This window comes from Furipterus horrens, unplaced genomic scaffold, assembly GCF_987537825.1.
Source record: "Furipterus horrens unplaced genomic scaffold, mFurHor1.1.pri manual_scaffold_6, whole genome shotgun sequence".
In the NCBI taxonomy this organism is placed as follows: domain Eukaryota; kingdom Metazoa; phylum Chordata; class Mammalia; order Chiroptera; family Furipteridae; genus Furipterus; species Furipterus horrens.
The window spans coordinates 150,619,466-151,119,091 of NW_028327176.1; the positions used below are offsets into that span (position 1 = coordinate 150,619,466).

The window sequence follows — 499,626 nt, forward strand, 5'->3', positions numbered from 1 at the left end:
AATCATATTATTGAGTGTTGCTGCCCTAAAGGCATTAGCTCTGAGTCCTGTGCTGTCAATAGCGGTCCATGCTTCTTGTCCTTAAGAACATCCATTTTAAAAAATTAAAATTAAAAGCCTGGTATAGATAGATGATCGGGTGCTATAGCTACACATAAATTTTAAAGACGAAAATAGACAAACATAATAAAAGTGGTAGAGCTGTATTTTTGGACACAGAAGCACTGAAAGAAATAAGAAAACACTGCCTAGCAACTGCCCTTTCTGTGTCTGTTAGGAAGGGTGGTTGCCGTTTCCTGAAGAGGAAAGAATTCAGACAAGACCTTTTCTTTAGTCCCCACCACTGGGTTTCACAAATGTGAATTAATCACATTTGGTTAATAATAAAGGATTTTATATTTAAACTATCTTGTTCACCACCAGTGTTGTGTATGTTACAAATCATAATTTCTAAATCTGGGTTTATTTTATTGTGTTTTTGACTGTTTCTAAACTAAGCAACTGTATAGAAAAGTTATCTCTTTTTTTAAAAAAGCCATATTTTTAAATAAAGCATTTTTTGTAAAGTATCATCAAAATTTTTATTCTTGGTCTCATTGTAAGTCTTAACTGTTGACACACGTGGGTCATTTAGATTTCATGGAGAAAAATTATGCTCGAGAGGTAGGTATGGTATATTAATGGGTTCATTTTGATTAAATAATAAACATACAGATTAAGTTTAACACATTCCACATTTATTCACTTAGTGGTGACACTGAGTCTCGATTGCATTCAGTTTAGAGGACACAAATGAGGGGTTCTTTTTCTCAAGATCTTGTTGTTACTGGAATTAGGCGGTTACCATCTGACTCCTTTTCCTGGCTGTATCCTTTACGTCGCACCCAGAATAGATTTCCTTCTTACAAGTTAGAATAAAAGCAGTGATTTAGTGAAAGGTTTAATAGGATGAATGTTTAAATATTGAAGCACAAGATGGGAATATTTTGTCTGAAATGAGACGGTTTTAAGATAAAGATCAAATAGGCACTTCTCTAAGTAAAAAAGTATAGCGAGATTCTTAAAGATGCATCATGAGACTGGTTGATGTCCCTGGAATGTTTGTAAATTACCTGAAAGAAAACATTGGAAGAGCAAACACTTGGATGGCAGCCCTAAGGATTGCAACACTAGCAATACTTACAGAGGCTCTCCTTGAAGAAAAGTATTTCTCGGAGTGTGGCCTGAGGACCATCCGCATCAGAATCACCTGGAGATGGAGTCTCCCACTGAGAGAATTCAGAAGAAGATAAAGGCTAGTTGGGGGAGCCATAATGAATTCAAGTAGGGAAGGGAAATGTGGCGGGCCATCGTGTCCAGATATCCAACTGTAGTACAAAATCTGGGTCTCAGAAGTGAGATCTGTGGAACACTGATGCTATATTCCATCGAGGATGCACATTTTTGACATCTCTGAAACAGAGCTGCATCTTAAAATCAATGCTGTGTCAGTTTAATTACAGCATTCTTTCTTAGTAGATCATGAAATAATTGATTAAATACAGTATAAATAAGACAAGTGCTACCAGACCTGAGAAGAAAAGATCCTATCAATGGAAAGAATGTTCTATCACGGCACTTGGCTCAAATTTCACATTACCAATTTTTATTTAATAGGTAAATAAAACAAATGAACTAACAAAAGATTGCAATTTGAAAAATATATATTCGTTCATTGAGGCAAAGTTGGCAGTTCTAGCAAGGTGTCCGGATGATGTAATGCACACTGATGATGAGAATCAATGAAGTAGTCTGATTTTTATCGAGTAGTTCAGAAACTGCACTGTTTAGTACTTGTAAACCCAGAGGAATGTTAACTGACCAAAAATATATATTCATGTGCATTATATATATATGTATGTGTATGCATGTATATGTGTGAATGTATGTATATACACTTTAGATATATGTGCACCTTCAATATTCATAGTCACTTTAATAATTGTAGAAATAACTCATCCTAAACACTGCAACATGATCTGGAACTTAATGGAAAAGAAGTCACAACTTGCTGTCCTTATAGTGGCTTTATTTTTAGTGACAGAACTCCTTATATGTTCAGCTTCCTTCAAATGAATTATTTAGCTCCCACTCCCAACCTTCAGCACTTGAGATCTGAAGAACTAACTCAAATGGCAAACATTTTATTTAAGTGTATGTTCTAGAATAGTGCTAATAGAAGTGTGTGAGCCATATAATTTTTAATTTTCTAATGGCCATATTTTGAAGAAACCAGGGGATAGTAATTTTAATTATATATTTTATATATAACAACATTCAAAATATTTCAACATTCAATTTTTTTAAATATTTTACTTTTCTCATACTAAGTGTTGGAAATCTGATGTGTACTTCACATTTAACAATTCAGACACTTTCATATAAAGTATGTATGTCCAAGTTGTTCAAACATACCTAAGAGTTTTCTGATAATTAAATCAAAGGTAAGTTTTTGAATGAAAATAAGTAAAAGTACATATAAGTTAAAATTCAGTTTCCCGGTCACACTGGCCGCAATCTCGGGAGCCATGTGTGGCTAATGGCCGTCATATCGCACGTACAGTTCAGCACAACTACCCACACTGGCTCAGAGAGTCAGCTTCGCTGCTTCATTTTTTGAAAGGCATTCTAAGAGTCAAACAGTTGATAAGCAATGTATCACACCAACCTGACAGTTTAAAAATGTCAGTAGTATATCTTATAAATAATATATTCATATTTCTATGCTACGTTTTGGGTAGTTTCCTCGGGTTTGGCTTCCAGTTCACTCAATAATCTCTTCAGCTATGTCTGTTCTGTTTAACCCATTAAACGTCTCATTCCAATGACATTTCCCTTTATGGAAGGTTTGTTTGTATTTTTAATATCTACCTGTTCTTCAAGTGTCTTATTTTCTTAGTTTCAATGTAGTCTTTTATGCCTTTAATCATTTTAAACAATTTATATTGCACTTTTTTTTATGGTGGTTCTATCACACTCCTGGGCTGAAAATACCAATGTTTACTGTGCCTGCTAACTACCTCATTGCAGACTATTTACTTAGTTGTAATTTTTTTATTAGGAGTTGATCTTAAATGGGTTTTTGTTTTATGTTTCTTTTTTTTTTTTTCTCTCCCCCACCCCTTTTTTATTCCAATCCTTTGTAGCCTGAGTTGAAGAGTCTCTTCAGAGCACGTCTACATTTTCTTCTGCCATGTGCCCCTGAGGTATCACCTCCCTGGCCCTGCAAAGAACATAACAGTTTTTCTCACCACATGATTAGTATAAATTCACATCCTTAAAGAGGCCAGAGTTTTCACATTCTCATGAGAAACATGTTTTCTCCCAGAGCTACATCAAGAGTAGGCTTCCTTGTACAGGGACAGTACACTGAGGGACCATCTTCCCGGAGGTTGTAGCCCTCCAAGGGCCTCACTGGTCCAGGTGTCTCAGTGTCTTGGTCCCAGTCCTTTCCCCCAATACGGGCCTTACCTCGCGGGCTCCAGGCCCCTGGCCATCACTGGTATGCTGAGCTCCTGGGACGACTGCATGGGACTTCCTGTCTACCTTCCTGACTCTAGGCTCCCTCTGAGCTCTTTATGTCTGAAGATTTTTTTTTCAACATTCAGCCATATGTGTGTGATTTATATATATATATATATATATATATATATATATATATATATATATGTATATATGAGCCTTCTATATGTATTGTGTATGTGTATATGTTTCATTATATTTAAATATACATAAATATACACACACGTACATTTAGAAGGATCACCATAAGTATATATACTTGACCTAGTATCTTCAGATATTACCACTTTGTAAGGACAGTCTAAAAACAGACATAGAAACCAATGCCGTCTGGAACATTCTGTTCTTTAGAACCATGAGGGTTTAAGTGCGTTATCCAAAAAGGTACTTTTCTGAGGGCATTTCACTTGATGATTGGAGAGCCATCCTATTGCATTCATCTTTTATCTGAGCTTCTGAATAAGCACATCATTTGGATTCTTATGAATTTATCCTAAGACTTCCCTTCATAGTACACAAGTCAGGAAATTATCCTACCACTGCCAAAGCCTTCTCTAATCATGAAAATCTTAGAATAATGGTAGTTTTCAAGCTAGAAGAAACCTTAGAAATTAAATATTTCATGCAGCTAGTTAACAGCGTTATCAAAACCTTTCTTTTTTCATCCCATTATCCAGCCTCCTACAAAATGCTACTTAACTGTATTTTTTTTAAACTGTCAAGTTGGTGTCATAATCTTTGTGGCTTCCAGCTGGCTCTCTCTTGAGTTAAGTGGTTTAAAAGAAATAGCTATTTAGATCATATTTATTTCATCTTCTGGTAAGACAACCTGTAGTTAAGGGCATTCTCATGACCTCTTCCATTCAAATCCGGCCCCCCTCACTTCATAACTGCTTACAAGGATGTTCCTTAGTCATACTTCAGATAGTTTTGAGAATGCAATACCTTTTCTCATCTTGTTTTTCCTATTTGAACATCTGTTTTAACCATTTATGTAGAAATCCCAGTCACTATCCTTGGCATAAGGAACCTCACATCATCATACCTTCCTTCTCTCATAAACTGAAAAACATTTTCCAGGATCCTTGGAATTGTGGTTTTATACAATGACTCTAAAAAGTTTGTTTTCTGGGAATTAGTACAAAGAAAGGACAATGAGGAAGGTGAAGCAAAGATTCAGGTTTAATATCCTAGGATATCTTCTAGTAATAATTGAGCCTTCAATTATTACTGTATTTATTCTATTCAATTCATTGATTATACGGCTCTAGAGTCCCCAAGAAAGCTCTCCAGGTTAGCAGCCTTTACTTGGGAAAATGAGGACTATCAGAAGCAGCACAATAAAGAACCATGCCAAGGAAAGGATTAATTGTGTCTAAATTTAAATGAACCAAAATGAAAGAGAGAGGTACATCTAAATTGCAAAGGTATTTTTAATGCCAGAAAAAAAAAATCAACAAGTGCTGATGAAATAAATTCATTGAAAAATTCTATGTGAAATAGCTTTCTTTATTCATATTCAACCAACATTTATTGAGTACCTTTTACCTAGCGGGCACTGTGGCTACAGACTTGGCCCTTACCCTCAGGGAGCTTACAATCTGCTGGGAAAGACAACCATTGTATAAGCAGATACATTAAAGTCCAAGGCTTGTGAAGATAGGGAGACTAGAGGGCATTATAGGGACACATAGCTGGGGGCCTTAAATGGAGGGGGGATCCCTGAGGAAACCATGTTTGATCTGACACCAATCCTTGAGAAATAATACTATCGGTACAGATAATTGCTTATTTTTGTCATAATTATGATTTCATTAATGTTATAGAACCCACGTGGACCTCTGCTCATTATATATACTCACCCAGAGTGGATATCAAAATCTCCAACAACCAGTAACATAGGATGTAGAGCAGTTGGAATAGAAGCTAACCGTTGTGCTAGGGCAGGGTCCTGGAAGCTGCCTGGTGGGCTGTGCCTTAACTGCTCAACTGTGGAGAGGTCTGGGGGTCCTGTGGGAGGGACTACAGTGGAGGAGAATGACTCAGGGCCACAGCCATTTACCAACTACTGTGGCTCCCTAGTACATATTGATTGCATATCTGTCCTGTGTCTGCTGGGCTCCTCTATTGAAATAGTCTAGATTAGAATTCAAACTTGACAGGAAAGAAATCCCTCATTGTTTCAGATAATCTTATTGCATGAAACAAATCACTAAGAAAAAACTTAAAATATTTTATGCAATAAAATGAAGTTGCTAGTTTTAAAAAGCATTAGTTTTAAGGTATTGAGAACTAGCATTTTTCCATATAGTGCTAAACATAAAATGTGACATTAAACTTGCCTGATTTATTTTTTTGTAAGGATAGAAATACAATAACATTATTTCAAGAATTTCTGAATTTAGGCAATTTAAGAAAATACTGAATTTTGGGGGTATGATTTCATGTGATTAAGTTCAGATACATCTCTCAATGTAAGAAAAAGGAAGATATTTTAGCAGGAGGTTAAATGCATTATTGAATTCACAAAAAGCCAGCAATGGTCTAATACAAAAAAAAAAAAAAAAAAAAGTTATTGCTTAGAAGGCAAACATAAATTTACCAGAAGAAGAGAACAATTATATTAATTGAGCTTGTATTATTGTATCGTCAAGTATAATAATCTATTTAAATGAGGCTTTCATTTTTAATCTGGCAAAATGTGATGAGGCTAGTTTTCTGGTATACATAAACCTAAGCTTTGCAAAATCCAAACACGTGATATCATACTTAGGAAATGCATATCTTGTACTGTATTTACTATATACTAAACTTTTACAGCCAAGGCAGAAATGCTTACATGAACAGCCAATTTGAACTAAACACTATAAATTCATAAATTTACTTTTGTTTTACCCTGATGCAAATATTAATGGACCATCAATCAATTCTAATGGAAGTTTATTTACTTCTCCCTGCCTCTCTTCATTTGAACATGTCAAATACCTACAAATATTTATACGATAACCTATTATAACTTCATCAAATAATCACTCTAAGAAAAAGGGAAAGGGAAAATTGTTTTTCTTGGACTTTAATTTCAAATTGTAACAGAGTTTGTGCTAAAAGGTGACCTCTAAATCTCTTACATCCTCAACAAAAGCCTCTCTTACATCCTGAAAAAAGAAGTATTTTTTTTTAATCATTGGATAGGAGCATTATTATTTAATTTGTACTTTCAGACTCATTTATGAGCATTGCTCTGGTAAGAGTTAATTATGTCACAGATATTCCCATCTGAGCTCATTTTTCTAGGATCAAAAACTGGTTTGAAACCAGAAGTGCCCAGTATTAGAACAAGCGAGGGCCAAGAGTCCCTTCCAAGGCCTTGCAAGAGCTTTTCTGGCAATCTGAATATATTGGCAGAGAATGTGTTGGGTCCCCATATTTTTTCAGTAAGCCTCCATTTGGCAGGAATATTTTTATTAAGTAGATTGTTTAAGTAAACTGCATGCCACAAAAATAACCCCAACTCCAAGAAGTTCGCAGGTCTGGTCTTAGTATATTTGTAGTTTTTTCCCCTCCATTTACTAAAAGGAAGGCAAAAATATGTTCTTTGAAAATAGCATCTTATATTTGTTAGGAGCTATTGAGGCAGCATTGTACAGGGACCAGAATGGGCTTTGGGATCTGACAGACCAAGACATTGGTTCCTATTTAACCTCTCAATTTTCTTACCTGCATATGTCATTGGGGAAATTACACTACTTTGTAGTTTGTTGAGAGGATTAGGAATAATCTATGACAGTGCTGGGCACATAGTAAGTGCTCAATAAACAGTAGCTCTTGATTTTGTTTGTGTTCTCTTGTGGTGGTTTTGCCTGCTCTTCACCAGCAGGATCTCCCCCAAACACCAGTGCCTACACCAGTTCTCCACTGGAAAGGGCTCTGTCCTCTAGGGGACATTTGGCATCATCTGGAGGCATATCTGGTTGTCACACTGAAAAGGGAGGGGCAAAGGTGCTCCTGGCATCTAGAGGGGAGGATCAATGAGGCCGCTAAACATCCTACAGTGCACAGAAAAGCCCTATCTCCCCCAATAAATAATTATCCAGCCCGTAATGGCAGCAGTGCTGGGTTTAATAAACCCTGGCCAACACAATAATCATAATAAATTCTAGAGGCAGGGAAACCATAGCAAAAGTCAGAAAGTTCACCATAAATTTCAAACTCCATAAAGGGAGTGAAGGACAGTCTTAGAAATAAGCATAAAATAAGTACAAATAACTATTGAACAGGCTGCCTAGTAGGTGGGTGTGGGTGGGTGTGTTGGTGATTTATTTTGAGTTTATGTTTTTTTTTTTTTTTGACAGCACACTCATTCTTGCTATATATATATAGCTTTCAGTAATGCCATGAATCTTCATTCCCATGAATTAAAAATCTTGATATTGGGTGTGTATATATCTGGACCATTAAAATCAGTATACCTCATACTTTAGTGTATAAGAAGGTTTAAAATGTTTCATGTATAAAAAGCTTTATTGTATATGCTTCAAAAAAGAAAAGAAAAGAGAAGGAGTCTGTGATATAATTCAAACAGAAACTGTATGAAAGTGAACTTTGTTTTCGAGGCTATGCCATGCAAACCAACAGTATAACTTTAGAGTTTTTATGGATCTTTTCTACTTTTGAAATTCCTGTGGATGATAAAAGCAACTAAACTGCTATTACAAACCACACTTATTCAAGCTGGTCCTCCCATCTCGATAACTTTTATTGGTGTACTATGGATTTTAAAGTAAAAACCTCATTTATATTTTTAAAAATCATCACTAATTGAGAAAGTCATCTTTCTTTTGAACCCAAGTTAGTGAGATCATCCGACTCTAATATATTTTGGTTTCTCACTTGACAAATGGTATTTTCAAACCGTTGCAAGAAACAAAAAGTCAACCTGAGAATGTCTGGGGTAGAATTAGATAAAAAACCAAGAAAAGGAATAAATTTTAGTAGTAAACTCCCCAAATTTCTTGAACAAACATGTATAGTCTTCTTGTTCTATCAGGTTATAAAAACTGTTAGAAAATATACTTAACTTATAAGAAGGTAATAATATGCTTCATTTTATACTATTTAATTAATTTACTTGAAATAAATATTTGAAAATTATTCATAGGGTTACGTGTCTAATCCTGCAAATAGAAATAAAAAAGATAATTTGAACTGTTGCGAAACTGAATTTTCTGCTTAATATATATATTTTTTTAAGTAAAAAGGATTGGCACTACTGAAACACTGTGTAATCACCCAGGCAAGAGACACTGGCCCTCAGACCCCCAAAGACCAACTGGCAGGAAAGAAAAACTCACTTAATTTTTGAGATAATACTTTTTTAAAAAAAGAATTGATAGCATAGGCAAGTCTGTGGTTAAGAAATCAGGTTGGAAGTCAGAAGAGGCAGCAGTAAGGATTCAACTTCTACTTTGTGCTTAGTTCATAGGAACACAAGGGCTTTAGGGCTGCAATGGAAAGCATGTTGAGTTATAGCTCTTCACAGCCTAGCCCTAAACTCAGAGAATTTGGTGTGTCTCAGTTCTCAGATACTAGAATCAGTGGTTTTTATAAAACCATGGTATGGCCTCAGCAAAGGCTGAGAAGGTACGATTGAAATCTACACAACCTAAAGAATGTTTTTGGACTTCTGGCCAAGATGGAGGCCTAGACAGACATGTTGTGTCTCCCTCCACAACTAAGAAGGAACACAACCACCTCAAAACTAGAGATAACCAGAAGTTCCAGAAAATCGAGCTGCATAGAAGTCCAATAAACAAAGATATAAAGAAGAAATACTCATCCAGACAGGTAGGAGGGGCAGAGCCAGGGTGGAGAGGATGCGGTGTGGTGGTGGCAGCGGTGGCAGTGGCAGCAGCAGCAGGCCAGCGGAAAGCTCAGTCACATGTTTTAAAAAGTGGGGAGTGACACCTGGGAAACAATCCCAGCACAGACCACACCTCGAAACTCACAGTCCCAGCGCTGGGGGGAAATCAAGCCTCATTGCTTCTGACTGTGCAAACCAGCAGGGGTTGGGGTGGAGGAAGAAACTGCTGGTCTCTCAGCAAAGTCCATTCTTTAAAGGGCCCCAACAGTCCTAGAACATCTGCAGACCCACCCACTCTGGGAACAATGGCCAGGGAAACAGCTAGGGAGGCGCCAGTCCCATATGAAAGTGGAAGAAGCGTCTGGAAAAGGGGCAAGTGCTGAGCAAGTGGCATTGTTCCCTCTCTGACCCCTCCCCCACATACAGCATCACAACATGATGAAACGGTCGCCCTATACTGACAAATACATAAGGCTCCACCCCTTACAATGTAACAGGAGCGACAGCTCTAACTAAGACACAGAGGCAAACAAACACAGGAGCCTGTCAAGATGAGGAGACAGAGAAGTATGGCCCAAAAGGGGGAACAGATCAAGGTTCCAGAGGGAGAACAAAGTGATCAGGAGATAGCCAACCTAACAGACTCAGAATTCAAAACACTGGTGATAAAGATGCTCACAGACTTGACAGATATGCTCGAGTACAGCAAACACATAAGGGAAAAAGTAAAGGCTATGCTAAGTGAAATGAAGGAAAATCCACACAAAACCAGTGGTGAAGAGAAGGAAACTGGAGTTCAAATAAATGATTTGGAATATAAGGAAGAAAAAACAGTCAACCAGTACAGAATAAGGAAACAAGAATTGAAAAAATTGAGGATAGCTTAGGAACCTCTAGGACAACTTTAAACGTATCAACATCCAAATCATAGGGGTACCAGAGGAGAAAAGGAAGAGCAAGAGGGGTACCAGAGGAGAAAAGGAAGAGCAAGAAATTGAAAGCTTATGTGAAAAAATAATGAATAAAAACTCCCCAAATTTGGTGAAGGAAATAGACATACAAGTCCAGGAAACACAGAGAGTCCCAAACAAGCTAGACCCAAAGAGGACCACACCAAGACACATCATCATTAAAATGCCAAAGGTTCAAGATAAAGAGAGAATCTTAAAAGCAGCAAGAGAAAAGCAGAGAGTTACCTACAAAGGGGTGCTTATAAGACTATCAGCTGATTTCTCAAAAGAAACTTTGCAGGCAAGAAGGGACTGGCAAGAAGTATTCATGTGATGAAAAGCGAGGACTTACAACCAAGATTGCTTTATCCAGCAAAGCTATCATTTATAATGGAAGGGCAGATGAAGTGCTTTCCAGACAAGGTAAAGCTAAAATAGTTCATTAGCACCAAACCATTACTGTATGAAATGTTAAAGGGAATTATTTAAGAAAAAGAAGATCAAAACTATGAACACTAAAATGACAACAAACTCACAACTATCAACAACTGAATCTAAAAAATAAAAAAATAAAAAAAAATCCAACTAAGCAAACCTGAATAGGAACAGAATCATAGGTATGGAGATCATTTGGAGGGTTATCAGCTGGGAAGGAGAAGGGGGAGAAATGGGGAAATGGTGCAGGGATTAAGAAGCATCATTGGTTGGTACAAAATAGACAGGGGGACGTTAAGAATAATATAGGAAAGGGTGAAGCCAAAGAACTTATATGCACAACCCACGAACGTGAACTAAGGGGGGTGGGATTGCTGGGGGAAGGGGAGTACTGGGCAGAGGGGAGCAAAGGTGAAAAAAATTGGGATTACTGTAACGACATAATCAATAAAATATACTTTAAAAACTATCTAAAAAAAAAGGAATGTTATTGACGAGGTGAACGTGAAAGAGGTGAGTTCAACTCAAATGAAAGATCCTACTTTAAACAGTAGACCACCAACTTAGGAATCTCATCAACCCCATAAAAACAGAAAATTTCTGTAATTTCTTTTTTATGTTGGTGAATTCATGAAGTATTGATGCATAAAGAATTTTAAAGAAAACTGAGATAAGTGAGAGATTATCTTCCAAATTAAAGAGATGGAAGACAAGAATCCCCACTCTGTCAGAGGCAAACAGGCTAAGAGCCTGTGTCTGGGCAGATGGAGCCTGACTCCTGTGTCCACCCTGGTGTGAACGCGTCCCTGCCACATGGCGGGCACCAGGCCACTTGTACCACAAAGGCAGTGACAATGCCTGCCTCAGGTAACAGGCTGGTGGGAGACTGCACAAGTAAAACAATAATTGGAATCATGGACATACTCCCTTCTGTAAATATTTCCTGGAGTTCTTGATGAGGTCCCGGAGCCTATTTCCACCTTGTATTTACCCAACTGAGAGTATAACAGCTACTTGCATTGAAAATGTCTTTCTTCAAGAATAGCTGAGGTTTAGATAAATCTTTGTAACTGTGAAAAAGCCTGAAATCCTTTAGTTCCAGTTCTTTGAGGAGGCTGTACCAGAACCGCACTACACTGCTGTCGCTGCCACTGACCTCAAACCCGGGCCAGTGGAGATGGATATCAAAGATGAGCTGTCCAATTTGATCAAGGACATCTTCCAGAATAAGATTTTCCAGAACTTTCCATTCTGCACTTTCCAGATCTGCTTTGAGAACATCAATCTGTAACAAAATGATAAAAATGAGATAAGCAGATTCAATAAACATTGTTTAAAATGTCATCTTGGTATCAGGAACATCTCTGTTTTACTACCTTCCCAGAAAGCAGAATTTTTCTTTTTCTTTCATTCCTCCCTTCTTCCTTTTTTTTTTTTTTTAGTTATTGATTTTTAAGAGAGAGAGAGAGAGAGAAACATTGATTTGTTGTTCCATTTATTTATGCATTCATTGGTTGATTTTTATATATGCCCTGACTGAGGATCAAACCCTCAACCTTGGTGCGTGGGGATGATGCTCTAGCCAACTGACCTACCCAGCCAGGGCCAGCAGAATTTTTTGAATTATAAATTTAGAGGTCTTTTTCAAATGGCCACTTATGAATTTCTAACCTCACTCCACACCAAATATTAATATACAACTAATGTAATGCCAGTCAGAAGTCATAATGGACTCTCTTTCTGTCCAATGGGAATGGATACCCAAGAAGAAGATGCTGGAGTGTGTGTATCATGAAGCTTCATGTCCACAGCCTCTCCCTAGAAACCTACATGTTACACAGGGGAATCCAAGTGTGTCCAGACAGAATGGTGGCCGGCAGGGACCACCTCACTAACCTTACCTCCTCCAACTTCACCAGGACTAAAAGTGAGGAAAAGGGTTCTCAGGTATCTGAATATTGGACTTGTAAAAAATTTATTATTCCATGATTTTTTTAAAAAGTATATACCAGTACAACATTCTTTAAAAACAAAAAGTAAAAACACCATTTTCTGTTCATTTAATAAACACGAGTTCACATTCTGGGTAAGATAGAATATTTTAAAAAGAGTACAATGGGAGAGATTTTTGCAATTAATTAAGTTATGAGGACCAACTCCTTTTTGCTGGCTTTGCACAAAATCCATTAGAATAACAGAACTCCAAATACCCTCCAAAAAGCAATGAAAGCTAATTACTCACCAAGAGCCTCTCTGTGCCTGGCACAGTGCTAAGTACTTCATCTTGCAATATCCATTTACTCCTCTCAACAGTTCTGCAGGGGTGACTCTCTTAGCAGCCCTATTCAGAGGTTAGGAAACCAGATTCACAGAGCCCCGTCCTGTCACACAGCTGGAGAGGTGGTGGCTCAGCGTGAACCGAATCTGTGTGCTGGCCCATGTTCTTAACTGTTACACCAGGTTGACTCCCCATAAACCACAAAAGGAGAAACAGTAACTCTGAGTCCCTGAAAAGCTTTTGGTTTGGAAAATAAGGTGCTATTGGAGAGAGAAGGGGGTCAGTGAGTAGAAGACTAGAGAATTATAATTTCGGCAAATCAGCCCTATCGGCAGACATGGATTTGATATAGATGACTTTCTGTTGCCAAGGAATGGAGGGGCAGTGGAAGTGGATGATTAGCCCACACTGAGGAAGGGGACAGCATGCGGATGCAAACTGGAACAATGAGGATGGACGGAATCGTGCAATAGAGCAAAGGCTGGTGGCCAAAGCAGCGATAGCACAACCCTAATCAGCTCTTCAGGAAGCTGCCGACCAAAGTTACCAATGTCCTGCCCATGAAAGTAAAATATATTTATGTAAAAGGATGGTAAGGACCAAGACCAATTCTGCCCAGCTTCTCCTTTCTCTTGGCGCATGTCTGTTTGATAAGTTGCTCAGAAACAGCTGAGTCATTAGGCCCTCAGTGCAGTGACAACATTTCTTGTGGGATTTCAGAGTTAGATAGAGAAGATGCATAGAATTTAGACATAATTGCTCCAAGAAAATGGTCTTTGCCTGGCATCCTGAGGTCCTGTGGGACATGCTTCCATTCTTTTGCCTCCTGGTCCATCAGGGAAAGAGTGATGATGGTAACAACCCCAAGATTACAAAGAGACCTTAGAAAAAGCTAGATCTCTATAAACCAGCTGACTCAACCATTCCAAAATCAAAGAGAATAACATAAAACAAACAGAAAAACAACTTTCTTTTCTGAAAGGAACAGAGCAAAGGAAGATTCCACTCGAATATACACAGAAGTAAAATAATTCTTCTCAATTGGACACAGTAGAATTAATTCACCCTTTTTTCATCTCTGCTGTCCTGACACTTGCTGGCTTTGTTTAATTTTTGAAGTCTTAAACATAATATTCCTGAGTTAGGGTAATTAAGCTGCCAAAAGAAATTACTTAATCAAAACTTCACAACATTTTTCTAATTGGTATAGAAAATACCCCAAACCCCAGATCAACATTTGTGGTGCCAAGTTCACATTGTCAGAAATTTATTAGGTTCCTTACAGATTTACTTTTTACTATTGTTTCCTGTGAGTTTGCATATGTTGAATGATCAATAAAGCATTAAAGGGACAGGGTAAAGTTAATCAGCCTAAAACTGTCCTAAAAACTATAACTATGAAGTGTAGAGGGATATAGTTTATGTATTTTTCCAAAAGCTTTCTAAATAAGCTGTTAATCAGAAGTTATGAGCAACTGGAAAACAACCAAATTATTAGGCTAACTCATAGTAAATATATGCTTCCTTTGGAAATCCAATTTTCATTTACAAGATGCTAACCCATTTTAAAGAGCATATTCAAACATGACACCATCCCCAACTCCTTTTGATTTCAGTGACTGAAAATTCTCCACTTCAATCACAATTGCACAGGCTGATCTAATGCAGGTAGCCCAGGTGTGGTGTGGCACTGAGGAGCACAGGTAGACAAAATGCTGTGACCAAAACATGGTTTTCTCTTACAGTGTGCTTTCTCTACATCTGGCATTTCAGAATGTTCTATTACCACTATTTTGCAAATATAATTTCCATTATTACTGCATAATGCACCCAATATTATTATTATAGGCACTAAACATCTCTGAATACAATATGTCAATTTTAATATTCTAATATCAGTTTTCAACCAATGGCACTGAAAAATCATGCAAATGATTATATCAGAATAATCAAGTGCCAATCTGAGTACAGTTGAGTTAAATCGAGTTTCTTGAAAAAAAGAGGACAACTAAGTGTTAACTCTCTGTAATCTCTGGAATGACTGAAAACATTCTTGGGTAGAAGGGTCTCAAAAAAGTTAAATGTAACAACTTTTTGGTATCATTTCAGAGGTATTAGAAGGGTCTCCTATCAAAAATTATCTCCTTTTCCTTATATCTGAAATATATAATAAATGACCTTTCACAGACTTTTTGAGAACACAGGAAATTTAATTTTAACTGGATTAAGTTGTGAGGCCATCTGGCAGCTTCCTCATTAGGGGCACAAGTTTATCCTTGTGTTCATCCACCTGGGAGTGGGAGATGAGAGGAAGGGGAGGGGGTGGAGAAGGGGCACCAGCACTTGTATTAGTTTGCTAGGGCTGCTGTGTAACAAGATATCACAAACTGTATGGCTTCCACAACAGAAATGTATTGCCTGGGTTCTTGGGACCGGTGGGTTCCCTTGCAAGGGGTGAGGGTGAGCCTGCTTTATGCCTCTCTCCCAGCTCCTGCTACTTTGCTGGCAAGCGTTGACATTCCCTGGCTTCTTCATGACTCTGATCTCTGTCTTCATGTGCACATTGCATTATCCCTATGTGTCCAAATTTACTCTCTTCAGAGGGATACCATTTATATTGGACTAGGGGTCCACTTTAGGATGATGTCATTTAAACCTGCAATGACCCTCCAGTGAAGGTCACACTCCACGGCACTAAGAGTTAGGACTTCAGCATATGGATTTGGGAGGGCACACAATGCAACCCACAACAGTGTCTGAGGTAGCTATCACTATAGAACTTTGGCAAGACAGTATGAGATCCGGAGCCAATTTCCCAGGCCAGTGCCTAGGGAAAGTGTCCTGGACCAATAAGCATCCGAGGCAATTATGGACAACTTCCTGCCAGTTCTTACGCCAGCCAACACTGACAGTTCCACACTTGCCAAGTGTCAAACACAGAGCAGGTCAGCAAGCCTCCAAGGCCAATAAAAGCCACTGTCATGAAACCCCTGTGCTCCATTCCCTGGTTCCTTCTAGGTCACACAACCAGGCCCAGCAGGTGGGGTTTGTCTTTGGCACCTTCCCATTCCCTAGCTGCAGCCTCTCACTCCTTTGGGAACTCCTTCAGGCACTCAACATCCTTGTGCCTACAGCCCCCACCTGAGCCTTTTCCCCTTCAAGGAGGCTCTCTTGCAGGATAGGCAGATTTTGTTACATGACAGCTGGCTCTCAAGAGGGTAAAAATGGAAGATGCAACACCTGTAAAGGCCTAGGTCTGGGACTCACCAGCATCACTTCCACTGCAATCTACTGGTCAAAGCAAATCACAAGGCAAGCCCAAATTCCAGGGGAGGTAAAATAGCCTCCAGCCCTTGAGGGAGGAATGGCATGCACAGAAAAGATGAGATGGATTTTTGTTCATAGCTATGTGTTCTGTTAACTGACCCCAGTGATTAAAAGCAATATTACTTTACATGCAAATCCATGAATGAACTAAAGTTATTACAGTAGACATGAACCTTTATTGGACATAAGCAACACTCCAAGAAAAATGAATGATAAAGCCTTTATTCATCAGAATATTATTAAAGAGGGATATTAATTAAAACATGGCATTTACTAGTAGATCTGGCTCTCCTTAAAAATTGACAGAGAACCTAGATATCCAACGGATTAAGGGTGACTAATAAAAAGAATATTGAAAAGGACAAGTAAATATGTGTGTGTCTTAGATAGTGTATTAGCCTAGTAGGGATGCTATAACAAAATGTCACAGATGGGTGGCTTATACAATGGAAGTTTAGTTTCTCACAGTTCTGGAGGTCAGAAGTCCAAGATCAAGGTGTCAGTAGGCTTGGTTTTTCCTGAGGCTTCTCTCTTTGGCTCACCAATGGCTGCTTCCTCCCTGTGTCTCCATGTGGCATTTCTCCTGTGTGTGAGCACTGTTGGTATCTCTTCTTCTTACAAGAACATCTGTCCTACTGGACTAGGTCCCACTCTTATGACTTCATAACTTTAATTACCTTTATAAAGGCCCTGTCATCAAACATAGTCACATTGGAGGGTTAGTGCTTCAACCTATGAATTTTGGAGAGGGCGCCATTCAGTTCATAAGAGATATGAGACAGGTACTCTTGCTCTCCTTGAATTAGAGATAACTAATATCTCTCCACAGAGAGTTTTAAAATACATTCCTATTACTGTTAGGGCTGCCTGGTTTCTGGAGAGCCAGCATTTCCTCCTCCTCTGTAATTAACAGCTAACTCCAGTTCTGGGTAGTAAAAATGTGAGCCACTCAATTCATTGAAGGTGAATCAGAGAGTCTGTGGCAGATCTTATTTTCCAAGAATGGTCTTACCATTAACTCCCATCTCACAATATGGCCTTGACACTCCTCCCATCAAGAGGTGGGGTTGGTGTCCCCGCCGCCAGAGATGGCTTCATAGGTTATATACTGCATTTAGACAGCAACTTGGTTTAACTCTCTGTTGTCCTTGACTTGAAATTCTTAATAAGTTTTGAACAAGGACCCTGCATTTTCATTACTCACTGGGCCCCACAAATTATTCATCCTGTCTGTGACCCTCCCCTTGAGCCTTGATGGGCTTGTGATCATTGACTAATAGAGTATGATAGAGGTGACTCTGGGTAACCCTGAGCCTGAGCCATAAAAGGTTCTGTTTTCTTCACTGGTAACACTCACTCTTGAAAACTTGAGCCACTGTGCAAGATGTCTGCCTGCCCTGAGACCACCATGCTGTGAGCAAGTCCAAACCAGCCTTTGCAGAGAGACCCCATGAAGACGCCCTGAATCAATGTGAAGTGAGAGGTGCCTGGCAGCCCAGCTGCCATTGCATCATCCGACAACAACTGCATGACAGGATCTGATCAGAACCACCCATCCAAGCCTGTCCTGAACACTGAGCCCAGAGGCTGAGAGATAACATGATCAATTGTCTTAGTTTCAAGAAACTTCAGTTTTGGGGGTGAGTCATTATGTAGCAACAGATAATTAGAACAGGCACCAAGCAGTTTATGCAAATATTCTTTTTAAAAGTTAAAAGTTACTTGTATAGTGTCACCTCCCACATATTTCAAAGCTGTGATTTCCAGAAATTAATATATACTTAACCAAAAGTATTTTCTTATTAAAAAAAAAATACATGATCATCACTTAAAAGTTAAAACTACAGATAAGCAAAAAGAAAAGAAATTTAAGTACCCAACATCTAGAATTTAAAAACAGTTAACTTCTGAACACCTGGTATATTTCTTGCTAAACATTTTTCTTTGCTATAAACAAACACACACAACACACAGATTACAGCATGCACAGGCATAATTCAAACACACATGTTGTTTATAAAATCAGAATTATACTATATTTTCAAACCTGTTTTTTAATTTTATTTTATTTTATTATTTTTATTGTTTATGCTATTACAGGTGTCCCCCTTCGCCCAAGCCTGCTTTCTAATGTAACAGACTATGAACATCTTTCTTGGCCAATAAATTTTCATCTAAAGTGTCCTCTCAAACAGTGTCCTTCTGAGCTTTCATAAGAATGTGAGGGAGGTGACTGAGGGGCCCCCCTGCAGGAGTGAGAGGTATGTGGATGAGGCCCCAGAGCTCTACCTTGATTTAACAGAACCGACTTCGCTTTTCTCTCCTTTTTATATTTGGAGTCCCTTGTAAATTTTTGGTTGAAAAAAAAAAACTTCCCTGCTTAAGAAGAAAAGTTTGAAAGCCTCCACTTATAACCTTTTTTTAAAAACAACTTTATTTATTTATTGTTTGTTTGTTTATTTATTTATTTTTAATCCTCATACAAGGATATGTTTATTGATTTTAGAGAGGAAGGGAGAGAAAGAGGAAGAAACATCAATGCGAGAGAAAAACATCAGTTGTCACCTGTTTGCACCCCAACTGAGGACGGAACCCACAACCTAGGTGTGTGCCCTGATGGGGAACCCAACCCACAGCCTTTTGGTGTATAAGACAACGCTTCAACCAACTGAACCACCCAGCCAGGGCAGCAACTTTTATATTGCTATCATTTAGTTAACCCACCCCCACTTCTGATGGACATTTAGTCTCTTCAGTTGGATGGTATTACAAGCTGATGGGATCGACAACTTATAGCTAAGAATTTAAGTGTGTTCTGTTATGTTTTTAGAGTAAGAACACCCCCAAAAGTGGAGCAGCAGGTTCAAAGGATTAACGGGGTTTACAACTCTTAATAACTTCACTGCACTGTAGCCCCTTCCTGTCCCTGCTCTTGAGAAACAGGACAAACAGGTTGTGCTAAGGCTGGGAGCCCTGAGCAGATGCACCACAAAAGGCTCCTCCTGTCATCAGTCAGTCAGCACCTGCTTGTCTCCTTCCCACCAAAGCCATGTGACACTCTGGAACTTTCCTAAACATGCCTGTGCCTGTATGTCTGAACAGTGCACTAGATGAGACAAAACCTGCATGCCACTTAAAGGAAAACAAGACAAACCAATTTTAACTAACTATATGTTAAATCATCTTTTTATAACTTTTTATTTAAAACATTTAAATAAAAATGTTTTATTTATTGCTTTATATTAAATCTATAAAAGAATATAGATTCTTGTTTCACCCAGGAAATGTGTATTAAAGCTTAAAGCTGGCTATTGTCATCTACTATAAAGCTAATTAACCATTATATTGATATAAATCCCTGGCTAAGAAGCAAAGCTACGTGAGTTACACCAATAAAACATCAGTATTAACCATCCAGCTTACCTCTCCACTGACACAGGAAGAGGGACTTCCCATTCAGGCCCTAACTGACCTGCAGACACAGCTGCTTGCCTCAGTAGCAGCCATCTGTTTTTTTGGCCAGAATCATGCACTCTAGGACAGTTACAGATACAGCTCACATTTTGTAAAAGATAGAGTCCTGAAAAGGAGTGTGGAAATTGAGTTTTGTAACTCAGCTCATATTTTGGAAATTATTATTTATTGACCACTCATCTAGTTATTTATAAATAGTTTTAAAAGTTTTATTATAATCAGTAACTCCCAAAAAATCAAGCTATATTCATTCTCCATATTCATTACAGTTTGGGTCAATATTCAGTCATAATTTTAAACTTTCTGCTTTTTGGATTAATCATAAAAAGTTGTTTTTAATGATTAAAGTCAAGTAAATCCAAGCTTTGTATGTCAAGTCTACTTAAAGCAAGATATGTATATCGGCACCTGCAAAACTAAAGCTGAACACATTAGAAAGAGGATCATGTTTTTGTAGAAAAATAGAAGAAATTAATCTACCTTAAATGTACAAGAGGATTAAAGGTCTCTTTAAGAACCTCAGACGTTAAATACATTAAATCAGGCTCAACCATCACTGTTGGCTGGCAGAAATGTAACACTACAAGATTTCTGCTACCACCAGGGAAAGGGAGATAAGACTCACCCTGCATATTATGAGGAATATTAAAGGCCACTCTAAGCTAATGTAGGACCAATTCTGAACTTGTAAAAAAAAAAGAAAGTAAGTTTTATGTAGTGATCAGCTCTCAGAAATAACCTCTGCAGGGGAACAACACTCAGAAAGTGAATTTTAAAAATAAGTAAAGAAGGAAAACCTTTACAAACAAAGACCTTTTTTTTTTTCTTTTTTTTGCCAGATCTCTAGCCTGTTCCAAAGAATCCAACCCAAAGCTGCTGAGCAAGATCTTCTGGGCAGGGTGAGGTCGGGGACAGGTAATTGGTGAGCTGGTGACAAGTCAAGAAGTCAGAAGTCAGCAAGGCTGTAGATGACATACAACAGCAAGGAGCTAAGCAGTGCAAATTCAGGCAGGATTGAGGTGGCAGCAAGGGACCTAGCCAAGGGCAGGCAGGCAGGCAGGCAGTCCAGGACCAAGGACAGCATCAGACAGCTGCTTTAGTTTATTTATTTCTACCCCCACTTCCCTGGGAAGCTGAAAACAACAAGCCTGTCTCTGTCCTTAGATCAGAATCCTGTGCCTTAAAGTTGCATTAGCTGGTTAATTTATTTTTCTGGCCTAATCATATTTATGCAAGCATTTTCAAGTATTCCCAGAAAGAGATGAGACATAAAACATAAACATCTATAAAGTATTCCTAAACAAATGGATGTGTAAATAAATAAATGACCAAGTAAACACCCAGATAAAATGTCCTTCAGACAGAAATGTTCTTGAGGTTCAATAGGAGACCTTAGAAGTGGGACCAAGTCCACCGTAGAGCACGGTGAGGCCAGGAGCGTGACTTAGACTACGTAAGACATGACCCAACTGCAAACAGCAAGCACTAATTTATGGTGAAAAAAAATTAACTCATTGGGTTATTTAGCTATTTTTCAATATACTGAAATGTGAGTTAAAAATTACTCTGTGCTGGGGTAAAAATTGTGAAAGGGTCAGCAGTGAGTAAAGTCAAGGGTTAGAAGACAGAAATGAGAGGCGATGAGGGCACAGTAAGAAGTCCCAGGCCGTATGTCAGAGTCACCTTGATGTCTCCTTTTCTGGACCCTGTACTGACTTCTAGGGAAATCCATAGCACACTTCTACTCATTTTTTGAGATGTCCGATGCCCTCCCCTTACTTGGGCTGTAAGTTCTTCCAGGACAGGACATAACTCCTCTTTAGTATCAAGTTGCTACAAGAGTTCTGGACAGGCATTCCATGTAATGTCCTATCAGAATACAGGGCCTGTCCCTTCTGCCTCTGCGACATCTTACACCTGGCCCCTCCTTTCCATGCCTCACCTCTGCCACCCACCATGATCACCTCACTTAAGACCCCACTGATTGAAAGGGAGGAGGAAGGAATCAAAGGCTGGAATTTAGGACCGAGGGCAGCTATGGGTTCCATTTTCTCACTCCGCACAAATGGTGTCAGGGTCTTGATTATCAACATTTTGTGAACCCTATGCTTTAGCCTAATGCAATTCTTTGCTAGTCCTGAAAAATGCCATGAAATGTCCAGCCCTTGATCCTTTGTTCATGCTCCTTTCTCTGTGTGGAACACCAAACAAAAGTTTCTGCCGGTCCCCACCTCTGCCCTCCACTGACACACAAAGCACCACAGATGTCCTTCAAGTACAGGCTGAATACCATGTTCTTTAAGAAACTTCAGTTGCTGGGGTTATTCAAAAGTCCTTACCCTCAGGCTCTAAAGCAGAAACAATTATCTAAGAAAGACTTATTTACCATAATTCTGAAAAGACTTGGAAATATAAACAAATTTTCTTTCTCTTCTGGGCTATTTCACTGGCATTACACTGCAAGGCTCTCATTTCAAACATTTTCTAGTTAAATAATCTCAACCCTGGAATAAGGAAATAAGTCACATCAATACATAACTCTATATGTGGCATTCTTCTTTCTTTTTTTTGCTTTGTCGTGCTGTGTATAATGCAGTGAATTGTGCAGATGTAAATGCACAGGAATGTTTAGGGATGCTATGGGGCTGAGCTGTGTTGTCCTAGCAATAGGCACTCACCATGTGTGGCCATTTAAGTTTTAAATTAATTAAAATCAAATAAAGTTAAAATGTCACTTCCTCTGCCACACTTCAAGTGCTCAGTTGTCTTCTGTGCTAGTGGCTACCACGTTGGACAGGACAGCCATAGGACATTTCCATCGTCACACAAAGTTCTGCTGGACAGTGCTGCTCAGAGTGTCACATGCATCAGAATTGCCAGGAAAGCTTGTGAATACACAACTGTAGATTCAGTAGATCTGGAATGGGACCTGAATATTTGCATTTCTACGAGAAGCATAGCTGACTGTGATGCTGCTGACCAAGGACCACACTTTGAGAACCACTGGACTTGGCTGATACACCGGGTGAACCTATCATGGTGTATGTGCAGAGGAGTCTTGGCCTCAGCACAGGCCAGGTTCTTCCCCCTGCTCACGAGCAGATGCAGAAAGAACCTACACCCTGGTAATTTGGGGGAAGGTATACGATGTTTTCCAACACCAGCTGTTTTTTTTAATGAGGAGACAGTTAGGTCAGACTTTCCTAAATAATCACCGAAGTGTCAGTGAGGCTTGTACTTCCTGGAACTGTCAGCAAAAACACATGTTTGTGCCTATGAGCACTTTTCTAAGAATATTGTGGTAACTGGGAGGTTGGCTCTGAGGCCAGTGCCTCATCACACAACCTGGGGCAGGTTGTTTAGGCTCTCAGTGACTCAGAGAAAAACAACAGGACTACTCAAGGTATCACAGGGCAACCTTGAGGTTAAAGGAGAACTGCACAGAAGGCATCATGCACAGCGCTTGAAACAGCACAGATGCCCAATCTGTGTTAGTTCTTACCTTTTTCACAAATTCCCAGTGAGGGCATAACCCCCCCTCCCAATCAAGACTGCCTTGTTTAAGCTGACATTGAAGTGTGCCTTCTTTGTACCAAAGCAGCTATGTTTTGGGAGATGATTCAGGGGAAGGATTAAAATTTGGTACAGGAAATAAATAGAGGTATTTCAAACATGATAGCTAAGAACCATCACTTTACAGCACATTGACAGCTAAAAGAGAAAACAGAATTTCCACAAGAGGCATGAGAAGTACATTCCCTGTGTACTAGACTGACTGGACTACAGCTCCGTGAAGGATAATCAGTTACTTATTTTTGAACCCTCAGCTTCTAGCACACTGCCAGGCACTACCAAAAGTAGTTGAGAGCCCTGGCTAGTGTGGCTCAGTTGGTTAGGAGTCATCCCACAAACTGAAAGGTTGACAGTTAGACTTCTAGTCAGGGCACATATCTCGGTTGTGGGTTCAGTTCCCTACTAGGGCACATACAGGAGGCAACTGATCGATGTTCCTCTTCCTCTCTTTCTTCCTCACTTCCTCTTTCTCTAAAAAAATAGTTGAGAGGTGGATGGGAGGATGGACAGAAAAGTGGGTAGATGGATGGTGAACAGATGGCTGGGTAGATAAGAAGGTGGTTAAATGGACCTCTCAGTTTCCAGGATGTGAAATATTAGAGCCAGTAGGGACTTTGTGAACATCTGGTCCAACTTCCTCATGTTATGGACAAGAAAAACCGGGGCCTAAAGAGGCTAAATAATTCTCCCAAGATCACAAGTTTATTAATTACTAGCAGATATTTTACATCTCAAACATCATTCCTCTGTTCTGAGTCTTAGATAAGACATACACACGCACACATACACATTAACATTCATCACACAAACACAGCTTTGAGGCAAGTCTACAACTCTAAGCTTCATTCTCCCTGAGATGTAAGGACTAGCAAAGTGTTCTGTTTAAGGGGTGCTACAATATTTGAGAAAGAAGCATGATCTCCTTCTCTCAATGTCTCTCTTTCCCAAGAATCAGGAGAGGTCACAAGTTTCAAGAAAAGCACAATCTGGTGTTTTGCAGATTTAGTTCTGTTTAGTACTGGTTCACCACGAAGCACATTAATACAAATTAAGATCCTATAAAGTGCTTGGTTTTTAGTAGAGAAAAATAGCAACATATACTATCGTTTAGTATAAAGGCAAATAAATGGAGCATAGCAGAGGTGTCGCTTGCCCACATATCCATTTTTCATCCTTCTCAATACTTCACAACATCCTGTTTCCAGCTAATCACAGTGCTGCTCAGATAAAAGATTACACTTCCTAGTCTCTCTTATGACTGTGTGGCCATGTGACTAAAATCTGGTATAAGTAAAAGTGTCTGTGGGATTTCCAGGAAGTTTCCTTAAAGGAAAGGGCTATACTTAGTGATTCCTCTATCCCTTGGCCTGGCGTGAGAATGTGATGGCTGGAACTGCAGCAGCAAGATTGGACCATGAGAAGAAGGATTACACCCTACTGCTGGAAGAGAGGAGAGCTAGATATAGACTAGGTCCCATGACTAGGGAGGTTGGTACTACCTACCTCTATGCTTCTCTTACGTAAAAGTTTTTGTATTGTGTAAGCCACTATAATTCTTTCCCACATGTAACTCAGCCTTATTTTAAATGCATTCAACATATTCTAGTATTCTTAGCTACTTATAAAGTGTGATGCCCCTATTGAAGACTTACTCAGAGTGGAGCCTTCTGTGAAGAAGCAGCTGTGGCAGTACAGTAGACCAGCAACCCACACCTAGTGGAAGTTAAAGTCCCCACTTACAAGTTTACTGTTCTTAGTCAGCACTCCCTGAAATGGTAAGCAACTTTCTAGTTCTGGTATCACTACCCTTCCTCTGGATTCCACACATATTTTCTTCTTGCCTCCTTCTCCTTTGTTTCAGAACCATGGCACTTCTGCCAGAATTCTCACGGCCACCACATTGCACTCTCCCTTTCTCTCTAGGCCCAGGAATGTACAATGCATTTAGAAAATGGGGCTGCCAAACCACTTAGCTCCTTTAGCCTGAAAAAGGTAGGTTCAAGGTGTCATGTTAATGAAATTGGCTCTCTTCTTTATCTACTGTATACATTTGAAATTCTAGTACCTCCTTAAGAAGCCAGATACTGACATTATTTTGACCACTCAATGAATTCTACATATCTGTATATTTTTATTGAAAACAGAGATGCTTTTTCTTGAAGAAGCATGACAAAATTCAGTCAGGCCTGAAGTGGAACAAGAAAATAAATCTACCTTTAGTCTCATAATGCTCCCATAATAACATTCACTTTAGACAATTGGAAGCTGAATGCAACAAGTTTTTCACCAGAAAAAGAAATGTACTATAATTGGGGTAGATCCTGGCTTTGTGGAGCTTGAAGTTTATTTAATTTCAGGGACCTCTTTAAGAAAAAGAATACAAAATTATAAAATACAGAATTAGGTAAAATCACTTCTGGTTATAATCAAGACATATGCACAGGTCCCAACCCAAGAGAAAAGAGGATTAAGTGAAAGCAAGCTATAAACAGATGTATGGCTAAAAGCCAGAAAATAAGGAAAAATAAACACAATGAGCTTTTAAAAAACCTACAAGAAAAAAAATACAAGCAGTACCATTTTTGAGCCTTCTGTTAAGTTTATGTAGCAATTAAAATGAGAGGAGAAAGAACCTTTATATACAAAAAGATCAGTATTGACTACCACATATAGATATCACCCATGCAATACTCAAAGGAACGTGCTAAGTATTCGATATAGGTTATATATTAAAACCTCATCTTGGAGACTATGTTAAGACAATGACTTAGAGAAATAACCATTCATTGGCTCTCACTATATATTACTTAAAAACTCCTAACATTTTCTTTAGATGGCCATCCCTCAGAATACAATGTCTATATTTTTTTTTAAAAATACTGTATCAACTGCTAATTTAAAAAAACTAATAGTCAACTTTAATTAAGCACTTGCTATGTGCCCAGTCAAGCACATTACATGTAATGCCCCAAGCAATCCCCCCCCAAACAAAGGAAATGTGTTTCATTACACTCATTTTACAGATGGAGACACTGAGGCCTAGGTAGATAACACAGCTTATGAGAGGTGAAGCCAAAACCAAATTCAAGCAGTTTTCATAGAAACCTGAGATTCAGAGAAGTTAACCAACGCAAGTCACATAGCTATTGAGTGGTATAGAATCAGGATTCTAACCAGGTCTGACTCCAAACAGAAGTTCTTAACACCATATTCTTAAACTTTCACAATATTATAGGATCCAAACACAAAATATGACATTGTCAAGGGTTTCTGGATTTGCAGTTCCTTTTGCAAAAATGGAATCATGTCTACAGCCAATACCGTATCACATATTAAATTGTCAAAAGGAAAAAAAAAATTATTTGAGACCTATCATGAAACAAACATCTGACATCCCACCGCACCCCAGGCCTCTCCATTCCCTAGAAGAGGACAACAGTTTGGGATACTGTTTGCTTGTTTCTGTTCATAAAAATAAGACATGGAACTGTTAAAAATTGGGAAAGTACAAAGAAGATATACAGAAGAAGAAAAAAAAAAGTCCAAAAGTTGAGTCCTAAGAGGAAATGACTATTAATGTTTTGGTTATATTTCTTTCAGTATTTTATTTACCTTAAAAATAATTGAGCTCAAACAGTACTGGGTAATTCTGAAACTGTTCCGAGCCGGGTTTGTTGTTATTGCTGTTTCACTTTAAAAGGCCATCTGCTCACTACGCATGTACAACTCCCTTATTTTTCAGACAAAGATAATTGCAACATCTTGACTTGAGGATTCTGCAAACAGACCCACCTTTTCTTGGGCGTAATTCAGCAGGCTGTCCTGGGACTTTTAATCCCATAGCAGTGGGGATGTGCCCACTCAATTTACCCTGCGTACAGATACATGACGAGATGAGAGTTGGCCTTCCTGAAAAATATGATCTCTCACTGTATTATAATACGAATTGTAATATTGTAATATGAAGTTAGTAAAAAGTTTGTATTTTTTTTCATGTTTCACAAGATCTACTGATTTACACCTAGCAATCTCTGAATTGCATAAGCAGGCATGATTGCAAATCAAAAAATAATAAAAGAAGAAAGAAACAAACAAAGAAATCAACACAGCACATACGGAGGAGTGCAGGAGTCATTTAAACTTTATCAAGATAAAAGTATGTAAGTGCCTCATTCATTGGAGGAGGAGGAGAAGACAAGGCTCAACCTGTCCTCCCCTGCTGTGTGCCTTGTAGAGGACTTCTGGTAGAGATGCTGCCTCTCCAACTGCCTGGACACCTCTCCTATTCCTCAGGCCCACAACAAGAGCAGTCAAATGGCTGCCCACAGTTACAGTGAAATATACCTTTACTACTTTGTTTGCTGTGAATTGACATAGGGGAGATTTGACAAGTGATTACCTTTGAAAAGCATTCAAATCTATGTACTTCTAACTGAATCAGAGAGATCAATACATATAATAGATTTTTTAAAGTCTGTGTGCTAGCCCAGAACAGAGTGGAGGTAATCATGAATATTTTATGGGTTGTAAACCAGGGACTTCATCATCTTGCTTGATTTCAGTGGGGGCTGTTTTTATAATTTTTATATTGAGATTCCCAAGACTCTCTACCTTCCTTCTTTAAAAAAATTGCTGATGCCTGGGAAGCTTCACCCATGAGGCATTTCAGTTTTACTGGAGTTGGAATAGTTGTCCAAATGGCTTTTTTTGTTTCCAGTAGTAACAAAGAGTAGAATACAGTGTCCCTAACACGCATACACCACTGATGGAGCTTGGCAGCCTGTCTGTTGTTAGCTGTCACCACGAACACTTTCCCTTAAATGGATGCTCTGTATTTCAGGGAGTAGGTGGTTTCAGAGAGACATCTCTCAGGCACCAAGGAAAGCTCTGAACCATGTCAACTAGAGTGTGCATCACTATCTCACAACCTACCTGCTTTTTCCCTGATAATGCAGTAACACTTGAACTCCCTGGAAAGCCAAACCTCTTACAAAACATCATTGAAGCAAGATTAAATTCCTACAGCTACTAATGACCCCCATATTGGTGTTTTCCATAAATGTCTAAATGGAGAAAAATGTATTCAAATCATCTCATTTCTGATAAGGGAAGGTAAATCAGAAGCATCTTGGTTCTTCTGAGGTGAGCTGCCAAATTGGGTTGAGTTCCTTAGTAACTGGAAATGTAACTAATGAATTCATGTTGAAAACAGCTCTTAATATTGTATCTTTGGTGAAGAGTATACATTTTCAATTTGTTGTTTCCACAAATCTGAATGTGGCGAACTAGATGATTTCCACTGTGAGCATCTTGATCTATGCCAGACGCACATCTGAACTTGAAGAAACAGTGTGCAGGGAGGCAGCTACAAAAGAAGAGTCCAGAGTCCATGCAAAACATTTATATAGTCTATTTTTTAAGTCAACTTGCAGTTGCCTATGGCGTAATTTCCAAACCTACATTTAAAAGCAGCTATAAGTGCACAGTTCATAGCTAAATATCAAATATTTATCTTGAGTTATCTATGATTTGGATTAACTAGATCCCTGGAGGAAAATAAAAAATTGCTGATAGTGCAAAAACAACGTTCATTGTTGGCAGAGAATGTGACATATTTCCATTTTCTTCATAGATAAAAACCCAGTTCAAATTTGTTTATAGCAAGCCCCAAAGGAACTTTAAAAGGTTTTAGTAATAAATATTTCCTTTTAAAATGAATTATTAAATAGAGCTTTAAAATGTGTTGTACTGCAGCTTTAATTTTATTGCGCTGGGATTTGACTTTTTTTCAAAAATAAATTTGTTTCATTAAAAAGTTGGTGTTAAAAAATGCAACTGAGCAAGAAATGTATAAAACAAAGTATAGAAGTCCCTTCTTTCTGCCCACATTTTACATGTTGGCAGAGCTTGAAAGATATGATAGCTCTTGCTAAAATACCAAGGCTGACTAATGTCACTTTCACCAACACCAGTTCTCATTAGCCTTGTTAACACTTGCTCACCCAATATTTCTCATGAACTATGTTTACTCTCAAGAGATCTTCACCTTGAATGGGCCACCTTCCACAATGTTTCCAGAATAATCTACCTTATTTAAAACCTAGTTTGCTAAGATCCTGGTTTCAGGGCCTCTGCAGCTGCAACTGAGAAAAGAAATCCAAAGCTCACCAGGCCCCTCACAGCCTGGGCCCAACCTCCCTTTTGTGCCAGCCAAATTTTTACCTTTTCTGGAATCAATGATGCTCTTTCTCACCTCTCTTTGTCATTGCATTTAGTATTTCTCCTCCTTTCTATCTATGTTAAACTCCCAGTCAACTTTCAAGAACCAGATGAAATACCATGTTTTCTCTGCCACCTTCCTGACCACCCAAGAAAGAAAGAGCGAATCCTCTTCTGTGTCACGTATGGTTGTACTTGGTACATTATATAATTTTTGTACAAATGTTTGTCTCCCCCTATAGATCATGATGTCTTTGAGGACAAGGGCCCACATCATTGTCTCCTTGTAATTGGTCGAGTTCTTGAGGGTTTAGAGAATACCTAAAGTATGTTCTGTAGCATCCAACAAAAGTAAACAACAAACAATAAAAAATCCCGTCCCTCTTCTTCATCAACAGCATGGAATATGAAATATTTGAGAGTAGTGTGCACATTACATGCGTTAACAACCTATGGCTGACCTGTAGAAGGAAAGTGCCCTGTGAAACTCCGTGGGTGGCCCCTCCACAGCCTCATCCCAATCACAGTAGAGGCAAACCACACCCATGTCTCTCCTTCCCACCTTCCTTCCTCTTCCTGTGACGTTGCACTAACAGCATTCACTCAGGTGCTCTCTGGCTGGCCAAAGCTCTTTATTATACACCATATACTGAGCCATACATAAAAAACTTTCTCCTTTTCCACCTCAGCCAACTTCCTTTCCTTCTGCCAAATATCATGCAGCCCCTGCTCGAGAAACAAATGATTATGTGATCTAGGTAGGTGATGCTCAGGCAAGAACAAGCTCAGTCTTCCAGAGAGAAATATCTCTTCAAAAGATTAGCTAATCAACTCAAGTGACTAACCAGCACAGTTCTTTTTCACTGGGAGGCCTTCCAGAAGTCTCGTGGACTTTCTGGGTCAGTAGAAACCACCAGCCCCAAGATGGAAGAAGTGTTGTCAGCAACCAGACCCCCATTTTCTGAAAGGTTGCAGGAATTTCCCACTGTGTCTTCCTTAGAATCAGTACTCAAAAGAGCACAATCTCTCAGGCCATATGCTTTTGGCCTAGTGGGAAAAAAACCACTTAAAAAAAAAAAACAAGTAGAATTAGGGCAAGGAAAACAAAGAGAAAATGGTTGAGAGAAAAGATGTGTCAATATTGGGGGAACTGCATAGAAGATACAGTGTCTCAATAGATGGCACTCTCACAAAAAGCCAAATGGAAGAATCAGAAATGCGCCCATCCCAGCATCTTTTCTATTTAAAATGCTTTCCTCCTGAAGAAGCTGTCCTATATTTTGTAAAAAAGAAAAAAAAATTACAGAAGATTGAGTCAGAAAACCTCAGAGCACTTCTCTTCCTGAGATTATGAAAGCCTACCGAAGGACTGAAAATGTCTCTGTTCTTCCCTCGCTTCTGGTGATATTTGTTTCTGTCCCCAATTTTATCTTATTTCCAGGCCAGCCATTTCTCCTATTGCCACACATGCTGAGATCAAAGGATGAAGAGGCTGTTACATGCGAGACTAATGTTACAGAGAGGAGAGTTGGAAAGGGCTCAAACTTCATCATATTAAAAAAAAAAAAAATTCAAGGGACAAAAACCATTTTCAGAGGAAGCCAAAACCAAAAATAGCAGCAACTTTAAACTTCACTTTAGGAGCTTGAGGGATGTTATACCCCTCCATGCGGTTGCCTAGGGAACAAGATTCATTTATCCTTTGCTATCCAATAATTTCTTGGAAATTGCAACTCTATATTATATCTGTGATTGTTAAATTCTCCAAATTGAAAAGCCCCTCCAAAATTTGCTGTAAATGAAAAAACCCCTCAAAGAATGCAGTTTAAGTTATAGTTTTGGGATCTTTGTCAAGAAAATGTTATAGAGAACTAAAGCTCCTTTGATATCTTTTGCTTTCCCATTACATTAACATCCTTCTACTTGAGCAGGAGATGTTCTCATCCACAATACTTTATTCTTCACTTTGATTACCAAATGTAGAGTCTTCTTATAAATAAGTGAATTTGTCTTGATTAAACACACTATCTTAGTATTTCAAAAAATATAAATGGGAATATTCTAGTCTGAATGAAGCCATGCAAAATTATTCTGATTTTTCCCCTAACCATGAATAAAAGAATATCCAAGATTATAATTGTGTAAGAAGCAAAAAGAATGATTCTGACCCTGGCCGGGTAGCCCAGTTAATTGGAGTATAATCCCCTACACCAAAAGGTTGTGGGTTTGATCCTCAATCAGGGCACATACCTAGCTTGTGGGTTCAATCCCCAGTCGGGGTGCTTACAGGAGGCAAATGATAGATGTTTCTCTCTCACATTGATGTTTCTCTCTCCCTTCCTCTCTAAAATCAATAAACATATCCTCGGGCAAAGATTTTTTTTTAAAAAATGATTTTTGGTTTTCTTTACATAATAAGTTTTCTTTAACTCTTGCCTATTATAGACCCAATCATGAGGATGAAAAGTTGAAGGAACTGTCATAGGGAGGCTTAGTGAAAGTGCCATCAATGATATTAGCATATGTTTGTTGTATATAAAAGCAACACTCCTGGCCAGATCCCCACCATTTTTACTTCCTGTAGTTCTATCAGAGAGAACAGCCCTGGCTGGTTTGGCTCAGTGGATTGAGCGTCGGCCTGCGAGCTAAGTGTCGCTGGTTCGATCTTCCAGTCAGGGTACATCAGAGAAGGAAAACTCTGACTCCAAAAAACCTCCGCTGCCTTGCGGCATACCTCTTCAGGGGAAAGGCTAAGGGAGTAAACCCCGACAGAAAATCCGGAGCCGGAGTCCCTAAGGCGGTTTGACGTTGTAGTCAACACCGGCAACTCCTGCGGCGCACCTGAACCCAAGCTGTATCGACTCCGTCTTTCCCTTGGACCCTTCAGCTGCGAAGAGAGGGGGGGTCTGCTGCATGGGCAACAGCAGACCCTCCATATTACCCTGCCCAGGCTCTGTAGCTTCAGCTTCACTGGAGAGGACACTCCAGCGTCATCGCAAGATGTCGATTCAACACGGGAGGAGACAGATACCATGTCACTCCCGAGTCGGACTGCACAGCCATTCTCGGCGGTGCAGATAGACTCTTAAGAAGCTACACCATCGTCTCTCGAGACGGACGGCTGCCGACGACAGTTCTATCAGGCTGAGATAATTATTTCACTAAATGTGCTGAGTCTTCCATTTCTGGTTCCCTTGTGTTGTTAAATGAATAAAGGACAATCTGATAGCTAACTCTCCAGTGGGTAGGCTATTCCTTCTATTTATGCTCCTTGCTAATGCTTTTGGCTTCCGTACACATTATCACTTTTCACAAGGAAGGCTGGCAAGGCTAAACGTTTTCTCTTCGCTTTCCTCTTTGAAACAGCTTGTGTTCAAATCTAGATCAGGGGAAGAAACTGAGACCAATGGCTACAGAGGGTGTAATAATGTGATTTGGTGAGTTCAGTTTCCCGGGAAATTTCAAGGTGCTGGATGTCCTGCGCCTGAGAGCAGAGATTTTGTAACTCAAACACATTGCCTCTAGTAACACCATCTATAAAATGATAGCTATCTGCTGAATAGCAAAATCTCAATTAACCAGAATTTAATCATAGGGGAAATATTCCAATTGTCATAAAGCCCTGTCTTGGGCACTGTGGAGCTTAAAAATATACCCCAATAATTTTTTCTGCAGATCAATTTTAAGAGAGCTGAATAATAACAGAAGAGGTTCCTATAAAAAATCTTTTTTTTTTTAATTAAAATTTCCAGGGAAGTCCTTACATAGGTCCATACTCAGTTCTATCTTCTACACCTGCACCAATAGAATTAAGTTCAGGATGCCTTTACAGGATTGTCAAATTTCTCACTGTGCTCACTGTTTATTAACGAGGGACTATTAATAACTGTTTCAGGCTCCTGTGGAACACTGGACTGAAGTATTTGAATACTGAAGTGCTGAAGTCGATTAATGGTGAAAACAAAGTTAATCAATACAATCTTATCAATTTCAGGTATTAAATTAGTAATGTGCAACTGTTGCTTCATTCGAGAATGTACAATTCTGCTACAGAAAATGAGAAATCAAATGGGATAGGTGAAACTTGTAAGATGTGATAAGTAACTTATGAGACATTCGGCATCAATAAAATAAGTAGTGTGTACATGTGCTGAACATAGAAACAGAAATTGTGACTAATCACAAAGTCGTCACTAAACATTAAGTATACGTGAAGTATAAAAGTCACTTAATATTTATGAGATCTTAAATGGGCCACCCATTGGTTACCCACATTATGGCCCCACAGGTACTCTGCCAATAGAATCCACAGCTCCTCGCAGTCTAACCGGTGAGCTTACAGCTGTGGCCAGGCAAACTTGTCCCTGTGTCTCTCCAACTGAGACTCCTCGATCCAACCCTCTACTCTGTTCCTCTTAAACACACCACAAACAGGGAAGGCTGATGAAAGAGGAGGAAGGGGAGATGAAGAAGTGGAAGGACAAAGGAGAGGGGGAGAAGTGGAGGGAGGAGCAGGAGGAGGGAGAGGGCCAGAGGGGTGGACACTGACCAGGACTTGGGCAGTGGGGTCCTCCTACCTCACTTGTACACAATCCTAAGTATATAAACCTACTCCATCTCTTTCCCCTTGTTTCTCACTGTGTTTTAAATGGATTCAATAAACTGTGTAATTCAAACATCTTAATTTGAGACTAGCGTGCTTGGTAGTATACATTTGGTGGCTACATTGCATCAAGGTAATTTCCCACATGACAAAGCTCATCAGTATTTCTTAGGCCTTCATTCTACCTGCTAACTGTCTGCCACAAAAGGCCAATAGAAGAAAAATAAATGAAAGGTGGCAACCAATTATTAATGGGGAAACCTGAAGTGGTTGATCCTGCTTAATCCTACAACTTGTTTACATCTGATCTTTGTTGTGACTTTATATTACACACATATAAGTAGCTGTGTTTTCTCCTAGTAAATTTATCCCCAAATCAAATTATTCAATTACAGATATTGGTACTCATAATGTTCCACAAAGAGTATAGTGGCCTATAAGGAGAGGTATGATCTCAAGATGCTCAGCCTGCCAAACAAGGTTCACTACTGTCATTTTAGAAAGATGCTTACCAACAGTGTGAAACTAGCTCATTTCACCGCACTTGCATTTATTTACTACACATTTCAAATGGGCCAGGCACTGGGCTGTGTGCTGAGTGGAGATAAGGTACATACATATCATAGAGTCACTATTTCAGGAATTTCAGGATGTAGCATAGAGATACGTAGTATATTAAAAAGATACACTAAGTACCCAAGTAACTGTGATACAAGGAACTAGCTGCATCCATAAAGACTTGCAGACAAACCTTTATGGAAATTCCAAAAAGTAAGCAATCACATTTAGTGGAAGAATCAGAGTAAAGTAAAATTATACACACTCTCTTGAAGGTAATTTAGCAATGAGTATGAAAAGACTTAAGATTGCCAGTTTATGGTAGTTAAAAACTGGAAATAATCTATATTTCTAACATTTTGGGAGTGGTTACATCCATTCACTAGAATATATGCAGCTCTTAAAAAGTATATTGCAGACATGTATTTCATAAGATGTTATGGGAAAAGTATAAAATACCCATGGTAAAAAAAAGTACCCAAAACCTTCAAAGGGACAACGAAGTATCTCTCTTCCACCACAGGATCCCCAGTACCTTTACCCACAGACATCACTCTTTCAAAATGCACACACATACAATTGTATGTACACCTCTTTATATTTATTCAAAGAACGGATATCATACAATATCTATCAACTGTTGGGCACTTTGTTTGGGACCCTTACCAGTTTACCTTGGCACTTTTTCCATATTAACAAAATATAGATCTATAGAATCTTCTTATACAGTAATGGAGTATGCAATTGTATGGGTTTTATTCAGTCCCCTATTAAAAAACAATTATATTGTTTACAAAATTTTGCCATTACAAACACTATTGCAATGTATCTAGATAAAATGTTATTAATAATATGTAAAAATGTTCAAGATATTTTAAATTTAACAAAAGACAGATGAACGTCTGGTCTCCAGTTCCGCACATAAGGAGCTTAGAAGTTGCTACTCCGTTCTAAAGACAAGTAAAAAATGAAACAGACTGAAAAATCAACAATTCCTCTTGGATGCGTGCAAGAGAAGAGGACAGGGCTCAAACTTCTGCCTCCATGATTAGAAAGTCAGGAAACAAAGGCACAATATGCAGAGTCTTGGCCCAAAGCAGAGACCGGGAGTGGAAACCTCACAGGAGCTGGTACTGGGGGAGGAAACCCAGAAAAGAAGTTGATAAATGGTTGGAGAAGTAATGTGGTCAAGTCTGAGAGTTAAAAACTCCAGGGGGATCCAGTAATGGGGTGTCCTCAAAATACTGTGAGATTTACCTCAAGGAATTTGGTCACATTCCCACAGTAAATATCGGAAAAATCCCTTCAGGCTTCCTGCAGGGAAAAGGGAAAGGGGACCATTTTGAAATATGCCATAGGACTCCGATTTTCCTAACAAGCCCTGTGCTCAGGAGAAACTAGTTAACTGAGCCTAGTCCGTTGGGGTATACTTAGAGGCTAACTGACCTAGGGAAAGGGAAATATCCAACTCAGGCCCACGCAAGCCATCCTGTTCCACCTAAGCGGGGAAAAAAACCTGAGAAACGTCCGTGGCGTGTCGAGAGGCGTAGGCTCACTAAGAAATGGAGTCCTAATCATCACGTTACGGGACAGGGACCAGCCGGAGCAGGTCTGCCTCAGGCCCTCCTGTAGTGTGTGGGTTCTTGACTTCGTGCAGGAAGGATTGCACAGCTCAAGTCCAGGTGACTTTGGGAGTATGTTTGTTAAGGCTGGGGACAGTGACACAAAGGAATGACCTAGGGTAGAAGAAGCAACAGGACAGAGCCTAGGCAGGGCTCTCTTTGGCTTCCCAAGGAAGTTACAGGAAAGGAGTGAGCCAAGGCGGGGCTGCTGTTGGCTCACCGGGAAGTCAGAGGAAAACGGGGGCTTGGAGACAGAATCAGGGGTAAACCTGGGACCAGCTGCCGCTGCCCATTGCTTCACCCAGTTGCAAGTCTCGTGGGGACCCTTGGAGTTTAGGAGAAAATGAAAGGTTCATGCCTGGGAGGGGGCATGGGTGTGCTTTAGAACAAGCCCTGACTGACTCTTTGTCCTGAGGGCTTTTTATCTTTTTTCTGCGGGTGAGAATCTTAGGGGAGCCTTTTAGCTGAATATTCATCAGCTTTCCAGGTGCATTTTTAATATGCTGATGCACCAAAATCAGTGTAAAGGGGAGTTCGGGGGTTTTTCTTTGGTCTGCTTTACTATTTTACTTTTATCTTGGGTCTGACTCTAATTGGGTTTTTTAAAATTTGTTCCCCTGACTTCACCTGTCCTTGGGTTTAGCTGGCACAAATGACATTCATTGGATCTCTGTTCTCTATTTCCCCTGACCAGACTGATTTCAGATATGTATTCTCTGGTTAGGAAGGAGAGGTATAAACCATTTGCTCTCAAGAGTCATTGGTTAAGGGAGATAAGGTCTTGTGATTCACTAGCTGGCTGTAAGCTGTTCAAATTCTTTAATTTTCTTGTCTCAGTTTCCCTATTCTACTTGTCCAGGACTTTTCCTAGCTTCTTACTAACCTGTCACAATAGGGTTATAGAACATTGCCCCACCTCCACCCCCACCCCTACTTTACTAAAGATCTATTTACATCCATTCCTTTTATGTGGTATATCATGTCTGACTACTGAGAAAAATCACAAGGCATATTGAAAGGCAAGAAACAATTTGAAGAGACAGAGCAAGCATCAGAATTTGACATGGCAGGGATGTTGGAATGATCAGGCTGGGAATTTTAAATAACTGTGATTAACATACAAAGGGCTCTGATGGATAAAGAAGAGATCAGGCAAGAACAGTTGGGCAATGAAAGCAGAGATGGCAATCCTAAGAAAGAACCAAAAAGAATGCTAGAGATCAAAAACACTGAAACTAAAATGAAGAATGCCTTTAATGGGCTTAGGAGACTGGGCACAGAAGAGGAAAGAATCTCTGAACTGGAGGAAATCTCAGTAGAAGCACCAAAACTGAAAAGCAAAGAAAACAAATGCTGGGGAAGAAAAACAGAATCAAATACCAAACAACCCTGGGACCACCACAAAAGGTGTAATATATTCATAATGGGAACACCAGAAGAAGAAGAGATAGAGGAACAGAAAAGATATTTGAAATAATAATAACTGAGAATTTTCCCCAAACCACAGATACAGAAGGCCCAGAGAACACCAAGCAGGATCAAAACAAAGCAAACAAAACTACATCTATGTATATCATTTTCAAACTATTAAAATTAAAGATATAGAAAAAAATCCTGAAGATGCCAGAGGACAAAAAACACCTTCACTAAAGAGGAAGAAGGATAAAAACTATATTCTGACCTCTCTGCAAACACAATGCAAGGAAAAGGGAAAGTGAGTGAAATACTTAATGTGTTGAGAGATAAAGACCACTGACCTGAATTCAGTACCCTGCAAAATTATCCTTCAAAAGTGAAGGATAGCCCTAGCTTGTGTGGCTCATTTGGTTGGAGAATTGTCCCATAAACCAAAAGGTCATGTGTTCGATTCCCAGTCAAGGCACAATACCTAGGTTGCAGGTTTGGTCATAGTCAGGGCACATGCGGGAGGCAACCAATTGATGTTTCTCTCTCACATTGAGGTTTCTCTCTCTCTCTCTCTCTCTCTCTCTCTCTTCTTCTTCTTCTTCTACTACTTCTTCCCTTCCCGTCTCTAAAATCAACAAGCATGTCCTCAGATGAGAATTTTTAAAAAGTGAAGGAGAAAGAAAACTTCTTCAGATAAAAAAATTGAGGAAATATGTTGCTAATATACCTGGCTTGAAAGAAATGTTAAAAGAAGTTCCTTAGAGAGAAGAAAAATAATATAGGTCAAGAACTTGAATAAGTAAAGAAGAGCACTGAAGAAGAAATAAATGAAAGTAAAACAAAACTTCTTTTTCTTTTTTTCTTCTCAATTGCTCTAACATAAATATTCAAGATAATATCAATGTATTTGATTACATATGTATATGCATATATTATATAGAACAAAATTAACATGGACTTTGAGCAGTTATGATGTGTCCATGCAGGTTCATCATTTGTACCCTAGTGGGGATGTCATTAGTTGGGGGGGGGGGCTATGAATGTGTGGGGGCAGAGAGTATATGGACAATCTCTGTACCTTCCTCACAAACTAGAACCTAAAAGTGCTCTAAAAAATAAAGTCAATAACAAAAGGGCAAATTATAAACTTTAATTTAGTTAAAATATATTTGCCATAGGGGCAAAAAGTGTCTCAAAGGAGAAACTATATATATTACTAATAGTTATCTTAATGGTTGAATTACAGGCAATTTTAATTTTCTTTTACGTTCTGTGTTCTCTATTATCTAAATTTTCTACAGTGAACATATATCATTTATGTAATTAAAAAGTAAACTAAATTGCTTAAGAACAGCTTTGTGGATAGTACTGCATTTGGAATAGACTTGAAAGACAGGTGATATTTTGTCTTGTTCAGATACAGAGAAAATATTAGCAATAAAAATAATTGTGACTAAAGCTACAAGGAATGAGAAAGTTTAGGCAAGTTGGAAGTAAAACTGTCTAGTTACATTAGAGCATAGAGTATCGGTAAGAAAGCAGTGGAAAAGAAAGAGATTAGAAGCCTAAATTGAGACCTTGCACCTCAGATGAGGTGTTTATACTTAATACAGCAGGCAGAACAGGAGAGGAACAAATTTAGTACTAAATTTGGTATGTCTCAAAAAAAATATATCAAAATTATCTTAGCAGGGGGTTTCAGAGAGAGAAAGCTCAACCTAGAGGAAATACAATGTCATAAGGCAAATGTAGTGAGAAGTATTAGAGAATTATTGTTATATAAAATATCTTCAAAGACATCACTACTCACCACACAAATGAGTTCACAGCAATATGCTCAGTAATCCTGTGGGATGCTAAGTAGTTATGTCCAAGAGATGGACATGGGAAAGATGACTGAATTACAAGGTTTCTACCAATTTCATGAAGCAGGCAAACTACTTGAAAAGTACATTATTATAGTCATGGTTGTCACTGAAGAAAGATTGATCCTAAGAACATTGAAGAACTGTCTGGACATCAGACTCATACTGCTACTATTCCAAACACTTCTAAAATCCAATACAGAATACTGACTCTAACATTTTCCAGAGTAAATGGTTGACCTATTGGAAATTTCCCACTATCACTAAGAAAGTAGAGAGCAATAAAATATACCAAACAGTCCCTACCATAATACTTCATTGTGAGTATTAAAATACTGACCTAAAACAATTCAAGTCAACCCAACCCAATAACTATTTAATAAACAGTTTTCATATGGGGAGCAACTTGCCAGGCACTGTGCTAGTTTCCTTACAGACCTTTCTGTCTTTAATCCCAACACCCTCGCATAAAAGGTATTATCATCCCCACATAACAGAAAAATAAAATGTAACGCTAAGGGCTCATTCACCTGTGCTATTCGCACAACTAACAGAAGATAAAGTTGATATTAAGGTCTTTTTGGCTGAGAGCCAGTGACCCTTCCACTGAGTAACACAGCCCAATTTTGCCACCTACCCCCAAACAGCATTCTGAAAATATCATCATCATTGTCTTCTGTGCCAATACCATGATCAGGGCAACTGCAGGAAACCCGCAAGACTCATTCCAGACAGATAACTGGATCTCTCCAGCTTATCAGAGTAATAATTCATGGCAAACAGTCAAACCAATACAGATTTCTAAGCAAAGAGCTGTGCAAAATAAAACACTGGACAGAGTAATAATGATGTCTTTCATTGGTTTGGGAATGAGGTAAACAGATTCCTTAAAAAAAATAAAAAAACAGAAAAAGACATTTAAGTCTCCAAATATAATGCTTATGCATTTTAAATATCTGAAATTCCCTTTTAAAATCTCAAGAATGAAATTTCAATTTAAAATATCTATAAATAGCATGGAATGGAGCAAAATGTTAGTGGTTTGAGCCAAATGAGAAAGAGGCCCTTTTGCTATCTTTATAGAATAAAATTCTTCAGGAAAAAGAGGCAGTGTTCTGAGAATAGAAAGAACATTTTCTCCCTGAATACCCACCACTCCCTAACATCACTACACTTCCATCTTACATCCACCGGTAGCTTTCTTTTTTTCTCCCCCAAAGAAAAGACAAAAACATATCTGGTGGAAATATTTCAACATCTCTGAATATTAGATGATACCCAGAATTAGGAAAAGACCATTACTGGGAAAATGTTTTCCATAATCTCACCAGGGATCAGTACAGGCAACCAAGGAAAAGCTAGTAATCTATTAACAAATACTCTCACTGTTCTGCAGGGTCATCCTTGGAGAATGAAGGGCAGCTGAATAACAGGAAGAAAACCAAGAAAGGGGTCTAATCACCAAGGGCTGCAATGGCTCACTTGCCCACCCACCAAACACTTACAGAGTCCTCCCCTATGGACTAGGTGTCAGGAATACAAAAATAATGGCACATTAGGTTGAATTTCTCTACTTAGCACTCCCATAGCACATGGTACTTCTTCTCTGGAGCACTCATTGCAAGATCACATTTCTGTCTTTTTAGCAACATGTTAAATCTTAGGAGATTTGTTCATGGGAATGTAAAATAGTGTAGCCACTATGATAAACCATATGGCAGTTTCTCAAAAAAAAAAAAAAAGAGAATTACCATAGGATTCAGCAATTTCATTTCCAAAGAACTAAAAGCAGAGTTTGGAAAGCCATTTGCACCCATTCTCCCAGCAGCATTACTCTCAATAGGCAAGAGGGGGAAGAAACCCAAATGTTCATTGACAGCTGAAAGGATAAACCAGATGAGGTCTATACATACAAGGGATTATTATTCAGCCTTAAAAAGAAAGGAAATCCACATGGTACAACATGGGTGAACTTTAAGGACCTTATGCTAAGAGAAATAAGCCTGACTTGTGTGGCTCAGTGAACAAAGTGCTGGCCAGCAATCCAAAAGACCACTGGTTCAATTCCCAGTCAGGGCACATGCCTAGGTTTCAGACTGGGTCTCCAGTTGTGGGAGTGTGAGAGGCAACCAATGATTCTCTCAAGATCGTTCTCTCCCTCTTTCTCCTCCCTTCCCCTCTCTCTAAAAATAAATAAATAAATAAAATCTTTCAAAAAGAGAGAGAGAAGAAAGAAAGAAGCCTGCTACAAAAACAGAATTCCAGCTATATGGGGTACCTACGGTAGTCAAATTCACTGAAACAGAAACTAGAATGGTGGTTGCCAAGGACTGCATATAGAGTTTCAGTTTTGCAAGAGATTAAATGAATAACAATGTGAATATACATAGCACTACTTAACTAAACACTTAAAAATGGTTAAGAAGGTAGATTTTACATTATGTGTATTTTACCATAATTAAAATTTTTTAATTAAAAAGAAACCTGTTTATCTCTATATCTTTATTATTTAAGTACAGGTCCTTATATAAAGAATATACTTAATAAATATTTATTGGATGGATGGATGGATGGACGGACCAGACGTACAGATGGGAGTGTGAAAAGAAGTGCAACATATAAACCAGTAATTACTATGCCATGTGAACATAGAGAAATGGACCCTGTAATTTGAAGAAGTGAGGAGTTTTTGTTATAGTTGATTCTAGCATACTATTTACCACATAGATTCACTTTGTTTTATCTACCAATACCACAACATTTTTAATACAAATTTAGTTCTATCTGGTTGAATAATTCTTATTTTTCTCATTTCTTTTCACTACAATATAATCTGTCTTCTGACCTAGATGACATTAACACACAGAAAATCCGGCACCTTTGCTCTTTCCAGCACCTCTTTTCATTCAAAAGGGTAAGGTGAAATAAAGCTTACACTCAACACTGCAGAAGATGAAAGCAGGTGACAAGTTGCTTGCCCATAGATTATTAATCAGTTGTCCTCTGGGCGCAGTGTTAGGAAGCTGTGTCATGTAACAACCAGCAGGCAAAAAGAATAATCTCCATTTTCTGCCTCTGAAGTGCAGGCATGTGCTATAAAACTAAATTGACATCTGTTAGCAGGCTTGTCACATGGATGGTTTTTTCTTGCAGAATCTGGAATAAATTTAATCTTAAAATAAAACTTGGAACAGAGAGGCTGCTTTACATAAGTCCTTCTAATAGTGTGCTGTGAACCCATCGCGCTGATTTCTTATAAGAAATGTTGCATTATCATTTTAATTGCAAAACTGTTGAATGCTGAGCCAGGCGAGGCAATTCGCGTTTTTTAAATGGTCCTTATATTTTTAACTGAAAAGTGGCAAATGAAACTTTCCTTTCCTGATATTTCTACTGGATGGAAAATAAGTCAGGTTTTACATCCAAACGAGTGTATGACGCCTTTCCCCAAGGCCCTGCAGCCTGTTTCCTGGTGGTTTGTGATGCGGAGGCACCGTGGGGAGCAGGCGTGGCTGAGCTCCGAGGCAGCCTGGGGGTGCTGGTGCGACCTCACAGGACTTGCTCAGGAGGACACTCCCTCAAAGGATTCGCTAATATGATAGGGAGTTCTGGGGGCTTTTCCTGTCCAAAGGCAGTAAGTATTTTTTTAACACACATGAAGGAGCTTGCTGAGCTGCGCGAGCCAGCGGATCAGAGCTGCACAGCACTGAACATTCCTCTTCCTTTAGGAAAGGCAGTCACACACAGGGAAAGCTTTATGGGCACCTGAAGCTGATAGCCCCTCTGCTCCCTCGGGATTCACTTGGCTCTTAGTCCCTAAATTTTGTCAAAATGGCAAGATTCGCAAACAAATACGCCCACCTCTGGTTCAGAGCAAAGAAGAAAAACAAATGCCTGCTCCCTGGAGGCTAATTTCCTCCATATGTGAAATCTTCCTCTTTTGGAACAACACTGGGCCAATTCGAAAATCTCAAAGAAGCGATTTTTGTCATAGTGCTTTCTTTTCTATAAAATCTCAATTCCTGTCTCACCAAAACGTCTTCATTTCTCTCACTGACATGAGTTTTATTTGCTGCACAAGTTTCTCAAATGATAGGTGTTACACATAAAATAGGGGAAGCTGAGGCAGAGAGGACGCAGCAACTTGGGAAGGAGATAGGGAGGGAGGCTGCAGAATTGAGCAGCCAGGCTCTGGACCAACTTCTTGTTTAAAGGGTTTTATGCACAGCAGGGGACGAGGGTTTGCAAATGGAAGGCTGAGCCGCTGAAGTCCTCTCTGCACACCGAGGGTCCTCAAAGGGTGATCTGCACATCACCTGGGGGCGAGTGGGGTGTGGTGGGTTAAAAATGCATGTTCCCGGGCTCTTTGCCAGATCAGCTAAATCACAATCTCTGAGGTTGGTCCCAGGTTTGACATCGAATCAAGTTCCCTAGGTGATTAGATTCTTTGCTTGTGGCCTGGTGCTGTTATTTTTGGTTTGTTTTCCAGTGTTTCAAATTCTAACAGTAAAATCCGAGACCCGCACTGTTGCACAGGTAGGAGTGGGTCTCTGAATTTCAGAGCACTGTTCACACAAAACACCAGTCATGGCTTCTGCCCAAGGAAAACCAAGGGGAGAACACATCAAAGAAAACACAAACCACCGCTAATTCCAGAGGTACCTAGTTCATTCTTCCAAAGGGCTTTATAGTTGATGGCATCTACATGCTAGTTAAATACTGAATGGCGTGAAATTCATTAGGTAAGAGCCCAGCCATCATGCTTCACAGCAAATCTCACCATTAGGTAAGAGTGAAAAGGATGAAGAGCCAAAACTCCTTCCCTAAATGTTGAGGGAGGAAGTTCTTGAGACTCACTTTCTCAAGATCCTTAGGGTCCACTGCAGATTGATGGAGACAGAAAGATGTCTCTGCATTTCAAATTGCAATTCAGGACCATAAATGACTCATTACTCCTAAATTGCCACTGGCTTATTTCACAGAAACACAGCACCATGGTGATTTAAACTCTGCAAGAGGAAGCTGCTTTCAAAAACACAGAAAAACTCCTCTCTTTGAAAAAGGAATGTAAACAAATCTAAGAAGATTGAGCTGGAGGCTAAAAGAATCACCCGGACTTCTTCATTTACCACAGCATATCCTCTTTCCATGGAGTTTTCCATGCAAAAGGGGTCTGGATGCTCAAGCTGGTGCCTATTAATTCTGAAATAGGTTGTATAACAGATAAAGTATTCAAACTTGAATACCCTGCCCATTTGATATAGGAAGGCACTGATGAGAAAGTCAGATTGGCAAGTATCACATACTTCCTGGGTCTGTCACTACCAGTTGGGATGAGATTCCATACAATAAAGGGTCTCTGGCCTTGAGCTGCACAAAGCAGAGTTAGGAACACACTTCTGAGAGCAGGGGTCCAGCTAACCCATTAATCATCTAGGACTCAGGCACGTCTGGACCTTGAGTTGGTGTGGCAGACAACCAGAGGACATTGTTTTTATGAAGAAGCCTCCTCCCTGAGAAAAAAATGGCCCCAGGAAAACAGCACATCTAGTACAAAAATCTGGTGCAATAGGCTGGAGCAGAAATGGACATAGGGACCGGTCTGGAGCACAATACAGTGTCTGTGCCTCACACCACACCCCATGCCTGGCAGGGACTCAGGCTGAGCCAGGAGGACATCAAGAGAGCACACAGTGGCCCGTGCTGGGCCTCTGGGGAACACCACCCATCTTCAGGCCCCAAAACTGCCAGTTACTATCTTGCTACTCAATGTATGATCCCCCAAAGAGCAGCAGCAGCACCCTCCAGGAGCTTACTAGAAATGCAGAATTTGGGCCCCACCCCAGGCTCTCCAGAAGGTGCACATACATATTCAATGTGAGCAATCTTGGTATAGAATACGATTTGGGGCAATATAAATATGCATTTCAAAATCTTTCATTTGATAGGTATTTTTAATATTTATTAGAAAACGTAACTAGAACAGTTGACTCAAGTCCATGCATATTATTTCTCCAGATAATTCTAAGTAAAAAAGATGAAGCAAGTTGACTTAAAAGTAGGAAGGCAAGATGCACGCCCCCCATGCCAGCACAAAGCAAAAAGGGAGAATTATAAGAGAGAGGGAGAAAACAAAAAGGGCAAAGCAGGGCTCCCACACAAGATGAACAACTCTGTGAACCAGTACCCAGAGCAGTAAGCAGGACTGGAGCCAAGATGTGCTGGGCTCCTGCCCGAAAGCAGGTGGCAGAGGCCCTAGGGGTGCATGACCTACAGGGAACAGGAACTACAAGTGCTTCCATAGGAGAGCAGCTGAGCCATATTCATGCATTAAAATCAAGGGCTGGTGGAGTTTTCTGGGTCAGAGAGGGGCCTGAAATAAACTGCCGACAACCACTGACTGGGGCTGGGGATGGGGCTTAAAACCAGCCACTGGCCTAGGGAGATGGGAGGACAGAGACATCCTAGCAAACGGCAAATGATACAGACCCTGGGTGGTTCGGTGACTGAATATTCCCAGTCGCACAGGGAGGAGTAGGGGCCCCAAATACTTATGTAAGACCAGGCCCTGAAGGCTACTGTAAAATCACTAGGCAGAGAAGTTTGAACGAAAAAGAAAAAAAAAAGCAAAACCAAACCAAAAGCCTCTCACTGAAAATGAGCCAGCAAATGAAAATTCCAAAGTACACACAGAAATCAGCTGAGCAGAAACAACCAACCAAAGCAATAATTGGAACATTATTTCAGTCTAAGATTAAATTAATTTTGTTGAACAGTCTAACAAGAGTTTAAAATAAGTATGTTTAGAATGCTCAGAGAAATCAATAAGAACAATACCTACTTTCAAAAACATGCAAGCAGTGGTAATACATTTTGAAATAAAAATATGTCAAACTGAAAAAGAACAGATGGACAGGAAAATTACCAATTCAAAATCTTGGAAGTAAAAAATATAGTTATTGCAATTTTTAAAAATATCAATAAATGGTATAAACTCTAGCCTGGACATAGTTTAAAAAAATTAAAGATTTGGAAGTAGTACTGAGGAATTCACCCAAAAGTAGGATGGGAATCGACATTTTAAAATATGAAAAAGCAAGTAGAGATGAGGAGGATAAACTGAGCGGTTCCAAAATACATCTAAAAGGAACTTCAGGAGTAGAGAATAAACAAAATGGAAGAGAAGCTACTGAAAATATTTTAATTTTAAAAATAGTCGCAAAGTACAAAATTCAAAAGATACAGAAAAGTAGAGTCCCTTACTCAGCCAATGAATTCTTCTCCCTGAAGTCAACTGGTATCACAATTTTCTTATGTATATTTTCAGAAAGAGTCTATACATATAAAAATAATTATGTGAAATGGTAGAATGGTTGGAATATATACACAAAATCTGCAATTTGCTTTTATGAGGTACAATTTATATACAGTAAAATTCATATAGTTTAAGTAGACCTGTAGGTCAATGACTTTTGACATATGTATACACCCACGTAATCACCAACACCCCAAAATGTTTCCTTGTGACCATTTCAATAACTTTCCTAATCTGTAACCCTATCACATATTTCAGGCAACCACTGATCAGATTTCTAACACTATAGAATAGTTTTGCCTCTTCACATAGGTAGAGAATCATACAATATGTAATTTTTTGCATCTGAATTCCTTCATTCAACAGAAAGTCTGTGAGATTTGAGATTTGTTCATGTTATATGTATCACTAAGCTTGTTTCTTTTTATTACTGTGTGGTATTCTATCATATATATGGATAGAATGGTATATGGTACAGTGTATATGGTATATTCATACCATAACTTCTTTACCCATTAACCTGTTGATGGACATTGCAGTTATTTCCAGTTGGGGCTATTATGAATAAAGCTCTTATAAACATTCAACTACAAGTCTGTGTAGACATATGTTTTCACTTTCTTGGGTAAGTACCTAGGAGTGGTTTGCTGGGCCAATCTTTAGAAAATCTATGTTTAACTTAATAAGAACTTGCCAAACTCTCTTCTTAAAAGGTTGCCTTCCCACCAGAAATGTTTGAGAGTTCCAGTTTCTCCACATCATCACTATCGCTTAGTATAATAAATCTTTAGACAATTTCAGTCATTTTGGCATTTGGGAAGTACTGTTCCATTCTGGCTTTAATTTTCATTTCCATAATGATTAAGGATACTGAGTGTCTTTTCATGTATGCTTTGCCATCTGTATATCTTCTTTGGTGAAGTGTTTCTTCAAATCTTTTGCCCAATTTTTTTCTTTTTAAAAAATGTTATCTATTTATTTTTAGAGAGAGGGGAAGGGAGGAAGAAAGAGAGGGGGAGATAAACATCGATGTGCAAGAGGAACATTGATCAGTTGCCCGTTGCATGCCCCCCAACTTGGGACATAGCCTGCAACCCAGGTATGTGCCCTGACTGGGAATCGAACTGGCAACCCTTTGGTTCACAGGCTGGCGCTCGTTCCACTGAGCCACACCAGCCAGGGCACTTTTGCCCATTTTTCAATTGAACTGTTTGTCTTATTTTGGTTGTAAGAGTTCTTTACATACTCTGAATACAAGTCCTTTGTCTGATATGATTGCAGTAAATATTTTCTCCCAGTTTTTTTTTTTTTTACTTTTTTATTAAGTTTATTGGGGCGACATTGGCTAATAAAATTATATAGGTTTCAGGTGTACAATTCTATAATACATCAACTGTATAGTGTATTGTGTGTTCACCACCCCAAATGAAGTCTCCTTCCATCACCATTTATCTCCCATATATCCTCTTCTATGTCCCCCCAAGCCCCTTTCCTTCTGGTAATCACCATACTGTTATCGGTGTCTATGAGGTTCTTTTTTTTGCTTAATGCCATCACCTTTTTCACCCAGACCACAATGCCCCTCTCCTCTGACAACTGTCAGTCTGTTCTCTGTATCTATATCTCTGTTTCTATTTTGTTTGGCAATCATTTTGTTCATTACATTCCACATATGAGTGAAATCATATGGTACTTGTCTTTCTCTGACTGTCTTATTTCACTTAGCATAATGCTCTCCAGGTCCATCCATGCTGTCACAAACAGTAAGATTTCCTTCTTTTTCACAGCCAAGTAATATTCAATTATGTAAATGTACCACAGCTTTTTTATCCACTCATCCACTGATGGACACTTGGGTTGCTTCTGTAGCTCGGTGATTATAAATAGCACTTCAATGAACATAGGAGTCCATATAGTCTTTTAAATCAGTGTTTCTGGTTTCTTCAGATAAATTTCCAGAAGTGGAATCACTGGGTTATAATGCAGTTCCATTTTTAATTTTTTGAGGTATCTCCATACTGCTTTCCACAGTGTCTGTACTAATCTGTATTTCCTCCCACCAACAGTGCACTTTTCTCCACATCCTGGCCAACACTTGCTGTTTGTTGATTTATTGATGATAGCCATTCTGGCAGGTGTGAGGTGATATCTCATTGCGGTTTTAATTTTCATTTCTCTGATGATTAGTGATATTGAGGATATTTTCATATGTCTCTTGGCCCCTTGTATGTCCTCTTTGGATTTCCCCCAGTTTTCTATGTTCTTAACAATTTTAAAGAGCTGCAAGTCTTAATTTTGATGAAGTCCTATTTATTTTTCTTTTTTATTTTATGGTTTATGATATTTGCATCTAAGAACTCTGCCTAACTAAAGTTCTTGAAGGTTTTCTCCTATATTCTCTTCTATAAGTTTTATAATTTTAGATTTAATGTTTAAGTCTAAGTTTCATTTTAAGTTAATTTTTGTGATGATGTAAGATAGACATCAAGATTCATTTTTTCCCCAAACATATATCCAGTTGTCCAGCACCATTTGTTGAAAACACTATTATTTCTCCTTTGGAATTATGTTGGCACCTTTGTAAAATATTTATTGATTATATATGTATTATTTCAAAATTCTCTTGGTGGTCCACTGAGCATAGGTCTATAGGTCAATACAACACTCTCTTGATGGTTATCACTTATATTAAGTCTTCAAGTCAAGTAGTGTAAGTTCTCTAACTTTGTTCTTTTTGAAAATCGTTTAGCAATTGTTTTGCATTGTAAGTTCCTTTTCTTAAAAATACATCTCAGAAATTGTTTCATGTCAGTATATAAAGATTTGCTTTTTCCTTTTTCATGGGGCATTGTAAATAATCCATGAAAAGATGTACAATCATTTATTTAAGCACCTCCACAATGGAGGACAAAACCTACATTACTTTTTATCCTTTGCTATTACAATGAAGCAAACAATAACCTTGTCCATATATCAGTTCACATGACCATATGGCAGATTCATAGAAGTAGAAGTGACTGATCAAAGGGTATTTGCATTTGCAATGTAATAGATATTGCCAAACTGCCTTACATAAAGATCGTACCAATTGATGATCACGCCACTTTCTATCTTCGATAATCTGATAAATGAAAACATTGTGTCTAGGTGTAGTCTTGTTTGCATTTTTCTTAATATGAGCAAGTTAGAACACTTTCGTTTTCTGTGAACTGTTTATGCCATTTCTATCCAATTTTGTATTAAGTTGCTAATCTTTTCCTTATTGATTTGTTGAAGCTCTTTATATAGCAGTGAAATGCTCTCAGCTTATGAAATGAGTTGTAAATATTTTCCCAGTTTGTTATTTGTCTTTTAATTTTGCTTTTGGTATTTTTACTATGCAGAAATTTTATATTTAAATATAATCAAATTAATCATACCTTTTCTTATGACTTCCTTACTCCAGGATTATTTTTTAATTCCCCATAGTTTTCTCTGGTAGTTTTATAGCATCAGTTTTTTAAAATATTTATTATTTGATTTTAATTTTTTTGATAGAAGATGTCATACAAAATTCAAAATTAAATTTTTAACAAAGGCCTGCCTAGTTGTCCACATAACTTGCACTGAACTACCCATCTTCTCCCACTGATTTGAGATAACACACTTATCATATAGCAAATCTGCATGTATTTGGATCTACAATACTTCTGAATTTTTATTCTTTCCATTAACCTATATACCTATTAATGTAAATGTACCATTTTTCTTTAATTACCATAGATTTACAAGAAATTTTAATATCTCATAGGTCTAGAGCCTCCTTAATTACTCTTCTTTGCTAGAATTTGATTGTCTATTTTTACTTGCTAATTCAGTGTGGACTCTAGAATCAGCTTACCTAGTTCTACAAAAAAAAAGAGTCCTACTGACCACTTTATTGGAATTATGTTAAATGAATATAGTAACATAAGAAAGAGTAAATCATTATGATGCTCATTCCATCTATCCAAAACATGTCATATTTTTTAATTTGTTCATGTCTTCTTTTAAATTCTTGAATAGTTAATATTTTCTTATTGTAGATTTTGCACATCTTAAGTTTATTTTTATCTTTTTGTTCCTTTTGTAAATAATGTCTTCTTTTCCTTTACATATTCTAACTAGCTACTCACAAAAGTATAGGTTTTAAATTTTTGCATTTTATATTGTTTGATATTTTTTACTAGGTTCTCTTGAGTTTTCCAGTATGCAGTCATATTATCTGCCAATGAGTACTTACATAATAAAAATAATACATACACAGATAATAATAAAAATTTTATCTCCTTCTTCTTAAATTTTACACCTAAAATTTCTCTCTCTTTTCTAATTTTGTTAGCTGTTATCTTAAGAACTGTGTTAAATAACAATGGTGATTACATGCTCTATGGTTCCTTTTATATAATATTCTTGAAATGACAAAATTATAGAAATGGAAATGAGATTAGTAACTACCAGGGGCTGGGAAAAGAGCTGGGGAGAGGAAATTCGGCATGGCTATGAAAGGACAACATGATCCTTATGGTGATAGAAATGTTCTCTATCTGAGCTGTATCATTGTCAATATCCTAGTTCTGATATCATACGATATCCTGGTTTGCTCTTGCAGGAAGCCGGGTAAAGGTACATGGAATTTCTGTATTACTTTGTACAACTCATGTGAATCTGTATTGCAAAATAAATATATTTAGAAAAGAACTCTAATCCAGTTTTTAAAAATAATCATGACAAACATCCTTATTTTCCCCTGACTTTAGTAAAGATATTTCAATTGTTCTTACATTGATCATGATTCCAGCTCTTGGGTTGAGATATATCAAAGTAAAAATCAATTAATCCAAATATATCAACAATGATGATAAGAACAAATGGATTAAACTCACATATATAACTTGATTTATTGTGGAAATACCCATTCATTCCTTTCCATTGAGTTTTGTTTTTCTTTTTAATTTTCAGAGACAACACAGATAGTATATATCAGAGAGAGGACAAAGGGAGTAAATACTAACAATTGATGAATCTCAGTAAGGAATATACGGGAGTCCATTGTATTATTCTTATTCTTGCAACTTGCAAATTCTGTGTTCAAAATTTTTCCCAAAAAACGTGAAAAAATAAGGTGAAACTAAAACTCCAGAAAATAACCACATGAGAGTTCATGTTCAATGGGCAATTAAGTTGCTATAATCCTTGCTGTATTTAGGAAGAATATAAAAATACTGATAATTTTGCATGTTGTTTTAAAATTTTATAATTATGTACATTTAAATTCTAAGGGTAACCATGAAGAATTAAAAAGAAAAAAACAAGCTTCAGCAAGAAGAGAAACAAAAGTACACAGAAAACAAAAAAAACCCGATTTAAAAGAGTGAAATATGTCAAAAGAGTCCAACTATGCCAGTAATTACGAAAACTATGAACACACCTATTTAAAGACAAAGATTATCAGATTAGATTTAAAAACACAATCTAGGCATATACTAAATGTCACTCTTACATGCTACCTAAACTAGAACTGTATAAAAAAATATTAAAATAAAGGAATCTAGAATGGCATTTCGTAAAAATACTTATTCAAAAAGAAAAGAAAAAAACCGGAATGGCAGAACTAATAGCAAACAAAATAGAATTTAAAGCAAAGAAGATTTCTAAGAATTAAAAAGTGACATCATATATACACAGTTGAAATTTCTTCCTGAAAGGGTCTATCATTTTCCACTTTCGGAAGCAAAGCATGAGTATTATTCTCAACAAGTAGGCCAATGTAGGGCAGTATCAATATTTTGTTTATATTTGCTGATTTGATAAGCAAAAAGAAAAAAGGATCTTTCTGTAGTTTAATTTCAAAGCCCATATTGTCCCTAATACAGCAGCGACCACACAACAGGGCTGATGTTCTGTGATCAATGAGGAGCCCTCAGCCCAGAGAAGCAGGAACTCCCTCTTCTATAAGGGTCCCTGGCAGCACTCGGCCACTGGGGCAGCGTCCGGAGAGGAGAAGCATCCCCCTCCTTCCTCAGCACTGAGATGGCAGGAAGTCCAGCTCTACCCAGGATGTCCTCCTTGGTCTACATCTGCTCTCTATTAATTCTCAGCAACTTATTTCATTTCTATACAGCACAGTATTTGCTTTCTATATAATCGCAGCAAACCTGTTCACTACCCCGAGGCAGCAAACAATAATAGTTCCCAACAAGCACGTCTGAAGGACCAGTTGCCCTTCAGTTTCACACAAAGCTTTCATTAAAAACTCTTGACTGAAGTTAGGAGCAGTTAACAATTTCCAGAAAAATCTCCAATGTATGTTCCCTGAAAACAGAGCAAGAAAATGTTTTCTATGAAATTTAGTAAAAATTTCCTGAAATTGTTAATAAAATTCTTAAAATTTATGAACAAATGACTCATCCATGCCAGGCACCCTGCTGGAGCCTTTCACAGTGTGTTTTCTGATCTAATTCTCAAAAACAATCCATTTAAATAGTATCATTGACCCAATTTTACTGACAATCAAACTAAGCACCAGAGAGTCATTTAAGACTTGCCCAATGCCAAAAACCAAAAAGAGGACCATGACTCAAAACTAGATTAATGAATTTTCAGGCAAGCTCTAATGCATCCCTGTTCTTCATATCATCAGCATGGTTGAGACTGAAAAACATAATTTATCATCATCCTGCCAGGATCATTTAGCATACTCTGTGTAATAAAGACCTTAGGAAAAAAGCATACATTATGATTAATATGTGCAGAAATTTCAGATTCAATATTTCTAGTCATATTCTGGAAAAATTCTAATGTGTAGTAGTTATAGCAACACGTAATTCGGTAAAGACCGTTAATCATTTCAAATGATTCTGGGTTCAGGTGATATTATTCCCTGACAGACTGGGCTTCTGGTTCCCGAGCTTTTGCTGAGGCAGCTGCTCTCACTTGATGCTTTAGAAAGGTCTTTTTGATTTATAGTTTGAAGTTAAAATTACCAGAGTTTTAAAAGCAGTAAGAAAGCCATATGCATCTTTCTGTCATCATCTCAAAACACTTCCTTTCATTTTGCCTACATTTTTGCCTGAGTGGCTGGAATCACAAGGCTTGATAAAAAGAACAATAACAGCTTAACATGGAATATATCACCAAACTATATGAGATGCTTTAAAATTATGAAGTGAAAACAACAGAACCAAAACCCCTTTGGTTTCTATAGTCACTTCCAGAAAAATGAGTCAAGGAGGCAAGGCAAAGATCACAGCTGTGTGTGTGTGTGTGTTTTCTATTTGCTTTCCCCGCCAGAGCTCTGTCCTATTTACTGATGTCTGTGCACATGTAGAAAAATGAAAACAGACCTTGCTTGCTACAGGCCAGAAACAAGGTTTCCTTTTATCTGCCATCACATAACTCCTAGAAACATGCTTCTAAAGGAAGTCATCACTCACACCAATGGGTTTAGTGTTGTTTTTGTTTTAAAGCATTTCCCCAAAAATAATCTCTAAAAAGGAATATCAGTCACTTTTAAATTCTTCAACAAGGATTTTCTAAAGCAGTTAAACCATGCTTAGCAATTCTGAGCCAGCTTGCTTTCATTATTAGTGGGGTTTTTTCTTTTTCTTTCTTTTTCTTTTTTTTTTTTTTTTTGTGGTAAAATACACATGAAAGTTACCACCTTAACTATTTTTTAGTGACATTATTCATGTTTTTAATAAAAATAAGTAGCTTTACGAATACAAGAAATTTTCCACAACATTTCTCTTTTCTAGGTATGTAAATGTTTCTGCTGTTTCAGGAGCAATATTGTAAACACTTCATGCTTCATCCTCAGCATAAAGGTTTGCCTACGTCGGCTCCCATGGCATTAAACAAGCACAAATCAGGTGGGAACTTGGTTGTCTGAAAGCATATTTTCCACAGACCATAGGACTTAGATAAATTACTCCCACAATATTATTTTATCCTCACAGTTACCAAATTTTTTGCTAAAATATTATAAAAAAAAAAAAAAAAAGTTGCTTTGAGTTTCATGTCTTTTCTCTACTCAGTCTTTTCTTTAAAGAGTGGGGGGTGGGTAGATAGGGCCAGGATGTAAAAATCACTAAGGAGGAGCAGGAAAATGCCTAAATGAATACAAAGAATGGGTAGTTATCTCTTTGAATAATCCAGAGATGACATATGAGAGAATCAAGCCTGTAATTTTCAGCTGTAAAAAACAGGTCTATGAAGATAACATGCAGAAATCCTCTGGGTTCTGTTCACAGATTTTACCCTCCAAACCTATATATTTTTCATTAAGGCTCCTAACTATTAAATGCTCGTTACATTCAGTGGCAAAGCAAAATAGAAATCAATAGTTAATCACATGTTAAAAGAACAGCAAATTCTTTGAAGAATTCTAAAGAAGCCCCAGCTATTGAATTAAAGGCAGTCTTTTTTGAAGAAGCGGGGGGGGGGGGGGGGACAATGTGGAGGAAAAGCCCTTTGATTAAAGATCAAGCAGTAAACTGAAGTTTAAAATTGAGCTCCATGTACACTGTTTCTCAGACATACCCATTCGGGCATGTTCTAAATTACAGGGCATCTCTGGCTAGGAATAATAGGCCAAGATAGGCCAAGCCCAAGAATGGTTAGTCATCAAACATAAACTGACTACACTCAGGAGAATTTCTCTAGTATCTGCCTACAAAATGCAAATAGCTCAGCTCTACACTAAAATTTGCTTTTAAGAACACAGTTCAAAGTTTGAGTCTCTTCTTTTGCTATCCAGTTACAATAAAATATTTGTAGAGATTTGACATCCATTGAACATGAGCATCTCAGTTGCAACACACATAATGTCCATTCAATTTTACAAAATACATTTTAATCAAAGCTACATGTATTTTCTGAGTTTTAAGAGCCTGGAGACTCAAAATAGTTGTTACAACACTGAGAGACATGGCACACAAACAATCTGTTATCAACTGTAAACCTGAGTCTGATTACTTTTTATATTTGAGGCTGACAAATAGTTTCCTCTGTCTAGAAATTTTAAATCAACTGCCAATCAGAAATGGTGCTCTGGAGCCTGTGCCAGAAGTAGGTTTCTTAGTCTTCCTGTCCAGTCTTAGCCAAAATCTTACTTAGCACTACTCAGCTGCAATTAAAATTTTCAAATTAATTTAAATAGCTCTATACTGGTCAAAACCTTATGTCTACAGAGCTGATGCTATAAATAATGATGGTTGATGGGTAAGGTTAAAACTGGACCATCTAGTTACAAAACAGTCATGCAGATGTAAAGTACAGCAGAGGAAATAGAGTCAATAATATTGTTATAACTGTATATGGTGCCAAGTGGGCACTGGAAATATTGGGGGGATCACTTTGTGAAATATATGATTGTCTAGCCATTATACTGTACACCTGAAACTGAAACTAATACAAACTAATATTGAATATAAACTAACTAAAAAATAAAATTAAAAAATACTGAACCTTCAGCCTTGGCTGGTGTGGCTCAGTGGATTGAGCACTGGCCTGCAAACCAAAGGGTCATTGGTTTGATTCTCAGGACACATGCCTGGGTTGTGGGCCAGGCCCCCAGTTGGGGGCACTCGAGAGGCAATCACACATTGATGTTTCCCTCTCTTTTTCTCTCCCTTCCCCTTTCTCTAAAATAGATATAATGTTTATAAATAATCCTGAACCTTCAGCTATCCAATTCTTGGTTTGCATTAAAGAAACAGTTTATGAGTTTGTTCACTTTATTAAATTATGAAATCAAATGAAAAAAATCTCACCTTGTAATGCCCAAATTCATTCAAAATGGTTCCCAATTTTCTGGTGTTGCTGTGTAGTTTTTGGGCAGCAACAACTGGATGGGGGTCCCGCCAGTTGATGGACAAACGGTGATACCAAAGGCGCTGATGCTCCAGTATGTGAGCTGACTTAACACTGGGGTCAAAACGATGCACTTCACATCCATTGTTGGCCATGCTGGCTTCAAAGTGGGTATCATCACTTCCAAGCCTGTAGAAAAACAGGAGGATGGAAATCAACACACACACACACACACACACACACACACACACACACACACACACACCACGTAATAAAGCAAAAATTGTTGGATTAACAAAAACGACAATTTCAAGGCCAATTTTCTTAGTGACAGAAAGCCTTCTCCTATTTTACCACGTGGCTAACTGTGCTTAGTCAATAATCCTTCTTTCACAAAAAGCATTATAGTTAAAAGTTGCTGGATAAAAGAAGGTAGGGAAATTATCTAATAAACAAACACAGACCAGAGAATCACATATTCAAACATGTAGAAGAATATCAGTCTTTAAAAAAAAGAAAAGAAGATGTAAACCATAGTAGCAGTGAAACAAAGAAGACTATCCAGCTGTCTTCAGAGATTTTCTCATATATGCCAAAAATGTAAGGCCTAGGATCAGTTCCCTTAGGGGGAGGTACATTCTGCTAATGAGGTCATTTATCTACATTCTAATGGCCACAGTGCTGTGCATCCAGTTTGACTTAAAGACAGCAGCTGTTTTCTTAGAAATAGAGTGTATTTTAAAATAGCATTGTAAAACAAAAAAAAAGACAAATGTTCATGGTCCTACTGAGTCTAGTACTCAAGAAGCAGAAGAGGTACCTCACCTAAAATTCACATCAACCAGGGAAAGAAATTATATTTAAGTACCCAACAGGTGACACATTGTGAAAAATTCATATACTTACAAATTTATGTTTTACTCAAAAATATTCCTTATTTAGTGATACATATAAAGTTTATCACTTGGATTAAAGCAGCAGTTTGAATGAAAAACATGAAATTAACTGAGAGAAGATTATTTTTTTAAATGGTGATTATGGATTCCCTACCCAAATGCTATAATTAGATGTGATTTAAGATACCAAACTCCCACAGAGTATCTATGATACATTGACTAAACCGGGACCCCGTGCAGAAATACTTCATTCTCTTAGACTACCATTTCAGATTATTTCATAGTTTGGAAATATATTCGCTCACTGGATAACAATCATTTGCTTGGGTCTAGTTAACTATAAGTTTTCAGTACAGAGATCCTCCACTTAGACATTCTTAATACTCTTACTTGCCTTGTCTTGTCCCTTCAATCCCACTGGGCTACTCTTTTCTTCACTGGATCCATGGCATGTCAACCCTCTAAAGTCCCTCAGTTATAAGTCTCTCCATCCTTTTGGCCTAGAAAAAGATTCAGCACTCCTGTTACAAAACCTCCCATCCCTTTTACTCAAGAGATCCTGTTTCCTATTTTCAGTCTCCTATTGAACCCACACAGTTCACAGCATTGTCGTCTCCACTAAGTTCTCCACTACCTAATCTGGGGCAACAGAATGACTCCCTGAGGGGAGAAGGGATGGATGGGGCACTGTTTTAAGTCTCTGCTTATTCCTTTAAAATTATTCCTGAGACTACTAAGGTGAGTGTCCTTTAGGTTCCCTGGGAATCAAAAACTCAGAGCATAAATACATAAAAAGATGCTCAAGCTCATTAGCCAATAGAGAGAAACAAATCAAAGCCTCAGTGAGACAGCACTTCTTAGCCACTAGTGGCTATAAGGTGGCTATCTTTCCAAAGGCTAGAATCAAAAAAGACAAATAATATTAAGTGTTGACAATGATGTGGAGAAATGGCACCCCTCATGCATTGCGTGTAGGAATTTAAAATTGTATACATCCGAGAGAAATGTAGACAAATGTCCACACAAAAACTTACACATGAAGTTTCATAGCAACATATTCACAATAGCCAAAAAATAGAAACCCAAATGTCCATCAACTGATGAGTGAATAAATAAAATGCAGTATATCCATACAGCGGAATATCATTTGGCAACTGAAAGGAATGAAATACTGATACGTGGTACAACACAGATGAACCTTACAAACATGTGAAATGAAAAAGTCAGTCATAAAAGGCCATGTGTTCTATGCTTCCATTTAAATGAAATGTCCAGAATGGGGCATCTACAGAGACAGAGTGTTGATTACTGGTTGCCTAGGACTATGAGGTGAAAATGGGGTGGGGTGGGGGGATCAGGGAGAGAAGATGATTGGAAAGAAATTGGGAGTGATTGCCATTGGGTATAAGGCTTCTCTTGGGGAGGGGTAATAAAAATGTAAAAATTACTATCATGACCAAAAACATTGAATTGCACACTTTAAATGAATGAATTGAGAGGTATGTGGATTATATCTCAACAGAAGCTCTAGGGAAAGTTTTTAACCCACACCATTGAGGGCAGAAGAGTTGAAAGAAGTGTGAGAGTTGGCACTTTTCCCCAGGAGTTTCATTCCATTCTTCATCCCAGCAGGGACCACAGAATCTAGCAAATGTTTATCTATTTTGATATAGATAATTAGATTATTAATTATTAAAATGATTAAAATTAGATCTATAAACTGCCAACTAGTAGAGGGAGAGAAATAGGTTTTCTGAAGCATAAATGACATTGAATAGTGGATAAAAATATTTTATAATTATTAATTTTTATTAAATAACATTGCATGAAATGCTGAGATTTATTTCTCAACAAGAATAATCTCACCCCTAAGGGGGCAAAAAGTCTTCCTCTTTTTATATATAAAGCACAGATACATATATTATATAAATAATAGTGTATCTATGGTGTTAATATTTCATGGGGGTGATTAGGAAAAAAATTATCTAAAAATGTCCTTAGGTCCATGATTTTCTGATTCCTCATTCATGTGTACTACGAACTCCCATGTTAATTAAACTATTATAAGATGGCAATTTTTGGCTTTGGAGTTCACTCATTCATTGCTCTTGATGGCAAGTTCAGTCATTGGACTTCATGGCAACCGGAAGTCCCAGATTTTCTGTATAAAATATTGGCTTTTGTTGCCTAACCGTGTATCATTATCAAATCTTCTTCTGTCTTATGCTGAGAATTAGTATCTTGAAACCAAATGATGCAGCCCTCCAGAGACTAAAGAAGAGATGAGAAACATTTGCCTGTTATTTCCCCATCTCCAGTTTTCCCTTCCACTCTCACACCTACCCCTGAAACACAGTCTCCCACACGAAAGATGAAATAGGTGATTTTCCCACTTCACCCCTCAGCCTCCCCGCCCGCTCCCACCATCACCCCTCCACTGTACACATGAGAAGGCTCGCAGGGCAGACCTGTCTGAAGCTCTGCGGCAGGTGACATTGTCATCGGAACCCATGGCCTCTCATTTCTCGTCTTCCCCCTTCTCCATAACATAACATTCCCATTCAGTGCCTTTCCTATCTTAGTCTATGTAGCTGAAATAATCTGATTTTAATTTTCAACTGAACTCCACACACAGTTCACTTTCCCAGGGGGGAAAAATGTCTTTTACATTAACTGTAAAATAAAAAGCTTTGGCTCCTAGTAAAGACATTTCAAACACCAGAGAAAAGGTGGAGGTGATACCTGCTCCAGTTGCTGGGGGCGGAGGGAGGACAGGAAACAGATCAGAGGGCAGGGAGCTTACTCTCATGCAGCTGCTCCCATCGTCCTTGATTAGGGTGGAAATGACCAGGCACAGCCGAGATAAGGGGCTACTGCTGCCACAGCCCTGGGGCTCAGAGCACAAGCTGCCTGGATGTGGGGGCCATATGCCCACCTGCCACCTGCCCTCGCACCTACCTCACGACTATCCCAACACTCCCAATGCTGGGAACCCATGCACTTCAGTTCAGGAGCACCACTTCCGCCCTGGGTTTCTTTCTTCCTTCAGCACCAATTGAGATGCTGTCAGCCTGCTATATACCTGCCCCTCAAGCAAGCAATTCTCCTGAGAAAGGGGGGATGCTTGTCTGGACCCTAAGTCCTGCACAACAGTGTGATCAGCATGTACATGCACAAACCCCAGCACCTTTTTTTAGGGCATAAGAAATATTTAGTTCCCAGTTTTCAATTAATCATGTTCAGGTTTTGAATCAAACGTGGCCCTCATAATCCATGCATGTCTATTCCCAGTAGAATTCAACTGTTCTCATCTGCTCTTTACAAAGTTGATTTTGAATAGTGAACATTTAAATGAAAATTAAAAACTACCTTTTTCCATGGAATAATCTGAAATCTTACAGTAGCAGTGCTACTAGCCAAGAGCTCAGGAGTATAAGGAAAGCAGAAAGGAATTTTAAAAATTTCTACAAAACCATCTCTCAGTGATATGCTTTAAATGAAATTATTCCAGAATTGTTAAATATGAAGCAAAATACAAAGGCACTTTGGAGCAAGAAAGTAAGACCAAGTTGAGATCTCCCATTTGCATGTGGTACTATGCAATTATTTTTATGACCTACTTTCATACATTTTTCAGTATGATATAAAATAAACCCTACGGTCACAACTTCCCATTCACCCTGCAATTTTGAAGCATAGCTGGTGGGCTCCCAGAAAAAGAGCTCTGTTCTAATCAATGGCTGAGCAATTTATTTCCTAATCCTCAAGCCTCCGAGTTTAAATAACAGCATAACCAGCTCTCCTCCTTAGTGTCCCTACCTCAAGTAATCATTTATGCAGCAAATATCTATTGAGTGCTTACTGCTTTCCAAGCTCCACTGATATATATCATTAGTCTTCATTTCACCCGTAGAAGAATGTTTCTATTATGCTGAAACTCTTATTTGAAACACTTGGAGTTTTTTTAATCCACAATGACTATAACTAAGAATTCTTGTTTGGTCAAGTTTGACAAGCAATGGTTATTCTCTAGGTATCAGCATGGTTGGCTAGGCCTCCACATCACCGAAACGTCTGCCCCTGGCACTTACCACCTAGGATGCTGGTGGGCAGCTGTCACTCATGGGCCTGAATGTAAATTGTAGGGGTGATGAAACCTATTGGTGAGGAAGAAGCATAGGACACTTGTGGCCCAGTACTTTTGTAAGGGACCTCAGGGATCTTGTTTGAGAATGTAACTACGTGGCTTCTACAAAAAGCCTATGGAACGGGGTGTTCCAAACAAAAATAACTCTCTCCAGCTCTGGACCAATGGCTCGGTTGTTTTGAACATTGTCCTGTACACCAAATGGCCATGGGTTTGATTCCCAGTCAGGGCTCATAAGCTAGGTTGCGGGGTCAATCCCCAGTCAGGGCATGCCTGGGTGTATGGGGGGCAACTGATTGATGTTTCTCTCTCACATCTCCCCCTCTCTCTCTTCCTCTCTTTCTAAAATCAACATACATAACCTTGGGTGAGGATTAAAAAAACCTTTCTCCTGTCTTTTTTGAGACATATATCATTTGTTAGTTCAGAACTGTTTAATGAGTAGTGATATATTTGGTGAAAGAGTTTCATTACTTTATATTCACCATTTTACAAAAAGCTCACTAAATCATTTGTACATTGAGGGCATTCAGCCTGAATAACTGAATATCAATATTTCCCACAGTTCTGACAAAATATCCTGATTTCAAAAAAGGTTCCTTCTCTTTCATTCTTTTTTTTTAATGTAAAAGTGTACACAGCTTTACCATTGTCCCAAAACATAAAAATCCAATAGCAGCCATTTTCCTTGGGTCACTCAACATAGCTGCATATAAAATTTCTAATATCCTCACTCCTCTTTTCTAAGTGCATTCTTAATATTTTTCCCTCTCTTTAAAATAAGGATGCTCTAATTCTAGCTGGAAATCATTGACTTCACCAAAAGTATCATCCCTGTACTGAAAATTGAAGTTGCCATCTACCCGCAGGATGAGAGAGAAAGTGGCCCTGGCTACCCTGGGTGACCAGCAAATACCCACAGTTACATCACAGACAGATGCATCTGGATGGTGGCAGGAGGCAAAGCACAGCACCCGCCAGGCACTGCATCCATTCATAACTGCGTTGCTGAAAAGACCTAGGCCACCTGCAGAAGTGCTTTTGTTTTCTTATGCTGTCAGCTGTACTCACCCTAAAGAGTAGAGACGGCACTGCTTGTTGCGGATTTGATGAGCTAAGCCAAACCTGTCATCAAGACAAACTGACCAGGGCTTCTCTGCGGGGCTGGAGTCGGTAGCTAGGCTGTCGTCTGTACTCATGTGATCACATGCAATCTGTAGGGATTGGAAATCAATGTGAATAATTTAAGGCTTTGGATGATAAATGGCAGGTAGGGACTTACTGCTTTCCTGGTCCCTGAAAACCATAACAGGAGAGTTGTCCTCCACTGCTAACTACAGCCTTCCCCAGGGAACAGACTGCTGTAAAATGTTCAGAGGAATTCCAAGCACCAGATTATAACTAACCTCGTGGAGATTATGGGCAGGTTTGAAGGAACATTAAGAGCTGCTATAGCCCAATACACAGAGCACACACAGAGAGAGCAAATCTGGAACACAGAAGGCAGGGAAGAGGGGTCAGGAATGGCTTTGCAGAGGTGTTTTTTTCTTGGTGGATGAACAAAAGCTGAGACCATGAAGGACAGTCCAGACATGAAGAACAGTGCTCCAGAAACACAGATCTGTTACCCACAGTGTTCCTGCTAGAAGTTGTGAGATAGGACCACGGGCATGGGTCTCAGAAGGATACAAGATTATAGATTTCTCATCTCAGGCAGATAAGGTGGAGCCACCACAGTCCAGATAGGTAGCATGTGTTATCCAAGGTTCACAGTTGATAAGGGGTCATGTGAAATTAATCCATAGCCCCTGCTAAGAGGACAGTATACTTTGTGATATACTGTTCTAATGAGTGTCTTCTTGGGGGAGAAGACTAACTCTGCCAGCCTGAGAAGGCTGTCCCTGAGCTAATCAAAGCATTTCTCTTAACTCATACATCAGTACTAGATAAGAAAATCAAAAGGAACAAGTATCTAAGTCAAGTGGAAGCAAGTCTCTAATTTCAAATGCACATGCCTTTGAGAGGAATTTCTGACTTGTGTTTGAGGCTGACGCAGTGTGTATGGCTGAGGCTGCTGGAACCGAAGAAAACCAGTCTGTGGCCAAGGTGTTTACCTTACTGAGCAAGAGTATTCCCCCAACCCCTCAAAACTCTCACCATTGTCACAAACCACGCAGCGGCTCTCACTGCCATGTCACAGACAACACACCAGACCACTCCAGGTGGAAAAGGTAATTTTGAGGTTTGCTGCTTTAATTCATTGGAAAACATAACAGCAAACAATTTTCTTCTTAAGAAGATAGTCTAGGCTTGCCAGTCCTTCCATTTAACTGATTTTCCAAAATTTTAATCTGAAAAGAGTTTATGTGGCACCTATTCAGCTAATACATCATCACGCTTACTCTTGTAATCTAGGGCTGGCCTAGTAAAATGACCCTAGCACTATTTATCAGTGACTATGACAGAATCTTCTAGGATTTGGACATTTTAAAGGGAAGTTTAAAAAAGGGAAACCCTATAGCCCTGGCTGGGTGGCTTAGTTGGTTGGCACATCGTTCAGTACACCAACGGCTACAGGTTCAATCCTTGGTTAGGGAACATACCTAGGTTGCAGGTTTGATCCCCTGGTGGGGAGCACATGGGAGGCAACTGATCGATGTCTTTCTCTCCAGCCCCCTCATCTTTCCTCTCTCTCTAAAAGCAATAAAAACATACCTTCGGATAAGGATTTTAAAAAATGAAATCCTATACATTTATATTCTTTTACCTCAACACAGTATATCTGTCTACAACCATTGATTAAAGGGAAAAAAATAAATAAATGGAATTGAATCTTCTCCCAAGCAACCAGTACAGAATACATTTATTAACTGGGTGTATCAACATAGTAATTTGTATAATTCATTGCTATTATTCTCCCACAGATAAATGGAAATTATCCTTCTGGCTGCCCACTTCCTAGTCTCCACCCACCCAATAGAGAAGTATTCATTGAGCCTGTTTTTTTTACTAGTGGGCAAGTTAATGTGCCTTACCAATCAGCCCCTCCATTGGCACTCTGTTCATTCCCTGCCTCCCACAGCAGTTCTGTGAGCCCCCAGAGCACGCCTGACCTCAAAGCTGAACCATTTGCTCTGGGGCAGCTTCCTGGGATACTTTCATTAAAATGGCATGATGAGGCCCACCTGCTATTGTTCTTCATGTATACCTCTCCTTATGAACTACCATAGTGACAGATCAGGATAGGGATGTTCATAGATTCTGATTCATAATTCCCTCCTAACACCATTAAAGCCTAACTCTGGCCTCTCCCATGGTGTTTCTCAAGATGTGGTCCACCTTCTTTCGGGTGAACCTGGGAGATAATTAAGAATGCAGATTCCTGGGTGCCACTCAAGATCTGTAAAATCAGAATCTTTGAGGATGACACATGTATCTGAAAAAGCTCCCCACAGTGATTCTTATGACAGGAAGCCCTTTGTAAAGAAAGCCTTACTGAAATGTTCAGACTGGCCTCCTCTGTGCTTTAGCAAATGAAGGGAAGAGGCCAGAGATTTGAACTAAAAACAGCAGCCCCTCCAACCCCACTCCTAATAAAGCCATGGAGGCAGTATCGATGATTAGCAAGAGGCCTCAAAGAGTCAGGTAAGTATTAAGGGTCAAGATTCAGGACTTTGGGGTTCAGCTGCTCCTCCTTTGCCAATGATGGGAGTAGAGGTTTATACTATTAGAAAAAACACTTTAAGTATTTCTTCTTCCAGACTTCATCTTGCACAGATATATCTCTTTTGGATAGGCATACTTTTCTATTCAGTCTCTCTGCTAATGTTCCCTTTCCCTCTCCCAGTTCAAAATAAAACAGTTTTTCCATTTTAACCATTACAAACTGTCTCATTGATAGACATTAGTCTCTGAAAATAACTAAGAGAACTCAGTAAAATTCAGCTCCTAAAAATTAATTAAATATTGACTCTTCAAACTTCCTTGTTAAGATTTATGGCCAGAGCTTCCATAAGCCCTACTGCAAGCAAAACAAGTAAGGGCAGTAACTCCAGCCTAAACTTCAACTCCAGTAATTACAGCCTCAACCTCTCTCTCTCTCTCTCTCTCTCTCTCTCTCTCTCTCTCTCTCTCTCTCTCTCTCTCTCTCTCTCTCATATTCTCTCTCCTAATTCCCCTTGTAATTTTGGCCATATAAAATCAAATTAGGCCTACACAAAGAAAAATAGACACCAGGGGGAAAAATGTTTTCTAAATTGCTTTTTAGTTATTTAACGTAAAGGAATCTAATTTATATTTATTTTATGCTGTATTGCAAAAGCTTGAATGGCCTTTCTGCCAAACCATAAGCAGAACCTAGCAAAGGAAGCCCTTCAAATTTGGGCACTTCTGGTAAGAATCATTTCATTGACCAATTGTATGTTTATGTAATACCATTATATTGAAAGGTAAAATCTCAAGAGTTGTGCTTTTGTTGTTTTTATCCCAATTTGTATGTGTATGTACATGTGTGTGATAGTAAATATAATAAATACTATTGTTATGAAGTTTTAAAGTCTGCCTCTCCAGAACTTAGGTTTTTATGTTATTCTGAAAAAAATTGGTAAGTATATGGATAGATGATTAGATAGATGGATAGATATAGTTAAATAGAGTTTAAAACATCTTTTATTTTTTTTTAAACAGCAACTGTTGCTTAGATTAATTTTGTACTGCAAGGCATGCTTGCTGGAGGCATATGGTTTGGGGGTTGCCATAAAAAACTAGATCTGGAGCCTTCCCTTAGCACAGAGCACTGTGTTTATGATTTAACCATTAGTTAGCAGCAGCATATCAGCAACTTCAAAACTCAGAGACGTAACCACGGTCTTTCACATTAAAAAACAATACCTAATTAAATGAGCTTGGTATTCTGTACACTCCACCCAAACACCATATCCTCTGATGTTTCATTAAGAAAATGCAGGGTCCCCAGAACTGACCAGTGTGGCTCAATGGCTTGGGTGTCATTCTGCAAAGCCAAGGGTCACTGGTTTGATTCCTGGTCAGGACACATGCCTGGGATGCAGGTTTGGTCCCTGGTCAGGGCACATGCAAGAGGCAACCAATCGATGTTTCTCTCCCTCTCTCTCTCTCTCTCTCTCCTTCCTTCCCCTTCTCTCTAAAAACAAGTAAATAAAATCTTAAAAAAAAAACAAAAAACAGGGCATCAATCCTGCTGTCCACATCACCACACTGCACAAGTTGGGAGCGCCATCTCCACTGCAGTCTGATGCCTCACTGCCCGACGCTCTGTGCTCTTGCTCCTGAGCTCCCCGCTCTGCTAGAGAGCCCACAGCTTTCTTGCACCCTAGCTATTTACCAGTGTGAGGGGGAGTTTAATTCAGCTTTGGTATCCCAGCCAGTGTCCAGCCCGGTGCCACCCACAAAGCAGGAGTTCAACAAATGTCTACTGACTGTGGAAAGAATAAATCAACAATGACCATATCACCCTGGGCCTTGCCATACAAGTTTGAACACAGATTTTAGGAAAATAATTTATTTTAAAATGCAGCAGAAGAGGATGGGGGTGGAATTTGCTTTAGTAGCTTCAGGGGTTTAATTTATTTTCCTTGCCCATTATGACTCACTTCCGCTAACTGAAAATTTTAGGTAATAGAGACTCTAATATTCTGCCAGTTTTACAAATTTTCATTTTCAAAATGAGTTCTAAATGAAGCATAAACACCAAAAGCTGTTCAAAAGCTCTGTAGTACATGGGGCGAGGGGGAGCACTGGGTAGTAAAAGATTCTGTTTAATAACAAGTGAGTGTCATCTCTGATGAGCTCCCACCTGCTGGTCTCTGAGTGACCCAGAAGTACATGAAAGCATAGCACTTAACTGGGTCAAATGGCCCCTGATTACAAAGCCATCATGAGGTCTGGAACTTCATCGTGTTCCTTCTGGAGGACAATCTGCACAACCAGCTTCATCAACCAAGTATCTATTATTGTCCTCATCAAGCTGAATAATCATTGTATGCCCATTTCTCTGCCCTTCCAACTTGCCAGCCTCTTGAGGTTAACATTGTATCCCCAGGGCTTAGCACAGTTCCTGGCACATAACAGGTGCTCAAAAATTAACAGTCCTACACCACTCTCAGCACAATACCAGGTCACAGAACTGAGAAGGACCTTAGAAATAATTTAGTACTCTTCCTTTTCAAGATCAGAACAGTGAGAGACAGAGAAGCAAAATAAATTGTCCAGGTCACAACAGCAGAGCACATGGTAGAATGCTTTTTTTTTATTAAGAATTTTTCTTTTAGTCCATAAGTCATAGGAAAGATCTAAGAGGGGCTTGAAATGACCCTTTCATGCCTGTAGAGCTTCTTCTAAGTAAATACGCCTTTTAGAAGTTACAGAACATTAACCTGCAATACATATAAAATGGAAAGTAGAGGCTTTCACTTGGTAAATTTATTTTGAGGGGTGAAGCCTATTGTTCTCACATTCAACTCATAAATTTAGCATCTCTCATTTTTCCACAGGGGCCCTTACAGGCTTCTTAAAGCCACAGCTATGAGGTCCAGCTTCCTATCCTTCACATAAAACCAAACAGTAAATCACAATTTCAGTATTTTAATTAAGTCTGTGTGAGTCCACCAAATTAATCTGTAGCAGCAAAATAAGATAAAAATTATGTAAAGCAGAGGGACCAATTTATCATCCCATTACTCATAATTAATTCAACAAGCTTTTACTTCCATGTCTAGGTGACAGATATTAAAATCCCTGATTGACTGCATCATATGAGAAATGGAACCTTCTTCTATCCCTAAATTAGCCTTGTAAAGATCTAGAAATATATTCTCTCCTATGTGTGAAAAATGAGCTTTGCTGCCAAGTATGATTTGGGAAGAAGGATGGGCTGCCAAGAGCCAGGAGGCTGAAGGGACATCAGAAGAACTGGGGTCTCCAGTGCCCCACCAGCTCTGCAGTGACGTTTCCTGAGTCAGCCGGAGGCCTCACAGGCAGTCTGAGTTGCTAATTTACTCGCACCTCTCAGCTCAGGGCGAAGTTTCCCTCTGGCCTTCATTTCCTCTTCTGTCTCTCTCCCCAGAACCTGGCTAGTTAAGAATGGAACCTCCTGATTAACGTGTCAAGAGTCATAGACTTTCCTTAATGGACACGAGTGCTCTGCCTGCTCCGGGCCGCGGAGCTGGGCTGGAGCCGCCACAACGTGTTAAGTCACTAACACAGGCCAGTGCTCAGTAATGATTTAAAGCGCCCTAACGGATAGATAGCCTCTGGATACATACACTTCTCTTTGGACTGCCTGCAAAGTCTCTGATGCTCTCTGGACTGGCACGTCCCTGTCTGCCAAGCCTCTGTGGCAGAAAAGCAAAAATGCAGATTCCTTCAGATACAAATCAAAGCCTGAACTGCCAGATGAGGGTTTTTACACACGTGACTGCCTATTCATGGGTACGAATCTGTCTTTTCAGAGGATTTTCCAAAGGAATTTTAGAAAGTGGATCCTTAATACACATCGGGAAGAATGATGAAGACATTTCAGGATGGAAGGGAGAGGAGGCTGAAGCAAGTGCGGGAGCAAACGGGAGGCATGCTTATCTGCTTCTAAGTGAGCCGGTAAATTTAAGCAGCAATGCCTCAGAATCCACGTCCCTCTCAAGTCCCCATCAAGTCCCTATCATGAGTCGCTGAATGCCTCCCGACCCCCTCACTGACAAATCCTTCTTTAAAGGGGGCAATCAGTATCTTCTGCATCATCTCCAGACCCCTTTGTGCATGAAACACAACCTGGGTGGTGCTGATGTATCTCAGGAACCTCAAGGCTTCTTCATCCAGGGACTGAGCGGGGCCTGCCCAAGGCTGGAGGTCTATGTGCCACCGGGGACCCTGTGAGAGAGAAAGCACAGGTAGATGTGTAAGGGGTGAGGGGTTGGAGGGTGGGGTTGGAAAGAGCTAGTGTATGAGACAGGCAACAAGGCTGCAAAACAGCCTGCAGAACCAACTCTGCACACAACAGGGCGAGGGTGGGGGCAGGGAGCTGGTTCAGAGCTGCCACATCAGTCACAGGGAGACCAATGAGTCCTGAGACAGTCCGGCTAGTGAGCTCAGCAGGAGATTGCAAAGACATCCCCCGGGGACCTCTGACTCTTCTGATCAAGGGCAAACTCCCCTCCACCCCATTAGCTCTCTCTGCTGCAGCTTTGTGTATTACCAGGTGCTGCTCCGAATTCAGGAGAAGCACTCCCCATCGCTAGGTTTGCAAAGCTCTTCGCTTCCTTGATATGCGCCTCCTTAAGGAGGCACCGCGATGCCTGCAATCTTGGGACACTTGGGCACCTTCGCCAGCACAGGGAGGCAGCACCCGCCTTTCAGCAGAGGATGTGCGAAGCTCTGATGAACAGGGTGGCTGGAAATATGCCCTAGGACCCCCTTTGTAGAGACAGTGGTGTGGTGGATGAAGGGTGAGGGAAGGCAATGGTCTAGAAGAAATGAAAACGAGGATCCCTCCAGTCAAAAGGAAGCAAAGTGATGGAGTCCTTGCTAGAGCTGAAAGTTCCCCACCTATGGTTTTTTCCACTTGGAAACTCCCTGGAGGCTCCCTGTAATTCCAAGGGGTGAGTGAGGCTCACAGTGAAGGGTCAGAAGGGGCTGGATGCTCAGAGAAGCTCAGTTGTTGGCAGGGTGAATGTCTAGAGTCAGGAAGACTTTCAGTGCCTTGGCACAGGGGTTCCTGAAAAGTGCTTGGGATGGTCCCCTAAATTCCCTTTTATGTTGAGGAAGGGAGCAGGGGAGGGTTTGGAGACAAGATAAAAGGACCATTCATGTGTATACATTGTTCTCCAGTTAGGTATGTTATGGTCTGAATGTTTGTGTCCCCTCTCCAAATTCATATGTTGAAATCCTAATGCCCAATGTGATAATATTAGGATGTGGGGCCTGTAAGGTGTGACTAGGTCATGAGGCAGAGTTCCCATGAATGGGATTAGTGGTCTTATAAAAGAGACCCTACAAAGCTCCCTAGCACCTTCCATCTTGTGAGGACACAGAGGGAAGTAGGCAGTCTACAACCCTGAACCAAACCATTTTGATGTCCTGATCTTGGACTTGCAGCCTCCAGAACCATGAGCGACAGATTTTGATTGTATATAAAAACCACCCAGACTGTGGTGTTTTGTTATGGGGGGCCTAGACAGACCAAAACAAGTATTATGGCAGGAACTGTCCCCACATTTTCATTTTGCACTGGGCCCCACTAATTATGTCTGCCCTGAGGGGGACTTTTTCTGTAAAAACAGCCTTTTCTTACAGCTATCCTTGTCCTGCGAAGGTCGAACAACCAGAGATTTTATTCAGAGAGAGCCTGAGAACATCTTCCCAGTTAATATCTTCTACCTCTCCCTGTTTCTTTCTTTTTTTTTTTTCCTTGCAAATTTATTTTTATTAGGATATAAGGGATGGGTCAGGAAATTCCACTGCCCCACATTTCTTTTTCCCTTCTCTGAATTAGGTGTTGATTATCATTTCATCAAACAATATTTACAGAGTGTCAGCCACTGTGTGCCAGGACTGGCCAACACAGATATGAATACAACCTGGAGTCCCCTAGGAGGTGCCCACAGTCTGGTGGGAGAGAGGATTGTACAAAATAAATTTGATAGGGAAATGCTGAAACACTAGGAAAAGCTATTCTTTTCAGGAAACTATTTAATTATGAAATCATGAAGTATAAGCACATTTAGATACAAACACCTCCTAGTTTTGCATGGCCACATTCTTTTTATATCTGATGACAAAGAGTGACTTGCCAGTCAAGATTGCTCTACCCAGCAAAACTATCATTTAAAGTCAAAGGGCAGATAAAGAGCTTCTCAAACAAGAAAAAACTGAAGGACTTCATCATCACCAAACCATTATTATATGAAATGTTAAAGGGACTTGTTTAAGAAAAAGAAGATCAAAACTATAAACAACAAATGGGCAAAAAATACATATCTATCAGCAATCAAATCTAAAAAACAAACTAAGCAAACAAGAAGAACAGAGACAGAATCATGGATACAGAGAGCATTTTGGTGGTTACCAGATGGTAGGGGTGTGGGGGGGGGGATGAGTGAAGAGGTGAGGGGATTAAGAAGTACGAACAGGTTGTTACAGAATAGCCGTGGGGATGTAAAGTACAGTAGAGGAAATGGAGAAGCCAAAGAACTCATACACATGACCCATGGACATGAACAGTGGGGGCGGGGACTGCCTGAGGGAGTGGGGGGTGTTGAGTAGAGGGGATAAAGGGGGAAAAATCAGGTCAACTCTAACAGCATAATCAATAAAATATAACTTTAAAAAGAAGAAGTGCTCTGGCTTAGTGCTTTGGTTGAATTGTTTAAAAAACATTTCACAAAAAATAATGTTCTTATTGGAATCAGTCTGATAGTAGTTTGTGATTATTTCCCCAAGGAAATCACTAGCTTTTATCATCTCTTTCAATTATCATTTATCTTAATTCTGTAGCACACACATCAGTATTTGTCCCTCAAAAAATTCCACAAAGAGAATTCTCTGAGCACCTTATAACTCCAATGGCCAGTGTTTAATAGAACAAGGAAAGATATATTTTTCTTAAAAAAATTCATTATTATGATTTTGATAGAGTAGGCAGTTAAACAGGCATGAGCAGGGCAGGAATGAATGGCCAGGTCCAGAATGTCACCAGGGCAAAAAGTCCCAGGTGCCTAGCAACTGGGAAAACAAGTATTATAGGCTAAGACCTTATCCCCAGGGTGACCTTTCCTCCCCTAGCATGTTGCTAGTCATGCAGTTTAGACCCCCTGACCTTTCATATCGGTAGTCATCTAGTTTACACCCCCTTAGAGCAGGAACAAGGGGGCCAGAGAATAGCCTCCAAGACTCCCATACAAGCTCTTGCATGACCACTTCCATAAGAATTAAGCTCTCAGGACAGTGAGGTTCTGACAGGCATCAAATAATCTTAGGAACAAACCCTCAGGTCTGTTGACCACAGAGACAGAGTTTTGGTCAAACTAGGGATAACATCTAGGCCTCAGCCCTGTTTTAACTCCAGGCCCAGAAAAGCAGCAAAACCAGACACAGCAATGACAGCTGACACCAAGACCAGATATAATGACTAATGACCCCTCCTCTAGTGCTGACCAGTCAGTAGAGACCATAAACCTGGAAAGACACACCTGGAAAGCTGATGAATATTCTATTGAGATCCTCCCCTAAAATCCCTGCCTTTAGAAACAACATAAAAACCCTTAAGACAAAAGACCCAGTGCACTCACACATGCATGCATGCTTTCTCTCTCTCTCTCTCTCTCTCTCTCTCTCTCTCTCTCTCTCTCTCAAGCATGCCAACACCTTCCCCCATCCACTTCTTTCCTCAAGGTGCACTCGCTGGAACCCACCCCTACCTTCCTCCCTCTTCTTCCCTCAGGCATGTTATCTTTGCTTTCTCTCTCCAAAGCTCCAAGGGCCCTTCTTTTGCCTCTTTAACTTATTTCCTAGGTCCACGCAGCCCAAATGGCTCAGTTCTTCTACCTCTGTGACTCCATAAATTAATTTCTTGGCTCTGAATTCTTTTCTAGCCAAACTCAAGGACTGAGGTCTAACACTCTAACTCTGTGGTTAACAATTTTACCCCAAACAATTTTCTAAACTCCAGGGTACACTATTATTCATCTGTTTCAAATATCAAGTGGCCAGGACAATGCTACCCCCATCACTTGTGGGAGGTAGGAACATGGATTCACAGTCCTGTCTGGGCCCCCACTTCCTCTTCAGATGGTAAAGGAGCAGCTTAAGCAAAAGGAGGTTAAAAGTACTGTCATTTGGGGCTGGTCTGTCTGTCCACAGGAGATCTGAGCTCAATTGTCAAAGGTAGCATACACAATGAGTCACCACAGAGAAGTGGCCATGCCCCTCAGCTCCTGCAGGGATGGGGGTGGGGGCACTCAACTTGTTTGCACCCCATGGTCCTGCTCCCTAAACCACTCATACAAAGGAGTCCCTCCCCCAGCACAAACCAGCATCTCCAGAAGGTTGGGTCCCAGACTTTTAAGGAAAAGAAGCAGCCCACCTTTTGTCTGTGAAGGCTTTATCTGGAACTTTCTCCAGGAAATGTGCATTGAAAAGTGAGTTGGTTTCTTCTAATGAGGGACAAGTGTTTTGAGTACATAGAAAAATTTTTCATAAATTAAGGAAGACAAAAGACTCTATACACAAGTAACTTGTGTTATTTGGGGGCTCTTTTGCAGACATCTGAGATTCTGCTTCCCAAAGGGTAAGTAATGATCACTGAGTCAGTCCAAACTGGTGCACGGAGATAATGGACTTGTCTCAAAAAAAAAGCAAAAAGCATCACCATGAAGCTTTTGGGTATTTTTATAATTTACTGTATGATTTCATCATTAAATGTGTTTCTTGAAAAAAGAAAATGACTCTTTCAAATCAAAGAAACTTAATTCTAAGATTTTACTATTAAAAAATGATACAAAAAATATAGCAATCTTTAAAAATGCTCTTTTTCCTGCCAGCCTACATTTATGCAACATAATAGAAATATATTAATTTAAGACCATAAACCCCAAACAAAACTGGTTGCATTAAAAAAAATTATAAAAAAGAGCAGACCCACCCATGACCTAGAAAAGAGAGCCATCGATACTGCCTTCTGCAAAAGCTTGCTTCATCTTGAAATTTGGAATAACAGATTCCTTCTTCACAGGCAATGCTCCCACACCCTTGAATGGCCTCACATAGGCTACACAGAAACTGTCAAACTAAGAACAGTACCATCATCAGTTATACAAGCAAATTTTGTACAAGCACTTTTTCTTTTTCTTTCTTTTGTTCTTTCTGCTTTTCTTTCTTTTTTGTATGAAAAACAAATATAAAATAAGCCACAAGAAGGCTTCCAATGGTCCATTCCTCTCTGTTTTCAGTGCTACGGTTCTTCAGGGGTGAAACTGTCTGATGAGTGATTTAAATGAACAGTTTCTTTGTTGTAACAGATAATTACTAGAGTGCTTGGGATATTTTTGTAAATTTCTCCCAAATGCACATTCCCACAACTAACAAGCTCCTGAGAAGTTGGAGAAACAGCCATTTCTGTTGGGAGAGATGGCTAACATCAGATCCCCTGCATTATGGTTGCACCCATGGAAAAGAACAAGGCTGTAAGTTCTTGACTCAAACTAAACAATATGCTGAGCATGTGCTGATGTGCTGATGGTGGGGGGAGCCTAAGCTTCTGGGAGAAACAAATTCGAAACAAGTCAGATATATTTATTTTCCAATTTTGTTGCAATTTTGTGCTGATTAAGAGCATCTGTGAGTGGGTAGGAAACAAAGATTGGAGACAATTGTTTATTCCTTTTTAGAAAAAGAAGGGGATTTGTGCCAGTTATTAGGGGAGAAGGAAGCACAAAATGCTGCCTGGACAGAACATGAATCTGGCCACAGCCAAGAGTTTGTGAGCATCAGGCCTTAGGTCATCATGGTTTTCAGGCCTCTGTTGGAATGTGAGCAGGGGCTCTGAATCTCTTGGGTGGCAGCTCACATGCCTTCCCCTAAATATTCTCAGGCAATGAGCCTTTTCCTCAGAGGCAGCCTGCTCCAAAATAAGCAAGGGTCACTTACACATTTTATGGTGATGCTTAAAATTCATGTATCTCATGAACAAAATTTATTTAATAAAAAAAATCTTAGTTTCAATTCTGGGTATGATGGGTAAGCACTCCCCGACTCTATGTCTCCCACTGAATGCAGCAATAAAACCTGGAGTAATGCACAGAGCAATTATTTGAGGGATCTGAAAAGTAAGTACTAACAGACAGATCTGGGGAAGAGACTACAATTCAAACAACCACTGAATGGGCAGTGAGGTCACCACTGTGCTTCTCTTCTGGTCCTGCTTCCTGCCTCCACACAAGGTGGGCTCACACTGGACATGGGCATTGGCACAGACTGAGAGCCCCAGCAGAAGCTCTCTTGTTCACACTCAAGGAGGGCAGGGGTCTCTTAAGGCAAGAGAGTGGGGTAAATCCTCCTCATTTCCCCCACTCCTTTCTTTTTCTTCATTCTTTCATCCCAACTCCCAGGCAATCCCACTGTGGTCATGGACGTCACAGCAGCAGACACAGGCACCTAGAACTATGAGGACAAGGAAGCTTCCTCCCCAATCAGAAGCCCAAAGGGGGAGCGTGCAGCCCCATGACTTCACCCTGGACTTGGGCACTGTAATGGGAAGTGTGTGGCAAAGCACAGGGAAACTGAAGCCCAACCTTCCTGGCCAAAGGTTCAGAAAATGCAGGAAACTGGCCAATACAGGGGAAGTTGCAAAGAAGGAAAGCAACCACACAAAGTGGTTTATAAATCCTGGGCTCATTAATATGATCCTCGTTAGTATTTCAAAGACTTTGAGAACCAAGCTAACAGATCTCCACCTGGGTGCCAGAATGTGGGATGGACCTGTAAAATGCTGCCAAGTCTTTGAAAATAGAAATGACACTGACATCACAATCCACAGAGGCTGGCTGCCTGAACCCAACCAGGTCAATTGCCTGTGAAAACACATACATCAACTTTATCTATAGTATTTAAACACAACTCTGAGTCTCATAATATAATATTCAAAATGTCCAGGCTATAACTCAAAACTACTCAGCATGAAACCCAAGATGAAGACTCAGGGAAATTTCAGTCAGTGTGGGGAAAAGACAATCAACAGATACCAGTACAGGCATGACACAGATGTTGGAATTATTTGAAAAAACTTAAAAGCAAAACATTCAAAAAACACTCCAAGAAGGACGGGCATTCACTCTTGAAACCAGTAGAAAGATATGAAATCTCAGCAAAGAAATAGGAGGTATGAAAAGCCAAATGAAAATTTTAGAACTGAAAATTACAATAACCTAAATAAAAATCTCAGTGGGTGGACTCAATATCAGAATAGCTATGACACAAGGAAGAGTCAGTGAACTTGAAGACAGATCAATAGACAGTATCCAATCTGAACAACAGAGACAAAAAATGATCTTGTGGAACATCGTGAAGTCTAGCACGTCATCATTGGAATTCCAGAGGAGGAAGAGAAAGAATACAGTGTATAAAAATATTTAAACATATAATGGCTGAAAGATTCCCAAATTTGACAATAAACATAAACTTCAAGATCTAAGGATCTCAGCCAACCCCAAACAGAAAAATTCAAAGAAAATACATGCCCATAAATGTCATAATAATACTGCTGAAAACTAAAGACAATACCAAAAAGAGGTGAGTCTCTATTGCTCTTTTGACAGAGCTGCTAGGGGACCAGGGTCAAAATGGCTGGGTAGGAAAGGGCAGAGCCAGCCCATTCCATAGGGAGCCTTTTACCCAAAGGTCCCCTCCCTGTAAAGGCTGGGTCCCGCCTGCTCAAGTCCATCTGCAAAATGTCTCTGGCAGCAGACAGAGCTCATGCTGAAACACAAATCTGGAGCAGCCTGCTGAATCCTTTCCCCATCAATCTGCTGTCTCTTTATCATTACAGAGTGTAGGCTGGTAGGCAAGGGACCAGAAACCAAATCAACTCTAACAAGAAAAAATGCACTATCATTCAAGCAGGCCCTGATAACTTTTAGGAAGGAATAAAAAAGGAGAGAAAAACAAATGACAGGGAGGACGGAAAAATGCTCAGCTCTAGATTTGTTCTCCAAATCATCCCAGTGGGTTGGAAAGAAATGCCCAATGAATTTGAGTTGGGTTTTGTTCTTAAACTGACATCTTTAAGTTCACTGTGTTTTCTGTGTGTGTGTAAAAACAGTCTAAGAAAATAAAATATAATGCATTTTAGGTTTTATCATAGACTGTAGAAAGGGAAGCCAGATTTTTAGAGCAGATCCCTTGAAATGCAGAGGTTTGTACCTGTTTCCATGATAAGGAAAATGTACGGCATCTGAGTACATAGTAGGTGCTTACATGTCAAATCATGGATCTCACTGGGGTAATGTCACCCAGGAAAGGAGGAAGGAGTTTCATTTGTCTTCTGAAAATAAAGTTATATAAGAACGCTTCCCTAAGAAAGCTAGTAGGCATTTTAAAATGTCATTAACCACATCATGAAGTCTCTCTCTCTCTCTCTCTCTCTCTCACACACACACACACACACACACACACACACACACACACACACACACACCTCCACATCTTGCACATCCTATTCAAAATATATAAGGTACCCAGATTTTTCTGGGACTCAGAATCCTAGAAGCTTAACATCATCTGAATCAACATCAATCTGCTGAGTTCATGGACATACTGCAGTCAGAAAACTCCAGTCGGTTAACAGGCCCCCAAACATTTACCAGTTCCCAAAATATTAGCTTATAGGGATAGAAGGCTTACAGCCCCCCTATAAACCTATCTCAAGGCTCCTTTGATCCTGAAAGCTGCCAAAGCCAAAGGTGAAGTGGAATTAGCAGAGGGCAGAGAACAGAAAATCCAGTAAGGGGAAGGGAGAGGAAGGGAGAAGGGAAATGGGGAAAGGGCAGGGCATGAGAGGAAAGAGGACTTGCTCCCCAATACCTGCACAGCAATCTCCATGCTCCTCACAAGTTCATCTGGACTCAGGTTGGCCATAAGAGTACCCAGGATCTCTTTGAGGGCTCTCAGCTTACATCAGTCCCTAAACCTCATGCCAAACCATGTTCCCCAAGGGTTTCCTCACTGTGATCCTCAGGCTGTTGAAAGCTTGTCAATAGCAAAGCTCAGTGTTGCTGAGCAGTTTTATAGGGGAAATATTTCAGTTCTACAAATGGTTGCATACAATTATGTATGTATGCATGCATGCATGCATGCATGCATTTCTCAGTTTTAAGTACACATTCATTCATTATTAACAAACTTTTTTTGCCATTTTCACATCGTCCATGTTTCATACGGTCCATATTGCCACTCTCTGGCCCTTTGGATTATGATAGAGTATTTGGTAGCCTGAGTGAATCCTACTGACAGTTAGAGACTCTGGTTCTAGGACATTCCTTGCATGATTCGGTATTTATAGAACATTCTTCTATCTGAGTGCACTGTAAGTTATAGTGCCAGACAAGTGGATGCAGCCCGATAAGTGTTTCTTTTTCATTTGTGGGAAGCTGCCAGCCATATAAAACAAGGAAGAGAGAGCTAGCTCAACAACTCTGGACCAAAAAGCACTTATACCTCAAACCTAAATGGAAGGAAAGAGCTACCCTCTTTATCACTAAGTGGTCCTTTGCAGAAACGTGAAGAATTGCTGAAAGAAGCAGACCTTTCAGAGGTCAATTATTATTGGGTTTGCCATGAATCTTCAAGGTCAAAAGTGAAGCTCCCAGAGCAGCAGCCGACCTTGGTGCACCCCCTTCACCATTTTAGGTGGGAAATAACAAGAGTAAAGGGGGCAAATTATGCAAATAAATATAGCAGAGTCAAGAAGACAAAAGTTTTGACCATATTTCTTAATTGTATGAGAAAAGAGGACTGACATTGCCTGCATTAAAGAAAAACAAACTTCCTTCCTCCTACATGGAAAAACTTAAAAAGGAAACAGGTTATAGTACCCAGAAAACAAACTATTTCTAGCCTTAAATTGTACTTGTATTGTACTTGTACACAATCACTGTAGTCAAAGATAATACTTTAAGGATCATCTATACCAACTCTCATAATTGAAGAGAGTGAAGCTCAGAGAGGTGAAAAGATGTACCAAAGCCACACAGGTAGGAGGACACAGGGATGTGACTCACCCAGACCTCTAAGCTGCTAGTCCCATACTTGCTCTGCTACACCAGGATGCCTCCATCCCAGGCCTCGGAGTTTTATCTTCTCCACACCTAGTTTTCCTTTTAATATAGACATTACATGCCCAATAGCAACCTCAGAAGGGATTCCCAGGTAAAAACCACAATGGCTGTCTTGCACTGATACATACAGTCATCTGTGCAATAGGTAATGCATTTATGAAATTCTTTATATATAAGATATAGAGCACACTAAGGAGTTCAGCAGTGGTGCCCTGGCCAGGTGGCTCAGTTGGTTGTTCCAAACACCAAAAGGCTGTGGGCTCAATCCCCTGTCAGGGCACATACCTAGGTTGTGGGTCAGATTTCCAGTCAGGGAGCATATGGGAAACAGCCACTTAATGTCTCTCTCTCTCTCTCTCTCTCTCTCCCTCTCCCCCCCCACCCCAATAAACATATCCTCAGGTGAGGATTTTTTTTAAAAAAGTTCACCAGTGGCTCTGAAATGCCATAGTTGATGAAACTTCAGGGAGTTAGAAAGGAGCATTAGAATGTGTCAAGGAAGGATGCAGGCCTTTCTAATAAATGACAATGGTATATGTCAGCTGACACTGGGTCAGCCTGAGTCTCTGATTGACAGCAAGAAGCTGAGATCATCCCCGCTTCCAACCCACACTGGATGTAACAGTAGCAAGAAATAAAAGTTTATTATTTTAATCCACTGTAATTTTGAGGACGTTTGTTCTTGCAGCATAACCCAGCCTCTCCTGACTGATATGGGCACCTCAAAGGCAGTGGGTAACAGATGGTTATCGTTATTATGAACACATCCCCACACAACCTTCCCAATGCCACACCATCTGAGACTGAATGGTAGACTAGAACAGGTCTTATGGAAATTTTCTTAGGGAAAGAAAATAGTCATAAGTAAAGACAATCCACTGTCAAGATGAGACTCAGAGAAGTGAGGAAGTGCTCAGATAAAGACCATAGAACACTCTGATGACTAACAAACTCTACTCTCTGGTCTGCTTCCTAAGTGCGTCCTGCCCCTGACATACGGGGCCAGGCTTCTTTCCTCGCATCCAGAGTGCTCTCCCTTACTCACTAGGCACACTTTCTTCCGAGTGCAGCTTTAGTCCCATATACTTCCCCCAAATATCTGAATCACTCAAGCCTCTATTATGCACAAAATAAACTATGCAAAGCAGGCGCTTCACAGTTAGTGCTTGTGCTCCTCATGTTATACTTAAGCAAATGTTTGGTAAAATCTGTTTCAAGGGTGTCAATCTTGTTTCTCTGAGCAGGCTACAAGCCTCGTGAAGACACCATGTGTTTTACTTGTTTTAAAGTCCCTTGCAGAAATGACTCCAAGAGACATTTTTATATTGATTTAAATGCCAGGGAGGAAAGAACATGATATAATTCTTGGGATGGCAGACAATTTTTTTTTATTACTCTGGGAGAGAGTAGGGAAATTGACTAGCTAAGCTTTATAGTAATACTTTAATCTAGCTAAATATAAATACTCTTTAGTTAGGGGGAAATAAATTATTATAAACCCTAAATGTCTTGGATTCAGCTTTGTTCACATTAAAACAAAACCAGAGATGACAAGTAGTTTAGCAGGAGCCCTAGGAGAAACTGTAAGAAATAAACTTATGTGTAAGAAAGCATTGTTGAGAATTTCAAACATTGCATTAAAAGTTAACATTTGTATTGACAGATTAAAAAGTTAATAAATACTTACATCCTAGTTATAAAATTTAAGCAAAATCTGTACATATTCTATACCTTGAAATTGTAAAGGTAGGTTTATCCAAATCTATTTGTGAACAAGTGGACAGAGCTTTTCTGTAAAATGAAAGTTTGTTTTCATGATTCTGAAGACTGTTGGCATGTACGCTTGAAACGATAAATGTTTATTAATGTAAATTTTATTTGTTCAATGCAGGAAAACTAACTGCTCAGGTAAAAGGGAAAACGGTGTTTCTGCGGAAGGCTGGTCCCAGAAAGCCTGGCAGACAATGACCTTCTGACCAGAGCTGCTCTGATCCAGCTCATTCATTTGACCAGGGCAACGCTGGGCAGATTCCTGTAAAGGCGATTAAGTGCATTCCTCCTGTGGAGATGTCTTTTACAAATACAATTACGTAACTCCTCCATACTTTAAAACATGGTGCACACTTCTGGTTTTCTTCAATATGTGTTATAGTAGAAGCACTCTTCACCCATCTCTACAACACCAACTTGTCAGAAGAACCGACCCATCGCACTTCCGCTCCCTGAACGCGTCTCCTGCTACCAGACTAGTTGTATTTTCACCAGGAGTCATTTAGTTTGTTCCACCAGTTTATATCAGTTGTACCAATTGTTGAAATTATATCATTTAATTAAAATGTAGGTAAAGCGATGAAATCTGTGCACAGAAAGCAAACAGTTTCTCTATTCTACAAAAACGAAGTTATTAAAAGTGAGGCGCTGTTTTTGAATACTGTTGTGTTAGGTAGCCATGAAGTAAGTATAAAAGAAAAAAAAATGCTAAAATCCAGAGGTGTTCTTTACTGGGATTTCTTCACAAGTGTCAAGTTTTAGCTCCACTTTGAAGAAACTAAAACTGAAAGTGGTGGGTGATGCAATCTGTTGGGTTTTTGCAAGAAAGACCAGAACTCCAGCCAGGGGCCATACTCACAACAAAAAAGATTAGCAAACAAATGTGCACACATTTGTTCTAAGTTAAAATAGACTGTATGTATACTTTTAGTGACTCACTGCTTTAACCATCTCTACATAACTGACCAATTACTGCAAGTCAGTAACTTTGGAGAGGTTTCCACTCAGCTTGTTAATTACATGGTTGTAGAGATTCCACAACTGCATAGTTAGAGAATTATTCATCAACTTATAAGCTAGACTAATGCTGGAGCATAGCTGGAGAAATATAAACATAAAGCAGGGCTGTGGACAAGGTCGGAGACTAGAAGAGATACCCCATAACTTCCTTTATGTTTATTTTCTCAAGAAACTGTAAATTTTTCCACCTTTAAGGGTTTGTTTTTTTAGCATTCAATATCATTACAGCATGAAACAAGAAGTTATTTACAAATAACATAACATAAAAATCAATAGCAGGGAGGAACCATGGGCTACTACTCTGAAAACAAAACCCCTCTTCTTCAAGGTATAGCTTAAGGACACCAAGGGGAGTGGAAGTGGCCGTCGGTGGGATTGCTCTCCTCAGCACCACATTCCAGCATCAGGCCAGCCAGGAGTGATCCCAACTCTACAGGCTGCTGCCAGGACTCTGGGCCCCACCTCCTGCGGGCCCAGTTCAGCAACAGTGAAGTGATTCCAGGAGAGAAAGGCCATGACACTGGGCAGCTCTTAGTTAAAAGCAAACACTAGTGTTTTAAGCATCTACCCCAAGTTTAGGAACCGACCATCTCAATCACAACTGACACATAGCCTACCTGAGGGAGAGAAGGGTCTTTCACAGAAGGCCTGGGGTAGGTGAGGCTTAAGTATCTGTATTCTGAAAACTCCTATGAGTGACTCTGACCCACTCTTGGATTAAGAATTTAAGGTTGAATTTGTTGGAAACTTCCGGCCAAGATGGAGGCTTAGACTGACACGCTCTGTCTCCCTCCACAACTAAGTAGAAATACAACTACCTCAAAACCAAAGATAATCAGAAATTCCAGAAAATAAAACTACATGGAAGCTTAACTATGAAGTTATAAACCAGCGGTGCTCGTCTGGACAGGTAGGAGGGGAGAAATCAGAATCTGGACAGAAAGGTCGGGCTGTGCTGTCCGTGGTAGCAGCAGGGATAGTGGTGGGACTGCGAGAAACTCCAGGGGAGCAATCCCAGCTGCAGTCAAGACCCCACAGCTCGTGATTCCAATGCTGGGGAAGGCAGCCTCCTCGTTGCCTCAGATGGTGAGGCCCAGAGGGCGGGGGGAATGGATCCTGGTCTCTCAGCAGAGAGTAATGGCAGGAATCCATCTTGGACCCCCACCCCCACACAAAGCACCACAGAGCAGTGAAAAAGGTCGCTGGGTAGTGACAAGTGCACGGGGCACCGCCCCCTACAGCCCACCCAGGAAACAAAGGTAAACAGAAAACTGTCAGGATGAAGCAGACCATGATTGAAATCCTGGTGACGCAGCTCACTAGGCAGCAGATGAGGGACCTAACCAATGAGCAAATAGGAAATCTTTCTGAGGCTCAGTTCAGAGCTATAGTCATAAGGTGGCTTACAGAATTAACAAAAGATTTGGAACAGGACAAGAAAGGAATGAAAGCTAGTCACACTGAAACGAACAAAAACACATATGAGACAAGTGGTGAGGAAATGAAAACCAGAGATCAAATCAACAAATCAGAACACAGGGAAGGAAAAACAGTCAACCAGTGCAGAAAGAGGAAATAAAAAGGGAGGAACATGAGGAGAGGCTCAGAAACCTCTAGGACAGCTATAAGAGAACAAACATTCGGATTATAGGGTTGCCAGAGGGCAAAGAAGAAGAACTAGAAATAGAAAAATTATGTGAAAAAATAATGAAGCAGAACTTCCCAAACTTGGGGAAGGAAATAGACTTACATGTCCAGGAAGCACAGAGAGTTCCATAAAAACTGGACCCAGGGAGAACCACTCCAAGACACATTATAATCAAATTGTCAAAAATTAAAGATAAAGAGAGAATCTTAAAAGCAGCAAGAGAGAAGAAAAGAATCATGTACAAAGGGGTCCCAATTAGACTATCAGCGGATTCCTCAAAGGAGACCCTGCAGTCAAGAAGGGACTGGCAAGAAATATTTAAAGTAATGAAAAGCAAAAACCTACAGCCACAAATACTCTATCCAGCGAAACTGTCATTCAGGATAGAAGGGCAGAGAAGGTGTTTCCAGGACAAAGTAAAACAGAAAGAGTTCATTAGATCCAAACCACTCTTATATGAGATGTTAAAGGGACTGGTTTAGAAGAAGGAGGATCAAAATTATGAACATTAAAATGAAAACTGCATCACAAGAACCAACAACAAAAGCTAGGGAATCAAAACAAAGGCAAACTAAGTAGGCAATGAGAGTGAAAAAGAATATAGGCATGGGGAACATACTGGGGAGAGGTCAGCAGGGAGGGGGAAGGGGGAAAGGGAGGGAGATGGTACAGGAAATAAGAAGCATAGTAGGAGGGAGTGGAGTAGACAGGAAGAGGTTGAGAAGAACTATATGCACAACCAATGGGCATGGACTAAAAGGGGGGGGGGACAACTGGAGAGAGGGCGGTCACTGGGTGGAGGGGAGCAGAGGGAAAAGAAATTGGGACAACTGTAACAGTATAATCAATAAAACATATTTAAAAAAAAAAGAATTTAAGGTTCACGAACTTCCCGAAATCAATTGCCAGTGAATGTGTATACAAACATATACTTGATGTTTCAGAATGCTTGTCCATGGCTTCCTGCAATTTGTTTTTATCAAATTTTTATAAATCAAAAAATGCAAAGAACCACTGTTCTGAAACCAATTCAAGTTGCCACTGCCCGTGCTCTCTGCACAGGCTAAGATGGATCTGAGAAGCAGCTGAACATAAGCATTCCCTACACACAGCCTTCCAGTTGTATTTCTCGCTCTCACTCTAATTTTTCCTACTCCTCAGTTCCTATTTATCCTATTTCTTCCCTTCTGTTTTTAAATCGAAAAAGTTTGGTTTTGAAATAACTATAATCTAAGAACTCCTTGAATAAAAGACACAGAAAATTAAACTTCCAATTTCCCTTAAACCACTTCTCCCACCCCTGTACGGTTTTGTTATTTTAAAATTTGTTTAAACTTAAGAGTGCTTTTCATCTGTTTTTCCTATTAAGTTAATGACTTGACCAAACTCTGTGCCTTTATTTTAATTATCAGCATCCTGGCTTGCCTTTTAAAAAGGAGAAAAGCAAGTTATACATCAATATAGTACTCTTTTTTTTTTCTTCCTGTTTCTGTCTTAACACATCACCATCACAAGGAAGGATACAATGTTGTGTACGTTAAGTAGGTCCAATCTGTGCTGGTGGTTTGGTTTTATAAATACGAACATGCCTTGTCCAGAAGTAAGGCTCAGGCATTCAGATTTTCCAAAACAATTCTCTGTATCCAGGGTACCCAAACAAATTCAAGCACTTCAGTTTTAAAACAAAGTGGCTGTCTGCTCCTGATTGAGGTGAAATCCTCTAAGTGCACAACTAAGACCTTTTTTTTTTTTACTATTTCTGTACAAAATGAATATTCACTATTCGAAAGAACATTCCCTATCATAATTATATAATCAGCTCAAATTGGTTCTTAAGCAATGTAAGTCATGTTTGAAATCCCAACCGGACAGAAATAGCTAAAATTAAACTGTAAAATATATTAGTTGACTTGGAAAATATTTAAGATACCTTCATATCAAACCTAAAATCGAGAGTAATCAAAATATTTTTCTAAGATCCAGATTTCAGCATGGAGATAGCCAGAGTATAAAGCAGGAAAAATGCTAAATCTGACCTCAGCCGACCTGGGTTACAGTCTCTATTTACCTTGAACCAGTTACTTAACAGATCCCCTCCTGGTAGAATGGAAAAAACACCAGTCTCACTCCTATGGCTTTCATGAGAACCACTTAAGATAAAAACAGACCAAGTCTCTATAAGCTGGGGAAAGTTGTATAAAAGCAAGGTATTGATATAACAACTGTTCTCTTTAATACAATTGCCCTCCAAGATGTGCAGAATGCTCCCTGCACACATCTTTATGAATGAGGGAAGTAACAAGGGTCATGTGGGTAAGAATGACGATAAGAAAGAAGAACCAAGGTAGCTGAAGTCTAAGCAGCAGAAGAACTCACTCATATAAAAGGCACAACAGGCTGACAGGAGCATGGCCACATCTTTTGGCAAGGCCCTGGTGCTCTGTGTCAGTGCTTTGTGCAAAAACCTGACACACTAGGATGCCACCAAGTTCACAGTGATGGCAGCTTAAGGTTCTTACTTATCTGCTAAAGAGCAAGCTTCCAGGTTACTAATGCAGGGCTGCATGTTTCTGCCTCTGCAGGGTGCCTGCCAAGCCTGAGAAGCTGTAGGGAGAGAGAGCACCAGGAAGTTCACCAGGTGGACAACCTCTGAGAGGCCAAGCCAGGTGCTTCCTAGAGAAGTAAACATGTGGACTCCACATTTCTGCTGAAGGTGTTCATCGGTGAGCACCCTCAGGCTGGGGGCCCAGGGCTCCCTCATGATTAATTTATCCATATCCAAACAGAGCAAAGCATGGACTTTCACAACTGTCACTCACTCCATGGACTTCTGAGAACTGTTTAACTGAGGTATAACACTGGGGAACACAATTTTCATTGAGTTAGATGTGACACTTGTTTTTGACTAACTTTTGGCATCTGAATCCAAAAATGACCCCAGTTTTTCTCTATCACATCAACTTTTTAAGGTACAGGATACCCTCCCTTTGTCTCAAAAATCATACAAAATGTACATAAAAAGGAAAATAAAGAAAAAATTACCTGAATAGACTGTTTATTTAGAGTTATTTTATTCATATAAAGGCTATATATTGTTACTGTAAGTCAAATTGGATACAATTTTAAAGTTCTGCAACCAAACATATATATTAAGGTATTTTATCTTTTCAAATGACAGGCTAGGAAATGCCAAAATGAGATACTTGAAACAGTCTCCTTCAGTTGGCAAAGTTTTAACAAACTGCTTCATGAGACCCAGTTTTATGTGCAGAGGTGGGAATATAATGTTCTTTCTGTCAACAACTGGCTCATGTAGAGTGTCTGGATCACCAGGTTTGAGGTCAGATCTTGGAGGCCAATTCAACTTCGTCAACTTCACCAAATGCTTCTCATGAGCTCTGCTGTCCCACATACACAGAAAACAGGGATACTTGGGGTATCCGCGTTGCTGACCAAGAAGGAAGCACACCATTTTAAGATCAACACAGATGATCCAATTGTGCTTGTGATATTGCAACAGAGCAATGACTCTCTTTATGTCTTCACATTCTTCACAAAAACAAACTGAATGGCTAATTGGGACTGCACCAAATAAATTGCCATTGTAGAGGAGGATACACTTCAAGCTCCGCTTTGAGCTATCGATGAACAGTCGCCATTCAGTTGTGTTCTAGATTGGAATTCCCAATTCCTCCATTAAACCATGTATGTTATGGCAATACCCAAAGCCATTGTCACTTCAAAATTACTGCAGAAATGCACTTTCTTTTGATCAAAAGTAGGATGCCTTCGTTCCTTTTTCAAGCAACTTTTTCTCATGCAGTCTTGATACTAGGAGTTCTGAAGCCTTTTTGGATAGTCCCAAATCTCATGCCAAATCATTCAACTCAAATCCCTTACAAACTGAGTCATTTTCAATTTCAAAATCTTCATCGTTGCTGTCACCATACTCCTGTTTTTCAAAAGAGCATAGTTCAGTGAAAACTGACACTGGGATTTCAGCTGAATGAGGCACTGGGCATATAGCTGATGGTAAACTAGGATACTCTATTTTACATATGTTTTTCTTGCTATAGCCTGACGTTTTCACTATATAAAAATAACAGTCATTTGAATGATCTCTGGGCTCTCGCCAAACCAAATGGCAATTTATCACGTGTTCCCTTCATCCACATTCATAAACTCTCGACACACTGCTTGCACACCTTATGAGGGCCCCAAGACTTATCTTGATCACCAAGTTTTACTTTAAAATATGCAAAATAGGTTTGCCTGACAAATGTGCTGATGTTTGTCCCTTGATTGGGAATGGTAAAACTGCCACAGATATAACAAAATGAATCAGGGTTGTTTAGGCACTTATGATAAGAAATAGCAGGGGCAGACATGATCTGAAGGAAAGGAAATAAGTACGTATGTCAATAAAAAAATAAATTCTGCTAACTCCTTGTATACAGACAAGAACTCAGACTATGATTCACTATACAGAACAGCACACAACCTCTCATTACACTATCTCATGTGTAACTGAATAGCCTAGACAAGTATGAACCTGTCACTGGTCTCCAAGGTTGTCCCCCACCCCTTCACACTCGAGGGAGTTTTGCTCTCATCCAGTAGGAGAGCACTAGTACTTCCTTCTATTCAGGCTCAATCCAGCCTAGAGTGGTCGCATTAAGATAAACTGTACACACCCTGGCTGGTGTGGCTCAGTGGATTGAGCGTTCGCCTGCGAACCAAGTGTCGCTGGTTTGATTCCCAGTCAGGGTACATAGGTTGCATGTCAGATCCCCAGTTGGGGGTGTGAGTGAGAGGCAACCACACAGTGATGTTTCTCTCCCTCTCTTTCTCCTTTCCTCTCTATAAATAAATAAATAAATAAATAAACAAATAAATTATTTTTTTAAAAAAAGAAAATATAACATATAAAAAAGAAAAAGATAAACTGTACAGAAAAAAGTTGACGTGATAGAAGAAAACTAACTGCAATTTTGAAATCAGCATGCCTATTTAAGTCTCAAAAAGCTGAAAAATTGAACTCAACGGGAATTATGTTAAAAATTGCTCCCCTGTGTAATTCATGTAACATAAAATTTACCATTTCAAACAATTGGATTGCTTATAATATATGCACAAATTATGCAACGCTCACCACTAATTCCAGAATATTTTCATCATCTCAAAAAGAAACCTCACTCTCAATAGCAGTCACTCTCCATTACCTCTGACTGCCCCTCCCCCCTGCCCCCAGATAGTTCATTAAAATTGAGTAATGCAATATGTGGGCTTTGTGACTGTTTTCTTTCACTTGGCACAATATTTTCAAGGTTCATCCACAGCGTAGTATGCCTCAAGATTTATTCCTTTCCTTTTTATGACTGAATAATATTCCATCATATGGATATGCCACATTTGTGTATCCATTCATTAGTTGATGGATTGCTTCCAACTTCTAGTTATTATGAATAATGCTGCTATAATCATTTGTATACATGTCTATGTGAACATATGTTTTCAATTCTGTTGGTTATAAATCTAGAAGTGTTATTGCTGGCTCTTTTCCAGGAACTCTTGAACTTAATGTTCATATTGGCACACGCTGTGTGAACTCTTTTCCATGACAGATGGATATAGTTCACCAGGAACCCCTAAAAGTCAAAAGAGTAAATGAAGGCATCTGTGAAAGGAAAAGGGGTTCTGCATGAAGCAATATATTACTGCTTCCAAAATGCCACTAATAATATATTTCCCCTATGTCATAAAACTGCAGAAGCCAGAGCTAGGGGGAGGGGACACACTGGATCTAAGTTGGCACAACCCTAATGATAAGATCAACATATAATTAATGGTTTCTACATCAAGGCACTATGCTGAGCACAGTATGTGACTTGTCTGAAAGTCAAGAGGATGTGGGAAACATGATTTTTGAAAACAAACACTGAGTGCAGCCAATTTTGCCTTCCTACCAGAGTGGCATGCTCCATCTTTAGCCAGGCTGGTGGGAGAGGGAACACAGGAAGCTGGATTGCCTGAGTAAGAAAATGACACGTATTTGGAATTTGCTGAAAGCTCAAGAGAGTAGGGTAGGCAGCAGGTTGAAGGCTTAAAAATAAAAGAAAGGGATTGATGTGTAGATAAGAGAAGGCACAATCAACGGTGAAGAGTCTAAGATGAAAACACAGCCAGAAAGAAATCATCAATGGCCAAGAAACTTTCAAGTAATCAATACTCTGTTGATTTCTGTTTTGAACTGTTAACATCTTCCTCTATTACCCTGAACCCTTCAGTAAGGCCTGTGTTGGAAGTCACTCTGGGGGATAAAAACAGTGGGCAGAGTAGAGTAGAGAGGAGACATCAGGGATGAAACACTGAGCTAGGAGCAGGAATTCACAGAGAATGACCGAAAAATGTAAACCCCAGACATGCTTAGAGCATTGGAGGGGAGGAAAGGCACTGGATCTCTCACCGGACATGCTCAAGCCATTTGAATTTAGAATGTTAAGGGAAAAGGTGATTCAAGAAGCTGGAAAAGGTGGGGTCGATCTACCCAGCAGTCTTATATTTGTGTTAGAAAAGGTGGGCAACAGGCAGAAGTAAGCAGACACCAAGATTTAAACCACTTTAATGTGCCCTCCAGGGCAATGGTCTCGTGATGAAGACCTTAGGCAATGGTCTCATGACAAAGACCTTAAAGACTATGATGACATGGCCCATGAATGGCTGGAGTACAAAAGCATTTTCTCAGTGTCCCTGTTGGAAATCTAGGACCATTTGTTTCAGGCGGCAGGTGGGAAAACTCTAGCACAAGAATCTCATGGATTGGATTGGGTCCACTGCAGATCAGTGGTCACCCTCACCTGTAACAGTCACAGGTAGGTGGCCCCGAGGCCACTTCCACAGCAGGGGTTTGCAAGTATTTTTTGTAAGAGCCAGATATTAAATATGTTAGACTTTGTGAGCCAGAGGCAAGATCAACAATAATAAGTAGGCATTTAGGTAACCAGAGAGAAGACAAGTTTCCACATTTTCAATGAAATTAAAAATAACTGTGCACATTTTTTTGTGATATAGATCTACTAATGAGAAGAATGGAAAATTTTTTAGATAGTATTTTGCTTCATTGGGTTTCAAAGTGAGTATTTCCTAACATCAAATCAATTGCAAATGTTCATATATAGACTCCATTTTTAGCTCATGAGCCATACAAAAAAAGGCACAGGACAGACAGGGCTCCAAATCTCTGTGGTATAGTTACCACTGTCTGAAGCAATGCCAACGCTGGCTGCTCTGTTCCAAGAGTCTAGTGTAATAATGCCCTCATTCAGAAATTAGAGACCTAGAAGGGGCTTTGGAATAGCTCTTGAAAGATTCAGATGTTCCTCAGACACATCAGTCTAGTACCCAGTGAACGAAATAACCATTCTTTCCACCAATATTTGCTGAGCACCTATTATACGTTGCTAATATCATAGGCACTTGTGGGTACAGCAGTGAGCAGGGCAGATGAGCTCCCTACCTTCAAAGAGGGCATGACTGCAAACAAGAATTTTTTTAAAGTTTAAATGTCAGAATGGGAAAGCCATAAGAGAAGATATTAAGAGAGTAACTGGGATAAGGAGTTACTTTAAATAAAGCAATTTAGTAAGAGTTCCTTTTTCTCAACGTTCTTATCAATTCTTGTTTTAGCAGACATGTTGTATTTTTTCCAGTCTGATGGGGAAAGGTATGAAATAGAACCCCATTGTGTTCTGATCTGCTCCCCCTGCTTCTTGTTAAGATATATCATTCTAGTGTGCTCATGCCCTCGCTTTCCGTAGATACTGGTAGATAGATAGAGAGCCTTTCGAGTTTCCTCTTCCGTTAATTCCTGGTCAATTTTCTGTCTGTTTTTCTTTTCCACTCTTTTTCTTACTGTTCTTTTAAAATTTTGGATATTAATCCTTTATTGGTGATATGCACTACAAATATCTTCTCCTAGCCTATGATTTGTCTTTTAACTTTATGGTGTGTTTTGTTTACAAGAAGATTTTAGATGGTAAATATCTGGTGACTAATCTACATTATGTGAGAATTGGTTGTTAGCTGCCTGTCTTGGTGGGCAAATTGAAAAAGTCATCAATTTTGAGGTTAACCTTCATACCATCCCTTTCAAGCTGTGTCTTGCCCAAATATATTAATGTCTCAGAGCAATTCCTACCTCTCAGATTTGTTGTGAGAATTACATAAAAGAACACATAAATGACACTCCCCAAACACAGTGGCCCCTCTCACCTCACTCTTAACTTGTCCTCTTCCTGCAGGCCTTTTATTCCCCGTAGTACCATGTGCAGAGTCAGTACTTAGATTCTGTACATTATGTTAGTTAAATTAAGTTTATCTTTAAAATGCATATAAAGTACCAAGCCAAGTATAATTATATGCATTTAATTGACTAAAATGTGGAAGACAGGACCAGAAAAACAGTTTAGCATGATTACTCCACTGGCCTCCCTTGAACTAAAGAAGTAGCAGTTAGAGTAAGTGGCACAGTTAATGAGATTTGTAAACGTTCTTTTGAGTGAAAGTTATATTTTGAAAGCTCAGAAACACATTTATACAGTCAACTATGACACAGAAAAAAATTATTTAACAGCATGCTGTAAAAGATAGTTATAATTAGTTTGAGGGGGGAAAAATCACAAACCATTATGAACAGGTAAGCCTCAACCATTTTATAGTAAATGAGTTTTAGGGGGAATAATTTTACAGTAAAAACATTAACAAAACTTTACTAGTTACTGCTAACTTTTATTTAAGATTTTTTACATTTATTTTCCAGCTCTTCTGATTGCTGAGCACATTATATACATATGCATTACACTTCAAGAACAAAAAGGAAACTATTGAAAATTCCAGTGACTATTGGGCTTTGTATCCCACAGACACTCGTAACTGTATCTTTTTAATGCCCAGGGGCCTGCATCCCGGCCAGAAACACAAAGCTGAACAGAGACAATCTTCACTTACTGAACTAGCCCCACAGGCCAGTGTTTCCACCCCTACGCTCCTGTTTAACTAGTAGTAGTTAAGTACTACTATACTACTTTTTTACAGAGGAGGACACTAAAATTCAGGGTATACCGCTTGTCCACATCAAGTAACCAGGGGAGCAGAATTTTAACTTCCAGCCTCAGGTGTAAAACTATGACACCATCTTACCCCAAGTAGATAAAAAAATAAACTAAAAATACTTACTGTCATATTGTACACACCAGCAAACACTCTGCAACACCTATACTGCCTCTGATCTATGGCCAGATTCTGAAAAACATGTTTGAAAGTCTTTCGACTTGCTCCAACTAAAAATGAATAAGTGTGCCCTGCTTGGTGTGGCTCAGTGGATTGCATGCCGACCTGCGAACCTAAAGGTCACTGGTTCGATTCCCAGTCAAGGCACATGTCTGGGCTGCAGGCCAGGTTCCCAGCTGGGGGCCCACGAGAGGCAACCTACCTATGTATCTCTTGCATATCGATGTTTCTCTCCCTCTGTTTCTGCCCCTGCTTCCCCTCCCTGTAAATAAATAAATAAATAAAGTTTTTCAAAAAGTGAATAAGTGATCACCATGAAAATGGACTTAAACATGGAGTTTGATTCATCTCACCAGAGGCCTTTGGCTCATTTACATTCATGGCTTTATTTATTCAAATAATTTGTTTTTTTCTTTTCCCCCAGGGGAAAAAAAAAAAAAAAAAAAAGACCTGCAGACCATCATCCCATCACCGCTCTGTGTGAAGACTCTAACATAAATCATGTCACCAAGAACCATTGTATTTAACAAACTCCAGGACACGTCACAGTGCTGTTTATAAATTGTAAATAGAGTCTGGTTTTAGTTCACTGTTCTGCTAAATTCAGATGTCTAGTACATTTTAAATGTATGCCCCTGAAAGAGCTTCCCGTGCTTTATTTAATATTGTCAAATGTGCATATTCAGGAAGGCAGTCAAGATAGCAAACCTGAAATATGACCTAGATGGTGTCCACTAAAGTACGGAGGAATGAAGGAGACTGTGGTGGCCATAAGCACTGCTCACCAAATATTTCCAGCTCTCTGACTTCTTGTCCTCTCACACGGGGTAGGGCCCAGCAACCGGCTCTGGCCACTGGATTGTGAGCAGGAGTGCCGTGTGTGGCTTCCAGCCAGGGCATTTAATAAAACCATGCAAGACCCCCAGGTCACTCACCCCTCTGTGGCGGTCACAGGTGGTATTCCATTCGGTGGCTGTGCTGCCAGCCTGGGGTCCAGAGAGAGGACAATGACAGCACAGAGCAGCACCCCACCCCTGCCAACTGGCAGTGGATACACCGCACGAGCAAGAAATAAGTCTCTGTTAGGATGAGATTGGAGGAGATTGGAGGGTTGTTTGTGATCATAGCATAAACTATCCTCTCCTGCCCTTTACCCCAAATGGTGCCATGAGAAAGGGCTTGGTGTCTCTAGTGATAAGTTAGCAGATTTGTGTAATTTAGTATCTGATGCCAAATGTGATTATCTTGTCAGGGAAAGGTCTCTAAGTCCATCGTTCGCTTGGACCCCAATCATCATGCTCCAAAATCTGAATTAAATAGGCCAAGCAAAATTGAAGAGGGAAAGTTACAGTTGTAACCTTCCCAACTGCCAGTTCTAATTTATTGATCTGTCCAAATTCTTAGTTGTAAACAACAGAAACCACTATGGCTAGTTATGTAGAAAATAGATTGATTAAAAGTTTATTCGCTTACAAAATCCTAAGGACAGAAACACCATTCTATGTGCCAGTGCAGACTGCACTGCCCGCCACTGGGCACAGACACAAGGGCCCCTCTTGCCCCCTGGGCGCCACGTGCTTCTGCTGGAATCTCAGCTACAGTGCTACTCTGTGGTCTCTGTGCCACTTGAATTTCTAAGGCACAATCCAAGCTCTCATGTGGGTATTTCTGAATGGTGAGACCTAAAGTGCATAGGTGCAAGGAAAAGTTAAAAAAATATTTTTTGGCTTTTTCTTAGGTAGGTAGAGAATTCCTCAAACACAGGAAAGAAATGCAGAGGTGTGGTAAAAAAAAAAAAAAAAAGGATAGCCTCATCTGTGGCCATGGGTACTATGGGTAACTAAAGTATTTAGTGTCCCTGTCAGTCCATAACCAAGTGCCCAGAGCCTTCCTCATTTCTGCAGCTCTTCCTTCAGTTGTACCCCAGGAACCATCCAATGAATCCCTGTTTTTACTAGTTTCAGTTGGGTTCTGTCACTGGCAACCCAGAGAGTCCTGATACAGGAGTAACCATACCTAAAGAATTAGCCAGTTGCAAACAGGGCCATAAATATTCAGATGCTCTGAAGAATTTTTCAAGAGAGAGAGAGAGAGAGAGAGAGAGAGAGAGAGAGAGAGAGAGAGAGAGAGAGAGAGAGAAGTACCTTTCTGCATTTACAGAAAAAAAAAAAAAAACAACAACAACGACAACACAAGACCCTAACTTTGGTTTGAGAATCCTAACTGGGATCATGGGCTGGCTGCATACTGACTGTATTTACTTTCCCCAATAAAAGTCTTTACTCCCCTTCTGTAAGCAGAGGTACACCTTCTTGAAGTATTGATGGTATCAGTTATGGGAAACGCATTTTTAAAAATTGGTTCAGTAGGTAGCTTTTCCTCTGTCAACTGTTTTGAAGTAAAACCTCCTTAAGAGGTTGAAACTTAAAAAAAAAAGTCCTCACAAGTAACTTTTCCTAGACAAACAAACAAAACACTGCATCTACATTGATCTTGTGTGCATATCCCACCTGAATAACAATATCAGAAGTATATACAAGGTGCCAGCTTAGCACCAATGCTACTTGGAAATAAGAGTATCTATAAGACTACATCTAGATAGAGAAATAGTTAACCAGTAAAGAAATACACACACCCACAGAAGCATAGATGCTAGGCTTGGGTATTATTAAAAACAAAACAAGACAAAACAAAAAACTTAAACTCTATTTCTAGGTGCTTCCATCCAAGATCCTTGAACTGAACTAGTTAAAATAGTAGAATATAATATGGGAAAAACAAAAACCTATGGGCAAAACTGTGCAATAATTATGCTGAATAGTTAAGGAATGTCAAGAACTTGATTTCATGGGGTAACTTAGAGGTTTCCTCTTTTCCTAAAAATGGCTTTGAAGGCAGAAAGTGGCTCTTGAGCTGTTTGTGGCTTATGGCTTCAGCTGGCTGGGGTAGGATGAACACTAAGAGACTGAGCTGGGAGTCAAGCAAGGAAGATGAGTCTTGATATGGTAGCACTTTAGGGAGAAGGTCAAAGAAAGCTGAGATTTCCAGAACAGTCCTACTCCTTCTCTCCTTTGCATGCTGGCCATTCAATGCTTCTTCTTATTCAGTGAGAAACTCCCAAGCTTTTCCAACAAATTTCTTTAATTCTCTTTTTTGCTTAAGCTAGGTCAGAGTCCATTTTTCTTGTTTACAACCAAAAGAATATTATGTTAAGTACATATACTCCCTTACAACCTTACTTTCCTCAGTATCTAACTCCAGTCTTGGATAACTCATCTTTCTTCACTAGGAATGACTTAAAAGGACCTTCGGCTTTTGTCTATGCATGTGCCATGCTGACACTGAGTTTAGCAGCCTTAACCTCATTTGTCAATATTTAGGAAAAACATCTGGCTAATTGTTAATTTTGATACCTGGCTCAGGGGTGGCAACTTCAAATGCCTTCAGAGATCAGACAGGTAAGTGCAAATGGAGAGAGACCTGAGCTGGCCTCCAGTAGACACTATATGCCCCATCTAAAGATGTTTATGTTCAAATACTTAAAACATTGTGTGGCTCAAACAAAATTCTTCATGGCCAAATTCACCTCCTGAGCCATCAACTAATAACCCCTCTTGCTATTAGTTTAGATTACATCTGGTCCTATAAAGATCATAAAACTCTAGTTTGTTTCTATCATTTGAGCACGATAAAAATGCTTCTTAGACATCAAATGTTACCATCCTCTAATAGCAGAAAACTCCTTAGGCTGTTAATGGGACCAATGTATGATATCTAGAGAACTCAAGGGCTGTTTTTAAAAGAAGCTGAGAAAATGGATATAAATGGCTTCCCATGAAGATAGCGCTGAAAGCGAAGAAGAAAGACTCTGCTCCTCCCAAAGTCAAAGCCAAAGTCAAGGCTTCGAAGGCAAAGAAAGCAGTGTTGTAAGGTGTCCACAGTCACAAAAAAAAAAAAGATCTGTACATCACTAACCTTCTGACATCACCTCAAGACACCGCGGCTCGTAAGGCAGCGCAGCTATCCTCGGAAGAGCGCCCCCAGGAGAAACAAGCTTGACCACCATGCCATCACCAAGTTCCCCCTGACTCCGGAGTCAGCCATGAAGAAGACAGAAGACAACAGTACACTTGTGATCCTTGTGGATGTCAAGACCAACAAGCAACAGCTCAAACAGGCTGTGAAGAAGCTCTATGACATTGACGTGGCCAAGGTCAACACCCTGATCAGGCCTGAGGGAGAGAAGGCACACGTTTGGCTCCTGACTATGATGCTTGGATGTTGCCAACAAAATTGGGATCATCTAAACTGACTCCAGATGGCTAATTCTAAATATAAACATGTTTCACTGTAGAAAAGAAAATTCATATAAATAGAACCATTTTTAAATGGAGTTAAAGCCGCCATCCCCAAGGAAAGGCCTCACATGTGTTACTCCTTGAAACTTTGCAATGTTTGACTTTGGCAACAAAACCTTTGCACTGGGTCAAGCCAACATTGTTTTACAAACAACTGTTTGTAAAGCTAACAGGAAAGCAGACCTCCTCTCACAAAGACTGATGGTTATGAACATTCTTTAGAATCAGTAACCAGCCACATATAGGTAAAGAGTAACATAGCTTGTTAACACCAACAGAAATTCCTTTCTTCTATTCATGTAATTATTTCCCTTCCTTTTTTCATAAAAACTCCTTGCCTTCATCCCATAACCAGAACACTGTTTGGTTTTCTGCCTGAATCTGTGTTCCCCAAATAGCTATTCTTTGATCTCAAACACTTGTTGCCTTTCACTTTGGATTTTATTTTTAGGTTAACAAAGTTTATCAATGTTGGTAGATTCCAGCCTTAGTGTGTGTTTCGGGGTAAATGAAGCAAGCTCCTCTTGCTTTCTGTGAATCACAGAATAAAGAGCCAAACTACTTAGAAGCATAAAGACTCCAAAGGTATCACAGCACAGATGGAAAAACTCAAGTGCCTACCACCCTTGACAGTCTCCAGTTCAACTACATAGTTCTGATTCTCTTCCCAGACTAAAAAGGAAATCCAATTCAAGAAAACTGATAAGGCTTTATTTTCCTTGGGGAAAATGAACTGGACAAATTGCTCTCAAAAACCTAAAAGCTCCACCACCAATTGTTGGAAAACAATGGAGCCTCCATTTGCTGTTCTTTCTGCCCACAGAATGCTCTCAGAGGAACTGTAGGGTTGGGAAGGAGTGCAGAGGCCTATTCCCCATCTAAGGCACATCAGAGTTTTAATCAAAACCTGCCTTTCTCTCTGTGAAACTAAGCAGCTGCTATTTCACACCCACATATTGCTGGAGAGCATTCAATTACCCTCAACGACTTTGTTTAAAATGAAAAGGCTTTGCCTCCTGAGGACAGTGTGAGAGGATTGATTAATGTTGGGCGGAAGTATAAGTACACAGAAAAATCCTAAGTACTGGAAGCTACAGCTGGGCCATATTTTAACAAGCAATCCAAACCTACCTTCAAGGTTTTTTTGTAAAGAATAAGGACTTTTAAGGCAATTGGATATATCAAGGGTGATACTATGTCATTTTTTTCCTCTTCCTTTCTGATGATAAACACAGAATTAGAAAACTAAGAGGAAGATGAGAAGTGATGAAGGAAGACCAAATTTTGCCATATGGTTTTTCAGAAGAAGAGGAAACACTTTTTTTTTTCTTTCTGACACATTGTTCCCAAGGATCTGTGACTAACAAACCAAGCCAGCACATTGCTGGGTTCTGTGGCTCTGAGACTCAAAAGTCACTTTTCTATCCAATATATTAAATGTCAAGGAACACATCTCCGATAACAGAGAAGAAATTTCTTTGGGAAGCTTGGCTCCTGCATGAGTACCTCCCCTATGCAAATGAGCCACATATTTTGCTGCTGTCATTTAGGTGGGTTGCCAGCTTCTAAGGGAAATATCTACCCAGGATGACATAAAGAAGGATAAATCATGGAGAACCATATCTTAGTTCTCTATAAATACCCCCAAAGAGAACTTGACCCATATAATCATAGTAAATGTCTATTTAAGAAAAAAAATCAGAAAGACACACAGGAAAACAAAGGAAAGGTAAAGGGAAGAGAAAGAATCACAGTGATATTTTGATGCATGCATAGTATGCAGAATTAGGAGACTAAGAGCTCTGATGGAATGCTTAAAGAAAGCCTCTGTAATAATACAAAAATGTATGGGTTCCAGGATACTCCTAATCCAAAAGAGCAGTATTTCTCCATTGTGCATTATGAGCCCTCACCTCATTTCACAATGCTCTAAGATTAGAACCCCTGATGAGAAAGGGGATTTAATATTTAGAGCTAGTTCTTGCATGGCTTGGTGAAAGAAGAGGAAAAGAATTATATGAGGGCTACACTTCACTTCTCTTTTTTATAACGATTATCTTCTTTAAGAAAGCACAAGCTATGTATGATCAGTATGACAATATAATCACTGAATTTTTGTTCCTCTAGCACCTGCAAAGGAAGCACGTTGACAAGAAATAGCAAACCAATTATTTCATGTAGGTTTTCAACTACCCAGAAGGCCATCCATAAAATAGATGGAACTTTTTCTCCTTCACTAACCAATTCGGTAGGTGCCTATGGCAAGTACCCAAGAACCTAAATAACATTGTTTATCATTATTCTCAACAAACATAAGTTAAGTAAAATAAGATCCAAAGACTTCAACACATAACTTCCAAACTTTATACCAATTATTTAACAGAGCTTTTAGCTTATATTTCAGCACACCTTGATGGAAGGCTAAGAAGGAACAAGATTTGTGCCTCAGGGAGGTAAGGGATATTGAGCTCTGTTTCCAGAAGAGGGAGAACAGATCAGATAACTGGTCTTTCCAGTTTTGAGGAACATTTTAGTTCAACTAAAAAGAAAAGGGAAAATGAAACAAATTCAAGATTCCCTCTATCTAAGAATTTGGGAAAGTTAGAAAGTCTACCCTGAAAAAAGGAAATAAATAAATAAATAAATAAATAAATAAATAAATATAGCTAGGGAGAAGGAAACCCAGGGAAAACTTTTCCTAAGGAGGCTAAAAGCTTAACATTTAAAAATAGCAATAGCAATAAATACACTCACTTTTTTCTTTTTCTTTCTTTTTTTTTAAAGATTTTATTTATTTATTTTTAGAGAGAGGGAAAGGGAGGGAGAAAGAGAGGGAGAGAACATCAATGTGTGGTTGCCTCTTGAACATCCCCAACTGTGGACCTGGCCCGCAACCCAGGCATATGCCCTGACTGGGAATCGAACCTGTGACCCTTTGGTTCACAGTCAGCGCTCCATCCACTGAGCCACATCAGCCAGAACTTCACTTTTTTCTTATATTTTTTAACCAAAGACATTTAGAGTTACGGTAACAGGTAGAAATAGATTCTTCTATTTTTTAAACATTGGTGTCTCAGGAGTAAGCATTTACTAAGTGTCACTTAAGGAAGCACAATCCTTTCCGTCAAGAACAACTCTGGAGACAAAACATTCCATCTGAAATGGATTACCAGGTCACAACATGTGCAAAGCAATTCACAAATTGGGAATGCATATCTGTCATCATCTCAAATTGGGGGAAGATCAGCATGGAAGAAGGACTGATATGAGAAGGTTTCCAGGTGATATCCTTGATCTGAATGTTCAAGGATGGAAAGGAAAGAGGTTATAACAATAAATTATATTTGGTGAATGGCTGAGGCTAACGACTTGGGACAAATTAGTGAAAAGCTACCATTATTGAGTGTTTACAACATGCCAGACTATACAAATATTTCCTTTTGTTTTTTTTTATAATTTAATTTTAATAAAGCTGAGCCCCAGGGCTCAGACTCAGATCTCTCATGTTTGTTAGCAACCCTCACCACCTAGTGGATCCCTATAGTCTTGTGGTTTTAGTGACCCTATACACAGATGACACCCACATTTCTCTCTTCAGCCTAGACATTTCCTCCAACTCCAGACCTGTATGTCCAACTGCCTGTTTGGCATGTCCACCTGGATGTCTGAATATCTCAAACTCAACATGTTTAACACCAAACTCCTGATTTCTATCCATTCCCCCAAAACAAAAAACTAAACGATAACAGTAACAGAAAACTACTTCTCCCTCATCTACCTTCAGATCACATCCAGAAGCCACCACTTCTCACACCTGCAATTCTGCGACCATCTCTGAGCCACCACTGCCATCTCTAGTCTGGATCCCTGCAGCCTCCTAAAGGTGGTGCATATGAACTTCCCCTCCAGTGATCCTCTGAGTCTGTGCCTTCCAAAGTTTTTCATTTGTATGACAGGCTCCAGTTATAGACACTGTTGTCTGAAGTGGAGACTAAGAGCGATTCTTGGACAGGTGACAACAGAAACAACAGAGGCTAAGAGCAGATGTAAAAGGCAGAGTGCAGGGTGGGGATGAGGGTATCAAAGATGGGACATCTGAGAACATCCAGAGAGACAGAAGAACCTGAACCCTTAAGAAATATCAAGTCCTAGGTCAAATGTTCCCTCTCAGTTAGCCTTTCTTGACTTCCCAGGTAGAGCTTAAGACCTTAATGATAGCATTGGTTACATCACAGGAGGCCTGTGCTGAGTGCCTCCCAACTAGACTTTGAACTCATTTTGTATCCCCAGCACCCGATACAACTCTGAGGCCTGGTAAACCCTTGGCAAAGTGCACTGGATGCATAACGTGGTGTCGTGGAATGTGCACAGAGAAGGAAGTGGCTGCATTCTTCTGGAAGACCAAGTTAAGATTTTATATAGGATGTGAGGCTTTGGAGACAGAATAAAGCATTTGAGCTTACATAGGAAGTGAGGTTCTGGAGACAAAAAAAGTACTTGAGCTTATCCAGGAAAATAAGTAACACTGATGGCACCACAGTGGTGTGGAAAGACAGAGGGCAAGGCTAGAAGAGGTAGAGGAAAGAAAAGCAGGAGAAATAACGGGGGGATATTGAAAAGTAGGTTAGAACTAGGAAGCTAAAGAATGCAGCACACTCAAAGAAAGAGTTGTTCTCTCTGCCCCAGAGGAGGGGTGGTGGGGAAGGAAAAAGGCATTTTTAAAAGGAAAGGAGGAAAGCCAGGCAGCTAAGAGGTCTTGGTTGGGGTTGATGAGTATAATGACCAAGCAGGCTCACACCTGCAGTTCCTAATCCTTTCACTCCCAAGTACCAAGTAAATTACTGGGCTCCAGAAAGAAGGTGGGAGGCCAGAGGCGCAATAATCTGAGGTTAAAACTGGACTATTTAGTGAGGTGTGAGCCAGGAGGTTAATGAGGGAGGAAGAGCAAATCTGTGGAGCGGTGTAAGACAAACCCAGGTTATTACTTCAGTTCTCCAGGTTCCAATTAACTCCCCCATTAAGTGGTTAAAGCAATTCACAGTGGATACCCACCAGGCTTTGTCCGGGCCTCAAGGAGAGAACTGGGGAAAACACAGAATATAAACAAAATCACTTCCTTTCTTCCAGCGCCCGTCACCTATACTCTCCCCTCACTCAAATGTAAGTAAGCCCTATGAGAGTCGGGCTTTGTCCTTCACCGCGCCATGCCCGCATTAGCAGCGGGGGCTGGCACACAGTGAACGCTCAGCAAATAGTGGTTCAATATGGAGTGAACTCTGCTCAGTCCCACTTTGTTATACTGAAGGATGCTACCAGTGGAGCCGCGGAAGAGAGCAGGGTTAAGACTTTTTTGAAGGTCCCAGTTGGGCGGCCTGAGAAGCCAGCCCCAAGCGGAGGGCTCTGCAGGGCGGTCCAGAAGGGGATTCAGGTCTAGAGCCCAAGACTTGCACGGCTTGCAACTGACCTTCCGGCGGGAAAGCCCGCGCGGGGCGCAGCAGCCCGGCTCTGGCGTACCGCTCCCACCGACCCCCGGCGGCGCTCTGCGCCCGCTGCGCAAGTAGGTCACCTGCCTCCTGCTGGCACCGCGTGGAGAAGCGGGTGCGGACTGCAGGTGCGCCGCGGGCGGCCGAGGACCCGGATTCGCCGGGGCGCTGCGGGCTGGGGATCGGGGCCCCGCGCGCTGCAGCTCCGCGCAGAGCCGCAGGCTGACCAGCAGCGCGGCGCCCAGCAGACACCGGCTCAGTGAGCGGCAGCCCCTCATGGGCGACCTTTCCCTCGCCATGGCCTGGGCAGACCCCAGGGCTGCGTTCAGCTGCCCTCGCGCGTTGCCCGGCCGGCAGCAAGGATGTGGCTCTGCCGCCTTGAGCTGCCAATTGTGGGAACACCCGCTGGAACCAGGGCGGGAGCTCGGACCCGCCTCCCTTCCTCCTGTCCAAGGAAGCCTCGGTGTAACCTTATCCTGCCCAAGCGCTCCCGGACGCTGGAAGAGGCGAGGCGTGGAGGGCCAGGCAGGATCCCGGGACTGCAGGCGGCTCCGCTGGGCAATAACCTGAGCCCAGCCTCACCTCGGGGGTCCCTGAGGAGTCCCCCGCCACCCCGGCCTCCAGAGCCGGCAGAGTTGAAAGCTACATTGCCAGAAAAAGGCACATTCCTAACGGGAGGGATCCTGAGCCGCTACTTCATTTTCTAGTGTTAGTATTGTTGAAGAAACACGGAGGAGTACAGGTTAGCCGCCAGGTTTTGCTACAAGGAGCAAGTTCTGATTGTCAAGCAGTTTGTGCTGTTAAGCACAATATAAAAATACATCGCACTTAGACTCAGGTTTACAACTTCTCTCCCTCAAGAAAGTAGGGGGAGGAGAGAATAGGACTCGCTGAGTGCAGAATAATCAAGTTAGAGTTATTCCATTTCTAAATTCTGCCTGAAGCCAATCTGTACTTTCTCTCCGTGTTATGAAATGTGTGGGGGTGAAGGAGAAGAAAAAAAGCCTAAGATAACTGACAGCAGGGAGAGAGAACAGAAGATACTGCCCTGATGTAAATCAAATCAATTTAGCTCCACACACACACACCTCCCTGCTGTCTTGCAGAGATACAGAGGGACAAATTTATCTCTCAGCCAAATTCTCCCCAGCTGGTATTTTCATCATCACCTTGACCTTAATTAATCAGACTGAACTCTCACAGCCTGATGTCTAGTATTGACTGTTCCATTTTCAATTGTTAGTAAAATTCTTTCCCACAACCTTTTGCGGTTTGGGGTTTAGGTTTAGGTTTGGATTTGAGTTTGTTTTCTTTAGGTGTGGCCACTTTTTTTTTTTTTTCATGCTTTACGTTTGCGTCTTTCATGTTTCTATGTAGACTACCCCTGCTGACCTACCCTCTCCACTTAAAAGTCTACAGAATGAACAATGGAGATGAAATATGGAACCCCCTCTGCTACACAACATTTGATTTTCGGGAATTTCCCATAGGGAACCCTCCTTCCTAAAGTCCCCCTGGCTTAAGAAAGACCCAATTTATTCTTTGTCACGGTACAAAGCACAGGCTCTTTCTCTACATGTAACAAAACTCAACCCAATCTAGTTCATTCCCTGGGCACACCAGGTCCTCGGGCTCTTGAGTGTTCCATTATGACTGACTTGTTTTTTCCTTAGATGTAGCCCTCCAGCTACTGCAGATGGATCCAAGCAAGTGCATTTTTCCTGACCAAACTCTAAGAGAAAACTTCACAACCTGTAGCTATTTAAACAGCAATGTCAGATATGAACTGTGTGTTGAGTCAAGATTCTTCCTTTTAAAAGCTGTTAGACTTTGGACAAAGTATTTAACCTCTCAGTTTTTAAATGGATGAATAGACCTATATATCTGGAGTGATTACATAAATTGCATAAAATATTATATGTTTAGTACCCAAGTAATACCTGGTCCACAGATGATAATTAATAGCAATTATTTTTTTATTTACCATTAAAGAAAATTGTGGCTTTTATCATGAAAAACAAAATTTAAGCATTGATTCCAAGGTAGGTAGATATAACGAAGTATAAGGAGATTTGTAAATATCTTATACAATCGTCTCTGAAATTAGGAGTACCCAACAATGCAAGAAACACCGTTAAGACTCAAGATCCCACAAGTGCGCTCTATTAAGTTGTATAATTGTGTAATACTATCTGGGGCATAATTTGTATTGTGTTTGATCAACCTGGATCACCCATGTGTGATGTAGACTTTGGTAGAAGTTTTATTTTTTCATGCAGCCAACATGGTGTCACTAACTAAAGAAGTAATCATTTGAAGATTATACCCTTAACTTATGCCCTCTGCTTATTTGTTGAATTACTCTCTAGAGCGGAAAAATGAGGAGTATCTTATATTATTAAAATGGGGCATTTCAAAAGACTCTGGACTGGGGTTGGGGGTGGATGGGGAGACACAGAACAGTGGAGCTCTTGAAGTGAACGGGCAGAATGACCTCATATTTTCCCTTCTCTCATGTCTCTGGTTCTCTAATAATGTTTCCATTATGAAGGGAAAATCTAAATAAAAGTGCAATATTTAAATGCCCTTTTCCCTTATCTTTTGCAACTATCTCTATGTGTTTGTTACTAATAAAAAGGAGCCATTTACATGTATATAGCATCGTTAACTTTCTAGGAAGAAATCTCCCATTTTTAACTTCCACACAATACTTCCCTGTGTCATGGATGATAATGAATAGTGAAATGGGTCAGTTAGTAGGCTGCAGAGGCAAATCCAATCACTGTCTTAGCTGGAAAGCAATCTTTTATTCACGACTTTTGCTTTTCGCATAGAGTTGAACTTGGTCGTTTCTGGTTATGTTTCAAAAATGCAGATAATCATTAACCACTGAGTCATACATTGGTTAATTAAACTTGCAGGACAGTAAATCACAAAAGCAGCCTTCATTAGATCATAAATTAGGTACATCCTCCTTAAGGTTTCGGCCAACAAAATGAGTAAAATAGGACATTTTTACTGCTAATCTCCTAGACACCAGACATTTCAATTTGCACCACACTGTAGTGCACTGCATCTCACACTGGGTTAATTTTGCCTCTCGGGGACATTTGGCAAATTTCTGAAGAGATTTCTGGTTGTTACAGCAAGAGATGGTGGAGGGAGGATGCTGCCAGCATCTAATGGCTAGAGAGCAGTGATGCTGCAAAATATCCTCCAATGCAAAGGCTAGCTTTCCACAAAGAATTATCCAGCCTCAAATCACCAGACAGCTGGAGCTGAGAAATCCTGATGTCATATAACATAGAAAGTTATGTGGAAACTTTTTTTAAAGATTTTATTTAATTTTTTAAGAGAAGGGAAGGGAAGAAGAAAGAATGAGAGACACATCAATGTTTGATGTTCAAGAGAAGCATCTATTGGTTGCCTATCAAACGCCCCCAGCTGGGGACCTGGCCTGTGATCCAGGCATGTGCCCTGACCAGGAGTCAAACCAACAACCTTTTGGTTTGCAGGATGGCATTCAACCCACTGAGCCAACTCTTAATTACAGACTGTCCAAAGAGAAAACAGGCTGACTGTCAAGGATCCTCTCCTCCACAAAGTACTTATTTCTGTTTTGCAATGTAGAACACCCAGCCTGAATTAAAGTAATCAAATTTAGAAAGGAATAGAACTAGAATTCCTGGCATTAATATCTTCCTTCACCCCACCTAGTCCCATCATCTTTTTTTCATGTAATACATGTTCACTGTGGAAAATATACACAAGCAAAAGAAGATATCAACAGTCATTCATATAACATGATTTAGAGACAGCTACCCTCTCAGACTTTTTTCTATGCATATGTATATTTTATAAAAATGAGGTCATATCAAGTATTACGATGGCTAGAATTTGCTTTAAAAATCCACTTAGGAGGTAGGAGGTAACTTGGGGTATAAATGAGGCAAGAATGGCTGAGTTTATAATTGTTATAGCTGTGTGGTGGGTTTCACAGCTCTCTGTTGTTGTGTTTGAACTATTTCATAATAAAAATGTCATTAAACAGTAACTTATTGACCTACATTATTTTTTTATTGCATTAACATTGGCTTACAACATTATATAAGTTTCAGGTGTACAACGTTATGATTGACATCTGTATATTCTACACGATGCTCACCACCAAAAGTCTAGTTTCCATCCATTACTATGCAACTGACCCTCTTTACCCATCTTGCCCACCCTCCCCATCTGGTAACTACCAATCTGTTGTCTGCCTCTATAAGTCTGTTTTTGTTTTGATTTGTTTGTTCATTTGGGGGGTTTTCCAAATATGAGTGAAATCATAGAGTGTCTGTCTTTCTCCATCTGACTTATTTCACTTAGCATAATATACTCAACATCCACCTATATTGTCACAAATGACAAGATCTCACCTTTTTTGGCTAAGTAGTATTCCATTGTGTATATGAGTACATTCCATATCTTCTTTATCCATTCATCTGTTGATGGACACTTAGGTTGTTTCCATACCTTGGCTATTGTCAATAATGCTACAACGAACACGGGGGTGCATATATCTTTTCAAATTAGTGTTTAGATAAATACCAAGAAGTGGAATTACTGGATCGTGTATTAGTACTGTTTTTAATTTTTTGAGAAACCTCTATACTGTTTTCCACACTGGCTATACCAATTTACACTCCCACCAATAGTATATGAGGGCTTCCTTTTCTCTGCATCCTTTCAAATTCTTGTTATTTCTTTTTCTTTTTTATGACAGCCATTTTAACAGGTGTGAGGTGATATCTCATTATGGTTTGACTTGCATTTCCTTAATAATTAGTGATGTTAAACACCTTTTCATGTACTTTATATAACATTTTTAGTGGCTTCATTTACCATGATTTAACCAATCTTCCAACTGTTAAGTGGTTAGATCATTTCCAAGTTTCATTTTATGAACAATGCTGTGATGGACATCATTTTCACTAAAACTGACAGATCAGATATGGAATGTGAGAGAAAGAAAGCAGTCAAGGATGATACCAAGGTTTTTCCAGAGTATTGGAAGAATGAAGTTGCTGTTAACTGAGAAGGAAAGGATTCAAGTAAAAATGATTTGGGGTGGAAAATTAAGAGTTTGATTTTGGTGGCCATGTTAAACTTGGGAATCCATCCAAGCTTGGGAAGATATCCAAGTGGGGCTGTCAAGTAGGCAGCTGAATTGAAAAGACTGGAATTCAGGAGAGCAATGAAGGCTAGAAATACAAATTTGGATCATCAGCATATTGACATTGAGTGAAAGAGTGAAGAAATATTTGAAGACTTAGCTCTAGGTCCACCAATATAAAGTCAGGAAGCTGAGGAGGATCTAACAAAGAGTATTTAAGCAGCAAAGTAAGAGAAGGTGCTGTCCCAGAAACCAAGTGAAGAAAGTATTTCTTCAAGGGACTAAGAAGTATAAAAAATGTGGGCTGAAAACTGCTCATGAGATTTGGTAACGTGATGCCTTGTTTATTATCTTTTCCTACTAGAACATAAATTCCATGAAGTTAGGACTTAGTCTGCTTTGATTATTGCTGTAATCCCAGTTCCTAGAATAGTATTGGCATATAGTATGTACTCCATAAATAATGGTTGAATTAAAGAGTGAAAACTGAATCAAATCTGTGTGCATTCATAATTATTTCATTATGTTAAATTTTAAGAGTACAATCACTAAGTTAAAGCAAAATTGTAGGTCTTCAACTGTAAAGTGTTATTAATTTTTAATGCATCAAAAAATGCTGTATTATTTCCATTTAAAGCCCATCAAATATTTCTTTGTTATCAGTGGAAAACCTCAAAGGATAGCTTGAGCCAGCCTCTGACAGACAGATAAATGAGCAGTTTATTTTTAGTTCCCTCCTACTCCTTCTATCACTACACTTGAACTCTCCTCAAACGTTCATCCCAAACCGCATCCCAGATGGGTTTGTGTTCACTGGATTGTCAATTAGCCTCCTCCTCTGCACCCTGAGGATGTAGCTAAATATTAAGATACAACTCAACATCACTTCAGGCCCCATCGGAAGTCTCCATGTTAAAGGAAGAACTCACCAAGACGAAAGCTTTCAAGACCGAGAACGAAGTTACATTAGAATGACAGATACCGGAACCACTATTTGCGGCTGGCAGCCCTGCCTAAAATCACACCGCTGGCTAGTCCACAACCTATTAAAGCTGCCTCTGGGCTAGTCTTGTGGAAAATGTTTGGGGAATGGCTGAATGCCCTGGCCTGCTTGAGAAAGAGTGTGAGCCTTTCCTGCCACTTTTGAACCCCTAACACTGAGTTCTTTATCCAGTGACTAGCATTTGTGGACTTGCTTTATTCTTCCTTTATACAGACTGTTCCTCAAGCATAAGGGTGGGGTCTTACTCACCTCTGAACCCCCTGCAATGCCTTACGTGAATGGGCCTCTATCATGTCTCTGGAATTGTTGAGAAGCAGCAGATTCACATGCAACCCTGATGAGATCAGATGCCAGATACACATTTATTGCAGCCGATCCTGTTGCTCATCCAGCCTAACCAAAAAGGAATCGCACTCAAACCTATGATGGCTCACAACTAATATCTCCAACTGATACATTTTTTTCCCTCCAGGAACTGGTGAAGAATCAGGGACTGCTTCATACTAGCCACTGGGGAAAAGAAGTAAGGGGAAAGAGGGGGATGTTAGGGGAGCAGCTCTCGCAGCTGGTAGCTCTTAGGTAAACCCTAGGCCTGGACAGAAAGCTCATAGAAAATGCATCTCTCTCTCTCTCTCTTTCTCTCTCTCTCTCTCACACACACACACACACACGCACACTTTCCTGGATTCCGAAAGCACCTCTAAGGCACTGTTAGATAGGTTTATTCACACACATTAACTCCCACGATGAGAAATTCCTGGATTTGATTACAATAAAGCAGTTTAGGTTAAGAATGAGCAAAATGCTGCCGGTTCCACGGGACCACCTATGGAGCACTCTCCTCCTTCACCCTCCACGCATCTTATCATTATGACACATGCCAGAAATAATCTCCCAGCTACAGATCACTTTGAAGTCAAAGGCATTCCTGGTTGAAATTTTCCCAAAGTCAAGGGCTTAAAAACCCTTTTAAGGCCAGAAAAGATCACCAGGAAACTGACAGGATAAAGTGAAGCACAGCATGCCCAAAGGCAAAAATCTCAGGGCGCTGTCATTTCAGCTTAGCTTGCAAATGTATTAAAAATCCTGAGGTCAAAAGCCATTTCACTTTCTCATCACATCACCATTCTAGCCCTAGGGAAAGCATAAGAACTAGTGATTTTCAGATCATAATCAGGGGCTCTCAAACTTAAGCGTGAGAACCACCTGGGAGTTATGTAAATGTAGGTTCAGAAGCCCCACCTCCAGAGATGAAGTCAGAAGTGAGTCCCCAAGATCTTTATTTTAATAAGTTCTAACTTGTAGAAGCCTTGGCACAGAGGTGCCCTAGCCATGGCGATGATTGGGGGTTGGGGGGCAGAGATGTAGGAAGCAGTTATTACAAGCTGTTCATGTATCCATGGCTGCAAATGTTCTCTCTCAATCCTCTAAATATAGTTATTAGCAAAGTTTTAGGCATTAACAAGGGGTCCTCATATTCAAAAGTTCAAGAGCCACCTTGATATTCATTCTCTTCTCCCTCATGATTCTTGATGGAAAGACAAAGGGACTACACAGAGAAGAGACTCCTTCCTTCCTTCTTTTCTCCCTTCTTTCCTTCCCCTATTTGCTCTGGGAACTTCCCAGAGCTCTAGAATGAAATAGAAGGGAGCTGGGGTTATCCACAGGTGTAGTACAGCTAGAGCTGCTCCATGCTTACTCTGAGTAAGGCCGTAGTGATGCAGAGAGATCTAGTCAGATCACTGGGGAGGAGTAGGAAGAAGCCATAGGAGGAGGTTGCCAGTGGAAATAGTAAACAGCCTAGGACAGGATTGGCCGAGAAGCCTCCAGAACACATGGAATTATGGGCAAGAAGATTAAAAATAGAAGGAGGGCAGGGTCTGGCCCTCAGGCTCTCTTCCTCAAAGTTCCTCATGCTGCAGCTGCCTGCGGGTATTATATTGGGTGGTAGAAGGAGCTCCAGGCAGAGCCTAGGATCAGGGGGTGGCACGGTTAGTCTTTGGTCGTTCTAGAAAGAACAGGCTCTGAGGCAGACACCTGCTATTCTTCCAAAATTGTGTAGCTTCTGTATCTTATGTAGTTATAGTTTGTAAACTAACCCTATGGAAGTAAAATAATTAAAAACTAACAGGGGACTTCCAGCCAAGACAGAGGCCTAGATAGACATGCTGCATCTCCCTCCACAACTAAGAAGGAATACAACTACTTCAAAGCTAGAGACAACCAGAGGTTCCAGAAAATCGAGCCGCATGGAAGTTCAACAAAGATATAAAGAAGAAATACTCACCCAGACAGGTAAGAGGGGCGGAGCCGGGGCAGAAAGGACATGGTGTGGTGGCGGCAGCAGCAGCAGCAGCAGCAGGCTGGCAGAAAGTGTAATCAGACATTTTAAAAAGTTGAGAAGGACACCTGGGGAGCACTCCCAGAACCAGACCAGACCACACAATTCACAGTTCCAGCGCCAGGGAAAATAAAGCCTCATTGCTTCTGACTGTGAAAAACCAGTGGGGGTTTGGGCAGAGGCAGAAACTGCTGGTCTCAGCAGAGTCTGCTGGTTTGAAAGGCCCCCACGGTCCTAGAACATCTGCAGACCCACCCACTCTGGGAACAACGGCCAGGGCAAGAGCTAAAGAGGCACCGGTCCCATACAGAAGTGGGAGAAGTGCCTGGAAAAGGGGCGAGTGCTGAGCAACTGGCATTGTTCCCTCTCAGACCCCTCCCCCACATACAGCGCCACAATGTGGTGAAACAGGTCGCCCTGTACTGGTGAATACATAAGGCTCTGCCCCTTACAACATAACAGGAACAACAGCTCTACCTAAGACACAGATGCAAACAAACACAGGAGCCTGTCAAGATGAGAAGACAGAGAAATATGGCCCAAAAGAAGGAATGAATCAAGGTTCCAGTGGGAGAACTAAGTGATGATGAGATAGCCAACCTAACAAATGAGGAGATAGCCAACCTAACAGATGCACAGTTCAAAACACTGGTGATAAAGATGCTCACAGACTTGACAGATATGTTAAGCATAGCAAACACCTAAGGGAAGAAGTGAAGGCTATGCTAAATGAAATGAAGGAAAATCCACACAAAACCAATGGTGAAGAGAAGGAAACCGGAGTTTAAATCAATGATTTGGAATATAAGGAAGAAAAAAACAGTCAACCAGTGCAGAATGAGGAAACAAGAGTTTTTAAAAAATGGGGAAAGGCTTAGGAACCTCTGCAACAACTTTAAATGTGCCAACATCCAAATCATAGGGGTGCCAGAAGGAGAAGAGGAAGAGCAAGAAATCGAAACCTTATGTGAAAAAGTAATGAAGGAAAACTCCCCAAATTTGGTAAAGAAAATAGACATACAAGTCCAGGAAACACAAAGGGTCCCAAACAAGCTAGACCCAAAGAGGACCACACCAAGACACATCATCATTAAAATGCCAAAGGTTCGAGATAAAGAGAGAATCTTAAAAGCAGCAAGAGAAAAGCAGAGAGTTACCTACAAAGGGGTGCCTATAGGACTATCAGCTGATTTCTCAAAAGAAATTTTGCAGGCAAGAAGGGACTGGCAAGAAGTATTCCATGTGATGAAAAGCAAGGACCTACAACCAAGACTACTCTATCCAGCAAAGCTATCATTTAGAATGGAAGGGTAGATAAAGTGCTTTCCAGACAAGGTAAAGCTAAAAGAGTTCATCATCACCAAGCCATTATTATATGAAATTTTAAAGGGACTTATTTAAGAAAAAGAAGATCAACACTAATCATTAAAATGACAACAAACTCACAACTATCAACCACTAAATCTAAAAAATAAAAACAAAAACAAAATAAACAAACAACCAGAACAGGAACAGAATCATAGGTGTGGGGATCATTTGCAGGGTTATCTGCTGGGGGTGGGGAGGATGGGGATATGGTGCAGGGACTAAAAAACATAATTGGTAGGTACAAAATAGACAGGGGGAAGTTAAGAATAATATAGGAAAGGGTGAAACCAAAGAACTTATATGCATGACCCATAAACATGAATTAAGGGAGTGTGGGCTTGCTGAAAGGAAGCAGGGTACTGGGAAGAGGGGAGCAAAGGGAAAAGAAATTGAGACTACTGTAACAACATAATCTATAAAATATACTTTAAAAAAAAAACTAATGGGAAACTCAGGAGTTAAAGATTTTAACCTTAATTGATAGGCTTAAGTGACTAATGCATGTGGGAAGCCCTTGTTCCAAAATTGGGAAGCTTTTGAATAAAGACTCCCTTTCTTTATCACCAAACCTTTTCCTCCAGGATTTTGCCTAGAGGGTGGCGGCAGGCAGCAGACCCCAATTGATGTTCAGTAACAGCAACACCTTGAAATCTGTTAAGATCCTCTCTGAAACAGGATGCCCTTCCACTCACTATAGGACCCCTAAGAGTTAAGGAGACATGGTCTCAGGAAGGCAGATTAAAGAAACAAAGGCAAAAGGTCTGCTGAGGCAGAAGACCTGAGTCTCAGCTTGGCTTCTCTTAAACTGCTCGCTATCAGCATAGGCTTCCCTTACCTCTCTGTGCCTCAGTTTCCTCATATGTAAAACAGAGATAGTAATAACGACTTTCTCATAGGGTTTTTGTAATCATCGAAGGAGTTAATGTATTTAAAGAACATAGTGTGGTTCTTAGTGTCGTCTTCTGGCCTGTGGTAAGTGTCTTGTGTAACGTGTGATTATCGTTCACATATGAGAGGACATTTGTGTTAGTTTTGCCTTAGTTTATATTCCTCTTACCTTCAGGTTGAATTGTCTGTTTGGGGCTTGGGTTCAGTGGGTCTTCACTCAACTGATGCAAGAGGGAAAATGAAAACCAGGTCTCCAGTTTGAGGTTACCGCTGAGCCCACAGTCTTTTTCCCTCAGAATCATCACATCCCAGGGCCTATCTCACTAAGGTTTCCACCATTATTCTGGGAAAGCACACTGATCCGATTTAACTAGCAGGCCTTTCCTTCTCCCTTTGATATGCAGTATTCCAAACCACGCCCTTTCTTCCCTAGTTCTGATTTCTATGGTTTGGGTGCCATGTAGCCACACCACTTTCCTCCCTGGTACCTTTCTCATCCTGTTCGCTCTGATCACTTTCACACTTGGTCTTTAAAGCAGGCTCTTCACATTCTGATTCCTTTTAAATCACCCCTTAGAACAACAGCCACAGCCCTGATCCCTTGACTATGAATTTGCACCATCAATGTTAGACACACACCCAGCTGCAGAGCACTCATCCCCAACCCCTCCAGGAATGTGCACAGTGCAGAAGTTCCAGAGGGCAGACCCCTCCCAGAGGGCACAGAGGTCAGGAGCTCTCCCTCCTCACCCCCTTCCTTGGTGACTTAGAGAGTTGATCAGAGTGGGAAATGAAGGCTGTCTTGAAAGAATGTTGCCGTTGCTAGGAGAGAAGCAGGAGAAATAGCTCCCTGTCTCTAAGGGTGTCCAGAGGAAAAGTGGCTCTAGGACAGATGACAGAAAATGGGGACGAGTTTTGGTGTCTGACTAATATTGCGGGTGTGTACTTGCCATTAGGTGCTTCAACCGAAAAGTATGAGACCACTGGAATAGGTTTTTAATAGCTGCGGTTCTTATTTTAATGTCTTTGTGGGCTTTTAATTCAGCCTTTAATGTGGGGATATGGTATGTAAAAATCAGGAAACAAGTTCCCATTATTGACATAACTTCCACTGATCAGGGGTCACAGCACTGAACTGTCTCTGCAAGGGCTGTTTACCAGCCTAAGTCCCACAGTAGATACAGGAATGGGGACGTGGATGATGAATTATTTATTTTTGACTCCCCTGTGGTAACCAGGTTCTGGCAGGGAGGGGAGCTCGGGAAAATGTGTGCCACTGAGGATGTCAAAACCCTGTCATACTGGAAGTGGTGTATATAGATCCAACCTTCAGGCACCCTACACTCCAGCCAGCCTCTCCACCAGCTATACCCCAAACACCGCTGTACTTTCCTGCCTTTGGACCTTTGTTCCTGCCTCAAAGGAACACTATCACCCTGTCCTGCAGATGAGAAGATCCTGGGCAGGTTTGAAAAGAGCAAGCTGAACAGTTTGGATTTTATTTAATGGATAATGGGGAGTCTTGGATGGTTTTTTGAACAGAAAACACTGGTATGGATTCAAGGTTGTGCGTGATTAAGATCTTTACAGCACTGAAGAATGCGGATTATGTTACTCCCAACCCCCCTACCTTACATACTTCAAAGTAAAAACAATACCAAAGAGTAAAACACAAAACATCAGCTATACTGACACTGAAAAAAATTTGACCCTCCATTTTCGGAATGTAAATTTCTGAAGGCAAAAAAAGGATTCTTTTCCAGGCCTTTCTCTCCTTCTCAGCACTCAAGACTGACATAGATCTCTTTCTTTACGGTCAAACATTCTGCCAGAAATTGATAAAATTTTATAAGGTCCGAACACAGAACTCTAACGAAATAAAGTGGCCATTGCCCATCAATGCATTTTCTTCACTCAAAATTAGATATGGGTGTAGCATCATTGTTTTAGAATCCATCCTCTCCCTTTCGCTGCAGCCTCACGGAAGGCATTGAGAAGAGCCTCACAGGGCAGCTACCATGCATTGAAAGTGTCTTGAAACCTTTCAAAGCCCCACTAATGAAATTTTAAGGGAGTCCTCATTTTGTATAGTACATTGGATTAGAGGCCTCCTAAGTTTGGTAGGCAACAATGAAAATCATTTGCAAGGCACACCATCGTGCTCAGCATTCAATCTCAGCACGGGGGAAACTGGTGAGCATCAGGCACATCCCAAGGCCAGTCAAATTCTTCATTTTGCCTGTCAATTTCACAAAGGGTCCTTGAGCCCTAAGCTTTTTTATAAAAAACAATTAAGTTAAATAATTGTCTCATGGATAAAATTTTTTTAAAAATCCGCAATCTGTCACCATCATATCTCTTTAAAACAGAGAAGCCCTCTTTAACACAAAGGTCTTTATCTCGTTGACCACCATGCTTTAATAAAATACAACTCTTTTTATGTAGCCTGTTTCAAATTCCATGTTAAACAAAGGGGAGAAGTTCCATTATTTTTCAGGCTGTAACATCTAAAGATAAATTGACCGTTCATCTATTATTTATCTGTCATTGTTAGAAATTAAGTCTGTTACTGAAAGAGATAAAACTTAGCTGGGCAGATCAATAGAATTATTTCTCTCCTCAGACAATAGAGGGTAAGAAGATAATGATTATCAATGTCTTGGAAAAAAAAAATTCTTCTTTTCATTAGCAGTTCACGATCCAGAAAAGGCTTTTTGAGTTTCTGAACAAAAGACAGCTCCTGAAGTTCAACAGCTTTGTGTATCAAAGAAATTTTCTGCAACTCTGAAACCTAAGTACCTAACCAAAAAAAAAAAAAGAAAAAAGAAAAAAGAAGCATATTCTATGCACAATTCACTCTCAGATCCATAGGAAAGCCTTCATAATTAACACTCTTTGACTCATAGGTCAATGCTAACCCCTGCATTACTACATTGAAGGCCATCAATAGCTATAAGACCAGAAAAGAAAGAAAAAAGCTCAGATTAAAGAAATTGCTCTGTCAATAAGAATAACAACCCTGCTCTGAAAAGATAGACTGCTCTGACTGCCTTCACACTTTGGCCGCATGTGGTTGTTTTGGAAACTACTTGTCATGAAATTTTATGATCTGTAATAAAAAAAAAAAAAAAGTGTAAAAATATTCCTTCTACCTACCTTACAAGGATGTTGGAAAGACTAAAATTAGATCGTTGTGAAAAGGTTCCTAACTCTCCTGGGAAAGCCTGGAGAGATGCTTTGTGGATAAACTTGCGCGCTGGCGCTTTAGAAGGTGAGAAGGATCCCACCTCACAGCTTCCTCCCACTAAGAGCCCAGGATTCTGCTGACCCAGCATCACTGTCCTTACCTCTGAATAGCTCTTTAAAATCATTTTACTTGAAGTCTCAGAGTATTTCCTACATGAGTGACAAAAAGAAAAAAAGAACTGCGCCACCCCTCCAAACCCTTCCTGGATTAGTCAGAAGAGAACTTCCAGCAGCCTTGTTTGGGAGAGGAAATATTCCCATGACCTCCTCCCCTTCTGTCCTCAAAACACATTTTCCTTTGTCTCCTTCCAAACGTAAGAACTAGCAAATGAACTGACTACTGTTTACAATCTGTATGTATCTCCATATTCTCTTCTTTCACTTAAGCCCTAATGGGTAAGGCACAGCCCACCTTCTGCAAAATTGTATCTTAATACATCGGTGCTCTGCGCATCAAACTCTCAGCGACAAACATTTCCACCTCCAACAGAGACCCAAAAGCATGTGTGCTTCCCAAACATTTCCACCTCTTACTCCACCACCCTGCCCATCCCCAGCACTACATTATCAAAATCAACTTTCAACTAGACCTGCCACACATGAACATTAAGTTGTAAGTCACTAGTATCTGCTCAAGCAGCTACACCTTCCAAAATATTTTTAGTTGAAATGCCTCTCCTTTTTTTTTAGCCTGTTGCGCTGAAATACCTCTCCTTTTTGGACTCTGATATACCTTCTCTTCCCATCCTTCACATATATTCTCTCCCACAACCTATCCCCAGTGAGCAGAGCAGAAGGGAAATTTCATTACTGGTTTTTTTTTTTTTTTTAATCTGTATATAATAAGAGATGGCCCAGAGGTGTGATTCACATAGGAACAGTTTGGAGGAAGAAAAATAAAAGGCCTTGAATTAAAGAAATGAAATCCTAAGAGAAAAAATTCAGGTGAAATTTGCAGGCAATAAACCGGGGGAACAGAGGGCATGCCCTGAAATAATTCAACTTAGGTGCTGCCTGTTCTACCTACAGTCTAACCTAACCTAGATGACAGGGCTGCGTGGTACCAGGCACTAGGACCAGTGGTGGAGGTGATGGTGTGGACTTCTCAGACAACTGGCATGGTTGGTTACATAGCGTTCAGTTGCAGACAGCAGGTGCAACATTTAAGTTAATGTTAAGCTGAAAGGTATTTATCCCCAAGCATTATGTGGCTTCCTAAATCATGGAAAAGTAGAGGAAGAGGTGCTGGCTGAGCTAGTGTTGGGAAGGCAGCTGCCACTGCTCTCGAACAAACACAGCAGATGTGGAGCCACAGGGTGCCCGCCACCATCTACTCCAAGGGGCGTGGGTGTTTCTGGTCCTGCCTCTTTCCACACTTGACTCAGTTCCACATCCAAGCTTCATGCAAAGGCATCAGTCCAAGGGAGCCTAAACCACGTAAGGAGCCCTAGCTGTAAGAGAGTCTAGGAAACACAGCTTTTACTTTTCAATATTCTGCAGTGCATGCAGAAAGGCACATTGTAAAGAGAAGTAAGTGCTGAGTGAGTCACAGAACATACTCTTGTCCTCTTGATGAGGGAAGTTCCAGTCTTGAAGTAAAATACCTTTGTTGTAACTATTCCATAAAATATTTTTTTCATGTTTCCCACTTTTTCTAGCCTTTGTTTAAAAAAAAAAAAAAAAAGGCTAAATGTAATTTACTTTTCTTCGATGACCCAAAATTATAGCCATAAACATTAATTACTATGCAGCCACTAACAACATAAGCACAGTATACACACACACACACACACATATATATACACACACACACACACATAAAATGTATTCGTAACAAAATAAGGAGGAATACAGTGCTTATTTCTATATCTGCTCACAAGGTCAAAACTGGTATTAATAACTATCTTCTTCACACTTTCTATTCTGTGCTCCCTTTGCCTTCAGCAAGCACTGCAGCCAGTCATGGTTCTTACCTGGTGGAGTGACCCAAACATCTGTTTCTGAAGGGTCTGGGCCATTAGTAGTTTTGTAGTTTGGGTTGTTATAGTTTTCCTTTGGCCTTAATCACAAGGCCTGGTAATACCAAGAGACACCTTAAGGGATCTGTTTTCCAGACATACTCTCCCTTACCTCCATTGTGGAATAGTAGTCCAAGTTCCCCTTGGTAGTCAGGATCAATCACCCCAGCCAGCACCCTAACTCCCTTCCTTGCCTGTTGATTCAGAGGCATTAGGAGCCCAAAGTGGCTGGTGGTAGTCTTTACTTCCAGTTCAAAGGAATCGTCACACCTCCTCACAGAGGCATTCCTCCTTCTGGAACCAAGACCTCTAGGCCAGCAAAGCATACAGTTGTGGGAAAAGAATGCAAAATTTTGCTAGTAGGTCACTAGGTGCAATCGTGGGTGGTGCCTCTCCCATTTTTACCCCATGCTTCCTGGACCCATGAACTCTGACTTTCAGAGAGATAACACCATGTATTGGATACTGACTCAGAGCACAGACAGCCTTCTGGAGAACCTTGCCCCAGCTCTGCAAGGTATTGCCACCTAGCTGGCACTATAACTGAGTTTTCAAAAGGCTATTCCACCATTCCATCATACCAGCTGCTTCAGGAAGGTGAACAACATAGTAAAAAACAGTGAGTTCCATGAACATGGGCCCATTGCCATACTTCTTTTGCTGTAAAGTGAGTTCCTTGATCAGAAGCAATGCTGCATGGAATACTATGATGGTGGATAAAACATTCTGTAAGTCCACAAATGGTAGTTTTGGCAGAAGTATTGGGTGTAGGGCAGGCAAATCCATCCCCAGAATGATTGCCTATTCCAAGAAAAGCAAAAAGTGTCCCTTTCATGATAAAAGTGGTTCATTGTAATCAACCTGCCATCAGATGGCTGGCTGATGACCGCAGGCAGTGGTACCATATCAGGGACCTGATGTTGGTTTCTGCTGCTGGAAAACTGGGCTTTCAGCAGTGGCCACAGTCAGGGGAGGCCTTGATGAGTGGAAGTCCACACTGCTGAGCCCATGCACAATCTCCATCCCTGCCACCAAAGCCACTTCGTTCATGAGTTCATTGGGCAATGACAGGGGTAGCTGAGGAAAGAGACTGATTGTATCCAGAGACTGGGTCATCCTATCAACTCAATTATTAAAATCCCTCTCTGCAGAGGTCATCCTTGGGTAAGCATTCCCACAGCACACAAATATCTTCACATTCAGTGCCCATTCAGAGGGTTCTAGCCACATACCTCTTCCCCAGAGTTCTTTGTCACCAGTTTCCAATCATGTTCCTTGCAAGTCCCCTGGCCATCCAGCCAAACCATTAGCCATAGCCCATTGATTGGTATATAGATACACAAGCAAAGGGAACCACCAGGTACATTGCTTGAAGTTCTGCCCACTGGGAGTATTTCCCTTCACCACTGTCCTTCTGGTTTGTCCCAGGAAGGGACTAGAGTCCTGTACCTGCCCACTTTCAGCTGGTGCCTGCATATCATGCAGAACCATTTGTAAAGCAGGCCTGAGGCTTCTTTGCCACTAGTCATAGGGAACGCCCCATGAGGCCATAGATGCTGGCTGGGGGCAAGAAGCAGTGAGGCAGGAATGGGAATCATAGGCATTTGGGTCATTCTTCATGTAACTTACTTGTGCCTTCAGGACTTGCTTGGACCCAATCACTTATATTCCACTTCCATTTGATGATGGAATGCTGCTGTGCATGCTCAACATCATGGCTTGGAGGGGCAGATCATACCCAGTTCATGCTGAGCAGCTCAGGTCACCTGGTAACTTGGTGGCCCATGGTTAAGTCTTCAGTGTCTACTAAGGCCCAGTAGCAAATCAAGAGCTGATTTTCAAAAGGAAAGTGGTTATCTGCTGATGACAGCAGGGCTTTGCTCACAAATCCTAAGGGTCTGTGCTATGATTCACCAATGGGGGCCTGCCAAAGGTTCCAAACAGCATCCCTGTCTGTCACTGCCATTTCAAGTACCAATGGATCAGCTGAATCATACAGCCCAAGGGGCAGAGCAGCTTGCACAGCAGCCTGGACCTGTTGTAGAGCTTTCTCTTGTTCTGGGATGCCCTCAAAAATAGCAATATTGAGGTCACTCAGTAAATGGGCCAGAGTAATACATCCAAATGAAGAATTTGATGCTTCCAAAACCCAAAGAGGCCCACTAGACATTGTACCTTTTGGTTATAAGAGGGGTCAAATACAAAACATCCTTCACCTAGAAGGAATATCTTGATATGTCCCGCACTACTGGACCCTTAGAAATTTCACTAAGAAAGAAGTCCCTGAATTTTTGTCAGATTTATCCCACCCTCTGGCATGTAAATGTTCTACCAATAAATCTAGAGTAGTTGCTACTTCTTGATCACCAAGTCCAATCAGCATAGTGTCATCAGGGCAGTGGACCAGCGTGATAACTTGTGGAAGGGAAAGGTAATCAAGACTACTGCAAACTAAATGATAACACAGGGCTAGAGGCTGTATACCCCTGAGGTAGGACAATGAAAATAAGGCCAGAGGGGGAGTTTAAAGGCCTGAGAGCCAATGGTGTAGATTCCAGTGCCATGTCTCATAAGGTCTGACTAGACAGTCAATTCTGTATTCCTCAGAAACCTCATTTTTTAAAAAGCTCTTGTAAAAATTAATTATTTTTAAATTTTAATAAAAATTATTATATTAAGGAAAGAAAGGCAATGGTGTCCCTGGCCAGGTAGTTCAGTTGGTTAGAGCATAGTCCTCGTATGCCAAATTTGTGGGTTCAACCTCTGGTCAGGACACATAGAAGGAGTAACCAATAAATGCATAGATAAATGGAAAAACAAATTAATGTTTCTCTCTCTCTCCCTGTCTCTCTGCCTGTCTCCCTCCCCCCTTTTCTCTCTAAAATCAGTACATAATTTTTTAAAAGAAAGGCAATGGAAACTGGAGAGTTTGAGATCCCCTCCAAAAGTTATTCTTTCTATAGTAATTTCAATAATAAGGATACTTTTTATAGCTATAAATAAAATCTAAATACCATGGAACAAATTCAACATTTAGAGATTTTTAACTTTTACTTTAACATCTTGTCCTTTTTTTCCTATCATTATCTCCTTTATCATTACTTACCCATTGTTAGGATGAACAAAGTCAAAAACTACCCAAGCAAAGCTCTTGTGTTGCTCAGGCAACAGTTTTTTCTTAAACTGGAGCTAGCTCCTGACTATATTATTAGTTCCTGGTCAAGATCTTGTTGTAACCAATGGTGTCCTTAGTAATGCAGATTGTGTTCTTTAATTAATAGGACGGAGTTATGGCCAATTTGTATGGCAAAAACTCATGCTGTACGAGCAAAACCAGTATTTAATTTTTTGTCCCTAGATTCCATCAGGATGTATTTTATTGTGATTTTTCTTTCTTCTTGAGCACATTTAAGCAGACCTCTCCTTTCAACCAAAAACCCTTGTCTAAATTGCCTCACAAACAAGTAGATCCTGCCCTGGCCAGGTGGCTTATTTGGTTGGAACATGGTCCCGTACACCAAAAGGTTGCGGGTTCTATCCCCAGTCAGGGTACATACCTAGGTTGTGGGTTTGGTCAATCAGTCTATGTTTCTCACATCAATGTCTCTCTCTCTCTCTCTCTCTCTCTCTCTCTCTCTCTCTCTCTCTCTGTCTCCCTCTCTCTCTCTCTCTTCCATGCTCCTACCTCTCTCTCTAAAAATCAATAAACATATCCTTGGGTGAGGATTAAAAAACCAGTTGGATCCCTGTGATGGGAAAACATTTCAATTATTCACTAGACAAGGCATCTGCAAACTGCTTCTGTAAATGGCCTGATAGTACATGTTTTAGGCTTTGTGGACCACATAGTCTCTCAGCTCCTCAACTCTGCCACTGTAGACTGAGAGCAGTGAGATAACATGTAGATAAACGTTCCAATAAAACTTTATTTACAAAAAGAGTTAGAGGACCGAATTTGGTCTGAGAGCTGTAATTTGCTTTGCACTAAATTATAAGTTCCATGAGGGCAAGGATATGTCTGATTTAACACTTTATATCCAAAGACTGGTATCCAAAAAATACCAAGCCTGGTATTCAAAACAATTTTGTTGAATGGACTGGGTGAGTAAATTATCAATGTCACATCAATGAACAGATTATCCCAGTTTAAATTTGAAAAAACTAGCAAGCCTTATTCAACATGTTCTCTTTTTGGCTTGCTAATGAATTTTCCTTAAAACTGCAAAAAATCTATCTGCTGATAAAAATCTCCCAGTTTGAGTATACCAGAAGGAATCCATTCATGACCTGGATTCTGAGGCAGTTGAGTTATCTAAACAGCTTGAAGGAATAAGGCCAAAGAATTTTTTCTTAGAAGCAAAGAATATTTCCTTAGGAGCAAAGCCTGTACGTCCATAACCCCATCCAGGTCCACACAACTTACTGGCATTTCTCTGCTGGGCCCGTACAAGAGTGTAAGGCTGCCCTTTGGTAAGGGAACAGCTCAGAGCTGTGTCTCTTCCCTGCCTTTATGGTCTCTGCAGCTTCTAGGCATGTTGTGCCTGGGATTTGGCTCCTACTAGGAGAGGAACAAGATGAAAGATAAAAACATCAGACTTATGTCAGGAAACTACATTGTCCAGAAAGCCTTCTGGTGAGCTTGTCTCCCTCTGCCCTCCCCACACTGACCCCTGCACCCTGCTGTTCACCTAGTCACCCACAGCACTTTCAATATGTCTGGTCTCCCATGGCTTGCCTTACCTGGCCACCCACTCAAACGTGAGCTAACTTCCTACAGCAAAATCCTATTTGACTGTCTGGACCAGAGGTCTTCAAACCTGACTAGGCATGGGAATCACCTGGAGAGCAAAACAGCAAAACGAAACAAAAATTTGATACCTGGACCCACCCCCAGACCAATAGCATTAGAATCTCTCTGGTGGGAATAGTAGGTATCAATATTTTTACAAAGCTCCCCCCTCCCTCACCTTGGTAATTTTAATATGGATCCAGAATTGAGACACATCCTGGTTTTTTACGTCAGAATTACTTGGGGAGCTTTTTAAAAATATAGATTTTCAAACCTAATGAATCAGTCTCAGGGGATGGTTAGACTGGGATTCTCTGCTTTTCTCTGCCTCCTCTTTCTTGCCTGACTTCTTCTGCATAGACCTGAACAACCTGAACCATCAGCCCAAGTCTTCATGTCTCCAGAGCCCGCCATTGCTAGGAAATAGTATCCCTTAGTGCAAATTCTTAAGAATCTGACTGACTTAACCCAATTTATAAGGAAGTACTTTCAGGAGAGCCTGCTAAAACATTGAACTTTCCCTTGTCAATAAGCCAAAAGACTACATTGCCAGCTTCCCTTGAATCTCAGTGTAGTCCTGAGGCTAAATCCTATGCAATGAGTTATAGGCAAATGTGCTATGTAAGTCTCCTGGGAAGTTTCCTTGGTGGATGTGATGATGTGATGACTGGAGCTCCCACTGCCCTCTTGGAGCCATGAGCACAAGAACCACATCCTTAAGAGAGCAGAATGCGAGCAGGAACAGCCCAGGTCACTGATGAAGACCTGACACCAGTCCTGGACTGCCTACATCTTTTATGTGAGAGAGAAATACATGCCCATTTTTTTAAAAAAACCTCACTCAAGGATATGTTTATTGATTTGAGAGAGAAAGAAACATCAACATGAGAAACATCAGTCGGTTGCCTCCTGTATGCGTTCCAAGTAGGGATCTAACTCACAATCTAGATATATGCCCTGACTGAGAATCAAACCTGAAACTTTTTGGTGTATGGGATGATGCTCCAACCAACTGACCCATCCGGCCAGCACTATGCCCATTTCTTAAAGCAACTTTTTGGGGGTGTTTCTGTTACCTGAAACTGAACCCAAACCTAACTGATAGTTTCCTATCATCCACTAAGCAATGACCGGAGACACCAACCAGGTACTAAGTCTCCAAGTCTGAGCAAGTTTCTCAGGAAAGGGGCTTGGGCAGAGTAGATAAACCATATAGCGTATCTACTACAATTCCTGAGTTCCAGTGCTAGACAGCTTGAGTCTGCACAGAAGGGAAATACTAGAATGCATGAAAATTTTTGGCATGGGCTACTATCATAGAACATGCACCAGGGTAAAATTACAATCCAAGGGAAATAGGTTCTGGGCAGTGGAATTGTGGGTATCGTGGCTGCAGGCCAGGTCAGTGGGTGCCCTGAGCAGTTGTTCTGCTAATAATCGAAGAAAATTTGGTTACATTTTTTTCAGGGATCTGGTTAATTCATTTTCTTTGGCTGCTTAGGGCTGTGATTTATAGGCGGCAAAGCCACTTGGCGTAAGCCCCCAGGCCTCGTGGCAAACTGTGGAGGTTTTTCAAAAAGAAAGGGACCACCTAAACATCTCAATCGGCTTTTCCTGAGTGAATGATACCCAGAGAAAACAGGTCTCCAATGTGTCTCCATTATTCAAAACTCCAAGAAGAAAAATGAAAGAAATCAAGAAAAATTTCTGTGCTGTGATTAAAAAAAAAAAAAAGTGTTACATTTATTTCAAATATCTCATATGTTTTGAGAGTCCTGGAACAGGTTTCCCAGAACTGCAACTTCAGTGGACCCAGGTCTCACCATCATTTTTCCTCTTTTCTCTCAAAGCTCTTAATGGGTTAAGGAAAATTGGTTCAAATGTCAATTGATTTGAATGAATCTATTCAATAAAAGGAAACTATAATATATAATTTTTATTTTCATTATATTTTATTAATTATGCTTCTACAGTTGTCCCAATTTTTCCCTCTTTGCTCCCCTCCCTCGGACAATCCCCCCACCATTGTTCATGTCCATGGGTCATGCATATAAGTTCTTTGGCTAACTCCATTTCCTATACTGTACTTTACACCCCCATGGCTAGTCTGTAACTACCTATTTATACTCCTTAATCCCTTAATCTCTTCACCCACTCCCCTATACCCCTGTCTGATATGACAACCATCAAAATGCTCTCCATATCCATGATTCTGTCTCTTAGTTTGTTTTTTAGATTCAATTGTTGATAGAGATGTATTTATTGCCCTTTTATTGTTCATAGTTTTGATCTTCTTTCTCTTAAATAACTCCCTTTAGTATTTCATAAAATAAAGTTTGGTGACGATGAAGTCCTTTAGTTTTTTCTTGTCTGGGAAGCTCTTTATCTGCTTTTTAATTCTAAATGATGGCTTTCCTGGGTATCTGCTATCCAACCATGTCCTACTGGGCTATGGTCTTTCTGTTCAACTTCTCCTCTTCCTAAGCGAATACATCCTAAAAGTATGTACACAGCCTCTGTCTGCTGTGGCTACAACACCAGTGCCCTCGAAGCTGTCGTGACACTCTGGGTCTGAGCTCAGCCACAAATGCTAGACACTGTGCCAAACACAGGGACTTAAGAAAGAAATCATTTGTTCTCCATGTTCAGAAAAGAAAAAGTAATGATCTGTAATAGAAAATGGGAGGAAAAAACCCCGTCAAAGTAGTCCATTCTCAGGCCTTAGCACCAAAGGCCTCAACTTAGACAAAATCTTTGTGGATAAAAAAGGTTAACCAAATAAGAAAAGCAATAGCTACTTATTCCAAACTTGCTGAAGCAAAGGAGTCAGCCACCGTCACTTCACCATCACTCCAAGGAGGAGTTGGAAGCTTTATCATGAAAAAATGAGGGGACTTCAGGTGTGCCCTGAATGGAGGCTGTCATCCTGGGGGAGCTGTAGGCGGGGTAACTAAAGCAAGGCAGCCTATGTGATTGGTTAGGAAAGCATATTGAGCTTTCTCTAGTTGGTTCTACATTACAAATGAAAAAAAATACGGGACCTGTCTGCCTGTTGTTAATCAAGTTTCTCACCATTTGGGGCCAATGGTTTCAGAAATGATTGTTTAGCTTTCTGGTTGTTGCTAGAGGTAGTAGCCTGGCTTCCTGCAAATCTGACCTATAGCAGGCTGACTCCCAGGGCTGGTTATTATAAATAACAGTTTGGTTTACTGGACAGGTTGCTTGACCCAACTTGTGGGTCAGCGTTCTATTTTTACATATGATCTGGCCATTATCCATTGGTACATTGTCTCTTATCTTTCAGACAAAGACAGACAGTGGTCTACAGGCAGCTGACCTACTGCCAGCAAGGTGATTCCCAACATTTCTGGAGACCCACTTTGGGAAACAGCTAGTTCCTGTTGACCTCCTTTACCAGAAGTGTCTAAAGACATCCCTGTTTGTGTGAGCACATCCCCAAGATGACAGTGGAGCCCTGTGAGGAGACACGGAAAGTACTCAGGGATTCTCAGTCCTGGATGGTAATTAGAACCCCATGGGCAGTTTTGAACAAATACTGAAATTACGGCCCCACCCACCAGAGCAGAGCTCGGCATCGATGTTTTTTCAAAACTTACCTGGTAATTCTAATGTGCAGCCTGGCTTGGCAGCTACTGATCAAAACCTTTAACAGACATTGGGAGCAAATACTGAGCAATCAGTGAAAATGAAACAGGGCTACCGCCATGAGCACTTTCTCAAAAAGCTTCCAGTCTTTCAGTCTTGTAATGTTGGGCGTTAGGAATATGAAATGCAGAGTGAAATTAAATTCGGAGAGTAGCAAATACACAATGTCATAGAGATGAGCCTACCTACATGAGAAAAATGCAGCAGGATCGAAACGGGGGGTAAAAGCAAGAAATTCAAAACTCTTCAAACCACCACGAAAAAGATTGAAAGATTACCCATTCTGAGCAACATTCTTCATTTTTATCTTTTACCATTAAAAATGTATTTTCCTGACTTCTGACCAAGATGGAGGCATAGACAGACATGCTGTGTCTCCCTCCACAACTAAGAAGGACTACAACTACCTCAAAACTAGAAACAACCAGAAGTTCCAGAAAATCAAACTGCATGGAAGTCCAGCAAACATAGATATAAGAAGAAATACTCATCCAGACAGGTAGGAGAGGCAGAGCTGGGGGAGAGAGGATGCGGTGTTGTGGCGACAACAGCGGCAGCAATGGCAGGCCAGCAAAAAGGGCAGTCACACGTTTTAAAAAGTCAGGAGGGACACATGGGGAGCTTTCCCAGCTCCTCACTGGACTTCACAGCTCATGGTCCCAGCACCGGGGAAAATCAAGTCTCATTGCTTCTGACTGTGCAGACCAGTGGGGGTTAGGGTGGAGGCAGAAACTGCAGGTCTCTCAGAGGAGTCCACTTGTTTAAAGGGCCCCCACGGTCCTAGAACATTCGCAGACCCACCCACTCTGGGAACAACAGCCAGTGCAGCAACTAGAGTGGTGCCAGTGTGGTGCAGAAGTGGGAGAGGTGCCTGGAAAGGGGGCGAGTGCTGGGCAGGTGGCATTGTTCCCTCTCAGACCCCTCCCCCACATACAGCGCCACAACGTGGTGAAATGGGTCACCCCATACTGACAAATACCTAAGGCTCCGCCCCTTACAACATAACAGGATCGACAGCTCTACCTGGGACACAGAGGCGAACAAACACAGGAGCCTGTCAGAATGAGGAGACAGAGAAGTATGGCCCAAAAGGGGGAACGGATCAAGGTTCCAGTGGGAGAACTAAGTGACAAGAAGATAGCTAAACTAACAGATGAGGAGATAGACAACCTAACAGATGCAGAATTCAAAACACTGGTGATAAAGATGCTCATAGGCTTGACAGATATGCTTGAGTATGGCAAACACATAAGGGAAGAAGTGAAGGCTATGCTAAGTGAAACAAAGGAAAATCCACACAAAACCAATGGTGAAGGGAAGGAAACAGAGGTTCAAATCAATGATTTGGAACATAATGAAGAAAAAAACAGTCAATCAGTGCAGAATGAGGAAGCAAGAATTTAAAATGAGGAAACTTCCCAAATTTTGTGAAGAAGATGGACATACAGGTCCAGGAAGCACAGAGGGTCCCGGGCAAGTTGGACTCAGAGGGGACCACACCAGGATGCATCATGATTGCGATGTCAAAGGTGAAAGATAAAAAGAGTCCTGGGGGCAGCAAGGAAGAGGCAGAGAGTTGCCTACAGGGAGGTGCCTATAGGACTATCAGCTGATTTCTCAAAGGACACTTTGCAGGCAAGAAGGGACTGGCAAGCAGTATTCAATGTAATGAAAGGCAACCTGCAACCAGGATTACTCTATCCAGCAAAGCTATCATTTGGAATGGAAGGGCAGATGAAGTGCTTCCCAGACAAGGTGAAGCTAAAGGAGTTCATCATCACCAAGCCATTATTATAGGAAATGTCAAGGGACTTACTTAAGAAAAAGAAGGTCAAAACTATGAACACTAAAATGACAACAAACTCACAACTATCAACAGCTGAATCTAAAAAATAAAAACAAAATCCAACTAAGCAAACCAGAATAGGAACAGAATCATGGGCATGGGGATCACTTGCAGAGTTATCAGCTGGGAGTGTGAAGGGGGAGAAATGGGGATATGGTGCAGGGATTAAGAAGCATAATCGGTTGGTATGAAATAGACAGGGGTAAGTTAAGAATAATATAGGAAAGAGTGAAGCCAAAGAACTTATATGCATGACCCATGGACATGAACTAAGGGGTTGGGATTGCTGGAGGGAAGAGGGGTACTGGGCAGAGGGGAGCAAAGGGGAAAAAATTGAAACTACTGTAACAACATAATAAATAAAATATACTTTAAAAAATAAATAAAATAAAATATACTTAAAAAATTTTTTAAATGTATTTCCCTGCTTTAAAATGCCATTTTACCATAACATATTATTTCTCACAGATTGCATGTAATGGGAGTGTTAGTGTGTCTGTGTGTATTTTCAGTCTAAGTTTGTACATTTTTCAACTAATTTACCCAGAATTCAGAAAAATAAGCATTTGGGGCATATAAACTCAAAGGAATCGCAGATTCACTCAACACACCTGGTATCCAGTTTTTATTTCTAGTCATTTCTAAATTTTCAAATTTACCAGTTTATCTGAATTTGATACAATATCGCCGCCTGGTGGAAGTCTGTAGAAAAGCACCCACACTTGAATCGTTTGTTTCTCTCTAGGTCCCCATCTTTTTTTTCTCTCCCAGCAGAATTTTCTCTCCAAACAAAATCAGATGCAAAAGCTCAATGAACAAAACAGTGAAAATAAAGCTGTCCTAGGGGCTTGCTCTTTCTCACATTGTCAACCCCACATCTTCCTCAGAATATCCAAAGTAGAATTTATCTTTAAACATACGCCATCTCCTCCCAAAATTAAAAAATTAAAATTACCTCTGTTCCTTTAAAGCGTCTTTAGCTCAATGAATAGCACCTCCTTTACCATTCACTCAAGCCAAAACCCTGCTGAGGATTCACAATACACACAAACGGATAAAAGGCTCCGAGTAGGCGCAAGTCAGGAAACCGGTTAGATATATTTAATTCAGCAATTCCCAAACTCATTTTATCATGAGGCACATTCCCCTCCTCCGCAGTACTTTCAACAACTTGAGAGAACTCAGGGTGTAGTTCATTCAGAATGATTGTTCCAGCTTAATTAGCAAATTAGCTCTTTGGCTGCACAGGCTATTCGAACTTCAAAAATGCTTAGGTGCAGTCAACCATGCAACAAGCCAGCTCTCAATCACCGGTCGGTCGTAATGCAAAGTACTACCTTCAGAGAACTGGCCCCAGATAGCTATTGAGTTGAGGCCAAGTCCATAGGTAACTTCATTTGTGTCTTTTATCCGGAATTCTTCTAGCAGGAATCATGCTTTGTCTTCCATTAAATGTAATAAAGTTCTATTGAGTGATCACTGTGTCATTTTATATACAGGGATTATAATACACATTCGACTACAGCCTGTGAGCACCACGGTAGCTCCATAACTGACAGTGAGTTCAGTGATTTCCATACACTATCTCCTCCTGTGGATTTATGAGCCCAAACTGTCAAAATCACAAAAACTTCCAGCATCCATGTCAATGAGCATAGGTCCTTAGTCACCAGATCTAAAAGTAATCTTTTTTTTTAATCAAAATCTTTTTTTTAACAAAAATAGAGCTTTATGTCCCATGTGATTATACTAGATATAAATCTAGTACCAGATTAGTACTAGGTTAAATTAATACTAGTCCTAAATCTACTCATACACATTGTCTCATTTCTAATTTTGAAAAGAAATTATATTTTGTTCAGTAGACTCCTGGGCCATTTGCTGTCATTTCACATCACAGCTTTGAGTTGGGAGCGGGGGTCCTGAGGGCTTGAACACACTCACTCAGCAGCCTGGCAGCCTCCAGAGCAGTGCCCCAGTGCATAGAGAAGCCCCCACTCCCATGGCCATAGTGGTGGACCACAGGCAGCTTCCTGCCATCCCGGGCTAGGAGCTCTTTCTGCAGCCGAACGCCTGCCCTGAAAGGCCTCAAGCCCACCTTCTCCTGTATGTCCCAGGCTCCCTGGAGGGAGGGCTCCAGAACACAGCACCGGGAAAAAATATCTCTGCTAATTTCTGCATCTGGGGACAGATTCCAGTCTCCCTGTTGCCTGCTTCCACCCAGGGTTACGTTGGATGCACCAGGGTAAATATATGTCAGCCCACTCCCATCTCGGATAAAATGCTTCACCCAGGGAGCCTGAACTTTGAGGAGCTGGCCCCTCACAGGGAAAATCTTCAAGTCTCCCGCAAGCTGTCTACTTCCAAGGCCTGAACAGTTGACCACAATGTCGAAGGACGGGTGAAGCTCCCACAGGTCTTCTATTCGCCGGGTGAGTATCAGGACCCCACTTTCTTTCACCCTGGGGAGAACAAGAGACCAGGAGGTGAGCCTGAGCAGCAGCTTCCTGCTCCACCTTTTACAGGAGGTGCCCAAGGAGGCCAAATTCTAGCCATCAACAGCTTCATGTCCTTGGAAACTGGGAATTGCTAAACTTGAACCTAAATAAAAACCTATTTCAAAAATTCAAAACCAGGGAAATTATATGCAGCATGGGGCAAAAGTAGGTTTACAGTTGAGAGTACATGAAACATAGAGTTTATTCTTGTTATTATTTATTAATTATGGTATTATTTTCTATATGGACAGCTGTAAACCTACTTTTACCTCACTCTGTACTTTGTCCTTTTATGTTTAGTAGAGTTTCTATAATACCAAGTTAATCTGGTATTTTAAATACCCAAGTATTTCTTGTTTATGTCATTTATTTAGCAGCTAAATAACTGCTTTGGACTTTTTGTCTCCTGGTGTTAACTCTTATTTGTTCCTTTGTGTTAGCCTGCTCTCCCGAACTAGATGGTTGGGACAGGGGGACAGGGTGTCCCTCCCCTCATATGTGCCTCAGAAATGTTAACATGAAAGGGCTAATATTTATGCATGATCTTCTGTGCTCCTGTCATCCAAACTAGAACTCAGAATTATTCTTCTAATTTAGAGAAATAAGGGAATTTACCAGCCTTGGAATTTGAGCAAATTACTTAAACTCACTGATATTGTTTCCCCAACCCTAACCTAAAGGACAAGAGTGCTGAGCTCACAGGGTTGTCTTTTTTTTAATGACAATTATGTAAAAATTCAATAATTGTAAATGTGCTTCTTTAGCATTTTAAGGGTACCTTGCTGGTTGAGCTACTGATGCAAGTCCACCCTTTACCTGGACACTTTTTAAATTATCACAGTGGACAGATTGTTGGAAGGCCCTGTCAGGCTTGCTGTGCTGGGTCCCTCCCAGGCCTCCGACCTCAGGAGGAAACTTACTGAATGTCCCCAGGGACCAGTCACCCTGGGGCAGTTGCCATGTGACCAAGCAGTGATATTTAGTCATTATCATATGTCCCATGGCTAGTGCATTAAGATAGCACGGAAGTCTAGGAGGAAACTGTACCTGGCAGCTGGATGTTACATTAGGTAACCGGGCACCAGAAGACTGCCTTTATGACCATATGAAGTAGTTATTCTGGAGGTTTTGAGTGACATGGTTGGGGATATAAAAGCTTGCTGACTTTGTTCTTGGGGCTTCCTGCAATTAAGCAAGACCTCACCCAGGACAGGGAGAGTACAATTGCCCCAACTACCCATGAGGAAATGGGGGGTGGGAGGACTCAAGAAGCTGTACTCACCAAATAGCCCCAGCCCAGTGTCCTCTGATCATCACCCTAAAACCCGAGAGTGTCTATTTTTACCAAGCCTAAAAGCCAGCCCTCCGCAGGACCTCATCAGCCGGATCCATAAACAGGGGAATGACTGTCTTCAGGGCCCTTCCTTCCACTCCCTGTGAGTTCCACTAAGCACTTGTTCACACACACACACACACACACACACTCTGCACCTCTCACATGCAAAGAGGGGTCCCCTCTGACCCTCCCTTCTCTTGGAACCAGAGGCAATCCCTGCACCCCACCTGCCATCCCTTGCCACAGCCCAAGCTGCATGAGAGAGGAATCCTGGGCAGCACTAAAGGGGAACATGGGGGTTCTGGTGTGGGACCCGTGGGGACAGAAACGCAGGGGACAGGCAGGTCCCTGGTGAGCTCCAGTACCAAGGGATGGGGCTGCTTGACAGCAGCACTGGGCATGGGGGAGGGAGGCAGGGAGCTGCAGGAAGGAGACAGGGCCTTGGAGTGAGAGGTCAGGGCAGGAAGTGGAGGTCAGCCCAGCAGGGACAGAACCAGGGGTACAGCAGAGCCAAGATACTGCCTGGAATTCACCCACATGAATCTGGAATTCGCCACTGAAACTTAGACCCTAATCATTTTTGAAACCTATTGAGTAGAAACTGGGAAAAAGATTCCTTTTGTCATTTAAATTTTCTAAGCGCTTTCCATCTTGCCAAAGGTAGACATTTTAACACACCTTTGTTAACATTTTAACAGCTTGTATCTTTATTCTGGGGATATTACCCAAATAGGTCTCTGAGTTATGCAAATATAAAAGTAGACTCTCTTCCAAGGATCTAAGACAACTTAGTGGTGAGAAGGCACAATAGCAGCCACGTGAAGGCCAGATGCTTCTCTGCAGACCAGATTGCTTCCGGAAAATCTGTGCCTGGGCCACGGAGGGTGGAGGGAGGAAGGGATGGCACAGCGTCCCTCCCCCAGCTGCCTCCTCAGACTGCTGGGACTTTCTCCATTAGAAGGAGAGGGTCCGAGCCTGAGAAGACTGATCTAAGGGAGCTGGTGAGACTCGGGCCTGAGCAGAAATGTGCCCATGTTAATTTAATGCCCTCATTCTGGTTGCTTGACCTTGGTTATATAAGAGAATATGTTGGGTTTGACAAAAACATATTTAGTATTCTGGGTAAAAGGGTGTTACATCTGCAGCTCACTCTCAAATGGAATCAGGCTCAGACATTTCCCTTGACCTCTGCATGGAGCCCAGGACAGTGACTGCTGAGACAGATGTATAGTTTAAAGTTTGTTGGGATGAAAAAAACAGCATTGAGCTTTGAGTCATTATCTGAGGCTAACCTGAAGAAGAAAGAAACGGTGAAGAGCTAGAAAGCTGATGCTAAAGACGTGGAGAGATACAAAGACGAGGAGGGGGCAGTGGTCAAGGACCCAGAGGGGAGGGCTGGCTCTGGGAGACATTACGTATGATGTACTTATTATTAAACGTGGTCAATTAAAAACTTAATCCCTGCTTCAAGCCTGAAGCATGACACCTTAGCAGTGATCAGTCTGTCTGAAAATGAGAGGGAAAAAAAAATTAATTTAAAAATCTCAGTCAGCAAATAGTACTATGCATATTGCTTTGCAGGGAGGAAAATGCAGTTTCTTCATAGGGACACTCATGGCAGTTATACCTAAAGTAGTTCATCATAGTCAAAATTACATATATGAATATTTTGCCTGTGGAGAGATGTAAACAATTTATATTTAGAGGACCAATAGTGGTGTTTTAAAAATATATCCAAAGTTCTTTGAAACCTTACCCTTCAAGGCAGAAGCCTAATTCCCCTCCCTTTGAATGGGGGCAGAACCTAGTCACTTGCTTCTAATGAATATACATATTCATGAAAAATATTGTTATTATCATTTGTGCAACACATGATTCTAGATTTTCTTCTATAAAGCATGCTATCGGCTCAACTGAAAAATGTGAATAAGGGCTGTGGACCTCAGAAATGTGCCCATTTTAATTGAATGCCCTCATTCTGATTGCTTGACCTCGGTTATATGAGAATGTGTTGGGTTTGAGAAATACATATTCAGTATTTGGAGTAAAACAGTATTATATCTGCGGTTTACTCTCAAATGGTATAGAAAAAATGTATATTTAGAGGAAAAAGGATAAAGAGATATGGTACGTTAAGACTTGGGGAATCTAGGTGAAAGATACATGGGACTTCTTGCATCTTATAGTCTCATTTTGACCTGAAAACATTTTCTCATCTGATGACCATATTCCTCACTCATTCTCTTGCAATGCATATGCTAATAAAATTATTGCATTCTATTTCCCACTTCTTAGACTCTCCATCCCTGCCCTGGCCACTCCACAGACTCATAGAAATCACTGCAAGCACTGTTCAGGCACAGAGCTGCGTCTGGTCTCCTTGGGAAAGGGGATGTGGATGAGGCCCCCGGGATTTCTATGGGCAGGGTGGGCACAGCTGTGCACCCTTAGGGGACAAGTTCACTTCTGCTGCTGCCTTGGAGTAGCTGCAGAAGCCCCAGTGGAAACCCCAGAGCTATGGAAGCCCCCGAGGCTATCGCACAGCCTGCACAGCCTCTGGCTATTCTCTACTAAACCATGTTGCCATCATCAGAAAATCACCATCATTGTCCAGCTTCCTGGCTGGTCCCCTCGCGCTTCATCCTTGCATAGCCAGGGAGAAAGGGCGGTGCTCACATCTTTTGCCAGTTGCTCCTCTGGTTAGGGGCTGGGGGGCAGGTGCTGGGGGTGAGGGGGGTCCCTAAGGATGCTGGGAAAGGAAGGCTGTGCTCTAGCAGGGAGGGCATGTGCTGGGCGCAGAGGAGCAGAGGTCTGCTATACACACAGGGGGACCTTTGCAAGTCAGACACTTATAAAGCAGGGACAATCTGTCCCATTCCTGATGTAGATTCCCCGTATTTCAGTGCAACTGCTGAGGGAGTGACAGGAGCTTCTTCCATAGGCACTGCTGTGAGTCAGGCCAAGAGGGAGAACAGAAGACAGAGCAGGTGGGAGACAGAGGGCTCCCCCGTGGAAAGCAGCAGAGGACTTACTAGGTGAGTGGGAAGGACGGTACAGGGAGGGCAGCCCACCCAATGGGGTCAGTGCTAGGGTCAGTGCGGCCTGATCAGGGCCACAGAGTAAGGTGTGACCTCCTGAAAAGTAAGCAATGCACCTAAGTCACGGGACGCCAATATAGAAATGGGGCACCCAGCCTTCTGGATATTGTCAAAGGCAGGACCGTCCTGGTCCTGGTCCGGCTGGGATGATTTATTTAGTAGGGTGCCTGGCAGGGAGACAGGCTCAGCTCACTTGTTGCCTCTATGATTCATTTCCTAGACGGGGCAAGTAAAAAGCGGCAGAATGTGACCCCATTGGCCTTAAGACATAAAACAGGATCTGCATTGCTGGTTAAACCTCAGGGTTTTTGTTTGTTATGGATTTTATGGGAGGTATATATTTTGAGAGGGAGATGATTCCTTCTGTTGTTTGAAAAATGATAAAGATCTAGTTTGTGGTTCAAAACATTTTTTTTTTCCTGCTCTGGCTTGCTGAGCGAAATGCCTGTTTTTGAGTCTGAACACTGCGGGCTGAACGTTCACGTGGTGTAGGAGGCGCATAGGAAGCAACAAAACAGGCCTGGGGTGAGAAGAACAAGCAGGAATTGTGTGGCTTCCAGTAGGGGAGAGTGGGGGCAGCCCACAGAGGGATCCGCGGGGGTCCCATGCCCTCACCACAGGCTGCTCTGCCCCCAACCTGTCCTAAATCCTCCTTCTGAAAGGTTTGCCTCAGGATTAGAGGAGTCCCTGCCCCACGGAGCCTTCCTCAAGAGGAAAGGGAACTCCTATCTCTCTCTCTTCTTCACCCTGGCCTTCTGGCCAGATGCCAGGCCCTGAGGCAAGGAGGACAGCCATAGAGGAGGCTGGCCCCATTTCGGGCTGCGGAGGGGTGGCGGTGGGGAGCATCAAGGGTCAGGGACCCTGGGTTGCTGACAGGGCGTGGGGTGGGTTGCTAGAACCTCACGTCCCCAGCCCACCATCATGGTGGACATGTATATCAAACAAATGAACTAAAAAAGGCACCACCCCAAGGCTCTGGGGATGGGGACACCCCCTCAGGCCTCTCCTCCCTCCCTCTATCACCTAAAAACAGAGGGCAAGCAGCATGCGTGCTTCAAGGCAAGGACCCTAGCTTGCTGTCATCAGGCCTGCTGGTGTTGCAGTCAGGAGGTGGCTGCCACCGGCACAAAGTACCGTTCGCTTGGGGGTGTTTTAAGCGAAGTAAAATGCTGACAGCAGGTTTCCAACTAAGGAGAGGGTAGCAGGATTTTTCCCAAGCCTTTGTCCCAGGGAGAGATTAGGCCTGAAAATAAGGTTATTATGGAAATAAGGGGCCTGTTTTATAGGCAGTGATGCTTTAGAAGCAGGCAGAACAAATCATCCAGATAGCAATACAGTTGAGCCTTGACAAGGTGGGGGTTAGGGATACTGATGCACATATAGGCAAAAATAATTTTTGGCTCCTCAAAACTTAATTACACTCCCTCTGTATCCATGAAGAATTGGTTCCAGGACCCCCAGCAGACATCAAGATCTGTGAATGCTCTGTTCCCTTATATAAAATGGCAGAGGATATTGCATCTGCACTGCGGTTGATTAGATCCACAGATGCAAAACCTGGGGATATGGGATATGCAGAATAAAACAGCTGCATATAAATGAACCCATGCACTTCAAATCCATGTTGTTTGAAGGTCCTCTGTATTTGCTTTGTGTGAAAATGATTGCGGTTGGCTCCAGAGCCAAAACACTCATTCTCAGCAAGAATGGGAGCAGAGCTGAGACTGTGGCCATGTTGGGGGCTGGCCATCATTCAGAGTCCAGTATGGGGACACGCCCACCCACCCCCACCCAGAGAGAATCTTCTCACTGCCCAGGGCAGCCCCTAGCAAACTCCTCAGAAAAGGGGACCGGGACGCTAGGGGTCGGGCTGATGTCCCTGCCTCCACCCTCTCCCTCATGACACCCTGTCTCCCACATTTCTAGTGTCCTGGGCCTCATGCTCCCTCTCTGCCCCATCAAAACTCCCCATCTTCCGAGGATCTTATCTCCTACCTATCCCTTAAAACAAAGTGAAAGCAATGTGGCCTCTCACCCAAGGAGCCTTTCTGTTGAAGTCTTCTGTCTATATTTCAAAACCAATGCTTCAGTGAAAGATTGGGAGAAACTCTTCCCACCCTCACCCCCTGATTACTATTCCCAGGACTCAGCCCACCCTGGCTCTTCTGAGCTGCACCTTCCTTCTGCTGGGCCACCTGGAGAACCCCACGCTTGCCCTTCTCCAGCTGCGCATGAGAAATGAGTAGGTGGGCTGAACCTCTCCCTTCACTTCCAGCCAGTGAGCTGGGGATCCAGGATCCCCCATTTCCTCCTCATTTCCAGGGCCTGCATCATCTCCTCTGAGGGACAGGCAGACCGTGCCACTGTGTGCACCCCCGAGCCCACGGGGTGGCCAAGGGAGAGCTGTTTTCAGGGGGAAGTAGGCCTGGAGCTTGAGGGTACGGGCTCGGGTCCCTCCTGGCAGGCATCCCAGGCCCCTTGCTGCAGCTTTCAGGTGCGGCACTCCCAGGAATCCAAGAACTCTGAATGTAAACTTGGCCTTCAGGTGATTGTAAAGCATATTTGTTAAGGTGAAAGGATAAAGAATATCTTATTTAATGGTTTGTTAGCTTGACTGAGAACTTTTAAATATTTAGACATTCTCATGTGGGCTTCTATTTTTATTCTTGTCCCAGGATGGACAAGGTAGAGAAGGGTCTGTTTGATGTCAGGTGTGTTCTCTAGCTACACAACCAAAATTGCAACAGAGGGAAGCTTCAGGGGACAGAGGGAAAGAGAGGGAAGTGAGAAAGAGTAAAAGGACTTTATTTCTGCGCTGAATCCATCAATTTAAACTGTGACGTCACTTCAGATTTCTATTAAGGAAAAGATGGAGGGGAATAGTCATAAAAAGAAAATATTCTTCTCAAAATTAGGATGAGTGGAATCTTGTGCCCAGAAGTAAGAAAAATACTTTTAAAAAATGATGCAAACATGTCAAAAACACACAGGAGCAACTTGAAGGGGCTCTCATTGGCCAAATCTTGGACAAGTTGAACATCAAAATAAATAATGAAAGTAATAGAGTAAGTCTATTAAAATAGGAATCTATGAGTCCATACTGATATAAATAAATACTTGAATAAATATATATAAGAAAAGAAAGAGTTCTACTTTCTTATAGTAGAAAGCAAACTAAATGTGGAAGGAGTCAGGAAATTATCACTCAGCAAGCATTATAGTAATGATTCAGGCAAGAAGAATCAAAAGATGGTAAAACTAGTACGTGAAATTTAGACAAGGAACAGTATTATACTCTCAAGGTATAATCTGACAAAGCATTTAGTAATTGCAAAAGAAAGAAGCAGCAACTTCACAGTGGAGATACCCGGCAGGCCAGATGATCAAAGTTAAAGTCACCAGAAGACGACAAACTACCACCATGCATTTCCTGATATGATGCAATATGATTACCTCTCTGGTGTCCCACCAAAAATTCATAACTTCAATATAATCCTGAGGAAAAACCAGGCAAACCCAAATGAGGGACATTCTGTAAAAAAAAAAAAAACTGGTCTGTCCTATTTTATGACCTTTACAACTGTAAATAGATCACAGACTAAAGAAACATGACAACTAAATGTAATGTATGATGTGTGATTGTGGATTGGATAATGGAGCAGAAATGTGCACGTATTGCTATAAAAGCATTATTGGGGCAATTGGCAAAATATGAGTAAGGTTCATAGATTATAGAATTGTATCAATATAAATACCTGGCTTTTATCATAGCACTATATTTACATAAGACAATATCCTTGCTCTTAGAAAATGCACATGACAATCTTTAGGAATAATAGGGTGTCGTGTCTGCAACTTCTTCTTTAATGGTTCTGGAAAAAAATATGTATAAATAAGAGAGAGAGACAATAATAAAGCAGATGATAGGAATCTGGATAAAGGGTTTACAAGATTTTATTCACTTCACTTATCTCTGTGTCCTCGACCATCCTGCCCACCTGCTGGCTAGCCCCGCACAGAGAAGCCCTTGGCCAGCCCTTGACACTCTCTGTATGGGAACCAACCCTCAGTGGGGGTTTCTTTACCCACCTCTTCCCAATCTGCCAGAGACCACAGAGTTCCAGACAGGTTTTTATAAACTTTCTAGAACATGGAGACAAAAGTCCAAGATGAGAAAGCTAAACAACAGATTTGGGGGTAATAATGAAACTTCAGCCCAAGAAGGCTAAAAATGCCAAAAATTATAATAAAACTCTCTAAGGACACCTCACCTTTTATACCCAGATTTTGTACATGTTTCTCCAATTTGTTTTTTATCATAATTTTAAAATTAGGCAGCATTTGACAGTAAAGCTCTGCCACTTTTGGCATTCCCTAATGATTTCCCTATCTGAATTTAAAATAAAGCACATGATACCTCAACTTTGTATCACTAACATTAGCACTTCCAATTTTTCCCACTCATTTTTATAGCATAAGGACAAAAATGCAACACTGCACATGATCGCCACTCAGGAGAGACAGCGACGCTGCTAAAACCTGAATGTTGGCTGATGGTTCAGAAAGTTCATTTGTTAACTGATGACTCAAGTACAAACTTAACAAATACACAGTAGTTTATGGGCCAGTGAACAAAGCATAAAAGTGTGGGCTTTATGAAACTAGCACTTACTAAAGTAAAATTACCTATATAAATTACTAAGATGTAAAAGTGAGAAGAGCACTTATAAAGCTACAAAAATGTATCACGATGCTCCTGACATGTGTCCAATGGACTTAGGTTTCCTTCTCTGTGCTCCCATTCAGCTTGCATAATTCTGTACTTAACCTTCACCATATGCATTACCATAATTATTAATTAATATAAATATAAACACACATATATACATACACATCATCATCCCAATAGAGTATAAATCCCTTAAGAAAAGTGATCATATTTTATCTTTCTTTTTGGCCAGTTTCTAGCACAGTGCTAGGTATATACAGGTATGCAACAAAGAATTGTGGAATTAATGAATTATCTGAATCTGTTATTATATTTCCTATATTTAGAGCCAGATCATTGTTGCCCACTTACCTCAAGTCACTTTTCTCACATTATGCAATAATTCACAGTGTTCCTATTCATCCACCCAATATACAGATTTAGAAATTGAAAAAGGCAAGGTTTTACCACCCCCAACATGCCCGCAATTTCTTGACTTAACTATAGAGAGATTTATTTGATGTTTTTCAAATAAAGATGTGCTTGCTGTGTTTCCTAACTAACTAGAAATGGGAAATCCTGAAAACCAAGCCAAAATGCAAGTTCAGTGTATTTGGGGCTAAACTTGGTGAAGAAGCAATTATATAATTCATGTAAGCCCTTAGTTTTAAACTTCTTATTTATAACAAAAGAAAATAATGAAGCTATAAATATTTTCTCACTAATGAAAAAAATTTTCAAAACTAATTTATAATAAGCATAGGATTTGCTCATTCAAAGAACTAAAGTAAATTGTCTAATTTTATAGCTGGAAGCATATTTTCCAAACTTCTCCATTTTACAGATGAGGAAACTACGATACTATTTCAATAAGTGGGTTTTACTGGTGTGTGGTGTGGCAGGGTGGGGGCCAAACTGTGCATCCAGGTGCACACCAGAGGTAGAAGATTGACATGTCACTGCCGAAATGATGTGACTCCTCCAGTGACTCAAGCACTGTCTTTAAACTTTTGTACAACGTCCTAGCCATTAGTGAGCAGCAAGACAATGCCAAAGCTCTGAGGGACCATAGAGAATTTTCAGTATATATTTTATGAATAGCAATGAAGTTATTTATAGCTATGCCAGATGAAGGGAGCAGCAAAGAGCCATTTAAACTGACCTTTTCTCCAACCATGGGAGGTAGGCAGAACCTTCACATTTCAGGGTGGTAAAAGCCTGACCAAACACATGGTGGGGGAACTTCTTCAGCTCAGCCTCAGTCATCTTTCGAAATCCCAGAACCACGTCCGCCCAGAATGGTGCTTCTTCAGTAGGAATGTTCCGAAATATCTGCCAGCTCAAATATAGTAGGTCAATTAATTTCCTGAAATTTTGTGAATTAATGCATTTCTAGGGAACCCCATGTGACATTCTCTAAAGCACTGGAAAATCATACTTCCTATACAAATACAATGGGGGGGGGGGGTGGGAGGATTGGGACAACTATAATTGAGCACAATAAAATAAAATTTAAAATTTTTAAGAGAAAAAGATCTATTCTTCTATTCTCTTGGGTTCAGATAACTCAGTGGCTAAATTTAAAATGTTCATGATTGGGGAGAATAAACATTTAAAAAGTAGTGTCATTAAAGATTGAATTTAATTCTCTTTTTTCTAAAAAAAAATCTTGCCCAGATTTTATTTACTTACAACTATGTGTATTTGAGGCAAGGTTTTTTTTGTTTTGCATAACACATTACATAAATTATAAGCAAACTATGAAAAGTTTAAAGGTTGGCTTCAATTCTGAACAAAACAAAAATATCTTAATTGGAACAAGCAATGGTGGGGGTGCCAGAGGTCAGGGTGCAAATTGTGACTTAAGTTGTAGGTCATCCATTTAGCTCTTGAAAAGAGAGGCCAAGAGTTGTCAGGAGGAGCCCTGTTACCATTAAGCCATGGTGGGTGGATGAGGCTGTAATAGTCCTACCAATAGCCGCTAGGCATCTGTTTGAATTTATAAGTGGTGGATTGTTTTCATCAATAGGAATAAATATTATAAAGCATGACTGCTCTGAAATAGCCAGGAAAATCATCTGAGTTCTGTACATGGTTGCTGATCATGTGATATTAATGTACCAGAATTTAAGTAACGCATAACTAAGTAATTAATTCAAGGCAGTCCCCGTGGAAAGTATAAATGCTTGCTGCAGGGCTCTGCATTGGTCTTCTTGCTGTCTCACGCTGCACACTCTCCCTGGGCTAGATTGCCCTCTTCCATATCTTCACCATCATCTATCTACAGGCCAAACACTCAGAAGGCCAACTCTCCAGCCCACTTCTCTCCCCTGAGCTCCAAATCCAGATCCAGACCCATGTTGCCTACTCCCCACTGGGTGTCTACCTCCATGTCTTATACATTACCCCCACCACACACACACATACACACACACACACACACACACACACACACACACTTCCCCTACCTCTCTCCCCAGTGTTATCCAACTCAGAAAATGGGACCCCATCCACACAGGTGCTAATGCCAGAAACTTAAAAATCATCCTCGACTCTCTCTCCTCTCTCCCTCCCTGCATGCCATCAGCTATCAGGGCCCATCAAAATCTCCTCTTTAGCATTTCTCAAACTTATCTACCCCCTATCCCCACTATCAACAGCTAATCTATCCCACCATCATCTCTCTTTCCATAAATCTGTTCTCTACACTACAGACAGAATATTTTTGAAATGTAAATGTGATCAATTACTTCACTGTGTAAAATCCCTCAATGGCTTCACATTATGCTGGAATTTTTTTAATCCCTCCAACAACCACAGTCAGTCCAGACTCAGGTTTATGCATTTGCTATCCGCTCTACCCAGAATGCTGCTTCCTCTGTTCTAAACCCTGTCTCTGCCTCATTCACCTCTACACATCATCAGACTAACCTGCCCACATCTGAATGGTCTTCATTGACACATCACCTTTTTCCTAGTGACATCTCATAAAATCCCAGAGCAAATTTATTCTCCAGATAAATGCTTCCATAGCACCCTGCATTTTCCTCTTGTCTCATTTGTAACTCAGTAGATTTAGGACATTACCCACAGACCATACACTACATGAAGGCAAGACCATGTTGTTCTTTCTTAAAAATTCACTCCACACATACTTACTGAGAAACTACTATATGCCAAGCAGTAAGTACTAAACTGCTCATTTATATATCCCTAATACCTAGGACAGTACCTGATACTGATGAACACTAAAAAATTTTTTTGAAGAAATTAATAGATTTACAGGCTATATATACTTATGCCAGAGATGCAAAGCACATCATGCACTTTTCTGTGCCTGACTGATCCAAAACCATTTTGGAAGCCAGTGGAATAAAAATCATTCATGTGGGGGAAATAAATAACTCTCTTTTGGAATAGCTTAAAGTACATTCTTTTTAATTTCATTAATGGTGGCCAAGCTTTACTCTTGAAAGGATATTTGAATTTTGAACTTCGCTGTTTTTAAAAAAACTTACTTAGAGCCAAGTTTGTAAATTAGACTGAACCACATTGGTTTTGGACAAAAACAAAGTGTGACCATATATTAATGAAAACTATTTTTCTTTTTCTTTTTTTAATTTATTTTTTAAAATTGTTGTTGAAAACCATTTTGCTATGTGGCTCATCCCCTGACTTTGGAGACAGTTAGAGTATCAGTCCCTCTTTGGACAGTAGAGAAGTGAAAGTTGCTGCTTTGGACAAAGACTGTGGGAAATGAGTGATGTCAACATCATTTGGTGTTCGTGGTGGGGAGGGAGGGCAAGGAATGGAAGAGAGCGGAAGTCTGCCTGACACAGGGGTGTTCACCAGCAGAAAATGTCAGCACACAGCCTGGTCTCAAAAGAGGAGAGGACACTTTTGTTTGTTTGTTTGTTTTGTTTTTGTTTTAGAAATAGCACAAAAGTTACAGTAGACTTAAGAATTTAGCAAAAAGCAACATCCCTCTGCTCTTCTAAAGGCTGTAGGGCATGGCTGTGTTCTAACACAGGATAACCCAGACGACATATAGGTTGTGTCATAAATTATAAGTGAGAGAATCATTAGTGATCTCAATTTAAGACCATATTGAAAGATATTTTCATATATTAAGTACCAGTTTGTGTTAGAAATGTTGCATGGGATTTATTTTTAAATTCTTTGTTAATTGTGTGTCTCTCGAAATCAAACATGAAGAATTAAATGGGAGTGTGATAACCATTTCAGAAATATTTTTTCCCTGGTGACACTTCAAAAGGTAACTTTAGCAACCTACAAAAATTTACATTTTGGAACACAGCATTCTCCAGTGACACTATATATGTAAGATGTCCCTGTATTTGGGGTCTCTGCACCCACTCCAATGTCCCCCCTGCTTGTATTCCGTCAGCCACATTATCCTCACATAACACAACCTCACTGCTTACCTGACATATTTTTATAGCTATGATTGCAAATCCCTGCATAATCCCTGAGGAAACTCAAAATAGTATTGGTGATGAGAAACTGTAATGGTTGTTTATTATTAAAAAACCTAATGCTGCAATTTGTCTTTCTTGGGTTCTTTGGAATAAAGCCTAAGATGTTCTCCTAAATCCTCCCACATCTAGGTCAGCACTCTGCTCACAGCAGATTCTCAACAATAATTTATGTTGCACTCTAAAGTCTGTTCAGATCATTCTAAATTCTAAAATAACTTCAGCTTTCCTCTCTTACCCAGACACCAGATGAACACCAGCCTCTCCAGCTTCTGCAGAATTGGCGATTGCAAATAGGTGATCAAAGGTCTCTCTAAACCACTGCTTCTGCTTGTGAGTGGGTGTGTCTATAATCATGGAGAAAAGCAAAGTGGAACAGAAAGGAAAATGATGATAATGGCTATGCTTCAGATAAGCTCCTTCCTAGAAACTGGGGGTAAAAAGAAAGAGGCAAGCAGGAACATTTAGATCAAGTACCACACTGTGGAGGATATAATCGCAACCAAAGTTTTGAATATTGACATATTCAGCATCTTTTTGTATAATGATTAACCCACAGAGAAGAAACCAGCCAATCAGAGAAAAACCTGATGTGTGAGCCAGTTGGCAGGTGGACTTGGGCCCCACATATATTCCAGAGGTCCTTGAAGGGTCCATAACCAGGCTGAGCAGAAGCCAGTTCATGGCTGAGGCATTCAGCTGGCCATACAGTTAAAACAATGGGAGAAAGGACCCAGGGCCACTTTCTTGGAGACTTGAAAACATGGTAGATGACAAGAGATCGGTGGGGCCCAGGTCAACCAGGGCAGAGAATGGAATGCACATCCACCCTCCTGCTACAAGGAAACAAAACCTGTGTTACGAAGTTAGCTCCCCAGAAAGGGCTCTCCGCAACCCCAGCCAGGGCTGCCATTACCTCCAACCTCACCACTCCGTGGACTCATGGGCCAGCTTGGAGGAGCATCTCAGCTCAGCAGAGGCCTGCAGGGACCACGCCAGGCACCACCTCTCTGTCAGAGTCCTGTGGACTAGCGCTCCCTATCCCACAGCCCTCCCCACCAGAGCACTGGTGATGGGACCTAGATGCAGCTTCTGGAAGGGTGCCAGGCCTGTCAGGGAGGAAATAAGGGTCAGGACTCAAGCCCCAAAATAAGAGTGTCCAGTGCAGGTACAGAGAAATCCAACTGTGGGTAAAGTATTTGGCCCTCTGATTCCTGTGGAGAGTCCTGAGGGAAAGTCTAGGGTCAGGCCAGAGACTAGGGAACAGTAATTCTGAGGGGTTGCTATGGGGGCAGCCACAAAGGAGATGAGGGGACTGAGGCAGAGAGGATGCTGGGTCAGTCTGGTTGGAGGGCTGTCCCTGGAGTTCACAGCAGAGGTGGACAGACCCCATGGGTCATCCTGCTCCCCAGGCAAAGCCCCCCAGGTCAGTGAGGGCATTTCAATAGCAGGGTTTTAAAACTTGCTACAGAGCCTATAAACATTTCTTTAGGAGTGGATCTGTGCTATCTTTAAACAGGTGCCTGTGTGAACCAACACTACATTCCAAAATTGCAGACTGGGCCACCGGTGTAGAAATAAGGAAGAAATGAATAATAAGCTGCAAAGAAAACTAAATTAGACCTCTAAGGATTAGACCCCAACAAGCTCAGCCAGTGTATGGGGCTGCACTGAAATGCATTCCCCTCCTCCCACCCCAAACCTTGAAAACAAAATAGTGGCCGAGACCCTCATGCTGCAGAAGTTATCTGAAAAGAAAGAACAATTCCAGTTCCACAGTGGGTAGAGCAAGGCTGGTGACCTCACTCATGTGCAGGTGCTGCTAAAAGGGAACTGCAGCTGGAGTGGCGGTAATAACAATAGCAAATACAGACAAAGCACCTACTGTGTCCCAGGCATAGTAAGTCCTAAGTGCTTGACATGTATTAATGCATTTAATTCTCACACACCCTATTGTAACAGAACCCCTGGGCTGCTCCGATTGAAACAGAACCCACGGGCTGTTTAGTTAGGGGCCCGATTGCCCGCCGCCAGAATCATAACTCTGTACCAGAGTTTGGTGAAAAGGAAAAGAATTGTTTATTTACACAAAGCCCTGCCTCCCCCTCCCAGACCTGGCTAGTCTTAGGAAAGTCAGAAACACCGTTTCCCTACTTCCTAGGCACAGTTCAGCTTTACCAGTAGCTGCCAATCACTCAGTTCTGATTGGGGAGGTCCTTTCTGTGCTGTGGTGCCCTCCAGCTCTCAATGCAGGACCGCCTGGATTCTTAGCCTCCTTGCAAACTGCCTTCTTCCTGCAAACCGCATGGATCTCCTCTCCTCCAAGCAGCCTGGCAAGAGCCTCTTCTTAAAGCAGCCTGGAGACCCCTGCTCCAAGCCAGATGGAGGGAGCCCACAAGAGCCAGAGAGTGAGGGCGTGAGGGCCAGAGAGAGCCTGAGAGAGAGCCTCCTAGAGCCAGAGCCAGCCCAAAATGTCCGCAGCTCCTTCTCTCTTCCTCCCTGTGTCCTCTCTCCCCCTGCGTCCTCTCACGCAGTGGGTGTTGCACACCGTCCTGACCATTCACAGAACCCTACGTAGGCTCTGTCTGCTTCTTCCCCACCAGCCCACAGTCCAAGATCCCTCCCATCTTCCTGAGTCTTGGAAGTAAAGCGGGTCTTTCCAACAGTGTATCCAGCCACTAGCTCCAGGCATGCAGGGGCATCCTGAAAGCTGCTTCCTGCTGCCTATCTCCCAGCCAAAAACTCTGGTGTTTGTTTTTGGACTCCCCTGTTTCTGTAACACTATCAGACCGGTATGGTCCCCATATGGTAATGACACTCGTGATCACAGAGGACATTTACCCCTGGGCCTGGTCAGAAAGAAGTCCCAACCACCTGGCCAGGGTATGAGCTTGGGCCTCAGTGGCCTGGATGAACTCTCAAACAAGCCTCCTTTGAAGTTGATTCCATAACTATCAGGTTACCTTCTGGCCACTCACCTCAGCCTGGTACAAGCAGGGGGCTTCTGGAAAGAGGACACGGAACTCTGGTTACAAGAAAGACGCCCATTGTGAACTAGCATTCTGCAAACACACCGGGTGCCTGTGCTTGCTCCCTGCAGGGCAGTGCCCAGAAGTACGTCAGCATCCCAGGTGCTGAGAAAGCCAAGTTTCTGGACCTGCAACGCCAAGGCCACCACCACCCTCCCCACCCTGGCAAAATAGGAGTTTATTCTCTGTTAGGTGGAACAGGGGGTCTCTGGACTGGGAAACACCAAGCACAGGTGAAGACAGAGATAGCATACTGAAAACAGGAGGGTTAAGGAAGCACATGCAAACCAGATGCCAAGACCCCAGTCTTCTTCCCCTGTCTTCTAGCAAGCGGCCAGCCGAGGCTTTCCCTTTCCTAGCCAGGGGACTAGAAGCCTCTTCTCTTAAGAAGAAAGGCTTAAACATAATGATATCAGAGGTTCCCCAACTAAACCATCTCACTCCCGTGAGGCTCAAGGCAGCAAGCCATACACAAGCGCTCAAATGTCCCCATTGGCTATTGAGGGTCTTGCTCTCAACTGTCAGCAGCCAGGTAAAGGTGACCGCTAGCCAAGGAAAGTCTGCAGCTGGGAAAATGAGAACACCCAACAACACAACACAACTTGGGACAATAAATTTGGCAGAGAGAAGAGACTTTTTAAGCTATTATGAGTATCTTTGGAAAGATAAGAAAAGATATTACAACCACAGAACACAATAAAGATGCTATAACAAAGGAAAATTCAGAGAACAGAAAAGAGCTTTGTAAAGTTAAAAATGCTATAACTGATATTAAAAATTCATCAGCCAGGCAAAATACAAAATTGAGAAAAATTCCCAGAAAGTAAAATAAAAGAGGAAGAGATCGAAATAGGAGGGGGGATGGGAAGCTAAGAGAACTGGAGGACCATCCCGGAGACCCACACTATAGCAGCCCCAGAAAGAGAGACGCAAGGGGAGAAGGCAACACTGAGCAATTCAAAGACTGCTTCTTGAACTGAAGAACGTGAGTTTCCAGATTAAATAGGGCAACATTCATAGTACAGATTGCTCTCTTTAAAATAAACCTTATAACCACTTGGTTGTTTAAACTATGTGCATGTATAACTTTGATAAAGAAATAAAAACTAAAATTAAAGGGAAAAGGGAGAGTGGAAATGACAAGGTAGGAAGAGTGAGTATAAAACCAGCTGCAAAGTGATTTTGTTTTCTATTTAATACTATTTCTTTTCTCCCATTCCATGTGGAAGATCCTGAATGGAAAGGATACATCGACATTTTGTTTTTAATTCAATGCATCTTTAGGTCTGAACACACATTGACTGATAGTTTTTATACTGGCTTAGAAATGAGGATCTTGGTTCCATTACACACAAGTAGTTTCTGACTTGATGATTATTACTAGAATCAGGGGAAAGACTCAGCGTTACCAATTGTGGTAGTCATTAGTGCTGTTCACCAAATACTTCTAGGAGCCTTACAGAATTGCACTGCCTGGCCTCCTTCTGAGACTTGAGAGCATGTGAGTAGTGCTGGCCAATGAGCTGTCATCACAAGTGACAGAAGTCACTTCCTGGCCAGAGCATTTAATTGTGGAGGTAAGAACCCCCAGAACTCCCTCCCTCCAGGCACAGATACTGATGACATTCAAGACAGAGGCCGCTCCATGAGCTCAGGTCCCTGCTGACCTCTTGCCAATGCTCAATCAACAAACATTGTGAGCAAGAAATACGTAAACCTTTATTTCTTGAGCTGCAAAGACTTGAAGGTTGTTCTTGTCTCCCAGCGTAACTGAGCTTTTCCTAACAGATGAACCAATAAGGTGTTAAAAGTTCACATTATGCTCGCATGCACATCCAGCTGTCTTTGTCAACAATTCGGCTAACATCATTCTACCTGACGTCTGCCATGTCTGACAAAGGAGCGAAAACCCCTCTCACCTGGGTATGCATGGGGAATTAGTATTCCGGCTGCCACATCACTCGTGGTATCAGGGGAGAACTTGTCTGAAATGACGGTGATGGAGCATCGTGGGACCACTTTGGAAATGCACAGAGCAGTGGAGAGTCCCATCACACCTGCCCCCACCACGGCAATCCGGATGGTGTCCATGGGCCTGTGAGGAGGGAAGGTGGGAGCTGTAAGCCTTGTTTGAGCAATTATTCCATCCAGCACAAAGTTTGGCCCTGAGGGTTCTGTCCCGAGGTCCACAGCCTCTCAGAATAAGTCCTTTCCTGTTGGTACTTCCCATGGGTTAAGGAGAGTTCCCTGTGAGCTCGCTTTCTATTAAGTATCAGAATGAGCAATAAAGCCTCGATGGAGTTTTAGACGTAAGTGCAAAACTGGCTTTGAGCTGCCTTTAAAACACATGATAGGTAAGTAGGTTTGCATTTTGGGGAGATTTCTACTCATTCTGCCCCCTTCCCTAAACCACTTTCCCTGTGGGCAAGACCTAGGGAAGGTCAGTGAAATCAGCAAGGTAGGTACAAGCAGCAAATACAACATTTGATGGAAAGTTTGAACGACTGAACCTCAGCATCTCCTCTCCTGCTCCTCACTCTAGCTGGGGGCCAGCTCTCCCAGCCACCTTCCCTGACTCCCTCCCTGCTTTCCCACCCCCACATTCCCACCCTTACCCCAACCCTACGCCTGAAACCCCACCCTCTGAGACCAGGTTTCTATGTAAGCTGGGGAAGACCCAGGTCTCCTTGTCTGGAGTCTCTCATCTATAAACCAGACCATGTGAATTCTTCATTAGCTCCTATGGGTGGTAAGTAAGCCAGACCCACTGAGTCTGTGTCATGAAGAGGGCTCTTTCTGAGCATCTATATGGAAATGCAGGGGCCTGGGCAGCGCAGAAGCCTGAGCCCAGCACCCAGTGTGGGAAGGAGAGGGTCGAGGAGGGCTCAACCACCCAACCCACTCACCACTGAGGCCTGCCTAACCCCCAGCCTCCCTGTCCACCCAGGCTCTCCTGCTCATCTTCCCACCTCTGTTCCTGCACTCTGTCTAACTTTCTCTGTAGGTCTCAGGTTGAAACCCCAGAGAGAGAAAATGCAATCAGCGCAGCTGGTCATTGCCATCCCTGTCAGACAGGGATGGAGCACCAGGCCACCTTATTGGGCTAAACCAGCCTGCACATCACCCTTGGCACAGTTGCCCTTCTCCGTCCAATCAGCAGTAGCCAGGGTATCAGGTCACGTGATACAGATCACGGCCATAAAATTCACCTTTTCTCCAGAGGAGGTAGGGCTGTTCCCTCTGCTGTGAGCTGTCAGCAATCTCTTCTGGCTCTGAAGGTCTCTGATACTTTAAAGTCCTCCAGTGAAGTTTACTGTGTGTTATTTCTATTTCTCAGGCAGTCTGTGCATTTCCTCAGCCATTAGTGACTCTGTTCCCCAACCGGCTGGCTAACTAGGAAGAAGCAGGATTGCGGGGGCAGAGGGAGGAGAAGGCAAGGGCCAGACCAGTGGAGGGGGCAAGCTGAGGGGTGTAGCCCTGCACGTGAGCCCCAGAGGTAGAAGGCAGCTACCTAACTAACCCCTTACTGGCTTTCATCTTTCACACGGGCCTCCCTGCCCAACAACTTTCTGAAAATAGTTCTCATAAATTAAGTGGAGAAGGAAAGTGATCTGTGGCTGAGAATAACCAGCTGCCGGGGAGAAGAAATGTGAACAGCAAAGGGGGTTCAGCCTGGCCCAGCAGCCTGTGAATCACTGCCACCTGATCCCACTAAGACACCCGCCCCCCAACTCCCTGAGTAGAATGACCCCTGAGCCACAAGCAGGATTCAAGTACCTGTCTCTGAAAAAGCGGCCTGGAACTCACAGGAGGCTCTGGCACCAACACTTGTTTTCCCAGCGAGTGGCTGGCTAGTGTCCTGAGAGACAGAGCGAAAGCAAAACTGCTTCCCATTGGGGAGGTTATTAAGGCACTCCCTTCAATCTTACTCTCCATTGGTCCACAAGCTTGTGTTTCTGTCACTTATTTCCCTGGAGAAAGGAGCCACTGACCTCATCTTGTAAATTGTGAAGCTGAGGCTCTGCCAAACCCTGGAAGTGAGTCCACCCTTAGAAGCTCTTCTCTGTCTAGTTTACAAACCTTTCATCTGTCTGCCAGCCTGGGATTTCTCCAGCTGATTTGTAGGCGTGGTAAATAACATGTGAACCTGTCCAACTCCTAGCAAGTCCCAGCCAGAAGCAAACCCTGATTTCCTTGTTTGGCTGCCCAGAGTTAGCTGCTGTCTCCCATTGGTGCCTGGCTCTCCTGGGTCAGCTGCATTGTGGAAGGAGGGTGAGGGGTGTGAGGGCAGAATAATGTTGTTGATCATTTAAATGATGACCTGACTGCAGTTAGATAAATCATTTAGGAGATAATCTAGGATAAAAGCCAAATGATCCTTTAGCCCACATATTCAAATATTTGCTGAGTGGTAGCAGACACTTTACAGTCAACAAGCCTGTTTACAGGGAGACAGTTTGATGAATCAAAATAATGATAATGATATTGCCTTAATCATTTGCTAGACACATGCATGACATCATTAACACAACTACCCTATGAGGTAGGTACTATCATCGTCCCCATTCTATAGATAAGTAAACTGAGGCTCCAAGAGAATAAGGAAGGGCCCAAGGTCTTTTAAATGGCAAAGCCCATATTGGATGTCAGATTCCAAGGCTCAAGGTCTTCACCAAAGCACACACTTAGGTGCCACAGAAGATCTGTTTTTACCTCGAGCAAGTCACTTAACCTCTAAATTTCAGTTTCTCCTTTTGAAAATTGGGAATGAACTAAGATTTATCTTACAAGTTGTTGTGAACATCTGCTGAGTTGAGGTATGTAAAATCCTTCATAAGGTGGTAGATATATTTTATTGAGCTACCTACTATAAAATCAATCAACAAACATTTATGGAACAGTCACTGTGCAAGACATGTTGCAAGGACTATGAGAGATTCAAGGATTTCCAAAATGATATTTCCTTCCTCAAGAAAGAAAGCAAGGCAGAATAAAACAGTCCTTTAATAAGTAGCACTCTAACTGTAGGCACTGTGAGGACTCAGGCGAGAGGGAGCATGGTGGACCCAAGTGGCCAGCCCAGGAGGGACAAAGAAGAGGAAAGTGGGAAAGACTGGGAGGGAAGATGGTGTGAGCAAAGCCACAGAGGCAGGAAGTTCAAAGGGAGCGGAGGAGATGGTGGGTGGCTACATGGGGAGGTCTTGTGAGAGTGGAGTGTGGAAGTGCTGTCAGGCTGGCCAGGAGGGAGGACTGTATCTGAAAAGTAATGGGAACCATGGAAGATATCAGCAAGAGCTCCTTCTTCTCCCTGCCCAGGTCAGGACTCTACTTCTCTCTGAAAGGAAGACAAGAGAGAAATATCTAGAAATGAAATGGTGAAAGAAGGCTGTATGTGTATACCACTAACAGGTCTTTTATTTTCTGCTGCACAGAACTACAGCAGTGTGACTTAAATGAGGGGTCATTCAGAAAACTGACAGGAAAAAAGAGCCAGGTCATCACTGAGGGTGAGAGTTAAAAGGAGCCTCAAGGACCAGCTAGTGGGACCTTATGTTATCATTTCACAGGCGAGTGGCTGAGGTCCGAAGAGCTGAAGTGATCTCCCTGAGACTGCAGGCAGTGCAGCTTCACCCTCCTCCCCAGCAATTTTTCAGCTTTTACCTCGAGCTCTGGAGGTGCCCAGAGTCTCACCTGTGCAATGGACTGGGGCCTCCCTGTGCACCAAACCCCTCCTGCTCTGCTCCGTGTGGCTGTCAATGGCTCGGGATGTGCCAGCCTTGCTGATGAGTCAGTCTGCCAGTTAATAAAGGGCCCCAAGCCAACAGAACTTGAACTTTTCAGAAGGTGGAACTTGAACTGTTCAGAAGGCTGTTGAGGAAGCAAGGCCCGCAGGGCCAGGGATCCAGCTGTGCATGGCTCCCAGAGGGTGCAGGGAACAGGGGGAAGGCATGAGTTCAGGGCACTCAAGTCTCTGAAACGCGGTGAGCCCTGACCGAGGACACAGAGGTAGGGCAGAGTCCATAACTGAACACTCTCTTCCCTATAAAATAAAACTTACTTATTGGAACATCTATAAAAATCTCAGAAGTTTGGTCCCCAATTGGGGTAGGTGAGCCCAGGGAGAGGCAGGGAATGAATGAGGAGCATGAATTTAGTTAGAGAACTAGTAGTTGTCAGTCAGTACTGGTACCACGTGGACTCCTGAGATAAAACAAAGAGCCATCACTGACTTCTGGTGAATATGGATAAGACATGAACACCTATCACTCCCAGACCCTCTGCTGGGAGGTGTTAGCGTAGACTCTGGCTTCCACAGCCAGCTTAACAATCTTAAACGACAAAGTAGTCCTCCTTATCACCTACAAGAATTTAAGTACCCTTTCACATATGCCATTTTACGGAATGAACACTGTATTTAGTGTTTTCAGTAAATATTCTATAGGGGTGAGAGAAGGGGGACCGATAAGCCCCTCAGAGCTGAGTATTCAGTTAAATACTACATTCAAAGTACATTTTTAATATGAACTTTCCTAATGACATACCTTTTAACAGCAATTCAGGGGAGTGGGGTACAGATTCAGCTTCCACGGGGCCTGGAGTTTATTAAGTTTTAAAAGCCCTCTTGAAGAATATATATGTACAAAATTGTGAAAAACAATGTCTGTGACCCCTTGGATGTCATCTGGCAGAGGATATGTGATGGAAGGAAATGAGAGGAACAACACACAGTGGTCTTAACTGATTGCGGTGAATGTATCTTACTTTTGCAAATTTACAAAACTCCAATTATTCTGGTAATTCTTCTGTGTTTCTGACTGGACATTTACTATTACAGAAACACATACATGGGTATTATGGACTGAATGTGTGTAGGGTTCAGTGAGGTGATGGGAACCCTTGTGATGGGATTAGTGCCCTTATAAGGGACAACAGAGCACTCACTTTTCACCCTCCTGCATGAGCACAAAGAAGTCACATGAACCCACAGTGAGATGGTGGCTACCTACAAGCCAGAGACCTCAGAATGAAATCTGATCTGGATCTTGGACTTCCAGCCTCCAGAACTGTAAGAAATGAACTTCCTCTGCCTCAGCCACCCAGTCTGTAGTATTTTGTTATGGCAGCCTAGCAAACTAATACAGAACATAAAGACAGTGAAAAAAATGTATCAAATATTAGCTAAAAGGAAAAATCTAAATGACAGTAAAACAGGATGAAGATGAAAAAAATAAAAAGAGACAATATAAATGATGAGAAGAAGGATAAATGTCTTCCTCTCTTTTTATATCCTCCTGTTTGTTTTGTTTTGCTTTGTTTTACAAAGGGAGATTTTTGGTTTTATGTTTTATTTTAAAAATGGAAATACCAACTGAGCAACTATCCAGGGAACTGAATTAATATAAAAAGTCTAAATAATTCAGGTCAAATCCCTCTTTTTTTCCCCTGAACAGCAATTGTTAAACAATAGCATCTGTTATATATAATTGTCTTAGTCCTTTTACTTGTCCCTGCTGATAACACTAATACATCACTAATTCTAATATACAGGACATAAGACATATCCAACAGCTAAATTTCAAGAGCAAAGAAGAATATAATAAACTTCTGGTGAAACCATAGTAAAGAAAAATCCAAAACCTATGGGAAATTTATCTGAAATATATTCCTCTAACAAAGAGGATTATGCCATAATTTTTCAGTGGAAATTTTTAGGATATTAAACTATTTTTGCAAAATATGGTTTTAAAGAAAGTTGAGAAAACAAAATTTAGTACTTAAAAAAAAGAGTACAAAGAACCCGTATAAAAGACTCATGGACATGGACAACGGGGAGGGATATGACTGTGGGAGAGGGGGTGGGTTGGGTGGGGGAGAGAAATTAGGGGAAAAGGGGACAACTGTAATTGAAAAACCAAAATAAAAAAAATTAAAAAAAAAAGAGTAAAACTCTTCCTATAGATTTTCTTTAAAAGACAAGAATACTTAAATTTCTTTTAACATTGGCAACAGATCCTCATGATACTTAAAGTGAATTTCCAGGATGATCTGCAAACTTTAAAAGCTGGCAATGTTGTAAAGTGCCATAGCTTCTCTATCCTGTGAAGAAGACTTACAAAGAGAATTTCATAAATTTGGAAAAAGTAAAAATGTCGGACTAGAACACTCACCCCTGGCCTCTAGCAGATGTGTGTCTCTCACCTGGACCAACCACAAAAACATCTGACTACACATTCAAGCCCTCTTCAGTCAGAGTACTGGAAGCAAGGCATAGCTATAGTGTTTATAGTTAAATTATAAACATTTTTGACCGGGAATTACTAAGAAAAGAATTGAATTTAGAGCTATGGTTCTCATAAGAGGAGAAAGAATATTAGAAATAGAATCTTCAAGGGGCTTTACCAAAAGAAACATACTTTCAGATCCAGTCAAGATGGCAGAACAGGAAGATGCTGTGCTCACCTACTCCATGCACAGCAAAATTACAACTAAATTATAGAAAATCAGCTTGGAGAACTATCTGATTATAACAGAACCCCTGGGCTCTCCGATTGAAACAGAACCACAGGCTGTTTTGTTAGGGGCCCAATTGCCTGCCGCCAGAATTATAACTCTCAATAACAGAGTTTAGTGAAAAGAAAAAGAACTATTTAATAGTTATATAGATTTATATTACTTACGGATTTCTGCTGTTAAGTCTTATTTTCTTTAAAACACCCACAAACACATAATTCAGCCTCCCCTTACCAAACCAGGCTAGTTTTAGAAAAGTTAGAGATACCGTTTTCTTACTTCCTAGACACAGTTCAGCTTTACCGGTAGCTGCCAATCATTCGATTCTGACTGGGGAGGCCTTGTCTGTGTTATGGTGCCCGCCATCTTTTAATCCAGAACCTCGTGGATTCCCAGCCTTTCCTTTCCAAAACCACAAAGGTATTGCCCCTTCTCCAAGCCACAAGGTGTTCTCAAAGCTGCATGGTGTTCCTTCCTTTTCAAAGATGCATCGTGTCCCCTTCTCAAAACCGCATGGTGTCCCCTCCTTTTCCAAGCCGCATGGTGTACCCAGTTAAAAATGTCTGCCGCTTATTTTTAAATCTCTGGCTGCATCCTGTGATGCAGTGGGCATGGTACCTAGTTCTGACCATTCACAGAACCTCACACAGGCTCTGTGTGCTCTTTCCATACCATCCCATGGTCCAAGACCCCTCCCATCTCCTTGGGGCCTTGGATGCATCAAAGCCATTTGTGTAACAAAGACACAAGCCACTAGCCCCAGGCATGCAAAGGCAACTTAAAAGCTGCTTCCTTTTCCCCATCCCCAGCCTGCAGGTTCTGGGGAACCCCGGACACCCCCGTTCTGTAACATGAAGACTAGTTGAACCGAAGTCCTATAATAAGGCTATAAAGAAGCCATATTGAGACTGGAATAAGAGGCAGAGATGCAAAATGGTCTAGCCCCACACCCCCATGTGGTGGTTGAGGATCTTGAGGTGGTTGAGAATCATGCCTGTATGGTCAATTAATACATGACAAAAGAGGCAAGAAAATACAATGGGCCCTGGCTGGTGTGGCTCAGTGGATTGAGCACTGCCCTTTGAACCAAAAGGTTGCTGGTTTGGTTCCAGGTCGGGGCACATGCCTGGGTTGCAGGCTGGATTCCCAGTTGGGGGCAAACAAGAGGCAACCAATCAATGTGTTTTTCTGCCCCTCTTTCTCCCTCTCTTCCCATCTCTTTAAAAATAAATAAATAAAATCTTTAAAAATAAAAGAAAGAAAATACAATGGGGTAAAGACAGTATGTTCAATAATGGGTGTTGGGAAGATTGAACAGATACATGCTAAAAAATAAACTAGACCACCTTCTTACATCATACACAAGAATAAACTCAAACTGGATCAAAGACTTAAATGTAAGATTCAAAACCATAAAAAACCTAGAAGAAAACACAGGCATAAGTTCTCTGACGCTGTTTTTAGTAATTTTTTTTTATATATCTCCTCAGGCAAGGGAAACAAAAGAAAAAATAAACAAATGGGACTATATCAAACTAAAAAGTTTTGGCTCAGCAAAGAAAACCACCAACAAAACAAAAAGGCAACCTACTAAATGGGAGAAGATATTCTCCATGATACATCAGATAAAGAGTTAATACCCAAAATTTTTAAAGAACTCATACAACTTAACACCAAAAAAGCACACAATCCAATTACAAAATGGGGAGAGGAGCTGAATAGACACTTCTCCAAAGAGAAATACAGATGGTCAACAGACATGAAAAGATGCTCAACATCACTAATCAACAGAGAAATGCAAATTGAAACCACAATGAGATATCATCTCACACCTGTCAGAATGGCTATCAACAAACAAAAAGTGTTGGTGAGGATGTGGAGAAAAGGAAACCCTTGTGCACTGTTAGTGGGATTGCAAATTGGTGCAGCTACTGTGGAAAACAGTATGGAGATTCCTCAAAAAATTAAGAATAGAACTAATTAGCTTATGACCCAGCAATTCTACTTCTGAGTATATATCCAAAGAAATTCAAAACACCAATTTGAAAAGATATATGCATCCCTGTGTTCACTGCAGCATTATTTACAAAGCCAAGATATGGAAGCAACCAAAGTGCCCATCAATAGACACTTAGATAAGATGATATAGTGTCCATATACAATGGAATATTACACAGCCATAAAAAAGAATAAAATCTGATGATTTGCAATAACATAGATGTCGGCAGCTATCTGTCTCGAGAGACGATGGTGTAGCTTCTTAAGAGTCTATCTGCACCGCCGAGAATGGTTGTGCAGTCCGACTTGGGAGTGACACGGTATCTGTCTCCTCCCGTGTTGAATCACATCTTGCAATGACGCTGGAGTGTCCTCTCCAGTGAAGCTGAAGCTACAGAGCCTGGGCAGGGTGATATGGAGGGTCTGCTGTTGCCCATGCAGCAGACCCCCCCTCTCTTCGCAGCTGAAGGGTCCAAGGGAAAGACGGAGTCAATACAGCTTGGCTTCAGGTGCGCCGCAGGAGTTGCCGGTGTTGACTACAACGTCAAACCGCCTTAGGGACTCCGGCTCCGGATTTTCTGTCGGGGTTTACTCCCTTAGCCTTTCCCCTGAAGAGGTATGCCACAAGGCAGCGGAGGTTTTTTTTTTTGTGGAATCAAGAGTTTTCCTTCTCTGATGTGCCCTGACTGGAAGATCGAACCAGCGACACTTAGCTCGCAGGCCGATGCTCAATCCACTGAGCCAAACCAGCCAGGGTTAATAACATAGATGTACGTAGAAGGTATTATGCTAAGTGAAATAAATCAGACAAAGACACAAATTTCACTTACATGTGGAATTTAAAGAACAAAATAAAGGAACAAACAAAACAGGGACAGACTCATGGATACAGAGAACAAACTGAAGGTTACCAGATGGGAGAGAGGTTGGGGAGCTGGATGAAAAAAGGTGAAAGGAGTAAGATGTACAAATGGATAGTTATAATATAGTCACAGGGAGGTAAAGTACAGCCTAGGGAATTTAGTCAATAATATTGTAATAGCTATGTATGGTGTCAGGTAGGTATTAGAATAATCAAGGGAAATACTTTGTAAATTATACAAATGTCTAACTGCTATGCTATAACCTTAAACTAATATAGAATAATGCTAAATGTCAACTGTGATTGAAAAATAAATAAATGAATAAATATCAGTATCATGGAAAAGAAAGCAAGAAACACAACCTCACATGCACCCTCTTTCCCAGCTGACAGTCCCTGGGGAAGGAGGGGACCCCGGCACTGACTGCAGCATATGGTATTCCCTCAGGTGGTGCATGGGAAAGGCTGAGAAACAATGACATAGAAGAACAAATATGGAAAAATATTTTGTGGCGGTAAGAAAGCAGTCTGAAAAATGAGCATTCTCATCTTAGTTTTTATTTCTTTTACAAAACAATTGTTTTAAAACTTTCTTACAAAAATTTTTTAAAAGACATATAAATTATATGCAGAGTTTGAGAATAATATTTCTCTAATACAAAAGGTATTAAAGCAAACAATATTCTAGGCGCTAGAGAGGACACATAGCACTTTTATTCACTAAGACCAGAATCTCCTGAATTAATCTCTTCTCTTTTTTTCCAGCATCAGTATTATTGGTTGTGGGTAATAATTCGCCTCAACTGCTGTCCTTTTCTGCATCCAGTTTGATAGCCTCCTCCCAAGTAGTTGCCAGAGGCTTCCCGAGGGTTTCTGGAAGCTTTAGTGTTAGCATTCCACTCACAAAGGCCAAAACCCCAACAAGCAACTGGAAGGAATTTTTAAAAATAGTAAGTGACACATCAAGAAATAAAAGTACCTTTCAGAGAATGATAATTCTGAACCTTTTTTGGAAGGAAAGAGAATTGAATTTGACATACCAGTGGACATTTTATTCCATGGTTAGACCTTTGGTTACTTAGGCTGGACTAGGAGTTCTTCAACTCAGGCTCTATGCTTAATTCAATCACTCGTTCACTCATTCATCAACCACTGTGGAGGCCCTACTCAATAAATCCCAGTAACTGCCTGCATTATTACGTTTGCGGGTACTGTCCTCGGAGCTGCTACACAGAGAAAAAAGGCCCTGTCCCATTTTCCCCAGACTTCACTGCCTTGTGGAGAAATCCAGCAACTGAGCCTTGGGTGGGGACTTCATGGTCAGTGACTGTCTTAATCAACCCTGTCCCTTCCCCAATGATCAGCATGCTATCGGCCATCTATAAATGGTGGGGAATGAATGAATGCATACATTCATGCACAAATGATTGTGTCAATGAACCAAAACCTACTTAACAGGGGAAACAAATCAAGAACAATGGAAACGAACTGCTGCCTTGGAGAGGGGGGTCCATCTGATTTCCTATTTAAAAAATCAGTATCTCCTTACTTTCCAAATTTTGACACACAAAAGACAACCTTTTAGAGTAGCACCAGGTGTTTGTCTTTAAAATGCAAATCACATTAAAAATTAAAGTCTACATATCTATTCTCTACTGATCATTATGAAGATGTTGGGTGGGTTTTAGAACTAAATATATAGTCTGTAAAAATGTGTTCTGTCCTTACACAATTTGAATTCCTGTAGCAAAAAATATTGCTTGGGGAAAGCCCATAAAAATAACTTCGAGCATGGTTTTTCTGAAAAATCTGCATACTTGGAGTTTTCACAGCCTCTGAGAATGAGAAAAATGAAACGCACTGTGGAACTCCAACATGATGGAAGTATAGCAACAAGAGACGTGACCTGGGAAGTCAGCTTTTTATTTTGTTTTGCAGAATGCAGATAATCTACTTCTCAGAGATAGTGAGTAAGCCTAGAAGCAGCAGTGGAATTTAAGGTGACATTCAAAGGATGTTCAAAAGCATTTTCTTGTGCCTCAAGACCTAGCAGGTAGTCCCTGATGGATAAACCCCAGAAGAGCCCTGTGTCAGGGTCTGAAAACCCTGAATAAGTCTAAACAGGAAACAGAATCAAATGGAAAATCCAAGACAGAACTGGATTTTTTGTCTTGTTTTGTTTAGCTTGGTAGTAAGAATAATAGGCAATAAACAACTCCATAATCCTCCATTCTCCCCTCTCACTCTAAGCAGAAGACTTGGTCTCTTGCTGCCCTGCCCAGCTCCCTCCACCCCCAAGACACCCCACAGACACCCCACAACGTCCCCTCCCCTCCTCGCCCTCCCTCCCCCCGACCAGGAGGAGCCTTTCATCCTCTCCAGATACCATTGCCTCTCCCCTCCCTCCTCCCTCCCTTTCCTCTCTCCTCTTTCCCCCTCCCCCTCCCCCTCCTCAGGTTTTCCTCCATCAGCAGCCCTCCCTCACTCATACGTATTTTTGACCTTTTTCTTGACACTGGTAAAAATAAAAGCTCTCGGGCCTCTCATAATTTCCAGGCCCACTCTGCCTGGTAAGTCGCTGCCTGTGTGGCCTTGGGCAAGTTACACAACTTTTCTCCTCCTCAGTTTCCTTATCTGTAAAATGGAAATAATAATAGTGCCTATCCCAGAAGACCATTGAAAGGATTAAATATCACCTGTAAGGTACATAAAACAATGCCTGGCCCACAATAAGCAGTCAATAAATGTTATCTTTTAAAACAGACAAAAGAGGCCCTCTTCCTGGCACACCCCCTCCACAGCTGCCACCGCTTCCTTCCTGCTCTTAGCTCTCAGCCCTTCCCCGTGCTGCCCTCCGAAGCCTGGCCCACACCCACCACCTACAGACCTGCTCTACCCACGTCCCCCAGACGGTTCCTGCACTGCTCTTTCTTAGCCCCGGTCCTCTCCTGCCTTCCTCATCTCCGCTCCTCCTCTGGGATACTCACCTCCCTGGCTGCTGTGCCTCAGTCTCCGCCCTGAACTCCTTCCATCACACCTTAACCGTGCCCAGGGTCCCGCTCTTCAGTCTCCCTCACTCCTTCCTCACCTTCAAATGAGCCGACACCCAAATCTACACCTCCAGCGAGGCCTGTCCCCTGTATGATATCTGCCTCTTGGACACCTCCCTGGTGCCTGTCTTGCAGGCACCTCACATCGCATACTGTCCTTCCCCACCTCAGCCCTGTTCTTGCTCCAGGGTTCCCTCTGACCCCCAGAACCATTCTTGCATCCCTCCAGCTCCCCCCTCCACCACACCCAACAGGTCACCAGGTCCTGTGGGTATGACTTTCCCATCCTATCCTCTCAAACCCACCTTTGGTCCAAATGTGCTTCCTTTCTCACCTCCTCTGAGACCCCTGCCCATCTCTCTAGACTTACCTCCTGACTCCTACAACCCACCCTGGGCATCAGCAATAATACCTGCATCCAGATCCAAGCTGGCCAGGTTCCTTTTCCATCTAGGCCTTTGCTTTTCTGGTCCCTCTGCCTGGAATTCCCTTCTCCCCTTCTCCGCCAGGCTGACTCTTACTGGCCCCTCCAGCTACAGATTAAAGGCCACCTCCTCCAGAGAGCCTCCCCTCTGGCCCTAGCCTGGGGCCCACATTCCCCAACTCCTGCCCTCATCTCTGGGGCTTGTGACAGTTTGCTCTTCTGCCTTCCCCACTAGACTGGATGACTCTCTTCTCAGGGCAAAGGCTGTTCCTTTCATGTATGCTCCTTAGCACCTAGCAGAGAGGTTCACTCAAAATCAACACTCACTAAACTGTTGCCAAATGAGTGGATGAATTAAAAAAATGATTAATCAGGTGTCCACTTTTCTTTAGATTACTAGAAAACAATGGTTGATAACAAAAGCAACAAAACGATTCATTTCCATGTACTTCCTTTCAGAGGAGAAAATATAAACGTATCTGCTAGATTAGCATTTCCATTTCTCAAAATGAAAACGCTGGCTCCCAGGCAGTTTGACATCCATAAGTAAGTTTAATGAGAAATTGAATAATCTAATTTTTTACTCATTAAAAAGAAGCAACATCTGTTGTCTCCAAAGGAAGCACATTCACAGAATATTTCTTCAAAAATACACAAGACCCTGCTGACAGAGGCTGTCTCGGGAAAGGGTTACTGGGGTGGTCAGGGTCAGGGTCAGGGTCGGGGTGGAGGAGGAGCTTATTTCTCTGGAATCCCTTTTGTACTGTTTGTTGGTTTAACAAAATAAAAGGTCGTGGTACTTGGGTTTGAATCCAAGCACTGTCACCTTAAAGCATGTGACCTTGGGCTAATAATGACTTGCTGTACATCCGTCCCTCATCTGTAAAATGAGGATAGCAATAAGCAGTATCTGCATTCTATTAAAACTGATTTTTGTAAAGCCATTAAAAAAGAGCTTGTCACACATACCAAGCACTATTTAAGTACCTGTTACGTAAAATAAAAAAATCCTTTTTTTTAAGTATATTTTATTGATTATGCTATTACAGTTGCCCCATTTTTTCCCCCTTTGCACCCCTCCCTTCAGCAATCCCCTACTTAGTTAATGTCCATGGGTCGTGCAAATAAGGCTCCATTTTCTAACATCTGGAAAGGGTCTAGTCAAGGAACATGTATAAATAACCCATGGACGTGGACAACAGGGTGGGGATTGACTGTAGGAGTGAGGGTGGGCGGGACAAGGAGAGCAATGAGGAGAAAATTGGGAGAACTATAATAGAACAACAATAAAAAAAAATGAAGGCAACTACTCTGTACCATAAAAATAAATAAACAAATAGGACTAAAAAAATAGAAAAACATCCCCCTATTTTGTACCTACCAATTATGCTTCTTAATCCCTGTATCCTTCCCCCCATTCTCTTCCTTCCCCCTCCTGGCTGATAACCCTCCAAATGATCTCCATACCTATGATTCTGTTCTGTTATAGTTGTTTGCGTATTTTGTTGTTGATGTTTGTTTTTTTAGGTTCAGTTGTGTTTGTTGCCATTTTAATGTTCATAGTACTGTTCTTCATTTTCTTAAATAAGTCCCTTTAACATTTCACATAATAAGGGCTTGGTGATGAACTCCTTTAGTTTTACCTTGCTTGGGAAGCACTTCATCTGCCCTTCCATTCTAAATGACAGTTTTGCTGGATAGAGTCATTTTGGTTGAAGGTCCTTGCTTTTCATCACATTGAATACTTCTTGCCAGTCCCTTGCCTGCAAAGTTTCTCTTGAGAAATCAGCTGATAGTCTTATGGCAACTCCTTTGTAGATAACTCTCAGCTTTTCTCTTGTTGCTTTTAAGATTCTCTCTCTGTCTTTAACCTTTGGCATTTCAACTATGATGTGTCTTTGCGTGATCCTCTTTGGATCCAATTTGTTTGGGACTCTCTATGTTTCCTGGACCTATATATCTATTTCCTTCACCAAATTAGGGAAGTTTTCTTTTATTACTTTTGCAAATAAGTTTTCAGTTTCTTGTTCTTCTTCTTTTCCTTCTGGTATCCCTATGATTCAGATGTTGGCACTTTTGGAGATGTCCCTGAGTCTTTTTATTCTCTCCTCATTTTTTGGAATTCTTATTTCCTCATTCTGTTTTGGTTGACTGTTTATTTCTTCCTTATGTTTGAAATCATTGATTTGAACCCCAGCTTCCTTCCCTTCACTGTTAGTTCTCTGTGGGTTTTTATTTCACTTAGTGTAGTCTTCATTTCTTCCCTTATTCATGTGCCATACTCAATGAGTTCTCTGAACATCCTTATCACCAGTGTTTTGAACTCTGCATCTTATAGGTTGGCTATCTCTGTTTTTAGTTCTTTTTCTAAGGTTTTGTTCTGTTCTTTTATTTGAGCCATATCTCTCTGTCTTCTCAATTTGGTAGCCTTCTTGTGTTTGTTTCTGTGTATTAAGTGGAGCTGCTTTGACTCCCTGTCGTGGCGCACCTGTTACGTTGTATGGGGTGGAGCTTCAGGTAATCGCTAGGGGGAGGCAACCTTCTTCACCACCTGTGGCTCTGTGTGGGAAAGGGGTTGGAGAGGTAAATGCTGCTACCTGGCTGCTGGAGGCTTGTTTGGCACCCACCCCATTTCCAGTCACTTCACCTATTTCCCGTACGCAACTGGTACCCTTCTAGCTGTTGCCCTGGTGGTGGTTCCCACTGTGGGTGATTTTGTGTAAGTTCTAAGACTACGCGGGCCCTTTAAACAGATTCTCCTGAGAGACGAGCACTTTCTTTGGCCAACTTAAACTCCATTGGTTTTTACACCCATAAGTTATGAAGCTTTATCTTCCTGGCACTGGAATCCTGTGCTGCATGGTCTGCCCTGAGGCTGGGATCACTCACTCCCCAGGTATTTCTCCTGATTTTTATCTACCACATGTGAATGTGGGACCACCCATCCCACTGCCTGCTGCCACTGCCACTACCACTGAACCACGTCCTCTTCCCTCCCACCCCCTGGCTCCCTGTCTCCACCCCTCCTACCCATTGGATAAATATGGCTGCTTTAAATGTTGTTGGACTTCCATACAGTTTGATTTTCTGGCAGTTCTGGGTGTTTTTTGTTTTGAGGTTAGTTGTGACCCTTCTTATGGTTGGGCAAGGAGGTGAAGCGTGTCTACCTATGCCTCCATATTGACAAGAAGTTAAAAAATTCCCTTTTAACTGGTCCTTAATTGACCCTTATGGATGTCCTTTAAAAAAATCTTTGGCCCTGGCTGGTATGGCTCAATGGATTGAGTGCCAGCCTGTAAACCAAGAGGTCACTGGTTCAATTCCTGGTCAGGGCAGATCCCTGGGTTGTGGGCCAGGTCCCTAACTGGGGACATTCAAGAGGCAACCTATAGATGTATCTATTCCACATCGATGTTTCTCTCCCTCCCTTTTTCCCTCTCGTCTCTAAAAATAAATAAACAAAATCTTAAAAATAAATATTTCTGCCTTTAAAAAATATTTGGTTTTAGTAAATTTATAGCAGTTTGATTTGATAGATTTAGCTATCTTCTGTGTGTTTCAACTTATTGCTTTAAAAAACCTTTCCATTATTATGTTTTATTTATTTTAATAAGGAACAGCAAGTGCTAGCACAAAAGAGATGCTTCTAGAAAAGTCAATGCCCAAAAATGGGTGGTGGACTCTCCAAAACTCCTCTCTGTACAGATCAGACAGCCCATATCATTTCTCTACCTCAGAGTCAGCCCATCAAAAAGGCTGGCATTCCAACACCCAACTAAGCAAACATGACTGAGTGCCTGTTCTGGGACGTGGGAGAGGTGCCCATGCCAAGCCAGTGATTCCCAAAGAACAGATGAGTATCCACCTATGTGTACAAGGCGACTTTAGGCAGTATCAGGCACTTTGTTTTATTACTTGTAAGATTCTGTTAACGTATTTGAGGAGAACATAGAACTCATATAACACCCATAATTTCACTGTTATTATTTTTAAAAGCCAGTCTATTTGAAATAGTAAGGAAGTTAAAGCATGAGTGGCACACAAGGTGAGGAAATGCTTTGCTGGACCCAGTGGTGGGAATACAAACTGTCCTATCCTGCAAGAGTTCAACAGTTTAACTCGGGGGAACACAAAGACATACATGCAAATAATAAAGCCAGCCTGTGACTGTGGGCTGTGAAATGGACACACAGGAAGTGCTATGCAGACCCAAGAGAGGGACAGTCATGGGATCTGGATGGCCTTCTTTAAGAAGCAGGGTTCTCTCTGCATCCTAAAACACACATGGAGGCTGCCTCCTCTAAACTCCTACAATGTTGGGCTTCCTGCCAATCATTCCACAGAGGCAGTGCGGGAGGATGAACTGGGAAACAAGGGCCAGGACAGGCTCATCCCGAAGTTCCTGGTGGGGCAGCTACTCCCCACAAAGCCTGGGAAGACCCTGTGAGAGGGACTGGGCTGTGTCAATGGCCATGGCCCTCAGGGAAGCACTGAGAAGAAACCACTGCCTTAACTCATCTTATAGTTCCGGCAGCCCTTCAAGGCTCTGTCCCAGATGAAGTTCACGCTTCTGAGGTGATTGAGTCCTAATAGTTCTTAGATTTACTTCTTAAAACGAAAAAAAAAAAAAAAAAAAAACCCTGGCTGATGTGGCTCAGTGGATTGAGTGCTGGCTTATGAACTGAAAGGTCACAGTTTGAGTCCCAGTCAGGGCACATGCCTGGGTTGCAGGCCAGGCCTCCAGTTGGGGGCGCACAAGAGGCAATCAATCAATGTATCTCTCACACATCAATGTTTCTCCCCCTCTCTTTCTCCCTCCTTTCCCGTCTCTCTAAAACTAAATAAAATCTTAAAAAACAAAATAAAAAGAAATCTTTGTCTGTCTGTCTATCTATCTATCTATCTATCTATATATATATATATCATAAAATGTGATTTAAGGATTACAAGGGCATCAAACAAATGCAGTTTAAGAAATAATTATGAAGCAAGCGCATCACGCTCTTCATCACCCACACAGAACAGTGCTTGATTCCCGGAAGCCTCTGCCTCTCTCCTCCACAGTGGTCTCAGCTTAATCACTTAGCCTTACCTGTTCTCCTACTTTTAATATCACTAATATCACTTTCACAGCTACAGCATGTTCATGCAAAACTGTTCCCTTTCTCTTAAAAAAAAAAAAAGAAATATGGAAGTTTGGCAGGGGCGATGGGAGAGAAGCCCTCTCTGCAGAGGGATGGTCAGGAGGAAAATGGGAGGCAGTGAGTGTGGAGGGGAGGGGGCAGTGTGTGAGGAACCCAAACAAACCAGGTTAGATGGGCAAGGGTTTCCATCTGGAAAGGACTTGAATTGAATCAGGCAGAGTTTGGATTTTATTCTGAAATTGAGGGGCAGTTAGAGCAGAGCTGTAGTTGAGCAAACTGTTCTGGGGTTAGGGGTGGAGTGCAGGGAAGAGACTTGGAAGGTGTCAGTTGATGAGAAATTGAATCAGAAACAGCCATCTGGGGTGGTTTTGACAGAGGTGTCCTGGACTGGGAAGAGAGGGGGCAAAAAACAAAGCAAATGAAAAGCTGGTGTTAAAGTGTCTTGCTGGAGACCACTCACTCCTAATCCAAAGTGGAAGACAGAGGAGGAGGAAATTTAAGTCACCCAGCAGTTCGGTTTGGGAAGCAGTGACTTTGTTGTAAGACACTCAGGGAGAATAATCCATGAGCCTCATGGAAGCATCAGTTTGTAGCTGGCAAGAAAAGTCAGAATTCAGGAGAGGCCATCCACGCAGGGACTGGGAAAGGCTGCCAAGGTGGTTCTTATTTAAGGGGCAGTCAGCAAAGAGAAAGAGGTGTGCTGAAGGAGTCCAGGAAGGAACAGCTTAGAGAAAGCTACAGCCAAGTTCAAGTTCAAGAGGCAGATTGGAGGAGGAGGGACAGGGCCGGCAGACCTGGGCTCTCCTCTAAGTCACTGCAGCACCTTGAGCCACCCCTAATCCCACTCCCTCCCCCTCCCCAATCACTGTTCCACCCAGTCCTCCCACTCCCCCATCTTCCTCTTGACCAGGGGTCTTGCTAAACCAAGCATAACGGTGCTCCACAGCATTTCCCAGCCTCTCAGCCCCCACATGAGGAAATCTCAAACCAAACATAACGGCCTTTGAGGCAGGAGATAGCATAGGAAGAACTCCGAGACTGCGCTGCTGTTGCTGGCCAGCGTCTAGCGTCCTGGTTGCCAGGAAACACCTTTTAGCACTTAGGTAGGATGGACAGTGAACCAAGGCAGGGAGAAGGAGGGAGACATGTCTCACCCACTGACTCAGCAGTCCTGAGCCCGGTCCGATAATATCGCCAGATGTTACAACATCACAAGAAACACCGTACTGACATGGGAGGAAGGCAGTCCTTGAAATTCTATGTATCATCTCCACCGCCTGGGAACGAAAGCCTTTGAAACTGTGTTTTCATCTCAAGGCCTGGAAGGCCGGAAAGGGCCCATTGAGCCCAAAGGAAGAAGCCCATTAACACCTTCGGGTATTCATGTCCCTACCCCAAAGCTGGCACCACCTTTACCTGTCAATCAATATGTAACTTCTTCACCCCCATCCCACCAACTATATAAGTCCTCAGAATAAAGGGTTTCCTCTCTCTGGCTGCGGCCTTTGGCCTCCCTTTCGCGCCCTTGCCCTTACCCTGCTTCACCCTGAAACTATGCCTTTCATGCCCCCACCTGAGCAAGGCCTGTTCTCTTCCATGAGAACGTATGACCAATAAACCCTGCTTGCATGCTAACAGATTTGCTGATCTGTAATTCGTTATGGCATTACAGCATCTGCAAGAAGAACCTGGTTTCTTCCATTAACACTTTCACTCTTCATAACCATGTAAAAAGTTCAAGACCACAGATACCTAAACCTCTCCTTCAAGCACCACAGACTCTTTCAGGGAACAGGCAGCCTCCAGAATTCTCCTTGACCAGTGGGCACATGGTGGGAGGGCAGGGGAAAGGGGCTGGGGGCGATGGAAGCCTGGGCATCCAGGAGGAGGACCATAGGTTGGGCTGGGCAGGTGATAGAGACAGAGGCACTGAGAGAATAGAGACCTGAGCCCTCCCTGTGTGGTCCCGGCTACATGACCTGGGTGAGGAGAGGCCCTTCCACGGCAGAGAGAGTGGCCTTGTTCAGCTCACCGACGGATGAAAGCGATCGGGCCACAAGAGAACAGCAGCTACCGCCCTACTTACCGCCCAGTGAGCTGTTAATAAGGTTTCTACAAACCCCTAACATTGAATTATAAATTCACCTCCAATAAATAAAAATATAGAAGGCAATTTGCTGGTCTGCTTGTCTATCTCAGTAAAGTTCCATAAACAGATTAAACACCTGGGGCATGAAGGTCCAAATGCTGGTGAGGTGAATGGAGAGCGGGGCTATGATGCTTCCTGCCCGGGACACCATGCTGCCACTTCCCATGGCCTGCGTCCTGGAAACAAGAGGAGAGTTAAGGCAGAAGGCAGCAGGAGTGGAAGGTGAGCAGAACACAGACAGCACAGTGATTGGACAGCTCCCATCCTCCAGCAGAGGATAAATAAGAAAACGTAAGCTTGGCTGAATAGAGTTGGGAACAAATTTACCTAAGTTTTTCAAGAATCACTGGATATATACAAGTATATATAGATACTTGCAGATATTTCAAGGCAATTAAAGACATAAAAAGGTAAACCGTCCTTCATCTGGTATGCAGATGCGGCCCTCATGTATACTCATTCAGCCTATTATTGAGGATAACATCACTCTCCTAGAACAGAAATTTGTTTGGGGTAGGGAGTGGGAATTTGAGAGAACAAAAGATTTATATCTATGGAACATTTTATTTTATTCTTTTTAAATCAGGCAATATCTTAATGTGCTTTTCATTAAAAGGTATTTAAAGAAACCTTATAAAATGTCTAGCAGAAGGAAAGAATGTGCTTTTAATGTGACTAGGTACCTTTTCTTAAGCCAAGGAGAGAGACTCCAAGAGAAATCAAACCTGCCAAACACCTTAATCATGGACTGCTAGCTTCCAGAACTCTGAGGAAATAAATTTCCCTTATTTGAGCCTCCCAACTTTGGCGGTTTGTTATGGCAGCCCTAGCAAACTTATACAACATCAGGACATTGAGAGACACATCCCCCGGAAACTAGCCTGGGTCATATGGACAGTCAGTGTAAGTCAATTTTATTCAAGATTTAAAGCGGTTTTAGGATCATTAAGTGTTACTTCTACACTATCCTTGCTAATGAGGTATAGACAAAGCTTCCAATTCAGAATTAGGATCATGTAACATCCCCATACCTCAGAGCTCCAGTAATGTCTACGAAAATAAAGCATTTATACTCAAAGACCAAATATAATAAAACGATACATAGGTGAAAGATAATAGGAAAACAACAGAGAAATAAGCAACTCTTACCTTATCATGGTTGGGTACAGCTCTGCTGTGTAAAGGTAGATGAGGCCAAACGCTGACCCTATGCCAAACTTCCCAGCCATAGTGGCCACCACGCTCCAAATGTAATACTCCTGAAAGAAGCATAGTAGCAAAATAAACCATCATGAGTAATATTTTAAAGAAAAACATAAAATCTTTAAAATTATTATTAAAATTTTCTAATCCTCCAGTATTTTTCAGAACAATGAAGAGTTTTATTTTTCTGTTTGAATTTATTTTGTAAACTCCACTCATGGTTTGCAAAAGCTATCCAATTTAGAGGAACATTTTTATTATGCCTCCCTCAGCCATGGAGATTTCAAATTACCAAATAAGAAAAGAGTTTCTCTCGGGAAGACTGCTTGGGAACGAGATACATCCGAACGTGCTCACCCACTCCTGGACTCACCCACTCCTAGAACTGAGCCAGCAGAATAAATCAAAGAGCCATAAAAACAAACTGTGCCCTTTGCAGCAGTAATCCCATGGCTTATAAATTATCTCCAGAAAATAATTTGGAAGTGATAACTGAACTATTAGTATAGTCTCTCCACTCCATCCCCCCCTTCGGCTGATGCATTCCTCAACAGCAAGACCTCCCAGTGTCTCCAATGCAGCTTCTGCCCTCCCTACAGCGACGTCTCGCTTCCAACAGTGGCTCACCCAGTCCTCCCACAGTACATCTCCTCTCCCCCCTCATCTGCCAGCTGGATGTTGAGACCCAGGTGACCCTGGAGCTCGTGTGCTGAGGACAGCAACCCCTCCATCAACCTGAGTCCCTGAATGACACCGTGGGGCAAACACTGTCTCCTCACCACTCCCACTGCTCTCAACCAGGTACACGCACACCAGACTTCCTATGAACAAGACATAAACACCTATTATGTGAAGTCACTGAGATTTGGTGATGCCTCTCTTAAAGCAGCCAGTGTCACCTTACTTACTACTGTAGACAGGATTTATTGAATAAATTAACATGACTTAAAATTTTTTGCATTTTGTTAGCACTACCATTTGAGGAGAAATTTTATTAGAGGGGAGAAATCTGTGGTTAGGGGCTAGTGCTCTGTTAAATCCCCATCAGCCACCCGTGTCTTCCCCATTAATGCTGTGGCTTAACCCCAAGATCCTGAAGGTTCTGGGATTCCCCTAACTCTTCACCAGCTCAAAGGCAGCTGCCATCAACCCAACTAGCATCACTGCAAACTACTTAAAAACACAAACAAAAACAAATGAAGCGCCCTCAAATTGGTGGAGACTTCCTCATTCTAAGCAGTTTTATTGCATTCATATCAGTTGTATATCAATCACCTGGAATTTTCAGTTACATAAAACATTTGATTCACCAACCCTAATAATTAAGTGGAATATCACTCTAAAAGGAGGCCACTGGTTAGCTTAAATTTAATGTCAAACAGTATACAAAACTTAAAATACCTTGTGCTACATGTCAAGATGCAATCGCTGGAGAAAATTATATAAAGTACTTAAAAATATTATTATACTGACCATATTTCTCAAGTAGAGAATGAAAATACAGGTTCTGATAACATTTTGGGGGTAGTTGGGGAGCACATCTGGATGCCAGAGGTACTCTAGGGGATGCGGTTTGCTGAAGTAGAGGACTGTGAAAGTCTTTTCGGTGGGTTAAGGCCATGCTCCTCACCAAGAAACTGCATTTTGAAAGGCAAGTGCCTCAGGGAGCATCCTAGAGATTGGCAACTACCAATCCAGCACAATGAAAAACGAGACTACGTATTTAAATAGGAACCATACTGAATGGAGACATTATATCCTTCGGATGTCTCCATGGCTCCCTCTCTCTTTCAGGTTTCTGACCAAATGGCGCCTTCCCTGAGAGGCACACCACCCTTGATCACCCTAGGTAACATAAAACAGTATACGGGTGTGCTCCCCACCATAACCAGTCATTCTCTATTCCTCAGCCTGTTTTCTTTTTGTTGTTGTACTTAGAGACATGATTCAGTGTGTCTTCAGCACCTAGAACAGCACCTGGCACATAAATGCTAGATAGATCTTTGTTGAATGAATAAATGTTAGAGATGATAATCCCTGGGAGGTATCTTTTTTCCTCACTCAGCATTACTGTGTTTACAAAATACATCACTGGCTATCTCTGGGAAGTGGGATAATGGGCATCTGTAAAATACATTTCTTTTTTCCTTAAATTTTCAACAATGAGCATGTTCTACTTACATAACAGAGAAAGACTTTTTTTTAAAGAAAATATATTGTTAAGTATTATATATATACTCTGTCAATATATCTAAATTGATTTTCATACTAACTGCAATAAACTAAAAATTCTCCCAAAACTGTCATCATATAACTGATCATTCCCTAAATAAAATATAACTCACCTTGGGGATTACCATAATCACACCACAGAAGACTGCACCTGAGATAAGAGAGAGGGTCAGGACATTTCTTCTGCCCACACTGTCCATCCCCAGGCACACGAAAGCGTAGGCAGGGATTTCCACTGCACCTGTCATTGAGCAAAAGGGCCTTGTATGAGTCATGGTGCCCAACTGCGCAAGGGGGCCCCACCTTGTAACCCATTCCCTAAAAGGAGTGATCAGCAGTATCTCTGCTTCCGAGAGGCAACAAGCCCCACCACTTTTAAACTCCCTGGAGAATGCTTCCGGTGAAATGCACTAATGCTAACTCACTCCGCCCAGCACTATCACCCACTAAGCTGTAAGCTCCCCAGGACACAGCACGGTGACTGGAGGACAGGCTTAATGAATGAATAAATAAGTAAAATTAAAAGACAATATTTTCTAGGTGTTTTATTTTGTTTAATGGTGATGATTGCATGCATACTTTTTTTTTAATTTAAATTATGGTTTATTATTTAGGCTATTACAGTTGTCCCAATTTTTCTTCTTAGGTTTGACAGAGCTAGGGAGAAATTTTTGTATCAGCAGCTTCAAACTTAGAAACTAAAGTAGAAAATCCAGTGTCAGCTAAGTTTATAAACTAATAACTGCTTGATAGATTTTAAACCTAAGAGTTAAACATTTTTAATCTAATATGAATTTAATTTAATAATATGAGTATGAACAGCGGCTTTGTTTTGGACTTCTTTTTGACTTCCCCACAACAAAAATTAAAGAGCTGAATTCATAAATGACATAGAAGTCCTTCCCTTGAAAAATCAAAGTTTGAATCTTAGAGCCAGAACTACAAAGCTTTATTATCCATCAGCCAACACCAAACAGGGAACAACAAGGTCTCTCAGCAAAACGGAATCAACACAACAATCTCTTTTGGGGAAAGAGCCAGCCTGGATATTCCTTGTAATTCAAAGCTCTCTTCTATCCTGCCTCTGCAGCTCGTCCCCTCTCAGGACACCACCCACCGCTGCCCTCCAGGAGTGGGAGCATTTGGACATTCATCTACAGCAGCGGACCAGCACCTGGGAGGCAGGTCTGGGTCTAACCGTCTCCCACGGGTTCTGGGACACATCATAGCAGGTGGATACACATTTTCTGTGTGAACGTTCTTAGTAATACGTCTGAAATTAAATTTAGTTGAAGTTGCTCAGAAAATTTTTAAAATGGCTCAGACAAAAACAAATAATAATAATAATAATAACAACAACAACATTCTGAGCCCTGCTTGAGAGACAGTCTCTCTCATTAACAAGAAAAATACGTGCAATGCTTCCCTTTCAGGGACGCTGCTGCCAGTCTCAGGCCGGAGCAGCAGGTGCACCTATTCCTATACTCTTTTTTAAAGAGTTCATCAAGCACTTTTCAAGGTCAAATAAGACAGTGGGCTTCCAAGGAGCTTCATGGAGCCCTGGCCAGGTGGCTCAGTTGGTTGGAGCATCATCCTGTGCACTAAAAGGTTGCAGGTTTGATTCCCAGTCAGAGGCACATCATTGTGAGAAAGGAACATCGATTCATTGCCGTTTCTCTCCCTCTCTCTGCCTTCCTCTCTCTATATAAAAATCAATAAACATCCTCAGAGGAGGATTTAAAAAAAAAAAAAGAGCTCCATGGGAGTAAGCCTGGATTATTATCCCTCCTTGACAACTAAGAATAAATAATTTGAGCCAAAGGAGTACGTGACATCTCAGGGACTGGAGGTGAGGTCTTGGTGAGGCAAAGCCCATGTCCTGCAGCCTTCCTCCCCCATGGCCTCCCTCCATGTGGGACTCAGAGCTCTCCCCTGCCTAGGACTGTGTGCAATGCCACCAGACAAGGTCCCGCAGTCTAGCAAAGCCAGGCCGCAACTGTGAAACAGCTAAAGAGACAGTGAAAACGGACTACGCTGGTTTTCCCTGAGCTGTCACTTCAGGATACTGACACTACATCTGATTTTTGGCTTGACTATGTCTGGGATAGAAACGGGGCAAGCAGGGAGGTCCACCCCTTCTGGGATTACAACAGTGAGCCGTGACTCTCTTCACTTTGTAATTTATCATCTCTGTAATCACTTGGACCCCATCCGCTCCTATCTGCACATGACCCCAAAGGTTATCTATCACCTGCAGGTGGCACGAAATCAGAGTTGAAGTGCCCACCAGCCCCAAACTATCTCTGGAGATGAAAAGTTGCTCCAAAATTTCACAGCATGGAAGTAAGGACGCGTCAGCAAGAGGACTGCTGGAAAGGGTAACAACATGAAATTTGTCTTGGAAACCTTCTTACAGTTACAAAATAGCCCAATTTCTTGAGAATGTATATCTTCATCAAAATTAAGAGACCATATCATAAAGATTTCCAACTGCAGCTTCTCTAAGCTTGCCCTGGCCACACCCTGTCTTCCCTTCATCCTCCCACCATCTGCTACTCTGTTCCAGGAGTACTACTTCACTTCTCAGATCGACAGACAGAATGAGGATGAAGTCCCATGGGCTCTTCCTACAAACTTGCTGGCTTGCCCAAAAAGAGACTAAAGGTTTTTTTGTTTTGTTTTTTTTCTCAAAATGACTTCTCTCACAATTCCTAACAAAAAGAGGTGTGTCATCAGAGCACTTTATTAAACAGATGATTTCTATATATACAAATTTTAAAGCAAGATTTTCTGAGGATAATATCAAACACAGGTGGCCTACATGGAGAGGACCAGGAGTTAAGACTTAGACGAACAAATGCTGATAGATTTCTACTATTTCTCTCATGTTTGGAGTGAATTTGGTTTACCCTAGGAGTCCCACCTCAAGCTATCAGAGCTATATCCAAAGCCAATTTTAACCTGATACTAAAATACAAGAACCACAGCAACATCAATTATAGTCTCACATATTTAGGTTATTTTTACTGACTAAACTTTTTAAAGTAAGGACATTTAAAGAAAGAAAGAAACCAGAAGATCTCCAAGATATATTACATTTTAAAAGGAAAACAACGTACAAAGAGCAATATGCAGGGAATGATCTCACTTATGTTAAAATACGAAACCTTTATCTGCACAAATATATGAAAATGCATGGAGATCTGAAAGGGCACAACATCTAATGTTATAGCAGTTCCCCTTGAAGGAGCGTTCTGAGACAGGATGGGCTTAAAAGAAGGAAACAAGCAAGGAAAAGAGGCAGAAAAGAAAGGAAGGGCTAAATTCTTCTGACTTTCTGTATTTTTTTTAAAATAAGTATATACATGTGTCACGGTATAATAACACTACAAGAGGCGATAATCATGTGGTTGGCAGTATTGTTCCTGTTAGAAAACAAAAAAGCACTAAAAACACAGAAGAAATTTCATTTCATTGTTACACTTAAATAAAATGTAACTACTTACCCATGAGAAAAAGGTTTAAATATTCATTGCCTCCTAAATTAACAGAATTCAGGGAGAAGGAATAGAATCCCAAACACCCTGTGAACCAAATCAGCCAGACAATAATTGTCCTTGTTCCAATAGTCCAGTCATAAAACAGATCTGACAGGCGGTGCTCCTTAACTTGAAGAGGCTTATTACCAACAGGACTGTATACATCCGGTGATAAAAGTTCTGACAGTTTACAGGGGCTTGCCCTATTCCACTTGGCCATCTTATCTACTACTGTTTGTGCCTCTTCATATCTTCCTTCTGAAAGAAGCCAGAAAGGTGTCTCCGGGAGCATCCAACAGCACAAGAGAAAGGGGACAGTCACTGTGGAAAGGATTAGCTGATAAATCCACCAGGTCCTGACTAAGTAGCCTGTCAAAGCCACCACCATTGTTCCAATAGCAAAAAAGGAATGCACCTGCATGGATGCCCACGTCCGAGCCTTCATGCCCATAATTTCTGTCACGTAGACAAACACCACCACGAGATAGCCACTCGAAACCTGAAAAACATAAGGGGAGGGTGGTCCAGATTTAAGGTCACATTTATAATGACTGAAGGGTCTCATCTCTCTGCAAATTACACATAGGCAAGAAAGAAAATGACAAAGAATTGTTTTCTGGAACCCATATAACATTTCTAAAAGGACACTTAACCCAATTCATCCTTCATATTTAAATGGGTCCTTTCATCTTCCTCCACCTTTTCTACCCCCAACAGCAAAACTTGAGAAGTTATATATGAATAAATGTTCGACACTAACTTTTGTTTCATTTACATACTTCCTTATACTGTGAATTTATTTCTCAGTTCCTTGTAAGTGTACATATCAATTTATCTCTAGACGGGAAGTCCTTATTAAAGCCTAAATTTTAAACAGAGACAAAAAAAATTGTGGTAACTCATAGGAAGAAAAAAGATTTGACTATAACTTTACTTTGACAGGCAACAACAACAAGAACAGACACATTGGAATTCATGAAAATCTAAAACTTCTGTACATGAAAGGACATTATCACCAGAGTGAAAAGGCAACTTATGGAATGAGATCTTTGCAAACCATACATCTGATAAGAGAAAGTTATCAAGCATATATGCAGAACTTCCAAAACTCAACAAACAAACAATCCAATTCAAAAATGAGCAAGCAAAGAACTTGAATTTCTCCAAAGAAGACATACGAATGGCCAACAAGCACATGAAAAGATGCTCAACATCACTAATCATTAGGAAAATACAAATCAAAATCCCAATATGATATCACCTCATAGCCATTAAGATGGCTACATCAAAAAAAAAACAAAACAGAAAATAGTAAGTGTTGACAAGATATGGAGAAATTGGAACCCTTATGTATTGTTGGTGGGAATATAAAATGGTATGAGAATTCCTCAAAAAATTAAAAATAGAATTGTTATATGATCCAGCAATCCCTGTTTGGGTATATACTTAAAAGAATTTAAAGCAAGGTCTTAAAGAGATATCTGTACATCCATGTTCCTAACAGCCTTATTCACAGTAGCTAAAATGTGGCAATAATCTAAGCACCCACAGACAGATGAATAGCTAAGCAAAATGTGGTACATTATATACATACAATGGAACATTTTTCAGCCTTTAAAAGGAAGGAGGAAGAATATTTTGACATATGGTACAACATGAATAAACTTTGAGGACATTATGCTAAGTGAAATAAGCCAATCACAAAATGACAAATACTGTATGATTGCATTTATGAGGTACCTGGAGGAGTCATATTCAAAGAGAATGTAGACGGTGGTTGCTAGGGGTTAGGTGGGGTAAAGAGAATAGGGAGTTATTTAATGGGTACAGTTTCAGTTTTGCAAGATGAAAAATATTCTGGAGATGAAGGATGGTGATGGTTGCACAACAGTGTGAGTGTACTTAATTAACATCATTGAACCATAGACTTAAAAAGGTAAGAAGGTAAATTTTATGTCATATGTCTCTTACCACAGTTAAAAAAAAAAAATGGGGAAAAAACTTTACTTTGAAAATAGGCCTATCTTTAATAAAATGTAGAGTATAATAGCAATATGTGATCATCCTTGGAATACAAAAAGAATAAATTAAATGATGGGTTTGGGGGAGGGGGTGAAAGGATTAAAATTTTTATTGCAAAATTATTTCACATTTGACTTTTATAACACAAATCATAAAACTAATTTTTCCAAATTATTCTAGAGCACCACTGATTTCCCCAAAGGCCTCTCTTTACCCTTTAATATTTGAATTATACTCTTTTGAAACTCCATGTGGATATTAATTTCTGGACCCCTTGTATTATCCATCCTGGTGAGAGGGGATGCATGCCCTTCTCTGTGCTCAGCGAGATTACAAGCTCTTCTGCAGATAAAAAACTTGACTCCATTATCCTTGATCAGTGACCTTCAAAGAAAATCACTGCTGCTGTTGTTTTGTCACTTGGAAGCTTCCTGAAAGTCTCACCAAGTGTGGAATCGATGTCCTCACTCGCTCATCCACTTCCAATGACAGTCCCCATCATTGGGTGCTGTACCACAGATGTTTACTTTTTAATCTCACTGAATCCTGATAAGAGTCCTGTGAAGCAGGGATTATTTTCTACATCTTACAGTTTAGAAACTAAGGCTCAAAGAGGATAACATGTTTTCCCAGGGTCACACAGCTAAGAAGCCAGTATATGACAAAGCTGTATGTAAACTCTTGCCCTTTCCACTAGACTCCCCTGTTTCTCATAACATAAAGGCCAATGCCTTCCTGTTTGCATTCTTACTGCACAATACACAAATGACTTTCTTAATATTTCTTAACCGTCTGTTTGGCTCATAAAGGTAGGGCTAACTAGACCAATATAATTAATTGCTCAGAAATAAAATAATACCTCAATAATTGTGCAATGTGGATTATGTGCCAGGCACAGAGTCAAACAAAAAGTTCCTGCTTACTAAGCAACAATTTTTCATTTTAATGAGTTCCATTCTAAACAGAGTGCATTAATATTCCACAGAAAAACTTCTGCAAGGGAGAGAACAAAGGTTAATCCTTGGTCTCTCGCACTAGAGTCTACATAAGCACATCTAAGAAAGTTAAGGTGTAATCTGAAAACACCGTGGCAGAATTAAAGAGGTTAAAAAACATAACTCACAATGGCAAGAAGAAAACGTGCGAGCATGAAGCTGTAATAATCCAACGTGAACGCCGCTGCTATGCCAAACAAATACATGCCAACGCTTGTGGACCACAAGACAAGTCGTCTTCCCACCCTGAAAAAGAAGAAGCATCAGTGGAAGAAGCAAAGTATAGCTGAAACAGTTTAAACATCCACACCAATCCATGAACGATGAGTGTTACCTATATTTTTAATGCTTATGTATCTCATTGTTGTTATTCATTCATTTTGGGTGAATTAGGAGTAAACACTTGATTTCTTCAAGAGGTCAGTCTTTCACTATAGAGGCCTCTACTTAAGATGCTAATATACATATATGATCACTCTGGGTGATCCTCAGAAGACCTCTGAATAGGGGTTTCGGGGAAGAGGAGGGAGAATTTGTCCTTTCCTCCCAGGGCTTCCACTCTGATCTGTTGGATCATCTTCCCTGTAGCACTGGCTCTGCCCACCAAGGTTGCAGCAGCTCTTGCTAAGCCCTTCTAAAGACAGTGGTCTTGCTACATTCTGCTCGTAGAATAAGGTGCTTACTTGCCCTATATTTTTATAATTTGGAGGGGTAGTTCTTTGTCTAAAAAACAAATAAAAAACAAATTATATTCCTGAAAGATTTTTTAAATAGAAATATAATTCACAAACCATAAAAATCAACTTTTGAGCCCTGGCTGGTGTGGCTCAGTGGATTGAGTACTGGCCTGCAAAACAAAGGGTCGCTGGTTCGAGTCCCAGTCAGGGCACATACCTGGGTTGTGGGCCAGGTCCCCAACTGGGGGCATGTGAGAGGCAACCACACATTGATGGTTGTCTCCCTCTCTTCCTCCCTTTCCCTCTTTCTAAAAATAAATAAATAAAGTCTTTTTTAAAAATCAACTTTTGAAAGGATACAATTCAGTGGCTTTTAGTGTACTCACAGAGTTGTGCAATGCTTATCACTATCTAATTCCGCAACATTGTCATTACTCCAAAAAGGAACTGCACCCAGGAACGACCGTCATTCCTCACTCTCTGCTCCGTCCAGCTCTCAACAACCACTAATCTATTTACTTTCTGTCTCTAGAGTTGCCTATTCCAGGCATTTTCTATAAATGCAGTCATACAATATATGATCTTTTGTGCCTGGCTTCATTTACTTAGCATTATGTTTTCAAGGATGCTACATCCATGATGTAGCATGTATCGCTACTTGTCTTTTTTATAACTAATATTCCATTTATGGCTATACCACATATTTTTAATCTGTTCATCAGCTGATGGACATTTGGATTGTTTCACTTTTTGATTATTATGAATAATGCTGCCATGACCATCCTTGAACAAGATTATGTATAAACTTATGTTTTCAATCTCTTGGGTATACACCAAGGAGTGAAATTGCTGGGTCAAATGATAACTCTAAGTTTTAACTCTTTAAGGCACTGCCAAACTGTTTTCCAAAGTGGCTGCCCTATTTCAACAACCCTACCAACAATGTATGAGCGCACCAATTCCTCCATATGCTCCATAACACTGGTTGTCTGTCTTTTTGATTACTGCCATCCTAGTGAGTGTGCAGGGGTAACTCATTGTGATTTTGCTTTACATTTCCCTAATGATTAATGACGTCAAACACTCTCATGTGTGCTTATTAGAAATATATTGTATATATTCTCTAGAGAAATATCTATCCAAATCCCATGGCCATTTTTAAACTGGATTGTAAGAGTTATTTATATATTCTGGATACTAGACCCTTACTGAGATATACAACTTGCAAATATTTTCTCCCTGTGAGTTGTCTCTGACAGACAGTTTTAAAGCAAAAGAATATAGGCCTGAGATTCCAGTCAACAGGTTTGCCTTGTATAGCAGAAGACATGTAAGCAATGGGGAAGTGCCATCTTCACACCCTCAGTCTTCTCTGCTCCCACACAACACTAGTCTAGATTATCAGCCCTACACACCAATGTTCCCCAATCTCACTTGAGCCTTGAATGTCATTTTTGAAAAATTTTTATTGATTGATTTTAGAGAGAGAGGAAGGGAGAGAGAAACATCAATTTCCTGTTCCATCTACCCATGCATTCACAGGTTGACTCCTGCATGTGCTCTAGCTGGGGATCGAACACACAACCCTGGTGTATCAGGATAATGCTCTGACCAACTGAGCTATCCCGCCAGTGGTAGACCTTTCAGTAGATACTTGTTATCAGGAGGGACATTCTTCTATTTTTAGTTTTTATCATGAATGGATTTGAAATTTATTAAATGCTTTTCCTGTGTTCATTGAGTTGGTAATAAAAATTTTGTCCTCAAATATGTTAATGTGGTAACTTCCTCTGATTAGCTTCTAATATTAAATATGTTCCATACCTTATTCCTCTGCCTCCAATTATTTCAATCTCCCATATTTTCCAGCTCTCTGTCTCTCTGAGTTTTATTATTGATAATTTTTTCCTGAACTATCACCCATTTTACTAATTCTTTCTTTAGCTATGTATAATAGGTTGTTAAAAGTACTCAGGAAGTTTGCTGGTCACTTTTTAAAAACTTTCTAGATGTTCTAAGTAGTTACTCTTCAATTTTATGTCATTTTAAAATATAATCTCCAGACTTTTATCAATGTTTTAAAACTTATCTTTCATTTCTTTAAGAATAGCAAACATAGCTACTTTATTACCTATGCCTGATAATTCCAGTATTTGAAATCTTTGTGCAGAACCAAGCTACACCTCTTAAAGAGCCAGTCTATTTAATGAAAAAATAATATATCTAAGGTACCTTTTCTGTATTAATTTTACAATAACTCTTTGAGGTGGGTGCTATTATTTTCATCTCCAGCTTACAAACAAGATTCTAAACACAGGTTAGGCAATTTGCCCAGGGGTCACAGCTAACAAGTAGAACCAGGATTTGAACACAGGAAGACTGTCTTCAGAACCCATCCTCTTACTAATATGTTATTTTGTGAATGTTATTTAACAGATCAGCAAAGAGGTAGGTATTAGATAGGAAGCATGAAAATTACTAAAATTTTTAACATAATTCCCTGTCCCTTAAGAAAACCAGACAGGGAAATAAACCCTACACCAATGCAACAATGCTAAATATTTCATTTTTACCTGTCAGAAAGGTAGCCAAAAATCAGCGCTCCCAGTAGGACTCCAAACATAAATGTGGGCTGGATCAACCTGGCAAACCATTCACGGTTACAGACCAGATCCCACTGAGTCACCACGGTGCTGTCCCATTTGCTCTTGTCATAGATGTAGCCATCCAAACAAGGAAAGTCACTTTTATGGCCACTATATTCATAGTTCAAACTTGACTTGTTATCCCTCCGGAACCTGTGACACCTCTTGAGTTCCCAGATCTCACCATCCTCTAGTTGCACTACAACGTGATCTTCGTGGCCTGTGGCAAACATGTTCCAGATGTCGTCCAACCTCCAAACAGAGGTATTGTGGAAAAGAACCTGACTCACTTTGCCCGGGGGCCTACAGGCATGCTTGGGGAGCACTGTCATAAACACAGAGGCCAAGTAGTGGATACCACAAGAGATGTTCTGGAAGGCACATGTGAAATAGACAAAGATCTGGTATCTGAAAATAGAAGAAAAGCGAGTTATTATATCTGGCCTATAGACTAATAAAAGAACATAAGCAAATATGAATGGGCTCTATCATGGTTAGCTTAATATATATACAGGTGGATAAATGCAGAAATGATTATAGGTATGTCTGTATACACAGGTTAGTATATGAAGTTTGTCCAGAAGGTATCCAACCAGGTAATATGAAAAATAGAGATATTTATTGAAGAAAATACAAGATAAAAGCAGCATTATACATAGGACAATGACACCTCAGTCCCCTTCAAAGTAGGCACCTTGGGACTTCACACAGTTCTCCCAATCGCCATCTACTGCCATGTCATATTTTCCTAAATCTCATCGGTGGTCTGAAATCTCTTCCCTTTCAAAGGTGATTTTAGTTTGGGGAAAAGTCAGAAGTTGCAGGGCACCAAATCTGGGCTGTAGGGAGACAGAGTCACCTGGGTGATTTGATGTTTTTGCCAAAAAGCATGATGTATGAGTGCGTGCATTGTCATGATGAAGCTGTGAATCACCAGTTGCCCATAGCTGTGGCCTTCTGAATTATCGAAATAGTTTCCGTGGAGGAATGTTTGAGCTTAACACAAAATTTGATGCAGATTCGTTGCTCTACTCACTCATTTTGAATGTGATGGCCACACAGTACATATTATCACTCAACAGTATCTACTGTCCCCACTGACTAGTACAGTGAAATAGTCATTGTTCACACATGTGCATTCCAGTCCACTCTCCTCAGTTTACATCGATGTTGTGCAAACCATTCTTGTTATATTAACAATGGCTGGACTTTTTCTGGTCAGCCTTCATATATATATATATACACACAAAGCTCTGTTGAGAGGGCCTAGAAGCAATGACATCCCAATAGCAACAAGCACACCCAGTGCCCTGATCTTGATTTCTAAATACTATTCTCCTATAAAAGGAACCAGGAAAAATGGCTGATTCTAAGACCAGGAGAGAAAGAATACAAAATAAGTCTGGAGCACCTTGCAATATCAGAAAGTAAGGAAGTGCTCAAAATACTAAAAGATGAGGGCATGTCAAAGGGACACAGGAACCAATCTGAAAGATCTCCAGGTGGCCAAAGCTGAAACAATTTGAGCAACAAAATGAATAGCATAGTATACACCAAAGTATAAAATAAATATATGAATCCACACTGTGATTATTAATTTTGTCAGCTTGACTGAGCTAAGGGATACCCATAGAGCTGATAAAACATTTTCTGGAGAAGATGAGTATTTGAACCAATAGACTTAGTAAAGAATCTGCTGTGAGCCTGAATAGAACAAAAAGGTGGGGAAGGACAAATTCACTCTCTCTGCTGGGACTGGGACATCCATCTTCTGCTGCCCTCGGACATTGGTGTCCCTGGTTCTTGGATTTTCAGACTCAGACTGGAACTTATTCCATCAGCCCTTTGATTCTCAGGCTTTTGGACTTGGATTGAATTACACCACTGGCTTTCCTGGGTCTCCTGCGTGCAAATGGCACATTATGGAACTGCTTGCTTACACAATCACGTGAACCAATTGCTGTAATAAATCTCCTCTTACCAATAGCTGTATATGTCCTATTGCTCGTTTCTCTGGAGAATCCTGACAAATATACTGTACTGATATAAATAAATGATTGAAAAAATAAATAAAAGTGAAAGAAGAGACAAATCTTTCTTAGAATTCCAACTAGTGTCTGCAGATATTTCCCCTCTATGGAAGATGAAGCTTAATTCCCTTTCTTCACTCTTTGAAGATAGGCTACACTTAATGGCTCATTTCCCAAGAATATAGTAGGAAATAGGAAAAAAAATAGTAACTGTACAGTTGGGAAATCTGGCAAACACTATTTTAACCAAATGTTGAAGACTAACATCCCAATGATGTGCTTGGGTATTGTGTACCCCTCATACGATGTGACGAATGGACACTTTACCTCTGTGGCCTTCATTCCAAAAACCATAACCTCAGTCTAATCACAAGAAAAAAAACAAATATTCCAAAATGGGGGGACGTTGCCTGAAGACTGTCAAGGTCACTAAAAACAAGGAAAGACTGTGAAACAACCACAGACCAGAGGAGACTGGGATAACATGACAATTAAATGCAGTGCGGTGCTCTGGATTGACTGGATCCTAGAAAAGGAAGAGGGCATTTGTGGAAAAACTAGTCTAAAGTCTAGAGTTTAGTTAATAGTAATATACTAATGCCAGTTTCTTGATTTTGACAAATATGCCACAAGATGTTAACAACGAGGGGAACTGGGTGAGGGGCTTATAGGAACACCCTATCCTATCTTTGCAACTTTTCTATGAATCTAAAATTATTCAAATTTAAAAATAAATGTAGAATCTCCAAATTTACAGACTCAAACTATCAGTGACATATTTTCTGAAATAAAAATTGTCTCACAAGGAGAACTGTGCCCATAGGACAGCAAGGTAGAACATAAAAAATTTGGACTGCCCACAAATTTCAAACCCCTGGAACTAAGAGTCAGAACAATCCTTTGGGCAGGTGATTTCATTATTTAGATTTAAAACAGAATCAATTCAGACAAAGAAGAACATTACTATAAAACCATTATTAAAGAAGAAAAAAATAGGTCCTATCAGATCACATTGAGGCAAAATGACACTATTGACACATCTGGTCTTGGTTTCCCTTCTTAATTCCAGACCTGCCCACCCACCTGGCTCTGATGCTCCCTCACTGGAAGGTGTTTCTGATCATCCCTTAGCATAGTGGTTCTCAAGTTTTTGGTCTCAGGAGCCTTTACATTCTTAAAAACTTTGAGGACTCCAAAAGGCTTTTCTTTCTTTTTTTTTTTTTTTTTTTCCAAGAGGCTTTTCTTCATATGGGTTCTATCTATCAATATTTCTGGATTAGAAATAAAAATGGAGAAAATTTAAAATATTTATAAATCCACTTAAACATAACAATAACACATAGTTTTCAAAACGAAATAAAAGTTTGTGAGAAGAGCAACACAGTTTTACATTTAAAAGTTGGACTACTGGAAGACAGCTAGTTTCTCCTACGTAAAATGGGTGTTTTCACGGCACTCCAAAGGATCATCTCTGCCCACCATAAGGGGACCACACCCCACTTTGGAGACTATCATGAGGGACAAGGCCAGGCAAAGCCACAGAAGTGTTGCTGTGAAGTTATGAAGTTGGCGACCTCCCCAAGTCCTCAGGGATGACTGCCAGGCTGGTCCATGGCCACCTTTCCTCCCTTCTCACAGGGCCTCATGTAGATAAACAACAAGAGAAATAGAATTAAAGTGCTGTGGCTATCAGGACCCTACAGGCTGGTGGTGCTGGCCACAGCTTCAAAGTGAACTCAGTATCTAGCTCTGGCCCCTATATCCAGTGCAGAGAAGAAAAACACCAAGCAAAAATCAGACAGGAACCGTCTTTTTTTGTTTAGCAATGAAGGAGAGGGAGAACATACAAATTACTATTTTCATGGTCTCTTTGGAATGAGCAGCCAAAGGAAGAACATGGAGCCCAAAGCTTGAGTCCTCAGGACTAAATGGAAGCAAGCTCTATTTTTCCAGAAAGCATGCCCCTGCCTGAAGAAAACTGATCAGAAATCAGCCTCAATCTATTCCAGACAGAGGGGTTGGGCAGGAACAGCTGTCTAAGATAAGCCTGTAGCTCAAAGGTCCCAAAAAGGCTAATAACTAAGATCGTGGCTTGAAAGAGTGATGCTTGAACCCTCACCTCTGCAAGTCACAAGCCCCCCCCCCCCCCCGACTGCTGGATGTCCCCATAGAGCCTCAGGGTTGAGCTCTGCCACCTGTGAGTACCTGGCATGGATGGTCGATCACCTGCCCCAGGTAGCAGGCTCATGCATTTTCTCAGGAAGCATTTCCTAGCCTGAATATCACATTAGCTAGAAGAGCTCTGTCAGAGAATTCCATTCCTCATCAGGCAGACTTGACATGGGCCTGTTCTCATCTCAGCAGAGGTCCTCATGTCCCCACTTCTCCTGCCCAGGTGACACCTGTTGCTGAGCTGTACCTAACAGCTTATTAGGAATCATCTTGGTCACTGCGCATACCCTGCTAACACCTTATGTTAGACCATGATTTATATTTTAAGCACTTTCACATTCATTTTCTCATTTCATCATTTCAACATACTTCATAGTTTGTGGGCTAGCTGAAATGTATTAACCAAAACATCTTGGCTTAGCAAATTATTCTTGTAAGTAAAATGAAAAGCTAAACTTACTTAAGAAAACTGTATTTACTAATTCTTTTCTTTCATCAAGCACCTAGAGGATCTCTACTGTATTAGATTAATGGGTATTACCATCTGCCCTTGAATTAATACAAATTTACTTCCTTAAAAGTAACCAGTATTCAACATAAAGCTATTAACTATCCCAAAGTTAATTTATAAATTTAATTTTCAGTGCTATCTTTAACTGCAAAACATTGGAAACTTAAGTGTCCTTCTGGAAGGTACTGGTTACACAAGTTACAGTAAAAAAATATAAGTACTGCTCGGGAGATGCCAGAGGGAAAGGGCAGTGTTGCATTTTTCACTGAAGGCCAGTTCCTGGGGTCCAAGAGAGATGAGGAATCACCCTCTCCAGATCATTATAGCAGGGGGTTGTGACAGGTCACTGTCTAACTGCCCAACACTGCAGCAATAAAGACTTGGGCATCAGGTCCTCTTGATACAAAATCCTTTTGGGGGGCTAAGCAGCATCCTATAATAATACCATTCCTATATGAATATGACTAAGAATGCACCATAAATCATACATGATGCGCATATTTAGAATTGTTTGACTCTTCCCCACTCCCATAAGTTTCAACTCAGAAAACACACAGCCCCTGCAAACAGCAGACCAGTTTTATTTGTCTGAAATTAACCTGCCTGCCCCTGAAGGCATTTGTGTTTGGTACCTAAGATACCTCATCACCTGGGACTGAAAAGCTCACATTCTACTCTCCAACCATGACCTCCCTGCCCTAGTCCCTGCCCCAGACCCTCCCACTGACCCATCTCCTGCACCATCCAGGTCCAATCTTTGGATCCCACCAGCTTCTGTAGTTGATTGGCGCCCTCCTGGCCTGGGCTCCTTCCCCAGCCAGCCTGAACCCCACAGTCATCACTAGAATTGTTTTCTCATTCTCCACTCACATCCCCTTCACACACACCCTTCCCCACAGAGCAACACTCCCCACCAGGCCTCTGAGGCTAGGCTTCGTCTTCTCTGCCCCACCTCTCTTGACTGTGGTTCAGGTCTGAGGTGAAGTCCAGGACTCGGCAAGCTTAGAAAGCTTCCTAGGAGATTGTGATGGATGAGAAACTGCCCCAGGCCATTGAATTGTCTGGTTTAACTATAATAATATTAACAATTATTATGGAGCAACTGGATGTCTCACCAACAGCTTGTGAGGGTATAATTTGTTACCACTTTACAAAACTGTTTGGCAGCAGAACACATGCACTCTCAAAGACAGAGCAACTCCTCTCCTGGGTACGTACCCAACGAAATGTGTACACAGTACCCCAAAAGACACATACAAGAAAGACTACTCACAATAAGCCCAACATGCAGATGATCTAAATGTCTGTTGACAGTAAATGAATAAACTGTGGAACAGTCATGCCATGGCATACTATCTACAGCGACAAAAATCAACGGACTACTGTAATATACAATACGAGTGAATCACAGACACAATGCTGACCAAAATAAGCCAGACAGAGAGTGTATCATTTTTTACTCCATTTATATAAAGTTTAAAATCAGGCAAAACTAACCTATGGGGTTAGATGTGAGGATGGTAGTGAGTCTGGGGCAAAGGGAGGGAGAGTTCTTGGGAGGGGACATGATAACGGGTGATCTGGGTGGTGGTAACATGGGTACGCGCACTTCATGATTCATCAGGCTGTCGATTATGGTGTGCACTTTTCTGTATATATGTAACACAGCAATTTAAAAGTTTTATATCTGCACGACCCAGGGAGAGGGAAAGGTATTCTGCAATGCCCCTACTGAGGCATGATTGGAATGGTGCCAAGGCACACCCAGTCTGCCCACTTGGTGCCTACCAGCTGGATTTCAGCCCTTGATGACTACCCAATCCATGCTGACAAGAAGGTGGCTTACCTGAACATACATTATTTACCCAAATGCCTGTTGGATGTCTTAACCTGAAGCTCTCACAAGATACTCAAGTAAGAATCGCAAACTGATTTTAATATCCAGGTTCCAAGCTTGCCCCAAGCTGCAGTGTAACTGTTTCTGAGTCTATGGCACCTCTGTTGGCACAAACGAGAAAAATGGGACATGGGGAACTGAGTTGAGGAGCCCACATAGTCCTTCCCACGTCTTCATGCCATAGGGCCAGGAGGGCCTGTGCATTCCACCTGTTAAAACTGGCCCAACCTCCCTGCTCATCACCCCTGCCCTGGTCCATACCCTTTTTGCCTCCCACCTGGGCTCTTACCTGAGTCATCTCTGGTCTCCTTTCCCCAACTCCTGCCCCTCTAATGCACCTTCCATTATACAAAGTGATCATCCTAATACCCAAACTCCTTAGCATGAGATACAAAAATATTCTCAGGGATTCCAGAAATAATAAACCACTTAGAAGTCCCCAAGAGCCATGCTAGTTCACATAAATATGCTTCCTACTTTCTAGAAAGAGCCTTGGCATTCTTTCAATTTATTTATTTATTTTGTTTGTATCCTCATCTGAGGACATTTTTTTCATTGCTTTCAGAAAGAGAGGAAGGGAGAGAGAGAAACATCAATGTGAGAAGCAGTGATCAGTTGTCTTCTCACGTGTGCCCCAACCAGGGATTGCACCCGTGACCTGGGTATGTGTCCTGATGGGGAACTGAACTTGTGACCCTTTGGGCTACTGAGCCACACGGGTGAGGGCAGCATTTTCCATTTTAACTTCCCTTTCTCTTTTGCAAGGATAACTTCTTAAAAAAACACAACCCGACTCCCTTAAGTGTCTAGTATTCTAACATACCACTCTCTCCCCTGCAGAGACTGTTGTCCCTCGGGTGTCATCCCTGTGCCCAACCTAAGATCCCTCTGGGATAACAGACCTACAGACACAACACAGCATTGTGCCCACAGCTGGAAGGACACACAAATGAAATAAGAATCATACAGCAGCAATAAGCAGAAAACCCAGATGCAAGGAAAAATAAAGATGACCAGAACTCTCTGGAAATAGATCACCACCGTGCAGTCTAGGTGATGAATTAAGAAAATTACTTTCAGTCCTAGATTTATATCATTCTGTATAAAGAAGCGTAGCTGATGATACTCCACTCTGGTTAAGAGCATGGACCCCAGAGTCAAACTTCCAAGGTTTGAATCTTGACTCTGTTACCATCTGGGATATGGGGCAAGAGCCTTAACTTTGCTGTGCCTCAGTTTCTTCATCTGCCAAGTAGGTTGTTGTGGGAATGGAAAGACTTAGTACATGTAAAGCCCTATGACACAGTGTAGGTTCATAAAAGTGTTATCTATTATGATGTTCATAGAGTGAAGTCAAAAAATAAGAGCTAAAAGGGTTCCTATTTTGAAGAAAAACATAGAGGTACGTCAGCCACAGGCTCCAGAGTCCAAGTCTGACATTTTAAACTACCTCTTCCCTTACCCCAGGACAATTCAGAGACCCAGGTTCTTAGATCCTTCCAACACAGGTGCCTGAATCTCAGTTTCTTCAATTCCCTCTCACACAGGACTTAAGTCGTGAAGTTTCTGGAACATCAGTATAATTTCAGGACAAGTCCTGAAACTGCTTTCTAATTCTTCTTAAGCGTCCTGCTTTCCTCCCTTAAAGGTGATTAGGATAGTGCTTCCTCACCTTAGAAATGACTAATGAGAAATGAAAAACTGGGGATCTCTACTTAATACTTTCACTAGGTTTCCTTACAAGAAGGCTAATAAGCACAATAACCTCCTTTTCTATTTATAAACAATAAAGAACCCAATTACAGCAAATACCAGAGAAAATATGGGGTACCTTGTTACAATCACACTGCTTTCAAACCTTCTGCTCTAAGCTTTGGCATGTCACCCTTTTTCTTCCGCAAGCTGCTTTCAATACTGACCCTTCCCACCAGGCTGGAGGCTCAGGTGGCAAGGACAGCCACGATTTATTGAGAACTTACAGCATAATAAGACTTTCACACACATTATTGTGGCCAGCTAAGAACTGTCTCCCAAAATCCATTCTCCCCTTTTTCCGCCATGGTGAGCTACATTTAACCATGAGGGCAGGGACAAGGACAGCAGCAGAAAGGGAGCCCCATGATGTGGACGGCGGAGCTACCTCGCCTGCTTGCGTCCCCAGAGAACCCCATGGAACAGGACCTGCCCTGGATGGTCGGTCACTAGAGGGACAAACTTCCAGCTGAAGGATCTTTTGCTATAACATTTTAAGTCAAACACCAACTAATATATGTAATTACCTTAGTTAATTCCAAAATACACGGAGAAAGAACAGTATTAGTACTTCTTACCTCACAGGGTTACTGTGAGAATAAAATGAGGCTCTACGTGGAGTACTTACAATTAGCCTTTGTAGTTCTATTACTACCTCCATTACGCAGGTGAGGAAGAGGTAAATGCTCAGTACCATATAGTTTATACTCCGTAGAGCCAGGATTGGAATTCAAACATCCAACCCCAGAGCTGATCTTTTTCATCTTTCTGCTCCCAGAAAGATGAAGTGAGATAATACACATAAAGGGCATGGCTGAGTACCAGGGTTCGTACCTAACTGGGTTCAGGAGAGCACGAGGATTGAGCGTGGGCTGTGGAGACGAATGCACATCCAGTGCCATCCAGTTCTGCTCTGCGGTTACTAGCTCTGGGATTCAGGCACATGCCCTAGTTTTCTCACGTGTAAAATGAGAGTGACACTACCAATCTCATAGGGCTGCAGTGAACATTAAAGAAAGCAAGACGTGCTGACGGCAGAGCTAGACACAATTCAGCATTCAATAACGCTGGGATTGGGAGGAAGTGGGGGAGAACTGGGGCCTCCTGCCCCCCCACCCACCCATGCCTGCTCAGTAACTTCCTTTCTGCAGACACTGGGAATCACAACCAAATGCTGTGCAACGTTGCACCTTGAGGAGCAGCACCATTTCATTTCTTCACTACAAACCTGGGAAAGGGAGGTAAGGCAGATATTGTGATTCCCGTTTTGTGAATAGGAAACTGAGACACAACATGCCCAGCATCACGTTAGAGGAAAGTGGCAGGCCAGGATTCAGACTTAGCTCCAAAGCTCTGATCAGCATGCTGTCAGGCTCCTCACCCAGTTTCCTCTCCTTCCACACCAGAGTCAGATAGAGAAACGTTTCTCCATTAATGAATGAATGACCAAATGAATGAATGAATGAATACATTTAAAATTTTTTTTAAATTAATTTAACAAATGAAAAGAGGGTGCCAAGTGTACACAGGTTAAACCTGGGTCCCACCAGGAGGTAGCTGTGGGTCTTTGGCCCTACCAGCCTTCTTTGCAAGATCACAATGGGCATCAAATGAAGCACTGTGTGTAAGTACCTGGCACAGGGTACCTGGCATATACTAGGTTTCTATAAATGGCAACAAATTCTGACTAACGGTTGTTCCTGGGGCAATACTGCTTAGGCACTGAGAGGGGCCCAGGGCGCGATGGGGCAGTGAAGCAGCCGTCTCGGGAAGTGAGAGAGGATGCTGTTACATGGTGGATTAGAGAAACGGGCGGCCGGGACCAGGCACTCTTCTATCCCGGCCTCTCGGGCTGGGCCTCCGGACCCCCGCTTCCGCAGAGCGCGCGCACCTGGTCCCACCTGCCCTGCAGCAGGCGCGCCAAGCGAGCCCCGCAGCCTCCGTTGCCGAAGCGAACCCCCAGCGCCCTCCTCCGCGCTGTGGGGAGGTTCCACTGCCCGAGTCCGAGAGTCTCGACCGGAAGTCTGGTCGGGGGAGCCCCCAACTTCCCTGGGACACCTGGGGTGGAGGTGTTTTCACATCTCGAGCGCAGCACGAGAACCTTACCGCAACGGAAAGAAACAGACCCCACCGACGCCTCCACCCAGGTGACTGCCGCTCCCCTAGGTCGTCCTCCCTCCTCACTTCCACCCCAATTCCCTACCTGCCAAAGTGCCCCAAGCGGTCAAAAATCAGATCCAAGTTGCCGGGCTCCATGGTGCTGTGGTGCACTGCGCTTGGAAGCCAGACGCGCTGGCCCACTGCTGGGAGCTTTGGGGCACCCCACCCTGCCCAGCGCGGTGGGCTCCGCCTGCCCGGAACCGCCCGGCCCCACCCCCGCGCCAGCCGCACCCCCGAGGGACGCCCCGGCCTTCGGTGTCCCCAAGCGTCAAAACGCTTGGGACGCGCACGGGGTCAGGCTCTGCTCCTCGGTTACTCAATCCCTGTCCATCTCCACCTCTCGCTGGTCAGCCTCGGCTTCTCCGCGCCACCAAGGCTTCTTCCCCAGCGCGCTACCTTCCCAGAGCCCGCCTTCAATCCTTAGCACTCACGGTGTCCGCTGTGGTAACCCAAGGCAAGAATGCGGAGAGGCTCGGGTTCTGTCTAGGGGCCACAAGAACCTAGCATCTTCAGAATGGCACGCCTTGTAACCGTGCCTTTCAAACTTCCGTGATTTCGTCTACTACAGTACTTGGTTTTGTATGTACATTTCTGGACTCCACTCTGGATCACAAATGTTGCTTTCTCAGAGAAGTCCAACAGGTTGACCGCCAAGACAGGGGTCTACAGGACAGAGCATAAAAAATGGATTCTGATCACTCAGACAGGGCAGGATCTTGCAGGACTGCGCTTAAGATTTTAGGTTAACCAAAGGGCAAAGGGAACTCCCTTGGTGGAGACTTAAGCACAATAGTGAAAACAAATTTGCACTTGAATAGGATTTGAAAACGAGAGGAAAGCCCATCTCCCAAAGTATTTCCCTCACCTACTCCTCACAGAAACATTTTCTTTTGAAATGCAAATACTCCTGGACGGATTAAACAATAATTAGTACACAATTTGGAGTGAATTTTTTTAAGTCCATTGCTGCGAACTAGAGACTTAAGGTGGGAAATGCTGGGGAAATTCAAGTGGTAGGAAGAGAGGGGAGGAGTAGTTTTCCCAAAGGCTGACTGTAGAAGGAAGGGTGGGGACCACAGGGACTAGTCAAGACCCTATATTGCTTCAAAGCACCAAAAGGAGAGTTAACTGAAAAAGAAAGGGGGCGGGAAGACTTTCATCTGCTATTCTAGTTACAACAGATAGAAATGCCACAACAGATAAAACAGAAAAATTCCTTGAAAGACACAAACTGCAAACACCCACTAAAGAAAAATTAGATAACCAGAATAGCCCAGTATCTATTAAAGAAATTGAAAGTGTAGATGAAACCCTTCCTGTTAGAATGTACTGGGACTTGCAGGACCTGAGCCACCACCTGTGCTGAAACAAAGAGGGTCTGTGTCCCTGGCCACTCACCGATCACAAGGTTCCCTGTTATCAGAGGCAACTGAGGCACAGCCCCCAGCATCCTGCTGAGAATTAGTCACACCCCCATTGCCCCTTCCCCTCTCCCTTAATCATTTCCCAGAAACAAGGACCCTCAGTCTCCTGACAATGATCCCTAATCGGAGAACATTGTTCTTTCATAAATACCTATACCCTGGACTCTGGAGTCCACCAGCAGAGAAACCCACACCCCTGCCCCAAGTGTCTGCTCCATGCCCTTAAAAATCCCTCTATCCCTTCCCTTGGGGCTGCAGTTCCGTCGGACTCAGCCCACCTGCTTGAATATCTGATAGCTCAGTAGGTTTCTAAGAGACTAATGGTAGGTAGCTTATACAGCATGGATGCACTGGGCAAAAGGATGATTGATGGCCTCAGGAGGTGGCATAAGATTTCATCATGCTACTAAGAACTCTGGGCAACTTAAAACTTATGAGTTGTTTATTCCAAGAATTTTCCATTTAATATTTTTGAACCATGGTTGACCGCAAGTAACTGAAACCTGGAAAACAAAACTACAGGTAAGGGGAGATTACTGTACATTAATGACTTCCAAATTTATATATATGTTCAAGCCGACTTCGTCCCAGCACTCCAGATTTGTTAATACCACTACCTTCTCCATGCCCCCAACACCTGTCTAAAAGCCACCTCAGAAACATGGGCACCTTCAATCCCGCTCCTTTCAGCACTTCCTATCTCAGTACATGGCACCACTGTCACCCAGTTGTAGGCTAAACTTTTGGTGCCTTCTTCTACTCTTCTCTTGTTCTCACACTCCACATCCTTTTCCATTAGAAAATTCTGGTTGCTCTGCCTTTATAATACAGCCCGATTCTGAACACTTCTCTCCATCCCCAGAGTTAAACCATCCTCTCTTGCCTGGATTATGCAACATCCTCCTAACTGGTCTCTCTGCTTCCTTCCTTGCCCCACACAGCAGGCAAGGGCTCCTTAAAAATACAATTCAGATCAAGTCACTCCCTTGCTCAGCAGCTTCCTATCCTCTTAGAGTGAAATTCGATGTCCTTACATGGCCCTGGCTACTGCTCTGACTCATCTACCTGTTCTTCAACCACTACTCCATTCCAGCCACGCTGGCTTTCTTGCTCTTTTTTTTTTTTTTCTTTTTCAGATTTTATTTATTGATTTTTAGAGAGAGGGGAAGGGAGGGAGAAAGAGAAGGAGAGAAGCATCAATGTGAGAGAGAGGAACATCAATCAGTTGCCTCACATATGCACCCCAACTGTGACCGAACCACAACCATTTCCTTTCATAATATAACCCTGTGAATAAAAGCCACACAGGGGATGGCAACAGTCTAGTGCAAACCTGAGTGAGGCAATGACAAATAATGTTATTCAAAAGGTGTTGAAAGATCCCCCCTACCCAGAAGTTTCTGCCAATCTGCCACAAACAACCGTCATGGCACCGTACGTGGCCTGCTTTTAGGATGAAGACTTTTCTCTTGAGAGCACTGGCTTCCCTTTCATTATACCTACTCATCCTTCGTAGTTCAATCTCAATGTGACGCTTGCCCTGATCTCTTCTCCCAGCTCTCCACCTTCTTGCCTCCATCTCTCCAGCAGACTGACCACACAGCTCTCTAAGCACTTGTCTTCTCCAATGGCTACCACCCCAAGGAGGGCAGGAACCGCATATTCTCAATTTTGTATCCCAGCACCATCCCCTATAATAGGTATTCAATAGATGAAGGAATGAGCATGATATAGTAGAAAGGTCGTTGAACTTGGAGTTAAGTGATCATGCCAAACAAGCTCCTTGGCAGGTAATCTTGGGCAAAAGACTCAACTCTTCTGAGCCTCAGTTTCCTCATCTGACAAGTAAGAGAAACAAGGCCCCCTGCCTCTCCTACTCATCCCAGGTTTTCCAAATGAGCTAAAGTATTTGAAAAACCTTTTAGCCAGAGCAGACCCTGAAGGAAGGAAAACTGAGGACACACTGGTCCAGGCCACTCATTTTACAAGTGATAAAACTGAACCTCAGATATTTCTTATCAAAATTTATAGTCCCAGTCCTGTGAGAGCTTGCTCTTGAAGTGTGGCCTGACAGTAGGAATCTAATAAATTCATTTTTCAGGAGTTAATAATGGTTGTTGAGAGTATAGGAGTACCTCTCCTAGAAATATTTTCATTTCTCTTAGGAGATACACAATAATAGGATTTCTTGCAGGTATTTGAGCAGACTAATAGAGAGATATTTTGGAGGGTCAGTTTTCAAGTCTTTCCCAACTTGCATGATATAAATGGTTGTCCCTCTAGATACTGTTTCGCATTGATTAATGGAGAAAAACTATGTTAATATTGATCTCCCACAAGTGCCCCAAAGTCTAGAAGATTCAATATATCAAAACTATAATGCTCAAGCCCCCTGAAGGCACAAAAGCGGTAAACATTTCAAAGAATCTTCAAACAGAAGATTTGGGGTTGGGGAGGGGGTACACCCCAACTCCACAGCAAAAGAAGCTCCTGCACTCAGGATCCTTCTGGCCACTTCATCTGTTTATTAGCATCTTCTATGTTAACCTGGTAAATATAAGTAAAGTGTTTTCCTGAGTTCTGTGAGTCATTCTTGCAAATTACCAAACCTGAGGAGGAGGGTCACAGGAACCCTCAATTTGGTTGGCCGGAAGCTCAGGTAGCCCAGGACTTGTGACTGGCATCTGAAGTGAGGCCTGTCCTGTGGGACTGAGCCCCTTCGATGTGGGATCTGATGCTAACTCCAAGCAAATAGTGTCAGAATTGAATTGAATGTTTGGACACCCAGTTGTTGGAGAAGTGAGGAATTACAGAGGTATGAAGAGTACATAGTGAAAGATCACCTTTACGGTCCTACTGCCTGGCTCCTGTATTCCTCCCTAGTCCCAGAGGCAACTGCTATTATCAACTCCTTGGTGCTGAACTGTATCCCCACCCCAAGTTCATATGTTGAGTCCCCAATCCCCAATGTGGTAGTATTGAGAAATGGAGCTCTTGGAGGTAATTAAGTTTCGATGAGGTCATGAGAGTGAGGCCCTCATAATGGGATTAGTGCCATGATAAGCAGAGACACCAATGGGTTTGCTCTGTCTCCACCACACGAGGATGGAGTGATAAAGCAGCCATCCACAGTGGAGAAAGAGAGCTCTCACCAGAACCTGACATTATGTGCACCCTGATCCCACCAACCTTGAGAACTGTGTGGAAATAAATCTCTGTTATTGAAGCCACCCACCTGTGGTATCTTGCTAAGGCAGACTGAGCTGACTCAGATACTTAGGTATGTTTTCAGAAATATTTTATGCATAAATAAGCAAAAATAAATATATTGATATTAATTTCCTTCCTTTTTTTCACACAAATGGTTCTGCAACTTGCCATACTTTTCTTGGAGAACAGTCCAAGTCATTACATTCCTTTTTTTAATAGCTGCATGATATCTTTCCCATTGAGTGAATATACTGTAGATCATTTAACCAAATTTCTATTGTTAAATATTTAGATTACTTCCAGGACTTTTTTGTGATTACATTTAATGCTACAAAGGATAACTTTGCATATATGCCATTTGCACATGAAAACTATTTGTTGGCTAAATTCCTAGAAAAGAATGGCTAGGTGAATGTATACTCAAATCTATAATCTTGATAAATATTGCCAAATTGCCCTTTGTAGTCATTGTACCAATTTACACTCCATTCGGTAAGTGTAATAGTGTTTGTTCTTCCCTCACTTTCACCTACACAGTATGTTAGCAAACTTCTGAGATTTGCCAAATTAACATGCAAAATGTTACTTTATAGTTTTTCTTTCTTTTTAATGTATTTTCTTATTATTTGTAAGATTAAGTATTTTTCATATATTTAAGAGCCTTTTGTGTATTCCTTCTACAGTTTACCTCCTTTTTTGGTTGTTAGTATTTTTCTTATTGTTTTCTTATTGCTCTTTATTAAAACAGAAAAACAAAATCTTTCTGTGTAGTAAGGATTGCAAACTCCCCTCCCCGCAGGTTGTTGTTTGAATTTTGACTTCCTTTATGGTGATTTTTGTCATACTGAACTTTTTTATTTTTATATAGCTTAGTTTAACAAACTTATTTTATGCCTTCTGGGTTTCATACATACCTAAAAATTCTTTTCCTGCTCCAAAAAGAAAATATCTCCATTCTTTCTTATACTTCTCCTTACTTTTTTATTTAAGTCTTAGACCCATCTGATACTTATTTTGGTATAAGGTATGAAGTATGGAACGAACATAATTTATTTCCAGAGAGTCACCCAGTTTATCCAATGCCATTGACTGAATAAATCATTTTCCCCCTTTGACTTGAAATACACCTCTATCAAATGCCATACAACAGTAAATATTATATACTCTGTCATATATAAGTTTTGGGTCTTTCTCAGAATTTTATATTGTTTCACTGAGCTGCCTATTATGTGCCAACACTGCACTGTCTAAATGGTTATGACTTTAGGTTTTAACATCTGTGTCAGTTCCCACTCTTCTTTTTAATAATAGTCCTGGCTATCATGCCCGTATATTTTTCATCTTAACTTGAGAGACATCTTAATTGGTCTCAAAAAAGTTCCTTAGAGTATTTTTACTGAGGTTTCATTAAAGTAGGGGTAATTTACATGGTTATGAGGTTGAGTTTTTCTTCTCAAAAACAGAACACACCTATTTGTCCACATTCTCTCTTGTACTCCTTCATAGTTTTAAGTTCTTTTTATTTATTTATTTGAATTGAAGTATTATTGAAATGTAACATTACATTAGTTTCAGGTATAAAACATGATTTGTTATTTGTATATATTGTGAAATGATTATCACAATAAATCTAGTGAACATCTGTCACCTTAAGTAGTTACAAAATTTTTTCTTGTCATGAGAACTTTTAAAATTTACTCTTAGAAACTTTCATATATGCAATACAGTATTATTAACTATAGTCATATGCCATACATTATATCTCCATATCTATTTTATAAAAGAAAGTTTGTACCTTTTGACCTTCCTCATCCATTTCACTACCCCCCTCAACACACAATCTGTTCCCTGTACCTGTAATCTTGTTTTTTGTTTTTGTTTTTGTTTTGGTTTTTTATATATTTATTACACATATAAGTGAGATCATATGGTATTTGCCTTTCTCTTAGCAAACGCCCTCTAGGTATATCCACAATGTCACAGAAGCCAAGATTTTGTTCTTTTTATGGTTAAATTACATATACAATCACATTTTCTTTATCTATTCATCCATGATTCATTATTGGATACTTAGACTATTTCTATATCTTGGCTACTGTACATAATGCTGAGTGAGTATGAAGGTGCATATATCTTTTTGAGTTAGTGTTTTGTTTTCTTTGGATATATTGCCAGAAGTGAAATTGTTGGACCATATGGTAGTTCTGTTTTTAATTTTCTGAGGAACCTAACATTCATACTGTTTTCCACAGTGGGTGCACCACTGCATTTTCCTGCAGCAGTGCCTCAGGACTCCCTCCCCTCCACATCTTCGCCAGTAGTTGTTCCCTCTTGTCTTTTTGATGACAGGCATTCTAATAGGTATGAGGTGCTTTCTCATTGTGGTTTTGATTTTCATTTCCCTGATGATTAGTGAAGTTAACCATCTTTTCCTGTAACTATTGGCCTTAAGTTTTTTTAATTAGAACATCCATATTTTTTTAAGTTTAATTAATTTTTTCAGGTAAAATATAAATAGGGTCTTTCATTACATCTTTTAATTGATTAATGGTTTTATATTTGAAAAGTTGTTTATTTCTGTAAACTTATATTTTTTTACCAATTACTTCCCATATTATCAGATACCATTTTTCAGGTGACTCTCTTAAACTTTCTAAGTATAACATTACTTCATCCACAGATGGTGATTATGTTACCTCTTTTGTTTTTCAACATACCTCTAGTTTTTCTCTTCAATTGAATTATCTAGTACCTGCAGAATAATGTACAATAATCGTAGTGTCACTAGACATCCTGCCTTATTTCAACTTTAACAGAAACATACCTTGTTTCTCCATTAATCTCAGTGCTGGCTTTCAGACAAAGATTGATTTAGTCATGTTAGCAAAATATCTATCAATTGCCAGCTTACTGCATATTTACCAGGAATGGATATTGAATTTTATCGAACACCTTATTACTACCTATTAGAAAGGCAATAATAATCTTCTTCTATGCTGGTAATAGATTTCCCAATATTGAATAGTCACTGAATTTCTGAATTCCTAACTGTTAATGTTGTTATTCTTTTAATGTGCTAATGAAGTCTGATTGCCAAAATGTCTGTTTAATTTTTTTCCATTAAATAGAGGACTTCCAGCCAAGATGGAGGCCTAGACAGACATGCTGTCTCCCTCCACAACTAAGAAAGAATACAACTACCTCAAAACTAGAGACAACCAGAAGTTCAAGAAAATTGAGCTGTGTGGAAGTCCAACAAACAAAGATATAAAGAAGAAATACTCATCCAGACAGGTATGAAGGGCGGAGCCGGGGTGGAGAGGATGCACTGTAGTGGCAGTGGCAGCGGCGGCAGCAGCAGGCTGGCGGAGGGCACAGTCACACACTTTAAAACCTAGGGAGGGATACCTGGGGAGCGCTACCAGCACCAGACCAGACTGCACAGCTCACAGTCCAGTGCCAGGGAAAATCAAGCCTCATTGTACTGAATGTGAAAAACCTGTGGGGGTTGGAGTGGAGGAGGAGACTGTCAGTCTCTCAGCAGAGTCTGCTTGTTTAAAGGGCCCCCATGGTTCTAGAAAATCCGCAGACCCACCCACTCTGGGAACAATGGCCAGGGCAACAGCTAGAGGGGCGCCAGTTCCATACAGAAGTGGGAGAAATGCCTGGAAAAGGGGCAAGTGCTGAGCAGGTGGCATTGTTCCCTCTCAGACCCCAACACCACATACAGCGCCACAACGTGGTGAAATGGGTCACCCGTGCTGATGAATACCTAAGGCTCCGCCCCTTACAGCAAAACAGGTGCTACAACTCTACCTAAGACAAAGAGGCAAACAAACGTAGGAGCCTGTCAAGATGAAGAGACAGAGAAGTATGGCCCAAAAGAGGGAAAGGATCAAAGTTCCAGTGGGAGAACTAAGCAACGAGGAGATAGCCAACCTAACAGACACAGAGTTTAAAACACTGGTGATAAAGATGCTCACAGGCTTGACAGATGTGCTTAAGTATGGCAAATGCATAAGGGAAGAAGTGAAGGCTATGCTAAATGAAACAGGAAAATCCACACAAAACCAATGGTGAAGGGAAGGAAACCGGGGTTCAAATCAATGGTTTGGAATATAAGGAAGAAAAAATCAGTCAACCAGTACAGAACGAAGAAACAAGAATTGAAAAAAAATGAGGAGAGGCTTAGGAATCCCTGAGACAACTTTAAACATACCAACATCTGAATCATATGGGTGCCAGGAGGAGAAGAGAAAGAGCAAGAAATTGAAAGCTTAAGTGAAAAAAATAATGAAGAAAAACTTCCCAAATTTGGTGAAGAAAACAGACATACAAGACCAGGAAGCATGGAGTCTCAAACAAGCTAGACCCAAGGAGGACCACACCAAGACACATCATCATTAAAATGCCAAAGGTTCAAGATAAAAAGAGAATCTTAAAAGCAGCAAGAGAAAAGCAGAGAGTTACCTACAAAGGGGTGCCTTTAAGACTACCAGCTGATTTCTCAAAAGAAACTTTGCAGACAAGAAGGGAATGGCAAGAAGTATTTAATGTGATGAAAAGCAAGGACCCACAATTAAGATTTCTCTATCCAGCAAAGCTATCATTTAGAATGGAAGAGCAGATAAGTGCTTCCCAGACAAGGTAAAGCTAAAGGAGTTCATCATCACCAAGCCATTGTTATATGAAATGTCAAAGGGACTTACTTAAGTAAAAGATCAAAATTATGAACACTAAAATGACAACAAACTCACAACTATCAACTGAATCTAAAAAATAAAAGCAAAATCCAACTAAGGAAACCAGAATAGAAATGGAATCATAGATATGGGGATCATTTGGAGGGTTATCAGCTGGGAGGGGAAAGGGGGAGAAATGGGGAAATGGTACAGGGATTAAGAAGCATAATTGGTTAGTACAAAATAGACAGGGAGGAGTTAAGAATAACAGGAGGGGAGCAAAGGGGAGAGAATTGGAACTATTGTAATAATATATTCAATAAAATATACTTTAAAAAAAATAATATAGGAAAGGGTGAAGCCAAAGAACTTATATGCACTTCACCACATTGTGGCGCTGTATGTGGAGGAGGGGTCTGAGAGTAAACAATGCCACCAGCTCAGCACTCACCCCTTTTCCATACACTTCTCCTACTTCCCTATAGGACTGGGATGTTTCTAGCTGTTGCCCTGGCCATTGTTCCCAGAGTGGGTGGGTCTGAGGATGTTCTAGGACTGTGGGGGCCCTTTAAATAATTGGACTCTGCTGAGAGACCAGGAGTTTCTTTCTCCACCCCAACTCCCACAGGTTTTTCACAGTAGAAGCAATGAGGCTTGATTTTCCCTGGTGCTGGGACTGTGGGTTGTGCTGTCTGGTCAGTAACTGGAAACGCTCCCCAGGTGTCCGTCCTTATTCTTTAAAACGTGTGACTGCGCTTTCTGCCAGCCCGCCATTGCCGCCCCTGCCACTGATGCTTCCACCACCACACCGCATCCTCTACACCCCGGCTCTGCCCCTCCTACCTATCTGGATGAGTATTTTTTCTTTATATCTTTGTTTGTTGGACTTGCACACAGCTCAATTTTCTGGAACTTCTGGTTGTCTCTAGTTTTGAGGTAGTCATACAGTATTCTTTCTTATTTGCAGAGGGAGACACAGCATGTCTGTCTATACCTCTATCTTGGCCAGAAGTCGCAAACCACTTTTGACACATTTGCTCAGTCATGGCACCTTTCCCATACACTGCACATAACTTTTTTGTGTGTTTCAGTTGCGTTTTTTTCTTGAATTAATAAAGCATAATATGCCAGAAATGTTGCTTATTTTCTTCCATCTTGAATATTAAAATGTCTACACAAAAATTAATCAATTTTGATATGTTTTTTTAAAAATGCACACTGATATGACAGCTGTCATAAGACAGTCTAACAAAATTGTTTCAAATGAAATTTAAAGACAACTAACTGCTACTAGAGCCATTTTACGGAAAAAAAAACAAACTTTTTGGCCAACCCAATATTTATGTTGAACTGTTGGACTGATATCCTAAATTGTCATAAGTGAGATCGTGCTATGGTTTTCTTGAGCAATAATTGTGGAATATTGTTACCAATGTTGTATTGGCTTTATAGAAAATAATTTGAATGTATTATTTCTTTTTTTTTTCTCTAGAAGTTTAAATAGCATTGGAATCATCTGTGTCTTTCATAAAGTGCTTTACCAACTTTTTAATGTAACCAACCACACAGTGATGTTTCTCTCCCTATATTTCTCCCTCCCTTTTCCCCTCTCTAAAATTAAATAAAATATTATTTTACTGTACCAAGTAAATTAATAAATAAACCAAAATGTCCCTCTTAACTACCAAATGAAGAAGCTCTGGAAAAAGCAAAGACTCCATGAGAGAAAGACATGTGTCTCTCCAGACCACTGACAGCAATCTCTAGATGACCCTGACCTAGTTCATTCTCACAAGTTTTCTCACCGAGAATGTATTTCAGTTCATGACAAAACTCAAAAGGAATCTCAAACCTTTCCTGAAAATGCCAAGTCTAATTCAAATATTTTATGTCCAAGTAATTTCTCATCAGTTCTTTTCTAACATGCACTCTCTACATCAACCTTTAAAATAAACATATGCTCTTCAAGAATGCTAGAAAAACACTGTGTTACATTTATAATTCTTAAATTAATGATGATCATATATCCGGCAAGATTTCTTCAGTCAAATACCAGGAAAATAGCCAAGAGATAATTATTTGAAATAAGTGGGTCAGTAGCCAAATCTTAGGTCATTGATTTTTTTATAAACATGTTTTGCTGTTGTTGTAGTGATACTTCTATGTAGAGTCCTCTGCGTTTATGATTTAACTCTTCCTTGGAACTTGGACTCCTCTATGAAACTTTTGTGTATGGTCAAATAAAAAGAGAGTATAGTCATTTTGGAATCACAGTTCTGGAAAGAGGCATTGGAAAATCAATATGTTTTTATATACAAGTTACTTTTCTGATCAATGGGAGTACAACCAGAGACATTTAACATATAGCCCCCACCTTTAAATAGCTTCATTACCAATACAACATTTATCAGACTTGCCTAGGGAGAACTAAAAGCTAAAAAATTTTAAAACAGTATTTAATGGTCATATCTTATTTTTGTCAATAGATGTCTCTTCACCTTCATTTTTATAAAATATTTTCTTCTGGGAACAACCTTCTCATTCTGTCTTCAGCAGGAACAGATTGAGGTTTTGTGAACTTGAAGTTTATACATTTTGCAGAAACCACTTTAGTGGATAAAAATTATAAATATAAAATTATTTAGAATAAGAAAAAAATCACAATGCATTACAAATTTCAAAAAGTTGACAAATGCAAAAAACTTCACAAAATTTCAAAAAGTAACCTAATAGCTTTATTACCAAATGCTCTGACACTCTCTATAATCCTTTTCTCCTCCATGACATTATTTGCTGGATCAAACCTTACCCAAAGCCAACTATGTCTGCTCTTTTCTGTTACAAAAGCCAATATTTCTATTTATTGTTTAAGGAACTTTAAGTTATTTACAACATAGAATACTAATTCATGCAAAGATATATGGAAAACCCATAATAAGCTTTTAGAATAGATGGGCCTCAGCTCAAAGGAAAGCACTTGAGAATTTATCCTAGCTTGCAAAATATAGAATGATTCATGCAATCACACACCAATTCCCTCCAATAGCAGAAAGAACTTAAAAATCACTTAATTTTTCAAACTGTATGATAAATATAACTGAACCACACAAGGATTTGTGAGAAAATAAAAACATTTGTGAGGTCAGTACAATAAAACAAAAAGATTATTATTGCCTTTACCAAGTATTTAGCAATTAGCCCTTAATGGGAAATGGTTACATGGCTGCTTTGATGTAGTTACTTAGAATTAACCATTGCCTAATACTGCTTTGTTTCCTGTGGAATAAAGAAATAGTCAATCTGTGTAAAGATGGGGAAAAAAAGATGGGGAAAACTTAATTGACTAAAAACTGCATTTACTCAAAATCCATTAAGGAAAGGCATTTGAAAGAAGCAAACAGAAATCATAATGTGCAACAAGCATTAGGTAATGTAGCTGCGAGATATAAATGTGCCGTGGAAAAACAACCAGAAGTCTGAGAAAATCCTGTCCTTTTTGCAAGTATGGGGAAAGAAATGGTCATTTTGAAAGTGTGTGAGCTCAGTGTGGTTCTGTTTGGAATGATGGAAGAGAGGAGCCAAGACAATAATTAGAGAATAAGATCTGGAACAGAATCCTGCTGGAGTTCCTGATTCGATTACTGCCAGCTAAAGAGCAGAGAGGGCAAAGCACTGAATTGTAGCATGTCTTTTACAATTGTGGTTTATTTCATGATGGCCTTCTTGGACTTACCTAGAGCCATAAAAGATGAAAGGGGCAGGATGATTTGAAAGGCTTACAAAAACAGTTAATATTTGGGATGGATTTTCTTTTTTACAACAATTTGACAAAACAATTTCTCCAGTCACTGCACATAATGGAAAAATAGGTTCTGTGGCAGAATCATGGCACCATGTGGCAGAGCCTTGGAGAGCATGTCACCCAGGATGCAGCTACACATAAATTAAGGGATTTGTTGAAGACCACAAAGTCCTTAGCAGAGCGGGTGGTAAGTAACTCTGCATAACTTAGATAAAAAGGAGATTTAAGCTTAAGGAGGAATTATTTGTGGCTGTTCCAAGTTAGAAAATTTATACCTCCCATCCCCCTGAAATTCCTTAATCAGTTCTTGCAACTTTCTTTCCCTTCACCTCCTCTCACCAGATGCCCAACAACATCCCTCCCTCCCCAATTACTTCAATTATAAAATTGAGATTTAGTCTTACAGTTTCTATGATCCGGGATGGATTTCATCCATCATCACATCTTGACCTCCCAGCCCGGTGCCAGGCCTCAGCCAATGTTTGTTCTATAAATGCATTGCCACAAAAGGTAACTGAATTTCTTGGTAAAGCACCCCACCCCTTGTCCCTGCTTGCTCAGCTGGCCTTAAGCTTCTTTGGTTTTCTGAGACAGCTTACCAGCCCGCCTTGCCAGTAGGCACAGTGCAATGTACTTGCTAATTCACTTATCTTTTAACGCACAACTCTGACTAGCTGTCCTGCATCATAGGCACAACTTCTCACTCGCCCCTTGCAACCAACTGCCTGCAACCAACCAGCCCCTCAGTGTCAGCGGACCCTCACCTCTTGTTGCACTGAGCACACAGTAGAGAAAAATTAGCAGAGAACTTGGATGCATTCCAAGCATCCTGTCTAACCACTTTCCTGCCTTTATGTCTACGCATTCTGCTTTCCCACTGCTGTGAAGGAAAAACTCCTTGTTCTCCTAACTTGGGACAGCCCTGCAACTTGTGTGCTGGGTCCCCCTCCCCTCTGCCAACTCAAAGACATCAGTCATGCAGTTACCTCCTCTCCCCTTCCACCCCCACGTTTCTCCCTCTCCTTGGGATCTCCCATCTGAATACAACAATGTTGTGAAATCTTGATCAGAGCATCCTCACTTGATTCCACAGCCCTTCAAGTTACTGTCCCCTTTTTTCCTGATTCCTTTAAAAGCAGAATTCCTCGAAGAGTTAGGATTATGAGTCTCTAATGCATCTCCCCTTCTCTCCTGAGCCCGCTGCAGTCAGGCTTTTGCCCACATTGGGAAGCATCACATTGGCAATTTCTACAGTCAATTGTAAGTCTGCAGCACTGAACAAACTGGCCACCAGGCCTCCACACTCCCCTGGTTTCCTCCTGCCTAGATGGCTGTTCCTTTTCAGTGTCCTTTACTGGATCTTTTTCCTTTTTCCAATTTCTAAATGTTGGAATGCTCTAAGAGTCTATGGCTCTTTCTCACTCTGCACTCACTCTCTCACCGTCTGAGTTTTAAACATTGTCCTTACGAATACCATCCTTACCCCAATGACACCCAAGTTGGTATCTCCAGCCCTAAGCTTTTCCCTGAGGTTCAATTTTTTCTACTGGGGCATATGATGGTCACTTATCCTTAATATATTACTTCTTTTCTTTTAAAGATTTTATTCATTTATTTTTAGAGAGAGGGGAAGGGAGAGAAAAAGAGAAGGAGGGAATCATCAATGTGTGGTTGCCTCTACGCACCGGCAATTGGGGACCTGACCCACAACTCAGGCATGTGCCCTGACTGGGAATCGAACTGGCTCAATCCACTGAGCCACACCAGTCAGGGGAATATTTTCTTTTTTAAAAAAATAATTTTTATTTATTGACTCTTAAGAGAGTGGAGGGAGAGGGGAAGACAACAATTTGTTATTCCCCTTATTTATGCATTCATTGGTTGATTTTTTTTTTTTTTTATGTGACCAGATTGGGAATCAAACCCACAACTTTGGCAGGGCCTGTCCTTAATATTTCAAAATAGATTTTGTGATTATTGATTTTCTCCCCAAAGCCACTCACCCCTCAGTGTCCTGTATCTTAGTGAAGAGTACCTTCAATCTCTCAGTTGTTTAGTCCCCAAGCTTTGGAATCCTCTTTGACTCTTCTTTTCCTCTCACTTGCTACATCTAGGCATCAGCAAATCACATTACCTCTACCTCCAATATATACCCCATTCCAACCACTTGTCACCACCGTCCTTGCCACCACACTCTGGAGCGAGCCATTTAACCCTCCTCTGACCATTGCAGTGGCCTCCCAACCAGTCTCCCTTCTCCCTAACCCCAAGTCTATTCTCAACACGAAAGCCAGGTGATCCTTTGAACATGTGAGAACTTCCAGTACAAGAGGACATGTACTAGAAATTGTATTATTTGCAATAGAGAAAAATTAGAAACAATCTGTCAATGAAGAATAAATTGTGGCACATTGCTTCAGTGGAGTGCTATGCAATGGGGGAAATGCAGCAGATCTGTTTGGGAGGAATGGGAAGATCTTAAAAAATATTGCTATATGAAAACAGCAATTTAAGAAAGTGGTTAAATAAACTATGGTACGTCTATACAATGGTAATGAGTAGGTAAACTAGTATGTACTAAAATTATCCTTTTTGTCTAACTGAAATCTTTTAATAAAAGAAATATATATACTTTTATATATACATATATATGCTTATATATATTCACACACATGTATATGCTTTAATATATATAGAATATCTCCAGAAGGCTACACAAGAAACTTGTAAACCGCTTTCTCCTGGGGAATAGATGGGGGTTAGATGAAAAAGGGGACATTTAATTTTTATTTCACACTTTTGGGCACTGCAGATTTATATCATGAGCAGACACATACACAGAGATACACACATACAAATGTATATATGTTCTCTCCTGGCACTATAAGGTTAATTGATGGGTTTGTGTCTTTGTTTCACATATAGAACTTCTTCTGGAGTTTCTATCGGTATACAGAATAAGGGAAGAATACATTCTTCCAAACAACAGGCAGTTGTCCCACCCCATGTACTTAGTAACCCATTTTCTCCACTGATTCAAATGGCACCTTTACCACAACTACATTTCTATTGCTATTATTTTAATTGTTAACTTCATCAGTATTTCTTTTTTGATTCTGAAAATGTTTAACCAGAGGGGCCACCTGAACACCTGAAGCAGGGAAGCCCAGACTTCAGCCAGAGCAGCCAGCACAAAGCTGCTGGGAGTGTCCAGCGGAAAACAGGAGTGCGGTGAATGCCAACATCAGCCTTTCTCATTCCCGTGGTCTTTCCTATCACATGCAGAGTTTGACACAAGGATGAATGCCCTTCTCACTCCATACATAGGCTTAGATTGTGTGCCTGATGCCAGCCATGGAAAGGCCACTAATCTCTCACAAATATCCTGAGGAGGGGTGAAATCCATGGCCTTGACAGGTGACTTTCACCTAGTGCTCTGATGTGTGGTACAGTGGAAAGACAGGTTTTGGCATCTGGCTCAAACCTCACTGTGGCATTTAACCAACTGAGTGACCTTGAACAAGGTCTTGTGGTTCATAGAAGAATAGAAATTCTACTTATCAGGATTAAGGTTCAACTGGGACCATTTATATAAATTGCCCAGTACAGTGTCTTGGGCATAGTAGGTAGTCAAAATAATGTTCATCATACTTTTCATGGAGAAAGTCTAGATACTTAATTTTCGGACTCTGTGAAACTATAGCCAACATAAATTCTGTTATTTAAAGCAGGAAGATCAATGGCTGTGAGGGGTGGGGGAGAGGACCCATTGGATCCACATTATCTTCCCTACTTTTCTTTCCACCCCAGGCCATTCTTGCCAAGTTTGCCCATGATGGTTGGTCATTATTATATAATAACATATGCACATGAACAAAAGTTCACCAGGAAAGGTTATTTAATGAAATAAGTTTCCTGTGACCCCACTTATACTCCTCATAGGTGGTCAATGTTAACAGTTTCTTTCCAGAAACTTCCTGTTGTATGCATATACGTATCTTGCTCTTTACACAATGAGAGCAGCCCATCCACATTCTTCTGTATCTTGCTTTTTTAAAAACTTTACACTACATCAACACTGAGTAATACAAAGCTCAATTATTTGGAAGCTCTTAGACAAAAAATGGGAAGAAGTTGTAGCTCAAGGCCCATCAGCATGTTTTTGGAACTCAAGTGAATTTTTTTCCCTTTGGGTTCGTGCTACATGCTTAACAAGAAAATTGACAAAAACCATGGTACATAATGTATATACACTGCATCAATTATGTATTTCTTTTAATAAAAATGTGTCCCAAACTGTAAAGACATCTGAGCATAATATTGGCCTTTTTCCTTAAAAAAAAAAAAAAAAAGCACAGGGGGATCCTTCATTTCTTTTACAGCCATGTTATTAATCCTAAGAAACTGTGCCCACCGTGCTTATTGCCTGCCTTCACGTGCTCAGTCCAGCTTGTAGGTTTATAATTGTGTGTTTAACAAGTACTCACCTAGGTTTTTGTATAGTCATCTTTTAGGACGCTGCCTCAGAACCAGCATGGGGTTAGGGCTGTTCATCTCCCATGGAAGTGCTGCTGCCCACAAGAGCTGATGTCAATGTTGAAAAGACCTTGGGAAGTTTCAGGTTTTACTAGGATCTGAGCACTTCTCTTCTTCTCAACAAAGTCTTGCTCTGTATCTCCTGCCCTTCCAAATAGGGACGTTCAGTCTGTGTTCTGTGGTGCAATTGCACTGCAGAGAAACCATCTGTCCATTCCATCCAATAAACTGTAACTACGGTGGTAACCAGAAGAGAATAGCAGCTATTATAGGGTAGAAAACCATTGTAGATTTCAGTTTCTGCTAATATGATATTGTAGACTCATGCCTCTGGACAACCCTCCCCTGCAAAACAACTAAATATACTAGATGAAATTATTTAAGTGTTTTCATTTATCTAAATTTAACTATATAACAAAACATTAAATTGGAAATTTTGAATGAGATGTCAAGTTATGGTAAGTTTTATACACAAAGCAAGTCATGAGACAGACCAAGATGAAGATGTTCAATACAGGTGGCCAAGAATACAACCCACAATGAAGATACAAAACAATTCAGTGACTTTCCGCCCAGAACCACATTCGAGTGGGCTTGTGGAGGAGCTGCTGCTACACTGTGAGGAGTGGTGGCATCCACCTTCTCCCAAGTTCGGTCAAAGGAGTTTTCAGGGAACCTCTCAGAGAGCTCAATGTGCAGCCCCTAAAATTGTAAGACAAAGGGGACAAGTGTCTCAGGGCCAAGGAAACTAAAGGCAGAAAGGTTCTGGTTTTGACCTGGGGCAACAAGGCAAAAAAGGGAGGGGGATTCTCTTGCATTGTGGTGAATGTACCCTCTAAAATTTATATGGAAATGCAAAGCAACAAGAATAGCCAAAAATATTTGAAAAAAAAAAACAAAAAACCAGAGTTGGAGACTCGTTCTATCTGATTTCAAGAATTATTATAAAGCTTCAGTAATTAAGACAGTGTGCATTGGCATAAATGTAGACATATAGAGCAACTAAATAGAAAGTCCAGAAACAGATTCACATATTTTTCAAATTGTCTTTTGTCTTTTGACCAATATACTAAGGTAAGTCAATGGGCATAAGATAGTACTTTCAACAATTGATGCTGAAATAATTGGATGGTCATGGAGTACAAGGAAGGGGAGGAAAAAAGGAAGAAGGAGAGAGAGGGAGGGAGAAAGGAAGGAAGGAAGGAAGGAAGGGAGGGAGGAAGGGAGGGAGGGAGGAAGGGAGGAAGAAGGGGAGGAGGGAGGGAGGAAAGGAAGAAAGGAAGATAAGATAAAAACAGTCAACCCTTACCTCACACTATAAAAATTAACTTGAAATAGATGAAAGACAAAAACATGAGTCAAACTGATTAAACTTCTAAAAGATAACTATACTAGTTATCTACTGCTAAGGAACACTATTTCCATCGACTTAGGTGAAAATAAGACACATTTGTTATCTCACAATTTCTGTAGGACAGGAGTCCAGGCATGGGTAGCGAATCCTCTGTTTAAGGTCTCACAGTCAAGCTGTGGTCTCATTCGAAGTTCAGCTGGGGACATTTATTGGGAGAATTCAGTTCCTTGCAGTTGGAAGGTTGAGGACCTCAATATCTTGCTGGCTGTTGGCCAGAAGCTACCCTCAGCTCTTAGGCGCCTCCCATAGTTCGTTACCCAGTGAAGTTCTAACATGACCACCTGCTTTCTCAAAACCAGAAATCAAGAAACCCCCAGCAAAGTGGATGCTAAAATCTTAAGTCATATAATCATGTAATCACACATAATCACATCACACCAGTTTTGCCAAAAATGACAAAATAATTGAAGAAAATATACATCTTTTCTGTGTTGATGAGGGAAAATGTACACAACTCTACAATCCTTCATTTATCTGTTTAAAAATTGTTCTACATACCTATTCTTTGTATGCTAAATTGTATAGAGATATTTTTCCATGTATTTTTTCTTTTTTTTTTTTTTTTGATGTATACTTGACATGCAACATTATATTAGTTTCAGGTGTATAACAATGATTTAATATTTGTATACATTGCAAAATGATTACCGCAATAAGTCGAGTTAACATCTGTCATCACACATAGTTACAGATTATTTTTCTTGTCACGAAAAATTTTAAGATCTACTCTCTTAGCAATATGCAATCCAGTATTATTAATTATAGTTGCCATGATCTACATTACATCCCATGACTTATTTATTTAATAATTTGTAGTCTGTATCTTTTAACCCCTTTCATCAATTTTATTCACTCCCTATGCCCTGCTTTTGGCAACCACTAATCTGTTCTCTGTATCTATGAACTCGTTTTTTTCTTTTTTTAGATTACACGTATCAGTGAGACTACACGGTATTAGTCTTTCTCTGAGTTATTGCACTTAGCATAAAGTCCTCTAGGTCCAACCATCTTATTGCAAATGGCAAGAATGGGTTTTTATGGCTGAGTAATATTCCACTGTATATATCACATCTTTGCCATTCACTTATCCATCCGTGGACACTTAGGTTTTCATACCACAGCTATTGTAAATAATGTTGTAGTGAACATGGGGGTGCAGATATCTTTTCAAGTAAGTGTTTTTATTTTCTTCAGTAAATGCCCAGAAGTGGAATTGCTGGATTATATGGCAGTTCTATTTTTAATTTTAATTTTTTGAGGACCCTCCATGTTGTTTTCAATAGTGGCTACACCACTTCACCGTCCCACCAATAGTGCATCAGGATTCCCTTTCTCCACATCCTCTCCAGCAGTTGATGATAGCCATTCTGAGAGGTATGAGGTGATATCTCCTCATGGTTTTATTTTGCATTTCCCGGATGATTAGTGATGTTGCACCTTCTTTCATGTACCTGTTTCTTTGAAAAAATGTCTGTGCAGATCCTCTTCCCATTTTTCATTCAGATGGTTTGTTTGCTTGATATAAAGTTGTGTGAGTTCTTTATATACTTTGGATTTTAGCCACTGATTTGCAAATATTTTCTCCCATTTAGTAGGTTACCTTTTCATTTTGTTGATGACCTCCTTTGTTGTGCAGGAGCTTTTTAGTTTGATGTAGTCCCACTTGTCCATTTTTCCTCTTTTTCCCCCCTTTCATGTCAAATCCAAAAAAAAGCATCACCAAGACCAATGTCAAGGAGCTTACTGCCTATTATCTTTTAGGAGTTTTATGGTTTCAGGTCTTACATTAAAGACTTTAATCTAGTTTGAGTTACTTTCTGACTATGGTATAAGATAGTGGTCTAGTTTAATTCTTTTACATGTTGCTGTCCAGTTTTCCCAACACTCTTTACAGAGGACTGTCCTTTCTCTATTGTTATATTCTTGACTTCTTTTGCATAAATTAATTGATCATTTATGCATGGGTTTATTTCTAGCCTTTCTATTTGTTTCATTGATCTATGTGTCTGTTTTTATGCCAATACCATACTGTTTTGATTACTGTAACTTTGTAATAGTTTGAAGTCAGGGAGCATGATATCTCCAGATTTGTTCTTCTTAAGATTGCTTGGCTCTCTGGGGTCTTTTGTGGTTTCATGCAATTTTAGAATTCTTTGTTCTATTTTGTAGAAAAAATTACATTGGAGTTTTGATAGGGATTGCATTGAATCTGTAGATTGCTTTGGGTAGTATGGGCATTTTAACACTATTAATTCTTCCAAATGATGAACAGGATTATCTTTCCATTTATTTGTGTCTTTTTCAATTTCTTCCATCATTGTCTTATAGTTTTCAAAGTATAGGTCTTTCATCTCCTTGTTTAAATTTAGTCCTAGGTATTTTATTCTTTTGGGTGCAATTGTAAATGGGATTGTTTTTAAATTTCTTTTTCTAATAGTTTGTTATAAGTGTATAGAAAAGTAACAGATTTCTGTATATTGATTTTCTGTATCTGTGAACAAAAAATGGGCCATATACTAAACCTGACAAGCTGTGGGATGGGGCCATGGAAGGCAAGCCTTACAAACTCAGTGACCAAAAGTAACCACACATAAAAATTCCTAACTTGGCAGGCCATGGCGTGTAGCCATGTCCTAGGCCTATAGCTTCTTTAGCAAAGGTCAGTCTTTAACTTAAGTGAGCCTTGTCCACTGTTCTTATGCATCTAGTATAACATACCATTGCAATGTCAGAGTAATTTTCTTTTCCAGACCCTTCAAAGGCGTAACAGCAGTCACCAGAGCACAAGACTCCAGAACCCTTCATTGTTATCTTGTTCTTGTGCACACCATTTCTATGTAAATGGCAATTACTAACTATCCTGCACCCATTAATGTAAAGGGAGTATGTGTTTCCCCATTTTGCTTTACATCCAACCCCAGAGATTTCCCTGCTTTGCTTTCTCCTGCTGCCTTAATCTACCACCGGTGGATTTCATGTAACTCTCCTCACTTCTTCCCCTTTCATGCTAATGCATAAAATGAGCTGCAAAACTGCCATTCTCTGGAGCATTTTCTCAATCCATTGAGATTTTGTTTCCAGGTATATCCTCAATCTGTTTGCTGAGATAAACTCTTATAAAACTTTCCCGTATGCTGGACATTCTTTTGTCCACAATCCTGAAACTTTCGTGAACTTATTTATCAGTTCTGTACATAACATAATGTCATCTGCAAATAGTGACAGTCATACTTCTTTCTTTCCAATCCGAATGTCTTTTATTTCTTTTTCTTGCCTAATTGCCTGGCTAGGACTGCCAATCTATGTTGAATAAAAGGGGCAAGAGTGGACATCCTTGTCTTGTTCCTGCTCTTAGAGGAAAAAGAATAGCTTTCAGCATTTCATTATTGAGTTCTTCCATGTACAGGGTGTAGCAAAAGTAGGTTTACAGTTGTGAGTGTGCAAAACAGAGTTCATTCTTGTATTATTATTTATTCATCGTGTTATCTTCCACACAAACAACTGTAAGCCTACTTTTGCCCCGCCCTGTGTGTTTTATTTCTGTATTTAGGCCAAGTTCCTGAAGGATATCTTGTACTTTTTAAGTCCCAGGGCGCCCAGCAGCAGCATCTCACATGTATTACCTATTCAAGCTTGGAACAATGGAAAATGCACAGGCTTATAGACTGAGGGGAAGACTAATTCAAATCCCAGCTCTGCCATTTACTAGTTGGGTGAACTCAAACAGTTCTTAATGGCTATGAACATTGGTTTCCCTATAGTTTTGAGATAAAATGAAACAGTATGCATAAAATGGCAGATATAAGAGCAATTACTGTTATTTATAGGTGGTGATAACTATAAATTTTTTAAAATGAGTAAGTTTTAATATGCAACAGAAAATTAAAATACCAGCCTTCTGTGATGGTTATTTCTTTTCATTTGATAAAATATCAGGATTCCTTTCAACCGCTGCTACCCTCGTGGGAGGATAGAGCCCCACCCAGATGTTCATGCTCTAAGGTGCCCCGGCAACAACCCTTGTTTTCAAATATCTTCTGCAAACCATTCTGTCCCTTGAACAAACTTTCCCCAAACAAATCTGACCAATTACTGTGTAAAATACACCAGGGCGGCTTCTAAATTTTAATTGTAATATTTCTACCACAAGAGGGCACCATACGACTGTGCGTGCTGTGTAAAACCATCCACAATCCTAAAAGTTACTACTATACGACAAAACACATGGTACTCCAGTAACTGTTTTTCATTTGAATATTGTTTTTATATAGTTGAATTAATTGTATTCGTTAAAACAAGAATGAGTGAAAGCAGGAAAATTCCACCATTTCCTTCTGGAAAAATCTTCCCTCAGGCTATAACTGGTTAAGTACAAACTTAGCATCATTCTCTTCTGTTTAAAATACTGTGATTCACCTTTCTGGGAGTCATTTCCTGTAGGGCCTTAAGAGGCCTTTTTGCTCCAAATTACTGTACGTTCCTAATTCTTATTATGTTTCCTGCAGGCCATCAAGTTCATGGGTTTTATTATAGCCTTGTAAATTAGTAGAAAAAAATTACTAGCCCATAAACATTTTATCAGCCTCATCTTGCTCCTGGGGCAGATTGGTAACCAAATAGCTGAAAGCAGTTCTGCATAACTTACTCAGCTATGAAACTAATGATTGTTATGCAACCATTAGAAAAACGCTCTAGCTTTTTATTTTCTCCTTGCAAAGAGTGTGCAAGTACTGTGCCTGTGAGGACAAACATAACCAAATAACCCTGTTGCCCAATACCGCATGCAATCTATGCTTGCATGGCAAAAGTGATACATTCTCAGACAGATTTCACTGACAAATGGAAGCCACCCCCCTTTGCAAAGTCCCACTGGCCCCTGCTCAAAAGAATAATTGACCCGAAAGTGCCTGTCCCCTCCTCCTCCTCTTTGCCCTGCACCTGGACACACCCAGAAGGAGAGTGGGCAGAAATTTGGGGCGCTGTTTTACAAAAGTTTCTAATTCCTGGGCTGTGATGGATGCGTCCACACTCAGGAAGCTGGTGCTGCGTGGTGTGGCACAGTGATCCAAGTCACAGGCTACTTTTCCCCCTTCGCAAAGTCATGTGAGTTTCTTTGTGGTTGCTGCAGCCATTTCAACTTAGACTTCATGTTCCATGCTAGCCTTAACAGGGCTAAGGGTAGACACCCTTACCCCTGCATTCTGGGAATGCCTACCCTTTTCTATAAGAGGAGCTGAGGTTCTGCATGCCTTTCCTTCACACCGGTTATGGTTCTGCCCATGCACACCAGTGTGCCTCCTAGAATGGGGTGGCAGATGAACCGCAGTTATTAATCATGGAAGCAGATGGACCACACAAGAGAAGCAGCACCTTGTAGGAAAGAAGGCAGGTAAGGACAACCATGGAGAAGAGGCCAATTCTTTTTCAACCATCAGCACTTTTCCTCTCTCAGTTCAAGGCCCTGAGGAAGTCAGTGGTAGTCTGACTGGTCTCCTTACTGGGCACAGACTCCTGATTGAAGCCTGCCCCATAAGCAAAGGGAGTTGGGGAGGACAGTGGGAGCTGGTAGCAGGTTGAGGGGAGGCTGAGCCCAGGATCCCCTGCAGTTTCTGGTCCTAAGCTGCCAAGCAGAATGTGAGGATGCTGAAAACGTGGACTTCAGGACAGATTTCAGAACCAGTTTTTCCCAGCGATGTACTGAGACAGGTTAAGAGATATCCCATGGAAACAGAGTTCCACAAAGTATCTTTGCTACAGGACTTTTCAGAACCTGTGTATGCCAAAACTTGTATCTCCCAAAGGGAGATATTATTTTACCACAAAACTGTTTTTGAAATAATGTCATATAAACCTAGTCTTTTGAATTACACACTTGGGAACTGTTTTTATAATCATCTAATTAGGGCTAATTATTCTAAAGAAAAAAATTATAATGTGTTGTTCCTTTTTTTTTCCATATCTTTTCTTTATTGTTGTTCTATTACAGTTGTCCCAATTTTTCCCCCACTGCTCTCCCCTGCCTCACCCACCCCCCTCTCTCACAATCAATCCCCACCCTGTTGCCCATGCCCATGGGTCATTTATACTAGTTCCTTGACTAACCCCTTCTCCCCCTGTCTCCCTCCCCCTCCCCTCTGGTCACTGTCAGTCTGTTCCTTGTTTCCATTCCTCTGGTTCTATTTTGTTGTTCCCTATTAAATAAGAGCAAAAATTGTTCAATCATGTGTGACCAAAAAAAGTAAGATTGAAGAGTACCTCTAGGGGGTTATTAGGTGATTGGAAGTGTCATTATCACAATAGATTTGCAAATACCTAGGTTCCCAGTAAAGGGCACAAAGATTGTCTTTCATCCAGGTGCATGTTCATTTTAACAACTCTGCAGTGCTTCTCGGATGTCATCTTGTAAGAATTCCCGTGTCCTAGAAACTGACGTTAGGGTAGCCCATGGAATAATGAATGAATAAATGATGGGGCTCAATGTACATATGCAAGATTTAATGTTTGCCATCTCAAGGAGATATACTCAGCCACTGTCTATGCTTAATTAAGCAGAAGACATGCCCTTTCTAAACATCATTAGACTACACTATTTCCCCACATGTAAAGCAAAGCAAGTTGATGAACTGAAAGAAGCTAAATTGATTAAAAGGAAGCAGGTGATGGGCAAATAAAATCCCAGGAAAACCTGAAATGACATGTAACTCAGTGTGTGACCATTGTCTTATGCAGTAAGAATTGCTATGGCAATACATGAGATGAGGGTGCAAGCACATTCCACGGGGTCCTTTTGCAGGTTAAGGAGCGTTTTCACTCATCTACAAGTCTTGCGTGAGCCTTGCTGATCTTGCTGACCTGTGGTCCATGAGGGTGATGATGAAAAATTGTGTCCTTAGAACATGGCTGAGGAAGCAGGGATTGGCAAGAATTATCTTTTGAATTCCAAATAAAGGAAACCAGCCACCAATGTTCAGTGCTCAAGATAGATGACAATAGCTGAGTCCATATCTATTCTTTTCATGTAATCTATCCACAAACCTATAGACACTTTGCACCCAGAAAAACTTCCTTTAGAGTGTCTTGTGTGAGTACCTATATCAAGTTGACCCAAAACATGACCTGCGGAGTTATGACCTGGTACCAAACTCAGCCATCTATTCTGGGGAACCAAAGTCTGACTTCAAGACAAAAAAAAAAAAAAAAAAAACAGCAACAACAACAGCAACTGAAACTGAAGAAAGAAAAAAAAAAACCTGAATCTCCTCCAGAAGCCTAGGGAGAGAGAGGAGGTGCATACCAATACTTGAGGCCACACGGAGAGAGGACTTAAATGGCCCAAGAAAAAAATGTGCCATTCTAAGTGGAGAAGAAAACAGCTATTGTCTAACACTTAAGTAAAAAATACTGTATAAACAGCTAACAGCTGTTTTTCAGTCTTTGCTTTTTAGAGCAAAGCCAATAAAAGAAAAGGCATACTCTTTCAAATGTGGTTTTTGTTCAGAGCCCAGATTTTCTACAACTAATTTCCCAACCAGAAGTGGGCTCTGTTTTGGATCATTTTGTTTTGAAGACTAGAGAAATACAAAATTCAGTACAGCACCACAGATCCAGATGGAAGCTGAGCCAGAAGGACTTTGCTGTACCAAGGAGAAGGTGTATAATGTCAAGAGGGGGGGTTGGTGTTAAAAACAGAAGCCAGTGCTCTCAAAACCCTCCTCAGTAAGTGAATATTGGAAGGAAAACACATGGGCTTTGCATTTAGAAGTAAGAAACAAGGTGCACCTCTGAGATACCATTGCTTGATTTCAGCACCTGTAACTACAACATCATTAAGGAAAGTAAATGACCTGGCCATCCATTCATTGTCCACGTATAAAAGCCACCTGCTAAGACCAGGAATCTAATGAGCGCCCATCTTGTAAATAAGGAAATTATAGGGGACTTTCAAAGGCATATTCATATGAAAAATTACTAGCTAAGTCTTATAATTATGAGGCCAGAGGGATAAAATAACAGTAAGGGGAGGCCTGTTTTATAAACAGAGACTCAAAGATAAGACCTTACTTATTCCCTCTTGGTGCCTCTGTTAATGCTGTTGACTCCACCCTAAATACTAGCTTCTGTCCTTAAAGGAAATCTTATATTTACTTCAGGTATCAGCTCTTTACCCATCTGTAACTTTTTTATTATATATAAATATATATACGGGGTAATAGTATGATTTACAGAGGTCTTAAAGGTATATTCTCATGTAATCTTTTCTACTTACTGCTTATGCCTAAATAAAATTGTGAAAATAAAACACTGTATTTCATTAAGTAAATATGTGTGTGTGTATTATATATATATATACAAGGTCTGTCCAGAAAAAGTCCAGCCATTGTTAACAGAACAAGAATGGTTTGCATGGCATCAATGTAACCTGGCAGCCAAGGAGAGTGGACTGGAATGTACATGTGTGAACGATGATGACTTCAATGTACTAGTCGGTGGGGACTGTAGATGCCATTGAGTGAGTATGTGTACTGTGTGGCCATCATGTTCAAAATGACTGAGCAAGTAGAGCTATGAACTACATCAAATTTTGTGTTAAGCTTGAACATTCCTCCATGGAAGCTATTTCAATGACTCAGAAGGCTGCAGCTATGGGTAACTGGTGATTGGCAGCTTCATCACAACAATGTACCTGCTCGTGCACCATGTCTCATGCAGAGTTTTTTGGCAAAACGTCAAATCACCCAAGTTACTCAGCCCCCCTACAGCCAAGATTTGATGCCCTGAAACTTGTGGTTTTTCCCAAAACTAAAATCTCCTTTGGAAGGAAAGAGATTTCAGACCGTCAAGGAGATTCAGGAAAACCAATGGGGCAGCTGATGGTGATTGGAAGAACTATGTGAGGTCCCAAGGTGCCTACTTTGAAGGGGACTGAGGTGTCATTGTCCTATGTACAATGTTTCTTGTATCTTGTATCTTCAATAAATGTCTCTATTTTTCATATTACATGTCTGTATACCTTCTGGACAGACCTCATATGTATACATAGAGACAGAGAGCTTTGAAATTTTCTCTAATTACTTTCTATGTGTTTATTTTACCTTAAAATTTTGAAGTGCAGACTATGTCTCCTTCTGCATGTATCTATCTTGCTGCGGCTGTGTGTATGGCCCAAATTATTATAAGCATGTGACATCCACTCCTAGCACTATGGCAGAGCCGATCCCCTGAAGGCACTCCTACCACAATTCTCTTAGATCCTGAACACAAGATGGTTGTTAATGTGTGCCACTGGGCTAGCAGATAAGATAGCAAAGGAACCCTCTAGAGCCTAAAGAAGTGAGCAGTGAGTTGAAATCCAAGCAGGAGATGGTAAGCACAGGACAAAACTGAACACTAAGTTCTGGGCCCATTGCAAGGTGCAAGAGTCTCCTGCTTTAAACTCTGACTCTTGAAAGGGACTAAATCAGCCCTTTGGGTCCTGAAAGAAGCAAATGAAAACCTCTTCTTGGGTAAACAACTCCAGGTTAGGGCCTCAGAACTCTCACTCATGGAGCAAAATGAATTCAGAATCAAAGATCACCAAACAGCAACAACATAAGCCACCATTATATAGTAGAAAGCAGAAACAATAAACAATACATTTATAGTCCCAGGACTTCAGCACTGGGATTATCAAATGCAAACTTTTAAATATTGTATATAAAATGATTTTTAAATCTAAGATCGAATTACCAGTGTGTATAAGAGGCTATGAAATATTACCAGGCAGATTTGAAAAAGAGTCAAGTAAAACATTAATAAATGAAATATATAATTGTTGAAAATAAGAACTCAATGGCTGAGTTAAACAATAGATAAGACACAATTGAAAAGAGAATCAGTTAACTTGTGAGTCTGAATTGATTACCCAGAATACAGCACAGGGAGAGTCAGGAAGTTAGAAAATGAAGAAGAGGGGCTGAGTCATGGAGGACAGAATGAGAAGGTTTAATAGACTGATCATAGGAGTCCCAGAAAGACCAGCGAGAATAGGCGAGAAGGCAATATTGAGAGATAATGAATGAGGAAGTCCAGAACAGGTGAGCAAGATGAATCCACAGATATAAGCAGTATAATATATACCTTGCAGGATAAATTTTTAAAAATCTACACTTAGACACATTGTAGTAAAAGTGCAGTATGCTAAACTCAAAAAGAAGATCTGAAAGGCGAACAGCAGAAAAAAGGCAGATCACCTACAAAGAACCAAACAGGTTGTCAGTAGACACCGTTGTAGAGCAACTGGAAAACTGCAGAATAATATCTTCAAAGCGATAGGAGAAAATAACTGAGAATGGCGTGGGCAGCAAAATCCCTTTTAAGAATGAGTGAGAAATAAAGAATTTTCAGATAAATATTACATATGAACCGTATGAAGGGCGCCATGCTCAGGCTCCCTTCTGGACATCATACCAGGAACCCTCTTTTTTGTGGAAAAAAAGAGTATGAGGTTAGCATTCACTTAGTTGAGTTGACGAAGGGGGTTTTTTCAAGTTTCCGACACTCTGGGAATTCAGAAAACAATCAAGTTATTAGTGGTTTAAAATGCCAGAGAGGAGTGACCACAATGTACTTCCCACTCTCAGTTACTTCAAGCACTGCCTGGTTTTGAGGCTATTCTTGAGTACTAAAATAGCTATATAGGGTGCCGTTTCCACGTGCTCAGTGTGACTAATGCATTAGTCACAAGTTACCATAGGAGAGACTCAAGAAAAGACAGCTTGGTCTCTGGAATGACTTTCTTCCCAAGGCTTAGTTCCCCCCATTCCAACCAATCCACGCCCCTGCCACTCACACCGGTTCTGTTCCTGGCAGAAGATATCATACTTCCTGAGTGGTCCCTGCTGCTTCTTGAAGACTTTACTTCAGTAAAAATCTCCATCCTCCATCTTGGGCAGACATTCCCCTAAGTTTCTCATCCCTTTTTCTCTAATCTCTCGTTTACCGTGGGAAAATGGGTAAGCCCACTTGTTAGAGAAGTGAGAAAGGGAGAGACAGGTGAAAAATTAGGTGAGGCTGCTGCAACCTGAGCGGAGACATTTTAAGCTGTGCTTTTTGTAATATGGAGGCAAGAACCAGCCCAAGTATCCATTAATTACGAACTAGCTAAGCAAATTTTAGCATGTGAAAACATGGACTATTATATTGCCACAGATGATGATAATGAAAGATTGTGTGGACAGTGGCTACATGTGGATCATGGGACTACATTAAACTCACGTCAAACCGATAAACACAGAGCACAGCCTCAGTTATGCACAAGGGTTACAATTAAATAAGAATCACGAAGATACAGAGTTAAGAATTGAAGAGGGACAGCGTTTTCTAACTCAGTAAATTTATTAAGTATTAGTATTTATTAATAAATGTATGATGAAAGTGTTTTCATGTTTTATTTAGTAGTATGTATTAATAAATTTGTAGTGAAAGTGTTTTTATCTTGTTTTGGTTTCTCCCATGACTCTTACATGTTTTTCATGGAAAGGAGGCTACATTTTTATTTTAAATGATAGACTAAAGAAAAACATGCTGAATTTATTAGCTAGAGTTTAAACAGGAAACAAATCACACAGTAATTTCTACAAGGAAAGTTAGCTGTAGAGAATTATTAACAGGAAATTAGAGTAACAAGAGATTGGCTAGTAAGAGGTAAACAGAGCGCTAAGGAAAATAAGAATAGCAGAGAGAGAGCAGCTATCCATCCCAGCAGAGCTGCAACAAACAGGAAGAGGCTGCCTCCTCCCAGGGCTTAAGTCTAGACCTCAATACAGAGGGTATGGTCATGGCTCTCTGGAGTGTGGAAGAGTTCACAGGGGGCCACACTGGTGAGACCTTCTAGAAATCTGCTCTCTGAAGTGCTAAGGAAGCCAGCCATGGGGTGGGATACCATGCCCCAGAATTCACTGCAGACCTCCCCAATGGCATGGCAGGGAAGCCATCTTTGGGAAGGTACACGGCTTTTGGCACTCTGCTGTGAAGCTTCCTGTGGGGTCCCAGCAGAATTCATTCACAGGGAGGTCCCCAGGGAAGCTGTCCCCGGAAGGTGGCCCTGCTGCTAGCTACCAGGCACTGCAGAAACAGTTGTGCATGTTGCAAGAGACGGGCAAAGTGGGCCCACCAAGACCAGGAAGAGAAGCCCCCTCCTCTTACAGCATCCCTGGCGACCCTCTACTGACAAGGCTTAATGCCACACAAGCTGGCAAAGGAGAGCTGCTTATGGGTCCAGGTCCATTATTGCTGAGCAAGTAATGAAGGGTGAGTTTGAAGCTGAGAGGCAACAAAATAATAATTGTCACAGAGCATTAAGCTAATGTGTGGAGCCTGAGGTATCCATATGTTCATTCCAGGCTGGGGGCCCCAGATTTTCTTATCAGAGATTCAAGCTCATACAGATAGCCTGAGCTGCCAATCAGATAGCTGAGCCAGCTGGTTCTCAGCCTCCTTGGGTGCAATACCTTTTATGAAAGCCCAATGGCTTTCCACACTAATCGCTTCTTGTTTGTCCCAAGGCAGGCGGGACTGAATGGGTCTCCCCAGTCTTGTGCTTTAAAACATATACAACACAATACAAATGTCTTTCAGGCATATTAAGGAAAATAATGACTTAAGAATATTGTAAATACCTTTCATAGCTAAATAAATGCCAATCATGGTTTTAAAGTTTCTGCACCATAGTCTTTGACAATGTAATGACCAAGAGCCTGGGCTCTGAGCCACTTACTAATTGTGTAACCTTGGGCAAATGATGTCACCCCTCTGGGCCTCAATTTCCCCATCTGTAAATTAGAGATACTGATAGTACCCACTTCAGAGGATTGTTGGAAGTGTTGAGTTAACACACGTAGAATTCTTGGGACAGGATAGCACATAGCACATAATAAGTACTCTGTATGTTAGGTTTATTATTAATATTGAGATCCGTGGCACCCAAGCCCATTTATGCTAACCTCTCTCAAGATGCCTACAATCTCTCCCACGCTCCTTCCTTAGAACGTGGACCTTCCTCACAAATACTGCTCCCAAGGGGCCCCTGGGCACAGTGCAGCCACTGAATCACACTGTGTAGCCCCTCAGGTCCACCGATCACCCGGGGTACCGTCTTGCTCTTCTGTCACCGACACTGGACAAAGCCAGAACAAGTAAACTGGCCCCCGCATAACTGATCCAAACAGCCTGGGGGCTGGCAGTACCAGCGCAAGAGCCTGAAAAGAAAAACAACCAAAACAACGCACAGGCTTGTCTTTGTCATGGCTGACCCAGCTTGCAGCCAGGCACGAAAACAGAGCGGCTTTATGAGCAAATGCCTTTCTTTCCACGCAGTAATTGAATCCAGTTGTGGCTTGAGGTTGTACATTAGTGGGGTTTAAGAAAGGGTTGCCTCTTAGATACATCGACTCCTGCTGAACAACCTTTGACTTCTGTTAAATTCTCGTTAAGCAGGGTGCTGAAGCATCTGTAGACAACATAATCCTTTGGAATCTGGCTCTCACACTGACTCTACAGATACGCTGGGAATTCTTTAGGCTTTTCAAAAACTAACCCTCTTGGGTGGAGTCCAAGACAGCACCCCTGGATGCTGAATTCTGCTCTGCTGCAGACAGGGTTAGAGGCCGCAGTGGGCAGCCCAATGCTCAGGTTGACTGCAACTTCACGCCTCTTCACGCTCTCCTGGTCTGATCACCGTCTTTCTCCTAGAGAATGCCTGAAGGAGGGAGCTGGCTTGTGGCTAGGACAGGATGGTTCCAGGGTCAGATTTGTCCCATGGCTGTTGCGGCCTGCTGACAGCATGCTCCCCCCAGTTAGAGAAACGAAATAGTCCCTGTTCTAGCAACTGCCACCCACATCAAGACAGCAAGTCTTACACCACCCAGTCGGATTCCTGCCTGGGAGCCCTCAGGGGCACAAAGATCTTAGCCAGAAGCTCTTTATTAAAGCAGGCTTTAAAAAAATGTTCATTTCTTTGGTAGCTTTACAATGATGAAATGCTCCATGTGGGAGAAGAGTGGGATATGAGTTAAAAAGAGGCAAGTTTCTCTCTTAGATACAAATGCAAAAGCAGTTATTGGGTATCCACCATGTACAAAGGACTCTGGCATGCGGAAGCTAGATCTTGTGGCACAGTCTGTCCTCAGGCACTTTATGAGCTTCTGTCTATATTTCAGCTTCTCCCTGGGAAAGGCTTTTCCACCCACGTAGGTCAGCATGCTGGGCAGGGACTAAATGGCTCACTCAAACACAGGGGAGAGTTGACTAAAGGGACTGTCATCTCGCTGGTTGCTGAGCACCCACTCATAGGTGAGGCCATCTCTGTCACCAGAATTCGGAAAGATGGGGAGGGTCTAAATCAGTAACTAACACGCGCTGCAATTATGAAGAGGAGGCCCACCTCCCAACCTCCCCAGTTATCCCCCTTTGCAACCTACTGCCCAGCCCCATCACAGCCCCCTTGCCACTTGGCCTGTGTGGATGAGCATGAGGTGCCAGCTCCCAGGGACATTTCCCCCTAGAAACCCCTGGGGACCACCATGTGACTCTAGTATTGGTTTATAAGATGGAAGACGAAAGAGAAAGAACATCAGTACTAAAAACGTTGTTGGTTTTTCTGAAATGGAGTGGGAAAAAGAAAGGAAAAAAGTGAAAACAAGAGGAAATTATTCCTGTGAATGAAATCCTGTTTTGTTTATTTGATCCCTGAGTTTCTAAACTAACAATTGAGCACCCAGCTGTGCTGGACCCAGACTGGGCAGCAATTAGATGCCTGAGGCACAGCCCCTGGTCTGTTTCAGGATGCTGAATTATAGGCAAATACCCTGCCGTCCATCCCGAGACTCCGACCCCCCTGTGGCTTCCGTGGCTTCCTAGGCCGCTGTAAAAAATAAACATAAATACGGTGGCTTAAAACAATAGAAATGTGTACTCCCAGGTCTGGAGGGCAGAAGTCTGAAGCAGCGTGTGGGCAGGGCCTTGCTCCCACCTGAGGCTTTACAGGAGACTTCCTCCGGACCCCTTCTAGCTTCTGGTGACAGCCATTCCTTGACATCACTCCCATCTCTGCTTTTGTCTTCCTCACATGGCTTTCTAGTCTCTCTGTCTTCTCCTCTGTCTCTTCTAAGCATCTTTGTCTTTAGAGTCAGGGCCCACCAGGTGATCCCAATGATATCATCTCAAGATCCATTAACTACACCTGCAAAGATCCTCTTCAAATAAGGTCACAGTCACAGTTCCTGGGATTAGGACGTGGACATACGTTTCCCGGCACCGCCATTCGACCCACTCCACACCTCTCACCTTCACTCACCCCACCCCCGAATCCTTGCATTCCATCTAGAGACACATTCAAAGGGAGTCATGAAAAGGAAGAGCAATTTTAAGTACCCTGTTATCCTTTCAAGCTGTGCCATCCATCCCGCTGTTCCTTCACTCAGCTATTAAACGTCTCCGAAGAGTGATCCGTGTTGCTAATCTCCATTTCTGACTCACCGCTTAATTTTTTCTCCACTTACTTTTGAAAGCACTTTATTACATAGTTCAAGCATAGAGAAAAGTGTAGAGCAGCGATTTTCAACCTTTTCCATCTCGTGGCACACATAAGCTAATTACTAAAATTCTGCAGCACACCAAAAAATGTGATAGTTTTTTGCCGATCTGACCAAAAAATTAAGTATAAAAGAGACGTAACAACTACTGTTGTGTAGGCTGTTGTCATTTTTGTATCTGACAATTGAAGGGAAAAGAGGTAGGTGCCCCTGACTAAAGAGTCAGGTACTGCATGTTTTAAAAAGTCTTACAGCAGCTCAGTTGAAAATTGCTGGTGTAGAGCACAGTGTGACCTTCTAAATGTTTACATTTTTCCCACTTACTTTTGTGGCCCATGACATAAAGTTTGCCATTTTGATCGTTTTAAAATGAACAGTTCCATGGCATTCACTGCGCCCACTCACTTTCCAATGCACTGTAACTTGGTTTTGCCCATCCCCACTGTCCCATGACGGTTCTCTCAAAGATCACCACCAGCTTCCATCTGTCATCTTCTCAGCCCCTTTACCAAAGCGGACACTGCCAACCACCCCCTTCTTAACATGCTTCCCTCAGCTTCCCAGACCCCTGCTTATTTCCAGTTAGACTCTCTCTCTAACTCCTTCTCTCCCTGTTCCCTAAGTCAGGATCCTTCAAGGACCTTCCCAGTTCCCCTTAGTTTTGATCCCTCCCTGAGAAACAAACCTCCCCATGTTTTCATCCAATATCATGGGTTCAGCCGACTCCTCAATGCAGACGACTCATTTAAGCTGAAGCCTGGTCCAACAGCTTAGCTAACAGCATAAGCCTCTGAGTTCCAGCCACACGCTTCTGTTGTCTTCTGTTCTCCACCTGCATGCCCTTCTGACACCTCAAACTCATGTGTCTCTTCCTTCAAACTTATGCTGCCCCCATAGCTCTGCATGGCACCACCATCCTTCCGCTCACTCAGCGGGGAAATCCTGGCACCATGTTTGCCTTCCATATCCATTACGATGCTGTATCTTTTATCCACAGAGCAGCTTCACCGCCATGCCCCATCCTGTGACATCTTTTCCATTCTGACATTCCCCTACCCACTTTCTTCAGCCTGAAAAACTAGAGCGGACCTCTCTTGGGTTTCCCTGTCTCCATGAACTCTATTTTCCATTCCATTTCACATGTTGTTAATACATTATTCTCCTTAAAACGCAGTTCCAATCCACTTTATCAAAAAACCCTCCTTCTCTCCCACTACTTTCAGAATCAAGCCTAAACTCTGTCACTGCCCTCCCTGAACTGTCATTGACCCTCTCCTGACCGCCACATGCCCTTGGTTCCAGCCAAAAAGATGAACTGTCTGTCCTCTGGACACATCCCACGCTTCCTTCCTTACCTTTCCACATTAAAAATACAGGTTTCACATTCTTCTTAAAAGACCTTTTTTCTTTCTGTTAAAATATGAGTAACAAAATAAGAGATACTGATTGAAGAGAGGATTGCCAAATCCCGCAAAGTGGAATCAACCACCTCTTATTTCCTGTCCCAAACAGAAAACACGTCCCAGATTGTTCTTATCTGACAGGGTGACAAACCGAGCTTTGTTTTCTCATGGAATTCACCAGCTTGGAGTGGAACCATCATCTTTTGAGAATTCAGACGTTTTGTTGATGACTCACCTGCCTGGGAAAGCATCGACTTTCCTGCTCTGAATTTCTGTAACAGAAAAGGGACTCTGGTAGCAGATAAGATGGGAACAAAGACTATCACTTCCAACCTGAAATCTTGTGAGTGAGAGTTACAGGAAGTCAAACACTGCTAAAGACATGATGCAAAAAATTGAAACGAAACTTCAGCCTGCAGAAATCATTGGCGGCCCAGAGAGGACAGAATGTATCGTGCTCCACTGTGTGCTTACATCTTGTGTGTTTCCATTTCAAGCCCTTGACCTTACCAGGAGATGGCATCAGAATGCTTTTAAGACGCCTACACATGCTCTCACAAACCCAGCCACACCAAAAGGAAAGAGTTATTTTGTGAAGCCTAGGTGTGGCATCCTTTAACCCAGCGATTTTTAACTGGTAAGAGGCACACTAGTGTGCCGTAAGACTTTTTAAAGCATGCAATGCATGACTATTTAGTCAGAGGCACTGACCTCTTTTCCCTTAGACTGTCAAATTAAAAAATGACAACAACCTACACAACAATAGCTGTCAGGTGTGAATGAATTAAAATTATACCTTATTTTTTTTTGGTCAGATCAGAAAAAATTCTGTGTCACAGAATTTTAGAATTAGTTTATGTGTGCCATGAAACGAAAAAGATTGAAAATCACTGCTTTAATCCATTTGAAAAGAACCACATAGTATATCTTTCTGTCTATACAATATCTGAAACTGTAGAGTCTTTTTTTGGACCTATTCTCCATTTAGTGCTGTTTTCATCCCAGTGACCACTGAGATGTTCAAAAGCAGCCTGAAACTTCTGAAGGTGCAAAAGTACTTTGAGCAGTAAAATCCCTTAGAAATTCAAATGAACACAAATTTAGAGAATTTAAAGGTTTCTTAGCAGAGAAAGAGATTCTAGTATGTACAACCCAGGCTTGAGTTACTTAGTGGGAGCTACTAGCTGTGTTACTCAGGAAAAGTTATTTAAACTTCCTTAGCCTCAGTTTTCTCATCTGTAAAATGGGATTATTAAGTTACTTTGCAAAATTGTCATAAGGTTTTAAAAAATAATATGTAAAGAGCCTAGCTCAGGACCTGAAAAATTTCTCATTATTAGTGAAATCATTTTTAACACTGGAAATTTAGATGAAACAGAAGATTAGATTGTCCTTTTTTGTGTTTACAAGGCATGTGATTTTTCTTAAAAAACAAACCCTGTGATATTAGGTAAGTTAATATATGCCTTTCAAAAAAAAATATATATGCCTTTCAGATCTGTGTCCACTTAATATTTTCATTTAACATTTTTAGTCATGCCTTAGGTGTGACTCTGAGACTTATTATATTTAAAAACAAAATAATATATTTTGTCATGTTTCCCCTGTAATATAGAGGGAATATTGCACTGTTTTCCTGAGAGAGATGGTTCCAGGCTATTACTACTGTACCTAGAACAGGGCCCGATTTCCCACCTTTATTGCTGTGGGTGAGGAGACGCTTCACCTCCGACTCCAGAGCTCTGGCAACTGGCCCAGATGTGGCCAGTCAAGACATCAGGTGTTCCCTGGCCACCCTCATTGGTTCAGAAATAAGCATGTGATCTAAAGCAATCCAGTAAGTCACTAGAGAATTGTGGAAGCCACTAGGAAAGATACTCTTCCTTCCCTGTGGTAGAGGAGTCCCCGAAGATGTACCTCTGAGGCTGCCCCAGTCACGTGGTTACTGCGCCCACGTGGTTATCGGGTGGCACCTGGTCCAGAAGGCAACACAGAGGCAGGCAGGCTGAGCAGTGGAGAGAAAGGTCAAAAGACAATGGAATCTGAGCACAGGGGGTTAAAGTTCAAAGTTGAAGTGGCAGAAGGGGCAAGAGATGAAGTAATTAAAGGAGAAGTGAGGAGGCAGCGAGAAGGGGAGCCCGGACTAGGAAGGGGTGGGTGACCGGGTAACCAGGAATAGCTTTTCTAGCTTCTCTGAGGTCCAGCACCTCCTCTTCCACCACCTTCTTCCCGAGAACCATCTCCCTCACAGAAATCCAGTTGCTAGCCATTAAAAACATACAACCACCCTGGCAGAGCTTACTTTGGAAGTTTATTTGAGGAAATTATAAAGAATATACACAAAGATATATGTACAGGGGTGTTCTTTGTAACTTATTTAAGAGGACAGAAAATTATAACCAGTACAAATGCCCCATAATATCTGTGCATAATATTAACCCATTTTGTGTTTGTGTGAATATATGTGTATGTAATTTGTGTATATATATATGTTATACATATAGTATGTATTTCATACACTCTCCCAATCTGAGATGAAAAACACAAAAATGTTATTAACAGTAGCTGTTTAGTAGTGAGATCATGGGAGGTATTTATTTATCAATTTATTTATCCATTTGCTTACCTGCATGTTTCAATTTATTCTACTAAGAACATGTGTAACTTGTAGAGTAAAAAGAAAATAATCAAGTGTAAAAACTTCAACCCAGGTGAAGCTCAGCTGCAGATGACTTGTTGCCAAGGGCTTTCTTTCCTCAGGAGAGCCAGGTAGGGTGCCCACCCCCACCACCCCATCATCTGGCAGAAGCACCACCTCCTGTGGGACCGACTCGGAGAGTGGCTTCCAGGGGCTAGTGATGGCTCCAAAGCTGAGCACGGACCCAGAAACCACTCCTCTGGGAAAAGGGACACTGGACATGGAAGGCCTTTACTCAAGGCTGGACCAGTTCAGTCTCTCCTGCTTTTCTTCTAGGCAGACAGGCCACACCCTAAAGAACAGCTGCCGAAAAAAGGCACCGGCTCAAAGACCAGGTGTGCTGGGAATTCACCAGGTAGTGAAGGGAGAGTGATCTCCTGAGCCCCTCCCTGGCCTCATTAGCACCTCACTCACTGCTACAAACCTCAGCACTAAAATGAAAGCATCGTCACAAAGGTAATTGTGCGTGGGGAGAGGGGAGACAATTTTGTGTTCTTTGTTTTCAAGGCATAAAAGCTTTTTTTACTTTTCTTAAACACTCTTCCCAAATGTATTACCAAGTCTATCTTCTCCAGTGGGTAGTAGTAGATCTCTTAATGGTGTCTTAGGAAGATCCATAATTTTCCAGTTGTTTTCAGATATTAAGTCTTAGTACAATTTAAAACATCAGTTCCAAATTTGATTCTACTCTTCTTCCCTTCTCCCACCCTACACAATGTGAGCTTGGACCTGGACCCTGGCTAACTGGAGTACTATTTCCAGGAGCCCCCACCTCCATCTGCCCCCTTGCCCCTGGCCCTTTATCCCCTTCCAGGGCTGGCTTCTCCAAAGTGTTGGGGAGGAGCAAAGGGTCTTCTAAAAACAGAGCACTGCTGTAGCCTGGTGGTGGCCACTGCTTCTCTTGCTAACCTGGACTGACTGCCGATGCCTTCTAGGAGACTGGCATCCAAATGTTGGCTTTCTGTGGAGGATTCCTGTGCTATTTAGAAGGACTTGCAGGACAGGGATATGGAAAATCCAGGTTCAACCCTTCTATACCACTCAGCTCCCATGACTGGATATATACTCTACAGACTCTGAACTCAAACTCCCTGGGGAGCTGTTGTGGGGTAGGGATGGAACAAATTCAACTACTTTCTAAGTAACATGCACTTGAACCACAGCGAACTCATTCCCTGACGGTGACAAACTGGGTGCATTCAGACTGCCTCCTGTAACCCTTTTTTCTGCCTTGTTTTTTCCCTCCAAGACTCTTCTCTCTGCTCCTAATGGTGTAATGGTAAATCAGCAAATCTTTTTCATAATTAAATGTTCAACTGGAGAAATAATGTACATCCCAATCTTTATGAATTGTTTTCTTATCATCTCCTCCCTAGAGAGAAAGTGCATTTCCTATCCCTTCAGGAAGGAGAAGAATCACCTCTCCTCAGTGAGATATTTCAATGACTCCTAAATTGACTTTTCTCTTCTTCTTCCTTTTTAAAAAAAATTATTTATTTCTAGAGAGAGAGGAAGGGCGGGTGAAAGAGAGGGAGATAAATATCAATGTGTGGTTGCCTCTCATGTGCCCCCAACTGGGAACCTACCCCACAACCCAGGCAGGTACCCTGATTGGGAATCCAACCAGCGACCCTTTTGGCTCAAAAGCTGATACTCAGTCCACTGAGCCACACCAGCCAGGGCTCTCTCTCCTCTTACTCTTATTAGATAGAAGATGATGGTTGGTGGTACAGTAATCCCTCTCTATATCGCATTTTACTTATCGTGGCCTCACTGATTGCGGGATTTTTTAAAATATTATATTTAATTATTTATTGTGGATTTTTCGCTATATTGCGGGATTTTGCGGTACTGTATATGTATGTTGTTAAAGTTACGAAGGTTTAAGAGTGTAGAATAGGCTACGAGTGGAAGAGACGTCGAAAAAAAAAAAGAGTGTAGAATAAATATAAGGTTCCTACTTCACAGGGGGGGGTGGTATCTGGAACGTAATACCCTCGATAAGTGAGGGAATACTGTAATAGGGTCACCTCTGACTCATCATAGGAATTCTTGGTTCTCTGACTCTGATGGATGCTTGCTCAGGTATTAAGAACTCTGTTTTCACTCTTGGGTAATAGTAGCCAAGACCGGGGCAACTGAAATAGTCCTACTAAATATCTTGTTACATGTTTAAAGTAAATAAAGTTCCACTTCCAGAGCTTTTCATTCCTTTGTGGAAAGCCGGAATTTTTTCTCGTATCATTTTTCCCCTGCCTAAAGAACTTTCTTTAACATTTGTTATAGTACAGGTCTCTGAGGATTGATCCTTTTGGTATTTGTATGTCTTAAAAAGTCTTTTTCATCAATTTTTTGAAAGATATTTTTGCTGGGTATAGAATTTTAAGTTGACAATATTTTTCTTTCAGTACTGAAAAAATTGTTCCCTTGTCACTTGCTTTGTTTCTGACAAGAACTCTGCTGTCATACTTATCTTTGTTCCTATTTTTATAGCATAGATTTTTTTCTGTGATTACTTTTAATATTCTCTCTTTATCACTGGTTTTGAGCAATTTGATTATGATGTGCCTTGGTATAATTTTCTTCATGATTCTCTTGCTTGAATTTTACCCTGTGGAATGCTGGATATTATTTTATTTAAAAAATATTCTTACGTGTTGTTCTAGCACACAGTTAAGTTACTTGGAAATAGTTTGATCCTTTCAAGACTTGCTTTTAAACCTTTTAAGAAAGGATCAGAACGCTATTTAGTCTAAAATTAATTAGGCCCCATTACTGAGACAAAACCCTTCTGAGTACTCTACTCAATGCCCCATGAATTAATAAGGTTTCCAACTCTGACTGTTGGGAACAGGGACTATTCCCTGTCTTACATGAGATCTAAGGATTGTTTCCTCTAATTGTTCTGGGTGGTTCTTTCTGTGGCCTCATGTAGTTTCCTCACTTACATGTGCTGATCAGTACTCACCTGAAAACTCAAAGGAAGCACTCTGCAGAACTCCAGTTTTTCCTCTGTGCAGCTCTCTCCTCTCCAGGATTCTGTTCTGTGAATTCTAGCTTCATGAGTCTCCCTGGGATTCCAACTCCATCTTCTCTACTCAGGGATACTGCTGGGCTGCACTAGTATTCCTCTTCCCAGGGCTGAGGCCTAGAAATTCTCTCCAGGCAGTAAGCTGGGGACAATCATAGGATGGGCCTCATATGTTTCCACTCTCTCAGGAATCACTATCATGCACTGCCTGTGAGCCAATGTCTGAAAATTGTTGGTTCAAGTATTTGATCTGGTTTTTCACTTGATTCAGAACCCTGGATTTAATGTGTATTTTCTGTAACTCCTGGAATCGTGAATGTTAGTTCTTAGATGGGCTTTAGAAATCATGTAAGTCCATACCTCCCACTTGCCAATGAAGAAACTGAGGAGAGAAGGGACCAGGCTGAGTTAGTGGCAGACCTGAACTGGGCCAGGCCTCCTGACTTTAAATGGAAGTTGTTTTGAAAGAAGTGAGCTCCCAAGAGTAAAGAAGGAACTTGGGGGACTTCAAATCAAGACTCCTTGGTGTCAAAGAGTAAGTGGAGTCAGTTGTTCTCTGTGTCTCACTGTCATTCTCATTTTAACATTCACCGTGTTTTGTGTCTTCAGTGATGTTGACCCCTTACCTCAGTTGCTGTATGGATAATGTGGAGGTTTCCATTCCCTCCACAGGTCCTCTACCAAGTCAATCTCCTAGAATAATTGAAGGATATTATGGAATCTCAGAATCATGAAGAGGCGGATAGCAGACCTGGCATTGAGCTCATACTCCAAAGCCTGAAAATTATCTGGGCCAACATATCATTTTATAGACAAGAAAATGGGGACCAGACAGGTTCACTGGTACCCTGAGGCAAGGCTGAGATCTTGATTTTGCACTCAGATGCCCACCTGTGAAAGACAGTGTACTTAAGTGTTAACCAGTCAGCTCTTGAAATCGGGCTGTATTTTTAATACATATTCAGCTCACTACATCTTTTACCCACAAGAATGACTCCAATTACAGCTGGAATTTTGCATCAGAAACTTTTCCAAGTCTTTCTGTCCATGTTTTCAAGGCACTTATAATAGTATGTTTTGCTTATTCATCTACACAGCAGGGTGAGAATTCCCAACAGAAACTGAAGATCACTATGAGAGGAAGTTTTGGGGGAGGAGAACAAGTGTCAGAGGGAAGGTAGAGGGACAAGGAAGGAAACAATGAAAGCAATAAGCCCATTTCTCAGGTCATTTTAAAAACCTCTAATTTGGATCACTGAGCAGATAAGTATCTGTTTTACTTTGTTTTAGGTACTTGTAAAGGAACTGACCCCTCCCCATTTACTTTAACACAATACTAAGCATACACTTCTCAGCACGTAAAATCCAGGTTTTGATGCACAGGGAAACTTTGCTTTGCCTTGTTGACTAGTCATCACAATGGGTCCTTTCATTGCAGGACCACACAGTTCCGGGCAACGTGACCTAAGAGCTGGCAAAGGCTCTGGAAAGCACAAAGGAACGGAACTTGTCTTTGTGCTGCAAATGCAGTGTTAGTGTTTGGAGTTACTTGCAAGTGCTCCTCAGTTCAGAGCTTGGGTAATGGGCTGAGCCACTTAATTGCTCTGCTTTACCCCTTTCCTACACTTCTGCGGTTCATTGGTGGCCAGAGCTGAGCCAGGCTCCCAGGGCAAAGGAGGTGGCAGGGCCAGGACACAGTCTACCAGGGGAAACATTTGAAGACATTTTATGTCAGAAAAAAAGCAGTCAAAAACGCCCCTCTGTGCATACTGTGGTAATTATTTTAACTTCTTTTATGAACTTGTACATTTTCAGAGAGAGCTAAATTAAGCAGAGTCTGAAAGTGGAAAATTTTCTAATAGATAAAAGAGTGGGGAAATAAAATTGGGTCATCAGGAGGAACCTCAAAGCAAAATACACTTTGTATCTGGTTGAAGAAAAAATTATTTCAAACATACACGCCATTTTTAAAGTATTTTTAAAAAGATTTTATCTGTTTTTAGAGAGAGGAAGGAAAGGAAAAAGAGAAGGAGAGAAACATAGACCGGTTGCCTCTCACAACCGTGGACCTGGCCACAACTCAGGCATGTGCCCTGACCAGGAATCAAGCTGACAATCTTTGAGTTTGCAAGCCCGTGCTCAACACACGGAGCCACACCAGCCAGGGCTCAAACGTGTCTTCAAGGCATATTTACTGGGTGTTACTTAATACTCCTCACACTGCCCTCCACAGACTTGAATCTCAACCTACAGGAAAAGGCCTCAATTTGGGCGGATAGGAGGGAGCAGGAGACAGCTGGGCTGGAGTGGCATTCTGTTTGTGCATTGATTAGTCTTCACCTCTTCACAAGGGCAGTAAAATGTTAACCAAGGCCTACAGCAACCCCAAAGCACAGGGAGGGCCTGCCGTGCTTTCTAAAGCATCAACGATTCATTATGTTCAGACAGCTTGGGAGGCTAATTGAAAATGGTCTTCATCATATGGAGTTTATTGAACATCCATCAGTACTATGTATGCTCTGGACACACTGCTCTCTCCCCCATTACCACAGTTTCACTGAAGACCCATTGCCAAGAACATCTAGAAAGCTGTGAGAAGACTGATGACAAGATAGATGTTGTTTATCAGATGCTTATTCTGCACTAGGCTCCTCACACGCAATATCTCATTTAATACTGAAAACAATACCATGAGGAGGGGCCAACATATCCTCCACTTTACAGATGAAGAAACAGGCTTAGAGAGGTTAAGGAGATGATCCAAGTTCACACAACGAGAGCCAGAATTCGAACCCAGGCGAGGTGGACCCATAGACCATGCACTTATCCACCAGCTATTGTGGGCAGACAGGGACCAGGAGGAGGAGGCAAAAGAAAGGAGAGGCATGGGGAGCAAGGTTGTACTGAAGATGTGGCTGGGATGACATCCTCTATGAAATCTCCCAAAACCAGGGCGGAGACTTCTCGTCCACCACAACAAATTGAGAGACTATAGAGGGAAAAAAAAAAAAAGGCTCCAAATGAGAGAGTGAAGAGTGTTGATGGCAAAAATATCAATGAGACGCTGTGGTTTATGCTCTTTGTCTTTTCTCTCTGGCTCCCCTAGCAACGGTTAAATAACATCAACGTTAAACGTGCAAAAGGCGCTGACTTGACTTCCTCTGGGCAGCATCGCTGCTAAACACACAACCGAGCTGGTTTCTGCTTCGTTAAGCAAGGCAGAACATCCTCAGGGTCTGCCTGATAGGAGAGGACAAAAATCAGACAGAAAGATATTTACATTTCAAGGTTAAATGAGAAGAGAGAAGGCAAAACAGATTGTAAATGATTTTTTTGAAATAATTAGCCACTGACAAAATCCTAACACTCACCAAGACGGACAGCAGCAGAAGTAAATAAAATGCAAGGGAAAGAGATTTGAAGCTGTTCTGCCACAACATATTGCTACTGCCATATTTTGGGGTTGTTTTTTTTTTTTTGAGTGTCTGAAAATATCAGTCTTTGAAATACATATGCATTATTTTTTGAGACGTGTGTCTATAGCCTGAGGGTTGAAAAACAAACAACTCTATTGCTATGAGCTCATGCTGGAGTCTGTGTAAATTGTTTCTCTCCTTATGTATAATGTTTCTAATTAGGACTATTATGGAGGATGAGCTTGTGGGCTGGTGAATTGGCTCTTTGTGTTAATTGCAAACAGAGGGCTCTGTGCTGGCCTGTGCTGGCTGACCTGCTTCTTAGATACATGAGTAGATGGGGACTGTGCCCCCACGCCCGCTCCCTGATGTCCCGTGTCAGGGGAATCCCATGGGGGACATGCTCTCACCCTCTCACCTCACCTGTGGTTAAAAACAAGCTGTTTTTCCAAGATTTGTGAACAGAAGATGACTAGTTTCTAGTTTGCCCTTTTATTCCAATACTACCTTTAATTCACAGAAGTCCATTCTGAGGTCATTTCTCAAAGAGGGAACTATTTACAGCAAAGGAGCAGGGTAGGCAGTAAACACTAGCTCCTCCCTCTGTGTCAAGCATTTTTGGAATGTTCCCCTGGGATGCTGGAGAAGTGAAAGGGGAGTAGGACTCGACTTCCCTGAAATGCTGAGGTGTTAAGAGAGAGGAGGTAACTGAGGGTACGAGTCTCCTTGGCTTGGACTCTTTCTGCTCCCACCTCCGACATGCCTCTCTGTGTAGGTCAGAGACACTTAAGAAATCAGTCATCAACCACGTGAACAGCTGATGGTAAGCAGGTAACCCCTTGCACAGGTCAATCGCAGTCATCCTTTTAAAAACTGTCTCATTGATGCCAGTCCTTGTGCCCTTCCTGGGTCGGGCAGAGGTGAGCAAGATACGGAAACACAGCATTGGCTTGACATAGAAGCCTCTGCATCCTGGTCTCAGGACAAGGAAAGGTCCCTTATTGATCTAGCAGAACATTTCCACTGTGGGACCTGGAAGCTCCATAGTGCCTAAGAGGGGTTGGAATCTGAAGGAGGATGGGGGCTGGCTCTGAAAAGCCTCCCCTGGGGATTCTGATAAGCTCAGACAGGGTGATGACAGTGATCTGGGGCAGACGTCCCATTGCCTCAGGCCAGCTGTATCACTGCCTTGTCCGGACCTGCAGAGTCAGAATAGCCCTGCTCACAAAGCCAGAGCCACATTGGAAGAAGCCCCAGCTGGGGCCTGAGAGCTTGACCCTGCCAGAAAAAAAGTTCCATCGTGGCTAACCCGGGCAGACCCCAGGCATCATGGGGCAGATCCTTCTGTCTGTGAGGCCATTGGCAATTCTGTGGGAACAGGGACTGAGTAAGGCAGTGAGTCTCCAGAGCCAGCAGGACATAGGGTTCATGCGTAGTCTGGCTGCAAACCAGCCTGAGGGGGCGGCATGAACTGCTGCCCTGAACCACAGAAGCACTCTTGCTTTATGCCTGGTGGTTTTCCGAAGCCCTTCTAGATGACCTATCCATGACCTAGTTTTCTACCTGGGCTGAAATGAGGAAAACAAGTATAACACAGTGACTTTTTCATTAGGCTAAATGTGTTCAATTTAAAGAGCTGCCATTTGTTCTGGGACTATGTCCTTTCTACATTTTCTTTTTTTTTGTAGAAAAAATGTACTATTAAGAAACAGATTGGATAATGTAATATATAATAATATTTTGGGGGTTGCTTTTTAATATTCCTATTTATCAAAATAAAACATGGCTGGGGGGCTGAGGTGCCCCTGGTTTTCACTGAGGAATCCACTTGATCCCTGTTTGTTTGCTGGAAAGAGGAGGGGGCATCCTCTCACATTTGCTGTTTTCTCTTCTTTGTTTCATGCTTTCACTTCATCTTTTATTTTGTAGAAGGAAAGAACCATTTTATTTGTCTCTGTGAATTATCCAAATCTATATGTCTTCTTATGTACTCTAGAAAATACTGGAAGAAAATTCTTTGTATTTCTTTTAAATAATATTTAAATTCTTGTTAAAGAACTAAGTTGTGTTCATTATGGAAAATTTAGAGGAGAACAAACTGCCCATAAACCTAGAACTCGGAGACAATCGTTATCAAAATGTAGATGACCGAGGTAAACCTATCTAGGTCATGATATATATATTTTTTATTTATATTGCTGGATTTAATTTGCTAATGTTTTGTTTATGAATTTTGCATGTATATTCACGAGGAATTTGGGTTTGTAGTTTTATTTCTTGTTTTAGCTTTCTCTGGTTTTGGTCAGGGTAATGTAGCCCTAATAAATTGAGTTGGGATGTGTTTCTTCCTCTCCTGGATAATGGAAATGACTGGGTAGACTTGATATTATTTCTTCCTTACATTTTAGTAGAATTCACCAATGAAAATAGGTAATCATAGAGTTAACATTGTTGAAAGTTTTTAACTACAAATTCAACGATTTTACTTGCTATAATTTTATACAGAATTTGTTTCTTTTTGAGCCAGTTTTGGTCATTTGTGTCTTTCATGATATTCCCATATCTTTTCAATTTCTATCACATTGGTAGTAATGTCCCCTCTTTCATTGTTGATTTTGATCATTTGTATCTTCTTTCTTTCTTTTTATTATTCAGCCTAGCTAAAGGTTGATCTTTTCTTTAAATCTTTTCAAAGTACATACTTTTGTTTTAGTTGAACTGATTTCCTATACTTTATTTTATTGATTTCTATGCTGATTTTTATTATTTCCTACTTCTGTTTACTTAAGGTTTAATTTGTTCTTCTCTAATTTATTCTTTTTAATAAGGAAACTTTTTAATTGATTGATTTTAGAGAGAGAGGGGGAAGAGAGAGAGAAAGAAATATCAATTTGTTGTTCCACTTATTTGTGCATTCATTGGTTGTTTCTTGTACATGCCCTGACTGGGAATGGAACATACAACCTTGCTGTATTGGGACGATGCTCTAAACTAACTGAGCTGCTCAGCCAGGGCTCTTTTACTAGTTTCTTAAAGTGAACATTGAGGTAATTGATTTGTAATATTTCTTCTTTTGAAATATAGGTATTCAGTGTTATGCATTTCTCCCAACCACTGCTTTAGTTGCATCTCACAATTGATATATTGCATTTTGTTTACTCTAAATTCATAATATTTTTAATTTTTTAAAAATTTCTTTTGCCCATGGATTATTGAGAAGTACGTTGTTTAACTTTTAAATATTTGGAGATTTCCCAAGTTTCTTTCTGTTGATGATCTCTAGTTTAACTCTGTTGTAGTCAGAGAACATCTTTTTGTTATCAAGCAAAAGGGGGCTCTTTCACGTGGCACTTTGGTGTAAAACCCAACAATTAGTGTTGAGGAAAACAGATCTTTATTTACAATATCCCAATTTGGGTGAGGGGTAGGGGGACTGTGAGCATTCCTGCTCAGAGCCCTGTTCTCCCACGGGACCCAACACTTCCCTTGCTCCCCAAAAGGCTATCGAGCAAAAATATGCCCAGAAGTTCCCCATTTCTTATCTGCCAGGTCTCTCCTTCAGGATCTGGGGTACAATGTCATTAGCCTCCATATAATTGTCCAGGAAAACATGTGCCATGTTGCATTGGATGATGGTAAAGTCCAGAAAAGTTTAGAAAGTTCAGATCTGCAAAATGTTGTTCTTGGTGGCTTTGCAGTCAGCTAAAGTCGGCATAGTTAAAGCAGAAGCAGGCTGGCTTTCTTACTAGCCCAGGCTGCCTGGCCTCCCTTTCCTTCTTTCAGACTGCATGGCTCCACACCCTATCAAAACCACATGGTTCTCCCCACTAATGTCTGTCGCCTTCTTTTTAAATCTCTGACCATGGCCTGTGATGCAGTGGGTGTGGTAACCAGTTCTGACCATTCCCAGAATCTTGCACAGGCCTCGTAAGGTCTTGTGTCAACATTCTGTGGTCAAATCCCTTCCTATCTCCATGGCATCTTGGAAGAACCAAAGCTATTTGCATAACTAAGACACTAGCTACTAGCCATAGATACGCAAAAGCATCTTTCTAAAAATAAAATAAATAAAATCTAAGAAAAACCAAAATCAGTCAGTTTTCAAGTCTGCCTGACTTTTACTTTAGTCCATGTTCTCTTGGCTCTCCCTGTACATATACATAGATTCTTGGTTAACCAGGGACGCACAGAGGGCTTATATATTTTTTCTATGGCTCTCTCATTTCTAGGATTTCCCACTGATTTACTGGCTGGTCAGCTGCTCACTCCTACCGGGACTGCAATCTCAGGCTAGCAGAGCTGTGAGTTTTTCTTTTCAATTTCTACTGAGTTTGCTGCTCTATTACTGACAACACTGCTGGGTATGGGTTTTTACCTTCCATCCCAAATCAAATCCACACCCACTGACAGTGAGCTGCTGGTTTTCAAAGCCAGTGTTGTCCAGGTAAAATTACCAGGCTGAATGTGCTGGGGGCCACGGCAGAGGAAGCAGTTCCAGGCATGAAGGCCACAGACTCTCACCATTTTACATATAATTTTAGCAGCTTTTCATGACTAAATGCTTCTCAGTTGTTGTTTACCTTCGGTTAATTTCCAAAGCCTGAAATTGTTGTATTCTATAGTTTCCCCCAGTTTTAACATCTTATTTTTTTGGAGTGAGAATTTACCAATCACTCTATTCTGCAATAGTCAGGAGTCTCAGCCAATACATGCTTTTAAAATGCAACCACACTGTATATTCTGTTCTGGACCCTTAAAAGTATAACTATTCTAGATTTTCAGTCTAGTTTGTGCATTTGATAACTTGTCTTCCTTGGGCTGATTTTCTAAATTCCTAAAATGAACTTATGGGATCATTACCTCTTTTGACCTAGAATCCCTTTAAAAACTCAAAAAAGAGTTTTAAATAACTGTTTTATCAGGAGATTCCTTAAGCCCCAAAGGTGATAGAAAGTAGTAACAGTAACAGGGAGGTGCAATTAATACATTATTTTCAGTATTTCAAAAACACCACATGGAAATTGTACAATGACCAGAGATAAGGCTAAGCTAACCACAATGTCCCATTTCTAAGTTTTGGGCTGGGATTACTTCAACTCAAAATAAGAATTCTGGTAATCTTACGCTAATCAGAGTTTTTTGTTGGTAGTTATAAATAGCACTGGTTCTTAAAAGTTGAAGAGTAAGCCAATTATTACCTAATAAAGCAGTTTATTTTAAACATGGGTGTGGGTCCAAGGGAACAAAGTAACAATCAAAGGGACCCTTGGAGATAAAATAGATGGAAACCTCCTATGTGGACCAGACGTCCCTGGTTCAGAGGGAACCTGAAGCTAATCCAGTAGACCATGTGGCAGGTTAAAAGCAGGACCCAAATCTGTATCTATTGGCAACTCAACTTAGCCTTTAAGCCTAGAAACATTACAGCACAGAGTACACAGCCACTGTCAATCCAGTCCTATGATTTAAACAATTATAGAAAATACAGACCAGTGCTATCTAACAGAACTTTCTGCAATGATGGAAATGTTCATATCTGTACTGTCCCAAATGGTAGCCACTAGTCACATGTAGCTGTTGAGTACCTGAAACATGGCTAGTGAAACTGAGGGACTGAACTGAATTTTTACTTAACTTAATTAGAGTGGCTAATGTTTGAGGGAATGAAGAGAGAGACATTTGTACCATTCATAAAATTAAGTTTCTCCTCTAACCTATCCAAAGTAAAAGGCCGTTGTTTTCAAAATTTAAACCACAGAATCTCTTCTTTAAAAAAGAAAATATTGTTCCCAAACCAATTTAAAATGTGAACTAGCTAACATGGGGGTGGGGGGTGAAGCCCAGGTGCTCTCTACTTTCCACTCTTATTAACTCTTACCTGTCCCAACCCACCTAGGCCCTTAGGTACCTCCTCAGAACCCCTAAGATTGCATTGGGCGTGGTGTGACAATCACTGCCACCACCACCAAAAAAAATGCAGGATACTAGAGATGCAAGACCTAATTCCCTTCACAGATATTAACTGAGCAGCGACTGGAAACCAAGCACTGGTCTAGACGTTAGGGAAGCTGCACAGGAAAGATAGCTCCAGAAGAGACAGGAAGAACAGGAAACAACAACCATGTTTGTCATTAGCATCTTAACTAGATGCTGTCCATCCCTTATCTTATTATGTCATTGAATTAGCCCTATGCAGTATTAGCCTCATTTCACATTTGGTACTCTGGGCTCTGAGGGAGAAATAGCTCACCCCAAAGCACACACACGATCGGTGAGGAGGAACTGGGCCCCAGGTCTACCTTCCCCAAAGCTGTGTTGTGCTCCCCCAAGGCTCGTCATCCAGATGGGGAATTGTCATGTCTCTGGAGGCTCAAGGGAACTCCTTTGGGAACTGGAAATGTGAGAAATACTACTCTATGAGGGTTAAACTGTCAATGGATCAATGAAGAGCTATCCACAAGTAGCTCCCAGGTCCAGAAGCTTCTACAATCACCAGATGGAATATATTCAATGTCTAAATAAAGTTGTCAGATGGGGCTGGGGGTGGATCAGCCATGCAAGGACAGCAAAGGAGAGGCCAAGGCAGACACAAGCACAGTCAGGGTACTGGAACTTGGCCAAGGAGTTTAGTGTTTCTAACCCAGAGACAGGCTACCAGGGCATCTGGCTGCAAGATGAATACATCAGTATGATGTTGTGATATAATATGAAATAGCTATTTGGTCTTCATTCCCTGTTTCTGGAAAGAGCTTCTAAAACCCTTGTAATTTTCTGAGTGATAGGGGTGATAGGAGCATCTTTTGTTTTTATACTCAGTCTCAGTCCCCAGTTCCTGACACAAGAGCTTCTAAGGCCTTTGAAATCTCTGGAGTGTAAGAGGGTCTCCTAGATGGCTTCAGAATGGGGACAGTGTACCAAAAAGACCAAGGCTTGATCTCAGCCTCATTCCCCAACCTCCAGGGAATGCAGAATGGCTGGAGGTTGAGTTAATCACCAATGGCTGATGATTTAATTAATCGTGTCTACATAATGGAATCTCCATAAAACTCTGAATGACGGGGTTCAAAGAGCTTTCAAGATAGAGAACACATCAAGGTGCTGCAAGGGTGATGTGCCAAAAAAGGCATGGAAGCTCCGTGGTCTGATGCCCCATCATATCTTGCCCTAAGCATCTTTTCCATTTGGCTGTTTCTGATTTCTATCTTTCATAGTAAACGGTAATAGTGAGCAAATTGGTTTCTTAGTTCTGTGAGCTGTTCTAGAAAAACACCAAATTTGAGGAGGGGATCATTCATAAGTATGAGGCCTAGACATACGATTGGCTCAGAAGTGGGGAAGTCATGTGGGACTGAACCCTTAAACCGGGTCTAACTCCAGATAGTTTGTGTCAGAATTGAATTAAATTGTAGGACTCTCAGTGTCTGCAGAAAACTGGAGAATTGTTTGGTGTGGAAAACTCACACATTTGGTGTCAGAAGTGTTTTGAGGAGGAGTGGATCATAGTATTCAGCCTCTTGAACTTGAAGCCAGAGAATCTTCTGATCTTCCATATCCCCAGGTTCTGTGTCCAGGCTCACTGTGCCCTCTCTCATGAGTTGCCTGCAAGAGGACATGCCAGCTGCTGGGCATTTTCTCTCCTTGGTGATGCCTGTCATTGCAATTCTTCCAGAAGGCCCTGACTGCTGAGTCAGGCCACCCAGCTATGGTTCAAACTACTTTTTTATGATAGAGCTTTCTATTCTTAGCTGTTCCAACCCAAGAGAAGAATAGGAGCTAATGAGCAAGTCCACAGCCTGAGAAGTTTCCATCCTTGGACAGAGACTTCTCATGGTGAATATTAAAAGAAGATACTTATAATGACATGGTTTCCCATGAACTTAAAAAAAATTATTGATTGATTTTAGAGTGGGGGAGGGGAAGGAGCAGAGAGAGAGAAACATCAATTTGTTGTTTCAGTTATTTATACATTCATTGGTTGCTTCTTATTTGTGCCCTGACCAGGGATCACACCTGCAACCTTGGTGTATCAGGACAACACTCTAACTGACTGAGGTCTCGGCCAGGGCCTCCCATGAACTTTTGACCACAGGGAGTGAATATGCTGATTGAACATTGAGATGTGAGATTCAGGTCTGAGTGACCAGCAGAGCTCATTAACTCTGCATGGGCCCAGAAGTTGGATCTAGCAGACTTTACAGCAGATCACAGAATTGAATTACATTGTAGGACTTTCAGTGTCCGTGCTATCACAAATATGTTGAAAGAATTAATGGAAACTACGATGACAATGACTCAACAGAAAGGTAGAAACTATAAAAAAGAACCAAATAGGACATTAATTTCTGGCATGATGGAGTGAGGAAGTCAACACATCCTCTCCCAGAAATTATAAATCTGGATAAGACAGTCAAACCATATATAATGTTTACTTCTTAAAACTGAGGAACCCTACTTCCAGCCAAGATGGAGGCCTAGATTGACACACTCTGTCTCCCTCCACAACTAAGAAGGAATACAACGACCGCAAAACCAGAAATAACCAGAAGTTCCAGAAAATAAAGCTACATGTAAGTCCAACATATGAAGTTATATGGGTAGGAGGTGCGAAGCCGGGGTAGAGAGGTCAAGCTGCAGTAGCAGCGGCGACCAGCAGCGGGACTGCAGTAAGCACAGACACCCATATTTAAGGAGAGGCAAGAAACACCTGGGGAGCACCGCCGGCTGCAGACCAAACCCATCAGCTCGCAATTCCAATGCCGGGGAAGGCATACCCCCATTGCGTTGGACTGTGAGGCCCAGAGGGTGTGGGGATGGAGGTGAAGGCTCCCAGTCTCTCAGCGGAGAGAGAATGGCAGGAATCCATCTTGGACCCCCCGCCCCCACACAAAGCGCCATGTGTGGTGAGAAGGGTCGCCCAGTAGTGATGAGTGCATGGGGCTCTGCCCCCTATAGCGTAGGAAGAGTGGCAGCCCCACCCAGAAAGCAAAAAACTGCCAGGATGGCAGGGATAATGATAGAGATCCCAATCACGCAGCTGACCAGACAGCAAATACACGATTTATCAGACCAGGAGATAGATAATCTTTCTGAGGCTCAGTTCAGAGCTATAGTTACAAGACAGCTTACAGAAATAACAGTAGGACTTAATCAAGATGGGGAAAGAATGAAGACTAGTCCTGCTGAAATGAATAAAAACATATACAAAACAGGTGGTGAGGGAAGGATAACCAGGAATCAAATCAACAAATTGGAACATAGGGAAGGAACAGTCAACCAGTGCAGAAAGAGGAAACAAAAAGTGAGGAATATGAGGAGAGGCTCAGAAACCTATGGGACAGCTGTAAGCTGGCCAACATCCAAATCACAGGGTTGCCAGAAGGTGAAGAAGAACTCGAAATTGAAAAATTATGTGAAAAAATAATGAAGCAGAACTTTCCTAACTTGGGGAAGGAAATAGATTTACAGGTCCAGGAAGCACAGAGAGTTCCAAATAAACTGGACCCGGGGAGAACCACACCAAGACACATTATCATCAAAATGTCAAAAATTAAAGCTAAAGAGAGAATCTTAAAAGCAGCAAGAGAGAAGAAGAGAATTACCTACAAAGGGGTCCCAATAAGATTATCAGCTGATTTCTCAAAGGAGACTCTGCATGCAAGAAGGGATTGGCAAGAAATATTCAAAGTAATGAAAATCAAAAACCTACAACCACGATTACTCTATCCAGAGTAGCTGTCATTCAGAAGAGAAGGGCAGAGAAAGTGCTTCCAGGACAAAGCAAAACTGAAGGAGTTCATTAGACACAAACGACTGTTATATGAGATGTTAAAGAGACTTGTTTAGAAGGAGGAGGATCAAAACTATGAACATTAAAATGAAAACTATCACAACAACCAACAACAGAAGCTAGGGAATCAAAACAAAGGCAAACTAAGTAGACAACGAGAGTGGAAAAAGATTATGGGTATGGGGAACATTATGGGGGAAGGTCTGCAGGGAGGGGGAAGGGGAAAAGGAAGGGAGATGGTGCAGGAATTAAGAAGCATAGTAGGAGGGTGTGTAGTAGACAAGAAGATGTTGAGAAGAACTATATGCACAACTAATGGACATGAGCAAAGGTGGGGGGCGACTGGAGGGAGGGGGGTCACTGGGTGGAGGGGAGCAGAGGGAAAAGAAATTGGGACAACTGTAACAGCATAATCAATAAAATATATTAAAAAAAAACAAAACAACTGAGGAACCCTTTGTTCAAACAGAAGTATGGATGACTACCTAGTAAATGAAAAAAGTGGAAGCAACTGAAGATGAAGGTCACCCTCCACACCAGCTTGACTTGCTGACTCCTTTGGTCTTCAAAACCCACTTGAGAACCACAGCAGTGAGCCAATACACTGACTTTTTGGGATTTACCTTAGGTTTCAGGGCCTTTAAAGCTGAAGATCAGGTTCTAGATTATCTAGTAATAATTCCGTCCCCAGCTGACCTAGGTTTAGCTCAGTGGATCTCACTAGAACCAATAACCCCCAGAGGCATTTTTCATGGAAGTTAAAGGGCATTACAGAAACACTTCTTATAAAAAGGAAGTGTTAGATCTGACAGAGTTGATAACCCCCAACTTAGACCATATTTTTATCACTTCCATCTTGATCAAACATTAACTAATGAGAGAAAATGCGGGTAAGTACAATTAAATGCCAAAGTAATGGTTCAGGTGGGCATCTCAGAAGAATTCTTTGAAAAGGTTGCTCAGTGGAGGCTGGAATCATTAGGGAGGTTTCATGGAAAAGGGACCTTAAGCAGGACTTTTAGGGGGAGTAGGACTTGGAGGATAAGGGAGAAGAACCTCTCCCAGAGCTTTGCACATAGGGAGGACTCTATGCAGCTTTGCTGAATGCAGAGAGAGCAGTCCTTGCCCAGACACTGTGCAGCACACGCCAGGCAGCCTCTAAGGGACACAGTGCTGCTGTGCACATTTTGATTCCTAAGGGATCTCAAGGGATTGCATCAGTTAGTTATGATTTCATTGCTATAGCGCTCTGATGATTTATATTTATTATCATAGCCTGTCACTGCCGAGGAATAAATGTTTAATTTTCTAATTTAGAGACACTAAAAATGATAATATGAGAGTCATTCATTTAAACATAAAGATTGCAGATCCTGGTAATAATGGTAGGATAGACTCCATTTGTAATAAGCTACACTGCTTTTTAACAGTTAACATTTCCAAACATAATGCTTTGAATGTACTTGAGCCGATGGCATTTAAGGCTCTGACTAGTTAGACCCCCATATCTGAATGATTTCGATGGCAAATATAAAAAAAAACCAAATGAAATTGCTTTTTAAAATAAGGACATTTATGATGTCCCAGAAGAGAATTGCAGTGATAGGGCAGTTTGAAAGTTCATTAAATTGGTGATTCGATGCAGTTGTCAAGGATGTCCACTCTTTCCATCTTTCTTAGTGATCCCAGTTTCAGCATGGCCTCAGAGGTGGGCTTGCTTGTTGTGGTCCCAAGATGGCTACCACTGTAGCCAGAGACAGAAAATGCAATGTTACTGTCTTGGTTATCTTTTTAAGCTTGAGGTCAGTTCTCCCAGAATCACCCCCAGACGGTTTTTCCTCAAATTTTATTGGCCAGAATTGCATGACATGCCCATACATGAACCAATGGCTTGGCAAAGGGAATGAGACCAACGTGTTGGGTTTGGTTCAATCAATATTCATCTGAGGAGGGGCCCATCCTATGGGGTAGGAGATGGACCCTCTGCACAGGGTGAACAAATCAGGCTTCTGACAACAAAGAGGAAACGGGAAGCCTGTGGAGGAGGCAACAGCAGTGTGGGCCTCGAGCAAGGATTTGCTAATTGTCTTCTATAGAGCATTCTTCAGACATGCAAGAAGAAGCTTTTTGATCAAATAAGCTTGGAAAAAGGGGCACTAGGTCATCTTCCCGGAAATTCACAATGTCATCAGCATATTAAATGTTCTGAGAAAGCCTGTACTTTGTGTTCAACCCAGATTTTTCCAGATGGATTTCACCATTGTACACTTCTGTTTGTAAAAATCTATGAACAACGCCATAGAAGTAGTGTACCATGAAACATCTGTTTGTGAGAGACACTGGGTTGGATATTGGATATTCGTTCAGCTTCTGTAGCAGTAGTTTAAGTTGGATTTAGGTGTTAATATGTTTTATGTGCAGATGTATTTGTAAGAAGAATTTTAGACATTTTTATTTCGGCATGTTTTGCTACTTTTTAAAAAAGGGCATAAAAATGTTGCAGAATCCATTTGTTCCCTCCTCTGAATTAGAAAGTGTGTGATGGCTGTGGTGGAATAGAGGCTGGCTTGTTTGCTGAAACTAGATCTGGTGAAAAGATCTAGATTCTAGATCCATTGTTTTCATTACTAGCCTGTGGGGCAAACAAAAGTTCATTCTGTTGGCCAGGGTGAGGTCCAGATAAGATGTCCAGCCTTTCTGTTATTTTGTTTTCCCACAGAACAATGGGACAAAAACAATCCAAGTCACATGGTACTTAAACCACCCCAGGGGTATATCATAATTGTTAGGAGTGTGTAGGGGTTCAGAGCTAGTCCCCACAAGGTGTGCCCTGAGTAGTATGCAGATTGTTTTGAGCTAAAGGCAATTTTAGCTTCAGGGTCAAGAGAAACTTCCCGCCCCTCCCTTTAACTACATAGAAGAACTTGAACTAGGTGCCTTGCGCATAATAAAAGATGATTAGTGAAAACATTTTCATCTCACCTATACAGCAGGGCAAAATTGTCTTTACTAACCATCTGCTCTTTTTATCATCCAGGAATGACCCTTTGAAGCCTCCAAAGGTGTGTTACCTCATCCCTAGGTCAAAACATCTTCTGTACATCAATCCCGCTTTCTATCTCTGAGTCTTCCTGCATGTGGGGTCTTTGCGTCTCAGGAACGTGGGGTTCCCATACATATGTATGTGTTACATTTGGTTATTTTTTCTTACTAATCGGTTTCACGTCTATTTGTTTATTAGACCAGCCAGTAGAACCTTGAGGACAGAGGAACGTTTGTTCCTCCCATAGGGTATGTGGCCTCACTGAAGTCATTAACCACTTAGAAGTTTCAATTTAGGGAAGTTGTTTCATATGCCCAACCTTAATCTTCTATAGTTCACTCAGCAAATGTATTGAGCATTCATTAACATAGACAAGGCCCCTGGCCTTTCAAAGATCAACAAAACCAGAAACATGTTCCTTGCTTTTAACAAGTGCTCTGTCAAGTTGGTGTCATACAAATCTACATATTAAAATTATAATAGAACAGCTAAATGATGAAGGGCAACTTCACAAGAAAAGTCACCAGACAGTATTAAGTCTACATGAAACATACCCTGAATTTCTACTTAAAAACTTATTTTCCTTTTTCCAGTCCTCACTAGAAATAAAGAACATGTTATAAACAATCACACAAGAACTTTTCACATAACTTAATTGGCAGGAACCCCACTTAATCTATAGTTTTCTTTTGGATCATCTTCATATGAAAATTCCCATGAATTGCAAATAAGTAATTATATATGAAAACTATGTATGCACATATATTACAACCAATGCTGAACTCCTTGTTCATGCCAAAAGAGCTTTTTATATACATAGTGTGGGTGGAGAAGCAAATATAAATTTATTCCTTGTTTATATGGAAAAATGCGTGGAATTTTTTAAGCCATTGGAAAATCAAGTGGTTTTATTAAGAGAGATATTTAGGTACGTGGGTAGAATGAAAATGCTCATGATTTTAAAAACTTAATATGTTCTTATAAATACCTTTGGGTTTTGTGGACCCACCTATTCTGCTGTCTCCCCTGGTTTCACGCGGACCTTCACTTTTCTTTGGTCTCGCAGTCCATGCTTTCTTGCTCAATTTGGATGATGCTTCCAGCAGTTTCTCCCAAGTGCAGGACTTCCTGGAAGGGCACGTTGTTTTATTGGTTTGAAGGCTGAGCCCAGACTGCTCCAACTCCATCAGGCCATTCCACTGTGGCGCTCCCTAGCAGACTGGTGTCCCAGAGCTGTCGGGCTTATCCATGAAGGGCTGCTCTGCTCAGCAGGACCCCTCATGCTGCCCACTCACATAGAGAGGATTGCTTTCTCTTCCTCTCTTCCCTCATCTCCCATTAGTGGGCCAGGCTTTCCAAACCTAGCCCAGAAGAGCTAAAAGGCAAAATGCAGGAGTTATTTTTGTTCCTGGCAATCTTTCTCATATGAATGGTACAAAAGTATTGGTAGTTGAGGAGTTTTGCAGATCTCTGGACCATGACTTTATGAGATCTGAACACTCAAGAGTTGTAAGTACAGATGGTAATTTATGAGAGCCACAGTGGGGAAATGAGGGAATTATGTTCTCTTTGGATCCAAACTAGGTGGGTGGCTTCTGCTTCATATTGCAATTGCATGTCCAAAAATGATAGTTGCTCTCATTGGTATAACTACAGCTATAAATGGTATGGAAACACAATTTAATGAACTTCTTGTTGAGGAACCGGGGGGCGGAGGAGTCTAATTGATATAAATAAGAGTTAAGTTCCTATGGCATATTTCTGGTGACAAAAATATCTCCGAACTTCTAAAGACCCAAAACGTGTCTAATATTAAACACTGAAATTAATGTGAGCCTATCACGTGTCTAATATTAAACACTGAAATTAATGCGAGCCTATCCTGGCAGTTCAGGGCACAAGGTGAGACCCAGCCGTGGACAGGATGCCCTTCCATCACAGGGCACACGCTCTCTCTCTCTCTCTCTCTCACACACACACACACACACACACTCACACTCTCTTATTGGGACAACGCAGACATTCCAGTTCACCTCACATGCACATCTTTGGGATGTGGGAGGAAATGGGAGGACTCAGAGAAAACCCACGCAGACATGAGGAAAATGTGCAAACAGACAATGGCCCCAGCCAAGAATTAATTTTTTCCCCTCATCAACTTTATAACAAAATGACATTAAATGACAGCATTATTCAAGGATGTACTGTGCAAATATTTCATAAACTCAGATAACAGAGGAAGAGAGAACCCTGATACCACACCTGATAAGGACATCACAAGAAAATGATAGAACAATAAATATACTTCACGAATATAGATACAAAAATCCTTAACAGAGTATCAGCAAATTAGAAAAATGATAATACATCATGACCAAAACCCACAGTAGTTTTTCTATGGCTACTATAACAAACTACACCACGAACTTGGTGGCTTACAACAGAAATTTATTCTCTCAGTTCACGTATTACTTGCAGAATATAAAGTGGTATAACTATTAGAAAGCTCTTTGGCAATTTCTTTCAAAGACACACAGCTCTCCTATGACCTAACAATTCCACTTCTAAGTAAGCCCAAGGAAATGAAAACATAACTACAACACAACTTACACAAAAATATTTATAGTAGCTTTATTTATAATAGCCCCAGACAGGAAACCCAAATGCCCATTAACAGACAAATGACTAAACAAATTGTGTTATAATTATACAATGGTATATTATTCAGCAGTAAAAATAAACAAATTACTGGTATCCTCAACATGGATGGCTCTTTAAAATGTTATGTTGAGCTAAAGAATCCATACACAGAAGAGTACAAACTGTATGATTCCATTTCTATGAAATTTTCTAAAAAGACAAAACTAATGTATGGTGACAGAAATGAGAACAGCGGCTACCTCTGTGAATGTTGGGGTATTGACTAGAAAGGAGAATGAGGAAACTTTCTGGAATGATGGAAATGTTCTATTTCTTGATTTTGGTTTTATTTACATAGATGTATACAGTTCTCAAAACTCTTTGAACTGTACACTTAAGATCTCTGTATTTTACTGCTTATGAATTATGTCAATAAAGAACAGAGGAATTGAATCACATACAGTCAGAACTCAAACATGGCACTTGCACCTGAATTTAATCAAATATTGCATATTTTTAAAAACAATTTAAGGTCTATAGGCTTTGATTAATTTAATCTTACAACCAAAAGGGAAAGCTTGCTACATGATAGCATTTGCTTGGAGGACCCAGAGCTTTCAAAGGGGACTTCCCAGGACCAACCAATGCATGTGAGAGGAATGAATGCAGAACACAAAGCCAGAGAAAGGCAGAAGTCTGAAATCTTTAGTTGTCCTCTTAATCCCCAGCCTGCCTTCTGACACGCACTCTGCGCCATCTTCTCCACCACGAGAGACCTAGGAGCAATTTCATCACTCAAAAATCCTATCTTCCACAAAACACTAGGACGCAGTGCAGCCAAGTTTTTTGCCCCTTTGTAACAAGGATTGCCTTTTCTCCAGTTTCCAGTTTCTCGTTTCCATCTCTAATATCCATTTCTACCAAGATTCTGTTCATGATTGTGTTCTTAGAAAATGGGAGCTTTCTCTCTAGCTCTCCCTTTTTTTCTGAGCCCTCACTAAAATTGGCTTCAACATTTCGTATTTCTAGAGTGTGTATCAAAACTCTTCCAGCCTTTACCCAGTTGCAGAGCTCCTTCCACATTTTTAGGTCCTTGTTACAGCAGCACCTCACTTCTTGGTACCAAAATTTGTATTGGTCAGCATAGGTTGCTGTAACAAAATACCGCAATCTGAGTGGCATAAATAGCACATTTATTTTCTCATAGTTCTGGAGACTGGGAAGTCCAAGATCGGTCTGGCAGGGTTTCATTGCTGGTGACTTTTCCTGGCTTGCAGGTGTCTGGCCACCTTCTTGCCGTGTCCTCACGAGGCAGAGAGTGGAGGGGGGAAGGCGGAGAGTGGAGGGGGGGGAATAGAGATGCACAGGCAGAGAGATAGGAGGGAAGGGAAAGAGGAAGGGATGAAGGAGAGAAAGGGAGCTGGGAGGAGGTAGCAGGGAGAGGAGAGAGCTCTCTGCTGTCTCCTCTAACAAGGACACCAATCTTATTGGATCAAGGCCCTAGTCTTATGACTTCATTTAACTTAACTATGTCCACAATGGCCCCATGTTTAAATACAGCCACACTGGGGATAAAGGCTTCAACATGAAAATTTGCAGGGGACAACTTTGTGTAAAAAATTTCAGCGGCAATTTCTGAAAAAGTATAAAAAAGCAGAAAGGATGTGCTAAATACACTATAATGCTTTGAGTCAATATTTTCACTCCTTGTCCCTATATTATATTCTCATTTAGATCAAATGAACAAATTCTCCAATTAGGTTTGTATGTTGCTTATCCAAGCTGGCTTTCTACAGCCTGCTAGATAAAATGATGCTTTGCAAGGCTTTAAAATGCTTACCTCTAGGAAGCCAGAAGATAGTTTCTGAAGATTGGCAAGTATGGCTAACTTGGCTTAATTTATTTAAATGCAACTTAGAGTGTTCTTTTGGGTGATATTTTACTATGACTTTGCAGCCAAAAATATACGAAATGAACCTATTTTAAGAAGTGATGCCTATTTCTAGCGTTTTCATTATTCATGGAAATTATGTTTATTCATCCCTGTCCAAATACAAATAAGGCATATTAAGTGATCCAGAAATTCCATGCCAGTATACAAAAGTGAAGCTAATGACTTGCTGTATTAATTATTTGCTCCATGTCGGGTATCACTCCAGCTGCTGGCAGTGCAGGAGGAATAAATCCCAGGCGCTGGCCACAAATAACTTAGACTCAGCTAGAGCGAAAGACGCGTACTTTCAGGTTATTCTTCCTGGAGTGGTGAGGGGTTTGAGATCCTCCACTTTCTTTTACCCAGGTGGCTGGTTAGAAAGGCAGCTGTGGTCAAGAAACAGTTCTTCCAAGAGAAGCTCTCTCCTGCAGACAGCACAGTATCAAAAACACAATCTGTGCAAGCAGTGAAGCAGTTGGATGTGTGGTATCTATTTTAGACAGAAATGGAAACTTTGTGTGTGTCACTTAAACATTCTTCAACTCCCTCCAAGATGCCTCTGACCCTTGGAATAACCTTAGAAGATTCATCAAGTAAATCATAAGGGGAAGCCAGGTACAACAGAATGTTCTTATAAAAGCAGCTCCCAGTGCCACTCTACCCACAAAATGCTGCCTATTTGTTTTCTCTACAACACCATTCTAATTTTCATTTTCAAAAATAGGATGTTTCCCCTAGAGATGTTTTAAAAAACTGTAATTTTGCTTCTGAGGTATTTGCGAGCCTCGCCTCTGTGGTTTTGTGACATCATAAACATCCTGAACAAAATAACATATGGCAGCTCACAGGGAGACTATGCATCTCTGCAGGACAAGTGTAATCTGCAAAGCTTCTTGGCACACTAAAACCTGTAAAAAGAGTTTTTTATACTAAAAAAAATCCACACAGAAACAAAGTCAATTAAATTTTATTACAACCAAGAATATAAAATAAATGCAATGTAATTTATTTTAGTTTTAACAGTCATTTCAAGAAGGATGCCAGAACAACTAAAAAGCAGGAGACACTCAGCTCCCGAGCGGCCGCTTGTCCCGCACCCCACAGAGCAGGCCTTGCCGGGGCGCCCCGGCTTTGAGCGCACACCTCCAGCAGAGTGTGGGAAGCATACAGTCATCTCTATAATCATAGAAAGAGGGATGCGTGCAGGAAATGACTGAAAAAATAGACAAGGACAGGTACACTTCACAAATAGGAATTACGGGAAATACAAACTAGGCAGTTTAAGAAAGGATGTACTACGTAACATATATAAAAATTTCAGTTGTGGTTAAAAAAGGACATCTTCAGTCCAGATTTTGTGTAATACTTTTAGTGTCTACACAGACAAATCTTTAAAAAAATTAAATAGCATTAATTTACTAAATATTTAGGAGATAACAGTGCATTAGGATTTTTTTTTCATATAATACATACGTATCACTCCTTTGCAGTGATCGCATAGAAAAGTAAGTATGGCCTTAAGTACAACACATTTTTTAAAAATCCTAAAACATTGAACTTTGCTTTATGATATTTGTGACTATTCTTTAAGATTATGGGGACCTAAATTACTATGTTTAATATAAAATGTTACTTACACTTGAATTCTTTGAGCCTCCTTTACTCTTGCTGCCATTTCATTGCCTTCCTCCATTCCCTACAAAAGTATCACCACAGATAAGAGTTTGGGGTTTGCAATTTTCATAATTTCTTCCTTCATTGTACAGTTTCTGCTACATTAAGTTGCAAGTCTTCTTGTCCAACTATTTTTTCTTTCTTTAGCAGAGAAAACAGCATGATTCTAAGGGCACACAACTGACAGTTGCTTCACCAGGAATGAGGCAGTGAACACATATGTAAATGTCGTCCCTTTCCATTCTTACATGTAAATTATGTTTATAAGAGCAATAAGTAGTGCAGAAGGCCAAAATTCTAAGTACTAAAGTTTTAAAACCACACAGATATAAAAATATACATGTCCTTGATTTTTGCATGTTACTGCATGATCTGCTTCATCACAAGGATTGTTTCAGCCTCATAGTATCACCCAAGGCTCCCTTACCCTTGAGGCTCAGCTGTCCTGAAACTCCAAAATCCCTTTTTCCAAACACACACCTCACCAGAAAGCTACCTCAAAACTGATTTGTAATACAGAGGGTGGAAAACCTTCATTTCACCTCCTTCCTTCCAGGAACCTCCCCGGGTTTGGGTGTTCCCATATGCTGACAGCTGTTACCCCACTGCATTCTCAGGGAACATGACAGGAATCCATTTTCAAAAAAGGAATGTGGTCACTTGGGGACTACAAAGGTAAATTTGAACCTCAAAATGCTTCACAGTTCTTGGAGGTTCCAGTTTTAGGGCCCATAGATGTATTAAAGGCTCTATTTCCCTTTACAGGGTAATGGGCACCAGTGGGCACGCACCCCTCTGAGGCAGGAACATGGGAGGACGGGGCTGGGGCAGTGACCAGAACCCCTGCCTGTGAATTGGGGGTATCTGGCTACATTCTGAAAAACACTGTGCTGGGAATGAGTGATGAAGTCCCCTTACAGTGTCTCCATCAGTTCTGCCAGTAAAACTCACTATCCATCAGGAACGCAGAATAGTCCTGTGGTCGTATAAGCACATACCACAACTGTATATCAAAGTTGCTTATGAAGTATTAAGGGGTATGGCATTTTGGCTCACGCACATAGCTGGGCATATCTTTTATTAAATGTAATCTCCCCTTAAGGACAGGACAGAGCTTCTATTTATTCTAATGTCCTACAACTACTTAATAGAGTATGTTCTGCCTACCAAGGTCCACCCAATTGTTGAAAAGCTGCTGTGAATATTTAAAATGTACTTTAATGCCTATTATGATACTGAATTGCTGTATTTATCAAAGGTAGCTAGGCATAGAAACCTCTCTGTAGCATTGTTTATTGTAGAGCAGAATTTGGAATAGTAACCAACCAAGTGGGGCAATCACATTCAAAAATGGTTTCACTTATAAACCAATCATTCCAGGAGAGCTTCCTTTCATGGAATCGATCATAAGCTCCTTAAGTGCCAGGAAGTATGTCCCACCCTTCGTATCTTCCAACCAGCACAGCACTGGGTACCTGGTGAGGGTGCAGCGAGCCTCTGACAACCAGTAACTCTGGACAGTGAGGATTCATGGCACAGGATAGAACTTTACATGAGTAGCTACATTACGCAGAGGGCTATTTCTCTTTCATTTAGAAAATGGAAGGGTAGATTACCATGGAGCACGGTAATTCCTCCCAATGGAGCATTCTCAACTGCTTCAGTGTTGGTGTCATGAAATAGTCTTCACTATTAATAAGCATCATTATGCTGAAATTAGTAAGGTCCTTGCTGGCTACAGTATCACATCAATAGTGCAAAATGTATACTGGCTTCTGTCTAAAATCTTACTTTACTTGTGTATGGACCCAGAGTCATAACCAGGTAGATAAGTTCACGAAGAATAGTAAAAAAAAAACAAAACAAAAAACAATGCTTATAACTTGCATATACAACAATCAGCTATTTCTTCTAGCTAAGGAAACATTAAAAACAAGGCTGGTGCTCCTAGTAGCTTTCAGAAGAACACAAATGTCTTGTCCCTTACATTATAGTGGGAGCTCTAAGTCTACATTTCTTGTGACTCAGGGGAGTGAGGGGTTCTTTACACTGGCTGAGAAAGAACTCTGCCTCCAATTCATAGATCATGGAAATGCAAATATGCACTCTATCTAGTATAACTGTATATTATCTGCCCATAGTTTTTTAGGCACAATAATTAGTTTTCCCCTAGGGGCAAAAGAAAGCATTCAGTGCAATGAAAAGATTCTTGATAGAATTAAGTTTCAATAACAACAGCAAAATTATGCATATATAATACATACTTTAAACATGAATAAAACCTAAATTTTTTAACATGCTTTAAAAATAGTCACTCTGTAGCTAATGCAAATACAGAGAACACTGCTCTTTGTTCTAAAAGCAAATTAATTTGCAGGCTTCTGTTGAGTACCCTTGATTATGTAAGAAAGTTACTCAAGATGGCCCACACGTGAAGAAACCAAGAGTCCTTTAGAGAAGCCAACTTCATGTACAATACACACTAAAAGCTTTTCCTTCAAAGGGAAGTAATACATCCTTTGATCAACATTACTCCTTAAAGAAATCCTAGTGCAGTTAATATTCTCTTCGGCTTTCTGGTGTGGGTCACCAGAGGACTGTATTTCATCAAAGCTCTTAAAACCCTTTTTAACGTAGACTTAGCTACATGAAGGTTAAATTTGTAATTCTTAATTACTGACTACTATTCAGAGTAAGATGATTCTGGGAACTAAGTTCCATGCTAATGACTATATAAGAATTACCACCTACTTCAGTTCTTCATAGCATCAAGCATAGTAACTGAAAGATATAGGCTGCTTTTGGTTGTAGGTCCCCTCTGTCCCACCACTTGTCTTTTTAGTAAACCATCCCTGAAACTAGATAAGTAAAAACATAATAGTAAAGTACTTTGGGACAGTAACAATTTTTGTTTAAGACTTCCATGAGCAAAACAGTTATATTCTGTGAAAACGACGTAGTGCTTTAGAAGGTGCATTTTTACCTGTGTTGCTAGGTTAGTTTATGAAGTATAAAACTATACATGACTGGAGTCCTGATTCTAAAACATTAAAATCCTATTAAAAGAGCTTTGAAAAGATAAATCATAGTGATTGCTACAGCATGAGAAAGGTGCACCAGGAAATCCTTCAAAAAATGCTGAAGGTGACAGAAGTTAAGTGCTGGGATTAGATCAGACGCTTGATTGGAGAAGTCACAATGAACACATGCAGGAAGAGGGTGCTGGGGGAACTTCACAAAAATCTTCTTAAGTCATTAAAGAAGAGACATCAGTCAGTCCTGCAAGATGCTCAGTATATAGTTTTCCTCCTACGTGGATGGGTTTTCCACGGCATCACAGTCGTTGCATTTTTGGTTCTTTTCGGTGCAGACATCATTTGCTGGCGTCTGTGCTCTGGGTGGTGGCGGTCAGTACCGATGGGCCTGGTGAGATGGGTGGTACTGGGTGCTCGGCTGAGACGAGGAGGAGTAGCCTAGTGTGCTCTGGGACTGAGAGGATCCCTGAACACTGCTTTGGTAATTCAGGCGAGAACTGGAGTGCTAGGTGAAGGAAACAGGAGAAAGAAGTTACTGATGAAAGAAGAGACGCTCATAACAATGGGATGGAGAAGTGAGCCATTTTCATCAGCAGCTCCTGGTTCACATCCAGCTAGCTTAGTTTGCTCATCCATTTTGCTTATTTGAAAATCATAGCCTGCTGCCCCTGTAGCCACATGTTTGACTGGAATTCTTTGGCAGATATGCAGCACTGGCGCGTGCACACACGCGGCAGAGGGGAAACTTAGCTGTCCACCCTCTTTGTACTGAATGATTCTGGTTAGTCACTGTTTGCATAACAGAGATTTACAAACAAGAATAATCAATTTGGCACAATCAGTCAATGCATACAGACGTCTGCTAATTTTCTCATTATGAATAACAAGGCTGTGATTAAGAATCAATTTTAGGTAGAAGCAAGAGTGGTGGTGGCAGCAGCACCTACACGACAAAGCCAGGCCAGGCTGGGCAGGGCGTGGCAGTAGTAGGTGGGCTTTATAAACTTCAGGTGTTAACCTAGAATAAAACAATTTTCATACATGAAAATGCTCTCAAGAGGAGGCAGACACAAATGTGTTTTCAATTCAGTGTACTTCATTACTTTAAATGGAAATTCATCTGCACAGTACCTAGGGCAAATACGAAAAAATATGTGAAAAGAAAATGCATCTGTAGAATAGAAACATGGAGATGGAGCCTCATTACACATAAGCATCGCTGGAACCAGTGTCTTTGGCTGTGCTCAGAAAGAAGGCTGGCTCTTTCTGTGAGCCAAGTGGGAAAGAATATGTGTGATAAAGCTATTACTTGTAGTTAGAATGTAAATGACTTTCAGGTGGCATTGGGTTTTAAGAAAGGACAAATCAACAAGGTCCCCATCCCACGTGCAAAGGCTGCCAAACTGGACTGGCCACATCTGGTCCCAGACAGCAGGGCAATAAGATAGGCTTGATTAAAAACAACTCTGCCTGGATCCTTCCAAAGTTACGTAATTCTGACTAGTTTTGTCGGTGTAAGAAGGCTTTCAAAGTCCCACATTCTAACTACGTTTTATTTCGAAATTTATCATGAAAAATGTTCTTTCCACTGAAAAGCCCTATAATTGTTAGGCTGGCAATGAGCACTTTTACTTTAGCAGATTAGACACAGCACACTGAATTTTCCATACTAAATAAAGAGCAAATAGGTGCTAGTCTTCCAACTAAAAAGCTGATATCTACCGGTTCACAGATATCCTGCTTTATTTGCAAGTAAAGAGCACTGGATGGACAAAGGAAAGCATTTTGAAGAGCTCTTTGATTTGAAAGGAATAAAAACAGAAGTTAAGTAATCTGTCCATAATTGACTATAATCAGGTTAATATAATACAATCAGAGATACCAAGATAAACCAGTATATAGTAAAGGTTTATTGCTCATATAATAGGAATAAATCAATGTTGGGGAAAAAAATTAAATGTATAATAAAATTCAAATAGGTTCATGATTTCTGTTGTTTTTAGTAGATCAAACTGAAACCTTGCTTAGTTTAACGGGAACCAAACAGCAGTGCTATTATGTACCCCTCTGCTGGCAAGAAATCTTCTGAGAAGTTTTCAGAGAAACAGTCATGTGAAAGCACATTAGTTTGTTGGGATGTTCAAAATGTAAAGCCTGTTTAGGCAGCTATTTATTAAGACTTTCTTATAAATGTTTTTCTTGATTCCAGTTCCTTATCGGTGAGTTTATGGCTCCCTTGCCTGTGGTTCTGTTTTCTATTTTCTCTAACCTTAATTGCTCCTCCTCCACCAGTTCCTTGAGGGACCATGATTCTAAATCTTTTTTCTTGTTACCTTCCATTTAAGTTTCCTTCTCATCTTCTTAGATCTTTTCTTAGCTTATTTCTGCCTCAAAAATGTTTGAGTTTTTTTTTTGAAGATTCCCTGTGGTTTTCACAAGTATATTTCACCTCTCCAAATACCAACCCTTAGATTTTTTCTTTAATTTCTTGAATTTGCATTACAATTGTAGTTTCTTTTCATCAAAATACTTTCAACAAAAAGTATTTTCTCGTTTCAAAATTATTTCTAGTGAGATTTACTGAGCAGTCTGCATCTTAATCACTTTCTCTTCTATGTTTATGTGGCTGTTTATGGTTTCCTCCCAGTGACAGCAAATCTTTCTGGTATACAGCTATTTTGCCCAAAATAAACTACTCCTCCTCTCCCTTTTCTTTGTTCTCTTTTATTTTTTAATCCTTACCCAAGGACATATTTATTTTAGCGAGAGAGGAAGGGGGTCGTGAGTAGAGAGAGAACATCAATGTGAGGAATAAACATCAACTGGTTGCCTCCCATACATACCCGGACCAGGGATCAAACTCGCAACCTAGGTATATGCCCTGATCAGGGATCGACTGCAACTTTTTGGGGCACGGAATGATGCTTGAACCAACTGAGCCACTCAGCCAGGGCTCCTCTCCCTTTTTAATTACTTATCTAGGTATCTTTTTCTGACCGAAAGCCAATAGGCAGCTGTATGTGCAAAATGAGAAATTTTCTTTGAGGGAGGACTATTTTGACAATTATATGAAATATGACAAAAATCTTCATTTTATATAATACCCTAAAGCAGGATTCTACAGTTTGTGCAAACTTTAGAGTTAAGTACTACTTATTCTAAAAGGATCACTTTCATAAAATGCATACACATTAAAAAGTACAAAATTCAGGAGAGTACCTGATAATCTGAGGGCATGACAGGCCCGCCTGAGTTTGCGCCTGAAGGCCCTAGCCGCGGTTTCTTGTTTGGAGGCCCCTGGTTCAGGCCGGAGTCCTGACTGTGTTGCAGCCCAGTTCCAGCACCCCCAGTCCCAGCCCCGGCCCCTCCCGCAGTCCCGTTGGTCTGGGTGCTGTTCTGCTGCTGCGGGGGTGCCTGTGGAGGGGCTGCTGCCTGCTGGGGAGGGGCTGTGGGCTGCTGATGTTGGTTCTGCTGCTGCTGCTGATTCTTGGAAGGAAAAAAAGAGGCGAGCTTGGTATGGAACTAAATTAACAGGAAATTTCTTTCATTACTTGATAGGCACACGTGACTGCTGACCCAACCTGCAGGGTGACCTAAGTGGGGACACCAAAGTGACTGGAATGAGTGAAGAATGGAGCAACCAGGGAATACAGCATCCCCAAAGGTCAAAGGACTGAGCCCTGAGTAGGACTCATTCTCTGAAGTTCAGTTTGATTGAACAATAATCCTCCAAATCAGACAAAGACATCCCATGGAATACCACAAGTCACATAGGAAATAGTTCTGCACTCATTCAAACAGCTCTAATAGTCTTTCAATAGTGATTTTGGGGTACAGGGTTGTGGGGAGGGGCCTCATATCTCTAAGTAAGCTCAAAAACAGAATGATGCTTTGAAAAGCAGCTGCATAAAGTGATGGTAATAATGCTGAAAAAATGAAGAAAGCAAGAATGAAAAATTCAGGAACTAAAACAAATCAGGAAGTTCATCTCTCTGTAAGCTTATTACATTTCAAATTTCCAAGTACAGCTAATTAAATACACAATTAAATAAAAGGTGGTTAAGTATATGGGGATTATTAAATTACACGTCCCTGTGTTTTTTTGCCTCCCTTGCTCTCTGGAGGTGAGAATTACTGTGCAGGTCATACCTTATCACCCTTCTCTTCAGGCTCGTCTTCATTTAGGAATTCACGTTTGGGGTATGGAATCTGGCAGCCAGCAAACACACTAAACATCATTAAAAAGAAAGAATACATGTCATGACCTGAAATCTACACTATCACTGGACCTTATTAATTTAAAATTTGACTTTTTTTCTTAACATATTTCCTACTCTTCATCTGTGATAGGTGTTTCCTGGATGTCTCCCATCACAACTTAATTTAAGCATTCAAGAGCAATTCGTTGTCTGAGGTTTTACACCAGTTGCCATGTTCAAGACCAAATCTCAGCTGCTGTTAAGAGTTAACATATATGACATAAAATTTCTCCACACAAACTTCATTAGCACTAAAAATAACTGAATTTATATTTGCTTCAGTAAGAAAATAACTTTCTTTCTAAAGAAAAACTGCACTTCTAAAAAATCCAAGCACAGGGGTATGGTATTGCAGTGGTTACACTGAATTTTAAATTCTCAGCCCCTACTGGTTTGGCTTAAACTGCTCTGACTGACCAACTATAAAAGCCCCATCTGTTCTCAGCTCTATTTTTATCTGTAAAACTGATGAATGGTCATTCCTAACGTACTTGTTTTCATTCACACCTCTTTCAAAATACCGGGCCTTTCTCGTGAGTACTTTTTCTCCGAGGTAGTATTAATTAATGAAGAAAAAATATTGCAGTAACACATGTTCTCTTGCTTTTGGCCCCATCCGACATTCTCAACCTGGAGCAAAGGACACAGAAAAGGTAGGCTACATACTCTAGTGTTGGCAAGGGGTCCTCCTGAAAATAGGGGTCCTGCAGAGCCTGCTCAGAGGTAATTCTCTTAGTTGGATCCATTGTAAGGAGTTTCTGAAGCTAGAGTAACATATAAGAAATTGACAGCACATGAAAGAGTTGTTTACAAGTCAATGTTTTGAGTTTTGCATTAATGTCAAGCAGGACTAATATCAATGCCATTTTGTACAGCTCCCTGCACAATTAGTACACTATACACGTTTATATGAAATTGGCAAAAATCATTAACATTAAAGCCCTTTTATTGTAGAATTTAATTCTTTTTCTGCTGATAAAATCATTGGAAAAACATAAGGCTAGAAGTCAGGAGTAACACCTCAAAAGAAAAATATTTAATTTGCCCCAGCATCTACTGATTTCTTTCCTTTCTAAAGAGAAGGAATAGCTGGGGCAGTTCCATCGGAAAAGGAATGAGGTAAGAGCTGGGCTAAGGATCTGACTTCCTGGTCTGGGGAGATGCACGTACCAAGAGGAACACTTTGCTGTCAGGCTTGACCTTGTGTTTTTCCATGTACTTTATGAGGCTACTGTTGGCGTACCTGCAAGGACATAACAATCATACACCATTGTGAACACTCACACCATTTATTTAACAGAATGCTCCAAGACTCACTCTCCTACAAGGTATGCGTTTACGCCATTGTTCTTTTTTCCTGATTAAAAAGGAATGCATAACCATTGGTAAATGCCTGAAGAAATAGGTTACACACTGCCCAAAGAGTTAACATTGTTACAGTCACTTTGGAAAATAATTATGCATTAATCATTAGAGCTGAAAATGTGAATATCTTACAACACGGCAATTCATTTCCTAGGTATATACTCTAGTCTAAGAGAGATTTTTGCACATGTGTACCACGATACATGGACAACAAATGATCTTGGCAGCATTTTGGTAATAGAAAAAACCGTAAACCACCCAAACGCCTACTTACTAAAGAATGGGTAATGAAATTGTTATGTATTCACATAATGTTAACAATAGTAAAAATGAATGGGGGAAAACAAATTGTATAAAGTATGATACTATTTATATAAAAAGTTCAAAGATATACTATATTAAATTGAACAATAATTTACTTGTGTTAAAACTATAATGAAAAATGAGGAATGATAAATACAAATTCAGAATAGTGGCTACCCTTTGGGAGAGATGGGGACAGGAAGAAAGGGAACAGAGTACTCCTGTAATCTTAGTAATGTTCTGTCTTTTTGGTTGAGGGGTGAGTAGAGGGGTATTCATTTTATTATTCTAAATAGACTACCTATCATATTTTCATCATATATTCTTTCCTGTATATGAAACATTTCAAATTAAAATGGTTAAGAAATATTCATGGTAGAAAATTTAGAGAACAAAGAAAAGTATAAAGAAGAAAATGAAAATCACTCATATTCAAGCCATTCAGTGATAAAGAACCACTGTCAAAGATGTTGATAATTTCCTGGGGGAGGGGTGGTAGTGGTGGTGGCGGTGGCAGCAGCGGGTGTGCGCATGCGCGCACTCAAGCGTTTTTGTTCTGTTTTTAAATTGGGATCATACTGTATTCATTGTCCTAACTTAAAAAAAAAAAAATCCTCGTTTGAGGATATGTTTATTGATTTGAGAGAGCAGAAGGGAGGAAGGGAAATAGAGAGAGAGAGAGAGAGAAACATTGATTGGTTGCCTCCCATACATGCCCTGACCAGGGATCAAACCTGCAACTTAGGTGTACAGGATAGTGTTCCAACCAACTAAGCCACCCAGCCAGGGCTATCCTAACTTTTTTCACTTTATATTGTTTCATAAACATTTTTCTTTGTCAAATACTCTTTAAACTTATTATTTGTGGTGGTTGCATGTTTCCTACTGCTACTGTTTCGCTAGAGTTATGAAATGCATGTCCTTGTTAGGTAAATCTGGGACACATCGTAGGGAGACAGTACTGCAGTGCAGATGAGAATCAGAGATGCCAGCAGACTCTGACTCAGTCATTTACCAGTTGTGTTATCTCGGGCAGTTTATGAAAGGCTTAGATCCCTCATCTGAAAAATGAGGATTGCAATTATACCTACCCTATAGAGTTTTATAAGGTCATATGAGGAAATGTAGGTAAAGGGTGTAGGATCATGCCTGGCACATAGTAAGTATTGAATTAGCTATGTGTGGCTGCTCTGATTGCTTCCACAAAACAAATTATTGGAATTATTAGGTCAAAAGGTACATACACTTCAAAGCCCTTTTTATGTGCTCTAGAATCCTGCTGCACAAACCTGCCATTCAGATCTGTAGCATGGGAACCTGAGAACCTGCATTAGAAACACAGATTCTCGGGCGCTATCCTAGATTCTGAATTAGAATCTTCATTTTAACAAGGTCTCCAGGTGAATTATAGGTACATTCAAGTTTGAGAAGCCATTGTTCTCACCAGTAGTGCACAAGTAAGAGTGCCCATTTTATTATATCCTTGTAACACTAGATATTTTCACTTAAAAAATCTTTGCCATCTATATTAATTAAAAATTTCCCCCTCCAATACCAGGAACATTTTATTGGCAAAGTGGCCACTATGTCTGGTAATGCAAAGAAACTTTAATGTGTATGTAGAAATGGAGTATGTCTGGTTTTTATGTTGAATCAACTTATTTCTTGGGATAACTCCAGATTATCTGTTTCTATTATAATATAAAAGGTCTTGAACTTGAGAAATCCTATTGCTCAATTCCCATTGTGGTTTCTTCTTATCTTTCTTAGTATTAAAGTTAAGCTTAATTGTTTGTCATTTTCAGAATTATCCTCTTCCAATTTTGCTCCAGTTTAAGAGTTGAATGGTTTCAAAATAACTCAGACTATATATGTAATGAAGCATTTTATCACACTATGCTTATCTAAATATTCAGTCTTTAAAAGTCAACTTAATGATTTCCATTTAATTCTATTCTGACCTTGCCTTCTAATGAGCTACTAAGTACTGACACTTTTGGAAAGATTACAGAAACTGCTATTGTGATCCTTCCCAATTCACTTTGAGAATAAGTTTTGCAGTTCTTTTCATCTGAAATAACTAAAACAAATCATGCATTCTTTTACTTTCTATGCTATTTGAAGCAGTATTTTATGGAATTTTTCTTTATTAATAATTTTACTTTAATGAGTTGTATGTATTATATAAGATTTAGCTAATTTTCAGTAAATCCCATTTTTTTTCTGTGTGAGTAGAGTTGTTGGTTAGGAAGTATAGACTCTTCTCTCTAAACTTTTCCTATTCCTTTTGTATATGAATTTCACTTATCTTTTAAAATTTCTCTCCTCTTATTTCTGGTTGTTGTAAACACTATCATTTTTTGTTAAAAAAAAAATTCCTTTGATCTTTAAATACTGGGTTAAATGTTATGTACCTTCAGTAATTAGCCCTGGCTGGTTTAGCTCAGTGGATTGAGCGTCGGCCTGCGAGCTAAGTGTCGCTGGTTCGATCTTCCAGTCAGGGCACATCAGAGAAGGAAAACTCTGACTCCAAAAAACCTCCGCTGCCTTGCGGCATACCTCTTCAGGGGAAAGGCTAAGGGAGTAAACCCCGACAGAAAATCCGGAGCCGGAGTCCCTAAGGCGGTTTGACGTTGTAGTCAACACCGGCAACTCCTGCGGCGCACCTGAAGCCAAGCTGTATTGACTCCGTCTTTCCCTTGGACCCTTCAGCTGCGAAGAGAGGGGGGGTCTGCTGCATGGGCAACAGCAGACCCTCCATATCACCCTGCCCAGGCTCTGTAGCTTCAGCTCCACTGGAGAGGACACTCCAGCGTCATTGCAAGATGTCGATTCAACACGGGAGGAGACAGATACCGTGTCACTCCCGAGTCGGACTGCACAGCCATTCTCGGCGGTGCAGATAGACTCTTAGGAAGCTACACCATCGTCTCTCGAGACGGACGGCTGCCGACGACGACGACGACGACGACGACCTTCAGTAATTTTTATATCTTTTATATTATTATAGTACCTCTAATTACGTGAACCACTTTCATTGAACATCCATTTGAGATGTGACTAATGAGCATGTATTATGTATTAGGCCCTGGAGATAAATCCGATGGTGTATAAAACAGAACATGTTCCATACTGTCTAGAGGGAAAGGCAAATAAGTATTCAAAACTAAGTTAGTGCTAAAGGATCAGTGCTGAGAGAAGCAGCACAGGATGCTATAGGAGGACCGGGGGGGGGGGGGGGGGAGCATCTAACTCAGACCTGGAAGGTTGGTGGAGGACTCATTAGGCAAGTGATGCCAAAACCTAAAGGATAAGTAGAAGGGATAAAGGAGTCTGATGAAATGGGTGGAAGGGAAGCACATCCTAGACTGAGGGAATAACAAGTGTGAAAACCCAGAGGACAAGGAAAGCTCAGGTGTTTGAGGTTCTTAAAGAAACTGATGATGTCTAGCCTATAGAATACAAAGTGAAAGTGGTTCATGAGATGAATTTGTTGATGTGGAAGCCAAGGCTCTGTTAGCTGTACTTAGGAATTGAGAGCAATGGTGACTTAAGAGTAACTAGAAGACCATTATAATAAAATCTGTTCTTAGCAGTAACTGCAGTATAGACAGTGAGTTGGCATGAAGACTGGAGACTGAAATATCACTCAGGAGGCCACTTCAGGATTCTAGGTGAGAGTGGTAGTCTGCACTTTAATAGTGGCAGGGTGAATAGTGAGAAATACAAAGATTTAAGGATATTTAGAATAAAGAACTGCCTAGATTTACTGTTTGGACACAGGGAGGCAAAATGAAAGAGATTGAGATAAAGGATATCTCTCATGCTTTTGATTTCCACAATTATGTGAAGTACCTTGAGTAGTATCATAAAATATAAGAGGAAGTATAGTGGAGAAGAAGTTTAGGGGGATAGATGATGAGTTCAGTTTGGGATATTTAATTTGAAGTATTTGTGGGACACTGAAATTGAGATTCCATAAGGCAATTAGGATGAATGGGTCTGAAACTTGGAAAAAAGATCTGAGTAGGATATATAAATTGGGAGTTATCAGCATAATTGACAGTAAATTGTAGCCATCAGAATCATGGAGACTTCCTGGGAAAGTGCCTAGGGTGAGAAGAGAAACCTTGAGCAATATCAATGTTATCTTTAAGAGATGGAGAGGCCCTCACTGGCGTGGCTCAGTGGGTTGGGCATCGTCTTGCAAACCAAAAGGCTGCCGGTTCTGTTCCCACTCAGGACTCATGTCTGGGTTGTGGGCCAGGACCCAGGTTCAGGGTGTGCAAGAGGCAACCGATTGATGTTTCTCTCCCACATCAATGTTTCTCTCCCTCTCTAAAAATAAACAAATAAAATCTTTAAAAAAGAGAGATAGATGGAGAGGTACTGCATGAAAGGAGAAGAGGCTAGCACTCCCCTTGACAAGGATGGAAGAGAGCCTTGAGTCTGAAAATTGGCCTCTAACAATAGTGTTTTGTTAAGAGATGGGTAGAAGCAAAGGACCCTACCAAGGACTGTGTGACAGAGGAGTCAAAAATGATGAGTGTCATCCTCTACTTCTCTTTATGACGTCTGCTTTTTTTCCTCCAAGCCATCCTGTCCTGAAATTTTTCTAAGTTACCCAGAAGGGCACCTCTTCTACGTTTTCCTCTAAGCACACATCTTTATGACAAACTCCTCTCATGCCATCACCTTTCCTCACCTCTTCTTTCTACTCAATATAAATGTCCCCCAGTTACTCGGGTCCCAGGCCACGTGTCCTTCCTTCTGCTACTCTTGGTTGCTAGCCCAGCGTTTCAGTCACCAGTCATTACTCAGACAAAGATAAAAATCACAGCTGTGTCCTCGAACTGAGCCCTTCATGCTCAAACAGAAGAGACATTTAAACTACCTATTGTCCCTTAAGTTCTTAGAAGTTTTTAAATACTAAGCCCACACCTGGCATATAGGTGAACAATATCTGGAATATCTTCTTTAAATCATAGGCATAATTAACATTTAAAAAAATCTTAAATTTTTGGTTTAAATAATAATCTTTATCTGTTTTTTTAAAGGATTAATTTACATATTCCCACCCAAGTTACTACTTATATTTAATATGGAATTACTTACGTTGTTCTTCTAAAGTCCTTTTGAAGTGTTGGGTATTCTGGCATCTTTCTAATATCTTCCCAGTCTTTATCTTACAAAAAAATATGGAATATTGTTATAGGAAATAATGTGTTACTTTTATCAAAAATCTCCTAGTTATTCCAGCTTAATATATATAATATACATATATATATATATATATATATATATAAATACTTAAAATACACTTTTGAAAAGGAGTGATTTTGAAATATGACTCCAATATTTTGAAAAGGAAAATAAATTACCTGCAGGAAAGCCCATGACACTAAATATCCGATCCAGTTGATCATGATGAAAGGGATTGCTTGTTTTTATATCTTCCTGACGACAGTGAAAAATAGGTTCTGAAGTCAACAATTCAGCAAATATGCAACCTATTGCCCATATGTCTATGAAGAAAGAAAAACATGTTTTTGGTACACATTTATTTTATTTCTTTGGTTATAGTTCCTGGGTACAATCACAACCTACATGTAAAAATACTTTTTAGTGAAGTAATATACAAAATACAGTAAGTGTATTAAGAAAACATATATATGAGACATGAATAGCTGATCATCAGACAACACATTGAAAGCCAAATAAAAAAATTTCCTGGGTATTTCTTGATGAAGATAAGCTTGAGAAACTCAATTTAGCAAGCAATAAATTTCTTTTTAGGCAAAAGCCTTTCTAACTCTATTAATAATTCAATTACTAAAGCACTCAACTGATAATCTGATATAGGACATAATACTCAAGATCTGATAGACTAAAATAATATCTTCATCAAGTATAGCAATACATCAATCAAATGCATAATAATGGAGCAGAATTTCTAAGTTGTGAGTTTAGACCAACAGTAAGACCACATAAAATTATTTGGAAAAACTCAATTTTTGTCTGAAAGACTACCAACTTCACTTTTTTCAATAAATTATAAGGTCCAGAAGCTGATACACCAGCAGACAGACACCAGTAGAGATAGATGTTAGCTAAGCACATTCACTTAGATGTTTCTCCAGCCCTCCAACACCCTAGGATAAAGTTAGGCATCTTCGAAAGTTTTATTACTATTTCAAACCACGAGTTATAGATTCTTCTATTTGGATTTTATACACTGAAAAACTGTAATTTAGATTCTGAGACTATATTATATTCACAATGCTTTGCCAAATATAGAAATGATTAATTTTTGTGAGATTTATATTCATACTTACACTTAAATAAATGCTGCTTACATGCATTTTTCAAAAATAATGCACAGACCATGGTTTAGTATAGAAAAGTACAGTGTTTAGTACTAAATGTGAAAATCATATTCTATAGACAAACCAAATAAGAAAAGGTCTAATTATATCCATCAGCTACAATTAGTGTGTGTATGCCATTAGGTAAAATAAATTGCGAAATGAAAGAAAAACCCATCTAGTAATAACTCACATATCTGACTCCATTCAGGAATGGTTTCCTTCCACGTAAGTTAGCCCTCTGGACAATGGGAACATATCCCTTCAATAACCATTTTTATTACAACACTATCTGTCATCTTAAGTGGCTATAAAATAAAAAAATGTAAGGTCGTCTTTCTTAATGACATAGGAAGGTCATCATCATCATGAACATTCCATCACTAAAGAGAAGAGCAGTAACACTGTTCAATGTCTACTTTTTAATTGTTTTCTGTCTCCTGTATCATGCTGTTTGTCACTCTTGCCCCTGGTGAGCTCATCTCTCTTCCTGCTGGCTGCCTCTACTATGCAGTTGACTGGGATGACTACTGTCTGTTGCTAGTCATGCCAGTTCCTGGTTTGTCCTCAATTCAAAGGACAGGAACAAGGATCTAGATGTCCCCAAGAACTGCTAAGAGGAGGAACCTCAGTGTAGCAGGTAGGATTGAAGACTAAGGTTCCCTGCCTCATATTAGTCTCTAATTTTAAGTGATCACCTGGTTCCTGTACATCTATAACCATTTCTCAGCTCTTTCCCCTATCTTGTTCTCCTGTCTTTCTCTCACTCGCATACACAGAGCCAATCCCCTCTGCCACTAAACGTGATTCCATAAACCTCCAGTGATATAAAATCATCAACTCTCTTATTTCTATGCTCTAGAACTAATATTCATTTCTGATATAAACCGGGTGTGAAGAAGAGTAAAAATGAGTGAATGTGTGTGCATATATTCATAGCATATATGTGTTATGAATATATTTCGAGCTTAATGATAACTGATTTGGGGATTTTTTTTCCTGTGTCTTACCTTCTTTCCTAACTTCTACCTAGAATGGGTAATTGGAACTTGACTAAAATTAGAAATTAGTAATTATGTTTTTATCCTTGGATAAGTGGTAAATCTCATTTACTGAGCAATTAAGGTACAAGCTAGTTAAAATGAAATTTTAGTTTTCCTTACCCCGAGAAAACAAGAAATATAGCTGGTTCCCAGTTCTCACCAAATTATCTTTATTCCTAAAAGAACAGTCTATTTTTATTTCAACAACAGAGCAGTTATAAAATATTCATAAAACTACGCTTCTCAAAGTGTGTGGACCACATGCAACAGAATCACCCAACAGTACATGTTAAAAATGGGCCTTACCATGAATTTTGTATGAGATTTTCTTGAGAGCCCTGGCCAGTGTAGCTCACTCAGTTGGTTGGAACATCATCCTGTAAACTGAAAGATTGTGGGTTTGGTTCCCAGTCAGGGCACATGCCTAGGTTTTGGGTTTGGTCCATGTACAAGAGGAAACCAATCGATGTTTCTCTATTGCACTGTTTCTCTCCTCCCTCCCCTCTCTCTAAAATCAATAAGCATGTCCTCAAGTGAGGATTAAAAAAAAAACAAACCAGAATCTCTGAGAGTAGAACAGGCTTTGATGGAGGTAGGGGTCATTTAGTTTCACAGAGGGTTTTGGCTGAATTTGCCTCTCCTTACTGGGAATCTCCCTTTCAGATACAGACTGCATCAGTGATGGCTCAGACTCCAACTCACAGGGATTTCTACTGTTATCACATCCTTTGTCCCCGCCTCGGGCTCCGGGTTATCTCACTATCAATTCTGTTCTAAAGCATGTTGCTACCAACTTAACACTGCCCCCTCCTCTGGCTCACTTTCAGTCTCTTCCGATCCTCTGAGGCCTTCTGAGATTGCCTAATAGATTTTACTGTTCTCAGCAGGCAGACCCATAACAGGTAAAGCAAACATAATTCTAAAAGTCTCAAGATACAGTTCTACAGTCAAAGCCACTTACTGGAATTTAGGTAGAGTCAGACTGACTTTAAGAGCTCAATCTTAGGACTGCTTGATTACTTTCACTTGTTTTTTGCAGTTTTCCTTTCTTCACCCTTAATAGACAGTTGCCACTGCCCCTTGCTAATAGGGTGGCCTTGGCACCTCTGATATGGAGCTTTACAATGGCCTCAGCTGCTAGGGAGAGGGTCTACATTCCTCTTCTGTCAAACACATACTGGTTTATCTCGCAGTGCTGAGGCTATTTGTGGGCTTTTCTCACTCATTTAATAAAATCCTTCAGCAATATTTATGAAGTATTACAATATTCCAGTACTGTACTAATGTATCAATCCCCGGACAAAGTATAAATATGTTGCTTGCATCTGAGTTTTCCAGAAATCAGATCCCCAATGAATGAGGACATTGCTATATTAAAATTTTTGTTTCCTTTTTCACCGGTGAATAGGTTAATTAACAGTCTAATCTTCTAAATGTAAGAACTTCTTTTGTAGTTCTTTGGATGTCACCAGGTTTTTCATAACTTATTTGTCTATAAAAGAAAAATCTAAACAAATAAACTTAGCAAATTTAGGTACCTTATAAAACTAGCCCTTCATATTAACAATACTGTTTACTCCCTCCCTATCCTCTCTTTTTACCTCTTTTAAAGAAATCTCTAGATTTGAGGGTTCTCTTGTTCTTCTTTTTATTAAATCCTCACCCAAGGACATGTTTATTGATTTTAGAGAAAGAAAGGAACATTGATTGGCTGCCTCCCCTATATGCCCGACTAGAGATCAAACCCGCAACCTACATATGTGCCCTGACCAAGGATTGAACCTGCAACCTATGTTGTGCCTTGATCAAAGATTGAACCCAAAACCTTTCGTGTATGGGACAATGCTCCAACCAACTGAGCCACCTGGCCAGGGTCATGCTCTCTTCTTGACTCCTTTAGTTCACAGCTGGATTCTCTGAGGACAATATAGTGATCAGGTAGCAAATCTCTGATGCTTCTGTTCTGAGACAAACTAAATCCTACAAAGAGTGTATTTATAACAGATTTTCTTACTCAGTTTTTTTTCTTTAACTTGGGGAGCTGACAAGATGCTGAGCACAGCTAATCTACCCAGAGTCCATCTATTTTCTACCTTAATGGAGAAACTGCCATTCTGTTAACTGTAATGGTAAGAGAAAAAGATTAGTCACATTGTTTCTTGCTTAGGGAAGGCTGACTAACTTTTCCCCAGATAGAAGGCACTCTTCCAACACCACACTACTCCTGTTTTTCTTTTTGTAAAGAAAACAATTCTAAATCTCTCTCCAGTTCTTCTGATTGACAGTAGGTAAGTGCAAAATAAAATTTGCGTGTGCTCATTTCCACAGCAACTCAAAAGGATCAGATATTTCTATCTCTGAAAGAAAATGCTTTCTTCTTTTAAAAGAACTATTTTATCCTATACAGTTAAAAATCCAAATCTACCAGGCTATGTAAAATTTAGGAACATAGAAGACAACACGACTTTTACAAAGAAATATAAATTGGTTTTTACAAAACAACTTTATTATTATACCATTTGATATTATGACAATTCAATGCCAAGACAGTAAATCATTTTAGACTAACTTACCAATGGCTTTTGTATAATGTCTTGCACCAAGCAAAAGTTCAGGAGCCCGATACCAAAAAGTCACAACTACTGGATCCAAATCTGCTAGAGGTTTTAGAGGAGAATTGAACAATCTGGCAAAACCCATGTCAGCTAAAAAATAAAATAAATTAATATAAAACTCAGTGTGGCACATTACTGGAACCATACAAGGTTGATGACAATAGTTACTGACCTTATAAAGTTATCCTTTTCCTCCCTTTTCAATCAGTGGTCTTTACCAGGCACTCTATCTCTCCTTCTGAAGTAGATACCATTATTGTGGCTATTTTGCTGATAAAGAAACTGAGGCTTAAAAATATTCCTACTTGACCAAGGTCACAGTCTTACTAAGTACAGAGTCAGAATGAGACTCCAGGTCTGACTGCAGGTTCCCGTCTTTAACAGACAGCTACAATAATATTCTTAGATTTATTTTTTTTTTGGAACTGAAGATAATCTTAGAGTTTCCATGATTAATTATAACTTCTATATCTTAGTTCAGTGTGTGCTAGCATCAGTTCTTATGGACTCATGAGAGCCAATCTATACATATCTCATCTCAACTCTGAATTCAGTGACATTTTGGTGGTGGCCTGAAATTGACTGTGGTGAGAGTATTTACATCGTGAAAATAGCAAATGCCACAAATTGGGGCTCCCCACCACCAGAGAGCCAGTTTGGTACAGTTACCACCACATCACATACACGTTTCCAAGGACATGTAGAGAAAAATGAGATAATTTGTTGTAATTCACCATTTAACAAAGGTCTGTGTCAAAGCTAACTGATTTAACTATTAAAGAAGTACAAAAGAAATAAAAAGAATATTTATTACTAAATAAGGTCCCAGAGACTAATTTTCTTAGGATTTCATAAACAACAAATACCTTATATCTACAAAACACTTTACAGTGTTTACAAACCATTTTCAGACACGTCATATATCACTTCATTTAGTCCTCATAGGGACACAGGTTTAATAAGTATTTTGGTCTCTACTTCTGAGATAAAGAATCAAAGGCCCAAGGCAGTTAAATGACTTGCACAATGTCACAGGGATAGTAAGTCAAGGTGCCAGCATTCAAACAAAAACCATGTTATAAACTAGCAGCTATATTCTTAACCACTGATCTGACATCCAATAAATTATACATATCATAACTGCATATCACAAAGGCAAAAATCACAAGAATTATAAACCCCTATAATTTGAAATACACAATACACACAGCATATTTTTATTATAAGAGGCCCCAATGTACCATAAAATGCACAAATAGTACATAAAATTTCAACTAGAATCATTTAATCTAAAACTAATATGCTATCCTATAACATACATTAAAATTTTAATTTACAGTGATATTATTTCTTGAGATTTTAAATAATTTATAAGACTTTTTGAAAATGCTTTGGAGAAGCCAGGTCTTAAAAAATAAAGCTGTCCAAGGAAGCCCGTGCTAATGCCTACTCTTTCTTAACTAAATTTCCCTATAGCAAACAAAAATATTCAACACCATTGTACCAGTATTACACCTACTTCAAAGCACTGCTTTATAAATTTAACAGATGTTCACTGCTGCTGATGGCAAAGTAATATGATGGAATGCTGTTCCACCCATTGAAAAATATTCTGTTTTGAAGTAAAGGCTAAAGCCAGTATTTCTTCCCTTATTTTCTACTTCCTTAGTTTAATCTAAGCCACATCTATTCACTGTCAAATGAAAGGCCAGAAAACACAATATACATTATTGAAAACAATCCCTGTCTATTGTATGAACTTTAAAGGAGCTTTAAACCATTTTTCAAATAATTACTAATTTAGACATCAGAGAAGGAAAACTCTGACTCCAAAAAACCTCCGCTGCCTTGCGGCATACCTCTTCAGGGGAAAGGCTAAGGGAGTAAACCCCGACAGAAAATCCGGAGCCGGAGTCCCTAAGGCGGTTTGACGTTGTAGTCAACACCGGCAACTCCTGCGGCGCACCTGAAGCCAAGCTGTATTGACTCCGTCTTTCCCTTGGACCCTTCAGCTGCGAAGAGAGGGGGGGTCTGCTGCATGGGCAACAGCAGACCCTCCATATCACCCTGCCCAGGCTCTGTAGCTTCAGCTCCACTGGAGAGGACACTCCAGCGTCATCGCAAGATGTCGATTCAACACGGGAGGAGACAGATACCGTGTCACTCCCGAGTCGGACTGCACAGCCATTCTCGGCGGTGCAGATAGACTCTTAAGAAGCTACACCATCGTCTCTCGAGACGGACGGCTGCCGACGACGACGACTAATTTAGACAAAAGGTAATTAGCTTAAACATCACTAACAATTGTTTTCCTAAAATTAGATAGGAATGAAACTTTCAGTTCAGCTGGGAGCAGTAGTAAAATTCTGGTGTGGGGGCTCATTAGGCAGTGTCAAATGACAGAAAAACAGCAGAAGACATTGCCTGCCACCAAGGAGCCCGCACAGAGGTGAGATGACAGAACACACAGAGTAGACAAAAATAAAAAGGTTAAATGTAAGAATAAAGGAAAGTTGCTATTGGTTTCTACTAAGTCTAAGTCTCTTGAAGGAGGAGTCTACGTCTCCACTGTTTTATTTGGAACAGTGTTTGATCGACATTTGTACAAGTGGACTAAACTGAAACAGAACTTGAGTTGGGTTCTGAAGGATGAACTGCTGTGAATAGTAAAGAAGGCAGTAAGCATTTTAGGTAAGGCCTGGGAAGTCTTTAGGTTGCTGAGGAGAGAAAGGCTCAGATATGGGGAAGGGCACAATGTGTTTTCCATTAGACGATGCTTTTCTTTTCAGCTAGAAACAAACTGTATTAGTGATAGGCATCAGAGCATTACTGTTTTTTAAGAAAATATAATGTGCACCCTGGCTGGTGTGGCTCAGTGGATTGAGCACCAGCCTGTAAACCAAAGAGTTGCCAGTTTGACTCCCAGTCAGGGAACATGTCTGGTTTGTGGACCAGGTCCCTGTTTGGGGGCGTACAACCACTAAATAAAAAAAAAATAAAAAATAAAAAAATTACACACACACACACACACACATATAATGTGCTATTAAAACAAAATTTAAAGCAATTTAATCAACTAGATTAATTGTTTACTTGACCTTTATTATTAATTATTGCTTAGTTTTAACTCTGGTTTTATCCCTAATTTTGGATAGAATTACAATCCTAAAAACTCTTAACAGTAAGGCAATTAACTAGCCTGGTTAGGAAACAGAACTGTATGTTGAGAAACAATAGAGATATTTGGGAGCAGCAAGGAGACATTAAGTTTGGTGACAGGTACAAACAAGCGAAAGTGTAAGATGACGATGATGAATTTGGCCTGGAATAATGGAGTATATAGGTTGACAACAGGAAACCAAACAGAAGGATTTCAGCTAAGGTGAGAGAATGGAATCTGAGATCTAGGTCTTAGAATAATTTTCATAGAGTCTAAGATTTTGAGGCTACAGCTAATTAATTCCCTGAAGAAGTGGTTGTAGAGGGAAGTCATGTCCAAAACCAGTGCCTAGGGTGTACTGAAACAAAAGGTTAATAGAACTAAGGGGCAGTAATGAATAAAATACAGAAGTAACAGCAAACATGGTATACAGAATAACAGAATTATGTGCTGTCATATAGACCAAGAAGAAAGGCCAGACTGGTTAGGAGAACAAATGGCTAAGGCAGTAAAGGAAAACGGTGACTAAATACAGGTCACTAGATTTGGTCAAACAGAGGTCAAAAAGTGCCCTTTTAGAGAGCAGTTTCAATTGAATGGAATTAAGAGACCAGATTATAAAAAATCAGGGGGAGTGGAACCAATGGGTGAATATATGTTCTATAAGGAGAGGAACAAGGGAAAAAAGTAGAACAGATGGTAAAGAAAACAAAATGGAAACGAGAAGATTTAGTTTAAACTTGGGACGAGGACCATGAATGTCTAAAGGTGATGAGGAGAATCCTGAGGACGGGAGAATGGAGATCCCCTAAGATGAGGAGCCGAAGAATAGCAGGAAGGTCATTTAAGCTAAGAAAGACACAAGATGGGCCTTAGGAGGCAGTCACTCTTTCTCTAACAGTTTCAAAGGCAGAGTTGTACTGACAAAATGTGGTCAGTGAGGTCACACCAGACGGCTTTGCTATCACTAAGTAGCAATGTTTGTAGGGAAAGAGACACGGACTTGGAATTCAAGGCCTTCCTTTAAAAGGCTGAACAAACTACAACCTCTCTAAATCCAGCTTTCCTTATCTACAGTATCTACCATAAAAGGTGGTTGTGTAAAACAATGAGGTAACTAACATACGAAAGTATCTTACACACTGGCTAGTAAACTGTTTATTTTATTGTCTCTCACAGGGAGAAACCACTCTATCTCCCTTCCACTTTCACCAGCATCTAGCAAAAAGCAGGTACTCAATAAATGCCTGTAAGAAAAAGAGGAAAAGAGTGAGTGAGAAACAAGGAGTCATACAAAGGAGATGGGGAGGAAAGGGGAAAGGGAAGGAAAGCAGGACCGGGTCTTAACAAACATCAGCAAAACTTCTGAATGACTGAATCACAGTTAACTCAGAGTAGAGACTTATAGAAAGAGAAGTTGGTTTAGAACAGCTTCTTCAGGGCCTGGGCTGGTGTATTAACTGAACCAGGCAGCAGGGCAGGCTCCACTGAAGTACGACAGAATGAATTTGTCATAGGTTAAGTTAGCATTGTATACCAACCCTAGCATGACAGAACCTAAGGGCAAGGAAAACAAGTTGATGAAACAAAACTTACTTTAAAATCCTTCTAAAAAATATTGAACATTCAATAACTGTAATTTCTATTAAAAGAAATTAGAACAAAGTATTTCTTAGTTCATTTTCTCCCCAAATATGTCATAGGCATAAATAATGCCAATTTCCTTTAGCTCCTTCAGTGTTGAAAAGGAAATTTTAATGTATAGATAAGACTCTTTCCACTGCGTTAATCTTAAGATTGGCAAGTAAGAGGATCTATAAACACATAAATACATTTGGAAAAGGTATGTTGGTACCTGGCACAGAACATGTGTGGGGTGGGGGGAAGATACATGTGAAAAAGTCTATTATGTATTAGGTGAGAGTAGAAGAGATATATTTAGGAAAGAACACTTGGTAAAGTTGAGACAAAAGTAAAATTTATGGAATTATGTTTAGGGTGACTGTGCAGGCCAGTAATAGTGACATAAATACATGTTTGGGATTTTGTACAGGAATGAAATTTTTGTGGGCTTGCTTGCCTCAGCTTAGAATTATAGAACCTTTTTTGGCAATAAACCTGAGGGGTTTATAAACTATATTTCCCAATATATTTTCTAAATATATTATGAGGAAGTAATTTTCAAATTAACTACTTAAATAATAGTATTGAAAAGGGAAACCATCATTGCAGTCACTTCAATTTCTTAATAAATTATTTTAGAAATAATTACCTACCTATTTTGACTCTCCCCCTCTCAGGACCTTCTCCCATTACTAGGATATTTGCTGGTTTCTAGAAATAAAAATAGAGCATTCCAATTACTGTGTTTATTCTTTTGACATGCTCTAAACTGGAAAAAAGTTCTTAACGTATGATAAAGTTCTTATAATCTGTATTTACAACAAAACTATAATCAAATATTAAGTACTCTCTACATTAGTTAAAGCATTTGACATACTTGAAGTTAGCACTAACTTTCCATAAACATCCCTGTTATGGAAACATCTTATTTTCAAAATTATATCATACAAATAACTACAAAGGAATTAAAGCTGTCATTTCTATTTGCCTCACAGAAGTAATGAGTAATAATAATTTAAAAAGCTGTACAAATCATACACTGTCCGCTTGCTGCCCACAACAGAGTTTTTGTGGCTGAAAAATTTATACAACATTTCAAACCTCAACATAATTACGTTCACTTAAAAAATATTTCTAAACTTCTGTAGGAAAATATGATTGACATTCAACAGATTCCATTTTAAAATTCATACATGTTTTCAGCTATAGTTCATGCACAAGTGAGACATTCAAAATGTAATTTCAAGACAAAATAAAAACCAAGGCTAATACAAAGCTGTATAATGAAAAGAGTAGGCTGCAAATGTATCCACCATCTTTTAAGTCATCCTCGTTTGTAGACATTTGGAAACAGAGGAAGTGTCTAGGTAGGCCTGTGGGCAATAAGGCTCCTCTGAAAACTCCATTTCTAAGGTCTTCTCAGCTGAAATGGAAAGGAATTAATGGAACTGAGTAACATCTTGAAGAAATTAACAGGACTCTCTGACTAGCTGATGTCAGAACATTAAGACAAAGGGTGATAAAAGATTTCACCAAGGTTTTGAGTTTATATAACTGGAAGATGATGGGAAAATTATGAGAAGTACTGGTTTGGGAGTAGGAACAACAAACAGAAGGCAACAACACACTGAGTTTGAGGAAGGTGAGATGCCTAAGTCATACTAGTCAGGAAGTGAAAATAGGGAGATTTGGATTTGAAAGTTATTGCCACTGGAGTGTGATAACTGAAGACAAAAGACACAGCAGAAGGAGAAAAATAGCATCAGATAAAAACTGGATATTCAAAATTCAAGTTTGACAACTACTTATCAAAGACCCATTACGTATAAAACACTGTACTGGAGACTTTCAGGAAACAAAGAAAACCACTTTACTCTAGGAGATTAAAATCTTATAAACAGACAGCTTGCCCAGCCAGGGCAGGACGGATCCAAGGTCTGGGTGCTTATAGGGGCAAACTGATTGCTGTTTCTCTCTTATATCAATGTTTCTCTCTCTCCCTTCTTCTCACTCTGAAAACAATGAAAAAAAATATATCCTCAGGTTGCCCTTGGGTGAGGATAAAAAATAAAATAAAATAAAAAATAATGCAAAGGTACCAGTATGGACTAGAGGGGCAGAAACAAAGCTATGCTTATTTGGAAATGACATCATTATCTACACAGAAAATCCAAGGTATTTACAAAGTAACAGACTTTGGTAAGCTGTCTGGCTAACAGAACAATCTGACAAAGTCAAATGTATTTCTATATATGAGTAAAAAAAGAATGCTGGGATATATTTTTCAGAGGCAACATTTCTATAGCAACAATAACAAAAAAAATATGATAAGGTGCCTAGTAATAAATATATCAAAGGATGTACAAGATTTTTATACAGAACATCTTGAAATCTTATATTATATGACATTAGGAAGTCCTAAATAAATTAGGCGCCCATGTGTACAGACAACACTCAGTAGAGGGGTGGGCAAAGGTAGGTTCACAGTTGTGAGTACACGGAACAGTTTATTCTTATATTATTATATATTAGTGTATTATTTCCCATATGAACAACTGTAAACTTACTGTTGCTCACCCCTCCCTGTATAGCAAAGACATCAATTCTCCCCATACTTATATGTAAATTCAATGCAACTTCAATCAAAATCTCATCCAGGTTTTTTATTGTGGAACTTGAAAAGCTGGTTTAAAAATGTATGTGGAAAAGCAAAGAGCTAAGAATAACCAAGATACTGGGAAAGTGTTAGAAGTAGGGATGAGGAGAGAAATCTGGCTCAAAACATGATATCAAGATTTATTTTAAACCCAGTGCAATTAAGACAGTGTTATACCAGTACAGGGAAAGACAAACTGAAGACAAGCTGATCAGTGGGACAGAAAAGAGTGCCTAGGTGGCACCCTGATAGTGAGAGAAGAGGAACTTCAAATCAGTGGGGAAAGGAGGACTATTCAATACACAGTGCTGGCTGGCACAACAGGTTATCCAATGGGGAAAATAAATCAATTAAATGAGTCCTCACTTTATACCATACACATATCAATTTCAAGTGGATTAAGGGCTTAAGTGTGCAAAGCAAAACTTTAAAACTTTGAGGGAAAAAAATCTAGGAAACTATCTTTCTGACCCTGAGGTAGGAAAGGATTTTGTAAACAAGGTTAAAAAAATAACCATAAAAAGCAAAGACTGATAAGTTTGGCTATTAAAAAACCTTCCAATCATCAAAGATAAAGAAAATACAAAGTACAAACCAGAAGTATTTGTTACTCATACAAGTAACAAAGATTTAGTATCCAGAATAAAGAACTTCCTACAAATCAATATGAAAAACAACCTAATAGAAAAACTAACGAAACATCCAAACAGATATTTAACAAGAACCATGTTTAACCACTAAGCATATGAAAAGATGCTCAGCCTCATTACTGAGGGAAATGCAAATTAATCACAGTGAGAGGCCATTTTACACTTAGTATGTTGCTTAAAAATTAAGAAATGTTAAATAGTAAGTGGGCCTGGGGAAACATTAATACACTGCTGGTGGGAGAATAAATTGGTACAACTTCTTTTGAAAAGGATTTGGCATCATCTTGCAAAACTGAAAAACTGCATACCCTTCAACTCGGTAATTCCACTTTTAGATACACTAGAGAATGTTCTTAGAAGCACAGTTTGTAACACAAAAAAATATGGACACAACTCAGATTCCTAGCTAACAGGAAATGGAGAAATTAACTGTGGTAGAGTCACACAGGAACTTTAAAATGGCAGTGAAAATCAGTGAGTTACAAATAAAGGTTTAAAAATCTTCAAATCTTGGAAGCATTATGTCGAGTTAAAAAAACGCAAAGCTTTAGAAGACTATATGCCATTTTCATAAAACTTAAAGCCAAGAAAAGTTAAACTATAGATATTGTTTAGGCATACATATAAATTAATAAATCTGTTTTTGCAAAGATGAGAATAATGGATTTAAAATTTGGGATATTTGTACTTCTTGGAAGGAGGCAGGATGATAGGATGGTGAAAAACATAAGTAGAAACAAACTATTGGTAATGTTGCAATTATTGGAGTAAGGGACAGGCACTTGGCTGTTAAGCTTTGTGAAGTATGTAAATGTTTCAAATATTCTTTTGTATATTTCATGTATTAAGACTATACTAAAGACAAAAAGAAAGCAATAAGTGGTGTGAGAAATGCTCACAATAAAAAGCGGGACACAGGACTTGAGCAGCAAAGCGAGGCATTTATTCATGAGTCTGCAGAGTCAGACACACCCTCAGTCAGGAGAATGTGCGCGCCAAGTAGACAAAGAAAACTGGTTTTATAGTAATGCGATTAGCTTCCCCTCCCCTCTCCTTCTCCCCCTTACTCCGGAGTTACAATCTAACTTGATTATTTAAATGTCCCTATTGTGATTTGTAAATATGCTAATGATGTCAACTCCTTTCTCCCATTTTCCCTTTGTCTGGTGATGACTATCTTTCTACTGGTTTGGGAGTCACTATTTCCTTGTTTCTTACAGTGGGAACGAGGACTGCTGGGAGAGGGTTAGCAGGGTATTATTTAAGCACTATTTTACATTATGCACAGAACACTTCCTTGATAAGTTAACATTTGGAATAAAATCTGAAGAAAGGGCAGTATAAGCCAGCTGAATCTAAAGGGAAGAACAGTCTATGCAAAGGAAAAAGCAAGTTGCAAGGCCTGAGGCAGGAGTTTGCTTGGTGAACTGGAGACACACGAAGGGAAACAGGGAGCGGCAGGGAGAACAGAATGATAGGATGCTGATGATTCTAGAGGAGGAAACCCAAGGGAGGGCGTGCTCACGTTTCCAATTGTTCCGCCTTTGGCACAATTCATATGAGAATTGGAAAGATACTTGAGCACCGTCTGGCATGTGCTGTGAGAGCTGGTGAGGGCTGCCACAAGATTTGCAGAAAGGCAAGGTCATGGTGTTCGGAGCAGTTAGGAAACACCTTGGAGAGCCAGCAGGCTGGCTCACTGGAGAAAGAGCAAAGAGGTCAATGGCTGAAGTCACTGAGAGGAGGAGAGTCAAGGCAGGACCAGCAGTGATGAGGTTCGGCAAAGGCTGAGGAGGGGGCTGTTAATCGTACAGGATGATGTGCAAGCATGGAAAAACTTCAGGTTTTACACAGTAACGTTAGCATTATTTTGTTAATATGCTTTCTGTTTGACCCATAATTTGTACAAGTTGTGTAATACATATGTAGATTTTGGTATTCTGCCCAATCGCTGATGGCAGGGTTTGGAGAAACTGTCATTCACTACTACAATATGTATATCTATAATGTTTGCTTTTGCATATTTTGGTATTTATAATTAGAGAAATATTTTAAAAAACATAATAACTAATAAACAGTGCTGAGAGGGAAAAAGTGTGGTCAGATGAAAAGGAGCCAATGAAACAACCTGTAAAGGAACGCCCATGGTAAAACATACGTAGCACAGAGTTCTAGAAGCCAAGAGTTCAGAAAGGAAGAGATGGTCTTTAGGTACAAGACAATGAAGCTGTGAAAAGGCAACTTTTGGAAAATTAGATCACTCTATCCAGCAGAGCTATCATTTGGAATGGAAGGGCTGATAAGGTGCTTCCCAGACAAGGTAAAGCTAAAGGAATTCATCAGCCCCAAGCCATTATCACATGAAATGTTAAAATAACTCATTTAAGAAAAAGATAAAAAACCCACGAACATTAAAAAGGCAACAAATTCGCCCTGGCTGGTGTGACTCAGTGGATTGAATGCTGGCCTGGGAACCGAAAGGTCGTCGGTTCGATTCCCAGTCAGAGCACATTGCCTGGCTTGCAAGCCAGGTCCCCAGTTGGGGCGTGCAAGAGGCAACCGATCAATGTTTCTCTCCATCTCTGTCTCCCTCCTTTCCCCTCTCTCTAAAAATAAATAAAATCTTTTTTAAAAAGGCAACAAATTCACAACTACCAACAACTGAGTCAAAAAAAAAAAAAAAAAAAAAAAAAAAACCCCAAAAAACAGACTAAGTAAACAACCAGAACAGGAACAGAACTATAGATATGGAGATCATTTGAAGGGTTATCAGCTGGGAGAGCGAAGGAGGAGAAATGGGGAAATGGTACAGGGATTAAGAAGCATAATTGGTAGGAACAAAATAGACAGGGGGATATTAAGAATAGTACAGGAAATGGAGAAGCCAAAGAACTTATATGCACGACCCATGGACATGAACTAAAGGGGGGACTGCTGGAGGGAATGGAAATACTCGGTGGAGGGGGGCAAAGAGGGAATAATTGGGACAACTCTAATAGCATAATCAATAAAATATAGTTTAAAAAATGAAAACAGATTATGAACTGCTGAATAGGAGAAAAGCAGGAAGCTGGTCTTACATCATGTGAGCTAACTCTTGTTAGAAGTTCCTGTAGTCAATATTATGTGGAAACAGAATACGAGCACCATAACGGAGTGAGGATATATATAGAGAGAAAGGGGGATCTAGCTAGTATTTAAGTCAGTAGAGAATCCTTTTGATATAACATACTTGAAGCCTATGAAAGTTCTAAGTGTGAGGTCAACATGTGGGCATAGGCAGTGACAGGGTTTGGGGGAACAGTGGCTGTGAGCTCTTTTATACAGTCTAAGAGAGAAACCCAGAATTTGGGCAGTAGCCACAGAGAAGGGCTCCTACAGTCAAGTTAAGATCTAGAATTGCAGAAGGAGTCACTTTTAAATGTACATCCCTTATCTGGTATCACCTGTCTCCTTCAGAACAAGTAAATACAAGTTCTAAAACCTTCGGTGGATGCCTGAAACCATGGACAGTACTGAATCTTATGTATACTATGCTTTTCCTATACATATATCATACCTATGATAAAACTTAATTTTTTAATTAGGCACAGAGATTAACATTAACTAGGCCCTGGTTGGGTAGCTCAGTTGGTTACAGCGTTGTTCCAAAAGGCCAAGGATGTGTGTTTGATCCCAGGTCAGGGCACATACAAGAATCAAGCAATGAATGCATCAATAAGTGAAACAACAAGTTGATGTTTCTATCTCTCTCTCCTTTCCTCTCTCTCTCTCTCTAAAATTAATAAATAAAAAAATAAAGAGATGAACATTAACTAATAATAAAATAAAACAATTATAACATTATACTGCAATTAAAGTTATGTGGATTTGCTCTATCTCTCTCTCTCTCTCTTTCTCTCTCTCTCTTTGATAACCAAGATGGCTACTAAGTAACTCATGGTCAGGTATACTATAAGCTACAGCATGTATACCTTGGACAAAGGGATGATTCACATCCCAGGCAAAACAGAACAGACAGCCTGAGGTTTCATCCCACTACTCAGAATGGCATGAAATTTAATTCTGGAACTTCCATTTAATATTTTAGGACTGCTGTTGACCATGGTGAACTGAAACTATGGAAAGTGAAACTGAGAATAAGAGGGGAATACTGTAAATGTTAAGATCATAAGCTTCTTGGTGTTTCAAAATAACAGTAACAAAATAAATAATATAATCACCATTAAAATTACATTTAACTTTCCAAAGCATTTTCACATAAATTTCCTTTCTCTTAATGGAAATACTCGAGAGCCTATAAGGCTAAGGGCAAGTTTCACAACAGTTCAATATAATCCTCAAAATTGCACACTGGGTTGTGTTTACAGATACTATGCTTAATTTTCAAAAGACTAACTCTAATAGTGATTAGGTATACCCCTTAAAAGAAAATAAAGGAAAACACAGCTCCTGAACACACACCTAGAGCCACATATACAAACCTAAAAGAATGAACAAAGGACACCAAAATTGCTCTGACCTAGTTACATTCCAATTAACAAAGGCTATGCTTTACTAAAACTCCTCTTCTTACTGTGAACACAAAATGCCAGCTGTGAAAGAAAGTGATACTGCTGGGTTTGCACACTTTAGTTACCATAGAAACAGCAAAAATGGCAGGAGTTGGATGCCTCACATTTAAGTTATCAGCAATAAAATCGGATAGACAAATCAAGGCTTCAGGGTTTCAGCTGAATTGTATTTTAAAAGCAAACGTCAGGGAAATAATGTGATAAACAATATGATTACTCAGAAACTATTCTTGAAATATCTGCATTTTTGCAAAACTCAGTTAATTTTTAAAGTTTACATTTATATGTACTCCAGATTTGCCTTTTCCTTTTATAGAACCATCTTTTTTCACACGGGGTTAAATTTATTTCAGTTAATTGGCACATCATAAATAGAACAGCCTAAAGATACAGAATTATCCATCTACATTTGCTTTGCACTCCCCACTCCAGGACATTTGGAACAAAAATATGAACCCACAAGATGACTCTTACCAGCACCAGTAAAAAAAGACAGAAAAACACAAACACAATTGTGTACAATCCTGAATAATAGGAACAAAACCCATCAGAATATCAGTCGGACTTGTTTCTGAACAGTGAACTGTGCTGGCCTAATATTAACAACTACAGCTCTTCCTTTATTTAAATACAGAAGTGGCACAAGTCTCCTCACATTTGATACAGAAGTACATTCCCAGGAGAAAACCCTCAGTGTATGTTCCTTTCTTTGCACTGTTCTCCATTATCACCTTGAACAAATAAGATTCTGTGCTGTAAAAGATAAGGCAAAGAAGTATCTAAGAGTAAGATACATGCATTCTTTTCTTAGCAAACACAACAGCAATTTGCTAACAGCATCAGTCTACCATAACTGTTTACCCCTTAAAATAACCTCATCAACAGTAGAGGTTTTAAAAATATAGAGAATCTGATATTGTGATTGCAACCTCCTAAAGGTCAGGGAAGATATTTCCGTTATCACTTTATGTAGCTGTTGAAATCCAGGCACATAGCATTTAATAAATACCTGTTGAATGAATAAACAAATAAATGAATGAATGAAAACTGACAATGGTTAGGACTCATGGCCCTTTGGTAGGCAAGTTCTCAACTAAAAAAAAAAAAACAAAAAACCCAATAAACTAGAATAAGTACTTACCCCAAAATATGCAAGCTCACCTCTGAATATTTTTTAAAATACTAACTAGTTTATTTCAGGGTTTCAAACATTAAATCATAACTCATATGCTAGTGACTCCCAAATATATTTCTAGGGTCTCTAAACTTCTATATATCTCAGCAGTATGTCAACCATATGCTGTCCATCTCCACAATCATCTCAGAAACAACTTGTTCAACCTGAATTTTTACCACTTCTCTTTGTAGTATTCCTTTCTCAGTCACTCAGTCAACAAAAGAAGAAATCTATATACCTTGTGCTTTATCCCTCGAATCTAATCAGTCTTCAGATCTGTACCTTACTTGATTACCTCTGCTGTAATTCAGGCCTCCCTCATTTCTCAACCAGCTGATTACAACAGCCTGATAAAGCGGCTGCCCCTGCACCCTCAGACCAGTTCTCCATATCCCTGTCTCCATGGTCTTTGTCAAGCAAAAATCTAATCTGCTCAGCTCCAACTAATCATAGGAAACATCTACATTTCTAAACATGACAATTAAGATCCACCACAATCTTGTCCCTACCTCTCTCTTCTGCCTCTTCTTTCATTAATTTTTGCTGATCTCTGAATATATCTCATAATTTCTTTTTCAAACCTTATTATTTTGTAATGATCATTTATGTGTACCTTCCTGCTGTGCACTCACTGAAGGAAGGAATTCTCTGTATTCCCAGTGCCCAGCATAGTGTCTGGTACATATTAAGAAGCCAAATATATTTGTAAAGCATATATTCTAAGTCTGTAAACCAGGACTTGTCCTCAGAAATCTAGTTATAAGTGAATAATTTAGTTAAAAATGACAGGTTTACATCTCTAAGTGTCATTACTTAGGTATATTGAATTAAATAGGCCTTTGTATTCAGGGAACAAGAATCCAACCACTGTTTATAAATGCTGTTTCTAAGTGAAAAATGCCTTCCCAGTTTGAAATTACACATCTACAAGTGGGTGCAAGCAATTCTGTAAATTGGGAGCTGTCTTTAATATTAAAAGCTGTGGTTAATTTCATTTTGCTTTATAATGGTCTAGAGGTATCTATAATAAGCAGCTATGTTAATCAAACTTTGGTATTCATAGTAAACAATGCCTGCAACCCAGCACAGCACAACAGTTAACAACAATACACTTCTTTGTCTTTGCTTTTTTAGGAGTGGTTACAGGCCTGAACAGCAGAGATAAGGTTTTCTTTTCTCTAACAAGAAGCAATAAAAAGCAGCTATTATAAAAAGCTTAATGCAAGACAAACACATGTATTTAGAAGATTATTTACCCAACAAACTTCAAGGTCACTTAGTGAGTATAATCAAGATATATTTCCTGTTGACAGCAATGCCAGAAATAATGAATGCTACAAGACATTTGGATTCTATCCTGTTCATTAAGGAGTACGATCCATCCACAGAACAACACTGGTGGTTTCCTATTTACATTTGTGACATTCAATTCAAATAAAATAATTTGTCTCATTATTGTGAGAAATTAAGAATGTTAGAGGCAGAAATGATCAAAATGAGTCCTCTCACTTTTCTCATCAAGAAACAGAGGTGAAAGACCTTCAACTTTAACCAAGTTTACTGTCCATGAACAGTGACAGGCCCAGAATTAGAACCCAAGCCTCTCAGAGATACACTCCAGGCCAGGGTGATGAGAGAAAAGTATTCTTGAAAAATGCACAACAGTATGCTTAGCTGAGAATATAATCACACAAAATACCCATCATCTATAATCTCTCAGTGAAACTGTTACCAAGCAAAGCAGGGTTTGTTCACGTGGCACTTTGGTGTAAGACCCAACAATTGGTGCTGAGAAACAGGTCTTTATTTACAATATTTCAACCTTGGGGGTGGGGGAGGCGTACTGGGAGCACTCCTGCTCAGAGCCCAGTTCTCCCCTGAGACCCAGCACTTCCCTTGCTCCCCAAAAGGCTATAAACCAAAATCAAGCCCAATAGTTCCCCATCCCTTATGTGTCGGCTCTCTCCTTCAGGATCTTGGGGGTACACTGTCATCAGTCTCTGTATAATAGTCCAGAAAAGCATGTGCCATGCTACACTGGATCATGGTGAAGTCCAGGAAAGGTACAAGTCCTAAGAGAGTGTCCTCTCTGCATGTCCCGAGTTCTAAGGGTTCAGATAGAGTCTGGGCCTGCAAGGTAGTCCTTGGTGGCTTCAGAGTCAGCTGGAGTGGACACGATCAAAGCAGCAGCAGGCCTGCTTTCCTACTAGCCCAGGCCGCATGGCCGAATCCTGACTACAAACAGCGCAGCTGCTTCTTCCTTCTCACCGCGGACCAGCTTCACTACAAACTGCATAGCTGTTTCTTCTCTACAGGCAGCATGGCTGAATCTCCTTCGGGCTCATGGCTACTCCTCTTCTCTTCTACACTCACTCCGCCTGCACGACCCTCGCCCATGGCAGACCAGCTCTCCTACAAAGCTGCTTGCCAGCTACATCATTGCTCTGTCTACACACCAGACCTCTTACTGGACTCCCATCTATACCTTTTTCAGCCAGTGTGGCTTCTCTCCTTTCATGGCTGCCTGCCCTTATTTTAAATGCTGACTCAGAGCACCATAATCATTGTTATGAAAAGTATCTTAAGCCTATCATCTTCCCTTTTGCCCTGGGCTGCAGCACAGCTATTATCTAGTTACCAACTTGCCATAGGTATGCAAAGTACCTTAAAAGATGTACTATCTCCTTTCCCCATCCCCCAAACCATGAGCTGTGGGGATTTGGGGGGAGGGCCTCCCTGCTCTGTTACAAAATGAATCCCTTGCATGCAAGACTCCCTCTTGATGAAGATACCATCAATAAGGGGTCTTGAATCACCTTATAGTGCTAGTCAAATAGAATACCTATGGAAGAGATTATCCAGGTATATACTTTTGTCCATATGTATCAATTTGTAATTAAAATGGGTGCATTTTATTGTGTATAAATTCTAGCTCAACAAAACTAATTTAATAAAATAGTAAGCTTGAATTAATTCTTCAATTCTAAACACAAGCCCCAAAGTACGGGGACTCCTTCTGTAGCCCTTGGTTGCTAAACCATTCTTGCCATTGGTGTCACTGTGGAATATATCTTTACTATATCTTCTGTTAGAAAAAGAAACAAAAAGTCCAAAATGGAGTCACTTATGCCAGGCCCCTTGTCGCAAACCAAGATTTAATTCTTAATCTAATTGCGGTTTCAGCCTCTCCCAGAAATGTAACCTTTAAGTAGTCAATGTGGAACTACCAGGTCAGCACTATAAGGTAATCTGACTGATAGTCCCCTTCCATTCCCCTTAGGAGGAGGACCTTGCCTGAAATAAACTCTTTGCTGATAATTTCTCCCCGCCCCCTTTCTGCTTTTAAAAACCTTTCCTTTTGAATGCGTTTTTATTTGCTAGATGGGATGCAGCTTGATTCACGAATCATTGAATAAAGCCAATTTAATCTTTAAATTTACTTAGCTGAATTTTGTTTTCTAACGCTTCTTAGTGACACTGAAGTCAGTTTAGCAAATAGCCTTCTAGATACATGTGTTTGTAAGTACAAGCTACTAAAAGTTCATGCTAAAATCACAGATCATCGAAAGAATCCTGTCCCTGAGCTGAACCTTAGGAGGCCTCACAGGCCACTGTGAGTCTAATCCATCTCCTTTGAAGTTGGCCCTCTTGGAAGTGTGATATTTAGTGTGTATCACACTAAACAGCTGGTAGAGCATTACGCTCTAACTTAGACAGACGTGCAGGACTCTGCTGAAAGCTCCAGTTACCTGGCTATGGGTATAAATAATGGAAAAACTGTTGTGCCAAAAAAAAAAAAAAAAACCACTTCAATGATTGCTTCTTATATTTGTAAGATGTTTTTCACAGTATCCTGAGCATTGTAAGAAACATAATCTTGTCTGAGCTTCACAAGGCCTCATGTAGAGGCAGCAGGACAGGAGTCACTGCACATCCATGACATCAATCACCACAAAGGCCTTTTCAGACTGCAGACATGAACAGCTAAGCCACAGACTATCGAGGACCGTGCTCTAAGGAACTAGATAGGAATCAGAGGTCTTCAGCAGGGACCCTAGTGTGATTCTTCAGGATGACAAGATCTGTGATTGTCCAAAATCACCTAAAATTGCAGGTTAGAAGATAACCAAGCCATAGTTTATTTTTTCATCATTAGCTCTTCATTCTGAAAGAAATTAGGATAATTAAGTCATATTAAATTATATACTGTGTTCTTCCATAATTCTGTAAGTAGAATGTTAATAACTAAGTCAAATGAAAAACAATGAATAAAAATTCATTTGATTAGCATGGAATTGTCAGAATGAAAACTAAGTTAAATGAATCATTAATTTGGATCTGATTTAAGCAAGTATTTTTTTAACTTTCATATTTTTAAATATGAAGACTTGGCAAAAAATTAGCAATATTTAAATATAAACAGGATGAAATATGGCTTACTCTTCTTTTTAAATAGAGGAGCATGTTTCACATATTTATATTTGGGCTCTACTTTGTAAAGCAGAAGAAAGAAGAAAGGGTATCAGACTATTAGAATTCTGGGGGGAAAAAAACGTTTAAAGAAAGGGAATCTTTGGATTGTTGATGGGATCCAGAAGGAATGTACAAAAACTTCTACAGAAGGGCAAGTCGGAGCAATTTAGGAACTCTGGAGCTAAAAGTAGAAAGTCAACAACCATGTAAAGTACCTATCATTATACTCATTTGACAAATGAGTAAACTGAGGCTTAAGGATGAAGATTAGCCATTTTAGAAATAATTTTAAGTCTAGGATCTTAAAGCTCCCACATCATAAGAACTACGTAAAGCTAAACTCTGAAACATTATTAAAATGCTTGCAAACTGGGTCAGCAGTGATGTTGGCCATCCACCCATCTCTTAGGCATAAGACCTGAGGTTCTAGAATTCAGGCATAATTTCAGCAAGCTCCCTATAAATATGCTGCAGCCCCCAGTAACTGCTAACACCAGTAACTGCCTAAGACCTGCAGTTATCCTGTTTAACAAAGATATCTTTTTCTGCTGACAAGATTTTAGTAACTTTCCTGTTCTCAGAGCTTGCTTCCCTATCACTAGCTCCATCTGGACTTTTGAAAGTCCCGCAACCCCCTCTACCCCTTAAAAATCCCCGTTCTGTTTCTGCTAAAGGCTGCAGTCCACTCAGACTCAGCCCGCCTGCTTGAACATCCTTCAGTACAGGGTTTGACCTGGTCCACCTGACTCCTCCCTACTTTTGGGCACAAATCTAACACCAATCCATTTTGAAACACGGACCAAGGAGTCTAACATGCGCCTGAGTCAGGGGCTCCCATGAAAGCTGCTGTGGTGCAATGAAGGTGAAAGCCAGGGGAGCACACCACCTGCTGAGGTGGAATCCTGAGGCTTCTCCAGTCCACAGAGGGCACACCACTAGCCAATCTTGCCTGTGACACCAGGAAGGTGGTACCTGAGCACACAAAATAAAAAACAAAACAAATTGCTTGCAAAATGCTGGCATGATGGCTACAGTAAGATTTTAATTATTTCTTTGCAGTATAACACATTTACCTTATCAAGCCTACTTAGCACAAACAAAATTAAAAACTTCTATCTCCTTGTCAAGCAAGGTATGAAGAGCAGCTATGCTGTACACAAAGATTTCTAAACAACTCTGCAACTCCCAAATACAGTAGTCCCTCTCTATACCACGGTTTACTTATCGTGGCCTCACTGTATCGTGGGATTTTTCGCTATATTGTGGGATTTTGCGGTACTGTATACGTATGTTGTTAAAGTTACGTACGTTTAAGAGTGTAGAATATGTTTAAGAACATAAGTAGTGTTTATAAAAGTGTGGAAAAGGTTAATAAGGGACTGGGAACGGTTTATAAGTGTGTGGGAAGGGTTTATAAAGCCTTAAAATATATATAAAAACTAAAATAAATGTAAGGTTCCTACTTTGTGGATTTTCACCTATCGCGGGGGGGGGGGGGGGGGGGGAGGGCGTCCTAGAGCATAATAGCCGTGGGCGCGTCCTAGAGCGTAATACCCGTGATAAGTGAGGGAATACTACACTTATTTTAATTAAATTATCACAATTAATAGTACAGCACTTTCCCCCCAACTAAGTAGAAACAGAGAGCCCTCTTTGACTTTCATACAGTGATGTTCCCAAAGTCTTCAAATGCTCTTTAGCAAAAAGCCTAGAATATTTCATGCTTCCTCATGCTGTCCTTTCACTGCTTGTCAGCTAGCTGTTACAATTCAGCAACTATGGGAAAGTGTTTTGTCATCCTTAAAAAATTTTTGCTTTGTATTTTTGCCTTTGTCTTATACAAATGAGTAAAAAATAGAAGTATTAGTGATAAGCATAGGCCTCAGGCTGCATGACAATGATGGGATTTCCAGATATGTTCAAAGTGAAAAATCCTGGATCTTAATTGAGCACACCCTCCACATTTAAGTAAATCTACTTAAATTACCTGTGGTTTAATAGCAAGGAGGGGAAGGAGCGGAGAGAAGAGATGTGTGGAGGGGAAAAGTAAGGAACATATACTGAATCCTAGGAATAAATCATTGAAGAATAGTTGTAAAAAGGAAGGGATAATTGGTACATTATAGTATTTTAGCTCTCTAGAATCAGAACTAGCCCCAAAGTCTTACCAAACAAGCAACTTTTATACATGGGAAAATTAGATAGGAGAGGACCTACTGCATTTTATTATACTTCTACTAAATGAAAAGGATCCAAATTATCATTTAAAGCCTCTTAGATTCTGTGGTAGGCAGCTTCAGACATGGTTTCCAATCACCCCCATGCCTGGTACACTCTGTGTATCTATTCCCCTCGAATATGGACAGCACCTAGTGACTTCTATTGAACAGAATACAGCAAAAGTAATGGATGTCACTTGCATATTAAACTTACAAAATACTGCAGCTTCCACCTTCCTAAGACACACACACTCTCTCTCGCCCTCTTGTTTCCTCACTTTAGTGAAGGAAATTGCCATGTTGTCAGATGCTCTATGGCAAGGAACCAAGGCAGGCCTCCACCCATCAGCTCATGAGAAAATGAATCCTGCCAACAAACACGTGAGTGAACTAGGAAGCAGATTCTTCCTGTCAAGACTTGAGATGACAGCAACCTTTTAAAGAGACTCTGGATCAGAGGACCCAGATAAGCTGTACCTCAATTCCTGACCACAGAACCTGTAAGATGATAGATGTTGTTTAAAGCCACTACATTTTTGGGCAATCTGTTACACAGCAATAAATAACTTAGATATATACACAGACTTAAAATATACATAGCCAACATCACATAAACAACCTAGAACGCTGTTGGAAATCCAGTAAGAACTCTGCTTAAACAAGCAGATATCATAAGGAAGAAAATATATCAAAACACCAAAACTATATATTGTTTTTTATTAGTTACTATGACAAAATAGCTAGAATTGAATTATGCATTTCTCTATAGGTAGAATATCTATTACATAATTTTCTTTAATCAACCTAATTACATCTGACTCTAAGTATTGGTAAGTTTTATTATTATTATTACTATTATTATTATAGATGAATAAAATAAATAAGTCTTTAGGTCTGTGACAGAAGTGACATTTTGAAAACACAGACATGTTTTGTAGATGTTAATAACAAAATCCAAAAGATTACTAATATACAAAATTATTTTCTTTCTCAACCACATCTCACAAAATTTCCATGTACTACATTTGCCGACCACATAGTTATTTGTGCCTATCAGCTTCAAAAGACTACAAAGTCACCCACTATTGTGAACAATAATTACCACTTAAAACTCAAGTTAGAATTCTGGGATAGGGCCTTCACAAATATTTTTAAAAGACAGAGCTGTGGTCAGGGCCCTGGAACATTCATTCAAATCCTCCATTCAGTAAAGATCTAGCATTTATCATGTGCTAGGGTCTAAGGATGTAAAAGTGAGAAAGAGATAGCTTAACTTACAGTTCAGTTTATGTCACTGTTTCAGTAGCATATGAACATAATATTCAGTAACTGAGGAGCCATAAATCCACTTAACAATATTATCATTTAGTCAGTATCTCTCTACCTTTGCTAAAGAAAAATGTGCAGTTTCCAGATGTTTAGCTGAAATTCAAATAAGAGTAGAAACAATATGCCGACACTAGGAATACAAAAATTAGTAAGATGTAATCCTGTGCTCTCAAGCCCATAATTTTGAAAAAGAGATAAACTATATCTTGGCATTCTTCCAACCTACCAGAATAGTAGTCCCATAAAAATGAGTCACAATATCTATCATCTTTTTACCCTTAGCTACATCCTGCTATAAAATTAAAATACGTCTTTTCCCCCGTGGTGTTTACAAGTTCCAAATGTTTATAGACTTACGTCTCTACTTCACTGTCTCTCAGCCAAGATTAATATGTTTAGCTTCTTTTTTCCTTTCCTTTTAAAGGAATTCCTCAATATAAGTAATCTTTTTGGTGACTTTATTCTAGGATCCAAATGACATAATTAAAATACTGTTCCAGATATGAAATCAATCACAATGCAAAACATCAAACTCTTTGATGATGTAATGTTTCTGATTCTGTAATGTGTGTGAAATCCAAAACACTTGGTCTTATTTACTTTTTAAATTTGAAAATTTTACATTTGAAAATTTACTTTTATTCTAACAACTTTAGCTGTATAGATTTTCCACATTTCTCACATCAAAAACAAAACAAAAAACAAATATTAAAGATGGTACATACTCGGAAATAGTTGTGACTAACAAATAATGTAAAGCTGGATTTCTTACAGTAATAGGAAATGAAGCATTTTCAAAAAATTACTCATGGGCTAAAACTGCAAATCTATTCTTAAGCTCACAAAAAAAATACTTTTTCAAATGTCTCCATCATGCTTCTTTTAAAACCCTATCTGTACTTCATATACTTTGTTTCTTTATCTACTACAGAATATATCTACAAAGTGAATATACAATTTAAATCTACTCCTGAAAATAATCTGGCAAAACCATGACAATATGGTCCAGGTATGAGTTAGGTATCATAGACTAGATTCCTACTGGTTCAAAGTTTCAAATCTTATTAAGAGTGACTTAAGGAGTAGAGGCATTTGGTGAATGTGCGGGTAAAATGTAAACAGTGCTAGGTCAGAACCATGTTCAGAACATGATTTTCAACACTATGTTCATGATATGGATGAGGTAATAATAATCAGTGATGAAAAAAATTTCATCCAGGGAAAATTTATTCTCTTGCTCACACACTTTTAGTACTTACACACAAAAATACTCCTTCGCCTGATATTTTGGGCCTTTCTCAATCAGGCTCCAACCCGTATCTTTCTAGTCTTACCTCATACTAGCCTAATTGAGCTTATCCATTTTTGAGCCAAACAGAACTACAAAACATTTTAGGGATAATTCAAGTGCCTTCTCATCTCATCTCAGAAGTTTTACATCCAATACTCCTCTCAAATCTGTATTTAAATTCTACTCATCCTTCAAAGTCGAGGTCAAATGGCACCTCTCTGAAGCTTTCCCTTATCCCTGCCTCCCCACTGAGAACTTCTTCTAACCTTGAACAGCATTTAGTCTGCACTTCTCATATAGCCATGGCCACATGCTCTCTCATATCTATTACAGTAGAACTGTGTAACATGTCATACTTCTCAAACTGAACTCCTGAGAAGCTCTTTGATCCAGTCATATTTGTACTGCCCCCCTTCATGCTTTGCACATATAAGAAAAAGTTTATTACAGTGTGTTGAAATGCATGTCACTTGATCCAAAAATATGCCATAATAATCAATATTCTTACTGATACTCATTTACTAAGGAAATCTGTACTCAGTAACTATTTTGTACTGGAGTAGTAGTACAGTATATCAAATGAATCACAGACCTCACTCTCTCAAAATATCAAGAACATCTTCTAGACATCTATATAAATTATTATAATACTAATAGATAAGTACTAGAGGAGAAGTAAAGATGAAGTACAACAGCAACCAATAAGAAAGAAGGAAAGATTATTTCCAAGTAAGAATGGCTATAAGGATAAATTTTAACGTTTATGTGGGTCCTAAAAGGTAGTATCTGAATATGTAGAGATGGGGTAAGGAGTTTTAAGACAGAAGAAATAAAGACAGCTGAGACAGGAAATCTCAGGAGGATTCAAGGAACAATCAAGAGTTCAACATAAAAAGAAATAAAAGGCATCCAAATTGGGAAGGAGGAAGTAAAACTTTCATTATATACAGATGACATGATAGTAGTATACCTAGAAAACCCTATAAACTCCACTAAAAACTACTCGATATAATAAGTGAATTTGGCAAAATTGCAGAGTACAAAATAAATATACAGAAATCTAAGGCATTTCTGTACACCAACAATAAAATAGCAGAGACTAAGACAAAAAAGAAAATACCATTTACTATAGCAACAAGAAAAATAAAGTACCTAGGAGTAAACTTAACCAAAGAGATAAAAGACCTGTACTCTGAAAATTACATAACATTGAAGAAAGAAATTAAGGAAGATACAAATAAATGGAAGCAAATACCATGTTCTTGGATGGGAAGAATCAACATCATCAAAATGGCCATACTACCCAAAGCAATTTACAGATTCAATGCAATCCCTATTAAAATACCAATGACATATTTCACAGACCTAGAACAAATACTCCATAAATTCATATGGAACCAAAAAAGACCCTGAATAGCAAAAGCAATCTTGAGACAGAAGAACACAGCAGGAGGAATCACAACACCAGATATCAAACAATACTACAAAGCCGCTGTGATCAAAACAGTCTGGTACTGGCATAAGAACAGACATATAGATCAGTGGAACAGAATAGAGTCCAGAAATAAACCCAGGCCTCTATGGTCAACTAATATTTGATAAAGGAGGAAGGAACATAACATGGAGTGAGAAGAGCCTCTTTAACAAATGGTGCTGGGAGAACTGGATAGGGACCTGCAAAAAAAATGAAACTAGACCACCAACTTACACCACACACGAGAATAAACTCAAGATGGATCAAAGACTTAAATGTAGAAACAATGCCTGACTTCCGGCCAAGATGGAGGCTTAGACGGACACGCTAGGTCTCCCTCTACAACTAGAGAGGAATACAACTACTTCAAAACAAAGGATAACTAGAAATTCCAGAAAATAAAACTACACGGAAGTCCAACATATGAAGTTATAAACCAGCGGTGCCATTTGGGCAGGTAAGAGTTAAAGAGGGCAGTGCTGTTTGCGGTCTCACCTGGACAACAGCGGGCGGCGAGGAATCCCGGATCCGTCAAGCCCCTGGCGGTGCGCGACCCCGGCGAGGAATCCCGGCGGCCAAGCCCCTGCCGGTGAGCGACTCCGGCGCTGGGGAGAGCGGCCGCCGCATCGCCTTGAACAGTGAGGCCCAGGGGGGCGGGAGGACGGACCCCGGTCTCCTAGCTGAATAACTGTGTGAATCCATCTTGGACCCCTGCCCCCAAAGAAAGCACCACAGGGCTGCGAAATAGGTCGCGGACAGGCAGGCGCCGGCCGGTCGCTGATTTGTGATGCGTACACAGGCACTGCCCCCGACAGCCGGCCCAAGAAAACAAAACGCATCTGTCAAAATGAGGCAGACAACTATAGAAATACCGGTGACACAACTCACCAGACAGCAGATAGAGAACCTGACAGATGAACAGATAAGAAACCTGTCAGAGGTTCAGTTCTGGGCCATTGTTAACAGATGGCTTACAGAATTCACAAAAGAGCTGGAAAAAGATATGAAAGAAGCGAAAAACTTTCATAACGAAAGGAACAAAACCGCATACGAGACAGAAGGAAAGGAAATAAAATCCAGAGTTCATTTCAACAAACTGGAATATGGAGAAGGAACAAGCAGTCAACCAATGCATCGAGAGGAAATGGGAAGCAACAATGAAAGGATCAGAAACCTCTGGGACAGCTATAAAAGGCCCAACATAAGAATCATTGGTTTGCCAGAGAATGAGGAAGATGAACTAGAACTTGAAAAATTGAGTGAAAATATAATAAAGGAGAACTTCCCAGTCTTGGGGAAGGGAATAGACTTGCAGGTCCAGGAAGCAAGGAGAGTTCCCAAGAGACTGGACCCAGGGAGAACCACTCCAAGACACATTATAATCAAAATGTCAAAAATTAAAGATAAAGAGAGAATCTTAAAAGCAGCAAGAGAGAAGAAAAGAATCATGTACAAAGGGGTCCCAATTAGACTATCAGCTGACTTCTCAAGGGAAACCCTACAGGCAAGAAGAGACTGGCAAGAAATATTCAAAGTAATGAAAATCCAAAACCTACAACCACGAATACTCTACCCAGCGAAATTGTCATTCAGAATAGAAGGACAGAGAAAGTGTTTCCAGGACAAAATAAAACTGAAAGAGTTCATTAGATCCAAACCACTGTTATATGAGATGTTAAAGGGACTGGTTTAAAAAAAACAGAAGCTAGGGAGATGAAACAAAGGCAAACTAAATAGGCAACGAGAGTGGAAAAGGAACTGTGGGTACGGGAAGCAAATTGGGGGGAGGTCAACAGGGAGGGGGAATGGGGAAAGGGAGGGAGATGATATAGGAATTGGGGATCAAGGTAGGAGGGAATGGAATAGACGGAGAGAGGTTGGGAGGAACTATGCACAACTAATGGACATAATCTAAAAGGGGGGGACAACTGGAGGGAGGGGGGCCACCGGGTGGAGGGGAGCAGAGGGAAGGGAAATTGGCACAAATGTAATATTTTAATCAATAAAACACATTAAATCTGAAAAAAAAAAAAAAAAAAAGACTTAAATGTAAGCCGTGACACCATAAAAGTCCTAGAGGAAAACATAGGCAAGAAAATATCAGATATCTCACGTAACAATTTCTTCACAGATACATTTCCTAAAGCAAGAGAAATAAAGGAAAAAATAAATAAATGGGATTACATCAAACTAAGAGTTTCTGCTCAGCAAAAGAAAACATCAGCAAGATGAAAAGGAAACCAACCATATGGGAAAACATATTTGCCAATGACATCACAGACAGGGGACTGATTTCCAAAATATATAAAGAGTTTATACGACTCAACATCAAGAAAACAAACAACCCAATTAAAAAATGGGCAAAGGACCTGAACAAACACTTCTCCGAAGAGGACATACAGAAGGTCCATAGACACATGAAAAAATGCTCAACATCATTAGCCATCAGGGAGATGCAAATAAAAACCACAATGAGATACCATTTTACACCAGTCAGAATGGCCATCATCAACAAATCAACAAACAACAAGTGCTGGCGAGGATGTGGAGAAACGGGAACCCTACTGAACTGTTGGTGGGAATGCAGACTGGTGCAGCCACTATGGAGAACAGTACGGAATTACCTCAAAAAACTAAAAATGGAACTGCCTTCTGAACCAGCGACTCCACTACTAGGATTATACCCGAAGAATCTTGAAACACCAATTCAAAAGAACTTATGCACCCCTATGTTCATTGCAGCACTGTTTACAATAGCTAAGTGCTGGAAACAGCCTAAGTGCCCATCTGTAGATGAGTGGATCAAAAAACTGTGGTACATTTACACAATGGAATACTATGTAGCAGAAAGAAAGAAGGAACTCCTGCAATTTGCAACAACATGGATGGAACTACAGAGAATTATGCTTAGTGAAATAAGCCAGGCAAAGAAAGAAAAATACCATATGATATCACCTAATACAGGAAACTAAAGAACAACACAAACAAAGGAACTAAATAGAACAAGGAGCAGAATAGTAGTCAATAGGGGGGAGGGGAGAGAGAGAGAAGGGGGATAAGTAAGGGAAGGGTTTAGTCAAAGAACCTGTATAAATGACTCATGGACATGGACAACGGGGAGGGATATGATTGCGGGAGAGGGGGTGGGTTGGGTGGGGGAGAGAAATTGGGGGAAAAGGGGACAACTGTAATTGAAAAACCAAAAATTAAATAAATAAATAAATAAATAAATAAAATAAAATAAAAACTGTTGAAATAACAACAAAGGGTTTAGAACAGTTACATTCTCTACTAGTTATATTCCTTAGTGACAAAATAAAAGATTAAACTTAGTTGATAAAGCAACTTCAAGGTTTGACAGAATTGACTCCGATTTTGAAAGAGGATCTACTGTGGGTAAAATGCTGTCAAAAAGCATCACATATTACAGAGAAATCGTTTGTGAAAGGAGGAGTCAGTCAATGCATCAAACTTTACTGTTGTCTTATTTTAAGAAACCAGCACAGCCATCCCAACCTTCAGCAACCACCACCCTGAGCAGTCAGCAGCCACCAACACTGGGATCAGACCCTCTACCAGCAAAAAGATTAGGACTCGCTGAATGCTTAAGATGATGGGTAGCCCTTTTAGCAATAAAATATTTTAAAATTAATATATGTATATTTGCTTTTTTAGATATAACGCTATTGCATACTTAAGAGACTACAGTACAGTGTAAACATAACTTTTATATGCACTGGGAAACAAAAAACAAAAAACCATGTGCCTCGCTTTATTGCAACATTCACTTTATTGTGGTGGTCTGGAACCAAATCTGCAGTATCTCAAGGTATGCCAGTATACAATTTTGTGAGGAAAAAAAAAAGAGAGAGATGAATTTAATCTTCAATAAAAGATTCTGATCGATGATTCAAACATGATTGGACCTCAAAAATATACTGACATGGGTTACATTATAGCAAATTAAAATCTAAACCCACTTATGTAGGAGGTTTTGATCTACAACAACCTCACATACCCAAGAATCATTTAAAAACAGGTTAGATCATGGTGAACAATGAAGTAGAGATGTGGAAGTCTTTGAGAACCTTACAGTTTGTACAGGCCTGACTGACAAGGTAGCAATGGGTACTAACTAGGTCTCCTTGTATATTCATTCCTTTCTATAAGTACCTACCCTCAATTAATAAAACTAAGTTGACCTTGTTTATACCTACCGTATCCCTAGAATCTCCAGAAGCCTAATAAATAATCATGAAACCACTTTTGGGGGAGACAAAATAAAGCTTCCAATTATAAACTCAAGGGTATTAAAATTACTCAGTACCCATTATCTTTTTAAGAACAACATAAATTTAAATGATAACAATGCAAAGATGAATAGCATACAATTCAACATTAAAAGATGCTTACTTTATGTGTACTGAATAAAAAGTAAAATCAAACATTTGAATTGTAGCTAATTTGCCTAATAACTATATTCCACCTGTTAAGTTTATTCATTTATTTATTGTTAATACTGGTAACAACATTCGATTTGCTAGATGAAATGTCATTATTTTAGCTTGTAAGGAAAACAATGAAAACTCAGTTTTTAATATTATTGTTTTTACTAATGATGAGCAAAAATACAAAAAATAAAATGAATCAAAAGGTACTTTTTTCATATATGGCTATCACATTGATGTAATATGAATCGCTTGTTGAAAACTACACTGACATTTTATAGCTATGCATAAATATAATGGAAGAACATACACCAAAGATTAATATAATTATAGTAAAATTTTTGTCATAGGTTTATGGATAATTTACATATTTTTATTTTTTTGCTTATGGGTATTTTCAAAAATTTCTGTAATTAATGTTTATCACAATTGTACCAAGAATAAAAGGAGGGAGACATACTGATGAATATAAAAGAAGTATACTTACCAGATCTCTGTGAAGCACCCAATTTGCATGGAGGTAATGGATACCATCAAGAATCTGATAAAGTAGTGATTTAACCATAGATCTTGGCAACTGCATGGGCTTTTTATTTGCTTTTGATGCACGGTGAAACTTAATAATGTGCTAAAAATTTAAAAAATACAGTAATAATACATGGTCTTTTTCTATGTCAATAATATATAATATATAATCAAGACTGCAATAAATTATCTATATTTTAAAATTACTTATTAATGACATAAAGAACAATAATTTCAATAGCAAGGCCAACCAAAACTGAATTGATATTGGGAGTGAATGTGACAGTTTTAATGTGGGTATAATGACTAGATTTACTGAAACCATTAAGATTTTCATTAAATAGGACTAAAAGGGTTGATATTTAAAAGTCTTCCTAAAATAGTACTAGTTATATTCTCTACTGACAAAATAAAAGATTTAAAAAATAAAAAATTATAAATCTTTATTCTTCTATAAATAGTACTTAATTGCATTTGAGTATCATCACTATATGTACATGTTTTTTTCTTTTTTTATTGCATTTTTTCCATTACCATTTAGTTCCCTTATACTCCCCTCCCCTCATGGACATGGACATGTTGTCATGTTGTCCATGTCCATGAGTTCTTATTCCTTTTTGCTCAATCCCCACCCCGACTAGCTGTCATCTTGCTGTCTGTCCCCATTTTTACTTGTTAGTTGAGTTTTGTTCATTAGATTCCACATAAGAGTGAAATCATATGGTATCTGTCTTTTTCTAACTTGCTTATTTCACTTAGCATAATGTTCTCCAGGGCCATCGATAGTGTCACAAAGGGTAAAATTTCCTTCTTTTTTTATGGCTGAAAAGTATGTATTCCATTATGTAAACATCCCATAGTTGTTTTATCTACTCATCTATTGATGGACACTTGGGCTATTCTAAAGTTCCACCTTCTTTTGGCACAGAATAAGCTTAGCAGATATTCCTAGTAGTTTATATTAAACAGGAAATAGCTAGAAAGGAGGGAGAAAAAAATGGGGAATTTATTTTTGAGGTAAATAAAAATGGATCACTATAATCAAGTTTTTATGTACACATGTGATATTGTGGGTTATAAAAGTACTGTAACAAAAGGGAAGAAATTCTACCTGCCTCCCACACCACCATCTCTGCCTCCAGAGCATGCTAAAATGGGTACTGGAAATCCATGAGAAGAATGGAGGTTCTGTCAATATCTGCTGTAAGAGCATAAACTCTGAAAGTTCCTTGCAGACATATAAGTCTGTGAAAGTTATTCCTAAACAAATTTGTAGTTTATATACATGACAAACCACACTATATTAAATCACAATTTTATTATCCAAAATTCAAACTTGATGCAAAGTTTGAATTTTTTTACTTTCAGCAATTCCTCAGATAAAGTGTTTAAATGCTCTGATTCCTAATTTTAGAGGTTTGAAATTAGAATTTTCACCTTCTATTATATATCAATAAAGCATCCCTAGTATTTGTAAAACCACATATATACTTATTTGGAGGAGTCAATTTTAAATGAAAAAGTGCTGCAAGGGATTGATTTTAACTACTGTGTATATGACAAAAGAAAGCAATTTTCACTACACATATTAGTAAACTGCCATTAATTACCTGCATAAAATCACAATCTCCCACTCATTAACATTTTGCGAAATGAAATTTCTGATTATTACAGATACTATCTTCTCAGTAAAATAAGATGATAATGTATATTGCTCAAATTCTTTTACATCTTCATTTATATTTATTGTATTTGTTTTGAACTACGATCAACAGAGCAAGTTTTCCTTTATGTGAGTTAGCAATATGTAGTGCATACATTTATTTCTCCTTCCCTACATAAAATGGTTCTAAAAATAAAGTGATTTTAGACTTACCCACAAATCATGTTCTGCATAGTCAAAGAGCAGCCACACCTTCCTGTCACTGTGAGAAAGGAACACCTTCTGCAACGCGATCACATTAGGGTGCTTCAATTCTCGCAAAAGCTGAATGAAAGAGGAGGAGAGGAGTCACCATTCTGTTAACAAGTAGGGGAGAATGATGAATTTCCTATAACTTCAAAATGAAACTTTTGCACCTTTAGACATTAAGGAAAACAAACAAACCAACCAACACCCAAAATACCACTACTCAGAGATACGAGTAAACCCTGTCAACATCATGGGTGCGTATCTTTCCAATCCATTTTCTATGTTTATGTGTGTTTTTAAAATGAGATTATCTTAAGTAGTAAAATATAAAATGATAAGCAAAAGTAATATATCACTAAATAATTAAATACATTTTGGTATGTGCATATATTTTTCTTACTAGAAGAAAAGCTTCTTGATAGGCAGGAATCATGTATTAACATTGTTTATATCCACCCTGGCACAGTATACACTCAGTAAATATTTGACAAAAGAAGGAAAGATAACTTAACAAGCCCTACACTCATCCATGCTTAGAGTATGCGGTTGAGGATTTTTGGTGTGGAGAAGTGGCCCCATAAATGTAGCAGAAGAATAGGCCTTCACAGCGTAGAAGCTTCAGGCTGGACTCTGATATTAAGATGGAAAGACAGACCAAACCAGCAAGTGCAAACTTAGGCAGTTGCTTCATAAAATATTTAGCAACAATAACATTAGCTGCTCAAGGTGAAAGCCTGATAAATATGCCTGCCTCAGGCTGTCCTTAACCAGAGTTCATATTTAACAGGTACAGAGAAACATTCAATTTGATAAATATATCGAATGCCTTTTAAATGTAAACCTCTGTGGAGGATACAAAAAGGGAGAGGAAACAAAACTTCTCTTGAATACTTCCTATGTGTCAGATGATTATATATGTGTTTTTCCCTTATTTAATCCTTATGGCAACTCTATGATGTACACAGAACCTGAGGTTCAGTGTAATAAAAGTAACTTGACCAAAATCAAGCACCTAGAACGAGAAGTTTGGTTTTAAATAGATCTGCCTGGTTCAAAAGTCCATGCTTTTTCCACTATTGCCAAAGTACCTGTTTTCAAAGTTCACAGCATAGTGAGGAAGACAGACATGCAAACAGATCAATGAGGTAGAAAAAAATAAACTGCTTACCCGTTCTAGCAACTCTAAATGAGTAAAGCATACTTAAGAGTGCCAGTGCTGGAAACATGTAAAAAAAACAAAGTCTAAGCTTCAACTCAGGGAACTTCTATTCTATAGACTATTTCCCAGTTGCCTAATTCTTTACTATTTTCAACGACAGGTTTTTTAGTTCTTCAGTCCTCTCATTTGGGCTCTGTACATCAGCTTCCTCTTTACCTACACTTTGACAGCCTTGCAGTAAAGTGTTCTACCAGCTACGCTTTGAGCAGGATTCCCAAATATGACTCCCTGGGTTCTCCCTCCAATCCATGTGCCCCGGAACACAGCTAAGAGGTAAGAGCTAGGACAGGCAGGGCTGCCCCTAGCCAGCCTTCCACTTTTTACAGCAAGTCTGTTTTTCCTGAGGATCTAGGTGGGAAATGACCAGGGAACACCTACGAATCCTCCCTTGGTGGGGAGGGGAGAGAAGGGGTAAGTGGGTGTTGTTCAGCCGCTCTCTCCCCACTGCCTAAGAAATGTGAATCAGTGCTACTTCTTGTTTCAGATGCAAATATTAGACATAAGATGCTCCTAGTTGATGATTGGATCAAGGACAGTGACATCCTGGAGGGATACAGAGCTATATCCAGTTCCTGCTTTCGAGTGTTTTAGGCTCCCAGACATGGTAGAGTAATAATAATACGTTTAACGACCTCACTGGCCATGGTCAACCTTCTGGCACGTGGACCCTGGTAAAAGGCCTTGCTCTAGGCACAATGATTTGTCTCCTTCTCTTTGACTCCTTGCTATAGGTGAACTCAGAGAATTTGCCTTTATTAAGTCTACCTAAAATATGTTCTCTTCGCTGAGTGCAATGGAAGGGGAGGTGAAACTCACTTCTGTATCTAAAACCAGGCTATTAAAACACCAAGCATTAGCAGACCCCTGATGCCTGCACCCCACTTATCAGGGAGAGAGGATGTCACATGTAGCGATATGTACTAAATACCTCTAAAAAATTATGTTTTCTATAATTAAAATTGTTGATCCCTCTACAGTGAATCTAGTTTCAGTCCCATGTTTAAACATTATTTTGAATAATATATTTACATGGTTCAAAAATCAGAATTACATAAAGGATAGACTGAGATGTCTTACTACCACTCCTACTCCCAGTGAGCTCAGTCCCTCTTGCCTCTTAGATCAGTGACTTTCAACCTTTTTCATCTCATGGCACACATAAAATAATTACTAAAATTCTGCAACACACCAAAAAAATATTTTTTTTGCCAATTTAACAAAAAAATAGGTATAATTTTGATTCATTCATAACGGATGGCTATTGCTGTGTTGGCTGTTGTCATTTTTATTTTTTATTTGACTATATAAGGGAAAAGAGGTCAGTGCCCCTGACCAAATACGTAGTGCATGTTTTAAAAATTCTTGCGGCACACTGGTTGAAATCCGCTATCCTAGACATCAATTTTTATTAGTTGTTTGTTAATCTTTCCTGTGTTTCTTTATGCAACTATGAATATATATTTTTGTCTGCCCTTATTTACACAAAAGCACGTTACCCTTTTTACTTAATCTATCTTGGAAATCTCTCAGTATCATTACAATATTGGTCCTGCATAGAAACCTTTCATGTTCTTGCAGTTGCGTGGTATTTCTAGGTCACCTTTTTTTATGGTGGTAAAACAAACGTAACATAAAATTTACCATTCTAAACATTTTTAAGTCTACAGTTCAGTAGCATTAAGTACATTACCATTGTCGTGCCACATTAACCACTCTCCTTTCTATTCTTTCTCCAGAACTTTTTCATCATCTCAAACTGAAACTCTGTACCTTAAACAGCATCTCTCCATTCCCAACCCCTAGTGACCATTATTCTACTTTCTCTCATAAATTTGATGGCTTGATGTAAATAGCAGAACATAGCTCTTAATAGCTCATGGTGAGATATTTAACCTAGTGCAGCATCTGAAACCTGGGTACTATGAGGGTGTTTTCTGAAAGGACTGTGAATCCAATAAATGCTACAAAATCCTTAAGAAAGTGATACACAGAAAAAGAGGACAAAGGGGAACACACCTGAGGAACTAAAGCAGAGATTAACGCAATCACTGGTTAAAGGCTAGGGTACGGATAAAATGATAGGCCCTAAACAAACACCACACAAAATTGTATTCCTTACCCTTACTTACTAAAACAAATTAAAATGTAAATTTCATTATCACTATTTACTGAAAAACAAAAACAGTAAACAACACAAATGTCCAACAATAAGAAAACTGATTAATTATGGTATATCCACATGTTGAAGCTTCAAATACATATACCAAGGAAGTTTACTGATACATTAGAAAAGACTTGTGCTAAATATTGTGATGTAATATAAAAAGACTACAAAATACAAATGTTTTATATAAAACAGTAAATATACTAAAACATTAATATAGTTATCTCTGGGTGGTGAGAGTATTTGTGATTTTTCTTTCCTTTTTTCTGTTTTTATATTTTACAAGTTTTCTACAATGAGCATTGCCCTTATAATTTACAACCACCACCACCCCCAATCCCCTACAAAAGACAGCCCTTTCTCTCTAGAAATCTACTGCTGAGATAAGATGCTACTGTACTATCATAATTTTCAGGCAGTTGATCTGCAAAGGGACACAAAGAAAGGAGATAGTCATGGTGGTACTTTCCTTAATTCTTGATTTTACCAATGGACTTCAATCTCTTGTCACACAAATATTTGTTCAACATGACAGCATGTAACTAACTATAAATGTTTAAATCACATCTAAACAGGAGTTAAATATAGCATGATATTCCTTTGAAAGTCCCACACTAAATGATAACATTTCCTGTGCCATATACTCACAGAGTACTAATGCAGTCCCAAAGGAGCCTAAGGAAGAATGTGCAATGGACATGCCAAGATTTTATCTGACTCCGCTTTCAGAGCATTTAGGTAACAATAAAAAGTGTCCAATATTGCCCTGGCCCGGTGGCTCAGTTGATAAGAGACTCATCCCCATATGCCAAGGTTGCAGCAGGTTTGATCCCCAGTCACAGCACATATAAGAATCAACCAATGAACACATAGATAGGTGGAGCAACAAGCTGACATTTCTCTCTCTCTCTCTCTGATCAATCAATAAATAACTTTTTATTTAGAGTGTCCAATTTTCACTGTCCTAAATATATAACAATTTAAAGTTACAATCCTAAACTTTTTTCTCTAAAGTACTATTTAGGATCCTGACTGAATTTGGGGAGCCTTGTGCTAGATTAACAATTACAGAATTCACTTGTATTTTTATCTACACACCTTTCTTCCCCTTTTACCCCCAATTTCTGTTCTCTAAGTCTCTAAGACCCCCATGGGTTCCAGATTCCTTTTCAGGGTATCTGAATGCAAAGAGTCCTCTTATACTTCAATAACTCATTTATCTCAAAGTAAATCCAACTTTTTTCTATACTTATTTGATCTGTTGTAAGTAACAGTATGATCCATCTGACCACTGTCTTCTGCCTTGGTAAGAATGACTTTATTTGAGAAAGCATTGAAGGTATCATTTTTTAAAATGTACAGCCTACCCTCTACTACCTCCCCCACACCCCCCGCCACTGAAGATAAATGAAGCAGTGTCTTTTATGGTAAACAGAACATTCACTTAATTCTAAAATTCCTCAATATTGTTAAACTGAATTTTAAGAATTAGCATTTTGAAACCCAAGCTTTTCATGCCTGTGACAGGCTTTCTTTGGAAGCTGGTCTTTACAAGCACAAAGATACATATAACCTTCCAGCAGGTGGCACTCATACCCTGAAAAGGGGTCTATAAAACAGACATCCAGCCCTGCTTCAAGGTGGCCCTTAATTTTTTGCTTTATCTTACTTTAGTGACACTGCTTAGGTAGACGTCATAAGCTTCTAACAGGTCTACGTTCCCCATTGCCACCCAGAAGTGACAGTGAGGTCGCAGGTATAATTTAAAAAGTACCGGTTTTAGAATTCAAAGACCTGAGAGTTTGAGTCCTGACTTAATAGCTGTATAACATAAAGCAGGTTGTTTAACTTCCCTGGGCCTCATGGAAGAATAAAAATATCTACTGCAAAACGTACCCACAGTTTCTGTAAGAATTAAATGAATGTAAGTAATTACCTATATAACAATGCCTAGAACATATTAAGTACATACTTGACAAATTATAGTTACTACTCTTATTAAAACCACCACTACGTATATGTAAAAATATTATGAGGACTAAATGACATAATACATGTAGAATTCCTGGCATACTATAAGTTCTTGATAAATAACAACTGTTATTGTTATATTAAGTGAAATGGACTAACAATTCCAGGCAGTAAGAGATGCTTGTTATGAGAGATATGCTCCAATGGGGAATGTCATAGCATTCTCACCAAAGTGCCTGAAACATTACTTCAGTACATTCTATAATAATACTATAGCTATATGAAAGTTATTTCCCTTTCCAATCTGGTTTCCTTTTCTCTGACATCAAGTATTACATGTACTTGGCCTGAGAGAGATACCTGAAACCAAGTGAGGTTTATAATAAGTAAGTTTACATCCCCTGAACTATTATATAATAGCATATAAGTTCTTTTTAAGGAATGAGTGTTTAATCTTTCATGTTATGTATTCCGTATGAGAAAACTGTATATACTTTCTATACATCAATGGGACTCTGAATATACAACATTTAAATATGAAAAATGAAACAGCTGTAAATCAAAATAAAGAACTTACAAAGTTAAGCCTAAATTACCTGGAATTCTCAAGGGTGTTCTGATCCATTGATGGGTAATCAGAAAATCTTTTCTTGCTTCAATGCTCCATCCTGAAAACCTTCTCTACTTTCACAATGATCAAAACTAAATTTGTCTTTGAGTCTAGGAATATTTTTTTTAATGCATTGGGGTTTCAATAAACAAACTCCTAACAAATGTTTTATTTCCTTATTTATCCTTTTCTTCTCCTTGAAGTAAAATGAAAGGGGGGGGGGCTAATTTAAAACTCCTGGCTTAAAAAAAATAAAAAAGTGTTATCTTATTCTCCAGAATTCTGTCTCTAGTCCTCTCTTCCTCTTCTGTTCTGCAGTCTCTATTGACATCTTCCTCATGTGTCTGAAGTTTAGCTACTATTTCCATGGAAAAATCCCAGCCCTCCATCTCTAGCCCTAATTTTGCTCCTAAACTCCGACATCAGTTTCCAACTCTGTATGTCTACATCCACATGGAAATCTTATTGTACCTCCAATTCACAGATCCAAAACTGAACACCACTTGCCACTTTTTTGTGTCCACTATTCCTGCAATTACACCAGTACTTCCCAATCACTGAAGCAGGCTCAAAATCTTATAATCAATCAGTGTTCAGCAAGTGTTGGCAAGGATGTGGAGAAAAGGGAATCCTTGTGCACTGTTTGTGGGAACACAGGTTGGTTGCAGCCACTATGGAAAACAGTATGAAGTATCCCCTCAAAATTAAAAATTGAACTGCCTTCTGACCCAGCGGTTCCACTTCTGGGTATATATCATAATAAACATAAAACATGAATTTAAAAGAGTATATGTACCCATATGTTCATTGCCACATTATTTACAATAGCCAAGCTATGGAAGCACCCCAAGTGCCCATCAACAGATAATTGGATAAAAAAGTTCTGGTACACATACACGCTGGAATATTACTCAGCCATAAAAAAGAATGAAATCTTACCATTTGCAACAGCATGGATGGACTTCGAGAGTATTATGCTAAGTGAAATAAGTCAGTCAGAGAAAGACATATACCATATGATTTCACTTATATATGAAATCCATAAAGAATAAAATTAACAAACAAACAAAATTGAAACAGACTCACAGACAAAGAGAACAGACTAATAGTTACCAGAGGGGAAGAAGGTTGGGAGACTGGATGAAAAAGGTGAAGTTAAGAAGTACAAATTGGACTTCCGGCCAAGATGGAGGCTTAGACGGACACGCTCGGTCTCCTTCTACAACTAGAGAGGAATACAACTACTTCAAAACAAAAGATAACTAGAAATTCCAGAAAATAAAGCTACACAGAAGCCCAACTATGAAGTTATAAATCAGCGGCGCCCTTTGGGCAGGTAAGAAGAGCGAAAGGGGGCAGTGCTGTTTGCGATAGCACCAGGGACACCGGCAGGGAGAGCAATCTCAGCTGCAGTCTAACCCCGACAGCTTGCGACCCCAACGCTGGGAAAAGCAGCCACCTCATCACCTCGAACGGTGAGGCCCAGAGGGCGGGAGGACGGATCCCAGTCTCCTAGCAGAATAACTGCAGGAATCCATCTTGGACCCCCGCCCCCACACAAAGCGCCACAGCGCTGCGAAATAGGTTGTGGATTACCACTGGTCACTGGGCAGTGATGACAAAGTGCCACAGCGCAGCTAGAAAGGTTGCTGGCCCGCCGCCGGTCGCTGGGTTGTGACGAGTACACAGGCACTGCCCCCTACAGTCGGCCCAAGAAAACAAAACGCATCTGTCAAAATGAGGCAGACAACTATAGAAATCCTGGTGGCACAGCTCACCAGGCAACAGATGAAGAACCTGACAGATGAACAAATAAGAAACCTGTCAGAGGCTCAGTTCAGGGCCATTGTTATCAGGTGGCTTACAGAATTAACAAAAGATCTGGAAAAAGATGAGAAAGAATTGAAAAACACTCATACTGAAAGGAACAAAAGCACATACCAGACAGATGGTGAGGAAATAAAATTCAGAGTTCAAATCAACAAACCAGAACATAGAGAAGGAACAAACAGTCAACCAGTGCAGAGAGAGGAAACGGGAAGCAAGGAAAATGATGAGAGGATCAGAAACCTCTGGGACAGCTATAAGAAATCCAACATACGGATGATCGGATTGCCAGAGGGCAAAGAAGAAGAACTAGAAATTGAAAAATTAAGTGAAAATATAATAAAGCAGAACTTCCCAAACTTGGGGAAGAAAATAGACTTACAGTTTCAGGAAGCACAAAGAGTTCCAAAACAACTGGACCCAGGGAGAACCACTCCAAGACACATTATAATCAAAATGTCAAAAGTTAAAGATAAAGAGAGAATCTTAAAAGCAGCAAGAGAGAAGAAAAGAATCATGTACAAAGGGGTCCCAATTAGACTATCAGCTGACTTCTCAAGGGAGACCCTGCAGGCAAGAAGGGACTGGCAAGAAATATTCAAAGGAATGAAAATCCAAAACCTACAACCACGAATACTTTATCCAGCGAAGCTGTCATTCAGAATAGAAGGGCAGAGAAAGTGTTTCCAGGACAAAATAAAACTGAAAGAGTTCATTAGATCCAAACCACTGTTATATGAGATGCTAAAAGGACTGGTTTAGAAAAAGGAGGATCAAAACTATAAACACTAAAATGAAAACTGCATCACAAGAAACAACAACAGAAGCTAGGGAATTGAAACAAAGGGAAACTAAATAGGCAATGAGAGTGGAAAAAGAACTATAGGTATGGAGAGCATATTGGGGGGAGGTCAGCAGGGAAGGGGAAGGGGGAGAGGGAGGAAGATGGTATAGGAATTAAGAAACATCGTAGGAGGGAGTGGAATAGACAGAAGTTGAGAAGAACTATATGCACAACCAATGGACATGGACTAAAAGGGGGGGGACAAGGGGAAGGAGGGGGCCACCGGGTAGAGGGGAGCAGAGGGAAGGGAAATTGGAACAAATGTAACACTGTAATCAATAAAACACATTTAAAAAGAAAAAAAAAAGTACAAATTGATAGTTACAAAACAGTCACAGGGATGTAAAGTACAGCATATGGAATACAGTCAATAATACTGTAATCACTGTTTATGACCCTGGCCGGCTAGCTCAGCTGGTTAGAGTGTCATCCCAATACGCCAAGGTTGTGGGTTCGATCCCCAGTCAGGGCACATACAAGAAACAACCAACAAATGCATAAATAAGTAGAATAAACAGATGTCCCTCCCTCCCTCTCTCAAATCAATTAAAAAAAACTTTTAAAAATATATATGGTACCAAGTGGGTACAGGAAATATTGGGGGAACACTTTGTAAAGTATATAATTGTCTAACCACTTTGCTGTATACATGAAACTAATATAAAATAATATTGAATGTAAACTGTAATTGAAAACTAAGGTTTTTTAAAATGACTAATTTATTACAACTTCTAAGACACTTTCCCTAAAACTCCTAGCCATTAGCTACATAAAATTATGACATAGTTTAATTATCTATCTTCCCTATTAGATTATAAGGTCCTAGAGTGTAAGGTCCATCTGTACATTTCCACTGTCTTGTACAAGCCAGACATATAGTAGATGCTCAACAAATGCTGGCTGAATTAATGAGGGATGATCTCTCTCCTGTTTTTTCTAATACATCTTGTACTGACATCAGATTATCTTCCTAAAATAAAAAGTCTGATAATGCTAGCTCTCCTATTCCAACATCTTAAATGACTTCAAAGTTAACCTCTTAAACAGAATATTCAAAACCACCCGCCCCAAAGGCTAAATCCATCTTTCCTACAAATACTTTTTAGGGGGGCAATAGGCTGAAACTCAAGATAAAACTGCTTAGTAACCCTAATATTTTAACCAAAAATGAGGCAGGTGGGTAAGTTCCAAGTTAAGGACCAGTGAGAGTGAGTTTTGCCCTGACAAAGGGAGCATCGTAACTGCCATATATTATGGCCTTCACCTTAAGGATCATCGTCGTCGGCAGCCGTCCGTCTCGAGAGACGATGGTGTAGCTTCTTAAGAGTCTATCTGCACCGCCGAGAATGGCTGTGCAGTCCGACTCGGGAGTGACACGGTATCTGTCTCCTCCCGTGTTGAATCGACATCTTGCGATGACGCTGGAGTGTCCTCTCCAGTGGAGCTGAAGCTACAGAGCCTGGGCAGGGTGATATGGAGGGTCTGCTGTTGCCCATGCAGCAGACCCCCCCTCTCTTCGCAGCTGAAGGGTCCAAGGGAAAGACGGAGTCAATACAGCTTGGCTTCAGGTGCGCCGCAGGAGTTGCCGGTGTTGACTACAACGTCAAACCGCCTTAGGGACTCCGGCTCCGGATTTTCTGTCGGGGTTTACTCCCTTAGCCTTTCCCCTGAAGAGGTATGCCGCAAGGCAGCGGAGGTTTTTTTGGAGTCAGAGTTTTCCTTCTCTGATGTGCCCTGACTGGAAGATCGAACCAGCGACACTTAGCTCGCAGGCCGACGCTCAATCCACTGAGCCAAACCAGCCAGGGCATCACCTTAAGGATACTCCCTATATAATCACCTGAATAAGCTCCCAAGGTCTCCAGTGCACAGAATTCCACCCATTACCCATTACCTCCCATAGGCCTTGCCACAGTACATGAGGATGAGGCAGAAGCATGATAGAAAATACCAGCAAGTAACAATGATTTTTTTAAAAAAGGTCAAAATGCATTTATCAACACTGGAGGGCCCAGCGTATTCCAGGCACAGGAAGCCTTAGGGAGTTTATGGCCTAAGAGAGACTAAAGAGGAGAGAGATCAAACAAATAGTTTTTAAAATATAATTATGATGAAGTTACTAAGAAAAATACAGAATATGCAACATAGCAGATGTAACCTACTCTGAAAAGTCAGAGAAGCTGCTCCTAATGAAGAAAGGGGCAATTGAGAATTAGGTCTCAACCAGCAAGAAAGTGTACTTGAAAGTCTTATCATCATCATAAATACACTGGTTCTAAGAACGCCTTCACTATTCATCTTTTAGGAGCAAATATCAAACGAAATCCTTAATTTATTCTAAATTTGCTATGGCAAACTTCTATCTCTACGTAACATAGCACATATTTTTTCTTTCCTGATGAATATTTACAAAACCACCCCACACAGGACTTGGCACAAGCAGGCAACTCAGCAAGTTTTGTTAAATGAGAAAATGAAAGCAATAGTACATGAAATGTGGCTTTTATACAAACATGTTGGTTAATGACATTTATCCCCCAGTGAAAAAATATTGTTTTCAAAACTATTATCTTTTATATACCACAAATGTTCAAACAAGATAAGAATGTTAAAGGAATTTACTAAGTCTGAAAAATAACCTGAAGTTGGTATTAGATTAATTAAGCAAAATAAAGTAGTAATTTTATCCTAAATGGCTATAATCTTATTTTTTATTTCACTGCACTCTCAAGCTATCTGGTTTTACACCTAACCCAGATCTTTATACCATATTTCTAAAATATATAGTTTGCATTTTCTTTAGTAAAAACAGCAACTCAGTAGCCCTGGAATTCACCCCTTCAGACACACACACACACACACACCCATGTGCACATAGAAATACATGCTGGAGAATCTGTAGGGAGAAGTATGGGCTTTTGCTTTCTGAAGGAACTTTCTAATGCCTGTTGAATGTTCCACTTTTTAGAATAACTGTAATTATCATCAGATACCCCAGCCCTGAAACTACAAGATATTGAACATTTTTTTATTATTATGTTTTATCCTCACTTGAGGATATGCTTATTGAATTATTATTATTATTATCATTATTTTGAGAGAGAGGGGAAGGGAGGGAGAGAGAGAGGGAGAGAGACATTGATGTCAGAGAGAAACAGCGATTTGTTACCTCTCATAAACGCCCCAACCAGGACCAAACCTGCAACACAGGTATGTACCCTGACCAGGAATGGAACCTGCAATCTTTCAGTTTATGGCACGGCGCTCCAACTAACCAAGCCACACCCACCAGGGCAGTTTTGATTAATTATTAATTGCCAAATTACCAGTGCCGGTAACTGAACATATTTCACTTAACAATGCTTGTAAAGAAGATAAACACAGTGAAGTCAAGACTCAAATAAATTAATCATTTATAGTTCCTGAAGACCTCACAGCAATTTTAACTGTAGTAACAAGGAAAACTACTAAATGATCTGACCAAAATACAATTCAGGAAATGTCTAGTGTATTGTTTTCATTAAGCAGAAAATCTACTTCCTTCCTAATCTGCTGAGAAACCTTTATATGCATTTTAAGAAAACAGAGAAGGGTGGTGAGTTTTCACAATGAAACAAATAATTTCTTTTCTATTAAACATCTACTAGATTTAATCAACAAATCCTAAATATTTCCACCCAGAGTGTTAACTTTAATTTCTTTTAAAGAACTTCATTGTGACATACATATTACAATGCCTTCTGGGACACTGAGGGTCAGTTCACAATCTCTAACATACCTAATAGTAGCTTACTCACTAAGTGAAAAAGACAACATTATGCTAGTAAGTTAACAGGGTCAAAGTTAACTTGGTCATTTAAACTCAGCCAACATTTTCTGAACACTCCTATATACAAGGCACTATGTGGTTTTAAGTATTTAATTAATTAAAGGCCTAATGAGTCTTTAATGCCTTTATAATGGTGTTATCATTCATTTCATATGTTCCAGTACCTTGGCAAAACTTAATTTAAAGGATCACCAAATCTCTGAACCTTGAAATATCAGGCAGTTTGCTTTTCACAGCATTTTTGTATGATGAAGTAACAGACCAAAAACAAAGGAACATCTTTCTTTTATAAGAATAATTTAAAGTATTCTTGGATTGTAAATATTTTTATTTTAGCATCCTAAAATAGCTGGCACTACTAAGTGACATTCTTCATAACAAAAACATAATACATTTGTTAAGAAAGCACATATTTTCTCTATGGAAGGAAGTATAACAATTATAATTGTGTTTTAAATCCATAGGGACCATTAATAAATAATACTGAACTCTTCTGAGCTTGAGTTAGGCAGATAATAAAAAGAAAAAAAAGTTAATTAATTTACAGATGTAAAACTTTTCCTGATTTACACTTCTAACACTTAAACTTTTAAACCTTTTTTTAAATAAAGGATGCTCAAGTGTGAAGAAATCATAACTATACTAATACATGTAACATTTTATAGTATTTAACTTGATAGTCGTCGTCAGCAGCCGTCCGTCTCGAGAGACGATGGTGTAGCTTCTTAAGAGTCTATCTGCACCGCCGAGAATGGCTGTGCAGTCCGACTCGGGAGTGACACGGTATCTGTCTCCTCTCGTGTTGAATCGACATCTTGCGATGACGCTGGAGTGTCCTCTCCAGTGAAGCTGAAGCTACAGAGCCTGGGCAGGGTGATATGGAGGGTCTGCTGTTGCCCATGCAGCAGACCCCCCCTCTCTTCGCAGCTGAAGGATCCAAGGGAAAGACGGAGTCAATACAGCTTGGCTTCAGGTGCGCCGCAGGAGTTGCCGGTGTTGACTACAACGTCAAACCGCCTTAGGGACTCCGGCTCCGGATTTTCTGTCGGGGTTTACTCCCTTAGCCTTTCCCCTGAAGAGGTATGCCGCAAGGCAGCGGAGGTTTTTTGGAGTCAGAGTTTTCCTTCTCTGATGTACCCTGACTGGAAGATCGAACCAGCGACACTTAGCTCGCAGGCCGACGCTCAATCCACTGAGCCAAACCAGCCAGGGCGTAACTTGATAGTATACCTTAGAATTAATAAGCAATCCCTCTGTATAAAAAAATAAACCAAGCCATAAAACTTGTACTTTATCCACTTATTAAAAGTATCCATCAGAGACCTGACCAGTGTGGCTCAGTTGGTTGGGCACCATCTTGCAGGGCAACGAGTTGCCGGTTTGATCCCTGGTCAGGGCACATGCCTGGGTTGTGGGTTCAGTCCCCAGTTGGGGTACATATGGGAGGCAATCAATGTTTCTCTCCTTTTCTCTCTCCCTTCCCTTCTCTCTAAAAATAAATAAAATCTTTTAAAGAAAAAGTATCCATCACTGGACCACCCAAGAGTGCAAACATTTTACCAAATTTTAATTTAAAATCATGACAAGAGTACCTAATGAATGATGTAGAAACAGTATGCACTATATGATCCCAGCTAATATTGGCACTGAGGATTCAGGAGCTATACTTTAAGAAACACTACCTAAAATCATGGCAAGAGTCTTTCTATAGAAAGATTAGTTTAAAGAAATAGTACATAATCTTTGAAGAACAGTTAGTCAGATATTCTCTGGACATGCCTAAGATGGCCGCAGGCTTTGACAGACTCAATTAAACAGGGAATGGGAGCTCAAGTGTGCCACTCCACAAGGGCTACATATATATATATCAAAAGGGCACTTTAAATCCTTTGGTGCAATGAAGCAGAGAACCAATCAATAAAAATTTAGAGCTATGGACATATTAAACACTTCAACTAACATTTACAATAGCACTCTGGAAATCTTCTGAGACAGAGAAAGATATCTCCCTGTTACAAAAGTCTTCGATTCCATTAGAAAACAACTCTTGTTTTCAAGACTCTTTCACTTTTTTTCTCCTCCTGTTAAACATATTTTAAATGGTGAATCTAAAAAGAGAAAAAGGAAGAGTCCCAGGAGCCAGGAACAAAGACAGAAATCGAATCACAGCCAAGAGAATGAGCCGATGTGTAAATCCCATGAGGATCTGAGACCTGGACATAGGCCCTAGGAGCTGAGGTTCTAAATATATTGGCTTCCAGTAAAGATGGTGGTATAGGTAAATGTGGTACTCACCTCCTCCTACAATGACAACAAAATTACAACTAAAGAACCATCATTCAGAGATACCCGAAATCTTGTTGAACAAAAATCCTATTACTAAAATATAGAAATCATATCAAAAGTTGATAGGAGAGAGAGGCAGAGGCAAAAAACAAGCTGGCCTCACACCCACGTGTGGTGAATAAAAATCGGGAGCTATATCTTGACTGTCAAGGTCACCTTTGAAGAGCGAGGTTTCCCAGCCCCACACCAGTTCCCCCAGCTCAGGGTTCCAGTGCCAGGAAGATAAGTCCTCATAACTTCTAGCTGTAAAAACCAGTGGAGATTGTGGCTGAGTAAGATGGAAGGATTCTGGATTCCCAAGCAGTCCCTCTTAAAGGGTTCTTGCATGGACTTACTCGGACTCACTTCTAAGCTCCAGAGTGGGGCACCAGCTCAAAAGGTACCAGGGATATACGGGGAAGAAATGAAGTGTCTGGCATCAGCACAAGAAATGGAGGAGTAGCTTTCTCCCAGAAAGAAATGCTGTCAGAGGACATTGTTCCTTTTCTGAGACATGCCCCCACCTGCAAAGTCTGCAGGAGGGCGTCATATCTGAGTCCCCAACAATCTGGATATCGGTGTATGCCCCGCTCTGGTGATTCCCTGAGACCCTGCCCCACCAACTTGTGGGCCTGCCAAGCTGTTTCCAATGGCTTTTCCATATGAATGAACTGTATTGGTTCATGATTCATATGAGGGGGAAAATCGCCCCCCAAAAAGCCCGGAATTTATTTATAAAAAATTGTGTATTTATTCTTACATATTTAAACATAAGTCACCTTCAAAGTACTCTCCATGTGATGCAATACACCTATGGAGATGTTTTCTTGACTGCTCAAAACAGTTTTTGAACTTGTCAATTTTGATGCCTTCTAGTGCTCCTGTCATTATTTGTTTCACCTCTTCCAGCAAAACATTTCCCTTTGAGGACCTGCAACTTAGATTACTCTATCTAGCAAAGCTATCATTTAGAACGGAAGGGCAGATAAAGTGCTTTCCAGACAAGATAAAGCTAAAGGAGTTTATCATCACCAAGCCCTTTTTATACAAAATGTTTAAGGAACTTATTTAAGAAAAAGAAGACCAAAACTATGAACATTAAAATGACAACAAATTTACAACTATCAACAACTAAAAATACTAAAACAAAAACAAACTAAACTAACAACCAGAACAGGAACAAAATCATACGTATGCGGATCATTTGGAGGGTTATCAGCTGGGAGGGGGAAGGGGTAGAATGGGGGAAATGGTGCAGAGATCAAGAAGCATAATTGGTAGGAACAAAATAAACAGAGGGATGTTAAGAATGGTATAGGAAAGGGTGAAGCCAAAGAACTTACATGTACAACACATGGACATGAACTAAGGGTGGTGGGGATTGCTGGAGGGAAGGGGGTTACTGGGTGGAGGCGGGCAAAGGGAGAAAAATTTGGGACTACTCTAATAGCATAATCAATAAAATACACCTAAATAAAAAAACCTCTATCCACTGGTCTGGCAAAGCAGTAAGGAAGTTTGCTGTATGTCTTGGGCCTTGTGTTGTACAGCATGCAGGACATGCCAAAGGCAAAGAGAAAACCTTAACATCAAAAGGAGAAAACAGACAACCTAGAAAGGCAAGACGCCACTGACAGCAGATATCACATCAGCAATAACCAAGGCCAGAGGAATCTTCAAAGTCCTGAAAAAACTAACTTCTAATTCTATATCCAGCTAAATTATATTTCAAAAGTGAGGGCCAAACAAGACATTTTTTGGTCAAAGATTGAAAAAACTGTGTTTAGTGCTGCTAAAAGAAACAGTAAAAATATACCTCAATAAGGAGTGTGTACAAAAAAGAATCATGTAAGTAAATCTAAATATGCCCTGATTAAAGAAATTAAATATATACGAAGTTGGGGGCTAGGGACTGAGGGGAGAGGTTAAGTGAAAATGAGGCAGAACTAAAGCAAGAGAAATAACAGGAGGGAGAGAGATAAGTTAAGAGTTCTAAAGTCCAGGACTTTTGTATGGAGGAAGCTAGATAAACTTGAGAATTTAAGTCAAATATGTATGTAAAAATGCAAGAATAATTACTAATTTAGAAAGAATATAAGTTATTTCTAAACCAGAAGTTTATGAAAAGGAAATAATGAAAATGTAATCAATACTACATAAGTCAGGAAAAATTGGGGCTATCAAAGTATGAGAGAAAATTTGAAAATAAAATAACAGAAATACCTCTAAACATACGAATAGGCACATTAATGTAAATATATTAAATGCTCCCAACTGAAAAAAAAAAAACAACAAAAAACCTTGAATAAGAAAGGATATTAAACTTAAAAGAAAATTAAAATTAATTTCACAAAAATCAACTTTAATTAGAAGGGTGCTACTATTTTTCTTGAATAAAGAGCTAGAATAGTAAGTAGAATGTTTTTTTTATAACATGCCAGTGGCTTTAACAATCCAACAGACAAGTGTTCTTAAAACCCTGATTCACCAGATTATATAGCAGCAAATGAAATTAGAATTCCCCAGTGTGTTCAGACTTGTTCTTTGGAAAATCAATGAACTTCTCTGCAATATTCTACTCCCATTTCTCAAGAGAAGCTCTAGACAAGGCAGTGATTCAAGGGATAAAGAGTGACTTTTAAGACATTAGACAAGACTTTTTTCATGGTCTCTGGCACAATCTTTGATGCTAATGTAAAAGCAATGATTCATAGCGACCTATGGAACTTCTTCCTTCACCAAAACAGCAAAAACAAATGTGTTACCAGGTACTCCATCAGTTTTAATGGCAAGTCACTTTCCACTTTTTATCTCTCAATGGTCTTTTCAATATCCAAAATAGGTTCACAAAACAAGAACCCTTGATGGCATCAGCATGCATTAAAGGACAAGAGAAAAACTAGTTTCACTAAGAAACATCAGAATTTCATTCAGTTACATGTAGAAATAAAATAATATAACTTCTAATTCCTTTAAAACCTTGATTTGGGACTACAAGGAAAAACTGTCAATAATTCTGGAAAGATAATGTCATCTGAAAAAGGCCTTCATTGTTCTACCCTCAGTCACAAAATGTCCAGAGTTCAGAGAGCTTCATCTAAACCTCTCCAATCATATTACTTTTGCTTACAAGATTTTGTAATATAAGGCTTTTGTGCTAGGGCAAATCCAAATAGGGAGAAGGTTCCAGTCTTTTCAAATTAAGCCACCTTCTTGTCAAAACAATTCACACGTCCAATATGTTCTCTGGCCAGCAGACGCAGAGGCTTCTTCAGCTTTGTCGGCTTCTGGATTCCATTAGCAAGAATCTTGCCAGATAAGAAAAAACATGACTTTCTACCCCTGTACACTCAAGCTTTCAGAGTAAGATCAAAGGGCACACATGATTTCTCCTACTTTCTTTTATATTTTTAATTTTATTTTAAAAATATTTTTCCATCTCTTCTCCGCCTTTGGGCTAAGATCAAGTTTAAAAATATTTTTCCATTTCAACTAAATTGCATAAATACAGATGGCGTGGTAAATTTCCCTTGTGTCTTATCAATTTGAAACTGTTTAATATATATCCACATGTAGCAACAATGAAAGCTGTACATAATTCAACCAGATATACTAATGATCCATGACACCCTATACTTGTTTAAAGTAAAAGAAGAAGAAAAAAACTGAACAATTTTGACTTTCAGGGGAAACATGTTTTCAAAGGCAATTTTCAAAGTAATAGAAAAAAAACATTTTTAAAAACCTTTTTAAAAAATGTTTTTAACCTTCAGTTCACAGACTCCAAAATCCTAAACTCCATTCATGGATATAGGTAAAGAGTTCCTGACCTTTTATCTTTAAATCATTATAAAATATGGATTTGAAATGAAAAATATTGTCAAGTATTGGACTTGACTATTGTGACAGAAATTATTTTTCAAAGATGGCAGATGGTCCCAACAATATCTTTTGTACACATGCTCTTCTGGAACATGCCACTCTCCCAGCAACAGGAGGTGAAATTTGTCTGGGTGTATATGACTCACTTGTAACCAACAGAATGCAGAAGTGACAATGCATAGCTTTGTCCAAAAGAACAATACAAAACTATGAAACTTTCTCCTTGTTCACTTTAACATTTAAGCTTGGTCTGACTGTGCTGAGGACCACGCTGTGCAGAAGCAAGGCCATATGAAAGCACTCCGATCAACAGTCCTGGTCTCTTTGAATTCTCCCAGCCCAGGCACCAAACATGGTGGTGAACAAGCCTTCAAATTATCAAATGATTATTCCAATTATTCCAGCCCCCAGCAATTGATCCCAACCTTCAAGTCCTCCTGACTGAAACCCCAGTCATCATAAAACTGAGAAAACCATCTTCATTTGTACCCTTTTGGAGTTCCCAAGTTACAGAATCCAGGCATAGTAAAAAAGGTGTTTTATGCCACTAAGTTTGGAACAGGTATTAAGCAACAATACTGGAAAACCTATCTGAGGAGGAAAAGTTAATCCCATTTCTAAAATTATATGTTTTTTGGCCTAAACAAAGTTAGTCTCCCTAGCTATTGTACAAAAGATTTGCAAAATTAAGTGAGATAAACTTATATATAGCCTTTCTCTGGTGTCTACAAAAGATGGGAGGAAAATTATCAGGAGATACTTTAGGAGATAATTGAGCATTATATTAGTAACACCAGCTGTTTTGTAATCAGGTCCTTCTCCCACAAAAAAGAAAGGACTTTGGTGTGAAATAAACCTACTAAAGGACCACCCCTATTCATAATCCTGGAAAGCCCTTGAAATCAAAGTTTGCGTTCTCTTAACTCAGGCCTGGAGAAAATGAGGTAAGGAGAATTGATTAAGTAATAACCGATAACAGGTAAGGCCTGAAATGTTATAGAGACCTAACTAGTTTTATTTTTCTTAAATCTTTTATCTTAACTGGGTAATTTAGAAAACTATTTTAGAGGAGAGGGGAAGGAGGGGGGAAAAAGGGGAAGGGGCTAGTCAAGGAACTAGTATAAATGACCCATGGACACGGACAACAGGGCAGGGATTGACTGTGGTGGGGTGCAGGGGAGAGCAACAGGGGAAAAATGGGACAACTGTAATAAAACAACAATTAAAAAAATCAAGCCCTGGCTGGCGTGGCTCACGTGGATTGAGCACTGGCCTGCGAGCCAAGGGGATACGGATTCGATTCCCAGTGAGGGCACATGCCTGGGTTGCCGGCCAGGTCTCCAGTTGGGGGTGTGTGGGAGGCAGCCGCCGCACATTGATGTTCGTCTCCCTCTCTCCCTCTCTTCCCCTCTTTAAAAATAAAATAAATATATATTTTTTAAGTCGGAAAAAAAAGAAAAAATATTTCAGAGTAGTAGCTTAAGTTCATTTTTATCTGTGTTTAAAAAACTGAATACTTTTGTTTATCGCAAACAAACCATAATTAAGTGAGAAAGAAAGAGTACTAACCAATGAGGACTAAGCTCTTCAGACCACTGAGTCAGACAAAGACTTAGGAGCAAAAAAAAGCCCACTGATTGTGGTCCTTTTATAGAGCAAATAATATTTACTTCTAGGTTCTGAAGAGTAACATGGAATATATGCAGGTGTTAATACCAATTATACTTTGTATTTGCATAATTCAAGAAAGTCTAGAAGGTACTCTCATATAAATTAAATCAGATGCCATCCCACCCCCCCACCCCCCAAACATCAAGCTAGAAAGAAAAACCGTTATTAAGTAGGGACATCTGAACAATATTAATACTTGTATTATAGGATAGCACTGTAATACTGAGAGCTTTATAATAAGTAGGAAAGGCAGAGAACTATATTAAATAGAATTGTTATTTACAGTTTCTCCTAAGGGATATCAAAACATACTATAAAAGACAACTAAGGTACAAAAGATTCTTGGTTGAGCTGTAATAAATACTAAATTGTTCTACAATTAGTAAGTGATCCTAGACCCTTGCCACCACCTCCTTTCCTCTAACCACTTTTCCCCCTCACTGTAGTGTTTCCCCCACACTACTCATCCTTTAAAACCCATCTTAACTATTTTCTTATCTACAAAACTTTGACAGCACTATGTCCAAAGTGGCCTCACTCTATGTACTGTACAATTCTTTCAGAATGTACTCATTCATAATCTTGTAGTAGTGATTATATTCAAAAACTGTCTTTATCTCCCTGACCAGTATATCAGCTCTGTGAGGGAAAGGACCATATCATATGTTGCTGCTGTACAATCATCATCACCCAGACCAGTACTATCTCTACCCTCTCCCTCTTCTTAAATTTCTCAAAGGCATCGCAAACTCAACATGTCAAAAACAAAGACCTCTCCTTCAAATTCCTGCACAGCTTTACTTCCTTGGTGAAATCCTCCTCATACATTCTCTTGTTATTCTGCCACATGCTTTTCTTAGTGCTTATCATATTGTGCAAATATTTTTGTGAATATTTGCTTACTATTTTCCCCAACAGACTTACAGTGCCTAGTACACAGAATAGTCAATATACTTACTAAACAAATAATAGTAGTAGCATCTAATATTTAATGAACCCCTATATACCAGACAGTATGTTAAAATTTTCCATACATTAGCTAATTTGATCTTCTAAATCTCATATCAGGTAAATAATAGTATTATTATCCTTGTTTTTGCAGACAAAGAGTGATTAGTAAGTTATCCAAAGCACAAAGCCATTAACTGTAAGAGCTGGAACAGGAACCTAAATCTGTCAGACACAAAAACTTGTCCTTTTTATCATTAGTTGAGTTTGCCTCCCTCAATCCACTGCCTATAAACTAAATAAATACTTGTTGATTATCTGAAATGTCTACTCATACTAAACAGATATTAAATTACTTTTGCACTAAGATAAAGAATAATTGTAAAAAAAATATTTAATTCAAGTTTCTCTTCATTTGGAAATATCAATCCTTTGAGTTACATAGCAGGGTCCTAGAGAGCGCAAGGTAGTTGTCCTGGGACTAAGTAGCTAGGGAAACAGGCCTACACTGATGTAAGGAAGGCTCTGTTCTAATATAACAGCAGCCTTGCTATACAGGTAACTATATCCCTATTTCCGACTTTGTTATGAGTCAACAGCTAAATCCAAGGCCCCTTGATGGAATTTATTACACTCAAATTAATTGTGGGTTAGGAAAGAATCTTCATGAATTCTCAAAGTGTTTTTCTGTGTTCAGCTTAACCTGCCTGACTTACCAGAAGACTTAACAATTGTGGCTGTTTTACTTCTGGAAAGTCTAATCAACCAAAGCCAACGTCTATCCAAAAATGGATGGATAGAGAGCTGATTCGAGTTTGCCAATAATCTATTAATATGAAGTTTGTAGAAAAGCTTCTTTAAAAAGTAGTTAGAGCCCTTGCTGGTGTGACTCAGTGGACTGAGCGCCAGCCTGCGAACCAAAGGGTCTCAGTTCAATTCCCAGTCAGGGCACATGCCTGGGTTGCGGGTGTGCGAGAGGCAACCAAACACTGATGTTTCTCTCCCTCTCTTTCTTCCTCCCTTCCCCTCTCTCTAAAAAGAAATTTTAAAAAATCTTTTTAAAATAAATAAATAAGTAAAATGCAGAGTTATCAGAAGATGTCTGAACAACGAAGTCATACTTACAGAACAAGTTCTAACTCAGCTTTCTTAACTATTTGATTTCATTAACCTAATTAAGGGTACAAATAAGCACATAATAAGCTCTCACACATACAGATAGTCTAGATGTAGGGGAGAAATCACTTTCAAAGGTAATTAACAAAGAAACACTACTAAGTAAACCAAATAGATTGGAATAATTTCCCCTAGATTAGTGCCAACTGCTATTTAACAATTCATTTTCATTTACAGTTAAATTTCTTCTGATTCTAAGACATCTTTGAGCCTTACTACTCAAAGTGACATCTTTAGACCAGTGGCATCAGTACTACCTGAGACCTTGTTATAAATTTGGGCACCATCCCCATATCTACTAAATAAAATCTGTATTTTAACAACAGCCCCAGGTCACCTGTAAGCCCATGAAGTTGGAGAATCTCTGGATTATAGTATGACTGGCTGTGATGATGTTGGAGACAGGTTAATATACAAAGAATACAGGCAAATCCATAAACAAAAAGTAGATTAATGGTTGCCAGGGACTGCGGGATTGGAGGAAAGGAAAATTACTACTAGGTACAGTGTTTCTGGAGTGATGAGTAGTGATGGAATTAGAGTAGTGATGATTGTACAACCGTGTGAATATACTTAAAATCAATGAATTGTACATTTCAAAAGGATGAATTTTATGGTATGTGAATTATATGTCCATTTTTAGAAAAGAAGAATATTAATAGTATTGGGCCCTTTGCAGCCTCTCACATGAAGATGTCTAACTGGTTATTTCAATACTAAATATATGGTTGGCTGGTTTTAATACTAATGGTTGGCTATTAAAATTAAGTATAGACAGTTACACTGAAAACCATTCTCTTTAATAAAACCACCTGATTTTCTCTTTCCTATCTGTAAAAACTACTCAACATTTAGTAGTTGTATTTTGTATATGCTATGAATGGTAAATCATCTATCTCTTTATAAAGAGAAAAGATAAGGAATAATGAATAGCCTGAGCCGAAAGGAATATATAATAATCTAGACTGTAATAATTCCTTATAAATTTACAGTATTATTATATTTCTAATTATAATACTAATACATTATCTTCTATATCTTTCCCAAAACAAAGCAATCAAATCTGTAAAATTTAGGTCACTATCTACATCCAGCCTCCCACTCTTGCTCATCTCTGCCCTTTTGCTCAGTAAATTGTGCCACCATCCACATTGTGGTCTACCATGTCTTCTCTCTTTCCCCATTACTAAACGTCTGCTTCCTCCAATCCCTCTGTTACACTCTAATACAAACCACTACCATCTTTCATTTTGACTTCAGCATTCATTTTTGCCCCTCTCCAATCCACTCAGAAGGCAAAAATGGTTTTAAAATTCAAACTTAAATTCTCTCTCTTAAAAACCTCCAATGGCTTCCTGATGTTCAGATAATCTTTAGTAATTTACAGTCATTCAGTATGGCCCCAGCCTAAAACTTTAGTATTTCTACCCACAACTCTCCCTTTCAACTCAAGCACGTTAGTCTTCTTTCATCTCTTTAATGCTCCAAGATTTTTAGTCTTTATTTTGTATTTTTTATACTTCTCATGTGTTATTGAGGTAAAATGCACAAATCTTAAGTGATCAACTTGAATCTTGACAAACATATACACCTAAGTAACCATCAACCAGATCAAGACATAGAACATTTCCATCACACAATAAAGCTCCTGTGCCCCTTTCCACTCAGTCCTTTCCCCAACTCCAGATATCCACTGTTCTGATCTCTGTCACAATACATATTTATGCTATTCTTGAATTTCATATAAAAGAGATCATACCCATATGTATTCTTTCAAGACTGGCTTCTTTTACTCAACACTTCTGAAATACATCTATGTTACTATGTGCATAAGCTTTCTTTTTAGCAGTTCAATAGTAACCTTTCCTACAGATATACCGTAACTGCTTATCCATTCTCCTTTTGGATTGTTTCCTGTTTAGGGCTATTATATATGAATATTCTTAACAAGTTTTCTGAGGTCATATGCATTAATTTTTCATGGATATATATAACTCAAAATTGAATTGCAGTGTCATACTATAGGTATATATATAAATTCACCAGAAGCTGTCAAATTTTTTACCAAATGGCTGTACCATTTTATGCTTCCATATCTTCACTAAACCCTCCATATCTCGCCAGCAATGATATGATCAATCTTAACTTTAGAAAGCCTAGTAGATGTACAGGACTTTTTAACCTAGTTTAACTTTTTATGAGAATAATATATTTATATTGTTAAAAAACAAAATAACATAGCAGGGATTATAATCAATCCTCTGATCCCTTCCCTATATAAAACAACTTTTTAATTTTTTCTGCCTTTGGTTCTTTGGTTTGATTCTTTCCTATCTCTAAGTGTTCTATCACTATTCTTGATTTACCAACTCCCTTCTCCTTCACCCAACTTTAAACATTATTGTTTTTCTGTTATTAGATGAAATTATAGCTCATTTACCTGCCCTGCTCTCCATCTCCATCTTCCTTCTCCATCTTCTTTATGTAGATCATTATTTTTGGTTCACTTGTTGTTTACTTTTAAAATTACAGTATTCTCTCACTTATCGCAGGTATTATATTCTAGACTCCCCTGCTATTGGTGAAAATCCGTGAAGTAGGAACCTTACATTTATTTTAGTATTTATATATATTTTAAGGCTTTATAAACCCTTCCCACACCCTTATAAACCGTTTCCAGTCCCTTATTAACCTTTCCCACTCCCTTATTAACCTTTTCCACACTTTCATAAACACTACTGATGTTCTTAAACATCTTCTACATTCTTAAACCTACGTAACTTTAACAACATACGTATACAGTACTGCAAAATCCCGCGATATAGCAAAAAATCTGTGATAAATAATTAAATATAATATATTTTTAAATCCCACGGTACAGTGAGGCCGTGATAAGTGAACCGTGATATAGAGAGGGACTACTGTATTTTTTTTCTTACTTTTTTATTGAATTTATTTCGGTGACATTGGTTAATAAAATTACATAGGTTTCAGGTGTACAATTCTATAATAGCTCATCTGTGTATTGTTGTGTGTTCACCACCCCAAGTCAAGTCTCCTTTCATCACCATTTATCCTCCCTATTACTCTCTTCTACCTCTCTCTATCCCACTTTCCTTCTGGTAATCACAATACTGTTTTCTGCATCTATAAGGTTCTCTCACCCAGTCCCGCAACCCCTTAAAATTATTCTTAACATCAATTTTTTGTCTCAACTCTGGACAGTACCTCTATTATTCATACATTAGTGAGTGACCCTAGTTACTGAAATAAATAAAACCCAAAATTTCAGTTGCTTAACGCAATAGAAATTTACATGTTACTGTTGCAATAACTAATTAACTTGGTAAGCTTGAAGGGAGTTAAAACAGTACAATCCCTCATAGTTGCCCATAAAACTTCTGGGTCTTTCCTGGCTGCATGGCTCGTTTGGTTGGAGCATCATGCAGGGGACATACCTAGGCTGCGGGTTCAATTCCTGGTTGGGGTGCATACTGGAGGCAACCCATCAATGTTTCTCTCTCACTCTCTTTCTCCCTTCCTCTCTAAAAATCAATGAAAACATGTCATTGAGTAAAGATGAAGAAAAAAAAAAAAAGAAAAGAAAAGGAAAAAACCTCTCGGACTTCCTACATGTTGTTTCCTCAGGCCAAATGCCCTTTCAACTTCTTTCTCCTTCACAAAGCCAGCTCCTATTGTCTTTCAGACTTATACTACCACAAAACACCCAAAGTACCCCTTCCAGGCTCCCAAGTACTCTGCTTAAACTGTCATGGCACTAATTACAGTGTTGCAATTGGTGCTTGCTCACCTGTCTCCTCCAAAACTATAAATTTCTTGAGGAAAAGGAAAAATTTTGCTCACTCTTATATCCTCAGTAGTTAGCACAATGTCTGGATTATAACAGATACTCAAATATCTCATAAAAAATCAACTTATTTGAATAATTATTCATATAGATATTATTTCTACCATTTATTCATTAAATCATACATGGTTATGGGAAGGAGAATCAGAATGAATCCAAAAATTTAAATAATAAAAACAAATATTGTAAAAAGCTTAATTTTTCTTCAAATAATAATTTGTCTAAGCACAAAGTTTAAAAATTTCTAGTACTATTGAGAAAACTTTATTTATTTTTCAATATAGCAGTAAGCAAGAATATACTGATTTTGCCAAGGCTAAATATATTATATACGCGAGAAAAGTATAATAATAATGATCACTATCAATGTAAGAAAAAAAACAAATTTATAAAGAGGAAAAAATCTATGCTGAGTCTTCAATGATGAAAGTAAACTTTTGTTTGTTTCTAAGAACACAAGATCACACAAGTTTGTTCAAGAGCAATTTCATACCTCATTTATTTAGTTCTAGTCTCCTAAAATCATACCAAGCTTTTAAAGAAAATAATTATTACAGAAGATAAGTTAAAATTCTATTGAGAAAAATGAAACTTTTTCTACCTTTAGTGCTTTTCACAAATATCTTAACACTATACTTTGATTTTTTCCATTTTACAGAAAGGATAAAAAACTTGAAAATTTAAGACATCTATTTCCACAAATCTATACCTTTATAAAGTTGGATACATATTTAAGTAAAAACCTGCACTCAGTGCAACATAAAAATGATCTTTCTCTCTATCTTAATACTATGATGGTCTTATTTTTCTAGCAACTAGTAAAATCTAGCACTAAAACATGTATTTCAGAAAAAATAGGTAATATGCACAATATCTAATCCTTTTCTATAAAGACATATATCAGTTCTAAACTTACAAAAAAAGACAATTAAATTATTAATTACATTGTATTGCAATTTAAATTAATTATCATTTAGCTCAGTATTCTTAAGATTTTAAGCCCTAAATACCATTAAGAGAATGTTCAAAGATGATTTTCAAGTAATCGATAAGTTTATGCAGCTTTTCTCACTTATATAAAATATCATTTAACAGCTTTGAAATAACCATGTACTGTACACAATAAAACTTTTATATTAACATCAATCGTCATCCAATATCAATAACAAAATAAATATTTATATCCACTTACTGCAATCTCTCTACAAGCCGACATAGATATTCCTGTGCCTTCAATTTGCTTCAATGCATATTCCTTTTCATCTTTTCTGCATATAAACAAAAAATATTATTTTTTCTACACATTATTTTCAGATTCAAAATTATAATTACAAAAATGATGAAAATGCACTAGTTTCTCAGTGATACGTAAACACTCTTGAATGCATGCATGGCTTATAATTTCTGATATTTCAACTACAGAAATGTGAAATACCAAGAAAAATTCATGTCACAATAAAAATACCAGACAGAGCTAAAACATAAAATTCAAAATTGAGACAAAACAAGGCACTAATTTCAAAAACTAAACAAGCTTAAATGTAAACTCATGCATACTGCGAGATAATTCTCCTATCTTAATTATCTGGAGTCTATGAAAGCATTGTTATAAACATTAACTACAAAAATAAATGCCAGATGTAAACTCCTATATTCATTTAAAGTAATTTCATAGTATTAGAACTATTTAGTAGGAGGGAGGAGCTATAGAAGAATGTACACCCTAGTTCTCACCTAGGATAGGGGACATTCAAAAGCCCACGAACTCAACCAAAAGCCTTGGAAAGACTTAGAAACTCCAGCCACCAACATCTCATTCCCAAGAATTCTAAGAAAAACTCAGTAGTTAGTTAATTTTCCAAATATTGGAGGTAGGATTAGGATTTCTGGGAAACCACAGGAGTTACCAGGATACTTAGCGAAGTGAAGACAGTAGTTCAATAATGGTGATACAGTCCATAACAATATTAACAGTATGAGATGAGTGGGTAGGGCCGCAGAGTAACCTCAGGGTGGTGACACCAGAAGCAGCCACACCAAGGCCCAGCTGAATGTCAGAAATGTGGCTCATATAGTGGGGGCTGTTCAGCTAAGCGGAGTACAATCCAGCCCCTCCAAATTTTCTCTTTTGATTATGTTAGAGCCTCAGCAAGGTATCACCACGTCGTGATGGTTTTGTCAAATGATAGTACTTAAGTGTTGCCACATCTGTCCTCCTTACCCGTTTCTCATTTTTCCCATTCTGTGTTTATGAGCAAATAAATCAGTTTAAGAGGTTACTCATAATATGCATTTTACAACATCATTTTAAATGCTTTTTGAAAATTTTTCCAAACATCTATGATCTGGACAAATAACTGAGTTATGGTTACTTTTCCCCACAATCAGCTTGAAAATTATATGCATTTTTCTTCTAGTACATGGCATTCAAGATAATTAAGCAGCATTTAAAAAGAAAAATACACCAGATATATCAACAGGATGGACTGTTATCAATTAATAAAATGATAATCATGAAGTTCATTAGAAACAGAAAAATTTTACCATATACTACTGAGAAAATACACAAAATATACAATATAAAAACATACATACATTTACATGTATGTTGCAGTAATATAACAGATCAAAGACAGTTTTGTTAAGATGTAGGAAGTTGTGTTAACTAGCTTTAGTACTAATATTATGTTGTCTATTAAATTTGAATTAAAGGAAAAAAGCGAAAATAATTTGACACTCTGATAGTTGTCACCTACTAAAAAATCTTTAGTATTTTCTTTCTTTCTTTCTTTTTTTTTTTTTTTTGAGCAGTAAAGTGAGGCCCATACTCACGAGTCTGTAGAGCCGGGCACACCCTCAGCCAGGAGAATGTGCGCCAAATCTTTAGTATTTTCAAAGTGATATCTTAGGCATGTTTTTCAAGAGCAAGGTCAAAAACATGGAAAGCTTAAGTGATTATTTTTTTCCTTTTTCTCTGTTCTGTCTCCTCCAAACATAAAACTGGACTTCTTCAGACTAATGAGAAGCCACTAAGAAAAACAAGCAGCAGGTGATTGAATGCAATTAAAGCCAACTGTCCTCCCCACCTTAAATATATATGTGGTGTAAGAGCACTTGTGCCTGAGAACTTAACACAGGGCTTACAATGTAAATTTTATAATTTAATAATTAAATTAAGTATCAGGCACATATTACAGAATTTTGTAATTTAACAATTTATTAAAATAAAATTATATAAGCTTTCTGACAAAATTTTAATATGAAATCATAATTTTTTAAAACAGAAATATTTCAATCCCCAGTTCCCCTAAATGAAGTGCTCCAGAAGCTCATGTAATTGCATAGTTTTATTTTTAATACTGTAAAGAGTATTACACAATCTGGATAGGTTATCATTGCTATGGAAACGATAAGATTTTTTTGCAATAAATCAAAAAGTACAAAATTAATACAACACATTAATGACTTTTGAATTTCACATCTAGGCTGCCAAAGGAATATGAAAGCTTCAGCAGAAGAGACTGAAGCATAGGCTACTTATTTTGAATTATATGGATAGGATCTAGAAACAAACCCAGTAACTATTTCACTTAATACATTTAAATACAATTTCCATCTGTTAAATTAAAAAAATACTCCAAGATCTGCCAACTTAAGAATCATTTGCAACTTTTACACTGAGAATCAAAGTACATATAGCATTGCCATTTCTCCTGTATATTAATTGTCAGATGGCAAGTGAGAGGTTCACCGACAGAATCCCAGGGGGCATATGAAACTCTTTCACCACAGTACTATGTCAATGCCAGTCTTTGGTCAGGTGGCACAAGGTCCGCAAATATTCCAATGACTAGCACGTGGTGCAGGGAAGCTTATACTTTCGACCCATTTGAGTGACCCACTCCAGAAGCTCCTCCAAATGGCAGTGACAATTCATATCCCACAACTTATATGTCTCAGGCCCATAAAATATTAAATATCATAGGTATAATTTGTTCTTTTACATGACAAGGCTGAAAAGCAGGTGAACCTTGCCTACACTGCTATGACAGTCTGGCTTTTAGAGGCAGTTTAGTTCTTTCTTAAAACTATTTTGTATCTAGATTACTTTTATTCCTAAATAAAAGTAGTTTATTGTTTACTATAATAAAGACAGACAAAGCCATTTCAAAGCCTTTAATAAAACTGCTCCCAAAATTTTAGTGCATATTAGATACTGTGGTTAAGAGTACCTACATATTGAAAATAACACTGGTGATCTGACAGTTATTTTTGACTTTTGGCATTTGAATCCAAAAATGACCCCAGTTTTCCTCAATCACATCAGCTTTGTAAGGTTCAGGATGCCCTCCCTTTGTCCCCAAAATCATACAAAATGTACATATGAAGAAAAATAAAGAAAAAAATTATCTGAATATACTGTTTATTTAGAGTTATTTTATTCCTATAAAGGCTATATATTGTTACTATAAGTCAAACTGTGTACAAGTAGTAAAGTTCTGCTACCAAACATACATAAAACTGAGACCCAGTTTTATGTGCAGAGGTGGGAATATAATGTTCTTTTTGTCAACAACTGGCTCATGTAGAATGTTTGGATCACCAGGTTTGAGGTCAGATCTTGGAGGCCAATTCAACTCCACCAAATGCTTCTCATGAGCTCTGCTGTCCCACATACACAGAAATCAGGGATACTTGGGGTATCCGCATTGCTGACCAAGAAGGAAGCAGACCATTTTAAGGTCAATGCAGATGATCCAACTGTGCTTGTGATATTGCAACAGAGCAACGACTCTCTTTATGTCTTCACATGCTTCATGAAAACAAACTGAATGGCCAATTGGGACTGCACCAAATCAATTGCCATTGTGGAGGAGGACACACTTCAAGCTCCGCTTTGAGCTCTCGATGAACAGTCACCATTCAGTTGCATTCTAGATTGGAATTCCCAATTCCTCCATTAAACCATGTATGTTATGGCAATACACAAAGCCACCGTCACTTCGCAAGTACTGCAGAAATGCACTTTCTCTTGATCGAAAGTAGGATACCTTCGCTCCTTTTTCAAGCAAGTTTTTCTCGTGCAGTCTTGATGCTAGAAGTTCTGGAGCATTTTTGGATAGTCCCAACTCTCGTGCCAAATCATTCAACTCATGCTGATCAAATCCCTTACGAACTGAGTTACCTTCAATTTCAAAATCTTCATCGTTGCTGTCACTTAGTTCTTCACCATACTTCTGTTTTTCAAAAGAGGGTAATTCAATGAAAACTGACACTAGGATTTCAGCTGAATGAGGCACTAGGTGTATAGCTGATGGTAGACTAGGATACTCTATTTTAATTGTTTTTTCTTGCTATATCCTGATGTTTTCACTATACAAAAGTAACAATCACTTGAATGATATCTGGGCTCTCACCAAACCATAGGTATACCAGACAGCAATTTATCATGTCTTCCTTTCATCCACATCCATAAACTCTTGACACACTTCTTGCACACCTTGCAAGGGGCCCAAGACTTATCTTGATCAATAAGTTTTACTTTAGAAAATGCAAAATCGGCTTGCCTGACAAATGTGCTGATGTTTATCCTTTGGGAATGGTGAAACTGCCACACATATAACAAAATGAATCAGGGTTTTTTAGGCACTTATGATGAGAAATAGCAGAGGCAGACATGATCTGAAGGAAAGGAAATAAGTACGTATGTAAATAAAAAAATAAATCCTGCTAACTCCTTGTATACAGATAAGAACTCGGACTACACTTCGGAATACAATTCACTACATAGAGTGGCACACAACTTCTCACCACACTGTCTCATGTGTAACTGAATAGTCTAGACAAGTATGAACCTGTCGCTGGCCTCCAAGGTCGTCCCCCATCCCTCCCCACTTGAGGGAGGTTTGCTCTCAGTCAATAGGAGAGCACTAGTGCTTCCCTCCATCCAGGCCAATCCAGCCTGGAGTGGTTGCATTAAGATAAGCTGTAGAGAAAAACCTGATGTGATAGAAGAAAACTAACTACAGTTTTGAAATCAGCATGCCTATTTAAGTCTAAAACAACTGAAAAATTGAACTCAACAGGAATTATGTTAAAAACTGTTCATCTGTGTAATCAAAGGAGTTAACTAAATAAACCCAAATATATAAATTTGTACTATAAACATGGACATATGCAATATAGAAGTTTTTTAAAAATATTTTTAGATTATTTATTTGTTTGTTTGTTAATTTTTAGAGAGAGGGGAAAGAAGAAAGAGAGGGAGAGACACATCACTGTGTGGTGGCCTCTCACTCGCGCCCCCAGCTGGGGACCTGACGTGCAACCTAGTCATGTGCCCTGACTGGGAATCAAACCAGCGACACTTGGTTCACAGGCCGATGCTCAATCCACTGAGCCACACCAGCCAGGGCTTAGAAGTTTTTTAATGACATTTCTCCTATATGTTAGTAATGTGTATCAAAACCACGCAGACTTCATTCTCAACAATCACAAAGAAAGCAATTGTTCGACAGGAACATTATATAACAACAAAATAGAAAATTAAATTTAGCAGAGACTGTGATCCTGATACTTTTCCTATCTGAGACACTATGTTCTGAAAAACTCTTGATGCAAGCAATTCTACAGAGAGTAGAAAAATAAAAAGCAGTTGTGTGAACTGTAGAAATCACTGCCTTAAAATAAAATTTCTACCACACTCAGTGGTAGCTTTTAAATGCAATTCAGAGATGAATTGCTCAAGCTAAAGAAACAAGTTCACTAGGAACATGTCTTGAATGAAATATTAGAAACTGGTTTAATGAAAAAGATAGTCTCATACTTTTCATATCATACAAACTTGGTGGCCAGCCTCCCGTCACTTTGAGCAAGGTGAAGCACCAGGCAACAGCCTGCATGCACAAGCGTAGTTAAGGTCTAGCTAAAACTCCATTTGTCATAATCATAACTAAACAGACCCAGCACTTTTTGGCTCCTATCATTGATACTATAAGGTGTCCAGATCAGCCCTGAGGCCATTTTTGGTCCCAAAGACCTATGACAGACAAAAATTTAGAAGCATTTTTTAAAGAAAGATGAGGGAATTCAAGCTCAAGTAAGGCTGAGGGGGAATTTTTAGTTTTCAAACAGAATGAAAATCCATTTTCATTTCTAAGGAAAACAGAAGAACTTACTAATTTATTTTATATCAACCAACAAACAACTAGTGAATAAATATTATATGACCCAACACTTTGCCAAACTCTAAGGATGAACAAAATTAGAAACAAAATTAGATGACCCTAGATAGCACAGAATTCAAAATCAAGGTGCAAACAGATTCTGGGTGAGTGGAAAATATAAACAAGTAACTGGTATAAATCCCTCTGCACCCAAGAGGTATGCATGACAGGCACAGAAAGAATGAAACTAATCTTTCATAGCTTTAAGAAAGGTAACTACATGAGTAATGCCTTTAAAAGAAGAGCTTCCCAGGCAGAGAAGGGATGAGGGGGGACACAAAATTCCAGGCAGAGGTATAGCCCAAGAAAAATAAAAGGCATATTCAGAAAACATCTAGTATTTAGTGTAGCTGGAAGCTGAGGGAAGGATGACAGAGGCAAGAGCTGAGATTAGAAAAGTAAAGGAAAAGGACCATGCGAGGTCTCCAAAGAAGTGTATGTATACTTCATGTGTAAACAGTGTGGAAAAAAGGTTTTTTAGAACAAAAATGGTACATTAACAGATCTTTACTCAAAAAGATAACTGTGGTGGCAGAGCAAACAGTTCTTAGGTTGCATCAAACGTCTGGATAAGGAAAGATTAGAATAGTGGCATAGGAGAACAAATATGGAATCAAAAGTCATTTGAGTCAGAACGGACAGATTTAATAATCATTAACAGAATGATGATGTGAATAAATGGAGACCAGAAATATAAGATTTTATTCTAAAGGCAATGAAAGTTACATGTAAAGATTACTCTTATCAGGAAGAACTGAGATTAGAAATGTAGAAAACAACTAGATTACTGTAAGTGTGAGAAGGTGAGAACCTAGATTAGTAGAATAGAAAGTTAGCTCCCCAAAAAGCGTAAGACAACCCTGTTACAACCTCCTCATTTTTAAAGATGAAAAAGCTTAGGCCAGCAGCTAGAAGCAGAGCTGAGACAAATCTTCTAATTCCAAGCTCAACATTCTCTAACAAAGCGGTAACAGACTGGAGAATAGAAGGAACACTTGTAACAGTCATTTTAAAGGAGAAATTGGCAGAACCAAATGAATAAATAACGAAGATTAAGAAGACCGAATCAGCATAAGTCTGAGGGTCACAGCTTGATTGATGGGGAGGATATCATTGAGAACAAAAGTTGGGTCAGATCTCAGAACGTTCTTCAACTCATAAAGGATTCCTTTAGATAGAAAGAAACTCTAACCAAAAATGAAAATATCTGTGTTCAAAATGAAGATGCCCTAAAGATGTTTACTGAGGGCCTATCACAGTAGTAGGCTCAACCTGAAAGGCCTTGAGCCTGCATGTGATATTAGAGGAAGTAGCACATATACAACTTTTTGGCACCCAGGAAAAAACTTGAGGCAAAGAGAAAAAGAGACAAAGGGAGAGGGAAGAAAAGAAAAGAACAATTTCTGAGCACTTCTCTCTCACATCCCTTAAGAAGACAAACAATTCTATTAATTCATCTTTTACATTTTCTTTTCAAAATCTTAAGAGTAAAATTCAAAACTGAAATCATCAGAATAACAGTATCCAAGATGTTACAGTATTACCAGTTTTTATAACTATGTGTTACCAATAAAGCATTCTTCAAATAATGTGATACCTGAGTCTTCACAACAATTTTTTTCTTCAAGAAGAATGCTGGCATAATTTAATGTTATATCCCTTCCCTTTAACATGTGATGCTTTGGCTTAGCTGATTAAGAGACTTACATATCACGCAGAAAAATAAGAAAAAAGTAGAATAAAAATTTGGAAAAACAAAAATAAAAAAAGGTCATTTTGTTTTATATTGGTATCATTATTCAATATCATGAATTTATTATTTGGGAACTTAACTTTACTATGTGACACCATGATACTGTAAAAGTTTTTATCATGAAATGTTCAAAAAATGAACAAACAGAAAAATGACAGTAACATTTCTTATATGACACAGCTTCAACAACTATCAACACATGGCGAGTCTTATTTCCACTGCCTCCCTGATGTTTTTATTTTGAGATAAAACCCAGACATTGTATCATTTCATTCACACACAGTTCAATGTCATAACATTTTTAATTATCTGGAATTTTTTGTTTAAAGAATAATAGACCTTTGAAATCATTCTGAAATACTGACAATCTTGTTACACAAGGTACTGTTGTTATTTTGTATTCCCCTTATCAATAAATGATGTTAAATAATACTAGAACTTTCTTTATGCCTTCATTTATCATCTATTTTATCTATTCATTCTCTAAACATCACCAAAACACAGTAATAGTCTCCCTTATTCAAGTTCAGAATTCCCTTGCAACACAGGAATCTGACAAGTTTACCTTATTGTCTTCAACCTTTAAAAAGACTACCTTTATTTAGTCACTTCATTTAAAAACCAATTTATCAACTAAAATATCTCTTGCTCTGAAAAGTCTTCACTTTATACTATTTCTGTCATTCAGAATTCCAAGTCAGATAAACATTTACTATTTTAAAGGCTCTAAAATGGCAAAATTTCAGAAACTCCTATTATATCAAATTCTTACTGCTCAGAAATGATTGTATTTATAACAAATATATCCACCGCAATGCTTTAAGACTGCAGGCATAAAACTATGGGACATTTACACAATGGACTACTACTCAGCCATAAAAAAGAAAAGTTTACCCTTTGCAACAGAATGGATGGATGAAGAGAGAAAGAGAGAGAGGGAGGGAGGGAGAAAGAAGGGTGGGAGAGAGAGGGGAGGGGGAAGAGGGAGAGAGGAGAGAGAGAGAGAGAGAGAGAGAGAGAGAGAGAGAGAATATGAAAAAAAGGACTGCTTTCCAGTTAACAGACTTTTGAAAAAACTTATCATGGTCAGGAAAAACCCCTAGTTCCAAATAATTTTTTTCAGAGTCTTTCTTTATGTTCCAGTTACCTACATGTTCTTTCTGATTTTTGACAAAATTTAAGGAATCCAGAAGTCTACATATGAAGTCAAGAAAAGGGGTTATTTCCATATTCATTTAGCTGTATTTTTATACCATGTTTGATAACATTCCATCATTTTATGTTGTCACCATCATTAAAAAAAAAAAGCATTTCCAAAGTGCAAATTTTAGAACATGGGTTTGAGTAGCCATTTTGAATTTATAAGATGAATAGTTGCAAAAATTCGATATAAGTAACACCCAATTAACTCAACATTGGAGGTAATGATATACTGACAGTGTTTTATACTTAATGTAGAACATTTCTTAAACAAGGCAGCTTTTAAAGGCAAAATAAGTAGAATAGTTTTTACTGCACAAAATAGGTTGTGTTAAAATACATAATTTTATCTTTATTTTTTAAATTTCTCATCCAAAGATATGCTTATTGATTTTTTGAGAAACACACAGAGAGAAACATCAATGTGACCAAGAAGCGAACCCACAACCTTTTGGTGTATGGGAGTATGCACCAACCAACTCAGCCTCCCAGCCAGGGCATGTCATTCTCTTGTCAAAACACACATGAATTTGTAACCTATAGTTTTAGACTTTATGAACAATTAAATTGCAATATGTAAATAAAAGACTAATTTTATAACAAACTGGTATAAGGAAAAGGACGGAACCACAGCTAAGAAATATAATAAAATGTCACACAGTATATTTTGGCCTTAAAAAAATTACTATGCATAAAAACCTTGGCTAGATTGTGGTTCAAGTAGAAACAGCTATAAAAGTTTACTTGTAGGACACATAGGAAATTTTGAATATAGACTAGCTATTACATGGCATTATTTTATCATGGTTAATTTTGTTTTTTATTTATATTGATTGTCTTACATATAAGATAATGGTATTGTGGTTATAAAGGAGAATACCCTTATTCTTAGGAGATACAAGTTCAAGTATTTTGAAAAGAAACCACATCCATCTAGACTGGTAGGAAGGGTGCAGGCGCAGAACAGGTTGATCCCACAACCACATGTGGTAGATAAAAATTCAAGAGGGATATCTCAGGAGTGAGGAGTTGCAGCCCCACACCAGGCCCCCCACCAACCCAGGGTTCAAGTGCCAGGAACTTTTGGCTACAAAAACCAGCGGGGATGAGTCAGAGGAAGAGACTGCAGGAATTCCAAGCAGTCCCTCTTAAAGAACACACATACAGACGTACTCAGATTCACTCTCTCAGAGCTCCAGCACCTAAGCAGCAGCTTTAAAGGCACCAGTGGCATACAGGGAGAAAGTGAAGTGTCTGGCATCAAGGCAGGAGCTGGGGGTCAGGTTTCTCTCAGACAGAAAGGTGGGCAGAGGCCACTGTTCCTTTCTGAGACCTCCCCCTACAAAGCCACAAGCCAGCAGGTGGGTGCCATATCTGAGATTCCACCAACCAGGCTAACACTGTTTGCCCCACCCTGGAGATCCTGAGGCTCCATCCCACCCAACTTACCAGCCAACACAAACTATTAACCATGACTTTTCAATATGAATGGCTGGTCTTGGCTCATGTTTCACAACCTTCTGAAGGGACTTATTTAAGAAAAAGAATATAAAAACAATGAACAATCAAACAACAATAAATACATATCTATCAACACTTAAACCTAAAAAAACAAACTAAGCAAACAAGAACAGAGACAGAATCATGGATACAGAGAGCATTTCGATGGTTGCCAGATGGGAGGTGGGGGTCGGGGAATGGGTGAAGAGGTAAGGGGATTAAGAAATACAAATAGGTAGTTACTGAATAGCCATGGGGATGTAAAGTATTGTATAGGAAATGGAGTAATCAAAGAACTTAGCTCTTAACCTGTGAAGTTTGTACCAACTCTAGGCAGCTAGTGTCAAAATTGAGTTAAACTATAGGATAGCCAGCTGGTGTCAGGAATTGGTCAGTATGGGGAAAAATCCACATATCTGGTATAAAAGAAAACAGTTGACTTTTGTATATGTTCTGGGAAGTGTGGATTTGTGAATAGAGAAACATGGTTTTTCCTTCCAGAAAATCTATTTCCTAATACTATAGTAATACTATACTAAGTAACCTTACTAGAACCCACACCATTTAAACCATTATAATCTACAATTTGTGAAATAAACTTGAAATAAAAAAAGTGAATTTCTTTAAAAGACTTTACTTGAAACTTTATTCAACATGGCATATAAATCATGAAGTAAAAAGTCATCTATTAGCCATTAAAAATTAATTTTCTTTTAAAAGTTTCCATATAGGTTGACCTGAATTAGTCTGCATAAAAATTCAGGTAAACCTAATGCTGTTAAATGACCCACTTCCTAGGAATGTCAACCTATAACCAAATTCTAGCCATCAGAGAGCTGAAAAACAAGACCTTAGGAAAATAAAGCTGGTGCCCACCCAAGAACAAAATACCAGTAATAATGAGCCAATAAACTCATAACTTACAAGGAAAAATAGTATTTTTCTTTTATCATTGAATCAGCTTTAAAACATAAAAATTAATACTATCCAGTATCACAACACATAATAAGAGTTATAATAATAGCTACGTTTATGTGGCACTTAATATGAAGCAGGCACCATTCTAAGAGCCTTAACTACATTAACTCTTTTAATCCTCAAAATATGCTGTGAAGCAGGTACTTTCACCATCCCTATTGTACAGATGAGGCCACTGAAAGCAGAGAGGTTAAGTAACTCACTCTAAATCAGCCAGCTAGTTAAGGAGAAGGTCCTGGATTCACCTGGATCTAAGAAGTCTGGCTCCAGAGATCGTGTGCTTTTTAATCACCACAGGCTCATTTCTTCATATACCTTTTCTGCAAAAAGGTAACAGCACAGGTCAAGGTTCAGATGCAAAAGAGCACAATGCATAGGAAGTTCAGTAAGGCTGGTTTAGAACAGAGGAAAGCAAGTTAAAGCTGGAGAAGGAGGCAGGACCAAGTCAAGCAGAAAAGGTAAGTAAGCCCCAGTAAGGAAACTGGACCTTATTTCAAGGAAGAAAGCATTTTAAACAAGCTGTGCTTTTGTGAATAGTTTGGAGGTGAAAAGGACACAGGAAGACAAGTTAAGAAGCCTCTGCAGTAACTTAAAAGATGACTAGAGTCTAAATTAGGATGGTGGCAGAGGGAGTAAGAAGTGGATGGATTTGAAAGATAATTAGGTAACAGATTCAACTAAGTATGTGGTTAAGAAAAAACAGAAAGAAAAGCAAGATTGATTCTGGGTGACAATGATGCCATCCACTGAGTTAAAAAAAAAAAAACAAAAAAACACTGGGGAAGTTTTAGAAAAATTGAAGCTGAGAGTACTGTAGTGTTGTCTAAATAGAGATAGCCAAAAGGCATTTCTGAGGCCCTGGCCAAGTAGCTCAATTGGTTAGAGCATCACGATACACAAAGGTTTCAGGTTCAATCCTCAGGACACATACAAGAATCAATCAATGACTGCATAAATAAGTGGAAACAACAAATCTATGTTTCTCTTTCTCTCTCCCTCCCCCTTCCTCTCTGTCTCTAAAAATTATTTTTTAAAAAAGCATTTTGATGAATCTATAGCTTAGAAGGGTGATGTGGACTAAGGAGAGATGTGAAAGTATTTAGAAATTAAAATCATGAGAATAGCAGAAAGATTAGACAAGAACATTATTTAAGAAAAATTATACCACAGTATTAATAATGTATACTACATTATTTGGTGCTGATACTACTAAGTGGCTTCTGATTATTTCACTCTGGTGTTCCCAACTAAATACCAAGTTCTCCGAAAGCAGTAGCAGTTGTCTGTGGGGTACTTAACCAACGGAAATATGGAGAAGAGATAAATAAAGTATATTTGATAAAAAATCCTTTTATTAGGATTCCTTTGATCTTCCATTTTTCCCTGGACTTTCGCTTCCTCTACACTTGCTGCACTGATTGCTTTAATCCAGCAGACAACTGATAATGTGGGAGTTTGTAATGGTTCAGTGATTACTCTCATATGACACCTAATAACAAACTCAGTCAAAATTATTTTAATAGGAAAACTGAGGAGTTCTTGTTTAAAATAAACAAAATTTGTTCTACTGCCATTTCTACAGCATAAATTATTATTATGTTTTATGTTACACCATCAAATCACAAAATACTTGCTGTTCTGACCCTCAGTCTTTTCCACACTGACTGACTTCCCTGATCTCTCAAAATGTCCCCTTTTTTCCTATCCTTCCTTTCTTCCTTCCTTCCTATCCATCAGACAAGGTTAAGCTTTCCAAAAATTTTGTGGACACTCTAGCCTGATGTCAAACCTCTCTTTTCTGCATTCGTCAAGCACATCTCTGTTCTATACATATGACATTCATCCTATACCAATGTGTATGGTAACTTTCCCATAATGTGTGATTTAAAGAGCTTAGGGTATGGAATCATACACCTATTGTACTACGTCATACATCTAATAAGTTACTTATACCCACATGTTACCAGTCTTTGCATCTGGAAATTGGGAATAATACTACTAACACAGCACAATCATTTTGATGATAAATGAGATCACATATGTAAAGTTCCTAGCACAGTGTCCCGCCCTTACTTTAGACTCAATATCACTTCCTGCATCAAAACTGTGAAATTCTCTTAAGGGAATATGAAAGAAATCTGTGAATAGAGGACTGATATTATTGGTTATCTGCCTTTTCTAATAAAATGGAAGTTGACAGTGAGAGTCTACAGTTAATTTTTTCATTCAATAAATAGTTACGCCTACTGCAGTGCACTTGAACAGTACAAGGGCTGCAATACTCTACTGAGGTATATACAGTCTTTGCCCTACAGCAGGTCACAAGAGAGCAGAGGAACTAAGTCAGGTACATAGTTGCTAAATATTAAGGTATTATATGAAAAACTGCCTGAATCCCATCATTTAAAATATTTTTATTATCATCATTGTAATCCTATCTTTCTCACTCACACAAGTTTAGGTGAGGGGTGGGGGGTGGGGATAGAGATAAGGAGTCCTCCTCTGACCTGATCTCTTATACTACTGATCAGAATATCTACTGAGATTACCTTACTGCACCAAGAGAAACTAGATGGTTTCCCCGCTAAGATCAGGAACAAGGCAAGAATGTCTGTTGTCACCACTCCTATTTAGTATAATACTGGAAGTCCTAGCTAAAACATTAAAATAAGAAAAGAAAATGTATACAAATTGAAAAGGAAAAAAGACTGTTTTTGTTCACAGATGACATGATTATCTTTGGAGAAAATACCAAATAATTAACAAGAAACTCCAGGAGCAAAAAATGATTACAGTAAGGTTGCAGAATGCAAGGTTAATATACAAAAGTCAACTGTTTTCTTATATACCAGCAATGAAAGGTCAAAATTGGAAATTAAAAACAATAACATTAATATTAGCACTAAAGAATAAAAATAAAACAAAATACTTAGAAACAAATCGAATAAAACACATACAAAATCTATAGGAGGAAAACTACAAAACTGAGGAAAGAAATTTTAAAAGATCTATATAAATGGAGATATTCCATGTACATGGCTAAAACCCAATATTGTTAAGAAGTCAGTTCTTCCCAACTTGTTCTACAGGTTTAGCACAATCCCAATAAAAATCCCTGAGAGTTATTTTGTAGATATTAACAAACTGACTCTCAAGTTGAGATGCAAAAGCCAAAGACCCAGAACAGCAAACACAATGCTGAAAGAGAAAAAAAAAAAAAAAAAGGCCAAAGACTGACATTACCCTACTTCAAGACTTATTATAAAGCTACAGTAATCAAGACAAGGTAGTATTGGCAAAAGAACAGCCAAATAGATAGATGGAACATCAATATTATCAACTGCTCTTTGTCAAAGTAGTGAAGAACAGCATTAAAGAAAAATATATACTCTTTCAACAAATGGTGCTGGAACAATATATATCCACATGCGAAAAGAATTAATTTAGACTCAGACCTCACAGTCTTCACAAAAATTAACTCAAAATGGAACACAGATGTAAATGTAAAACATAAATCTACAACACTGCTAGAGGATGACACTGTGTGAAAATCTAGGTGACAATGGATTTAGAGATAACTTTTAGTTACACTATTAAAACATAATCCAGCCCTGACTGGGTGGCTCAGTTGGTCAGAGCATCATCCCATACACCAAAAACCACAGGTTCAATTGCCAGTCACAGTCCATATCTAGGTTGTGGGTTCAGTACCTGGTTGGTTCACCTACAGGAGGCAACTGATCAATGTTTCTCTCACATCAATGTTTCTTTCTCTCTCTCTCAAATCAATAAATATATATCCTCGAGTGAGGATTAAAAAACCCCCACATAATCCATTTTTAAAAATGGTAAGTTGGATTTGACTAAAATTAAAAACTTAAGTAGGTGGATGTTACATCCACCACTTCCTGGGACTAAACCAAATTACAACTAAATTATAAAACAATCAACTGAATAAGTCTTATAACCAAGGATTTACAAAAGAAGCCACATCAACCCATCTGAAGGGTAGTGATGTGCAAGGGGCTGGCTCTGAACCCATGTACAGTGAATGAGAATCCAGAGGAATACCTCAACTGCAAAGGTCTACCCTAAGGAGCTAGGAGTCTCAACTTCAAGCCAGGTTCCCCAGCACAGGATGCAAGAGAGGGAAGAGGAGCCCTCATAATACCTGGCTGTGAAAATCAGCAGGGATTCCATCAGCCATGGGAATCTGCTAGAAACCCAGGTGCCCTCTTAAAAGGGCCAAAGCACAAAATCTCATTCACGGCCATTCACTCTGGGCTCCAGCATAGGGAAAGCAGCTCAGAGCAAATGGAAGCCATTTAGGAACAGACTGGGTTGTGCGGCTTTGGGGAGATGGTCAAACAAAGAGCCACCAAGGCCCCTGTGCTAAGTGACTCTCCCAAACCGCCCACAGACACCATCTTTCCTAGGTAAAGCACTCCACTCCATAAGCCATCAGCCTAGGAGAATACACTAGCCCCACCCTTCCAAGTATTTGTGGCCCTGCTCTGCCAAGAGTGCACCACGTGGAACAGTCAGCTGCCTGTGGCCAGTCTGGGCCTGTGGTGCAGACTTTCTTGGAAGGCTTTGAGGAGGTCTGGGGAGACTCAGGAGGTGGCAGAGACACACAGAAAGGGACTAAGTTGTGTGGTCCTAGGGCTAGGGCCATTTTTCCCTTGCACACCTGACCAGCACTACCATTCCTGTGCACAGCCCCCAGTCCACACAGCCAAATCGTGGTCTGTCTCAGCATGATGAAGTCTGGCTTCACCCTGACAACATCCTGAGAACCCACCCCATCACAAAGGTCAGTACACAGGTCCCAGGCAGGTGGTGGCTGGCCTTGGTGTACACTGAAACTTTTGCAGAGTGACCTCAACCCAGCACTGGCATCCAGTTTAAATCTGTATCAAACTGATAAACAGTGCTGGTTCCCTACCTGGTAACCCACTGAAAAATTACCTCATGCAATTCAGATACTGCCAGAGGCTCTTCCACTGACTGAGTCTAATAGGCAGCCAGTAAGAGGAGGTAGTTCTCCAGGTGCCTTGGGCCTTTTGCTCACCTGATCCCAGGCTCAGTTTGGTGGAAGCCAGCCTTGGTATGCAGCTTGGACCCTCTCATGTACACCCAGTCCTAGCAGAGGGAGCCACAAACTGTGAATTACTTTGTAGCTCCAAACAGGCAGCCTAGAGCCAGTCATCCGACATTAACCTTCACCAAAGTACCTGCCAAGGGACCCCAGAACCAGTGGCAGGTTTAAGACCACATCAGAGTACAACCCACTGGAGCCACAAGTGGCACACCCTAAGGAAAATCTCAGCAGGCTCCTGACACTGCTGGGGCAAATTCCATTTTGTTCAGCCACACACAGCTGCTCAGACACTGTGGTTGGGGTCCATCCTCATAGTCAGCCAGCCTGAGGGTCAACCCCACTCAGGAACAGGCTACTAGCAAGTAAGACTCAACTACAATAGGCAAACTCACATAACCCAAACAAGGGACATTCCAAGAGCACCTAGGTCAAGTATTCAGGAAGACTGCAACACCGAGCTCCACAAGATATACTACATGAGGTCATCCTACCAAGACTGGGAGGGAGCAGATTTACCTTATATACAGAAACAAACATGGAGAAGAAGCCATAATTGTAAGACAAAGAAACATGCCCCAAATGAAAGAACAAGAACAATCCCCTGAAAAAAAAGCTAACAGAAATGAAGGCAACTAATCTACCAGATACAGAGTTCAAAACAATGGTTATAAGGATGTTCAAGGAACTTAGGGGGAGAATAGATTACCTCAGAACCTTAACAAAGAGATAGTAAGCAGAAAAGAGGACATAGAAACCATAAAAAAAAAAAAAAAAAAAAAAAAAACACTAGTCAGAAATGAAGAACACACTTGAAGGAATCAACAGTAGGTTAGACGAAGCAGAGTATCAAAACAGCAATTTGGAAGACAGGTAGCAGAAAAAAATACAATCAGAGCAGAAAAAAGAAAAATGAATTTTTAAAAAATAAGGATAGTTTAAGGGATCTCTGGGACAACATGAAGCACTGTTGTGTCTGCATCATAATGGTACCAGAAAGAGAAAAGACAGAGCAAGGGATCAAGAAACTGGAAAAAAAAAAAAATAGCCCTGGCTGGTATAGCTCAGTGGATTGGGAACGGGCCTGCGAACCAAAAGGTCGAAGGTTTGATTCCCAGTCAGGGCACATGCCTGGGTTGTTGGCCAGGTGCCCCCACTGGGGGCATGCTAGAGGCAATCAATCACATACACAGATAGGAAGGAAGGAAGGTGGGAAGGAAGGAAATAATAACCAGAAATGTCCCTGACCTGGTGTAGGAAAAAGACACGCAAGTCCAGGAAGCGGCGCAGAGTCCCAAACAAGATGAACCCAAAGAGGCCCACAATAAGACACATCATGATGAAATGGCAAAGGTTAAAGGTAAAGAGAATCTTAAAAGCAGCAAGAGGAAACTAGTTACCTACAAGGGGCTCACCTAAGACTGTGAGCTGATTTCTCAACAGAAACATTTCAGGCCAGTAGGGACTGGCACAAAATATTCAAGATAAAAAGCAAGGACCTACAACCAAGACTAGACTACCCAGCAAGGCTATCATTTAAAATTGAAGAAATAAAGAGCCTCCCAGACAAGAAAAAGCTAAAAGAGTTCATTACCACAAAATCAGTATTACAAGAAATGTTAAAGAAACTTCTTTAAGAAGGAAGAAAAGTGAAAAGAACATAATTATAAAAAATAAAATAACAATAAATATATACCTATCAATAATCACTTTAAAGGTAAATGGCTTAAATGCTCCAATCAAAAGACACAGGGTAGCTGAATGGAAAAGAAAACAAGGTCCATATATATGGTATCTACAAGAGACCAACCTAGGAACGAAAGACATTGAAAGGAAAGGGATGGACAGACAAAATAGACTTTAAAACAAAGTATACAATAAGAGACAAAGAAGAACATTACATAATGATAAAGGTAGTAATCCAACAAGAGGATATAATCTTTGTAAATATTATGCACCCAAAATAGGAGGACCTAAATATCTAAAGCAAATCTTGGTGGACATAAAGGAGAGATCAACAGTAATATGGTCATAGTAGGGGATTTTAACACTCACTTATATCAATGGATATATGTTCCAGACAGAAAACCAAAATGGAAACAGCAGCCTTAAATGACACAGAAACAGATGGATTTAAGTGAAATTTTCAGAACATTTCACTCCAAACAAAACTGAAACAAACTCATAGACACAGAGAACAGACTGATGGTCACCAGAGGGAAGAGGGGATGGGAAACTGGGTGAAAAAGAGGAAGGGAGATAGGGAGGGAGGAAAAGAGACAGAGACAGAGGAGGAAAGAGACATCGATTTGCCATTCCACTTATTTATGCATTCATTGGTTGATTCTTGTATGTGCCCTGACCAGGGATAAAACCTGCAATCCTGGTGTATTGGGATGATGCTCTAATCAACTGAGCTACCCGACCAGGGCAAAAGACACTTTTTTTTTTTAAAAGATTTTATTTATTTATTTTTATAGAGAGGGGTAGGAAGGGAGAGAGAGAGGAAGAGAAACGTCTGTGTGTGATTGAGTCTCACATGCCCCCAACTGGGGACCTGGCCTGAAACCCAGGCAGGTGCCCTGATTAGGGATCGAACCAGTGACCCTTTGGTTCACAAGCCAGCACTATATCCACTGAGCCACACCAGCCAGGGCAAAACACTTTTTTAAGAGACTAAAAAGACAAGCCACAAATTGGGAGAAAATAGTTATAAAACATATATCTGTTAAAGGACTGTTAGCCAAAACACTTGATTTAATATTATTAAAACTCAACAATAAGACAAAAGATCCTATTTTAAAAATGCACAAAAGATCTCACTAAAGAAGATAAGCAGATGACAAGCATATAGAAAAATACTCAACATCATACGTCACTAGAGGGCTGCAAATTAAAACAACAACGAGATATCACTACACACCTACTGGAACAGCTAAAATCCAGGACAACGCCAAATGCTGACAAAGATGTGGAGCAATAAGAAAATTCATTCACTGCTGGTGGGAACACAAAATGGTACGTAACTTTGAAAGGCAGTTTAGCGGTTTCTTATAAAACTAACCATTCTCTTACCATACAATCCAACACTCGTTGGTATTTACCCAAATGAACCGAAAACTTATATCCATACAAAAACCTGCACACAAATGTTTATAGCACTTTTATTCATAATTGCCAAAACTTGGAACAACCAAGATATCTTTTAGTAGGAAAATGGATAAATAAACTGTGGTACATCCAAACAATGAAATTTTCTTCAGTGCTAAAAAGAAATGATCTATCAAACCATGAAAAAGGCATGGAGGAACCTTAAATGTTATCACTAAGTGAAAGAAGACAAACTGAAAAGGCTACATACTATATGATTACAACTATGACATTCTGGAAAAGGTTAAAAAAATAAACTACAGAAACAAGAAACAGAGAAAGATTAATGGTTGCCAGAGGCTCAGAAGGAAGGAGGCTGGGATGAATGGGTGGAGCACAGAGTATGTTTAGAGCAATAAAACTATTCTGTATATATTGTAACAGTGCATACATGCCACTGTACATTTGTCAAATCCATAGAATATACAACACAAAGAATGAACCTTAAGGCAGCTCATCAATTGTAGCAAATGTATTAATACCACACTAAAGCAAGATGCTAACATAAGGAGATGGGGGGCAGGGAGGGTAAGGGGATACTTTTCCACTCAATTTTTCTGTGAACTTAAAACTGCTCTAAAAATAAAGTCCTTTTTTTTTCTCTTTGAAAATAATACTTTTTAACCATCCAGTTTATCAATCTTTCTCATAGAAATTGGGAGATGAGGACCTGAAGAGAAGAGTCTTCCTGTGCCTTGACATGGGCAATACTTTTCATATCTTATAATAATAGTGATTTGGATTATCTATTGGGATTCTCAACTGGCAACAAAATACACCACAGCCTAAACAAATGTAAAACTGCATAATTCAACAGTGGTGAAAACTGCCAACTAACCTAAAAGTGAAGTATAAAAAGGCCTTCAAAAAATTACTTCCAATCTATCATTGGTAGATATCCTCAAAATGGCCACTGAAAAAGGTAAAAGAAAGGATAAGAGGCATAGGAGGTAAAATCATAGCTAACCTCAATAAACAGCTTGAACCCATCTATGTCCTCTAGTCAGAAAAGCAGCTCCTCCTACAAGGAGGAAAGGAAAAGAAATCGTGAAACGGGGTTGATTATAAAATGGAGTGATCTTGTTTGGGGAACAAAGAATTTAATAAATATGAACTATCCTAACTTCATATAAGGTATATATCTTGAAGATAAGGTATAATGTGCAACCACTAGATAGCACAACAAATATAATTTCCAGAAGACATAAGAAAACATTCCTCTAATTCCCATTTGGAATCTACCTAAAAACTAGCCACATTATAAACTTTACGTCTAAGATTACAACTTTGTTAGCTGATACAACTCTTTAAAAAGAAAAAAAAACTCTGTGTTCTGTTATCATCTGAATAAAGTTCATAAATGGTTTCATAAATTCACTGGAAGTATATTATCTGGCACATAAATGGCAAAATATTTCTATTTTGTTATAAAAATCAAAGAAGCATAATGTCACATTATTTTCTTAAAAAGTAACTCATTAAGGAGGCTTCCATAAAAACATATTTTACAAGTATGTGGGATGTGTTTGTTTCTCTACTGAAACAAGAACTAACTTGAAAGAAAAGCATATTAACAAGTTCTGAAGAGAGAGGTAATTAGCATATTGGAAACTAACATTTTTGGCACATGGGACTTTGAGCAAGAATGTCTATCCTCCAGTCATGAGTCACACTCTAGGCTGCCTCTCTATTTATTGTGAAGCAATCTTTCAGTAAAAGGAGCATCAGGGAAGAATACAACATATGAATAATAACTTGGACAACTTCCCAGGAAGAAATCATAGTGAAGCTAGGTCTGAGAAAGTTAGATAGCATATACTACAAATTACACTAATATTCCCTTTTCTTCATCACTCTAACTCTTCTAGTTAACAGCAGAGAATGAAATTTAGAGTCTTTCGTTTTATCTGAAGTTTTCTTTTTTAATAGAAATTAGTAATACAGAATAAAATTATGCAAGTGTTAACTTGGTTTTAATTTTTGTGAAGGTTAATTACTTAATGCATCATTCTAAATTATTTTATGATGACATTTGCCCTGGCTGGTATGGCTCACGTGGTTGGAGTGTTGTCCCATAGACCAAAAGGTCAGAGGTTTGAATCCCAGCCAGGGCACATACCCATGTTGCAGGTTTAATAGCAAGTCAGGCGTGTATGAAAAGGCAACTGATCAATGTTTCTCTCCTACACTGATGTTTCTTTCTCTCTCTCTTTCTTCCCCTCTCTCTAAAAGCAATGAGAAAAAATGTCCTCAGATGAGGATAAAAGTAAGTAAATAAGTAAATAATTGTATGATGACATTTGTGAAAAGTTCTCACCTGTCACATACCCACCCCAGCACACACACACAATGACACCAGAAGGCAAACACTCTGCTTTACCTTCTGCTGAAAAGTCTGCAACCTCCAACGCTTGAGGTCCATACACGAAGCCCTCCTGGAATCTATGAACACAGCAGAGGCAAAAGGCAGAGAAGTTTATGTAGCTTTAAAGTTACACTGCCCAAAACATAAAATGCCAAATGCCTATCACAAGTCTACACATCTGCCAAGGAAATCAGATTTTCAGCTTTGACAATGAGCAAATCAACAATATATTGAAAACTTTGATTATATATTATGCAGCTAATTATATATATAAAGCTGAGCCTTAACTAATTTATATTCTCACCAACAGAAGTGATTTACACTATGAGAAATGCTAAAAGAGCAACTAAGTATGAATTCATATATCCTGGAAGTAACAATCTGATTTTTAAAGTCATATGAGAGGTAATACATACATAAGAAATATAAAAGAAATTAAGTTAAAAAATATACTTCACAAAATGAAAGGTACCTACAGCTCAAGGTACATTCTTTCTTAGGACTGGAGAGTGTTGGGAATATAAGAGAAAAACAATTACAAACAGACCTGGAAGCCAACAAAGGCAGAGGGGAAAAAAGAGAAAGTAGAAATGTAAAGATATTCTACTGTCAAGATTTAATTTAAGTCTGATAGTAATGTTGAAATGAGCAACGTACGACATATACTGAGCAATATGGGAGAAATCTACCTTGTTCCAAGATTATAAAATAAATATAAGCATGAAACTTGAAAAGCTTTTTAGAACATATTCATGTAAAAAAATTAAGGATTTAACCAGGTAAAATTTTTAAATCTCAGATTTCATCTCATTCATTTCTGATGATAGGAATAAAAATTACAAAATGCAGCTGGTATGTAAGACAATAAATCATACAAATTTTACTAGCTCTTAAATTTAAAAGAGAAGGGCAGGCTATCTTTATGTAACATTTAGAAATCCTTAAAAATATCATCATATAATTAGGAAAGAAGGAACAAAGCATTGTCTTAAAACATGATGGCACGTCAAGAAAGAAATGTAGTATTATTAAACACTGGCCCCAAAATCAGGTGGCTTGAGTTCAGTTCCACTCAATAGCTTTGTGACATCAGGCACATCTCTTAACCTCTCAATACAACCAGAGTTGTTCCATGAGGACTTCAGCATCTCTTAGATTTGTAATGAATATCAAATGAAATAAGGTATTAAAAATCACAGAATGTTATCGTTTGCAAAAATTTAAATCAGTGCATTTGATTTAAATTAACAACTTGAAAGTCAACTAAGAAATAGTGGAAATACAGAGTGCCAAGCTAAGGAATTTGGGTTGCTGTGTGGGGAAGGAAGCCCGAGGAATTAAAGCAAAAAAGGCAGAGCTTACCAAAAATGCCTAGAGTAGTCAGCAGGGCTAAATGACAGCCGGAAGGTCACAGGCCCCAAGAGATAGTTTTGTCGTAATACCAATTTAGCAGTGTTTCCCAGCACTACCTGCCTCAAATGCATCTTAATTCCCAAAACAACCTTATAGGTTGCACCCTCTTCTAAGGCAGTGCTTGTGACAATCTAAGCAAAAACCTGAGACACGGTAACTATTTGTATATTGCATATATTTCTAAAAACCAGAGATAAGATCCCACCCAATAAATCCATAATGGCAGCAAAGGCATATAGGATGTGTGATGTGCCAGTTTTAACAGCTCTACAGGTATGAAGTCATTTGGTCTTCACAGCTCTGAGATAGGTACTATCATTACCCTCATTTTACAAATAAAGAAACCAAGACACAGGGAGCTTAAGAAACTTGCCTAAATGTACATACCCAGAGGTGGCAGATCTGCAATTCAAACCCAGATTGTCTACTTCTAGAGCCACACTTATAGTCACTATTATCATCTAGTCAATGGAATTAAAATCACACAAACCAGGCACTTATCTACCTGTAGAAGCCAATTATAAATGTTAAGTATTCAATCACACTATATATTTTTTTTTACCATTTGCAATATCATCAGGGAAAATTCAAATCCAAATGATTGTTGTACAAAATATGTTTTTAAAAAAAGAAAATGTGCCCTGGCCAACATGGCTAAGTTCGTTGGGCCTCCTCCCGCAAACCGAAAGGTCACAGATTTGATTCCCAGTCAGGACACATGTCTGGGTTGCCAGTTCGTCCCCAGTAGGAGCACGTGCAAGAGGCAACAGATCAATGTTTCTCTTTCATGTTGATGATTCTCATCCTCTTTAACCCTCCCTTCCCCTCTCTCTCGAATCAATAAAAAGAAAAAAAATATTAATAGGAAATGCTCACAATATAAAACTAAAAAATTGAACACTTTAAAACAAAAACGGCCTTAAAAGACTAAAGAATATATATACAAATAACATTCAAATAATATTGGTATTAGAGTATCAAAATTGAGTTGGTTTCCATTTAAAAACTTGCTACCATGTGATTATATAACTCACTCTTAAACATTTGATAAACTTCTAAAAAATCAATACAATGAGATACTACCACACACCCATTAGGAAAGCTACCATCAAATAAGCAAAACAACAAATCGATGTGTCTTTATCCCCATCCTTCCCTCTCTCTCTCCCCCTCTCCCCTTCTCTTAAATCAATAAAAAGAAAGAAGGAAGGGAGGGAGGAAGGAAGGAAGAGGGATATAGAGGTTGTAGAAGTGAGCCAGCAAGGCTGTGTAAGCTCAGGAAACAAGTTACAGAAGCAAAGAAGGGCCCTCACAGCTTAGGAGATAGAAAGGCAAAATAACACCTGGGTGGAAGAAAACGGGAAGGGAAAGGCACAGGTGTGCCCCCAAGAGGGAGAGTGCCAATATACCTCATCTTGCAGCATGCTATTCCTAAGAGTAACCTACAGTCCCACGGTTATACCCACACTAAAAATTTTCCTTTTGATGTTTTTAGAAAAATAAAATTAAGATTATGCTTTGCATCATTAGTCTAAGACATGATATTTGAGGAGGCTTAATGCAAAGTGTTAAATTTGGTAAGGAATGAGAGAGTAGGGAAAAATAAGACAAGGACCCTGGATAAATTTGCAGCAAAACTTTTCACAGAGTGGAATAGCTTTTTCTTGAGTGTTATAAATTTTTGTATCAAGCAAAAGCATCATAAAGTTAACTTTGAAAACAGTTGAAATATCTATAATACTTTCCCTCCATTTTTAGCATAAAAACCCAATCCTGGTTGCTGTGGCTCAGTGGATTGACTGCTGGCCTATGAACCAAAGGGTCATCGGTTCCACTCCTAGTCAGGGCACATGCCTGGGTTGCGGGCCAGGTCCCCAGTTAGGGGCGTGAGAGAGGCAACCATACATTGATGTTTCTCTCCCTCCCTTTCTCTCTCTTTTCCCATCTTTAAATAAAAATTTTTTTTTTAAATCCAAAAGTTCGCCATTTTTTTAAAGCACATAATTGACTTTACTTCCTTTAGTACTCTACTATGTAACAAGAATGATCCAATGTAAATGATAGAGACTATATGTAACTTAACGAGATCCCTTCTTTTGATTATAAATTACACATAATTCTCTTTCATAACATATAAAATACAGAAACAGTCCTAGCTGGTGTGGCCCCATGGATTGAGGGCCAGTCTGCAAACCAAAGGGTTACCAGTTCAATTCCCAGTTAGGGCAAAAGCGTGGGTTGCAGGCCCGGTCCGCAATTGGGGGAGTACGAGAGACAACCACACACTGATGTTTCTCTCCCTCTCTTTCTCCCACCCTCCCCTTCTCTCTAAAAGTAAATAAACAAAGTCTTTTAAAAAATAAAATAAATACAGAAACACAACCCAGATACAAACCAAATATATGAAAAAAATTAAAACTTCCCCTTTATTTGATTGTGAAATTGGGCTAAACGAAATCAGCAAACAGTGTTACCTAATACAGATTTCAACCTAAATAAATAAATCAAGAAAAATATAGAAAAAGGGGATGGGAATAGACAGTTCAATAGGTTACAATGATTGAGAAGCAAATCTAAGGATTTTCATACTTTTCATGCTACTTTATATAATCTTGGTTCTATTAAAAAGAAAAAATTATAATGTTCTTAGCTATAATAATGGTATTATGGTTATGGAAGAGAATATATTTATTTTTAGGAGTTGCATGCTGAAATATTAAAGGGTCTAATGCCATAATGATTGCAACTTACTTTCAAGTAGTTCAGAAAAATATATGTTAGTATACAAATGTACTTACAGAAAAATCAAAATTAGCAATCTGTTAACTGTTTAATCTGAATCCGGGATGGAATACAGCCCAGGCTGAACTCAACTGAGCCTGTTTTTGTAAGTAAAATTTTATTGTAACACTGCCATTGGCCCATTCATTTATATGTTGTCTATGACTGCTTTCTCACTACAACTACAGAATTATGAGTGGTTGTGATAGAGACCACACAGCCTTCAAAACCTAAAATATTTACTGGTCTTTTAAAGAAATACACAAAATATCCAGTCCTTTATAGAAAAAAAGTTTTGCTAACTCCTGTTCTAGATAGTAGATATATGGGTGATCATAGAACTAAGTCTATGTTAAAATTTTTTATAATAAAAAGTTGAAAATATATACAATTTTTATACATGAAATTTTTGACAAGAAACAAATCACTGAAACAGAGCTTGGACACAATCATAATAATGATATACTAAAATGTTATTATGCAGTTTTTAGTGCAAAAGGACAACTTTTTAAAATAGAAATTTGGTGTCTTAAACACCCTTACCCTAATAGGATTTACCCTATAGAAATATGTAAGTGTAAAAAAATTAATAGTACAGTAATAGCAATGTTTGTTATCTGCCAGACACTGTTGCAAGCACTTCACATGTTTTGTAATCCTTACAATAACCCTGTGAGGTAAGTACTACTATTATTCTCATTTCACAGATGAGGAAACTAAGACACAGAATTAATTTCCCAAGTCACACAGCTAATAAGTGGTATAGCTGAGATTATAAATCCAGATAATACGACTTCAAAGCCCAATCTTTTTTTTATGTAGAAAAGCAATTTATTGCATAATGAGTACTTACACAGTTAGTCATGGACAATAACAGGCCTGCTGATGAAACAGTTCACCAAAAACAGAGTTCATTCAAACTAGTGGTCAAGGAATAACTCCTTAAAAATAAAAATAGCAACTCTTCTCCGTGATTAATTTAATTTTAAAAACAAATATAAGCTATCACTTCACTCTTCTCAACTTAACTGGACAGTCTACCTATGGTATAATTGTCAGGTAAAAACATACATCTTTAAAACTTGGTGGTCCCAAGTTTTTTTAAAAAACCATTTCACAAAAAGGAGAGAAATAATATAAAAACAGCTCAAGAAATACACAAGAAGCCCTGGCCGGGTCGCTTGTTTGGCTGGAGTGTCATCCCGTGCTCCAAAAGGTCGGGGGTTCTATCCCTGGTCAGGGCACGTACCTAAATTGCAGGTTCAATCCCCAGTTGGGGCACATATGGGAGTCAACCGATAAACGTTTCTCTCTCACATCAATGTTTTCCTCTCTTTCTCTCTCTAAAAGAAAAATGAATATATCCTCAGTAAGGACTTTAAAAAGATTTTTAACTACATATGTAGGATGATCCTACTTTTGTAGTTTTTTAAAACGGTGTCTTTGTATACACACCACAAATGAATGAAATGATTACCAGGAAAGAAATGCACCAAAATATCAAGTAATTATTTCTGGATGATGGTTCAGTATTTCTCACTTTCTCCCTTATATCTTTCCTTATTAACTAATTACTTTTGCAGATTGTATAACTTCTATAATTATTTAAAAATCTACTCAATTTTAAATATGTTTTTTACACTAATAATCCTCATTTCCTTATTTATAACATGCATAACGATTTTTTTAATTCTTTGCTTCTTTTTGGGGGGGGGGACACCCCACTCTGTAACAATGCATAACCATTTCTTTACTTACAACATTTGGTGTATTTAAGGAATTTAGAACAATTTGTGACAACCTAGAAATAGATACTGAAGAATCAATGATCATCAAAATTTCATATTAAAAAAATTAATGGTAATAGGATTAACACATTATGTGCAGTATAAAAGCTTCATCTCCTTGGTTCCTCACAATTCATAAGAAAATGACACCATCCCCATTTTACATATTTCTGCTTTCAGACCCCAATCCTATCTAGTTCCTACCATAGTATTAAAAACAAACTATATATATATATATATATATATATATATATATATGTGTGTGTGTGTATATATATAGAGAGAGAGACAGGGAGAGAGAATCTGGCTCAAATAAGAACAGAAATCTCTTACAGCTCTAGAATTTACTGCACTTGTGTACTTACCACTCATTTTACTAAACTAAAAACCACTTTTCTGTCTGGCTCACTCTTCAGCCTTCAATACTCAGCTACCACACATAGGTTTTTGCTTCTCTTGGATGCTTTCCATATCACCCACACACTCCTGGGTCAGTTCAGGTCCCTCTTAGTTATCCACACAGCATTCTGTGCATATCAGAATTTATAGCCCTGTGGTGTAATCTATTTGATTCTCTATATATATTATAAGGAAAGAAATTATGTCTTTTATCCTTACACCCTTAATTTCTAGATAGGGTTACTTAATAAGGTCAAATAAACGAGTAAATGATATTGCTAGATACCTTTTCACTGTATATATTTAGCCAAATATACTATAAGTTCTTAAAGCTTGGAACCTTGTCACATGTCCTGTTCTGTCTCTGCCTGTCTCTCTCTCTCACACATACACACACAACACACACTGCCAGACCTAAATATAAGAGCTAAAACTGTAAAACTCTTAGAAGAAAACAAAGGAGCAAATTTCAACCTTAAATCAAACAGCAGTTTCCTAGAACAAGCAACAAAGAAAAAAAAATACATAAATTGGACATTATCAAATTAAAAACTTTTAAATGACAACAAACTCACAACTATCAACAACTGAATCTAAAAAATAAAAACAAAATCCAACTAAGCAAACCAGAATAGGAACAGAATCATAGGTATGAGGACCATTCTGAGGATTATCAGCTGGGAGGGGGAGGGGGAGAAATGGGGATATGGTGCAGGGATTAAGAAGCATAATTGGTAGGTACAAAATAGACAGGGGAAGTTAAGAATAATATAGGAAAGAGTGAGGCCAAAGAACTTATATGCGCAACCCATGGACATGAACTAAGAGGGGTGGGACTGCTGGAGGGAAGGGGGTACTGGGCAGAGGGGAGCAAAGGGGGAAAAAATTGGGACATCTGTAACAACATAATCAATAAAATATACTTAAAAAAAACACTTTTGTACTTCAAAGGACACCATTCAAGAGAGTAAAAAGGCAAGCCACAAATAAGACAAAATATTTGCAAATACACATCAGATAAGAACCTACTATCCAGAATATATAAAGAATTCTTACAACTCAATAACAACAAAAAGACAACCCAATGAAAAAATGGGCAAAGGATTTGAATAGACTTGTCTCCAAAAAATATACAGAAATGGCCAAAAAAGAAACACACAAACACACATGAAAGGATGCTCAACATCATTAGTTACTAGGGAAAAAAAATCAAAACCACAATGAGATACAACTTCACACATCTAGGATGGCTAAAATAAAAAATACAATATTAAATGTTACCAAGAACATAAAGAAATTGGAACCCTCGCACGTTGCATGTAGGAATGTAAAATGGGGCATCTGCTTTGGAAAAGTTTGGTAATTCCTCAAAAGATTAAATATAGAGCTAACATATAACCTTAGATATCTATACCTAAAACAATTTAAAACATATTGCCAAATAAAACTTCTACATAGATGTTCATAGCAGCATTACTCAAAACTGGGACAACCCAAATGTCCGTGAACTGATGAATGGATAAACGAAATGTGGTATAGCCATAAAATGGAGTATTTATTCTTCAGCAATTTATTTTTTTAATAGTTGTTCTTATTTTAAGATTTATTTATTTTTAGAGAGAGGAGAAAAGAGGGAGAAAGAAGGAAGAGAAATATTGATGTCCAAGAAATGTGCAAGAGAAACATCTATCAATTGCCTCTTGCAGGCCCCCAACTAGGGAAGTGGCCTGCAACTCAGGCATGTGCCCTGAAAATCAAGCCAGTGACCCTTCAGTTCGCAGGCCGGCGCTTAACCCGCTAAGCCAAACCAGCCAGGGCTCTTCAGCCATTTAAAAGAATGATGTGGCCCTGGTTGGTGTGGCTCAGTGGATTGAGCACCATGTGAACCAAAAAGAGAATGATGTACTCACACATTCTACAACATGAACTTTAAAAACATGGTGCTAAGTGGAAGAAGACAGACACAAACTACCATATTTTTTGCTCTATAAGACACACTTTTTTCCCCCCAAAAGTGGGGGGGAAATGTCTGTGCATCTTATGGAGCGAATACTGCATCACAGACCGTGATATGTATTACCTGACCTGTCAACAGTGGTGACAGATGTTAGAAAAGGAAGCAGTGGGCCCACGCGAACCCCCTGGGGATGCTTAAATGTCCCACTTTACTGCTGAATCTCAGGGCATCTGGTCAGTATGAAGATAGCGAAGAAAGTGTTATGAGTGATTGTGAGCAACTGAGCTTCATAAATTCTGACACTAGTAATGATGAGTTCTTGGGGTTCCCAGAAACTAGAAGAGTACTTGAACCTTAAAATCTCTCCTAATTTGTTAATGACAGTGATGATGATTCTTAATACCGCTGTTGACTGCTATTCACTTTACACGGTTGAAATATTATTCTGTTATATTTTATTAAATATTTTAGTACACCATTTGGTTCAGTTGTTTTTTTTTATTTTTATTTTCCTCCTCTAAACCTAGGTGTGTCTTATGGTCAAGTGCATTTTATAGAGCGAAAAATATAGTACATATGGTATAATTTCATTTATATGAAATGACCAGAATAGACAAATCCATAAACATAGGAAGTAGATTAGTGAGTGCCAGGAACTAGGAGAATGGGGAAATAGGGAGTTACTACTACAGGATTTCTTTGGCTGGGGTGGGGGGATGGGGTGGTGGTGGTAAATGTTCTAAAATTAGATAGTAGTAATTAGACAACTCTTAACATACTAAAACCACTAAATTGTCCAAGGAAAAAAAGTCTGTACCAAGAAGGACCCAAATAAATATTTCACTGATGAAAATGAAGTAATTTACAAATCAATCAATATCTTTAACAGCTTTTAAAAAATGCATCCTAATAACTGATGATATTTCCCTTCATCAGTCTCTTCATTAAAGATCATCATGGATGCTCCATAGGCAAATAGTTTTCATTACCTTTATATTAGACACCTTGTTATAGATAAGAATGTTAGGGTAAGACTTAGAAAACCATACCAATATATCAGACACTGAAACACACTATATGATCTTTAAGAAGGTACTTAATATTTCTGGACTTCTTTTAAGCCAAGGGATTTGACCAAGATGTAAGATTCCATGAAGTTCCAAAAGCTTATGCTGTGTTTTCATCACTACCTATAAATCCACCTAGGAAAAATTTTTATGTTGTTAATTATATAGTTTCTTAAAACCCTTACTTTATGCAGATCAACATAGTGACACTAAGAAATAGTTCACTTCAAAGTTTCCTAACCATGATATTCAGCTTAATATTTTCTTAATCCTCACCTGAGGATATGTTTATTGATTTTAGAGAAAGAGGAAGCAGGGTGAAGACAGAAACAGGAGAGAGAAGCCCTGGCCAGGTGGTTTAGTTGGTCGGAGCGTCATCTGTACTCCAAAGTTTGCCGGTTCTTTTCTGGTGAGGGCACATACCTAGGCTGTGGCTCTGATTCCCCAGTCGAGGCCTGTACGGGAGGTGATGTTTTTCTCTCTCATCAATGCTTCTCTCTCTCTCTCCCTCCCTCTTCCTCTCTTTCTAAAATCAATTAAAAAATATCCTTGGGTAAGGATTACAAAAGAGAGAGAGAAACATCAATGTGAGAGAGAGAGACATCAACTGGTTGCCTCCCATAGGCACCTGGACCGGGTATTGAACTGCAACCTAGGTATGTGCCCTGACCAGGGACTGAACCTGCAACCTTTTGGTGTGCAGGGCAATCCAATCCAATGAGCAACCTGGCCAGGGTTGATCTTCATTTTAAAGTCAAATATTTTTAAGCATATTTTCACTTATGTACTCCTGTCTTTTCACTTTATATTTATCACTTTAGAAAGTTCTCTCTCTCAGAAAAAGCCTTAACTACCGTAAATATCTGCTGATAACAGTGCCATTCACAATAATGAAAAATTACAAACAACTTAAGCATCAATCAACAGAATACCTGGTTAAATAAATCATGGTACATCTATACAGTGAAATATAGTCATTAAAAATATAGAAGTAATGTTCTCCAGAAAGTCAGAAAATAGATTACCCATTCTCTAAAGAATAACTGCATTATTCTTAATGATATATAATTAATGATATAATTATAATTAATGATATTATTGATGAAAGAGTTATATGTGTGAATGGTATAGATTTTCTTTAAAAGAAAACCACTGCTAGATAAAAACACTTATGAAATAGAAAAAAATCCACCATATGTTGTAAAATGGACAATTCAGGTTACCAAAAATCATGTAGAATATGACCACATTCTTGAGGAAATAAAAGCACAGCCCTGGCTGGTGTGGCTCGGTGGACTGAGCGCCAGCCTGAGAACCGAAAGGTCGCAGGTTCGATTTCCTGTCAGGGCACATGCCTGGGTTGCAGGCCAAGTCCCCAGTAGGGGCCATAAGAGGCAACCACTTGTTTCTCTCACACGTGGATGCTTCTCTCCCTCTCTTCCCCTCTCTCTGAAAATAAATAAAATCTTAAAACATAATAAAGTCTATGTTTATTTTTTTTAATAATAATAAAAGTATAACTTGCCCAGAAAAACATGTAAAATTATTACACCATTCATCTGTAAGTTATTTTACTTCCTTTGGCTGATCTATTTTTTCGAGATTTGATATATAATTGACATACAACACTGTACAGTATTCCCTCACTTATCGCGGGTATTACGTTCTAGACCCCCCCCCGAGATAGGTGAAAATCCGCGAAGTAGGAACCTTACATTTATTTTAGTATTTACATATATTTTAAGGCCTTATAAACCCTTCCCACACACTTATAAACCATTCCCAGTCCCTTATTAACCTTTCCCACTCCCTTATTAACCTTTTCCACACTTTTATAAACACTACTTATGTTCTTAAACATATTCTACTCTTAAACCTACATAACTTTAACAATATACATATACAGTACCGCAAAATCCCGCGATATAGCAAAAAATCCACAATAAATAATTAAATATAATATTTTTTAAAACCCCATGATACAGTAAGGCCGCGATAAGTGAACTGTAATATAGAGAGGGACTACTGTTTTAAGGTATATTATACATTATGATTTATGTATATATTGTAAAATGATCACTACAATAAGGTTTAACGCATCCATCATCTCATAGTTTCAATTTTTTATGTGTTTATCTTTATTTTCCAACTTTTCTTAAACATGGTCTATTTATAATAAGACAGATTTTAATTTAAAAGTAAGGTTCTATTCTTTCATCTGTTTCATTTTGAAGGCATAGGTAAAATAGCCCATCACAAAACCCATTTCTTATCTAATACAATAAAGTTTTTTACAATTATGGGGAAAATAGTCTATCTTCCTACTGAACCTAACAATGTTAATACTCATTCTCAAAACTAAGGTGCTATAATTTTTACTTAGTATCTGCCTTTTATTATACTTGCTAATTTAATCTTCAGGGAAATTTATCACAGAAACTCCCTTTTATTTGGAGAGTAAATGAACCAATACTTTGCTGGGGACTTTTATACATTATGATTTAATTAGTTCTCACAACAATTATATGAGATAGTAATTTATCATCGTACAAATTTTACAAGTAGAGAAATTGAGGTTCAGAGATACTACTGCACCAAAATCCCACAGCTAGAGTTATAAGGGTTTCCAATTCCAAGATTTCCTTACATCAAATCAGAAGTAAAAACTCCTCTCTGAGAAAGGAAAATTCAAGTATTTCTTTAAGAATGAATAAGATTTATTTATCATTTGGACCCAAAGTACTTTGTTTATTCAAATGCCTTTCTGGTGAAAAATGTCCTTCAGATAAAAGTACTGAATTTACAACCTCAGTAAACTAAACGAAGAAGCTTAGTTTGCTGGCCGACAGTAAAAGTTACATGTAAAATTTAATATGAACCAAGTTCTGTCTTCTGATAACTATCGAGTTACTTTTGTTTTCCTACCATTTGTATAAAAAGATAAGGACTCCCATAATGTCAATGGATTTACTTAAAAGCTCACCTTTATCCATCTAAGTTTTAAACCTTTATATTTATACAAACTTGAAAGTCTACAAAATTTGTTTTGGTTAATTATGGAGTCTTTACATAGTGGAGGAGACAGTAACAGTTCATAAATTTTACTTATCACTGAACACTTGGATAATGGCTAAGCTTTATTAAAAACAACACAACAGGCCCAAAACAGATCACTTACACCCCACGTCCACATCACCAAACTGAGACTTCATTATAGTGTCAACTCTCCCAGAAAAGGAATCTTAAACCAGTCAATCAGGAATCACCTTATCAGCACTAATCCGGTAATCTGCCTGATAGATCCCTGCCATTTTCTAAAGGAATTGCCATAACCAATTCACTTTCTTGTCGCGTATGACTTCCTTGTTTCGGCTCCCTTCTGGCTATAAGTCTTCCAGTTTACATAGTACCTCAGAGACCTTTCTGTCTTCTAGATTGGATGCTGTCTGATCCATGAATCACTGACAAAAACCAGTAAGATCTTCAAAATTTACTCAGTTGAATTTTGTTTTTTAACAGCTTAAAATGAACACAAAGGTTTCTTTCTCCTTAACCACCTCAAACTGAACTCTTTGTTCCACAGCATGGCACACCCAAAAGCCATTTGCAATCTTCTTTTCCCTTCTCTACCCAAGTTACTTGGTTACCTTTTGGTTAGAACAACCCCTTTTGCCATCGAGCCTTTGCTTCTTTCACCTGCTTTCTGTCTAGAACGTGGAAGCAATGCCTGGAGGTACAACAATCATCTGGGAACATCTGTACAAAAGCATCTTTGGTAACATCCTTGAACAGCTTCACCAGCCCAGTGCACCCCATCTCTGAACTTTCTGATACAAGAGGAAAATAAATTCCTTACTTGTTTAAGCCGTTTTTTATTGGTTCTCTGTTTCATAAAGCCAAAATGATGCAGAAACACCGTAGCATGTGTTCTTTCCAGGGTTTAAGGATAGCTAGATCTGCTCTCTCTCCTCTCCCGTAGTTTGAATTTTTTAAAATGCTTTTAACAATTTCTTCATCTAAAATACAATATGAAACTTTATTCTTTTTACCATTCATTAGAAATATATATCTTTGAAAAAATTCACACTTTATTGTAATAAAAATTAGAGTATGGAATTAAGATGACTAGATAACTTCCTGGCAAATTGTACACTAGCAAACTATATTTCTGAACCTATATTCAACACAAAAGTAGGAAAAATGTGGATGCCAACATTACATAAACATATAATTTTCAAAAAAAAAAAAAGTCCTACTTTTTAATAAGCCAAAAATATTTACCAACTATAAACTGGCTGAACACTCATGACAGAAGTAGAAGAAGGGGTATCTCAGCCATGAACTACAATTCCTAAAAAAGCTAAAAAGGGATGTAAATTTTAAAGCTGGCTGGATCTTTATTTAAGCTTCTGGGAAAGTATAGAAAAAACAGCCCTAATTCCTATCTGGCTAAGACAGAAACCATTTCATCTATCAAATTGTGATGAAGAACATTCAAAACTACTGAAGTTAAGGAGCACACATATATTGCTGGTGGTGGTGAATGAAACTATACATGAAAAGCAATTAGAAAATATATATTAGGAGCCTTAAAAAAACTAATACCCTTTGACGCAGTAAGTTTATATATAAGGCTCTATATTGTAAGGGAAAAATCAAATATATCGACCAAGATTTACATACAAGAACACCTATTAATGTTATTTATATTATTAAAATACCAGAAAAAACTTAATGTTCAATAATTAGAAAGCATTATATATTCACATGAGAGAAGAATACAGACATCCATTAAAAAGCAAGTTTTTGAAGGAAACTTAATATGGGTAAATATTCATCATATCTTAAGTCAGAAGATCTCAAACTCATTCACAGTGCTTCTCAGTATCTTTGTAATTTGTTCATGGCACCTCTAGATCAAAAGAGATACCTAATATGTTACTCAAAAAATTAAAAATAGAACTACTGTATATTTCCTGCAATTCACTTCTAGTTATACTGGTATACATGTAGTAAATACATGATATATTTTTTCAAATAATACAAGAGTATAAAGTTTTTTTCCTCCCCACCCAAATTTTCTTCCTGTAGACAATCATCGTCGTCGTCGTCGTCGTCGTCGGCAGCCGTCCGTCTCGAGAGACGATGGTGTAGCTTCTTGAGAGTTTATCTGCACCACCGAGAATGGCTGTGCAGTCCGACTCGGGAGTGACAATCCCTGCCGCACTTGTTACAGGTGAAGGCAGATGGCTGTTGTTGCTGCTGTTGACGCTGCTTCCGCCTCGATCTTTTCTGGACCGCCTCCTCGTTGCGCGCAGCCTCTGCGCGTGACGTACCTTGCCTGACCGCGAGCCTCCAGGCTAGGCGGTCGTCTGCTTGAACTCCCCATGTGTTGAGATTCATGGAGCATTGTGTCATGTCCTTTTTGCAGATGTCTTTGAACCGCAGTTTTGGGCGCCCTGTCATCCTCTTGCCTTCTGCTAGCTCGCCGTAGAGGAGGTCTTTGGGAATACGGCCTGCATCCATTCTTTTGACATGGCCGAGCCACCTGAGGCGTCTCTCACTAAGAACTGCATGCAAACTGCTCATGTTGGCTCGCTTCAGCACCTCGGTGTTGGGGACCTTATCCTGCCAGGCGACATGCAGGACGCGTCGCAGGCACCTCATGTGGAAGCTGTTGAGTTTCCTTTCGTGCCTTGCGTAGGTGGTCCACGTCTCGCTGCCATAGAGGAGAGTGCTGAGTACGCAGGCTTGGTAGATGCGCAGTATGGTTTTCTCAGTGAGGCTGGAATTGTTCCACGCTCGCCGGTTCAGTTTGGCCATAACCGTGGCTGCCCTGGCGATTCTCCGATTGACCTCCAAGTCGACTGACAGAGAGCTCGAGATGGTGGACCCGAGGTAAGTGAAATCGTTGACAACCTCCAGGGTGTATCCGTCGATGGTGATGCATGGGGGAGTCCCCGTGCCTTGAGCCATAACGTTCGTCTTCGTCAGGCTGATGGCTAGTCCGAACTCCTTGCATGCGTGGGAAAGGCAAGTGACTAACTGCTGGAGTCCCTCTTCCGAGTGTGATGTCAAGGCTGCGTCGTCGGCGAAGAGCATCTCACGGATGAGCACCTCTTTGACTTTGGTCTTGGCTCGTAGACGGGCCAGGTTGTAGAGCTTGCCATCGGATCTGGTGTGAATGAAGACACCCTCGCTGCAGTCCTTAAAGGCGTATTGGAGGAGCATGGAGAAGAAGATTCCGAACAGCGTAGGCGCGAGGACGCAGCCCTGCTTTACTCCGTTGCTGACCGGGAAGGCCTCAGAGGTTGCGCCGTTGTAGGACACCGTGCTGTGCATGTTGTCGTGAAAGGACATGACCACAGCAAGCAGATGTGGTGGACAGCCAATCTTCCGTAGCAAGCTGAAGAGACCGCTTCGACTGACCAGATCAAACGCCTTCGTGAGGTCGATAAAGGCGAGGTAGAGTGGTTTATGCTGCTCGTGACACTTCTCCTGCAGCTGGCGTAGGGAGAAGATCATGTCCACTGTTGATCGGCCAGCTCTGAAGCCACACTGGGACTCTGGGTAGACGCGGGAAGCAAGGGTCTGCAGGCGGGCAAGAGCGACCCGGGCGAATACTTTGCCGACGACGCTGAGGAGAGAGATGCCCCGGTAGTTGTTGCAGTCGCTGCGGTCTCCTTTGTTCTTGTACATGGTGATAATGTTGGCGTCTCTCATATCCTGGGGGATGTAGCCCTCCTTCCAGCAGAGACAGAGTAGATGGTGGAGCGGCTGTAGCAGGACTGGTTTCCCGCTCTTTAGGATTTCTGGAGGGATTCCGTCGCTTCCTGGTGCTTTCCCGCAAGCGAGGCGGTCGATGGCTTTGCCGAGCTCTGCCGCAGTAGGTGGGGTGTCTAGCTCCTCCATGACTGGTAGGTCTGGGATGGTGTTAAGAGCAGTGTCTGTTACGGTGTTCCTCGTTGCGTACAGCTCGAGGTAGTGCTCAGTCCACCGCCGCATTTGCTGTTCCTGGTCAGTGATGACCTCACCTGTCTTGGACTTAAGGGGGGCGATCTTGGAGGGGATTGGGCCTGTTGCCTTCTTGATACCCTCATACATTCCTCGTGCGTTGCCTATATCGGCAGCTTCCTGGATGCTTCTGCACAGGTTTAGCCAATAGGTGCTGGCACAGTGGCGGGCGGTCTTCTGGACTTTGTTCCTGGCAGCCCGTAGAGCTTGAAGTGTACTGGGAGTGGGCGTGGCCTTGTAAGCCAGTAGGGCCTTCCTCTTAGCCTCGATCACAGGTTCCATTTCTTCCCAGTGAGTCTCGTACCAGTCAGCGTTCTTCCGCTCTTTCTTCCCGTAAGCAATAATGGCGGAGTTGTATATGGCGTCGCGGAGACGTGACCAATTGGATTCGATAATGTCATCTGCCGCCATTCCCTCGCCGAGTGCATCTTCCATCCTGTTGATGAATTGCTGGGTCTTAACTGGGTTGCTGGCACAACTGGTGTTGATGTGTGGGCGACCCTTCATCTTGGAGTGGTGCAACCTCTTCGGCGTTATGCGCACCTTGCTTACCACGAGGGCATGGTCCGTGTCGCAGTCTGCACTGTGGTAGCTGCGGGTGAGGAGGGTGCTGCCAATATCCGTTCTTCTGGTGATGACGAGGTCAAGCTGGTGCCAGTGGCGGGAGCAGGGGTGCCTCCATGACACCTGGTGGATCTCTTTGCACTTGAAGAATGTGTTTGTCACGCACAGGCCGTGGTGACACAAAAGCTCAAGCAGCCGCTGACCATTCTCATTGATCTTTCCTCTCCCAAAGTTTCCAAGGCAGGTGGGCCAGGCCATGTGGTCGGCTCCTACTCTTGCGTTGAAGTCTCCAAGGAGATAAAGAGCGTTACTTCTGGGGATCTTGGATAACGCTTCGTCCAGTGCATGGTAGAACTGTTCTTTCTCTTCGGTGGTGGCACAGAGGGTTGAGGCGTACGCGCTAAGAATGCTGACTGGGCCGAAAGTTGTTGACAATCGGAGGGTAAGTAATCTCTCTGTGCCTCCTGTGGGTGGCTCTATGGAGTTAACAAGCGTGTTCTTCACACGCAATTTGTTGTGAATACTTTCACAGTCTCAGTTTTTGCACTTAAAACTTAAATCTCATTCATCCTGTAACCTCATTACCTACGCACACTACTTGGCTCATGGAAAGGAATCAAATGATAAATAGTAAAGGATGGACAGATAAATAAATGGATAGCCAGGAAAATGGAGGACAGATGAAAAGAGATAACGGACAAATAGGAAGAAGATTGGCAGATGCAGGGCAGATGGTTGGATAGAAATTTGTTCAGAGAACAGACTGTTGGATGAATATGTGACTAGATGAATATTATTCAGAAATTACTATTATATGACTTAAAGTGATAGTCTTTACTAACTGACTTTTCTAGTGGTCTCTTTCAGCTATCCCACCCTGATCCTTCACACCATTACATCCTCCTCGTGACTGATCTCTGTTGTACCCTCCTTTCCCTTCTTCCCTTTCCCTTTTTCTCTTTCTTCTTTCCCTCCCTTCCTTCCTCCCTCCCTTCCTCTTTCTCTTTCTTTTTCTGGAGAGTACATTTATTAAAGTCAGAGGCAGTGAAACAACAAAGAAAGCCTTAGGACAGAAGAAACAGCAGAAGAGATCCCAGACAGCACTACCCCAGCTCTCAAGAAATGTTATACAAAAGAAATGGGCCTAGGCAGGGCTGCTTTGGCTCACTGAGAAGTAAAAGTCACAGTGACAGAAATGAGCTAAGGCAGTGCTGCTATTTGCTCACTGAAAAGTCAGAGAAAGAGGGGCCTTGCAGCCAGGTTTAGGGGTTTAACCTGGAACCAGCTGTCACTACCCATTGCTCCCCTGATTGCAAGTCAGTGGGGACCCCTACGAGTTTAGGAGATGCACACCTAAAAGGGACAAAGGGCACAGGCGTGCTCCAGAGAGGGAAAGTGCACCTTCTTGAAAGAATTGTAAGTAGACATAAATAAACCAATTTGTACTTATTTAAAGGAAATGTGAAGTAGAGATTTTGTTTCAATCCTTTCAACTACAGTTAACCCTTAAACAACACAGAGTTAGGGGTACCCCCTAATGCAGAGCCATAACCCACATATAATTTTTGAATTCCCAAAACACAGTTGATTAACACATATTTTGTATACATTTTTATATTATATCCTTATAATAAAGTTAGAGAAAATAAAATGTTATTAAGAAAATAATAATGAAGAGAAAATAATTTACAGTATTTATTGAAAATACTCTCAGCCATAAATAAGAATGAAATCTTACCATTTGTGACAACATGTATGGACCTAGAGGGTATTATCTAAGTGAAATAAGTCAGAGAAAGACAGATATCATGATTTCACTTGAATGTGGAATCTTAAGAACAAAATAAACAAATAAAAAACAGACTCATAGACACATAGAAGAGAGAAGGGGATTGGAGGGCCAGGTGGAAAAGGTGACAGGATTAAGGAGTACAAATTGGTAGCTACAGAATATTCACAGGCATAAAGTACAGCACAGGGAATATAGGCAATCATATTGTAATAACTGTATATGGTGTCTGGTGGGTACACAAATTACCGAGGGATCAATCACTTTGTAATTTATATGTAATTGTCTAACCACTATGCTGTACCCGAAACTAACATAAAATAATATTAAATGTAAACTATAATTGAACAATAAAAATTTTTTAAAAAGAAACCATTCTTGACTTCCGGCCAAGATGGAGACTGACACGCTCCATCTCCCTCCACAACTAAGAAGGAATACAACTACCGCAAAACCATAAATAACCTGAAGTTCCAGAATATAAAGCTACATGGAAGTCCAATGTATGAAGTTATAAACAAGTGGTGCTCGTCCAGACGGGTTGGAGGGGCGAAGACGGGGTGGAGAGGTCAAGCTGTGCTGGCTGCGACAGCTGCAGGGATGGGCAGCAGAACTGTGGTAAGCACAGACGCCCGTATTTAAGGGGAGGCAAGAAGCGCCTGGGGAGCACCCCCGGCTGCAGTCCAGACCCATCAGCTCGCGCTTCCAATGCTGGGGAAGGTAGACCCCCATTGCCTCTGACTGTGAGGGCCAGAGGGTGTGGGGACAAAGGAGGAGGCTCCCGGTCTCTTAGCAGAGAAAAAACGGCAGGAATCCATCTTGGACCCCCGCCCCAACACAAAGTGCCATGTGCGGTGAGAAGGGTCGCCCAGGTAGTGACGAGTGCATGGGGCTCCGCCCCCTATATCGTAGGAGGTGTGACAGTTCTGCCCAGGAAGCAAAAAACTGCCACGATGGCAGGGATAATGATAGAGATCCCAATCACGCAGCTGGTCAGACAGCAAATACATGATTTATCAGACCAGCAGATAGATAATCTTTCTGAGGCTCAGTTCAGAGCTATAGTTACAAGACAGCTTACAGAAATAACAGCGGGACTTAATCAAGACAGAGAAGGAATGAGGACTAGTCCTGCTGAAATGAGTGAAAACACATACAAAACAAGTAGTGAGGGAAGGAAAACCAGGAATCAAATCAACAAATCGGAACAGAGGGAAGGAACAGTCAACCAGTGCAGAAAGAGGAAACAAAAAGTGAGGAAAACGAGGAGAAGCTCTGAAACCTCTGCGACAACTATAAGAGAGCAAACATCCAAATTATAGGGTTGCCAGAAGGTGAAGAAGAACTAGAAATTGAAAAATTATGTAAAAAATAATGAAGCACAACTTGCCTAACTTGGGGAAGGAAATAAGACTTACAGGTCCCAGAAGCACAGAGAGTTCCAAAAAAACTGGACCCAGCGAGAACCACACCAAGACACATTATAATCAAAATGTCAAAAATTAAAGCTAAAAAGAGAATCTTAAAAGCAGCAAGAGAAAAGAAGGGAATTATGTACAAAGGGGTCCCAATTAGACTATCATCTGACTTCTCAAAGGAGACTCTGCAGGCAAGAAGGGACTGGCAAGAAATATTCAAAGTAATCAAAAGAAAAAACCTACAGCCACGATTACTCTATCCAGCAAAGCTGTCATTCAGAATAGAAGGGCAGAGAAAATGCTTCCAGGACAAAGTAAAACTGAAGGAGTTCATTAGATCCAAACCACTGTTACATGAGATGTTAAAGGGACTTGTTTAGAAGAAGGAGGATCAAAACTATGAACATTAAAATGAAAACTGTATCACAACAACCAACGACAGAAGCTAGGGAATTGAAACAAAGGAAAACTAAGTAGGCAACGAGAGTGGGAAGGGAATTATAGGTATGGGGAACATTATGGGGGGAGGTCAGCGGGGCAGGGGAAGGGGGAAAGGGGGGAGATGGTACAGGAATTAAGAAGCATAGTGGGAGGGAGTGGAGTAGACAGGAAGATGTTGAGAAGAACTATATGCACAACCAACGGGCATGGACTAAGGGAGAGGGGGTGTCATTGGGTGGAGGGGAGCAGAGGGAAAAGAAATTGGGACAACTGTAACAGCATAACCAATAAAACATATTAAAAAATAAAAAAAGAAAGAAACCATTCTTTAAAAAAAAGAAAAAGAAAAAAGTCACATATAAGTGGACCCATGCAGTTCAAAGCTGTGTTGTTCAAAGGTCAACTATATTATAAACACAGGTCCCACATTTATAGTTAGCACAGTGCCAGAGAGAAAGTAAAAATCGGTAAGTTATTATGATTTAAATTCCCTACACAGATGTAAAACAAATATAATTTCTATGTAAGTGAAAACAGAAAAATGTTTCCATTATCTTGGCCTAGTATTCAGCTTATAAGAAACATATTAAGGGAAAAAAGTGCATGGTACTGAAAATTTTTTTATAATGATGAAACACTAGAAATAACCTAAATATTAATAAGGAATTAATTTTATTAAACCAATGCCCTATTGAACTCAGTCAGTCAGACTCCCGATTTCAGGTCATGCTTTATAAAAGAATAGTAACTTTCACCAAAGTCCAAATTAGTAATCTAGAAGATTAAATAAAGGAAATCTTCCAGAATGTAGAGTGGGAAAAAAGGTAAAAATTTTGAGAATGAAATTTAAGAGACATGGAAGATAGAACTCAAAAGATCAAAACTTCTTAATAAGCATACCTGAAGAAGAGAACAAGAGAAGCAACAGAGGGAGATGAGGAAATAACCAAATAAATAACAGAAAATAATAACTGCCCTAAACCAAAAACAAAGAAAGAGCCTACTGAAGGATCCATAGAAACTGGCATGATAGAAAGAGGCCTGAAGCACTGCAGGATGAAATAGGAGAAGTGCAACTCAAGTTACTAAATACCACTTTTTAACTTTTAAAGTTCAAATTGTATGCATAAAAAAAAAAAAAATCTGTTAAGGACAGGAAACAAACCCAGATCATTTCTTTTAAAAAACCTGTATTTGTTAGACAGACTGGTGAAATTTTAGACTGCACGCACGCACACAGTGAAAAATCCTGAGATTGCAGAGAAGCAAGCTTCAAAAAAAAAAAAACACCAGAGACATGAAAATAGTATTGGGTTCTGAGAAAAAAATATTCTTAGTATAAAATTCTATATTCAGCCAAACTATAATGAAGAATGAAGACACAATAAATATTAGACATGCAAGAACTCAGAAAATCTACACATGCTATACGAAAAAGCTACTCAAAAAGATGTCCTCAACTAAACAAAAACAAAACAAAACAAAAAAAAGGAATCCAACAAAAACCACACATGGGATATTAAGAAATACTAGTAGCTGAGTATGACACAGAAGACTTGAAGGGTAAAATAAATTAAGACTATCCACTAGGCCTTTATACTTATTTCAAGAAGCACTTATTTAATACACAAGATTACACTTCCTTCTCTATGAGTCTCAATACACTAATTCAGCAATAAATAAATTTCATAATCATAATATTTTAAGGCTTCTGAATGATTTCCAATGTTCACTTTTTAGAATCAATCCATAGACAAAAAGCAATGAATAAACCAGGATGCTATAAAAATTATACTTTAAAAATCAGGAGATAGAGAAAAAAAGTTAAAAGAAATGTGTTACTTTCCTTAACATTCATATCAGGAAGACCACATATAATATCTTGATAAATCAAGAAAAAGAAATTTAAGTTTATAATTTAAAGTCATAGAAGTATTCACTATAAAAAGTTAAAAATAACAAAGGTAATATAATAAATATCAAGGATGAGGTGGGAAAAGAGAAAATAGGTGGCAATGAGATTTCTCAAAATTGTTCAGCTTTTCCAGTTGAAAGTTAACAAACTGCCTAAAATAGATAAATCAAGAAACAGAATTATATGTATAACACTTGAAGTTATAATGCTATCAACAAAACTAAAAACAGAAACAGTTAACACTAGTTCCCCCTGAGAAGTGAAGAGGATTTGGGAGGGGACAGTAAGAAGCCTTTTACTTTTCCTTTCATGTACAATTGTACTGTTGGAGTTTTTGTTAATCATGTGCGACTACTACTCGACAAAATTTAATAGCATAAAAATATTTCCACTTTGATACAAATATAATATAAAAATTTAAAACTTGCCGTGAAATCAATTAATAGAACTCTGGTTTTCTAAGTTACACAAGCTCAAATTACATTCAAGGTGGGGCAAAAGAAGATTTACAGTTGTTCATATGGAAAATAATACAATAATAAGTAACACAAGAATAAACTGTTTCATGTACTCACAACTGTAAACCTATTTTTGCCCCACTCTGTATAACTTTTCAGAAGAAAAGTCAATATATTTTTTAATTTGCACCTAAATCCAAAACAATTAAAATTCATTCAGTGTTTAGGTCACTCTTAAAATGAAACTATAATAATTACATTACAAAACAAAAAGGGGAAGAGGAAAGTAACTTCTATAAAAAGCAACAAACTTTGTGCCTCAAATTGCTTGGTACTTTCATGGGTGAGCATATTCAACAATCATAACAAAAATGACAGAAAGAGGCAATTAACACCCTATAAAGCCAAAATTCACCTTATTTTTTCAACAGCCAGGACTTACCTTTCTATCCAAATGTAAATATCTACAAATGTCTGCAAAACTGTTTGCCATAACAGAGATTTGGTCTGTGGTCACAGACAAAACAAGGGTAGCTAGCCTACTTGGTAATTAAATCCGTCTCTTAATCACATTCAGCTTGGTAACTGAGATCATCAACAACAAAGTCTCATTGAAAAAATATTTTTAAATAGAAAATACACAACATGTTTAAAGCCTCTATAAAGAAAATGTATTCTTCCTTTAGAAGGACTTCATATATTAGAAATCTAAAACATTTTAAAAGAACAGCAATTATTTGAGAACTTCACAGGTTTTTATTTCTCTTTGGTCCATCACTGACTTCTGGATAAGAACTCAGACCCTTAATAAAAACTACTGCTGCACACTTGTATCCTGAATTACATCCTGTGGTCTCTCTTGAGACGCTCTTTTATCCTGCACAATGCATGCTCAAAACAGCTATTACAGGAACTGTTGGACTATCAGCTATTTATAAAAATCTTTAAATAGCTTTGTCAGCTACCTCTTTATGGTTCTATACTGAAAAAACTACCTGTTTTTAAAGATATAGTCATGCTAGTTCTTCAAAATATTTAAATGCTCTCTGAAAAACAAGTGTCTTGTCCCTTTGTTTCAGAAATCAAAAGCAACACTAACATTACAGTCACAACATGACAAGATAAGGAACAAGCTAATCTTTAAAAACACGTTAGCCAAATACTCTGATTCTAATCATTTAACCACCAAGAAAATGTCAAATTCTAATGGGTTGCCTAAGTCTTCTATATTGATACTTAACCTTCACTGCACTACTGGTGCATTTTGCAAAACCAGTACACAATTTAACATCACATATTAATTTTTTTATCCAGCATATCCAGTTCAAAAATATAGTACATTAAAAGTAAAAATTCTTAATTCATCAGAAACCTTCCCATAACTGTCTCTTTTTTCTCATGCCGCTAAATCAGTAATTTGCATGTCCTACAGCAAACTAATGATTATAGCTCATTCTTATGTATTAATAATTATTTTTAAAGCTGTGACATTTCTCTTCCTTATTCTCAGCTCCCTCTCTTGTCTTTAGAAATTTATATTTTGTACAGCATGATATTAACAAATCATTTCAAGCTCTTCCAAAGGTAAACAGCTTCTAGGAATTTAACTTACAGCTATACTGTACCTACTAGAATATTCACTGCAGTGTTAGTACTAGCAAAAGACTGGAGATGGCCTAAATGTCTTTCAAGAGGGATAAATAAATTCAATGCAATGCAATGAAACAATTAAGAGGAACTAGGTATCTCAGTACATAAGATATGTGATCATCTTCAACTTATATTTAAGGATAAAAAATATAAAGAAAAGCCCTAGCTAGTGTAGCTCAGTGGATTAAGTGCCAGCCAGCGCATCAAAAGGTTGCTGGTTCAATTCCCAGCTTGGGTTGCAGGCCAGGTCCCCAGTTGGAGGTGTGAGAGACACAACTGATCAATATTTCTCCCATATGTCAATGTTTCTTCTCTCTTTTTCCCTACTTTCCCCTCTCTCTAAAAACAAATAAAAGAGAAGAAAGTATACTACCATTTATCATTAAATACACAACCCCCAAGAAAATCTCTCTAAAAAGGAAAACCAAGAATAGTTCATTCTAGAAAAGGAAAAAGGTAGCAAAGGGGAGGCTGACATTACATTATGTATCTTTTTATGCACATGAACTTATTATTTACTAAACACACATTCCTTTTTGTTTTTCTGTTATTTTACAAAATATTTTGAAAAATATCCTATTTCATTCACAAATTGAGTTTTTCAGTTCCAATACTGGTTTGTTTTATCAAACTACTTCAGCCTCAAAATTTCACCTATAACTTGAAAGAAGAGACATGAACATCTTCCCTATTTCATTTGTCCACACTGTCATTTATACATTTTTATTAAAAAGTCACTTCATGAATTTGAGAATTCGTGTTGCTTAGTCACTCATTGCAAAAACTCTAAATCTGTGCAGTCCAATATGGTAGCACTAGCCAGTTTCTCAGGCACACTAATCACATTTATTGAGCCACATGTGACTAGAGGCTACCATACAGGACAGCACAGATGTTAAGAAACAAGGAAATAGTGACTTCCAAACCAGTAGAAAATCATTAGTAACAAAGGACAAATGTAGTTGGAGGGTCTTAAGGGCAAATGTAATTAGAGGGTCTCTGAGAAGGGAGTTGACAGCATTAGCATATTTACAAATCACAAAAGGGGCATTTAGATAATCTCGGTAGATTGTAACTCAGGAGTAACCAGTAATGGAGTAACCAGAAATGGAGAGGGGAGGAGGAGCTAATTGCATTACTATAAAACCAGTTTTCTCTGTCTACTTTGCACACACATTCTCCTGGCTGAGGGTGCCCCCAACTCTGCAGACTCGTGAATAAAAGCCTCGCTTTGCTGCTCAAGTCCTGTGTCCCGGTTTTTATTGTGAGCATTTCTCACACAGATGCATTTTTATCATTGCAGAGTGTTCTACTGGGCATCACTCTAGTCTAAGGGATGGCAAACTACAGCCCCCCACCTGTTCTTGTAAATAAGGTTCTATTTACAAAGAAGTCATTCTAGTTTATTTGTTTACATATTATCTGTGGATACGTTGGCGCTACAACAGCAGATTCTAGTAATTGTGACCTACGCGGTATGGTCCACAAAGCCAAAAATACATATATCCATTTCTTTACAGAAAAAGCCTGTCAACCACTGCTCAATTTCATTGAAAAGAACATTTATTTCTCTTGGGCCTTGAAAATAAAGTTTTAAAGGCCTACAGTGCATAAATGAAGAACCAATTAAACATAACCAGTGTCTACTTGATTTATTAAGTATTAAAGATACTTAATTTTTTAACATATATCCATAATATCAAAAAAAGTTCTTAAATGTTTGAATGCTGGCCTAAAAGACAAAAACAAAAAAACAAAAAAAATGCTTAATTATCCCAAAAAATTCACCTATGTTCTTTATCAATCAAATAGAAGAAATGTTCCAATTGTCTTGAAAAGCACATTTCTTAGGAAAAAATTACACTAGACCTAGTTAGTGCTATAGAAATATTTACATTTAACCACTTACCTTATACAACATCACTATTTTTCAGGCTTTCAAAAACAATTACTAAAAATATCAGCGAAGCACATTTACCAATTTAGGGCATTTTTTAAATGAAATAAAAATCGAGTGTGCATTATATGCCCAACCCTGAACAAGGCACAGGAAATAGAATGATGATCATACATTCATAGCAATAGTTTAAGGGGCAGATTACTATCACTTACAGTGATATTACACACTGTAAAAAAAAAAAAAAAGAGGGAGAGAAGCACAGCTACCAAGTATACCGGATGAATAAGGGAAGACTTCTAGAAGAAAAGCTACCTGAATTAGGAGTTTGCCGGGTCTGTAGGGGTGAGAGGTAGAAAAAAGGAGAAATGGCAGAGCAACGCCATCCTAATTTGAATGCAAAAAAAAGAAAATGAGATATGAAAAGGACTTAGCAAGGTCTAAAAAATATGACTAGGTCAATGCTACAAAGCATATGGCTTGAACACACTGGAAAAAATGAGGGAGCTAGTGGCAGGTGTAAAAATTGTAGACGAATGACTTTAGGATATGAATACAAATACCTTTACATGCCAAACTAAGGAATTAAGATCAGATGTGATTATATGAACCAAAGAGAATGTCCAGTTTTCCAATAAGAGATATAACATGATTGATTTTATTTTGTAGGAAAATAACACTGGCAGCAACTTTGATCTTGGACAACAGTGAGGAAAGACTGCGGCCAATCGGCTACTGTGCAAATCAGAAGATGGCCAAAAGTAATGACAGTGAGGATGAATAGAAACCAGATAAAGAGAAGCAGCTACATGTGGTAGAATCCACAAGCCTGCATGCCTACTTGTTAAAAATGTCCCTCATATGTGATTATTTTCCCTCTTCCCTATTTTTTGGTATAGATCTATTCTTCGCATGGAAAAAGCTTATACAATAAGATTGTCAAAACTAAAGGTCTTTTCTGTTTTTCCTCCCATGGTATTAGAAATGCAACAATAATCAGCAAGAGATCTGGATTTCAGGCTTGTCTTTGCTGTGAAACTATGGGCATTAACTTCTGAAGGCTTTGGTTTTCGCATTTGTAAAAAGAGGAAATTAGACTATGTGACCTAAAACTCCTAAAAGTTCTAAAATGCTATGATCATACTGATACATCTTTAATCTTCAGGAGGTCTCCAAAAAAAAAAAAAAAAATGCAAATACAATCATCTATTTCTAAACCAACCAAATGTGAAAAAATCCATCAAAAACTAACAAACACTATTGTATCTATTATTTACCTACATTTGTGAAAGATTTCATGATACACATTAGGACATATAGTCACCTACTCATCTGAAACCCTAAGGCAAAACTGAAACTCTGACATCTCTGTCAGCCATTTCACTTTCAATTACTAAGTATCTTTCAAAAACATGTCCAAAAAGGAGCATTCTTTTATTGAAATGGTTCAAGAGACTACATGAATGTCTGCAAAGTTGAATAGTAGTATTGTTGGGTACAAGTTTTCAGACACAACACTGGTCTATGGAATCATGTTGTCTGAAACTCTTACTGACAAAAGACTTTTTAATAATATTCCTCTATTAATCAAAAGAAAGTGTTTCAAAATTGAGAAATACAGCCTCAAGATTTGTAACCATAAACTGTTACCTGTGACTTTTTACTAATGTTGAAAGAAAAACTATTACAAATTCTCTCATACTAAAAGGTCTGGATATATTCTAAACTTGTTTCTCTTCAAGAATAACTTAAGCCTGATTCTATTTTTTTTTTTTTTTAAAGGATAGTTAGGTCAAGACTCTCTTCCTTCAAAATAAAAAGATGGAACAAATAACATTTAAAGATGAAAATCCCAGATGTAAATCTTGCACTCTCCAGTCTGTTGTTTAATGCACCCTAAGATACAATTATATATTTCAAAGGAAATAAGTCTAAAGTTTTGTAAATTGTAATATTAAACTATAAGCAAAAGCTTTTCTAATGATGTTTTATGTTACATTACTTCTTCCAGTGTTTCTTCTAAAGACCTGAACAATTTCTTGGTTATATGGTATACCACACTAGACATAAAATGGAATAATTTCTCTTAAGGTATACCCTTGTGATTTTTCTTGCTCCCTAAAGTAGAGGTGTATTTTTTTAAGTTAACCAAATAAATTCTGGAAAGAGCTAAACTGTAATTTACCATGATCAGCGTGTAAAATGCTTTATTATGCAAACCCGTGTGACAGTTTAGAACCACCACTGAATATTTTTTTTCTTTCAAATTGCTGGTATCAATGAAAATCAAACTAATCCTGCTACAAGACACAAGAGCTACAGGTATTTAGCCTTAAATCTCAACTAGACCTTTGGTCTAAGAAAAAAAAAACGAAAAACCTTTATTTTAATTTTTCATATATGTAATATAGTGATTGAAAACTAATGTTTTCAGACCTTAAAAGTTTTCTTTGAAGCATAATATTTTGAAGATACACAAACTTATCTTTACTAAAGAATTTTTCTTAATTCTAGTCAAACAAATTTCACTCAAAAAGGAAGTGTATTTGAATCAGGAACTTTATTAGAGGAAAATATTTCAAAAGAACAAATAGAAGCAGGGATTAAATTATCTGGTTTTTGTTGCAGCCTGTGCTATTCAAACATAATTCAGAAGCAAACTTTTTAACTTTTCTCAAAACTTGTCTATTTTACAAAAATAAAAAATTCAAAATAACCTAAAATTCCAGATCAAGTACGTATAGCACATGAGGAGTATGAAAAACAGCACATCTGATTTGTTTTGTAACGCCAATGTCCAATTGAGAAAATGAGATGTGCTTTCCCAAAAATTCTGATTAATAAGAGTCTACAGGAACACCAGTATAACGAGTGGATAATCCAAAAACAAAATACTGATAAAAGTTAATTACAGTACTTCGCATTCCAAGATATACATTCAAGGACACTTAAGCAATTAACTAAAATAATTATTTTTTTAAAGTCTACCAAGAACTGAATACTATGGGGCTCACTAAAACAAAAGAAAAATGTATTTTCCATTGTATAGTACCTTGTAATTTTCACGTTTTATGATAAAGCAATTTATCAAGTATGCTTTTTCGTTTCCACCTACTTTGGTCCCAGAGTTCATAAGTCAATCCTATCTATTACCACAGGATGCTCAGAACTTATCATAAGCAGCACTTCAGACTTATTAATGTCATTGTGATTGACGTTCAGTTTATTCGGAAATGGTCCGCTAAGATCCTAAACACTCTTCCATAAAGTTTGACCATCTTTATAAAGTCTAAGAGGGACAGGTAGATGTTCTTAGGAGCTCTCTCTCTGAGGGAGGGGAATTCCTGCCAGGATGGGCAGTGATGAACGACCCCTCCGAGGCAGGGAGCTGGTTCCACCTGTCCTGCAGTGCAAGTCCATGAGCCCTCCGGGACGAAGGAGAGGCTTTCTCAGTACATTATCCAGCTAGTCTTCTCCTAGCAAAATAACCGGTAAGGGCCTCCAAATGGGCTTCCTGCGGGTCTCCCTCAACTCCCAGGAAAACAAAGGTTCGGGCCCAGATCTGTATCATTCCATATTCTGTTCTGGATAATCTAGGCGCTAGATAAGCCCCAGCACGCAGTCATCTGGCAGAGGATGGATTGGAGGACATAAGAATACCCAAGGTGGGGGAAAATCAGTCACCAGAGAACTAGACGAACTCTTACGTTCTCCGGGCAAAACGCGGTTCATCTCTCAAGAGATCCTACATTCGAAGGGAGGTGCGGAACTCAGAATGTGAGAGAGCGAAATCAGGGTAAGAGTCGAGAAATCGCCGGGTACACGACAGGAACGGGTGGGACTGCGCTGAGGGGCCAAAAAGCTGACTGATCCCAAGGGCGGAGGTGCCCAGAGGGTCAGACCCGCGAGGCTGTCTGAGACGCCGGCGCTCGGCCGTCCGACCGGCTCCTCCTCGAGGTTTCAAACCGCCGCCCCCGAGAGGAGCTCAGCCGATTGGAAGTTCCACAACGACCGTCACTAGCCCAGGGCCAGAGCGACAACTCCTCGGCGGAGCTCTCCTAGTCCACCACGTCTCCCCAGGAGACCAGACCCCACAACTCCATCTCCAACCAAGGTCCCAACTCGCATCCCGCCGCCAGCTCCATGCAAGCGGAGAGCTCCCTCCGGGACGGGACCGACGCCCCCCGACTAAGCTGCGCCGCGAGAGTTCTAGGGGCGCGACGGGGCCGCGCGGGGGTCGGGCAGAACCCGCGTCCCTGAGTCCGCCCCGGGACGCGGCGCCGCGACCACCTCCGCCTCGCCCCTCGGGCAGAGCCCGGCCGGGCTCCGACCCACCCATCCCGCGCGGTGGCGGGCAGGGCGAGGACCCGAGCAAGCTTACTCCCCCGCCCCTGCTCTTACCCATCTTTCCGCCTCGCCTTGTAGACGTGCCCGTAGGTGCCGCGTCCTACTTTGCACCCTTCGTACTCAAACAAATCCTCCACCCGCTCCCGCTCCGCCGCCAGCTTCGCCTTGAAATCATAATCCATTGTCTGCTTCCCCCATAGAGGCACTGGGACACGGGGGCCGCCGCTCAGTCCCTCCTCCTCCTCCTACTCCTCCCCCCGCGACCGCGGCTCCACTTCTCCAACAGCTGCCTGTCGGGCGCGCGCGCGCGCACCGCCCGCTGCCTCGCGGTCCGCCTTCAGCAAGAGATTCCTCAGCAATCGCGGCAGCCACCTCCTCCACCTCCTCCACCTCCTCCTCCTCCTCCTCTCCTCCGAGGAGGGGACGGCAGCAGCTCCCGCAGACAACCCCAGTCCCGCCTCCCCCCTTCATTTCCTTGTTTTGGAACCTGGTGGGCCGGGCCGCGCCGCGGCTTTCCTAAGCACATTAACGAACAAGTCCTCCCGCCCCGGGGTCGCGGAGGCTCTTGGGAAATGTAGTTCTGGCAGCCCAGGAACCCTCGAGTTTCACTAGTAGAAGAAATACAGCTCCCAGGCTGCATTGAGGTGCTACAGCCTGGCCTCCCACAAGGCATGCACGCCTGCGCACCGAGACCGTCCCGCCCCCCCTCAGGTAAAGCTTGACGGGCAGTTCCTGCGAAGGTAGAAGCGCGAAGTTGCAGTTCTTTCTGCGAGTCTGTAGGAGCTGGTGAAAAGGAGGCCCTTGTTTTAGTACGAGGAAGGAACTTCACTATTAACTGTCCCTGGGCGATGGATTTAACAAACGGCTTATCCTGGAGTTTACTGCAGTGGTTTGAGAGGCGAGGACTGTGGTTAGGACAGTTGTACTGCATATTGTTTTGTGTAGCAATTGGTCCGCCTGCTGCCACGCCCCCTGTCCAACCGCTCATTGGCGGAGACTAGAGAATGACGTCCTCGTTGGTGCGTGGGTATCCCCAGGCTTTGGCTTCTTTCCCGCTCTTGATTGGTAATTGAATGTGCTGAGTTCTTCCTGATAGGTTAATCTTTTATCTTGACGATGCAATAACCGTATTTTAAAAACCGAATATTCAGCTGTTTTTTAGTTCTAGCGTCTAAGAAAAACATATAACTTCTGAGCTCTAGGAGTCAGTCATCCTTTTCTTGGCCTTCTAGTCACGGTGTCCTAACTTTTGATGTCTCCATAGCCAAGTTGGATCATCTGAGGACAATTAAAGAGCTTGCACGACGCAGCGTTTAAAAAAAAAAAAAAAACACTCGACTTGGATTGTAAAGTTTTTCTACACTGTATGCATAATGGGGACCTTCTCCTAGAATGTTTGAAAAGGTCCTTAATCGAGGTAAACACTGATTTATTTCATTATTGTGTGCATAACATGTCAGGTGCTTGGGATACAATCTTAAACATTGCTGCTAGGACGGGCCTTATATACGATGTTCAGTGGAAACACAAAGGAGGGAACAGTCAAGTCTACTTGAAGTGGTAAGAAAAATGAATAGTGACCTGCCTGCTAGGTTCTAAAAAAACCTAGACAACTAGAGGGAGGAGGGAGAAGGATGGTTTATTTACTAGAACAGTAAGTTCCCTGAGAAACTTCCTCACGTCTTAAAGTAAATCAAGAAGTATCTGAGTTTCTCTAATTTCCAGGCACTATGATAAATGCTGAAGAAACCAGATAAAAAATTGATCTTTTTCCGTCCGTCAAGGAACTAAAACCTATTGAAACAAACATGCAAACAAAAGTAAGTTGAGGGTACAGCGAGAAATGGTAGAATAAAAGAACTACTTGAGGACTCCAGGTAGGTTTCACAAAGAATGTAGGTTTGAGCCAAAATGTAAAGAACCTTATTTGGAGGCCAAGTGGGGAAGTAGGGAGCAAAGAATTATTATTTCAGGCAGAACTGGCATATACATATACCATGGAAGAACATGATATATTCTGAGAAATATAACTGGCTTGAATATTGCAGATTAAGGCAGGGGAAGGGAATGGTTCAGAAGAGACTGGACAAATTACCAGAGGTCAAATTATGAAGAGCTATATATACCAAGCAGAAGTTTTAGATTTCATCATTCTATAAACAACAGGAAGCCATTGAAGACTTGAGCTAAGGAATAATGTAATAAGTGTTGTGTATTCAAAAAATCCTTCTGACAACAGTGTCTGGGATAGATTTGAGGAAAGTAAGAACAGTAAAAAGCTATTGCATTAATACTTGTAAAATGCAAGAATCTGAACCATGGAGTGGCAGTACTGATTATGAGGAAAAGGCAGATACCAGAATTATTATGAATCAAATGCAACAAGACCTGGATTAATTAAATATGTGGGAGTAAGGGGGAGACAATAATCCAAAATGACATCTAGATTTTTTTACTTTAACATAAAATAGGAAATAAAAGAATAGGAGCAATTTTTAAGAGAAAGATGATGAGTTTGGCTGGGACATGTTGAATTTGAAATGCCTGTGGAGCATCAAGGTAGAAATAACAATTAAGCAGAATAATATTTTTACTTACCAATAGAAAGTCTGGCCTAAATGTATAGATCTAGAAATCATCAGTGTATAATGGGATGTGGAGAATATTTTTTGGTTGGCTGCTATTTTTAAATAGGGGCTTTGCATTCATTATATCCTCAAAATATCCCTATAAATTCTGCTGTGTATTATTCCTAATTTACATTTGAATAAACTGAAACAACTAGTAAATTACAGAGCCAGGTCTTAATGAATATGTACTTGGAAGTAAATGAAAAGTGGACAAATATATTAGTAAAAATATCAAATAGAGACTATGAGAAGTTTTTTAAAATTTTTAAAATTTGACCACATCCTATGTTATCAGGGATATGGGAAACAGACACTCTCCTACATTGCTCATGTAAGTATATATTTGAAAAATATGCACCAATGTACATATTAGATTTTGATCTTAGCAACATCTATCAAAATTACATAGTAGTATCCTACAATTATACTCCTTGTGGTGGAAGTGGTGATGTTGCCTCTTAGATCCCCCATCAGAGCTGAAGGATGTATATCTCCAAGCTTCTGGGAGTGCTGCTACAGACAACCTTAAGTTGTCAGCCCCTTTTAGAAATTGCTTCGGCTAAAGAGCCACTCCACCTAGGTCATGCCATTTTCCTATGGCAGCAGTTTTCAACGTTTTTCATCTCATGGCACACATAAACTAATTACTAAAATTTTGTGACACACCAAAAAGTATATTTTGTGCTGATCTGACACAAAATACATATAATTTTGGTTCATTCATACCAAACAGCTATTGTGTTGGTTGTTGTTATTTTTTATTTGACAATCTAAGAGAAAAGAGGTCATTGCCCCTAAGAAAATAGTCAAGTATTGCATGTTTTAAAAATTCTTGCAGTACACTGGTTGAAAATCGCTGTCCTAGAGCAACCTACATTCAGTGACCAATTAATGCACGGATATAAAGGCCTCACTTTAGGACAGCTCTAATGGGTCATCCTATCTTCAGAATTCCTTGTGAGGTTGACTGAGGCCATCACTGAGTATGCATTGCAGACCGCCTTCTCAATCACCATCCTGCTTTCTTTCTTTCCCTTCCAGAGGTAGTAATCTCAGTTTATTAACACTCTGTAATAAATTGATTACATGTTAATCTCTATGTCAGGGTGTGCTTCTCCAGGAGCCAAATTTGTAATATTCTCCACATGTGCAAGATGATATAATTCAAGGTTATTCACTGAGCATTGTATCTAATAGCAAAGGACTAGAAACAACAGAAATGTCCATTAGAGAGGGACTGAATAAATAAATTATGGCACATCCATGAATGAGTTATTATGCAGCCCTAAAAATAATGTGAAGTCTGTAAAATATACCTCTCAGATCTCCTTGCAGGGAGGCTCCAGCTGCTAAGCTCTGAATCTATCACTGCATTTGCAATGAGGCCATTCTCCCCATGGCCTGCTCCCAGCCTATGATTGGGCGTGGCAGGATATTAATGTAGATCCATTCCTGCCAAGTATAGGATTCCTCTGATGGATGACTTTGGCTTAAGGACACCCCAGGCTCAAGCTGACCTGAAGCTTTCTTAGAACTATGTTACAGTCTGAGTCACTACCTACCCAACCCTCCTTCCTGCCTTCTCTCTTTCACAAGAGTCAGATCAGCACCAAGATATGACAGCTCCTCCAGCTCCCTCCATTTTCTCCCTCACAGGCATTGCCTACAATAAGTCTCCTTCATGTCTAATCCCATCTTGGCATCTTCTTTTCAATGAAGAAATTGTTTAAGTAATGATATGAAAAGACTTCCAAGATATACATATATCCTCACTAGAGGACTTTTTTTTTTTTTCATTGCTTTTAGAAAAAGAGGAAGGGTTAAAGAGAAACATCAATCAGTTGCCTCCCATTCATGCCTAGACACCAGAGCCCCCAGACCACGGATTGGCTGTGCCTGGACTTGGAACCGAACCCGCAACCTAGGTATGTGCCCTGACCAGGTATGGAACCTGCAACCTTTCCCCTACGGGAGGACACTCCAACCAACTGAGCCACACTGACCAAGGCCAACATATATTTTTAAATGAAAAAAATCAAGAATCAGAAGAGTGTTTATCATATGCTAACATTTTTTATAGAAAAGAAAAATACATATTTGCTTGTATATACATATACATATCTCTAAAAGAGCACAAGAAACCATTTGCTTAGAGAAGGAAAATATTGTTTGCAAATCAGTGTAGGAGGGAGAACTTGTACTGTATACCTTTTTGAATTTTGATTCCTGAAATATCTTTTCAAAAGGTAAATAAATAAAATTTAAATGGAAAAAATAGGAGCTTGGCTAAGAAAAGAAAGAGAAAGATAGGGTTGTAGCTATCATAATCAAGAGAGAGTTTTGCCTTACTTTTTTTTTTTAATAGGAGAAAGGAACTTTTTATATATTGAGGGGAAAAGCTGTGGAGAAAGAAGGGGTGAAACCATAGGAAATATTGGAGCTACAATATTGAGCTCTTCTGATTCTTGATTATTTTTCATTTAAAAATGAAACACAGGTAGTGTCACACAGAAAGCGGTAAAGACCTTCTTTAGAGGTGGTGGGGAAAGTAAGATTGAGTCCACTTGAGGAAAAGGGATTGCAATGCTAAGAGATTCCTAACCTATTTATAATAAAAATAACTTTGATGTGTGATGTGAAAAGCATGATCAAACACAGAAAAGTAGTGGGAGTAAGGGCAAAGGGGTTGTAGAAGGAATGAATGATAGTTTGAGTTTTTTGTTTTTTGGGTTTTTTTTTTTTGGCAAATGAGTGGAGTGATAATGAGAGCTAACATTTATTGAATCCTAGGTATTTTATGAGTTAGCTAATATGATCCTTACAACCATCCTATGAGGAAAGTATGTATTATCTCCATTTTACAAATAAGAGAACTGAGGCTTAGGAGGATAATTTACATAGTGTTAACATCAAGTCTCTAAGACAATGGAAGCCAAGTATGGATAGTGCCATTAATTAAGATCAAATGATCCCAGTGAGACGTTCCACCTTTGTCATAAACTTTACTTTGTATATGTTTAAATTATTACATCTGCTTTCTGTTCCTTCATATTTGGTTCATATCAGTCATTGGTTCCCTCTTCTCAGTTCATGGAAGAGTCACAGGGCTCATGAAATACAGAGAATGTATAGTTGTCACTGCCGTTGTGATGCTCAATGTCTTAGTATATATGATAGGTCTTCCTTGCCTTTACTCCACTCAACCAGCAAAAGTTCTCTGGCCAATCAGATTTGAGGGTATTAACATACCTCAATGTAATAAAGACCATATACGATAAACCTACAGCCAACATCATACTCGATGGGCAAAAACCAAAAGCTTTCCTCTGAAGATCAAGAACACACAACGGTGTCCGCTTTCACCACTCTTATTCAACATAGCACTAGAAGTTCTAGCCACAGTGATCAGACAAGAAAAAGAAATAAAAAGCATCCAAACTGGAAAGGAGGAAGTAAAACTGTCATTATTCACAGATGATATGATAGTGTACATAGAAAACCTTGTAGTCTCCACCAAAAAATTACTCAACCTAATGAGTGAATTTGGCAAAATAGTGGATTCAAAGTCAATATTCAGAAATAGAGGGCATTTCTGTACACAAACAATGAAATATCAGAAACAAAAACTGGGGTGGGTGTGGGGATTTCCACTTACTATAGCAACAAGAAACACAAAGTACCGAGGAATAAACGTAACCAAAGAGGTAAAAGACCTGTACTCAGAAAACTATAGAACACTGAGGGAAGAAATTAAGGAAATGACTGTTTTTATTACAGTGGCCTTGTAGTATAGTTTGATGTCAGGTATTGTGATATCTCCTACTGTGTTGCTCTTTCTCAAGATCGCTGAGGCTCTTCAGGGTCTTTTTTAGTTCCATATATATTTTTGAAGTATTTGTTCTAGACCTGTGAAATATACCACTGGTATTTTAATAGGGATTGCATTGAATCTATAAGTTTCTTTAGGTAAGTTTGGACATTTTAATGGTGTTGATTCATCCCATCCATGAACATGGTATATGCTTCCGTTTATTTGTATCTTCCTTAATTTCTTTTTCCAAGTAAGGTCTTTTACCTCCTGGGTTAAGTTTATTCCTAAGTACTTTATTTTTCTTGTTGATATAGTAAATGGGATTTTATTCTGGTTTCTATTTCTGATATTTTTTTTGTTGGTGTACAGAAATGCCTTCAATTTCTGAATATTGACATTAAAAACAATCTGGTACTGGCATGAAAAGATAAATATAGGTCAATAGAACAGAATAGAGAGCCCAGAAATAAACCCAGGTCTCTATGATCAATTAATATTTGACAAAGGGGGACTTCCAGCCAAAATGGAAGGGGAGACAGACAAGCTGCATCTCCCTCCACAACTAAGAAGGAATACAACTACCTCAAAACTAGAAACAACCAAAAGCCCCAGAAAATCAAACAGCATGGAAGTCCAGCAAACAAAGATCTAAAAAAGAAATACTCATCTAGACAGGTAGGTGGGGCAGAACCAGGGTGGAGAGGATGTGGCATGGTGGCAGCAGTAGCAGGCCAGCAGAAAGTGCAGTCACACGTTTTAAAAAGTCAGGAGGGACACCTGGGGGGGCATTCCCAGCTCATCACCAGACCTCATAGCTCGCAGTCCCAGCACCCAGGAAAATCAAGCCTCATTGCTTCTGACTGTGCAGACCAGGGGAGGTTGGCACAGAGACAGAAACTGCCAGTCTCTCAGCCAAGTCTGCTTGTTTAAAAAGCCCTCATGGTCCTAGAACATCTGCAGACCCACACACTCTGGGAACGACGGCCAGGGCAGCAGCTAGAGAGGCTCCAGTCCAATGAGGAAATGGGAGAGGTGCCTGGAAAGGGGGTGAGTGCTGGGCAGGCGGCATTGTTCCCTCTCAGACCCCTTCCCCACTAATAGCGCCACAACGTGGTGAAACAGGTTGCCCTGTACTGACGAATCCCTAAGGCTCCGCCCCTTACAATATAACAAATGACAGCTCTACCTGGGACATGGAGGCAAACAAACACGGGAGCCTGTCAGAATGAGAAGACAGAAGTATGGCCCAAAAGGGGGAATGGATCAAGGTTCCAATGGGAGAACTAAGCGACAAGGAGATAGCCAACATAACAGATGAGGAAACAGACAACCTAACAGATGAAGAATTCAAAACACTGCTGATAAAGATGCTCACAGGCTTGACAGATAAGCTTGAGTACAGCAAATACATAAGAGAAGAAGTGAAGGCTATGCTAAGTGAAACAAAGGAAAATCCACACAAAACCAATGGTAAAGGGAAGGAAACTGGGGTTCAAATCAATGATTTGGTATCTAAGGAAGAAAAAAACAGTCAACCAGTGCAGAATGAGGAATCAAGAATTGAAAAAAATGAGAAAAATTTCCTAAATTTTGCGAAGAGATGGACATAGAAGTCGAAGAAGCATGGAGGGCCTTGGACGAGCTGGACCCAGAGGGGATCACACCAAGACGCATCATGATTGAGATGCCAAAGATGAAAGATAAAGAGTCCTGGGGGCAGCAAGAGAGAGGCAGAGAGTTGCCTACAGGGGGTTGCCTATATGACTATCAGTCGATTTCTCAGAGGACACTTTGCAGGCAGGAGAGGACTGGCAAGCAGTATTCAATGTGATGAAAGGCAACCTGCAACCAGGATTACTCTATCCAGCAAAGCTATCATATAGAATGGAAGGGCAGATGAAGTGCTTCCCAGACAAGGTAAAGCTAAAGGAGCCTATCATCGCCAAGTCATTATTATATGAAATGTCAAAGGGACTTACTTAAGAAAAAGAAGATCAAAACTATGAACACTAAAATGACAACAAACTCACAACTATCAACAACTGAATCTAAAAAATAAAAACAAAATCCAACTAAGCAAACCAGAAGAGGAACAGAATCATAGGTATGGGGATCATCTGGAGGGTTATCATCTGGGAGGGGGGAGGAGGAGAGATGGGGATATGGTGCAGGGATTAACAAACATAATTGGTTGGTACAAAATAAACATGGGGATGTTAAGAATAATATAAGAAAGGGTGAAGCCAAAGAACTTATATACACGACCCATGGACATGACCTAAGGGGGGGGGGGGTTGCTGGTGGGAAGAGGGGTACTGGGCAGAGGGGAGAAAAAGGGGAAAATTGGAACTACTATAACAACATAATTAATAAAATACACTTTAAAAAATATTTGACGAAGGGGAAAGGAGCAGAAAATGGAGTGAAAATACCCTCTTCAACAAATGGTGCTGGGAGAACTGAACAAGGACATGCAAAAAAATGAAACTAGACCACCAACTTACACCATTCACTAGAATAAAGTCAAGATGGATAAAAGACTTAAATGTAAGCCATGATACCATAGAAGTCCTAGAGGAAAACATAGGCAGGAAATTTTCAGATATCCCATATACCAACATTTTCACTAATATATCTCCTAGGGCAATGGAAATAAAGAAAGGATAAACAAATGGGACTACATCAAACTAAAGAGTTTCTGCTCAGTGAAAGAAAACATCAGCAAGATGAAAAGAGAACCAACTATATGGGAGAGCATATCTGCCAATTATACCTCAGACAAGGGTTTGATCTCCCAAATATATAGAGAACTTAAATGACTCAACACCAAGAAGACCAATAATCCAATTAAAATGGGCAAAGGACCTAAACAGACACTTCTCCAAAGAGGACATACAGAGGGCCCATAAGCACATGAAAGAATGCTAAACATCACTAGCCATCAGAGAAATGCAAATTAAAACCACAATGAGATACCACCTCACACCAGTCAGAATGGCCATCATTAATAAATCAACAAACAAGTGCTGGCAACGATGTGGAGAAAAGGGAACCAACCCTAGTGCACTATTAGTGGGAATGCAGACTGGTGCAGCCACTATGGAAAACAGTATGGAGTTTCCTCAAAAAACTAAAACTGGAACTTCCTTTTGACCCAGCAATTCCACTGCTGGGATTATACCCCAGGAATCCTGAAACACCAGTTCAAAAGAACCTATGTTTGTAGCAGCACTATTTTCAATAGGCAAGTGCTGGAAACAGCCTAGGCATCCATCTGTAGATGAGTGAATAAAAAAACTGTGGTATAAGGTTGGTGCAAAAATAATGTCCAATTTTGAGGTTTATTTAAAAAATGAAAAAGCCCTTGATTATGAAAATATTTATTTGTTAACATAACCTCCTTTGCTTTCTAGAACCTCATTCCATCTGTCAACTAGCTTGTAAGTGCCACACTTGTAAAATTCTTTAGGTTTTGAAACAAAATTTGAATCCAACTCATTTTCAGCCTCTTCTCTTGATGTCAACCTAAAATCATCAAAATTGTTCTGTAGTACCCGAAACAAGTGTTAATCAGAAGGAGCAAGGTCAGGAGAATATGGAGAATGAAGCAATATTTCCCAACCAAGCTCTTTCAAGAAATTTTTGGCGAGCCGAGCTGTGTGAGGACGAGCATTATCGTGATGGAAGATGACACCCTTTTTGTTGACTAAGGAGGGTCGCTTTTGGTTCAAAGCTACTTTCAAACAATGAAGTTGTTCACAGTAAATATTGACAGTAATTGTTTGATTGTTGTCTAACAGTTCGTAATGGACAATTCCTTCCATATCCCACCATATACTCAACATGGTCTTCTTTGGATGAAGTCCTCCTCTTGGTCGTTGAACTCTTCTTCCTCCTCGACTGATCCATGATTGGCAGTGTGTAATGTTATGGTAAAGGATCCAGTTCTCAGCACCTGTAACAAGCCTACCTAAAAATGGTGTCTGAAGGGGTCGCAAAAACAATGATTAACAACAAGTCACATGCTGTTGCAGATTCTCTGGAGACAGTGCATGTGCGACCCATTTTCCAGCTACTGAAACTTTTCTGATCCTTTTCAGTTGGTGTAGCATGGTTGTATGGGGCTAATGTTAAGTTGTTCTGCACATTGCCTAGAAGTATGGTGGGGTTTTCTGTGACAACAGCTTCCAATACTTTGGAATCAAGTTTTTTTGGACGACCGTGTTTTGGCTCGTTTTTCAAACTGAAATCCCCACTTCGGAAACGGGAAAACCACCTCCTGCAACTTCTTTTAGTCACTGCATCGTCCCCATAAGCGCTCTGAATAGACTTTGCTGCTGTACTTGCACTGGCACCTTTATGAAACTCATAGAGTAAAACATTTCTAATGTGGTCTTTAGATGGGATGAACATGGGTGCAAATATTGCGGATGATTATGAACAATACTTCAATAATCTGAAAAAATAAGGTATAAATTAGTCACTGTGACATCAAAAAAGTATAAGAGGCACAAACTTAATAAATAATATAATATCTAAAACTTTCTTTTTTAAAAAGTTGGACATTACTTTTGCACCAGCCTGATACATTTACACAATGGAATGCTACACAGCAGAAAGAAAGAACTCCTACCTTTTGCTACAGCATGGATGGAACTTGAGAGTATTATGCTAAGTGAAAATAAGCCAGGCAGCGAAAGATAAATATCAGATGATCTCACCTAATACAGGAAACTAGTGAACAAAACAAACAAATGAGCAAAATGGAACAAGAGACATGTAAACAGGGAACAGACTGAGAGTGACCAGAAGGGAGGGGTGAGTGGGAAAAGGAGGAAAGGAAGGAGAAGGGTCTAGTCAAGGAACTAATACAAATAACCCATGGACATGGACAACTAAATGGGATGGACTGTGGGAGAGAGGGGAGGTGGGTGGAGCAGGGGAGAACAAAGGGGGAAAAATGGGACAGCTGTAATAGAAAAACAATTAAAAAATAAATAAATAAAAAGAAATTAAGGAAAATACAAATAAATGGAAGCATATGCCATGTTCATGGATTGGAAAAATTAACATCATTAACATGTCCACACCACCCAAAGCAAGCTATAGATTAAATGCAATTCCTATTAAAATAACAATGGCATATTTTACAGATCTAGAACAAATATTTCAAAAATTTATATGGAACCAAAGAAGACCTGAATAGCCTCAGCTATCTTGAGAAAGACTGACAAAGTAGGAAGGATCACAATACCTGATATCAAACTATACTACAAGGCCACTGTAATAAAAAGTCTGGTACTGGCATACGAACAGACACACAGGTCAATGGAACAGAATAGAGAGCCCAGAAATAAACCCATGTCTCTCTGGTCAATTAATATTTGACAAAGAGAACAGGAGCATAAAATGGAGTGAAAATAGCCTTTTCAATAAATGGTGTGGGAAGAACTGGACTGGTACATGCAAAAAAAAAAAAGGAATCTAGACCACCAACTTACACCATACAACAGAATAAACTCAAAATGAGTAAAAGACTTAAATATAAGTTGTGACACCATAAAAGGCCTAGAGGAAAATTATACTGCCTATAGGCAGTATAATTTCAGATATCACACATGGCAATATTTTTGCCAATATATCTCCTAGAGCAAGGGAAATAAAGGAAAAAGTAAACAAATGAGACTACATTAAGTTTAAAAGCTTCTGCACAGCTAAAAAAACCATTATCAAAATGAAAAGGGAACTGACGAAACTGGAGAGCATATTTGCCAATGATACATTGGACAAGGGTTTGATCTCCAAAATATATAAAGAACTCATGTGACTCAACACCAGGAAGACAAAGAATCCAATTAAAAATGGACAAAGGGCCTGAACAGACACTTCTCCAAGGGAGACAGACAAATGGCCCATAAACATATGAAAAGATGCTCAATGTCACTAGCCATCAGTGAGATGCAAATTAAAACCACAATGAGATATCACCTCACACTGGTCAGAATGGTCATCATTAATAAATGAACAAACAAGTGCTGGTGAGGATGTGGAGAAAAGGGAACCCTTCTTCTGGTGAAGATGGAGGCATATGTAGACATGCTTCACCTCTTGCACAACCCTAAAGGATCACAACCAACTTCAAAACAAAAAAACATCAAGAACAGCCAGAAAATCAAACTGTATGGAAGTCTGACAACCAAGGAGTTAAAGAAGCCATATTCATCTTGATGGGTAAGAGAGGTGGAGGCAGGGAGCCCTGGGTGAAGAGGACATGGTGTGGCAGCAACGAGGCATCAGCAGCGGCAGCAGCCAGTGGGATGGGCTATCCCACATTTACACGTAGTGCATAAAAATCTGGAGGAGTACCTGGCAAGGGAGCGAGCAATCCCAGTCCCAGGCCAGACAAGGAAATATACTCCAAATGAAAAGACAAAAAAATTCCTCCAAGAAGTAAATGAAATGGAGGCAATCTACCAGATTAGGCTTTCTTATTTATATATTTTTTTAAAAAATAAGGGATAGTCTAACTACAAGAATGTTATTAAAACACTCTTCATCTTTTAGCTACTCTACTCTAATAATAAAAATATATCATGGTAAATGAATCTGATTCTTAAAAATTAACCTAGTAGACAGATTGTAAGATATTTTTTTTAATTGTCATTTTTAGTAGATCGAATTTGGGAAAATATAGGATGTCCTCAAATATACAGTAAATACAATGTGCTACAGAAGAACAACAAAGTAGGTTGATCAGTCCCACTATCGAGCAGATGATTAATTCAAAGAGAACTGAGGGACATTTTTTTTTATTCAGAGAAGAAAAATGTCTAATTCCTTCCAAATAGGAGCAAGACTATATAGTAACCTTATTTGTCTTTTTGGCTTACTATGTTTCAGGACAATACAGAGAAATTAGAAATCCACAAATAGGACTTTGCTAATCATTCTTTCCTTCTTTAAACTTCTTAGCCCCAATATACCACTAATTGTTTCCTGACACCAGAATGCAACCCGCCCTAGGTTTTAAGCAAAAATCAAATAAATGATATCACACAGAAATTAATAAGGCCTAATCACATGCCAGTAAGGTATTTGAAAAGTTTCATTTGAAAATTTTATGTAAACATTAAAAAGTTGAGTTCATTTGACACAGATAGAGAACCACAGTGAAAGAAAAATATGATGGTTTCAATAATTTGTTCACATCAAAAGGAAAGGTGGGTGTGCCCAACTTCCAATGGATTAGTCATGAAGAGAACTAAGCTGCAAATCTTGCAAATCAGGTTCGATGCGTATGTGATAGAAGTAGTAAGCAAAATTATGACTATTTTTTTGATGCTTATGTTCTTAGTCATAACCATTTTATAAACTATGTGGAAGTCAAATTTGAATATGAAGATAATATTTATCACAGTCTAACCTAGGTCCAGGAAGTTTATTGAAGAGGTTTACCAAGTTGTTCCCTCATGGTTTAATGCTCAGCTCAGGACCATCTCCTTTAGGAAGTCTCCCCTTCCCTCTCCAAACTAGGTTGGGTGCCCCTTGTCCATGCTTACTAACACTCTAAAAGATTTCTTTACATTGTCCTCATCTTATGCATACCATGTTTATGTCTTTTCTCCCAGATAGTATGTTAGAAATAGCAATAATTAATTATTCAAAAATAACAATATGTTAGCATATTTATATTAAAAATAACTTTTCCAAAACAAATTAGTGAAAAGAATATCATTGTTTTACATGTTTGTAAATCTTTGTATCTGTATTATTAAAATACAGGTAGATTTCTATATCTGCTTCTGCATTCATTTTGTTATAAAATGCTCTTTTGGTAACATTTTGTTTGGTTGATTATGTCTTGTTATGAAGAAAATCTAATATCACAAAGGAATATGTATAGCTTTAAAAGGGAGTGATATTTTTTAAGTGTATTTTATTGATTATGTTTTTACAGTAGTCCCAAATATTTCCCCCCTTTGCCCCCCTCTGACCAGCACCCGCCTTCCCTCCAGCAATCCCAGCCCCCTTAGTTCATGTCCATGGGTCATGCATATAAGTTCTTTGGCTTCACCTATTCTTATGTTATTCTTAATTTCCCCCTGTCTATTTTGTACCAACTAATTATGCTTCTTAATCACCGCACCATTTCACCATTTCTCCCCCTTCCCCCTCCCAGCTGATTACCCTCCAAATGATCCCCATACCTATCATTCTGTTCCTATTCTGGTTTGCTTAGATGGATTTTGTTTTTATATTTAAGATTCAGTTGTTGATAGTTGTGAGTTTGTTGCCATTTTAATGTTCATAATTTTGATCTTCTTTTTCTAAGTAAGTCCCTTTGACATTTCATATAATAATAGCTCCGTGATGATGAACTCCTTTAGCTTTACCTCATCTAGGAAGCACTTTATCTGCCCTTCCATTCTAAATGATAGCTTTGCAGAATAGAGTAATCTTTATTGTAAGTTCTTGCTTTTCATCACCTTAAGTACTTTTTGCCAGTCCCTTCTTGCCTGCAAAATTTCTTTTGAGAAATCAGCTGACCCGTTTCACCACACTGTGGCTCTGTGGGGGGGGGGGGGGGGTCAGAGAGGGAACAGTGCCACCTGCTCAGCACTTGCCTCTTTTCCAGGCACTTCTCCCACTTCTGTATGGGTCTGGTGCCTCTCTAGCTGTTGTCCTGGTCATCGTTCCCAGAGTGGGTAGGTCTGCGGATGTCCTAGGACTGTGGGGGCCCTTTAAATAAGTGGACTGTGCTGAGAGACCAGCAGTTTCTTTCTCAGCCCCAACTCCCACTGGCTTTCACAGTCAAAAACAATGAGGCTTTATTTTCCCTGGTGCTGGGACCGTGAGCTGCGCCATCTGGTCTGGTGGTGGGAGTGCTCCCCATGTGTCCCTCCTGACTTTTTAAAACATGTGACTGCACTTTCTGCCAGTCTGCCACTGCCACCCTGCTACCGCCACCACACTGTGTCCTCTCCACCCCGGCTCCGCCACTCCTACCTGTCTGGATGAGTATTTCTTCTTTATATCTTTGTTTGTTGGACTTCCATGCAACTCAGTTTTCTGGAACTTCTGGTTGTCTCTAGTTTTAAAGTAGTTATATTCCTTCTTTGTTGTGGAAGGAGAAGCAGTGTGTCTGTCTAGGCCTCCATCTTGGCTGGAACTGTCATCAGGAGTGGTATTTTAATAGTCCTGTCAGATATCGATATGGATATCATTCTCTGATAGTATATCAAAACTCAACAAGTGGTAGTTTATTGAAGGATATTTACAATATAGAATCTGAAACCAATAGCAAAGAAGTTTTCATACTCTATTACCTAAAGACTCATTGCCCTATCTTGAACTTTAAATGAATCTTTTACTCACACATTTGTAGGTTGATTCATTCCACTATTGAGTTACGCATTTGAACAAAAGTCATTTGGAAGATGTCTCACTAAATTATACAGATCTTCCAAATGTTGACACATTTCATTATCAAAAAATATTTGTTAATATCACCATGGATCACATCAGGAAAGATTTAAGCATTGGGAAAATATCAAGCTTATGATGTGAGGTAAGTTTTTCAAAATACTAATTTTTGCTTGAAACCTCAACTGCTACCATGGGCAACAAATACATCAACTATTTTCCTTGAAGTAACAGAGTCACCTTATTCATTTCTAAGAAAATGCCAAATACCCAATCTGAATAATCAGTTTTTCAAAGTCTTTCCTGTAAAAATGGTGGTCTATGAAAAAAAAAAGTAGCTAGTGCAGCTCACAATTCCAGTGATTACACAGTGCTTTTCCTCAAGACTGTCATTTACTTCAGTATGTAGAACTGCTTTATGCTTACTTTTCATCTTGTCACACAGAACATTAAAAAGATATGCCCTCTAGGGTCAAGATTTAATAAATCTAATACTTTTTCTGATTCATTTAGGACATTGCTATGTGTAACTGGCATTTTCTTTACCATGTGTGTTTGGTGGTGAAGAATACAATGACTACCAGTCCATTTGGTGCCATTGTCTCCTACATGTTAAGATGCCAACAGTTTTACCCATTGATTTCTTTTGTACCATTGGTGCAAATATCAATGCTGTACAAAAGAGGGGCAGCAAATAATGTCTTAATATTATTATGAAAATAGTTTTAACTTTGTAGACTCCCAAAAAGGGTGTTAGCAATACCCAGAAGTCCATGGACCATACTTTAAGAACTGCTGTGGTAAATAACTAGCATCCCACTTGGTTAAATTCCCTGGAGATGCTATAACAAAATATCATATACTGTGTGTCCTAAAACAACAGAAGTTTGTTCTCTTGCTGGGTGTCTTTGTTTAAATTATATTTTATTGATTATGTTATTAGAGTTGTCCCAATTTTTTCCTCTTTGCGCCCCTCTACCCAGCACTCCCCACTCCCTCAGAAAACCCCCCCACCATTGTTCATGACTGTGGGTCATGCGTAGGTTCTTTGGCTACTCCATCTCCTATACCATACTTTACATCCCCATGGCTATTCTGTAACTACCTATTTGTACTTCTTAATCCTCTCACCTCTTCACCCCTTCTCCTACACACCCCTCCCAGCTGGCAACCATCAAAACACTCTCTGTATCCATGATTCTGTCTCTGTTCTTCTTTGCTTAGTTTGTTTTTTAGATTCAATTGTTGATAGATATGTTTTTAATCATCATTTTATTGTTCATAGTTTCTATATTCTCACTGGGTGTCTTAAAATAACAACAACAAATTTCTCACAGTTCTGAAGACTCAAAGTCTGATATCAAGGTTATCAGCACAGCCATGTTCCCACAGTTGGTTCTTTCAGCTTCTGCTAGCCCCAGGCACTTCTTGGCTTGTGGCATCATAACTCCAACCTCTGCCTTCATCTGCATGTGGCCTTTTCCTCTGTGTGTATCTCTGTGTACCCTACTCTTCTTAGAAGGATATAGTTAATAAATTTAGGGCCCATGCTAATCTAGTATAACATTGTAGGGGAGGAAAAATTTTTTCTTCAGCCTCTAGGATCCCTAGCTAGGTCTGAAAATTACTTTTATATGACATGAGAGAACTTCCTAAAGAAATGATGACCTGTAGAAACAGACCTGAGTGTTTTTATGCTAGCTTGGTGAAGAGTGGACAGTTGTGGAGGAGTGTGCTAAGTTAGAGTAAGAGGTAAGTGTAGTAAACTGAGAAAAACAGCAAGCCCTGTTTATTCATATTCTTCTCAGCATCCCTTTGCCTATAGAGGTAAGGATGCTTTTTTTCTCCAGGTATAAGAGGGTACCTCTCACAGAGTTTTCTGACCTATTCCAGGGGAAATTTGGGGAGGTGTCAGAGTGACCTTCCTCCTTCTGCTGTTTTCTCAAACTTGTTTAGCTTAAAATATTCAATGTGTCAAGGTGCCATGTTTTGGGGTAGTATGTCATCTTAGCTAATTACATCTACAAGGACATGAATTTCAAATAAGGTCACATTCTGAGGTTCTGGATAAACATGAATTTTGGGGAACACAACTCACTATACCCACGAATATTCCCTGAGGTATACCCACCCTGGAACTGCTGTGAGTATTGGTGGCTAAAAGTTCAAAACTGTCCTTTCTCTAGAGTATAGAGAATTGCCGTTGACAAAGAAATGGTTTCATCCGGAAGATATTTGACCCCTCCCACAGGAAACTCACAGCCAATGACCAACTGATATTATGGTACAAAAAGTTGGCCCCCTTGCCTCAAGGTAGTACATTTGTGGTGCAAGTCACACTCCAGAGCTCCCCTTGAGGTCTGGCTGAGGCTAGTCTCCAGATGAGACCACAACCTCACTTAACATTTTTCCCTACCCCACTCCCTTTTGAGAGCTCAACCCAAAATAATTCCTGAATGATTTTTAACCTGACTATTATTTAATGATTTTTGCTTGATATTAATTAAAGACAGGGAAATTAGACAATGTTATACCTTTTTGGTGGAAAGGTAAATTGATATAATCTTTCTTGAATGCAATCTGGCAGTGTGAATTTTAAAATTTAAGTATATAACCCATTTGATCTAACAATTCCACTTTTGAGAACTCTTAAAGTAATCAGACAAGAGTGCAAAGATATATGTATAAAAATGAACAGAACTAGTTTTTAAGATTAAAAAATTAGAAACAGTTTAAATATTCATTAAATAAGTAACAGTGTATGTATAATTGAACCCAAGTTTATTCACATAACATACAGAAAGACTAATTAGTAAAACATCAAGTATGCAACAAGGAAAGAGCTTATGTTGAGAGGCAGCAAAATGAGGAGATAAAGAAATGCCCAAATCTGTTGCCCTGATCCAGGGTTTGGGGCCACTTTTTAAGGGTGTGAGAAACACTCACAATAAAAACTGAGACACAGGACTTGAGCAGCAAAGCAAGGTGTTTATTCACGAGTCTACAGAGTCGGGCACACTGCCAGGCAGGAGCATGTGCACGCAAAGTAGACAAAGAAAACTGGCTTTATACTAATGCGATTAGCTCCCCTTCCCTAATGTGATTAACTCCCCCTCTCCTCTCCTCTCCTTCTCCCCCATTTCTCCATTACTGGTTGATCCGGGTTCACTATCTAATGTGATTAACTACTTAACTCAGGGTGTGATTAAGTAAGGGTAATCTAGTTATAGGTCTATCTCCAACTTATTTGCAAAGTTATCTAGCTATATCTTCCCATTTCTCTGTGTTTGGTGACAACAATCTTCCTCCTTTTGATCCCAGAGATATGTGTGAGGAGCTGCAGAATGTCATTTCCTGGCCCCTTTTTCATGATTCATCTGTTAATGATCTTCTACTGGTTTGAGAATCACTGGCTTGCTTCTTTATCCCTAACAATTCCCTCTGTCTCTTTTGGAAAATTGACTACTCAAACCTCTAATTTGTCCCTTAAAAACTCATGAGGATTTCTCAATTCTCTGCCTCATAGCAAGGATTTTCTTCAGTCTCCAGGAGGAGGAGATTATTCTGTTGGTAAATTACTGGCATCTGTTTAGTTAGTGCAGTCTCAATTAATCTCTGAACTAAACCTCTGATGCAGGGAATAATACAGCAGCCTAAAGCACTAAGAACGCATGCTACTACTATGAGGGAGGGGAGACAAGAGCTGACGAGCTGACATGATCTTTCCTTTCCAACTGCCAACTCAGTTTTCTAACCATCCTGTTATAGGATTGTTGATGCCCAAGTTTTCTGCTAATTCATTTGCTAGGGTGGTCAGTCCCTGTAGAGCTTTAGTGATAGTCCCATCAGGAGCTGTATTATTGGGAATAAAAGTGCAATACTGTCCCCCGAGCATTGCACATACACCTCCTTTTTCTGCTAGCATCATATCCAATGCCATCCTATTTTCCCAGGTCATTTGACTGGTGGCATCTAACTGTTGAGCTATTTCTTCTATAACATCTTTTGTATAATTAATACATCTCTGCTGATTACAATAAATATAGTTTACCCAATCAACAGTCTTATTAATTTTTGACCACCAGAAGAAGACTGACTCAAACCCTGCCACTATTTGATTCCTTGCCTTAAACTCATCTGGATCTCCTTCAGGGACCCCAGTGGCATTGATATAGATGTGAGGATCAAATGATCCACCAAGGGCTATTGACCTCTTTTTCATCACCATTTTATAGTTAAAATCCCTCCCATCTCGTTGGGGCCTTGGAAGAACCAAAGCCATTTGTATAACTAAGATACAAGCTACCAGCCATAGCTAGACAAAGGCATCTTGAAGGCTGTCCTATTCCTCCACCCTCCAACTGCAGGCTCTGGGGAATTTGGGGGGGACCTTACTCTATAACAATTCCCCCTCTCAAACTTAAGACCCTTTATAATCTTACAGAGGACAATGGTCGACAGTCTCGTGCTCCTCTAGCTGCTTCAAGCGGGACACGGCCATTATACTACCTACCCTGGGTCTAGAAATCCCTAATAGAGTGGGAGTGAGGAAGGGAGGGTGGCCTTCTCACATGAGGAAGGATTTTGTAAAGTCCAGGTAAGTTGGCTGTCACCAGGCAGTGGCATGCTCAGTTTCCAAGGGCTGGCACTGCTGAAAAAACTGACATCCTTGTCATATTCTGGGGGCAACAGATTTGGCAACAGGGTTAAAAGGCATAATTAAAACTATAACCACTAGATGACAACAGGCAGGGATTGATGTTTAATGTCCTACATTAGGAAAAAAAATTGACTTCTTTGGCAGAAGGTGTGCAAGTCATGTCACACCTGTTCTAAGCTCTTGTGCATACTACACTTAGTTTAGGCTGAGGGGAATGTTTTAGGATTTCCTCCTTCTCAGAACTCTGGTCCCTTTCTGTCCAAACTGTGGGACAGAAAAAGAGAAACCAGTTTTAAAGTGAAGCCAACAGGCTGCCCCACACTTTACCAACCCAACCACTTAGTTCAGCCAAACCATTGAGTCTCAGGAGGTGGCGATGCAGATAGGCTTCTTAAGTGAGGCCTATACATACAGAGTTACTCAGGTAATGAGATTATAGGCTTATGCCCCATGCAAACAGAAGGAAGAATATACATGTTAATTCACACAACATAACCCATAAACCAGCCCCTGAATGTGTAAGACTGTAGAGACATCCAGCCACAGTGCCTTTGCTGGAATGATATTTAATAGTGGCAATTTGACAGGTCCTCCTTGCCTGTAGATTGAACATTTTCGATGATTTTACAAACCTAGTTTTAACTTCTAAATGAAAACAAACTTTAAAAGACAATTAGCTGCATTAGTTTATAGTCTACCACTGAGCATTGTGATTTTCCTCAAATCATAATTTTTCTCCTTAAGATTACCCTCCTTGTTATTAAATGGACTGCATTAAGTCCAGTTTTAATTTAGCCTGTTCATTTGCAGAAACACAACAAGAGCAGCAATTGATCACATATAATCTTTTAAGTCTGCTTTGCTGGAACTCACACAAAGAACCTTTAGGTTGACTTGCAGTCTGCCCTCTGGGCACAGAAGCTGAGCCACACACCTGCCATCTGGCCTTGCCTGTAAAACCCATGCTTTTTACAAGTCTTTCAGGTTTTCCATTGTGTCTTAAGGTTCCTCCTAGCCATCTATCAGGAAAGCAACCTTTGTTCCTTCCCTAGAAAGATTGCCATGAACAGTACAACCAACCAGGGTATCAGCCTTTTTCCTCCTTGGCTTTCATTAGCCATGAAAGTCAACTCTCATTCTTCAGGGCTATCTGGTAACAACCAGAGCCTAGGCATGCCTCCTTCAGGCATGACATCCCAGTCAAAGCCTCAGCTGACAAAACCACTATTAGCAACTGGTCTTATTAGTTTTATGCAAAGGAACCTTATGTCATTTCTTACTTCTTTAGGATGCCAAATACTGGAGGGTTCAGGTAGGGAGAAAAATATAAAGGTGAGAAGGAAAATCCTTATCCTTCAAAACTGCATTTCCATGCATTATACCTTCCATTACTAAAACCATACAATTTCTTCTCAAAACCTTTATAAACTTCTAACAAACCTTTCCATTTTCATGCCTTATACTTTCCCTGGTTCCCTTTCTTTCATGTGAAGTTTTAACTTTCCCTGGGAAACCTCAATTTTTCCTTTCAGAGCATAAACAGAACAATAATTCAAAACACAGATAGCTAGGGCCTCTCTCTCCAGTATGTCCACTGGCCTTCTAGAGAGATGTGCCCTTGGCAGAGACATGTTCACTTGCCCAGGCTGGAGCACTCAGTAGCCCTGAATGACCCTTCCTGGGTCCTGGGTGTCAAAAGGAATTTTTGCCAACTGGTTTACAGACAACCTTTCCTAGGTCTCATTAGTCAAAACAGATACAGAGAATTCCACAGCAGAACAGACCAAAATATGCTTTTATAAAATTAGAACACAAGCAGCTGAGGTTTCCTTTCCCCAGGTTTAAAACTTCCATAACTTTCCTTTTTATCATTATGACTTTCCACATAACTTCTGCAACATTCACAAACTTTCTAAATACCCTTTACTTCTTTAGATTTAACCACACCATGCTTCCAATTCTTGTTCTTTTCCACACTGTGAAGGACTATACTCAAACTCAGTATCTGGCAGCTAAAAGTTTCTAGATTTGCAGAAATATCCTGTAGCTTTTTGAAGTTCCCACTTCTCCTCCTCTCTTATAACATACATTTTCTGAGCTTTCCTGAGGAGTTTTTCAGTTCTATCTGGCCCATTCATCTACTTTCTGCAATTTCTTACAAGTATCTGGCCAGCTTCTATTACAATGGTGACTTTTAAGAGTCTCTGCCCTATAGCATTCTCTGGATTTAGATCAGAATACTTCCTCATCTGGTCCCTGAGCTTCTGTAGAGGTGGGGATGGAGCTGTCTCTAATGCCTTGGAGACATTCTATGCTTGGCAAATGGACTCCTTAATTCCCCTGATGATGAGGCTCCTAAGGTCTCTCATCTGAGCCCTATCCTCCGGCCTGTTATCCCATTCAGGGTCTATACTGGGAAACTTTGGTTCAGCCAGGACAATTCCCTGACCAAGAGGATGGTCCCTTTCCTATATCCTCATAGCAGCCCATCTGATTCCCCTCTTTTCCCCACTGAAGATGTCTAGTATAGACATTAATTCCATCCACATGTATATGCTGGTCCAAGGAACTGATGTAATTGTTCTGCCAATCCAAAGGTGTTTTCTACCAGTCACTTCATATTGAGTAACCACTAATGAGCTTCATAATTGATGTATGTAAAAAGCTATTGTTTCAGGAACTGGAGGTATGACCCACCTGGACTCCAGGAGACCATAAGCTGTTCCACCTTTGTGCCTCAGAAGGACTGCACACAATCAAAACAGTATCTGAGCCATTGTACTCCAGGGTGACCGCCCAGGACACAAAGACCACAGCCCAGGGCACAGGGACCACCTCCCAGGGCACAGGGACCACCACCCAGGACACATGAAAGGACACTGCAGCTTTTATCCAATTAACCTTTTCCCTGAATTCCAGCCCCCTTACCTACTCTTCTCCTTATAAAAGGGCCCGTAAATACTCAATTCCTGTCTCTGCTTATTGGGTCTGGTAGATAACAGGCAACACAAGCACCAGCTTTTCCGATTTCAGAATGAGACACAGCTAGGTTGTTTTGCTCACTGAGAAGTCACAGAGGCAGAAGGAGGGCCCTTGGAGACAGGATCAGGGGTTTAGCCTGGGACAGGCTGCCACTGCCCATCTCTCCCCTGGTTGCAAGTCTCAATACAACCCTTAGAGCTTAGGAGAAAACAAAAGCACACACCTGAGGAAAGTGGGGGGCGGGGCACAGGCATGCTCAAGGGAGAGCGAATACTGGGTCCTTTGTCTTGAGGATTATTAGGGTGGTCAGTGGTGTGGGCTATGAAAGAATTCACACAGAGAAAATATAGAGAATCAAGTTTTTATTCACTTTCCAAGAAAGGAGAGGAATGTGGTGTGGAGAGCTACACGGGCACTGAGGGATGGGGGCTTTGAGCTTTTATTAGATAATTGGATTTAAAAGGGTGAGTGTTGCTTTGTGTGGCTCTTGGGCTGTTGGGGGTGTTGTAACTTGAGGCTGCAGTTTGTTCCAATGTTATCTTCTGCTTGTGGCTGTAGGGAGCAGTTAGTTCTGTTCTTGATTTCCAGTAATTTCCAGTCCTGCAGACAGAAGCTCAGAAGAGTAAAATGGCAGTCATATTTAACAAGGTCATAGGCCTGCTAGGCAAATGGTGCCATGATAACAAATGACACTGACTTTATCCTTTCGAGGGTCTTTATCTGTTTTCTGTAGGTAAGTATTTTAGGGGAGGTCTCAATCAAAATATTCATCAGCTTTCCAGGTGTGTCCTTTAATATGCTGATGCATCAAAATGAGCATATAGTGGAATTTTCTATCATTATCAGTTCTGTTTCACCTCTATCTTGGATTTATCTTGGTCTGATTATCTTTGTTTTTGTTCTTGTTATTTATTCCTCTCATTTCATCCATTCTTGGGTTTGTATGGTACCGGTTGTCTTTGCTATCTGCTTCCCTACTAGGGTGATTTAAGCTACCTGCTCTTCAGTTGGGGAGCAGAGATGTAAACCATCTGCTCCTAGGTGTCTTTGATTAGGGAAAATAAGATCTTGTGATTTATTAGCTGGCTGCTACTTGCTCAGCTGCTTGTTTATTTTGTCTCATCTCTCTCCTTCCACTAGTCAAGGAATTTTTCTAGCATCTTACCAACTTGCCTCAGGAGAACCTTAGAACTTGGCCATTTATGGTAAGGGCTTCAGGACTGGATCTTTCTGGACAACAGACCCTTCACTTCTGAAAGGGTTCCAATGTACAAGTTCTGGTTATGTCCTGGTCCTTTGGTTCTGCACAGGAATAGGGGTTGGAGGCAGGGATAGGGGGGTTGTTAGGGATAAAGAAGCAAGCCAGTGACTCTCAAACCAGTAGGAGATAATTAACAGATGAATCATGGAAAAGAGATGAAGAAATGACATTCTGCAACCCCTCACACATATCTCTGGAATGAAAAGGAGGAAGATTGTCATCAACAAACACAGAAATGGGAAGATGTAGCTAGATAACTTTGCAAATAAGTTGGAGATAGAACTATAACTAGATTACCTTTAGTTAATCACACCCTGAATTAAGTAGTTAATTGTGTTAGATTGTGAACCTGGATTAACCAGTAATGGAGAAACGGGGAAGGAGATGGGAGGGAAAGCTAACCGCATTAGTATAAAGCCAGTTTTCTTTGTCTACTTTGCTCACACATGCTCCTGGCTGGCAGTGCGCCCAACTCTGCAGACTTGTGAATAAACACCTTGTTTTGCTGTTCAAGTCCTGTGTCCCGGTTTTTTATTGTGAGCGTTTCTCACAGGGTGGTACACCGACTTTGGTTCTCAGTGTGGCGAGAGGTAAAATTTCTCTCTTTTGTACATGCCTCAGCTGCATGACTTGTGGTTTTAGTCTGTTATATCTGAAAAGTGACTCAGAATCTTCTTAGAAACAGGATAGAACCATTTTGAGCTGTTACAAATTCCTGTAGTGGATTATGCTGTAACTGTGAGACATGCTCACAATAAAAAACCGGAACACAGGACTTTCAGCAGTAAAGTGAGGCATTTGTTTATTCATGGGTCTGTAGAGCCAGGCACAGACAGCCAAAGGCATGTGTGCATGCAGTAGACGAAGCAAACTGGTTTTATACTAACGTAATTAGCTCCCCCTCCCCTCTCCTTTTCCCCCTTTTCTCCATTACTGGTTAATCTAGGTTCACAATCTAATGCGATTAACTACTTAACTACTTAACTAAGAGTGTGATTAACTAAGGGTAATCTAATTACAGGTCTATCTCCAATTTATTTGCAAAGTCATCCAGCTACATCTTCCCATTTCTCTGTGTTTGGTGATGACAATCTTCCTCCTTTTGATCCCAGAGATATGGGTGAGGAGCTGTGGAATGTCATTTCCTGGACCCTTTTCCATGAGTGAGGAGCTGTGGAATGTCATTTCCTGGACCCTTTTCCATGATTCATCTGTTAATTATCTCCTACTGGTTTGAGAGTCACTGGCTTCTCTGTCCCTTACACAGCCATTTAAAAGAATGGTATAATTTGTGAAAGCATAATTGTTAGATTTGCCTGTTTCAGAAAGAGATAGCATTGTTCTACTGCCTTTTCCATGTTCATCTGTCATAATGTATTAGGAATGTTTTGTACAGTACATATTTGTTTCTTAGATCAGAACATGTAGGTTCTGTTACAGAAACAGGGGAGTCCAGAAATCCCCAGAGTTTGCAGCTGGGGTATGGGGAGAAGGAAGCAGCTTTCAGAATGCCTCCACATGCCTGAGGTTGGGGGCTAGTGTCTTTCTTAACCAAAATAGCTTTAATGCATCCAAAGCATAAGGTAGATGGGAGGGGTCTTGAACCAGGGGATGGTATGGAAAAAGCACACAGAGCCTACGTAAGGTTCTGTGAATGTTCAGAACTGTTTGCAACACCCCCTGCGTCAGAGGACGCAGTCAGGGATATATAGGCAGCTGCGGACATCTTAGCTCTCTCTCACTCTCGTGTGCTCCCTCCACGTGGCTTGGAGAAGGGGGTCTCCAGGCTGCTTTAAGAGGCTCTCGCCATAAGATTTTGAGAAGGAGAGGAGATCCATGCAGTTTGTAGGAAGAAGGTAGTTTACAAGGCGGCTGAGAATCCAGGAGGTTCTGCATTGAGAGCTGGAGGGCACCACAGCACAGAAAGGACCTCCCCAATCAGAACTGAGTGATTGGAAGCTGCTGGTAAAGCTGAACTGTGTTTGGAAAGTAGGGAAACAGTGTTTTTGACCTTCCTAAGACTGGCCAGATTTGGTAGCGGGGAGGCAAGGATATATGTTTATGGGTGTTTTAAAGAACATAAGACTTAACAGCAGAAACCTGCAAATAATCTAAATCTATATAACTGTTAAATAAACAATTCTTTTTCTTTTCACTAAACTCTGGTATTGAGAGTTATAATTTTGACAGCGGGCAATTGGGCCCCTAACTAAAGAACCCGTGTGTTTGTCTTCAATTGGAGCAGCCCAGGGGTTCTGTAATAGTTCCTTTGTGTCTCAGTGCTTTTTTTCTCCTTAATTGCATTTTGTTTGCTCCATTTTTATTTTTTCTTTTAAAAATAAACAGGGGGGACCATCCCAAAGGACAAGCCATGCACACGACTTTAGTCATCACTACAAAGCATTGAATTAAATGCACACTTTCATCATGTCAATAAGTAAAAAATAAAAGAATGATATAAACCTAGTTTGTATTTTAGGGAGGAATGCTTATTTATATTGTGGGAAAAAATTTTTTTAAAACAACAGTGTATAGACTATGGATAATTTGCCAAAATATTTTTTATTTTGGATATCTCCCAAATATTTCTGATTGTGGATTTTTATTTCAAACTGTTAGGAAATTAATAGGAGTTCTCTGCTAATGTTTTCATTTCAAATCATAATAAGACATCAACTGACTTAAGTCTGGGTTTTTTAAATATATGTATACACATATGTATGTGTATATAGTGTGTATATATATATATGTGTGTGTGTATATATATATATAGATACCTTCATTAATTTACTGAGAATGAACCTAGTGGAAAGAGCAAGTTGATAATATTTATAGGCTGGTGGGGAGTTGATCCCAATTGGTAGGTACGAAAGGATATTTTCTTCCAGTTGTTTACATGTCTTCTATATAGGTTAGAAGAATTCTGGCTGAAATTTTATCATGCCTTTAACTGAAACATAAAATATTCTGCTGATTGTGTAAATTAGTTGTCTAAGAATTTAAAATAATCCATTTCTAGAAAGCTTATTAAGAATTTTTTTTTTCATCCTCTGATGGTTTTTAGTAGTTAAGGGAGAAGAAAAAATCAGCATATTTTTCATCACTATCTAGTCTGCAAGTATAAAAAACCAAAGACCCCTTAAAAGTCCCATGTTGTTATCTTAACAACTACTTTCTAATTGTACCATTAAAATATATTGCATTAAATTGTTTAATGTTTCTTGTACAAGAACCCATATAATACATTCCTTTTGAACCTTAATTCTAAGGAAATTGTCTCTGGAATAATTTTCTTATGTAATTTATTGAGTTTTCCTTTTGCTTTGGTGATTAGGAAAGTCAGTGTTACATTTTAGATATGCTTCCTGTGACAGACTACATGGTAGATGTTTTTCCTATTCAACTTTCAATAATTTTAACTTCTGTTGTAATTTAAACATTTTTGTATATGTCTTATATTGTAAACTGTATTTCATCCTTTATGGAAACTTTTATAATTTATATCTTACCTATTCATGAACAACTGGTAAATGTTTTAATACCTGACACTTCTCATGGATTTATTAAAACACTATTTCTATACACTTGAATGATAGAGGAAGAAGTTATTTTATTCTCTATTCTCTTCCGGCAAAACATGAAAAAGGAGGCCCTGGCAGGATAGCTCAGTTGGTTAGAGCATCGTATGGATACGCCAAGGTTGCTGGTTCCATCCCCAGTCAGGGCACATACAAGAAGCAAACAATGAATGCATAAATAAGTGGAACAACAAATTGATGTCTCTTTCTCTGTCTCTCTGTCTCTCTCTCCTCCTTCCCTCTCTAAAAATAAGTTTAAAAATATTTTTTAAAAGACATGACAAAGAAAAGAAAATAAGCTAATATATACTGCATATCTGCTATGTGTCAATGTAAGAAATGTCCAAACCTGTAGAGAATTTTTATGAGTTTATTTGAGCCAAACTAAAGATAATTGCCAGAAAGCAAAATCTCAACGGATTAAGAAATACTTTGGAGAATGGCAGTTTTGCAACTCATGCGTATTTTATACATTAGAATCAAATGAGGAGACATCCATTGGTGGTAGGTTAAGGGGGCAGAAGAAAGCAAAGAAGGGAGATAAATCTCAGGGATTGGATAAAAAGTAAAATGGCAGACACATACTTTTACATTGGTGGGTACAGGATAGTTAATAATTAACATTCCCATCACCTAGAGATGGTACTAGGAGAATGAGATAAAAATGAGGGGTCCGTTGCCTCTGCTCTGGTTCCAAGTTGAACCCTGAGAGGTCTGGAAAAAGGACATTACTCTGGCATTCCAAAGGCATGTTATCTTACATGCAAAAATAAAAACTGACTCATCTAAGGTAAAGATTGACCTTTGTCAAGGAAGATGCAGGCCCAAGATGTGACAACCTGCCACGACATGCTTTTACTTAGGAATTTTTATGTTCAGACCGTTCCCAGCATCTGGGGTTCTTTGGAAACTACCAAGATAGAAATCAAGAGAATTTCTAACAAAAGTATTACTCAGGTAAGAGGTTTATTGGAAAGCTCATGCTTGCAAGAGAGTTAGCCTCAAGGGAAATGAAGAATGGCTGCTCTCCTAACAAAAGGTAGGGAACAGCCTTAAAGACATTAAGTGGGGAAAGATGACATCTGAGTGTGACAGGTACATATGGAGAGGTGGGGGTTCTTCGGTGTCTGTGCAGTGGAATTTACATGCTTCTTTATGTGTCGCATGTCTCATTAGCATGTTATATCTCCACACGGAGGTGCTTTTTATTATTATCTGAGGGGCAAGGTCATGCATGGGTCATTCAAAGGCTGAACTTCACATGCCTTAGGGTCAGGAAAATCTCTGCCTAATAATTTGGTACCTTGCAGTTACTGGTCACCACTCTGTGTAGCTGTTGATTGGCTGAAGGTTTTGAGGAGCAACCTAGGGAAAGTTCAGTCTCATCTGGGAGAGTCTGTCTCAGACCATGCCATGTGGTTACTTTGGGTCTCTGAGTTTGTAGGGCTCACCATGCAGGCTTCTCCTAAGCTTCTCAGGTTTAATATGTGGCCCTTTTTTCATTCACACATGTGGTAGGCACTGTCTACCACATTATCTCTTTTTATTCCTGTAACAATCTTGTAAAATATGATCCTGCATTTAGAAATGTTCAGTGATTTGTTGAAGGTCATATTGTTATTTAGAAATGGATCTCAGATTCTGATTCTTAAAACTATGCCTTCTCTATTGTATTACACCGCCTCCAATTTTTTTCAAATTAAATTTATTGATGTAACAATGTTTAATAACCTTATAAATTTCAGGTGTACAACATTATAATTCAATATCTGTGTACTCTATTGTATGCTTGCCACCCAAAGTCTAGTTTCCTCCCCCAACTATATAGTTTACCTCCTTTGCCCAATTTGCCTTCCCACCCCTCTTCCCTCTGGTAACCACCATTCTGTTGTCCATGTCCATAAGTTTATTTTTGTTTATTTTTTAATATTTTGTATATGAGTGAAATATGGTTTTTGTCCTTTCCCATCTGACTTATTTTACTTAGCATAATATTCTCACGATCCATACATGTTGTCACAAATGGCTTCCAAATTTTATAACTGCTAGAGTCATCAACAGCAACTGCAACTTCTTCAAGGTGTTTTTATGGGGCAGCGCTTGTCATTAATGAGCAAATGAACCACCTGGGGATCTTGTTAAAATGCAGATTCTGATTCGCTAAGGCTGGGGAGTGGCCTAAGAGTCTGCATTTCCCATTGCACCCAGGTGGTGCTGATGCTGCTGATCATGGGCCACACTGAGTAGGATGTTTTCGGAAGTGTTAACACTGCTGTGATCCAGGTAGTTGCTAAATCAAAACTATGAAATTAAATACAAAGCTATGAAATTGAATACGTGCAGCATTTCTAAAATTGCCAACAAAATCATCAACTAATTCAACTGTGTACATTGACTATACACAACTCAGAGAATCTTGAGGCCTTGCTTTCTATGTATAGCAGCCTTATGTGGAGAGTTATTACTTCCAAAGTAGACAATTCTTCAGTTAACTGGGAGAAACATCCAGTTAACTAAAAACACCCATTTTCTGATCATGTTGGTTAAGTACAACCTTTTCCAAACATGCCAGTCTTCTGGATGAATTCAGCATTCTTACAGGTGACTCATGATACCCTAAGGTCCAATTGTGAAAACCTCCTCCTGCATTCCAGCCACTCTGGTGGTATGAGAGATGGGAGATTAGAGACACAGAACAACATTCTCTCTCTCTCCCTCTCTCTCTGTCTCACACACACACACAATGTAATTCTGTCTAGAACATGAAAAACATCTGTTCAAATAAACTTCTGAGCTAGCAAAAAGTTAAGGACTACTCAGAGGCCAAAAAACAATTGAAAGCAGGAATCAGGAGAGGTAAGCAGGCATAAAAGGAAAACTTTATGGGGGTATGTCCTGACTTCTGGTAACTTTGAACTAGAGTTCTAATGGCCATAAAGGGTGAGGGAGCGAGAGACAAACGCAAGACCCCAGCCAGGTAGGGAGTCTAATAGGAAGACCTCACAGACACACAATACAAAGGTCTACACCCTCATCGAACAACAACAAAAAACACCTGCCCTATACCAGAGGCCAGCAGGAAAACTTACCCATCTTGACCTTGTCTCAAGAAAGAAGAGGAAAAAAGCTACTGTAATAATTTGCATACATAAGCATGGGCTCATGACCCAACTCAATCTGCCTGTTGTTAGGAGACAGTTCTTTAGGAGTCTTAAGTTTCTGCATCTTGTGAGCAGAGACACAACTGTGTTCCAGACTACCTTTTCAACAGTTTATATACTGAGAAGTCTTTGAAGAGAACAAGGACAGATTTGCTATTGTCTTGGAAGGTAGCTGTGATGTCTACCTCTGGAGAAAAAGAGCAGGCATGCTTACTGCCTATTATAAAATATCTATGTTCTGTAAGTCCAGGCTTCCTTTTCTTTCCTGTAATGCAACCCACTGCATGTGTAGATGTCTCCTGTACCGTTTTGTATCGCCCTGTGGGAACTGGAGCCTGGGGAACCAGCACAAAGGATGACAACTCTGGCTCCCACTATTGCTTTGAGTAATACCTGCCCTTAGTCTCTGACCCAAGAGTAGCATGTCTCCTGCTAAAATCCATGCAATTATGGCAGGCTAACTAGCAGGGTAAAATCTCAAACCCTTATAGTTTTTAATATCTAGGTGGTTCAAACACCTTATGCTGAAAATTTATTAAATTGGTCCTAGGTTGGTAGTAACCCTAGAAAGCTAGGATAAGCAAGTAAAATCCTCTCTGGAAGAACGCCCTTCAATTCAAACGTAAAACAATTCCCACAGACGATGTACAAAGGAATCATGAGCTTTTTGCCAAGTCATAAAACATTAAGAAAATAAAGTATTATGAATTAGATGCAGTCTCACAAAAATTTCAGATATTAAAATTATTAGATATAGAACATAAAATAAGTATGTTTAATATCTTTAAAGAAATAGAACATAAGAAGGAAAATTTGAGTAAAAAACAAGAGGGTTAAAAGATGATCAGTCAAGTTTGCAAAAGAACCAAATAAGACCTCCAGAAAAGAAATATATACAAACATATCTTGGAGATAGTGTGGGTTTGGTTCCAGACCACCACAATAAAGCAAATTTAACAATAAAATGAGTCAACACAAATTTTTTGGTTTCCCAGTACATAAAAAAGTTATACAGGGTGGGGCCAGCGTAGGTTTACAGTTGTGACTATGCAAAACAGTTTGTTCTTGTATTATTTATTAATTACTATACAATGGGGGTCCCCCCCCAAATGGAATTATCTTCTGGAGGGTGGGTCTCTTGCAGTACAGGTTTCCCCCACCTAGATGAATGTTCTAGGAACTCATCTGTATCAGTGTATTAGCTGATATTGCTGTGAGAGGCTGCGTTCAGCTTCAGTGAATTTTTTTGGAAGACTCATTTAATGAATTTGCCCATTTTATGATGGGTGATTTACGAGTGCACCTGCCCACACTGTGCTGAGTGTTCAGTAGTTTTTGTCCAAAAACAGCATGACCCCCGCCCCACCCTCCCTATTTGCCTCATCTCACCCCAAGTGACTTTCTTTGTTTCTCTGGATGAAAGAAGTCCTCAAACAGGAACATTTTGCCCATGTGGAAGAGGTGAAACAAACACAGCAGAAGCACTACAGACATCCAAATCGATGAGTTCAAAAACTGTTTTGAGCAGTGGAAAAAAATGTCTCCATAGATGTATTCTATCAAACGGAGCACACTCTGAAGGTGGCTGAAGTTTAAACATGTAAGAATAAATATAAAACTTTTAATAAATAAATTCCAGGGTTTTTTTGGGTCTCCCTCATATTATTTTCCATACAGACAACTGTAAACCTACTTTTCCTTCACTCTGTATTTACACTATACTGTATTCTATTAAGTGTGCGATAGCATTATGTCTTTTAAAAAGTACATACATTAGCCCTGGCTAGTGTGGCTCAGTGGACTGGGCCCTGGCCTTTGATTCCCAGTCAGGGCACATGCCTGGGTTGCAGGCCAGGCCCCTAGTTGGGGGCAGTCCAGAGGCAATCAATTGATGTTTCTCCCTTTCCTCTCCTCTCTCTAGAAATAAATCTTCAAAAATATTTTTTAAAAGGTACATACATAAATTAAAAACTACTTTATTGCCAAAAAAATGCTTACCATCATCTGAGCCATCAGTGAGTCAAAGTCTTTTTGCCAGTGGAGAGGCTTACCTTCAATTTGTTAAAAAAAAGCAGCAGCTGGGAACTGCAATAAAGCGAAGCAGAATTATAAACAAGGTATGCCTGCAATTGTTGAGGTGAAAATTTTAATATATGGGTTAAACATCAATAGAAATGCAGCTGAAAAAAAGAATAAGTACTCTGGAAAACAGATCTAAAGAAATTACCCATAATATAATGCAGGGCAAATATGAAAGCTAGATTATGGGCTATGGAAGATAGACTAAAAAGGTCTATATGGGTTGAATCATAGTTCCAGAAGAGAAGACGAGAAAGAATGAAGTAGAGGCAATATTAAAATTTATAATTTTGGCAGGGCTGCATTAATATATTTTAGGCATATTAAGTTCGCCAGAAAAAAAATTTATCCTAGACATAGAATAGGGGATGGAAGTGCAAAAGTAAATAACAGATGCAGCTTACTTTAGACAAGAATATGCTTTTTTAAATGTGTGTAAATTGTACTAAAATCAAACCCAGAGCTTCTTGTTTAAAAGGGAACTCTGCTAAATTCTTCCATAACCTATTGTAGTTTTCAACATGTATTATTTAGCTCTTCATGTTTAGACTTCCATCTTCCTTAACAATTGGGAAATATCTGTTTTGTAACCCATAGTCATATCAAATAAAGGCTTACATTCTAGTCTTATCTTAAAAATAAAGTGCAACAATAATAAATAATTCAAGAAATTATTGCTTTTGATCTTTATACTTTTTCATTTTTATAACAAACTTCTTACAAAAGCTTCACAATAGCAATATAAGAATTTTGATTTTAATACTTAAGACCTAACACAATGCCAAAATAGGTACTGTTGCATGAACGAGTGATTGAAATCATTCATTCATTCATGAATACATAAACTTGATACCTAAACATAAAAGTGTTCTAGGGAAAAAATAAGACTTAAAAAAAAATAACTCATAGGTCTAGATAACCATATCATTGTTAAACTACCTGATCTTTTAAACTAACAATTGAGGTTAGGAATTCTCTGTTTTGTCTCTTTGTGTCTACATAATATTGCAGCTCTGTTATGATACTGTGGAATGATGGTGAACCAGAGTAAGGCTCAGGACTGTGCCATCTGATAGGCCCACCACACAACTGTTCTCGTGTGTTACTTAGCGACGTTTTCCTGTCCCCTCTCTCATCTCCTATTGGGAAACCTGTTCGGAGGCTGTGGAACTTAGCAGGGGTGAAGGAAAATCCACTGACTGATACTTTATGTCCAGGAATTTTCAGAGGCTTTAAATGACTTTTGGTTTGGATGGTGGTTTTTCCTTTTCTTTTTAGCTTTTTCTTTTCTTTATTTAAGGATTAGAACATATGTATGAGAGATTTATTGCACAACGGAAAATGCAGAAGAGAACATGTTGGACTGGAATAGGATTTTTTAGCACCGGTGCTACCACACCTTAATTGCTAAAGACGTTACTGTTGGGAAACACTGACACACCCCTTCTCACACTTGGGGTTATAGCTCTGTAGAGTTAAGCAATACACTACTTCACACTGGAAACCTGAATTTAAATGAGTTACAACTGACTTATGTAGGTCAGCAAGGTGCATGAAAAAAGAAAGTAAATGAGTACAAAGGAGGGAGGAATCACTCCTATATAACTTCTTGGGTATAAGTATAAATCTGAATGGTTAAGTAAACACTCTTTGAGTATAATTATAAATCCAAGTGATTAAAATATGTACATCAATAACAGCTATGTGAACAAAGCTAAGCTGAAATTACTGCAATACTTTGTTCACATAATTGCTTTCTCAAAAAAAAAAAAAAAATGAGGTGGAGTCAGCAAAGGTCACACTGTGGAGCATTCAATGCTAAAGACTATTGTTTCCTGAAGAAGAAGCCCAGAAAAGGGGAAGGGAAGGAGAAAGAGAGGGAGAGACACATCAATTAGTTAACTCTCACATGCCCCCAACTGGGAACCTGACTCTTAACTCAGGCATGTTCCCTGGCTGGGAATCAAACCAGTGACCTTTCCGTTCAGAGACTGACACTCAATTCACTGAGCCACACCAATCAGGGCCCATTCTTCTTATATGCAGAAATTTCTGTTTCTGATCTGAATATTATCTCCATTTTGGAGCAAGAAAAATTACTCTGGACTCTGGAGAGTGAGTTGAAAATAGCAACAACAAAAAAAAAAATGCTGGGAATGTATAAAAGGTATGAACACATGGAAGAGCTCAGAAAAAAGAGAGGAAGCCATAGCATTAATAGTGTTTGCAAAACTCTCCCCAAGTGAGAGAGTTCTATAGGTAAACAGAAGTTTATTTCTTGTGAATCTTCAATGGAAGTTTTTATTCTCCCCAACTTACTTTGTCCTTTAGCGTGTAAAATTTGTCCTTCCACCCTCCAATCATGCTGCCATTCCAATAGAGACAAAGGCAGTTTTTATTGTGATTACAACACTCTGTTATCTGGCCACTGTGATGTCCTTGAGGAGCAAGGGACAGGCTGTTTCAAAAGGGTCTCTTTCCTATTTGGGGTCTCTTCTTCCAGGCTTTATTCCATCTGATGCTCAGTTCTTAGTTTATACAGATGAGAGTTAAGGGCATTGTAGTCCTGCCTCCTGGGACTATCCCAGTTCCATTGCCATTTCCTGTAGTTGGAATACCTTATCAGAAGGTGAGAATGTAACTTTTTTCTTCCATTCCATCTGGCACACAAGAAACTGCATGGAGTTATGTCCAGCCCTGTCTGCTTGTTCAAGTCCCTTGGCCTTTTCTTCTGTTCTTGTTTTTCTATACTCTCCAGAAGTGTTTGTAAAAGGAAGGGGGTTAGGATCTTCTTAACTTGATGTTACTTAAGAATATCCCAAAGCAGTGGACAGATCCTCTCTTTGATCCCCAGTCCTACATGGGAATACATCAATCTGTCATACTTTTTAGCTTGGTGGTTGTGGTAGAACTCATGGTCCCATCTAAAGATCTACAATATCTGGCTCCATACCTTATACTTTCTTTATCTGCACCATGCTTCTTAGTTTGGGAAAATAGACTTCCATATTTCATATTCTCTTAAATTTGTATGATATGCTTCCAAATCTTCCTTGTGAAAAACACATTCCAACGGTCTGATATTTCATTGTTTTCTTTTGCTGGTATAATCCTCCCTCAGGTGATGGGCAACTTCTTGTGGACTCTCCTAAACAGTGAGTTTACTTAGTCACAAAACATTCTGATGGAGAATACTTTTATTAAGGTGTTGCAGTATTATCCTGCTACGTAAAGAAGCAGTGCTTGAAGCTTCTCAGTAGAGTGGTCAGCATGTCCAAGCATGCCAAGATAGAAAGTATCACGAGAGCCTGAAAGATGATTGTTTTCAATTTTCTTTCCGGTTTTGAGGAGTGTCAAAAAAGCATCTCAGAACAGCGTGATAATGTTGATCACATATGCACACTGATGATCATCCCCTTTGAGCCATGAAAAATAGTATAGAAATTTTTTCTAAGGACAACCGTATCCAAGTTCACGTCCTCCTGTGCTTGAGGCTGTTGACTAAACTAGTGTTCATTCCACATTTTTCATTTCCTGTGCATGTCATTGTGCATTCTACCTCAACAAACACAATTGTGAAGTGTCTTATTAAGGGTGCTTATGAAGTTGAATGATGCCTTCAAAGAAGTCCATCATTACTTGTTTTGCTTTAACCCACTGCTACTTTCATCTTGTACATTTCCTTGTGTTATATATGAATATGATTTTTAGTTATTTAATCATCAGTTTCCTATTTTTGATGATACTCTTAGTGTCTTATATTCTAATATGTGAGAGGGTTGAATTGGGGAATTGACATTGTTTGATATTTATGAGCATATTTTCTTCTTTAATGTTGAGGGTATTGCTTCCCAGTCATTTTCCTGAATCCTACAATTATTCCAGACTAATTTGAAAAGATAGTCTTTATTATTCTTTCTACTTCTTTTCACCTAATTTAGTACCTCATATTATGTTACTTTTTTATTAATTGGATTTATTATAGGATTTAAATTGGAAATATTTAATATCTGATAAATATATATATACACACATATGTATGTGCATAAATATTTATTTCACTTTTTTCATCTCAGAAATAGTATTAAATTGATTCATCATAGTTTGTTATACAAGATTCATTGCTTTTCTCTATCCATAATTTGTTGAGTTTTGTGTAAGTTTCACCAAGTTTTTATTTCTTGATAAAAGTGCTCTCTTCTAATTGTTACTGGCCCTGTCTAGATTTATTGTGTCCCTATTGGTATACTGAATTAATACTTAAATATTTTATTGTATTTTACAGGAAACTTAACTGATTTCTTTCATTTTAAGGACTTCTATATTGTTATTTATAACACCTGTAATTTATGCAAATTTTCTAAAGTTTTGGAATTTGCATTGTTGAGTGAACACATTAAGACTTTTGTTCTTCCTCTATCTATCTGAACTTTATCTAGAGTGCACCTGGGCCCTCTTTTCCCCCTCCTGGTGCTGTCCTATTGTTCTCTGAGTCTTATTTGTTGTGAGTGTTGCTAACCACCTCGCTGCATGTCAGCCTCTGTCATGAGTATCCATGCTACTTCTAGAAGATGATTCTTCACCTAACTGCTACAACTTACAGGAGGACCCTTGAATACAAGTTCTTCTTCACTATGGTTCATTTATTTCTTTTTTATGGAAGATTTCTTATGTTCTCCTGATGATGATATTTATAGAATAGGACTTAATTTTAGGTAAGTGCAGCTTAAATCTCATTGATTCATAATAACAAATACAATACATGTCTACTAATACATACAGTATGAGCTCCTTATGTTTCTTTTTTATTGTATCATATAACTTACATTATTTGATATCCTTCATGCTCAGCAGAGTTACATTGTCCCATATTCTCTTGTCGTTGTTTGAGTGTAGGTTCAACTGATTGCCATGTATATTTAAAATCACTTGTTTTCTCCCTGTTTTCCTCTTTCCCCAGGCTCTGGCAAACAGCATTCTTCTTCCTCTTTTCAGTAACTTGACTGTTTTATGTACTACCCATTAATCATAATACTATATGATTAATAGAATCATAGAGTATTTGTCTTTTCTGTAAATTGTTTATTTCACTTAGCATAATGTCCTTAAGGGTTGTCCATGTTTCAGCAAATGACTTGATAAGTGTCTTATTTTGAATACTGAGTAATATTCCATGGTATGTGTTTACCACAGTTTGTTTGTGCAGTCATCTGTCAGTGAAAAATTGGGTTGTTTCTACGTCTTGGCTATTGTGATTAATGCTTATGTGAACACAGGTGTGCAAAGGTGTTTTCCAGATCCTGCTTTCAATTTTTTTTGTATATGTACCCACATGTGAAATTGTGGGATCATATGGTGTGTTTTCAGTTCATGCTCTCATAACAAAGTGTCGGTATACTGGGTGGCCCATACACAACAAGAAAGTATGTTTCTCAGTTCTGGGGGCTTGACATCTGAGATCAGAGGTCCAGCATGATTACATTTGGAGGAGGACCCTCTTCCGAGTTGCAGATGGGAGACTTCTCATTGTGTCCTCTCACAGCAGGAGAGCTACATCCTTGGCGTCCAATAAGGGCACTAATTTACTCATGAGAGATTCACTCTTATGAGCTCATTACATCCCAAATGCTCACCATTGTATTTTGAAGGATTTCACCATAGAAATTTTAGAGGGACACCAATATTTATTTCATAGCATATGATAATTCAGTGTTAAATTTTCAAGAATCTGCCTTAGTGTTTTCCATAACAGTTTTATTCCTACCAGTTATGCTTCTTGACCCCTGAACCATCTCCCCCATTCTCCCCTTTCCCCCTCCCAGCTGATAAGCCTCCAAATGATCCCCATACCTATGATTCTGTTCCTGTTCTGGTTGTTTGCTTGGTTTGTTTCTGTTTTTTAGATTTAGTTTTTGATAGATGTGAGTTTTTTGTCATTTTACTGTTCATAGTTTTGATCTTCTTCTTTTCCTTAAATGTATCCCTTTAACATTTCATCTAATAAGGGCTTGGTGATGATGAACTCTTTCAGCTTTACCTTGTCTGAGAAGCACTTCATCTGCCCTTAGATCCTAATGATAGCTTTGCTGGATAGAAAAATCTAGGTTGAAGATCCTTGCTTTTCATCACTTTGAATACTTCTTGCCAAGCCCTTCTTGCCTGCAAAGTTTCTTTTGAGAAATCAGCTGACAGTCTTATGGGAACTCCTTTGTAGGTGATTCTCTGCTTTTCTCTCACAGCTTTTAAGATTCTCTCTTTATCTTTAACCTTTGGGATTTTAATTACAGTGTGTCATGGTGTGGTCCTCTTTGGGTTCAACTTGTTTGGGACTCTGTGCTTCCTGGGTTTGTATTCTATTTCCTTCATCAAATTAGAGAAGTTTTCTTTTGTTATTTTTTCAAATAAGTTTTCAATTTCTTATCCTTCCTCTTCTCCTTCTGGCATCCCTATGGTTCGGATATTGGCACTTTTTTGGAGAAGTCTCAGAGTCTTCTTATACTCTCCTTGTGTTTTTGAATTCTCATTTCTTCATTCTGTTCTGGTTGACTGTTTATTTCTTCCTTATGTTCCAAATTGTTGATTTGAACTCTGGCTTCCTTCCCTTCACTGTTGGTTCTCTATGGATTTTTCTTTATTTCACTTAGTGTAGCTTTCCTGTCTTCCCTTATGATTTTGCTGTACTCAATGAGTTCTCTGAGCATCCTTATCATCAATGTTTTGAACTCTTCATCTGATAGGTTGTCTATCTCCATTTCATTTAGTCCTTTTTCTGGGGTTTTGTTCTGTTCTTTCATTTGGGCCATATTTCTTTGTCTCCTCAATTTGGCAACCTCCCTATGTATCTTTCTGTATATTAGGTAGAGCTGCTTTGATTCCCTGTCTTGGCGCACCTGTTATATTATATGGGACAGAGACTTGGGTAATTGCCAGGGTGGGGCAACCTGCTTCACCGCCTTGTGGCTATGTTGGGGGGAAAGGGGGGAGAGGGGATAATGCCACTACCTGGGTTCTGGAGGCTGCCTGGCACTCACCCCCTTCCCATATGCTACTGGCACCCTTCTAGCTGTTGCCCTGGTGGTGATTCCTAGAGTAGGTGGGTTTGCATACATTCTAAGCCCATGTGGGCTATTTAAATGGACTCTCTTGAGAAGCTGGTAGTTTCTTCTGCCCCAAACCCCACTGGGTTTTATAGCCAGAAGTTGTGAGGCTTTATCTTTCCAATGCTGGAACCTTGGGCTGTGCAGTCTGGCCCGGGACTGGGATTGCTCACTCCCATGGTATCCCTCCTGATTTTTGTTTACCACAGGTGAATGTGGACCACCTGTTCCACCACTGCCACCGCCACTCTGGGCCACACTGCATCCTCTTTGCCCCAGCTCCCCAGCTCCGATCCTCCTCCCCATCTGGATAAATTTGGCTTCTTTAAATCCTTGGTTGTTGGACTTCTATAGAGTTTATTTTTCTGGCAGTTCTGGGTGTTTTTTGTTTTGATATTAGTTGTGATTCTTCTTGTGGTTGCATGAGGAGGTGAAGCATGTCTACCTATGCCTTCATCATGACCGGAAGTCTCAAAACTTACATAATTTTTAAGGCTAAGTGAAAGTAATGCTAGATGTAAAATAGGTTGTAGAAATATCAGTGTGAATGGAAAAATTTTGCTTTTTGTTTAGGTATGAAACTAAAACAGTATTGTGACTTCACTATTCTGAGTAGATAAGAACTAGCTTGTCACATATAGTTAAACTCATAAAATTTTCTAAGTTTTAATTATCCAAGGGTAAAAATACTTTACATCCTTTCATCTAAAACAACAATTTTTATTTTTAGTCTATCTCACTTTCATAAGGATTTAATTATTATAAACAGTATGACTTATAAATTAATATATGGTTTTATTAATTGCAATTGAGTTATTTAAAAAGGAAGCTACTTGAAAAGTGCATACTTTGTCCTATCACCAGATACAAAAGTATGCATAATCACCTGATGTTTGCACATACAAAAAATTATCTACTTTACCTTTCTTAACAATGGGATCTCCCCTACTTTAAATTTTTGTAACTCTTACATTCTGTGGTATAAAATTTGTTAGTTGAGTTTATAGTGAAATGTATAATTCCTAGTTTTGTACATTTTATATATAAGTCCTTTGAAGGGTCCTGATTTTGTACTTTCACATAGTCCTAAGTACACAGTAGACACAACAAACTTTTGCGAAGTTGGTAACTATAGTTGTGGATTTTGAGTAAGTAATATTAAACTAGTTCTGTATAAAATGTGAAGATTAGGTATGTTTATGAATATCTACCTAGGGAGGTTTTCTCCACATTCTCTGAGTACATGCTGAAAATTCTTTATTTTGATAATTTCCCAGCAGAGGATTCCTCAAATAGAGATTTTGTAACACTGGGAAATTGTAATGGGAAATTTTAACCTACAATGTCTTTTGCCATTGTTTCTGTAAGTGCTGCCTCTAATATGTAGCTTAGAGATAAATAGTACATTTGTATAAGACTCCTAGAAACTAACTTCAAAAGATACAGACCCTGACCTTCAAGAATTCCAGCTCTGGGAGATTTGCTGACCTTCAACCATGGAGCCAGGTTGATGTGAACCTGGAATGACATGAAACCAGGATGACTAAACCAGGATGATGCGCAACAGACCGTCACTTGCCTTATCTGAATGAACTGTGCTCATCTGCATATACAGTTATAGTGTTTTATGTATACATGGACAGTTTTAGAATTTTTTTACTTATTTCCTTGATCTCAGGAATATTAAACATCTCGGGGGGGAAGGAATTTTGCAAAAACTAAAATGAATTTTATTAAAGTATCAAATTTCTAGACAGATTGTCTGCTAGAAAAGACCAGATTCTAAATCAATAATGGGAATTTGCCATAAGGAAAGTTATTGTTCAAAATTATAACCTTAGCCCTGGCTGGTGTGGCTCAGTGGATTGAGTGTTGGCCTGTGAATGAAAAGGTCACTGGTTTGATTCCCCGTCAGGGCACATGCTTGGGTTGTGGGCTAGGTCCCCAGGTCGGAGCGTGTGAGAGGCAACCACACATTGACGTTTCTCTCCCTCTCTTTCTCCCTCCCTTTCCCTCTCTCTAAAAATAAATAAATAAGATCTTAAAAAATAATAAAATAAATTATAACCTTAATACACTCAGTATGTATTAAACTTACAGAAAAACTGTTTTTTAGGAATCTGCAACCAAGGTTTAATACTTTATTTTACAAAAGAGTACTGAAACTACACCCTGGCTGGTTTGGCTCAGTGGATTGAGCGTCGGCCTTCGAGCTAAGTGTCGCTGGTTCGATCTTCCAGTCAGGGCACATCAGAGAAGGAAAACTCTGACTCCAAAAAACCTCCGCTGCCTTGCGGCATACCTCTATAGGGGAAAGGCTAAGGGAGCAAACCCCGACAGAAAATCCGGAGCCGGAGTCCCTAAGGCGGTTTGACGTTGTAGTCAACACCGGCAACTCCTGCGGCGCACCTGAAGCCAAGCTGTATTGACTCTGTCTTTCCCCTTGGATCCTTCAGCTGCGAAGAGAGGGGGGGTCTGCTGCATGGGCAACAGCTGGCCCTCCATATCACCCTGCCCAGGCTTTGTAGCTTCACTGGAGAGGACACTCCAGCGTCATCGCAAGACGTCGATTTAACACGGGAGGAGACAGATACCGTGTCACTCCCGAGTCGGACTGCACAGCCATTCTCGGCGGTGCAAATAGACTCTTAAGAAGCTACACCATTGTCTCTCGAGATGGACGGCTGCCGACGACGACGACTGAAACTACAACAAACCATAATAGATGTAATAACATTATATACCATTTACTCCCAAATTATAGTTTGATAAATTTATAAATTAATAAATAGCATCAAATTATGTAGATTATTCATCAGGTGGCTGATCATCTGGTTTCTTCCAGCATCTACCAGAAATGCTGAAGAGCAAGCTGAGTCTTGAAGGTGATCCCTGTAACTAGAAGGATCCAGGCACCTCTTCTGTAGAACACTGCAAGGAAATATCTTCTCCTCTCTACAATTTCCCTGCTCCCAACCAACTTATGACAGATTACAGGGGATCTGTAGCATACAGGGAGATATGAAAAAGTAGAGGTGTGGTGTGACAAAAATGAGCTTTATAAACTGTAGAGTGAGGGATTCTTGGTTACAAGCATAAAGAAGCCATCCAAATTAAGTCAAGTAGAAAGCAGGTGTTGGAAGTCCAGAGGGAAAATCTCATGGATCCCTAACACAAATGTAGACATCAACAAGTTGTCAGATGACTACTCTCCATCTAGGGCTTTATGATTTCTTTTTCGTTTGGCACATACAGATTATGGCTTATCTCTGAAGATTGGATTTCTCAGTTTAGTTGTATACATACAACAAAAAATGGCTGCCACTGCTGAATCTATCTGACCTTACAGCTGTAGTGTCCTCCATTCAGTTACTGACTCAATGTCTAGATCATGCAAATAATCAAGCAAAAGAATCTGATCTGGTTAGGTGTTCTCTCCTGACCCAATCAGCCATGGCTGGGGAGGCAAGGTTTCATGGAAGTGTAGGGCTGCCCCTTCTCAGAAGTGGATGTAGGTGGAAATGAAACAACTAGTAGCTCAAGTTCCCACATACCAGATAGGTTGTATTTGGACTTTCTCAGTTGTTTTTTTTCAAGTCTCTTTCAAGCTGGGAGTTCAGGCTATGGATGGTGGAAAAGACAGATCATATCAGTATATTCTCCTTGTCCAAAACCAGGCAGGATGTTGGTATGAAGCAGGCCTATTAAAAGTGGCAGGGTGGTAAATCAAATATTTATAAAAAGGGAAGCCCTGACTGGAGTGGCTCAGTTGGTTGAGCATTGTTGCAAGGTCACTGTTTCGATTCCAGGTCAGGACACATGCCTGGGTTGCCCTGGTCCCCAGCTGTGGAGCGTGTGAGAGGCAACCGATCGATGTTTCTCTCCCTTTCTTTCTCTCTCTTTCTCCTCTCTCTAAAAATAAATAAATAAAACCTTTTTAAAAAATGAGAGGGTGGGTGTACTAGGAGTTCTTAGTTTCCAACTACCTCCCTGACTTCCATAATGAGTGGAAGCTTTGAGTGACTAACTAAAACCTGTTTTCAGATGCCAGAATAGCTTTTGTTCTTCTGCTCCAATAAAGATATCCTAAAAGAGATAACTTATTGATAATGATAGTTTATTGCTCCAATTAATCCAGTTATTATCTTACTCAAACAAGAAGAGTAGAAGAGAATATGCCATGAACAGAACTTACACAATTCTTTAATACTGTGATCCCATTGCTCTAATTGTAATACCATTCTATGTGTAGTAAAAAGAAAATCACATTTTACTTACGATTTTTAAGTTTGTAGATTGTCACTTCCTTTTATTAATTAATTATTATAGGTTATAATAAGTTGTAGTGATACTTTGCTTTTACTAACATTTTGTATGATATAAAACATATGTTCAGTTTAGTACAGTGCCTATCAGGAAGCATGGTGACTATAGTTAATAATACTGTATTGCATATTTGAAAGTTGCTAAAAGTAAATCTCAAAAGAAAAAAATTTGTTGTAACTAAGTATGGTGATGTATGGTAAGATTATTGTGGTGGTCATTGCACAACATATACAACTATCAAATGTACATCTGAAACTGCTAAATAATGTTATGTGCTAAGTATGCCTCACTTTAAAAAAAGTTAAATAAATAAGCAAAGAAAAAGATTGAAATTTAGGTACTACCTGAGACTGGGTAGAGTTCTTAGTTAAAAACACCTCTTCCTCAAAATTTTGAAGGTGTTGATCATTTGTCTTTAAGCTTTTAATGTTGTTTAGTAAGGTATATAAATGTCTAATCATTATGTTGTATACTTTAAACTAATATAATATCCTATGTCAGCTGTAATTGGAAAAGAAGTTAATTCTTTAAACACTTCCAATGTTATTGTTGAAAAGTTCAGTGCTCTCTGATTCTTTATCCTCTCATTGTGACCCTTTTTTCCCTCTCTCTATGAAAGTTTATGAAAGCTTTATCCAGCCCTCAATGGTGTGGCCCAGCTGGGCAGAGAAGGGGCAGCTCTTACACAGATGTTTCTCTCCTTCTCCCTCTCTTACCCTCTCTCTAAAAATTAATTAATTAAAATCTTTATCCAAAATGTTCTGAAATTTCAGTTATGTGCCTTGGTTTGAGGGTATTTTTCCCCATTTATTGTATGGTACTAGGTAATACTTTTCAATCAATTATATTATATTATTTATTTGGGTCTAGCTTGTTTGAGACTCTGTGTTTCCTGGAATTGTATGTCTGTTTCCTTCGCCAAATTTGGTGAGTTTTCCTTCATTATTTTTTCACATAAGCTTTCAATTTCTTGCTCTTCCTATTCTCCTTCTGGCACCCCTATGATTCAAATATTGGCACGTTTAAAGTTGTCCCAGAGGTTCCTAAGCCTCTCCTCATGTTTTTCAATTCTTGTTTCCTCATTCTGTACTGGTTCACTGTTTTTATCTTCCTTATGTTCCAAGTCATTGATTTGAACCCCAGTTTCCTTCCCTTCACCATTGGTTTTGTGTGGATTTTCCTTTATTTCATTTAGCATAGCCTTGAGTTCTTCCCTTATGCATTTGCCACACTTAAGCATATCTGTCAAGCCTGTGAGCATCTCTATCATCAGCATTTTGAACTCTGCATCTGTGAGGTTGGCTATCTCCTCATCGCTTAGTTCTCCCACTGGAACCTTGATCCGTTCCCTCTTTTGGGCCATACTTCTCTGTCTCCTCATCTTGACAGGCTCCTGTGTTTGTTTGCCTCTGCATCTTAGGTAGAGCTGTCACACCTGTTACATTGTAAGGGATGGAGCCTTAGGTATTCGTCATTATGGTGATCTGTTTCACCACATTATGGTGCTGTATGTGGGGCAGGGGGCTGTCTGGATGAGTGTTTCTTCTTTATATCTTTGTTTGTTGGAATTTCATCAGCTCGATTTTCTGGAACTTCTGGATGTCTCTAGTTTGAGGTAGTTGTATTACTTCTTAGTTGTGGAGGGAGACGCAGCGTGTCTATCTAGGCCTCCATCTTGGCTATAAGTGATTTATTTTATTATTTTTATAATTAACTTTTCTTTCTTTTTAGAATTCTTATTATTTCATTATGGGGACTCTTAGACTACTCAACTAATTTTCCTACCTTTTATCTCCTATTACTAATCTCTGGCTTAGCCTACTTTCTCAGAGACTTCTTCAAATCTCCCACCTTAAAAAAAAACAACTCAGCTGTCCTGATTTTAGTTTCTAAGCGCTTTTTTTGTTGTTCTTGGAACATTTTTTGTTTATATGATATTCTGTTTTGGGGTTGTTGTTTTTTTATGGATAGAATATCTTCTCATTCCTACAGCATGCAGTTATGCTCTTTTTCCTTGGAAGTTTAAATCCACTTCCTACATTATTTCTGTTTCCTCTGGTTTCCTTTTCTCCTGTTTAAATATCTTTCTTCAAATATCTAATACTTGGCTATTAGTACTTAAGCATGAAACACTGTAAACAGATGGTAAGCACTTGACTTCTGGACTTGTGGGACTCACCATAGGAAGACCAAGTTGAGTTTGTTTGGTTTTGTTCTTCGTGAAATGAGTCTCAAATGTCAGGATATAAATTGGGGTCTTTCACTTGGAGCTACTCAGTTTCTATAGAGGCCTACAAACTCTACAGGATATGAATTTTATTCTGTTTTCTGCAATTAAACATTAGACTTGAAGAGAGGGGGAAGAATAGGGATAATTTTTCCCTAATTTATAAATTAAATACTTAAAAAATTTACTTTCCATAATACTTCACTTAAAATTTTACCATAAGCAATAGACACAATAATTGCATTTCTATAAATATTTGTCCTCAGAAAATGTGGGCTTTTTAATTTAATTTCAATCTGACAGGTTTTGTTTTTTTGAAATAGAGTAGATGATGGGACACCCAAAATTAAAAATCTCTAAGGAAACTTTATGTCTACCAGTGACGTAGTAAGAGGGAGAGTTGAGGGATTGCACCTTTAAATTACAGCTCTCGATTATTAGTGTAACCATGCAGAACCTTATTTTCTTTAATCTGGCCTTTTATTTTTATTTTTTTCCTTTGACTCAAACTGGCCTCACCTAGCACCCTGATTTACCCACCTCCCTCTCCCTTGCTTAATCATTAAACCCTCAGGACAATGACGTTCTGGTCAGCATCCAGTAGTCTTAGAAACAAAGTCTTAAGTCTATTGACTATTAAGACAGAATTTTCAATCAAACTAAACATTACATTTTGGCCTAGTTGTGTTTTTGCTCTGGACCCAGGAAAACAGAATGATTGCACAGAACAAATTCTTGTGAAATTGGACCGAACAACTCTATCATTGATATCAGTATCAAATGCAATGATCAGTTATCCCCTACCCTAGCACCAATCAGTAGAAACCATGACCCTAACTCTATTTGTCGCCAGGATCAGTGGTCTTTTTTCCCTATATGATCCATCCCCTGGAAACCATTGGGGAGCAAGATCTTTGATGATAAGCTACCTGGACTCTGGCATGGCGTCATCTCCTTAATAAATCCTTACTTTCCTGGCTGCAAATTCCTGTTTGTGTGTTATTGGGCTTTGATGTGTGCAGGCAAACAGACTCCTTCAGTTGGATAACAATTTTGGTGCCCAATGTGAGGGCTCCTTTTTTCCTATAGATTCTAGGACCCCCTTCAGCCCAGGGCTTGACACCAGGCTCCCACCTAGTAGCTACCCAGACCTGCTGTCTTGGAGGTGGAGGCTGTATGGTGGCCCATGAATGGGTGCCCTGACATACGGCACTTTTGTTTGCAGCACAAAGAAACAAGGAATTGATAAGACTTAAACCTGGAATTGGCTCTGGTTTTGGAAATTGAATATGTCTTATGGTGGTAAGGTTTCATGAGTGACGACCCCAGGAAAACCACCTCTTCTAAGGCTCAGGGAAACCTGAATGGAAACAGGGAGGAAAACAGTTCCTGAGAAACCTTAGTTTGTCTGGTCTCTCTCTCTCCCAGGTTCAAGGAAGCTTGGTGGGAACCAAGAAGGAGAAATCTTGTTTGTCATTTGGCGTGAGGCAGTATTTACCTGTTAAGTCTGTGTTTCATCTAATGGGAAGGGGGCCAATTCTGTCTGCCTTTCAGCTGGCCTTGAAGGAGTGAGCAGTGCAAAATTCATTCAGGCCTAACTCAAGGCAGCTGCTCACCTCATTTCTACTGCACTAACCAGTCCAAGACATAGCAGGAGGCTTTAGCCTCCTCAAACCTTCTACTGTTTTGTCTGTTGTGTTGACTCGTTGCCAGCCAAACTTTAGCAAAAAGTAAAGATTATTGGATTGTTAGATCTTACAACTGCTTGTTCCTGGGTTATTCTTTTATGTAAACTGTCTAATCCTAGGACTTATTTAATATCACTTGAGCTAAAAAAAATAATAAGTAATTACTTCGATTGATAAAGACCTAGTGACATGAGTAATTCCATCTCTGTACTCCCAAGTAGCTCTCTGGGCTGAATCTTATAGAACTGAAGTACATTTAACTAGGAATGTATGAAAGAAAAAAATTGGGCTAAATAAAGCAGACAATAACGGGATTAAAACAAAGGTTTTAGTACAGTGCTGCCAAAGGCTGAAAGGGGCTAAATCAACTCTATTTACTCCAGTGTGAAGAGACTCAAAAGACTAGAGGAGCCCTAGCTGATGTGGCTCAGCGGATTGAGTGCTGGCCTGTAAACCAAAAGGTCATCAGTTCAATTCCCTGTCAGGGCACATGCTTGGGTTGCAGGCTAGGTCCCCAGTTGGGCATGTGCGAGAGGCAACCGATAGATGTATCTCTCACACAGATGTTTTCCTCCCTCTCTTTCTCCCTCCCTTCCCTTCTCTTTGAAGATAAATAAATAAAATATTTAAGTAAAAAAACTCTAGAGGAAAAAATTAAAATGAGAAACCTGACCAGCAGCTACTTGGGGCAATAGTCAGGCTGGTTAAATAGAGTCAAAAATTAATAACAAGGCCAGAGTCCCTTGGCTTGATCTCTCCTGGAGACCCCAAGCCTCTTTACTCAAAGGTGAGTAAAGTGATCAGGGGATAGAAAAGAAAAGTTTCCAGGACTCTTGTTATGGGAATTTCTGAACTGTAGTACCACAACCTACTGGCGAAGTGCTGACTCAGACTACATTTAAAGAATATGGAAATGGAAGGACTGAAAAGATGAGGAAAACTGAACCATTTAAACAGACTTTATGTTAAAGTTATGTCAACTTCAATTGATTGCATCTTTTCTTTCCCCTGATTGAATTGTAGAAATATTGTGTCTCACTGGGAACTGTCTTATGTCTGTCAGAACCTTTTTTTTTTTTTTTGGTCCCAGCTGAAATCTGACAAGGTATTTGAAAGGGTTTAATAACTTTTTGATTAGAAATTTGGCCAAATTGAAAACTAATGTCAGAGCCTGATAGGAATCTCTATTTTGAGTCCCCTCCCTAAGCTAAAATAAAACTATATGCCTAAAGGGAGAGAAACAAATTAGAGATTTTGTAGTTAGACAGGTAGGTCAACACAAATTCTGAGAGCAGTTGTCCATATCATACAAATCTTTATGAAACCGGAAATGCAGCTTTAGAAGCAATTCAAGCCCATCTATCTTTATCATTCTCAATATAGAAGACTGAAGAAAAAAAGCAGGGAAGACTGCGGTGTTTTTTAAAGCACAGACTGCTTCTATGGCTCCAAGACATCCTCACCAAGGACAAATACTGATCTTAAATGCTTTCTCCACAAATATTAGTAAAAACCAAACATACACATACACACACACACACACACATGCACACACACACACATACTCCACACACAAACCTTAGACACCTGAATCGTCGGCAGCCGTCCGTCTCGAGAGACGATGGTGTAGCTTCTTAAGAGTCTATCTGCACCGCCGAGAATGGCTGTGCAGTCCGACTCGGGAGTGACACGGTATCTGTCTCCTCCCGTGTTGAATCGACATCTTGCGATGACGCTGGAGTGTCCTCTCCAGTGAAGCTGAAGCTACAGAGCCTGGGCAGGGTGATATGGAGGGTCTGCTGTTGCCCATGCAGCAGACCCCCCTCTCTTCGCAGCTGAAGGATCCAAGGGAAAGACGGAGTCAATACAGCTTGGCTTCAGGTGCGCCGCAGGAGTTGCCGGTGTTGACTACAACGTCAAACCGCCTTAGGGACTCCGGCTCCGGATTTTCTGTCGGGGTTTACTCCCTTAGCCTTTCCCCTGAAGAGGTATGCCGCAAGGCAGCGGAGGTTTTTTGGAATCAGAGTTTTCCTTCTCTGATGTGCCCTGACTGGAAGATCGAACCAGCGACACTTAGCTCGCAGGCCGACGCTCAATCCACTGAGCCAAACCAGCCAGGGACAGCCACCTGAATAGATCAATTTAAAGTACTTCCTTTCTAAATAAGTGAGTTTTGCTTTATTGTCTGTCTCATGGCTAAAAGGGGTCTTTATGTCTGTCTGTATGTTCATGTATGCTGTGGTATTTTCTATCTCCAGATAGCATTGTTAATTCAAAAAAGAGAGCTCTATTAAATTGGCTTAAAAAAACAAGTGTTTATATGAAAATTCTAAAAAACATAACAGAAACGAACGCAAGTGCTTTTCAGAAGTATGTGATCTGGGAAAATATTTGATATTAAAGCTGCTTTGAGTTTGCTTTAGTTAAATATGCATACCTTTAAAATCATCAGCATTAAACAACACTTTTACTCTGCCTTGGTCTATTAGTTAAATAAGCTTATATTATCTCTGTTGCAAAACTGTCAGCAAGAAAAATAGCGATATAATAAAATCTTCATAAGTAATCTAAACTTAATAGGAGCAAATAAATTAAACAAATGTAAATGAGATGAAAAATTTCTTTTAGGTTAACTCTAGCAATGATTATATTGTACTTAAATGGTTTTATAAATCTCTTTGGTAACTTGAAACTTTTAAGTTTTTAAATAATGAGTAGTCATTAAATGTCTAGGTCATTACTGAACATAGGTTTATCTGCTGTCTACTTTTATAGAGAGACTAAAGATCTTCGGGCCCATTAGTAAACATATCATATACCACATTTTTAAAAATTGTGCTGTGGTGAAGTCGGCGGCAGCCGTCCGTCTCGAGAGACGATGGTGTAGCTTCTTAAGAGTCTATCTGCACTGCCGAGAATGGCTGTGCAGTCCGACTCGGGAGTGACATGGTATCTGTCTCCTCTCGTGTTGAATCGACATCTTGCGATGACGCTGGAGTGTCCTCTCCAGTGAAGCTGAAGCTACAGAGCCTGGGCAGGGTGATATGGAGGGTCTGCTGTTGCCCATGCAGCAGACACCCCTCTCTTCGCAGCTGAAGGGTCCAAGGGAAAGACGGAGTCAATACAGCTTGGCTTCAGGTGCGCCGCAGGAGTTGCCGGTGTTGACTACAACGTCAAACCGCCTTAGGGACTCCGGCTCCGGATTTTCTGTCGGGGTTTACTCCCTTAGCCTTTCCCCTGAAGAGGTATGCCGCAAGGCAGCGGAGGTTTTTTGGAGTCAGAGTTTTCCTTCTCTGTGTGGTGAAGTATATTTTAGATATTATTAAATGTGCTCATATAGGGAAAAAATCATTAATCAGTTAAGGTTTCTAATTAAAATGGAAAGAAACTGTATGTTTTTAGTAATAAAAGTATATTAAATATGGAAATACATTTTTAAAGGAATTAGAAGAACAAGGTTTGTCCTGAAATAAGGTTGGTTATTTCAGCATGAATAAGAGGGGACAAACTAAGAGAGACTAAGAAAGTTCTGTGTCTGTAAGGAAAAATATTGAGGACTTTTATATATGGTTAAGCTGAATAAGATTGGAATATACTTAAGTAAATAAATTTAAATATCAAAAGTAAAGTAATGCAGAATACAGGTTTGGTTCTTTTTCACTCTGTTAAAACAAATTTTTCATATTTATTCTACTCTAGATAAGATATAGAAAGTTTTCTGCCCAGAAAACAAAGATTCTGTTTTATTAAAATAGTTTTCTGTTGTCTTGATTAGGTCCTTGATTACTTAAGAGAACACTATCCTTAATCCTAAGAACTAAAGTTTTGTTAATCTGCTTTTTACTTGATACCTTTTGATTGTCACTTTGGATAAATAAATAATTTAATATTGTTTAATAATTATATATAATCTTTTTGGTCAAATGTGTTTGATGAACATCTGGGTTCAAATTATAGCAGGAGATCTTCTTCTCAAAATGGCTTTGGGTTGCTCCAGTGGGCCCCTGGGACATCTCAAAAGATTTTTTTTTAACTAATTAGGCCCCTTTGATATATTTGAATTGCATAGGAAGCTTTGTCAACTAAGGAAATAGTTGTGTTGTGTTTGTATATATATAATCTTATTATTCAATGGATATTATATATTGGAGATTATGTTAAAATCTTCAGGAGTCCACAATGTCCTGACATAATAATCGTGTGTAATCATTGTTATTTTTAAATGTTTTGTTAGAGAAAAACAAAGTTCTTTGTTGATTGCATTATGATTAGTTCTATAACCATGTCATTTTAAGGATTTTTTGTTGTTGTTATTTATAGTCACTGTTTTACTCTGATGCTTCTTCAGAAAGATCCATAAAGGACTCTAACTTATTCTAAAACAGAGTTTTCTAAAAATAAACTTTTTAAGATCATACCTTTAAACTGGATAAAGATTTATAAAGCTCTAAGGAATAACTGGATTCAGGGACTGCTGGCTAAGGATCAAGATAGACAAGAATTACTTATGTGGGACTGAATGAACTGAGGATGATAATTTTTATATCTTTTTGTTTAAAATATTGCTAATTTTTAACCTGTTTGTTTTCCAGATAAAAGGAAACTTGTTTTCTCTAAAAATATCTATGACTTAGAGCAATTTGGTAAATTATACCTTTGTAAGCAATATTGAAACATTTATATTTTTCTCCCTACCTGATCCCTGTAGAAGTTTGGAGACTCTGAATGAGTATTATTTTCATGGCAATATGGTTGTTTGCATAAATTTGATAGGAAAATGTTCTTTTCATAACAGGACACAATTGGAAACTGTTCTATTACCAAGACTTTGACTGGAATGTCATGTTTGAGAGAGATATGCATAGGCTCTGGATGTCACCAGAAAGCTTTAAGGAATTAAGGTCGCCTTTGGAAGTTGATCAAAATCCCTTGAAGAAATGGCCTGTTACCTTGCTTCAATGGTTCACAGCAGTCTTTCCAGGTAAGGAACAAAGGTTGCTTTTCTGGGAGACAGCAAAGGAAGAACCTCAAGACATTTTGAGGAACCTTAAGAACCTGAGGAATTCATCCAAATCAACAGGTATTGCAGGCAAATACTGTTGGCAATTACATGGCTTAGCTTTTTAGCCCTGAGAGGCTAAAGTTCAGTCTGGAGATTCCCTATAAAAATGAGGGTGATTTGAGAGAGAAAAATTGTCTCAGTAGGAAACATAATGCCCAGTTATAGATATTAGATCCTAGACAGGTAACTGTCTTTAAAACCTTATATTTTACCTGGATCCTGAGTTTTTCTTATTAAAGTATTTGGCTGCAGACTGCTAAACTAGAGTTTCATTTTTTTCCTCCCATCTTTGCCTTAGAACGAAAACTGTTGTTGTTGTTTTTTCTGAGCCTTGCAATTGTAGACCCAAGCTAGATGACATAATATAAACCTCAGATAAGTCATCACAGCAGCTCATGCTTAGTTGGTTCCAAAAACTGATACTGCATAAGCCACCCAGAGCACTTGCTTGAGGTGGTGTCAGGACATTCATCAGTACAAGCTGGACTGCGGACCAGGGCAATTTGTCAGATTGTCAGTGCCTGCCTTTATTCCAGCAAAAATTAAGTTCTGAGCCTTTTATCTGGAGGTTCTCTTGACTGGCAGTCTTAAAGACTCAGAGACTAACTTATTATTTGCCCTGATTATTAGAGTACAGGTATCCTGGCCTACTTCTTCTATCATTGCTGCAGTTCCTGCTTGTAAATTGAACACCTAGAATGCCCCATCCAAGGCTCAGGGACCATCATGGAAGAGATGGGCATGTGAGATTATAAGAGCCATATAAGAAGAGCTTGAGGGGCAGACAAATCTGACTCTATCTTACAAGGTAATTCTCTTGATTGAACCTGTATCCTATATTCCTCGAGATTGAGGAATGATCAGAAAATGGGGAGGGAATTGTAACCACACAGAAAAGTTATTTTCTTTAATCTGGCCTTTTATTTTGATTTTTTTCCTTTGACTCAAACTGGCCCACCTAGCACCCTGACTTACCCACCTCCCTCTCCCTTACTTAATCATTAAGCCCCCAGGACAATGAGGTTCTGGTTAGCATCCAGTAGTCGTAGATACAAGGTCTGGAGTCTATTAACTATTGAGACAGAGTTTTCAACCTAACTAAACGTAACATCTTGGCCTCAGTTGTGTTTTCACTTCGGACCCAGGAAAGCAGAACTATCGCACAGAACAAACCCTTGTGAAACTGGACAGAACAACTCCATGGCTGACATCAGGACCAAAGGCAATGATCAGTTACCCCCTACCCTAGCACCAACCAATCAGGAGAGACCATGATCCTAACTCCGTTAGTCATCATGATTACTGATTTTTTTCCCTATAAGATGCATCCCCTGGAAGCCATCAGGGAGCCAGGTCTTTGAGGATGAGCTACCTGTGACACTGGGCATGGTGCCATCTCCTTAATAAATCCTTACTTTCTTGGCTGCAAACTCCTGCTTTTGTCTTATTGGGCTTTGTGGCACATAGGTCAATGGACCCCTTCGGTCTGGTAACATTAGAAGTTAAAATCCAGATTTTCAGTCAAGATGGAGGTGTAGGTAAACACAACTCACCTCCTCACACAACCACAGCAAAAATTACAACTAAATTACAAAACAACTATCACCAAGGAACATCAGAAAATTGAGCTGTATGGAAGTCCAACAACCAAGGAATTAAAGAAGTCACATTCATCCAGACGGGTAGGAGGGGTAGATATGTAAGATGCAGAGACATGGAATGGATGGGATTGTACCATGTCCACATGTGGTGGTTAAAAATTGGGAGGCATATCTCAGGGATCCCAGCCCCATTCCAGACTACCCAACCCAGGGTTCCAGTGCCAGGAAGATAAGTCCCCATAACTTCTGGCTGTAAAAACCAGTAGGGGTTGGGGTGGCAGAAGAAACTATGGGATTCTCAGGATCTCCTCTTAAAGGGCCCACAACAGTGTTAGGACTTATGCAGACTCACCCCCTCTGGGCTCTAGCAGCGGGGTAGCAGCTAGAAGGGAACCAGTGGCATACAGGGAGAAAATGAAGTGTTTGGCATCAGAGTGAGTGCTGGGGGACAGCTTCCTCTCAGCCCCAACTCCAGAGGCCAGGCAGCGACCATTGACCCTTCTCTGAGTCCTTCCCCACACAAAGCCACAAAGTGGGACATCATATCTAAGACTCTACTAATCTGGTTCACATGGGTTGTCCGACCCAGGCAATTACCTAAGGCTCTATCCCATCCAACTTACAGGTGTACTTTTCTACATTAGGCCATGCTACTAAGACAGGGAGTCAAAGCAGCTCTACCTATTACATAGAAAGAAGCACAGGGAGGCTGCCAAAATAAGGAGACAAAGAAATATGGCCCAAATGAAAGAACAAAACAAAACTCAAGAAAGAACTGAACAAAATGGAGATGAGCAATCTATTGAATGCAGAGTTCAAAACACTGGTTACTAGTATGCTTAAGGAACTCATTGGGTACTTCAACAGCATAAAAAAGACCCAGGCAGAAATGAGGTTACACTAAGTGAAACAAAGAAAAACTTAAAAGGAATCAACAGTGGAGTGGATGAAGCCAAGAATCAAATCAATGATTTGAAACATAAGGAAGAAAAAATAATTCAATCAGAATAGCAAGAAGAAAAAAGAATCCAGAAAAAGCAAGGATAGGGTAAGGAGCCTGTGAGAAAATGTCAAACATACCAACATTCAAATCATAGGGGTGCTAGAAGGAGAAGAGGAGAAGCAGGAAATTGAAAACTTACTTATGTGAAAAAATAATGAAAGAAAATTTCCCTAATTTGGTGAAGGAAATAGACATGCAAGTGCAGAAAGCACAGAGAGTCCCAAACAAGTTAGACCTAAAGAAGACCACACCAAGACACATCATAATTAAAATACCAAAGGTTACCTGGCTGCTGTGGCTCAGTGGATTGAGCATTGGCCTGCGAACCAAGTGTCGCTGGTTCATTTTGAAGTCAGGGCACATGACTAGGTTGCACGCCAGGTCCCCAGTTGGGGGCACGAGTGAGAGGCAATCACACGGTGATGCTTCTCTCCCTCTCTTTCTCCTTTCCCCTCTCTCTAAAAATAAATAAATAAACAAACAAAAAATGCCAAAGGTTAAAGAGAGAATCTTAAAAGCAGCAAGAGAAAAGCAGAGAGCTACCTACAAAGGAGTTCCCATAAGATTTTCAGTTGATTTCTCAAAAGAAACTTTGCAGGTAATAAGTATTCAAACTGATGAGAAGCAAGGACCCACAACCTAGATCACTCTATCCAGCAAAGATATCATTTAGAATGAAAGGGCAGATAAAGTGCTTCCCAGACAGGTAAAGCTAAAGGTAAAGCCCTTATTATATGAAATGTTAAAGGAATTTATTTAAGAAAAAAAAAGATCAAAACCATGAACATTAAAATGGCAATAAATTCACAACTATCAACAACTGAATCTAAAAAACAAACTAAGCAAACAAACAGAACAGCAAAAGAATCATAAATATGGAGGTAATTTGGAGGGTTATCAGTTGGGAGGCAGAAGTGGGGCAAATGGGAGAAAAGATGCAGGAATTAAGAAGTACAAATTGGTAGATACAGAATAGACAGGGGGATGTTAAGATCAGTATAGGAAATGGAGTAGCCAAAGAAATTATATGCGTGACCCATGAACATGAACTAAGCAGGGGGACTTGCCGGAGGGAATGGGGATACCAGGTGAAGGGGAGCAAAGGGGAAAAATTGGGACAACTGGAATGGCATAATCAATAAAATATGTTATAAATAAGTAAATAAAATATTGCACACCAAAAAAGAAGGAGGAAGAGGAGGAGGGAGAAGGAGAAAGGGAAAAAGGAGGAAAAGGAGGAGGAGAAGGAAAAGGAAGGAGGAGAAGGGAGGAGGGAGGAGAAGGAGAAGAAGAAGGAGAAGAAGAAGGGGGAAAAGAAGAAGAAGAAGAGGAAGAAGAAGAGGAAGAGGAAGAAGGAGAAGAAGAAAGAAGAAGAAGAAAGGAGAAGAGGAGGAGAAAGGAGGAGGGAGAAGGAGAAGAGAGGGAGAAGGGAGAAGAAGAAGAAGAGGAAGAGGAAGAAGAAAGGAGGAAGAAGGAGAAGGAAGAAAGAAGAAGGAGAAGAAAGGAGGAGGAGGAGAAGAAGGAAGAAGGAAGAAGAAGAGGAAGAAGTTACAGTCCAGAAATAACTATTTTGTGAACTCTAGATCTGGTACCTTAGACCACCAGTAGGGCCCTGCCTTGGACCCAGCAAGTCACAAACATATCCCCATAATATATTTATTAAATAGTACATGACACCTCTTTCACTTGAAATCCAGTGCATATTGCTGGCATAGTGTGACTCATAAACATCCACACCTGGAAATAACACCAGTTACACATCAGGGGAATACTCCACATCTCTTCTCCTATGCCCACAATACAAAAGGCAACTGAATACAAATGTCATAAATTTTATGTTTAGGGCACTGTTGACATAGGAGAAAGACCTTGCTTTGAAATGTTGGGAAGATCTGAATATTAGAAACAGATTTTTTCTAAAAGACAAAATAATTAACTTGTCAATTCTTTTTCTTGTTGTGAATGCAATAGCTTTTGGCCTAATAAAATATCTTTTCCTAATTTCAAGTATCCATTTTCTTCTCTCAGGACACCAGAGAAGCTCACAAATTAGGGTGAAATTTCAAATAGTTGAGCATAGTGGCTGGGGTACACTTTACAATACTGAAACTTTATTATTCTTAAATCTGTGCATATGTAGCTATAGATATAACATACATGAACGTGATAACAGACATGTTATACTGAAATTGCAGATCATTTAAATTTCATAAAAATATTTAATATATTTCATTAAATTTTTCAAAATTTAAATTTAAAAACTTTATAATTATAGACTTGAGTTATTAATTATAATCCATATATTTGTTGTCTTTAAAGGTAATTATACATTTTGAAATAAAAATGTCAGAAAAATTTGTGATGATTTTACACTTACTTTGTTTTATACAATTCAAAACAATTACTTTTTAAATTCTTTAGCCTACAGAATGACCACATGTTGAGATCATGATAGAAAAATAAAATTTAAAAATGGAGCTCAAAAACACTAATAAAAGGCCGCAAAAGAAAAAAGAAATACAAAAACCTTCAAAGAGGCTATCATCTACTTAATATTTAAAAATTGAAAGTAAGTGTTTGTGAACCACATAAAATTTGCAAACAGCACTTTACAAATTCTTGGCTTACTGAATATTTAATTACTGATGAAAATGAGTAAGAAAGTTATGTTAGTATATATTGCCAGGACAATAGTCAACTACTTTGATTATAGTGTAATTGTCCATTTCCATGTATTATATTCATTGTCTATCCTTTCTTACTTTTAACTTTATGTCTGTTGTTAAATATTTAATTTGCCCTAGAAAACACTATTACTAAATTTGTTGTGTTCTGAGTTTCTTATTCTCTCTTACCAGTTTCACTTTATCTTATTACTTTTCTTTCCCCTATTTCTAATAAGTTGAAATACAATGGGGTCCTTTGGCCAGTGTGGCTCAGTTGATTGGATGTTGTCCCCGCAAACTGAAGGGGGTTGTCTTTTGGAGGATATGCAAAACCTTGATGGTAGAGTTTACCAATTTCCATGAAGTAAATACTCCCATGATGGCCAATTTCAAGCTACCAATGTGGTGTCATTTGGCTCCTAAAAGTTCTGAAAACTTAACAAACGGCTTTTGCAAACAGGAAGAAGCCAGCTCCAGCATACCAGCCAGTCACTTTAAATTTAATTCAAAAGTCTATGAAAACATACACATGTGCCTTGTTTGAGACTGTGATATCAAAATAAAAGATACGGATGTGCCAGTTTAGATGGCAGATTCAACCAACAATGAAACTATTAAGTGGTAGTGTGGTCTTAATTACAAATCCTTTTGGAGTTCCCAGAGGGTAGTATGTGATCCCCAAGTCCTGGTATGCATGCCATTGTGGAATCCACTCTCCTTCAATGTGGGCAGAACTTGTGACTTTCTTCTAACCTTCTTACAATATGGCAAAGGTGCAAAGGTGATGGAATGCCACTTCCATAATGATATTAGATTGTAACTTCTGTCTTACTGGCAGACTCTCTCTATTTCTGGCTGTGATAAAACAAGCCGTTATGTTGTAACCTGACCTATAGAGGCCTACATGGCAGGGAACTGAGGCCCTCAGACCAAAAGATTGTAAGGAACTGAATTCTGCTGACACCCATATGAGCATGGAGACAGATCTTTTCCTAGTTGAGCCTTGAGACTGCAGCACAGATCAATACCTTGATTGCAGTTTTGTGAGAGACCCTGAAAAGGACTCAGCTAAGTAAGCCAGGTGCAAACACCCTGACCCACACAAATAACGAGATAAATGTGTATTGTTTTAACCTACTAAGTTTATGTGATTTGTTATGCAGCGATAGCTAATACAGTCAGTGTATACTGGAGTATTGTCCTAGAGAATGTCATGTGGAATTGTAGCTAGTATTGGAAATTGAATAAGCGTTTGATATTGCAGGGGATACAGTTGACTTTGAGGAAATGTTGGGAGATAAAGTTAGTTTGAAAGAGTAGTATTATCTATCAGAAGGATACTTAAAGACATTTATTCATCTAACACTGACTAAACACCTACTTTACACCAAATACTTTTGGGGGGCAATGTTATAAGGTATTAAGCAAACCTTTTATGTACCTTAAAGTAAAATCTGAAGGTGAGAAGGAGCTGACAATCAACAACAAGTAAATACATAAGAAAAATAAGAATTCTGTAGAGAATTAAGGCAGAATAATGTTAGGGAGTGACTAGCTGACTTCTGTAGAGAAGGTGGTAAGGAAAAGTGTGGCAGGCCTGCAGATTGTCCCCCATATTCATTCTTTCCTGCTTTCCTTTTAGTCATAGAATCACCCAAGTTTTGACCAGGCAACTCACTACCCAGGTAGCAACCATATTTCCCAGCCTCCCTTGCAGTTAGGTATGAACATGTGACTAAATGAGCAGAGCTAATATTATAATTTCCTGATCTTGTTTTCATAAGAAAATTGTTTCTCTCCACACTCTCTTTTTCCTTGTTTTCCAGGCTGGAAGTATAGACAGATGTAGGCCAACTTTAGTCATGTGAATGAAGTTTGCACTCTGTGGTAATAACAGGCTAGAAGGAACCCGGGTCCCTGAATAATTTCAAGGGGCCAAGCTGCCACTCACCCTTAACACCTGCCTCCTTCTGAACTGTTATGTGAGAGAGAAATAAACTGTAATCTTTTTCTGAGTTACTGTATCTGGGGATCTCTGTTACACCATACTACTACAGGTTACTTCTCGGAAGAGGTGACAATTAAGCTAAGATCTAAGTGACAAGAATGAACAGGCCATACAAAGAAAAGGAGAAAGCATTTCAGACAAATGAGAAGGACCAATAAAGAGAAATGTCAGAGTGATTGGGGTACAGGGAGTGAATGGTGGAGATGAACTCGGAGTACAATTCGTCTGGGATAAGATCGTGTAGGAGTTTGAAGGATAAGATAAAAATTTCTGATTTTAAGTGTGATAGGAAACCAGAGGAGAATTTTTAAATATTAAAATTTAAATATTAAAAAGTGTCAAACTGGATTTATATTTAAAAATTCACTCTGGATGCTCTGTGATAAATCATATGAGGGGACCACTTAGAAAAAATAATATATTGTACAAAGGACCAGTCCAGTTGGTACACTTTTAAAAACTATCCTATATCAAATTAACAAGGACTTACCTTGTGAAAATTTTTGGCACTTTTATATTAACTTAAATGGCATTGGGAAAAAGCATAACAGTAACTGAAAAGCAACTAATTATAAGCAATTATAAACCAAATTATGTTTATACCACAATTAGTGTTTGAGGTGGTTTAGTAGACTGATTCTTCATTTCAATAAGCAACAACAAAATAACCAAATAGCTTGTAAAACACATAAATACTTCTTTTATCTTTATTCCAAGTATAACTACCACATTCTCTTTCAATTATTGTTACAATGAAATAAGCAACATTTATTATCTTTTGTCCCAATCCCCAATTTGAGTTGGATGCTTTTAAAAACATGGCAAGGGTAGTGTAGGCACCTACCGCACAACACAGCTTCTTTCAACAGGTTTTATAGAGAAGTGTGAACAAATAAACGTTTTTGTAAGACAAGTTCTACCTTGCAGGGAATCTAGAGTGCAAACTCAAACCATGTCTTTTTTTGTTAGGTTTCTCACGCTTTCAACATTTTCCTATTTCACTTTTAGATGACGAAAGTCTTTCTTTAGGGATAAAGAAGTCTTTTGTCTTGTCACAATGGTAACTTTTATGTCAGGTTGGCTTTTTCCCCCATATCTGGGTAAAAGCCATAACTCTGCTACCACAATTTTGCCAACTCAGGTTAAACTGAATAGGACTTGGCAACTGTTTTTACACTTTACATTGATTACTGAAATATTATATACATGGTGCTTTAGATAATCACTAGTAATAGCTTTGAGTCCTTGTTATATTAATTTTTATGTATACTGTATTCTGATGCACTGAGATGGTAGCACTGTACATTTTGGAGGTGGTGGGGACTCATTTAAATTAGTTCATCAACTTCAGACAATTCAAGGGAAAATATTATCTAACAATTTCATGTTATATTAAATAAATCACTTTCTAGAGATAGTTTTGCAGAATAAACCGCACCAGTTGACCTAAGGGAGCACGAAATTGCCAGTGCTTCATGGCAGCTGCTGTGCTCAGCCAATTCCAGGTTTTGGCAAGCCACAGGGTGGGACGTAGGTAGAACCGGAGCCCTCCAGGGTTGAAAGCCACGTTGCTTTTCCTTTTTTAAACAGGGAGACGTTTCTGGCTATTGTGTAAAAGGGTCGAGAACTGGGTTCGTTCGCGTATCAGCAAAGGCGTGAGCACAATTAAAGCGTCTCCTAATCCGACCCTTGGCAACATGTGCGTCACTGACAAACTCTTGAGTTTTAATGCCTGGATTCGTTCCCCTTGGGGGAACACACTTCAGAGAATGCCCAGGTACCCCGGGAATCGCAGCTAACTGCACCGGATCAAAACCACCACGCCTGTCCAGCAGTGGCCACCGCCCCCACCGAACCCCGCCAACCCTCATAAGGACCCACCCATGCTATCGGCTAATCAGTTGTTTCACGCATAGCTGCACAGCCTTTCTTCACTCCACTGCCGCCGTCCCCACCCAGCCACCCACTCTGCATTCGACGCCAGGTTCCTAATCCCCTGCCGCACAACATACAGCCATCTCCCGCCCAAGAAGCAGACCGATCCCGACCCGCAGCGCGGCGGGCAGCTCTCCGCGCTCCTTGCAGGCCCGCCGCCAGCCAGCAGCAATTTGGCGGCTGATGACTGACAGGCGGCTGCAGCTATGAGCCGCAGGGGCGGGAGTTACGTCATTTCCTGGCCTTTCGAGAGAGACGGGGTATATAAATTCGCTGCTCACGCAGTGCACTCGCTTCCACAGTATGGCCGGCGACATTAGCTAGCGCTCGCTCTGCTCTCTCTAACGGGGAAACGGCGGACTGCAAGAGACTGAACTGTATCTGCCTCTAATTCCAACAGACTCACGTTCAACTTTCGCTCACAAAAAAGCCGGGAAAATTTTATTAATCCTTTTTTAAAAAAAAGTTAATATAAAATTATAGCAAAAAAAAAAAAGAAAAAAAAAGGAACCTGAACTTCAGAAACAGCTGGAACAATCCGCAGCAGCGGCGGGAGAAGAGATTTAATTTAGTTGATTTTCTGTGGTTGTTGGTTGTTCGCTAGTCTCACGGTGATGGAAGCTGCACATTTTTTCGAAGGGACCGAGAAGCTACTGGAGGTCTGGTTCTCCAGGCAGCAACCCGACGCAAATCAAGGATCTGGGGATCTTCGCACCATCCCAAGGTGGGTGCTCGGGGCTCTCGCCCACCGTCTGTTCTGGGGCAGTCGCCGCCTCTAAGATACTAACCACTGGCGGAAGTCCGGGGCCGGGTTCCCGCAGCCTTCAAGTGGGGGCAGGTCCGCTATCAGGGGTCGTTTGGGCGCCGTGCAGGGATACCCGGAGCTGGGGGGTGGGGGGGAGCGGCCGCATCCACGCGGGCGCCGAGCCGGTTTCTCCCGCCGCCGTTGCCTAGCCAGGCGCTGCCCGGGGCGAAGGGAGGAGGCCGGTGCCGCCGCGTGCTCAGGTAACGTCCCGGGCTGGGCAGCGGGAGGCGCCGCTCGGGGCGGTTTGGCGCCCGCGCCTCCAACTTTCCCCTCGGGAACTGAAGGTCCGAGCCCCGAGGCTGGGCGTCCAGGGGAGCCGCGCGGGCTCCCTTTCGGCAGGTGTGGCTCGGCGGGCTTAGTCAGGCGCTAATTCGGGCGTGCCCGCTTCGGGGAGTGGAGGAGGGAGGGAGCGGGTTTGAACCGGACTCGTTCTCACCGAGTGCGGCGGGTAGGAGGGGGCCCTGCGGGTTCTCGGCTGAAGGCCTGGCGAGCAGGCCTCCCGCTCGCGGTCCGATCTGGCAGCTTGTGGCGCCTGGGCGGCGGGGATTTGCGGGGGGAGCGGTGGTGTCGCAGTGGCTGGGCCCCACCGCCGCCCTAACACGCTCTGCACCAAAGCGTTTTCGGGGCGGTCCCCGGAGACGATCTCAGAGCCCGCTGAGGCTTGCTCCCGAGTCTCTTGACCTTGGTTTCTGTAACCTGTTACTGAGTCGGTGGGGTTCTGGCGGGGTGCGTGGTTTGCCTTCGTTTACGGGCTACAGGCCCGTCCGGGTCGGGACATAATATCTTGATTGCCTAAGCCAGCGTAGGAATCTGGGGCCCCAGCCTCCCACCCCGGCAGTCGCGCGAGAGAGCTGGGCTGCTTGCGCAGAAAATGAGAGGTCTTCGGGTGGTCTTTGGGTAATCCAAACGCAGATATTAAAGCGCAGGCGATTCCGCAGGTGCCTGGGCCCGTGGACCGCGGCAGCCAGACCGCTAGCCACCCCTTGCCTTTCTAGGCTCCTCCGCGCACGAGTGTGGCGGTGCAGGTCAGGGACCGGCGTGGTGGCTTCATTGAGCGTGGACGACCAATGAGCTCCTGGGCCCCACAGAGAGCCCGGCCCAGGGTGTGGGCCAATCGGCGTTTCAGGAATGTTGGCTGGGCTTAGCGCTGTCCCTGACAAAAAGCAACTGGAGAAGGGAATCCGGGAAGACACGTGCTGCCGGAACTTTAAGGCGTTCTGTCTTGAAGGATTCTCGTAGAAAAGCAGCGTGAGAGCTCTTGTCACAGGTCTCGTTTTTCAAGCTTTGTGCTACAATTAAAATGTTTACCATGTGCCAGGCTCAGGTCTAAGCACTTTAGATGTAACAGGAAGCAGTTACTTTCTTACGAATATGGGGAAGTTTAGTATTTCCTTCATTTCACAAGTGGGAAAACTCCCTGGTGTTGGTGATAAAGTGTTTGGTGAAACGATTGTGATCGCATTATCGCATTATCTAGAAAATCGTATAAAATAAAATGAATAACCTTGTTTTGCTGTGGCTCATTAAATGTTCTGAAGCTTATTCATAAGAATACATTCTTAATAAAGGGAAGAGGGTTTTTCTTCCCCAGGCTCTTGCATAGAAATGCCAGAATTGAAGCTTGGGCCTTTTTTTTGTTTGGTGATTAAGAGTTCCCTGAATTCAGGAGGGAGAGAAAGGTTTATAAAAGGGCAGCTTGCCTTCTTTAAATATTTGAAAACCACTTTTCCTCTGTACTTTTATCAGTAGCAATTATTTTACTGCTCGAGTGTGGCTCTTAAAATGATGGCAGAAGTTTAATCTTCAGGACAATACTCAGTTTTGTGCAGTTCATGATGTGGTGCTGTACATTTTGTAGACATTTAATATTCGTAAAACCACTGTTTTGAGAGTCTTCTAGTGCACTTCAGCTGTTGCAGGTGGAGCAACTAAGAACTGAAAATTTAGTCTTTATCAGATTTAATTGAGAAGGCCATTGGTAATGTTTCTGGGAACATTTTTCAGTGAATTGTCAATCAAGGGTGCACCAGAGAGGTTATTTTACTAGGAGGTTACAAAAGTACCTGAGAAAATATTAGATGCTGGATAAATCACCTAAAGTTCATGATCTAGCAAGAGGGAATCACTGGAGTCTGGTAACTAGGAGGGTGGTGTGGACCCCCAGAGACCATCTGGAAGAATATGCATAATGAAATGGTATGTGGCCTTGGGAATGTCTGGATTTGAATTAGACATCATTTAATAGCTAGCTGTGTGATGTTTCCTCATCTCTGAAATGGAGACTGTAATGGTACATACTGCATGAGGTATGTAGTTGTGAGGATTAAGTGGATTAGTAAACTATAGTACATAAAAACAGTGACACACAGTAACCACTGTTTAAGTGTTAAAAGTGTTTTATATTTATCTTTGTTCTTTAAGACAAAATCTTTTCTTTCTCTTTTTAGCAACCAAGGCTGGAGAATAAAGTATATCAGATTGTAGTATAAAAGGCTACACATCAAAGGGTGCCCTAACAATTGAGAGTGAGAAGGCACAGATGTCCTAACGGGATTACTACATGTGCTATAAAGATAACAAGAATGTTATGGGAAAATTTCAGAAAAAGAAATCTAAATAGTTCTATAATCATTACATAAATTGAATTAATCATTAATAATCCCATAAAAAATTTCAAGGCTCAGATGGTTTCACTGGAGGGTTCTTCCTAACATTTAAGGAGGACATAATTCCAGCCTTTTTTTTACACACATTCTTATAACTAAAGAGGGGACACATATCCCGGCTTATTTTGAATGGGCATAATTTTGATATCTAAACCCTAACAGGGTGTGAAGGAACCAGAACTCTCATTTTGCTGGTGAGAATGGAAAGTGAACAAACCGCTTTGGGAAATGATTTGGCAGTTTCTTAGAAAGTACTATAATGTAAGATTTAACTTCTGTAAAACTCTAGAAAATGCATACTAATCAGGTCAGTGGTTGCCTGAGGATGGGAGTAAAGGGACATGTGGATTATAAACTGCCCTGACGGACCTTTTAGGGGTGGTGGAAATGGTCACTGTCTTGTGATTTGACGGTTTTACAAGTAGATATGTATGTCCGAAACCCTGTAGATTAGAGAGCAATGGGGGGAGGGGATGGGACTATAATAAAACAACAATAAAAAATGAAAAAAAAAAAGAGAAATCTTGGAGATTAAATAAAGAGATGGGTAGAGTTTGAAGTTCTACAACACAGGTTAAAATAAATGCATGCATGCGTTTAACAAACAATCTGATCATTTTTGCCTAGTAACTTCGTCTTTTTAGTGATTCTTACCCTTACGTATGATTGAGCTTCCTTGCTAGTAGAAATATTAATGTATTTATTATTGGCATACATATTGTACTTACTGCTGCAAACCAAAGGATAATTTTGTTTGCTGTTAAGCCCTCTCCTCCCATGTATGTAAGCCTAGTAATTAGCATCTGTATGAAATCAACTTAGAGTATTTGTACAATAAAGATAGATATGAACTTGGGAAGCTGCTTTCATAAAGTATAAGAACAAAAATTTTTAATGGGAAATGGTGCGGGGTTTGAAGAATTTATAATATGAAAATTATTCCAAAGACTTGAACCAAGAGAAAAAAAAAAAACATTTAGCCATTCTGAAGGAAACATTCCAGCAGAGTTTGAGGAAGTGGTAATCAGCTTCCCCAAAAAAGTATGACAGGAAAAATCTGGTTGTTAGTAAGACAGCTTATGACAAGGTACCCCAGAAAACCCAGAATTATCTTATGGATGGTGGGCCCCTTGCAGTACAGGCTTTCCTCATTAGGCAGTGTTCCAGGAATCCCATCTGTATCAGTGTACCAGCTGGTGTTGCTGTGAGAGGCTGCGTTCAGCTTTAGTGGTTTTTTTTTAAAGACTTTTCAACGCATTCGCCCATTTCATGATGGATGATTTACCAGTGCACCTGCCCACACCACTCTTGAGTGTTGACCCCTGTGCCTCACCTTCCCTATCCACCCAATCTCGCCCTGAGCTAATTTTTTTGTTTCCCCTATGAAAAAAGTCCTCAAAGGGAAAACATTTTGGAGATGTGGAAGAAGTGAAACAAAAAACAGCAAAGGCACTAAAAGGCATCAAAGTAGACTAGTTCAAAATGTTTTGAGCAGTGAAAAAACATGTCTCGATAGGTCTCTTGCACCAGGTGGAGAATACTTTGAAGGTGACAGGTTTAAATGTGTAAGAATAAATACACAATTTTTTCTAAATTAATTGCAGTTTTGGGGGGGGGGTCCCCTTTGTATCTTTTTTATTTTTATGTGTTTTTTTTTTTTTAATTTTAGAGGGGAAGGAGAGAAATATCAATGTGAGAGATCAGGTGCCTCCCGTACATGCCCTAACCCAGAAATGAACCTGTGACCTTTCGGTTTATAGGACAATGCCCCAACCAACTGAGCCACGGGCCAGGGTCAGCTTATCTTTGAGTACAGATATTAAAAAAAAAACTTTTTGTTTTCAAAAAGTTATGAAAATCTTAAGTACAGACCTAGTTTTCACAAACTGACTCCACTCCTGTAAACAGCACTCTAAGGAATGTAACTATCCAGAAATCCCACTTGCACGCCTTGCAGTTACTATCCTGCCTTCTACCCCCTCACGTAGCACTATCTTAACTTCTAGTATACTAGATACGGAATCATTTAGTTTACATCACTTAGGGCCCTCCTGTGATCAGCATTATGTTTTGAGGTTTTGTAGTTCTTTCTTGTTGTATGCATAGTATTTTGTGTGACTATATCAATGCTACAATTGACCCACTCTACTGTTAATGGGCATTTGAATAGTTTCCTGTTTGCTAATACAAATGTATTGCTGTGAACCCTATTGCTTGTGTCTTTTAGTGAACATTATGCATTTTTGTTAGATATACATACATCTAGGGGTGGAATTGTTAAGCCACAGAGTGCATATATCTAGCTTGAGGGTTCCATCTTTCTCTAACATGTGGTATTGTCTTTAATTTTAGCTAGTGTGTGTGTGTGTGTGTGTGTGGTGGAGGAGGAGTGGTAGTAGTATGTATTCCCCATTAGACTAATGGAGTTGAGCTTCCTTTTTTTATATCTTTATTTGCCATTTGGATATCTTTTGTGAAATGCTTGTTCAAGTTTATTTACCTATTTTTCTAATGGGGAGACTTTCTATTTACAGTTCTTAATATATTACAGACGGATTATCTGTCTAATGTGTGTATTACAAACATACCTCTCTATATCCCTGACTGGTGTGGTGTGGCTCATTGGGTTGGGCATCATCCCACAAACCAAAGGGTTGCTGGCCAGGTCCTCGTTGGGTTGTGCCAAAATTGCTACCGAGCAAAAAGGGGTTCTTTTCATGTGGTGCCTTGGTGTAAAACCCAACATTTAGTGTTGGGGAAAACAGGTCTTTATTTACAATATTCCAACCTGAGGAGGGCAGTGAGCGCTTCAGCTTAGAGCCCTGTTCTCCCATGGGACCCAGCACTTCCCTTGCTCCCCATAAGACTCTAAGCCAAAAACATGCCCAGAAGTTACCCATTCTTTGTCAGCTCGCTCCTTCAGGACCTGGGGTATGATGTCATCAGCCTCCTTGTAATAGTCCAGAAAACATGTGCTGTGTTGCACTGGATCATGGGGAAGTCCGGTAAAGACACGAGTTTCAAGAGAGTCCTTTTCACATGTCCTGAGTTTCAAAAGTTCACAAGTCCGGGCTTTGGAGTCCACTGAAGTCCGCATGATTAAAGCAGTAGCAGGCCGACTTTCTCACTAGCCAAGGCCTAGCCAGGCCGCATGGCAGGACCATTCCTTTTTTCAGATTGCATGACTCTCTTTACCTCCTTACTAATCATATGGCTTTCTCTCTCTACAAACACAAGAGGCAACTGATCAGTGTTTTTCTCCCTCTCTTTCTCCCTCCCTTCACCTGTTCTCTAAAGAATAAATAAAATCTTTAAAAACAACAACAACAAATATACCCTCTATGATTTTCCTTATTCTACTAATGATATCTTTAAAAATAGAAGCTCGTAAGTTTAATATAGTTAATTAAATTTATTGATATTTTTCCTTTAACAGTTAGCAGTTTTTATGTATTATGTTGACATAAGAAACATCCAAACCTAGAATTCTTCTGAGTTTGAGCCAGGCTGCAGACAGTTGACAGGCAACAGATTAAGAAAATGATCCAGAAAGGGATGATTTTCCCACTTATTTTATACATCAGAATCAAAGGGGAAGGCATGGAGTGTGGGGAGTGGGTACGTGAAATTCATTGGTTATAGATTAGGGAGGCCGGAGAAAGCAAAGCCTGAACTCTGGGATTGGATAGACTTGTGTTTCTTTTACATAGGTGGGTACAGGATAGTTAACAGTTAACGTGGTAACAATAACAGTGAGGGGTTCTGTGGTCTGCTCTGGGGGAAGATTGTGTCCTGAGGGGGCTGGAAAAGGGAATTAGTGACATTCCAAAGATACGTTATCATAGATGAGAAAAAGACAAGAGACTCATAGTTACAGTAAAGACTGACCTTTGTCCAGGATTATAGTGACCCAGTACAAGACTACCCACCATAATTTGCTTTTAGTTAGGAAGTTTTAATTTCAGACCATCCTTACATCCAGTCTGTGAGTTGGTAAGGCCGTCATGCAGGCCTCCCCTGAGTTTGTCAGGTTTAGTATATGGCGCCTTTTCATCCACAACTATTTGAGATATCTTGCTCATCCTGTGGTTATTAAGACTTTTCCTCCTAAACATTGTTTTACCTTTCATATTTCTACAGTCCATCTGGAATTGAGGTTTTTTATGTGGCATAAGGGAATAGAACACACTTAAAATAAAATTGGCTTATTGTTCTGAGCTTTAACTCCAAGTCAAGCTGGACCCCTCTTCCTGAATGTTAGCCTTTTCTATTAAACATTTCCCATCCTCCTGTAGGCCATTTAGTAGTAGAATTGTCCTGAGTGTAATCTAAACAAATTACATAATATTGACAATCTTTTTTTTTTTTTTTTTTAACTAATTTCTCAAGGGAGATAAAAAGGGAAACGTTCTTGGAGGTATTATTTTTAGTAGGAAAATCTTGTCTGGTATGGCTTGGTTTAAAGAATACTGGTCAATCATACATTGGAAAGAAGCAGTAGTCCCAACATATCCAAGTAAATAAATGAATGGATGATGTCTTCTAAAACTGACTTATTTCATGAGATATTTAAAGTTGAAATGTAAAAATGAAGGGGTAGTATCTTAGGTTTAACCTGCAGTTTTGTTTTGTCTACTAATTTTTCAGGTTTCAAAAAGATATATAAAAATGTCTTAAGAGTTGCTAGACTAAAATGCTGGACCAAACAAAAGTCTTATTTTGATGGCAGCTTTGGAGAGGGTGGCAGTAATGGGGAGGAAGTCTGTTAGAAAATTATAAATTTTGGTGAGAAGAAAAGATAGTTTATTGTTCTCTCAGGACAGTAAAATTGGCTTTTTGCTTTTGAATTCATCACAGACCTGACCTATTCCTAGTAATGAGGTGGGTTCAGATGGGAAATTCTAGTGGAGATGAAGAGGATGAATATTAATTGTGAGGAACCCTGAAGTATTTTACCTTTATAAGCTAAAATTTAAGTTGCAGTAAAGGATTGGGGGCAGGTGCAAAGATAGTAAATTACACCTCAGCATTAACTTTCCCAGGAGTCATACCTTACTTGACTACATCATTGCACAGTATTGCAGTATTGATCATTCACATTGAAGGAATTTTATAAACTCTTGCCAAAAAACCTTTTAATGTACATGTTTTGGAGAAGAAAAGCTTCCTGTTGAATTAAACTCATTACATCCTAATAGTTTCAAAGAAGTTTGAACTCCTCCTGTCTCTAAACTACCTTTCTTTCAGAAGTACACGTTGAAAATAATAATCAACTGAATATAGCAGTAATTATACTGATAGTGATTTAAATTTGGGGGGGAAATTTGAGATAAGAGTATCGATCGGCAGCCGTCCGTCTCGAGAGACGATGGTGTAGCTTCTTAAGAGTCTATCTGCACCGCCGAGAATGGCTGTGCAGTCCGACTCGGGAGTGACACGGTATCTGTCTCCTCCCGTGTTGAATCGACATCTTGCGATGACGCTGGAGTGTCCTCTCCAGTGAAGCTGAAGCTACAGAGCCTGGGCAGGGTGATATGGAGGGTCTGCTGTTGCCCATGCAGCAGACCCCCCCTCTCTTCGCAGCTGAAGGGTCCAAGGGAAAGACGGAGTCGATACAGCTTGGCTTCAGGTGCGCCGCAGGAGTTGCCGGTGTTGACTACAACGTCAAACCGCCTTAGGGACTCCGGCTCCGGATTTTCTGTCGGGGTTTACTCCCTTAGCCTTTCCCCTGAAGAGGTATGCCGCAAGGCAGCGGAGGTTTTTTGGAGTCAGAGTTTTCCTTCCCTGATGTGCCCTGACTGGAAGATCGAACCAGCGACACTTAGCTCGCAGGCCGACGCTCAATCCACTGAGCCAAACCAGCCAGGGTTGAGATAAGAGTATACTGTGATTATAATTAGCAGTGTGATCTGGGTTGATTTACTTCTCTGGATATCTGAATTAACTGCCCTAGGAAGGCATACTCAGAATTTATTTTAGTCAGTCTAGGCTTCATTGAAGAATAATCTTAATGTTTTAGGGTGTGATCATGGTGAGGTGTTAAGGCCTGAATGTATGAAGAATCTTTGACATAGACAGGTCAGACTATTAGCTAAGGTCCACAGTTGAGGGAAGATTCACATAGGCTTTTTGAGTAAATTGATAACTCTGAAACCAGCAGTTTTTACTTTTAGGGGGTAATCTATTAGAGGAATCGAATCACGTGAAATTGTGGCTTTAAAAAAAAAATCTAGCATTAAATTTACCATTTTAAGTGTACAAGTCTGTATAACCTTTTTTCATCTTGCAAAAGTATACTGAAACTAACCATAAATACTGATTTACCCTCTCCTCCAGCCTTCGACAACCACCTTTCTACTTTGTAAGTGTTGGAGTACCTCACAGAAGTGGAGTCAGTATTTGTCCTTTTGTGACTGGCTTATTTCATTTAATATAATGTCCGTAACATTCATCCATGTTGTAGCATGTGATAGGATTTCCTTTGAGCCTGAATAATCTATTATATGTATGTACCACATTTTCATTATCAGTTAATCTCCTGGTGGACATTTGGGTTGCTTCCTCCTTTTGACAATTGTGAGTTACATTGAACATGGATGTTCAAATACCTCTTCCAGATCCTATTTTGAATACTTTTAGATTCACACCCAGAAGTGGGGTTGCTAGATCATATGGTAATTTTTACCAAAGGTGCACTATTGTTACAATTTCTCCACATCCTTGCCAACATTTGTTATTTCCTTCCTTTTTTTTTAGACATCCTAATGGGTACAAAGTGGTTTTGATTAGCATTTCTTATATGATTAGTGATGTAAAGCATCTTTTCATGTTTGTTGGCCATTTGTGTGTCTTTTTTGGAGAACTGTCTACTCAAGTCCTTTGGCCATTTCTTAAATTTAGTTGTTTTTGTTGTTGGGGTTCTTTCTGTATTCTGGATATTAACCGCTTGTCAGACTTGTTTGCAGGTGTTTTCTTCCATTCTGCATGTTGTCTTTTCACTTTCTGCAGTGGTTTCCTATGTTATACAGAAGTTACTAAGTTTGATGATACTTGTTTGTTTATTTTTGCTTTTGTTGCCTGTGCTTTTTGTGTTGCATCCAAGAAAACATTGCCAAATCCAACATCAAGCTTTTTCTTATTTTCTCTTAGGAGTTTTGTAGTTTTAGGTCTTGATGTAAGCCTTTACTCCATTTTGAATTAATTTTTGTATATGGTGCAGTGTAAGGCTTCAACTACATTCTTTTGTGTGGAGACTCGGTTTTTCAAACGTCATTTGATGAAGAGTCTGTCCTTTCCCAATTGTGTAGTCTTAAGACCTTTATTAACAGTCATTTGACCCAAGGCAGCCAGTTGGCCATTTCAAGTGTAACTGAATCAAAAGTAATGTGGACATCTTGTCATTTTATTTGCATATTTTCCATTGTAAACACCCCACTCGACCACAGATGCTTTAAGAAAGCTTTGGACATAAAATATGGCTTGTCATTAATGTTTAGCTTCTCGGGTATAGTAACCAAGATTATTCAAACTGTACTATCATTAGTAAAGAATAACACTACTTCTTGGGGAATCATTTATCATGATCTGATAGTTTTTTGTTGTTTTTTTTTATCCTCACCCGATGACATGCTTATTGATTTTAGAGAGGGAGGGAAATATAGATATGAGAGAGACAGTGATGAGTTGCCTCTTGTAGATACCCCAACTGGGAACTGAACTCGCAATGTGTGGGTAGTATGTGTCCTAACCATGAATTAAACCAGGGACCTTTCGGTTTATGGTGTGGTTCAGTTGGACGATACTTCAACCAACTGAGCCACACCATCCAGGTCTGATAGTGTTTTTTTTGGTACTTCACATTTATGTGAATTAAAATTTCTCAGCCTCAGTCCTTTTGACATTTTGGGCTAGATAATTTTTTATTGTGGTAACTGTTCCAATTTACTATATGGTGTAGCAGCCTCCCTGGTCTCTACCAACTACAAGTGAGCAGTGACACCACCATCCCGTGTGACAACCAGAAATGTCTAAATGCTGCCAAACATGTTCTGGGTGACAGTCATCCTTGGTTGAAAACCACTGAGTTAGGCCAATGAGGTGAGAAAGCAGCATTTAAGTAAAGAAAATGTAATTCAAATCTGGATACTTTGGTTTACCTACGAATTTCCTTGAATACCTTTTGCAATATTTTCCAATCACTAAATCAGTATTATGTGATACATTCCAAAATTGTTTTCTTTATTTTCCTTTTCAGTTTATGATTTACTGAACCCATCTGTATTTAAAACGTAAGTAAAATAGCAATGATTGACAAAAAGACCAATTTTGTAAAATAGTTTATAGTATAGACTAGTGGCTTTCAGTCTAGGTGTTAGTGTGTTTGGGAACCATGCACAGGCACCTTCCGCCATACTAAGCCTGCTGTGACATTCTTTTCAATAATTTGATACTAGTTCACTTTGAAACCACAGATGAGTATTGTAATTTAGAAAATGGTTTGGTCAGCTGTATAAAACACTTTGTCTTTTTCATCATCACATTTTGACACAAAGCAGGGTGCTGAAAACCTTTCCTCTAAAAACAGTCAATAACATTCTGTAAAGGGCCAGAGAGTAAATTTTAAATTTTGTAAGGCAGACATTTTATGTTGCAACTACTCATCTGTGCCCTTATAGAGAGGAAGCAACCATAGACAACATAAAAATGAGTGGATGTGACTAGGGTCTGAAAAAGTTTTATTTATAAAAGGAGGCTTGTTTTTCCCACAGAAATGTGATAAAATAACGCTGGAATTCTCAGCTGTTGTGGTGTTGGTTTTTCACCATTCTTTTTATGCACGTGTGTATCATTGTATTAATGTCTTCCGTTTTATTTCTCTGACACGTCTTTCTTGCCCCTTGATTTATTATATTCTTGAGCCAATCAGCTCTCCCGGGATTATGTCTTTAATAAAATCACTTGGTTGGTAGGCCATTCAACTGTGTTTGTCTCGAGGTATTTTAACACAATTGCTTTTTTTCATACTGTGACTTTGGGGAAATACTGACTGCTCGAGGATTTCCATTTGATGAAGAAGAATTTGGCTGCAGGGTTTATTAAGTAATGATAAATGAGTTATAAGATCATTGTGGTTTCCATGAAGATGAAATAAGCACCTTGCTAAATGCAACTAAAAACCCTTTACAGACTGCATGGAGTAGCTATCTGAGGGCTCTTGAGAAGTAAATATTAGCAGGTGAATAGGAGAGGGAAACCAGAATTTGAAATAGCACTAAAACAGTCATGATTTTCTGTTTCTTCCCCCCCCACCCCGCCCCACCCCGGAATCTCCTGGGGTGATCTGCACAAGGTGCAAATAAAGAGATCCAAACGGTCCTCTTTTTCTTGTCTGCGAAGACAGAAAGAGGGCCCCTTTGGGTCAGAGAGAGTGGGCTGAAACCCCTTTTTGGTTTTTTGTTTTGTTCTGTTCTGTTTTTTCTTCTGTTGTCCTGCCACAGCTGAGGCAGTCCTGTAGTTAATTGTGGCAGGGCAGATGCCTGAACTCCAAGGGAAGGGGGAGAACCTTATTCTGACCAGAGGAACTGTGTGGTCCCAAGATGGAATAGTATCAGATATATCCCTGTTGTTCTTTTCCCTCTTTGTCATCTCCCCCATTTGCTTCAAGAGAGACAGATAATCACAGGCAGCCTGCTGCAGAATGGAAAAACTAAAGCCTTGGCTCTCAAGCCAGAGGACCAAAAAGCTTCCCTACTTCTGTCCGTGAGCCAGAAATTGTCAGCAATTACAGAGAAGAGAGAGAGTTGAATAAAGTGAATCCCATAAAGATTTATATGAACACCCCTGAGCTGCTCATGTATGGCTCTGGCTCTAAACATAATACCAAAGGCTTTGAAAAGTGATGGCTCACCTCCCAGTCCCAGACTGGCCACTGAGTAGGACAGATCTGAATACCATGGCATGCAAAACAGCCTTTCCTAACTAAACTGAAACCTAACATAACCCACAGAAAGAAGTTGGGTAAGAACTTGAAGACTGAACCTTAAGTATTTCAGTTGCCTGCTAAAACAAGTTTTAAAAATCAGCATGCCCTATAGTACTAAATAAGATTTTAAAATTATATAACGTGATCAGAATGTCCAGGCTGCAAGTCGTAAGTTGCTCAATAATACAAATGACCAGGAAATTCTCAGCATCTCTCAAAGGAAGACACTCACCAGACACTAGCCCTGAAGTGATTGCAGATCAAGATTTAAAGGTGCCTATCATAACCATTCTTTAAGAAGAATAAGTACTCTTAAAATGAAAGAAGGTTTTAGCAGAGAAACAGAATATGGAACTTTAATATACACAAAAAAATAACTACTGAAATGAAAGGTTTACTGGACAGGCTTCAGTAGAATGGAAATGACAGAAAAGTGAGTGAGCTTGAAGATAGATTGGTAGGAATTATCCAGTCAGCAACAGAGAAAAAAGACTGTGGGGTGGGAAGAATGAACAGAACCTGAGGGGCCAGTAGAACAAATCAGAAGGCTTATTTTGTGTCAGCAGATTCCAAGAGAGAGGGAAGTGTTACATAAAAAATACTTGAGAAAACAATCCACATCTAGGTTCATTATAATGAGTGGGTTCTATAGCAACTTAAGTTATTTGGCAGTGAAATGAGTAAGGTTCACATTAAAATAAGATGGCATTAAAGTAGGATATATATATCTATAATTGGTTGACAGGATAATTCTGTCAAATGAATTTTTTTTTTTTTTTTTTTGTCAAATGAATCTTTATCTTTTCAAGAAATGTATCTTCTAAATACCTGAATTATTATGGTGACCAATTTTAAAAACCAGCAAAGGATTGTATAACAATAGTTTAGATTATTAATATGTAAGGGTGTTCATGATTTTCCAGCAGGTCCTTTAAGGTCTAATTAGAAAAGTTATTGCCAGATTAAGCAAATACTGGAAAGCCTGCCATGAACTGGGCTAGTAGGCACAGTCCTTAACTACATGGAATGGCTCTAGTGGAATTGATGTGAATACCAAAATAGCTAGACAAATAAAATTTTTTGGCAAGTCTTAAGAGTTTTAAAACCTTTTAATGACAGATTTGATCTGGTGGGTTAGTGGGGGGTACAAGCTGGAGGAGGGGAGTTGGGGACGAGGGTTCTAGGTAGGTAGGATGAAATCCATTCCAGTAGTATCCGCAACGAAGTTTACATTGTTTTGGCGTAATTATGTTCTCCACTTTCAAGTAGCTTCATTTGGGTGAAAAAGTTTATAGTGATCAATTTCTAGAAAGAGAATAGTTTGTGGGAAAGCCTAGTATGACTGAAGTACAGAAAATTGGGATAAGTTTAGTTATCTATGTATCTGTTGATGTATGTTTTATTTTATTTGGATTGATATTTTAAGTTGTTGTCTTTATACAGTTTGTCAAGTCAGATGAAGAGGGGATGCTAGGAGAGCTGAAGATTAGATAATAGTTGATTCTCTGGAGAGAGTAATACAGGCTCTTTCTGAAATGAGGAATCCTGGTACTGTTGAGGGATATAGTCAGTACACTGAAAACAGATTAAAAGCTTACGCTTATACTAAGTGTGAGATCCTTAGTCCTTTACCCTCTTTTGCCTACCTGAAATCTTAATGCTCTCCAGGCAAGAGAACGGAATCTATGGGTAGTTTGACCTGTCCAGGAAAGAACTAAAAAATATTGACATAGGAGTTCCCCAGTGAGATAGCCCCATCAGAGTACCTTATATAGAGGCCCACAGCAATCAAACCCTATTCACTTAGCTCATGGACCTATTTTTGGCCAATAAATGTTGAAAGGAGATAGTTGATGGAAACATCTGAGGATAAGTTCAGATAGGTGCATAGAAAACAGGATTGAATGAAGAGGCAAGACAGTGTTTAAATCCAGTGAAGACTAAAGTGATACAAGAGAGAACAGTTTGTTAGAATATTTAGCTCAACCATGGAGCATGTTGAAAAGTGTTGACAAACTATTTAACATCACGGTATGATATATATGAAAATTAGGAGTACATACTTGTGAAGAATTCTCATCATAAGGAAAACTTTATTTTTATGCTTTCTCTTTATTGTATACATATGAGATGATGGATGCTAACTAAACTTTTTGTGGCAGTCATTTCATAATACATGTTACATAATACATGTAAGTCTAACCACTGTGCTGTACACCTTAAACTTATACAATGATGTATGTCAGTTTGATTTCAGTAGAATTGAGAAGTCATATAAATAGTGACTATAACCCAGAAGGGGTGATAGGAAAGGATTCATTAATGTGTTCAGTGAGTGAAAGGAAGTATTTGCAGGAGTGCTGAATTAAGGTGGGAAGTGAGTAGGTAATGACATTAGCAGGTAGCATTATTGGAATGATGTTAAGTATTTGAATTCTTAGTATTTAGTAGGTAAATTGTTGGTCCTCTGAAGTGAGTTTTATTACCCACCAGGTAAAGAAACCAAGCCCAGGAATAATTGCAAGGAATGTCACAAAGCAGAAAAGTAGTCATTTCTGTAAGAGCCTCATGTTTTTCTTTTCAGTCTTGTTTATTATTCCTTTGTGTATTAAAACATACTATTTGTGGAATTGAAATACTGTGGGTTCTGAAATGTTGTTTAAATGTTAGTGAACTTTGAGTCTTAAAAAATCTGAAACTCAAAGCCAGTGCTTGGCTACCTAAAATAAGAGGATTAAAACAATCTCTTAAGTTTCTGCTACCAGAATTTGATCTTAATTGTAACTTTTTTTTCTTTCTTAACCAACCCTTGATCTATTTTAAAAATTTAAAATAAAAACTGCAAATATATAACCCAGTTAAATATGTATTTTTTTCTTTATACAATCAGCACCTTTCAAAAAGAACTGTTACCTCTATTTAAAAATTGTTTGGTAGAGTTATGGGCAGATATGCTCTATAATATAGCAAGCCTAACTCTTCTAAGTTTTTTCAGATGGGTTTCAGTGCTGTTCGGTTTAACTAATTTACCCATCGTAGAAATAGGTAATACTGTCTTCTGCCCTGGCCGGGTGGGTAAGCTGGTTAGAGCACCATCCACTACACCAAAAGGTTACGGGTTTGATCCCTGTGTCGTACAGGAGGCAACCAATGGATGTCTCTCTGTGTCTCTCCCCACCTTCCCTCCCTCTCTTCTCTCCTCTCTTAAAATCAATAAACATCCTTGGGTGAGGATTTTTTTTTTTTTTTAATTACTGCCTTCTGTGATTGGCCATACAATTGCCTGTTGAGCCAGTAACAGTTTCTTTTAGCAAAATGATGAGACAGGCACAAAATTCTAGCTGGATTGATTGGTACTGCGCCTGCCCGTTTTTTTGTTTGTTTGTTTGTTTGTTTGTTTGTTTGTTTTTTTAAGATTTATTTATTTTCAGAGAGAGGGAGGGGAGAACAAGAGGGAGAGAAACACCAATATGTGGTTGCCCACGTGCTCCCAAATGGGGACCTGACCTGCAATCCAGGCATGTGCCTGGCTGGGAATCGAACCGGAGACCCCTTCGTTCGCAGGGTGGCACTCAGTCCACTGAGCCACACCAGCCAGGGCTTGTGCCTGCTTTTTACTACACAGGAATAAAACATACCTGTTTTTATTCTGGCTGTGCTACTGCGGATTTCTAAATAAAGGTTTTAACTTGAAAAGAAAACTTGAACCATAATTATCATATTTTTAGGTATGGAAGAATGACCTACCAAATATTAAGAGCCTTAAAACATTTTTAGCCTTTAATTTGGTCATTTTAAGATGTCCTATGGAACTATTTTATATTGTCCTTAAAATAGTTACTGTCCTTCTGTTTATAGTGGGCACACTAAAGAGGAGGCACATCTTTAGGTCTCAATCAGGTAAATTAAAACTAGTTTACTGAGTTATACCCATATGGCTTTCATTTTGCTATTAATTATCGTGTTGAAATAGGCATTTTCCCATCTCATTAAAGAGCTACATTGTATTCCCAAGATTTTTTTTAAAGTATATTTTATTGATTGTGTTGTTACAGTAGTTCCAATTTTTTTCCTCTTTGCTCCCCTCTGTCCAGTACCCCTCTTCCCACCAGCAATCCCACCCCCCTTAGTTCATGTCCATGGGTCGTGTATATAACTTCTTTGGCTTCACCCTTTCCTATATTATTCTTAACAACCCCCTGCCTATTTTGTACCAACCAATTATGCTTCTTTCTTTTTCTTTTTTTAATATGTTTTATTGATTATACTGTTTTCCCAATTTCTTTTCCCTCTGCTCCCCTCCACCCAGTGACCTCTCTCCCTCCAGTTGTCCCCCCCTTTTAGTCCACATCCATTGGTTGTGCATATAGTTCTTCTCAACCTCTTCCTGTCTACTCCATTCCCTCCTACTATGCTTCTTAGTCCCTGCACCATACCCCATTTCTCCCCCTCCCCACTCTCAGCTGATAACCCTCCAAATGATCCCCATACCTATGATTCTATTCCTATTCTGGTTTGCCTAGTTAGTTGGATTTTGTTTTTATTTTTTAGATTCAGTTGTTGATAGTTGTGAGTTTGTTGTCATTTTAGTATTCATAGTTTTGATCTTTTTCTTAAGTAAGTCCCTTTGACATTTCATATAATAATGGCTTGGTGATGATGAACTCCTTTAGCTTCCCCTTGTCTGGGAAGCACTTCATCTGCCCTTCCATTCTATATGATAGCTTTGCTGGATAGAGTAGTCCTGGTTGCAGGTTGCCTTTCATCACATTGAATACTGTTTGCCAGCCCCTGCCTGCCTGCAAAGTGTCCTCTGAGAAATCAGCTGATAGTCCTATAGGCACCCCCCTCTCTTGCTGTCCCCAGGACTCTCTATCTTTCACCTTTGGCATCTCAATCATGATGCCCCTTGTGTGGTCCCCTCTGGGTCCGGCTCACCGAGGACCCTCCGTGCTTCCCAGGCTTGTATGTCCATCTGCTTCACAAAATTTGGGAAGTTTTCCTCATTTTTTTCAGTTCTTCACTGGTTGACTTTTTTCTTCCTTATGTTCCAAATCATTGATTTGAACCCCAGTTTTCTTCCCTTCACCATTGGTTTTGTGTGGCTTTTCCTTCGTTTCACTTAACATAGCCTTCTTCTCGTACGCGTTTGCCATACGCAAGCATATCTGTCAAGCCTATGAGCATCTTTATCAAGTGTTTTGAATTCTGTGTCTGTTAGGTTGTCTGTCTCCTCATCTGTTAGGTTGTCTATCTCCTCGTCGCTTAGTTTTCCCACTGGAATCTTGATCCATTCCCTTTTTGGGGCCATACTTCTCTGTCTCCTCATCCTGACAGGTTCCTGTGTTTGTTTGCCTCTGTGTCCCAGGTGGAGCTGTCATTCCCCTTACGTTATAAGGGGCGGAGCCTTAGGGATTTGTCTGTACAGAGCGACCTATTTCACCACGTCGTGGCGCTGTATGTGGGGGAGGGGTCCAAGAGGGAACAATGCCGCCTGCCCAGCACTCACCCCTTTTCCAGGCACCTCTCCCACTTCCGCACCGGACTGGTGCCCCTCTAGCTGCTGCCCTGGCCGTCATTCCCAGAGCGGGTGGATCTGTGGATGTTCTAGGACCATGGGGGCCCTTTTAAACAAGCAACTCTGCTGAGAGGCCGGCAGTTTCTGCCTCCGCCCCAACCCCCACTGGTCTGCACAGTCAGAAACAATGAGGCTTGATTTTCCCCGGTGCTGGGACCATGAGCTTCAAGGTCTGGTGAGGAGCTGGGAATGCTCCCCAGGTGTCCTTCCATACTTTTTAAAAATGTGTGACTGTGCTTTCACCTGGCCTGCCACTGCTGCCACCACCACACCACGTTCTCTCCGCCCCTCCTACCTGTCTAGATGAGTATTTCTTCTTTATATCTTTGTTTGCTGGACTTCCATGCAGTTCGATTTTCTGGAACTTGGTTGTTTCTAGTTTTGAGGTAGTTGTATTCCTTCTTAGTTGTGGGGAGAGACGCAAGCTGTCTGTCTACACCTCCATCTTGGCCAGAAGTTGTATTCCCAAGATTTTATGTGTATGTTTGTACTGTTGAATTGTCAGCCAAAGGCATTTTTCATTTTTTCACAATGCTTCTCAGCTTTTAACTTGCTTTTCTTTAATCACTTAACTAGTGTAAGGTAATGATTTTCCTTGGTTTAGGGGCCTTTTGAAGTTCCTCTGTATGTGGCTTATTCACAGTATTTTATCTATTTGGCTTTTTCTTAATTTCTACTTTTCTGGTTTGCTTTTTAAGTTTTTCATATAGAGCAAACTGTTTCATCTTATTTAGTGGATGTCAGTATAGATAGTATGGAACAAATCTAAATGTTGGTATTAATAAAAGAAGCTAGAACAAGAATGTGCTGACAAATATAAAATATGCTGTGTTGATCATTGGAAAACTTAAATGTGAGAAATTGGTAATTTTTTTAGGGTAGGCAAGTAGTATAATGAATTAATCATCCTTTTTTGTTAAATAATAGATCCGAATGGGACATACTTTTGAAGGATGTGCAATGTTCAATCATAAGTGTGACAAAAACTGACAAGCAGGAAGCTTATGTACTCAGGTAAGTGCTATAAAACAAGTGTTAGCTAACATATTTCAGTCTATATCATACTTCATATAGAATAGTAAATTGTTCCTGTGGACCTTCATTCTATAATTATTTTTACATTATTTTTAAAAATATGATGTAAAATAAAATGTTTACTCTAGGTGTCCCTAGGCAGTAGGTTTTGAAGTCTTGCCTGAAAGGTCTGCAGGATGCAATGACATTGTACCTTTAGTTTCAACTGCAGGTGTAGGTCTTCCTTTTAGTATATGCCTCTCCATATCAGAACTTCAGACAAAGTGAAAATTAGCTCCCCCATACAAAGAGGATTGCCATATATAACAGAAGAAAGCCATTAATCCTTTTTATAGGTAAAAAATTAATTTATTTAATAAGTACATTGCATTCTTATACGTATCATAATGGACCTTGAATTGAACCAAGGTCATTAAGGTACCTGCTTTTCACTAAGCTTGTGTTTGGCATATAGAGATGTTTATCACAGGCTTGGGTGCCAGGCCATAAGGATATCAAGGTGAGTAAAAACAAACATTCCTTTCCTCATTGGGCTTATTACCTAGTACAAGAAGAAATAAATACATGTGAGAGTGGGTGGTGCAAGATAAGGTGAAGTATGAGTTTAGGAAATAACGTCTTAGGTGAGGTGAGGAGGAAAATTTAGCAGTAAAAAAGAGGGTTTATGTAATGAGCTAATATGCTTTAGATCTAATTCAAGGATTATTTCTGTGGGTTCTAGAATCTTAAACTGAGATTGTTTAGTAGAAGAAGAAGACTACTGTAGTACATTATTTGCTTCCTTGAAATCTTAACATTTAAAATTACTAGCCAAAATTGTATACTGTAAATGATAGTCCAATAATAGGTTAATTGTATCTCAGTAGTACATAAACAGCCTTATAATATTGTAACTTTTTTCAATTGCAGTGAGAGTAGCATGTTTGTCTCCAAGAGACGTTTCATTTTGAAGACATGTGGTACCACCCTCTTGCTGAAAGCACTGGTTCCCCTGTTGAAACTTGCTAGGGATTACAGTGGGTTTGACTCAATTCAAGTAAGTATTCAAAAACATTATTTGATCCTTTAAATTATAAATAAATTTGTATACTACTGTAGTGGTCATGGGTAAGGATGGACACATGGGAGAAAGAATATTCTTCCTGATGCTCAAGAATAGCAGAACAGGGAGGAAGCAGAGAATGACTTGAGATAAAATCAAATGGGAAAAGAAATGAAGAAACCAGATATGTTGAATGGTTAACTCCTTGAAGTGTTAATATGAACAGCAGACAAACTAAGAAGGGAAAGCCAGAAAAATTACCCAGTTTTCATAATAAATAGTTAATTATGTTAAAGAACAACAGTCAGTATTAAGTTAAATTCTGATAACATTCAAGAATTATTACCATTTATCCCTCTTATACCTGCTCTCTTCCCCAGATGTTGGATTTTAACATTTCACCCAACTAGGGTAAAAGTGATCTTATTAATAGGACCTAAAATAGTTTTTGTTAATTATTAACCCTTATAAGAAATCTAAAACAATATTTTCTTAATTTTTGAATCGCTGACTGTTGAAATTTGATGTATACATGTACTTCCACAAAATTTTTGTTTACATTCCTATTTAAAAGCTCAGATTAGAAATCACTGCTCTAGAAATACTGTACCTAATCACTACAGTTGTTATGACCCAAAATCGGTAGACTGGGCATTTTAGTTTCTAGAAACGCATTGATGCACTCTACATTATTGAGACTGTTGAGATGTCTCCACAACTTAAAAACAAAGTTGCTCCTTACAACACTTAACTCATGCATATTTGTTTATCTGTCTTTTTTAGAGCTTCTTTTATTCTCGTAAGAATTTCATGAAGCCTTCTCACCAAGGGTACCCACACCGGAATTTCCAGGAAGAAATAGAGTTTCTTAATGCAATTTTCCCAAGTAAGTTTACTTAAATAGAAATGAAACCTGCTTTATTAAAATTAGAGGGTATATCTTTTCAGAGATCTTTTATATATGTGAAAGCATATGTATGCAAATGTAGTGCATTATATAATTAAGATAAATATACCAATATAGCTGATTATAAATTTTAGAGTATGTGTGTGCCTCCAGTCATTGTTGTTAAAGTGATGGAAAAAGAAAATCGAGTCTAGAGGGGAGAGTTCATTTTCATCTAGCCACTTGCTCTGATTTGTATCTAATTTAGTAGTTATGAAGGCTGTGATCCCCTTCATCCAGAACAATGCCTGGTGAAAGATGCTGGTCCAGCATTCTCTGTAGGAATTAAGCTGACTTAAAAATGACCAGCCACCAACACAGTGAGATCACAGTGTGACTTAAACAAAATGGGCAAGATTTTTTTTCCATTCATTTACAAAGCTTTTATTTATAGACCCTCCTTCAAGGTCAGGGAACTAGAAGACTAGAAGTTATCTAATCTAACATCCTTATATCCTAGATGAGACTGAAAACAGGATGATTTTAATAATTTTCAAAGGTACTCATGGGCATGATTTTAAAATAAAATCAGGCTTCTATTCTATTTTTAACTTAGCTACTTATATGAAACTACTGATCTAAATCAAAGAGTAGTGGGTATAATTTAGTATATCTACCAGTTAATTTACTGGGTTGAGTGAGGCTTTGAAACTATATGGAAAGGAAGAAGTATTGGATTAGTCAAAAGGTCCATTTAGTTTTTCTAGAAAATAAAAGGTGCATTTTTCATTTTCACCAGTAACTATGGATTTGGATATTTTGAGTATGTCGGCTATCTCCCACTATTGGCTTCTAGTGGGTAGAGGGCCAGGGGTGCTGCTGAACATCTTCCAATGCATAAGACAGCCCCACAGCAAAGAATTATTTGGCCAAAATGTCAACAGTACCAAGAAATTTAACAAACTACTTTTGACATGTTCAATAAGTCACAGCACCTTCTCCATACACTGCACAATTTTTTTTTTTTGCATTTCAGTTGTGTTTTTACCTTTCTTGAAATAATAAAACATAATATGCTGAAAGTGTTGTGTTTTCTTCCATCTTCAGTATTTAAATGGCTGCACAAAAATTCAATTCTAATAAGTTTTTTTTTAATGCCTACTAATATGACAGCTATCACAATATAATTTAACAAAATTGTTTTGAATGAAGTTAAAGATAACTAAGCACTACTAGAGCCATCGTACAGAAAAAATGTAATGGACTTTTGACCAACCCCAAATGACTTGCATTTACTTGAGAGAGTAGATAAAGGGGAAACCAAATTTTGTTTCCTAACAGAGTTTTAGGAGAGAAGGAGCCATTAGATCAGCGGTTCTCAGCTTGGGGGTCGAACGACCCCTCCTTCACAGGGGCTGCCTAAGACCATCGGAAAACACATACATAATTACATATTGTTTTTGTGATTAATCACTATGCTTTAATTATGTTCAATTTGTAACAATGAAAATACATCCTGCATATCAGATATTTACATTACAATTCATAACAGCAAAATTACAGTTATGAAGTAGCAATGGAAATAATTTTATGGTTGGGGGTCACCACAACATGAAGAACTATTAAAGGGTCGTGGCATTAGGAAGGTTGAGAACCACTGATTTAGACTGACTCACTGGCTGCTGTATAAATGACAGCCAGTGAAATACATTTAATTTTAAAAAGTGATGGGAGAGAATCTTGCCTACTTTGTGAAGTCATCCACTTAGCTATTAAAAGGGCAAGAAAAATCCATCCATCCTATCGAATGGATCTGTTGCATTTATTTTACATTCTCCTCCCTCAACAGATGGAGCAGCATATTGTATGGGACGTATGAATTCTGACTGTTGGTATGTTGGATACAATTTTGTGGACTTTTTTCTTCTATATAAGTTTTACTTTAAACTGCCAATTGTCATTTTTAGAAATTTTTTTTATTTTGTATAGGTACTTGTATACTTTGGATTTCCCAGAGAGTAGGGTAATCAGTCAGCCAGATCAAACCCTGGAAATTCTGATGAGTGAGCTTGACCCAGCAGTTATGGACCAGTTCTACATGAAAGATGGTGTTACTGCAAAGGATGTCACTCGTGTAAGGATTTTCAATAATTCTGGATTCTGTTTGGGGACTAAATATATTGTTTTAAGTCATTCTTATTTTATTTTTCAAGTCTGTATTTAATTCAGTCTTTTGCCTGTTTTTCAGGAGAGTGGAATTCGTGACCTGATACCAGGTTCTGTCATTGATGCCACAATGTTCAATCCTTGTGGGTATTCAATGAATGGCATGAAATCGGATGTAAGTAATATTGTTTGCTTAATACTTATTTACATATTTAAGTGTATCCTTTCCATTATTAACACAAAACTGTCTCTCTAAGGGAACTTATTGGACTATTCACATCACTCCAGAACCAGAATTTTCTTATGTTAGCTTTGAAACAAACTTAAGTCAGACCTCCTATGATGACCTGATCAGGAAAGTTGTGGAAGTCTTCAAGCCGGGAAAGTTTGTGACCACCTTGTTTGTAAACCAGGTAATTTGTTTTATTATTGACATTAAAATCTCCCAGAAAAGGATAGTGAGGGATGTCATAAAATGTTCTAAGATGGCACGTTATCAGTCAGATCTCTAGAAGTGCTGCTAGTTGAGGTTATTGGGATGAAAAGCGTTATTGTTTCATTAGATTTCTCTTGGCTCTTGTTTTATATCTAGCCTAATTGGTGGACTTCTCACTGTCCCGTTTATTTTCCGCGTTGGCTGGCAGGCGTAGGGTTGGTATGGAGGCTGGGGGACATAAGATATCTTATCGTACTCGAGCCCATAAGAAGGCAGCTAAAATATTCAAATACCACAGTATTATTAAGGTAGTGGTTTTAAATATTTGTGGCGTGACTATTTTGTTTATGATAACTTATGCAGATGGGAGTATTAATTGGTTTTGTGTCGTTGCTTTTTTCCCCCCAGAGTTCTAAGTGTCGCACAGTGCTTTCATCGCCCCAGAAGATTGAAGGTTTTAAACGTCTTGATTGCCAGAGTGCTATGTTCAATGATTACAACTTTGTTTTTACCAGTTTTGCTAAGAAGCAGCAGCAACAGCAGAGTTGATTAAGAAAAATGAAGAAAAAACGCAAAAAGAGAACACACATAGAAGAAGGTGGTGGCTGCTCTTTAGATATTGATACCGGGGGCTGTGCTTTCCATAACCACCACCTAGTAGTTGCAGAAAGCCCTAGATGTAATGATAGTGTAATCATTTTGAATTGTATGCATTATTATATCAAGGAGTTAGATATCTTGCATGAATGCTCTCTTCTGTGTTTAGGTATCCTATGCCACTCTTGCTGTGAAATTGAAGTGCATGTAGAAAAAAACTTTTACTATGTGAAACTTTATAACACTTGTGACAACAATTCAATTTGGTTTATGCACAGTGTATTATTTCTCCAGGTATCATCCAAAATTCCCCACAGACAAGGCTTTCGTCCTCCTTAGGTGTTGGCCTCAGCCTAACCATCTGGGACTATTCTAAAATTGCTGCCAGGATAATTACGTCCAGTTACCTCCAATTTCTAGAACATTCTCTACTAATGTTACTGAAACCAATTTCTACTTTATACAGATGTTTTTTGCAACAGCAATTAAAGTTTTTTCTTCCACGAGTACAGTCCTCTTAAGAAAGTGATTGCAGTTATCCATTTTCTGTATTATTATTTTAACATTACTTCCAGCACTTGTATTCCTGATTTCATTTCTCACGTCTCCACTCCCAACCCTGCCCCAATAAAGCAATATACTGTTACACTGTGGGTTTATACCAATCTTATACCCCAGAGGGAGAAGGGCGGTGGCCCCTAGGCTTAATTTTCCTTTGAGGTCAAGGGAGTTTGGCTTCTTTTTTATTGGCATTGGCTCTTTTGGGAAGAGAGTGACAAAAATAGACTTCTAGTGTTGATTAGCAAGGAAAACACATAAATTAATGTTAGAATATACTGGCAGAACTATATGGGAAATATAAGCCATTCTGTGTTCTCCAGTAAATTAAGATTAGCTTCTCATGAGTACCCATGTCTTTACTAACTTGGTAAGTAGTAGTGTAAAAATTTTATCACTACATTTATTAGCAAGGAAATTTCCAATTAAGGTTGTACTGGATTCAGTAAGTCAAATCAGATCATTCACCATAACTTTTATTTTAGCCCTTTCCACTAATTTCCATTAATAATATACCATAAACTTCAGTTCAAGCCATCTTGTGACTTGAAGTTCTGTGACTTTGCGATACATGTGATAGTGTTCTGACTCTGTGTGTTCCTCTTACTGGTGGTGTTTCCTTCACCATGTTTTCAGAGGGTCAAGTGAATGACCAGAATGAGAACTCTTCAGGTTATCCAGACATACACAGTGATGCAGAATTATCCATAAAACATAACATACAAAATTCCAAAATGGTCCATGGGAAATGACTAGAAATGCAGGCTTTCAGGAGTGGCATTTTTGGCTATATTTCCAAATACTGTGAGATTTAAGCAGCCTAGAAAACAGCAAAGTTGACTAAATTTTGTATTCTTGTCCTTAAATTTTTTTTTTCTTTGTGGCGTGATGCAGTGATGTTTTCGTTCCTTCCGTACTTATAAATGAAACACATTTTTTTTAGTGTTTCTAAACATAAAATCTACTTGGTGTGAAATCAAGTGGTTAGAACACTTGACTTTTATTTTAAGCACGTTCTTGATTCAGAGTTTCATTGACGAAGCTTTCAATCAGTGGATCGGTTTGATTCTGTAATTAGCACACAGCACCTAATGTTTCGGTGCTGTTTTGAGGACCAATGCTCAAAGTGGATTTTGTTCTTGAAGTGTCCCAGTAGATTTGATAACGTGTGTTGGCTTGAGGTCTAATTTTTTTCTAATAGATTTAAGATTTCTATCTAATGTCTAAAAACTACACAAATTTGTATGAAACAAAACCTAGAAGAATGAAAACTGTAGATTAAATGATAATTTAAATTGATCCTAGTATATTATGATAGAGGAGGGAAAATTTTGGTGCCATAATTTCTTTGTGGTGGTGTTGGACTTAAATTGGTTGAAATGTATTTCTGTACCACACTTTTAAGCTTCAATAAAAGTTTGCTTAATTGATTGTCTAGCGACATTCAGAAAATGTTCTGGTGATGTATTTTTTAAATAGTATACGTAACCAAATACGACACCTAAAGTTTTTTAAATTAATTGAAGAAAGCTGCATTTAATGATTCTAAGATTTGTGAGTTAAGACAAAAGATCTTTAAGCCCCTGGGAGAATATCTAATTTTTATTCAGATTAAAACACTTTGTTAGTGGCTTTATAACTAAAGCTGGAAAGAAATATTGAGGCCCTGACTGGGTGGTTCAATTTTTTGGAGTGTTGTCCTCTACACCAGAGGGTTGTGAGTTCTATCCCTGTTGTGGTGCCTGTGGGAAACAGCCAGTCAGTGTTTTTTGTTTGTTTGTTTCTTCTCTCTAAAATCAATGAATATATCCTTGGATAAGGATTTTTAAAAAGAAATAAATACCTGAGCTATATACTAGGGTATCAGCAGAAAGGGTAAGCAGTAAGAATAATAATACTGTGGGGGGTTTTTTGTTGTTGTTGTTTTTTTTTTTGCCCTGGCTGGTGTGGCTGAGTGGCTTGAGCACCAGCCTGTGAACTGAAAGGTTGCCTGTTCAATTCCTGGCCAGGGCACATACCTGGGTTGTGGGCCAGGTGCCCAGTTAGGGGTGTGCAAGAGGTAACCAATCACTATATCTCTCACATCCATGTTTCCCTCTTTCTCCCTCCCTTCCCCTCTATAAAAATAAAAATAAAATAAAAATTTAAGTATGTAGTTTGGAGTTTGATCTTTGAGAAAGTCAAAGGTTTGAAGAAGGTGGAATATTCCAACCTTTATCTCATAAAGCAGCCCTTGTAGTGGTTGGATGGGGAAGAACAAGCTATGAGTTTCCTTTATTTCATTGATGGTTATTTCTGTCAACTAGAACAAAATTATAAGCTTGATCTTTTTGCAATACACGTACATATTTTATGACCCGTTTATTTGGTAAAATTTCAGTTCTTCAGTCTCCAAAGCTACAGGAAGCTGAAATCAGAATATAAAAATTTGTATTCAAATCTTAGAATAAGCTTATTAGAGAATACTTTCCAAAATTTGAATAACAAAGACAAAAGGGTTGATCCTAGAAAAGCAAGATGTTTATGTGTGCACTGCCTACTTTACAAGGTTCTTTAAACAGGTGAGTTTTAGGGGACACTAATGAGCAGTCATTGTGTTAATTGGTAAGATTCAGGCACATAGATGGTAAATGTGATGTTGCATTATGAAAAATAAAAGACTTACTGTTCTAGCCAGACCACTGTTGCCAATTCCTGGCTCCCCACCTTCAAACTTGACTCATCCTTTTCTTGTCAAATGGATAAAGTGCTGTTCCTTTTGATCCCATTCCTTCCCAACTTCAAAGATTTTGTAACTGACTTCTCTGCAGGAATTCCTACCGTTGGTTACTTCTTTCTTTAAAACGTTTTCCATTAGTTTTACTTTTCTACTTTTCTTCTCACTTCCCGTTGTTCCTTCTTAGGATCTGCTTTAATTTTTTATAGGATGACAAGTGTCCAGATTCTTACCCCAAAACTGAACTCTTCAACTACTTCTGCAGTCCATCATTTTCCTAGATGCTTAGACCAGAAAGGTAGGATGAAATTGAGACAGGGTCATAGGTCTGTGATGTGACTTAAGATAGAAAGAAAACCATTGATGGCAAGTGTCATGGAATGTCCGAGTGTCAAGGCTGTTGGATGTATGAGCTAGGAGCCCAGAAAATAGATGGAAATTTATAATTAAACATTATTAAAATGGAGAATTGTCAAACACAGTAGTACATTGAACCTTCATACACTAATTTCAACAATCCTCACTTCTGCTTAGATACACCCACCTATTCATTATACATCTTTTAGGTAAGATTTATATAAATTGAAATACAAATCTTGACTACTATTTTAGGAAATGGGTACACTTTATTTAGCCCACAGCAGTTGTCCAGAAAGAATCAGTCATTTACCTAAGCAATTAAATACCACCCAATAAGTTAACCACTCTGTTATTCAATGTAGACTAAAGTCATTTTTCCCTCTGGAGCTTTATATGAAGTGAATCACATAGTACATACTCTTTCTTATACAGTGCTTTTATTTTGTATAAAGATGGGAGTTTGAACCATGTATTGCTGAGGAGTATTGAATGTACCATAATTTACCTATTAATGAACTATTTACTGGTTTTGTTTTTGGAAAAGATCAAGCTGCTGTAGACCTTTGCATATAAATATTTTTGTGGCTTCTGGGTGCATAGTATGCATTAAATAGTTTGGGTTTTTTGCTGCTAGTGTCAATGGACTTTCTTTTTCCAGGTCCTAGTTTATAAATACATAATTTTAAAATCTTGTATCATGAAACCTTGCTAAACTTTTTTGTTATTTGTTATTACACTGGTTAGCGCCTCTAATACATACTGAGTATAAGTGATAAGAGCGGGCTTGTGAGTAAGGTGAACTAAACAAGACACCTAGGAACAAAATTCATGACGATAACTCAAGACGGTGGAAGTAGGCGTCTGCGTGAAGTGCAGCCTGGCATTCTGCTCCCTAGGGGAGTCCTGTGTGAAAGCCATAGGCCTTGTTCAAATTTTAGGAAGATCTTCAGTATCCCATCCAGAATGTTTGCTGTTGGTGTTATGTAGATGCCTAAATAGTTGACATCTTATATATATAGTCTTTAGCTGCTTTGTTGTTATGAATGGGTGTTGGTCAAGTGCCTTTCTCCCCCACCGCACCCTGCCCCATCCATTGAGGTAGTCATATAGTCTTGATTCTGAGAAGATACTATTCCCGTCTTCGGGGAGTTTAGTGATGGGACCTTAGGACTGAAAGGGTTCCCCGAACACTGGAGACAAATGCCTTCTTTAACTGCCCGGTTTACTGTGCAGTGGTGGCTGAGGTGGTCTGTGGGGTGTCGGAGCAATCAGAAAACGGCAGATTTATATGAAACAACGAAAACAATTTTAGTAGATTTTACATGCTGACTATAAAAACTCGAACCGACAAGACCTCTCAGTCCACCTGCCCATGCCGGAGTCTCGGGACAATCATTGTGACAAAAAAAGGTCCTTTTGTGCTACCTACATCAGCAATGGGACAAAGCACTGCCAAGAAGAGCAACCAGGAGCAAGTGGACCTTGAGGGCAAGGGAGTTCCGACATTCACCAGGACACCTGTCCTGCGCTCTCCCATAGGTGCCTCCTGTCTTGTCTGCTCCCGCTCCCCCGTGCACACCACTTCTAACCTCATAGCCTATACATGTTCCTTGAATCTGTGCTGTAAAATGTGCCGAGCAATAGTTAAAGGGCATGTCAGACTCAGTGATGTTGGTAGATGCTATTCACCAGCACCCCCACTCCAGATCACCTGCTTCGCGGGCCTCCAGAGATCCAAGCGAGTCTGCGAGGGTCTAGAGCCACGGCCTCCTCCCATTCCCACCCGCTGGTGCAATCTTCCTTGCCTGGAGAGCCGCGGGGACCTAGTACCGTGCCCCAACCCTGCTGTGAGCATGCGCCATGGGAACGATCAGCCCTTCTGGATCTTGGACTACTGTGTGAGCCTGTCCAAACCAGCGAAAGAATCTTTACTACCTGAGAACAAGTAACTGCCCAAATTTGCTCAGGTTTCTGAGTCCATAGTCAAACGGTGGCTCTTTTGTCTTAATGATTGCTCTCTCAGCTAAACCTTTTCTAAACAAGTTTCCTTTTTACACCTAACCTAAAGCTTGAGAATTGGGTTACATACTTCGCCTACTTTGTTAACAATACAAGAATTATTTCCTCATTCATGATAGCATGTCTGCTTCTTTTGGCTTCAGCTTTAGCATTTTAGTAGTATGGGAGTTCAGGAGTTTGAGGTGAACCCTGAAAGTTAAAACCACTGCCTCCATGAATCCCTTGATGTCCTTGCCCCTGGCGCTCCAAGCAGATTAATGGTTATCTCCCTCTCCTTGCTGCCTGACCAGCCCTGATTGGGATTCAAAGCCTGCAAATTAAGGAGAAATAATGAAACCAATGCTGGTGAGACTATGGAAATACACCGATTCCACCAAGCCAATGCTGGTAGCCTTGAAAATAGTTCCCAAGGAGGATAATCTGGCAATGCATATTTAGCTTGATATTTTTCAAAACATACAGCCATATACAAAGTTTGCATGTAGTTACAATCTTGATGTCAGAAATTAGAGTGCTGGTTAGTTAATGATGATAATGTCTGTGCAATTACATTAAATTTTTTTAAAGGAAATAGAGTCACTATAATTATGAGGTAAAACTACAAGAATGTTCAGTGAGTTTAAAATGCTTAGTATGAATTAAATTCAGGTCAGAGTGCTAGATGCTGAGAACATTAAAATGAGCCATAATCATCAACCTCTTCAAGGATCTCATCCTAACAGAGGGAGTAGACGTAAACATAGTGATGACAGACATGCTCAAGAGCACAGAAAAGTGCCTATTCCTTAGGGGGTTGGGAAATAAAAATGGAAGAGGTCATCTTTGAACTGACAGCTCTAGGAACCAACTAAATAGGAAGCAAGTGTGTGGTATTCTTTATAAGGCAGGTTTTTTCAAAGATCAAGGTGAATTGCTTGCTCTAGAAATTTCAAGAATCCATTTAGGTGGAGGTGCTGAGAATGGAGGGAGATGAGGAAGTGGTTATGATGGTGGTGGAAAGATTGCAGTGGATGCTAAATTTAGACTTCATTTCCACTTCAACTTCTGCCTTCAGGACAAACTCATGATTCCTTTACAAGGAGTTACTAGCTGCTGGCAGCTTATTGCTCAGTTCTTCCTTAGAAATTGTTCTCAGCTAAAGGTTTTTGTATAAGAAAAATACTTGAAGAACCTTAGTTTGGCAGAAATTTTTAAGGGACAAAAAAGATAACCATGGAGAGAGCTTCAGAATGGACTGCAGAAAGGTAGGCTGGATGACAGGAGGCCAGTTAAGACAACTGCAAGAGATGTTAAGAAATATTAGGGCTAACATGATGTTGGAGAAACAAAATGGTAAATGAGACACAAAGAGGTAAAAAATAGAAGACCTAAAGTTTTCTGACTTGGTTTACTGACAACTCAGGAAAGGGAATAGAATAGAATAGGGTTTATTTTGGTTATATTGAGTTTAATAAACCAAAGGTGAATAAAGAAACCCAAATTTTCTGTGCTAGGATTACGAGTTGATGGGAACTTCCAATAAAGAATGTCTAACCTTTTCTGCAAACTTCTTAAGTTTATTTACTTAAAATTTAAAAGAATTTCTGAAATGAACCTATGCACTAGTAGGGGATTGGTTAAATAATCATACATCGAAATATGTTGACATTATCAGAACTCCTAGATCTATGTTGGCATAACATTATTATGACATGTTAACTGAGGAAAGGAAGTTCTATAACAATAATAAATGGACACCATTTTTAAGTACATGTACAAAGGACATTTATAGATTGCACAGAAATGTGGAATAATAAACAGAAGTTCAACAGTGTCATCTTAGGAATGGATTTATTGGTGTACTTTTACTCATATATTTCTACAATGTACATGAACTATTTCAGTAGTAAATAAGAATAACAAAACTAGTGTTTCTGCTCTTGCTCCCTGATTTCCTTGAGCCACCTACCATACTCTATACTATGTAGGGATAGAAAATAGCGTGTGAATTCAAGCTTCCACCAGGCAAACAGCCCTGTGGATCCATGCTGAGCTGAGTATATGGGCTTCAGCCCTGATGCAGAAAAAGAATGGAGGCCAAGCTATACAATCCTGCAAGTTCCAAGACTGAGGCCAGTGGCATTCACATACTCAAAAAGACAAGGTTGGATTGACAAGGAATCAGCATTTTTCTGATGGCGTATGAGGTAAGGGTCATCTTAGAACAGTGACTATTAAATTTGACATGAGCCCTGGCCAGGTAGCTCAGCTGGTTAGAGAATCATTCTGATATACCAAATTTGCAGGTTTGATCCTCAGTCAGGGCACATACAAGAAGTAACCAATAAATGCATAACTAAGTGGAACAACACCAATCATGCTTCTCTCTCTTCCTTCCTCTATTTCTAAAATAAATTTTTTTTTTTAATTAAAAATATTGGCTCTCTTTTCCTCCCTTGCTGCTTGAAGATTAGCTGCCATCATGAACAACACAGTAACTATCCAGACCAGGAAGTTCATGACCAACAGACTACTTCAGTGGAAACAAATGGTCATTGATGTCCTTCACACTGGCAAGGCAACAGTGCTCAAGACAGAAATTCGGGAAAAACTAGCCAAAATGTATAAAACCACACCAGATGTCATCTTTGTGTTTGGATTCAGAACCCATTTGGTGGCAAGACAACTGGCTTTGGCATGATTATGATTCCTTGGATTATGCAAAGAAAAATGAACCCAAACATAGATTTGCAAGACATGGCCTATATGAGAAGAAGACCTCAAGAAAACAGAGAAAGGAATGCAAGAACAGAATGAGGAAAGTCGGGGACTGCAAAGGCCAATGTTGGTGCTGGCAAAAAGGAGTAAAGATTCTTCAGTGACTTTATCTATGGTGGTGATGCTGATTTTTCATGAGGGTTAATAAAAGACCTTTTATGTGTCTGGTTAAAAAAAAAACAGACTATTGACATGAGAAACCAGTTTTTCCCAATTGGTCACAGACTGATGACTTTGTAAACTGCAATTAGTCAATAACTAGGAAAATAAATTTTTAAATAGATGCAGCCTGGTTTTTAAAGTCTATTCAGCAGACAAAATTACTCTGCTAAATAGTTATAAAAACTGAATGCTTGCCCTCAGTTTCTATACTTACCTGGTTTCCAGCAGATAACAGTTTGGACTTATACCAGTCAGCAGACATTTTGTAGCCTGACCTAGAGCTTTATGTACTTCAGGATGTACAAACTGGAGAACGGGGGAGGGAAAATGTGACATGAGTGTGATTTTCCTGTCTTTGTGGAAGTCATACCATCCTGATAAAAGAAGCAGGAATCCAAATGACATTTGGCACCAGATGCTACCCTCACCACACAGCTCACTTGTTCATTAGGTTGTTAATTCAAAAAACATTTGAGTGCTGGTACTACCTGTCCGAAGGAGATGAGCTCTATTCTAAGGCAGACAATTCCAGGTAATTTTCTGAAGTTTTTTTTTTTTTACATTTATAAAAAATTAAAATACATATGAAGTAAGGAAGTGTGACAACACCCACATCCTAGAACAAAAAGTTCTTAGAGCTGAAAAGATCATCCCATCTAAAATAGTCATCATTGTTACTATACTGGGGCTAGACTGCTCAAAGACGTTACAGAACCTGATTAAAGCAGTTTCTTCCCAATCTAAACTTGCACCCAACAATTAGGATCAATAAATTCCTAACCTAATAATTTTTATGTCCTTCAAGGAAATTTTGATAAAAGTTATCCTTACGAAGTTATCAGGTCTTAACACTGAGTTCTCCTTTTTTAAAAACAAATGGCACTGCCCTGGCCAAGTGGCTCAGTTGGTTGGAGCATTGCCCCTGTGCACCAGGGGTTTGCGGGTTCCATCCCAGGTCAGGGCATACAAGGGAGGCAACTGATCAATGTTTCTCTCACATCAAGTGTTTCTCTCCCTCCCTTCCACTCTCCCTTCCTCTCAGCCTCAAATCAATAAACATATCCTTGGGTGAGGATTAAAAAAAATTTTTTTTCAATAAGTAGCACTATTTTTGTATGTACTACCTGTTACGTAGTCATAATATTAAAAATTATCAAGTGTTACCAGAGTGAACAAAAGGAAGCCTCCTTTATTCTTATTCAAAAGAGTGAGACAGAAGGACTGAGCACCTGTTTTTTTGTTGTTGTTTGTTTGTTTTTTTAAGATCTTATTTATTTTATAGAGAGAGGGGAAGGGAAGGAGAAAAAGAGAGACAAACATCCATGAGTGAGATACATCAATCGGTCACCTCTTGCACGCCCCCAACTGGTGTCCTGGCCCACAACCCAGGCATGTGCCCTGACTCAGAATTGAACCGGTGACTTTTCAGTTCTCAGTCCGGCGCTCAATCCACTGAGCCACACCAGCCAGGCCTGAAGACCTATTTTTAAGTACTGGAGGCAACTTGTGAAGGGAACCTTGCTGCAAAGTCTGTTAAAATTAAATCACTACTAGACCCTGGCTGGGCGGCTCAGTTGGTTGGAGGATTGTCCTGATGTACCAAGGTTGCAAGTTTTATTGCTGGTCAGGGCACATGAAAGGAAAGGAAAGAGAAAGAGAGAGAGAGGAAGAAATTAAATTACTACTAAATTTGTGAATTATTTTAATGGTATCTCTAAATTGGTTTAACTCTGTGGTGTAATCTGAAGGGTTCATTATGTTTTGTCTGCCTCAAAACATCCCCTCTGGTTGCCCTGGGGCTACCCAAAAGTTGTCCCTATAGTATATAACTCTAAATCAGAGCATTTTCACTTATGGCTCCCACTGAAATCAATCCACATATATTTACCTAACAGAAGTGCAAGACACAGTGAGAGGGGATAAGAGTGTAAGACCCTGTGCTCATATCTTTCAGTAGTTCCCCATTTCATTCAATTTCAAGCTAAAGACCTTACAATGACCTGCAGGGCACTATAAGGTCTGTCTCCCCGCTCCCTCTAAACTCATCTGCTTTCCCCTTGCTCACCACTCTCCAGTACACTGGCTCTTTTCTGTTCCTAGAACACACCAGGTATGGTTCTGTCTCAGGACCTTAGCACTTACTGTGCCCTGGAATGCTCTTCCTTTAGTTTTCTATATATCTCACTCCCTCACCAATTTAAGTATGTTTAAATATCTCAGTAAGACCTATCCTGACCATCTGGTTTTAAATTGCAACCTAACACCAAGGCAATTTTGATGGCCCTTAATCTTCTTTTTTTCACTATATACTAAGTAATTATGTTTATTGTCTAGTTGCTTCTACTAGAAGGTAAACTTTGAGGGCAGGAATTTGTCTCTTTTGTTTCTTTATTTCCCAGGTATGGAGGCCAAGATGGTCCCCAATGATTCCCAAGTGATAGGGCTGACTTATGTAGCCAATAGGATATTGCAGAAATTACAGTATGACTTCCAAAGATAGGTCATAAAAGGCATATTGGAAATAAATCTGCTAGACCCAGTCAAGTCTTTAGATGTTCTAACCAACATATTGTCTGCACCCTCATGACACCTTGGCCCAGAACCACCCAGTTAAAGTGCTCCCAGATTTCAGACAAATTGTGGGAGATAAGGTTTATTTTAAACTGCTGAATTCAGGGGAGTTACATATTAAGGGAGAGCAAATGTACGAAGAATCAAAACCATATACCTAGCACATAGTAGGCATTTAATATTAGAGGAAGGAAGGAACAAAACTGCCGGAAGTACCTATTAGGTTTCGGGGGGTCAGCGGAGGTAGAGAAGGCCAGCAGCCAAATGTTGAACAAGATGGTTTATTGAGTATGCGACACAGCGGGATGGGGTCTTGGAGTCAGACGCCTGCAGCTAGGGTCAGAGCGGAGCGAGTTTTTTAAGGAAATCTGAGACTTGGAACACGTAAGCAGTGCAGGATAGGCTAAGTTGCCCCCCTGTACAGCCAGCAGGTTGGCGGTTGGACAGTTGCCATCTCCTGATAGCCGCCTGGGTCTAGGGCAGGTAGGGGCGGGGGAAAGAAGGTGAGCCGCCTCGTAGCCAGCTTTTGGATGGGTTTTGTTTAGAATAGCGGGCTTCTACCTCACAGTAACCCGATTTTCATCAAAACTAGACAGGATTATTGTCACTTAGCCAAAAACAACACAGGGTTTCAGGCAAGTAGACACAGCATAGGTGAATTGTGGAAGAGAGCCTGAGGCTGGGATGGAACATGAAGTGCTGCTTGGTGAGAGGAAGCTTATTCTGCCCACAGAATTCTCTCCCATCTTTTATTGCTGATCATGTCTTAAACACTCAAGAGTGCTTTGTGGGCCATGAAGATCAAAGATGTATAAACACATTATTTCTTTAAAAGTTGTATATAAATTTCCGTTTCTGGCTAAGAGGGAGTAATGGGAAAAAGGATCTATGCTCTCACCTAAAACAACTAAAAACCAAACAATATCTATAAAACAGTTTTTCAAGTGAAGAGAGCGTACTCCAAGGGAAAGGAAATAAACAAGGTAAGTAATTAACCCAATGTTCTGCATGGAAAGACTCCAGACTGTGACACAGGGTAGGGGAACACCGGGCAAAATTTAGCTGTGCCCTGGGTTGAGAACTTAGAGGCCAATACAGCTGGAGTTCACAGGCTAGATGACTACCTAGGAGGAATACACAAAGAATTTTTCACCATCTACAGAAGTTTGTCTTGAAAAGCGACATATTGATCAGTGTATGTGAGATGAAACTACCAGAGGTCAGGAAAGAATCGCCCACAGGGATTAAGGGGAATATCCTTGGGATTTACACAGGGCTAGCAATAGTTCTCGTTCCTAGCAGCCAAACTAAAAAAACTTCATAATTCCCAGGATATTGGGTAGAGTAGTCGGCTGCCTTTTGCTTCAACAGGGAGGTAAAATTAGCCCCAGACCCAATGCTTCCCTGATTCTGAAAAGCAAGACCCGAAAGGATCAAATTGGCTTTAGGTAATTTAACTGCATTCCAGAACAAATCTCAGGAAATTAACAAGGTAAAATTTACTCTATCATCCAATACAAAATTACTTGGCATGCAAAGAAGCAGGAAAATACAGCCCACACTGAGGAGAAAAATCAAAATGAATTCTAGAAAATGCATGATTCTGTAGTGATCGGAAACAGCTCTGTGGTTACCTAAGAAGGGAAGGTGGTCTGAAGGGGCAGGAGGGAAGGATTATAAAAAGGACACAAAGAAATTTTTAGAGGTGATGGATATGTTCATTGCCTTGATTGTGGTCATAGCTGTATACACACTAACATTTATTGAATTGTTCAGTTTTTAGTATGTGTAATTTATTATATGTCAATTACACCTCAATAAATCTGTTTTTAAAACCCTGAATGTTAAAACATGTGCAACAAAACTAAATTTTCTAGTCATGGTTTCACCAAATTGGCCATCCTACTTCTGCAAAAGAATAAGGGGTCTCATGACCCAAATTTTGTTTGGGACTGAGTGGATCAATTCAGATTTAAAACAAAGTGCAAGCTGTAATGTCAGGGTTAGTTAGTTCTACAAGAAAGCACAAAAGCCCTGAAGGCTATGGGTGGAGGTTGGCTACCACCTGAGCCTGTTTCAACAGAGTATCTATTGTATGAAGTGAAACTGCCTTGGGCGGTTTTTGAAAACTTATCTAGACAATTTTGATAGCTGAGGCATTTTTTCCCACATTAGCCAGAAGCCAAAATATTTCAGTTTCCTATTTTGACAAACACCAGCATATTAATTGGTTCTTCTACACTGCATGTGTGAACACACACACACTTTTTCTTTGAATGTAAAATTTGGTAGAAGTTCCAACTCAGAGAAATCATGCTAATGTGTACAGCATTCAAAATTTGTGATTTTATTTCTATATAAAATCTTTATTCACATGTTTCTGCTATTTTAAAAACTCAGTTGATTTTAAAATCAGCACTTCTGCATAAAGAACCAAATTCATAAAAATGCAAATGACACAAAAAGGTACAAGGTGAAGTTCAGTCACTTTCCTACCTCAATTTCCCATCCACCCAATTGCCCCCCTCAGAGGCCTCCAGCTTTGCCAGTTTCTTCTATGGACTACCAGAAAGTCTGTGCATATACAGGCAAATATGTGTTTGCATTTATATGTAAATATTCACATACACACACATATGTCTTAGTAGGCAGCACACAGTCCTATTACTCAGTTTTTTAAAAATAATTATATCAATAGATTTTAAATAATATATCCATGTGTTAAAATTCAACAGCATAATACTTGAGGGTTCCCTTCCATCTGTGCCCATTTCCAGCTTGTTCCCCGCCTAAACAGCCAGTGTTGCCAGTTCGTTGTGTTTTCTTCTAGACAAAGTCTATACATATATATGCATATATAACCCCTTTTTTTTTAAACTGATAACACTATCTTGCTCCATACGTGTAGGGATTTGCTTATCTGGTTTATTGTTCCTTCCCTAGCACCTAACAGCTCCTGCCACATAGTAAGTATTCAACAAATATTTTGGGGATGAAATGATATAAACAGGTATCATCCTTACCTGCCTAATTTCTCCCAGCTCCATTTTCAAATAGATTTAGCAAGTCTGATTAGTTCTTCAGTGGGAATTTTTCTCTTTCATCCCTTCTGTGCTTTTTCTGTGATCACAGTCCAAGCTCAGGGTGTAATCACTATCTGCTTCAGACTACTACAACCTCCTAGGGAACCTCCTAGCTATTTCTCATATAGGTAAATAGCTCTAGGGAAAGGGAGGCCATGTCACATGACTGGAAGGAACACCAGGTTTAGAATCAGACTGCTGGAGTTCATATTCTAGGTCTGCTGTTTAGAGCAATGAGACCTACTTTTAACAGATCTTTGCCTCAATAACCTTGCCTGGACTATAGAGATAACTATGTCTCTTTCATAGGGTTGTTTAAGATTAAATGACTAATATATAAAGCACTTATATAGTATATGCACCTAGAATATAGTCAGTGTTCAATAAATGTTAGCTATTATTTTTATAGCACAACTCATCTTCTTCAAGCACTGTTTTGAATACATCATGTCTTTTTTCACACACCTTTAAAGCAGCTCCTCATAGAAACTGTACATTATCTACACTGAGCCTTAAGGCCCCTAATCCATTTCCCTCTTCCTCTTTACTAACCCAGTTTCTTAACCTGCTGTGGAGTGTGAGCTCCACTCTGGTAATGCAGACAGCTGAATATACCTCTCAGAGGTTACCCACACTCGCCCCGAAGCTTCACTTAGCACCATCCTTCCTCCCTAGTACACATTTCATCTTGCCTTTTTTTTCTTCTTTCCTTCCTCTCTCCTCTTTTTTCTTCTCTCCTTCCCTCAGGCCTTCTTTGACTAGTTCTGACTGAGTATAGAGATACAACTGCTTACATGCAATATATTGCATTTGTATTTCTATTTTATACATTATTACATATTTTCAGTTGTGTGTATCCATATTATTCCATTCGGTATAATGTCTTCAAAATCTGTTAGTCTATTCTTTGGTTACCCTTTGTACAATATGTTCACAATTAACTCATGGAAAAACATTTTCACTTTTTCTTTATTTCTTTTTTTTTTTTTTTTTTTTTAACATTTGATCTTCCTTCAAATCCCCTGACTTCTAGGAAAACTGAGACAATAAAATACACCGAAGGCTCTGCCTGGGTATGAGCTGAGACAGGCTACAAGTGCCTGGAAGAGAGGCCTGTGCCAAGGAATACAGGAGCAAAACATGCAGTTAAAATACTTTGGAGTGTGCGATAAGCAACTAATCTAAACAGTAAATTACAAATTATTGATCATAATGATCACTATGACCTTCACATATATTTATCACATATAAATATTTGTTTGGCATCTTTGTTGTGAAGGCACCATGCTTACAGAGTACAAGGGGACATTGAACTCTTCTTCCCTTAAGTGATAAACTTAAAATTTAATGTGACACAGACCCAATATGTAACCCAATATGCTAAGCCAGCTGAGTAGTACAAAAAATAAGAGGCTGTCTTCAAGGGCTCTAACAACTAGTTAGTGCTTCATAGAGAAGGACAAAGCTGATCTAATCTTTAAAGAAAGAGTCAAAAGCTTAATGAGCATAAGGAAAAGAAAATACTTCAAGTGGTAGAAACTATATGAATAGTATATTCTTTAATGTAAAATGCTATGTAAAAACTAGATTTTATCATTATTTTATTGATGGAGGGATAATTCTTTTTTATTTTTAAAAAATATTTTATTTATTTGGCGGGGTGGGGAGTGGAGAAAGAGAGGAAAGGAAACATTCATTTGTTCCCTCTCACTCCCAACTCGGTACCTGGCCCGCAACTCAGGCATGTGCCCATGGGAATAGAACTGGAGACTTTTATTTGGTCTGCAGGCAGGTGCTCAGTCCACTGAGCCACACCAGCCAGGGCAATGAGGAGATCATTCAAACGACATTTATTGAGTATCTACTGTTTTTTCAAAACACAAGGTAGAACAGGATCTAGACATGCATGAATGGTATAAACAGGTATCATCCTTACCTGCCTAATCCCTCCCAGCTCCATTTTCGAATAGATCTAGCAAGTCTGATTAGTTCTTCAATGGGAATTTTTGATCTCTGCCCTGCAGGAGTTCACAATATAGTGGAAAACACCAACATGTAAATGCCTAACTCATAACTTGCAGAATCAAAGAAGCTCAGAGAGCTTGTATGCCAAGACTAGAACAAAAATGTCCTGACCACCACACTATTGTGTAATCAGTCCATCTCTAGAACATAGCAAATCCCTTCAATGGCAAAAATGAACAAAATGTTATAACTGTGGATGACATCAGTTAAATAACAGAATGCCTGGTAAAGCCCTATAGAAATCCACTGATTTGCATTACGGAATGGTGATACTATGTATTATTCTTTCATCATCTTTATGATTATTTTCACAGTAACTGGTTTTTCTCAATTCCTTGCTTCAGCCATGAGACCTTTATGTTCCTCAGAAAGCATAAAGAAGCTGTGTGGGAGGGACCTAGCATTATCCAATCCAACTTTCTAATTTTTTTATTTTTGAGGAGTTTTTTTGTTTGTTTGTTTCTTTTTTCCCCCAACTTTCTCATTTTACAAATGAGGCAGCTGGGGCCTCTTCAAGAACTTACTCAAAGATCATGGGGCCTTTTCTTTCATGAAAATGCACTTATATTTAAATATTATATTATAGTTTGTCATTTTTGGGACCTCCCATATCATGACTAATCCACGATGTGACATCTGTGACAGAAAGTTAGCACTGATATAATTAAGTGCTCTAAGAAACCTCTGTAGCCCATCCCAACAACCACACTATTAATGCAACACTTTATTTTTCCAAATAGAACATCAATACTCTCAAATGCAATAACACATAAGAAATTTAAAATTACTTTTTATTACTATATTTTATCTTTTTTCCCCCCAAACTTCAACTTTAAATGACACCCAATTGGATTAGGTAATAAACTTCTGAATGGAAGTATACAAGGTTTAAATGTTAGGAACATTAGAAGAACTGAGGTTTCTTTGTTTCCCTAAGTCAATTCTTTTTGCCCTTATGTACTAAACTTGTATCTGCAAACTGGTATTTTCCATTCCATCAAGGACATACCAATTTCTTACAACGTGTACTGTTTTGTGCTTAATGCCAAAGAACACAATAATAAGTCACACATAGTGTCGTACTCTCAAATTGTTTATCAGATACTGGGAAGTGTTTCATGGAACACAAGTTCATGAAAGATGAATAGATACTGTTAATTTAGCTTAATGTAAGCAAAATATTTTTTCTTCTTCCTAAAATGTATCTAAAGTTACCAGAGGCTTATGAAAAGCCACTGGTGATGCTCATTTATGTTCCTCATCTACCAGAGTAACTTCCACTTAGAACATTGGGAAGAATCACTGCTGAGGTTCTGTGCCACTGAAGCAAGCACCTCCCTCCTTAAAAAAGGGAAAAGTAGATTTAAAATACCCAAACCAGGTGTATGAGTTAATACCTGAGAAAATAAATGTAAATGAGAGAATTCAGTTAAGATGATACTCAGTGGTGTTCATTGCTTATAATAAAGATGTCATTTTATTTATTTTATTTTTTAGACTTATTTATTTATTTTTTTTTTAGAGAGAAGGGCAGGGAAGAAGAAAGAGAGGGAGAGTAACATCAATGTTTGGTTGCCTCTCAAGTGCCCCCAAATGGGGACCCCACCTGCAACCAAGGCATGTGCCCTGACTGGGACTCAACTGGCAACCCTTTGGTTCACAGGTCAGCACTCGATCCATTGAGTCACACCAGCCAGGCCAGGGAAAGATGTCATTTTAAAGAATGAGGTGAAACAAAATAAGAGAAACATCCAGTGACAACTACTTAATTACCTTCTTTTTTTTTTTAATACTGGAAAATTTTTGTTTAATGTTGAATGCTCTTCTTCTTAAGTAGTTTGATCTTGCATCACTCAAAATATGAAAAGAAACATTATCTTGTGGGAAAATCACAGCTTAATAAAATCATAGTGTAATATAATCAAATTGCATCATCAACTTTTAAATTTATTTCCACACTTGTGAATACATAAAAGAATAGCAGGTACCAGAGGAACTCGATCAATATTCACTGACTCTACATTTCTACAGCAGGCACTAGGTTAGCTGGAATTTTTTTTACCTTTTTTATGTATTGACTATCCATGCAACAAAAATAAGGTTCATTTTACTTGTATTCACATTATAAAGTACTTTTCTTCAGACCTTAATTACCAAAGCCACATTGGCACCAGAAAGGTGACAGTACCCTCACAGTATTAAACAAAACTAAATCAGTAAGTCATATTCTAGTCATCTGGTAAGAAGCTCTTTTACATTGGGGAGCACAGGACAATGAGGTTATAACTAAAGTTTAGCTTTCTTTCACAAAATTGTCCTCTTAAATATGAGAAATAAGTGTGTTCCAAATGTTTGAGCTTAAAACCAGAAATAATGGCCTGATTGTTGCTTTAAAATTGTTGCTATAAAACTCTTGCTCATAAAGATGAGTTTGGCTTATGGCAGGACATTTTACTCTCTGATTATTTATGCTGATCTATATAGTAATGGTAAAAAAGATTGACCCTCCTTCCCCCTCTTTTGCTACTCAGAGCTCCTGTGGCAGCTTTAGTATAAGGACATCCGTGTTAATTGTCCACTGTACCCTTAATATGATCTAACAATATCTATGGCTATTAATGTCAGAGTAATCAGGGTTCACGTGGAGATCTAGACAGAATGTGTATTCAAGGTGACAAATGAGCATCCACTGAATGTTAAAATCATTTGAAAGACAATACAAAAGGAGCAAGATAGGGAAACTTCTTAAAGACTTATTTGATAACCTCAAATTTAATTCCAACTTCACCAAAAAACAGAGACAGCTAGCACAATAGAGAAACCGCAGAAAAAAATTGAATCCTTGGAGAGTTCAGAATGGTCACTTTACATCTCTGATTTAATCCTTTGATCCTTAATCTATGAGCAAATGCAATTTCATTTTAAATCCTCTTCTCATTCTGAAAGACAATGCTTCCATGTTTAAAGGGGAAATAGGGTGTAAAAAAGAGAGAAAGAAAAACTTTGTTGAGTTCAGCAACTCTCAAATGAATAAAATATGGACACTTTATTCTTCCATCCACTAGGGCACCAATGTACTCTTTAGTAAATATATGTTGAATGAAAAGACTATATTAATTGTTCTTACACCTAGATTTTTATCTACCATTGTTCAAGTCAGAAGGTGCTACAATTTAAAAATGATACTATCAACCATGATTATTACCTGTCTGAGTGGGTGTTGCTGAAAAGACCGATACTGGATTACCCTACAGTTGCTGGGCGTGGTATTTTTTCCAGTTAAGAATTAAGGTTAGAAGGTCATCATGTCTGCAAGTTCCTCTTAAATAGCTCAAACTAAAAGTACATATAGAAAGTATATATATAAATACATATAATGTTATAATGTGAAGACTTGGGATTCTTTGTACTATTCTTGCAATTTTAAAGGAATAAATTCATTAATATATCAATTAAAATTATGATCTCAATTTATTATAAACATATATTCAAAAGAAACTTTAAAAATTCTATAACATATTTAATGCCAAAACTTCTATTATATTCTCATTAGATGAAATACTAGAAAACAGTTCTTTATGTTTTTTTATTCAGTAGATTGTCAGAAATAATGCCAAAAAGTAAATTACCAATGTATTTTAATCTTCATGCAAAATTCCTCAATTTTAGCCCTTTGTTTATCACAAAATTAACTAAATTGCGCATGTGGAATTCCTGGCCCAACTCTTCGATTTTAAGTAAGTTCTTCAAACTCTCTGGATCCAGCTTCTTTTTAAAAATTGAAGGAGTTACATTAAATTGTCTTAGAAGTTCTAGTTATCACTAACATTTATTTTAAGTTCGTTTTTACAAATAGGGAAATAAAAATTCTAATCTTAAGTAACTTTCCAGGAGTCGCATGATAAAAAGAAAGCCTAATTTTAAGTCAATTAATCATATCCAGTCTGGATACATACAAGGTCTGTCCAGAAAGTATCCATCCACGTGCTATGAAAAATAGAGACATTTATTGAAGATGATACAAGATACAAGAAACACTGTACATAAGACAATGATGCCTCAGTCCCCTTCAAAGTAGGCACCTTGGGACCTCACACAGTTCTCCCAGCGTCATTAGCAACTGTGGCACAATGTGTCCTGCTCTGATAGCAGAATCCGAGGAACAAATTTTGCCACAATACATTTCATGCCAAGATCCTGTGTCAAAATTTGGGACACAGTGGTTTTTGGAATCCCTGGATCAGCTTCTAGTTCTTGCACTGTCAGTCACCAGTCTTTGTCGATTGCAGCCTGTACATTCTCAGCATTCTCAGGTGTTTCGCTTGTCACAGGGCTTCCAAAACATGGATCACTTTCAACAGATTCTTGACCATCTTTGAAGCATTTGTGCCACACTTTTATTTGCACTTCACTCATTGCATCATCCCCAAAAGCCTTCTGAATCATTCACATAGTTTCCACAGTGGATTGTTCAAGCTTAACACAAAATTTGATGCAATTCATTGCTCTACTTGCTCAGTCATTTTGAATGTGACGGCCACACAGTACACATGCTCACTCAATGGAGTTTACTGCCACCATTGACTAGTACAGTGAAGTCATCATTGTTCACGCATGTGCATTCCAGTCCACTCTCCTTGGCTGCCAGGTTACATTGAGGTCATACAAACCGTTCTCATTATACTAACAAAGGCTGAACTTTTTCCGGAAAGACCTCATATACCAACAAGGAGCCCATGGTAGAAAAACTGTCCTTAAACTTCTCAAACACACCCATTGTTAAGGATCTATGCTCAAGGAATCAGTTGCCAAACCTCATCTCACTCAATAATGGGAGGGGTATGTGGAGGTGTAAACTCTGGTTTGGTCTTGGGAATGTTTCCTATCTATCAGAGGCTAGCAAAACTCTTGGAGAAAA

The 499,626-nt window shown here is 39.6% G+C and overlaps 5 protein-coding genes, 1 long non-coding RNA gene and 1 pseudogene across 15 annotated transcripts; 3 read left to right on the top strand and 4 right to left on the bottom strand.

Annotated features, from left to right (window-relative positions):
* Nucleotides 1-11,696: 11,696 nt before the first annotated feature.
* Nucleotides 11,697-103,645, bottom strand: METTL24 (methyltransferase like 24). Of its 2 annotated transcripts, none has more exons than XM_090280581.1 (5): nt 103,328-103,645; nt 69,725-69,823; nt 62,993-63,135; nt 56,839-57,067; nt 11,697-12,091 (listed from the first exon to the last, which is right to left on the bottom strand). In XM_090280581.1, the coding sequence occupies exons 1-5, from the start codon at nt 103,643-103,645 to the stop codon at nt 11,777-11,779; spliced, it is 1,104 nt and encodes a 367-aa protein (XP_090136707.1). In that variant the 3' UTR covers nt 11,697-11,776. The 2 variants fall into 2 exon arrangements, with proteins under 2 accessions (XP_090136707.1, XP_090136708.1); XM_090280582.1 differs by having other exon boundaries at nt 62,993-63,139; nt 69,711-69,823.
* A 26,621-nt stretch (nt 103,646-130,266) lies between these two features.
* Nucleotides 130,267-171,071, bottom strand: DDO (D-aspartate oxidase). Of its 6 annotated transcripts, none has more exons than XM_090279754.1 (5): nt 171,049-171,071; nt 150,754-150,929; nt 146,044-146,152; nt 142,472-142,648; nt 130,267-132,131 (listed from the first exon to the last, which is right to left on the bottom strand). In XM_090279754.1, the coding sequence occupies exons 2-5, from the start codon at nt 150,923-150,925 to the stop codon at nt 131,564-131,566; spliced, it is 1,026 nt and encodes a 341-aa protein (XP_090135880.1). In that variant the 5' UTR covers nt 150,926-150,929; nt 171,049-171,071; the 3' UTR covers nt 130,267-131,563. The 6 variants fall into 6 exon arrangements, with proteins under 6 accessions (XP_090135880.1, XP_090135878.1, XP_090135879.1 ...); XM_090279752.1 differs by lacking the exon at nt 171,049-171,071 and adding an exon at nt 163,193-163,373; XM_090279753.1 differs by lacking the exon at nt 171,049-171,071 and adding an exon at nt 152,915-152,977.
* Nucleotides 160,746-194,943, bottom strand: SLC22A16 (solute carrier family 22 member 16). Its single transcript, XM_090279749.1, has 8 exons — nt 194,851-194,943; nt 184,214-184,693; nt 181,092-181,209; nt 177,914-178,445; nt 174,521-174,648; nt 172,122-172,231; nt 171,049-171,148; nt 160,746-161,133 (listed from the first exon to the last, which is right to left on the bottom strand). Exons 1-8 carry the CDS (start codon nt 194,901-194,903, stop codon nt 161,005-161,007), a joined length of 1,650 nt encoding a protein of 549 aa, XP_090135875.1. The 5' UTR covers nt 194,904-194,943; the 3' UTR covers nt 160,746-161,004.
* Nucleotides 194,944-258,346: 63,403 nt separating this feature from the next.
* Nucleotides 258,347-390,408, bottom strand: CDK19 (cyclin dependent kinase 19). 3 transcript variants are annotated; one of them, XM_090279758.1, is made up of 16 exons: nt 390,121-390,408; nt 359,175-359,246; nt 358,954-359,011; nt 345,444-345,451; nt 337,092-337,167; nt 309,530-309,640; nt 307,616-307,756; nt 283,491-283,548; nt 278,013-278,144; nt 273,413-273,556; nt 273,147-273,216; nt 267,534-267,606; nt 267,030-267,127; nt 266,254-266,332; nt 265,324-265,590; nt 258,347-262,609 (listed from the first exon to the last, which is right to left on the bottom strand). In XM_090279758.1, exons 1-16 carry the CDS (start codon nt 390,246-390,248, stop codon nt 262,478-262,480), a joined length of 1,647 nt encoding a protein of 548 aa, XP_090135884.1. In that variant the 5' UTR covers nt 390,249-390,408; the 3' UTR covers nt 258,347-262,477. The 3 variants fall into 3 exon arrangements, with proteins under 3 accessions (XP_090135884.1, XP_090135883.1, XP_090135882.1); XM_090279757.1 differs by lacking the exons at nt 345,444-345,451; nt 358,954-359,011 and having other exon boundaries at nt 359,185-359,246; nt 390,121-390,179; XM_090279756.1 differs by lacking the exons at nt 345,444-345,451; nt 358,954-359,011; nt 359,175-359,246.
* Nucleotides 272,418-272,512, top strand: LOC150007610 (U6atac minor spliceosomal RNA; annotated as a pseudogene).
* An 896-nt stretch (nt 390,409-391,304) lies between the features above and the next one.
* Nucleotides 391,305-445,467, top strand: LOC150007611 (uncharacterized). Of its 2 annotated transcripts, none has more exons than XR_016511830.1 (5): nt 391,305-391,483; nt 394,503-394,621; nt 443,785-443,970; nt 444,682-444,859; nt 445,174-445,467. It is a non-coding gene; the product is annotated as an uncharacterized LOC150007611 (long non-coding RNA). The 2 variants fall into 2 exon arrangements; XR_016511829.1 differs by having other exon boundaries at nt 445,197-445,467.
* Nucleotides 445,468-453,547: 8,080 nt separating this feature from the next.
* On the top strand, nt 453,548-480,458 carry AMD1 (adenosylmethionine decarboxylase 1). Its single transcript, XM_090279759.1, has 9 exons — nt 453,548-453,988; nt 473,223-473,309; nt 474,240-474,366; nt 475,156-475,258; nt 477,108-477,150; nt 477,248-477,392; nt 477,507-477,599; nt 477,682-477,837; nt 478,269-480,458. The coding sequence occupies exons 1-9, from the start codon at nt 453,879-453,881 to the stop codon at nt 478,407-478,409; spliced, it is 1,005 nt and encodes a 334-aa protein (XP_090135885.1). The 5' UTR covers nt 453,548-453,878; the 3' UTR covers nt 478,410-480,458.
* The last annotated feature ends 19,168 nt before the right edge of the window (nt 480,459-499,626 follow it).

Bases quoted from the DNA above. Each gene is read 5' to 3' on its own strand.
- CDK19 (XM_090279758.1), bottom strand. From the start codon at position 390,248: ATGGATTATGATTTCAAGGCGAAGCTGGCGGCGGAGCGGGAGCGGGTG. The intron at 283,549-307,615 runs GTAAGTATACTT...TTTTATTTCTAG, and splicing joins GGGTGCTTCACAGAGATCTG to AAACCAGCAAATATCCTAGT. The intron at 267,128-267,533 runs GTACGTGCATCT...ATGTTACTCTAG, and splicing joins ACAGCAAAGTGTTCCTCTTG to CTTCAGAAACTCCTTACAAT.
- METTL24 (XM_090280582.1), bottom strand. From the start codon at position 103,645: ATGGCGAGGGAAAGGTCGCCCATGAGGGGCTGCCGCTCACTGAGCCGG. The intron at 69,824-103,327 runs GTCAGTTGCAAG...TCTCTCTCACAG, and splicing joins GCGGGCTTTCCCGCCGGAAG to GGTCCCCGGTGGCACATAGA. The intron at 63,140-69,710 runs ACAAAGGGGTCT...TTTCCAATCCCT, and splicing joins ACCCAGGTTGTGTTTCATGC to ACAGATTGCATGTGATCACA.
- AMD1 (XM_090279759.1), top strand. From the start codon at position 453,879: ATGGAAGCTGCACATTTTTTCGAAGGGACCGAGAAGCTACTGGAGGTC. The intron at 477,393-477,506 runs GTAAGGATTTTC...CCTGTTTTTCAG, and splicing joins CTGCAAAGGATGTCACTCGT to GAGAGTGGAATTCGTGACCT. The intron at 477,600-477,681 runs GTAAGTAATATT...TGTCTCTCTAAG, and splicing joins TGAATGGCATGAAATCGGAT to GGAACTTATTGGACTATTCA.
- SLC22A16 (XM_090279749.1), bottom strand. From the start codon at position 194,903: ATGGAGCCCGGCAACTTGGATCTGATTTTTGACCGCTTGGGGCACTTT. The intron at 171,149-172,121 runs GTAAGAGTTGCT...TCTTGTTTCCAG, and splicing joins CTGTACCCAACCATGATAAG to GACGCAGGCCATGGGAAGTG. The intron at 161,134-171,048 runs GTGTTTAATCTG...AATTCCTTCCAG, and splicing joins TTTGGACCTTCATGCCCCAG to TTGCTTGTTGGGGTTTTGGC.
- DDO (XM_090279754.1), bottom strand. From the start codon at position 150,925: ATGGACACCATCCGGATTGCCGTGGTGGGGGCAGGTGTGATGGGACTC. The intron at 142,649-146,043 runs GTAAGAGAGGAA...ACTATATTTGAG, and splicing joins GGTGTTCATCTGGTGTCTGG to CTGGCAGATATTTCGGAACA. The intron at 132,132-142,471 runs GTCAGTTTAAAT...TGTTCTCCCCAG, and splicing joins CTCCCATGGTTGGAGAAAAG to GGTGAAAGAAAGTGGGGTCC.